Raw genomic sequence first — 576,716 nt, 5'->3', positions numbered from 1 at the left:
CGTTGTCTGTGTGGAGTGCTGAGCATGCCGACCTGTTGGTTCTCGGCCAGCTGCTGAGTGAATGAGAACTGACTCACAGTGCATTTGGCCCATTGTTCCTTTCCCCGGGCCTTGGATTGGAGAGCTTTTTGTTGGCAGCGCCCGGTCAAAGACATCTCTCCTGGGCTGTTGTCGACCATCTGTTTGCCCCCGGTGCTCAGGCAGGCCGTCACCTCGGCACTGCAGCTATGTGGCATGAGCCGTGTGAAAGCTCGATGTACGGAGTTACCACATGGGGAATGAAATCATAAAAAAATTAATTAGCAATATATTCTTTTCTGGTAAAGAGCACACAAATGTATCTGGCTGAAAACCACAGGCTGACATTTAACATGTGGCACAAAACGGTTATGTGCTGCAAATAATGTCAGTTCTCAATATTTCATTTTTTACTGCCTATTCCAAAGTTAAACCAGGTTCTTAAATGAGGTGTAAAATGAACTGCTTTTCATCTCACGAATTTCCAAAAGCAAGCATCAGCAAGGTAATAAGAGAGTCACAGTTGGATATGTGGATGTTTAAAGAAAAATATTACTTCAAGACTAATATATTATACATATTTAACAGATATTTGATGCATTGTGACGTTTGTTTTAAACAAAATCATCATATCTCTGAAGGTTTTTCCTTTATTTGTCCAACACACTACAAAAGAGTCTTTCTGAACTCATTAGTGCTAATACTCAGGCTTTTCTCATACGTTTGTAGATATACTTACAAAAAGAAATGCACTGTAATTTATATATAATCCACATATTCAATTCTTATGTAATCCACTTAATCATGAGCCTGGTCACATGACACAGTATAAAGAGCGAAAAAGTCCATGTAGGGAAGTCAGAACTTTCACCCAGGAGGCTGCTGTTGTGTCCCGTGTGAAACAAGAAGTCTACGTTGACTAATTTGTCACGTAACTTCCACCCATAAGTAACGCCACTTCCGTAGTTATTTTAACCCCAAATGACGATCTTTTCCTAAACCTAACCAAGTAGTTTTGCCGTCTAAACACTGCAGTGGTTTGCGTAAGAGGTTTTAATCCAGGAGACCGCTGTTAGTGTCTGTTACAATCAGTTCGTTCATGTCCCGTGTTCACAACATCAAGTTGCATTTTCACTGTACAAACGTAGTCATTTTAAACCCAACCATGATATTTTTTCATACACCTAAGTGGTTTTGTTACCTAATCCTAAGCAAGTGTTTTTGTTTAATTCACAACATTAAGCAAGTGCTGCTAAATAGTGTTGCTTACTGCGACCAAAAAGTGACACAGAGGGCTCGTTATGCAAGTGTTTAGTGCGACAGAAAAAGTGATACCAAGAGGTCTGATAAAGCGTCAGTATATGACGAGTTGGGATGAGAACGTGTTGGTTAAGATAACTGAGAAAACAGCGTTATATATAACGTGATTTTGGTAGCCAATTAACGATGAACAAGACACGTATATTTTTGATCCTGTATTTCTGTACACAATAAGTGGCCCAACATGCTGTTTTCGTAAAACTTAAATAAGTCTCCTGTGCGGAAAAGCTTTGTTTTGATCCTTATCCAAGGGGACTTTCAGAAATAGGTGTCTTTTTCTCTTAGAATGAACCAAATTGGCAGCCCTGTTTAGATCCAAACCACACCCTTCACAAAGAGATGATGCCTTCAGGCAGAAGGTACAGGTATCTGTGCGATATTCAACATCATGGCTTTACTGGGGCGAATGCCCAATATCTTGGTGTAGGGCATCCTGTGCAGTATGTAAAGGATAACGGCCAACGAGGTGTCCATTATCAGGAATTAATGGACGGCGGGGAGGCCAGAATCGTCTGACTGACTCTGATGGTTCAATCTATAAACTTCAATTGACTAAGAAGACAGTTTGGTCCCAAATCAGCCATCCCATTCTCCAATTCTGAGTGAATACGAGGCTGTGACCCCCCCCGGTGCTGGGTGCTCACAATGGAGTTGGTGTAGTGGGTGGGGTGGCCAATGAGCCGGGGGTGGGGGTGATCGCGCTAGCCCGGCACAATAGCTAATCCACGGGCTAAACACTCAAAGCCCGGATCCGTGGGCTCTGATCCTGGCTGCGTGAACAGTAGTCACGACTTGGGGGGACGCTGGATAAACAAGCCAGTAAACCCCCCCCCCCTCTCCCCGCTGCCACATCTACACCTCTTCATTTGTTCATTGATTGGCAAACTGAGGAATGATACTATTTACACAGTCTGTTCTCTCTCTCTCTCTACCTTTATTAACTTCATCTACCTGCCCAGGATGCAGAGGCTTTTGTTTTCATAACCAGCAGAGAACTGATTGTTCAGTCAGATAGTGTGAAAAAGATATTGTTTTACTTTCTTTAAAGAATATCTTCAGGGTGTTTGTGTGAATTATGAGTCAGGGCCTAAAACGAGAAAACTGTTTTATGATTCTCTGCCCAAAGCAAGAGCCAATACTCGAGTTTATATCAAAGATCCCTTCAGTTAAAAAGAAGTCATCACCTGAAGTCTTTATTTTTACTAATAATGATCCAAGTTGACGAGTTAAGCAATCTATGAAGAGCTGCATCAGCTCTCCTCAATGTAGAGTACACTGTAGTGTGTGGTTTGGGTGTGTTTCCACAGCCTGGTCACGCCCAGGGCGTCACATACCGATGCTTTGGCAGCGGCCCGCGGCATCTTGATAGCGACACACAAGGCAGTCTTCAGCGTCTGTATGAGACGCACCAGGATTTCAACTAACTCCAATGAAAACCCATCCGGGTCATTATTAGACACTCTGATGTAGTATAAAGAGAGAGAAGAGAAGTTGAATGCTTTTTACTGTCGACGTTACGCCACAGAATCACAACGTGACGTCCATATCTTATTTTACATTACAAGCGTAGTTATTTTAATCCAAATATGATGTTTTTTTTAACCCTAAACCCTAAAATTGCAACCATTTCACAACGTTAACCAGGTGCAAACCTTCAGCGTCAAGATACTACAATAAATATGATGAGTAGAGATGAGATCAAATTGGTTTCCAGGTCCAGGTTCGCTTGTCGAAAAATGCAATTCTTGCAGAAATCTCAAAATGTCAAAAGCTTTTGATACCGAATCACAGCATGGCTTTTTCTCTGGTGTTCCTCAAGGTCTTTGTGTCCTAATGTGGGATTTTGGAGGGATTATTGATCATTTTTATCGATTCTCGAGCAGAAAAAAATGGTTAAATTTAGCACCAAATCTGTGTAACAAATGGTATCAACCCAAAATTTGCTGCAACAACTTATGAGACATAATAGAGCATGGGAATGACCATCATATACTTCTATTATAATGTTCTAAACCCTTACACACTTTTACAATTCATTTTAAATGATCAATTAATTAATCAATTCATGTTTATTTCCGATTTACGACCAGAACAACTTGACACACAGTGCTGAGTTACGTCTCAAATTCATCTTCAGGTTCCCAGCTTTCAGATGATGTACACCACTTCTATGTGACATCTACTGTTGACCTGCTATCTCCCCCTAAAGACCTCCTGTACCCCCCTAAAAAAGACTAAAACGGGTCCATTGTGGGTCTCAGAGGGTTAAAGCTGATTAAAGAACTTTAGTAACTCAAAAATGTTGAAAGCTGAGCCTCAGTAGTTTCTATATAGGGATTCAGATTTGATATTAAAACCCAGCTCTGCATGTAGGTATTAAACGCCACACAGCAGCAGGGTTGAGCGTGCATGTCTGGGTATTGAAATTTATATTTCCCAAACACTTCCCCCTTGTAGTGAAGTGAAGCACCCTAATTTGTTTTGGTTTTGCGCTATCAATCATTTTGTAGGTTTTGTGTTTTTCAAACGTCGCGTCGGATCATATCTCAGCATCTCTGAAGCCGTTAAAGAGCCTCCGTTGTATGAGAGGTATATAGGACCCCGGCCGGCTCCATGAAGCCCCTCAGTCACCCGGCAGCAGCCCCCCCCCCCACTCTCATGAAGCCCTCTCAGGCTGTTTGCTCAGGCTGTCGCTCTGAAGACAGCCCACTCAGTTTGGATGTTCTTTTCCCAGGCGAGAGCTGCCGGCTACATGTTTGCTTTCCCTCCGCTCTCAAAGGCCACATTCACCTCAGGCCCCGAGGAGAAAGGCAGCACGCTATATGAAAGTATGCGGGCCACGGTGGGCAGCGCTACTTTGAAACTAAGTGCCCGTTTGGTATGTGCAAGCAGGCGAGGGTTGTCTTTTTATTTATTTACTCTTTTTTTTGTGAAGGGCGCTTGCTTGCATTCCTCACAAATTAAGATGTGGTTCAGAGGTTTGTGTCAGTCTTCCATCTAGATTGACTGATAGATAGATAGGAGTATATTTTCTACTCTCTGTAATTTGGTGTCAGAAAATACAGCACAGCAAAAGAGAAGATGGATAGAAAATACAGAGAAGCGATAAAAAATGAATGACTAATTTTCACTTGTTTAAATATTCACATGAAAAGCTGGGCTCTCTGAGGTTTCGCCTGTTTTGTTCATCAGCCGCCAGCTTCAAAGGACTTAAGCTCAAGTCCTGTTTTTCTCCTCCCTCTGAGTCATTGCAGACCCTTAAGATGAAAAGTGGAATAAAAGGTTAAAAAATCTGCAGTGATGGAGGTGGTTTCTCCCTCCCTCCCTCTCTCTCTCTCTGTCTTCCTCTCTCTCTCGCGTCACTCTGATCGTGAGCAGCAGAGCAGCAGAGCAGCATCATGGGACTCTTCTGCAGCGATTAATTAGCCAAATGCATCAACACCTTTAACACTCGAACACGGCAAATGTAATTAGTGCAGAGAATTAGCAGAAGTCGGTCAGATTATCTTGTCATAGCTTGTTATGAAAGTTGGAGTTTAGAGTAACCTTGGACTAAATCCCCTCCCACTCTCGTACAACCAGACTGATGAAATGCACCTGGACTGGACCCAACATTCATTCAGTCTGATGCTTTATGTTTTTAGCAAAATTACAACAACACCTGAAGAAATGAGAGCAGTAATGCTCGTGTGTGTGTTTGCATACTTAAAATGTATTTATATGTGTGGTGACATCATTTGTGCAAACTGTATGTTCATGATAATCTAAAGGTTGTTGTGTTTGATTGTATCCTGGTGTGAATCAGGTTGCCCTCATAATGAATCACGTTCAGGCAAAAGTGGACTTTTAATTCACAACGTTAAGCACGTGTTTACTGCGACTGAAAATTGTCAGAGGGGTCTGACAAAGTGTCAGTATGTGACGAGTTGGGAAGAGAACGTGTTGGTCAACCTGGGCTCTATCTACCTGCACACCTGCTGTCAATCAGCTCGTCACCTCTCCCAGCTCCCTGCTCTAACACACCTGTTTCACACAGTCCATCAGTCAGCATTCCCTTTATTTCAGACTCCTAGGTCCATATCAGTATAACTAAAATAAAATAAAATACAATACAACAACAAATCAATAGTAACGGCAAGAAAGTAAAAATGGAATGAGAGAGAATACTTTTTATTTCAACATAATAATGAAGACAGTAAGATCATTTCGTATTGGCAAGCATGCTTTAAGTTTAACCTATTCCTCTGGAAGAAATTGGGAGTGAGACAAATCACAAATAAGTTGGATTTGCATGAACTCCTGCGAGTGCACGGTCATGAATTCCTTGAACGTATTCAGTGTATAGTTGACTCCAGTCAAAGAGCATTTTCTTCCCCACACAGGTGTTTCCAGTTGATCTGGTTGATTAGACCTCTGCTCAGGTTAATATTGGCCATAGCTATACTGGCAATTAGCTGAGCACAAATGGACAGTTTGGACTTGTAATATCACAAAAAGCACAAGTGTCACTACTAACAATAATGACGACTCTGTTCCAGTCTGTGTATTGCATGATAAGACGTGACAGTGAGCCAGCATGGAGAATACTAGAGCGTCCTGGAACTTTAACAGCCACCATTTAAGTTATGAATTACATTTGTCATAGTCAAAATGCATGCTGTGTAAAATTTCTAAAATAATCTTAACGCCTCGTTTCAACAGAGTTTTGTTTTGTGTCTGTAACTCCGTATAGTTTACATCCCCTAGTGTTCAACGCAGGGAAATGCATCTCTTTACAGATGGATAGAAACACCACCGCAGCTATAGAAGAGACGTTACTACATGGATATAAAACTGTGTTTTTATATCTATGAGTTACTATCTATTTTTCACCGTCCAGTCTAGATGAGTCACATTTATACATTTTTCCAAGTGAAAAGTTCGACAGCATATTTATAGCTAACATTAGTAACAACATTTTTTTCAAGATTCTTGAGGCAAATTACGGTCCGAAAAAAACCCTACAACAAAACAAGGAGGAGTTTCGCAAACACATTGGCAATTACGGAGGTTCCCATAAGAATGAATGACTCGCAATCGTACACAGAGCTATGTGGAAACGAGGCGTAAAGGTGCAAGTTGTCCTACTGTAACAGGTGCACCTAAACTAACAGAGCACAGTCTGCACACGCCCGCTCAGTGCCGTGAAGGTGAGGTGTAATTAGGGAGAGAAAGTGAAAACACCTGTGCTGATTGATCTCGGGCGTGTTTGGGCTTTTGACTATTTCATCACTCCGGCTTAAAAAAAAAAAAGAAAACAGTTTTGAAATAGATTGATTGTGTGAAATAAATGAAGAGTGATCTTCTGTTGACAAGTGTGGCAGGTTAAGTGCCTTTCTCAGAGATTCATGGCCAACACTGGTTCACGTTCACTTTTTAAACTCATGTTCAGTCTGCAGAGAGCTGCAGACTCAGCTCCACTGCAGCAGCTGATTTCACTTGTTAAAAGTGGGCTAATCAATAAACCTGGTGATGGAACCTGTGGATTCAGCCTGCACCTCTCCTCTGACCGGATGAATCAGAGTGGAGAAAAAAAAAGAAAAAGTCCAGAACAAGCTGTGTGATTTTGCCTCCCAGGTATCGCTGTCTCTCCCCAGCAATGGCCGATTTCAAGGCAGGTTTTTCAAAACAAAACACTTCCTCCGGGCCACCACTCGCTCTGTGTTAGCAGACATTGTGGCTGTGCAGCTATTTCTGCGGGCCTCAGAATGGTGTGCACAAACAGAAAGGCGGCGGACAATGGGCAGCATGCAGTGAAGTGCAGGCTATAATGAGGCAGATGTCTGGCTATTGGGAGCCCACAGCAGGCGGGGGGGACACATCCCTGCTTTTGTTGGTGGGGTTCACTCTCTCTCTCTCTCTCTCTCTCGCTCTCTCTCTTCTCACTCCTTTGCCTCTCATGGCCTCTCGCTCTTTCTTCCTCTCTTACAAACATGTGAACATGCACACGTGAAAACACACACACACACACACTTCCCCCACCTCCATTGGTTTTAATTATCCCACTCCAAATCCGCCGCTCCATTAGTAGCTGTATAATAGTGTCCCCCCCCCTCTACCCTCCTCTACCTCCCTCTACCTCCCCAGCTCCTCTCCATTCAAGTCGGGGAGAGAAGCTGCCCTTTGAGCTCCTGTCAGCCTCGCTGGCCGAGGTCTTCAGGTTCTCACATTCCCTCTCGGCCAATCGGAGCGCCGCACGGAGGCAGGGCCCAATTAGATGACAGCGTCCTGCCAGAGGAAAGGAGGCGAGAAAAAAAAAAGAAAGCCAATCGCTGTGATTAATTTATTCAGATTCCCTCCGGGGACCGACTCTCCTGGAACGCACCCCATTTTGATGTACCCTCATACCCAACACCTCCTCCTCCTCCTCCCTCCTCTTCATTCTTTTATTGCGTTTGTGAAGAGTGATAGAAGAATGCAGAGTATTTCTTTTTCAGGCACTTTTAATATGTGCCCCCCCTCTCTTCACTTCCCCATTTTATCCTCCCTCCTCCTCCTCCTCCTCCTCCTCTCAAGGTAATTACAGAGAAGTCTCAATAGATGGGAAATTCATGTCTTTGAGCCCCAGCCATATGATGTATGAGAGAGAGGCTGGTACAGAATTAAAGGACGGACAGAGAGAATAGGGGGACGGCAGGAACTTGAACCCGCAAGTGTTATTGTGCTGAAGCCGAAGGGGCCAAAACATAGTCTCCATGGTAAATAAAACGGAGAGCTTCTTCAGGCCCCCTCGACAACTCCCTCCCCTCCCCCCCGCCTCCTCCCACCGCCCCTCGCGACCTGTTGCTTTCTTCCAGCCACCATTGTCCCCAAGTGTGAAGTGGGTGACATCACCGCTTCCTCTTGTAAACAGGTGTGATGGGACGGAGAGAAAAAGTCCACTGTGCGCCTCGGGGCTCTTGTCTCTTTTCACGGCGTGGGTTCCATTTCACCTCGTGTCCCTTGCCGCTGCCGCTGCTGGGGCCCACCCTCACCCCGACTCACCCCGACCCACCCCTCCACTATATCTAGTGTTGGCGCAAACACAAGGGAGGAAACCAAAAGAAATCTGAGAGGTTCGTTTGAAAATGAATGCTGGCATAAAGACAAGGCTCACTATTAGAGATTATAGCTATATCATCAAGGTGCGCTGCATTTCAGTTCATACAGTATAATCATGTAGCTGCATCTTCAGTGTGAGAGCGTCAACTTCAGGTGACACTCGTTTAGCTAAATGGATCGCGTTTTAGAATTCAACCTTCCAAGAAGAGGACAACTTTCACAGAAAGTGCCAGCTGTGTCTGCTTCCTCCTGCGAGACTGCAGAGTTCAGTCAAAACTCCTCCGTCTCTTTTAACACCAGCAGCGCGTTGAGCAGCAACACCTGCAGGGCGTTCATACCTCATGCTAATTAGTCTTAAATATGGACAGCTTTGTGATTAATGCACAGTCAGGATGCTCAAGTCAAAAATGAAAAGTCATTAGAGTCAAAGAGGACTGAGAATAGTTTTCACTGACCGCTGTTGATTGAAGCACCATGCAAGTCCTGAGGAGAGTCCACCCCCAGGGTCACTATTAGCATTATTATCATTCGTGGCTCAAATGCATCAAGTTTGGTTTGACGTATTTCCCAGTTTTGCCTCGTGCATTAGCCTTTTTTTCCCCAGAGAAGACATTTTGACATGTCACATCAGGAAAAGCACAGGAGTAAATCATGAAATTAATGATTGCAGAATTCCATTTAACTGCTTTGATTTCAGGATTCAGGTATTGTGCATGTTTATTTACTGTCACTCTCACTGCGACACTCGAATACCGTCGTTCGTGTTATTAGTTACAGCTGCACGATTCCCACTATGACAAGTCAAAATGTCCGTTGTGAAAAAGGCCTATTTGATTTAGACTTAAGGAAAAACACACCTTAAATTGATTTACCTAAAAAAAAAAAATGATCCTCTGAGTTGCAGACGTCTCTTTCCTATGACGGAGTATTAGGGCCACATTGAGGGAAAAAAAATAAATCTGAGATTTCGAGAATAAAGTCATAATATGACGAGAATAAAGTCATAATATTATGAGGATTATGAGAATAAAGGCATAATATTATAAAGTAGTAATTTTACGTGTTATTTTAGTGGGGAAATAGAGCAGCGTGCCTGCTTTTATTCTGAAGAAAGAACCACATGGACCTGATGGGGAAACTGCCTCTAATGTGGAGGAGGAAATTACTTATTTTCCTCGTTAAGTTATGACTTTATTCTCGTAATATTACGACTTTATTCTCGTAAAGTTGTGACTTTATTCCCATAAAGTTATGACTTTATTCTCGTAATATTACGACTTTATTCTCGTAAAGTTGTGACTTTATTCCCATAAAGTTATGACTTTATTCTCGTAATATTACGACTTTTTTTCTCAAAAGCTCAGATTCTTTTTTTCCCCTCCTCAATGGGTCCTAATACTCCATCGTACTTTCCCAATGTAAGTCTATCGGAAAAGTATTTTTGGGCCCAATCGCATCACGTGACAGACAATGAAGTTGCCAAACTACGAAAATTGGCATCAATGACCGGTGCTCTTCCTGGGGGCTTACGACTACTTACCTGTCCTACCTGTGTCATCTGTCAACCAATCGGCTGCAGTTTACTGTTGCTGCTGTTTCAGCTCACAGAGTGCAGCTTCATCTTACTGGAATAATAAGCTGCAATTTACATTTATTTATAATAAATATATGACAGATGTCGAGTGCGATTGCTACCATGCCACCATTTTACTACCAGGTCACAGTTCATTTATTCTAATGTTGCCCTCCATGCAGAGCATCTACAATGAATACGTTCTGTTTCTTTAAAAGTGGGTGTTGAACTGCTGTGAGTTTGATGTTTGGCCCACATCATCCGCTCTCTGCATCTCCTCTGTGATTCCTGTCACTCTCCACTCTGTTATCCAATGGAGCAGAAATACCATTAAAAGCTGGATTCTGGGAGCTTATGTCAAGTTTTCATTTTCTTCACATCACACACACACACACACACACTCAGAGAGAGCCGGTACAGCGCTGCACTCTCTCTCTCCATCCACCATGTAAAGAACCTGCCACCCATCTCCTGGAAGTCTCAGCACCCAGCACCCGTACTAACCTCTATTAATCTGAGTGCCTGTAACCATGTCCTGATGATTTATGCATCTGGATGGGCACCGCGCTCCCCAAGCCAAACTCTGCACTGACAACAATCCACAAGGGATGATAATTAGCAAGGCACTTTCACACTTGATGTAGCTGCCTCATTAGGCGTGTAAAGTAACATTGCGTGTGCTTTTATCCGCTCACAGTGACGTCATTTTGGTTTTGATCTCAGAACGTCTCACCGCCTACGCTGCGGACCATCTCCACTCTTGATGGCGAGGGTTGATGGTTGGTGATGGTCGCTGCTTCTGATGTTGAACTCGCTGCAAATCACTGAGGCTTAAAAGCACCAGCTAACTGTTTAAGATGCACGAGCCCACGAGCGTTCAACTTGAGAATTTACTGTAACTCTCCCATCGCGTGTCCTCAGTATCTGTTCCCAGCTGCAGGGACGTGATAAATGCATGATTCATCGTGATGAAAGCGAGCTGATGTCTCTCTCCCACCTCTGCTTCAGCTGCAGAGATGGACCGTCACACCGTAGCTCCACAGAAGCAATTAAATATTCATCCAAGACTGCATTAAACATCAGCGCTGGTGTTTAACCCCTCTTTTCCTGTCCGCCTCCATGCTGAAGATGCTAAAGGCATTGTGGGGTTTTGTGAAGGAGACTAAGCATTTTAGTCGTGCATTTATCTAAAGCATCTTTTATTTAACATAGTCGTTTATCATCAATTTCAAGAGCGCTCTGCAGTCACACAATAGTTGAGTTTTTGTACATCTGACACTGGATGAAGACTTTTCCTGCAAAAGAAATAAAACTTAAAACACTTCACATACAGTATGCTCACCACCAGTGATGGAAGATGTATTAACATCCTTTATTTAAAAGGTGCTGTAGAGTTTTCCTCTTCTTCTTCTTCTTTCGGCTGCTCCTGTCAGGGATCATCTGTTTTCCATCTAAATTGGTAACCCGGGGCTCAACCGATCCGCTATGGAAATCTGATTTTACAACCCGTTCAACATCGGAAACAGACGCACGGAGGCACCCTTTAGCGAAGTATGTGACGAACCGGACTTTCTACTAACTCCAATGTAAACCCACCAGCGGTGTTATTCCACAGTCGGAGCAAGTGACGTATTAACAGTGTTGATGGGTCAAACAAACACAAGACTTTCAAGCAGGAGACCGCTGTTTGTGTAAGTAACGTTGACTTTTTTTGTCACGTCAGTCGTTAGTCACATGACTCGTCGGAATTGTCAGTCCCGTGAGTCGTTAGTGAAGTTACAGCAACCACAACCGTTTCCTAACCCTAAGTGGTTGTGTTGCCTAAACCTAGCTACCTGTGGAAATGGAAGTTTATTTTGAAAGGACATATGCATGTAATAAGCGTATATTGATGTTGGATTTTAAGATCTGCATATTTATCCAGATACATGTTCTGAAGGTGCGAGGAAACCCACTTGAACACAGGGAGAACATGCAAACTCCACACAGAAAGACTCAGCCCGCACCGGGGATCGACCTCGGACCTTCTTGCTCTGAGGCAACAGTGCTAACCACTGCATCACTGTACCACCCTGAGACTTTATTTGTCCCTCAAAAAACAAAACACACCAGTCGTCGTCTTCTCTTCTTTTGCTGTAAAGTGAAGAACCCACAGTTTGCTGCTTAGCGGATTGTTTAGGTTACTAATTTTAACTTTTATAATGTGTTTTAATGTTTTACGTAAAGCGCTTTGAATTGCCTTGTTGTGAACCATCTGGGTGTATCTTCTGAAAGGGCTTCAGCGAGGAGCGATTGTCCGATGATTGATTATCAGATATGTTTAGGAAACACTAACAAACGTCAAATATCGACTCACTGCTGTTTCAGGGCCAATTAGTGTGTGACGGCTACGTTTACATCTTAATAGATGTACTTACACAGTCGCTCTCACGGGACACACTCAGACAGATAACGCAGACATACAGTAGACATGAACACACACACACTCTCATAAAGAATCCATTATGGGCCCTAAATAAAGCCTGGTTTTCTCCTTTGTACCCAGATTCCAATTTGTTCAAACCTATAATCAAAGTCAAGGGCTGCCTATTTGTTTACCGCGCTCGGCCTCATCCTGTTTTAATGTTCGCTCAGACGGGGAGGGAATCGTCGCACATAAAAGAAAGCTTGAATGTCGTTCGCACCATCATACTTTCATTCTTCCCCCCACGATGAGAGAGAATCCCCCGGGGCGTTCATTAGTCAGCCCACAGGCACCCCCCCACCTCGCTCCCTCCGTCCCCCCTCTCTGCTCGTCACGTAATTGCAGGCTCCACAAATGGCTCCACTTTGAGTCCATATTGAGAATTGTGTTTTACGAGAACTATCACTGTTATTGATCTGCGTGGAGACGGAGCGGACGGCACAAACAACACCAATAAAAGCAGCGATTTAAGGAGGAGGGGGAGGGCGTTGCGCGGCATGAGATGCTTCCACGCTCGTGTTTATGTTTTTTTTTCTGTGTTGCATATGGCAGCGTGTGACACAAAGGCACATGAAGCTTATCTTAAATGTGTTTTGATCTGCACAGCAAGAACATTTTTCAAAAGCGATGCAATCATGTCATCAGACTTTGAGGAGTGGCAGCGGAGGTCAGCGCCGCTGAGATCTTCATCAGGACACAATGACGTCCAGATACACAATGTCTGTAGGGCGTTCAAAACCAGTTCCAGTGTCAGTTCAGAGAGTTGAGGTCCAACTGCGACAAAAATCCTGTCATTGATTTTGTATAACTTTGTCATTTAGATTAATACATATAATAAGCTCCATTGGTTTCTGCCTCACCTGCACAAACTCATATTGCACTTTCTATTAAGGCTTTAATAAATTAGTGATTCATAATTAATAATTATCATTTGTGAGGGCAACTTTTATTTGCCAGGTTTAGAAAATTCTCTTTTGTTGGTGTATATCCTCATCAAGTCTCAGAAATGACAAATCATCCCTAAAAGTGTCTTAAGACTTGTTTCAAGTTGATCTTAAAACTTGATACAGTATGTTGTGGTTTGTACATTTTGTCTCTCTTGTCTCCCAGTTTTCTTTGTCACAAACAAACCAACTCAAAAGGTTGTTCTAAAGATAACTCCAGGGGTATTCCAGTGACTTTGGGCCTTTGCACACCGAGTCCGTATTTTTCATCCAATATAAATCATTCCGAACGGAAACCTTGCACACTGAGTCTTTTATTATTCTATTCATTGCGAAAATTCACTATATAAGACAAAACTGAATTGAATATGTGGGTGTAATGTATAGCGTTAGTCCCAAACGGGGCTAATGAATGAATGACACTAGCAAGATACTATTGTTAAGCTGCCTAGAGCTCAATCACTCCTGTCTAATCTTTACTACATCCTTTGTTTTACAACCATCCCCGATTCCAAGCAGTTCTGCATGTTCTATCTTTAAATTCTGCATCTCTGTATTCTTTACTTAGTTTGTTCATTTGTCTCCCAGCAAAAAGCACTTTACCACAAAGTGAATCGGCCATGATGTATAAAGGGAACTAGACTGAGTTACAAACGTCTCTTTCCCAATGTAAGTCAATGGGAAAAAGTCTTTTTGGGGCCCAATGGCATCACGTGACGGACACGGAAGTTGTAGTACCGCTGTTTGGCCACTATGAAAATTTGCTTCCCAGCCCGGCGCTCTTCCTGGGGGCTTGAAATCAGCTTGTCAGATGTCATTTTGGATGATGATGTTTGCATTTACGTTCGATCTCAGTGGTCAAACAACTTTTCCGGATGCAAAAAAAAAAATGCAGAAAATGGAACCTGTTCCAAAAACGATTAAGACGAATGAAAGTTTCGGTGCGTAAATGTGATTCAGTGTGAAATGTGAGAGCGTATTTATTTTTAAACATGCAACAATTTGGGACAAAAAACACAGACTTAGTGTTTATATGCCTTTGTTGGTCAAACTCCCAAAACAGTGGATCACTACAATTCCCATGATTCCATGATGCAACTCAGAAGCTTCTTTTGTTAAACCTTCCATGTCTGCTAAGTGCCCACGTCTTGAAGTCTGGAAGAAGCTGAGATAACTGATGAGGTCATCAGGATTATGTTCCCAGACTTTAGACGGCTCTCCTCCGAGCCACAGAAAACATTATACAACTGTTTTCACAGTGTGAGTAGTACTCGTCACGTCGTGTAATCTGATCTTCCTGTGTGAGGTTGGTGAGGTGCCCCTTTAATGACTTATTTGTGATTTATAAAGCTTTAATAAATGATTCACTAATGATGCTGGTAACCTTTATATAACCTTTTCATGCAGGAGCAGCACTGAACATACATATGCTCTTCTTCTCCTTCCTGTTCCATTACATTCTCTGGGATGTGATGCTTTGGCGTGTACGATATCAAACGTGACGTATCAGTTTGCAGCACGTCAGAGAGGAGAACACAAACCAAACAGACGCCTCCTCGCCTTCCCTAGTCTCCCCGGACAGAAAAAAAGAAATGGGGAGCGTTTCCGTAGCGACGGTGGGGCAAGGAGGATTGTTTTCTCAGATGTTCTGCGGCCCCGCCGTTCCCCACGGTGACGGTGACAGAGGCGTTCTGGGATAGGCTGTGGCCGTGCTTGGCAGGCCTCGAAGGCGTCAGTGCTGTTTCTCCCGGGACGTCCTGGCACCGCGTCCCAACCCGCAACGCTGCAGCAGCCGCCTAATTAAAACCACACCGCTCCTCCTCTGCTGCTTCTCCTCTCCTCTCCTCTCAGAGTCGCATCCCCACTGACTCACACACATTTTCACTAAAAACCCATCTTTAAAGCTATTTGCAAATAATTCTTACTTAAAGCGTTTGTTTTAATGTACTCGCAGTACCAGATGGGTGAAGTTTATAGCATCGGAGTTAGTTAGATAAGTTGTCAATCACGGCGAACAGCGTGAAATCAAGGTTCAAACACTCTTTCGCGGTTGTTAAATAACTTTCTGGCGCTCATAGTGTTGTCATATGTGGTAAATCCCACCCATCTGGCTTTAAAGGAGGTTGAATCAAACTACTATAAAAGAAGTATTTGCACATACGCTCATGGCCCAGGTCTGACTCAGAGTCCACACACACAGTGAACTTTTCACTCTGCCCAGACACACATGGGGGTATGTGCCACTGCAGCGGCTGTAGGTTTAACTTCCAAATGTTTTCCTGCTCCGCTGCAGAGAACTCCTTTTAGCTCATTTATATGCTGCCATTAGCTCAAATGTCATCAATCACCGGCTTGTTAGGGTTAAAAAAATGAGGTTCGGTGAACCTGGATCAAATACTGTTTGCAAGTCATGTCTGTGGTTTGTTGTAGCCGGTGTAGGCGCCAGATGGAGAGTCTGTTTCATACTGAAAGACAGTTTTCCTGCCAATATCGTCTTCACTCTGATTGACAGCTTGCCTGATATTATTTGAATTTTCCTGTCATGCCACCAACCCGGTAGTCCAAATTATATAAATCAAACACGGAGAGGTATTTGCGAGTAGTTTTTCACACAGGTCTGGTCACAGATTGGCTGAGGAAGGTCTTCTTTTACTTTGCTCCTTTGCCATAAAATGAAGTCTCATTAATCACAGCCTCGTTAGGGCCAAGAAATTAGATACCCAGAATCCACTGGCACCCGCTGCATGTATCATGATCTTGGGTTTAACAGACAAGAAGAAGACGAAGAGAGGGAAACGCTGTAAATATTCCCAAACTTTACATCATCAGCGTTCCCACCCACCCACCCACACACACACACACACACACACACACACGCACACACACACACACACACACGCTTCATATTCAAACTTTTCCAGAACTTTTCCCAAACTTCAAACTGAGTTTTCATGGCTTGTCATATTCTATAACTTTGCTTGGATTCTTACGGCTGTGGGAAATGGGACTTCTTTAAGTTGTGGTCTGCTTGTTGGAGAGTACATGTTGAACTTCAAAAGACCCCGGATGAACAGACAATGTGTCAAATACCAAGACATATATCCGTAACTGATGATTCTATTTGGACTCCACGGAAGCATTCTTGATGGTCCTGTCTCTCAAAACCTACAAAGTCCCAGCGGGAGTAACGCGAGGTACTCAGTAGTTAGTTGCATCTTAATCAGCACCAACTTTAACGAATCCATTTCATCCTGGACTAACTAAATCCTTCCAGCAGTGTGTTAGATGAGAAGAAGACTGAATATGCATGAAAACTAAACATGTGATACATAAGTCAAAAAACTTGAAGAGGAAAACAAGCTTTGCAGGGAGCTTGGTGAGTGATGGAGCTGATCCAGAGTGTTTCCACACAAGGAAACAGCGTGACAAATGATTCACTATGAATATTCATTGTTTGGTGCTTCAATGGATATCTTATTTAATGCATAGACTCCACAGTCTGCCAGCAAATGTAGGTTGTGAAGTCATTTTTCTCTTCTTGTTTTTCCTGCCAGTGTTGCTTTTATTTTTCCAACCAGTTCAATGCAGTTTAAATTTTTTTAGAGGTGGGATCATTAAGTGTGTGCAGGAAAATCAACCATTCAGAAAGCTTGATTTAGTTATTTTGCCAATGCTTAAATGAAACAACCCCATAATTCCGAAATGCTATTGAACCGTCTCTTGCATTTGTTTACTTTGTCTTCAAAAAGTTCTTACTGTGCACAGAACAGGCTACAGATACCTACTCTTTTTAATAACGTTGCACAATGAGGTTTGCATTTAAGGTTATTGTTACATTATATATTTGTCCATTTATCTGTATCTTTTTGACATGACAAGGGTAAACAAACCGTGGAGCTAACTGTTAGTCCAGCTTGTTCGCACGAAAAGGCGTATGAATACCACGATAATGCACAAGGCGTTTAGTGTGTAATAATTCTTGATTTCTACGTGTCATTTGTGCGGCATGCGTCCTGTAGGCTACTGACTACAATGTCAACACATCCGCGTAGAACAGTTAGTGATGTGGAAAGAGTGGGTGGATGGGGAGGTGTAATGCCCGGTTCAGACTACACAATATCAGCCCGACACGGCCGTCGTAGGGTGTCGACTTGGATCAGGAACGATAAATGAGTGTCGTGTGCGACAATTGATCGCTTTATCTCGTGTAGTGTGTCATAGTACACGACAACCGACGCCGCGTCTGGGACGCCTCACAACGTCCTCACAGAAAGTCTAGCATGTTGGATTTTTATTTTTTTTGCTTTTCACGACGTGTTCCGTCATGGCTGTGAATTTGACCGGCTGAGCACAGACGCACGCAGCTATAAACAGAAGCACACGGCGACTTATTATGCACAATGATGTCATCGCATCTAGGTTGTGTTGGAGTAAAAAACACCACCGCGATTGCATCTTTGCGTATAGAGCATCCAAGGTGTGCGCCCGCTTTCGGTTCTCCCTGTGAATTATATTTTTAGTGTTTTCCCCTGGAGCCTCGTGGGCCCCTTTACATGGTCGGGCCCGGGGGGGCTTGAGCCTCAGTAAGCCCGTATATTGACCGATGTTTTGTTTTGTAAGTTACGTTAGTGACATGTTTTCCATAGCTGGGTTACGTTGTTTACGTACGTATTTTACATACTTATTTTAAGCCCAACCATGACATTTTTCCTTACCCTAACAAAGTGGTTTTCTTGCATGAACCTCTTTGCAGATGTTTGCGAGGCAAATGACACGCAAAAAGGCTAAAGTGCTTACTCATGACACGCGGTATGTCGTGGTATTTTTACGTCTTCCCATGAGACCTGGTTGGGAAGCCTATTCTGTGCCAGTGTAACTCCAGGTATGTTTGTTTTGTCATTTAGGAAGTGTGATTTCCTTTGGCCTGTCACAAAAACGACCATCTTCCTAAAACTATGTTGGAAGAACGGCGCCCTTGTCCTGTTTTGTGTCTTCTGACTTTGTACAGTGCAGAATATAAAATGTGGTAACCTCTGGCAGAGGCTGGTGGTAAGGTATTAAGTCTAAGTTGGTGATGATGAAATGATTAATGTTGCACCTTGTCTATTTGGCAGCTACTGTAGATCAAATTATACTCTATATGTGACATGTTTTTAAAAGTAGGTTGAGGCCTGTTTGTGTTGCTACAAGCTGATTTAGTCTTGTTTACACTGTGAAAGAATTCTAACAGGATGATCACGCTCACCTCGCTGCCATTATATGATTTAAGATGTAGCTCTCATAGATTTCTTTCCGCCTCTTATTTTCTTATATGAGCTTTGTGCACTGCACACACACACTCTGTTATTGATATAAAAGGGAGAATCTGTAATTTGTTAGATTGGATTATGTCTGAATTACGGTTTATGGGCCCTTTTTCGACAGAGTTGTTCTCTTCTGCAAATCGGATTAGCTCTACCGTCTCCTTTGTCTTCAGTGTTGTGTGCTTAAGATGTTATTGCCATGACAGAAAGCAATATCTACTGTGGTCTACTGTGTAGTTGTGTTTATACTGGAGACAATATGGCTCATAGAGTCTTTAAAAAGAGAGTCAAGCCTCAGTCCTTAAATTCATTTGTCCATATAAATCTAAAGAAGGGAGTTCACATATATTGTTGAGAAGCTTGACGTGCACATGGAAAATAGGCTTATTGTAACTTTTATAAGGCATTTAAGTGAAATAAGGTTTTGCTTCACTGAGAAACTGCATCAGTGACTACATAAACAGACCTTTGTACGTTTTCTCTGTCACTTTTTTCCGTACCAGTATGAAGCCTACTTCACCATTTTCCCCGTCACTCCTGTAAAATTTTAGCTCGGAAAAAAAACTAAATGTCTTTTGTTAAATTAACCACCAGTTTTGATATCTAAATAACATTAGACTGAGCAAAAGGAAAAAGACTTAAGAGAAACCAAAGTCATAATGAAGCCAAACAGTCTACACACTCTACTGTAACTGAGCATTTAGATATTATTTAGGTTAGTTATGCTAATCTTATGGCTCCTAGCAACACAACATTCTGTTGCCAGTAGCAACCGCTTCTGCTACAGATCCAGAGCTGTTATATGGTGCCTTCAAATGAGGTCGTGTTTACTGTGTTCACGAGAAGAGTCCATATGAACGCCCCCCTCTTGTGGTGTTCACGACCTCGTAAGTGGAAAGTTTCTGAAAGCTCCAAGTTAACGAGTTGTGAAGTGTTTGTTGACTTTGTCAGAAATTGCGGAGGCCATGTGGAATTTCATTTTTCGATACATAATGAAATTGTAGTCGTGTATTGTTTTTCCTTTGTAATTTTATAATAGATCTGAGGAAAATGTTGATATTCCAAACTGGCTAGTCTTTCTCCTCTGTCATTATGCCTTTGCATTTACTGCATTATGTTACCCACTTGCTCGCTTGCTAAATTGTTAGCCTCTGTGGCTTCTAGACCATAATATTGCCGTTGCTTAGTATATTGTGTACACGACTTCCCATGTTGTAAACACAAGCTCACGAGTTTCATTTGAAGGCAGCAGTAGTTTCCGACTGACATTGTTACAGCCCCACATTTTGAAAAATCTGTGACCTTAAAGGGGACATATCATGCTCATCTTCAGGTTAATAAAAATGTATTTTGGGTTTCTACTAGAACATGTTTACATGCTTTAATGTTAAAAAACACATTATTTTTCTCAAACTGTCTGTCTAAATATACCTGTATTCACCCTCTGTCTGAAACGCTCCGTTTTAGCACCTGTCCCTTTAAGAAAACACTAACAAACAAACCTGTCTCTTTGCAAAGGTAGTTGAGTGATATATTCTAATGAGCCTGCATGTGACATCGGAAGAGAAGCCAAATCTGAATGGCTTGTTGAATCACAGTTTCTGATCTGGGCAGCGCACAAAAAAACTGACTGGGTTGTCTTATTTCACAGTTTGTGGGTTGGTAGTGTTACAGTTTGGGTCCATGTTTACTTCCTGTCAGCTGATGTTATTTACATACACTGCAACAGGAAATAAACTGGGACACATTTAGAATGTTTACGTTCAAAACCGTGTAATGATCTATATATTGTATATTTGTGACATCACAAATGGACAGAAATCCTATAACGGCTTGTTTCAAACGCACAATTTCTGAATACGGGCTGTGTGTATTTCTCTGTATATTGAGCATTTTGACAGTTTAACAGTATTTATATAGCACTTAAACCTGCTTTATAATATAAAAGACATAAAAATCTGTGAACATTTTGATATTCACCCAATGCCCTTTTTGGTCCATGCTATTTTGTGACTTTTCATGTAACTTTGGCCCTAAGTCAAGCTGCTCTCATACACTGTTCGTAGCTATCTATGAAAGTAATGCACTGTAATTCGTTTATATCCCACAAAAACAGGTTAATGTTATACTTCCATCGATGATAGTTTGTTTCTTCCTGGCAGGAGGGATGATACAGCCGAGTGTAGACTTTTTAGTAGTGTTCTTGCTCTTTTTTTATTTATGTACCCTGATTTCTGATTTATCCAAAGTCGTTTTAACAGTTCCCCCCTTTAAAAGCCCCAAAGGCTAACTGCTGTCTTTAACCTTTATTGGAAGTGTGTTAAACTCACTGCTTGGCTGTGCACCTACAGGCATACTGAGGACAGGAAAATCAATACGATTGTTTCCTCCATCCAGAGCAGCTCTGTGTCCAGGAAATGTTAGTAGAACCTTTTATCTGCTATAGATCAAGGATAAGGATTCTGGTGTGAAGAAAAGTAATGCACTAACATGTAGACAAACAACATGTCTAGTTCTGCCCTTTGAAGGGCAAAACAAGCTATAGACCCTTTTACAGCCGACATGATTACGTCACGGTGTTAGCTGGAGGCAAAACAACAGAACGACTGGAGGCAAACACAAATCACCTTTAGTAGTATGATACACATCGAAAATATCATCTTTCTGTGTTGTTGGGTGCCATCGATATTGCATGGGACCTACATTTGAGATGACAAGCTGTGATTCAAGGCTCCAGCAAGCTACAATATCAGTGAAGCTTTTCAGAGATGGAGAGAAAACGTTGCTAATAGTTTATCTTAGCTTTCTGTTAACGATAATTAGCCCCCATTGCTACTGCTCTCCCTCCCAGAAGGCTAAACTATTAGAGAAATGGAGAGAAAATGTTACCGACAGGCTAAAGTATTAGAGAGATGGAGAGAAATGTTGCTAATAAATAGAGTAAACTATTAGAGAGATGTTGCTAACAGACAAAACTATTAGAGAGATGGAGAGATAGAGTGTGTTCCAATCCACGTACTTCCAGAAGTACACTTCAATGTAGTGCACTTTGTGCACTCTGTACTTACTTGAGTAGTGCGTAAATTTCAGCGGGGTAGGATCGTCCCAAATCGAACACTCTGCGGCGCACTGACCGAAAATGACGATCGCAACATTTGACCGCGGCTCGCTACCCGCCAAAATATCTTCTGAAAAAAAATGAAAGCAGAGTGGAAATTACGTTTCCAACGTCGTCGCCTACGATGTGTCCTCCTGTTGGCTGAAAATGCACCGGTATGTTTACGTATTGTATTGTTTTATTCTGTTATCTACGTCTGTTTGAATAGTGGTCGTGGCTCCGCCCCTTCCGCTACGTAGCCAAGATGGCGACAGTCGAGTGTGGAAAGCGTCCAGCATTCCACACTCAACGATCTGACCGTTTTGAGTACAACATCCGGGTACTTTGAGTGCACTGCATTTTGCCGTATTTCCCAGTGTGAACGCACTTATGCACTCAAAGTAGTAAGTGTAAGAACAGAAGTACGCGGATTGGAACACACTGTTTGACTGCAGTTAGCAGAAGCTAAACTAGCAGCAATATCTTCTCTCAAACACTTTGCCGATATTGTAAAACTCTCTTTTTGATAAGTCCGCTAACTTAACGCGAACACTCGCGGCCCCTGAGAGTGAAAAACTCATATTTTCTTCAACCATTGTTAGAAAAATCAGCCGTTAAAACGTTAGCTGACGTGTTCAGAGATTCATTCTCCTCCACCTTCGCGTCATCATGTTTACTAACAGAAAAGAGGCTATTGTGCTTTTCTTTCAACCATAACAGCAGGTAGTGGGTTTTTGTAAACGGCACTATGTTTGTAAATGTGACAACAATGAAGCAGGCTGGTCCAAACAGAGGGAAATAAAGCATTTCCTTTCAGCTCATTTTCCACAACAATCCCCGACAGCATCTCACTATTTATTTTTTTGTATAAGTGCATCCCACACACACGCTGGCTACTTCCAGACCTCCGCTCCTCAGCTCATGTAGCTATAACACCCAGAGAAACACAAGATGAGGATGACTCACACTTTAAATACCTGTGTAGGTGCGAGAGCATCACATCCCAGATTGCTCACTTCTGTTCCAAGAAAGGTTCAAGAAAAGTTTTCTGCTAGTTTATTGCTTTTCTTTCTGCACAACACAGTATCACGCCTCAGTTTGAGAGATACCACTTATTGCCTGTGGAGGAACATGAAACATTTTCTGCTCCACAGTAGGAGGACGCTCACTGTCACTGCACAACGGGGAGTTGTGTTTACACCTCAGTAGCGATTCCACAAAGGTTCAGGAAAATGAGGGAATAAATACTTTACTGATATAGCTCCTGAGGTAACACATGCTCATCCGTGTAATATCCTCAAGTGTTTTGACTGTGCTTCATAAAACAAGATAGCGAGCAAGCTGCACCACACTCCCTGAAGGTTTCCAGGAAATCCCTGCATTCCTTAACGAGAGAGTTTCTCTCTCGGTGATCGTGACGTTTCCTCGATTTAGACCAAATTTATGCCTGACTGTTTTGGTTCGCCGGCAGCTGTGAGGAATTACCACTAGGAAACAATAAAATATCCCTCTCTTCTGAAAATATGTCAGGAATGCCTTTAATTTGACGTGTCGCAGTCTTGTTTGGTTCCATTCAAACCTCAACCTCTGTCATATTGTTTCACTGAAATTATATCACCGTCTAGCTCATAATGCAGAACATAAGAGGGAGATTGCTCTGCAGTACATTTGGAAAATAATGAATATTCAAGTAAAAATAATAATAAAATGGCATTTCTCATGCAAGTTTATGGTCCCAAGATATCATTTATTCCACACTTTTCATTTGGTTAATATTTCATCTTGGAGTGAAATGTCATCCAAATGTTAAAAAATGAAAGAAAGGAAAGACGAAGGAAAAGAGGAAGAAACAGCCAGCTCAGTCGCACAGCAGTTCGTGAAATAGTCACAAAATTGAATGTATTGATTAGTGTAAATAGAAACCAATTTCACATTTTTTTCGTGATGGTCAGCACGAAATCAATTCTGATGTAATCCGGTCGAAGTTACGCCACTTCCGGTGTTATTTTAACCCAAACAGCGATCTTTTCCTAAACCTAACTAAGTAGTTTGTTGCCTAAAACACCAGACTTTTGCCGAGGAGACCGGCATTCGTATCCCGTGTAAAACCACAAGTCAGAGTTGATTTATTTGTCATGTAACTTCCGTACTTAAGTTACGCCACTTCCGGAGTTATTTTAACCCAAACCACGATCTTTTCCTAAACCTAACTAAGTTTGTTGCCTAATTCTAACCAAGTCGATCTATTCCTAAACCTAACTAAATAGTTTTATTTTGAAAAGACTGGAGCGGAAATTGACACGTGCGTCGCGTGTTGCTGGACATTCATAGGAAAACGCACGAAAAATACGTTGTTGGACGTCGTGCAGTGTGTCACGAAAAAAAAGGGAATCCGTGTCTATGTACATGAATCAAATAGATTAAATTTTGTGACATATTGTGACTATTTCACGAACTGCTGTGAGACTGTGTTGAACAGACATGACCCCAAAAAGTTAAGTGATATTCATTTGGACTCATAGCTTTCCCAAAAAAATAAGCATTGTTGTGCATCTGTCTCTCGTTCTTCAGTTATATAATGCACAAGTTTTCAACACAATTCAATGAAGTGTTTCTCCTTTTTACGGCTCTATCATTGCTGGTGGGTCTTTCCTGGGTGTTTTTAAGTTACGTTTCCTGTTTGTTTCGAATAAACAGAAGAAGAAGCAGCTCATTAAATACAACAGGAATCTGTGGGCTACCACTTCAGCCACCTTGCCACATTTGTGACCAGGAACACCAGGAACTCAGGCTCATTATACTTTTACAAGAAAACCAATTTTACAAAATGTACTTGATTCACTCAGCTATAAAAATAGATCCTGTAAACGGTAAACAAAACACACACACACACACACACACACACACACTAAAAACTATGGACAAAAAAAAATAAATATTGAAGGAGCGTAGTCTCTGTGACGTCACCTATAGGTTTGGGAAGCTCAAAGTGGGTGGCTCAAGGGTCATTTCCACGAAGACCGCAATGAAAATGTCGAACTTGAGAGACAACGAGATTCTGGGATCTTCTGTCGGTAAGGTCCGACGCCGAAACAAATTCAAGGAACGGCAAGAGAGTCAGTCGTTTGTGACCAAATTACGACCTGGCTACATGTCCTGCCTCCTGCACGTCCTCCCGAGACGCCACCCCTCACCTAAACCAAACGGAGTATTTCCAGTATAGAGAAGTGGACCCCATGGGACCTTATTTCAGAACAAAATATGTACAGTAGTCAACGGCAAGAGACAAATATGAATATATAATATGAATCACACGTGATGTTTTTCAATTTATAATTACTATAATTACTATTTACTCAAAGTATGTTTCTGACACTCACATCATTGAAAACTAAATTTGTGAAGTTTTATGTCAGACGTTTGTTTTTTTTCTTCATATATCTTTAAATTCCCCATCATATTTTTGGTAATAAATCAATAATGACTTATAAGAATAATGTGACAGAACATTTGTAGTTGAACGTCGTTCCGCGTGCTGAAGATCGTCTGTCATGTCCTGTGCAGCGTCTTCCTCGTCGGACATCTCTGCTAATAAATTACGTGCCGGCAGTTTAATCCTGTAAACCGATGTTCAGGGGTCACATAGCACACGGGCTCGCCGATCAACTGGAGTGTCCTAATCCCCCAGATGGAGCCATATGAGGGGGGGCAAGACCTTAGATAAGACAGAGAGGGCTCTTAGTGTGGTGAGAGGACTTTAATGTCTCATGTCTGTCTCTCTCTCGCACTGCTTTAACATTTAACACAAAGTTTCGCCTCACTTTACACACACTTTTGTTTGTTTATTCGCCATCAAGAGTTTATACTACATTATTATTACTGATTCATTAACATGTAATCAGCATTTTACAGTTGTAGCTGGTCCAGGTCGAGCTACTTTCTTTTTACATATGCTTTGACAAAAGAATCTAAACTCAAGGTCCGCTTACTATCAGTCTCCAGAGCTTTCGACAGCATCACAGTTTACTCAGTTGTCATGGAGATTGATCTCAGTGACCTCGTCATATGATTTCATCCGTAGCACTTTTAGGAGTCATCACCACATTGGCTCAAAAGGGAAGCATGAATGATAATTCTTGATCTGAAAGTAGTTATTTGACATGGTTATAAGTAAAGAAGCGGGCATTATGTTAGGATGATGTTATTTTTTATATGTAAAATCTTAATCTTCAAAGTAACTGAACAAAATAGTATAGTAATATCTATCTGTTTAAATCAATATAGTGGAGTAAAAAGTACAATATTTCCCTCTTTCCACCACTGTTGTTCTTTTTCCAACCCTGTCTTCCACAGAGTTACATTTCTGAACAACTAAACTGCATTTTCAATTATGTTTCAAGGGAAATGCATTTTCTCCCGGATTACGGTTGCCATTTCAAACAGTTTTAAACAGTTTCAAACAGTTTTAAACACGTGGTCAACGTTGTAAATTGAAACAAAACAACACAAAAATGCAATAAAACTACTTGGTTAGGTTTAGAAAAAAACATACAGTAGCTTGGTTTACAATGACTGTGTTTGTTACGTTATAAAGCTACGGACATAAATTAAAAGTTAAAGTTGACTTTTAGATTCACACGGGACACTAACAGCGGTCTCCTGGGTGAAAGTCCTGTATTTAATTGACCCGTCCACCAGCCGAACCGCTTGCCTATGCGGACTTCCGCGGACTTTCATTAGAAACGTATTTAGGATATTATATTTTTAGGAGACAGGGCTGTCTTTTTCACATTACCCTCCAGTTTCTCTCCATTGTCCTCTTTGCGCTCAGAGGAAATTCACATCTTCTTGGGTACACCCTTTGCACCCATTTTATAAGTAATTAGAGCACCACTAAAATTCACTCGGCACTGAGTTAGCACACCGTTAGAGTTTTGCTAACTCTCTTGTTCTCTCAGACTGTCTCGCTCTCGAGACTCTTGTTTTATCTGCTGCTCTACCCAATTCTCACACATACATTCTCCAGCTCACTCTGTCTTTTCTTCCAATATGTTCCATAAAGTACGTGTTTTTTTGTACACCTTTATGTTCATGTCTTGTTTTACATCAAATGAAGCGACCTGCATAAAGGTAACTTTATCATTTCTCTCTTTTGCATCTTCCTCTTGGTTGGTTGACGTCTCTCATCTGGTCTCACTTCATCTCACTTTCCTACTCTCTACTTTTTTTTTTTCCCTCTGCGGCTCTCTTTGAGTCTGTGAGGCTTAGACTTGTGAAGAGGGGGTGATAGTGGAAGAATGATGGGGAGAGACGGGCCTGTTTGAAGCATCGCAGCGGAAATCCAGAGTCCTCACTCATTGTGTGAAGCATATGGAGAGCACATGGCTGGATACTCTCGCTCTATATTTCTGTCTCTCGTGCTTGCAGGAGTTTGGGTTCGAGGGCTCCGCTCTGATGACGGTCCAAAACAATCTTCCCTCTTCTCTCTGGACATTAGTTATGAGGATTAGTTGTTTCCTTCTGCAGCACTGGCCCATCAAAGGCGTCCTAAAACAGTCCCGTCTATTTTTAGACCGTGATTCCTTTTTGTCTTCAGGCAGAAAGGAAGTACGGTAGCAACCTGTGCGTCCAAAATCCTGACTGGTGGTTTTGATACAAAAGGCGAGAGAGTAAAACAGAAGAAGGGAAAGATGAAAGAGCTGGCAGAGGAAACACTGGTTCGCCCTCAAAGAGGTTCAGTTACAAAATTATTTAAAAATAAATTGTGACAGTAATTGATTGCTGGCAAGCACAGCTCACATTTAAAGGCCTTAAAGGGATAGTTTGAATGTTTTGAAGTGGGGTTGTACAACCAACTTATCCATAGTCGGTGTACCTACAGTAAATGGCGGTCGGCACACCACCAGCTTGGAGAAACAGTCAGGAGTTGCAGAAGCAAAGCAGTGTACTGCTGTGGACAGGGGCAGCAGCAAAACGTATTTTAGACACCTAACGAAATCAATATCAGTTTAAGTGTAGGCTATATTTAGAATATTTTCACTGCTTTACCTCGCCGTCAGAGAGCCCTTTCAGATGGGGAACTGAAGCCGTTATCTATGCTCGCTTCAAAGCCACCAGACTCCATTGACAAAAACAGTCAATTTCACTTTCAGTTCAGTTTCCCGTCAGAAAATATTCTAAATGAGAGCCTTGGTTATTTTCATTCCTATGAAAGTTGGTCGCATGATGCCAAAATGGCTCAACTTCTGAGTGTAAAAGTACCAGGATCTTACGGCGATCTTCCGCATCCATTGGGCCCATAGAGCAGGCGCACTCTAAGTCTCTGGGAAAAAAGTCTTTTTGGGCCCAATGGCATCACGTGACGGACACGGAAGTTGTAGTACCGCCATTTGACCACTAAAAATTGGCTTCAACGACGGGCGGTCTTCCTGGAGGCTTGGTCATTTTGGGTTAAACAACAAAACTACTTGGTTAGGTTTAGTAAAAGATTGTAACTTCAGATACGTAGCTTAAGTTATGTACAAGTTAAGTACTTTTTGTAAAGTACTTATGTAACTTCAAATAGTCAACAGTGACTTTTGGTTTCACACGGGACACGAACAGCGGTCTCCTGGGTGAAAGTCCTGTGTTTGTTTGACCCGTCCTCCGTGACCTCCTCCCTACATGGACTTTGTCGTTCTTAATACTCCGTCACTCGACTTCCAGAGCAGTTACTCTGAGTGTCTAATATTACTGTGCATTGGTTTATATTGGAGTTACTTAAAAGCCCGGTGCGTTTCATACTGACGCTAAAGGGTGCTTTGTGTGTTGGTATCAAATTCCGAGGGCCGTGACAAAATGTCGGTATTTGACGCCCTGGGATTGAGACTGAGCTGAAATCCATCTGCAGTGACAGGCTCCGGCTTTCAGTCTTCATTTAACTAGATGAGTGCCATTGTAAATATCCATCTCTGTGACATGGCATGCTCTGTCCCACCACTGACTCAGAAATGTTTACTGAATTTAAAATACCCATCAGCTATGCAAAAAATATTACATGTGGAAATAGTTTTGAGTTATTGGGAGACAATTACAGCTGTCTTGTTTCCCTGAAAAGTGGAACTCTGCTGCCAAGAATCCTTCTGACTCGCACATCATTGCACGGGTGCATGGAGTCCCAACTGTAAACTACAATTACATCGCATTCCAGGTCAGTTTGTGGTAGTCCAACACATTTATATTGCCTCAATTAGCGTCTCTGGGCTTTAGACTGCAGGGATAAATTCACCCAAATGGACCTCTGGGCTGCTCGCGGTTTCAGAGCTATTTCATTTATTTATCGTCTCAGCATTGTTTGTGGCTCTGTGGCTTCAGCATTCCCGAAGTTGTCACTTGGATGGCCAACACAACATTTTGATGAAAAACACGGCCCACATCACCAGGGGAGATTGTCGTCATGTGTTTGCCATGAAGGAATGATTTACTTAATTACAGTGTACTTTCGCTAATTATTGCAATTCAACAATGGTGTGACAAGAGACCTCCTCGTAGACATCTTCTAGGAAACTTCTTTTCCACAAAAAAACGTCCGGCCTTATCTGAATTACAACTGTAATTAAACGTGCAGTAGTGAAGTGCATCTCGTTATGGACTGTTTGTCCCACACGGAACGTGAGTGTTGCAGGGTGTGGTGGCAGCTTTAAAGGAATACTTCACCGAAATATGACTAATTACTCACCCCGTGTTACCTTGAATTCTTGAAGAAAACTCTTTCCTTTTTCTCGCACGGTGAACGGATAATCAAAAAAATGAGGAAAGTGAAGTAAATGGGGCACTAAATCAAGACTTTCTCTGTTTTTTTTGCTTCTCTGTTCACCATGGAGGCATGCGAGAAAAACAAAGTTTTCTTCATGGTAAAATGGGGTGAGTAAAGTGTGTCCACATGGCCAAAGTGACGTCACACACCATCAGACACGGCCCTTCGCGGGGGGTCCGTGTGGCAGGTTTTCACCCGTCTGTGCACATCCAAATTTTTGTAACTACGCGGACGCGGATGGACGCCGAAAATGGAAAACTTTGAGGAGCCAGCGAATGTCTGTTTGCTGTGAGGAGAAAGAAAAGCTCATTTCCTGAGGACCGTCCTTGCGGAATTGAAGCATAATTAATATACAAATGGTCATTTCGTGGGTGAAGTATTCCTTTAAGATCAGATTCATTGAGTTTTGAAGGTAAAGAAAAGTAAAAAAATATTGGACAACCATGTGTACATTTTGTCATGAAGGTTTATTTCATACCACGTTTATTGGTTGAAGCAAAATTGTCTCTGAAAAGATGCAAAGATATCATTTTGATAGCATGTGGCTTTAGGATGTTTAAAACTAAATGTTGTGAATTATTTTCTGCCATTTAAGTGCATTGTTTTGGGGCCGGGCAGCCTCAGAGATGACTGTGGTTACATACATGTCATATATGAAGGAGTGGAAGACATGAATGATATTTTGTTGATATGACTTGGAAGCATTCACATGTTAACTAGCTGGAATCTATAATGATAATCATACAGTTTGTGGATTTGCTGCCATATTTATGGCTGGGGTGGACATACTTCAGGATTCATGACGCCAATGTGGAAATATTTGAGCCTATAAAAACAGAAAAACAATCTCCTTAAAGTTTCCACTAACAGGCTGACATTAGTATTCGTCTTGTATGTTGTGTTCTATAACAAAAAGTCCACTGGATTTGAAACCAGTTGTCTTTACATGGCATTCACCACCAGGACACTCTCCATGTGCTGTTTTATAAAAGCTTGCTCAGCAGCCCTTCTCCTTATAAATAAAGGTTAAGAAGTGATCCCATTAGTGCCATATTTTAAATTCATATAGATGAGATTCACAGTAAACTCTCCTGGCTCTTCCTTCCAGATGCTTCTGAAAGATTCTCGTTCCCAAATGACCTGACCTACTTTAACTCACTGAACCTACTGTTGGCAGATAAAATAAAGTATCAGGAATATATCTTATCAAATATAGATATCTTGCAGAAATGCCTATTTTCACTGAGGTCTTCTGTTACATCATAAACCTCACTGAGCATGTTAAGTTTATACCACAGTATGATTTTTAAAAAAAAATATGTTTATTGAATTTTTTCAAATAACACATAAACATACACTTGGCACTACTAAACAAAATATGCTGTTTTACTTGCTGACGAGATACTAAAATCAAATTTTGGTGTATAAAAAAAAAGATTCAACACTTATTAATAACAAAACCGCTCAGAAGTCAAAAATGAAAATGAAAATAAAAGTGAACAGTAGTTTACTGTAAGGTCTTAATGAAATCTTCCCCTTCCAGAAATGTCATGAATGAGCCCCAAATCTTATAAAATAAAATTATAATATATATATATATATATATAATAATATATATAAAAATGATTTCCTTTTTACTGGAAGTTCCTCCTTAGCCAGACAATGCAACAAGTACTTATTGGGACTAAATTGGCCCACTTTTTAGTTTATAAAAGTATAACTTTAAGTATACTTTAAATGTAAGAGTAGTAAACACAACTAGTTTACATCCAAGTTGTTTTTTGTACTGCAACTATAATATATACTACAAGTGAACTTATAGCTATGCTGTTTACTAGTTATATACTTTTAGCCTACTTTTTAGTTTTAAGTATCCTCTCCGTAAACTACCAGTTTAATAGGTTTTACTGCAAGTATACTTGTAAGTTTTCTTTAAGTGAACTTATAGTACTTAGCCAAATATACGTTTCTGTAAACTTTTCAGTATATGCAAAGTATTCTTGGACTTTTCTGTATACTTGTCGGTATAAGCCAAGTATACTTAAGTATAATTTTGTTAAATGTATCTCTGATACGTACATAAAAGGTAAACTGAAAGCATACTCTCTTATTTTAATTTTAAAGAAGTACTAGTGCCTGAAAGTGAGTGAGTGGTTTTCTTGCCTGAACCTTACTTTGGATTGCGAACAAATGACATGCAAAAAGGCAAAGATGCGTACTCATGACAAGTGGAATGATTGTGTAATATCGTGGTATTTTTATGCCTTCCTGTGAGACCGGGTTGACAGAATATAACCATCTTCTTATACGTATTATTAAGTTTACAGTTTACATCTGAAAATACACCTTTTAGAGCGCAGTGGAAGCTCCTCTTTTGTGGCAATGGAGAAAGCACAGTCTGAATTTAAATCAGAAACCCAGCGAGTTCAATTTGCAGTGATAGTCTGACTTCATTGACGTGAGAGTGTCGATATACTCTGGTGTCGGAGTGTGTGATTCCTCAGCTGCTCATAAAACATCTTTAATGGCCTGGCCCACTTTAGATGTTAAAATATGCTCTTTTATCCACTTCTTCTGGAGACGGGTTTACCTTGAACACCGGGCTTTACTGGGTTCAGCCGCTCTGAATGTAGCATCAGGCTTTAGGAATGCCTAAAGATCCAGGGGCAGGGGATCGCTGACCTTACACCCTCCTATCTTTGGTCCTAGTCCTGATTTACTGAAGCAACCTAAACCCCCTTGGAAGCTGGCAAAAAGATCTGGTTTTCTGGAATGTCCTTTTATCAGTTGCAGTCGCTCAGAGACGCCACGCTGGACAATGAATAAATGGATTTTCTCTACTTAAGTATTTGTCTACTCTGATAAAGCTTGAACACGTCTTCAGTTTTGACTCAGAGTCATCATCTTCTTGCTGGTCACACAACCTTACACCTTCACACTGTGAGCGGTAACCATTTGATTTACTGGTGGCCATTGAGGAGCTGTAGGGGAGCGGTTCAGGTACGACTTTTAGCTCAAGGGATGCTAATGTCGGTTTGTTGGTCCGTCAGTCCACCACGAAATCTCAACAAGCTGGATGGATCGTCATGAAATTTTTCTCTGATCTATATCATGATATATCATGAATATTTTGGCCCTATGGCCCAGCCGTATACGCGGAACCTAACAGACCCTCACATAGTATAACCTCAGCTTTACTCATAGGGCTTTGTCCACAGCTGACAGGCGAAGGGGGAACTTTCTTTAATTCCCTGATCCTCATGTTGCCATGCTTACATGGACTTTCTTAAGTATGTTAGTTGAGGGACAGGCTGCTTCTGTGAAATTGCTATGCTACCACTCTCCACCCCCCCAACACTCACTGACAATAGAACAATATCCAATTATCTGCAGAACAACACCGCTTCCCTGCCAGCTGTACATTAGGTCTCAGTTTCTGGGAATGAATCCTAATATGAGGCTAGCACTGAAGGGCCTCGTCCACAGCTGCTCAGCTCCGCTTCCAATAGATGGAAACAGGAAGAATGAGAGATACAATGACACACAGTATAGTACCATATCTATCTATCTATCAATCTACTGCATCCATCTATAGTGTATTAATCCCATAACCTCTCCAGAGAAATGCATTCTTTCTTGTATAAAATGTGGCATTTAGAGTGACCACTCGTATTTGACTAGTAAGGCAATTTCATTGATTTGCAGTTTCTTCCACATTTGATTGGACGCAGGTCCGTCAGAACTGCAGGAAAATAGTGTGAAAAATCTGCATTGGCAGAATTTTATTTGCGCATTTGTGGTACTCTGTGTTATTGTACCCAGTCTGTGTAGTGCACCAAACTTTCTTTCATTTTGGTTTCAAATGAAGTGTTTGGTCCAGGAACTGGAGCCCCTGAATATGTACATTTCAGGCAAAATAGTCAAATTTAAAGATATAGTAGATACCGGTTTTAAAAAAACTAAACATTTTGTTGAACCTCACGACATATTACAATTATTTGCTGTTTATTTTTCAGACTTTTTTCTAATCTTTGCTTTTTTTTATCTTGTGATATTGTTTTACTTTCTCAGGCCTCAGCTTTTTTTTCAAATAAAACAAGTAGTCACGAAAAGTTTTCCAGACAGCAGAGCACTTTCTGAAGAGTCGGAGGTGTGCAGTCTGTCACCTGCAACTCTTCATCTAACAGCTGTGGCTGCTCCTTCTTCTTCCATGACTCCTTTGCAAGAATAAAGAAAAATACCAAAAATGACCTTGCTGACCATAAATAGTATCAAAAACAGGTCTTGATTTCATAAAAATCTTAAGTATTCCTTTATTGCAGCCAAGTTGCTCTAAATGGTAATTCACAAATCATTTCTCGTGCAATAAGAACGACGTTCTTGCTTTTGCCGTGTCATTTTACGCCATGTAGTCTGTACTGACTGCAATTTAAATGCATCCACGTAAATATGCTACGCTCAGAGCTACAGTAGCGACGTAGAAGAGAAAGTGAGAAAGATTGCTTACGTGGGTCCAACAAACACAGGACTTTCAACCTGGAGACTGGTATTTGTGTCCCAAAGTGTTGAATTATGTTGAAGTTAGGTTAGTGACTTTTGTGACACGTTTTCTGTATTTCTTCTTTTTTTTTTAGAATATTAAAGACTATGAAACAAACACAGGACTTTCAACCAGGAGACGGTGTTTGAGACCGATATTCATATCCCAAATTGTTGTCGAGTTATTTTGAAGTTACATTTGTGATGTGTTTTCCGTACTAAACCCTTTTTTTAAAGATTATTTTTGTTGTCTTTTTTGCCTTTATTCGATGCTTCAGTTGAAGATAGGAAAGGGGGAGAAAGATGCTGCTGTAATGTTAATCAGATGGCCTACACACACACAACAAAGCAAAGTATCTCTACACAAGGGGAAAATGCAGGATATCAGAATAATCCAGAATCAGATGTTCTCAAATAACCATAATAGACCATCGTATCTGAATCTGCTGTAACAGAAAACAAGTCGAGTTCAGCTCCTCCTCCCAAGGGTCAATATTCTAACTATGGATCCAATATGCTTTTCTGCATTAAACTGAGCACCTGAGTGGTTCAAGTGAACTGCAGTTTCCTTGTACTTGTGTAATTTCCCCGTCAAGTGCTCTTAGGCAAATTTGAACCAAAGCAGCAGCAGCAGAAGCTGCTTCAGTGAAACGTCTCACTGCTCATTTCCAGCTGTGGAGAGGGAGGAAGGGAGGGAGGGAGAGAATGAGGGGGCTGGATGAGAAGAAGAGAAGAGATGAGAGTTTGGGGTTTCCTACTGTAGATCACAGGGTCAGAGAGGGGCGGAAGCCTGAGAGGATATTTCATTTCGGAGTAATGTTAGATGTCGATCCACTCCTTCATACATAATGTAACATCCCTTTTTTTTGCCTATTCTGCAGATACAGAATCACAAAAACACTGCTGCCGCTGCGATGTGAGTGTAAGCAACCCCTATTCTAGTGAAATCACTCCAGCACTGGGGAAATGTATTCTCAATTGGCGTAGAAGAACACCCTAACTAGTTGGATGGTAGAATAACATATGCATTTTTAATGGAGACACAATAAGTATGCCATGTTCAATCAGGGATGAATTTATTTGGGATAAACTTATTGCTGCACGCCGGGTACAATGTTTCGTTGGGAGATATTCCATCGTGCAATTTTGTCATCCAGGGAGAGTACATGAAGCGAGGGAACAGAAATGCAGAGAGATTTTTTTCCTAACTGGCATCTCCATATGAAACTAAGTCCAAGAAGGATTGTCTTTGCCTCTCTGTCTGCCTCTCATCCCATTTTTTTTCTATCTCTGCTGCTCACAGTCTCTCTCCTGAAGTGGAAAATCTGAAGTAATTGGTTTCTGAATTAAAGAAAGCAAGCAGGGATGAAAACAGGCTCTAATTCATTTTACTCTCTCTGGGAGAAGCGGGGTAGCGGGAGACTTTGGGGAATTCTTGCAAACGAGCATTTCGCCCTCAATTTCCCCGCCAACAATCAGCAGCATCACTTAGGTTCTAGGTGTTTCTATTAATAGAGCTCCGGGTCAGCATTGGCATGTGGAGGCTTATTTTGATTAACCTCGCGCCTCTGCAGCCGCGGAGAACTCTGTGGCTTAATGCACTTCAAGAGGAGGGGGAGGGGGGTTTCAGACGCGGCGAGAGATGAGTTTGCTGAAAAGGGTTTTAAAAATATATAATTGGGTGGCTGTCAGGGGAACAGGGTGGCAGAGAATCATAATTGGGGGGAGAGAGAGAGAGAGCTTCAACTCAAACTACAAGAATTAAAGACATTTCCAACTCGGTGTCAGAGTCTGACACAAAGGCAGGATGTGGTGTATTACCTGAATTACACCGGCTCTGCCAATGAGCCATTACATCCATCCATGATATGCCTAAGGGGCTCAGGTAGCCGCTGTCCTCGTGCATACTTAAGACTTAATCCACAGCTGGAAGTCTCAGTCTGTTGAGAATGAGACTCACTGAGGAAACAGAGGTTTGAAGTTATATAAGAACCTCCATCACAGCATGATCAGAGGAACAAACTGTGTGTAAGAACCGCAACTGAAGAAGATAATGTGTCTCACCATACTTGCCAACCCTCCCGATTTTCCCGGGAGACTCCCCGTTTTTCATCGCCCTCTCCCGGTTTCCTCCCAAAGGTCACAATTCTCCCGCATTTCTCCCGATTTCTGGCAAATTTTCACACTTTTTCTTCCTCTTTTCGTTTTTTGTGTCTGTTTCTTGAACTGTACAGCGTTTATAATCCCTATACTATTTCCACCGGACGACAATAGAGCTACACCAACTGACAGAGACAAATGGAGTGTAAAGTTACTGTGAGGGATTGACGGTGCTGGAAATGCATTTATTTTTTGTTTTGACTGAGTTTAGTCTAGTCAGTAAGACTTTTACTGCTAAATTACCACAACTTCATCATCATTGTCATCGTAGCACGCAGGTTTAGGTTGCTTAGTAGCGGCAGGCACGACAGGAGCGCATCCATATTTTAATATTTTTCTCAACGCCATCCAAGATAACCCATGTGACCTCACAATTATGACCCACTACCACAACTTTGTCTTGACTTTAAAGGTGAAATGTGTAAGATCAGGCCAGAATTTTAATTTATAAACATTAAAAATGAATTAATATTATCAACAGAATGTGAAGAGGTTACAGTGTTGACGTTATGTCAAAGATGTCTATGTATTGTGTTGCAGATATCTACTGAAATGAGCATGCTAACCAGCTAGCCCCGTCCCGTCCTGTCTTGTAATACCACGAAAGGCGATAGTGAGTCACTGTAGCGTCCAGTCTGCTATCAATCCAACATGAGAGGACCAAGAAGTAGAGCTGCCCTGAGGGCTTGTCAGTCACGTTGAAGGTACAGGGTCTGTGGATATTTTGATTTTTTGTTTATTTATTGGATTAAATCCAAAGAAAATGACTCATATTTTCGTTTAGCTCTACAATATTTTAGAAAAGACGGTTCTTCTTCATTGCATTGGTATTACAGATAAGGATTCAGTGTTCCTATACTGTTAGATATAGGTTGCATATAGTTTTAGATTTCCCTTCTCATTTTTCATCTTAAAACAAATACTTTGCACACAGTACTATTGGTTACATCTCTTGCCTGTGGCCAGACTCTTGTATTTAAAGGATTATATTGGAGCTGGCGGCTGAATCTTTTCATATTTATTTCCTCTACATGTGGACCGGAATATTCTGTTAGTTGGTTTATTCATGGCAGCAGAGATGGTGACTCACAAAACATTAAAGGTTTCAGCACATTTAATGTAAATAGATGTTGATGCAACAGCCTGCAGCGATGTTGTGAATCTGTGTAAAATACAGAAGCAAAAGGAAATCCAGAGAGGAAATCCATAACTATAATTGTCATAAATGATACATCCAGTCTTTGATCAACATAACAATGCTGCAACGATGTTGTGATTGTGATATTACACTTTTACTGCTAAAAATAATAACAACAATTTGTGTGGACTTCTCAGTGACTCTATCTTGATTGCCTCTCAGCTGCTCTGGCACTATAGAGCGCTTCACTACGTCAATATTCAGTATCCACAGACGACAGACTGTCCTGCACTTTGTATGGATCATTGTTGCTTACAACGGCCTTTACTTTCTCAGCTGTCCTATTTCACTGCCACCATACTGGGGGGTCTTTTGCCCCTCAGTGGTGTGAGAAGGGTTGTTCTGCCTAAAAAAATGACATTAATGCATACCTTGTGTTTCTAACCCGGGGTTACAGTTCAGCGTTTGATCCTCTGCAGGGCTCAGATCAATCGGAGTTATCAGTGACGTCACGGCGCTCTGAGCTGACGGTGATGGATCTGGTGTGGGGTGTTCGTGCACACTGTAGCCCGGGAACTGTGTGTCTGTGTATGCGTGTGTGTGTGTGTGTGTGTGTGTGTGTGTGTGTGTGTGTCTGGTATCATCATCCCTGTTCTTTACTCTCAGCAGATAACCTCTGATTTGTATGCGGGGGGTTAATCCAGGGATGACGAGAGGAACGCTGCTGCAACGTGCTGCATCTGCAACCTCTCAGTGTTGTGGGGATTTGGCTGTCCAACAGATACAAACACAATGAGACAACTGTCCCTTTCACTCCTGACCCCCAAAGCCTCACCCCCCCAGGATCACAGCACACTGATCAGCAAACCCCATTCACTCAACTGCTGGATCACAACATAAAGGGGATCAATTCTTTTGAATGAATTAATTCCTTTCATTGGATCTGACGAAGATCTGCAGGAGAAGTTTCATTTTATTTTCAGTAAATTAGTGTGTGTGATAATGTGGCATTTAAACTAGTTATGCAGAAACTGTGTGTAATGTGTTGTTTTTTGTTTTTCCATATACTTTATATACATAATCTACAATATTCTGAACCCAAATAGGGCAATTTTTCAAAATAAATTGCTCTGTAAACAACACAGTTTCATTAATAAAATAAAATTAAATATTTATGTATTATATTTATTTGTCTTGTGTATGTTTGTATAATGATATAGTTGTGTATTTTACATATTTCTTGAAAATATAATAAAGTGTTAAGATGAATAAATAAAATTTAAATATTTATTATTAATATTATTTAATTGTTTATTTTATTTATTTATTTCATTTTTAATGTATTATTATTATTATTATTATTATTATTATTATTATTATCATTATATTTGTCTTGTGTATGTTTGTATAATGATATAGTTATGTATTTTTTACAAGTGTTAAAATAAATAAATAAAATTAAAATATGACAACAGGAAAATACTGAATTTAGTTGCTTTACTGAAGGGCACTTTATCAATGTATACCATTTATCTGGAATGTCACCAACTATTATTAATGTGGCATTTTGGAAACATTTGGGGATTTTTCACATTCAAATGCTCTCTAGCACTAAAAACTACAAATAAACTTCTTATTAGGCCATATTTTGGCAAGAAAACAATCTTCCATGTGACTCTACTCGCATGTATATCATTAAAACAGCTTACTGTTGTTGCAAACTTTAGAGGAAAATAGCCTCAACTTCAGTTACAACATGAACCACCTCCAAACATGCTTCTCTTTAAGCCTTTTTTAACCTTGGTAGTGTAGCAACGTGACAAATAGTGGTTGACATTGAAAACCGGGAGGAAAGTCTGACAGTGAAGTAATGTAGAGAGGCGAGGGCGTCCTTGGTCATTATAAAAATGCTCCAGAGCACTTAAATAGAAAAATTAATGGAACAATTATGTAATCAACTTATGTAAACAGTGCAATTGAATTAATGTAGAACAAGTAATAGTAATGTATGTATATATATGTGTACATGTATTCAGCTCCCAGGTGGGCTGTATTTCTCTTCAGATGATCTCTCTCTCTTAACAGAACAGATTAAACACTATTACATGCAGCTATGATCTAACAGTCCTTGTTGATGAAGAAGACAAACCATATTTCATTTACAACAGTAGAAATGTCTCCTAGGTTACAAAGAAAAACACTTGTGGAGAGTGAAAGAGTTGGAAAGGAACCGACCTTGAAGGCCCACACAGACACTCTCTCACACAACTCCTGTAAGTACTAAACTCGTTCTCATCCCAGCTTGTCACATACTGACACTTTGTCAGACCCCTCGACGTCCCTTTTCGGTCGCAGTAAACACGTGCCTGATATTGAGAATTAATCGAAAACACTTGCTTATGTTTAGGCAACAAAACCATGAAAGTTAGGTTTAGGAAAAAACATGGTTGGGTTTAAAACGTCTTTCTTCATACAGTGAAAATGACACTGAATGTTGTGAAAATGGGAAATGAACGAACAGCTGACTGTAACGTGAAAGTGAAACTTAACACACGGGACGCAAACAGCGGCCTCCTGGATGAAAGCCCAAAGCGTCTAGAGTGATAAAGGGTTCTTGTGTACCAGTATCGAACGCCGATGGACGTGACAAAGCCTCGGTATTTGACGCCCTGAGAATGAGAACGGGTTGAAGTGCAAGTTCAGATCTCCTCCAGGTGTGTCCGCCTCTTTCCCAAACAAAGAAGAGGTGAATCTTACTCAGTTGTCCCTCCCGGCTCCCTTACAGTCAAGATGGCAGCGAAGATAACATCTCGTGTGCCTATTAGTGGATTATAACATATCGGTTATGGAATTAATCTGCAGATACTCCGCTTCAAAATGAGACCAAACTTTTCTACGAATGTCAGTTTTTGAGCCACGACAAAGGCCAAAATGTGGCCTGCAACAGACTAGGCTACGCTTTTTAGCCTGGCCGATTGCCAGAAAGGATTTTTACTACTGAAGCAGTTGTTGATCGCTTGGCCAGTTAAAAGGACTGAGGAGTCAGCAATCAATGACAGCTCAATAAAATGGTCAATAAAATGTCTTTTTCAAAAATATCAGGCTGATGGGTCCAGTAGGATTTGAGATTAACCGTGGACAGACAGACAGATGCACAAACAAACACATGATCTCCACACAGACTTACGCCTGGCAGTGATAAAACATCACACTCAGACAAAGTCTGGCCTCATATCTTAAGATGCACAACGTGTTTGTTTGAATCTGTATTCATGTCTTTCATCACCTTGTAAAGAGCTTATTTAGTTAAAAGCTTTGAAAATAAATGTGTGTTGATTGAAAGTAGGTCAGAAGTACTTTGTTCATCTTCAGCCTCTCGTGTCGTCTGACACTCTCGCTCGCTATCACCACACGACAGCCTGATTAATGGAACATGCTCTGCAGATTACAGCTGAACTGTTTGGATACAGTCGGGCCGATAGAGCTCTTTACGCAAGGCTCCACTTGTGTTTTCCTACGTGTCTGCTGACAAGTCAGGGATTGTAGCGGCGCGGTGAGGGACGCCGTGTTGGGCAAGGCTGGCTGGTGCAACAACACGGTTATGTTATTAAAGACAACAACGGGAGGTTAAAGAAAGATGATTGTTTTTAGGCTCTTTGATTTATGTGATATAATCAAGAGAGACATGAAACTGGAGTGTCTCCACTCACAACACTTTAACACTTTGCATGTTGTAGCCAAACAATAAGGGTTACTTATTGTTTGTACATGAAGTCGTCTGTGATTTATTGTTATTCTGCTACTAGCTCTCTCACTTTGGAGTACTTTGTGGTTTCCATGTTGTAATTTCAGCTCTGCTATTTCTGCCAATCCTGGAAAAAGGATCCCTTATTTGTTGTTCTTCCTGATGTTTCTCCCTCAATTTCTTTTATTGTTAAAAGTATTGTGTTTGGACATTCCTTAACATAGAAGAGCGTGTTAAAACTTGACACAAACTGATTTTGGGCTACCGGTATATAAATAAACGTTGCTTAGTTTAGCTTAGTGCTTAGAGACTTTTTAAGGTATATTATTGATTGAATATCACATGAAATTGTAGCACAAAATACAACAGAGAAGTGATATTATCTTCTGACGGCAGTTCATGAAATAGTTCTCTGGTTTCTGGCTTTGGAAGTGTTACAAATATTCATTAGACGGTCTTCTACTATAAGGATAACATACGGAGCTCCTCACGTTGAGAGATGATGAATTAGACATCACTAAATTCCCCACTGCACTCCGTAGTAAAGTTGTTTCTGAGAAGATCTAGGTCAAATAGTAGCCTACTTACATGGGATTCTTTTAAAGCACCAATATGCGAATCTTTTCACCGTAATACAGGGATGTATGTCACTGAGATGATTGGGCGTTTCATTCATTAGTAAGATAAACAGAAATAATCAGTGATTGACTGACTATTGACAGAGCTACTGGCCATTTGGGTGACATAAGCGTAATTGGTTTGTCACAGAGTTGCCGTTGATGTAGTTATGTTGTTAGATAGCACTGGGAACTGGCTAATGGCATTTTTCAGATGGAATGGAGCAGGGAGAAACAAAAACACATGATTGGTTGACGCTTCACCGCGTCATTGGAGCAGTATCAAACGGTAGTTTATAGTAAAGATCCAACCCGGTCTCACAGGAAGGCGTATAAATAGCACGACATTACAACGAATTCCATGTGTCATGAGGGCGCGTTTTTGTTTTTGTACGCCACACAACAAAACCACGGTAACATCTGCAGTTAGGTTTAGGCAACAAAACCACTTAGTTAGTTTTTTAGAAAAACATCATGGTTGGGCTTAAAATAAATATGTAAACTAAGTAAAATATGTGCAGTAACAACGTAACATAAGTACGGAAAACACGTGACAAATGTCACTAACGTAACTTGAAAACCAAAACACCGGTCTGGAATACCGGTCTCCTGGTTGAAAGTCCTGTGTTTGCTGCTGTCTTTCTCCCTTTTTATTCTGTTACTTGCTCTGAGCGGAGCATATATACATTGCAGTCAGTTCAGGATACATGGTGTCCAAATGACATGCAAAAAGCAAGAAAGGCATTCATAATGCATGCTAAATGCCTTTCACATTCATACGCCTATTCCTGAGAACGAGCTGAAAGATCTGAGAGTACAAAAAACAGTTTAAATCCATTTCATGAGTTTGTTTCCTGGTGTATAATAAGCATGTTAGTTAGTTAGTTTGTCTACATTGTTGAAAACTGTCTTTGGCTCGATCACACAAGTTTTACTTCAAATTATTGCAGTAGTACCACATTATCTAAAACATAATACAATATTTCTAGAGATTTTGTCATAACTGAAATGTGCAGAGTAACAATAACAGTTTAAGCTTCCATGTCCATTTTTAGCATGCATCTCCTGCGACCGTTATGCGCTTTAGAGTTGTGATTTAATTAAGGCATCTCCCAACACACCAGTTAAATCAGCTATTTGACTGTCTCTCCCGCCTCATTTTCCTTCCGTGCAACAGTTCGCTCTGCCAAGCTGACGTGGTGCCAAAACGACTACTTATTGTCAAGGCAGTGATTACATTTAAATACACAGTGAATGTAATTTGCAGACCTTGGGAACTGATTTTGTCCCATATTTCCATGTACCACAGATTGGAATTGACTTTTTTTTTTTATTCTGAGCAACTTTGCATCACATCTGTTGCAGATCCAGCTCACAACAGGACCCACTGTGTCCCCTTTAAACACATCAGAGTCACAATCTGATGACTGCTGAAAGTGAACACCAACAGAAAAGGGTTTCGGGTGAATGCTGATCTGATCTTGAGCTCTATCACATTATTCAGACGGTGTTTTCAAAGAGGAGGTTCCTCAATGGCAATATATAGATGGTAAAGCGGGCTTGTTGATCCTTGAGAAACTCCTTATCTGTTCTTTGTTGGCTCTGCGTACATTGATCGTGACCATTGTTGTGCTTGTCCCATTGAGGCCGGAGTGAATTAGCCTGCTGCGTAACAGCTTTCTGCTTCCCTCCAAATGAAGACTTTCCCACCGAAAAGAGACCTGACACACAGAGAGAGTGAGACGTCAGTCTGCCAGTAGACGCCACACAACACTTCATTCACGTTTAGTGACTGGTTTGCTGTTATTTGTGTGACAAAATTATGAAATGTCATTTTAAAAAACACATCTACCCAGATTAGAGACACAGGATTTTTATTCCAAATGTATTTTGTGCACATAGTTTCTAAAACTCTTATATTAAGAACTGCTTTACCACCTCACTTGTACAATCTATCATGTAGCATGAACACAATAAGAAGCTACTTGCTAGATTTGAAGAAAAATGGCCAAAATTATGAACATATATTCAAATCAAGCACAATTATGGTACTGAATCTTATGTTAGCAAACTTATCAAGGAGTCAGAGGTCTTTAGTTGCACAGTTAAGAACAGGAATCCTTCCTCTGGCCCTTGGAGGCGGTAGATTTAAAAACATCCAGGAGGACAACCGGTTGTGCAAAGTATGCGAGTTAGGAGAAAATGAATCACATTTTCTTTTGTACTGTCCATACTATGATGAGTTACGAACTTTTATTTTAAATGAAATGTTTGTTCAAAATCCTGAAATGTTTTGGTGCTCGGATGATGACAAAATGGAACGACTATTTCATTTGAATGTTTATAAGTTTTGTTTCTCCAGCTTGGAAAAAAACCCGTCAGGATGGTTTATTAGTCTATTATTATTTGTAAATGATCCTGATACTCTAGTTTCTGCTTTTGTCTTTTCTTTATTTTTATAAATAATGGTGTCTTGTAAGCGTGTTCGGGCTGGGCATATTATGTATGCATGACACAATAATAATAAAAAAATCAGACAGACGTTAAATCCTACGTTTTCCTACCCTAGCACACCGAGACATCATGAGGTTAATCTGTTTTTTTGGGCCTGCTAGAGCCCTGACCTCATTTGTCTAAGCTGTATTTTAATAACTAATAATGTTGTTTTTTCTAAATTAAGATATTCCCTCCAAAATAAAACCCACCAAATACGCCACAGAGAATCCTCCAACTGTACTATACTATACTAGAAATGAAGACGTTCCCACTGAAAGAGACCGGACACACAGAGAGTGAGACGTCAGTCAGCCAGTAGACTCCATACGACACTACATTTATGTTTACTTACATTTAGTGACTGGTTTGCTCTGTTATTTGTGTGACAAATTTATGAAATGTGATTAAAAAAAATAAATAATTATAAACTTTTTCCCCAGATTAGAGACACAGATTTTGTATTTGAAAGGTATTTTGTGCACATAGTTTCTAAAACTCTTATATTAACAACTTTTTTTACCACTTCACTTGTGCAGACGTTAAATCCTAAATTTTTTAAATGAACCCTGGCAGAGTGAGACTATTGTGCTTTATTTTGTCTGCTATAGCCCTGACCTCATTTGTGTAAACTGTATTCTATCCACATTTTTTCTCCTCATATATTTTTTACTATGAATGTTAAACTATCCAGCTGTATAGTGTCGGTTTTTCTAAATTAAGATATTCCCTCCAAAATAAAACCCACCAAATACGCCACAGAGGATCCTCCAGCCATACAGCTCATACTTCTTGGCTGCCGTCTTCTACTTCATGGTAATTCAAAAACAACATTTTCTTTTACTCTCATTTTCTTATAATGACCATTTTTCCATCCCTTATAATTATTGTCTTTTAATATAAAACTTTTTTTTTCTACACGGCCAAGAAAAGTTGTTGGCAGGATCTCGTTATGAGATATAAATATATATATATATTTAATGAAGTTCAGTGTGGAATATTTATAGAAAACACGCAAGAATCTACCTTAATTTTTAATGATTAATTACTTTAATGAATTCAGCCATCATCCATATTATATATAGTTCAGAGCTGTGACACGGGGGCAGAATTTGGAGATTGCACATCTGGAGAGTTAAAGAGGGATTATGAATTTTTAATTTGGACAATTTATGTCTTTACGTTCCTAAAAAGAGAAACCATATCCTTCACTCACACACACACCACTTCACCCCTATAGCCTCAAATTGAAGCCTCGTAACTGTAACACCTCGTGCAGCCTGCCTGCTTTATGTGCCTGTGGTTTGGGTGTGGTGATGTGAAGTGTTTGTAGCAGTGAGCTGTTTGGTACATATACAGTACAGTTGGCACATGTTAACCAGAGGAGGTGTGACTCAAGTGCCCTCTACTGGTGGAGGCGGGTCCATCTCTCTGTCAGGTTCTGTGCCCTCGAGGTGTCTGAAGAGTAATGGGGTTGTTGTTTTTTGTCGAGCACTCATGCAGAGGAAGAAAGGTAACGTCAGAGAAAATGATCTTTATGTTATTGATTGTCAACATCGGCTCTGTGAGTTCTCACTTTAACTGATTCTCAGCCTCTCTGCAGGATGGATTTTCAACACATATACACAGAGGGTCTGTCTGTGTTTTGTAGTGTCGAACCAGCAGAGTTTAGAAGTGAAAGAGGAGAAGAGGGATTTGTGAGCAGGTGAGGACAATGATTTGCTCGTTGTCTACACCTGCTCACTCCAAATCAGTGTCACACGCCTGAGTCCCACCATCAGGACAATGTTTAAGGGTTTTAGAAAGTCTCACATCCCAGTTTTTGTTAAGTTGTATTTTGTACATGTTTAATTCATGAATTCAGCTTTTCGATAAATGATGTTTATTTAACAGCACTGTGTCTCAGAGTTTCTCTACATGCTGTTTTTCCACAAACTTTCTCTAGTTTGTTAGGAATATAATTCTGGTGAGAAAATCACTGAAATGTAGCCGACTGTTTTTTTTCTTGATTTATGTATTTTTTATTTTTCTGGGTCTAATGTGATCTGCTCTTTCCTCACTAAAATCTCCAAAAAACATTAATGAGGACACGTGGTGCATTCAGATGGGGTCGTGTTTACCTTGTTTACCATATGAACGCCCCCCTCTTGTGGTATTCATGACCTTGTAGGTAGGTAGGTACTTTATTAATCCCTGAGGGGAAATTTCTGAGTTAAAGCAGCAAATAATAGATCAAGCACACAACAAGAATAAGAATAAATAAGATAAAAAAAATAGGCATTAGCAATAAATACTCTTAAAAGCTGGTTAGCAAGGGCCAGTACTAATGTTTCGTAAGTGGAAAGTTTCCGAAAGCTCAGAGTTCACAAGTTGTGACGTGTTTGTTGAAGTTGTCAGAAATGGCGGATCCAATGGAAGTTCATTTTTTGCTGCATAATAAGTGAATGTATTGTAATTTCAGTTGTATATTGTTTTTCTTTGTAATTTTATAAAATGTCTGAGAAAAATGTTGATATTCCAAACGGACTCATCTTTCTCCTCTGTCATTATGTCTTTACATTTCCTGCATTATGTTACCCACTAGCTAGCTTGTTAATCGTAAGCCTCTGTGGCTTCTAGACGCAGACAGTAAAGTTAATATTGCCGTCGCTTAGCAGCGGTGTTCTTCACGACTTAACCACTTGAAAGCCAAGCATGTCGTGTACACGACTTCCCATGTTGTAAACACGAGCTCACGAGTTTCATTTGAAGGAACCAATAATCTCAGAAACTAAGAGGACAGATTCAAGGTACTGTAGGTCACAGGGTAAAACAACAGAAAAGCAATAATCATTCACATTCACAAACACACCTGTTGGAGGTCGAAACGAATCCTGCAGAACTCCACACAGAACCGACCCATTCTCACTCCCAACTCGTCAAATACTGCCGATTGGCAGTGCCCCTCGGCATCGGAAACTGACGCACGGAGGCACCGTTTAGCGACAGTTTGAGATGAACCGGGCATTCAAATCCAATGTAAACCCACCCGCAACGTTATTTGACGGTTGGAGCAAGTGATGTAGCATTAATAGCGTGACAGTCCGTTCAGGGAGGTGGATGGGTCAGACAAACACAAGACTTTCAATCAGGACACCGGTGTTCCAGTCCTGCGTGAAACAAAAAAGTAACGTTGACATATTTTGTCGCGTGAGTCATTAGTCAGTGAAGTTAAGTTTCCTAACCATAACTAAGTGGTTTTGTTGCCTAAACCTAACTTCCTGTGAAAATGTATTTTGAAAGGACACTATGTATGTAACTAGTGTACATTGACATGCCGTCTCTGGTCCGTCCAAAAGTAACTCTAGAGTGTTACCCCGTGTGTCGGAGGGGCGCTGACCAAGCGGCGGTATTTGACGAGTTGGGAGTGAGAATGTGTTGCACAGAAACCTCCAGGTGTTTCTCTGCTAATACTGATAAATGTCAAAACTAGCTCTCATATTGACACAGTGTCTGGCTTTGTTAGTGATGAATGTTTGCAGGAGACCAAGAGTGTAGAGAGGGACAGCAGCTCTCTGCAGCGTGTATGAGAGAGGCGGATCAAGTCGCGGCTCCCCTTTGCTTATCTTTCCCATGATACGGCGTCTCATGCTGCGTGGGCTGGACTCGGCCCTCCTCCTGGCCCGGCCTGGCTATTCTCCTGCCTCAATAGCTCTGTTTGACTCCCCCAGCGGAGCCCCGGAGTTGTTCTGAGTCCCTCCTCTCTCTCTGGGACCCTCGATCCTGCTGCACTCACCCCCCACCATCAACAGCCAGCGAAAAAACCCCAGCGCCACAGGCTGAGCGCTGGAGAACAGGGGTCGGTCCACGCCCCTCGCTAAAGAGCTCCAAGACAAAAGCAAAAAAAAAGAAAGAAAGAAAAGAAAACTACGCTACCGGGTTGACCCAACGCTAGCCTGATTGTCTGACAGCACGATTTATGGCAGAGCTTGAGATACTGCTGGAGCCAAGCTAACAGCAGTTCCCAAGGACAGGCCTTCAGACGGGGAGGAAAGTGTTGGAAGGGAGGGTGATGAAGAAAAGGAAGGGAGGTTAGAAAGATAGAGAGACAGAAGACTAAAAGAGAAAGGAGGCATGGGTGAGAGCGCATGCAGTAAAAGGAGATGGGAAGTGACGGGAGGAGAGAAAATCGAAGACGCTGATGTGAAAGAGAGTGAGAATAAAGAAAGGACATGAAGAAAGAAAGTAATAGAGTGAGTAAGAGACTGGCAGGTTGAGAGAGAGATGAAGATGAGAAGTGAATCCACTGAATTTAACAACAACAAATTTAAGAGTTTTCTAGAAATGTCTACAAGTATTTTAAAGGAGGACAGACTTGGGCACAATGTGGTACCTGCACCCACCTGTGCTGCAGACAAAGCATTCATGTCATGCTGCCACTCATTGTTACCTGTCTCCACTCAAGACTATGTTGTTATTGGTACCTGGTTCAAGTCCAGTCGGGGGCCCTTATTGCATGTCAGTAGCAAAATGCTTGAAATCATGAGTTGGCATCAGAATTACTAGTGCTCCCGTGAAAATGTACATTATATCAGTATAAAGGCAGCTGATGGAAAGATCAATGATTCACATTTTATTCTGCTAAACAATATGACCTCATCCCTACGTGTCATATTTGTACGACGAGGTTAGCGTTCTGAAACGGTGGCGGTTAGGTTTAGGCAAGAAAACCACTTGGTTATGGTCACAAAAAAACATCATGGTATGTCTAAAAACTAGTACTACTGTAATGTAAGGTAAGCTACGGACGTAATGTCATGTGACTCAGTGTCGTAGCATCACATGACATAACGTCGTCAGTAAAAACACTCAACTTTTGGTTTCACACGGGACGTGGATGCCGGTCCTGTGTTTGTTTGACCCATCAACCCGATCTCACAGGAACTTTCCGCGTGTAATGAGGACGTATTTTAGGCTTTTCGCGTGTCATTTGTACACAACAAATCTACGGTAATGTCCGCAGTAAGGTTTAGGCACTGAGCATTATCATGACATTCATACGCCTTTTTGTGCGAATGGGCTTGACCCGTCCACCACCCCTCTCTCCCACCTTTGGAGGACTTCTCAGTCTTAAATACTACATCCGATGCTCTGAGCGTCTAATAATGATACGTCTGGGTTTACATTGGAGTTAGTTGAAAGCCCGGTGCGTCTCGTACAGATGTTAATCGGTGCGTTGATATCAAGGCGACGCAGGCCACTGCCCAGAGTCTGTATTATTTGTTGCGAGTGGGAGTGAAACCAGGCTGCTTAGAGGATAAGGTTGCTGCTATTTTTATTACATTAATGTGTTAGTCTGTTTCTCTTTCCGATTTCCTACCCTGTCTGTGACACTAAGCTCCAAACCCGTTCATTCCAGCTGACATCATTCTTTGAAAGTGTGTCACAAATAAATAGTTTCATTTCTTCAAACCCTAACTCATGTCCTTACGGGAGTCAAAAGTGCATTTTTGGCTACAATTTATTACACATTTGATGTTGTAGTGATTATTCACAGCTCAAGGACGGTGTGTGTGGGATTGAGCCAAAATAAACTACAGTGTGTGTTCATGGTAATGAAGGAACACGTCAGCTACAGTTTGACTAACTGATGTGGTTTTAATGGAGCTTTATGGCACAGAGGAAGAAGATATATCAGCCTTTGATACACACAATACTTGTTAGTAGATTCATTGTTGGTTTTAGTCTGTTTCATGGGATTTGTCAAAAGGAAGAATTTGGAACATTTTAATGGAAAGATGACTAATGATGGACTTAATTAGTGTGAGATTTGTGCCGGGCGGGAGAGTGACACAAAAGAAGATGAAACGAGAGAGAAAGGAGGACAGGTGTAACGACAGAGTGATTGAGAGAGAGAGAGAGGAAGACAGATGGAAACAGAGAGAGAAAGAAAGAGAGAGATGAGTCGGGTTGAATGGGGAGACTTGGATGCACGCAGGGTTTGAGATATCAATTGAATGACTGTACGCTCGGCTTGCTTGCGGTTGCCATGGACACCTCCCAGCGGAGAGACGAGCGTCCCGGGGAGTTTCTCGACGTCTTCTGAGAGAATTGTCAAATGACGTCGTTGCCGGCTGTAACCGTGGTGACAGCTCTGACATCAGACACGTCTCACAAGTGGAGCTTGTTGTTGTCTGCAGGTAGACGGGGCCGCCAAGTCGACTCACGCACTCCCTCCAGTAACGCCTCTCTGCGAGACTAGTTCCATTCTGACTCTTTTTTTCTCTGTGAAATATTTATGCCGTGCGTTTGGTCATTTATAATTCACTCAATACATAGGATTCCCTATATTCAACTCAACATACAATACAAACTAGACTTCAGGGAGGAGAGAATGTATTAATCTAAGAGGAGAAAAAAATGTGCAGAATTCTTTGGGGGATGTAAAGACTGGGAAAACATCTCTCTCAGCACGGATAAATATTTGGATTAATCCTGGTTTTCTCATGCAAAGTGGGGCCTTAGCGATACCTTCAGCAGAGCGCCGGCTCCTGGATGAGTTAAGTAAGCCCCTACAGCTTAAAGAGATCAATTGGAAACCTCCCCCCCTCGCCCCCTCCTCCATTTTCTCCTTCTGCCCATTCAAAGAGTAGCCAACAGCATGAGATGGAGGCACACTCATGTGTGAAATAGACTCTTCATGAGGACGCTGGTCTTTGGCCGCCTCGTTTTAGGACCTTCGTCTTAATCCCCCCTCCGGATTCTCGGAGGAGGCGAGGCGAGGACAAGGCCTTTTTCTTTAGGAACAGAGGGCGAGGGGCGGGGCAGGGGGAGAGGCCGATGAGTCCTTTGACAACGGTTGTGTATCTGTGGAGATTTAGGTGATGATTTCATAAGCAATGGTCCACTGAGCAGCAATGGCCACCCGACACCCTCAGCTCCGCAGTTTCTTCCTCTCTGCTGAAACTTACTGGTGAAGTTTTCCTTTAATGCAAACAATGGGCCTCGACCCCTACTGATATATACGCATATACATTCATGCTCAAATACACACATAGGCATTAAAGCGTTAACAGAAACAATCAATCTCAACCCTGAATACAAACAATCTCACAATCATACTGCACGTTTGGTGAAATATCTACACCGATCAGCCATAACATTAAGACCACTGACAGGTGAAGTGAATAACATTGATTATCTCGTTACAATGGCACCTGGCAGTGGGGGGGATATATTAGACAGCAAGTGAACATTTTGAACTTTGAACTTTGTGTTGGAAGCAGAAATAAATGGGCCAGCGTAAGGATGTGAACAACTTTGACAAGAGCCAAATAGTGCTGGCTAGACGACCGGGTCAGAGCATCTCCAGAACTGCAGCTCTTGTGGGATGTTCCCGGTCTGCAGCGGTCAGGACCTACCAAAAGTGGTCCAAGGAAGGAAAACCGGTGAACTGGCGACAGGGTCAGACCCGAGGCTCATTGATGCATGTGGGGAGCGAAGGCTGGCCCGTGTTGTCCGATCCAATAGAAGAGCTACTGGAGCTCAGATTGCTGAAAAAGTTAATGCTGGTTCCGATAGAAAAGTGTCAGAACACACAGCGCATCGCAGTTTGTTGCGTATGGGGCTGCGTAGCCGCAGACCGGTCAGGGTGCCCACACTGAAACATTTCCACCATCAAAAGCACCCACAATGGGCACGTCGTGAGCATCAGAACTGGACCACGGAGCAATGGAAGAAGGTGGCCTGGTCTGATGAATCAGAAACAAAATTAACACTAGAGGAAATTATCTCATGTTGCAAATTTGGTGAAAATGGCCCCAGAATGAGTCACAGCTGTAACAACAAGGAAATGATCCCTCACTGGCTTCCCACTGGCAGTTGTGTTTTACACAAATGTAATGAACATTGCAGCTTCTTTTGGGCCACTGGTGGCACTTTCAGTTTATATAAAGCCACACGTACACACCAGTGAATAATCCCTCATTCCGACATGAATAATCTCACAAACATACACAAACTGATCGGAGTTTGCATTAATTCTTTTATCTGATAATGAAGAGTTTCTTGGTTTCTGTGCTCCGCAAACGAAAGCAGACAACTGATAAATGTACGTGGTCGTAGTAACAGATGCTTCCTCTTTAGCCCCCCAGTATAATGAAACTCTCTCTCTCTCCGACCGGCCCATCGACTCAGCTCCCACTAAGTAATTATCCATGCTCAGCACAAGTCCTCCCGGCTCGGTCGGTGCTAATGTCTAAGGATTCATTATAGTGTAAAATAGATAAAAATTCAATTATTTTCTCCTGGGTACATGCATTAGTCCGGATTGTCCCTATTCTCATTGGCTGTGGTATCAACACCACATCACAACCTGATGGCTAATGCAGCGTTTCTGGTTAAATAGATAGAAATTAATTGAAAAAAAAAAAAAAAAGCCGAGGTTCATTTCTGTCAAACATTTTCTGAAAGAGGGAAAAGTTCCACTGATCACCATAAATGTCTTTTACAGTCTGTTCTCTGTTCGCAAAGTCATAACATCATAATTAATGTTCTGTGTCTGGTTGAGGAGATAATAATTACAAGAGGAAAAGTACATTCATTATAATGTTCACGCCTGTCTGTTCTCCATCACACTGTTCTGCTGGAAAACTGGAGCTGCAGATACACGTTTATACGTCTGTAAACAGGAATCTACTGTTATTTGTGATTATACTCATATTATGTCACTGCATTTCTGTAGTTTATGTTTCCAAAACTCTTCACACAAAACTATGAAAGAGCTGGAAATGTCGTGAAATCATTTACTTAAATCCCAACAACACTTTTCTCCTCAACCCTGTGTCCTACAAAATTACGTTCCCATTACGTTTCAAGGGAAACGTATTTCCTCCCAGATTAGCAGTTTTAAACACGTGGTTAACATTGTAAGTTGAAACAAAACAGGCCTTTGCCTTGAAGGAGGAAAAAATGCAACAAAACTACTTGGTAAGGTTTAGGAAAAAAACATCATGGTTTGGCTTAAAATGATGTTTGTTACGTTATTAAAGCTACAGACGTAATGAACATTGACTTTTGGTTTCACATGGAACATGATCAGCGGTCTCCTGGGTGAAAGTCCTGTGTTCGTCTGACCTCCTCCTTACACGGACGTCCGCGGACTGTCGTTAGAAAAATATTTGTGATACGTCAACGAAGACGTGCAAGCAGAAGAATGTGTTATTTCCTCTTTCTAAAGTTGCATAGTCTCGCTTTAAATCTTTTTCAAACAATATGATCATAGACAACTATTTATTATGAAAATGTGTGCTATGATGTTGTTACTGACCAGCTGTGGCGGTAGACCAACATGTGGATCCAGAGGTGCGTTGTCTTTTCACCAATGGGTGTGAATATAAGAGGCAGCACAAACATCCAGTTTTACATGTTTGTTTTCCTTTCTCTCTCTCTCCTCCCCTCACGCTCTCTTTCTCTCCATCATCATCTCGACATCCATTTCTCACTAATGACACCATCGCTTTCCCATTTTCTCTCTTTCGGGCCATTTTCTCGTGTCACCAAGTGTCAGAGGCGTATATATCTCACGACCCCACATCTGCAGTGCATTAATATTCTACACCCTACTAAATATTATATTCTTCTGGTCCCCCTTGCACTTAGAATATCAAGTACAAGTAAAATTTCCAGAGTTATGCCTGTCCAAAGCTCTTTGAAATGACAAAAAAAGCAAAAATGTCATGTCATTTCTTGTTAAAGTAAAAATTGCATCCATTGATTTTTTTTTTTTTTAATAATTAAATCAGACTTTAATAATTTTAATAATTTTAATTTTAATAATTTTTTAATTTTAATGTTTTTTTATTTTAATCATTTTAATAATTTTTTAATTTTAATGTTTTTATTTTATTTTAATAATTTTAATAATTAAATCAGACTTTTAAATCGATAATTAATTCGACACATTCTTACACAAAAATATATCTTATACTTTATATACTGTATATATTCTTAATACATATGTTCTTAATATGCCCTTGTATAAAGTATTTCCTTTTATAATTGTAATGTAAATGTAATATAATTTATTATTTTAATGGAGCTTCCCAGCAAAAAACATTTCACACGTTTGTACCTGTACAACCGGGGTGACAATAAACATCTTGAATCTTGAATCTTGAATCTTGAATCAATAAGAAAATGAAAATCTGTCAAATATTGGCACAGATTTCTTTGCAATACTACCTGGTTAACATTTCTTGATAAACACAAATCTAAATAATAGTGTCTTTACTATGTCAGCCTTTATTTGCAGTGTCATTGAAATTAAAATGTCTGCATCATACCAAAGAAAAGAGGCAATATGCAGTAATATATCTGATTAAACACATTAAATGTAATCAATGAGCATGTTGCTTCAGGTGAAGTGTGTGTATCTGCTCTACGAGCGTCCTGCAGGGTTTGTTTGTGTCCTCACGTGGCCGGCAGGAGTTCCCCGGTGAAACAACACCAACATTTAGAACTCCCTAATTTGTTTCCTCGTTTATCGCTTAATTAACTTGCAGCATTTCAGCCCGCAACTCTTCGACGATCAATATAAATCACTACTACGGATGGGGACCCGCTAATGAGATCAGATTAAGGAACGGAATTACACCCGCTGCCGCCACCAATGATTAGAAATCACTAAGTACCCCTCTGTGCTATTAAAAGGCCATTTAAACAGCGTATTTCTGTCTGTGACGGTGCAGTAATTACAGTGTGTCGGATGCAGATGAATGGCTGCTTCTCCTGCTGCCCTCGTGCTCTCGTATTCACATAGAGAGCTCACAGTTCACCTGAACACAGCGTGTGTGTGTGTGTGTGTGTGATGATAAACTGATTGGTTTTCACCAGTTTTGCATGTACGGCAGCAGCAGCTGGTGTTCTTATTGCTGCACAATGCTGATTATGTTTCTATTAGACCCTGAAACCTGTAGTTGGTTACAGATATTCTACAGCACCAGAGACAGACACAGCACAATCAATACATTTACTCAATAACTAACTAGATTGAGGTAATAGAGGACATACAGTATATTGACATCATTTTTTCATCACATGGTACATCCACACCACAGTTTAGTGCCAAAGGAAAGCTGCTATGAACAAATACAACTTTGATACTGAGAGGAAAACAGATTGGTACAAGTAAAAGCTATCGCAGTGGACAACGATCTGCACAACATACTGGACAGTAAACGATATACAGTATACGATACACCTTATTTCGACACTCAATATACACTAAAATCAGTTATACAAAGAGCAGTTGTAGAACAGAAAGGCAATAAAGAGTTGCTGAGTAAACATCTTAGGCTCAATTTCTTCAGAAGACATTTTGACTTGTCACAGCAGGACATATGGTTCCTTCAAATGGGGTTGTGTTTATCTGTTCAAGAGACGAGTCCATGTGAACGCCTCCCTAATGTCGTATTCACGACCTCGTAAGTGGAAAGTTTCTGAAAGCTCCGAGTTCACGAGATGTGACGTGTTTGTGGACGTTGTCAGAAATGACAGAGGCCATGGAAGTTCATTTTTCGGTACTTAATAAGTTAATATATTGTAAATTTAGTCGTATATTGTTTTTCTTCATAATTTTACAATATGTCTGAGGAAAATGTTGATATTCCCAACGGCCTCATCTTTTATGTCTTTGCATTTCCTGCATTATGTTACCCACTTTCTAGCTTGCTAAATTGTTAGCCTCTGTGGCTTCTAGACGCCGACAGTACCGTTAATATTGCCGTTGCTTAGCAGCGGTGTTCTTCATGACTTAATCACTTGAACGCCACATATATTGTGTACACGACTTTGCATGTTGTAAACACGAGCTCACGAGTTTCATTTGAAGGCACCAAAAGCTCAGGCGTAAATGATGATTGCTGAGAGCCGTCGTTAGTGTTATTAGTAACATCTGAGCTTTTCCTACTATGTCAAGTCAAAATGTTTGCTGTGTGAAAGGCCTATCGCAAAAATGAATCTGTTTTCTGATGTGACACCACTCTGGTTAAGATCTGGTGTCAAAGTTGAATCTCTTGTTGCCATCCAACCACCTAACTGTGTATATTTTACGGCTCGTTAACATCACACTACTTCCTCCTTTGGTCCAGACGGATCAAGAGGATCAGAGGGCTTTGTCACTTGAACATTAACGTGTTCTTTTTGAGATACTTGCTGACTGATGGTGTTGTTGCATCGTACAGATGTGAGGAAGCTTATTTTGTAATGAACAGGCTGCAGCTTAATAATGCAAGTTCTGGCTCTCTGCAGTCTTTGCAGATCCAGTTTTCTTCCTGGCACACCAATACATTCAAAATGCAGATCTATAAAACTGAGCAATTGAGTAAAAGAATTGTTTGAGCTATATGCGCCCACAGTAAAGCAGAAATCCACACGGAGTCCAACAACCACAACCTGCTGTTTTTCTGCATCAGCCGGCGTAAACCCGTTGATCTCACTACAGCGAGGTGTGAAGTACAGTGTGATTCTACTGTGAGCTCGTGTTTGGCTTTAATGTGAGGAAATATAAACACGGTGTGGAACGCATCTCTTCTAGTGTTTTCAACGGACTTTATTGGCATTGTGGTCCGGGACGAGACAAAGTCAACATTTATAAACAACAGAGGACGAGAGAGTAAATGTTTACAGAGCTCCAGATGAGTGTAAGATCATTTAATTACTCTGTTAGCTATTAGTTACTGTTTCTGGTCTGATTCCTACCGAGGCCTTTCAGACGTTGGACCTGAGAGCGTTAGTAGCAGACCTGTGCAGACCTTCAGAAGGTGATTTACTCTCAGACAGCGAGTGGGAGTGTTGGAGATACAGAATCAGTAGAGCAGGAAGTCCGGCTGCCCTAAACATCCTGCTCCCACATTATTAGAGATCACCTCGTGCTCTTTGTTTCTCTCTTTTCTCACCCTCACACCGCCGAGGTCTCTCTGACCTTGGGTCGAAAGAGTCAGCCTCCTCTTCCGGCTCCAGGTATGAGGAGCGCCGCTGTGGACCGAAGCCAGGAAATGAGGGAGAAAGTTCTCACATAGATAACAAAGTTTACTCTGGGAGGAAAACGTTTTCATTGACATCAAAACCGGAAAGATGGAATTATTGGCACTGATTAAAAAGAGTAAAAGATTAATACAGCTACTGTGGCCTGAGATGCTGCAGCGACCTTGTTTCTGAAACCACGTCTAGATTTTCCACTACTACCCTCTGTCTGTCCAGAGGCTCTCTGACACTTCGTATCGTTTAATTTCATTATTTTTAGGCCAATAAAAATGTATAAAAGCATATAAAAGTAAACTGTGGGAAACACTAATCTGCTACGGGCTTCACAGTCATCAGATGTCAACCCAACTGAACACCTCTGGGAGATTTTGGAGCGACGTAGAGGTCCTCTGACTTGGAGAATCTATGCCAAGGAGCAGTAAAGCTGATCTGCAGGCTTGTGGTGGCGTCACACCTTTCATCAGATAATCACTGTTGTTTGATCTTTTAATTTGTCGCCCATGTATATATTGTTTTACTTATAAAAACATGTTTATGTAAAAGGTCTTAAAGTGGCAGTAGGCAGTATATCTTTGGCATCATTGGGCAAAAATTCCATAATAACCTTTCATCATATTGTAATTCAAGTGTTCTGAGAGATAACTAGACTTCTGCTCCTCCTCATGGCTCTGTTTTCAGGCTTTAAAAGATCTAGCCCCGTGACGGCAGACTTTGACCAATCACAGGTCATTTCAGAGAGAGAGCGTTCCTACTGGCTGTGCTCCGGTCATGTGACTGGTACTTGGCGTTCGTTCAAGAGATCTCAACCTGATCTCAACATGGCTGCTGGGTCACAATCTTTCTTATTTTACAGCTAAACCGTGCACTACAAGATGATTCTTAAAAAAAATGAGGAGAGAAATAGACATTAACGTAACATTATATTGATTCATATTTGATCAGCGCTGCCTAGTTTGACCGTTTGGTTGAAGTTCGCGAGTGATTGACAGCCGGCTCTCATAGACGGCAGATGGACAGCAGACCTCAGATCAGCTCTGACTGCTTGTTTTCCTCCGGTCTGTGAAATCTTGGTGATGCCGTTAGGAGCACCGGAGGACACAGAGGAACATGATTTTTTTCAGGTTACCTGTTTCATATAGTGACCGTTTTATAAAAATAACTTATATAGATACATATTTGCCCCAATCTCGCCTACCTCAGCTTTAACCAAGTAGTTTTGTTTCATTTTTTGTTTTGTTTTTTCCCTCGAAACATAATTGAGAATGCAGTTTAGTTGTGTGGGAATGTAATTTTGTAGGAGACGGGGTTGGTTCTTTGCAACGAGAACGGTACACATAAAATTGGCTGCCGCTCTGACCATCCTGCTCGGTTGAGTTGAATGGGAATGTCTGTTCTACACCTGCTCTATTTCTATGTTGTAGATGATCAGTTGCTAATTGAATGCAGGTGCATGTTTCACCTGGAGCCCAGAGACAGCCGGTCACCAGTCGTTCTCTACCACCTCACCTGGCAGGTAGCAAAAAGACATTTAGGTCCAAAGAGGTTCAGGATTTATTTATAACTTGGCTTACATCGAGAAGGTTCCCCACAGAGAGCTCTACGGTTCAACAGAAGACATCAAGCTCGTGGTCTCTGTGTGAGAAGTGCGACGGATGAGTCCTGATCTATCACAGAGCTTCCTGCCAAAGTGTCAGAGGGTAGAGAGAGAGAAACACGGCTTGCTCGGCTGTAAAGACTAAAGAAAACCCTGCAGTATCTCAGCTCGTCTCTGGCGTCCCCAGCCCAGAGACAGCTCCATCCCTGGCATCCGGACTCTGTACCTGGCTTTATAAGGCCTTGAGCGATGCCAGAATCGGGCTATTCCTGGAGACGCTCCGTACCCAGGGAGCTTTGTTTGGACTGAGGCAGAGGAGGAGATGTATGGCCGCCGCTGCCACACAGAACCCCCCCCCCACCTTCACCTATTAAATCTTTATTATCTACACAGTCCAGTGCAGGGGGTGGAAGAGGACACGCTTTTCATTTTTATTTCTCTTCCTGTGTGACGGGGACAAAGAGGGTGCAGAGGATTCACAGGACAGTATGTTCTCCTGCTCTGGGTTGGATAGCAGCTATAAATAATGGTTTGTTTAAATCAGCCCGGAGTACCACATGGGTACAGTTACTAAATCTGCTGTCACTTTTTTCACTTTAGGTTTTTTTTACCCAGATTTTTCTAAAGGAGCAGGTTTAAACCAATCTTTACCCAGATTTTATATCCCCAGATATCTAATAGTCACGGTTTCTGCAGTTTAAAGTTTAAACTCTCCGCAGTTTATAGTAAATCATGTCTTCTTGTGACGAGCACAGGTGCGAACTGTCCACCAGAGTCCCTCAATGTAGTAAAAAAAAACAATAACCATTTCAATCAAAGTATGCACTTATCAGTTGTATTTTTATAATCTAATTTTTTTACCAGATTTCACCCTTTTATTAAATTCAAAATGAACACCAATACAATTCTGGATATTTTATTTTGTTTTGAAAATCAAAATACACACCGAAAGATATGTTATATATTTTATTTTATTTTTTTATCTCATTAATATTGCATATACTGTATGTTAGAATATAAGTAAACCATAAAAAGTACTTGAAAACAGGACAAAATAATCTTTAATAGTAAGTGGACCTCAAGTTGAGGTTTTACATTTATCAAATTACTATTTCCAAGATCAAGAATGAAATTTCAATCATACCGTATTCTGTTAGATTTTATTGTTGGTTTTTAATTGTCAAAATGAAAGCAACAGAGGCTGAGACATCCTGACTTTTAGACCTAAAACAATAGATCCTATATTTCCCATCATGCAACTCCATATTTAGACCCCGCTGTCTGGTTAATGACCACATCTTTCAAATTCCACATCCAATGTTCATAACAGGCTTCTGTTAAAACTTCACATGCTGTGTCGTAGCCTTCTCATTATGATGAGCAAACTCAGCTCACTATTATGTTCCCATTTTTTAATAATGTATTATTTCTGAGACTTAAGAAACACTGGGATCCTGACGACAGCGAGGATAAAAATGGAAAATCGTGAAGTTTTTTGTTCTCTCTAGATCAGAAAACACGTGAATCAACAAGCCATTCAGATGTGATTCCCCTTCCTATGTCACATGCAGGCCAATGAATCATGATAAGCCTGCAAACTTCCCATTCACAACATTTACCATTTCTGAGCTCCTCATCTCCTCCAGTTGCCCATCACAGATCTCTGCAGTGACACTCCACCTAAAGGGGGGTTAGCATGAGGAACTATGATTTACATACACATGTCTGTGGAACAGGAGGCCAGTCTGATCCAGGAGAAGAGCAGTGATTGATTCTCCATCAGGCTCACATATAGAAGCTTCTTCTTCCTGAGGAGATCTGCCCCCTCTGGGATGGGCCTCAGCTCAGCCTCTGTTCAGCCTCAGCTGTTGGATGGCAGGATGGGATGGCGGCCGGCCAAACGTAATGTTTACACTAACGCACACAACTGTTCTGTACGTACAGTCACGGCGAATTACCGACCCTGAGACGACGGGGCTCTTGTGCTGCTGTGATTTTAGTGAGACAGGTGCTCGGTGCAGCAGTGGGAAACAGGGAGGTGGAGAAGGGGGACAGGATGGGACCTGAACCGGCCCTCAGGATCTACGTTCTGTTGCCATGATTGGAATCAAAATAAAGACAGTCACCTCGTTTGTTATCAGGCTCTGGCGAATATGTTATACAGCAGTGGTCTGTTCTGTCAGACAATAAAGAGTCTCACATGGTGTGTTAGTTACGTGGTCTCTTGGTAGCATTAAAGTATTGTTATATGTTAAATGTTTTTTCATAGAGCCACGCTTTGCCGGAAACCTCCTCATCAACTTCTTTTAACGGTATTAAGTACTTATTTTCTTCAAGTGAAAACAAAAGAAAAAGTCTACAGCCGTGCGGCGGCTCTGTGAGGCTGGACTTAGACAACCAGGTCTCACTCCTAACTCGTCAAATACCACCAATAGGGCAGCGCTCCTATGGGCGTCGGAAACCAACGCATAGAGGTACCATTTAAGGACAGTATGTGATGAACCGGGCTTTCAACTAACTCCAATGTAAACCCACCTGCGGCGTAATTGTGCGGTCACCAAAGTCATCAGGATACATCTACTATGAACTATGAATGTCTTAATAAAGTTTTGTGCCAAACACCCTCTGCTTTACTGAGCTTTACAGCAAGTTTCAGCTCTGGGAAGCTGCTTCCCCACTGTCCACTACCTGCTCAGCAGCAAACAGCAGACAGACCCAGTTAGAGACTAGTTGGGGAACATAGTGGAGCATTTAGCAGCTAAAGAGACAAATACTTCCCTCAGGAGTTGGTAGAGACCAAAAACAGAGCTAAAAGAGAGAGTATATTGGACTTACATTCACCAGCTGGACACAAACACAACTCCGATTGAATGATAATGTTGCATTGTAACTACTGGAGGTGAATTTTACACTTGATGACATGCATATTTTTAGACATGTGTAACGAGCTCTGAACTGCGACTCGTACTGCAGGTGAGAGACAGAGCAAACATCAGTGTAAAACAGACGTGGTTTAAATATCAAAAGGTTTTTTAGGTTTTTTTCGCTGGCTCTCGGTGACGTGTGTCTGCTTTCTGTCACAGCCACCTAAAAGCTTATGAAAGAGAAAACGGCAACAAGGACCGCTAGCACTCCGCCACTCTCTTTCGATTTCCTCTCTCAGCTTGGAGCCGGATTTCATTCTCCTTCTACACTCACAACAGGTGTTCGATTAAAAGTCAAAACAAATATATTCTACATGCAGGTCTGTCTCCGAGCTGTAGACATTCATGATGCTGAGAAAAAACAAGACGCATTGCAATCTGTGAGAGATGAGGCTGCAGCAGCATCTCAAGCCCCGTCTACTGTATCGATTAGCATGAGCAGAAAGCTGCTAATGAAGAGAGGGTCACTGGTTCAGGTCTCCAGAGAGACTCCCCCGCTGCTGTAATACATTCAGCACTTAACCTGAATCTTAACCTCAACTGCCTCATTAAGCATCCAGCTGTACAAATGGAGAAATGTGTTGAATGGATGCTGTTTGAGGATTTTCTTTCAGGAAAGTGCCTGCTAGGCAAAGAGGCATTAGAAGGAGCCAGTTCCTGTGATTTGGGGAGTTCAGGCGAGGTCGGTGCTGCAGGACCAATCTGGCTTTCGTCTCTTCTGCAGGCAATTTGCACAGAGGAGCGGAGATCCTCGTCCCTTCTCCTTTGAATCCAGCTTCATTTCATTGATTTTGTCAGTGTAGAGGCATCGTCGCTACGTTTAACAGCAGCCACACAAAATAGTTCGTTGCATAACTTAAATTTTCAGATGTTTGAATATTTCCAATGATTTGCTTCCCCAATGAGACCAGAGAATCATTAATTACAGAAAAGTAGCCCCGTGCTTTGCAGAAACTATTTATCCAGGTTGGAGGCGGACCAGATAAGTTTATGAAAGGGAAATGAAGAGAGCAGATAGCCACCGTGTCTGTAGTCTCCCTCCCAGTAAAAACAAAAAGTGTGTAGGAGCCCCGTCGGTGACCTTCATCACAGAGTAAGAAAAGACTACGCACACTTTTCGTTGACCCTGCTTTGAAAGGTTTGCTCTTGTTTTTCATAGATAAACTCTGAACAGAGCTTTATTGTGCGGTAACAAATGAAAAAATGCAAGCTTGGAAACAGAAGCTAATTAAAAAGTTTAGCAGCAGCGGCCAGTTTCTCCACGCTGCCCAAATCATTTCACCACCAAACCACAACAACGCCACCAGCACCGCCCACTCTCTGTTAGCCTTTACTATCACATACATAGCATGTATTTATAGCCTTTATTGAGCCAAGGAAAGTTAACATTTCACTCCTCATTCATAGTTATTCACACCAGGGAATCTGCTGTTCTACGGCTTTAGCCAGTCTGAATCTAAAAACCTCAAGTTTCCACCCTTTTGGGCTCATTATTTGTATTTTTTTCATATTGAAATTTGGGATTTATCAGTGTTTCTTTTTTTTATTTAAATTTGAGAGAAGATCGAAAATATTATAAATGACTTTGACGGATACAGATTGCAGCAGCAGTTTATTGTAAAATGTGTTGATCAGAGACTTCTTGCAGCAGGAAAAGCAACAACGTTTGGGTGTGTGGTGAAATAAAATTAAGGTGAAAGTCAGTTACGAAATAATATTTGAAAATATGAAAGACTACTTCACTTAGGTTGTTGATCTAACGCAACCCTGTTGCAAAAGAATTACTGTGTTTATACCAACCCGGTCTCTTCAATCTGTGTACAAATAACACAATTTTACATTTTATAATTGTGTGCATGCAATGTTGGTATTGTACGTTTCTGTGAACCACGGATACGTTGAGTATGGACATTTTTGTATTCGGTCAGAACAAGTGACGTAGTATATCGAGTGAGCATTATTGGAAGTTACGTGGTATAATAATGAGTATAACAAGCAAAAAAGTCCATAAAGGGTGGGTGTGAGGGGAGGGGTCAAACAAACACAGGACTTTCACTCAGGAATCCGCTGTTCGTGTCCCGTGTGAAACCACAAGTCAACGTTGATTTATTTGTCCCATAACTTCTGTTCTTAAGTTACGGCACTTCCGGTGTTATTTTGACGCAAACTGCGATCTTTTCCTCAACTTAACTAAGAAAACACATGAAAAATACATTGTTGAAAGTCGTGCTGAGCGTCACGAAAAAAAGGGAAATTTGTGTCTATGTACATGAATCAAAAAGATTCAATTTCGTGACTATTTCACAGCCTGTGTTGGGTCTTCCCTGAATCTAATCATACGTAGGATTCGAGATGCAAATCCCAGTTTCTGGTGTCAAAGTTCTGCGCTTTGTATTCCCGTCATCCATCCTGATCACCTTCCTATGACTTCTGGTAAACTTGCTTCGCTGGAAAAAAAACCTTTTGCAAAACAAATTAGTAGTATATACCCATCATTTCTATTTAAAAACGACATGCTCCTTTTAAAAAATCCAGGTGTTTTTCTGTGAAGGCTTTGAACTGAGAGCCAACCTGCTGCCTCTTTTTTTCCAGAACTCTTTGAACACGTCGCCTCTGATTTATTCAACTTTGTGACATTTCATAAACAACCATGTTTTTCCAAATTAAGCTGAATTGTATGACAGCCCAGTGATCGCTATGTTCACCCAATGAGGTGCAGGAATGAACTGGAGAATAGTATACTTGTAAACAGTGTATCCAATAGGCTGTAAATCAGTTTGGCTGTTTGCCCGCTGAAGACATCCCTATTCCAACAAGCTGAGCATTGCCAGAACGAAATGGGCAAACCGCCTTGACAATGTAGTTCCATCAGTGATTAAGGATCAAATGCCTTGCTCAGGGACACATCTGCAGCAGGAAAGTAGTTGATCTGTGATACAGAAGTTGCAGCAGTGGGCCACCTAAGTTGTCCAAGCGGGGGTCAGCGTGCTTGAACGCCGCCGCCCCGCTCTCTGCAGCTGTCCGCGCTGGCAGCGGATGCCGCCGGGCCCTGCCAGTCTACAGCACCGTCAGGTCAAGTCACTAACGATCTCTTGGAAGCTGTTCAACAAGCCAAAGCCATCAGTCAGGGGAAACAAAGGCCCGCCCCCAGCACGGTCTGGCCCAGAATGCATGGCCATTCATCGCGAGGGAGAAGCCAGAGCACCGGCCAAGCCTTTCATGGACAGGGGGAACGGGATCTGTAACCAAACCATGCTCAGTTAAGGCTCTGATTCGCCAAGGGAGATAAGGGGTAATCAATCATCGGTGCCCGGGCCTCGTTGCAGACAACGCCAAGACGTGTCAGTCCGGCCGAGCTCGGGCCAAAGTCAGCTGGCGACTCTCAGACAAAGGTGCGAGGGCTGGTTCTGTCGAACGCCTTCACACAGAGCGGCTGTGTCAGAAAACAGGTCTGCTGAACAACAGCGCTCTGTGGGCGAGCGCCGGCTTATCATCGACTCATTTAGATACACTGACTCATAGGAACTATCATCTGGATACAAACATGGGAACAGTGTCTGTGCAGAAGCTGCCAGTGATGTTTTATAGAATCACAATCATTCAAACTGTAATCTAGCTGAGCTGTGTTTTATTTATTCAGTAGCTCCACCTCTGCATAGCTTCATGATAAAGTGACGGTGAGGTAACTCTGATTCTAAAGAAAATGAGACGGCTCTATCTCTACCTGCTCGATTAGAACTTATCAGCAGGTTGGGGAAAAAAAATATCTGGATATAAAATGATCATGTCACAATCATAAATTATTTCTCCATCTAAAATCATGTTCCATCCATCGCACCGTGTATGAGGTAAAGAAAGATATGAAACATCGCCCCCAGGCAAACAAGACCAGGAGTTATATATTCATGTCTTCTTGTCTGATGTAGGATCCCTGCAGTATGTGGGTGAGGGAAGAGCGAGAAAAAGTACATGGTTTATATATTGTAGAGAGGAAATGCTAATAACCTGTGAGAAAGTCTCAGTAAAGCTTAAACCCCCCAAAAAAACGTAAACACTAAAATATATAAAAGTAAGAACAGAGGTTTATTTATGTTTCATTTAACTGGTTTGTATCAGGATTGTCTAAAATCTCCAACTTGAGTCTTGGAAGGTGAATCTGATGGCAAATACTTGTATTGAGCTCATCAGACAACCCGGTCTCACAGGACGCCGTATAAATAGCACGACATTACCAGGATATTCTGAGTGTCATGAGGACGCATTTTAGGCTTTTCACGTGTCATTTGTACGGCACACAACAAAACCACGATAACTTCCGCTGTTTATGCAACAAAACCACTTAGTTGGCTTTGTGAGGGTCACGCTGCCACTCAGCGGGCTGGTTGGGTTCATGATCTCTGAGCAGAGGCAGCTGTGGAGCCTAATTGTCCCTGATGAGGATCAGGTGGTTGAAGCCTATATCTACCTCTGGTTTCACTGCTCAGGTGCACCCCCTTAAAATATACGATGGACTATATGAAAGATTATTCACGTTTCTCATCCTGTTGCATACATGTCAATTAAAATATTCCTTCAAGTCTCTCCTGATTGAAATATCCTGTGTTTAAATGCAGTATAGAAACGTTTCTATCATGTATTTAGTGGTATATAAGATTATTGTTTCTAATTTCCCATCTTCCTTTTATCATCTCACCTATTGTCTCCACTCTCGCTGCGTATTGCTCATTGCTTTGGTGTTATTAGGCTGTTCTGTGATGTCTTTTTCAGTGAGGTCAGACTCTCTCTGTAGATGATGCTCCCTTCCTGTTTTCTCTCCTTGTTACTCTCGGTTGCTATCACTTCTCATGCGAAGCTCCTCTCCCCTTTAACCCGAGCCAACCAGACACATTTAGAGCCTCATCTGCGAGCGACAGAAGGTTTTTTTCCTGGGAAAGAGCGACCAGACGCTGCGTGTTCAGACCACAAATGTTAAAAAGCTTTCATGAAGTGGCTGCAGGTTGAATCACTGGTCTCTTTATTTGGATCAAACTGTCCTGGATTATTATTTTTACTGTTTATAAAGTTGAAAAAGACACACTGCATTTTCTTCCCTGCTCCTTTTTCTTCTTCTTCTGTTCGCATAATTTCCATCCCAACAGACAGACGTGTAAAAGCGGTGTGTTTTGAATGAGTCAGCAGCAGTTGGGCACCTTTCAACTGCTGCCTGCTGGTTAAAATATCCACCGTCTCGCTCTGTCACATGGATGAGATCTCAGAGGAGACCACGGAGGGCGAGCAGGAGGCGGCTTCCTCTCTCTGTGAATCATCATCCACCTTCTGCCTGCTGATTCTGACACTTTTACTCAAAACTCTGAAGTTTGTTTCCAGCACAGACGCACTAATACACAGATATATAATACATCACTGTGTTGTGAGTCAATGTCTAAAGAGAAGACACTGCAGCCAACATTGGTTTGAAAAATTGTCCATGACCAACGATTTATATGGTGAGATTTTTTGGGAAATTGTATTTCATGCTTGGGATTAGACCTGGCGAAAGTATCGTCTGTTCACCCATTATTTATTCACTGGAAACAGGCGGGAATACTTCATTGCAAATCGAGTCATTTCTTGTAAGAAAATATGAGTTTATGGACTCAATAGCAAAACAAAAAGGTTTAACAAGTATAAGATTGAGGTTTCACATTCTTGAGATGACTGCCCGATATGACTCTCAGACCAATGGACCTACAACACGTTCTCACTGCCAACTTGTAAAATACTGACGCTTCACTCTGGTGCCACTTTTAGACAGAGGGACAGCGAGTCATGTTTCTGTCTCTTTTTCAAATTAAACTTCCAATGTAAGTTTACTTACGCAACAAAAGCACTTGGTTAGGTTTAAAAAAGACAGAAAAAGATTTTTGTTTGGGTTAAAATAAGTATGTTTGTTAAGTAAAATAACTATGGTTGTTATGGAACTGCTGTAAGTAAAGTCCAGAGGTTATGTAAGAAAACTAAGGTAAAATAAGTCAACGCTAACTTGGTTTCACACGGGACACAGAGCGGTCTCCTGGATTAAAGTCCTGTGTTTGTTTGATCCGTCTCCCACCCTACGCAGATTTTCTAGCAATTTAAACTAAGTCAGTGTCATAACCTCTGCTTTATTCTGGCCAGGAGCTTCTCTCTGTTTGTCTGTGTGCTTGATTACAGGAGTGGAATCAGGTGTACAGGTGTCAAGCTGCTAATCATCTTCATTCAACTCTGATTTAAATACTGAGCTTCAGCTCCAGCAAGCAGTCACATCAGAGACTCAGCTACTGAGTTAGTCTCAGGCCAGCCTTCAGATTCTCTTGTGTTAAAGCCAGTGGGCAACTCCAGGGTCTGAAAATACGGAAGTGCCTTAAACTTGCATTCTCATTAATAGCCAGCAGGAGGCGACTCCTCTGGTTGCAAAAAGAAGTCTATGAGAAAATGAGCCTACCTCTCACTTGATTTATGACCTCAGTAAACATTGTAAACATGAGTTTATGGTCTCAATCTCTAGTTTCAAGTCTTCTTCAATACAGCATGATGTTCATTTAGTAAATTATGGTCCCATTTAGAGTCAAATAGACCATAAAGCAGGGGATGCTTTAGGGCGGGGCTACCTTGGGATTGACAGTTCGCTACCACAGCGTTGTCCAGTCTGGGTGTTGTTGTGTTTTCGTCTTCACACTTTAACCCTTTCACAGCGTGTTTTCACTTCATCAAAGTTAATTGGATTATTTTGGTCACCTAAAAATGTCTTATTCAGCGTTCGGTTGTACTTAGCTCCACCCTCTGGTGTCACTTCTGGTTGCAAAAAAAACTAAATGCCAAACTCTAGGCTTCAAAACAGCAGTCCACAAACCAATGGGTGACGTCACAATGTCCACTTCTTATATACAGTCTATGGTTAAAGCCTACATTTCACTAATTCTTGTCTCTTGTGCCTGCACACTCCTGCCTCCGTCCCATTCCTGTTTTCTCTCCTCGGCTCACACTCTGGACCAAAGACCTCCCTGGGATTTAGGACTCACTCCCTGCCTAGCTCTGCGAAGTCCTCCAGCTCACAGCTCAGTCCCTGCACCCCCCTGACCAAGAGACTCTCTGCCCTACTTTCACATTGAAATATTGTTCATACATTCTTCATTTGCATCAGCTCTCTGTCTCAGTGTTCTGTGCTTCTGCATTTGGGTTCAGTCAGATTACTCCCCCGTAACAGTCAGTTGCTCAGACCGTCTAATAATGACGCGGATGGGTTGATATTGGAGTTATATTGGAAGTTCGGTGCGTCTCATACAGACGCTAAAGCGTGCCTCGGTACGTCAGTATCAGATGCTACCAAGCTGCGGTTTTGATGTGTTGGGAGTCAGTCATGTATACACACGCAGGTAAACACACACTCACCAACATGCAAATGCAAGTATGCTTAAACGTACAAAAAATACACATGTATGTTATGCATGAGAATAAGCACATGTAACTCATGCACAAAGTCATATAAGGTTGCACACACACTGTACAGCAAAAATTATACAAATCAATTCATTGAATGGGGCCACAGACTACAGCAGGGTGGCATTCAGGGTCAGATCAGTTCCCGGGGTTGTCGGGTACACTGTGTTATGAGTTCTCTTGGTTGATTGGCCCAGAGCAGGAAGTCCACACGGGGGACCGAGAACTCTTTTCACATCTCCCATCATCCCATGCTGCTCGCTGCTCTGAGTCTCACTGGCCGTAGCTGCAGAGAACTCATTGGCTTGTCATCTGAGTTTTTAGAGATGACAACTCTACAGTAGCTGGCAAATTTTTTTCTCTCGCTCTCTTTTCTCTTCACGTCTCCTCTCAGAGAAATTCTTGGCTGCATGCAGAGGAATGGAAGAACTGCACCAGCTTGCACAGATAACAAGAAGCTGTTCTTTTTCTACTGTTAGGTGAAGTCCTACACAGCACCGTGTGTGCTCGCTGCCACTACTGCTGCACCAATGAGGAGACATTTGGGGAAAATCTAGATTTGCTTGTAAATAAAAAGTATCAGTTAATTTCTAGTGTCGGGGCTCAAACACAGAAAAGAAAGAAGAAAATAGAAAAGATTCAGACTAAAATGGAATTGCTGCGATTAACAAAATGTTGCACCAGTTGCGAACTCCCTTGATTGTGTTGATCTTTGAGGGAATGAATAGAAGAAGCTATCTTATTACCAGTTTTGTGCTACACTAAGGCCACTCCAAGTCCGCCCAAACACCAAGATTCAAAATATGTTGATGTTGGAACTCGGGGCAAACCTCTTGTTTACGATTGAAGTATAACTGAACCATTATAAATATGCCCTATCCTATATGTTAGATAGGGACAGGATACATTCATGCAAGGAGGACCAGCACTTTGTGTAGAGGTTACAAATCTGTTGATAGAAGTCTGGATTTAAAGGAATACTTCACCCACAAAATGACCATTTGTATATCAGTTACTCACCCTGTGGTACCTTGAATTATTGAAGAAAACATAGTTTTTCTCTCATTCCTCCACGGTGAACGGAGAATCAAATAACGTAGAAAAGTCTTGATGAATTGAAGGTAAACAGGGGCCACATTTAACAACAGCAAAACTATATCAAAACATCTGTTTACAAACTCTCACACAACTCTTGCAGTATAATCCAAGTCTCATTTATCCAGGCGTATGCTCACCACTTCCCAAACACATACATCTTTGCTAAAACCCTTACTATTACAAAGTCTTACACAACTCTTGCAGTATAATCCATGGGCCTTTCCCATTTCTCCATTTTGTGCGTCATCGTCTCCTTGCTCCCCGGTATTTCCGCCCACAGCTTGAGAAATACCTTTGCAAAGGTGCACCATATTTTTCTCGCAAGCCAATCAGAGCAGAATGGGCTTCTTCTGCAGGAGGTATTAAAAAGACAGAAGCTAAAACGGAGTGAAACTAAAATAAGCTGTTTTGCACCAAGCACAGATATTCATCTGAAAAGTTTGCATGGAATTTATAAAAAGTGATTCTGTTTGACCCATGAAATCCTTTGATTGCTGTCATATAATATAAATAATTAGATTGAATTTGCTTCTGTTTGTTGCCCAGAGAGTTTGTATCTTAGAACAATGGGTATTTTTTCGGGGTAAACGGACTGTCGGCTGACAAATGGGGTTTTTTTTTCGTTCCAATGTGACATTTTTCTGATTATTGGTGTTTAGGAATAACAATGTGCCGTCCCTTTCTCAACCCCCAATAATGTACGACAAACACTAGTACGTCAACAACCAAATAAAGGACAATATATGGCTTGAAATCGCCAAGCAGCTGGGATACGATGAAGACGGTAAAGTAGCTGATATGCACTTGATGACGTTATATGTTGGTGTTGGAACGGGGCTAGCCACAACAGCTAGCGTTGGCATCACATCTGGGGTCCGATTAGTTTATATAGGTTTGTGTAGCTAAAGTTAGCCCCCTAGACGACTGCACCACATTTTCGTATCGCACTGGGGAGAAACGGCTTTCAGTGGACAAACTCTGGCTTGTTTAAACATCCCTGTTTGCTTTTTCACCTCTACTTGTACCACTGTTCTCTTTTTAGTATCTAAACTGCCTTTCAGTGTAATTATTCACAGTATGTCCCCACTACAGTAATGAGGAGCTCCGGTGTGAACTCTGCCCCCAGCCGCCCCCCGACCATCCTCACTGCGCTGACCAGTCACCATGGCAACTGGCACGAAACTCATTTTCCTGAAATTTGGAAAAGAGAGAAGAGAAAGAAAAAACAAAAAAGAACAGTTGTATTTGCTGTACGCGCTGTGAAAACACATCTTTCATATGGTGCCAGAGGGCCTGCGAGGCTTTGTCCTCTGTACAAATATGAGTGGCAGCCTCTTTTCTAGCCCTGAGCAAACATCACAGGCCTCGTCATCCTCCTCCTCCTCCTCCTCCTCCTCCTCCTCCTCATCGCTCGCTGCATGGGCCGAAGGTACCGTGGGACTGCTCTCTGTAGACGCAGTGTAAAGAAAGAACCGGTGGCACTGGGATTGATCTGGCTTTAATTAACCATTGTACGATGATCCACGACTTCTGCCAAACAGCCGGCATGATTTACGGCCCGCCTGTGGTTGGATGTGGGTGCGGGAGGCGGCTTCAGCTGTAAAATGTAGTCCAGACACCACAAACATTAATCAATTATCTAAGACACCAAATATAGACATTTTAATTTCCATAAAATCTGCAGCATATTTTCTCCAAAATTATGTTATTTTTTTATCAAACAAGGAAATAAGGTCTGCCTTTACATTTCAAAAAGTTTGTCCCACTTTGTAATAAGACATGCTTTATTTATAATGTTGGAAACAATGGCTTTGTGATGTAAATTAATGATTTTTAATAACATTTAATAAGGCTATATAGATCAGTAATAAGGAGAGATGGGACAAAGTCATTGTCTTGCAAGTTATAAGTGTAAGTAGATATAAAGTCCTGGGTGAAGTCTCTAGTCAAGTCCAAGTCTGAGATTTAGTGTTTTGAGTCCTAAACAAGTCATTTTCATTCATTTTACATTTTTTAAATTATTTTAAAGTATCAATTATAATAGTAAATTTACAGAAATAATTAATACTTTTTAAAACTTTGTATTTATTACTTCCAAATGAACTTCCACGCAACAGTTTTATTAATGATTTACTTTCTGATACCAACAAGTCTGAAGATATAAATGTGTTTTAAATTATTAAAGGTGCTACAAACAGGTTTGTAACAAAGGTTTGAAGCAACAGCGAAAGTGCTGTCAGAGCTAACATTGTTTACCTGAGGGGGAACCGGAGGGTGAGGGTGTTACGCTCTTGCGATGATGCCGTTGGTCGGAACGTCGTTCTCAACCGTAACCGCCATATGAGAGCAGTGCAAAGCAGCGGCTGTGAGCGAGCCAGTGGGGCACGCTCACATGCACGCACAGTCGGCCCGGTGATGTCATCAAAGCAATAATAATGCTCTGCATATCAAATTTAGCATCTTTGAGAGTGACGAGTTTCCCGCTTTCTAGAAGCTAGGAAAAAAAGTGCTTTGAAGGGAGATACACACTTTCACAACCTGGCAACCCAAAAGTTGGTCATCTTTATGGCTTAATACTGATCTATAGTCTATCATGAAATGATTTATAAACCCTTAAAGGTACAGTGTGTAGAATTTGGCGGCATCTAATGCTGTGGTTGCAGATTGCAACCAACTGAGTACCCCTCCGCTCACTCCTCCCTTTCCAAGACTGCGGTAACGTGAGCCACCGAGTGCAAAACCATGGTAACACCGTAGGCCTTGCTCAGAGGCCATCCTCACCGTAATAACACTACTTTAGGATCAACGGAAGTTAGACGGCGGTAGATGGTACGTTCTGGGCTACTGTAGAATCATGGCGGACTCCGAGGACCCGCTCCCTATGTAGATATGAAGGGCTCATTCTAAGGTAACAAAAACACAACGATTCTTAGTTTCAGGTGATTATACACTAAAGAAAACAGTTATTAATATTATATTCCATTTCTGCAAAATAGATCCCCTGAAATGTTACAAACTGTTCCTTTAATGAAGCCGTAAAATCAAACTTAAAAGCCCTTCATACAGTACGTCTTATGTAAAAGCAATGTCATGTTTCATTGTTTAAAAAGTGAATACATAATAAGTATGTTTTTCTCTTGCCCTGCAGTGACCTCCAGTCATTCATGTGTCTTTGTATGTCTTTATTTACACACTGTTGTGTGTACATACTTTTGTCACCTTGAGCTTGAGCCAAAAGGGACAACTCTTTCCTGAGTGTGCGTGCGACCGTCCGTCTGTCAGCCGCTCACCACTCCCTCGTCAACACCACAAATTCCTGAACATGGATTATTCTCAGCTGATTGAAGTGTTTTTTCTTCTGTCAGGCCAATGGCGAGGAAAAAGAGCTCAAATCACTGACTAAGCAGAACGCTGTCAACAACATCTCCTCTCTCTCTCAGTGTAACAGGCCGAGGATCACGCTGCGCTCGCATCGCTACCAGTCAATACGTTAAAAAGACATGAAAAAGAGGACGGTATTAGCATATCAAAGGCTCAACATCTGACACAGCCCTGCCTGCCTGCTTGAGCCTACAGTAAGAGGGGTGCGGCGGGAGGAGGAGGTTCGACTGTAGGAGGAGGAGGAGATGGGAAAAGTGAATGTCCGCCGGTCGAAGCTCACCGAGGGTTTCACCGATGCTCGTCAGTCACACGAGGTAGTCTGCACCCACAAGGGCGGGATTAGGAGGGATACGAGGGGGCCGACGTTAGAGATGAGAGCTCTGCTCTCTGCCTCGGGCTCTGATTAAACTCCTCACACTCACATACTTCCACACACACTGTGAAAGGTCAGAGGTCAAAAGTGGAGGAGTGAGAGGGAGGGTGGGAAGAATAAAAGGATATGAAGTAATTGAGACAGAGACAGAAAGTGTCAGAGGGCAGGAATGAGTGAAACAAGGAATGGAAAGAATCAAAAGGTGTGAAGCTGGTAGGAAAAAATGAGAGACAAAAGTAAATGAGTGAGGGAGAATCCATAAATCCAGTATGATTGAGATGATTACGTCCTTTACAATTTACATCTCGTGCTAAAATCCAGAGCCAATTTAGAAAGAATGGTGTTTTTTAACCATAACTATGATCTTTACGCTCTTGAGATGCATCATCTCCTTTTCAAAAGGTCAAAAAAGGACATTATATTTCCCCAAATAATCTAAAAACATAAATAAAAAGGTGAGGAAAAAATGTATAAACAATAAAAAACACACACAAACTAAATTAGGATAAGTATGCATACAGTTGGAACATACTACTTCGTCATAATAATGTTCCTTGAACTTTGACCAAAGCATGCTGGCTTGCATTCTGCTATATGCGACCGTGCAGTAGGACATCCTGGTATTTCTGGCATCGCCATTGTTGTAGGCTCTGGTGAACCTGCATGATTTCATCTATTTTCGCAATCCAACCCGTTGGCACCGATGACGAGCATTACGAATAATTAAATAGAAATAGCCAATCCTCTCACTGATGGTCTTGTTTGCTTATCTAGGTCGTATAGAGGCCTCAGTATTACTTTGAGACTGTTTCATAACCAGTTAAACAGTAACTTTAAGTGCAGCACTTCTACTGAAGTGGTTTATTCTAGTGCTCCGAGAGTGAAATAAGTGAAAAGAGAGAAAGAACGAGGACACAGAATATGATGTCGTGAGGCTGGGTGAAGCAGCGGGCAGGTGACGGCATATATGGCACGCGGTTCAACAGGTGCTGTGGTAAAAGGCAGCGCTGACAGACAGGAAGAGAGATGAATGTTTGGTGTCAAATCGCTCTCTGGCTTCTGTCCGCTGTCAATGAGGTGAAGACAACCAGAAGAGAGCAGAACAGTGAAAAGAAAATACAGAGGAGAAAAAAAAGGGAAAGAGGAAAAAAGCTTGTTGGCCGGGATGCAGGACTTACTGTATTACATCTGTATTTAATAAAAGGCTCAACAGCATTGATCTGAGCGGAGGGAATATCTCCAAACATCCTGCAGAGCTAAAAGGCCGGTGGGATCGCGGTGCTTGTCTGATGGAGGGCTTCCTGTTTTAAGCACTTAATGAGGAACTGGGGAGAAATTTAACTTCCAGGTCTCCCACCCTGGACGCTTTCCTGCAAATCATTTATCCAGTTCGCCCCTGACATTCACCTGCCACTGCTACATTTGTGCAAGTGTATTCGATTTTTTAAAGCTGCTTTGCTAGATTTTGGCCACTAGGGGGCAGAGGAACTCCAGAACAAGCTGACAGACTAACAACGTCGACATATTATCACATTATCAAGCTGTTATTAGCAGTTAATTTCCTATTTTCACTTCCCAGCTCTATTTATGACCCTCAACCAAATCAGTTTTTTGTCTTAAAGTTTGATTGATTATTAAGTGTAATTTCTCATCAAGCAATGATCTGATAGACTAACTGTTCGCAGTCAGAGCACCTTTAAGGTCCAGACACACCGACCCGACATCAAAGAACTAGCGGCGACGAAGGCCACCAGTTGCGCCGCCTAACGTCGACTTTGTTTCGGCCAAAAAGTTGCGTTCGAACACACCTTAAAGACTTCAGCTGACGGCAGACTACCACGTACGTTCTGCGCCTGCGTGAGAAGAAATAACTCTCCACACCAGCAGGTGGCAGTAGTCTGAATTTGTCATTCAAAAAGGGAAACCGGAAGACGGAGGACGGCGGATATACAAGCCGCTGTTATGATACGTACATGAAATAAAGTGCCGTTTTCCGACCGTTTTCACACCACTCTCACAAACCACTTAGCTTCAGTCCAGATGGACATGACGCTGTGAAAATATCCGTGTTGGAATTATCAGATGAGATGAAGATGAAAAATGAGAAGAGCCTTCTGTGTTTTTCCTCTTGACTTTACTCGTTGAAACAGCCAATCACAGTGATTTCTCTCACTGACGGGTGCCGCCGCCAATTCAACATGCTGAATCGGCCGAAAAAACTCTGACATGGGACAGACCAGAGTCCAAAACTAGGCAGAAGGAAGCTCACCGACAGCACCAACCTGTCCGACGGACGACCGTTAGCTTGATGTGTCAGGACCTGTAATTTCATCCCTGTAAAAACTGAGATATTTCACTTGATCAACTACTGTTTTTTTTCCATTTGGAGAAACAATTTTTGGTAAATTAGTTATTTACAAAGGCCATGTTGCCTTGTTTGCCCTTGAGCGATTCATTGTGAACCATCTCATTTACAAGTTAATTCCCTCCAGAAGGACGTTTCATTAACTAACCTGTCCATCTTTGACTCTCTGAATCAGCTGAAGGGCAACGAGGTGAAGGTCTCTGCCTCCGTAATGAGCATAACGATAGATATTTGTATTCTAAGTACACGCTGCCGATTATCTTCTGTCTTGAATTGTGTGCGTTGGTAAATTGAAGCTCTCTCCTCACTGTGTATTGAGTTACCAAAAAACCCTCTTCATTTAATGGAATTAAAATCAATAAAGTCAATTATTATCTGTTAATGTAGAACTGTTGAGTAGGCGGGTTTTATCATTGTAAAATTAACAAACATTGAATCATTGTAAATGAAAATCTAAAACTTGACTTGATAAGGTTTCTTTAATCTAGCATAAAGATCAGGTCACTGCACTGAAACTTAAACCCAGAGGACTTTGCAGAAGCATGACCGACTGAACAGTTCAGGAGAAATGAAACTTAGCCTTTGCAGCTTCCTCACCACCTCATAATACAACCTTTGTATTGCCTCACCCAGTCAATGATTTACAAATTAAGGAGCAGCCTGGTTATTAAGTGTGTACCAATGTGCTTATCTAATCTTTGTATGTTTGCGTCTCAGTTTTTCCCCCCGTTATCAGGTGATCACTTTTGCTTCTGAAACGTAAGCACACTTAGGTTTCGTTCTCCAGCGGGGATAAATAGGCTGCGAGTCACTCCGGTTCTCATACCTGGCTCACACCTGAAGAACTGAAGACATGGCTCCAACACTGGTGAGTCTCCTGCTGCTGACCTCTGGTCAGTTAGTGTAGATTTAAAGCTGCTTCAATTTAATCTCTAACATGGTAATGTTCTTTTACACTGGCAACATTTTTAAATACGTTTTAGTATTTAGTAGTAGTAGACCACTTACACACCAAAAAACTGACAATAGCCTGATATTTTCAGGTGGAATTTCATTCATTCATTCTCACTGTGCAATATCATTTTCCACTTGTGCAATTTTGTTAATAGTCTGTTTATTGTCAATACTGTATATACTGCTCCTATTTTTATACTTCCTTCTATTTAAATGGTTCATATTTTGTTAAACTTTGTTTAGCTCTTTTTTTTTACTGTGTTGGCTGATGCATCTTGTTTTTTGCACTTTCCCCTTTGCTGCTGTACACTGCACATCTCCCCACTGAGGGACTAATAAAGGAATATCTTATCTTATCTTATATAGATTTGATGTGTTAAGTATTCATGGATTACATCATGTAAATGGATCCAACAGACCTTACTTTGGATTTTCTGCTGTAAAGCAATGTGTTACTATTTTAGTCAAAGTAAACTAAGACACTAAAGTAACACTAAATACTAAAATATGAAGAACATAGACAGCAAGAACAAACACGATGAAATGACACAACAAGTGTGATATCGTAACGTTAAGAAGTGCATTTGTCATGTAAAAGAAAACTCCCAAATCTCCCAGTGTTGACTAACTGTATCTGTGCAGGTACCTTCTTTCCACAACATGTCATGACAAGTTCTAAGTAAACTGGGTGTTCCTTTACCCTCACTGTTTTATGATTCATGCCCTGATACATTTATTGATTTAGTATAATGTCAGGCAGGAAAAAGAAGAGACTCATTTCAAGCAGGAACATCCTTATTAAGCCAAGTTTTCTTAAAACAAACAACAGTTATGTTTGCATTGTGTGTATCCTTGAGGTTTAATAAAACATATTGAAGGCATTTCCTTCCTCATAAAACATTTGTAAATTTTTTTTTTTTTTTTAAATTGTACATTGTTAACATCCATGTTTACTAGCTTGCATTCTTCTTCCCTGCTTTTTTTGTGCATTGCTCTGCTTCTTTGCGTGTTACTGCTGCTAACTGTCAAACAGCGCAATGACGCATGCATGTGCACAAACAAAACGGGAACCCACATGATAAACATTACTCAAAGTCGTCAGAAACTCCTCTAGACGACACCTTTGAGTTCTCACCATTTACACTGACTACATGCCAAGTTTATTATGTTTATCTATATTTAAATTTTTATTGTTTTCTTATCATTTTAGTTTGACCATGGTGCAAAGCCCGGGGACCTGATCGAGATCTTCCGTGGGTCGTATGAGCACTGGGCCGTCTATATCGGTGGAAATGAAGTTGTTCATTTGATTCCTCCAAGTGAGTGAACTGTTGTTTTTATTATATTCATTTTAGAAGACCATCTATAACATTCTGTCTGCCAATGTATCCTTTTTGAAGGCATTACCCTCAGATGGACATTATCAGCCAATAATGTACGTAAATGTAATATAACAGTAAAGACAAAGACTTAACGAATGTCAATGTATCCTTTCCCTCTTTGTCTGTATCCCTTTTCTTCTCCAATCCTCTTTATTCTAACTGCCTGTCTCTTCTATTATACAAACACAGGTGTTGATTCGGGCCCTTTCGGTAACCTGTTGATGCTCCTGGACAGCAGCAGAGCAGAGGTGAGGCGTCAGAAGATCTGGGAAGTGGTCGGCCGCCATCGTTTTATCATCAACAACCTCCTGGATGACGAGTACCGGCCTCGCGAGCGTCGCATCATCGTGAGGGAGGCCTGCAGGATGGTGGGCTGGGAGCTGCCGTACTCTACCGTCACTAACAACTGTGAGCACTTTGTCACGGAGCTACGATACGGCAAGCCAGAGTCTCGACAGGTGGGTGTCCCGTGGCTTTTATACTTGACTGCTTAAGCCTACATAACAAACATACTTATTTTAACCCAAACCACGATCTTTTCCTAAACCTAACCAAGTAGTTTTGTTGCCTTTCCTGTGAAAACGTATGTTTATTTTAAAAAGACAGTGTATGCATGTAATGATCAGGAAACTAACACGTGCAAAACTGACGCTAGAAACTGAGAGAAATAAAAGTCATTCTGACAAAAATCAAACCTCTCCACTTTAATCATAACAGAACATAACAGATGTAGTTGTCACATATTTTATTGATGTTTCAGTGAGAAATCCCTTTATCAAAGTGATGCACAGCCCTGATGTGTGTGTCTGCACCTGGATACTGGACGAGTTTATCATATAAGCGTCTCATTCGTTGTAACAATACACAAATCTAGCCCCAATCTATTTCAGTTGATAAGAAGCAGATGTGGTGCTAAATGAATTGTGATTGCTCATATTTCAAACAACAGACGATGATTAATAAGCTGATTCAAAAAAGCTTGTTTAATCAACCCACTTAGTGCATCTGTCACATTCACTATGTCGCAGCTATAAATAATTATACAGAAAAGCCTAAAAAAAGCCATTATTCATTTTTTTGGGCTAATTTTTATATTGTACGAGCAGTTAAAACTCTAAAACGTTGACATACACGTATGTAGAAATGCTGATATGAAACCTATTTTTGGTTCAGAAATGTCAAGATTCAACGTATAACCCCAAACCCACATTAATTATTTTCAATTGCAAATATAATCACAATTGAAATGGTTAAATGTTGACGTTCTCTTGCAGGTTGACAGAGCAGCCGTGATTGGAAGCGCAGCTGTAGCCGGTGTGGGTATCGCAGCTTTGGGTGTTGCTCTGTTCGCCGCCTTGCTAAAAGATGACGATGACGACCACAGAAGGAGACATCAGAACTGACGGCAGTGAGACAGAAAGATGAAAAAGGAAAGACCTTGCCATTGTTTGAGTCAACTCACCTGGCAGTGGTTATGATTTATACTATGTGAATAAACTATTGCACATGTGCAAACTGAAAAAGTTGGCTTTGTTGGTGTAGTGCTGTCAACACATAAAAATACAACTTTGGATAAGATTGAGGCAAGCTGCTCTGGAAGAAAATTAAGTTATAGGAAAATCTGTGGCTGTTATAATGTTATGGTTGATATTGGTGCTTGTCGAGTTAACTTCATGGCTGTTTGTTTAATGTCTGAAACATGATCCATTCGCCATATAAGACAATTTGTAAGATTTATTTTAACTCAAGTGACGAGTGACGTAATCTTATTTTAAGACTTGAATCTATATGCTGTAAATAAATGTTTGTAGGAGCCATCCATCACATTTTTGCTATTTGTTTACTGTATTATTCTTTTGTGATCTGTCCTTTATTGTATTATTACTGTATTTATATGTGTACAAAATAAATGTAAATCATTACAGAAAAAGAAAAATGTTTTGTTTTTTTACTTTAGAACTTTTTATTTAAGGACATTTTTATTTATATTTTCAAGATTTAGATTAAAAAGTAACATTACATGCAGACATAGTTGGTCATATGTATCCCCCCCAAAGCCTCAGAGTCCAAACGAGTAATTAATATTCATGTTTTCTTGGCAAACAATCCTGGTTGACAGAGAGGTACTGAGTGTAAAATCAGAGGGCATGACGGTGAAAAGGCAGACAGAGGAACAGGAGAACACGGAGTAATGTTTTTCTTATGGCCTGGTTAAGAGCTTAAAGGGTGTTTATCCCCCCGTCGTCTCTGTGCCAGCATTGTGCTGCATCACAATCTACCACTGTTCACATCGGGACCCCCTTTACAGCCGGGGCAGGTGGACAAGACCATGTGATCTACATGCTGTGTGTGCAACCTCTTGTTTCTCTGTCTTCGTGAGGACCAGTTAGACTTAAAAACCTTGAGAGTGAGGACATTTTGGAGAGTGGGGGCATTTTTTTTTGGAAGTTGGGGCTGTTAAAGGGTTAAGACTTGAGTTAGGCATGTAGCCGCAATGTTTAACGTTACGGACTAGGAAATGTATTAAATTAATCATGGTCCTCACAAGTACCAAAGTACAAAAAGTGTGTGTGTGTGTGTGTGTGTGTGTGTGTGTGTGTGGCTTGTATTAGTCATGTCGTGGGGACATATATCTGTTTACACAGTCACATTGTGGGGACCCGCCCTCCTTTTGAGGACAAAATGCACGTCCCCATATTATAAATCATTACAATTTAGGGAGAGGACTTGGTTTAAGGTTAGGGTAAGGTTAAGTTTAGGTTAAGGTTAAGGTTAAGGAAAGGGTTAGGATAAGGTCAATGTAAGGATCAGACAGGTCGGCCCTGCAAAGAACAAATGTGCATCTTGTCAACTAACTTTCTCAGTCATGTTTAAACTCTCAGTTTCAAAAATAAAAAGTCAATCTGTACAGTAGGAAATGTGACATTTGCAGCTGTTAATCCATTTCCAATATTTTTCAGTGCTGTAATTTCACACACATTTCAAAATTCAGATCTAAAATCAATAGCCTTAATTGAGCATCTTTTGATACTGCAGGTTTGTATTTTAATTTAAAACATGTATTTAGAGTACCCAAGTAATATTGATCAAAGCCAACCCACAAATTACATTTTTCTCATTATCTGATGAGGTTCAATAGGCATTTGCTTCAGGGACATGTGTCATTTCATGTGTAGGTGTTAAAGTCATTGACTGAGACATCACCATGAACCCTCATCAGCAGCTGGTTGGACATCTTGTGAAATATCTCGCTACCTGTTTTATATAAATAACAGATAAAATAACAGAAAAGGCAAATACAGAGGTGAACTCATGTTACATCTTAAAACTACATTTTGATTTGCAACATTCAGAGGTTTTAAGAGTCTATAAGTAGTGGCATAGACGACAGTAAATCTAATAGTTTACTACATTAACAGCTGTTGAGCTTAGTCAACGACACTAAAAACACAGTGACCTGGAAAAAATCATTTTGAAATCCTTAACACAACAATAAAATCCGATGATGAATTGGATGTTTTTTTACAGTGTAGAAACAGGCCTCGGGGCCGTGGCCAGGCCAGTAAAGCTGCTAGCAGGTGGGGCCAGTTGGGCTCGCCCGGTCCCCAGAATCTGAACAGCACCCCACATTGTTCCCGGGGTCACCGCCTGAGAGCTCCATGAAATCCAGAGAGGGCTGCAGAGGCTCAGGTCGTGGGACCGGCTCCAGAAATAATAAAACCTCATACTCTCCACGTTCCGGGGGTCGGAGAAGATGGCTTATCGTGGCTGATCATTAGGCTCAGAAATAATCACCATGTATAACAAATATGCAGCGATGTCATTGGTGGCCCTGATAGAGAGATGTATTGACAATGTGCAGGGTTGCAGAGTGAATGGTGATACAGCGAGGCCTCAAACTTAAACATTGAATGGACATTTGCATTTAGTTTTTTACCACTCAGTTCTTCGGTTTTAATCACCACCTCCATGGCTTGTTCTTGTGAAATCGGCTGCCCATTACAGTCAATAATGGCTGGCATTATGGCGTCAATTACAGGTAACTGTCCCATTTTGAAGGAATAAAGAATTAGGTCAAAGAAATATAAAGCCCCCAATTGGACCTAGTCTATATAACCCTTTTTTTAAAAATGAAACCAAGGTGATTGTCTCGTTCTGCCTCTCTGTTCCCCTCTTCACCCACATTCCCTCTTCCTCAGAGAGTATTACCAAGGCTCCTTCTTTGCCATTTCCCATCCGTCCACCGGATGCCCTCGGCCTTTCCCTCCTTTCCCAATCACCTGACTGCCACACCGATCTACACACCTGTTGCCACTTTTCTCGTCTGCTCTGCTCTGCCTTCCCCATCCACCTCCTCACCTGCTTCCCATTCCTTCTGATTAGATCCAGCTCAAATGTGGTGTTTCAACACATTCTCACCCCAACTGGTCACATACTTATGCTTTATCAGACCCCTTGGTGTCACTTTGTCTTAGTAAACACGTGGTTAACGATGTGAAGTCAAACAAAAACACTGAGGTTAAGGCAACAAAACCACTTAAGCCAAGTTCACACTACACAACTTGCTGTATTGTAATCGTGGTTTTCACACTACATACACTTTCACTAGGAGGGATCCTCGATGAGGTCTCCAAACTACATTTTGTCGCGAAAACATAGCAAGGCATCGTCTTTGAGCAGCTCACACATGACGCTCGAGCGCCAATGTGAGAGTGGCGAGCCAACAATTTACCTCTGATCTGGGGCTTTTGACTGGGACTAGGCATTAGTTTGGTTTAGGAAAAAACAACATGGTTGGCTTAAAATTACTACGTTTGTAAAGTGGAAATGAAACTTAACGCCCAGGACACAAACAGCGGTCTCCTGGATGAAAGTCCTGTATTTGTTGGTTTGTAATGTATTCTCTCAATCAATAATTTCTGTATGTAAAATGTTGGAGATTATTGCTTTTACTCCAAAGTTGACACATCTTCCCTCGCTAGCATTTTGCTGTTAAGTCACAGTTACGAAACAGGACTTGCTATTGTGAGTATCTATTGTGAACTGGGCTCAGAGGCAACACTGGGCCAACATGAATTACTACAGCCAGTAAAAGAGCAGAGCAGCCTGAGATAAAAGCAGCGTGACAAGCAGCCGTGGAAGCCAAAAAACCAACTACCTTTGGTGTCCGTGTCACTTTAGGATATATGGCTTCCCCCTCGGCGGCCTGTCACAGCTAACTTCTCACGTTCAAGTTCCCCCAGAGGCAGACGGAGGAGGGGAGGTGGTGCCGTGCCGAGGCCAGGAGTGCCATTAAACCCCCCAACTTCTTCCATTTGGTACAAAGATGTCATTGAGCCTTGTCTTTGCACCTGCTCAAGTCGTGGAGGAGATGGCAGAGGCTCTTCCTGTGTGTCTGCTGGGGGGGTGCGGGGGGGACACAACAGTCCGCCACCTCCCTGCTGCAAAACAAGCCCAACAAACACTGTTTAAAGATCTCTTTTTTCCAGAAGGCGAACTGCCGCCATGCCAGATAAGTCAACAAATGAGGGCCAGTGAAACTTTGTTCGTCGTGTGAGGGTCTTTTTGTGAGAGAGGTTGTGTAGAGAGAGGGATGGTGGGAGGTGGAGTTAGGACCACATAAAGAGGAGAGCCAGGAGGACGTGGCTTGGAGACCACCCTAAATGTAAGGTTCTCTGGATGCCTATGCCCGCTCAGGTGGCAGCAGTTGAAGCCACCACCTCACCACCTCACCACCTCCTCCCTCCCTCCGGGCTCACAATGAGGAAACTGTTTCAGCGAGACGAGGGCTCAGCCTCCGAGGCCACTGACAGGGAGAGATTAGAATAACAATGGCCTGGGTTAATGATGTTTGTGCCGTTAAAGGCACAAAGTCGTTACTAAAAAAGCCATTAGGCCTCCAAGTCAAAGAGAATGAAAGGGTTTTTTTTACTCTGATTATTTGCAGTGAATTCTAAACAGAACAGTGATCAACACACAAAACACCAGTGGCTCAGTGTCCCATTTTATGGCGCGTTCTTGGTATTTTTCATGCTGCCATAACTACTTTTTAGTTCACGAGATAGTGGCTTGTTTCATGAATTAGCTGCAGTTCCTTTCAGGCTTTTCACCCGACTTCTTCACTCGGATCCACTCATCATGTCGAGGCAGCAGGCAGAGCCGAGTTGGAGCTGGCAGAAGGGGGCAAAAAAGCCGAAGAGCAGAAGAAGAAGAAGAAAAAAAGAAAAAGAAAAGAAGTCTTTGAAGAAGACTGAGCTCGCAAAGCTGTATTTTAAAGTTGGATGGCACATCAGAGGCACGAGCAGCTACAGTTCTGGCTTTTTTTGAGGGATATATACTGCAGCATCCAAAAAGAGCATTCTCTTTAAAGGCAGAGAGCGCGGAGTGAGACCAAACAGTCACCGCCGGGCTCCGAGGCCTAATTATCCGTTGGATCACAAACAGAGAGCTGGTTTCAGCGGAGCAGGGACGAGCAAGAGGATGGCTATATGTGAACATAACTCAATGTGACATGATTTCAGCTGTTATTTACATTCACATTATAGGCTGACACTATCATTTAGAGTGACTTAGTGCACCACTAGAATAAGTTTCATTTCCTTCGCTTCCTGTGTCCTTGAAGTTCATGTTTATTAGAGATGTGAGACAAAAAAGGAATGAGCGTCGGGCCAGAAGAAGAGCTGAAAGAAAACTAGTCTTCGATTTTGTTGTCCTAAATATATTCTGTGGTTCAACACTTCAGTCTGAAGCAGCAGAAGAAACTGTATTCCCTTGAACACCAGCATAACAAGCAGCCTAGTAAACATTTATATGCTCAAACTACAGTTCTCAGACAACAAATGCAATATTTCTGGATACTGAAAATAGATTTAATTGGAGAAATAAAAGCTAAGTTGTTAGCCTGACAATGTTAGAGATGCCTCATGTTCTCCACCCAGTTGGACCAGAGCTGTGGTCCTACTGAGGGTAAAGCTGGATGTATAGTTTCTGCAGAGCCTTTGCATGTCGCGACGATAGCTGACATGCATCTCCTCAAATATTAAACGGTTTGCATACTTGCCAATCTTGAAACCTCAAAAATAGGGAGGATTTCAAAACCACAGCGGGGTTTCGGATGGGTCCTCCCCCAGAATGAAAATAACAAAATAACAAGTACACTGCAACAGCATCTTTATGTTAAACTTTTAATTTTACCTTTAATTCTCAGGAAAGAAAACTGAATAACTTGCCCCTTGAGAAATTAGGATGCCTTTTTCTGAAAATGATGAAGTGTGACATACGCTCAGCCTTCATCTAGACGCTCGCAGCCTCCCTCCCTCCCTCCCTCCCAGGCTTGGAGAGGTGACTGGGGAGAGAGGAGCTGAGGAAATGCCTGTGGCCAAGCCTCTTATTTTTCCATGGCAGCGTTATAAACATATAGAGCAATAACATCTCCTGTATGTACCCTCTCTGTCCGCAGAACTGTGGCTGGCCCTCTCAAAAGCAGCACTATGTTATTACCGTCTGCTATGAATGCCTTCTGTGTTGTGTGTGCGTGTGTGCATACATGTTCTTATCTGTCTTCTGCTGTGTGTCTGTGCATGCGTGTGTTTGCTCCAAAGAAGCGTGCAGCATATAATAAACGCAAATGTTTATTTCCGAAGGCTTCCTGTGTAAACGATCCCGCTCGGCCGAACACAGGTAGATTCAGGGAGCCTGACGCGTGGGCGTAAATATGTCACAGAAATAGACTGGAGGTAAATGGTGCAGATTGTGCGTCGGCTGAATGGGCCCGACTGTCTCGGCAACAGGAATAAATAGGTCTTTGCATCCACACATTTGCAGCTCAGCCTCCTCCCCCTATAACCAGTAGTGGTAAAACAGTAAAACCTAGCAAGTTGACCTGTTTATGTACATTAGGATTTTATTGATTATATACAGTATAACCATTCAGAGAAGGAAAAATCTCTAACAACACGTTCATCATTCAATATTTGTATAATATCAAGTTCCCCAGAGTGTCGCTGTGTGTCTGTTTAGTTTAGAAAAAATATGAATTTTAAATTTCATTCCATTAGTTATATTATTAGACCACCTATTACTTATTTACATCGTGGCAATTGATTTTTGTGACATAAAACTTTTCCCCTTATGTCCATGTGTTTGTCCAACAAGTTTCCATACCTAACGGACAAAATATATTGACGTGTCGTATAGGTTTTACTAAGTTTTCTATATTTTCGAGTTGCTGGTTTGTTAGCTATAACTAATACTGAATAATAGGCCTGTGAATCAATATCTTCATCTAATATTTAGTCTTCTATCATTGATATAAAAGGGGTGGTCGCAGTCTCAGTATAAAAATAAACATTCAGAACAAACCATAACCTCCAAAATGACCATTCATTTAATTAAATTATTAAACTGTTTCAACAAAATACTGTATAACCTTCATGAAGGTATGATTTATTCTTGTGCATTTAATGAACATACAACCAGGTGAGTATTATATGTACATACCTTTTTATGTATTTTATGATGTTTTATGTGTCACATGTTTAAGTTTCCCTAGCCACAACACTTGACATAAGACACATGATTGTTTTCACCTCCATTGTTGGAAAGAAGGCACACCTGTAGTACTTGTTTTCAAGTATAGGCGATTAAAACAATTTGGCTAAATTTAGGCATAGACCTTCTAAATCTGAGGTTCTCCATTTTTTTTTTCAGCCAAGGACCCCTTTGAAAAATACAGAATATACCGTGGACGCCTCATGTATGTCACTTGGAATAATTTGACAGCCCATTTTTTTACACTTCCATAGTCTTAGTTATGTGACCGAACAACACAAGAGAAATGTATTAGAAAGATATTAGACATGTATCAGACATATTTGCAGAATCTAAGGGTTATAGATTTGTTAGATTAGAACATAATAAAAAACTAAACAACATTTTGTAAAAAAACAAACAACATAAATAGCCTATATTTTTTATATATATATTATAAATGGATGAATCTGAAAATCTAAATGATTAAATGAAAACAGTGTTGATTGACAGCTGGTAGGAGAATAGAAAAATGACCCTGGAAATCCTAAATCTCCAAAAATCAAACACTTTGTAAGCCGAACAATCCTCCCTAACACATTTTGGTGTCTGCACATCTTCCAGCAGCTGAACCAGGTGCCTCTCAAGGACAACAAACGTCCATGGGAGAAAAAAGCACAGCAGCACACTGACTGATTTTTATTGCAGTATAAGAGCATCTCACCACTTTGAGCTTTGGTACTGAAAGGGGTCATTTTAAGCCTTTTGGAAATAAACATTCAAAGCTGTTTTAAGGACAAACTCATTTGTCTTTGCAGGGAATACCTACATACACCACTACTACGGTCAATACTCTGTGTTTTGTCAGGAGGAATATATTCATTCACCCAAATGAGCGAGCAGCAAGAAAGACTTCTGATCATATTATTCACTTGAAAAAAACTGTCAAACTCTGGCCAAGACATCCATCCATCCTCATCCCCTTGCACAAAGATGTACCAATATGGAGAGAAAAGGCTGTAAACATCTGAAATGGTACTTAAATTGTATATGACGAAAGGGAGAAATCATTTTTAGCTCAGTCCTCCTGGAAGGCCCCCGTGCTATAGGCATTTAAAAGTACATAAAAAGGTCAAGACAAACAACATGGGTGGCAAAAATACAAAAACAAAGCAGGCTAAAAGTAGTTGTCTGGAGGAGACCTGTGAGTCAGGGACTGTGTCTCGTGTTTTTCTCCTGAAGTTACATTTACAATATCTAATCATATAGTGTCAACATACTGTGCCATTGCTCCTTATTTACCACTTGTTTGGGATTTTGTTTTTGTTTTTGCATCCTTCCTGTGTCTGGATTTCTGGCTGTCTGGACATCACGCTTGTCATCTGTCTCTCTTCGTGTATTTGTGAATTGTTTTGTCTTATAATTTATCGGTCTGTTGACAGCAAAAATGTATATTCTCTAACATCGTTACGTGCTAACAGACACAACAAAACAATATAAATGTGTTGTCTGGTATTGTCTTTGTTTCTGTTTTTGTCTGTAATTACATGTCAGAAATACCATCAGAATTCCTTAAATTGTTCATTACGTGTTCTTGTCTCAGTGCGTGCTACCTTTTTAAGCATTTCTAAAATTACCTTTTTTCCAAAACAACAAAACATTTAAAATGCATTGTTTGGGAGGAGTGAGCACCCTGCAGGAATGTTTTCTCCATTATTCAGACACAGTGCACGATATCAACATGCCAGCCCTAAACAATGTACACGTTCCACTCGTCTTTGAACATTTCTTCATAGATTTACCAGTGAAACGCTTTGAACAGGCGTGATTTTGACTCAGTTTTGTGAAGATGCACCAGCTGGGCAGAGCAGAGCTCACAGTCTGCTTCTCTTTTCACATCCTGCCTCCTGTTATGCTCTTATAACAACATCCTATTAAGGTCTTTTTATCCAATCTCATGTAACTCATCCATACGGAAAGCCCTGAGAGGCAAGTAAGAAAAGAAAAATTCTGGTGATACATTTTCTAAATCTGATCTACTTTTCTCTTCTGTGTTGTGTTTATGACTTAAAGAGGACCTATTATGCTTTTTCCCCTTTCCTTTAGTGTGTTATGTAGTATTTTGTGCATGTAAAAGGTCTGCAAAGTTATAAAGCCCAGGCCAAAGGGAGTTACTCTCCCCGACAAAAACACTGCTCCTGAGCTGCCTGAAACACCTCTCTTGAAGTCCCGCCTTTTCTTCCGTAATGTGGTGATGTCACCAAGTAACACATTTGCATAATACCTTCCTAGCGCCTAGTTTGGCACGCCCTCAAACAAAGAGGAACTTTGAGAGATTAAAACCTTTTTTCACCCATTCTTAAGTAAAAAAACACAGGAGAGAAAACTATTTAGATCAGACTTAGAAAATGGATCACCAGAATGTTTCTTTCTCACTTGCTTCTCGGAGCTTCCGTACATCCACAAGCACATAAGCTAGGCCTAAATGACTTTGAATAAAGGTGGTGGAGAACAATATATCTGTCAATCCCCACTTGGAACAAGCAAGAACTAATAATCCACCATCAGTGCTAAAGAGTTTATACTTTTTTTGGTTCAACTCCTTTGTATTTCATGCCAGATGTGCAACTGCATTATATTCTGCTTTCCATCCTTTGGCTTCTTTAACTAAGACAGCAAAAGCAAAAGTCACAAACTCAAGCTTCAGTAACCCTTTTCTTCTTTGAAAGAGTGTGCTGACAGGAGCTTCAGAGCCAGAGAGTCTTCCCTTCTCCGCAACTCTCAGATTCTCATACATACATTTTGAGTTTTGTGAAACAGTTTTGGCGACGCACGATGATCCCCGGGGATTACTGTCATGGCCAACCCCGATATTATAGAATTACAGTCAGACAGAGCGACTCCTGGTGCTGCGCGGACAATTACTCTGCGGCCTGGATCTCAGTGGAAAAGCTGCATTAGAGGAAAAAACCTCAGTCTATCAGATGCTGAAAAACAGGGGAAGTGTTGGCAGATAATGTGTCAATACCAACCAAAGTAATCACAGCGGGGCTCAGAAGGGGTCTGACTGGCTTTATTAGAAAGATCCTCTCCAAGAAGAAACGCAACACCGGTGGGGTTTATGCAAAATGCAGCCAGGCTTTGACTAAAGAAACATTTATATTAGTGTTTGCCTTTGTTTTAAGACCATAAAGCAAGTTATTTGCATGAATACAAATCTTCTGGGTTAATGTTATCATACTGTAACTTCTTCAAAGACTTCCTCCTTCTCCAGGAGCCGTCTGAGTAAAACCACACTTTCTAGTTTGATGGCTCTTTGGCTCCTTCATCCAGAGACATTTTACAGCAGTGTTTATCTCCTGTGGATTCCTCCTGATCTGATCTGTCACTTCAGACTCCACACTGATCAGTGAGCTGCCTCCATCTTGTGGTGAATGTTATATCTTACATAAAAACCCTGAATATCTGGAGAATAGCCGGCACGCTGGGATTTGCCACAGAAAGAAAAGGCAGCTCAAGGTGGCAGTGTGTCTCCACAAGTAACAATATCTGAGCCAGAGAGAGATAGACAAGATTTACACTAAAGCACAAGGCTGCAGTAACAAACAGTGTCCTTATTGGTGCTCATGCTTTTATCTCCTCCAGACTCGATTATTGCAATGCACTTTATTCTGGTAATATTATCTTCATATTCTCAATAAACTTCAGTTTGGTGCGTTGATTTGTAGCTGGTTTGTTCTGGTTTTCTTGCAGGGTAACTGGTGCATGTAGGTGGGGCTGTCTCATCAGTGCAACTGGGATCAGGTGGAACCATGCAACGCTTCTCAAGCTCTATAGAAGCTCCCCTCCCGGTCTCTCTCTGTGCTCTGACTTGTGGTTTCTTTATCCTTTTGCTCACCAACGTTACCACACTACATTTTTCAGATCCCCACTCGGGTGTCCAGTCATGACTCATCAATCTCAACTGACCTACAGCAACACTGAGTCAGTCAATGCAAACTAATGCTGTGCAGCTAAACATTGTTCAACCCTACAGAACTTTATTATAAACTCTAGAGGAGAGACAACGTTTTCCAAACATAACAAATATGTCTGGCTGAATTTTAAAATATATATATATATTTTTAAAGTGTGTAAAATGATGTACAAGAATATTTCCATTTGATAGAATTGGACGGCCGTCAAAAACATTAAGTCTTCAACAGTGTAATCGTATAGCTTCAGTTAAGAGTTGCAACAATAAAATACAAGATATGACGCTTTCAGACGGTGTTGAATATGAATATGATATTAACAAGCTAATTAAGAGAAAATAAAGGGGTTAATAGGGAGGGGAAGTCCCGCCCCTTCCGGTGGAAGATCCCGTTTGAAATGCGACATGAATCACACATATAATGTTTGTCAATTTAAAAGATAATTTTGCAAGTCAAGAAAGTCAGTTTGTTGCAGTATCATTTAGTTTTGTGTGAAACCGCTCAGTGAACTACATCTCTCGTCTCGCACGATATACCTCACCAACACTAGCTAGGTATCTTAGCTATGTTCCACGCACAGATGAAGCATCCTCTATTTAACCCTCCTGTTGTCTTCCCGTCAACAATGTAACTTTTGCCGTCCCGGGTCAAAATTAACCCGGTTTGGTTTGACTTTTTATAAAGCATACAATATAAACTATCACCCAATTCTGTGTTACACCTTTTTGGCCAACTTTTACACTTTTTTGGGGGAAATTAAGGTTAATAAACCTAATTTCTGTGAAATTATAAAAAAAAATTTGGTAAAAAGAAAAAGCAGATATTGTGAATTATTTTGACTAAAGTTATTATCAGAGGAACATAATGTTGATGTATTATTACATACTGGTATATGTAAACTTTTAGTCAGAATATTGTTTTGAGTAGGCAACCATCCATGTTATTTTGGGGCAATTAGATTTAAGAAATCCATATTTATGATTAAATAAAAACGGGTCAAATCTGACCCGAGGTCAACAGGAGGGTTAAGACCTTGCGAAAGCCCCGGAAAAAGCAAATAAGTGGAGCTTGAGTTAATATTAGTAAGTCAAATTGCTTTTCCAAGGTCTCAAATGCGCAACTTCGCTCAATTTATTTAAAATGTAAATCTAACTCATCAAATCAGACAGCTGGTTTGATAAATCTGCGGTCTCTGCAGGTGAAATATGTTACTTTGATTTGCAGAAGTCAGATTTAAGACTCGTAGGACTCTGTACTTAATGTATGGTGTAACAATTCAGTAGCTCACAGTTTGATGCATAGTGACAGAAGTACATTCTTTATTCACTCATCCATGGGTTTAAAATGTACTTTTATTAGTGTTTCTGTCAAACAAAATGTAATCTCTCGTATTAATAAACCCACTTTTCAGCCAGCAGATCCTCGTCTGAATGAAACTGGAAACTCAATCATGGAAGAAAAGCCTTGATGAAAAGATAAAAAGCAAATGTCTGAATTTTTCTCCAGACACTTTAATTAACCACAAAACAAGTTTTAAAGTCTTCAAAGAAACTGATTTTTAATTTCTGGCCTGAGGATACGTAGCGTTATAAGGATCAAGAGCCGGGCGTCTGGATCGTCGAGCAATTTTCAGTTGAGCCCCTTTTTGACAGACAGCAATATTAATACATGTCATTTAATTTCACCCTTTAGCATTTAATGCACGTCAAAAAGATAATGATGCTTCAGCTATCAGTGGTCTGAAATGTAGCGTACATCAAACTGGCATGTATTGTTACACATAATCACCATCATTATATCATAAAACACAGGTGAGTAAATCTGATTTCAAAATATTCATTCATTCATCAAACAACAAATGTAAGCACACTATTGTGAGAAAGAATCAATATTTGGATTAGAATATATTTGTGTTAGGATGTTTTTGGCAGATAAAAGGTTTTTTAAATGTCAATCCTTCAGGGGTCGCCGGTGGCAGAACGTAAAGTGCATTCCTAATGTCTGCACTCCTGGTTTGAACTGATCAGTTACTGGTTTGACTCCTGATTGTTCTGCAGTGTATTTGTGCTTCAACATTTTTCAGGCATTTCATTTCACATTTCTTTATTTCCAGAAACGCTTTGAAATTTATTTCAGCTGTCAGCATTCACACTGCATTTTTTGGAGGAAATACATTTTCTAGTTATCGGTAGTAACCTTAATCTTAATTAGTATTTCATGTTGGATGGATAAGATCAAATATTAAAGTCAAAGTGCACATCAAATACACTTGAGATGGTTTCTGTCATTTTAGGTAGTTCTTATCACGCTGATGTTTGTTCCACGTATTTTTATGATACGTTTGGTTTTAATTCGTTATTTGATGCTATAAAAAGGGGGTGAGACGTCATGATTGGCAGCCGTGAGTCCCTCTCGTTGACAAGCTGCGTCCATGCTCGGCCCGCGATTGGTTCGGGCGGTTGACCTCGATACCGCGGCTCCACCTCCCAATATATACTACTGCGCAGACTCTGGCTCCAAATGACTTCAAAATCTCAAGATGATTTTTTTTTTATTAACTTATTTATTTATTGAAATTTATTATTATTATTATTATTATTATTATTATTATTATTATTATTATTATTATTATTATCTTCTCTTTGTATTATTATTATTTTTTATTTTATTTAATTTTTTATTTATTTAGTATTGTTATTATTATTATTATTATTATTATTATTATTATTATTATTATTATTTTGGCTTCACTTCTGTACAGTGGGAGGAAGTGGAGATGCATCGTCCATCTTTATATATACAGTCTATGGTTCGGTGCCTCATAGCATTAAACTTTAATTTACAGCTTTAAATTTTGTACAGAGTGCTGAACACCAGATTCACTGTGGCCCACTGACTGTCATGAGGACTTCCTAATTGGTTGGTGGTTTTTGCCTGGCCTGGATCTCTGTCCCCCCCCCCAGGCCTGTACTCTCCTCTCACTCCCCAGACCTGCCATCCTCGATCCATCCACTAGATGCCCTCAGTGCCGGTCACCTGACATCTCCTCCCAACTACACACCTGTTCCCACTCTCCTCATCAGCCCTGCAGGTACCGGACCGTCCCGGCCTGCTCTCTCACCTGTTTCCACTTTCCCTCATCAGCCCTGCAATTTATAACCGGACCTTTTCCATACAGTTGTTTCCTTGCCAGTTGCTGCCATCTGCTTTCTAGCAGCTGTTACCTATCTGTTGTTTGTTTCCTGGAACTCTGTCACCTATCTGCCTGCAGGCCTTGTGACTCTTTAAGTTTTTGCAACTTTCCCATAAAACCACTGAACTGATCCAGTCTGCCTGCTTTTGTCTGTCACCCCTGTGAAACCCACAGACCCACTGATGTAAAGCTCATGACATGAATGTGAATCAGAGAAATAAAACTTTGTTGCTGAAGCCCAGAAACTTCTTCAACACAGCAAAATAAGAAGAAAAGAGAAAATCCAGGCAGAAGGCTGCAAGATCTCTGTAGATACAGACACTTCTAGTGGATCAGAAGCGATGATTGAGAGGGATTATTTTAGTACCAGTCTATAATAAATGTAGTTGATCAATCTGAAGATACAGTATGACAATGTGAGAATACAAGGCAAAAGTGAGCATGACTCACATACCCATTTGGAAAATGTTGGAAAAAAAAGTCTGAAAAAATGTCCGTAAAAAAAAATGTCCCAAAAAGTCTGAAAAATGTTTCAAAAGAAAAGTCTAAACAATGTCGAAAAAGGTACAAAAAAAAATTCTGAAAAAAATGTCCGTAAAAAAAAAAGTCTGAAAAAAAGTATAAAAAAAAGTTTGAAAAATGCTGGAAAAAAAGAGTCTGAAAAATGTCAGAAAAAAAAGTTTGAAAAATGTCAGAAAAAAAAAGGTATGAAAAAAATGTCTAAAAAAAAGTTTGAAAAATGTTGCAAAAGAAGAGTCTAAACAAAGTCGGAAAAAGGTAAAAAAAAAAAAAAGGTCTGAAAAAAGTCTGAAATAAATGTCAAAAAAAATGTCCGTAAAAAAAAGTCTGAAAAATGTTGAAAAAAAGACTGAAAAATGTCAGAAAAAAAAAGTTTGAAAAAATGTTGGAAAAAAAAAAGTTTGAAAAATGTTGCTAAAGAAAAGTCTAAACAATGTCTGAAAAAGGTAAAAAAAAAAATGTCCAAAAAAGTCTGAAAAATGTTTCAAAAGAAAAGTCTAAACAATGTCGAAAAAGGTACAAAAAAAAATTCTGGAAAAAATGTCCGTAAAAAAAAAAGTCTGAAAAAAAGTATAAAAAAAAGTTTGAAAAATGCTGGAAAAAAAGAGTCTGAAAAATGTCAGAAAAAAAAGTTTGAAAAATGTCAGAAAAAAAAAGGTATGAAAAAAATGTCTAAAAAAAAGTTTGAAAAATGTTGCAAAAGAAGAGTCTAAACAAAGTCGGAAAAAGGTAAAAAAAAAAAAAGGTCTGAAAAAAGTCTGAAATAAATGTCAAAAAAAATGTCCGTAAAAAACGTCTGAAAAATGTTGAAAAAAAGACTGAAAAATGTCAGAAAAAAAAAGTTTGAAAAAATGTTGGAAAAAAAAAAGTTTGAAAAATGTTGCTAAAGAAAAGTCTAAACAATGTCTGAAAAAGGTAAAAAAAAAAATGGCCGTAAATAAAAGTCTGAAAAAAAATATTAAAAAAAGTTTGAAAAATGCTGAAAAAAAAGAGTCTGAAAAATGTCAGAAAAAAAGTCTGAAAAATGTTGCAAAAGAAAAGTCTAAACAAAGTCGGAAAAAGGTACAAAAAAAAATTCTGAAAAAAATGTCTGTAAAAAAAAAGTCTGAAAAAAAGTATAAAAAAAAGTTTGAAAAATGCTGGAAAAAAAGAATCTGAAAAATGTCAGAAAAAAAAGGTTTGAAAAATGTTGCAAAAGAAGAGTCTAAATAAGTCGGAAAAAGGTAAACAAAAAAAAAAAAAGGTAAACAAAAAAGTATAAAAAAAAGTTTGAAAAATGCTGGAAAAAAAGAGTCTAAAAAATGCTGGAAAAAAAGAGTCTGAAAAATGTCAGAAAAAAAAGGTTTGAAAAATGTCCGTAAAAAAAAAAGTCTGAAAAAAAGTATAAAAAAAAGTTTGAAAAATGCTGGAAAAAAAGAGTCTGGAAAATGTCAGAAAAAAAAGGTTTGAAAAATGTCTGAAAAAAATGTCTAAAAAAAAGTTTGAAAAATGCTGGAAAAAAAGAGTCTGAAAAATGTCAGAAAAAAAAGGTTTGAAAAATGTCTGAAAAAAATGTCTAAAAAAAAGTTTGAAAAATGCTGGAAAAAAAGTCTGAAAAATGTCAGAAAAAAAAAAGTTTGAAAAATGTTGCAAAAGAAGAGTCTAAACAAGTCGGAAAAAGGTAAAAAAAAAAAAAAAAAAAAAGGTCTGAAAAAAAAGTCTGAAAAAAAGTATAAAAAAAAGTTTGAAAAAAAGAGTCTGAAAAATGTCAGAAAAAAAAAAGTTTGAAAAATGTTGCAAAAGAAAAGTCTAAACAAAGTCTGAAAAAGGTACAAAAAAAAAATTCTGAAAAAAATGTCCGTAAAAAAAAAGTCTGAAAAATGTCAGAAAAAAAAAGTTTGAAAAATGTCAGAAAAAAAGTCTGAAAAAAAATGTCTAAAAAAAAGTTTGAAAAATGTTGAAAAAAAGACTGAAAAATGTCAGAAAAAAAAGTTTGAAAAAATGTTTGAAAAAAAAAAGTTTGAAAAATGTTGCAAAAGAAAAGTCTAAACAAAGTCTGAAAAAGGTACAAAAAAAAAAAATTCTGAAAAAAATGTCCGTAAAAAAAAAGTCTGAAAAATGTCAGAAAAAAAAAGTTTGAAAAATGTCAGAAAAAAGTCTGAAAAAAAAGTCTAAAAAAAAGTTTGAAAAATGTTGCAAAAGAAAAGTCTAAACAAAGTCGGAAAAAGGTACAAAAAAAAAGGTCTGAAAAAAATCTGAAAAAATGTCTAAAAAAAAGTTTGAAAAAAAGTCTGAAAAATGTCAGAAAAAAAAAGTCTGAAAAATGTTGCAAAAGAAAAGTCTAAACAATGTCTGAAAAAGGTAAAAAAAAAAAAAAAAAAAAAATGTCCGTTAAAAAAAAAGTCTGAAAAATGTTGAAAAAAAGACTGAAAAATGTCAGAAAAAAAAAGTTTGAAAAAATTTTGGAAAAAAAAAAGTTGGAAAAATGTTGCTAAAGAAAAGTCTAAACAATGTATGAAAAAGGTAAAAAAAAAAAAAGGTCTGAAAAAAATGTCTAAAAAAAAGTTTGAAAAATGCTGGAAAAAAAGAGTCTGAAAAATGTCAGAAAAAAAAGGTTTGAAAAATGTCTGAAAAAAATGTCTAAAAAAAAGTTTGAAAAATGCTGGAAAGAAAAGTCTGAAAAAACTCTGAAAAAAAAAAAATCAGAAAAATGTCTGGAAAAAAATGTCTAAAAAAAGTCTGAAAAATGTTGCAAAAGAAAAGTCTAAAGAATGTCTGAAAAAGGTAAAAAAAAAAATGTCCCAAAAAAGTCTGAAAAAAGTTTGAAAAAGTGTCTGAAAAAAAAAGTTTGAAAAATGGTAAAAAAAAATTCCCGTAAAAAAAGGTCTGAAAAAGGTCTGAAAAAAATGTCTAAAAAAAAGTTTGAAAAATGCTGGAAAAAAAGTCTGAAAAAATGTCTGTTAAAAAAAAGTCTGAAAAATGTCTGGAAAAAGGTAAAAAAAAAAAAAAAAAAAAAGTCTGAAAAAGTGTCTGAAAAAAAAAGTTTGAAAAATGTTGGAAAAGAAAAGTCTGAAAAACTGTCTGCAAAAAAAGTCTAAACAATCTGAAAAAGGTAAAAGAGAGAAACGTTATCGTCTCTCCTGCGGGCACAGCCGGGAGACGATAACGTTTCTCTTCCTGCTTCAGCCCCGGCACCGACGCACTTTTCCTGCTTCAGCCGTCCGGCTGAGGCAGGAAAAGCCAACACTAGGATCAGCATTGATTCATGGAGAGACCTTCGTCTGGTATATTACAACCTTTTTTCTCGTAAAGTTCTGACTTTATTCTCTTAATATTATGATTTTTTTCTCGTAATATAACAACTTTTTTTCTCATAATAATATGACTTTTTTTCTCTTAATATTACGACTTAACAAGGGAAACTGATATTGTAAAAGTTATTATTGCAGGTTAGTTGTTTGTTGACTGAGGTTTAATGATCTCAGCCCTCAGAGAGGATGTGAACCAGCAGCAGCAGGAGTCTGTAGTAGTGTGTGGTGTCTCTCCAGGAGGATTTGACCCTCTCTCTCTCCTGCTGAATGATCAACTCTCTGCTGAACCACACCCCCTGTTCCTCAGTGTGAGTGTCTATTGGCTGCTGGGAATCATCTGGTGTCTGGATGTGGCTGCTGTCAAGAGTTTATGCTATTAAAACTCACCAAACTCCTCCATCCTCTCTGACACTTGTTGCTGCTGCACCACCTGAACCGCTGAGCAGCATTTCCTTTTGGGGGATTTGTGATGAACTCCCTGGACCCTCAGTCCCATCACCAGAACCAGAACCAGCACCACACCTCCTCTCTTCCACCCAAGGCTGCCCAGGAGGCCCCTGACATGGCCGCAGTGTACTGCGACAGCTTCAGCAGCATGTACCATCAGCAGCAGCAGCAGCAGCAGCAGCAGCAGAGCCTGCAGAGCCTCCAGAGCCTGCAGGGCGCACAGAGAGCCTCCGGATACGGCCTCGGAGATTACGCATCGACTCCAAACCCGTACCTGTGGATCAACGCACCTGGCGTCAACTCCTCCGCCTCCTCTTACCTGCACGGAAACAACCCGTCCTTCATCCCGCCGTCCTACGGAGCGCAGCGGCAGTTCATCACCACCAACTCACCTGGGTTCGGAGGTCCAGACCTGGGCTGGCTGTCCATCGCCTCTCAGGAGGAGCTGCTGAAGCTGGTGAGACCTCCTTACTCCTACTCTGCTCTCATCGCCATGGCCATCCAGAACGCACACGAGAAGAAGCTGACTCTCAGTCAGATCTACCAGTATGTGGCCGACAATTTCCCCTTTTATAAGAAGAGCAAAGCCGGCTGGCAGAACTCCATCCGGCACAACCTGTCTCTGAACGACTGCTTCAAGAAGGTTCCGAGGGACGAGGACGATCCAGGTACCGTGAACGCACCAGGGAACATGCTATTTATAAACAATAGTTTCAAGTTTATTTATCATATGCATTTAAAAGTACAGTGAAATGCATTTTACCCTGGCTCTCTCTCAGCCCCTAAAAATAATATAAATATAATAATAATATAAATAGTACACTAAATAAATACTACAATAAATAAGACAATACCTGAGAATAAAATTATAAAACAACCTAAAACAGCCATTAAACAATCCACAGCTCTGCATTCATTTAGTGTTTTCATAGAATCGTATCAGTCATACGTGTGGTCAAATAAGTCATACATTTCAAAATAAGTTGTCATTAACTGATGCTGTGTGGTAATCTTTTAATTTATTACTTACTTACTTTATTATTAAAGCATCAAGTTATTAAAAAATATAACAGATATTGTAGCTGTTGTGATAATATAGCAATTTATATTTTCCAAAGGTTAATACAGATAAATTCCTATAGATTCATTTAAATGAAATAATTTCCAGGGGAAATGTTATTTATAAACTATATGTTGCATTCAGGTTCAGTTTACTCACCTGGGAGTCTCAGGGGGGTTTAATTAGAGGGGGAATTAGGTACAAAATAAAGTGACATTGTTTCTTGAATCCTTAAAATGTAAAAACGAAAAGAAAAACTTTTTTAATCATAGTTTTCATATGGTGGTCAAATAAGTCTTAGCAATATTTAATTCCAAATAAGTTTCACCAAGGTACCGTGAACGCACCAGGGGGGAAACATGTTATTAATAAACAAACAATATGTTGCATTCAAGGCAGCTGTATTTGTAGAGCACATCTCAGCAACAGGGCAATTCAAAGTGCTTTACATAAACATTCAAGAACATTGAGACATAATTAAAACAGTTATAAAAACATTAAAGATTAGAAAAATAAAAACAAGCTAAAATAAAAGCTATAGGATAGAAGGTAAAATAGAATATAACACACAAGAGTAAAAGCTCTAGTGCAGTATAAGATCATAAGTTTACCAGAAAAAAAAGTCGTAATATTATGATAATAAAGTCATAAGGCAAGGCAGCTTTATTTGTAGAGCACATCTCAGCAACAGGGCAATTCAAAGTGCTTTACATAAACATTCAAGAACATTAAGACAAAGTGCAAAAAAACATTAAGACATAATTAAAACAGTTATAAAAACATTAAAGATTAGAAAATATAATTAAGTTAAAAAGCTAGGATAGAAGCTAAAATAGAATATAACACATGAGTAAAAGCTCTAGTGCAGTATAAGATCATTATCTGGTTTAATTAAAGGCAGCAGCAAAGAGGAACGTTTTAAGCTTTGTTTTAAAAGAAGTGAGAGTTGTAGCGGTCCTGCAGGTTTCTGGGAGCTTGTTCCAGATATTTGGTGCATAAAAACTGAACGCTGCTTCTGCATGTTTAGCTGTGACTCTGGGGACACTAAGCAGACCTGATCCAGATGAACCTGAGAGGTCTGAAATCAGAAATATATTTTGGCCCTAAACCATTTAGTGCTTTATAAACCAGCATCAGTATTTTGAGGTTCAGTTTACTCACCTGGGAGTGTCAGGGTGGTTTAATTAGAGGGGGAATTAGGTACAAAATAAAGTGACATTGTTTCTTGAGTCCTTATAATATAAAAAAAGAAAAGAAAAACTTTTTTTAATCATAGTTTTCATAGAGTATTATCAATTATATGTGTGGTCAAATAAGTCAAATACAGTTCACCAACTGATGCTGTGTATTAATCTTTTAATTTACCTACTTTGTTATTTATTATTAAAGCAACTGTAATAAATATAGTAATGCATATTGTCCAAAGGTTGATACAGATAAATTCCTATAGATTCATATAAATGAAATAATTTCAAAGACATTTTAAACAACACAATATAATAACACAATTAAAGGCTCCCTTAAAATATAAAAAAAGAAAAGAAAAACATTTTAAATCATAGTTTTCATAGAAACTTATCAATTATATGATGGTTAAATAAGTCTTAAATTTCAAAATAAATGTCATTATCTGATGCTGTATGGTAATCTTTTAATTTATTACTTACTTACTTTATTATTAAAGCAACAAGTTATTAAAATATAACAGATATTGTAGCTGTTGTAATAAATATAATTTATATTTTCCAAAGGTTAATACAGATAAATTCCTATAGATTCATTTAATTGAAATAATTTCAAAGACATTTTAAACAACACAATTAAAGGGTCCCTGTTAAATAGTACAGATATATATTATTTTCCTAGAAATATTACTTGATTATTACAGTGTTATTTTGTCTACAATTTAGTGCATGTATTGGACTTGAACATGACTGAATGTTGTTTTTAATCTGAACCTGAACTGCAATTATAATTATTATTGTTCCCTTCAGTCATTTCAGAAAATGCTCAAAACTGGCTTCTCAGTAAACAGACAGAAATATGAGATACATAATAACAAATCATTTAATAATATGGGATATAAGTTTGCTATGACAGATTGCTGAAATTGTCTCCCTAATGTGTTGAGTCATATTTTTAAAGGAACAGGCTGGAGACTTAAGTAAAAAGAAATGTTGTATTTTATTTAGACTATATAAGTTGGATATATTAGGCCCCATCAGCTAAAACTGATTAAGTTCTAATATGTTTTGTGTCTCATCTTTAATTACAGGAAAAGGAAATTACTGGACGTTGGACCCAAACTGTGAAAAGATGTTTGACAACGGAAATTTCCGCCGGAAACGGAAAAGACGTTCAGATCCGAGCAGCGCGGGAGGAGCAGCAGCGTCATCGGTGGCAGCCGGGGCCACAAAGGTGGAGGACGGCAGGCCGGCAGCGGGGGCGTCCTCGCTGAAGCCCTCGGACAGTCCTCCGCTCCTGGGGCCGCCCTCGCCGGAGATGGAGGCCATGAACGAGAGCCACAAGAGCTCGTCGTCGTCCTCGCCGCCCGGCGGACTGGCCTCGGCCGCTCCTTGCTTTAACAACTTTTACAGCAGCATGTCGACGCTCAGCTCGGGGGCCCCCGGCCGGCAGGGGTCCCTGGGGCTGGTGAACGAGCTGTCCAACAGGAACATTACGGCCCTGAGCCCCTACCACCTCAACCACGGCGGGCAGGACACGGGGGCGTCGGAGCACAGCGAGGGCTTGCATTTCAACCGTGGAGTGTACTACAACACGTTTGGCGGCGGGCAGAGCGGACAGTTCAATGGTCACTTCTACAACAGCTTCAGTGTCAACAGCCTTATTTACCCCAGAGAAGGGACAGAGCTATAGGAGCTGATTCACCACACTGTCGTAGGGACTCGCTGCTACGTGAAAAACACACACACATGCAGACGTACATGCATTTCAGCAGAGCGTGCTTCTCTGCGTCGTGAACGCTCCCTTCACTGATCAGCTCACGGAGAGATTAGATTTAGTATTTTTTAGGTGATTTAACTTGACAAGCACTCAAACTGTGGAAACAGCCGATAACAAAAATGAGCACTTATCTTTTTACTCTCTCTTTTTTATTATTATTATTATATCAAAGCTCCTACTTTGCTCTTCAAGCTAAAATAACTGCAAAGTAAGACAACCACTGAACACTTGTTTTTGTGATATTTCAACAGAAAGTTTCTATATTCTTGTAGTCAAAGCCACTCGTTCATGTCCAAAATGTAAATGTATTTTTTACCAAATCTTGCCCATATTTTTTTGGAGCGGCCAAATTCTTACAGTTGATTATATATGTTGTTTATTCATATTCATAATCAACTCAAATCTGCCAAAGTTGCCTTTTATGGGACCGCCATTACCTCAAAAAACAACCCTCCTATGAGACGCCCTGCTCTGAAGGGTTCACCCGTCGATTCAGACCGTTTCCAAATGCAGTAATTGATTTAATAACAAATATGATCCGATGGGGCTCGCCTTATTTTTTTATATCCTCCATGTTGACTGAAACCACAGCACTAAGGCTCATGTAAATACATGTGGACTTTATATAAATGTGTATTTTTGTAAATTATAAAACAAAAAATAGTTTGTGACTATTTATGCTATTTATGCTAATAGGCATTGTTTTTCTACTTTTTTCTGAACATAGTTTGATTAAATGACAAACCGTGCCGAACACAGTATCACCAGATGTCATAAATATATAAATATATATATTAAAAACTATATGCTATATCATGGTTTCTCTCAGGATTCAGTGTGACAATCATTGAATGGCTTTTGTATCTATTGTCTTTTTTTTTTTTTTATCTTTATACAGTACATCCAGCTTACAGGCAGTTTCAACTGTGACTATTAATAAATATCATGTGGTCTCTATTGTATTGTCATGCATCTTTTTCAAATAGGGCACCAGTGTATTTAAGGCCTTCGTTATCAGGTCAATGCACACCCATAGATTTACTTTAATCTCGTATTTAATTACTTCTACTCCATTTCAGCTCAATGCAGCCTCTTAACCAGCTGTATAAAACAACAACAAAACATGCATCAGGTCTTTACTGTGAAGTTTAGTTTTGTAAACTCAAGTGACCCTATTCTCCAGAAACATGTTTACATGTGGGGTTTTTATTGCAGAATTTAAATGATTCAAATTTGACATATTTATAACCCAGTCTGACTCATTCTTCATTAAGTTTCACTGTCTAACACCGATTCTCCTTTTTGTTATGATGATGGCGAGACACCCGAGGCAAAAACATGCTTTTTCATGCACTAATCTTTGATGATTTAATGATTTTGGGATATTTATAACATGTCTTCTTTCAGACTAGTGGAAATACACATTTAGTTGTTTATTTTACTACTTTGTCTGTTTACGTCTGCAGATTTCTCCTGAATTCACCAAAAGTTAGCATTAGATAATGCTTCATTAACATGTTTAAACCTAACATTTAAGAAAACCTGTAATAGAAAAATAATTGTCTTAATGTGAGTCATAAACTGGGGAAGTTTCAAGATTTTATCTATTAGTTAAAATATTTTGACTGAGTTATGGAGTCATACAAAGAGATATCTAAAATCCCATCTGTAAAATCATTTGACTCCGATATGTCAACAAGATGAAAGAAGAATTTTGAACCCGGTTTTATCTGCAAATAAGCTCATATTTAATAAAAGAATGCCTCATTTGTATATTTAAACATCAAATTTCAGAAAACTTGTAATGCAAAAAAGAATTGGGTTAATTTAAGCAATCAACTGGGGAAGTTTCACGGTGATATCTATTAGTTAAAAGTTTCACCCTATTCACCTGTAATGTCTCCTCTTAAGACCAAGTTCATGTCCAACTAAAACAATGTTAATCCGTCTTTTATTCCAGTAAGTCAGCTTCTCTTCCTGTAAGATCAGTAATTAGTATTCAAGGAGTGATGTGACTTCTTAGAAGATTTTGTTGCTGAAAAACGTGTAAAAAGTAATTTACATTATTTGTGACTGATTTGTTTTCTGCTCCTCTGAAGTGGGAACGTTGTCGACCCCCAAAAAAAGACCCTGAATGAGAAGGTCAAAAGAGAAGCTCTGTGAAAAGAAGAAATTAATTAATATCACTGCAAACATTTTGTTATAAACAGGAGTGTTCACAGTAATGGTTTATTGCAGGTTATAATTTCCTGTCATTTGGTACAAATAAGGGCAGTGTTCAGTTGGTATAATTCCAATTAATTAATTAAATATAATGCATTTTAGTTAGTGCACAGGTGGTCAGTTTAACCTGCAAAAATGTGTAATTTTTCTACAAGAAAGCATACAATTAAACATGTAGAATAAAGAAAAATGAATTCATATCTACGTGGGTTTAAACTGAGCTTTATTTTCAAGGAAATCCTCTAAAAATAAGATGTCTATGTTGCCCAAAGTTGTGAAATAATTCTATATTAATGTTCAATTTACTGATCAGGAGTTTCTACGCAGCGTTACAATGAGATAATTCTTATTTTTTATTAAAAAATATATGTAACTCAACAGTTTTACATCCTCAAAAATGATACTCCACACGCTTCACACTTCATCCTGCTCTTTGAGACAAATAATCCCTTTCTCAGAGAATATATTATGTATTTCTGAAAAAATTACCACAGCTGATGTGTCCTCCAGTGCCACAGGCGGAGACGAGCTGAGCCGGGAGAGGCTTTCGGCAAATATCAAGAGAGAAAGTTGAAGTTTGGAGGCGAGCCAAGCTCCCTGCAAAGACACCGCAGTTGACAGACTTCTGATTCAGAAAACAGAGAAACAATGGAGCTATTGTCCCCGGTCCTTCACGCCAATCCCCATGTATCAATTAGGGAGTCTCTGAAGAGAGGTGAAGATATCCCCCTTAGACCGACGGGGTTTAAGCATCTCTTTTGTCTCCATTCTCCAGGCAGTGTTTGCCCCAAATTGAGAAGAGGCCATTTTGCTTTGTTCCTGCTAAGAAACGACGCACTGAGAAATTCCCTCTGCAAATATTTGCCACCCATCGTGCAGATTAGAGACAATGATTTGATCATTTATTTAGTTTTCACAGTTTATGATTCACACCATGCATGTGTTGAAGGTACTTACAGTGTTATGCCGTGATATTGATATGATAGTACTGTCGGTTTTGGCCCTCCGTGTATTTATAGTGTATAGTTATGGGAATAACTGCAAACTAAATAGCTGGTTAAAGATGTGGAAAGCAGCTTTGTTTCTGTCATGTATCACTTTTATTTATTTTATTTCTAAATATGATAAAACATTGTTGGAAGTATTTTAACTCACTCATTCACTTGTGAGGCCCATTTTTAATGAATCATGCTTTGACTTATTAATTAAGGTCTCTTCATGAACACAACTTCGTAGCCAAAGACTCAAACTGTTGTGATCTAATGTGCAGAAGCACCCTGGTGGTAATTTTGCCAGCTATTTTTTTCATTTAGTCTTGATCTTAGTCCTGTGCCAAATGTCCTCGTTAGTTTTAGTCAAGTTTTAGTTGACTAAAAGTCTGGGCATTTTAGTCGTATCCTAGTCAAAGAAATTGATTTAGTCAATGAAAACTGTTGACTGGTTTAGTCTTTTTTAGTCATTAGTTTATATTGAACATTTAAGTCATTCTAGTCTCAACAAAATATCACCTTGTTTCTTTCTCCCAAGCACTATTGTTGTCATTGTTATCTTTAACGTAAGTAAGTTACTCTGAGTCCTCTTGACAGAACAGGAAACTGGCACACACAGCACAGCACAGGACAGGACAGGGAACTGGCACACACAGCACAGGACGGGAAACTGGCGTGCACAGCACAGGACAGGACAGGACAGGGAACTGGCACACACAGCACAGGACGGGAAACTGGCGTGCACAGCACAGGACAGGACAGGAAACTGGCACGCGCAGAACAAGACAGGAAACTGGCACGCACAGCACAGGACCGGAAACTGGCATGCACAGGACACGACAGGAAACTGGCGTGCACAGCACAAGACAGGAAACTGGAGTGCGTAGCACACGACAGGGAACTGATGCATGCAGCACAAGACAGGAAACTGGCATGCACAGCACAAGACAGGAAACTGGCGTGCACAGCACAGGACAGGAAACTGGCGTGCACAGCACAGGACAGGAAACTGGCGTGCACAGCACAGGACAGGAAACCGGTGCGTGCAACACAGGACAGGAAACTGGCGCTCGCAATACAGGGCCGAAAACTTGCATGCATAGAACAGGACAGAAAACTGGTGCGTGCAGCACAGGAAATGGAACTACTGCATTGAAACAAAGAAAAAGAAAATAGTCTATAATATTTCATCACCACTTTTTTGTCAACGAAAATAGAGAGATTTTGGTAAATATTTTATTTTTTAAACAACATTTTAGTCCTTTTTCATCAACAATATAGCATGTAGATAGTCAAAGTTAGAGTTAAATGATGCTGGTGCCATCTCGTATCGTCTTAGTCATGGAAAAAAAATAGTGTCCGTTAATAAAAGTAACACTGAAGCACCCCAATCCACTGCTCAGAATACGGGCCAGTTAACATTTATTTTACCATTTTTGTTGGTATTAAATATGAGTTTCTCTGTCTGTGAGGTCTGCTGTCTGATGCCTTTAAAACACGGTAAGACAAGCATATCCAGTGTCCAACAGGATGGGTGCTGGATCAAAGAAATATAGCAGAATAAAACAGATAGATCCGCACACCAAATAGCTTCTGTTTGAAGGATTTTTATTACGCTGTAACGTTTCAAGCACCAGACTCTTCCTCAGATTTATGAAGTCTAAAAATCCTTGTAACCGGCGCTATTTGGTGTGTGGATCTGTTTTATTCTACCGTCTAATGCCACCATGACTCAGTCTGATACGCAGATCTGACTGTAGAGGTCGAACTCGGTCGTATGCGTTGCACTGGCGGTCTGAAACTTTTCCACTCTGGCAGACTGCACCAGTGCTGCCAAGTGTGAACTTGTCAATTAGAGGGGGATCCACTGACCCAGGCTCTGTTTGATCACCTTCTTTTGCGCCTGGAACATCAGGCACCCCGTCCTAATTTGGCACCCGCACCCGCTCCATCGGGTGACATTTGAAAAGCGCCATTGTTGGTCCGGCTGGGAAGCAGGTTGAACACGGGACCCTGGGTGCCATTTCGAGGGGTGAGTGCATACTGTAGATTTGTGTCCTAAAACGACCCCACAGGACCCGTAACCCAAATTGTTCCCCTAATAATGGACAGGGAGCAGGCGACGCCTCGCTAATGAGAAACATCTTACAGGGAGCACAGAAAGCAACTGTTCGGTCTTGTCAGCATGTTTCACATGTGAAGGGCTGGGGATCAACTTCATCAAGGATCTCTGACTGTGATGTTAAATAAGGACAGTAGAGTGATGCTGTGTCCAACTAGTGGCTCATTTCAGGACAGGCATCAGCCAAACCAGGACAAACTAGATTTTCATCAAAGTTTTAAATGTTTTGTTATGTACAGATTATGACATCCAGTATATGCAGAAGATAGTGAGCAAACACTTTGAAAATAGTATCTAACTTGTTGTAAAATTCTCATTTTGAACTGATTTTAATCACTAACAACACAGGCAAACTTTACATCAAGGTGGTTCCAAATGGTTGAACTTTACTTTCCAAAACCTTATGTATAACTTGATGCTTTTAATTTGCACACAGCACACTCACGATCACCTCAACTCAACGACCAGTCTTTGGTGTTTTATAAAACTTTACCAAACTAATGAAAGGTTCAAGAGATCATCATTGGTGAAAATTGGAGAAATGCTGTTTTGGTTCACTGGTAACTTTTTTGTCACAACCTGTTTGGTGGACAACTGACCCTGACTGACTTCCAGGTGTCTCAACTGGGAGGAATGGGATGCTCGTGCCTGCTGCAGCCCTAATTTGTGATTTAGTCGCGGTGTATGATGCTTTTTTTTTGTTTTACAAAAATCTACTTTAGGCAAAAAAGGTTAAAAACGAATTAGGTGAGATAGCATCTTCCATTGTGCTGAGCTGTGTGTTTCAGTCACCTGCATGAAGTTACCGTGAGGAACTTTTCACTGAAACAGTCTCAATTTAATACGGATTTCTCTACAGAATATGACCTACATAAGTAAACAAGACCATGAGCAAGAAGATTTGCCATTTCTATATAGTTATTCTTAATGCTTGTCATTGGTGCCACGGGGTCCGATTCCGCGAGAAATCAGAAGAAATCATGCAGTCTCCATTGGGGCCTTTGGCAACGACCAGCCCGTCGCGGACAGACCCACATCCGGCCTCGCTGCTGCTCCGCCTTGCTGCTGCTCCGCCAACACCGACACCATGCTGCTGTAGGCCCGGGCCCATTGGAGGGAAGGGAGGCACGACCAGAACCAGGACTACGCGGGGCAAACTGTCAGACCCTTCTGCAGTAAAATGAGAGGTTTTCTAAAGGGACCCTGGTGCTTGGAAACACTACCACTTTTGTCCACAGGGACCGCCAAAAACAACACAAAATGAAAGTAGCTTCAAGTAAAAAACATAATACCTTATTGGAAAACAAGTAAATGTCCTGCGTTGAAAATGTTATTTAGTTTTATCAGAAAAATGTAGCTTGCGCATTAAAAGTAAACGTAATCTATGGTTTACCCGCCTCTGTTAGATGCGCAGAAACCATCAAAACAAAAGAAAACAGTAAAAAAGTGTGTGTGTGTGTGTGTGTGTGTGTTTGTGTGTAGGAAAATATCTTGATGGGCTGTGTCCAGGAAGGAGGTTGAGGTTGGGGGGTGGTGGAGGTGGTGGTGGTAAGGGTTGATCGCGGGGTGGCTCGGGGGGGTCCTGAGTATGATTTGATCCTGGAAGGCTCAATTAAGTGGTTCGTTTACCCCTCGTGTGGAGCTGGTGAATTGGAGCCAGGTCAGCTCCGGGTTGAGGTGTTGTTCATTATTTTTCCGCCTGTCGGATCCCATGAGCGGCCGCTGGAGACGGTGGCTGCTCGGCGGCCGAGGAGCAAAGGGCCTGCCGGTGGGGTACGTCAAACACACTCAAAGCCTCTCCCCTTGCCTGGGGGATTATGATCAACAAAGCATGTCCCACACCTGCACCGGCCAGCACAATGGAAACTCCGCGGGCCAATGGAGATGCAGGGAGAGACCAGTTATTAGAGTCCCCCACCAATGAAATGGATTACATTAACCCCTTCTGTTGTTCCTCCTCCCGGAGCTTAAACATCGAACTGACAGACTCCACATCCCATTGAGAAAAAATCCTGGTAACACTTTGTTACAACAGCTTTATTCCGGTTTATCCACCAATGGGGAAGTATTGTGTCTCCACTGTTAAACAGTGAGATGACTTGGTGAAGTGTTGGTTGGTTTTACTAACAGTATGCATTGTTGTTGACTGTACAAAATACTGAAAAGCAAGTTAGTAAGAACAGCCTTCTTTTACAAGTAATAAACAGAACAAAATGAAATCAAAACACAGTAAAGACAACACAAAACTAAACTTAAGGAGTCAGCTTTAGAGTCTGTTTTTAATTGACAGTTTTGACCTACGAGGTCTTCTCAGTGAGGGTGGAGTAAGTCAGGTGTCCGACCATAGAGAGCTCTACATGTAATCATTGGTTCTTAAAGTGATACTCCATCTCAGAATCTACTGTTTGAGGATCACACTCTCCCTGTAGACATGAAAAGTGGCTGTAAAATTGGTAGTTTGGGCTGTTTGGGTCTTTATGGACAACGGAGGCAATGGTCACCTTAAATTCATCACGGTTGCAATTTATATGGTGGAAAGAAAAGCATCAAATCCTCGATAGAATACCTTCTGCAGCAAGTTCTCCATCAATATGTTCCAAAGAGTCACATATTAGCCAAACAGTTTGCCTGAGATCGCTTCAGTGTCAATCCTCACACATGCCCCAGCCGAGCTGCTATGCTAGGCTCGTTCATTGGTTTGCACGTGTAGGAACACCTGCACCCTACTTGGCATAACACTTCATGATGCCAAGCTGCAATATTTACCTGACTGTCTTGAAGAAGAAACATCTTGAGTCATTTTGGTTGAGAATGAATTCATATTCTCCGTACTTTACTGTTTGTTATAGACCTTTTCAAACTTCACAACATAAACATTTTAAAAGGGGTCCCTTTGTATTTCCTGTTGCGGTGTTTGTTATGCAGTAGCTGACAGGAAGTTAACTTGGACCAGAGCTGTTCCCCTAGAAACAGAAAGGCAATGAAAAGGTCCACAGGTCTGAGTATAGGTGTTTGTTTTCTTGCTGATTGTTATTCATATGTAGGCGTTCCAGGGTTTCCTGCAATCTATAATAGCGGCGGCATACCACCTCACCTGAAACAACCCGCCTCCACTAACGTCAGAAGAAATCTTATACACTTGAACTTGTAAAAAGTTAACAATTCAACAAGGCAGCTGTTTTGACATGTATGTAACTTATGACTCATGAGACAAGACGTGGTTTTAGCTGCTCCATCTGAAGCTACGTTCACACTACGAGCAACAAATGCAACAAAACGGCAACAAGCGTGGTCAGCTGGTCGCCGAGTTGGCGTTGAAGTGTTGGTCAAGAGCCCAATGACGTAGTTATGTCGGTAAATAGCGCTGGGAACTGGCTTACGGCATCGTTTTGACGGAACGGAACAGAGAGAAACAAAAACATATGATTGGTTGACTTATGATTGACAATACTTGTACATTGTACAACATGCAGAATGTGGTTTGTGGTTAACAGACTGAAATACAGCAGCATGGTCCTTTAATCCTATTCTGCTTTATCACTCAGTGTAATCTGCTCTGGATAAGAGCATCATCTGATCATGTCAGATTAAACTTAAATGTCATTAACTTCGCCGCCGTGCTGTATTTCTGTGCCGTACTGGTGTAGATGAGAATCTTCCATATTCTCAGTGTCCCGTTTCTCAAACTGTATCAACAAGTAAACAGCGTTGTTTACCCATAACTGTGCAGCGGTAACGCAGCCTGAGTGTGAGTGTGTTTGGGGTTTGTTTCACATGTGTTTTGGAACAACAGAGCAGGAGGATACTCAAATATTTTCGACGAAAGAGGGTGTCAGTCCCCAGGGAACTCGTCATGGGCGAATTAGACCGAAGCTCGGAGGAATGCATGTTGCTGCCCTCGTCCTCACCCTCCCACCTCCCACCCCCTCCACACATTCTCCCTCCTCCTCTCTTTTCTCCTTTAATTGGGCCCGTTTCCTGGCACCTCTCCAGATCACACTGTCACTTTACACTGCGTAATAAGCTATTAGCCCCGGCCGGACCGAGCTCGGCCACCACCCCGCGCTAATCGACATGGACGTGGTCATTGTGTGCGACCGGGACTCAAGGACAGCACAGTCCAGCTATTGTTATTGCCTGGACCTCGGAGCCCTTGATGCCCACACCCCTGGCTTGCTGAGGGATGGGGGGGTGAGGAGGGTGGGAGGTAAACAGAGGGGGAGATCAAGGAGAGGTGAACTCGCTCTCGCTGCCCCCTAGGACACGACAAAACAAACTGTAACACCTTTGGTTCAGCCGTCTTGCTTTGGCAAAAATATGACTTTCTGCCGCGTCCCAAAACACTGGAGCACCTGTTAGAAACGAGACTGAAACTAACGAAGCAATTAATGATACAACTCACCTTTAATATTCAACATTCACAAATGTTTCTCAAGAGTTAGACAAGGAGACACATTTAGCAACATTTTTTTTTTGTAAGAATACATATTCACATGAAGTCAAATTTTTATTTTCCTTATAATTTTGGATCACAAAGACGACTCTTTACAGTACAGTTGCTTATGTAGGATTAACAATAAAAAAAGCACATAACATGCACAATGTTGTAACATCACATTTGGTGGACACCTAAAAACAAGAATAAAGGTCATTGCCAGAGCCGGCCCTGACCAATCTGATGCCCTAGGCAAGATTTTAGCTGGTGTGCCCTTCCTCTTTTGGGATGCTTGGAAGCACATGTAAAACAATTTTTTGCATGCCCGCAAAGCGCGCCCTTCCGGGTTCTTAAACAGTGTTATATTTGTGCATACAGGATACACATAGCCTCTTAACCAGCTTATAATATAACTACCATATTGACCTTGATTGTGAGACACCCCCTATATTTTAATTACTGTGCCTCTGCCTCTGACTCTGCCTCTGACTCTGCCTCTGCCTCTGCCAGTGTCATTTTCACTGTACAAATGTAGTATTTTTAAGCCCAACCATGTACTTGTTTTCTAAACCAAACTAAAGTGGTTTTGATGCCAAAAATAAACCACAACAATTGGTGTGACAAAAGCAGCAGTATGTGACGAGTTGGGATGAAAACGTGTTGTAACATTTGCATTCGTGGTGGCTCTGAGAGGTCAAACAACTCTGACGGATGTGAAAAACTGCAGAGTGTACTTGGGGAAATTTGCAACCAAACAAGCCAAATTTAATGTCATTTAATTGAAATATTATTATCATGATACAAGTTCAACTTTGCCCTTGATGTCAGAATTTGTACACATGAAGCTCTCAAGTCTCTCCCACTTCACTGACGCTCAATGTTCTTGATTCGGTCTGTCTGATGTGTTTACTTGATGAATATCACCTGTTTGTTTTGGGGGGTTTTCTTCACTGTCAAAAATGGGATAAACCTGAATCTTGCCAACCTTTGTGGTATTAAAGAATTGTTGCAGAAGCATGCAAAGCCTCTTTGTCCAGGGAAGGGTTCCCAGTTATTAATTTTATTTATTCATTTATTAATAATTAACCTTGACACTATTGACAGAAAGCCATTCACAAAAGCATTGTTTACACATATTTATGCACAACAGAAACCTGCAGTTCATTTCTCCTGCAGACCTTTGATCAAAACGTATTTAATACGAATGCAGCTTTGCTCTGCATGATGGGACTGAGGAGGGAACCTTCCTTAAACCGTGTTCCTCCTCCTGAACAAGTCCTGACACCTCCGGGCACAAAATGAAGGGGTTAGACGAGGCCTCGGCGCTGCAGCCTGTCTGAGGAGCTAATACTTGCACACAGCCGGGGCAGGGAGGGAGGCAGGGACCTATTTTGTGTCGGGGATGTACAGTACAGACATCACGCTCATCTCCGGGTGACAAACTCTGACTGATTTGTCACCAGGAGGAGATTTTGCTGCTGTGGGATTGATACGCAGGTAGATAAATCCGCTGTGAGGAAGTCTGTTGATAGGAACACGGCTTAATTACCCTGCTGGAAACCCAAATAGTGAAGACCTCTTTTTTTTTAGGGTTTTGTGTCTGGGGATATCAAAGATGTCAGTTCATGTGTGTTTGGAGGAATGCTGCAGGCCGGGACAGAGCTGTGAACAGGTGCATGATGGGGTGGGAGTGTGTGTGTGTGTGGTGGGGGGGTTAGGGGGTCTTTATGTCCACAACTTGAACTACTACACACCCAGGTTCTTCAAATGGAAATGAAAAACAGAACTTGCTGCTTCTTCTCTAACTTTCATAATTTTATTTAAAAAAGTTATGCAAACTTTTTTTTTTTTTTTTTTACTTTTGGAATATCTACAAAAATAAAATAGTAACACTTTATAATAACCATCATTTATAAATGGTAAATTGATAGTTAATTAAACTTATGAAATGATAAATAATCATGTTTACTAATTATTAGTGATGCTATAATTAATGTTATTTTAACAGTTTATTGTTGCCCACATTATAACATTTTATATACTATATATATATATATATAAGTAATTGCTAATGATTAAGATATCATTTGTAAACCTTAAAGAAATTGTTTGTAAAACATCTATACACATTACAACACTTTTTAAATGGTTAATAATTGGTTTGTAAACCATCTATAAACATTATTTGGATGACTATTTAAAAGTTACACCTGATGATTATAATACCTTGTTAAATGGTTATAAAATACTTTGTAAAGCATCTCTAATCATTATTTAAATCGATAGTTAATACTTTGTCAATGGTTACTAATTAGTTTCTGGTCCATTTATCTATGTAATATTTATAGATGTTTTACCAACAATTTCTTAAAGATTTATAAATGTATTTATTTATTTATTATTATTTTTTTTACCTTTTTTTCCAAGATTGTTTTCATATACGCAATTTACAGTTCGTAAATACAAAAGTTTATAAACCAAATTTTAAGTAATGAGCTTTAAACAAACAAATTAATTACACTCAAAGTATATACAATGTTATATGTGTGCAACAAATAAACGGATAATAAATAGTTTACTAATGTAATCAGAATGTAATTGCTATCGTCTCTTATCAGCTATGATACAATATATAATTTACAAACTAATTATAAAATAACAAAGATTATAGCATTATTAATAAGTATGCTCAATTAGCATTTTATTGTTTATTAACAGTAAAATAACTATTTACTTAGTTTAATTAATTATCAATTTATCATTTATAAATGATGGTTATTATAAAGTGTCAATAAATTCTATCTATCTATCTATCTATCTATCTATCTATCGTAACCCCCGTCTCCACACACCCTTCCAGCCTCCACCCTCTAATCCAGCCCCCTCTGAGCTCAGGGTCTCGGGTAAAGGTTCATCCAGAGGGCGGAATCAGCCTCCATGGCGAAGTAAGAGCTGAGGAGGTGGGTGAGTGAGTGAGTGGGGGGGATTTGAATGTGGTGGTGTGTGTGTGTGTGTGTGTGTGTGTGTGTGTGTGTGTGTGTGTGTGTGTGTGTGTGTGTGTGTGTGCGCGCGTGTGTGCGTGTGTGCGTGTGTGTGTGTGTGTGTGTGTGTGTGTGTGTGTGTGCGTGCGTGCGTGCGTGTGTGCGTGTGCGTGTGCGTGTGCGTGCGTTGTTTACAGTTTACACAGCAGCACACCGGCAGAGCATCAAAACCATGTTGCTTTTTGTTATGAGGTAAACACAACCCCCAACCCTGACGCAGGGCCAGGACAAACAGCAAAACCACGGGAAGCCGCCCGGCATCCATGATACCCCGACGCTCCAAACCTCCAGAGGAACACTTCTAGTCCCAAAGAGTGACACTAAATCAAATGTGACTCTTCTAAAATCACAGTAAATAGTAGATATTTCTCGAGTAGTCATCCTTCGTGAACGAGCCCAGATGTTTCCAGTCGTAAAGAGATCACTGTACAAGTGAAACACATTGTTTCAAAACACGCATTAACACATTAATCTCACCTTTGTGTGGTTTGTACGAGTGGTTTAGAGTGCAGCTTTCTTCTGTGACTCATGTTGACCTGCTGCGCTGCAGGGAAGCCCAGAGAGATAATCAGCCTTTTAGAAAGACAGATAAAAGTAAGTCATGTGTTACAGTAAGGAACAACCAAGTCGCTAGAAATAATGTTGGCATTATACATGCACATTTCTGCAACCCACGGGATACGCTGAATGTCAACAGTTCTGAATCATAAATATGTTTCATAAATACCTTTCATATCTGCCTCGTATCACATTTGCAGAAACGGACAATGCTACGTGGTTAACGTTGTGAAACGATTGGTTAGTTCAGGCAACAAAACTACTCGGTTAAGGTTAGAAAAAAGATCATGGTTTGTGTTAAAATAATAACGTAACAACGTACGAAACAACCCAACCGCCATCCTTCCCACACAACATTAATGGAGTTTCTCACTTCTTATACACATTATTTTACCACGTAACTGTCAATACTTTTCACTCTGACCTTTGCAAACACAAACAAAAAAACCCATCCACATTAAATGTATCCGTGATTTGCATAAATGTATAATGGCAAAACATTTTCCTGGTAACTGGGCTGGAAGAAAATAACAAAAATGGATTGAGCTGAACATAAAAATTGATAATAACAGGACAACAGTATTTTTAGATGAGAGGAATTTTCCCTCTAAAGCTGCAGCCAGTCTACAACAATATGTATGTTTCCTTTCTGTGCAACCCTATTCTCCTACAAAATAACATTTCCATACAGCTATAATGCATACTCAATTATGTTTTAAGCGAAACATTTTGAACACATCTTAAATGAAAACACAAAAAACAAAAATGCAATAAAATGATTTGTTCAGGTTTAGTAAAACATTATGGTTTGGCTTCAAATAAGTATGTTTGTTACGTTATTTAAGTTATGGATGTAAATTAAAATAAATCAACGTTGACTTTTGGTTTCACACGGGTCACAAACAGCGGTCTCCAGGGTGACAGTCCTGTGTTTGTTTGACCCATCGACCCCTACCTCTCGTCTACGTTAACCTCCTTGCACTTTGATGAGAACTGTATTTGTGATTTGCAATTTTTTAGGAGACCCGGCTGTTCTGTGAAGTCCTCTGAAACATTGTTGTTATATCATATCTGGCAACACTTTATTAGCTGACATGACGGTTAGAAAGCCAACAGATTGACATTATCAAATACAAAATTAGTTTCTTGTCAAAAGTGGCAAATAAATTAACAATTTAATGTAAATACACTCCACTTGTCCACGCTGTTAGGACTCCCATGTCTCCATCTCCTGATAAGTTTTATCTTTAATTCAGCAACATTTGGAAGCAGCTTTCTGTCTGAACAGTTTCTGGAGTGTTGCTGAATTTGTAGGCCACCTGATTAAAACCCACAGAAATGGAAAGAGAGTTATGGTCTGGGGGTTGTGTGCGTGTATGTGTGTGTGTGTGTGTGTGTGTGTGTGTGTGTGTGTGTGTGTGTGTGCGTGTGTGCGTGCGTGTGTGCGTGTGTGTGCGTGTGTGTGTGTGTGTGTGTGTGTGTGTGTGTGTGTGTGAACCGAGGGGGGGAAGAGCTGGAAAGCCCCCGGTGCAGGTGCAATCCAGGGCCATCCGCGACGCTCCGTCAGCTCTGCGCCGGGCCAGCGAGGGGTTCAGACAGGGGGGGGGGGTAGAGGGTGAGATCTTCTCACCCCGCTGGCCTTCTTCTGCGAAGTGGAGCTGGTAATTTGGACAGAAAACTGGACTTGTGCCCAGCGGAGCCTGGGCAGCGAGGCAGCGAGGCAGCGAGGCAGTGAAGCAGGCCGCGGTCGGGGCTCCCAGCGGGGGAGAGGGGCTGAACTCAGGATGACCAATATGTTTTCACTCGTTCATTCATTCTGCTTTTCCTCAGATTGCCTCTCGTCTCCCCCCTTCTACCTCCCCCTCCTGTTCTCTCACTGTACCGATCCACTTTTCTGTGATCATCAGCTTAGTCTGCCTCGACACCTCCGGATGGGTCATCGACTCCATTGTTAACGTCGCATACCAGTGGAAATACAGTTTATCTCTGAAAATGGGCAATTCGCCTATTAGAAATTAACTTTAACTTTTTCTTTTGCAATCTGGGTAAGAGTAGCGTGGACTGCTTTTTGGTTTGGTTTATTTTTTTACTGAAATAACTGCCTGCTGGTGCTGTAAACGTGGGTGATGATAGCGCTGAGAGTGAACCACAACAGTACATTTGCTCCTGTAAAACCAAAACAATGAGCTAAAAGGCACATAGAACATGCTCAAATTAGCTCATTTATTTGTGTCCATCATTAAAATGTGACTTGAACATCGGTGTCAGCTCCAGGCTGCCGTAAACTGTGGTCTGCCTGTGTTGTTGGGATCAACAAGTCACAGATTACGTAATCCTCCTTTAAAACTGCTGCTCTTTTTTTTGCCTGTTTCTGCACCCAAACAGAGAAGCAGTGTTGCAGCAGTCACCTGCCAAGCTGTGTTAGTCAGTGTGAGGTCTGCATCTGCCAAGGCAGGCACAGCAGAGTAATAGAAGGTAATAAAGTACCCCGTAATAGAGCATCGCAGAGGAGGTAATTACAGCGAGGGGTGTCTTTTAAAGGGTTGTTTGTAATGATTCATGGTTGCACAAGTGCAATTTTCATTGTCACTCCCCTCTCATCACTCACTGCTGCTCGCCTGGATCTGCAGGTAACCTTCTTCTCACCCCTGAGAGGAGCATCTCCACTCGACTTGCCAGACGCAAGTAAAAAAAAGAAAAACTTTCCATTCACTTCATTCTAATCACTTCTCTACGCAATTTCTGGTACAAGCGTAGCTTCCAGCGCAAACTGTTTCTTTCATCCCGCCCACCAAAACAGCTCTTTCCCTGAATATTATTATTATTTGCTGCTGGCAAAAAAAACGTGCAGGATTATTAAAATGAAAAAAAAAAACAATCTGACACACTCCAGTCAGAGTGTGTGTGTGTGTGTGTGTGTGTGTGTGTGTGCGTGCAGACATGAGTGAGGTACAAAGCACAGACATCAAACCTTTTTAAATTCACAACCAAGCAGCTTTAGGTGATAACGGCCCAGCTGACTGTAGCAGCCTGCAGTTGCTACAGGATAAAAAGAAAATGATCAGGTTTTTTTTGGTTATTTGTTTGTTTGTTTGTTTTTATAAACATACAACCTGTAAAACATAATACCAACAACAGGAAGAAAAGTGAAAAGAAACTGTATTTATATTGTATGCCTACTTGCTGTAGCCAAAAGTAGATTTGACAAAGTTGATAAAAAGAAAAAGATGAAATTGTGGATATTACAGCCTGTGGGTTACTTAAAAAAAAGCAAAAACACAAATTTACAAAGTTGAAGAAAAGGTCAATAAAGGTCATCATTGACTTATTCTTGACTTGCATATCTGTGCTGAAATATTCTAAACTTAAAGTTACTGTGAGGAACTTTTAGCTGGTTATGAAACAGTCTCTATTTAAAGGTTTAAACTTCTTACACTCTTATAAATCATTGCGGGTTGGTGTCCCATGCTCGCTCTCGTGTGGCTACGCTGTTCCAACACAAACTACACGGAAGCACCAAAACCGCAAAGTTCTATCTAGTGAAGCCCGTCTTGCAAAACAGTGTTAACTCTTCCTACTCCAGCACCCTGACCGCGGCTAGAAGACACAAAGGAGACCGTAGCTTTGGTCTCCAGGACTGGAGTCTCTGCTGTACTCTGCTTCTCTGCCTGCAAGCCTTCACTCACAACCGCGCTCGCTTTCGCTCGCTCTCTCGCTCGCTCTCTCGCTCGCTCTCTCGCTCCACCTCTGTGAGTGAAGGGACGGGGCTCGTTATTGTCTCCGACCAAAATTCCGGTGTCTCCCCTGTTCCCTGGCTGAGGCAGGAAAAACCAACACTAGGATCAGCATTGATTCATGGAGAGACCTTTCGTCTGGTCAGCTAACATTACTGCCAAGCAGCTGAAATATAGAGTGATATTGTGGTTTTAGCTGACGTGTGTCGCCTCACTGTTTTGATCAATGCTCGTTCATGTCTATGTAGAGCGAGCAAAGCGCGAGCAACAGGACAATGACTTTTGTTGACTAAACGGCCACAGGTGTCGCTGTTAACAAGCAATTTCTGATTCTTCCATAGAGGCCCTTTAGTACTGATGCCTGTATGGGATCTATTATATAAGCAAACAAGACCATCAGCGAGAAGATTGGTTATTTCTATATAGTTATTCTTAATGCTCGTCATCGGTTCTGATACCCTGCAAAATCAGACAGAATGATTTACAGCACACAGGTTCACCGGACACTCCCAGAAACCGGACCTTCAGCAGAGAGCCAACTCCGACACCACGCTGCTGGAGGGAAGAACCAGAACCAGGACTGCACAGGGCAGACTGTTAGACCCTGCTAACGTAAAATGAAGGGACTCTGGTAGGGCTGCAACTTACGATTATTTTCTTGATTAATTGATTAGTTCTTTGGTTTATAAAATGTCCGAAGCCCAAGATGACGTTCTCTAATGTCTTGTTTTGTCCACAACTCAAAGATATTCAGTTTACTGTCATAGAGGAGGAAAGAAACCAGAAAATATTCACATTTAAGAAGCTGAAAACAGAGAATTTAGACTATTTTCTGTTAAATAATGACTCCTAGTTGACGATTAATTTAATAGTTTACAACTAATCGATTAATTGCAGGTCTAGACTCTGGTGCTCGGAAGCATTAACGCTTTTGTCCACAGGGACTGCCAAAATCAACACAAAATGAAAGTACCTCGTGGTAGCTTTAAGGTTCACTTACTAGCTTTTTTCGAGGGCTTTCAACTATATTCCTTGGCCTTCCTCAGCGAATGGAACAGGTGTCATTACCTGACCTATGAACTGAACTTAAGGATGTGATGACAAATAATGGGGTTGAGATCCATACATGTATACATACATTCACTAAGAGATACTGGGATGTGGTCAGAAGCCCACGAAAAAAAGCGAGTAAGTGAACCTTGAGTTTACGATATTTTATAAAGATCATAATACTGTATCAACTAGCCTCACTTGGGATATTCCAGAGTCATGGATTGCTGTACAAAGACAGACTACAGTGAGTGTAATTGTTCCAGAAAAGCCCATCTTGACTTTATTTCGTGGTTTTCATGTGATGTATCGGAGAGGTCATCATCTCTGCCCCTGACTCATCTCTGATCCCTCCGTCTCTTAGTCAGTCTTGACAACTCTATAGTCCCATTTGTCACCACAAGAAAAGCTTCTCAGCAGCCCGTGGAGCCCCCCTCTTCTTCTTTAATAACCTGGGTTCGCATGAGACGTCATTCATGTTTCAGAAAACCGCTCAGGTGGGCTGGAAGAGACTCGCGGGCAGAGCATGCTGCAGCACACACCTCCACCTCCACCGTCTCTCTCTCTCCCCTCCGCATCCTGGCCCCAACCCCAGACCCAGACATCAAAGGCAGGTGGAGTGAAACCATGAAATTACAGGTAAGGTGTCAATTACCCTTTGAAACCAAGCACTCTCCAAATCCAGGCAAGACCCAGCCGGTCCCTGGAATTAGAACAAATAAAGAGGAACTGAAGGGGAGAATGGCAGAGGAGAGGGGTGGAGGAGGAGGTTTTTACGGGCCGTGTTGACAATATGGCATAAGTATAAAAGGTCCTAAATCAGCTTTAAATTACCCCCCTGTACTCCTCTCCTCACACAGCCGTACAGCCCCCGCCTGTTTGGGTGTGTGAGGGTGTCTTGTCTGGGAGATAGGTGGAGAAAGGACCGGGTGCAGGTAAAAAATCTGCATCTTGTTTTTACTCACACCGACTTTCTCCTGCAGAGCTTTTTGCTGCAAAAGCAACACAATTACATCCCAGGTCTCGGTCACACACTCCTCTCTGTCATTCAAGGCTCATTTCAGCATGTAATGGAGGCTGAATCCATGTGAACGCCTTCTAATTTAGCACATTTTTATGAGAGACATAAAACTCTTTATAGGGTGTATTACGCTAAGTAGCATCAAATTGATGTTAGTCATTCAAGTTTACAGTCTTTTAACGCATAAATATAGTTATTTTTCTTTATAATTATGTTTATAGCAGGGAAATTATTTCAGGAAGCCTTGTTTTGTTAAGTAGTGAAACATAAAAAAAAGCTGTAGTCAACACCAGCCCTTCAATACAAACACAACAATCTCATATTTCGCTCTGATTCCAGTTTAACAATATACTTCATTCATAATTATCTCATCAAGGAAACTGTCACTGTGGGAATTAATTGAATTAATTATTGTTCTCTCTCTCTCTCTCTCTCTCTCTCTCGCTCTGTGTGCCATGCAGTTGAAAGCTCATGTGGGAAAAAAAAAAAGAATCCAACCACAGCTTTGGGTTACACAACACTCAGCCGCCCGCTGAGCCACAGACAGCACTAGCCTGGTCCAGCCCAGACGCTGCAGAACACCCACAACGTTTCCCCGCCCCTGGCCTGCCTCCCTCTGCCAGGTGGCCCGCACCAAGCTCTCCTGGCTCTCAACTGATCTGGAGGAAGGGAAGGATGGGCCGGGAGGAGGGGAACTCTCTGCTTTACAAAGAATCTATTTAATACGTGAGAGTATAGATTGTATCAGAGGAAGTAAATAAATCTGGGAAAGCTGATATGACGAAATAGGTTGGGTGAACTAAATAGAAAATGTAAGTAATTGAATGTTTTTATCCACCTTGTAGTGTGAAGAGCATATGCACATCACTCATAAGACTAGATTTACCGCCTCGTGGTTGTACGCTTCATCATTTTATCCTGTTAGGCCTTTGTCTTAACCTTTCTGTTGTCCTCAGGTCAAATGTGACCCGTATTCAAAATTCACTATATCATAAATATTAATTTCTTTCATCTAATTGCACCAAAATACCATGGGTGGTTCCCTACTATATGGTCTTTGCAAAAACAATTAATGACCACTACTTTCGTTGAATTCTGGGTGTTTTATTCTAATTTATAGCATCTGTGGTCAATTTTTGAGGACCACAGGTGTCATTAAAAATAATGTTTTCAAAACAATATTCTATCTAAACTTTTGCATCTACCCATCTGTGATAATGCATCAACATTATGTTCCTCCGATAGTCAAAATAATTCATAATTTCTGCTTTTTTAAAATAAAAAATTAGGTAGAATTTCACCAAAATTAGGTTTATTAACCTTAAAGGGACTATTTGTAACTTTCAAAAATGCTTGTTAGCAGCGACACCTGTGGCCGTAAATTCAACGAAAGTCAGCGTCGGGCTCGCGCTTGCTCGCTCTAAATAGACATGAAGGAGCATCGCTCAACACAGTGAGGCGGCACACGTCAGCTAAAACCACAATATCACTCTATATTTCACCTGCTTGGCAGTAATGTTAGCTGACCAGACGAAGGTCTCTCCATGAATCAATGCTGATCCTAGTGTTGGCTTTTCCTGCTTCAGCGCAGGCTTCAGCAGCGGGGCTCCGCAGCCAGTCTCCCTGTTCACTCCGCCCGCAGCCAGAGTGAACAGAGGAGACACCGGCACCCGGTCGGTAACGAGACAATAAAGTTTCTGCAGAGCCCCGTCACTTCACAAGACACGGGAAACCTCTGCTGGTCTGGAGGAGCTGCAGCAGTTATTTCTGCCCAAACGTCCACTCTACATTCACTAGATATTCTCAGAGCTAAACTAACTCTTTTAACTAATGAGTTGGAATGAAGTCGGCCAAAACGGTGTAACACAGAATTGGGTGATAATTTATAGTGTATGATTTATAAACAGTCAAACCGGATTGGGTCAATTTTGACCCGGGAAGATAAAAGTTGCATGGTCGGCGGGAAGACAACAGGAGGGTTAAATTGTTATAATTAGCAGATGAATTCTGGCCAGAAACATGTGTGCGTGGTCACACTGACCTTTGACCACCAAAATCAAATCAGTTCATCCTTCCAGTCCAAGTAGATGTTTGTGCCAAATTTGAAGAAATCAGAAATGATATGATTAAAACAGGAAATATTCAACAACAAATAAGAAGTAAAAGACAAAATTGTATCCTATGTGTAAATATTTACAAAAATGCGTCCCTGTTGATGTCAGAGTTTCATTAGACGTTTTGTTGTGCAGATCTGTTTTCCTCATTCAGAGGCAACCTCAGCTCAATAAGAGTGGTTTCCTCTTACACTGAATGTCATTACACTAAAAGTGCATTCAGGAAATATTCACACATTTCACATTTTATGTTGCAGCTTTATGCTAAATTGGTTAAATTATTTTCCCTCATCAATCAACACCCCATAAAGACAAAACTAATTTATTAGAAAATAATAAAACAAAACCAAACTGAAATATCACATTTACATAAGTATTCAGACCCTTTGCTATGACACTTGAACTTTTAGCTCAGGTGCCCCCATTCCTCTTGATCATCTTGAGACTTTTCTCCTGAGTCCAGCTGTGGTAAATCCACTTGATTGGACCTGATTAGGAAAAGACACACACACCTGTCTATATAAGGTCTCACAGCTGACAATTAATATGCATCAGAGCAAAAACCAAGCTGTGGTAACAAAGTACGGCGTTAGGGGTCTGAATATGTTTTCTTTTTAATAAATTTGTATATCCTGTTTTGTCATTATGAGCTGCAACATAACAAAATGTGAAAAGCTGCAGGGGTCTGAACACTTAGACCTGCAGTAGGCAGAATGTTTTTGGCATCATTGGGCAAAAGATTTCATAATAACCTTTCAGCATATTGTAATTCAAGTTTTCTGAGAGAAAACTAGACTTCTGCACCTCCTCATGGCTCTGTTTTCAGGCTTTAGAAAATCTAGCCCTTGACGGGAGACTTTGACCAATCACAGGTCATTTCAGGTCGATTGCTGATGCACTAAACACAACTTCCTTATTTCAAGCGATACTAGAGTTTTTGTTTAGTCTACTGTCGAACAGTACATCTTGTCTGCACTCTGAGTTCCTCCTTATTTTTTTTTTTTCATGTATTGTGTAACTGTCTTGAAATGTTCCAGCACCAATTAATGAAGTCAAATTCCTGACTTGGCATGTAGACGTGATCCTGACGCAGAGCCACAGAAAAACAGGTTAAAGTCTAATTCAAAATCTCAATCGCCATTCCTTGAGTCATAATGGGTAGACGGTTACCATGGAAACAACAGATCGTATTATGATGACACGCCTCCTAACGCCGACAAATAATGAAGTGAACAGAATGTGTCTTTGAGTCAGATGGCAGTTTTGGGTTACACCCACTTTTCCATTACTAAGTTTGTGTGTAGACTCCTTCCTGAGGTTTTAGTAAACTACACGCTGGTTTTACGCTTTACTAAATCGGGTTGCACCATTTAAAACATGAGGATTGTCACATTAAAAGGCAGATTGCAATCGAATAGTGCTTCATGAAAGTACAGGTGTAAATGCACCCAAAACGCATTGAGGGCGGATGACGATCCGATCGGCCAAAACACCTCTGGAGTATAAATGCTATTTCGTTTAGATACACAAACAACAACTACGTGGCGGTAGTGATGCATGGGTTGACCCTCAACGATCGGGTGAGCTTACTAGAAAATATCACGGGGTTCAGGCAGGCGGGACAAAAAGTGACAAAGCAGCGTTCCCAGTAAGTTATTAATAACTTCCAGTAGCATTGCGTGCAATAGTCCACCTTCTCATCCCCTCTCTGTCACTGCCAATCTGGATACAAGATGCATTTTAATGCAAGGTGTAAAGGGGGTCTTAGCTAGTAAAGACTTGTGTATCCGTTACCAGGAAACAACTCTGCCATCCAACCAGCTACCGCACACATAGGTCCAGAGGTGGTCCAGGGTTTAGCTCAAAGGCTCTGCCTCACTGTTGAGGAATCAAACCCATGTATTGAGACTGTGAATTGCACATGAAACCGCTATACCTGTAGTCATCAGCTCAGTTTACCTTCAATTACAATCATTATAAACAGATAGGATGTTTACAAATCATTTGTTAAACTGACTACTTATATCCTAATGAATGTTGGAGTATAATATGCATGTAAACAAGCTAGCAGAGAGGGAGGCAGACGGTGCAGACAGTACGTCTGTCAACGGTCTGATGACAATAATAAGTCATCTACCCATTCAGGTTCATAAACAACTTCCCATTATTAAAGAGTGCTGTGATTTATTGTGGGCTTGCGGTCTGCAGCTCATCACAGCCAAAGTAATTTTACGCATGAAGTGTGTTGAAAAGTTGTGTGTGGCATAGTCTCCAGCCAGTCTGGGCCAAACATCTGTCAATTCATTTTACACTTCCTAATGAACTTTTAGGCTTAGTGTCTTTCATCATCAGGCGGTTGTGCCTCGCCTTGGACACCGCTGGCTCAATACTGGGCACGAATCCGTCTTTTGAGACCAAACTATACGAGCATTCTGTTAGAGACAGTCTTTAAATAAAGAATCGTGGGTTAGGTTTCTTCTGTCATGAATTTTCAGACAGCTTGTGTGCGTTTGTTCTAAACAACAATAACGATTCCTGCAGAGGTTAGCGTAGATGCAATACTATCAGTTGTATCAGAACTGTAGAATATTTCTTCATCGAAAGAAGAGCTAAGAACGGCACTGAAGGCTCTTCGCGATGGAAAAGATGTTTTCGCTCTTCTCCCGACTGGCTTCGGCAATAGTTTGATTGACAGATTGTTCGTCCAATCATCTGAAAAGTGTTTTATTTTAAAGTGCCTGCCCTTTACCAAACAGTTTCCAATGACGACTTCTCAGATGGTTCTGTGTAAACAAACCATCTGACAGGGTCAGGTTAGTGTTTTAGTACTCGAGTCTTAGCAAATCACAGTCACTAAACAGCTAAGATGCTACATTCATGAGTTAGGCATATATACTATTTTTAACTCTCAGAAGTGCCATGCATGTTACATAACCTTTGATCAAGTAGCTGTTAGAGACGCTGGGCTTTCAAACAACGTGTGAACCGGCCTTTTGTCAGAGCCGCACAGATAACGACAAGTGAGTGACACTTTTTGTCTGAGTCGGCCTCACAGAGGAAGTGATGCAACGTCGAGGCAGGAGGATTCAAAAACAACACGGAGCCCAAATCAAAGGGGTCGTCCTGCCTCGCTGACAGACGAGGTACTTCAGTGGAGGAGCCGTGAAAAAAGTCTTAAAAGTCGGTGTCACTTCTCTGGTGTCACTCACACACATTTAGATGAGTTTCAAGAAGCCAGTTCTTCTGGGCGAATATGAACAAGCTCCGAGCTGCTTGCCTACGTAAGTGTGTGTTGGATTTCCTTTTCATGACTCAAACATAAATTATAGACGGAGATTACAAAACATCACATCAGTCAAGGTTTGATGAGTAAAAACGTAGCTGAAAACACGTGTTAGTACACATAAACCGAGTGTTAGAACATATGAGTAGTTTCGCTCTCTGGAGGTCTGTTGTTGTTGCTCAGCTGGGACAAGACAGCTGGCCCTCCGTGCTCTGTCCTTACATCGGATCCCCTTATTAAAGAGAATCCCAGCAGTAATGGAAATAACCTGTCGTCGCGGGCCAGGTAGCTTGACAGGCCTATAAATCAGCCCCGGTGTTTGGGGAGGCGAGGGAGGGAGCAGGGAGAGAAAAAGTAGGGTAAAGAGACGGAGGGAGGAGTTTCCTGTGCTTGTTGACAGGCTCAAACGAGGCCTGAGCAAACAGGCTCTTCAAGGTGTGAGGAGCTCAGACAAGTAGGTAAGTAGGTAGACGGGTTAGAAGCAGCGAGACTGGCCGAGAAACTCTAAAGTAGTTCATTTCAGCTTATGAGAATAAAAAATATTCCCCGGCAACAGCAGCATAACCATAATGATCCAGACAAGTTTCCTTCTTGTTACCTTTCTTTACTTGTTCTGGTGTCCTGGGAGGGTGGGGTTCACTTCATCAGAGTGATTCAGGCAGTGGGTTTGGGAGGAGTTGGGATATTCATGTCAAAGTTAGTGAACATAAATTCAGCATGGAGCAGGTATTAGTGACGGTCTGTCACTGCCTCAGTTGTTCCTGAAGATAGTATTCATCCAATGTTTGACAAATCCATGCTTGATTGGTTTGAGGGTTTGAGTTACCTGAAACTTAAGTGTGAAGATGGCACAACACAGAGTCTTTGTACTACTAGTTATGGTACTACTTCACATAATACTGTGCATATTTGATATTAAAACATTAACTTTCCAGATGCCCAACGACAAATTGGCTAATTACAGTAAGCAACATTAAACAATGAGTATAAAGGGTAAGCTTGACACAGTCTCATAAAAATGACATGCGATATTGCATATTTGGAAAGATTAAATGACCAAAGCGCAGTTTATGCATGCCACATCTAAAAGTGACATCACATTATTAGACACGGCCCATCGTGGGGGTTTTCACCAACTTTTTTAATTACGTGGACGCGGATGAGCGGAGAAAATGAGGAGCTTTATGAATGTCGGTTTGCCGCGAGGAGAAACCAGCACGGAGTATAAAAGATCCAAACGATTCCTAGTCACAATTCCACGTCAGCTCATGTTTGTGCGACCGTCCTTGCAGAAACCGAGGCTAAAGAGTCTACAGCGGCTTTGTGCGGCTCTACTTAGACACAGTGATGCTTTGAGCTAAATTCTAACATGTTAACATGGTCACAATGCAAAATGATGTTAAGCATAATGTTTACTGAGTTCACTGTCTTAGTTTAACGTGTTAGCATGTGTTTGCTAATTAGGTAATTGGCTAAAAAGTCAAATGCAGGACCTGCAGTAGTGCACCACCCAGCTCGCTAACCTCAGAGCGCTTCCATTGACTGCTGATGCAAATTGTTTGGTTTGGTTTGATCATAATTAGCAAACACACATGTAATCCTCGGTGGTTTGCTTTGAAACAATTTGTCAAAGAGAGGCTTGTGGCATCACAATAATCAAAAGCTAGTCTCGGATTTGTTTTACTTGGTCGGGATTTTGGTGATTTGTCTCTGGAAAGGGGTTAAATTCCTTGTGGTGCTGCTGCTGCTGAACAATCCTGCCACTGTTTCTCCTCCTGAGTTATGGCTGATTGAGTGTCTAATTATGATCTCGTACACTAAAGGGGGGTGGAAGCTCTCTGATCTTTATGGTTTATGTTGATTAGCTATTATGATGTTTCATTGCTGTGTAATGGAGCCAGAGAACTCAAGTCAACTGGTTTGAAACCTGCAAGGAAAGGAAATTGCAACATCTTCTGTCTGTTGTGTTTTAATCCTCCTGACAAAGCACGCAGTGTTTTATGATCGAATTAAGGCCTGACTGCCAGAATCAACACTCGTCTGACATCCTCCTCTGTCCTACTAAATAAATCAAGTCTACTTGGTCTTGGCAACCCCCCACAACCATATGCTTCCTTTGTCTCCCAAATCCATATGACTGTGATGATATGAATGTGTGACATGTTCTGATCTGCCCCCTCTATGGTAAAGGTTTGGTTAAGTTTAGGCAACTACAACTACACGGTTAAAGTCAGGGCAAGATCAAGGGCATGGGTCAAAGAAACCAACTTTTACTATAAGTAGTAGACAAAGTTACCTGCACTATGATCTGCAGCAGCCATCTCAACCCTCCCTCCTACTCCTACATGCAGACATCTGCAGGTGAAACGCACGGCAAACCACAAATCAAAGCTTTCGCATATTGATTTGCTTGGTGTATGAATGGTCTGTCCTTCAATTTTCTCGACAACCGTTCATCAAAGCGACTTCACACTTGGCGGGTGTGTTGCTGCTATCACTCTCAAAGCCCCCCTGAGGCAAATTTGTGATTTATGATGTTGGGCTATACAAATAAAATTTGTACTCTCCGTCTGCTCGCTACAATATTAACTGTTACTCCGCCAAACGGTAGGGTGCAGTTCCATCTGCATCGCTGGCTACAGTACATTCAAGAACGGATAGAGCGGGCCGGTTGCTTGGAAAAAATGTTGGCATTGTACATTGTATTGGGACTTTCACCCAGGGAAGTCCAATGTTTCGGGTCCCGTGTTTTAGTTTTGTTGCCTAAACCTAATCAATCATTACAACATTGTACACGTGCCATTGTGCGTTTCTGCGAACGTGATACAAGGCTGATATGAAACATATTCTTTGGTTCAGATACGTTGACATTCAACGTAACTCATGGATTGCAGAAACATACAATGCCAACATTTTTTTTCTGGCAACAGGGTTGGATAGAGAGACCGTTGGTAATTTTCTCAACAACCATTCATCCAATCGACTTCACACTTGGCAGGTGTATTGCTCAGGACTCAAGGAAGCGCAGTGTCCAGTGTGAAGTTGTTTGAATGAGCGGTTCTCAAGCTATACTGGAGGCCAAGCAATCGGCCCATCCTGAACAGGCACTGCAGTCATACCTCTCAACTGCAAATTTGCCCAGATTTTGTGAGTTTGTCTCTTCAGTGTTTAGCACTACATACTGTATGCATCAATAATTGCTAGTTTTGGCAGCATGTTTCACTGGTTGTTTATTCACGGATGAATCTAATCCAACTGTGAAGAAGAGGTGTTATGTTTGAGAGAAATCCAGAGGGAAGCCACTTAGAGAGCCGCATTTATCACTCCCATTAGTTAAAAACCACGGAGGAAAACACAGGCGGGCACTGAGCACAATGGCGCAATTGTTTTCACTGGGTAGGGCAGGACGATATTAAGTGCTTTTAATATTCACATATATCTGTTACCAGGTTGGATTGCAGGCGTCCCCTCCTTTCCAGGAGGGTAGGTTTTAGCTGGAGCCCTGGGGGGGAACAGGTGGATGCTAGGTGCGTTCTGCGTCTGCACAAACCCACGCACGCCAGCAGACGACATGGCATAGTTCAAATGTTTTTTAATTAGCGAGTAATAGCGCCCTTTGTGTCTGCATCATTTGCATGCACCTCATTGGTCGGAAAAGGGCGATTATGTTCCATCATGCCACCCATGGATGTTTTTCTTTGGGCATGTGATGCTATGTGTGCTTGGCAGGGGTGCCGCTCTCCATATTTCAACACAAAGCATTTTGTTTTAGTGCTAATTACACGGCAGGCAAAGGCAGATGGGCCCTGTTTCTTCCTCCCCTCTGCGGGTGACAGTTATTGACAATTGGCCCTGTCTAGCCATAATACGCCCGAGGCAGTCAATCAACCACTTCCAACGTAAACACTGCAGGTAGAGCAGCTTCAAATGGGACAGATTCTACCTTGACAACTGTAACTATGTTCAACAATTAGTCCCAGAATCCCTGGGTGTTTACACTCCTTGAAATGAAAGAGATTGCCTTTCCTCTGACTGACAGTAGGGATTCTGCAGATTTAGGATTTTGTTTTCATTGCCGCGGTCGTGAATGGGCACAGCGGATGACACCCACTCCAAGATGCCAGTCTGGTTCTCCAGATCTGATATGAGTGTGTTTATGAATGGGTGTGATTGCCAGAGGGTCACATTGTATTTGCAAACAGTTCTGTATCGCGTTCCAGATTCACTGCAGGACAAATCTGAACAGTTTGGCTGTCGCTTTACAGAAAATTACTCTTGGTTTATTTTTTTAAACGTTTTTTTCCGCCTTAATCTTCTGTCACTCACCCTCGAATAGTCTTTCTGAAGCCTAGATCAAAGATCAGCAGCACAGGTCTATTTACACCCAGAGATTACTTGCTGTCTTTCCCCCGTTGAGTGACTCTCAATCTTGTGTGAAAACGGTTGGAAGGGTCAGCGCCTGTGAGTGACCCTTAGCTATTCCCTCGCTCTTCTGATTGTCCCGCGTCTGCATCCGACACTTAGTCACACCATCTTCAAAGCAGGCAGCCCGTCACAGCCCCGCACATCAAAGGTTCACTGTCAGCATCCGCGCCAGTCAAACTGTACAAGTCGGGGAATCCATACGCACCTAAAAGGACCCACAGATGTCACATCCTGTTGTCCCAAATAGACATTAGTTGTGTTTCAGTTCAATTGTCAAGCGAATTATAAGCAAACTTTTGAAATGTCGCAAAGAAGAAATGTGAATTAGGACTGAAACTGAACTGAAACTCGGCTACAGCGTGGTCAGAAGTTGCCGCTATAAGCTTCACATGGCTGTAATCCGCCAGTACAGAGTAGAAGAAGAAGCAGAGGTTGCAAACCGGAAACAAAACAAGTCGCCTTGGCCATCTAACCATCTACGAGAGAAACACGGAGAGAGGTCTTCATGAATCTGGTCGTGTTTCGTGCTTTCCACAGACTAGAGCTGCAACGATTAGATCAACAGAAAAATAAACACCAACTATTTTGATAAATGAGGCATAATACGGTTTATCAGTTGTTATTAAGACATAAAAAATAAGAAGAATTTGGGTTTGCAAGTCTACAGATTAAGTGGAGCACATGGTTATTCTGTCATGTCATTACGCACCCAGATGTTTACTGCCGCAAGAGGACACCGATAAACCACAATTTACAGTAAACAAGGCCTCACTGCAACATTTACAGCTCACAACATGCTTCAGGTGATAGAAAGTAAAGAGAACAATCAGGAGAAAGTGAGTGAAACGCCAGTAAAGTGTTTACACTGCAAATAATATTTTAAGATGCTGATGCAGAGCGGTAAATCGGCTGTGGTGTGTATACTTGATTGATAGGTCTCTCAGACCAGACCTGGATTATGTCTGGCTCAATCCATTTTTCAAGTGCAGTTCCATTGACCACCACAAGCAAGTTTTTCTACAGCTTGTTATGACAGATTATTACAGCTCTTTTTCAAATAAATATTACTAATAATTACCAGCCGTGACAGCGACGCTTGTTTCTGGTGTTTTCACATTGTGAGTCAGTGTGTGAGCCAGGTGTTTATATTTCTGTCTGTTTGTGGACAGATTTTTATCACCGCGATAACATCGCAACCGTGCAAGATGCAGTCACGAAACTTTACAGGTGTGTAAACCGACATGACGATGAGTGAAAGAAAGATGGGCGCGGTACACACACACACACACACACGTCCGATTTGGCGTGGCGGCTGATGTGAGCCCATCACAACATGTCTAGTTAATACATTTTGTTTCTGTTTCAGAAGATTGTTTCTGTGCCATCGAAATTAAAACATGTCCTCTCCAGTACACCGGGCTTTATGGATTATATTTGTTCTAAAAAAAGATAGAACCATTGGAACTTGGGTGTGTGACTAGGATGAACTGTGAATATTAAGGGACAGAATAATTTTGCGTATATTGTGTGTGTGTGTTTTATTTTAGATGGATTGCGTTGACGCTCACACTGGTTTTCATTTCACTGTGTGTACATTCTCAAAGTTAGATTTGTGTGCACCTCAGGGCCACCGTAATTCAGCCATTACTAACACCTTATGAAAAGTATGTTTTATTGTGAGGTAACGCCAGCATTACATATTCCTCTACTTAAGAACTTGGCAGAAATTCATGCAATTTATCATTCTACTTTCAAATCTACCTGCAGCTTTCTTTATAAACCCTTTATTATTCACTAATCTGTTCCTTAATGCCCAAACACACAAAAATTGTTTTTAAAAGGTAAGATGAAGAATGACGGGGAGGCAAAGATACTATAGGAGAGAGAGAGATGGAGAGAAGAAACAGTGGCTCGATACAGCCGCCTCAATTAAAGCATTGACAGCTACCAATAGATTCATCTTCCTTAACTCTGACAGTTGCTTTACGCCCTCTGAATAGCTCCAGGCTGAGACACATACATGTACACACAAACACTCTGGAGGTGTCAGACTGTCAGAGCAGCTCCTCTGTGAGCTGTTTCTGGCCTCACATCTCATGCTTTAGTACAACACCGGTGTTCTGTCTTCGCTCTCTCTCGGGGGTTTGCAAGTTGCTCACATGAGCTGCTGAGTGCATGCAGGTGGTCCCATATTCTGCCAAAGTGATCTGAATCTGAATCTGCGTAAATTACAGCGTCTGAAAACCTCACTTTCACGACGTGTTCAGACGAGGCTCGCGGCCGCAGATCATCTCTCTCTCTCTTTGTCTGCATGCTCATGTTTTCTTTGTTTCCCTCCTTTTTTTTCTCTTCTTCTTTTCGTCTTCTGACTTTAGCTGAGTCTCACTCTCTCTGTCTACTCTGTCAGTCTTCTCCTTTTTCTCGCTTTTTCAGAGAAATAGTCCAATTTCATACAAACCATTGACCTGTTGCAGTACAAAAAATTGTAATTTACTTTCATTTCTGCCACCTTAAATGAAGTTACAAAAAAATATGATCAGTATGTGGATGAAACATGTTCATTTAAAATCCAAAGATCAGCTTGTACAGAATGTGTTTTACTGCAGTATGTTGTGGCTCAGTTGGTAGAGCGGGTCATCCTTTAATTACAAGGTTGGCGGTTCGATCCCATGCTCCTCATGTCCACATGTTAAAGTGTTCTTGAGCGAGACACTGAACCCCAAGTTTCTCCCCGGGTGCTTTACAGCAGCTCACTGCTCCTAAAGATGCTTAGGATGGGTTAAATGTCATGTATGTATGTGACAACTGTAATAGTGTCGTATAAACTACTGGAGAGGATATTCAGAATATATTAATCATATTTGTATATTTGATCTAGTTAATGATAAGATTTCTCTTCTGAAAATGTCACCTGAGGTTTGTTATATACTGTATATACAGCCCAATATGACAAATCACAAATTTGCCTCAGGGGGCTTTACAGTCTGTACAACATACCCTCTGTCCTTGGACTCTCGCAGAGGAAGACTAAAAAAGTAACCAAGAAAAACCTTTACCGAGGAAAAAATGGAAGAAACTTCAGAGAGTAACTGAGGAGTGATCTTCTTCTCCCTGGAAGGATGGACGGGCAATAGATGTCATGTGTACAAAATAAACAACATAATAATATTACAACATAGTCCATCAGAAATGATACATATAACGAGAGCAGTAATTGCAGTAGTAGCAGTAATAATAGCAGAAATAATAATAGAAATACGATTAATAATAACAGAAAAAGTGGATATAATAGAATGATAATAATAATAGCAGTATTGATATTAGAAATATGACTAATAATAATAATAATAGTGGCAGTGGATGACGATCCAGGTGTAACCCCGATCTATGGAAACCTGCGAGACAAGAAAGCACAAAGAAGAAGTTAGTAACATGCATTAATGGGACATGAATGTATAGAGACAGAGAGGAAGAGGAGCTCAGTGTATCAGAGGAAGTCCTCCGGCAGTCTGGGCCTTTATGGAATTAATGGGGTTTAATTATTGGAAAGATTAAAATCAATCAAGCATCTATTAGTCTAAGAATTAACTCTCAAACTAGATCATTGTATTTTGTTTAAGAGCACACACTCGTTCATCAGACCAATTAATTAATGCAAGTTTTAGTTATTTATTGCAGTATTTTTACAACTTTCTTGTCACATTATAAAAACCTTCTTTGGTAAAAAAAAGAAACTTTTGTCACTTTTTTATCTTATGTTAGTTTATATCCCTCTATCTTGCTCTCTCTGTTAATTTTCTGTACTTCAGATGTCAGAGTGGAAATCAATGGTTTAATTGTAATTTCAAACAGGACACTTGTGTAATATAAAAAATAGAATTAATTAAGTAATGAATAAGTGGTACAGATGTACTATAACAGAGCAAAATTAAAGAGAAAACAATGAAAATAATAATAAGGTTCTTTTGGTTTAGTTTGTAAAAGCTTATCTTTGTCACATTTTTTGTCACTTTTCTTTGGATCTGTGTACATTTTTAGTTTCTAGGGCAACAACCTTGAATTGCAGCGTTGTATGGAGACATGAAATGCAGTAAAAAAGGGATGTGTGAACAGAAATATTCATGCCTTCTCAAAGGTTTCCCTCCAATTTTGGACCTTGAGATTTGATGCTGTAACTTCTTTCCAGTTATTTTTTTTAAGCTCTGTTGTTTATTTAGAGATTAATATTTCTTCCCTCGAGGTAATTACAGGTACAACGTTTCTTATTCTCTCTATGAGTGTGTTCTGAGCGTTGTGGGAATGTGAGCAGCCGGTCTTCAGGTCTGTGGGACAGTCACACGTTCTCACCAGCTTCTCTGGATGTACAAACAAACTGAGGCGCTGTGCGCAGATGGGGACAAAAGGCAGGCTTATGGGCGAGGCGGGGAGGAGTCAGGTGGATCAAGGAGCGATGTGGGAAAGGTGGAATCTTCCGGCGATCCTCCTGGGACCACCACCAGGAAGAGGAACGTCAGATTTGGAGGATTCACCGTTCTCCTGGGAAACTAGGAGGCTTTGACGCACTCACATACAGTACAGGGCAGCTTTCACACACTCTTACTAGGAAAATTGAATTACTAATATTAGGTAGATGCTTTTACATGTTTCACCATTCCTGAGAAAAACAAGCTGATGGACTTCTCACACAGGCTAATACAAACATGTACAGTTACTCATTGCCTCTAAAACTCTGGCTGGAGTATCTGACTAACTGTATACGCTTACGATCATGCAAATTCACACAAAATCACAACTGAAGTCAGATGATTCACCCTTTGATGGGAAAATGGTAACAAATACACTCACTCACATTCACACCCAAACAAACATGTATATTTACAAAATCCTCAGAAAAGCTGCTGCATTTAAAAATCCATACTGTATATGAATTCAAATAACACATTTTGTACTGTTAATTAACATGTGAATATATTTCAACTGCCATCAGACGGCAACCTCCGGGTCTGAAAAGTGAAGCCAACGCTGAAGTGCATTAAACTGTCATTCTCTCTAACAGCCAGCAGGGGGCGACTCCTCTGGTTGCAAAAAGAAGTCTGATTGTATAGAAGTCTATGAGAAAATGAGCCTACTACTCACTTGATTTATTACCTCAGTAAACATTGTAAACATGAGTTTATGGTCTCAATCTCTAGTTTCAAGTCTTCTTCCATACAACATGATGTTCATTTAGTAAATTATGGTCCCATTTAGAGTCAAATAGACCATAAAGCAGGGGATGCTTTAGGGCGGGGCTACCTTGTGATTGACAGGTCGCTACCACAGCGTTGTCCATGTTTTCGTCTTAGAACTTTAACCCTTTCACAGTGTGTTTTCACTTCATGAAAGTTAATTGTAACATTTTTGGTCGCTTAAAAATGTCTTATTTAGCGTTCGTTTGTACTTAGCTCCACCCTCTCGTGTCACTTCTGGTTGCAAGATGTCGATGGCAAAAAAACAAGATTTTTTTCAGAGATAGTTTAATAAAATTGTTACATAAAGCATACATGTTCCATTTTTCATTATAAACATTGCCGTGAAAATATTTCACAGTATAATAATAGTATAAAATAAAATTTAACATGAAATAACTAAATGTAGGGTAAGGAAAAGGAGAAGAATAAAAGAAAATGAACAAACAAAAACAATCGGTGTCTGCTAAACAATTGGAGTAAATTTAAAATGTCTAGATAATCTAATAGAGTTTTAAAATCAGTATCTTTAAAAATATGAAAGGAGGGTAATGAAGCCTTATAATTTTCCCAAAAACCAAGATGGCAACGACCAAAATGCTGAACTCGAGGCTTCAAAACGTCAGTCTACAAACCAACGTCGGGTAACGTCACGGTGACTATACGTCCACTTCTATATATAATCTATGACTGAACATACATGTGACAGAATATGGCAAATATGTTCACCCTTAACTGCATATGAAAACTTAAGTGTCAGACTCCTTTTTATTTTTTAAATTACATTTTATTTTCCACATATATCGGTAAAAGCGGATGTTTTACATTTTGTTTGGATGACTGCATTATTTAAATATTGCAATTTTCTATCCGATTAAAAGACAATATCCAGAAAACCAAACATACAGTTTATATGTTGAGGTGTTGTCAGTAATGATTACCTGAAGCTTTATCATGGTTCAGCTCTGAAGTATAGTTAAAAACACCATCATTATTTTCTATGGTTTCCCATTGGGGGTGGGGGGGGGGGACATACACACCTTTAAAAAAGTTGCTGTATTCTCCAAAGTGAAAATACAGGCTGTCATGTTTTCTAAATGTCTCTGGGAGAAACTGGAGTGTGAGGTTGGCAGGTCTGTGGGACCCCGGCCTGAAGTAAGAAGAGAGATTAGAGAGATTACAGTTAAAGAGTATCTCGTCCTGTGGAGCCCCTTCTAAACACCGGCTCCCATCAGAAGGGCCTGGACTGACGGAGGAAACAGCAGAGATTAAACCAGTTTAACAGTAATCCCCCCTCCTCTGGAGCAACGCCAGCACCGAGCAGAAGACCACCGCTGAAATATTCACTGAGCCAAAACACGTAGAAATCCTGTAAAGTTTGTTGTTCTGTTTTATGAAACTTTATACCCACAAAAGCATGAAGAGATTAGGGAGTTTGGGATTTCATTCCTTTTCCAGTACACCTGTGTTAAGGTGTCCATCTTTTACTGATAAAGGTTTGTTTTGTGAACTTATCTGGATCAAGGGTCTAAGGATGGATCCATGGATGGATTACTGATCAGGCCTACCGAGCACATGCCCAGGGGGTCAGGTGGCCTTTGGGCCAGAGTCATTGTTTAAAGTGACTGTTAAAGGAATATAATATTCATAACTATGTTTTCTTTAGTGTATAATCACCTGAAACTAAGAATTGTGTTTTCTTCAGCTTAGGATGAACCCTTCATATCGACATAGGGAACGGTTCTTCCTCACGGAGTCCGCCATGTTTCTACAGAAGACCAGAACGGACAAACCAAACTCTGGCTCTAGAGAGTCTTTCATGTTTATACATTACCTGAAGAGCCACCGTAGCTCTCTGACAAGCTTGTGAAAAGGAGGGGTGAGCGGAGGAGTATTGAGTTGGTTGCAATCTGCAGTCTCACCACTAGAGGCCACTAAATCCCACACACTGCTCCTTTAACTGCTCTAAACTCTAACATGGTCTCATCCATCCTCGTCACATACTGCCGCTTTGTCAGACCCTTCGTCGTCACTTTTCCGTCACACTAAACACTTACTTAACGTCGTGAATTAAACAAAAGCACTTGTTTAGGTTTAGGCAACAAAATAACTTAGTTAGGTTTAGGAAAAAACAAAATGGTTGGGTTTAAAACTACTATGTTTGTACAATGAAAATGTGACTGGAAGTTGTGAACACGGGACACAAACGAGCAGCTGATCGTAAAGAGAAAGTGAAACGCACGGGACACAAACTGTGGTCCCTTGGATGAAAGCTTTGTGTTTGTTGGATCCGTCCACCTCCCCTCCAGCCCGTCTGGTGCATGTTTTCGCGCTTTAAACTATGTCACCACACCACTTTCCCTGAGTGTTTACTGTTGCCGCGGATTGGTTAACATTATAGTTAATGGTAAGCCCGGTGCGTCTCATACCAACAATAAAGGTTGCCTTGTGCGGCAGTATCTAATGTTGTATTTGACGCCCTTGGGAATAAGAACAGGCTGGAAACTGACAGAGCTCAGTTAAAACTAGAGATCCCTCCCTCACTTTTATATTCTATTTATTTTTTGCTTTAATATTGTGTATATATTGAGTCTCTTCATCTGCAGTATGAACAAAAGACTGACGTTTAGGTGCAGTTTTTGGACAAACAGCAGCACCTGAGAGTTCTGGTTCTCTGCAGAAAGACGGCATTTAGCCGTTTTGTGTCTCTCAGTTTGGGTGTTTCGCTCCTTTTACATGTCTGTGCCCAGAGGCCCGTTGTCTCCTAATCCGTCCATGTGCAGATTGTGAAAGAAAAAGCCCTCAAGGAAAAACTTGTGCTTTTAGACTGTATAAATAAACATGATCAACTTAGAATTTAATTTGGGCCAATATGAGTCTTTCAAGTCTCAGTAAGCTCCAGAATGCAATTGTTGATCCTTGCTTTTGCAAATGCAGTGTTTTTATGTGTGTCAGTATCTGTCAAAATGTTTCCCCCTCAACAGATCACCTAAGTATCTGCATGTGTTTATGTGAGACTGATTCACCAGTGACTCACTGACTTCTGTAAATCAAAACTGACACAAGAAGCCACAAATGAGTCATGTTTAATTGAATAGTTAGACAGTTAGTTGGCCAATCTGCATGTTTTTGAACAATTAACTGTATGTAGCTTTTTACACATATAAATAGTTTTTTTATTGCCGGTGTGAAGAAACCGGCAATAACCTAAGAAATGAGACCTTCCGCGTCTTTCTGGGTTTCCTCTATCAGCCTGTAGACTGCTTTTAATGTGATGAACCCAGGCCCGTTAATACCGGGAAAATCCAACGGATGTGACGTCATGCACGCTCCAGAGTGCCTTTATTTTCAGCTCCGCTTACAGGGCTAAAGGTGCCCAACCATAGCTAATGTTTGGTTAGAAATGGAGTGCATTAACGCCAATAACCGACCAGCCCCAAACTCCACAGAAGCACATGGTGGGACCTTCGTTTACGAGCAAAAGCGCGCACAACAAGACGCTGACTGTCGTTGACTTGACGGCCAAAGGTGTCACTGTTAACAAGCAATTTATGTAAATACAATGTTTGGTTTTAGTTGTGCACCGATAGAGATCTGACAGTGCCTTACAGCGTTATACTATGTGTTTGTATCTACGGCTTTAAATACACTGAATTAATAGTTTAAGAAACAAAACTCTCTAACAGGCCGAGACCGAGGAGCGCTCAGAGACAAATAAACTGGCAAAGTGAGTGATCGGTTGATGGATAGAAAGAAAGCCATGCCAGACAGACTGACAGCTCGCTGCTGACTCAGTGTCTGAGAATGAATGTGAGAGATTGGAATGAGCAAGCGAGCGAGGAGATACAAGCAGAGAGAGAGAGAGAGAGAGAGAGAGAGAGAGAGAGTAATGAAACATTTAGAAAACATAAAGTGGAAAATGACTCTGATAGCTCACCTCTGATAGCTGGTTCTGTGCCAGACCACACACATGGAAGAACAGATATGGATATCTACACACACACACAAACACACAAGGACACAAGTAACAGACAAACACACACACACACACACACACACACACTGCATACCTGTCTGGGTGGGCTTGGTAGCTCGAGGCTACAGTTGTAGCTGTAGCTCGTCTCCATGGCAACAACAAGAACGCTCAGGTGACAGTCAGAAGTCTGATACAGGCAGCAGACAGCCAGTTTATACTGCTGTACTGCAGTGGTGCAGTCATTTCTACATTATGTACAGTATTGTGCATGAGGGAAAATATAATAAATATAACATGCATGAATTAATTACTTCAAATTTGCTTTAAATGTTTCGTGAATCACGTCGTGATGCTGTTTATTTTATTTTGCGGCAGCTAAATGAACTTCATCATCTTCTCATCATCATCCGCAGTAGGTGGATACAGATGTGTTTGTCAGGTTTAACCTGTAATTTCCAACTGTTATGTTCCCCCTAACTTGTAATTGTGAGTATATGAGTCATGACTTAATTGGCGAGGAGTAGAAAAAAAACATTTTATAAAGAGGTATTATTCCCTTTTTATCCACTTTACAGTAACGCGACCACAGGATCATCGTCAGGTCAAACCCCTGAGACAGCATAGGAGAGGAAGTGTAGCTTTAATTTTCATAATAGGTCTGTTCCTGAGAAAACAGACATAATGATATAAAATTGGCATCCAGTTCAATCAAGTAACATTTTTTGACATGATGAGACGTTTGTTTGTTTTACTGTTTAACATTCACTCAACATTTACTTTAATGGTTTCCAGAGTCAATACGAGCTTTCAGCAGCACATTTACTATTTAAGTCAAAAGATAAATGATGAACTTCTTCATTGACATTGATGAGTGTTTTCTAGTAGTACTGGTTTGTCCCTGCAGAGGGCGGTGCAGGTCTACAGTTAGACCTGGTCTGAGCTGTTCTGGGTTATGTCTCTGTGCTGTGTGACAGACATCTCTAAACCATCACAGACTTACAACAGACCACATGGCTTCTTTGGCAAAATTTAACACAATATATTGACATGCAAATCACTCAGTAACACAATCTGGCCTAAATACAATGAAACAGTGATGTCTGCAACACTTTATTTAACAAGTTTAACCATTTTTTTCCAAGGAAGTTTCCTGAAAAGAGCTATGGGATTTATTACTAATTTTAGGGAAAATACAAATCAATTGTTACACTTATTTATTATTATTATTATTATTATTATTATTATTATTATTATTATTATTATTATTATTATTATTATTATTATTATTATCATTATTATTAGTAGTAGTAGTAGTAGTAGTATTATTAGTATTATTATTATTATTTATTGCAGTGTAATATAGAGGGTATTTCAATCTATACACAGCAGGTCACCTGATAGAAGACAAACAATTCAACATACATGAATATTCAAGTTTCTATATAAATAAATAATATTTGAATATTCATTCGGGTTAATATAAACTTTATTTAATCAGGTAATCTCACTGAGATCAAGATCTCCTTTTTTGCAAAAGAGACCCAGCAGAGAGAAATAAAAACAATTATTCTTATCTGCTTATAAAGTCAACAAATTAAACTCCAAAAAATAACTGAAATAACAGCAGAGGTTGGACCAAGTCATTGTTTTGCAAGTCTCAAGTCTTTACACTCAAGTCCTAAACTTTGAGTTTTGAGTCCTAAACAAGTCATAATGCACTCTTCACCAAATGTAACGATATAAAACGAGTTTGTTAAAAACAAGTGCGACTGAACTTAATCATAAAGATCTGGGGAATTAAGTGTGTGCAGCGTTAATACCATTAGTTGATTCAGGAAGTGAATTGATTCGTGGCACACTTTTTAAATAACATGTTTTTTAATCTTTGGTTTTGGGGGAAGGAGAGTGGGGTCGCTTGGGACATTTTTGTATCAACACCAAACTTCCATTACTCACAGACTACTTTAACAGTAACAAACATAATTTGATCCCTGAACAGATACAGGTGTCTGCTAACAATTTATCAAGTGTTTTAGAGCCCAACCAAACGTGAAAAGCACAATTTTGTTAAATGTATAAGGAGTGCATTTTCCCCAAATTCTGCGTCCCCGGTACGGTTGGGACACCTTGTTCTAGGATAAAGAGAATATAATTTAAATTGAAAAAAAGCAGTCTAAATTTGAACACAATGTGACTTGAGTCCACACCTCTGAATAACAGAACATCAGCTCTATTCTCCCAATATATTTTTTTTACGAAACCTTGTAGAAAATGATAGGAGAATTAGGGATCCATTAAAGGGACTGTATGTAAGAATCAGAAATGCTTGTTAACGGCGACACCTGTGGCCGTTAAGTCAACGAAAGTCAGCGTCGGGCTTGCGCTTGCTCGCTCTAAATATACCTGGACGAGCATCACTCAAAACAGTGAGGCGACACACGTCAGCTAAAACCACAATATCACTCTATATTTCAGCTGCTTGGCAGTAATGTTAGCTGACCAGACGAAGGTCTCTCCATGAATCACTGCTGGCTTTTCCTGCTCAGCGGGAGACACCGGGGGCTGAGCAGGAAATGCGGGTCGGTGCCGGGGCTGAGCAGGAAGAGAAACGTTATCGTCTCCGACTGGGTGCCGCTGATAACGTTTCTCTCTGTGGAGCCCCGTCACTTCACAAGACACAGGAAACCTCTGTTGGTCTGGAGGAGCTGCAGCAGTTATTTCTGCACAAACGTCCACTGTACATTCACTAGATATTCTCAGAGCAAAACTAACTCTTCTGCAGTGTGGAGTGAAGGCAAGCAGGCAGAGGAGGAGAGACAACGACCACACGCGAGCGCGCACATTTAGTTACAAACAGTCCCTTTAACTTAAAACATTTAACATGATGTTAGATATTATTATGTGACATAGTGTGTTGCATGTCAGCACAATCAAAGACATACAAACTTTTGTTCTTGAACTTTTTTGATAAAACTAAATGTAATCACACTAAACTATAATTTATGATTAAGCTGGCATAGTTTCTTCAATTAAAACAGTATAAAGTTTGGTAAACCACAGGTACAGGCTGCACAATGTTGGCACTGGGAATAACATAAATCAAGGTTGACAGAACATCCAATCTACACTAATCACCAGGTGCAACAGACCTTTGCTGAAACTAAACAGCATCGATATATTCCCCAGCATAGAATAGTTTACTCCTTAATCTCATGCAAGGCCTCTTCTCCCCTGTACAGTACCTCCACCCCTAATATGATCAGCCAAACACAACATTCCCCAGACCGAAAGGCAATATTTCTCTACAAGTCCACAACAGGATTATTCTGTCCAAATGGACAAACATTTCTCAGAGCTGCTCTGGAAGCAGAAACAAATTCGTGGGTTGAATTCTGCACAAGAAGCAGTTTGTCAGAACAAGTCACACCAAACTAATGCCAAGTTAAAAAGACAAAAGGTGAAGACAGTTGGAAATAAGTCATATTTAATTCAAGACACAAAGGTTCACAACACTACAATTATAGTCTTTCTCAATGTGAGCACTTATAAAACCCGTTGGCAAAATGAAATCCTGGCTTGAACTCTGTGTATTGAGAAAGAGACATGTTGTGCTTCAGCTGAGTTGAGAGCTTTATGAGCTGCATCATCTTCCGCACAGTGAGATTGGCATTTACCTGTCAGCATCACGTTTGAAAAAGATATTTCATCTGAATCTGCGCGTCATGAGAAAGTCCGGAGGGGGTCCTCATGACGTCTGCTGTCTGGTTCTGTTCATGTCTGGGTTTTCTTCTCTTTGCCAGAAGATGCTAAAGACAGTGAGGAACTCCTTTACATCTCCTCCTACAGTATCTCTGCTCAGGTGCTGCTGCCTCTGCACTGGCCCAATATGTTTGCAAATAATGGAAGAAGAAGTTCTATTACCTTTTTTATGAGTAAAAAAAAAACATAGACTGACTGGATTGGAATTTTGAACCGAAAATGAGCTTTAGTCTGCACTTCATCATACATGTCATACACATACATACACATATTAATCGGGGGGTCAAAATTTCGAGCGTCAAACACTTCATTTCCTGCATTCTGGTGACATTTTATGCACCAATTTCTGCCTTTTCTGCATCAAGTTATGGTGGAAAATGTCTTGAGGTTAGAGGTCAAGGGAGCCCTTTGAAAATCACCATGCCAATTTTCCCTCACCGAAATGTAACCTAAATTTGGAACGCTATTTAGCTTCCTTCCCAACATGACATGATTGATACCAGTAGTATTCCTGGTAATGGTGCTTCCTTAGGTTTTCTAGTTTCATACGATATCAATATCTTCACTCTAGCTTTAAGACTGCTACAACCACTCACATGACCACTGATCCCGCGGGTGTCAGAGGGTTTGATCATTGTTTTTTAGGGGTGCTGAGATGAAATTTCGGTGTGCTTGAGCACATCTAAAAAGAGTCTAAAATCGCCAATGTCGGTCACACTGTCTTTGGTGAAAGTTTTTGCACCCTCATCTTGGTGTGAGCGACAGAATAACCTTAAACTAGATTATTTTATCAGTGCAGAAGATTATAAAAACAGAATTAAGGACTATTTGACCACTGAATGTACATGTCTGTTACTGAACACTACTATTTCTTTGTTTGATTTAATTTGTAATTTTATGTGAAATTCATTATGTTGTTTGTTTTAACTTTTTTCCTGTTTTTTTTTTCTTCTTCTTCTTTTATTTTAAACCTTTTATGCTGCCGTCTGGGCCAGGACTCTCTCTCAAAAAAAAGATCTTGTCATTTAATGCAACTTCTTTGTTAAATTGCATTGTACTTAGATTACATTCTTGCAAAGCATTTTTTGTAAAAGAAAATATTGTTGGGAACAGTGTCCATATGCAGCAGCTTGTATTTTGAGATGCTAAAACTGCCAATATTCACTTTTTGTAAGATCATGTCAAAGACATGCTGAATAATCTGTCTCAATAAATATTTGCAGGAAGGTTTGTGGGCCTACGTTAAATTCACGACACTCTTATGGGAAGTTTATTTTTATTTTGTGCATGTACTGTACAATGTAATGTTTGTGCACAACATACAGTGCAATGGACAAGCCTATCATTGGATAATATTTTGTGACTTACTGTTATATACTTTCTTGTTCCAAGATTGGCCGTGTTTCATGTTTTCCTGCTGGATTTACTGGAAGAGAAGAAGAGGATAATGTACTCAAGAGCACGGGGTCAGTGGCGGTTCATCCAAATCGCAGCATTATGTAACTTGAAGTGTCATTAAATTACACTAAAAGTGCACCATTTCTGCTGATGTCAATGAATATACACACTTTAGATGCAAACAAAGTGTGTATCTATAGTAAAGAAATGTGTGTGTCATTTTTTTCTGATCTAAACTTCAGAAGTGGGTGAAAAAAACATACAATAACTGAGCATGAAACTTATTTTAGTAGTTAAAGATCCTGTAAATGACAAGAATAATTGTCAATAAACATAGAGATATAAATATAAAGATGTTACAGAGTGAAGAGAGGATCTGTGAGAGTAAAAGATGTCAGTAAACATGTTGTTTGCTTTCCTGTTTTTCATTCCTGGAAACAGGGAACGGGAGGATGTCAGACCCCCTCTTCTGTCTTCTGTCTTCTGTCTTCTGTCTTGCACCATATCTACTTGATTTATGTTTCCTGTCTTTCTGGTGGAAGCCTTTAAAACACCAGAGTTGCTGGTTTTGGTTCAGTTGAGTCGACATCATGGCGTCAGAGAAAGACCTTCTTGTGGCTGCTGCTGTTTTTATTTTTGCCCTCATTTCACACAGTGAGTTTATTATTATTTACTAACTAATTTGATTGTATTTTAAAAACAAAAATTGTAATGCTACCTCATTTATTTTTTATTTTAAATCAAAAATTGGAATAATACCTCATTTGATTTTGATTTTAAAACAAAAATATATTATTATTTTTCATTATTTGTATTTATTTTTTAATTATTTTTATTTTATTTTATTTCATGCTTGTTTTCTGTATGAAGTAATGAAGTTTCTTTGATATGAAATGCTAAAATGACCCATTATTATATTTGCCAATAACCCTCTAAATAGCTACTGGGCAAGGTGGCTTATTGTATACAACCAGAAATGTTAAGATAGTTGGTTTTTGAACATTTTCTTTTTGGTGGATCGTTTCAGGTGAGGGCATACTCGGTGGCAGAGAGGCGGAGCCGCACTCTCGGCCCTACATGGCCTCCATCCAGATGCCAGAAGGAGATAATATGAAGCATGAGTGTGGAGGTTTTGTGATTGCAGATCAGTGGGTGATGACTGCAGTCCACTGTCTGCCAACAGGGTGAGGAAACCTGCTTCTAACCATCACTCATCAGCACATCCTCCTCTTACATCCCCCTGTCCTTTTCCTGTCCTTTCTTTTTCCTCTTTCCTGTTCTTTTCCTTTCCTTTGTTTTTGTCTTTCCTTTCCAGTCTAACTCGTGTAAATGTTCTCTGTGTGAGAGCTGATGTAGCTCAGATTCTTTTGTGAGTTTTCTTTGGGAATATTATCATATTTGTTTGTTCTGTTTTCGTAAATTATTTTGTTCATTAACTCTAGTTAACTTTTTTTTGTAGGTGTATGGGTCATTTTTTCTTTTGTTAAAGGTACAGTGTGTAGGATTTGGCAGCATCTAGTGGTGTGGTTCCAGATTGCAACCAACTGAGTTCCCCTCCGCTCAGTCCTCCCTTTCCAGGACTGCGGTAACTTTAGTTGCCAAGTGCAAAACCGTGGTAACGGCGTTCACTTCGCTCAGAGGCCATCCTTACCAAAATAACACAACTTTATGAGCAACAGAAGTCAGGCGGCGGCTGGCGGTACCACGGTTTTGCACTCTGCGGCTCACGTTACCGCAGTTTCACAAGCGTGTCGGAGAACTACGGTGGCCTTCAGGTAACGTTAAAACGCGAAAGTCTCTCTCTAGAGCCAGAGTTTGGTTTGTCCGTTCTGGGCAACTGTAGAAACATGGCGGAAACAAGGTGATTATACACGAATGAAAACATAGTTATTAATATTATATTCAATTTTGCTATAAGATCCTCCTAAATCCTACACACTGGACCTTTAATATGGATATCTTATGGAACAAAACATGAAGTTTTATCATCACTTTTCAAATTCCCTTTTTGTGATTATAATGTTTATTTATTAGAATATTAATATTATTCAATGCTACAATATTATTGTGCTCTTTTCACAGGCCCAATGGAAGGAAAGTAGTGCTGGGTGTCCATTCTCTGAGTGAACCTGTACAGACAAACCAGACATTTGATATTTTGGAACTTCACAATCACCCAGACTTCAGCACATCAAATTACGACAATGACATTGCTTTAATTAAGGTAAATGTAAAGTTTGTTTTAATCGTCAGTGGTACTGAAATGTATGTTGTTCTGTTTTGGGGAACAAAATATATCTATCAAAACTAAACAATTCATTTTGGATCAATTTTCTGTGTGATTTTTTTTGCAGTTGGATCGTCCGTTCAACACCTCTGAGGCTGTTCAACCGCTGGAGTTCCTGCGAGCAGGCGGCACAAACCCCGGCACGGGTGCAGAGGTGGACACGGCCGGGTGGGGATCCATGGATAACCTGGGGTCCAGACCAGACAAGCTCAAGGAGGTGGTCGTCGAGGTGGTCAGCTCAGCTCGGTGCAGACGCAGCGACTACTTCGGCAGAGGAAAGTTCACCAATAACATGATATGTGCAAATAGAATATGCTCACACCACTGTGATCAACCTACAGAAGACACCTGTGACGTAAGTTCTTCTACTAAATGGTGAAACTGTAAAAGTTGTCAACAAATGTTAGGATGACCATGAGACAAGTACTGAATATTAAAAGTATACAAATGGGGTTTTCTTCTTGTTTTTCCAGGGACATTTGACAATATACTTAAATACAGTAACTTCCTGTTAAAGACCCTTTCTGCTTGTCTTGTTATCGTGTCTCAGGGCGACTCTGGAGGTCCTCTGCTCTACAATGGCATCGCGGTTGGCATCACTTCCAATGGAGGAAAGAAGTGTGGCCAAGCTAAAAAGCCTGGAATTTACACGGTCATCTCCCACTACACTGCGTGGATTGACAACATCATGGCCCTGCAGCCCACTGGAACACCAGACCAGAGCAGCTAAATAAAGGAGAGCGCACATCACATTATTAGCAGCACATTTTTACACGTTTTTAGTCGCAGTCCTGCTTCTACTGAGTCACTGATTATTCTACATGGATATGTTCATATGTTGGACAGAAGTGTTCCTTTCTCATTTGCAACTAATGCATGGCTCTAGTGATAGACCTTCAGTATGTTGAACATACTACAACCACCTGTACAAACATTTGCCATCACTTCATAAAAGAATCAATAAAATACAGTTGATCACATTCAGATGTCTGTCTTCAGTTGTTTAGTATCTTGTACAGCAGCTATTTTCAACCACTGGGGAGGTAATGCCAAATGGTTAGATTAACCTTCAAAATCTGAGGCCGCTATTCTGTCTATCAGAGGTTGTAGCGGGCTCAGTTATAAAGCTAGAGTGAAGATACTGGTATCATATGAAACTAAAAAACTATTGGTCCCAACCAAGTCAGACTAGCTTGTCGGATAAAGCGCTAAATAAAGTTTGGCTAAAGTTTGGCGAGGAAAAACGGAGGCCATTTTCAGCTTTTTGTTTTTGTCTATGTTGGAAACAACCCTACACAAGTAAAAGCTCCAAAGCGTGTGGTGAGGAAATATGACCCTGAATACTTTAGATTCATAATGGCAGGCAGTGACGGCTGAGGGTAAGCTGAATATTTATGTGGGTCATTTTAGCTGACCGTGGCACAATAGTCATTTATTTGGGAAAGTGGTCCTCAAGTTACAAAAGGTTGAGAACTCCTGTTGTACAATAAGCATCAGATGCAGTACAATAACAAAGAAAGATGTGCTGGGATAAACAGACATTATAGCATACTAAATCACAGATTGAACATAAATAAGAGTTGCACAATAATTGCTATGATGAAATCTAAACAAGGTTTTGCATCAATCTTGTTTTTATGCAGTTGAATCAGTTTGTCGTCCATCTGAAGGATGGCGTTAAAGAATGTAACTGTTAGGAAATCAAGATATCAAGGAGCAAATCTCATGAACTTGTCAGATAAGTCCTCGAACCAATGGGGAAGTAAATAAAATTAAATAAAATCTGCTGCAGCTTCTTCTCCTCCCCTCCCTGAACTATGCAGATAAACAGAGACATGAGTTAATCACTGATGTGTTCTGCTCTTCTGTTTAGTTTGCAAAATCCCCACACCATCGACACCACCACAAATTTTTTATGCACGATGCAAAATCTAATAATCAGATGCAGTTTGGACATAAATCTCAATTTGATTCATTTGATGAATATATGCCTAGTATGAATATACTATTTACATAATTTAAAATATATAGAAAGATAATCTTAAAAGTGACATATCATGCTCATTTTCAGGTTCCTATGTTCATCAAAAAAAAAACATTATTTTTCTCATATTATGTGTCTGAATATACCTCTATTCACTCTCTGTCTGAAACGCTCCGTTTTAGCGCCCACAAATTATTATTATTTCACAGTTTGTGGGTTGGTAGGAACTCCAGATACCCAAATGTACGTGCACAAGCACCGAAAAAAAGTGAGTTTTTCACGATATGTTCCCATTAAATTGCAATGGTTTGAGATTTAATGAAATTCAGCCATATACAGCACCCCCGGTGGCAATTTTCTGCAAGCAAATCCCAATGACTGCATCTATAAAAGCTATAAATTTGCAATGTAATTCAGTCCAGTGCTAAATCCCTGCTAGACTGATTCCACATTGAATAAACTCTTCTCTGACACCATCTTAACAAAAATAAACAAATGATATAATCACACATTTAATCACATTTTACAGGCGTTGCATTTATTGTGTTCACCCCTCCCTGCCTGTGAGTATAGAAATCAAGCATCTCTTAATAAGTAGTTCCCCTCCAGAGCCCCCTCCTTCCTCTTCCCGATCACTGTCTTCCTCTCCTGCAGCTCCTGCACAGAGAATCTCTTGACTGAGTACGGGCGTCCTCCGTGTGAAGCTACCACCTTGTTGATCCCTGACAGCAGGTCTTTCACCTGAGGATAGCTCAAAGCATTCTGGGACTTTGTGACATTCAGCTCATAGTAACGGCTCCCACACTTCCGGATGAGATCCTGGAGGGTTGCGTGGGCTCCGGCCACGTAGTCGTTGATCTTCTGAGGCCTGTGATTGTCGCAGTCGAAGCGAACGAGGAGGACCACGGCGTGCTCTGCAAAGTCTCGTCCAAAGACCTTCTGCAGTTGGCCCAGCATCTCGCACTCGCCCTGGGTGAAGCGCCCCACCTGGAGCACCAGCAGGAAGACGTGGGGTCCGGGTAAGGACAAAGCCAAGCAGTCCTTGACCACCTCCAAGTTCTCCAGCCCGTCCTCGTCCCACAGCTCGGGGGTGTCCACCAGGATGAGTCGCCTCCCTGCTGCGAACACCTCCTTCCTCTCACAAAACAAGGTGGGCTGAGGGGCTTTGTGACTAGACTCATTACTGGAGTACTGATTACCTGCTCTCTCTAGAATCAGGTTTAGAGCAGACGACTTCCCGCTGCCAGAGAGACCCAACAGGATGACCGTCATCTTCTTTGTGCCATCATCTTAAAGCCAATAAGAAAAGGAGAAATGGCTGTTAGAGAGTTGTCTCTAAAGTATTCTTATTGTATTCATAAACTTTAATGCGTCATTTGCTATGTTGCAGTTAAAGTTTGAATATTTTTTTACTATTTTGTAAAACTAAATATTAGATACTATATACTGTAGATTGTGAGTGATGGCTGTCCATAACAATGTGTGACTGTATCACCCTCTAGTGGGAGAAGTTTCTGCATCAGAATGTGTTAAAATGCACTTCAGCAAAAATGAACTTTCATGTTGAGAGAAAGTTTCTGAAAGTAGACAGATTTCTAAATCTTTTTCTAAAATATGAAATAAATGTTGATCAAGAAAATCCCATGGACCTGTTCCAGTAACCATTGTGCATTGTGTATGTGTATAGATGTAAATGTTTGGAGCGCAGGAAAGAGATTTCTTTATCTTAAAGGGGACATATCATGCTCATTTCCATTTTCATACTTTTTATTTTTGGTTTCTACTAAAACATGTTTACATGCTTTAATGGTAAAAAAAAAACACTTTACTTTCTCATGCTGTCTGTCTGAATATACCTGTGTTCACCATAAACTGTATATAAGAAGTGAACGTATTCACGTGACGTCACCCATTGGTTTGTGGATTGCCGTTTTGAAGCCTCGAATTTGGCATTTTTATCACATTTTTCTTGGTCTTTTGCAACCAGAAGTGACACGAGAGGGTGGAGTTAAGTACAACCGAACACTGAATAAGTAGTTTTCAAGCGTTCATGTTGTCCACAATTAACTTTTATGAACTTAAAACACACTGTGAAAGGGTTAAAGTTGTAAGACAAAAACATGGACAACTCCCAGACCGGACAACGCCGTGGTAGCGACCTGTCAATCACAAGGTAGCCCTGCCCTAAAGCATCCCCTGCTTTATGGTCTATTTGACTATAAACGGGATCATAATCTACTAAATGAACATCATGCTGTATTGAAGAAGACTTGAAACTGGCGATTGAGACCATTAACTCATGTTTAAATGTTTACTGAGGTAATAAATCAAGTGAGAAGTAGGCTCATTTTCTCATAGACTTCTATACAATCAGACTTCTTTTTGCAACCAGAGGAGTCGCCCCCTGCTGGATGTTAGAAAGAAGTTTAAGACACTTTGGTATTGGCTTCACTTAGCTCCTGTCTCTTTAAGCCCCCCTCCCGAAATAGCCCAGTCTGCTCTGATTGGCTTGCAAGAAAAACATTTTGGTGCACCTTTGCAAAGGTCTCAAGCTGTGGGTGGAGATACTCAGATGTGGGGCGGTACATTCTAATGAGCCTGCATGTGACATAGGAAGGGGAGCCAAATCTGAATGGCTTGTTGAATCACATGTTTTCTGATCTAGACATCCCACAAAAAACTGACTGGGTCGTCTTATTTCACAGTTTGTGGGTTGGTAGGAACTCCAGATACCCAAATGTATGAGCACAAGCACTGAAAAAGTGAGTTTTTTTCATGATGTGTCTATTTTATTCCGATTTAAAACTCTAGAAGCAACTGAAAAACAAGTCTTACCATCAGTGGCACTTATCTTGAGCTGCCTTATGGCCCTTTGGCTTATCACATCCTCCTCCAGGCTCCCTCTCTTTGTCTCATATTGCTGTTTATCAGCTGCCTCCTTCCTTCTTTCCTCAGCATGTCTCGCCTTCAGCTCCTCCATCTCTTTGGCTCTCCTCTTCTCTTGTTTTTGAACCAGTTGCTTGAACGCCTGCTCCTCCTCCTCGACCTTTTGCACCTTCTGTTTCAGCATCTTCAAGACTGAGTCTTCTTTGCTCCTTCTCTTAGCGTCCGTCAGCATGGCCTCCGTGTAGCCGGTCACACCGTTTTCAGCCAGCATGTAGTCGACCATCTTCAGTAGAGCGCGCAGTTCGTCTCTTGCTGCAGATGATGTGATTCGGCAGTATCTTCCATCGCACATGTTTAGCATCTCCAGGAGTGCGTCGTCCAGTGTGTCAGCAACCTGTCCATCTTCCAGAGAGATGACCACCAGGTATTTTAAAGCCTCAGCTCCAAAGTGTGCCTGCAGTGTCTCTACCATTCTCCTTTCCCTCGTTGTGTAATGTGCACCTTGGATCAGCAGCAGGAATGTACTGATTCCACCGGTACAAGACTTAAAGCAGCCATCTAACGCCTGGCTGATGCCCTCCTCTGTCATGTCTTGTTTTAAATCTGCATAAAGCAAGCTGATCAAGCGACCATCCAATGTCAGGTCACAGACTTGATTTGATCCCAGAGAACTGAAGGTTAACTTGAGATGCTTGTCCCCTGAGTTGTCCTGCTGCAGAGACTTCAGAGAGGACCATTGCTCCACTGTGGATATGACCACCATCATCTGCCTCATGTCAGCAATGCCGTCTGCCAAACAACACAGTAATGACTTGTCAATGGCTTGTGCACACACCAAGTAAAAGCACATATATTGAAAATAAAATTAGCATTGAATTTGTAGGAAAACACAAATGTACGCAGAAAAGAATTACTTACTGTGCGACATGGCTTTTGCAGGTCTGCTTTAAGGTCCTTGTCAGCTCAAGATAACACCTGAAACTGGATTCTCTGCCTCTGAAACAAACTTTATGAGGGTGAAAACAAAGAAGATGCTTTCTGATTACAACCTTTCATGTGTGACCAGCAGGTTTGTTTTGTCGAGGAAGTGCATTCCACAGCACAACCTGGAATGAACAAGCTACTTCAGTCCAGTGCATCTCCCTCATGCATGCCAAACTGTAAAACACTGTCTTAACTCTCTCTTAACATTAACCATAACCACTACAGGCCTAACCCTAAGCCTAACCATCACCTTTACCAAAAAACACACACTTTAGTGGTTTACCTTTTAGCGACCAGCCTTGCAACCTAAAATACAGTAGGTGGGTCCCCATAATGTGACTGTGTGTACATATTTCTGTCCCCAATGTGAACACATTTTATGCAAGAGTGTGGCAAGAGTGGTGGGGACAATAAGTTGAAAGACTATAACCGACAACGTCACCTGGGGACTTGCACCTCAGGAAATACTAAACAAAACCTTGAATACTTTTCTGGTAAATGGATAAGGCACAACGATTCGTTACTGATGAGGCTGAGACGCATTTGCAAAATAATTCAAATATTTTTTTGGAATTAATCAAAGAAAAAGCACTAAATAAGATGGGACTGGAGCTTAAAAATTACACAATCTAATATGGGGTTATTAAAATGGTTCTTTATTTTTATTTTTATTTCATTTTATATTACAGCTGCCAGTCCAAAATTAAAGTAAACAAAACTTAAGCTGAGACCACTACTGGAGAGGCAGACTACACTGAGGAGGGTGTAGGGGTGTCATATTTGAGGTGAACATTTTACACTGAACCATTATGGGAATTTGCAAAACTCCTAATCAGTTGGCCTGATTCAGTTTCCTTTTCCTACCTGACTCTATCAGTTTGCTGCCCTCTGCACAATACAAAGCCAGACTGAGCTGCATCCTGTGATTGTTTCTTGTCTGCATTATTGCTGCTGAATCAGAGTCAGCAAAACAGAAGTGGTATATCTTAGTGCTATGACATGCAAGATAAAATGTGAGCCAACATCTTTGTGAACATGCTGGTTAACACTGATGGCCAAAAGGAAAATCTGTTTATAAGTGGCAAGAATTTATGTAGCTTGATGTAGCTTACCATGCATCCTTAAGGTTCATCACAAATTGTGCAGCTCTGACTCACCACTGTGAGTTGTACTCTCAGGTGGGATGGCCTGCACTGGCGACCCGTAGGCTCTCCCATTGGTACATCCTTATATATAAGGTGATTCTGGGTCTGCTCCCATAATACTTAACTGTTTTTATTATGCAAAACAGTATTCACTGCGTTCACAGGACCTCTTTGTGCTCTCTGTCCAAGAAAGCTCGGAAAAAAATTGGGGAAAGGGCTTTTGCATATTCTGCACCCTCAGCCTGGAATTTGCTCCAACATGACCTAAAAATCAAGGAGCTGGTATCATTAAATATTTTTAAATCTCAAATTAAGGCTTTAGAAGCAGACTCTATGGCATGCCAATGTTTTTAGCTTCCCTTGTTGTACAGCTGACTCCCAGAAAGTTTCCTTTGTGTCTCCCCATTTGTCTTCAGATAGTTCTCTTCTAATGCAAATTTTAGTGCTTTTAGTGTTTGTGAATTGTATTTTATCTCTATTTGTGTCTGCAACTTTGTGTTCTTGCTGCTGACCATCTTGGCCAGGTCTGCCTTGGAAACGAGGTTCTTAATCTCAATGGGACTAACCTGGTCAAATAAAGGTTAAATAAAATAAAAAAATAAGAATTTATCATAGAAATAAAAACATTTTTTCTGGTTGAATTAGCTTCTAAAATACTTTCTTTATCTTCATAGCACTTATGATGGAAACAAAGCATGCCATTATCATTGATAGCACATGCATTAGGCTATAATACTGGTATAGAAACAGCTGCAGGATATGGAGGGGTTCCCCTACATCCTGCATACACAACAACAGAGGTTACTGAGGGATTGCACCATCTACCTCCCTGTGATGCTGCTGCTGCTGCTCTGCTGTCAAAACAGCCCAAAACAAGGCAGTACCACAGCGTAAAATGGGGAACCCGTCTAGTAAATTCAGATACATTGCTTTTTATTAATCGCTTGATTCGGCCAATATAAAATATTATTATTATAATATCTGAATCTTTACGAAAGTATGATAATTCACGGTATATATTGTCACTATTCCCCCTAAGTATTATAATGATAGTTTGGACGCCCCTAAACATGACATGGTTTGCTCCGTTGCTACGCTATCTTGTGTGGACATTCTCCAGGGTGATGAAGAAGACGATGTAGTTATTCGGCCTGAAGAATAAACAACGTTGTTCGGTTTTAAAACGTACATTTGTGTGAACCGTGACATTAAATACCATGGCCGGTATGAGGAGAGTTAACGGGAAGTTCTCTGGAATCAACCCCGCTGTCAGGTAACGTTAATATAGAATAGTGTTTACAGAAAACGCCTCAGTGGAAGCTGTCAAGCTAACATGGCTAACGTTAGCATGAGCCAAGGTCCGTTATTTACCAACTTTAAACATCATTAACCGTTAGTTACCCGTTAACCGTTAGTTACCATTAGTTAACGTTAAACATCAGTTACCGTTAGTTAACGTTCAAACATCAGTTACCGTTAGTTAACCGTTACCGTTAGTTAACGTTCAAACATCATTAACCGTTAGTTAACGTTAAACATCAGTTACCGTTAGTTAACCGTTAACCGTTAGTTAACGTTTAAACATCATTAACCGTTAGTTAACGTTCAAACATCAGTTACCGTTAGTTAACCGTTAACCGTTATTTACCATTAGTTAACTTTAAACATCAGTTACCGTTAGTTAACGTTCAAACATCAGTTACCGTTGGTAACCGTTAGTTACCATTAGTTAACGTTAGCATCAGTAACCGTAAGTTAACGTTCAAACATCAGTTACCGTTGGTAACCGTTAGTTACCGTTAGTTAACGTTAGCATCAGTAACCGTAAGTTAACATTCAAACATCAGTTACCGTTGGTAACCGTTAGTTAACGTTAGCATCAGTAACCGTAAGTTAACGTTCAAACATCAGTAACCGTTAGTTACCGGTTAAACATCAGTTACCGTTAGTTACCGTTAGTTAACGTTCAAACATCAGTTACCGTTGGTAACCGTTAGTTACCGTTAGTTAACGTTCAAACATCAGTAACCGTTAGTTAACGTTCACATCAGTAACCGTTATTTACAGGTTAAACATCAGTAACCGTTAGTTAACGTTCAAACATCAGTTACCGTTAGTTAACGTTCACATCAGTAACCGTTAGTTACAGGTTAAACATCAGTAACCGTTAGTTAACGTTCAAACATCAGTTACCGTTAGTTAACGTTCACATTAGTAACCGTTAGTTACAGGTTAAACATCAGTAACCGTTAGTTAACGTTCAAACATCAGTAACCGTTCGTTAACGTTCACATCAGTAACCGTTAGTTACAGGTTAAACATCAGTAACCGTTAGTTAACGTTCAAACATCAGTTACCGTTAGTTAACGGTTAGTTAACGGTTGCGTTACTGTTAACGGTAATGCTAACGTAAGTAATGTAGGTTAACGCTGTCAGTATAACTTGGTTGGTTAAACTATGCTATATTTTAATTAGTGCAACGCCCATTCCTAGAAATCCCCCCACATCAGTCAAGTATGTTTTTATTGCAACAACCTAAAGCTAACGGTATCTTAATTCAGGGGTCAGCAACCTGCGGCTCTGGAGCAACATGCGACTCTTTAGCTCTTCTCCAGTGGCTCCCTGTGGATTTATAATTTTTTTTTAGTTTTTTTGTTTACAATTTCATTTTTATTTATCATTGTTGTAGGTCTATGGTACGACGGAGTATTAGGGCCACATTGAGGAAAAATAAATAAATCTGAGATTTCGAGAATAAAGTCATAATATTAGTAGTATAGTAGTAGTAATTTGACGTTTTATTTTCTGTTTTACTCGTAAAGTTATGACTTTATTCTCGTAATATTACGACTTTTTCTCGTAAAGTTCTGATTTTATTCTCGTAATATTACGACTTTTTCTCGTAAAGTTATGATTTTATTCTCGTAATATTATGACTTTTCTTGTAAAGTTGTGACTTTATTCTCGTAATATTGCGACTTTTTTCTCGTAAAGTTATGACTTTTTTCTCGCAACATTACAACTTTTTTCTCGTAAAGTTGTGACTTTATTCTCGTAATATTACGACTTTTTTCTCGTAAAGTTATGACTTTATTCTCTTAATATTCTGACTTTTTTTTCTCGTAAAGTTATGACTTTATTCTCGAAATCTTGGATTTTTTTCCCTCAATGTGGCCCTAATACTCCGTCGTACATTTGCACTTGGGCCCTCACCGTATGTACTATACTAGTATACTACATATACTACATACTTAGACTATAAGCTGTGTTACCTTCATCACAATGTTCAAATGTTTTGCGGCTCCTGCTGGTTTACAAAGCACTAAATGGTTTAGGGCCAAAATACATTTCTGAACTTCTGCTATGTTCTGAACCATCCAGACCTCTCAGGTCATGCTGCCTTTTATTAAACCAGATAATGATATTATACTGCACTAGAACTTTTACTCTTGTGTGTTATACTCTATTTTAGCTTCTATCCTAGCTTTTATATTTAGCTTGTTTTTATTTTCTAATCTTTAATGTTTTTATGTTTTTATAACTGTTTCAATTATGTCTTAATGTTCTTTTGCACTTTCTCTTAATGTTCTTGAATGTTTATGTAAAGCACTTTGAATTGCCCTGTTGCTGAGATGTGCTCTACAAATAAAGCTGCCTTGCCTTTGCCTTTGCCTTGCCTTGCCTTACTGGCTATTTCCAAGGTGGTTTGTTGTTATCAAACTGTGAGATGTGGTTGAACTCTTTGGAAACAACAAGCAAGTTGGACCTTGTGTTGAGATCTTTATCAAACTTGCTGTTATTACTGTTAATAATTAACAAAGCCATGACTATATTCTTTTTATTGTGATATTTTCCAGTTGCTGTCGCCTGCGACTGGTTCAGTCTCTGCTCAGTGGGGGTGGCAATGCCACTCCTGATGGCATCCTGTGCTCTCTTGGTATGTTAAGTTGCAAACTTCGTTATCTTTATTTGGCCTAGTTAACTGCTCTGCCAACTGCTAAGGCTAGAGGAAATATTTAAAATTTTTCAAAACAGATGATGAACAAAACAATTTATATGATCTTTCCAAAACAGCCAACAGATATTCATGTCATTCTTTATGTATTTTAGGAATTGACAGCCGATATAATGAGGGGTGCACCGAGCTGGCGAAATACCTGTTCTATGAACTTTATGGAAGAAATCAGCTGAATCTCGAACATGTCCTGGAGGAATTTCCTGATGAAATGCTGGATGGTGAGTTTTTCAAGTGTTGTTCACTACATTTGCAGTCATAGTTGTATGCCTGCTTTAGTTTTTATCTACTCTGACGCATTGCTTGCCTGCTTTTCAGATGTTATCCTGCTGATCAAGGCGGATTGTGTTCATCTGTACTGCAACCCAATGAACTACAGTTACCTGTTGCCCTACGTGTCCCACTGGAGGAACCTGCATCTCTACTGCATGACCGAGGCAGAGGTTAAAAAGCCCTCTTATCCTGTTAATTTCTGTTCCTGTATGCTTAAGTTAGGAGTAGGAACTTTCTCAAGACTATTTAGGCATGGTGATTTATCCACCTGGCTGCAATTTTAACCTTTGCTTGACTATTAATCTGTGTATTAGACAAGTCATCTTAAATGTTGCACCTTGTCTACACAGGCTGCACAATGAAAGCAATCATCAATGACAGTGTGTTGTAGTTTTTACCTTTGCAATGTGTGCACATTTGGCTAGACGTCTTCAGGTTATGATTGCCATTGCTGAAAATTGTAAATATGACCCTTTGTAGCAGTGTTTGTGATTGCTATTCCTGAGATTGAGTCGTTTTCTAAATTGTCGACCCCTGTAATCTATACACAGTATGAAGATGAGGAGGCAGCAGAGGAATTCAAAATCTCCAGTTTTGTCACAATGGTGCAGGACTGCTACCGTATCGGAGTACCTTACAGCTCACAAGGTACACATATCATCACATTTTAATCTCCACATTCATTCATTCAATACACATATGTTAAAGAGATAATGGAATGTATTAACACACTAACTACATCACACTACATCTGCTGGAATACAATGTAGTTTCACCTACTTGACAGTAAATACACCAACAGCACAGGTAACTGTTTGCTCTACTGTTACTTTTAGGACCCATCCAGAGGTTTGATATGTTTACGGTGGAAAAGTGGCCCCTGATTCAAGCATTTGCCCTGGAAGGCATCGGTGGAGGGAGCTTTTTTACCATGAAATACAAGGTACCATCAAACAAAACAAAAATATTTGTTATGTTTGGCAAAATTGAAAGATATTTCATATAAAATGTATTTGTATCACTATGTTGTACTGCACTTTTTTGTTTCAGCTTGTTTTATATATTCTTATATCTATATTTTTATATTTATATCTGTTTCTCCAGCTAATGGACATGAGTGAGAAGCTGTGGCAGGTTTACAACAGACTCGACCCAGTGTCCCTGGATAATCTACTCACAGAGGTAACACTAAGCTTCTTTTTTTCATCAGCATCTTCATGTCCAGAAATCCATTGTGGTTATAAAGAATGATCAATAATTAATTAATCAAAGGAAATCATGAAAGTTAAAAGTTACAGTGGCTGATCAATAGTTATATTTTAGTATGTGAAGTTGTGAACATGACCACTCAGTATGATATGTACTCTAACCTTGGTGGTGTTTGTTGTATTTTAGGACTTGATTAACTTTGAGAAGCAGTGGAGTGGCTTTTTCTCCAGCATGGATCTTGAGAGCCATCTGTCCATCTTAGAGCTATCTGAAGCACAGGCAGGAGAGGTACGTTTATTGCCATCTATTCCTACAAAAAAATAGGTGGAGTGACTGGAAAGAGATCATGTCAATGTCTGCTTGAATGACTACTTGTGCATTTGTTGTAAATGTTATGTAGTTTACCACAAATGCAAAGAGTATTTTCAAACGGCATTGTTCAGTGTCTGGTCTTAGTAGTCAGCTCAATGTACTTGTGTCTGCATAAAGTGTAATATGGGTCACCGGCGTTATCATGTGACTAGAGCGTTTATATTTAAAGACGGCATCTCTGTGCATATTAATTAAGTATGAAGAAGAGCATCTGCTAAAAAGGTCACTGCTTGAAACTACTTGAAGATGTGCTAATAAATTGCACTTAAGGAGCTACAGTGTGCTGACCTTTTTACATTTTTCATTGCATAAAGTGTATTCTCATCAATCCACAGGCATTCCGTACTTATTACTCTCATGGACTGATCTCAAGCAACATCACAGATAAAAGGTATCCTTCTTATTAAACCATCTTTGAATACTGAAATAATGTTCATCTGTAGTTTTGTGATTTGTAGAACGAAAAGCTGCTATAGCTTAATCAAATGTTTCTTTATTTCAGTACAAGTCAGCAGCCCTTTGTGTTGTTTGGGAAGCATTCATCCTTAGAGGATTTGGAGAGTTATTCGTTCAACTTTCCCTCAGAGAGTCATCAGGTCCGCAACACAGGACCTCTGGGTTCTGCAGCCAGACAAATGGTGAGGAGCCTGAAATGGAAAACAGTATGATGTAGCAAACACTGCAAACATGCATTACGATAGGAGCCCTCTTAATGGCTTGGCACCTGCCAAAGTGGTTAGTATAGTAGAAGACCTGCCACTGTGAAAACTCTCCAGCATGTCAAATGGCATTGATGTAGTTTTTCCATTATGTGTATTTAATGTTTTATAAATGTCTGAAGTAGTTGAAGAGGAAAACTGTTCTGTAGCACCACCTGGTGAAGTCATTTTGTACAACTAGTTTCAGAGCTATGTTGACAAATCATCTTTTCAGGAAACGTGATTACTGCTTCTATGTCTCCTGTAAATATGAGATTTAGCTCATTTTGCACCACTTTTGTCTGTGTCATTTGTGAAGTGGGAACATGCTAACATGATTATATCGTTCAAAAGAAACCCATTTCTTTTTTGTCCATTAGATCCTGCAGTGTGTGGCTCCCAAAGGACCTCTAGCCTGCTCTCGGACCTATTTCTTTGGGACCACCCACACTCCATACCTTGGTGAGGTTTTACTGTATGACTTTGCTTATTTAATATTGATCAACTTGTAAAATTATTATTGTTTTAGAATGTATATTTGACATTATTGTCCTTTGCATCACATTTCAGAGGTTACCCTGCTGCAGAGCATAGTTTATTAACCCAGGGGTTAAAGCAGTACTGACTAACCCTCTGTCAGAATTGCTAGTGTGAAATGTTGCTCTGCATGGAGTTAAATGCAGGGTCCAGAACGGGCTTGGCTCACCTGGGGTTAAGTGTAATATGAGAAGCCCTTATTTGTATTGTTAGTATATAATTTGTTTACACTCATCCACAGGAAATCAAAACACAGAGCAAAAGAAAACAGAAGTCTTGTAAGTGATTTCATTTTGGATCTCATAATTAATATGTTTTTCCCTGTAAGCAATGGGTTGGCCATTTGTTAAATTATGTAGAATGTCTGAATGAAATTTTTTTTTTTCAGAGTTTTGTCACAGATTTATTCAGCGGCTGTTCAAGCAGTCCTGTCAGGAATCAAATGTTACTCCTGTACCTCCAGTGCTACCAAGGTAAGAAGAAAGAGGAGTACCTATTTTAACATTTACTGTATCGTTCAGCATGTTTCTCATTAAGACATGTTTATTATTGCAGGCTAAGGATGTAGCAGAGAACACCTTTCTATTGGCTTTGGACTCAATGCATTTGAGCCAGTACCGCAGTTCTCTCAGGTACAGATTGATTTTGATTTTCAGCCAAGCATGAAATGTAACCTGTTGTTTGAATGGCTTTGACTTTTTTGTTTTCCCTCCTCAGGTCCAAATGTGAATTCGGCATTCAAGCAGTGAATATGCAAGGAAGGTTGGTGTTAACTAGCACTTATTGGTCATTTTTACAAGCATCTGTATTTTCTAACACAGCTCCTTGAAAATTTCATGTGTGTTATCTGAAAAATACATACTAAACCAATGCTTTCTTAAAAACCTTTTTATAAATATGTGATTGCCTGTTTTACTTTTGTTTTCAGGATCATTCCTCTGACTGATGAAGACAGCCGTTACGCAGTAAAAACAGTAAGTTAGAGAAGCATGTTCTATTTTGTACAGTTTTCCTCTGAAAAGCTTTTTTTTCTCATCTTGACTAATTCTACTTTTGATCTAAGGCCTCCATGACTGTCCATGACATCCCGAACCTGCAGTGGGGCGGGGGCAACCTGGGCTCTGTGGTCTTCTCTGAGTCCTTCTTGGAGTCCAGCATCAACATTCAACAGAAAGGTACAATATTGATCAGATTAAGTCTAATTAGAATGGATTGCTGATTGATTCCTCAAAGGAAGCTTGATTTTACATAATAAGCAGGACAAATCAGGTCACTGTTAACAGAAAGAGGCAAAACAACAGCACTAGTCTGAAAATAGCTTATTTCCTGCTCCGAGGATCAAATTCGTGATTCATCTTCCCTGTTTGTCATTCTTTGGCTTTGTTGTTTGTGCTTCATTTTAAACAAGACTGTTTCCTCTCCTGCAGATGGCACTGTGTCCTCAGACAGCTGCTACACCATCATGACTACAACTGTGCCTCGATACGCCTGCTGGCTGGTATGTGTGGGGCTGAAAATCTATTTCAGATTAATGAGATAAACACAATGTTTGGATACAGACTGAGTTACTTAGTCTAGATTATTTTTTACAGTTTAAGTTTTCCAAATCACACATTTTCAGTCTTCTATCCAGAAAACATGTTGCTTCATCCTTAGTTTAAGGAATACACAATTTAATTTTTTCCAACATTGTTTGTTTGTTGTCTAAAGTCTTATGGTCATGTTGTTTTAGATGGAATCTGATGTCAAGCAATCTGAGCAAGCCCAACATCTTGCTAAGGTAAGTTCAGAAGCTTCCTGTATCCACTGCAGTGTATGAATACATGTTTATGTATGTACTGTATGAGCGTCATCACTTACAGTATGTGTTTTAAACAGAAAGAGGAAGGCACTTGTTTGGGAACCGCTCTGACTGTAGCAGACGCTGCGTATGTGTTCTCCAGCAGCCAGCTCTCCACACCCGAAGAAGGTGACACTCCATTAATATTAATATTTCTGCCTATCTTTCTATTTTATTGATTCTCAGTATTTCATTTCTGTTTAAATGTGAATATATTTTCCATATACTGTATTGTGGCCAGTGTCGTACCTTATGTGACAAAGAGTTGTGATTCTGAATCATTTTTTTATATTTCTTCAAATGTTAATCTTAGGAAAAATCATTTTCTTCTCCGAGGGACTCCTGTTTATCCATTCTCAATATGGAAGCATTACCCTGTCCAAGGATCACATCAGCACCATCAAGTTCTATGATCCGGTAATATTTACAGTTATGACACACATATGATCACATATATACTTTTCTACACAAGATCTGCTTTGTTGTTACATACTGTAGTACATCAATGATTTATAAGACAGTTCTTTACTTGCTTTTCTATAAGATGCATCTATAAGATGCAGTGGAATTCCTGGTTCCTACTTGTGTATGATTTCTGTGTCCGCTCATTACCAGGACTCCGGTGCTGTGGCATCTCTGCTTGTGGAGTATAAGAGCAGCCTGCTCCCCCACCTTCCGTTCCCTCTCCACAGCGCTGACCATTGTCTGGTCTTTGCTCTTCAGCCCAGGTCTAAGAGCCACAGGGCCTTCTATTCCAAGGTAAGACCTGTAGCCAGTGACCTCTAACAATGCATAGGATTCAGTCTCACATCATGCCTGTGTAACAATAATCTAAGGAATTCTTTATAGCAGTGGTTAACATAGTTATTACAGCAGCATTAATTAATACAGTTTCAAAAAATACATGTTGTCAAGTATTTAACTCCCACTAGGAGTGATTTTTCTTCTTCCTTTGATGCTAATTAAAGGCAGCTCCAGCTGTATGAACCTTATCTCTCTTGGTTTCAGGTTTTGTCAGTGTGGCAGAACTCTGAATCTGGACTCACTCTGCAATTGGTGGACCAAAAGCACCTGACCTGGAACCAGAAAAACATGTGAGATAACTTTATCCCCTTTACAATTTAAGATCAGTTGTCTCTACGCTAGATTTAATTGCACAATCTTTGGAGTATGGAGTATAGTTAGATTTTTTTTGTCCTTGAAATATCACACTTTTAGAAAATGTTAATGATCTAATTTGATCCAATAAGATCAATTAAAAACAAATCAAACCAACTATGCAGAAGTTTTTGATTAATTTGGATATGATACTGTTTGTTAATATAGTTTATGACTCTGTTAAATAATCTTTTAACAACTGTATTGACTTTTGTTTCTCAGGCACACCAGACTGCAGAAGCTGCATGACAGTCAGGAGCCACCAGTGGCCAAACGCAGAGGCAGCCTGAAGACTTCGTACTCCCAGCTGCCAGAGCAGGACATGTTAGTACACACTACTCAAATCTCTCAGTAAAGCACTTCACAGTTGGACCAAACAAGTCATAAAACCTGATGCCAGGTATCGCTTGATCATCAGTATGGCTTCCCAAAATAGCATTTTAAGCCTGTGTTTCTTGATACACTGTATTCATCATTGGAGACCATCCACCTCTACCAAAGGTCTTTTCTGCTGAGAGAAAGTATAATAAGATAATGAAGCTTCATTATCTGGCCCAAAATAATTAACAGTGCACACATTTTCTTACATGCAAGGATAACTCAGCTTCTCGGTCTTCCCAAATCTGTCCTACATCTGTCACCTGGAATAATTAGACATCCAACTGTTTTAAAGGAACAGTGTGTAGCATTTCGGGGGATCTATTTGCAGAAATGGAATATAATATTGATAACTATGTTTTCATTAGTGTACAATCACCTGAAACTAAGAATCATTGTGTTTTTGTTAGTTTAGAATGAACCCTTCATATCTACATAGCTCACGTTACCGCAGTCTTGGAAAGGATTGAGCGGAAGGGTACTCAGTTGGTTGCAATCTGCAACCGCACCACTAGATGGCGCCAGATATTGCACACTGTAACTTTATGCATTTGCACCCAAAATAAACATACCGTTCCGTACTTATAAACAATTTTGCATTATCAGTCTCATTTCTAAGCGCTCTGTTCCAGCACACATAAAAACTAAACGTTCTGCTTTAACTGTATATGAATGCATACTGCAAATACTGGAGCAAATACGAGTAATAAGAATTAAAGATGTGACTGGTGGAAGGAAATCTGAAGTCTAAGCTGTAAATTGTAGCACTCATTTTTGTCCATTGCCTTACTTATACATGATGGGTCCCAAAATACTTGTTTTATCTAGTCGTGCCAGTCAGTTGTGACCTCGTTTCTGCTTACTGATTGTTTTATTCTGGTCTGTGCCAGGTTTCTTCAGCACTTTGCCTTGAGTAGCATCGGTCAGGAGCCCATTCTGTATGACCACCTGGGGGTGCTCTTCCCCTCTGCAGAGCTGAGGAATCCAGTCAACAGTCAGGGAGACAAGGTGAGCATATTGAAAAATCATTTCTGGTTCCTTCAAAGAAACCTTTCTCCTCTGTCAAATCTGATGAGGTCTTTTTTATGTGTGAAAAGGTTGTCGTTACCATCATCACTGGATTACCAGGAAGCCATAAGAAGAGACTCTGCAACTTCCTGGTCCAGTTGAACAAGGAACATGGAAGGTGAGAAAGATTTCACATTTCTTCGGTTTGCTTTTTTTTTGTTGTTACATCTTTAGCTCTGTTATTATTTATAATCTTAAGAATAACAACACAAACAAAAACATTGTTTCAAAATTTAAATTTCATCCCTAGGTGGGTGGTGTACAAGCCTGACAGCTTCTCAGCCTCTCACCTGCAGCAGTATTTGTCCAGCTTCCTGGAGAGCCAGAGAGGCCCTGGAGGCAAACCCCGTCTGTTGGTGCTCTCACCTGGGTAAGAAAACCCGCCGATTAGCTTGATACAGCTTGGAACTGAGAAGTCAAGACTCCAGTAGACCCAGTAGAGCAGAGCCGAGCTAAATGGGAGCATTTCATTCCAAGTTATCTGACATTCATCATTCAATGTCTTGAATACTAACAATTTCATCCCACTACATAAAACAGATCTTAGCATCTGTGCCTCATGAGTATTTAGAGACTGTTGGGGTATTTAAACCGAACAAGAACAGACAGTATTTGAAGAAATTAGAAAAAGACTGAATTAATTTACTGTTCTTTGTCTCTGTGGGATGGCTTATTAATTTGTAAATGTTTCTACTTGGGCAGATACACAGATGTTCTGGATGTGGTCCAGGCTGTGCTGTTCCACCCTGACCCAGTTGTCCAAGCGTGTTTCACCATCGGCGCTGTCGCTGCCTGTGTGGACCCCCTCGCCTCCTGCGTGGAGCACAGGTGAATATTCTTTCTGCAGTAAATTAGGTCTCAACTCTGCTGCTGTTAAAGGGAAAGAAAACTAAACAAGCTTTGACTGCCATAAAGAAATGTATATCAGATGAAATCATGTCCACTGACATCAAGCTACTCCTGTTTCTGAGTTGAGTTGATTTGCCATTTTACAAAACCGCACAATGTCTAACTGAAGTAGACAACATTCCTGACTGCTTGGATTACCAAAACGGACTGGAAAATGGCGTGATGGATGACAGTAAGATCAAACAAAGACGTCAGTGTACTATTCAAGGGGGCTTTTCACACTGCATGTATAGCCCTGTGCTAAGAGTTGACCCTGGGCTAACTTAACCCCCTTTCACACACACATTAACCCAGGGTTAACCTAAGCCCAGGGCTATACAGTTCACAGTGCACTTCTGCTAGCCCTGGGTTATATGTTCATTGTAACACGTGACTGCTGTTAACATTCTAGAGTTGGAGTGTTTACTCTAGCCCTCTTTCACACTGGCAACTTTTAGCCCCGGGTTTGGTCGATTTTCAGGGGATAACCCCACATATTCGGTGCTAACCCTGCTCCGGAGCAGGGTTAGCAAGCCCTGGGCTAAAGTCGTGGTTAGCCCACTTTGGAATGTGCCAGGATTGTGCCAGTGTGAAAGCTTTCTTAGCCCCAGACTAACAGCTCCCTTAACCTGGAGCTAAGCGCAGTGTGAAAAGCATAGTCGACGTGTCTCACATTGTACATGCAGAAGAAAAGGTTCAGAACTTGTTTTGTTAGCGTTAAAATCAAATATTTGAACTTCAGCATAAGATAATATGACCTAATTGATAAAAGATGAGTAATTTAATTATATTCTCAAACTCAACACTTCAGTAAATGTCACAATCCTGCAGCTGCTTCACAGTAAATGCCCTCAAGCGGCGCCTCCTTCTTTGTGCCAATGTTTTTATCAGATTCCCAAAGACTGGAAGGCTTTTATTAGGAAGCAGCTGTATGTGTTACATTTATATTAACAGCATCCTTAAGAATACGTCACCAAAAATCTATCCAATCATTAGCAAACATGTACCACTTGTAGACTTGGAACGTGACTCAGAAAAGTTTGTAGCTTGCTCCTTCACAGAGGACGGCAGTTGCAGTCAAACAGGATTCACAGTAAAGGATTGACAATGGATTTGGTGACCCAGTTTCACAACAAAAAAACCATCAAATCACTCCTGCAGCTCAATCCGCTATTCTGCCATCTGTCTGTATGCTTAGCATTCGTCAAAAACATACATTTTCCAACAAAAATAGCTTCCATTTGTTCCTAGCACGGTTAGTTAGTTGCTTATATTTTTGGTTTGCGGCCACTGTATGCAAATGTAGCTGCATGCAGCTGCATGCAGCGAGCAAGAAATGTGTATTTTAGTCATATTTTGGCCTATTTTGCAAAGTCAAAGAGGCTAAATAAGCTTAAACACAGCAGTGACAGAAGCTGAGATTCAAGTTGAGGGTTTCACTCAGTTATGTTTCTAAGTAACATGTGGACAGACAGACAGACCAGATGATGACAGACAGCGCCGGATGTTGATAAATTGTTGAAGCACTAGAGGTTTCCAGGACGAGGTTACATGACACTTTTAGCTATTGAAAGTCAAGGCTGCCTCCCTTTTGCAGAGAGGATCAGTCCTACATTTAATCTCACTCTCCTTTTGTTACAGGCTTTAGATGTAGCTTTACAGAGCTTCTCACTGTCGAAGATTGACTGAGCTGCTCCACACAATATGACATACCACTCCGGGTAATAGGCTGTTTTCCACTGCACCGCCGAGCTGCGTTGGCCAGTGATACTTACATACAGATGAAGTCAGTCTAGTTTTTACAACATGCTCGGAAAACTACTGCTGCTGCCTTTCTTCACCAGAAATTTAGATGAAAAGCCAGTAGGTGTTGCCCTGGTATATGCAGGATAAAAGTTCTACCTGGATCTCTCCCAGTCCTTTAGATCAGGTGATTGTCTAGTGAGCTGAGCTTTAATAATACATCTTAAAACTCTGACAAGCCCCACTTGGCTCAGCAGTGGAAAAATGTGTTATAAGAGGTTTAGTTAGCAATGTGGTTAGCACTGACTTTTCCATGTGAGGCATCTTCATCAAGCTGCCCCCCCCCCCAATCACTGTTTGTTGCCATAGATTGTGTGGAGATCTGTGGACCCACTATGGCGCTAATTGGGTGTGGTTAGCCCAGCTTAGGCCTGACCTGCCTGTCAACCCCCTCAACATAGCCCTCTAATCCCCCCAGGTCCACATGTGCGACCAACACCCCCCCCTCCTCGGCAAAGCTCATCAGTCAGTCATGATCCATTCTTTGTGATGAATGTAGACAGTTCATTACATCAGGACAGGAAAGATAAATGCCTTTCAAATTGCTGATCCCCCCAGCCTGCAGAGCCTGCAGGGGAGGGCCTGTGGTGGTCGGAGGGGGACTTGGCTCAGAGTCACAGTTATTCACAAAGTGGTGTATAACACAGATCGATTTGAAAACTCAGGATAAATTATGTTAGGATTAAATGAGATTACAAAAAGCTTTTACATTGGTCGGTTGCCAGTCATAGTCATGATGTCATCTTATGAAAAATGCCTCACGATTGATAACCGGACTGCGAGCCAAGTAAAGAGCCATAACATGGAATTAGTCTGTTTATTGCTGCACAACTTTGGTAAGCATCCATTAGTCTTAAGTAGAGTTATTGTTAGTGATGATATTGTGGAACGATATCAAATAAAGAGGACTTTTAATTAAATACATGAAAATACAGTTCTGAGGCTATGTTCACATTATGCTCAATTCCCATTCCACCCCCCCAGATCCAATATTTCAGCCTAGACTGTTCACATTCATATTTAAAGTGACCCATATCTGACATCAGTGTGAACGGATCTCTGACCTGAAATGCCTCACATGCAACCAATAACGCCCAAATGATTTGCGGCTCGGATGACAATTTGTTATTATTATGTTGAGGATGAGGGTGAGAAGACGAAGGAACGAAAAAGCCATAGCTATAGATATTTTAGCAGCTCTTGCTGGTAGTTCTGTGGAGAGAGAGGTGTGGATGCGGGAGAGGATGTGGAGGGTTTCAAAGGAGGAACAGTTCTTCCAAAACTTTAGAATGTCCAGAGCTACCTTTCAAAGTTTCTGTCGACGCCTCATGACAAGGCTGTCACGGCAGGACTTGTTCCTCTTCTTTTGAAGTTTCAAAGGACTGCTCAGATACTGTATGGTGAGTGATCTGTACCTGCGCAGCAAAGTACTGATGTGGAAAAACACACATCAATTCCGACATGACCGCTCTCACAGCGGTCGCATGGACAGTGATGGGATATGTGTCAGATTTAGGACTAGATACAGTATGAAAGTGGCCCGATCTGATTGGGAAAAAAAAAATAATTCTGTGTCCACACTACTAAATTTGTAATTTTTTTTATGTGAACGTGTCACTCAGGAACAAAAACCCTATATTCGACATAATCTATCCACAATGTAACAGTGACCATCTCACCCTCTCCTCAAGTATACTGTATATTTAACTAAAGTTCTTCTGTCTCTTGTCTCTCACTGCAGGTTTGCATTTCCTAAGCTGTTGGAGCAGTGCAGCCAAGGTAAGTCCTGTCTTTTTCCCAACAAAATACATTGAGGATAAACTTCTTTCATGGAATACCAAGGAAACATCATATTCATTGATATTGATTAATTTCAGAAGTGTAATGCTCTTTTGGAAGCCGTACAGCGTAGCCATTCATAACATCTGCCATGCTGCCAGGTTGTACAATATGACCATCAAAGAAATGTATGATTTCTGTCAAACTAAGTCAGAGGAGAAGCTGTACATGTGTGACAAAAATAATACTCTCACATCACAGTAGAGTTGGGATGCACCAATACAGATACCTGATCGGATTTCAGGCCGAAACTGACTCAAATAGCTGCATCGGATATCGGTGACAATTGGGCCGATATATTCATTTCATTTCTATGTTTATATACTATATACATTATAGACTGAAATTTTAATTCCTGTTTAATTTTTGACCAATCTGTTGCTGCATTAAAAAGGTTTACAGTTGAACTGCAATTCCTAATAATTTTTTACCAAGTTGCCAGTGCACGATTCATTATTTAATTAATAAATAAAAGTTCAGTAAATTTATATTATTTATTTGTTACATTTTGTTTTCCAAAGTTAAGAAAGCAATGTTTAAGTCAAGCCTGATGTTGTCTTAGACATAAAAGAATGATCCCAGTCACATCCACACAGTGAGGCATACAGCTTATCAATTAAACACTGGTATCGGATCGGTACTCGGCATCGGCCGACACCCAAAGCCCAGGTATCGCTATCGGTATCGGAACTGAAAAAGTCGGATCGGTGCATCCCTATAGTAGAGTCAAGTAGCAGATCCAACACAAACACCCAGTGAAGAAGTAATATATTAACATGTGCAACAGTGCTTTATTGTTATTTTTTTTTACTTGTGAAATATGTTGCATATTTGACTGCTTAAAAATGCTAAATTGTAACTTATTGTCAACATGTTATGCAAATATGGAGGTCTATGGAGCATTGACGATCTTAGTACACCTTGAAATGAATTAACATTTGGAGGTTGTGTTTGCCATATTGATCTCACAGTGATGGTGGTCAAAACATCACCCAGCACACAGTTATTCTCCACCACTATTGTTCTTAAAGGTTTAAGATAAAGTCTAACTGAGATCTTGTAATATAAAAACCTAAAGGGTTCAGGACCCTTTGCTCCAACCATCACTTCACGTTTGAGAGCACACGGTTCACATCCCATCTTGTATTCTGAAGTGACATATTGAAGATTTTATTTGGGGTTACCATGCCATCTTTTTTGGCTGGAACCAGAAAAAAATCCCAATTTGGGCAGCAGGGAGAAAGCCTGGCTGTCACAGAATTATTTATCACGCCTTTTATATCTTACCAATTGTTTTGAAGGAATCAAAATGTCAATTTCCCTAAAAAATACAGCCTGCAAGCACAACACAGCAGCAGCAATGCCAATAAATCAAACCTAGTGGGAAATATTTCTGCAGTGGCTACACAGATGTGACTTTGTATTTTCAGGAAAGTGAGCCAGTTTTCTCCCTGAATTCATATTCCCCTTTTTTGCGCCTCGTCGTATGTCAGGTATTGTGAGTACAGTGGTGTTCACCGGGCTGACAGCAGAGCAGAAGCACCCTCTCATGCAGCATGTTCAGCAGTTGGTACGCTCTGCCAACCCCACCGCAGCCTTCATACTGGCAGAGAGAGGAGCTGTCACCAGGTAAGCGCCCACAGAATTGTGATCAATGCCGCAAACAGTCATTTAACTGCTTTTATCTGTGCTTAAAATATTCACTCTAGGCTACATTTTATTCCTTTTTTTGAGTCTCTGCTGGGTCAGAGCACTGCTCAGTTAGAACAGTAATGTGTAATGAACATTTCTCAATGCATTCTGTACTTAAAGAAGGTGTCGTTTTAGTAATTAAAAGCCCATTATGGATAAAGGACAAGTAGTTATTTGTTGTTTTTTCATGTCATATTTGACAAGTCAAGTGTTGCGTATTCATTCTGTATTGTTTTTTTTATCAATTAGGAATGAAGATGTGAATCTGATATTTTCTGAAAGCAGCTTCTATGAGCCACAGATGCTGAGAGCACGTTATGTCCTCTACCCCGGATGGTAAGACCCTCACCCTATGTTCCACTCTACTGGTTGTGACCCCCATGTGTGTCCCCCATGTGTCCACACTCAACCTTTTGGCCGCTGAGCGACAGATCGGCGTTGATTCCTGCCTCAGCGTTCCTCGGTCCTCCTGCCTCACCTCCCTCCCTGCAGTTTAATTGCCACTCGGCTGCAGCGGTGGGGGCATCGGCCGCTGATTGCTGTAAAGCCCCTCAGGGCATCTTGTGTTCTATCACCAGCTGCCTCCTGGCAGCACAGTAACAAGCAGTTGGCCATGCAGTTGCCATGTACACAGAGGGGGTCTCCTTCCCTTTGGACCAGATCCATTCAGCCTTCATGCCTCAGTTGTCAGCCTAATATGAACCTCTGCTAAATCCTCCCCTCAGATCATAACACTGCATATCTGGCCAGAGTGTGGCCCCTTTTGATTTACCCGTCTTCCAGCTGTATTTTGTGTGTATGAGAGTGTGTTTTGAGGTGCTTCTTACACATCCAACCAAGACAAGAATATTTTTTTTCACCTGCTGATGAGAGTATCTACATTTACAGATTTCTCATCCACTTCCACAATCACAAACACTGGCCTCTTTCCTGTGGGCAGCTGGTAGAGTAAACAACTTTCCAGCCAAAGACAAAATGTAGCACAAACATTTGGCTTGCTCTCTAGACTTAACTTTCTCACCATTTGTGTAATGTGCAATGTGTTCCGTGTTTCAGGTGCAAAGGGCGCTTCTTCTCCGGTTCTGGGTCTCTGGTCCTCACCCAGCAGCGCGTGGCTTTCAGCCGGCCCCTAGAGAGGCCTCTATTTGTCACCCGCTGTAAAGGTGAGACGGAAAGGAATTCTCCCCCCTTTTTTTTGACTCTTAACACGTGACTGAGGTTCCAGATATGAGCTGGCAGCGTTTGATGACGATTACATAAGCCGCCTTTTCCCTCCAAATATGGAAACAACTGAGGTCTCAACAGTAATTGTCTGCTGTTGCTGTGAAACAATCTGTATTCCCAAACACTTATGACATCTTACTGCCAATTTTGCTGATCATTTAAATGATCAGGAAACTGATCATTTAAATGAATATTGTTAATTTATTTCACAGTACTAACTGCTAAACCTCTCATCATTTCTCTTTAGCATTCAAGTCATCACTAAGGCCAAGCCCCTTCCGAGGAAATGTGTACAATGTTTGGGGAAAAGTCAGATTTTCTGGTAGGAATAACATACTTTCATTTTATTTTTTATCTTTAAAAAAATACATTGCCACTTTTGCTAAGGTTTGAAACTTTCAGATCAGATTTTTTAATTCCAGAGAACTTGCTTTTGTTAAGCATTACTAAACAAATGTGACTTATTTCCTTGGTAAATATTTGACCTGCATTTGCATTTCCCAGTTTTTGGGAATTATTAGAGAAAAGGTTGCCCTCAAGGCGGCCAAGAAGCTCCTGACGGTAGGAATACTGCTCGGTTGTTGCTCTGGTGTCTGGTGTTTAGAATTCAGCTCATAGTCCACTGGTTTGGTTTCCTCCACGTAGTTTTCTCACTCTTTTTTTCCATTTGAAGACCTGTGTAGAGTTGTTGCATGAGGAGAGAGTGCAGGTGCCTGTGAGGAGATGACGTGCAGAGAATGTGCAGATATTTGTAGAGAGCTGGGAAGATGCAGTAGTATGGAACGAATGTGGAGACTGAACTGAACCATCCTTATCCTAATACTCACATTCCCTTGGTGTCAAGTGTGTATCTCAGTCACTGTCTTTAGGCTAGTAAATCATTTACATCACTTTATATTTAGTTATTGTACTTTATTTTATTTTTTGTATTTAGCTGTTGCATATACATATTTTACATTGAGTTAGGACATATTTGACATGTTTTATCTTGTTTTCTTTTACCACACACGTGAGTTCTGTGAGTCATTTTGAGAACAGAGAGGCTGTATAGATGTTAAAGCATTAACACCCCACCAACAGCATGCTGTAACCATATGAAGCTGCTGTAGCAGGTGTTACACAAGGTGCGAACTGTATGTGCGACTCTGATGTGAGCTCCTTCATCTCTGGAACCTCCAGACTCAGACCGACTGATGGAGGTGAGCTACAACACAGCGAGCGGCAGCCTGAGCATTGTCCCGGACCAGAGCACTGACCCTCTGACCCCGGGCCCCAAAGAGACCAGCACGCCCTGCTTCCTGGTCTTTGATGGTGTTGGCCTCACAGAGGATGGCCTGAAGGACTGGCTCAGACTGTGTGCCAAGCAGGTAGACATTTAAATAGCCTGAGACTCATGTAGAGATCTATTATTATCATGGATTAAATACTGTATACGTAGAGAAATTAAGGCTGTTGTTTCTGTTTGGTGTTTACAGAGGCAGACAAAGAAGCTCAAGATGACAAAAAATTCGCTTTCACCACAACAAATCAAGAGCATACATGTGAGTGTGTTTATATTTATAATGATTTACAGTATAATATATTTTTATATCCACCAGTGGTGTTATTTTGTGTGGACAGAAGGGCATTAAAGCTAATCTATGGAATTTTGTCGACCTGGAGCAATGTTTTTATGAGCTCACACCTGCTTGTTGTGTACCTATATTGAATTACTAGCATGCACGCAATGACAGGCACTTCCCTGCTGCTGGTTTCATGCTTGGTGGCTGTCAGGCATTCAGCAGTGTGCCAGCAAAAGATGGAGAAGAACATTTCTAGTTGATGTAAACCTGGATGTTAATAATGCAGGTTTCAAAATATTCCATCAAACCTTGCTTTGCAAACATGTGGAATGAAATGCAACACATTTGTTAGACCCTGGAGATACATGGATATACAGTATGCTTTGTGACACAACAATGGATGTAAACATATCTGTGTTTGTTTACAAGAAAATTCCACAGGCTACCTTTAAGTTTATTGTCAATAAATGCCACGGCAAGAGCGAAAAGAGTATGAAATCTTTGATGTTGGATACAAGCCTCACTAGACATGCTCTTTGTGTGTTTGTTTTTTTTGGAGATTTTCCTTGTCTTCTAAGAGAGCTCGGGCTGGGTCGGCCTGTTATTGATGTGGGCGTTTTCGGTCAATAACCTTAGGTCTTTTCACATAGTTCTAATAACCTCCCTTTTTAGTTTATCCGTCCCGCAAGAACCAGGAACAATCGTAGTTCTTAGGACACCGTTTTGACTTTTTTAGCTCCCAGAGTAGGTACTCTCAGCACAAGAGGAACTGTGAGTGACACAGATCTATGGTGCAGACATAAGTGTACATTGATTGGTTAAACACTTGAGCCAATGCAGCAACCGCCATTTTTAATAACCAAGTTAGCCATGTAAACAACAGACAGCTCAAAACATAAACAACAGCTCGTAACAAAAAACAAAGGAAGAAAACACGGACAAATGGACCGACAGTGAATTCCAGGCTTTACTGAGCATACTGTATATGCGACGAGGGAAGTACAACGTGATTTTGACTCATCAAAGCGTTGCTACACCAACCGTCGCCCAGCTTACGCCACTTCAGCGTTCCCATTGGCAGTGTGAATGCAAAGAGAAAAGAAGCCATTGAATGTATGTAGTCCTCGGGGGTGCTCCCCAGTGGGCCGTTCCTCTCAGGGAGTCCTCAGAAACACCTTTTGACTGAATTTGATATTCTATATTTTTGTTTAGATGACCAGGCACCTGGACCCCCTACCACAAGGCTTCTTCTACAACGGCTATCAATATGTTGACATCTTTGGAGAAAAAATTAACTTCCATCCCTGTATCCTTTTCATCGTGTTTACTGACTATTGTAGAACCTCAGCTACATCTAATTTGTCACTCAGGCTTGGAGTACTGTTGATTTGTCATATTTCAAAGCCTAGGAAAAAAAAGAAATGGTACTCTTAAGTCAGCTGTTTAACAAAAACATACCTGCTGTGCATACAGCTTGGATGTATAATAAGACCTGGAAACGATGCCGCTGCTCAGCCTTGCTTCCAATTTTATCCAGTGGCCACTCGGGTATTGCAGTGAAAAATCCCCCTGGAATTTCCCCATAGTCCACCTTTGTAAAAGACACGTCTGTATAACTGTTGACAGGACACCTGGAACTGCAAACAAGGGCAATTATGACTCTTTCTATTATGACTTTTTGATCCATAGAGATGTTATATTTGTACAACTTGTAAAACATCGGGAGAAACACTACTGCACATATTCAGTGGGCTGCATACCCGGAAGTAAACCTGGAGGCTAAATAACTTCTTTGCCGTATGCGCCAGGCGAGCAAATCTCATTGGAATGAATAGGCACCTTGCATCTCGAGGTCCGGTATCCAGTTCTTATTATACATCCATTGCATGGCAGTCGATGTGAGTCAGTTTAGGTAATAAAAATCAAGCTCTGTGTTTGATAAGTCATAGAAAATTTGTATAAATGTTTATATTTTTTTGCCCTAAAGAGAGCAGTGATCATGAATAATTGTGCAGGTCTGCTTGCATCTACATTTACTGTTGTTTTTAGTGATTGTGCTGCTGTTTCCCTTACATCGCTGTTACCGCAGACATGGAGGAGTTTATCAAAGACTACCTCTCCGAGGCCAACAAAGAGGTTGAGCTATTCAACCGTCAGCTGGAGCTGCAGGGGCAGCCCGACCTGTTTGATCCGTGATAGAATCTGTCTGTATGTCCGCTGCCTCCATCTGTCTTATTTAACTCTAAGGGAACCACAGTGGGGAGGGACAGGGAGGGCACAGGGCTTATGTACCGAACACTCCACTAGAATGGTCAATGTGTGCTCGCACCACATGCATCTGCGGACGCTGCTGCTAGAAGTCCGTCCATTATCTACGTACTATGTCACTTTGTTTCCTAATTTGGTGGCATGAACCGGTTGAGTGCAGACGAGCTTTTAAACAATGACATCACCCATCAAAACCAGTTATGGCATGGCTGTTTGCCTTACTCCCCACTGCAACACCACCAACTGTACACTTAGCACTGTGGCGTGTCAGTCAGGCATCATATTAATCAAATGAAAGTGAGAAATTGATGTGGTCCCTTGTGTTAATTCAAATTAAGACATGTTTGTCAAGAGAGGAGAGTTGCTCACAGACGAATCTGAAACATAACGCAACACAAGACTCCATCTTTAAACCGATGCGATTACGCCACTAAGCCTGCGAGCTATGAGACTTTCACAATCGAAGGGAATTTCCGACCGCGCACTCCTACCGCTTGTGCGTTTCTGTTTATCACAGTTGGCAAATTAATGCCTCTATTTCTGGACAGGCATGGATAGCCGTGTGATTCTGGTGGGCTCCCTGGTGGGGTTTCTCAAGAATCGCTCCTCCTCTGTTGTCACCCAATCCGTGGCCCACCTGTTATCTTGTCTGCGTGCCACGCTGCAGCAGAGGGAGCGTTTGGCCATTGAGCTGTAAACATTGGACAGGCTGCTGGCTGCAGACAACTGATGAATGATGCCATTAATCACATAGCTAAACGCCATCCCAGTGCTTTATTTTAAGACTCCTAAAGTGAATCTAATGAAAGTGCAATAAAGCAGACTTCAGTCCTTGCAGGAAAGTGTTGTATTTATAAAACAGGCCGAGGCCGTCAAGAAACACATTGACACCCAACAGAAATTTCTCATTCTGTTTTTTTTATAATGCTGCTAGTTAACAGTGAGAAACCAGGTCGACATAAAGTTAAGCTAAGCCTCACTGCAGCCAGGTGTGGATCACGCATTTCATCATTTTAGTCAAAATGTTCATTTGTTAAAACATTCCCACGTTTTGTTTTGGGTAGGACAAGGGGAAAATAATCTGGGAAAACCTAGGTTTGGTTAGGTTTGGGTAAACATGAGTAGAGCCTTTAGTGAAAGGTGTAAGGCTTTGTATCAGCGGTGTGATGTCGCAGAGAATCAGACTTCTCGCCCTGTTTAAATGAGTAGTTACGCTACTGTTTGCTCTGCGTTCGTGTGTCACACTAATGTTCTATGCATGTCTTCCTCTTATCAGGGTTCCTACACTAGCTAGTCAGTAACTTCTGTGGAAAACCTGCGTTGTTGTCATTTGTGCAGCAGCATATTTGGGTCCTATGAGACCCACTTAAATTATTAATTGTGATATCTAACCAAACAAGCATTTCAAAGTGGAATTTAGAAGTTGAAAATGTGTAGGAACCCTGCTACAATCTGTGGAGATTTGATGGCTTTCACTCACTATGGGGTCAGCAGTGTAACATGCAGACTAATTAACAATCTTTGGGTCAAGTGGCGCCAAGTTTGTCTTGTTGTGAATTGATACGGAACATTTAAGTGCACATAGAAGTGTGCACATACTGCTGCTACTACAATGTTACTATATATTGCATTTGTACCAAAAGAAATGGCCTGTATTCACTAATGAGTAGATTCTTCTGAGATGTCAGATAAGAGAGGAAGGGTGTTTTTGCTAAGAGAATATAATCTAATTCCTTAGCAGAGGGGGGGAAATGCTCGCTATTAGGTTCTTATCCGAGGTATTTTTAGATCAGTGGTGACCTTAGTGTATTTTGGGTCATGTTTTTACATGTCTGTCTGTCAGCGCTGTCAACAGCCAGTAAAAAGAATCAGTAATTTAGTTTCCAGCTGGCAGACAAAAGAAAAAGTGATAACATCATTAGTGAGTTATTTCCCCCCCAGATGACCCGTGAGAATCTGTGCAGATTCAAATAATCCTGAATCTGAACTCAGCCCGACACTGCTGGCCCCATCCGTCCTCTCAGTACTTTGATCTGAACGAGCCATACCACCTTATGCTAGATGTGCCACTGTCTTTTTAGAAGAAGAATAGAATAGCACATAGCAATGAAGTATGCCTCTAACATGTATTTACCCTGGCATGTTCCAGCCAGCAAAAGAGGGGTTTCACATGGAGAGGAGGAGCTCACCCCAAGTTACTCCATTCCATTAACTCCTCTCTTACACTCCTTCTCTCTTACTCTATAAAAGAAGTGCAATTGTACCTTGTGTTTTTTATATATTGTACTTACAGTACCCTCAAATAGCTCTTTAAGGACAAAGCCGAGGAAACAAATGAGCTGCTAAATTCCCAGTCTCTCACAGCTTGTGTTCTGTGGTCTGCTGCTTTGAGTGCTTGTAGCTCACATAACACCGTAAAGGGTCTTAACAACAAGCGAAGGGTTTTGTTGCAAAATGAGATGAAAAAAAAAGCTTTACCTCTGCTTACAAATAACAACGTAAAGCAAACAGATTACTGTGCTTTTTAAGAAAAAAAGTGGAGCACAATAATATGGAACATAAATCCTTTGCTGACAAATAAGTGTTGTTTAAGCTGGATCCTCTTGTTTAACGTTTCAGGGATGCACTCTCAAAGCAGTCGGTTTTAGGAAGAGTTGCTGTCATTCTGTAGTTACGTAATACTGCAGAGAGTTACCTTGATTGACAGTGAAATAGTTGTGAGAAGCTGATGTATGGGAGACTGAAGGTTCCACAACTTTGAAACCTGCTCCACATGTCAAAGAGCAGACAGAAAGTGAAACGAATTGGCCAAGAGATCAAAAAAAGGTAGTCCTTGAAGAGCTGAGGGTTATGTAAGATGTTTGTGATATTTAAATCAAATTTACCACTAACGCATATACACGACTACGAGTACGTCTACACTATTTTGCATGTGTTGAGATGTCATGTGAGTATGATGCCGCATATATTCTAGACAGAATTGCCTTTCACCAAACTGGTACAACAAAGAGAAAATAATCACATTTATTTTACTGCTAAGAATTTGAATTACCTCGAAAACGACAAATAGTATTTTTGTAAGACTGTGAATTGAGCATTCTCGATGCAAGCAAAATGTCTCCTCGCACAAGCTACAAAAAAAGCAAAAGCAGATGCAATTTTTTTTTTGTAGAAACAAAAAAAAAAAGTGAAAGAGAATCTGATCGGTTGTGAGATGTCAGGTTTCTCTGATCCAGCAGTGCCTTGGCTACGGCTAAGAAAAGCAGAGATTAAAGCTGCGTTCAGAGCTCCATCCTTCTTCCCTGTCACAGGGGGGAGGCGGTGTTGTCAGGCGAGGATCCGTCCTTCAACAGCGTTGGTGAAAGGAATCCATAGAGTCGTTCTTTAAAAGCAATGTGTTTTTACTAAAGTCAGAGGGTAAAGTAGGTGAGGTCACACAGGGGGAGGCCGCCGGAGGGCTCGGGGAGATTCAGGTGTTCAGGTAAACTAACCAAAAAGATGTTGGAATACGGGCTGGGTACCACAGCGAGTACAGTTTGGATGCTTAAAGGAACAGTGTGTTGCATTTAGGGGGATCTATTGGCAGAAATGGAATATAATATTAATGTTTTCTTCAGAAACGTTGTGTTTTCATTACCTTAGAATGAGACGTTTATATCTACATAGGGAGCGGGTACCCTTCACGGAGCCGACCGCCACGTTTCTACAGTAGCCCAGATCGGACAAACCAAACACTGGCTTGATAGGGCCTTTTGCATTTTCGTGTTTTCACGTCGGCCACCATAGTTCTCCTGCATGCTTGGCAAAGCAAACACTGTTTTGGGCCGGAGTGGATGTCATTACTCACTTCTGTTGCCGCCGCTTTCTCTCTCGCTTCACCACTCACTTCCCTCGTACACACACACACACACTACGCAATGGCTCTGCTCCAAATGACCTACACTACTCTTACAACAACTTGCTCTAGAGAGGGCCATTCGCGGTTTTGTGTCGGCCACCATAGTTGTCCTACACGCTTGGCACACGGGAGAAGCTTCAGTTGGTTGCAATCTGCCACCCACTGCTAGATACCGCCAGATCCTACACACTGTTCCTTTAATGCTAAGCAGCATTTTTTGTCAATGTTCCTTTTAAAATCAATAACAATATCTAAAAGTAATGGGAAATAAAACTGTTTTTCGTCATGCCCAGCCCTAGTTGGTATACAAAACCTTGACGTTTTGTATCAGAGTACGGACAAAACAAAAAGAGGATTGAGTTTGTTGGGTGACCCCTACTTATTGCACATGGGGGGCCCAAAGAGCCCTCCACAAGCATCTCAGTGTGACCGCTACGCAGCTCTCTGGCAAACTGAGCACCCTGGTGTCTTCATCCTGTACGTGGAGGCTAGCCATTTTTGTAGCTGAAGTTATAGGACAAAAACAAAGTTTGGTGTTTAATTGGTTTTATATAAAGGGGGCAAATGTGGCGTTTCTCGTACTGCAATGTGACGACGCAGCGTGAGAGGGGTTTTGTTCTTTTCTAGTTTTGAAGATTGGCTCCAGTGTTCAAAAGGGCCAACTGTGTGGAATTTATGCACTTCTTGAAGAAGTGGATGTTTTTAAGGTGTTTTTGTGCTTATTGGAAATGGATTTTTAACCGTCCAAATATTTCTCAGGCCTCAGGGGACTGTTGATACTAATTGTTTGGGCTGTTCTGTCCCATCGAGGTTAAAAGGGAATCACAGGCTCTTCACCCCCACAGTCGCTCACAGACGGCGAGAGGAATTTGCTCAGGTGTTACTTATTATTTCCATACCTGAGATTGCATACTTGCCCTATAAAACCCGAGTGTTATAGAAGAAGATGGGGGTGAAATTGTGGTTAATATCTTCTGTCTGTAACTGGCCGGCCGCACAGTCGTGTACAAAAAAAGGATGTTGTTATTCGTGTCAAGTAACTGTGACGATTCAAGTTGGGAGGTGTTTGATGTCGTGATGGCAGAATTAGATCTGGGAAAAAAAAGAAAAGCAAAGGGCTCATTTCTTGTCCCCTATCTACAGGCCGTCCAAAGTAAAAGGACAAAAACTTCAAAAAGTGCCAAACTGACTTCCACATTTTGTTTTGAGGGTGTTCACAGAAAGTGAGCAAAACTGAATTGCATTTGCACAAAAACTACTGTAACTTCTGTTTTTTTCCTGTGACTGATGCTTTTATAATCTAACTGTTGTTTTTATTGCACCACGTAATCCATTAAATATTTATATGGTTGATATGTTTGTTGTTTTATCACTTAATGCAACACTCAAATGTCTTCCTTTCTATTGCTGTACTCTGATTGTGTGTTTTGCTCTCAGATGTCAGCAGCCTTACTCGCAGCCAGTTCAGCATAGTAGTGGATTTGTCACTTGGTGAGACAACATGGACTCACTCTGTGCATCCGAGCCCCGTATCATCACCAGCTGAGGCCGGGAGCTCTCTGTTACCGGGAGGTAGACTAAATAGAAACTGTCTGCGGAGAGAGTGTGTGTAAAAGAAGAAAGAAAGAAATGGCAGCTGAAATAGTGCTGAGAGAATGTGAGGAATCTTGCACACACAGTTTTAGCCCTCCATTTCCTCATGCTGTGTGCGTGTGTGTTGAAAAGAAAGGAAGATGTGTGTGTGTGTGTGTGTGTGTGTGTGTGTGTGTGTGTGTGTGTGTGTGTGTGTGTGTGTGTGTGTGTGTGTGTGTGTGTGTGTGTGTGTGTGTGTGTGTGTGTGTGTGTGTGTGTGTGTGTGTGTGTGTGTGTGTCCCCTTGTATTGTTGCCAGGCAGATACAGTCCTCCACATGGCTCACCTCTGACATCAGCGTTTCCTCGCCTCTCTCCTGCCACCACCGCCGTGCCGGCAGTTTCTCCCCAGCGACTCAAGGCAAGATCCCCCCCCGCCCAGCTACACTTGACACACTTAAAAACACACTCTTACCATATCGCTTCCACCATTAACCGCCCTTTTTTCTTCTCCCCGCCCCCCTCTATTGTATTTTTACTGAGGCAGTGAGCCGAGGCTATTTGTGGGCTATTATGACAGCCGCATGTAAACACTCATCACTCTCACTGGCGTCTGCCAAATCCTGCCGAGTGGGCCCAGGTCACTGCAACAACAGTGCACTGTACAGTGCTACATGTGTTCACTTTATTAAGTGGGATTGTGTTTTTTTTTCTCTCTTTTAAACTGAAGCTAATAAGTCAATATGTTGCATGTTTTAGTGGGATGGAAAGGAAGGTGTCACCAACATAATCTGTCTTCTGGGTTTCACAGTTTCCAGCTGCATGGGACGAGTTGTTAACCATGACATACACTCAGATGCCAGTGTATTATGTACACCTTGCTGAAACCAATGCAGTCTAATACAACAATCCTGCAGTAAATCGTCCCTTCACAAAGGTCATTATGTTCAGTTTTTGAGAGCCGTTGATTTAAATTTTGGAGGCTACAGTTTGCAGTTGAATTGACAGGTGTTTCTATTATTTTGTCCACCCCATTTACATCAGTGAGGGTAGGCTAAATAACAGAAACACTTCTCTGTATAATAGAATACGGTTCAGCAGCACTGCAAACTTCAAATTATAACCTTCATAAAGGCACGAATTATTGCAAAACTGTTGTATTAGACAGTGTTGGTTTTAGCTATAGGTGTACCTAATAAACTGGCAACCACAGGTGGAGGGTAGGGGAGGCACGGGGGAACCAGGACTGAGTGGGGGTAGACTGTCATACCCTGCTGCAGTAAAATGAGACATTTTCTAAAGGGACTCTGGTGCTCGGAAACACTACCGCTTCTGTCCACAGGGACCGCCAAAGTCAACACAAACTGAATGTTCCTCGAAGTAGATTTAAAGGGACAGTGTGGTTTAGTTTTGAAGTGGGGTTATATGAGGTACTTCTTCATAGTCGGTGTATTACCCACAGTAGATGGCGGTCGGCGTGCCCCCAGTTTGGAGAAACAGACAGGAGTACAAGCACGGGAGCAAAGCAAAACATATTTTAGCCACCTAAAAGAAACGCTCACCTAAAAAATGTTATATTTGTATAAATGTACGCTATATTTAGAATATTTTCACTGCTGTATTTTGCTGTTAGACAGACCTTTCTAACGGGGGAACTGAACTGAAAGTGAAACTCATCTATGCTCTCTCCAAAGCCAGCAGACTTTGTTGATAAAAACAGTATAGATACGTTTCAGTTCAGTTCCCTGTTGGAAAATATGCTAAATATAGCGTACACTTAAACAGATATTGATTCAAACTGAAGCGGTGCTGACCGTCATCTACTGTAGGTAATACTCTGATGGATACAACCCCACTTCAAAGCACCCGAATTATCCCTTTACGTTTAGGCGCCTTAACCCTTAGGCTACCAGGATTAGCAACAAGTTAAAGTTATACTTGATCATGAACTAAAACAAATGCTTGAAGATCACTAAAATTACAATGTTATGCACCCGTGCGTGTTTGGGGGGAGAAAGAAAGAGTCATCCAGATCTAGATGTTGTTTTCACAGTATATTTTTATTGCACGCTTTTTGACAACCATCATTTCATAATGCAGGTTTACTTCTTAAAACATAATAATAAGAATGCACTCTTGATGAGTATGACATCACGGCTGAGCACCACAGCTGAGCACCATTTTTTAAATTCTGCACTGAATACTACCTGGATCAAATAATAGCTATCAAAACAAATCCCAAACAATTGCAAACAGGTAAGTTTGGTATTGCATTCACTTCATTGCTACAAAGTTTGCACATTCACAGAACCATATTTCAAATTTCATACACCTTGTTATGACTCTGTGTGTGTTCTGTTGATGCAGTTAAACCTGAAAGATTATTGCTCACATTTTGAGTATTGATATTTTCTACCCCAGTGTGATTTGCATTAGTCCGTTTCAATAGCTTCATTAGGCAGTTATCAGCTATGTTCAGATCCATCTGGTCTCCACCAGCCTTTTTCACACTCCCTCCGACTGCTTGATGTCAAAGGTCATCAGAACAGCCATGTCGCTGGACTCTCCCGAGGTGGCGGCGGCCAGTTTCAGTTGCTGGAGACCGTTTCCACTGAAAACCTCCCCCTCCCAGACTCTGCTCTTGTTCAGTTTCAGATCAGTCCGCGTCTCTCCCATCATGCTCACCCTCTGGGCCCCGGGGACCCTCACCCTGAAGCGGACCCACGAGAGGGGCTCCAGCAGGCCCACACGGGGCTCAAAGAGCACGCAGCCTTTCCTCCAGGCGGAGTAGACGCTGGGGAACGGAGGCCCCGGCTGATCGCAGCTGTTCCTCAGAACAAAGTCACACATGGGGTTGAAGTCTCCACCGGGGGTGATCTTAGCGTACAGGCCCAGCCGATACACCCCAGCATCAGGCAGGCTGACGCTCACCGTCACCTTGCTGTCTGTGTACGTGCAGAAGAGCTGGCGTGACAGCGGGATGGCTGCCGGTTTGTTCTCTTCTCTGCTGAGCACAGTGTGGAGCTCAAGGTCCCGCTGGTTGTGGAAGGTGATGTTACACTTGCCCTGCTGGGTGCTCACTAGCGCCGTCATGTGGCTGAATTTGGACAGCCCCGCCTCCGATGTGCGGGTGCCCGGCCCGCACACCGAGCCCAGGTTAGGAGGGTAAAGCTGATCCGGACCGATCACCTTCCCTTTGCAGTGCAACAGGAAGTTAGCAGCGTTCTGGAACTTGACGTCTGTTTTCTCGTAGTCTCGCACAAACACCGACAGCCGGTAGAAGCCACGCAAAGGGCACAGGACGTGGCAGGTCAGGACATCCGGTTGGATCTGAGTAGCCAGGCAGCGTTTGGCTACAGCAGCTTCCAGCCCGGGGTGGACCAGTTCACACAGCACCATCAGAGGCCGGGACGTCTTCAACGCCAACTCAAACACACCTTCTTCCACCTCGGCAGCCTTGCTGCCCTGACTGCTGCCCTGGCTGCTGCCTGTGATGCCCAGAGACGCTGCAGCAGGCTGCAGGCCCCAAGACAAGAAGGGGTTCTCTGGGATCTCCTCCATGGCCCTGGGGATCGGACACTCGACCGTGAAGGAGCAGACCCAAATCAGAGGCGTGGTGGCGGTTTCAGGCCTGGCGAACACCTTCACGTCATACACGCCACTCGCAGGCGGCAGGAGCTGCAGCTTCATGCTCCGATGGGAAACCGTCAGGAGGCCAAAGGAGGAGTTGTTGGACTCTTTCTGCTCCGGAGCTCCACAATAGAGAAGGTCCTGGTGCTGTGTGATCTCATAGGTGAAAGTTGCTGGCCTGGAGAAGCTGAGGGACACGTTGGCCTCGCCGTCAACTGAGAAGGAAATCAGAAGTGGAAAATAAGATTGTTGGTTGGCAAAATTCAAATGGAATTGGCTGAATTCATATCAAAGAAACAAATACTTACTCATTGTTGGACAATAACAAATGCATATAATGTAATATTTTGAGTGCATAAAAATTGTGTAAAAACGGGAGGATTGATGTAGAAGTGAGGACGGACCTGTGACGATGCGACACAGGTGAGGCTGAATCAGCCGGAGCCCCATGGTGAAGAAGGCTGATGTCTTGAAGACCCTCCTCTCAAACTCCTCCAGGGGGATGGGCGTGTCCAGGAGCTGCCATTTCTCCTCGTCGGGGAAGTGCGAATCTATGAACTCCTCTGGGTCCGTGAGGAAATAGAAATCATCGAACCTTGGAGGCAACAGATGGAGACAGCAGACTGGTTTGAGGCTCAACTCGCTGCTGGTTTCGTTTAAATGATAACGAGCAAAAGAGCAAACCCAAACTGGTCACGGTTGCAGTGTTGTGGTGCTTTTATGGAATCGCTTGCAGTAAAAAACAAAAGGATGCTAATCATTCTTCCATTTTCCAACCTTTTGACGAAGCTTTCATGTTCCATATCCACCCGTCCTGCTCCCCAACAGGCGTCCAATAGGAACCACTGTCCCCCCAGAAGCACAGAGTTCCACAGGTGATCAGATTTCACATTCTGGAGGCTCTGGCCCTGGAGGTACCCGATGCCCTTACTGTGGCCCGGCACTTCTTGGCACTCGATGCCAACCTCTCTGTAAACACAAACCAAACAGAGCACGCTCACTGCCTTTTTTTTTTTTTTATATCTCGTGTCCTTAAACTCAAGTTCAAGGTTAGCCTACTGTTTGTGCTGTATAGGTCTTGAATACAATCACGCACTTCAGATTATTTATACTGGAAACGTCTATGTTGAACCAGAAGGGACCAAGGATGCAGAACGCAGAACAATACTGAGAGACTGGAGGGAAGAATGGGAACAGAATGAGCACTTTTGAGTGTAGGTGACTAAACTCAGAAAAATGTACTGCAATATGGAATCCTATTGTGCAGTATGTTTTTCTCTGTACACAGTAAGTATTGTGTTTTCATCCTTTCAACATGTCTCTTGAAAAAAATTATGAAAATCTCCGTGAGGCATAAAAGCACAGAGACCTTTTTTTCAGAAGCATTCTGTTATTTTCCATTTGTTTTCAGCTTTAGTGAGCCATATGAAAGTATACGTGATTTGTAGTAAAAAAGATGAAACGTTAGTCTTAGACATTGGGGAGTGTCTAATATATTTAAGGTGAGACACTACAGGTAAAAACGTTGTTTTTCATGCACTGATCAGTTTTGAGATTTTGGGCTATTGCTTCCATAACATGTCGAAAACATCCAAAATACACATTCAGATGTTTATTTTACTACTTTATCTATTTGCATCTGTAGATTTCTCCTAAATTCACCAACAGTTATAATTAGATAATTCCTCATATTTAAACAAAAATGCTGGGGAAGTTTCATGATTGTATCTATTAGTTCAATCTTTTTACCCTACTGACCTGTAGTGTCTTGCAAAATGTATGGAATTTTACAATCCATATCTTAAAAGGCCAGTTTTTTTCTCAGACTCTGAGCCAGAAATCACCTCCTTCAGCAGCACTTACATCCACCAAACCTTCCAGTTTCATTCCTATCTATATTCTGAAGGTTTTTACAGAGGGAACTGTTCATATATCATTCATAGCCTGTTTTATAGGACATTTTATTCCTAAAAATGTGGCAAAAATTGATATTTTTTTATTGCTGACAGTATTTTCAGATATATGGAGTGATAAAAACAGATATCTAAAATCCCCTCTAAAAACCTTTGATTGTAATATGTCAACAAAAAGAAATGAGAATTTTGAACCTGACTTTATCCAATGTCCACATGTCTGTTCTGATTATGCAAATTAGCACATATTTAATAAGATAATGCCTCATTTACATGTTTAAACATCAAATTTCAGAAAACTTGTAATACAAAAAATAATTGTCTTCATGTAAGTAACCAACTGGGGAGGTTTCATAGTGATATCTATTAGTTAAACGTGTATCTTATTCACCTGTAGCGTCTCCCCTTAAAGATTGTGTTGTGTTTACCTGCACATCTCTGTACAGAGGCAGGCGTAGCCGCAGCACACACCGCGACCGGCCGCTATCACCTCCTCCGGGGAGCTCAGCTTCTGTGAGCGGCCGAGGTACCCGCTCACATCATACTCTATGAAGACATCACACAACAGCTCTTAAACACAGATACATCACCTATCCTAAAACTGTGTCTGTGAAATGTGGTGTATTACAGAACACTAGGATTTATAGTTCAGTGAAATACCCACCGATGTTGTGGCACAACCAGATCCAGATGGCACGAAGCCTCTCCAGCTCATTTCTGGCTCCTTGTGTGATGCCCTGTGCTATCGTCTTCACATCATACACACACTTTTCCTTCAGCTGCAACACAAAAGATATCAACTGTTAGATAAAGTATGTTTTTATAGGTAATTAGTCCTGTAAGTTATACACTGGTATCCAAAGATGGAGTGTTTATGTTTTCAGCGTCCATGTAAACCATTGCCACAGTTTGTTTTTCATCATCCTATTTGCCAGCATCTTTCAGTGTATTGATCAAACCGGGTTACTCATCCATGCTCAAGGATGCGAGTGCTGCCTGAGAGCTGCGAGCATTTGTTATGTTTTTTTTTTATTGCAGTAGATGAGTAGATGTTATCATTCCTCAATGCTCAGGAGCACAAAGACCCGTCTCTGTTGTGGCTTTGTTTGTGGTGTTCTTAGTAAGCTTCGGTTCAGTTTTATCCTGCTGCAAATGTCCTCTAACTTCAGTTTGGATGAGTTTGAGTATAGATCATAATTTTGTTGTAGCTTAAATGGTGAAGCATGGACTGATGTAAGTCACTTAAAGATTCTGCACTTTGCCCGGCAACAGTAAAAACGTCAGCACTTCCTGTGTTATGTTATGTTACGCCAGGATGTGTCAGTGTGGTCACCTCTGCTCCCGCCCTGATGACATGTGAGTCAACCCTGTGGAAGGTCTCAGAGTTGGTGAAGAGGTCCTTTCGACGCCTCCTCTTCCCTCCCGCCACGGGGCACGCTGACACCCTCTGTCCCAGGTGTGCTTTTGGCTTCAGGTGCCTGTGTTCCTCCATTTCCTTCCTCACCGCGCTCTTCTTCACCACGGTGATGGTCCTGGCTGCGCTCTCGGACGACAGCTGCCTTTTTGCCACGGGACGCTGATCTTCACTTTCAGCCGTCAGCTTCTCAAACACGCTCTTCCTTGAGCTCATCACAGCATTCTGGGAAGCTTCAGCAGCTGCCGTGTCTCCCCTAGCGGGAGGAGGCTTTGGACTCCCCTGGGCCTGGTTCTCATTGCGTACCAGAGCTCCTATGACAGCAACGGGGCTCGCTTCGCTTAAGATTCGGTGCTCCTGGAGGTCATGAAGCTCCAGGGCCCTCACCTGTACGCATCCCTTCTGGGTCACCTCATCTTGCTGAGAAAGGTGTGCAGCACAGGAGAAGGGGAAGGAGAACTTCTGAATTGCAACCTTAGCTGACATTATGCCGGAAGCATGGCGTCCTAACCAAAGAGAAGGTAGATACTATTAAAAACAAACAAAGAAGCCATTTTTCTTTGAGCTATTTTTAGCTGATGTTCTTAATCCTGTGAGCAGGTAGTGGGAAAGATCCACAGCGCTGTTACACAATCTGCACCGGGTGAAGCAGAAAGTATATTCCATACAGTACGTTCTGCGTAAGACAGTGATGAATTGGCAATTATATCATGTCTATTCATGACCAGAAATGAACGCAAAGGTTGGAATCATTAGTCACTGTCACGGTTAACGGCGGAAAGAAAGTCAAAGCCTTCGCCAGATTAGCATGACCTTATAACTTCCTGTATGTGACCAACCTGCAGATTGATGGCCGTATTCAAACACGCCTTAAAAAGAGAGCGACATGTGTGAACATGTTGTGACTGTAATCTGTTGAAAAATGACTTATTCTGTTTGAAGGGAGAGCACAGGTTGGCACGGGGGAGACACTGGCCGTCCTTCCAACCAGATGACCCGGGCTGGACCTCCGTGTTGGCAAGTATCTGCCCAGCTCAAGTGTCCTTCAGCAGCCCACTAAGTCCTATCAGCTCTGCGGGCGCTATGCTGCGGCTGACCCTGACCTCTGACCTTCCTGGAGTGCAACTAAGGAGAAGGTCCCAACGGATATCATAAGGTATCACCACTCAATGTTGGAGTAAACCCCGTCCCAAAATAAAATCATGATAGTACTTATCTCCCCCCCAAAAAACACACAGCATTTTATTATCACTGATCTTCAATGTTCATGATAACTCTTCAAAATGCAGATTTATGTTAGATTAACACTCATAAAAGTAAAGGTGGGTAAACCCAGTCTAGGTTGGTTTAGCTCTTGCTACATCCCTAAAAGTCACTTACCCTGAGAGGATTTAAAATGCCTGCTGGATGTTTGCTGGAGTGTCGGGCAGAGATGTTTCCACTGTGTGTTCTCAGTGGTCCCCCGTAGCAGGGGGGAGGTTTATATACTCCCCAGTGGCCTGCCAGGACAGGCCCCAGAATAACAGGCCTAAAAATACTACAAAGCAGTTAAGACCAGCCAATAGAGTAAGCCCCAACTGAGGAGTGTGACGTCTGTGTGTGTGTGTGTGGCTTACAGATGTATGTTCTGATGTGGTGTGTGTGCTCTGTACATGCATTGGCTAATCAGTGAATACATACTGCATATGCATATCTGAGTGTGAATGTGTGCGTATGTGTGGCGTTGATGGGCGGGCGGGAAGGTTGGTGCGCGAGCATGTGTTGGGTGCGACGGAGGGTTTCGGATTCAGCGAAGAGTTGGCCGTTCAAAGAAGGGTTTATGAAGGGTCCTGGCATACGATAACGCCCGCATCAAGATTAAACACACACTCAGTCACCCCTGTTTCTGTCACACACGCACAAATACACAATTTACTTCGTCTCAGTTGCATTTTGCAGAGCACCTGTCTGAATAAATGCTAATCGCTTTTATTAGATTAGACATGTACAAAAGAGATGTTGTGAAGTTAGTGGTTGCACATTCAAAGAAAATATAGATAACAAATGAAAGGGAAAACTAAAAAAAGAAACATTTAAACCTGCAATAACTGCAATTTATGGGGCCACTTGGGAGCAGCGGAAACGAGCTTTAACACACCACTGGATATAACATTATAAAGTTGATATGGTGAACTCGTTAGAGAATAAGGGTACAGTGCTCGGTGGAGTACTTGTTAAAGCTGCTAAATGCTCCACTGTGTTCACCAGCTAGTTGCTAACTTTGTCTATCTGCTGTTTAGTGCTGGGCAGGTGGCGTACAGTTGGTTTATCTGTACTTTTATGGCTAAAAACAGCTGCCCTCTGCAGTCCAAAACTACACTATGACACTGATGAGAGTTAACAAAAACAGTATCGATGATAGTCTAAGGCGTATAATAGTGCAGTTAAAATAAATATAAACATAAGTAAATATAATATAGTAATGTAAATGTAAGCTGGGATGAACGGACAGCTCTGGGTGATGATTCTCTGTGAGTTCATCAATACAAGTGACTCCTTTTACATTACACATGTCACACTGTTGTTATTGTAGAAATATATATTTTTTTAATGGACAAACATTTGGGATAAGCTGTTCAAAGGGAGATCCTCAGGTGGTTGTGCAATAGAGAAGCAAATGTGGAAAAACAATTACAAAAAGATTTAACATACAGGAAAGTTGTAACACTTATAAATATTGGAAAAGCTTTAAATGTAAGATTGGGTAAATTGAGTAAAAGATGGACATGAAGGGGCAGAAACACTGACACAGTCCTAAATATACTTTAATCAAAGCACAGTCGAGTCGATCATCTTCTATGATCATCACAGGTGATTTGAACTTTTGAGCATACTGTAGATTAATACTGCATAAAGGAAAGGAGTCTTTGAAACCAGCTTTTGTCTGATTGAACCACCACAAACCTGCAGAGAGAGAGAGAAGGAGAACTTGTTGGTTGATCAGCGTTAACACCTCACCCCACAGATCCAGTATTACATAACATCGCCATATGTCAGTGTTGATGTTGACGCGTGGGCAAGGTGGAGGGACAGCCACCTCCGCCGGCGGTGGTGGTGGTGGTGGTAGATCCTGATTCTGAGCCAGCTGACTGTGAAAGCACGGAGAGTAATAATGCCATCTGGAACAGCTGTCAGCCAAGGAATCTCGCTCTGGCTTATTAGGGGAGAGCAGAGGAGCAGGGGGGGATTCTCTCCAACTCAGAGAGAGGTGAGACACTCGGAGGGGAGATGAGAAGCTCTGATATGAAAAGGAAATCACTGCAGTCTGAAAAGGAGGAATGCTAATCTGCTTCCAGGCATTAGTGAATTTATTATAGTCAGAAAATGTGGATTTCAGTCCCCTTTAGAGTTCGGGAGCTTTAGATGTCTGGTTTATGCTAAAATTCAGCAACCTTTCACACTATTTAACCACCAGACGAAGACGGCTTCTTCATTTTAGAGCATTTACATCATCTAAGTGAGAAGACTGTGTGAGTTTCCAGCTCAGCGGTCACTAAATACACATCCAAAACTTTGCTCCTGGGATCACACATTACGGCAAAGCATTATTATTATTATTATATTTTCACTGCACGATTATTGTGGCCAAAATAATTCACACTAACAATATTATTGCAATATCTATAGAACATTTTGGGGAACAAAATAATAAATTAATCTTTGTTTATCGTGCATTTTGGCAAATTAATTACACACAAAATAGGAGTGTAAGGAGGTGGAGAGAGAGTCTGTAACCATAACTGTATATATACAATGATTAAAGAGGTGCTGGATTATTTAAACAATATTATCATATATGTATCATTAACATGATATAAATATTATCACGGTTATCATCAATAACGGTATATCGTGACACTCTTAATTGGCAAGTATAAATGTTTTTATACTCATTATTTCAAAACCAATGACAGTGTCCACTCATTAAAGTACTTATCTCTGTAATTTAACAGACAAAGTGTCACTAAAGGTCCTCTTACTGTTTTTTTCTCACACTCAAAGACCTGCACGTAGGTCACATGATGACAATGAACTCCATGTCTACTGCACAAACTCCATCTGCAGAGGAAGACAGTGAGATGTTGAAAAAGCAGGCAGGTGGACCTTAAGTTGTTTTTGTCAAGAATGAACTTTGAACTTCAATCTAAAGATCGTAAGTTGCGTTAAAGAAATTAATTGCATTAAAACAAATTTGCATTAACGTGTTTTTAATTGCATTAACTTTGACAGCACTAATTTAGAAGTAAATTTAATAAAAATGCAGTGGAAGAAATTAATGAAATTTGGACTTGAAAGTGTCTAAAGTTAAGGTGCATCATGAGGTGGTCCTGGGTGTGTGCAGCGTAGTCGCTAAATCCACCTTCACCATGTTTGCTTCTGACTGGAGGCACAACAACCTGTTTCCTTGAGATCTAACGGACCAACTGGGTTCATATTCTTCAAACATATCAAAAACATATTTTGGCCTTCGGCTGTTGTGTGATTTCATAAACTAGCTGAGGCACTTTAAGATCTATTCTATAACTAACTTGGAGCTGCTGTAATGTCCTCAGCTGTCTGGCTTCTCGTTATTGTAGCGGCAGCAGCAGCATCAGCAGCAGCAGCAGCAGCAGCAGCAGCAGCAGCAGCAGCAGCAGCAGTCAAAATGTGTGTCTTTTTTGAGAAGATCAAGAACAAGAGTGCGTTGCACCCCGCTGGAGATGAAGGCACGAATGAGCTTCTCTAAATCTCACGTGGACATGAGACCTTCTGTTTCTGGCTATTTTTGGAGGATAAAAAGCTGATTTATAGTCATTACTGCTGTGGCAGTGCCGCTGTGTTGATGCAGCAGCTGGAGCTACAATCTTGAGTCCATTAAAAGAAGATTTCTGACTTGGACTTTAGTTTTTAGAGCAAATTGTGAGAAAAAGAAATGAGAAAGTTGCAGAGTGCAGTACGACTGCTGCTGTATGATCAAAAGGCTGACTCCCACCTACAGATACAAATAAAAGTTTGATCAGATCGAGTCTCTGGGATACAACCTTTGTAAAAGCGTTTTAATAAGGGTGTGCTGCATAAAGCACATCTACCTGGAGGTTCTTGGTATATGAAATAATGAAATTGACCCTGTGAGTATCCAAACATACCTGACACAGCAGAGAACTCCCAGCACTCAGCTGAGAGCAGTTCTCCCCGCCGATCAACAGCTGGTGAATGCAGCTTAAGAACAGCATAATCTGGACAGCTGGGCAGCCTCTGTCATAATGGATGAGTTATACATTGTAATGTTAATGCATTGTTTTACCAATAGTAAACATAGCCTGTGGTTATAATACCACAGAAACTACAGCACAGTATCGGCCTCATACAAATGGGACAAACCGAATACTGACTCTAGAGATTTGCATTTTCGCGTCGGCTACCATAGTTCTTCTACATGTTTGACACACGGGAGACGTTTCAGTTGGTTGCAATGTGCAACCTCACCGCTAGATGCTGCCAAATCCTTCACACTGCACCTTTAAGTTGTTGGTATAACTGTTAGGATCTTATGTTTAAAGGGACTATATGTAAGAATCAGATAATGCTTGTTAACAGTGACACCTGTGGCAGTTAAGTCAACGTGGTGGGGGTCGGTCGTTTAGTGTTTAGCGGACATCATTTCTAACCGAACGTTAGCTATCGTTGCACACTGTTAACCCTGTAAGCAGAGCTGAAAATAAAGGCACTTGCGAGTGTGCATGATGTCACATCCCTTGGATTTTCCCAGAAAAAAACGGGCCCGCGTTCTTCACATTAAAAACAGTCTACAGGCTGAAGGTCTCATTTTTTAGGTTAGGTTACAACTTGTTCACACATTGACAATAAAACATGATTTAGAAGTGTAAAACTTACATACAGTCCCTTTAATACCACATTGCTACATATAATACTTTTACTATAATATTCTTTAGCTGAATTAGGCTTTTAATGATGATGTGCTGTGTTTCTGGAATAGTTTGCTTTAAAATGAACACAAAAGGCTGCATCTGTAAAAGTTTAACCATATAGAATATACAGAATATGTCCGTAATTAAGTACTTTGTTGTTGTTGTCCTGACCCTCACAAAGGGGTTGTAACTAGACAAATCAAACGGGTCATGATGATAAACAGGATAGGAAAGAACACATACAAAAAATACATCTACTAAACCAAATTATCTTTATTTCACTGACTCCTCTTATTGTCTTCTAATTTAATCGTCACAAGCCATAAAATGTTGGGGAAATACTGCCTAGACAATTTTCCATAAAGTTTTATTAAATAAATACTCACCTATAGGCTACTTATCTAAAAGAAGAACACATTTTTGTGTTTCTCTCTTGTGTTTCTAAAAGAAAGGGGTCTGTTTTATCCAGGTGTTTATAAACATCATTAGAAAACATTTATTTGTTTTTCATTATTTTAATTTAGATAATAGATACTTACATTCATGTTAGATTTAAAGGTCCCATATTGTCAAAAGGGACATTTTTTATTTTATAAAGCAGGTTTAAGTTCTATATGAATACTGTGAAAGTATCGAAACGCTTAATCCACAGAGAAATACACACAGCCCATATTCAGAAACTGCTTTGAAACAAGTCATCTGGATTTCTGGATATATTATATTTAGACCATTACACGGTTTTAAACATAAACATTCTAAATGTGTCCCAGTTTGTTTCCTGTTGCAGTGTATGTGAATAACGTCAGCTGACAGGAAGTAAACATGGACCCAAACTGTTGCCTAGCAACGAAATTCAGTTGCAATTCAGTTGAAATGCATCAAAACGGAGCGTTTCAGACAGACCTCTCCTCACACATTTCTTGTTTTGTTTTCATGACTGGATTTTGTGCAATTTATGTATGTGCAAATAAATAAATAAATAAACATGTTCTAGTAGAAACACAAAATAAAAGTATGAACCTGAAAATGAGCATGATATGGGACCTTTAATTATTTTCTCGTTAGTATCAAAAGTCAGTCCCAGAGGAGAGTTTAGATTTTGGACAGATTGTACCTTTAACTAGTATATTTTATTGCTGTTTAGAGACACAGCAGCAGTTACTGGTTGCAGGTGTCACTTTTAATGGCCGGTTAAACTCCTGTATTACCAGTGGATCCTCTCAGCAGGTAGTAACGGTTGCAGGTAGTAACGGTTGCAGGTAGTAACGGTTGCAGGTAGTAACGATTGCAGGTAGTAACGGTTGCAGGTTGTAACGATTGCATGTAGTAACGGTTGCAGGTAATAATGGTTGCAGGTAATAATGGTTGCAGGTAGTAATGGTTGCAGGTAATAATGGTTGCAGGTAGTAACGGTTGCAGGTAGTAACGATTGCAGGTAGTAACGGTTGCAGGTTGTAACGATTGCATGTAGTAACGGTTGCAGGTAATAATGGTTGCAGGTAATAATGGTTGCAGGTAGTAATGGTTGCAGGTAGGAACGGTTGATACTGGGTTTGGAGTGCCGGCGGTGGGCGGGATTCATTGGTCCTAGTGATGTGTTGGTCACGAACGAGCCGGTTCATTGAGCTGGCTCTTTTAAGTGAATGATGGGCTCCCATCCGAGAGCCTTTTTTTTTTTTTTTTTTTAATTCAAGGCAGAATGATAGGACGATCTTCTCCGCGCCGCGGGCACTCCATGCACTGACTGTGACTGAATGTTGTGTTAATGACGTCCGTGCAACCAATCATGTGATGAAAGACAAGGATCATACCATCAAGCAGGGAGGGGCGGCGCGCTGACGTTCTACAGGTACAGAGCAGGAGTGAGAGGAGGAGAGAAAGAGAGAGAGGAGTGTGGTGCACGAATAGCAGACAAGATGAGTGACAGTCGGAAACGAAGCAGCATGTACAATCAGAATCAGAATCAGAATCGTGTTTATTGCCAGGTTAAACAGTATAATAACAAAAGAATAGATAAAAACGTTAGAATAAAATAAAAATAAAAAATTGAAATTCTACCAATATACAATATACAAAATAAGTTATAAACAAAAATAAACATGATATAAACAGATATTGCTGGTGTGCAAACAATCAGGTAATTATTACGGTATACAATTACGGTATTCAGGAAATTATAGGGTTTAGTATAATTATATTGAATAATTTAAGTGATATATGTGAACACATACTAATCAAAAATCAAAACTGCGCTAAATTTGGCTGAATTATAAAAATGCAGAAGTGAAGTAAAACGAAGAGCCGTTTGGGAGCCGAAAGAGCCGGCTCTTCTCTTCTTGGTGAGCTGAGCCAAATGATCTGGATCACTAAAAAGAGCCGGACTTCCCATCATCACTAGTTGGTCCTGGCACTCGTCTGGCGCGTGCTGTCAGCTCACCTGATGATGACTGATGATTACTACTTCATGACTCTCTCTTGACTTTCAGGTAAATATAGTTACCGGACAAAACTACCGGCTCTTTAACTCGTTTCAAAGTGAAGAAGAAGAGAAGAAGAGAAGATCTCCCTTCGTTACCTGGAGACCTGGAGACGATATGAGGTCTGTTAGAGACGATGGAGAGGTGATGGAGGTGTCAATTAATCAATTTACTGGAGGTAAGAGACATCTTTTAGTTCTTTAAGTTGTTTATAACGAGTTTTCACACTGTCCTTACATTCATGCTTTAGTTGTGAAAACTGTATTTTTTTGTCTGATAAATGCTTTAATATTGTAAACTACTGTATACCAGCTACTTGTCATGCATGATGGCATGTTACTGTGAGAGAGCTATAGCTGGCTGCAGAGTTAAACTGCATTGTGTGTGTGTGTGAGAGAGATGGAGAGATAAAGAGAGATGGAGAGAGAGATTCTCTTTAATTAAATGTGACACACAAACTGCACCAGAGGAGGACCAATTTACTAAGAGAGGACAATTAGCCAGAGTGGAAACAAGACTTAAAGAACAGCCTCCATTATGTAGTTTGACTTGCTCAGCAGTGTTTGTGGCTATTATGTCCCCACTATTACAGTCATTTAGTACTAGTTTTTTTTGCATTTTAGACTTCTTCAATATGAAGGCAATACATTAAATCCACACCCAGCACCACTCTGAAATCCCCAGGATGTGTTCCCTAATCAAATCAAAAAAGAAAATGCACATATCACAGTCATTGCAGAAATAGTAAACATATTAGGACTCTTTCTTTCCTAATGTGGGACACTGAAAAGTCTATTCAATGGGCATCTGTTATAAGGCTTAAATCACCTTAAAGGGGACATATCGTGCTCATTTTCAGGTCCATGTTTGTATTTTGGGTTTCTACTAGAACATGTTTACATGCTGTAATGTTAAAAAAAACACATTATTTTCCTCATACTGTCTGTCTGAATATACCTGTATTTACCCTCTGTCTGAAACGCTCCGTTTTAGTGCATTTCAACGGATTTGCAATGGAATTGCGTTGCTAGGCAACAGTTTGGGTCTATGTTTACTTCCTGTCAGCTGATGTTATTTTACATACACTGTAATCAGGAAATAAACTGGGACACATTTAGAATGTTTACGTTTAAAACTGAAATTTCCTGATGTGGGACACTGAAAAGTCTGTTCCATGGCCATCTGTTATAAGGCTTAAAGCACCTTAAAGGGGACATATCGTGCTCATTTTCAGATTCATGTTTGTATTTTGGGTTTCTACTAGAACATGTTTACATGCTTTAATGTTAAAAAAACACATTATTTTTTCTCATACTGTCTGTCTGAATATACCTGTATTCACGCTCTGTCTGAAACGCTCCGTTTTAGCGCATTTTCATTGTGATTCTGATTGATCAATCACAGCGTTCTGCGGTCTGTAATTTGTCTTTAACAGACCGTTGCTATGTATAACAGACCGTTGCTATGTGCGCAGCTCTGATGTCGGACACTGGCGGCCCGTTTTTATGTCAAAATATTGATTTCTTAAGTAAGTAGCCGTGTAATAAGCGATATAATGTACAGCTAGCGGGTCATTGTTGTGAAAGAATCCCCTTCAGGGCGAGGAGAGACCGCCTGTGGGCGATTCTTTCACAACAACGACCGGCTCGCTGTACATTATCCCTTACGAAATGTATACCCTTAACATTACTTTTGTCTAAACACTATGTCATTGACCTTTGGGTGGTGCTCTTATTTGATCAAATAATGTACAAAAAAAACAAAAAATGAACAAGGCAGATTGTAGTTTAGGTGAATTTCACATGGTCTTTGCACACCTTTCAGTCGATTCACATATAGGCCTATTTGTCATTGCATTGACATCTTTGCAGGTTTTCACCCGAGACATGTTCTGATGTGTCAGGAGATGTGTGAGGAATACAACAGAACTCGTTATATATGGATAGAGGAGAATATTGAACACACAAGGGGAGTAAACAGTGTCGCTGGTGCCAAAAAACACATGTAAACAAGCAGCTTTAAATCCAACAAACAAGGAAATATGGCATCTTGAAATCTTTCCAATGTTTGCAGCCTCACATTTACTGTAAATATTAAGGCCTCTTAGAATATATGAAACAGTAAACCTCCTAGATCACCAATATTTTAAGCAAATAAGACACAAATAGGGTGGCAAAAATACTGTATTCCCATAAACCAATGACAATTTACTTATCTGAATTGTGGGAAGAAATCCAAGTGCAAACACAACACAAGAAAAAGACCAAAGATGTTGGTACAGATAAGTAGGATGTCTATCTTTATATCTATACATCTATAAAATACTATACATTAATGTAATCATGTGCAAGTCTTTTGTCCGATACTGAAGTTCCATATGTGCCTGACACACTGACTTTTGACCAATACTATTCTGTGACATCTTATAGCCTAATAGATATAATGTTGAGTAATCTAATAAGCATGCAAGTGCAGAAATCAGTGGCAAAAGTATTAGTTGATTAAAGGATAACTTAGGTATTTTTCAACCTAGACCCTATTTTCCCATATGTGGGGAACAAACTGCAATGTAATCTTTCGGGGCAACCTGGTACCGTCAGATTACGTCCACTAAAAGTGCTTGTTTTTGCCACTGACAGGCTCAAATTGTTATTATAAGTGTCTGACAACATTATAGAAAGAACCCTACAGAGAAATAAAATCTTTTTCTTACCTTTTGCTTGATCCGGTCTGTTTGTTATTGTATGTCTTGCTCGGAGAAGCCTCACTCTGAAATCTCGCATTGCATCCACATTGTTGAAATCATCTAAATATTCAGCCATGACATTGCAAAATCTTTTAGATATCACTAAACTACGCTTTCTGTATGCCAACATAACAAACTCTGACAACACCGGCAGTCCTCTCTCCAACTCTCACTCATGTTTCCATCGTTGTCGCTTCCGTCACATGTCACATGACACAATGACAAACGGAAAGCAAAATGTAAGAAAAAGGTTTTATTTCTCCATAGGGTCCTTTCCATAATGTTGTCAGACACTTACAATAACAATCTGAGCCTGTCAGTGGCAAAAACAAGCACTTTTAGTGGACGGATTGGTGATACTAGGTTGCCCCAAATGATTACTTTATAGCTCGTTTGGCTGCTGCCGTCTGCAGCGGTCTCCCTCAATACTGGACCAATTTCAAAAAGTGCTGTCACTTAGACACAAAAACATGGGAGAATAGGGTCCAGGTTGAAAAATACCGAAGTTAACCTTTAATCAATTGTTTATCAAGCCAAGAAGCTAAACATTCGTTGGTACCCGCTTCTCAAATCTAAAGATTTGCTGTTTTTCTTCACTTTAATATTACTGTAAATTAAATATCTTATAACTTTTGGGGTGTTTAGCAGACTAAAAAAGGCATTTGAAGAGCGAGGGGCATTTATTTTTTTACATTTGACAGACTAAACGGTTAATCAGTTCATAACGCTTTTGTCCATCGGTCCATCTTGTTGCTAAATAATAATTAATGTGCTTCTAAAGACATGTAAATCCAGAGGACAGATGGTAATTTTGTAATGGGTTATGTATGAATAATTGTGATGTGTTTGTGTTGTCTGATGGGTCTTACTTGTCTGTCTGTCGATGGTAACAGTATGTCTATTGTATGTGTACTTTTTCTCAAACTGAGCTGCCTATGGATGCAAAATGAATTTCAGTGCAAACTGACAATAAAGTCGTATCGTGTCGTATAAGAAATAATCAATAGTTATTGCATAATGAAAAAAAATCCATAGAAACCACGTAAAATGCTATTTGATATATGATATAAAAAGAATCAGAAAGACAGGTTTTCCTTCATACAGTAGGCTTGCAGTAGCTTGATTTTTTTGTTTTCTTTTACTACTCAGTTCCTACATCAAAATGAAATCAAGATGCTTGTAATTGGAACACTTCACAGAAAGACACACTATTAGCCTTTTGAACCTTACTTTGCTTTATCTTGTATTTTTAATTGGTCGTTGCGGAGCTTTAATGCTTTAATGCCCTGAAATCCTTGCAAAGTTCAGAGCCTTCTTTAAATAAAAATCGCTATTCCTGTGACCTTGAAATTCCCCAAACAAGCACTTCTTTCCATATCATCCAGTGTGTTATTGTGTAACTGTCTGCCTTCACCAGGATTACCTCTTTTTTTCTATGCCATTTGGCTGGCGCTTTCATCCTGAGCTCCTGGTGGACTTGAGAGTGCATACATGTTGTTTTGTTCCGCTGGGAGTCGAGCTTCTATCTCTGACGCTGTTAACGCCATGCTCTACATGTTGACCTACTCGGGAGAATACACCATGACCCTGTTAGCACTGTACAGTATACATGAAAAAAATAAAATAAAAAAAATGTAGAGGTCAAGCCATATGGGTTGTTAATGGTTGATTACATTTTTAAATGGAATTCACGGTTAGCTGATGTTCTGTGTGGGATACAGTACACAACAGTATTTTAAAATGCTAAATGTAAGGGATGATGTCCAATGAGTTGTCCATTATCAGGAATTAATGGATGACGTGGAGGCCAGAACCGGCCCTTCGCAAAGTCCATTAATTCCTGATTATGGACCAACACAGTCTCACGGCAGTTCGTCAAATAATAACAAAATGTAATCTATTTGATTCGTGTACATTGACACGAATTTCCTTTTTTTTTTTTCGTGACGCTCAGCACGACTTTCAACAATGGATTTTTCATGCGTTTTCCTTCGAATGTCCAGGAACAGTACGCACGAGTCAATTTCCACTCCAGTCTTTTCAAAAATAAAACTACTTTGTTAGGTTTATGAAAAGATCGACTTGGTTAAGCTTAAAGGGACTATTTGTAAGATTCAGAAATGCTGCTTAACAGCGACACCTGTGGACTTGAAATCAACGAAAGTCAGCGTTGAGCTTGCGCTTGCTCGCTCTAAATATACCTGAACGAGCATCGCTCAAAACAGTGAGGCGACAGACGTCAGCTAAAAGCACAATATCACTCTATAGTTCAGCTGCTTGGCAGTAATGTTAGCTGACCAGACGAAGGTCTCTCCATGAATCACTGCTAATCCTAGTGTTGACTTTTCCTGCTCAGCGCAGGCTTCAGCAGCGGGGCTCCTCAACAAGTTACGTTATCGCCTCCCGACCGCAGCCGGCAGCCGAAGACACCGGCACCCGGTCGGTAACGAGACGACAACGTAACTCGTTAAGGAGCCCCGTCACTTCACAAGACACGGAAAACCTCTGTTGGTCTGGAGGAGCTGCAGCAGTTATTTTTGCACAAACGTCCACTCTACATTCACTAGATATTCTCAGGGCTACTAACTCTTCTGCAGTGTGTAGTGAGCGCACGTTCACGTCTAAAGGTGGAGCGAGACAGCGAGGACGCGCGCGCTGTCTGAGTGAAGGAGAGTAGGCAGCGGAGACGAGGCTCCGGCCACACGCGAGCGCGCATATGCGAACGCGCATGTGTGCCGACCCGGTACATTTATACGCTTAAAAAGTTACAAACAGTCCCTTTAAGGAACAAAACTACTTAGGTTTAGGAAAAGATTGCGGTTTGGGTTAAAATAACACCGGAAGTGGCGTAACTTAAGTACAGAAGTGACAAAAAGACCATAGAAGACAAACCCCTGAGTGACAGTAGTGATGTAATGATTTGTGTGTTTGTCCTGAACCATCTGGTACAGACTGTTCAGTGTGAATGTGTGACGTTCTCTGCTTCAGTACGCCCTACAGTCTAAAACTATAAACTATTGAATTAGCTGAATACACTCTAATTACAGCAGGATTACGTCTTTGCATGAGCAACATTTATTTCATTAATCAAGAAAATAACCAGCAGATTAATTCATGAAAATAATTGTTAGTTGCATACAATAATTATTCAATCAGACTATTTTTTTGTTCATGATTTTTAATGAAAGCTCTAATTTGGCCCTGTATGATGGTTGAATTTTTAACCCAGGCAATATTAGAGGCATGTACAATTCACTGAGAATACAAAAGAACCTTTTCATGTTTAAAAAATGTTTTCCAAGCTGAGATTATCAAGTTTCACAAAATGTACCTTGGGAAAAAAGAAATGTTTATCTTTTCAAAACTTACAATTGGGTCTTACTCAGTAGCTGACCCAAGGTCTTGAATATATTCAGTATTCATTTTATTTTGTCCTCATCGAAATGAAGCGGAGGTTTTCAAAGTGTGAGGCGGATATCCTCAGGTGGGCTCCAAACAGTTTTAATTATCAAAAGAAGATCACAAAGAATAGCCCAGCCCAGATTCAGAAACTATTAAATACCTTAGGACAGACCTTTTGAATGTATTTGGTGTAGTCTGAAGTTAGGTCAAACAGCAATATTAGGCTTTCTTGGCTCAGTTATTCAGTGTCTGGGATCAAATAACATAATCATGATCCCATAGGCATCCAGGAATTGAGCAAAACTAAGAACCAAGGGTGATTGAGAGGGCACCTATTTCAAAGCTTTGTCTGAGGCGAGGCCCACAGGCTCAGACTTTGAAAACCTGTGATATAAAGCAACAAATATTATATATTATATTATATAAGTCTGATCAAAGTGCATTTTTTTTAGTGTTTTTCTGTGTACCAGGAGCTCACCTCACCTTATCTGCCTCCTCTGCTGCCTGTCTTAAATAGCGATGTCAGTGGTGTGTTCATGGACGCGTGGGAATCTGGTTCACAGTGTTAATTGTTTGTTAAGTGTCATTAATTATTCGCTGTCTGGCGGGACGGCAGTACAATCAAGTAGCTACTGGTGAAGAAGACGTTAATCCATCAGCTCAGACGCAGAGACTCACTTAGCTTCCAGCTCCCTCAGATGCTTTTAGAAGCGCTTTATTTGTCATGTTAAATAGATATATCACCGTGTCTGGGTTAACCTTGTACAGGCTTAATAAGAACTTTAAGTTTAGACATATGAGGATGCACGTAATAGAGAAATAAAGAGTGCAACAATTGATTTATAAAATGTTTAAAATGTCAAAAATCTGAATGTTCAGCTTCGCCGTTTTGTCTTAGTAATAGCCCAGAAATGAAAATGTAATCAGTTCACAAAGATAATTTGAGAAAGGCAGCCATCGTCACTCTGAAGGTGTTGCCAGCAAATATTTGGCGTTTTCCCTTGATGAAAGACTTCAATAGCAAATCACTTTGATAACAATAATTCATCACTTTTATCTTGCTACAGTAACAGCTACCTTAAGACAAGAATACAATGACATTATACATGATGACATCATGTCCGTGAACAGACAGCAGGTATTTTATTAACAGGACGGCTACCCTGAATTACTAAAACCTGTCAAAACATAGTTTAGATGTAAACTAGACATGTAAAACTGTGTCTAAAACATAATAATGTTTTATATTGTAAACTTATTACTGGTTTATTTTGGTTCAAACTTAGCTTTACCCAAAAACATACGTGACTGAAATTAACGTTTAGTGATTTTTGACTCTAAACTCACAGAAACAGACTTGACTGGCTTATAAATTTGTCATTCACTTTCCAATGTGTTTGCAAACATTTGCCTGCTTTCACATCCAGCAGCAGCAACAGACAAGAGTCGTGTTACACGTGATGAATGTTGGTCCAATAGTCACTCTCTATTTAACAGTTTTGGTCTCCGCCAACTCCCTTGAGTCTTTAGTTTGCTAGATGGTCCACTTTCATGCAAGGCAAGGTAGCGTACGCTCGTTTAGTCTGAACTTGTTTGCTGGAAACAATACCTATGGTCGTTACATTACTCGGTACAACAAAAAAGTAATCTGAGTACTCTAACCCCGAACACTGATTGCAGTCGTAGACAACGTATCGGTTCGTATGATTTCTTACAAAAAGTTAGTCCTCATTTTTGGTGTGTTTTCCTACGAATGTCCAGCAACATGTGTCAATTTCTGCTCCAGTCTTTTCAAAAATAACATAAAACAAAATAACAACGGAAGTGCCGTAACTTAAGTACGTAAATTGCGTGACAAATAAGTCAACGGGACACGAAAAGCGTCATCCTGGGCGAAAGTCTAGTGTTTTTTGACCCACCCATCCACCCCGACCTCCTCTCTACGTGGCGTTTTGTCGCTCTTTATACTTTCTGATTCACAGTTACGTGGATTACATACAAATTTATTCCGTGGGATTATACGAATTACAGTGCGTTACTTTTTCGTAGGTATAGCTATGAACGATGTATGAGAAGAGCCTGCCCTAGGTTATATGTGCTGTATCTCAGACACCTTAGACCTTTAGCCAAATGTATCCCACCATGCTTACTGCCTGTAGAGAACATTTGGGATATTATATATAATACTATTAGACATTACTGCTCACATATATAGTTTCCACCGCTGTTTAGAATGGCACACTACAAAATGAATGCATAGACAATCATTATGATAGTATTGGTTTATGATACTGGCACCCTGATAAATCATTTGTGTCCATATTCAGAGCGTGTGTGTGTTTGTGAGCGAGAGCATTTTGTTTGTGTGTAGTTTCATGACAGACACATTTTGTTATTCTCCTTGGCAAGCGGCACTTGGCCAGCATCTGAAAACGGACAATGCAAGGCAGGAGCCAGTCAGGAGGAGAGGAAACCCCACCCAGTGTTTGTCCACTAACTGTGTCTTTGCCGTCTTCCTGCTTGAAGCACGATACAACAAGGTGCCCTTTTGCAGTTTTATTGCTGCGTTTTTTAATGCGCTTTGTGTAGGTGCACGGAATTTTAAAGCCGTCTGCGGAGCGACACTTCTTTTTTTTTTTCAAAAGAGCAAAGGCTTCTTTTCAAAAACGAGGCAGCTTAATCTATTTTCATAATAGTGGCGTGCACTCTTGCAAAAATATATTAATAGCACAAAGTAGGAGCCTGTAGTCTTGGCTGATAGAATGAAACACTTCTGCAGACTGGATCCTGAATGATGAACATCAGGAAATTATAATTTTCTCTAAAAGAGATGGGTCATGATTTCAAAATTAATTCTTTAACCACACATCAGATAACGTGAGTAGCACGTGCAGTATTATTACCAGTATTACCATAACTATTAATCTACAATAGAGAGAAATATCACCCACCCGACCACTTACTAATATCCACCATGTCTCGTATAGAATTTTGTTTTAAATTAATATAGTCTTGACCCAATTAGTGCAGTATTTGACAAATATCTCTCTATAAGAATGGGCTTAGTGCCAATTTATGTTGAGTTCCTTGAAACGTCTTAGTAGTATTTTGGTGAGGTCCTCGTGTAACGGAGAGTGATTTACAGCGAAGGGCAGAGCAGGCAGGATGATCCGTGTTGCTGATCTGACCGTTTCTCTCACTCACTTGAAAGTTAAAAGTGTCTGTGTCAGCACTGCTTCCCCATAAAAGCTTTTGGAAATTCAAAGACAACAAACATTTCCTGTCGTGTGTGTGGGTATCACACTGCAGAGGGGAAACGTGTGTGGGAAACTGGAGGTCAAAGGGCACGGCCGCCGTCTTCAATTCAACGCCGCTTCTGCTCTGCACATTTCTTTATCTGACCGAGATCAGACGAGCCTCATTGAGACAACCAGTCTGTGTTTATTCAAGCTGTGCACTACTTACAGTACACACTATACGCTTGACTAAATTTTCTACTAATTTTCAGACTATTTTGCTTTAAAGTTTGTTCAAAAAACAAGAATAGAAATGATATATTTTGCTAAACCTACAGTACTGTAGCTTGTTTTGAGCGTCTGCAGCTTCCAGCAGAGGGCAGTGTCTGTGTGTCTCTGTCTCACTGAATCATTTGTCCTGTTGAGTGTGCTTGTGATGATATTCAAGATCTTTTGCTTAGAAATCCTTAGTCATCCTTAGTCTTCGTGTGCATTGCTGTTTGAGTGAGTGAATCCTCATACCATGAGTATTTTATGTAAACCGGTACCTGCACAGGACTGACAGTTATTGATCACATCTGTCAGTCAGGAGCCTCCAATATGCAAATTCTACCTGAGCAACTCGTAATCTGCTTCAGAGAGACATTCATCCTCTTTTTATTTGTCATTTATTACCTTTTTCTGCTGACTTTGTTTTCCCCTTTGGGATTAATAAAATCCATTTTTATTTGGACATTATGGTGAATATTTACGGGGCTGGTAGGAGCCGAGAGGTTTGAGAAGTGTGTCTGAGACCAGAGGGTTGCTGGTTCAAGTCAGAGAGCCTGTGGTGAGAGCTAGGCAGGGACAGTGAATAACAACCAGTCACATGCCCTTGAGCAAGCAAGACTGTTGCACGGCGTAGCTGTTGCATGTGAGTGAACGTGCGCTGTGTGAGCAAGGCGGTGCTGAAAAATGCGTATGCTCAGTCAGCCGTCCCCGTTCAGATGAGGGTTGAAACTTCCCCACTACGCTCGCTGCGCCGGAACTCTCATTTTACATCCCAGGCAGTTATGTCATGCAGGTTTTCCAGGACAGCTTACTCTAAGTGAGCAAGCGGGATTTACTGTGTAGCACTTTGCTAGGGCACATTGTTGTTGAGGATTGATTCTGTCAAACCCTAGGCCGCCCTGGCGTCCATTATTCTGATGCCAAACAAACAAGTTCACCAAAACAAAACAACAGTAATTTATGACGAGACGCGCCCACCCATACGGCTGCTGGGTAACTTGTGGTGCTGGGGCTGTGGGAACGGTCGGTGTCAGGGCTAGAAGGACTTTTTGAGTACCGACTCACATTGTTGCATTATTTTGTTTATGCCAATTTTAGTTTTGGCACAGGACTGAGAAATACTGATGCATATGAGAGGTTGGTTTAAAGGAACAGTGTGTAGCATTTAGGATCTATTGGCAAAAATATAAAATCATAGTAATAAAAATGTTTTCTTTAGTTTATAATCAACTGAAAATAAGAATCATTGTGTTTTCATTACCTTAGAATGAGACGTTTATATCTACATATGGAGCGGCTCCTCTCCACGGAGCCGACCGCCACGTTTCTGAACCAACTCGTTCTCACTCCCAACTCATCAAATACCGCTGTTTGTTCAGTCCTCCTCGGCACGGAGACATCCTTTAGCAACAATATTTGACAAACCAGGCTTTCAACTAACTCCAATGTAAACCCACCCGCGGCGTTATTCGACGGTCAAAAAAAAGCAAAAAAAAGTTTCCAACGGTAGTCATTGAAAAAATACCATAGTTTTTATCGGTACAGAAACTCTTAATTAATAAAAACTATGAGTGTGTTCCAATCCGCGTACTTCTGTACTTACACCTACTATTTTGAGTGCATAAGTGCGTTCACACTGGGAAGTACAGCAAAATGCAGTGCACTCAAAGTACCCGGATGTTGTACTCAAAACGGTCAGATCGTTGAGTGTGGAACGCTGGACACTTTCCACACTCAACTGTCGCCATCTTGGCTACACAGCGGAAGGGGCGGGACCACGACCACTATTCAAACATACGTAGATAACAGAATAAAACAATACATCACGTAAACATACCGGTGCATTTTCAGCCAACAGGAGGACACATCGTAGGCGACGACGTTGGAAACTTAATTTCCACTCTGCTTTAATTTTTTTTCAGAAGATATTTTGGCGGGTTGCGAGCCGCGGTCAAATGTTGCGATAGTCATTTCCGGTCAGTGCGCCGCAGAGTATTCGATTTGAGACGACCCTACCCCGTTGAAATTTACGCACTACTCAAGTGAGTACAGAGTGCACAAAGTGCACTACATTGAAGTGTACTTCAGGAAGTACGTGGATTGGAACACACTCTATCTGTGCAGCTAAAAACAGGATGATTGGAAGCGGCCAATAATGATTCTGTTTTTGACCAAATAGTTAAATGAGCTGCTTTGGAGCACATTTCCTGTTGTCCTGAGTGATGGTTGGGTTGGTCACTACTGCGCTGAAGCAGCCAACTTCAGGACAATGGAAGGTCAAAGGGCACGTCTGCACCGAACCGTCTTCTGCCCACAGCCTGACAGAGAGAGCTTATCACAATATTGAATTTTGAAATTCATAGTATTTTCCTTAAAAGGTTGGAACATCCTGTGAGGTCATTCTTTATAGGAGGTTTCAAATAAAATGAAATAGCCACTAAAAGAAAATTACTTTACCCTTACAAAATCCTGCTACTCAGTTTTTTATAGACAAGCGTGGTGAAAGCAAACCCAGGTTGACATTATTAAAGAAACAAAAGCGTGTTATACCTTTTGTGTTTTAGACATATTGAATGGCCATCTTCATCTTATGAGTGTTTTCTGAAATGTAAAATAGACAGCAATGTATAGGCGGGCAGAGCCAAGTGAGCATGAGAGATGGGAGCATAACCGGCCTTATGTGCATCATCGAGATGAAAAACAAATGCTCAGCATCCACTTTCCTCCAAGGAACAAAAACACCATGTGGTATAAGGTTGGCCTTGAATATTATTCTTAGCTGGTATGTCAGTGAAGCATTTTATCTCCTCTGTTTTCTTGCTAACAATGCAAAATGGTCACTATTAACGTTATCATGACCTGAGCATGTGCCTGTATTGTGAGTGTTTTGACAGCACACAGACTTGACCACTAATGTCGGACTACCTGATATCATTCAGGTGGACTTATTAGGTTCATTAACCAAATTCATAAGAATCAGTATGATGAAGGTAACCACCTCACATGCTTATATATTGAATTGTGTGTGTTGTTATATCTAAGGCTGCACAATATTGGAAAAAACTGACAATTTTGTTCCCTAGTAAACAATTTATTCATAAACACATTAGTTATAGATATGAACGGTGATGACACTGCAAAAAAAATCACACCCACAAAGCATGGTTAACAAGACGGGCTCCGTGTTTCAAGACGGGTCGGGTGGGTTGTCGTCATCGCCGCAGACCCCTCATACTGAGGACAGTCCACCCCGGTTGACACTCACGCCGGGAGCCCCGTACATCTCCGCAGGGTGAGAGGGCGCAGCGAGTACACCATCCGGTTGTGTTCTCGCTTCGGGCGAGGGGTGCTGTAAACCTCACGGTTGGAGCCGTGAGCCACATTCACCCCAGGTCCTTCCAATCCGACCTACTATAGTCGGTTGCAGCGTACATGGATGAAATGCGCCCGACGAGGATGATGGTACGTGTCCACAGGGGCGTCTTATATCGCGAGGGATCGCCTCGCTCCCCAGCATTGGACGCTTGATGGGTTGCCACTAGACACAAGGCACTCGGCACATGATTGGACGAACGCTTTCCCTCGCGGGCTGCTGCTCCTAGGCTCATTTAGAAACTTTTCTTCTCTTATATCGAGAAAATAGTTCACCGAGAAATAAGCCATGCAGGTGCTGAATCTGTCTTTGTTTTGGATCGACAAGGCTTAGTTTATAAGTTTCTCGGGAGTTTCCAGAGGCGGCGAGTCGCGTCGGACGCCCCTGAATTGCATAAAGTAGCCTAGACCTCAACTTTATGCAAATGAGGAACGACCGTCGCGACGCCCCGTCTCTCGAATTGCGCCGCTACGCTACCAGAATGTATTGCACGGCTGCTTAAGTGTAAAAATATAAAAAATAAAGACAGTGGTGGGCCTACCTAGATAGTAGGTAATTAATGGAAAACACTGGATTAGTCATGGAAAATGAGAACCATGGGAGTTTTCCTTTTGTATCAAGCAGCAACAAAGTAGTATGAGGTGTTTGCTGACATTTCACGTCCTGTGATTGTGACTATTGCGCGTGCGCACCTTGCGATATCAATGCTGGAACGATATATATCGTGCAGCCCTCGTTCCATCCCTGCACTGATGCGTGTGTTCTCCTGTGTCATCTCACTTACAGTGAGCGTTTTTTGTCTGAGAGAACATAATCAAGTTGTTCTTCTCCAAATTAAATCTGTAGCTAGTTTGTGACCTGAAATATGCCCTCATCCCCTCGGCAATACTTACCGCTCTGCACTGAACGCTGCCACACACACACACACACACACACACACATACAGTGGGAATAGCGGGAAGGTATAGTCTGATAGCTCCTGCAGTGATGTGTGGGGGCAGCAGAGTAACAAGAACCAGCTGCTCCCCTCATCCTCCTTCTCTTCCTTCTTCTCCTCCTCTTCCTCTTCATCATCTCTCTCCTCCTTCTCCTGCTTCCCTTCATCTCTCTCTATTCTCCTTTTTGTTATTATGATTATCACTGTGCCTCTCTCTCTTCCTGTGCCAGAGTACAGCATAAACAACAACAACAGCAACAAAGGCGACGCTGGCGGAAAAAAAACAGACTTCCCCTAATGCACACACACACACACACACACACACATGCACACAAAAACTGACAGGCGCACAAGCTTATAGACACGTACACAGAAACAGGAAGACAAACTAGACGCCTACACATAGATAGAAAGACAAGATAGGAGCCTGCACATGCAGACACAGAGGTGTAGTTAAAACACTAGCACGCACACACAGTCATGGCCACACACACACACACACTCGGCTGCTAATGAAGGTTGTTCCCAGTCAAAAGGAGGGAGCAGGATTCCCTCACTGATTGATGACTCACTGAGGCAATAGCTGTCGCTGTTTGTGCATCATTACGTGCTGTGCTGTATTACCATTAATACTACACTACTGCAGACGCAGCTACCTCAGGATCCCCGCGGCTTCTCAGAGCAGGGTCGGCGGGATTTAAAAACCACCGAGTGAAAAGTCTTAACACTGGTGCAGAAGCATCCTAATGAGTTGTACACCACATCCTGACATCTGGCACAAGGACAAAAGGACACCACATACACTGCAGCAGCACAGTCCTGCACAATACTGGACTACGAATCAGTTAAATCACATAATTTCTGCAGGCTTATGCTCAACAGGGCTGAATACTGCGTATTAGAACAGCTAGAAATGGGATGATATTTGCAAAAGGACCATGATCCATACTTGGCAACCTTGAGACCATAACAATAGGGAAAAATTTGAGTTTCAGACTTTGTTTCCCCAATTCTGGTGACTTTAAAACAGTGAAAATAACAAAATAATAAGTACACCGCAACATCATTTTTATGTCAAACTTTTAATTATACGTTTAATTCTCAGGAAAGAAAACAGAATAATATGCCCCTCTGGCGTGAACTTGGCGTGTGAATCTCTAGCATAAACTAATATTGATAATTTTTTTTGCTCCATCTCTCACTGAAGGTCCTTTCAGACACAACGCGACAACGGCTTTTTGCTACGTCGAGCAAAGCCCAACTTTTGGCGCTGCACGCTGTGGCGAGCGCAGCTCAAACATGAGCTCGAACTGCGCTGTGTCACGAGCATAGACTGCTCTCTTCCGCCGGGAAACGACATTTGGTGTAGCTGTATTGTCGTCCAGGTCGAAAGAGTAGGGATTATACTCACTGAACACTGCCAGAAACGGGTTTATTGTGAAAATTATAAACTATAATCGGGAGAATGGTGACGGGAGAGGGCAATGACAAACGTGAGTCTCCCGGGAAAATCGGGAGGGTTGGAAAATATGACAGGCGCTCAGAAATGGCAACTTAAACTTACGGATTTTCAATAGTTTTTTATTTGTGACAGACTGTAGAGGAAACGACAGAGCTCAGGAGGACTGGTTGAAAAAACAACTATTTTTTATGCACAAATTCACAGAATGATACTCTGTTGACATTTTAACGTGTTTAAGATGTGTCAAATGTAACAGCTGTTCAACAGGCAGATAAAAGTATATCCACACATATCCATCAAAACAACACTGCGTTAAACCCAAACAGCTCGTTTAAACTAGATCGTCTTTGGCCCAACAACTTCCACTGTTTATCTCGCTGCCGTTGCTGCATTATGCACCAACCCGTTAGCAGCCACAGCTGACCAGTATTGCTGCAACAATGTCTAATGTAGCATCAACTGTATATAAAAAAAAGTGTCACAGCTGCTAGCCTGCTGCTAACTCTTATCCCCAACTGACCGGAGCAGCTGCACCGAGCTGAGACTTCACATCTCACTCTTACACTAACTAGACGTTAAATCGAGAACACAACTGATTTTAGAACATGAATCACACACAAGTTAAAACAACAACTGCTTGGCTTATTAGAAGAAGAAGAAGAAGAAGAAGAAGAAGAAGAAGAAGAAGTGCAAAATGACGTAATATTATAACTGCAAAGATTCATCAATGAATCTGTAGATGTACAGAGAATGAATCTGTTGAATATCGTTGGGTTTTGGACTGTTGGTCAGACAAAACAAGACATTAGATTTCACCACCTTGGGCTAAATAATTATTAGTTGCAGCTGTGCTCAATGGGACAGTTCACCCCAAAATCAAACATATATGTTTCCCCTTACCTGTAGTGCCATTCATCAATCTAGATTGTTTTTGGTGTGAGTTGCTGAGTGTTGGAGATATCGGCCGTAGAGATGTCTGCGCTCTTAAAGCACCAAAAAAATAAACTTGAAAACCTCAACAGCAATGTCTGTTTCCCGAAATCACTCAAGATAATCCACAGACCTTGTTGTTCGCAGTTTAGCAGTCATGTAGGAACTATTTTATTTCTACCGAACTACACCCGCCAACCGTATCACCGTGCAGAAGGAAGATACAATTTGTTGCATCACACGCTCCAAACAATAATTTCTTAATTTGCATGTTACCATCTAGACACGACCGCCAGTATGAGGAGTGTACAGTATGTATGAGTGGGGAAGCATCTACTCAGCTAGCTAACATTACAGACACCATTAATGTTTACATCTCGTGCTGTCACGAGCACGAGCCTCTCGTCCATGAGGAGATGGACAACACTCGGCAACTCACACCAAAACTATCTAGATTGATAAATAGCACTACAGGTAAGAGGAACAATATGTAATTTTGACTTTAGGGTCCCTTTAATACAGATGTGTTCATTTAAATTGAATAAAAGCAAATTGATAGATAGGATCCTCTTTGTCCTTCAGACAGTCCAGCTCATATTAAATGTTTCTGCATGAAACACACACTATGTTGACATACAGCTTTATTTGCATAGTGGGGCCTTGCTGTGTGTTAATCTCCGGCTCTGCTGTTTAGAAAAGGTGTACACCTTCGGCACGCGGTTCATCTTAACAAGTGATTGTTTACTTTGAGCTCACCAAGATAATAATTCTGTATCTATTGATTCCCGTTGGGCTGTTCTGAACCTTTTATCTTCATGTGTTACACATCTTATATACACCCTCACTTTATTTTTTTGTGGCTTGCTTTCTTCTTCTTTTTTTGGAACAGCAGGAGGGCTGAGAGAGAGAGAGACAAATACAGAGCGTAGACGGTTCTGGCAGGAGTCAACCCCAGGCCAGCAGGGGGGTATATGTGGTTCCAGAGGCGGGGATCCTAACTGCTAAACTCTCTCTGTGCACCGTATTGCTTTTTAGTGGTTAAGGCGGTTCACAAGTGGTGATTCATCACTCACTAACACACACACACACACACACACACACACACACGCCAAGCTGTGAGCTTCCTGGAGGCTTTTCCCACCACCAGCCTCATAGTACCCGTTGATGACATGCCGCAGTGCAGCCAGAGGCTCATTCCAGACGCCTCCCTGTACGCTCGGTATCATCTGAAACTGAAATTTTATCTCTGTTTTTTACACGCAGACACATCCCAGTCCAGGTATGTGGTGGGACTATCTTTTTGATGCCAATTAGCTGGCGAGGACGAGGAGGGGTTTTTACTAGATGTGTCGCTCTGAGCAGAAACAAGAAGCAGACCTTTAAACCCCCAGCTGGAGTCTAAAAGGCATGATGGGATTTTATTTTAGGGAGCGAGGGAGGCTGACAGCAGCCTCTGTTAGGCGATAACAATACTCACTTACACAGCATGCTTGTGTCCGGACAGAGTGAAATGTAAACGTAAACGCACTATATAACAATCAGCATTAACAACGCGGTCAAAAGACTGAAAACCCTTCAAACGCCGACAGGAGGGTGCACGACCCAAAAATGACATCATTACATATTGCGCGTAAAGCGCAAAGGCTTCGCTAGTTGTCTCAGCTCTTGGTCGTGCACCTCTGAATTTTTGTAACCAGGCAGCTGCTGCTTGCGGGGCTTTTCAGACATGACGGCCACTGTAAGATAAAAGCAAATAACTTAACTTAAAGGGACTATATGTAACGTTTAGAAAGTCTTTGTTATTGATGACACCGGTGGCCGTTAAGTGAACTGCAGTCAGCATCCTGTTGCTCGTGTTCGCACTCTGTAGGCGCGAGCGATCATCCTGGGCATCGGCCAAAACAGTGACGTGACGTTACATTACAATCATACATCGCCGTTAATGTCCAATCTCCATGATACTAACTAGCTTGCCATTTGTAAATGACTTCATCAGCTGACATTACGAAGCAAAACCGTCCCGAGTCCTTTACATAGAAATCTGTCCACAGGCTGCTATAGGCAACCGAGACAATCAGGGTAAGTCTCCGTTTTTAAGTTAGATTACGATCTGTTCACACAATTTCAATACAAAGCCATTAATACATGTAAATTGTTACAAATAGCACCATTAAGAAATAAAATAATGAATTAGAAAGATGGACAATTCATTTTTAAATGCTTTAAAAGCAGGATATCTTACATTTGCTTACAGGATTTTAAACCTTTCAACCTTCGTTTCATTACAATAGATTTAATACTTGACTTCTTTCTTTACAGGGATTGTATAAAGGCGATTAAGTGTGTCCATGAATATAAATATGAGTCTCCATAACAACATGTGGCATTCCTCAACCCTACTGTATAAATTACACCAACTATTTACCACGAGCACCTGCCAGCATCTGATACCTTTAAAGCCAGCATTGAGAAAAGTGCACCCATTGTCAGGTATATTCTATGTAAACTGATAAATAGTACACTCGCACGTAATGTTGAAATGGTCAACATGACTTTTCATCATTATGGAGGGGACAACCCTGTCTCCCACAAAATTACGTGACCATACGACTAAACTGCATGACCAAAATACGTTTTGAGGGAAATATATTTTCTCCTGGATTGAAGTCGCAGTTTTAAATACGTTTAAACACATGATTAATGCTGTAAGCGGAAACAAAACAAAACTACATATTTAGGTTCAGGCAACAAATCTACGTGGTTTAGTAAGAATCATGGTTTGGCTTAAAATGACTTAAAAACAAAACAAAAACATAAGAAATTATTATTTTTCACACGGGACGCAAACAGCGGTCTCCTGGGGGGGAAAAGTCTGATATTTGTTGGACCCATCCACCACTCCTCCCGCCCACTAGTAGTGGACTTTCTTACTTGTTATACCCGCTATTATTCAATAATGTTTTTCAGTTCTGATCTGGTCAACAGACCAGACTGTGGTTTAACTGGGCAGCCTTTCAGCGTGTAGTAGTGCGGGGGCAACGACCACAATTAAAATGCCAGTAAATACAGTTTCCATTATTTAACAAAGGAACAACTGTATGTCTTCATGTTTTTGTCCACTCAACTATGTTGGAACAAGTATTATGAGACGCTGCATGCTGCAGTTGCACAAATGTGTCCTGCCTGGGTGTTGTTATGCATGGCAGGGAGCAACCTAAAGAGCAATTACTGGACTGTACTTCCCCTTAGCACTGAAAAATGCTAAAAGCATTCACACCAACAAACATCAACAAGCAGAGCTCAAGTATTAAAAGATGTGCTTCTGCCAAAGCATTAAATGAAAACTGGGACAGAGCTTGAAATCTTCTGGGTTTGTTCCACAGTGACTTCTCCAGTCAGTATAGACAGTAAGGGTTCAGTGTCAGGGACAGATGGACATGTGGCTGTGGCAGGTTGTGTGATGCCTCTTATGCCCTCCTGTTCCTATTGTCCTGTTTGGGGGGAAGACCGGTGTGGTTGAAATGAATAGTTGTATGTGAGGTAATGAAAGACTAAACATGGTAGCTGCTTTGTTTTTGAACAGCTGTGTTGTGCTTGAGTCTGGTTTCTGGCTACAATGGCAGCTATAATTAGAGTAAAAAAATTAGTTAAATATTTCTGTTTACATAACTCTCCCTTTCCCCCTTCACATGATATTTTGACAGCGACTGCCAACAGTCTCTCCCCATGGTGCAAGATAAAACAATTACTGTTGTGAGATGAAAAAATGCACAATTCAAACAAATACTTGTATACCGTTGTTGATGAAGACCCACTGATATATATAGATATATCAGCATGGCTGATATTTGTGGCCAAGTTTAGCTACTGTAATCACATATTGGCGTTTTTGTTGACCGATAAGTAACAAGGCCAGTGCTGCGCTTTGTCACCAATCCTGTTCGGGATATTCATGGACAGGATATCGAGGCGTAGTCGGGGGGATGTGGGTTTGCAGTTCGGTGTGCTGAGGATCTCATCGCTGCTTTTTGCAGATGATGTGGTCCTGTTAGCATCATCGGTCTGCGACCTCCAGCACTCACTGGATCGGTTCGCAGCCGAGTGTGACGCGGTCGGGATGAGGATCAGTACCTCTAAATCTGAGGCCGTGGTTCTCAGCAGGAAACCGATGGATTGCCTACTCCGGGTAGGGAATGAGTCCTTACCCCAAGTGAAGGAGTTCAAGTACCTCGGGGTGTTGTTCGCGAGTGAGGGGACTATGGAACGTGAGATTGGTCGGAGAATCGGAGCAGCGGGGGCGGTATTGCATTCGCTTTACCGCACCGTTGTGACAAAAAGAGAGCTGAGCCGGAAGGCAAAGCTTTCGATCTACCGGTCAATCTTCGTTCCTACTCTCACCTATGGTCATGAGGGTTGGGTCATGATCGAGAGAACGAGATCACGGGTACAAGCGGCCGAAATGGGTTTCCTCAGGAGGGTGGCTGGCGTCTCCCTTAGAGATAGGGTGAGAAGCTCAGTCATCCGTGAGGGACTCGGAGTAGAGCTGCTGCTCCTTTGCGTCGAAAGGAGCCAGTTGAGGTTGTTCGGGCATCTAGTACGGATGCCCCCTGGACGCCTCCCTTGGGAGGTGTTCCAGGCACGACCAGCTGGAAGGAGGCCACGGGGAAGACCCAGGACTAGGTGGAGAGATTATATCTCCACTCTGGCCTGGGAACGCCTCGGGATCCCCCAGTCAGCTGGTTAATGTGGCCCGGGAAAGGGAAGTTTGGGGTCCCCTGCTGGAGCTGTTGCCCCCGAAACCCGACCCCGGATAAGCGGTTGAAGGTGGATGGATGGATGGATAAGTAACAATAAATTGCAATACAGTAATGCCACAAGGGCTGCCCACTCTTAGCCGATTTGGTTTTAGTCAACTAAGATTTCTTTAGTCGATTAGTCTCTGTTTATGCTTTTTTATGACTTATTTCCAAGAAACTTCTGAGCACATCTCTTTCACAGCGAGTTTCATCCCATTTATTATCTGTCCGGCCTGCACCTTTACTGTATTTGTTTTGGTTTTTGGTTCAGCTGCCTTGGCTCTTTAAAGACTTTTCATTCATGTTTTGTTCTTACAGTTTGGAGTTCACATTTGCAGATTTTATTTTTTTCCATTTACAGTATTTTCTCCGACTCTATTGAGCCTAATTTGACACCGTACTCGAACCCCCCGAGGTGCACCCGGGAGCCACCATGTTAATGAGATTTGATTTTTCTGACTTCAGTAAATAACAACGACGGAAACAAGTGTAAATTCAACCTCAAGGCTTCAGCGCATCACTTCAAGCACCTACTGTATCGGTGACAGGCCGTGTTTTTCTCCAGGTTGTCAACTCGCTTGCTCTTATTGACATTTACCAAGACACGGGCTGTGATGTAGCCGTGCCGTTTGGTGTTTTAACTAGATTGCACCCATCGTGACACCTGGGTTGCAGGTTGGCGGTGGGTGAGAACACTTGAATTATCCTCCGGGGAGAATGCGCCCTGGTTCACCGAGTGACGCATTTGCCCTCGCAGTGCGTAACAGTTTTTATGCAAAGCAGACCCACTGGCCATACCACACACCGTGATGTTATATATGCTGGCTTATGCAAATGAGAGACCTTTCACAGAGCATTTACATCAGGGTGGGAAATTAACTTTTTGATCCAGTGGCCTCTGTGTCTGCTAGATTTATAAATCTGACCAAACTGCTCTTTATTACGTTACAAAACAGAACCTACACCAATCCAACACTATAAAAGGCAAAGTCTTTTTGAGTCTGATCATCTGGTGATCTGGTCATCTTGAGACAGCTAAAGGCCTTTACACACCGGGGTGTGACGAAAATGCGAAATACCTGCCTGTGAATATTATATGTATAGGGCTTTTATTGTGAAAGGTAAGAACGGAAGGAGTGGATCTGGTCTGCTCTGCCTTTCAAGGTTGAAAGGAATAATAAAGTTTGTCATCTTGGTTCGGACTACGGAGCCTCCAAAAAATTTTGGAAACGCATGAAAAATACATTGTTGAAAGTTGCAGTGAGCGTCATTAAAGGGACTATTTGTAACTTTCAGAAATGCTTCTTAACAGCGACACCTGTGGCCGTGAAATCAACGAAAGTCAGCGTCGGGCTCGTGCTTGTACTCGCTTTAAATATACCTGAACGAGCATCGCTCACTCTATATTTCAGCTGCTTGGCAGTAATGTTAGCTGACCAGACGAAGGTCTCTCCATGAATCAATGCTGATACTGTGTTTGCTTCTCCTGCCTCAGCGCAGGCTTCAGCAGCGGGGCTCCGCAGCGAGAAACTTGTCTCCCTCCGCCCGCAGCCGGAGAGAGTAGGAAGACACCAGCAACCGGTCGGTAACGAGACGATAACGTTTCTCTCTGCGGAGCCCCGTTACTTTCCAAGACACGGGAAACCTCTGTTGGTCTGGAGGAGCTGCAGCAGTTATTTCTGCACAAACGTCCAACGTCTAGTACATTCACTAGATATTCTCAGAGCTAAACTAACTCTTCTGCAGTGTGGAGTGAGCGCGCGTTCACATCTAGAGGTGGAGCAAGTACGCGCGCGCAGTCTGAGTGAAAGCGAGCAGGCAGAGGAGACGAGACAGCGGCAACACGCGGGCGCGCATATGCGAGCGCGCATGTGTGCCGACCCGCTACATTTATACGCTTAGAAAGTTACAAACAGTCCCTTTAAAAAAGGGAAATTCTTGTCTATGTACACGAATCAAATATATTCAATTTCGTGACTATTTCACGACCTGCAGTGAGACTGTGTTGTGAGAGTCATGCGGAGGCAACAGAAATGCTCCCAATCTTGCATTTAGCACCTTTAAGAACATATAAGCGTATCTACAACTATAACATATTTTGAATGAGGATTAATGGAAGAAGCAGCAGCAACAGTGAACTAAGATGAAGAACTACAAGTGAACCATTTGTTAGTTTTAGTGGCTGTTATTGTGGGCATAGTAGTATTAATCATGGACATATGATTCGTATTCATTACAGCAGCAGTAAATACTGACTCCAACACGAGCTGTTGATGTGGAACTCTTTGGAGAACAACTGTGAGTACAGTTGATAACAGGGATCTCCTCTACAACATTACATTTCCAAATGATGCTTCCGTTTGGACTGTCACTAACAAGCCTCGAGGTCTACAAGCTGAACTGATGTAGAAGTTGTTGACATTGCGTCTTTGGTAACAACATGATCAGAAGATTTCGTTTTTGTTTGTTGGGCCTGGGAGTCATCCTGGAGAGCCCTGGAGAGCCCTGGAGAACCGGTTCTTTAGGGTCATGACCTTTCCCCGTCAAAAGAATTTACTCTGAAGTTACATTTCTTGTGCGTTGCCTGATAGGAGCCATAGGAAGGTAAAATGGATGATGCATATATTAGAGGGTATAAAGTGTATTTTTTTTCTGTGCATTTGAATTTGATGACAATGAGGACATTTGAAGTGTATATTCTTTACTAGAAACCTTAATTAATTGATTGATTTGTGTATTTACAATGACTACAATTCAACCAGGACTTAAAGTCCAGAATCACACGCTCTCAGCTTGTGTTTTTTTGGACAGACTTACGGTTTACCTGTCACCATCCAAGACTGCATTTGGCAACTGAATGCGGAGGTGTCAACACAGATCTGATCCCAGTCCCTGTCACCTTAGCTAGGCATGATGGACGCGTCGGTGCTCTTTGCCATAATTTCTCTGGTTCCCCGTTAAAAACATGTACATTAGTAGTTCTGACTGGGGTTTGCTCTTGAATTATTTTACCTTTTTCTGGCTGTCAGGTCAACAAATGTTTGCCATCATGTTCTTCTCACATTAAGGCAAAGCTATAAGTCAGTATTCATCAGGGCTGCCACTAACTGAGATAGTTTTTTGGCATTTTATTCAATGGTTGATAGTAAGATGCAGAAAGGAGGTATGAAATGAAACAAAGTGCACATTATCGCACATTTTTTATCTGTTCAAAATGTACCTTAAAGGGAGTATTTAATACTCTTATCAACATGGGAGTGGACAAATATGCTTGCTTTATGCAAATGTATGTAAATATTTATTATAGGAAATCAATTAACAACACAAAACAATGACAGATATTGTCCAGAAACCCTCTCAGGTACTGCATTTAGCATAAAACTATATGCTCCAATCATAACATGGCAAACTGCAGCCCAACAGGCAACAACAGCTGTCAGTGTGTCAGTGTGCTGACTTGACTATGACTTGCCCCAAACTGCATGTGATTATCATAAAGTGGGCATGTCTGTAAAGGGGAGACTCGTGGGTACCCAGAGAACCCATTTACATTCACTGATCTGGAGGTCAGATGTCAAGGGACCCCTTTGAAAATGGCCATTACAGATTTTCCTCACCAAAATTTAGCGTAAGTTTGGAGCGTTATTAAACCTCCTTTGTGATGAGCTAGTGCAACATGGTTGGTACTAATAACTCTAGTTTTAAAACTACAGTAAGTCCGCTACAACCTCCAAAAGATAAATTGCGTTCATGCATTAAAGAAATTAGTGGTGTCAAAAAGATTTTGCGTTAACAAGTTATTATGGCGTTAACTTTGACAGCCCTATTTTTTAATTATTGATTTATCTCTTTTTTAAAAATGTAATCAACTATGTATGATTTATATGTCTTTAAATTATCAATTTTCCAGAGCCCAAGGCGCCCTCTTTAGATTAGATCGTTTTTGTCCATCCAACAGCATCTGTGTAGCTACTGTGTGTGTGTGAAAGAGCGAGACACAGAAAAAAGCGAGAGTTAGTTCAAGCTTTTCAAACTTGATTTATCTTTAATAAATTATGATCCACAATATTTCACAGAGAAAGACAAAGTAAGAGCCTGAACAAGACTGAAAGTGAGCATAAATACATGCATGTTGTGCAAAATGATCACACGATTACAAGACGTTCTGTCTTCAGCAACGTTGCATTCTTGGTTTGACATTGTCCCAACACATGCGTGTACAAGTACTGACATTCGTGCACGAGATCATGGAGAGAGATAACCTCGCATTCGTAGTCAGTCTGAGCTATGGAGCTATAGACAAAGCAATGGCGACCAGAAGAGATGGTATGGATGACATGTTGCATGCTGGGTCTGCTGCGTTGAGAGAAGTGTGTTGGGGAGGTGTGTCTTGATGTGAGGTTTGCCTCGCTGCATGCTGGTCTGCCATAGGCTGCTGACTGGTGAGCTGGGATAATAGTGAAGGGAATGGGGGGGGGAAGAGAAGGCACTAGGACCCAGCGGCGAGACAGTGAGTAGGCAGGCAGAGTGGGGCTGAGTCACTGCATGTGTCTGAGAGGCAGTCAGAAACAGAGCAGAGCAAGGGAGCAGAGGTGATCTCACACTCATCAGCACAGGATAACACAACCATGATGGGTTGACTTGGGGGGGGGAGGCTGTCGGAGAGAGGAAGTGTGCATTCGCCACCACTTGCTCAGCCATGGAGACCAACAAAGTTCTGCATTTTGTGCCTTCGGGTAAGTGGATCACAGCTCTCAGGAGCTTCTCCTCAGCTGTTCACGACACGGCGCTCACTGGGAGAACCTTGGGGTTCCCTACCTAGTGAAACCTGAGAACCCCCCCCTGAGCAAAACATGTGTAGCCCACCTCCACTTCCACTGTGAGGGATGGCAGATGTTTGGGTGTGCATGCCTGCTGCTGTACATACTTGGTGTTTTTTTTGTGTTTGCTCTTTCTGTGTACTTAGGAATGCAGCAATGTTTGTGACAGAAAACCAGTTTTTATTCCATGTTCGGGGGAGGCGGGGTTGTAGGAGCCACGTTGTGCTTCCACAAATGCATTTTTGTGTGCGTTTTTTTCTTTTGTTTTTCTTCTTCTTGTTTATGTCTGGTATGCGACACGAGATGTTCCCGCGTCGTATTTCTTCAGTTCAAGAACTGAACCTTTTAGGAAAGGTCTGTATTGCAGAGCGAACAGAGAGAAAGGCAGCATACCTGTCGAGCAGAGACAGCTGGAATGCAGAGCTCATAATGCACTTTCTCATGTGTTGCGCTGACGGGGCTTGTGCCAGTGTGCTTTCTAGACAGAGAGGGATGGACACGGCACAGGAAGCAGTGTGTGTGTGTGTGTGTGTGTGTGTGTGTGCATGAGAAATTGAGATGTGTACTTCCATATATCAGTGTGTTTGTGTGATATAGAGGAAGACAGACAGATTAGTGTTGGTGACAGCCACAGGAGAGCAGTGAGTTCTCCCCTCACTGAAAGTCCTCTGAGAGACTAGAGCCCATTTGGAGGTGTGATGCGGCTGCCTCCCCACTTTCATTTTGTCTGGGAAGGCAGAGTGGGATACTGCGTCTCAGTGTGTGTGCGTGTGTGTGTGTGTGTTTGAGTGTGTGTGTGTGTGTGATGGGAACATTATGTTGGATAATGCAAGTGCAGGAATATTATCTGAGCGCTTGTGTGTGTGTGCATGTTTTTGTTTGTAGTACACAACCCCTTTATGTATGGGATAACGTGTGGAAATATATCTGTGCATTTGTCAGAGTACAGTCGTGCTCTCGTGAGAGTGTGTGTGTGTGTGCATGAGTGTGTGTGTGTGTGTGTGTGTGTGTGCGTGAGCATCACGCACTGTGCTCACTAACTACGTCTCAGAGTGTGTGTGTGTCGGGCGTGATGGACACTGCTGTGGCTCGTCCTCTGAAGAGTAATTTGCATTCATTTGCTTAGTGCTGATTAGAGGCGGAGAGGGCAGGTTGGATCCTTGCAGCAGAACAATTTGGTTGTGCGAACAGGAAGGTATTCGAAAGGTTCGTCACCAATCACGGGAAAGGGTTGAGGTTTGAAGAGAGTCGATGTGAGCCAGTGATGTCGTATCAGATGTCTTATCCTCCTAATTACGATCGTTCTTAATGTCTGTAATGTCGTGTAATTTAACCTTGGCTTTAGATATATTAGCATACTAACGATTTACTGCTCTGTAGAACAAAACGAACAAACTGTATCTGCAGGAATTTGATTGGGTTATTGATCACCACCGGTGACTCAACAATTACTTTGCCAGATGATTAGATTTCTCGTTTTCAAACTCACTGTGCTGCCATCTGGATTCTCAAATAAAAGCCTTTGTGTGCAGCAACCTTCCAACATACGTAACAGCAGCGTGTCGTCCATCACGACGTTCAGCTGAAGCTTCACATACAGAATACACAAAATGATTTTAATTGGTGTTTGTCATCTATGAGCATTAGCAATCTCTCATTGCAGCATATTGCTAGTAATCTTCCACATGGTGTCATTATCAGTGGCAACCTGCTGACAGGTGAAGGAGCAGCTGGCGCTGTGGGAGAAGGTCAGGAGATATGAGATTCACTTTATGGAGCTGTAAATTACCACAGAGCTTCACCGTGCCGTTACATATTGTAATAATGCTGCAGTGAGTTTCTGATTTCATTCTGACGGGTGAGCTTGATTTACCTCTCTGATTTAGTTTGCTTGCTCTCAAAATGGAGCAAGTATGCAGCTTGTAACAACACAGTCTGGAAATGCATTTACAGAATGTTTCAACTATTACATCCCCGAGGATTAATGCTTTCCCTAGGCTTGTTATTCTTGATTCATTACTAAAAAGGTAATATTGAAAGTAGGAATGGGCGATAATTTGCTATACCATATTATAGTATCAATAGAATCATATTTTGATCATACCGTTTTTGATGAATCCTGTTATCCATATTGATTATTAAAAGTAAATTGTTAAAAAAAAACAAAAGAAGAGAGTTGAAGTTCTTGTTTTAAACCATTTCACCCAGCCAGAACTCAAAATATCAGCATTACAGAAGAGAAACTCTATTTAACTAGAATTACAGTACATAACTGAGAGAAGTATTTTTCAAATGCATAATTGTTTTTGGTCTGTAATCTTACGATTATTTTCATTATTGATTAATCAGCCGGTGATTTTCTCAATCAATTGATGAATTGTAAAGTCAGTTATGAAAAATGTTCATCACAATTTTCCTAAAGCTCAAGGTGACTCCTTGACATTTCTAGTTTTGTCTGACAAACAGCCCAAACATATTCACTTTACTATCACTTAAGACAAAAATACAACAAATCCTCACATTTATGAAGCGGGAACAAGGGAAGGTTTGGCATTTTAACTTAAAAATGATCCAACAGAAAAACCGAGCCCAGTGTTGACAACTCTTTTCCAATGAAAGTAGCTAGCAGCATTACAGTAGCTGCTAACTAGCTCCAAAAGTCCCTAAATCTAGAGAGAAAGTCAACACTGACAGTCCGTCGCTTCAGGCCTCCGTCTATAGACACTCCCCACAATTATCATTATGAATGTAAACAATGAACATGGCTATCGTTAGTGCTCACAACTGTCAAACTAGCAGCTTGGGGAAGACTCCGGTGACGCACAATGAGGGCCCGCAGGTAGACTGAAAAGTAGGTAAACAGGCAGGCAGGTAGGTCGTCCAATCATTACATCCGGGACGAATGAAATGATTGTCACCAAGTCGGCAACACTGACAGTCCGTTGCTTCAGGCCTCCGTCTATAGACACTCCCCACAATTATCATTATGAATGTAAATACTCTATGTATGAACATGATTATTGTTAGTGCTCACAACTGTCAAACTAGCAGCTTGGGGAAGACTCCGGTGACGCACAATGAGGGCCCGCAGGTAGACTGAAAAGTAGGTAAACAGGCAGGCAGGTAGGTCGTCCAATCATTACATCCGGGCGGAATGAAATGAGTGGAAAGGTTTATAACAGTCTTGCGACAGCCACAGATACCGGATTTTATTTCTTTTTTTTTTTGTCAGAGCATTTGGTTTATTGATTTCTGTCAGGATGCAATAAGAATTTCAACACATATAACAAAAAATGTTTTTGAAGATGATTACTTACGAGAGTTGTTCCGATACCGATGCCAGTATCGAAAATGCATCCGATACTGTGTCCAATACTGCCCTAAATTCAGGATTGGGTATCGGCAGGTACGCCAGTCTACAATACCATAATTTATTAACCTAGAAAAAAATCAACCTGTTTAACTGGAAATCAATACTTCTTCGCTGTTGCATTGTTATTTATTCCGAGCTCCATTTATTTATGTTCTACGTTACTGACAAACTGAATAATAAAAGAAAGTAGTCTGTATGTATTTGTTCATGTTTTACAAAGGGTTTAACCTGAGACAGGCAATACGACAAAAGTAGTAATCAGATCACATCCATATATGGTCAGTAGGAAACAGTTAGATAATAATAATAATAACTATATATTTTTTTTTATCACGCTGGTATTGGATTGTTTTTTTCGTTATCTGTCGATATCAGAAACAGTATCGGGTAGGAAAAAATTACCAACCCTAGCTTTAAAAGATTAAATGATTATCAAACAAATACATTTTCTGTCAATCCACTCGATTAAATTGTTTTGCAGTCGGTAGTTTTCAAGAGCTAGGAAGCTAAGAAGTGTTTACTTAGAAAGATCCCGCTCTGTAAAAATTATTAAAAAATATAATAACTAAATCAGCCACTCAAGACCAAATCCCACATTTCTGTTGTCTGTTCTTTAACCAGCGCTGATTAAATATCATAATCACAACGTTAAAGGTAGATCTCCCGGAGCGGCGTCAGCAGGGTGTCAGTCTTCAGGTGTGACAGACAGCCTGGTAATCAGGGCTGCAGCCGTGACACATAGTGGCTGTGTGAATTAGTAGTTCGACCATGTGGAAGTGGAGGTGTGTGTGACTGAAGATGGATGACGTGTGCCTATATGTGTGTGCGTTCGTGTGTGTGTGTGTGTGTGTGTGTGTGTGTGTGTGCGTGCTGTAGATGTGACAGTGATCTCTGATCAGTATTCACCGCTGGCAACAGATCTCAGAGGCTCCAGCCTCTGAGCACAGCCATCTGGGCAGAGGAGAAACACACATCGACACACACACATACAAATTATTATACAGTACCACACACACACACACACACACGCTCACAAATACACAAAATATCACAAAAACACGTCCACCCAGGACACGACAAGACAGTCTCACATTCACACATAAGCATTTTTCTGAAGATTCAAACACACCTATTTGCACACACAGAAACACACACTTGCAGCGACTGGGTCACAGACATCGTCCGTACACACACACACACACACACACACACACACACACACACACTGCATGTAATTATATACACAATTCATTCTATCTACATAATTTGCTGGTTTACACACACAAAACAATTATGTAGATGTGTCAACATGGACACTCATCATGCACAGTTCAAGGAACACAGAATGAAGAAGACCACACATTCATTACAATTACAACTCACACACACACACACACACACACCTACACACTTCCTCTTGTTTGTCTTTATATCTGTGTCTTACTCCATCTTCTTTGTTTTTGTTTTTCATCCTCCCTCTCCCACGCACACATTATACACTCTTTTATCTGGATATTTTAAATTCATAAAACACACACATGCACACACACACACACACACAGCTGTGTGGACAGGTGTGTGTTTTAGAGGAAAAGGTAAACAGTGCTTTAGAATTGTCTAAAGCAGAGTGTTTTTTACATATTAAGGCCTGCAGTATTCAGAGTGTGATGAAAACACTTCCTGTCATTTAGGTGGGCAGTGTGTAGTCAGCATGAGGTTGACGTACGGTATTACTCTTTATCATAATCACAATCTATCGAATCACCAAGCGGAGAGAAACGTTGAGCGACGGTTCAAGGTGACAAATGACAGTTTACAGACAGATTAGTAGGAAGCAATGATTATTTACTGTATAGTGAGTTTCTGAATGTCACCCTCTATGTAGAAGTGTCTGGTTTGTGCTGCTGATTGGAGCACTTAATATTGCAGTGATAAAGGATTTTCTCCCTCTGACATCAGTGAAGTTAGGGCTACCCCGTCTTAGTCGATTAGTCAACTAATAGGGGTTTTTGGTCTCAGTTGACTTAGTTGTTATAATGAATGACTTATTTCCAAGAAACTTATGAGCACATCTGTGGTAAACACAAGATTTAAAGTGGTGAATTCGACAAAATTGCACGAGTGTTAGTCGACTAAAAAGTTCTTTGGTTGAGGATAGGGATGCACCGATCCGACTTTTTCAGTCCCGATACCGATACCTGGGCCGATCCAATACCAGTGTTTAATTTATAAGCTGTATGCCTCACCGTGTGGAGGTGACCGGGATCATTCTTTCGTGCAAAGAGAGATCAGGCTTCACTTAAACATTGCTTTCCTAGCAAATAAACAATGATTAAAGGATTTCACCCATAACAGTTTGATATATTTGGGAAACAAGTTCTGTTCTGTACTCTACTGTATTTTAACAACCACATTTACATTGTCTTAAATGTCTTTAAGTACAGAGAGAGAATCAGGTAAACAGTCCACAGTGCTGTCCTGCATTGGTAAAGCTGCATTTTCCACGAGACGTTGTTCTTCACAGTATTTCTCCTCCGTCATGCAGCTGTTTGGTGTTTTGGCTCATTGTGCTCGGTCCTGTTGTCATCCCTTTAGTAGATGGAGGTGAACTGCTGCATATTCACACTTGTTTGTCTGCATGTCCTTGATGAGCATTTTGATTTTCCCCATCTGAAAATGGGAGTCTGGCCTCTCTACACTATTGACACTGGCTGCTAACACACCTTTAATTTTGATTGTTGAAATTGTTTTGTGTGCATAGATGTGCATACCATACTGTAGCCTTGTTTATGGTGCAAGATGGTCGATAGACGTGTTTGTTCCGCAGTTGTGACTCATTTTTATTGTTCCTAAGCAGCATTTTACTCCTGTGTGTCTCGCAAACGTTAGATTTATTTATGTCGCCGTCCTGCCCCCCCCCCCCCCCCTCTTCCTGTGCACAGCTTGTGACATGGAGTAACGCACACTTGTCATTTGTTGATGCAGCTCAGGGAGAAATTGGAGCGCTTGGTTAGATGCATTGGATCTCTTCACTAATGCAAACACTGCAGAATCATTGTCACTTTATAATGAGATTGCTCAGAGGCATGAATCCAAATCATGGGCTTTATTAGAGCTGCAGGGATTCCACGATTAATCAGCCCATCAACACAAAATATATTGGAAACTATTTTGATAATCTAATAATTGTTTAAGTAATTCTTTTAGCAAAAATGACAAACTTTGGTTTCTTAAATGTGAAGATGTTATACTTCAATATGCTACACTAAAGGAAGACATTTGAAGATGTCACATTGGGTTGTGAGAAATTCTAACGGTTATTTTTCACTAATTTTTCAAACATTTTATAGATAAAACGATTAATTAATTAATTAATAAAAAAAAGTTTAGGTTAATTGATAATAAATAGTTGCTAGTTGCAGCCCTAGTCTTTATACGATAAACTATAACGATTACGATAATAACTCTTTTTACCAGTTTTACCACTTTTCACTACAAATACACAGGTTTTTTAAAGGAGCAGACAGATTTTATTTCATTTTAAGTCCCCCCCTATCCCAAAGTTGTGCTTTATGGTGCAATAAGACACTAATCACCTTACATATCGGTAAAACGACAGCTCTAAGAATGCTTTAATTATTAGAGTAAAATAAATATTTATTTAATTTATGCTTCTATTATTATTATTATTATTATTATTATTATTATTATTATTAGTTTCAAACATTTATAAATTCAGCACTGCTGAATTCCTGGATCTTTTTAAATGAAAAAAAAAATATTATTATTAGCAATATAAGCATGATTATGAGCAACAACAGACTGAACAACTTTCCTAAACATAATTTCTATCATTATTTCAAAATAGTATTACTAATACAGCAATGTTTGACAGTTATGTGTTCATCTTATCCTAATTAAATGTATTAGGCCCTATAGCTCTAAAGGCAGGTTAAAGCATATTACTACATGCATCTTTGCTAAAAACCTGACTATTCAGTCTCAGGCGTGCTATTCGTCTGGACGTGAGACTGAATAGTCAGGTTTAGTGAAGATGCATGTGTTTGGGAAGTAGTGAGCATACGACTGGATAAATGAGACTTGGGTTATTCTGCACGAGTTGTGTGAGAGTTTGATGTTTCATGTAGTTTTGCTGTTGTTAAACGTGGACCCCCGTTTACTTCAATTCATCAAGACTTTTCTCAATTTCTGGATTTTCTCGTTCACCGTGGAGCGTGAGAGAAAAACAAAGTTTCCTTCAACAATTCAAGGTGACGTATTCCTTTAATTCTTATTCAAAGACAAGACTAAGTTACGCCTTAAACGGATGTTTTTCCAAATGTAGAATCAAGGCCTCAGGAGTTCCTTAAGCAGGAGAGATGTTCAATGTTTTTACACAAGCTCTGTCGTTTTCCTTTCAACATCCAAATCAAATCAATCACAAACTGTCAAAAACACACAGTGTTTGGAAAAGTATGGGATTTTATTTTAGTAATTTCCTGGTCTGGATGAGTATGGAAACATATTTGTGTTTCCAGACTTTTGGCCCTATTCTGTTTTCTAAAATATAGAGATCTAGAGCGAGCTTTGATGCAAAGTCAATGGACTTTAGTTCTTTTTTTTTCTATTTCCATGGTGAATTGTACATGAACATCCTTTCTGTTACTGTCGGAGGTGAAGAAATATGACAAAAACTGAATAACTAGCTATTTGTAGTCAAATATGGTCTGAAAAATGTACAGAGAAGTCTGGAAAAGTATGGAATTGTTAAATGGAAAATGTGCAGGAACCCTGCAGTTTATATGTTATTAGACACGAAACAGTCAAGTTATTAAGCCAGGGACTCTAAACAGTAGTGGGTTTGGCAATTACAAACTATTGTGGAAGCTATTTAAGCAGCATATCCCCCATTAGCACCGTGTACAGAAATAGTCCTGTAGTTCCAGCAGTATTTAACGTGTTACTTTTGCAAACCTTTTAATTCCACACGTCTTCGTTGCCTTAAAGCAGCTCCAGATGTGGATGTATAAAAAGCATCTATTATTGAGAGGATGGAAGCAAAACTGTTTTCTCTTCTTTTCCAACAATGAGATAAAATGGGGTTTAAACACTAATGTGCTGCATCCTAGAACAACAACCAGTAATTATAAATGGAGTTAGACTGGATCCAGCTACACCACTGCAGCTATTTTTAACCCCGGTTATAAAGGCAGAGTGTTACAGTCATTGACAGTAATTGGGAAGTTCTTCATTTTTATTCACAAAAATGGGATGTAAAGCACTGCTTTGTTTTTCGCAGCAGATCACATGATAGAATTCATGAGTGTTTAAGCGGTTTTCAGTGGGTGAAAGTTGAGGATGAGAAACTGATGTCAGGAGCCCTTTAGTGCAGATTTGAACCACTTTAATTTGACTTCACAGCGAGGTCATTTCTTAAGCTCGTTCAGAATACAATAGATGCTTTTAACTCAGAAGTAAAGCAGATTGTCGGCTGCCATTGTCTCTAGATTTAAAGTAGAGGATCACTCGCTGAGTCACAGGAGGAAGAATAAATGCACACAGACATGCACATACTCTCTGACACGCATAGACGAGACTCACGTTTTTCATTGCCCTCTCCCGTATTTTCCCGATTTATGGCAAATGTTCACACTTAAAGCTGCAGTAGGCAGTACATCTTTGGCATCATTGGGCATAAATTCCATAATAACCTTTCAGCATATTGTAATTCAAGTGTCCTGAGAGATAACTAGACTTCTGCGCCTCCTCATGGCTCTGTTTTCAGGCTTTAGAAATCTAGCCCGTGACGGGAGACTTTTACCAATCACAGGTCATTTCAGAAAGAGAGCGTTCCTATTGGCTGAGCTCCGGTCATGTGACCGGTGCTTGGCGTTCCTTCAAGACATTTCAACATGGCTGCCACGTCACAAACTTTCTCATTTTTACAGCTAAACCGTGCACTACAAGATGATTCTGAAAACATCTGAGGAGAGAAATAGACATTAACGTAACATAATATTGATTCATATTTGATCAGCGCTGCCTAGCTTGACCGTTTAGTCGGAGTTCGTGAGTGATTGACAGCCGGCTCTCATAGACAGCAGATGGACAGCAGACCTCAGATCAGCTCTTACTGCTTGTTTTCCTCCGGTCTTTGAAATCTTGCAGATGCCGTTAGGAGCACCGGAGGACACAGAGGCAGGTTACCTGTTTCATGTACTACTGTCAGGATATAGCGACCGTTTTATAAAAATAACTTACTTACCTAACTTAAAGTAACGTACTTCAGCTTTAACCCGTTTCTGGCACCGAACAGTGTGTATAATCCCTACTGTTTCCACCCGGACGACAACAGAGCTACACCAAATGTCATTTCCCTCTGGAAGAGAGCAGTCTATGCTCGGGACACAGCGCAGTTTGAGCTCATGTTTGAGCTGCGCTCGCCGGCAGCGCCCAAAGTTGGACTTTGCCGTCGTGGTGCGGCGCAAGCCATTGGAAATAATGGGGTTCAGAGCCCAGTGGTGCCGTTGTCACATTGTGTCTGATTGGGCCTTCAGCGAGTGAGAGAAAAAATGAATACAAACTGATAAATATTAGTTTATGCTAGAGATTCACATGGCAAGTTCAGAGGGGCAAATTATTCAGTTTTCTTTTCTGAGAATTAAAAGTAAAATTAAAAGTTTAACATAAAAATGCTGTTGCAGTGTACTTATTATTTTGTTATTTTCATTGCATTCACCAGAATGCAGGAAAACAAAGTCTCTGAAACTCAAATGTTTCTGGGGAAGAACCCCCAGAACCACCGCTTTGGTTTTGAAATCCTCCCTTTTTTGAAGGTCTTGCGGTTGGCAAGTATGCCTACACAACATATGCACACATATGAAGTTAATGTACTTTTGCACACATAAATGCACTTGTTTAGAAAATAAAAACACACAGTGTTGGTGGTCCTCCCCCGTCTTAGGTCATGACAGGCCACTCTGGTTTGATGTTTTGTAATTAGGCTTCAGTTTACTGCACCGCTCTGACATGTACACACCCATGCACTGCAGATAAAAGCTAACGGTACAGGTTACAGCACAGGAAGCAGTACTAAGCGCAGGCGAGGTATTTGTTTCAGTTCCTATTTAATATTGCTTTTGTATGGTCTACCAAGGCTGCACAGCGTTGCCAAGCACAGAACAATTTGTACCGCGCTGGGTACTTTCTCCTTTGCAGTAAGATTTAATTTAAAACCAACAGAACAGAGTGGTAGACATGGCGCTCTGCTGCTCCCCTCCTCTCCATCCGTACACCACAACCCCTTCCCCAACATAGTAATTATTCCAAGATGTCTGAAGATGTCAATGAATTCCCAAACCTTGATCGTAAAGCTTCCCTTTTCCATGTGCCTGAGTAAAAATGTGCTAAATCGAGTGTGGCATTATGTATAGCAGCTATAATGCAGACGCACACACAATTTATTATAACCTCTTATCAGGCAGTTCAAACTAAATTCATTGTGAACTGCAGAAACGAGTTGCATCATGTTGTATGCACGTTATGCATATATATATTTCATACAGCTGTTGGATGTTGCATACATGGCATGCATGGTCTGTGTCCATAAGATGCGTTTTGCACTGTCCCTTCTCTCTGCGTCTGATGTCCTTCTTTGTCCTTGCCGCGTGTCGTGACGGCGTATCATCCATATGCTGCAGCACCAAAATTGCATCCATATTCCAGCACGTGTCGTAGAGTTAATATGACATATGTAGTTAAGGTCTGTCTGTGTATTAGTGTGGCGTTGTACAATACATGTAAAGGATTGTGACTTTGTAGGCAGAGACACAGCAGAGCACAGTTCACAGAGATCTCACCCACACTGTAAAGAGACGTAGAACAGACAGCAGACTACACAATCCACTCTGTGTCAGGTGGAGGATTAAACAAGACGGCTAGCAGTGAGACATACTGTAGGACGACGAGCTGGGGGAACAGTAGGTAGCCAAGGTTGCTTAATTTAAATTCTGTCAGGGCGATGCAGGATACAACTAAGCTAAGCAAAGAGACAGCTACTGAACAGGACAGGGCAGGGCGTGGGATGACACTGCTGAGGTTGGTGGTTTGATTCTCACCGGCGCCCTGCGTAGCTAAAAAAGGTCTCATTTGATTAAAACGCCCATAAAATGTTATCTCGTTTGCAATGTCACATCCTCTGGAAAGGATCCAAATCACTTATTTCCTCGTGCTACATAGCGTAGGAACATGGTGGAAACAGACGGATATACAGTAGACTTTGTGCCGGCATTTTCTCTCCCGCTGCCTCACATCGATTCAGTTGTAACTGTGTAGTTCTGTTGGGGGGGGGGGGGACACCGCAAATGAAAAGCAGTGAGATGTGCTGTCGGATGGCGGGCGGGCTGGAGCAGCATACAGTAGAAGGCTGTGTGGAGAACAGCATACTTGAAAGGGAGATGGTGGCCTGGCTTTAATCGAGCCGGAGGAAGAGGGGAATGTGCAAGCAATTAGCAGGAATCCCCTAGCACTGGCGTTTTTTTCTTCTTCTTCTTCTTCTTCTTCTTCTTCTTTCCCCCTTTCTATGAAAATCAAGGCAGCCAATTTCTCCAGCGAGCGCTTGGCTTGGTGTGTGTAGTGGAACAACACCCTCACTCACTCACTCCCGAGCTTATTCACTGCCTGGCTTGTTCACTATGAACACACAAACTGGGTCCCTGCTGCAGCACCTGAGCGTAATCCCATACCTGTGTGTGACTGTTAGACAGAAAAACAGGAAGAAGAGAGGGAAGAGAATGAGAGATATGAAAAATGAGATGTACAAAATAGATGGAGGGGGTAAGAAAAGGATGAAGCGCCGGGGGGGTGGAGGGCTTTAAATTGGAGCGTGTTCCAGCGCTAACCTCAGTCAGTCACGATGCCTGGTCTCTCTCGGCGCTGCAGACGGGGCCGGATTCATCTGTGAACTCGCAGTAGCCAGCTCACTATAGCTATCAATCCCTCTCAGGTGAAAGGACCAGAGGATTACTGCAGAGCCTTTCAGTCCACAGACCTCACGCCAACAGACGGATGTGACATTCATGCAAAAAAAACAGAAATGCCGCAGGAGTGAATTCTTTCACAAATTTATATTTTCAATTAGACATTTATTCAAAATGAATCACAATGACGGCACTCTTGTTGTATTCATGTGTGTCCTTTGGTTGAGGTCACAGTATGAGTATGAAATATTCTAGTATTACTGTAGTTCTTACATTCCTAAAAATAATGAAGCCAAATTGTCTGTTTGTACTGGCTTGGTCAGGTTTGCCTAAGGTATGCACTGATCTGACTTGTTCAGCCCTGTTACAGTAGAGTAGGCCATTTGAGGGGGGATGAAGGGGAGGTGCCAACCCTCTTGTTAGCAAAATGACCAAAATGCATCCCTCTTGTTATCCATCCCACCTCTCCATCCCCTAGTAGCAGAGAGAGTGCAGGGGCAGCGTGTGGCGTGCAATACCTCCAAACAGCTGACATGTTTGTTGTCAGCTCCCTCAGCTATGCGGTCTACCGCCGTGATGCTTGACGTAGATGTAGTACGTGCATGTGTAATCAGATAGACCCCGTTGTTATCGGTATCCGATGCAGCTATTTGAGTCAGTATCGGCCTGATATGCGACATCAGTATCGGATTGATGCATCCCTAGTTTGTCTCTGACCCTAGCCTGCAGAAACTCTGCTTTCTGCAGAGTTTCTGCAGTGTACATGCACAGAAACACCTGTAGCTTCTCAGACCCATACAGATTAATTACACACATTGATGTATGGAGGTGTGGGAACAGATTTGAACACACACACAGCAACAGCATATGGCTGAGTGCACCCACTCGCCCTGCTGTCCAGCATCAGCCCGGCCAGCCAGAGTCCACCTGCTTGCCAGACAGCTCGGTTCGTAGCCAGCCTCACGGTCAAGGCTCTGCCGTGACATCATCAACGTCAGACAGCAGCCTGGGGACACAGCTGTCTGTAGCCGAGCCAACTGCTCTTCCCCTTAATCAAACAGAGTCGTGTTTAAATTGTTTCTAATATATAGAAAAAGAAGCTTATCCAGTATGTCGTGCGTAGATGTAAATGTGTGACGACAGCGAGCAAACATTGTCAGCGCGGCGTCTAAAATAAAGAATGTCAAGGATAAAACAGTCACTGATGAAAACTAGTGCGAGCACAATGTGTCCTGGAAAAGGAGATTTCAAATTTAATTGTGAGATTTTGTCAGTTTTAATTATTGTTTTTCGCCCGTCACTTGTCACAATATGGAGTTACATTTTCCCTACATTTCCTGTTAACAATGTAAGCGTCCCTCACTGAAAACACAGCGGAGAGCTTGCTGCAAACGCGGTTTCATTATACTCTTGTGTTTGAATACGGAGCTCTACCAATCTTCTTTCAAGCAACCTGAAGGACAAAAAGAGTTTTCTCTGCCGATGTGACTCATTGTACTTCAAGGTCCTTTGGATAAAAGCATACATCAAATACTGTGCTGTTTACCTCAGTTGCCTGGCTGGACGACAGCACAGCCTTGTTAAAGTTAGATTTTCTAAGGACTTGGTTGGAAAAACACATAGATAAACTAAAGATAATATTGATAAGCTCTCAAATACAGCACTGCACATGTCTCAAGAGGACGACAAGTCATCACATACAGGACAAACCAATCAATAACTGACTTAATAGAGTGGTGCAGGGATTACGTGTTTTTGAAGGCCAACCAGGAAGTTAGCTTCGCCCTGATTCCCTCAACAAGAAGCCAATGGGATTTTTCCATTTCCATTGGATTATCGCAGAAAATAAGCTCTGTGGCAAACAAACGTTTTGTTCAGCGAGATAATCTTCACAAATGAACACCGCTTTTAGGATCTTTGAAGTAAAAAGCTAACATTAGGCTATAAAGGAACTACACCACGGTCACATGACTTCATGTCAACACCACTAAGCTAAAGGCGGACTAGAGTTCGGCATGATGACGTTTACTAGTCTCATTCAGCCGCTTGTTAGCAACCACCTTTTTAAGACACAGAAAAGCTTGTGAGACATTTACCGACGTATTTTATGTCGTAAAACAAAACGTTAAAATCTCTAAAGCTGCCTTCACACGATGAGAAATCTGCTCTTCACTCACTGCGAGGTAGGGCGCAGAGACTTGCAGAGGCAAAGCGCAAAGCAGGGTGTAATATGCCATCAAAAAGTGCACAAGGAACGCCATTCACTGTTTCTAGGCAACAACACCAGTTGCAGCTGTTATGTCATTGGTTGTGCTTTGAAAGGTCAGCGGCAACGGAGGTCAAAATTGAAATAATTTGAACAATAATTTGGCAATTTCAAGCAGTGCCCCATGCCAAGGGTAGCGCTTCCGGTAAGTCGGGCAACACCGCTCTCCCCATAGGAAAACGATCACACAGCCAGCGCAGAGCAATTTGACCTCTGATTATGTGTGTGTTTAAGCTTGTATCTAACTAAAAACCCATTCAAAAAAACAATTGACTTTGAGACGAGGGAACCGGAAGTGCAGAAATGCTAACTTGTTTACGGGTTTTAGACAAAAACATGTTATTAAATCCTTTAGAAAAGGTGTATAGTAATGGATAGTAGTTCTGAATATGCAAGAAAATTAAAAAAAAAATAGGCTGATAGGACTGCAAATAATGATTATTTTCATTATTGATTAATCTGACCATCATTTTCTCAACTTCACAAACTACTTAGTCCCAGGTGAGGTCCTCATATGTCTTGTTTTATTCAACCAACAGTCCAGTAACCAAAAACAATTAATGACGTTCCAGCTGTCCAAGAGGTTTTTGTTGTCAGTAATATGGTTCAGTTTGACCTTTTAAATGTATTTGGTTGTGTCTTAGAAATACATTTTGTAGACTTTAATTAATATTTGTATAATATTGACGACTCCAGTTTGAGATATTGATTAAAAATGCAGGTTCACATCTACAGTAAATGTATCACCTCTGGAAAGGTGAGATTTTATCGATCGCTGGCTTCTGAAATTGGTCCGTCTATGTGTCATTCTCTTAGCTGCTGTAGTTTAAGATTCAGTACGATTTAACAACACAGAGGCTGAAGAACTGTAAGAAGGCTTTTGTTGACAGGTCGAGTTGACAAATAGCAAATTGCAGTGAAAGTGTGAGCCTGTGAATGTGACGAGAGACCAGCAGAGACTTGTCCTGGTGGAGCCGGGATGGAAGTGACTGTGACCTTGTGATGAGTTTAAGAACATATTATTACATCATCCAAACCACATTTGGCTCGAGGCTACACTCGTGGTCGCCTTTCAGCGGCTCTGTGGCCGCAGCGTCGCAGACTGCCGGGGTGGCTTCCCACCTGAGCGACTGGTCCATCCATTTTATGTCTGCTTATCAGGGACATGATTACAGAGGAGTCCCTTCAGCACCGGCTCTACTTAGCGGATCACCAAGAGGCTTTCCGAGGCCAGCGTAATATGGATTTGCCCTCCACCTGGTAGTGATGGAGAGGATACGATCTCAAATACAAGCAGTTACAGTTGCACTCCTTCATAAGGAGCGTAGGAGTTCCCTCAGAGATAGGATAATGATCTCGGGACGAGCTCGGAGTAGAGGAGTTGGCTGTCACCTAAGACGTTAAGCTGGATGTGTAATACCTGCAACAACTCGTGTCTCCGCTGTTATTGAAGCGTAAACTTGAAGCTCATATTTACAGTTAAGTATTTTAGAGGCCGGAGCTATTTTGAAAAAATACCCAATTGCGTTTATTTTGACTGATATTATGATTTGCGATATTAAAGAGCATGATAACTTTTACATTATTATTATTATTTTCATTGAAAACCATATTAAAATGATTATGGTGTGATTTTTGCGGGGATCTGCACCAAACAAAGATGTTTTCTTAAGTCTGTAAAATATGACGTATAGGGCTAGACACTTCTGCATCATTACAATATTTAATATAAAATGGTATTTTGACACATTTCGCCTTTCGATGAATTGTGCAGCCTGAGTATTTTACCTCTGAGGGGTTTGATTTCAGGCTGCAAGATTATTTTCTGATTAATCTGCTGAGTACTTTTTTGTTTTAATTAATGAATCTTTTGGTTTTATCCATCAGTTTAGTTTCAACTTTGCCTCCTTTCCAAATCGAACCTCATGTGATGACAAGTTGCCAAACCTCTTTCTAATAAACCAACACAGTTTCACAGCAGTTGGTGAAATAGTCACATTCATAGTCATATTTGATTCGTGTACATGGACACGAATTTTGCTTTTTTTTGGTGATGCTCAGCACGACTTTCAATAACGTGTTTTCTGTGCGTTTTCCTACAAATGTCCAGCAACACATGTGTAAGTTTTTGCTCCAGTTCCTTTAAAAATAAAACTTAGTTAGGTTTAGGAATAGATTGACTTGGTTAGGCTTAGGCAACAAAACTTAGTTAGGTTTAGGAAAAGATCACGGTTTGGGTTAAACTCACCCCGTAAGCGGCATAACTTAAGTACGGAAGTTACTTGACGAAAACTTCTTAGTTAGCTTTCGGAAAAGATCGCAGTTTGGCGTGAAATAACTCAGGAAGTGTTTTAATGTAAAGTATTTAAGTTACGTGACAAATAAATTAACGCTGACTTCTGGTTTCACACGGGACACGAACACCGGTCTCCTGGGCGAAAGTCCTCTGTTTTTTACCCACCTGTCCACCCCGACCTCCTCTCTATGCAGCATTTGCAGCTCTTTATACTTCCCGGTTCACAATTAGCTGGATTACATACAAATTGATTTTGTGCTGTGCGTGAAATTCATGTCTGTGTTCAGTACATGAATCAATAAATTAAATTTCGTGACTATTTAACGAACTGCTGTGTGACTGAGCTGAATAAACATGTACGTGACTAGTAACAGGTTGACTTTTCAGTGAACCTAAATTAATGAAAAACAGAAATGCATCAAGAAAATGTTTTCAAGGTTTAAAAAGTGCGTAGGCGTTCTCTCTCACCTAACTTCAGTGTGCCCCTACGCCTCTCGGGAAATACCATGCGAACGCATACTGTAAATTGCCTTTTACAACGTGTGTGTAATTAACATGCCGACTGAAGTTCTTTAAAAATTTCTGGGGAATTTACAGGAGACAAATAAAGGCCAAATGTGGGCCTGCTGTTTAAAATGTTATACGAGCGGCGCGGAGCAGCAGAGCATCGGGAGGAATTCCCTCTCCGCCTGGTGCTCTCTCAGCGACCACAGCTCCAGAGAGGACGGGTGCCAAGAGAGCCTGTGGGCACAATTAGCCAACAAAAGGCCCGGCCTCCTCCACGGTGCTGGCCGAGCCCTCGTAGATTCCCCCACAAACGCAGCAGGGGCACCTTTTAATCTCTTGTCCTCTTCACTTCAGACTCTCAGCCTCACCTCTCCCTCAAATTCCAGGGTTTGTCCCTCCTGGGGCTTCTGGCATCTGTTTAGCATGTACCTGCAGCGCACCACTCTGCATTAGATCAGCCTGCACGATGAGGGAGGGTTGGCTCGGTTTCAACCTGGCTGGTTTATGTACACACCAGAGGTCGTATAAGTTGACTTCCTGTTGTCTTGGAGCATTTAAATACACATCAAAACAGGCTTTTCTTCATGCAATTAAGGCAACGTCTGTACCGGGTTAGAGTAACGACTGAGTCTTACCAATAAAGTGCTCGTAGAACGTATGAGGCCCTTCCCTTTCACTTGATTAAATACCGTAAGCCAGCAAACAGCAGCAGGAATGTGAGGTGTATAACATCTGCAGTCTTTAAGCAACACACACAGTGATTAAAATAAGATCAAACAGGGTGGCTACCTGCCTTTATTAATGTATCCCTTTATTGATTCATCTTCATGTAGAAAAACAAGTACACATCCTTCTGTGCTTTTGTACACACCATGTTAAGTGAATATAATTTATCAATAGAGCAGTGTGCCATCATAAAACTTGGGACATTTTGTACTTTAAAGATGGATAAACTCTAGATATATTCTATATGTTTCTTGATACCCTTTTCCACCATAATTAGCATGTACTGCATATGCAGGATTTTTTAAACACAGGAAAACCAGCTCAAAATAGGCGATAGACTCCGAGTGCTTTCCCATTGCAAGTATCCCATACTCATACCCATGCTCTTTTTCTAGTGTCATTTTTAACACACCAGAAAGGCCAGTTCGACGTCAGGGACGCGCCGGCCGGCACCGGAAGCAGGGTTAGAAAACAGTGAAAATGTTACGGTGGATTTCTTTTTTTTTAAATCCAGCCCATTCGCAGGAGAAGGCGTATAAATGCCACAATAATGCACAAGGCGTTTAGCGTGCAATAAATACGTCTTTCTTGATATCCACGTGTCATTTGTACGCCATGTATCCTGTACTGACTGCAATGTAAATGCATCCACGTATCAATGCTACATTAAAAGTTAGTGACGTAGTATAAAAAGCGAGAAAGACCAGGCGGGAGGTGAGGTGGATGGGTCCAACAAACACTGAACTTTTAACCAGGAGACCGGTGTTCGAGACCGTCGTTGATCATTGTGACGTTTGTGACGTGTTTTCCGTAGTTGTTTCCGTACATGTATTATTAATCTATGTACTTATTTTAAGCCCAACCATGATGTTTTTCCTAACCCTAACTAAGTGTTTTTTCGTGCCTAAACTTAACTGTGGATGTTTGTGTGCCGTACTCATGACACGCGGACTGTCCGTGTAATGTCGTGGTATTTATACGTCTTCCTGTGAGACCTGGTTGTTGGAACACTTGGAACAAACTGATGAGGTTTATCTTGTTTCCGTTGAGTTTGAATAAAGTATATTACAAAGATCAGCAAGTTAAAATGTCTGTTGTCTGACTGGAGTCTGGTGGCTTTGAGGAGAGCATATTAATTGAATGTTTTGCACGTTAATAAATTAGAATAATTATCGAAATCCATGTTGATTTAGTGATTATACGTTCACTTCAAAGCGCGTTACATAGCATCGCACCGGAAAATAAGCGCATCCACCCGGGTGTCATGTTTCCATCACTGTCGATCGGAGCTGGAGCCGATAAGTACCCGTGACTACTGAGGTATTTGTCCCGGGAATGAATGCATTTCCCACTGAAGGCAAAAGCCAGATGTTAACGGGTGTTAGTGGGGTTATTTATCCAGTGGGAAAGGGGGAAGTCCTTGGCTTAAAATAGTTCCCAACAAATTGTGTCTCCTGAAATGTTAAATCTTTTTTTATTGCTCCATATTAGTATTTGGTGATGGTGATTTTGTTTCTTGCTCCTCTCTAAACTTCTAAACCGCCTGCTGCTGTTAAAGGGGATTAGAAGGCGATGGCCATTATTTAAGCTCTTCCCCAACTCCACCCGCTGATGCTGTACTTCTACTAAAAATATACTCATCCAACTTTAGCCTCTTCTAAATTGTGCCACACTGCACCAGGATTGCGTTTGTGCCTGTGGTCGCCAAAATTGCAAAAACTAGTTCCATCTATTGTGCCCCGAGTCCACACTTGTGACTGGTAGGAGCGTTTATAGTCCTTCTCAATTGATTATGTTCACTGCTAGTAAACAGTTTTGTTCTCTATATGACTTCCATGCGTGGTAAGGGCTGGGTTTCCTGCCGTGTTTAGCTGTGGAGGCGCTCTGTGACTTGGTAGCAGAGATCAGATTAAATGTGGGCACGCACATACACCTACAGGGCTCAATCTTTGCCTGGGGCACTTAAATCACTAATACCGTGTATGTGAATGTCCCTTGTACAGATTCTTTCTTTCTTCTTAGCTGTGGGAAGTCATGTTCCCTGCACATATTTTTTTTCTCCTTTGAGGACACAAGGATCAAAAAAGGGGATTCAAAGCCGAGGGAAGGGTCGGCCGCTGTTTGATGGGTATTTGTGGCTGCAGAGACAGAAATCATAGGAACATCTCTGGTAACATTTTCACAGCTGACACCCCTCTGTCTGTCTTTGTCAACTACTTGCTGTGTCAGTAGTCCTCCATCTGATGCAAAAACCACAATCGCTGCAAAGGCAACAAGCAGCTGCCAGCCGTCTTTTTTTTTGTGCAGATAGCGCGTATCACATGAAGGTTTGGGCTTATCAGGAAGAAAGAGTTTGTCATGTGGCATGTACTGACACTACATCAAGTGATGAGCGGAGCGGATGCTGCCTTGCTTGTGGGTTTTTTTGACATGTAAACTGACTGACAGATATTTCCCCTCATGTATATGTTGGGTAATGATGAAACGGCTGATTCTAAGTAAGAGACTCGGGTACACAAACACCCACATGCCCAGACAGCAGATCAGTGAAAGCAATGAGACGTACGTGTGATACTATTCTAACCAGCTCTGACTTCCTGCCTGCAAGTAGACAGCTTCCTCTTTTCTGCAGAATGTTATCAGATATCCTTTTTTTTTTTTTTTTTTGCATAAACTGTACATCTAAAAACTGAACTTTCTCTTCCTGACTTGCCAGTCACTTTGGTTTAACCACTACTTGCATTTATTTCATCATAACATTAGAAAGGATACGATAACTGAATGTGAATGATAATTAACCTCAAGAAGCTTTTAATGCAGACCAAGAAGAAATGTGCAGGGGGATTTCCCCTTTAGAGAAGCTTTCTCATTTCTAGTTGTGAGATATTCTGCATGCATGGGTGCTTTATAAGAGGCAGGTTTTAGTTCCTGCACATTTCATCATTTTAGTTAAAGGGACTCTATGTAAGAATCAGAAATTGCTTGTAAACAGCGACACCTGTGGCCGTTAAGTCAATGAAAGTCAGCGTCCTGTTGCTCGCACTTGTGCTCGCTGTACGTAGACATGAATGATCATCGCTCAAAACAGTGAGGCGACACACGTCAGTTAAAACCACAATATCACTCTATATTTCAGCTGCTTGGCAGTAATGTTAGCTGACCAGACGAAGGTCTCTCCATGAATCAATGCTGATCCTAGTGTTGGCTTTTCCTGCCTCAGCCTCCCGACCGCGGCCGGAGGGAACAGGGGAGACACCAGAGTTTCGGTCGGAGACGATAACGTTTCTCTCTGCAGAGCCCCGTCACTTCACAAGACACGGAAAACCTCTGTTGGTCTGGAGGAGCTGCTGTATTTATTTCTACACAAACTTCCACTGTACATTCACTAGATATTCCCACAGCTAAACTAACTCTTCTGCAATGTGTAGTGTGCGCGCATGCACGTGAGGGTGGAGCGAAAGAGCGAGTATGTAGTGGAGTCTGAGTCTGAACAGCGTAGCCTCACGTGAGCGCACATAGGACACCGACCCGCAATGATTTATCGGTGTAAGAAGTTACAAACAGTACCTTTAACTATCGCAAATTTTGTTTTCAAGCTTTTTCGGCATTAAGAATAGTAATAATCATGGTCCAAAATTATGTAAAATTGCATAGTTTTAGGTACGTTTGGGGGAGGACCCTGAAACCCTCACACAAAATGTATAGCGTTGTTTTGCCTGTGATGTTTGCAGGTTATTAATTGAAAAGACTGATCTTCTTGTGTTGCTGCTGTGCACACAGGACTACTTGGCTCTATAGCCTAGCTTTGTCTCGACTTATAGTTGACGTATTGTCTTATAATGAGGGCACTTAATATTTCTGGAGCTTTATTTATTTATTTATTTATTTATTTATTTATTATGCCTCCGCACCAAATGTTGAAGTTGTCATTATCAAGCTTCTTTCATTCTTTAATTCAGTTTGCCTTCTCTCCATATGGAGGACCTTATGCAGAGAGTGATAAAGCAGCTCATTAGTTGATATTTAATTTGATGGGGGATTAACAAAAGATCTCGTGACTATCAAAATGATCTTCAATAAACAAGTCAATTTAAAAATGGATTTGATGTAAATGGCATGAAACGATCAATATGACCTGGAAGCAACGGGCTGAAAGAAGAAGAGGAAGCGTTTGCATGATTATTCTGAAACGGCCAATAAGAATCAGATCTGGTGTGACACTGTAAACGCCATCATGGCGTCGGCTGACTGAAACTGTCTTGTGACGCAGTTGTTGCAGGAGAGGAGGAGAGCAGCTGACAGAGTTTGTCAGCAGAAGGGACGACGTTGAAGCACAATACATTACTTGTGTCGGTCAGCGTGTCATCGCGTGCCTCTGCGATGATGTAATCGCGGTTTGTGCAAAGATCTGACTTCTGTTTCTCAGAATGTGGTTGTGATAGCAATCGGTACTTGTGTGTGTGTGGTATGCAACCCTGTCTTCACACACCATACACACACACACACAACTGTCTGTTGATGCACCTTTGTGTTATGAGGCATTTTGTTTTCGGGCTGTCCGTCCGTCTGTCCGTCCTCGCAATATCTCAGAAACGCCTGCAGGGAATTTCTTCAAAATTGGCACTCAAGGATGAAGTGATTAAAGTTGGTGGTGAAAGGTCAAGGTCACTTTGACCTCACAAAACACGTTTTTGGCCATAACAAGAATTCTTCTTAGTGGATTAGTCGACTAATGGGTCGTTTTGGTCTCAGTCGACTAAGATTTCTTTAGTCGAATAGTTTTTTTCATCCTGAATGACTTATTTCCAAGAAACCTCTCCTCTCACCTCTCTGGTAAACACAAGATTTAAAGTGGTGATAAACTCAGTTTTATAGATCTGTCCATTAAATCAGCTAATTGATTAGTCGACAAAATCGTATGTTTGTTAGTTGACTAAGAGTTTCTTTGGTCGAGGACAGCCCTAAAGAATTTGTATACTAATTATGAAAATTTCACACAAATAATAATGATGAATTGACATTTTGGATGTAAACTGTAACTTGACTGGTTGGCGGAGACATACAACCGTGAGGCGGTGATTCTAGTTAAAAATTCAAAAATGAAGTGGGAGATATTTTCACTTTTCTTTTCAAACGTTTCTTCTTATGTAAAGCAGCCATGTATGTTTTGTTTATATTTGTTTTTTTGTTTTGTTATTTTCATAACACTATCACTTAATACTTGATATGCTATTATTAAAATAAAGTACATAGTAGGTTAAAATATTTAATTGCGATTAATCACATGATTGTCCGTAGTTAATCGTGATTATTCGCAAATTAATCACGTTTTTCATCTGTTCAAAATGTACCGTAAAGGGAGGTTTGCCAAATGTTTAATACTCTTATCAACAGAGGTCAAGGGACCCTTTTGAAAACGGCCATGCCAGTTTTTCCTCGTCAAAATTTTGCATAAGTTTGGAGTGTTATTTAGCCTCTTTCCCTACAAGCTAGTATGACATGGTTGGTATCAATGGATTCCTTAGTTTTTTTTTAATTTCATATGATACCAATATCTTCACTCTAGCTTTAAAACTGAACCTGCTACAACCCTAAAAATCGCAAGTTGTGTTAATGTGTTATAGAATTTAGTGGCGTTAAAATGAATTTGCGTTAACGCGTTATTATAACTCTGCCCTAGTACATGGATACAGGAATTTATTTATATGTTTAAAGCAAATTTCTGACTCTACATCTTTAACCTTAATCTCTAAAATGATAATGTAGTTTGGTATTGTGCTAATATACGTCCCAGTCCCTCAGGTGTCCTTGTACCTTTTAGTTTTCACTGACTCTTTTGGTCAATATGTCTCAATTCACACATCTAAAGTGAATCTGCTTCTGATTTCACAACAGAAAAGCCTCCATGACTTCTAATGAACCTGTCTGTAAAAGACCATCAGAGCATGAAGTATATAAAGGTCTTTAATCAGCTGTCTAACAGTTGTCTGCATGTGTCTACAGCCCATTATAGCAGACAAAGACAGAACCAAAACAAATAGTGCAGTCTCAAGTGCAGCTCATTTAACTCCAATTTAGGAGTTTATGGTCTACAAAACTGAAAAGGAAGTACCAGGTTACTCACTCCCAGAGAATAAAACTTTCTTTATGATCTTTTCAGTCAGTGTTACTTATTTGGCTGCTTAAATTTAAAACAAAGCTCTTTATTTGTTCATGAAGTGAAGCTCTGTGTCTCACAACAGAGTGGCGTTCCTGCTGTATTTTCATTGATCTGGTAAAGCCAGTACATGGATAACACGCAGTCCCCTTCAATCCGTCTAAATCTCCTCCTGCATCTGTCGGTGCCAAACAGCTCAATACGGAGCAGAGCACATGAATCTTCATGATCACAGCACTCAGAGAGTAAGACGCAGGAGCGCCGCGTCCGCAGGAAGCTGGCATGATGTGCCACATAAATAAATGAGTCCAATAGAAGAACACCTCCAGGATAGAGACGCTTTGCTTTTGTTCAATCATTTTCTCTGTGAGCACTACCAATGATCTCTTTGAACATAGTTTTCCTGATTTTATGTAACTATTCTTTTATTTATGTCTTTATTCAGACATAATATTAGTTTATTGGAACATAAATTGAGTATTTTGATAATTGGTTTATCATTTAAGAAATTTTTTAGGAAAAAAAAGTCAAACATTTGATGGTTGCAGCTCCTCAAGTGTGACTAATTAAAGCTTTTTATTGTCTTTACGTTATTGTAAACTACTAGGGCTGTCGCTGTGAAGGAATTTCCCCTGCGGCGAGCGCTTCAATTCTCAGCCATCACGAAAAAAACACCAAATATTCAGCGCTTAATGCAGAATAGACGCTCAGGGCCTCGTCACGCTGCTGGCGTTTGTAGCAAAGTGTTAATATGCGGTGCTCCGATTGCAAAGAATTCGAAACAGAAAAAACGTGAACATAGCGGTTGTGGCGGCTGCTCGCCATCCCCTTCAGTTGACTTGTCAATAGCGTGGTATTGCAATACTGCGGTTATTGCGACAGCTTTATTGTGAACTGATCATATTGGACAAAACGAGACGTGACGTCACCTCGGACTCTTGGGCATTTTTCATTGTTTTATAAACTCAACAATGAATGGATAAACTGAGAGAATAACTGGTGCATTATTTGACAATACAAGTGATTATTAGTTGCAGCCATAGCCACATCGCTTATGTGATATTTGTCATTCAGTGCAGCAGAGGAAGAGGAAGCAGTGTTCTGTTCTCTCACAGGCTGCATCAGGGAATCTCCAGTGTATCTCCCAATCAAGTTTTACATAAACTTCATTATTTATTAGGTAGAGCATTCTGTGGCCTATTTCACAATGCCCGATGAGACTTTAAGTTGTGGCTCTAACTTAATTCCTATTTGCTCACATATAAAGTGTTTTGCTGGATATTCCTAATTGAATTCATGCAGATGGTTGGACTGAAAATTTAAAATGTAGAGAGGGAATGCTGGTCCGGCATAACAATGCTGTTGTTGCTTTCAGTGTGGCGGGCTAGAGGGGAGGTAGATGGGTCCAACAAACACAGGACTTTCAAACAGGAGACCACTGATCGTGTCCCAAAGTGTTATTGAGGTATTTAGAAGTTACATCGTGACGTTTGTGACATGGTTTCCGTACTTCTGGTACATTGTTTCTTTACATATTTCACGTAGTTTAAGTACTTATTTTAAGCCCAATCAGGATGTTTTCCTAAACCTAACTGCAGTTGTGATCGTAGCTTTGTTGCGTGACATAAAAATGACACATGAAAAGGCAGCCCTTTCATATTTCATTGAAATATTTAATTGCGATTAATTGCATGATTGTCCATAGTTAATTGCAAATTAATCACACATTTTTTTATCTGTTTAAAATGTACCTTAAAGGAAGATTTGTCAAGTATTTAATACTCTTATCAACATGGGAGTGGACAAATATGCTGCTTTATGTAAATGTATGTATATATTTATTATTATAAATCAATTAATAACACTAAACAATGACAAATATTGTCCAGAAACCCTCACAGGTACTGCATTTAGCATAAAACAATATGCTCCAATCATAAAATGGCAAACTGCAGCCCAACAGGCAACAACAGCTGTCAGTGTGTCAGTGTGCTGACTTGACTATGACTTGCCCCAAACTGCATGTGATTATCATAAAGTGGGCATGTCTGTAAAGGGGAGACTCGTGGGTACCCATAGAACCCATTTTCATTCATATATCTTGAGGTCAGAGGTCAAGGGACCCCTTTGAAAATGGCCATGACAGTTTTTCCTCACCAAAATTTAGCGTAAGTTTGGAGCGTTGTTTAACCTCTTGGTTGGTACCAAAGGATTCATTAGTTTTTTTAGTTTTATATAATACCAGTATCCTCACTCTAGCTTTAAAACTGAGCCAGCTACAACCTATAAATCACAAGTTGCATTGATGCATCAAAGAAATTAGTGGTGTTAAAAGAAATTTGCGTTAACGCGTTATTATCGCGTTATTATCGCGTTAACTTTGACAGCCCTGGTTAAAATGCGCTCTAGTGACACGCAGAATGTCCTTGTAATGTTGTGCGATTTATACGCCTTCCCATGAGATCAGGTTGGCTGGTCTGATTATTATTAGAGCCTAAACAACTAGTTTATTAATTGTTAAGTCAATTGACAGAAAATGTATCTGCAATTACTGGTATTTTGATAATCAATTAATTATTATTATGTAATTTTTTGGTGACATTTGTTGGTTTCTATTTCTCAAATGTTAAGATTTGTTGCTTTTCTTTGTCATATATAGTAGTTAATGAATATCTTTTGTCGGACAAAACATGCCATGTGAAGACGTCACCTTCCGTTTTGAGAAATTGCCCTTTTTTTGTGCAATATTTTGGCATTTCTTCGATTAAACTAATTAATCAAGAAAATAATTGGCAGATTAATTCATAATTAAAACAATCAGTTGCAGCAATATTTATTATTGTGTTAATACAAGTTTTTGTTTTGTCTGCCCCACACTGCAAAGAGAAAAACATAATATATAGACGGCTGTGACAGAAGATGAATCGCCTCAACAACTCACTTGTAAAATTGGCTCGCTCAGTATTTTGTGGTTTATTAAACTGATGCATAAGAGATGATAACTGCAGAGGGATGCATTTATTGCAGCGCTCTTTAATAAGGCGGAACGTGGCGATTTAATCTCTCTCGGGTTATTTAACCTCGCGCTGCTGCAGCCTTTTACGTTAATGTGACAGCTTTCGGCTCAGACTCGTTGGACGTGTTACGGAAATGTTACTCGTTGGGACGTGTATATAGACATTTACATTAAAGGGTGCATGTCTGAAAGGGGCTGTAACCATAATAACAGCAATATTAATAATGTTATTACCGTTATTAGCTGTGAGAGAGATGTTTGTCAGAAACATGTACTCAACTAGAACACACGCTATGATGCAATAACTCCAGCTGTGCCTCAGGCTGCTGAGCTGTGAGCATGACTATTAAGTTTATTTAACTGCACATAAAAAAATGACTAAACAGAGAGGAGGAAAAAACAGACTTTGCAGGTAAGGTAAAATATCTCATGGTATGCAAAATACAGTATATTACTGTGTATCCATTATGCTCATAGTCTAGCAGTGTGTTTGTGCAGCAGCTGCAGGTAGCACGCTGCATGACGGGGATGTGATCGACCTGTGTGTGTTGTGTAGGAAGGTGGAAAATGTATGTGACTGAAATCACAATCAAACACGCTCAGTAATGCAGAAGCAGAAGACGATGTCGGAGAAATGTTCCAACACGTTTAATGTTAACACTGAAACTCAGATGAGGGAACTGATTTGTATTTCGATACTTGAGGAAGCCAGGTCAGGAGAAGAAGAAAAACACCGGGGAGTTTAGTTTGACTAACTGTCTGCTGCTGTCACAAATCAGAAAGATCTACAACCGGTTTTCATTCTTAGGATTCCTCTTGAGAACAAAAGACACAGTCAACCCATTTCCTCTTTGTCTCAGTAGTTGTACTGTAAACCAGACGTTTTATAGACATAATGTCAGCGTCGATGCTTTTCTCTCAGTGTGACAGATGTGCGGTATCACCAAGCTGAAATCAAGAATGTCCAGGAGACGGTGTACTTGTGAGAGGCTCTTTTTCTATTAGTAGCCAGTCAGATGGTCCTGAAGGTCCTGAAGGTCCTGAAGGTCGCTACATTGGGCTAATAAGTCAATTAATTTAATTCATTTAAGTTTTGAAAAAGGAGGAATTTCTCTCTATTTAAATTCACTTAAGTTTGCCTCCATGTCTCTTAAAGGCATACTTCAACATTTTAAGATATGTGTTCATTCTCATTCTTGCCAAAGGTTAGATGAGAAGATAAATAACACTCTCATGAAGATGTTTAGCTTAGCTTGGCATAAAGACTGGGATCAGTCCAAAGGTAAAAAGAAAAAAGAATCCACCTACCTACAGTAAATTTCACTAATTAACAATTTGTATCTCGTTTGTTTAATATGTTTTATGGGGGTTATGTCCCGGACTATTTCTTGGCTGAATTCCTGAAGTTTTATCAACACTTCTTTCTGCCAAGGCACATAAACCCCAACTTGTAATTTTTCCATTTTTGAAACTAATGACATTTAGAGCAACGTGTCCTCATACAACGGTTTCTATGATATGTTGTGAAAAGTTATTCCTCATTTTTTGTGCGTTCTCCTACGAATGTCAAGCAACACGTGTCAAATCTCTGCTCATTATGTGCGTTAAGTCTTTCATGGTTTTCAAAATAAACTTCTGTCTTAACAGGAAACAATTTGGTTAGGTTTAGGCAACAAAACTACTTAGTTCGATTTCAGAAAAGATCATGGCGTGGGTTAAAATAACTAAGGAAGTGGTGTTTAGTATGGAAATTACACGACAATGTTGATTTCTGGTTTTACACGGGGACATGAACAGCAGTCTCTTTGGTGAAAGCCACCCCGACCTCCGACCTCCAACCTCCGCTTCTCTTTATACTTCCTGGTTCACAATTACATGGATTACATACGCATTGATTTTGTGTTATATATATAACACACACATATATATATATATTACACGGCTGTGTTGAATACTCGATTCTGATTGGTCAATCATGGCCTTCTGCGGTCTGTAATTTCTGTATTACAGACCGTTGCTATGTATAACAGACCGTTGCTATGGGCGCAGCTCTGATGTCGGACTCTGGCGGACCGTATTTGTTTCAAAATATTGATGTCTTCAGTAAGTAGCCGTGTAATAAGCGGGATAATGTACAGCTAGCAGGTCATTGTTGTGAAAGAATCCCCGTCGGGGTGCAGCATCAGCTCGCTGTACATTATTCCTTACATATATGTACAGTATATATGAATTACAGTGCATTACATTTCATAGGTATAGCTATGAACGGCGTATGAGAACAGCCTGTTTAACGTTTTACCGTGCACACATGAGATTGGTATTGAGCTTCTCATCTGTCAGCAAGATAGCGATAAGCATATAACCCAAACTATTTTTTTTTTTAAATTGTCTGTATTCCACGGGGAAGACTTAGTTCGCAGACAAGATTTAAAAATACACAAAAAAATCGACGCCTCATTAACCATCCCAGCAAGAGTCAAATCACCAGAGAGGGACACTAAAAAGACATGCAACAATCTATTACAGCAACTACATCATTACCTGTGTAGATTAAACCAGCTAATTGTTGTGGGGATAAATGAATCCCCGCTTCTTTTACTCTCTCTCTCTCTGCGTCCAGCCCCAAGAGGGAAGGAACATTTTATATAATTAAAATTGCATTGTGTGTTTGTATGCTTGTCACATCAAAGACTCCTTTCAGGAAGTGAGATATCTTGACGTCCCTCTTCTATATCAGAGTTTCACATAGCGGACGGCGTTTGTTAGTGTGCTTGTACAGGTGTGTGTGTGATTGTGCCAGGTGTCCCTTTGTGTGGGATTTTAGCGGGGAAATACCCGCGCTGCATGCTGTTGATCTCTGGTTATAGGATGAATATGTAAACATATTGGCTTAATGCTCAAGAGGAGCCTGACTGAAGTCTGGTAGCACATCCTCCCCTCCTCTCCTCCCTCTCCTCCCTCTCCTCCCTCCTTCAGCATGAGCCCACAATGTCTCAATAACCTTCAAAGTATCCCCTCTCCATATCGGCCTCGTCTTTCTGTGCCATCCGCATGCTGCACACATCCACAGGGACGCGTGACAAACACTCTGAGATGTTGTACTCTAAATTCCCTCTCTCTGTGCATTTGTAGTGGAGCTCTTCACCAGATTAAGTTTAATTCCAAAATGAGATATCCACCATTTTAAAAAACGCTGCACCCTGCCACTGCAAAAACGATTGCCTGCCTGGAAGCAAAACTCACCATGGATTATCACTGATTGTACGAGGAAAGTCGAGACCTTCGCTGATGAAAAGAGAGTGTATTTCTGCATATAATCATCGCCTGTTAACATTTTTTTTCTACCTAATGACTATGTTAAGAATGAGGCCCTTACATTTTTTTCTGATAACGCTTTCCATCCCCTAAAGGGAATTCTTCTTCTTTCGCCTTCAGGTTGAACTACAGGGGCTGCCCACTTTGTGCTCACTCTCACACACAGTGTCTTTGACAGCTATAGCCCTCATTAGGAGGCAAAGTTTTGCTCCACCATCTAAATAGCGTTCACTGTTTATCAGCTCTCTCTCTTCTGCGTCCAGGAATCTCTGTCGAGGTGATCAAACTGAGAAAAAAGTCAGGCGGCTCCCCCGTTGAGGCTGTTTGCACTAGAGGCATTGCATTATTTAAAATGTTCAAATCAATCAGAGCAACAGGTAGCAACGTGCACGCGGTGTCTTTAACGCTAACTAGAAAAACAACATCACGTGGAGGAGAAGTTTGGACATCATCTAGTGCTGAAAAGATTCATCTGCAACAATTTTCTATTTATCATTTTTGTTTTGGCTCTTATTCAGAGGGATTTAATATGTAATCTAACATGCTTTATCACCAGCATTACAAACAACCGCTGACAACAGATTACTGGGTCAAAAACCACCGTTCAAAACATATTTCCTAGGCATCCGTGGAATTTTAATGAGGAATCTTGCTGTGGATATTCCACATTGTTGGTGTCTACTGTAGGGCGCTTTCACAAGCCATAATCCGTTTGGCGTTACTACAAGGAACTTTTAACTATGAAACAGACTCAGTGTATTACTGATGCCACTGTACGACCCAAACGAGACCATCAGCAAGAAGATTGGCTATTTCTATATAGTGATGGTGGATTTTCTTAATGCCTGTCATCGGGTGCGATTCCCTGCAACATCAGATGAAACGCTTTATGAAATGCGGGTTCACCAGAAACTCCTTCGTCCCAGGACGTATTACTGGGCCCGCTGGAGGGAAGGGAGGCACGGGGAGAACCAGAACCAGGACTTAGCGGGGCAGACTGTCAGACCCTGCTGCAGTAAAATGAGAGGTTTTCTAAAGGGAGTCTGGCAGCTGCAGAGCTTTACAACACAAAGCGGTGGTGCTCGATGCTTTTGTCCACAGCAGCCGCCAATATCAACACAAAATGAAAGTTAATTGTAGTAACTTTTAAAGTTGTTTTTGTACCTAAATCTAACCACAACGTAAACATAAAACAACATTATGTGGGTCTTCTGGAGAGGAATATCAAATCATGTGCTTTGTTGTTAAATTTGGGTGACATGTTATCATAAAACGTTTGCAAAAATTCACTCAGTACAAAAACTCAAAACTTCATAGACATGCACAATTTAGCAGTATTGCACTTTTCACTGTGTCATCATAAGTAGACATTGTCATGGCTCATGTCTCCTAATGGCCACTAGGGGGCAGATACTTTGATCATGAGTCAACGAATGAATGAGTGCATAATATTTTTGTGAAGTACTTCCTGGATCAATGATATGCTTAAATTCACCTTCTTTGTCTTCGTCTTTCCCTCTTGAATATCAGCACTAAATGATTTGTATTTGTAACCGTCTCTCATACCAACAATTACTGTGTAAAATAATAACAAATATGTCATTTTAAATGAAATGTCTCCCTGCAGGGCCTGTTACTGTTACCAGTTTCACCTCAGTGATTACTGTCTTTCTCTGCTCTCTCCTGCAGAGGCACCTCCCTCTGGGATGTCCAAGAATGGATACTTCTTTCAAGAAATGGGTGAGTCTGAGCCCAACACCAGAACATATGATTGCAATGTACACTAAAAACGGTTTTCCCACAATGGAAAACAGAGCAGCCGATAATAAGGAATCGTTGGAGACACAGTGGCTGTATTTTAAACCTCAAACTATACCAGCAGAATGTATTGATTTCACCAAAATGCAGCATGTAATATGCAGTATAGAAACAAAAACAAAATCTATAGCATGTTAAGAATACCCAGATGTTGTACTTTAGAAAAAAATCTCCAGTCTGCATCAGACCAGGCGACCTCTCCTACTGTATCCCACAATGAAAAACGCTGGAACGGTACTCTATGGTCACAACAACCGTGGTCAAAAATGGCACGTTTTTTACATTTTTTGCAGCTATTTCATCACTAAATTCACTTCTGAGAGTTTTTGAAGTGAGAAATCCAATGTGTAGATTTGGAATATTGGCAGTATTACAAAAAGTTATGGTCAATCGAAAATGTGCGGTGTTGAGAAGCTCCAAAAACTGGAAGCTATTGCGCCTGCCGGGGCAGTTTGAGCAATTTGTGTTGAGCATTAATGATCCTGTTTGTCTTATTCACCATGAGCTGTTAGAAAAAAAATATTTAAGGGGTGGTGGAGCTTAACCATGCAGTATCTTATAAAATCAACTAACATTGATCACAAACAAAAACATTTCAAAGATCAATAAGCTGCATTTTTCGACAATGCCTTAGTAGTCTGAGTTTGTTTTTTTGTCCAAGACCTTGTTTAAAGGCTAAAGCCTGGTTTATGGTCGCCGTAGTGAAGCCGGCGTGAGGTTCGAGCGCCAGAAAAATACATCATAGCGACTTTCCAGTGGTGCGCGAGTTGTCCCGGCGCTTGGTCGTGCACCTCTGAATTTTTCTAACTACACGCCGACTGCACGCGCTGCATCTTTCATTTCAACATGGACGCCTTCGAGGGAAGCCTGGCCGAGCGGTTTCACCTGTACAGACGTCTCTGCGACATTCTCATGTCATCAAATTCTTGGAAAGGAAGACGCAACCCACTGGGGAAAGAAGAGTTTTTTTGCTGCACAGGCTGTGAAAGAATATGAAAGATCGTTTTGTAAAAGCTAAAAAAAAAGGTTTCATGGAAAGAGTCTCGACCCGAGGTGAAGCACCGAGAGACGGAAAGTCATTTTGACTTGGAGGTAAGTGTGCACAAATGAGGTGTTCGGCAACATGTCGGTGTTTACTAGTTTCCAGGCAGCCTACTCTCCTTTCCGGTACCATTTGCTGACATCTTGCTTATCCACAGAATATTTTGTTTGTTCGCCCTCTGACGTTTCGGAGCAACGAAAAACCTGTTGAGCATAAACACCTCTGTGCATGCTCGTAGCACTATACTCGAAGCTTAAGCCTGGCCTAACATACTGCAAAATAAATCAATTTACTACGGAGGTCAGCAGTAGGCAGTAGGCAGTTTCCAGTACAGCCAGTGTGAATGATAAAGTGTGATCCTCTCATGATGGGTAGTAGGATATATTTTATACGAATGCTGCCAATGATGTGCTCCGTACAGTATATATCCATAGTGAACGATGTGAGTTAAAGATTAGAACTGCAGCACACAGACACCGAAAACTCTCCCAGCTCTCACACTTCACTGCATTTGGATATAAATAATGAACTTTGCTCCGGCTGTTATGATAACGGCAGTTTCATTACCTTCAAGGCAAGGAGAGGCGCCCAATTAGTATGTGCAGCACAAGCAGTCAGGACAGAATAGGCTTGCATTGGATTCCCCCTGTCTCCCCTGGCCAATTATTCCCCTCCTGCAACACACAAGATTCACTCAGCAGAATCACACGAGGCCCCCCGCTGCAGCCCAACATAACTGTCTTTATTAGCCAACCTTTTATCAGGATATAAATGCAATTACATTATTGCAGGCAAGTAAGCATTATCCAGCATTGTCATCTCAGAGCTTCATTAGCGAGGGTCGGTCTGGATGCAGGATGCACTCGGCGATCAAAGGCTGCAGCACGGTGACATGAGGAATACTATTTGTTGTACGTGTTGCACCGTAGAGGTGATCCTGTTGTACCACTGCCTTCCTATGTCATTATGTTCTTCATTAGTTTGTGTTAATAGTTGATATGTCTCTGAGTCATATTAACTATTAATGGGCTCATTTAGTGTGCTTGCCAAGCAATTGAGAGTGAATCTGATTACGGCTGCACATTTTTGGGTTAAATCATGTTCTTTGTGTGTTTTAGAATACATAAGACAGAAAAACGACAATACATTACTGTATATATACAGCGATATTCTAACAGTAGTGTACTGTTCTTCCAAAATATACAAAATACAACATCAACAGTTTGTTTGTTGGAAACATTTTACATTAAAATAATACTTAACACATTGTTTTTTAGTTCTTTAGTTTTTTTATTTGTGCATATAATAAAATAAAAATAAAAAAAGATATATACAATAAATAAATAAATGCACAGGTGGGTTAAAAAAAGGCTTATAACAGGAAGCAACCTGATATTGAAATTAAAGACAGCTGTATTACAATTTACAAACAGACATATCTAAAAGAAAGAAAATAATACTAATTCCAAACAAGAAATGCTAGAGATAAAACGACAGGAAGGAAAAATCAGAAAAATAAATAAATAAATAAATAAATAAATAGAAATGTGTCATACAATGCTGCCTTTAAATATATGTTCAAATGTAAAGCTGGGACTTCCTCTTATTTACAGTATATGTCTGCAATTTACAATAGTTTTTATTAATATGAATATGAAGAAAACGTTTCAGTAGAGTACTGTAACACATACGGTTAGAAACCATTAATTTAAATTACAATAGCAACACTGTAGAAATACAGTAGATTACTGGCACACCTATCTGCAGTATTACATTGTAAACCTCACATTATACTTTAGAATACTGTAATAACTTTGACAGTAATAAACTGTTGAAGTAAATTACAGTAGTGACACAAGTAAACAGTGAACAAAAAACATGCAATGTGTGAAGAATGGGAATTTAAAACAAAACACATGCATCAAGGGACTTAATAGCTTCCTCATATTGCATTTTGAAGCAACTCTACAGGTTTTTATAGGTGAAATTGTGCATTTTAGGATTTAATTCAGAGGAAATTGTTCAGCAGAGGTGGTAAACAATAGCCTCATTCATTTAATAAATGGAATTCACAATGTGAAATACTACGTCAGCTCTCTTCCCTGCAGCTGGATGTCTTACTTTATGAATGTGTATTCATGTTTTATTAGTGGAGGTGGTCTTTAGTTCAGGAGAGGTGGATCGTCTCTACTTAAAAGCGACGTGGGAAAGCCTGTAATTTAGCTGTCATCGACGTTTCCAACCCTGCAAGGTTCCTCACAGTGAAAGACCAACTTAACCTTCATCTTAATGGCTCGAGAGGATTTGATGACTCATAAAAGCACACTAACGTTTATGTCAGCTCATGTTAGTGATTACATGTTTGAAGCCTTTGAAACTAGTTGGCTGGACTGTTTAATTAATTAATTAATAAACAGAAACAATGATTCATGATGTTTCCAGCATCTCAAATGTGAAGATTTGCTGCTGATAATTTCCTTTCTGATTAATCTGCAGATTATTTTCTCTGCTAAAGAAGTAATTGTTTCGTCTATAAAATGTCATTAAAAAAAATTAACTAATAGATACCACCATGAAACTTCCCCAGTTGATTACTAACATTAAGACAATTCTTTTTTATATTACAAGTTTTCTGAAGTTGTATGTTTAGATATGCACATGAGGCATTATCTTATTAAATATGTGCTAATTTGCATTCATTTCCAGAACATAAATCTGAACATTGGATAAAGTTAAGTTCAATATTATTGTTTCATTTTGTTGGCATATTAGAATCAAAGGTTTTAAAATGTGGATATCTCTTTGTATCACCCCATAAATCAGAAAATACTGTCATAGCCATAAAAAAATCAGTTTTCGCCATGTTTTTAGGGATAAAATGTTCTATAAATCAGGCTAGGAATGATATATGAACAAACCCTTCTGTAGAAACCTTCAGAATATAGAGAGGAATGAAACTAGAAAGTTTGGTGGATGTAAGTGCTGCTGAAGTGGAGATTTCTGGCTCAGAGTGAAAACAACTAATTTTAAAGATATGGATTGTTAAATTTCATACATTTTGAAACACTACAGGGGAATAGGGTAAAAAAAAATAACTAATAGATATCGCCATGAAACTTCCCCAGTTGATATCTTACATCAAGACAATTATTTGTTGCACTGCAAGTTTTCTGAAATGTTATGTTTAAATATGCAAATGAGGCATTATCTAATTATAACTGTTGGTGAATTTAGGAGAAATCTACAGATGCAAATAGACAAAGTAGTGAAATAAACACCTAAATGTGTATTTTGGATGTTTTCTTTCCACTAGTCTGAAAGAAGACATGTTATGGAAGCAAAATAGCTCTTAGCTCAAAATTGATCAGTGCATGAAAACAATGTTTTTATCTTTAGTGTGTTGCCTTAAGTCTAAATTGACGTCATCAAATAGCTTTTTTTATCTTTAGCAAAAACCCCAAAACTTAAAAATATTCAGTTTACTATTAAATAATACAAAGAAAAGGACCAAACAGGGCTGAACGATTTTTAAAAAATATCTAATTGCGAATATTTTGACTGATAATGCAATTACGATATGATTTGCAATATTAGAAGGATCTGAAATTTGTACACTATTATTCTCATTTTCATGCAAAACTATTTAATTTTGTTTTGATTTTTGCCATTTGTACCAAACAAAGATGGTTTTGTAAGTCTGTAGAATATGATGTATAGACCAGGACGTCTCTGCAGCGCAACAATATTTGATTTAAAATTATATTTTGCCTTTAACAAATACTGTGCCTCCTGGGATTTGAAAATAGCCATATTGCGATTTTGATAAAATTGTAATTAATTGTGCAGCTCTAAGCCAATCTTCTTAATTAAGAGGCTGAAAGTAGTTCCAGATTACTGATTAACTACTAACGGATTAATTAACCAATCACTTCAGCTCCAGTTTGGACTGTTGGTTGAATAAAACAAAACATTTGAAGATGTCACCTTTGGCATTTTGTGGACAAAATTAATCCAAACAATAACTGACGGATGAATCAATCTATGAAAGCGATGGTTAGTTGCACCCTTATGGTACGTGTCCACAGGCTCCGTGCTTTCCACGCTCCTATGTAAGCAGCCGCACAATGCATTCTGGTAGCGTGGCGTCGCGATTCGAGAGACTAGGCGCCACGACGCCTGCTCCTTATTTGCATAAAGTTGAGGGCTCGTCTACTTTATGTAAATCACGGGCTTCCGACGCGACTCGCCGCCTCTCGAAACTCCCGACGATCTTTTAAAATAAACGTTGTTGATCCAAAATAAAGACAGATTCATCAACTGCATGGATTATTTCTCGCCTCAAATGTTTTCAGAAACCCATTTCAGTGAACTATTTACGTGAAATAAGAGAAGAAAGTTTCCAAACGAGCCTCCATACTGGTTCCGGTTTGAAAGCTGGGAGCAGCAGCCAACGGCGGGAAAGCGTTCGTCCAATCAGGAGCCAAGTGCCTTGTTTCTAGGGACAGCACACCAAGCGTCCAATGTTGGGAAGCGTGGTGTCCCCTCGCGATAAAAAACTCCTCTGTGGACACGTACCATTAGATAACATTACGACGGCAGCAGCTGTTTATCCTCTTTGAGTAATTCTCAGAACACAAAGCAGCAAAGTTTAAAACACCTATAATGTGGCGAACATGCTCTGGTGTGGCTGTTTACATCTCTGTAGTCTCTCTGTATGTCAAACACATGTCAAAGGCTGCTGCAGAACGCTGCACACCGTTTGAAGGAAACACATCAATCATTCAGTGTTCTCATATCAAACATCCCTCGTCTCCCGTCCGTGTTCCTTCTACGTGTTGCATGATTGTATCAACTGGTCACATTCACTGAGAGGGGAGCTCGGCTTCATGCGTCTGAATCCATTTATTATTGGAATCACATTGGGAAAACGATGCAAATTTAGCTTTTAAATACAATCAGCCTTAATTCTAAATAGTGAATTGTATATTTGGAGTTTAACGTTAAAAATTAATAGACAGATAATGCAAGTAAAATGCAGATATGACAGAACATTTCCAAACTACAAAAATAGTAATGAATATTTAAAAAGTTGTTCTTAAATTGATACCATTGAAGTAAAACCGTCGCTTCGCTCCTCCAGCTCGGGAGCCGCTCTCTTCTCTCTCCCAAGGTGATTTGAAAGTCAGAGCCCAGCCGGTGAGTCTGAGGCGCAGAGGGATGCAGGCAGGCAGAGCGACGACACAGCGAGGTTCAAATAATGTCAAGTGCTGAGGGATGATCCTGATGCAAGACAAACTGAATGAACTGAAATTGGGGCCTCCTCACAGATAAGGTCAGCAGATAAAGAGCAACGGGTATTGTTCTCGTCGCATCAAGCCCGATCGCCGGATGATATTTGGGAGCCCACTAGTTACTGTAGGATTGGATTTAAGGAGGCTGCTGTGTCAGGAAGAGAGAATGGGATGAGTCATACCAACAGGCTGCAGGCTGAGTCCTCTGATGCTTTCTACCAGACAAAATCCTGTCTGTTACAAACCTGTCTACCTGCTGATTCATGAAACGTCTGTCTTCATACCAAAACAAACACCGACAGAAACCTTTTCTTTCATGATTTGTGCTTTATTTCTTTTAGATTTTTAGACGTAGAGGTCCTCTGCTTACACCTATTTATGCACTAAATTAATAAATGAATCTCTTCGAAGTAAATCAATGAGAATAGGTGCTGCTTACCGTGACGTCAAGACTAGGCCTGTCACAACAACTAATATTGTTGGATGATATATTATCCAAGAAATAATTGAGATAAACTATATAATTGTCATTTTAAGACCTTTTTATAGCACTAATATAATGATAATATTCAAGCATAATAATGCAAGTACACTTAGAGTACAGTACAATAAGTTGATAACGTAAAAAGAATCAAGGTCATGTTCATATATCGTACGATAACTTGATAACTTAAAAATGATTTAGTTTATGTTCGTATATCGTACGATAAATCAATAAAGTAATAATGACTGAAGTCATGTCCAAATATCGTACGATAAGACGATAAAGTAAAAATTATCAAGGTCATGTCCATATATCGTGCGATAAGTCATTAATGTAAAAATGATTGAAGTCATGTCCATATATCGTACGATAAATCGATAACGTAGAAATGATCTAGGTCATGTCCATATATCGTACAATAAGTCGATAACGTAGAAATGATCGAGGTCATGTCCATATATTGTACGATAAGTCAATAGCATAAAAATTATCGAGGTAAAAAATAGAATACTGTAAATATACAGTATATCTTACGATAAGTCTATTAAAAATGTATCAAAGTCATGTAAATATAAAGTATATAGTACGATAAATCGGTAACGTAAAAATCAGCGAGGTCATGTCCGATGTAACATTTTTAGAGCTGAAACTATTAAACAATCAAAATTCACTGGTTTCAGCTCTCATATGTGAAGTTTTTTGTATTTGTTTCTGATAGTAAACTGAATATCTTTGTGTTTTGGACTGTTGGTCAGACAATCACGACATTTTAAGATTAACTTTGCTATTTGCTCATATTTAGTAGGCCAAATGATGAATTTATTAATTGAGAAAATAATAGGTAGATTAATCGATAATGAAAATGATTAGTTAGTTGCAGCCCTAAATAAATAACAACGCTATAATAAAGCCTGTTTTTTACCACATCCTGCAGTTAAAAGCTCTTTTTAATCTCAACCTCGCTGCAGTGAAATCTCAGTGCATAATTGACAAGCGAGCCTCCGTGTGACACGCTTCAGGTGACACTAAAACAATATTTGCATCTAATTGAGAGGATTTTTTGTTTTAAGCACCAGATGCCTATTAACAGTGTCAGGACGGTTCATTGACTATCAGATAAGCTGTCACAGAAAAGCATAATTTCTTCTAATAATATTTTGTCGCTGTCTGAACTTTTTGTTAAGCACAATTCTTTCAAAGGAGTTTACTTTAATGGGAGTTTTTACTGCTTATATTCTTATTGTACGTTTTTATATACTAATAATTGGTGTTTTTTGTATGCAAATAAAAAAAATCTCAACATGATTCAGCCTGGTATTTTTATTAATTTATTTATTTTTAAGAATGCATTCATTGTATTGTGACTACAGAACACTGGAAATGTACATACTCGTCTTGATGGATGTTTTTTTATAACAATTTTGTCAAATAGATAAGCATTATTTATCCTATAAATGAGCTGACTGGTGAAATAATGTACGGTACATTTCTGGACTTGGCCAGCTACTTTTGCTGAAGATGATAATAATGAAAGTGAGTCTGCTGCCCTGCCTGGTAGCTGCTGAGGTCCAGGAGGTGACCCTGTGCTGTTGTGTCCCCAGAGCAGCGGGAGGTGGAGCAGGAGGAGGGCAGCGAGGGCCGAGAGGAGGGACAAGACTCGCCGATCGCCTGCGGAGATGACATCCACCTCTATGACAACCAGATCAGCCCTGGGCCAGGTCAGTACACAAAGAGAGACAGAGAGAGAGGGCAGCGGAGATTAGAGTGTGTGGTGGGGTTTTCTAAAGCAAGTCAAACGACATACTGTTGAGAAAGGCTCTGTTCCAAGGCTGGATCTTTGATTATTAACGTTTTTACTAATGTCAGTGGGATTTTGACTGAGGTTTTCTTACTTGTGAAACAGAACCTGGAAGTTCTGGTTTCACCTCGGCGCTCTATGCAGAAATCCCTCATGTAAAATAGTCAGTATGTTCCTGTGCATGTAGAGCCGTGTCACTGCACAACCCGGTATCACGTCAGAGCGTGTAATACACCCGTCTGTCCACCAGAGGATAGCGTGTCAGTGTCACGTTTTGCCTCGCCCAGGCGTTTATTACACCACTTAGTTAGGTTTACAAAAAACGTGATGGTTGGCCTTAAAATAAGTACGTAAACTGAGTAAAATACGTACGAAAACAACGTAACAGAAGTACAGAAAACACGTCACTAACGTAGCTTACAAAGCAAAACACCGCAAGCAAGCATAATTGCCCACTCCCGTGTTGATAAGAGTATTAAAGATTTGACAAATCAGGTATATTTTGAACAGATAAAAAATGTGCGACTCTGGGCAATCATGCGATTAATCACAATTAACTATTTCAACCGATTGACAGCCCTAATTTTAACCTTTTCACGTGTCATTTTTATGTCACGCAACAAAACTACGGTAACGGCAGCAGTTAGATTTAGGCAACAAAACCACTTAGTTAGGTTTAGGAAAAACATCATGATTGGCCTTAAATAGGTACTTACTAAAGCAAGAACAGAGTTCTTATTGCATGCTTTAGCCTTGAGTATTATTGTGTCATTCGTAAGCCTTTTTGTGTGACCGGGCAACCTTTGACTTGATCTGATTTTAAGTGGAAATGTCACAATCAGCTTTCCCAGGTATAAAAGAAAGGCGAGCTGCCTCTCTGAACATGCCTCTTCCAGTCAGTAATCTCCTCTGCTGTGTGATCGATATCACCCATTCAACTTTTTTTTCCTTCAGCCTTTTTGGAGATGTTTTATATCATAACATGAGGCACACTCTTCAAAGGCAGTGCATGTCTGCAGTCACGGCGGATCTCCACGGCATCATTCAAGAAGACAGCGAAAGAAAAATCTCTGAGCTAATTTCTGCGGAGGTCTGGTGGGGTCTGAGTCCGTCCACAGCCCCGATGGCAGGTGTTGACTTGACAGACAGCTCCTTCAGCTGCAGGTGCAGATGATTTTGACCCCATCACCAGAAACCCCACGAGTCAACAGGTTACCGTTGCCACGGCAACAGTCAAAGGTGCACCACAGGGAGAGAAGGCAATAGAGAGGGAGAGAGAGAAAGAGAGAGATGCCCGTTTCCCTTTGAATGTGACAGGTGACCATGTCACTCGGGCTCATTCTCCATACATAGTAACACTTAAGGCATCTGACAAGAGAGCCGGAGCGGTGCAAGCTGGGAACAAGTTAGAGGAAGAAAACAACAGTGAACATGTCTCTCTCAAGTTGGACAGGCGCTAGGAATGTCATGTCTAAAGTAGGAGCGTAAAATACGAGAGTGGCGTTGTGTAAACTGTCAGAGCAGAACAGATTATACAGTAAATGGCCATTACCATGAATGTTAACAGATGAGTGGTGTTTGGACCTTTGAGCCAGGATGTAAAACGATATTATAAGATGAAAAATATAATAATTCGCAGCTTCTGAAATGAAATCAGTGACATCTTTATGTTTGTGCATTGAGAGCTTCCAGAGTTTACTCATTATTAAAAACGAAAGCTGTGGCCGGAGGCATCGTGTTTTTAGGTTGTCTGTCCGTCCGTCCGTCCGGTCCATTGTTGTGAACACAATATCTCAGGAACGTCCTGGAGGGAATTTTCTTCAAATTTGGCACAAACATCCACTTGGACTCGAGGATGAACTGATTAGAATTTGGTGGTTAAAGGTTAAAGGTCACAAAACAATTTCACTGTTGCTGCAATTTGTTGCTGCTGTTAAAACATCCAATAGGATAAAACAAGAAGCGTTATCACATTGATGCAAAACAACACACCTAAAATATCATATTACACCCAGAAATGTTCAAAGCGATGCCACAAAAATGGCAAAATCTCAAGACAGCAGGTAAATTATATCATCTCATGCTATACAGTAGGGCTGGGACGATACACTTCTAATCTCCTTCTTCGATACTATCACGATACTTGACTGCCGATTCGATGTGTATTGTGATTTTTATGTATTGCAATTCGATATTGTGATTTATTGCGTTAACTTTTGTAACACTATACCATGGGAAAAAGTTTAATTATACACTTCTAGGGACATTTAATTTGAAAAATATCTAAATTAATACATAAAAATGTTTGTCATTCAATCAGTTATTGTAAGGCATTATTTATAAAAAAAATTCCAGCAACACAAAAATCAAAGAATAAAGACATTTCCCTCACAAATTAGTGGTATTTTGTTTTTAATTTATAAGGGTCATGTTATGTTTTATACTTCTGGTAAATACAACCCAATCAATCTTGTTTCCATATATGTATTTTGTATATACAGTTCCCTTTGTTAACACCTTATTTTAAAAAACATGTATACTTCCTCTCACTTCTCCAAGGTGGTCTCTAGCTCTCCCGTCAGCTCTGTTCTCTTTATCCATCCATCGGGGCCGCTTGAATGCATTTAACATAAATGTCAGTATATGGGTGTTCTACAGTCGTAGCGTCGGACCGTTTGACCACAGAGATGAGAGCGACGGCCGGCTTGACCGCACGTTACCGTAATACAATAACGTTTTCTGGCTATGACAGAGTTAGCATGCAGCTTTAGCCGTGATGTGAATGTGTGAAACCCAAAGTGTTTCCATCCTTTACTGGATGTGTAGTGTGGTACAGGTCGTATCCACGCGGACCCTCCGCCGTTTTCTACTTTTTTGTTTCGGCTCGTTGCGGTTTGTTTTGCTTTCGACATTTACCGAACGGATATGACGTCACGTTATTCAGACTACAACAATAAAAGCGGTAACTTCCTTCTACCTCCTCATAAACTCAAATGAAGCAAATATATTGATTTAAAAAGTTACGATGCTTAGGTGAATTGATTTTTTTTCCCACCCTTCTACACAATAGCCATATCACACAAAAATTAAATCACACCCGTCTTTAGTGTGAGCTGAACCCTTAAACCTATTAGTGTTTGTACACACTCATGTTTGTCATATCCAACACTATCTGTTCCCACATTTCAGCTGAATGTTTGTTAGTATGTTTGCTTTTTATTCCCCCGCCCCCTCAAAGTCGAGTTGTCACATACATTAGACCCCGGTGTCATTAGCTGTTTCCTTTCCTGTTTCTCCTTTTAATTTGTCACAAATTGTTATCTCATTTTATTATTCCACATCAGCAAGCCACTGTGGAATATGTCCACCATATCAAATCAATGTAAGACTCCGCACAGGACTTTTAATCACATCCTGTCTGGCTAAATAAGCAGTGGTGTGGAAAAGCAAATAGCTTAGTGATTACATCAGACCCAGAGACAGCAGCTCCTATCTAAATCTAATTTCAAAAACATCTGTCTGTTATAATTAATTCATTTCTTTCCCTGCGTTTAACTGTGGCTTCTTCCGTGAGAACGTGTAGTCATGCTTTGGATGCTTTTATAATTCTGGGCTCATGCCAGCCCGGTTTCTGGGACAGTATTCAATCTTGACCTTTATGATATCGTGCCTGTTGGATATTTAACTGCACCACACTAAGGATACATTTCATAATGGCTTCCAACATTTGAGTTATTTAAAGAGCGTTTTGATTTAATGTCCCAAATACGAGCTCAGCCTCCAAAGTACTGCAGTAGTTCTCTTTTTTTACCACAGCGCCGTCATGACCCCGAGGATTCATCTGTGAAACACTTAATAGTTCTTCCTGTCTCAATTCATACAGATGGATTATTTTTTACTTATTATGTTTTGTATTTTTTAATTTCTTAGAAATAAGAAAAAGGGCTGCACGGTGGTGCAGTGGTTAGCACTGGCGCCTCACAGCTAGAGGGTCGCAGGTTCGAATCCGGCTTGGGGCCCTTCTGTGTGGAGTTTGCATGTTCTCCCCGTGTTAGCGTGGGTTTTCTCCGGGTACTCCGGTTCCTTCCAAAGACATGCAGGTTAGGTTAATTGTTGACTCTAAATTGCCCGTAGGTGTGAATGTGAGTGTGAATGGTTGTCTGTGTCAGCCCTGCGATGGACTGGCGACCTGTCCAGGGTGTAACCCGCCTTCGCCCAATGTCGTCTGGGATCGGCTCCAGCCCCCCCGCGACCCCTGACGGGATAAGCGGTTGCAGATGGTTGGAGAAATAAGACGAGCGGTCACATTTTAATGATGAAGTGGATTTTTATTGGCTCTGAATTTGTCTCTCAGAAACATACTTGTAAGTTATAAGTTAAGTTAAGTTAAGTAAGTTATGATCAGCTGCTAATGAAAAACATAACAAAATCATCTTGATCTGGATAAAGATAATCACATGTAACTTTTCATATTTTTTATAAGTTTTTTTCGTGCGATTAATTTGCACGTCAACATATTTTTTGTTGTTTTTGTCATGAATACTTTCACACAGAATGCAAATATGACGTGGAGAAAAAGCAACATACTTTTTTTCACGGAACAAGGTCGTTTTTTTCTGAGCTTTGGCACCGTGAATAAAGGCATCAACCAATCACGTTGTGCAGAACAGCTTGAGTTGCGCCTATACTTATGAAACGAGAACACAGAGGCTCAGTAGTCCGAGCCATGACAGCAAACTTTATTACACCTTTCAACCTTGACAAAGGCAGCGCAGACCAGATCCACTCCTTCTGTTCTTACCTTTCACAATAAAAGCCCTAGACACAGAATATTCGCAGACGTGTTAATCGCATTTTCGTGTCATTTATTCATCACGTCCCCGGTGTGTAACGGGATTTAGTCTTGTTGTCTAATACATTGTGTATTCTTTCTGTTATAGGTTATTGTTAGATTCACTCTTTCCACACATACACAGATTATAGAAGTATCTGCAGAGAGCTCACCGTCCTCGTGTGAGGGCCGGAGAGTCAGTAATATATTCTGCTCAGTATTTGTGGTGTAAGTGGCATCAGGCAAAAATCAAACAAAGTGATTGATGGCAAGTGAGTGCTGAGGATTAGAAACTGAAGAGCTTTTTGGAAGTGTTGTCAGCTGGAACCATAATACAACGATGTTGTTTGTTGTCTGTGTGTTCTTTATCGTTTTGACATGATCTTATCCATTCTTCTCTCTTCAGAGAACTTTGTCATAAAGCTGTCAAATGCTCTCCATAAATAGAATTGATTTCATGATTATACATCTGCCAGCGCTGGGCTCAGTTCCATCTCAGTTCAATCAATTTGGCTGAATACTGAAGTGGAAAAGTCACGAGGAAGGACGGGCGTCTCTCTCACACTGGAAACTTGAGGATTTAGGTTTTGACCAAGGTCATCACTTGACCTTGATAACTTTGTGGGGTTTGTTTCATGAACATACAGTCAGTGTAGAGAACTTGAAGATGAAATGAAGGTAATTTTTCACCAAGAGATTTTCACCAAGTCACCAATTCTAGTACCTATCGATGTATTTGGATCGTAGGAATATAAATGGATACATCGATGTAGTAGCTGAATCGTTACACCCCTAGCCGTAAGGGTTTGTATACCCATCGATCGGCCCTGATACCGATCTGATGGGAAATGCTTTCTTAGTAAAAAAATATGAATTTGTTTTCTACACTACCAAACCAATTATTTTTAAATTTCATAACACATATTTGAAATGCCCAGTCCAGGCCCAAGGACACTTGAGCTCTTTCCCATCACACAGTCGCCACCCTGCAACCCTTAATGATTAAAATAATACACCACGCCACTCTGAGATTACGCAACACTTGTGGCTGACTGAATATAATCAACAGTTGTAACTGATCAAATAAGGAACCAAGTAGGGAAACAAGCCCGTGTCACATTTTAACACTTCCTCTCCCTAATCCCTAAACCCTGAATTTCCCCTGGATTACTTTAAGCCACACAGTATATTGAGACGTACAGAGGCCATTAGAGGGAGGTGATCATTGGGGGCGAGGTAATCTTATATGAATATATGAATATCTCCTTACGGTTGCAAGCCTGACAGCAATTAGAGCCGCAGCTCGCTCTCCCCTCTGGGAGCGGATCAGCCCAGCCGTGTGCTTTTTGATTGTGAGGCTTTGATGAGCCAAATCCACTGCACACGACACGTGCCCCCTGCCATAGCCTCATCATAGAGGTAGGGGAAGGGGCTCGCTTTCTTCCTCCACTGCCCTGCGGCGTTTTGTGATGGCAAGGTGTTCGGCGTGGCGATCAAAGCACCCCCCTTTTCCTTCCGACTGGTGCTCAAACATGTTCACTTGTGGCTGGACATATTGATATTATGATATCCTGGTGCTTTCCGGAGGCTTATTGGCTTGTTAAAAGGGGGAGGGGGTGGGGGGGGTTTCTTGCTTTTCCCGTCGCTGGAGGGAGGAGTTAAGCACTGATTGATTTCCAGACGGAGCCGACATAGTGCATCACGTGGAGCAGAGGAGGAAAGCCCATGGTAACCTAATAACGTCCTCCCCACAGTAAACGGCGATAACGGTGTTATGTAACGGCAGCGGCGAACTGTTTCATGAGAGTCAGCAGGGTACTGAGTCTGCTAGTTATTAAGGGTGAACTGGTGTAAACCTCATTCCCTCGGTTTGTCCCCGTATTGTTTCCTAACATAAAAGGTTTTTCCCCTTTTTTTTTTGCGACACTGGGAAAATCCAGACCTTTGTACTTTATCAGAGCACTCGCCTCGGCTCCACAGACGTGTGTATTAAAACCTTATCAGCAGAGAACTTCCAATCCCTGTTCAATGAGAGCATTTAGAGACTTGCCTCTTGACATTTTCATTGCTTTTAGAAAAAAGGGGTCTCAGGCTTCTTTTCTTTCTTTGCTGGCTGAGTGGTTTGTTACTTGTGATCTTTATTTCAGAATTCACACCATCAATAATGAGCGCTCCGCTGGTTAGAACATGCTTTTAAATGCAAATACGGAATGTTCAGCAGCGTTTTAACTATGTATTATACTGTTTCAACAAAAGCAAATGTTTAAAAATGGCAGACATACTACGGTGCAGGCCTGTCTCCGAAAATTACCTCCCATACAACGACACTGCATTGTGAATTATGTTTCGAGGGAAATGTATTTTATCGTGGATTATGTTTGTTTTTGACAAATACGTTTATAATGATAGTGGTGTGGTGGGTGACGGGTCAAACAAGCACAGGACTTTTACCCAGGAGACCTTGTGTCTTGTGTGAAACTAAAAGTCAACGTTCATTTATTTATTGATTTTATGCATTTAACAGATTATACATATAACACAGGACCTTCCCCCAAACTGAATATATGGCAGTCTATAAAATAGTATTAATGATTAAAAAATTACTTGAAAGTAAATAGCTAAAAATAAAGTTAAAAGGATATATATTTACAATGAAAATATAATAAATAATAAATAGATAAATAAATATATACAAATAAATAAATAATTAAAATAAATTAAACTAAGAATACCTCACAATAGATTAGTCTTTTTTAATCTGATTTCATGCTTCACTTATTTTAATTTACGTCCATAATTTATACAACGTAACAAACATACGTCTTTTTAGGCCAAACTATGATGGGGTTTAAAACTAACCAAGTAGTTTTGTTGCCTTTTTTTTTTTTTTTTTCAGTTTAAAACATAAACGACGTGTTTAAACCATAGACTGTATATAAAGATGGGCGACGCATCTCCACTTCCTCCCACTGTACAGAAGTGAAGCCAAAACATCTTGAAGTTTGACGTCATTTGGAGCCAGAGTCGGCGCAGTAGTGATCGGGCGGTAGAGCAGCGGTATCAAGGTCACCCGCCCGAACCAAACGCGAGCCGAGCCGGTCAGCGGGAGAGACTCACAGCTGCCAATCAAGACATCTCACTCCGTTTTTCTAGCATCAGATAACTAATTAAAACCAAACTTGTTAGAAAAATGACATCAGCGTGATGAGAACTACCTAAAATGGCAGAAGACATCTTTGGGAAAAAATTTATTTGATGTGTACTTTGACTTTTTATTTTGGTCCATGTCACATCCACTAACATGAAGGAGGCGGGGTTCATGAGCTATACTGCAGCCAGCCACCGGGGGGCGATCCAGATGCTTTGGCTTCACTTTTGGGGACCTGTGTCGTCCATCTTTATATACAGTCTAATCTCTCAAAACGTAATTGCGAATGCAGTTTGGGAACATGATTTTGTAGGAGACAGGGTTGCCTTGTGATCAAGCGGGTCAAAGTCATGTCCATGAACGGCAACATTCCCAGTTTTAGTCTGCTTTCCAGTCATGTAATTCCTCATCTCTCTCTCTCTCGCCTCATTTCCTGTCATCTCTTTACCATCAGTTCTCTAATAAAGGCATTACTGACGACAAAAGATGTAGTTATACCATTACTAATGTTTAATAATGAGCCGGACAGGACAGTCATTGTAGTCAATATAACACATACAATCTGTGTGCAGCAGGATATATTCATTGCAGACATACTGTACAGTATATGATGATGTTTTATTACGGCACACGTCTAATTGTACCTCTCTTCTTGTTCCTCCTCAGACGCTGACGACTCTGGCTGCGTGCTGCTGAACACATCGAGAAAGGTGAGCATAAATATTCAGTGAATGTATGATATATTATTACTTCAAAGATAAGGTGATTTCTGGCAGTCAGGGAACTTGGCACGTTGCTGATAATGAGTGCAGCCATCTGTCAATACGGTTCAGCTCGACTCACATCCTAATTACTCTGAAAAGGAAATTTGACTTTAAACTCTACGTCTTCAATCTGGGAGGATGGATCATAGAAAGAAACGCACAGTATCCAATATTTAGTAACACTTTCTATGACGCTCATATCTATAATGCATTATACATATATACTATATATATATTGTGTTATAAGCTGCTTATAGCACTGTATAATTATGTGTGGTCAAGTGGTCATTGTTTGCTTTAAGTAAACAACGTTTTGTGTTGATTTAATCGTCAGATCTGTAAAACTGAGTCTCTCCGCAAAGAAACACACACAAAAGCTCCACTTTAAATCTTATGTTTTCTTGGAAATAAGTCATTCAGCATGAAAAAAGCATAAAAATTGACTAATCGACGAAAGAAATCTAAGTCAACGAAGACCAAAACGGCCGATTAGTCGACTAATCGACTAAGAGAGGGCAGGCTTACAGCAAACAATGACCACTTAGAGTCATTTATATCACATTATAATGCTTTATAATGTGATTATAATGTATCACAACTATGGGAATTATAATACACTATGATACAAAAAAAATATAAGTGAGTTACCAGCAATTATGAAGTATTATGATACTTGACCTTTATTATTAATGTATTTTATATTAAGCTTTACCTTTAATTATTTATTTCATAATTTTAAAATGCTTCATAATGTGTTATGATTATTGTTAAACATTATGAACATATGAGTGCTTATAACTATAATTATGCAGTGCTATAAGCAGATTATAACGCATTATAAGTATGTTTATAAGACATGGGCGTTGTAGAAAGTGTTACTGTTATATTTTAATCACAAGAACAACACTAGTTCTAACGTACTTCATTTGAACCAAATGCACATTTATGAGTGTTTATTGTACATGAAAGTAGGGAAATGATGTTTTGATGGAAGTAGAAGTGATTAAGTGGGAGCAGTGAATGAAAGACTAGAAAGAATATTTTAGTTAATTATATATTTTTGGTCCTTAGTCGTCGTCAGTAACTTAAGCTAAGCTTCATTATATCTAAGGATGTCCTAATCAAGATTTTTTGTCTGAGTCATGAGTACTGTATCATCTGATAGTCTTCTACTTATATATCCTTCATACTGTAATAGCCCTCAGCTCCGTAGTGCAGCTGAAGCACACTGAGGTTTGTAAAAAACAATCCAGTTTATGCGAGATGTGCTTGACAACTGAATAACTCTGCTGTCAGACTGAATATCTTCTGTGAAACTGCTGTTTATCTTTTCATGCCACTTGACTGTTTGCTCGCTCACTTTGTTCCATGTTAGGAGCTCATTCTGGTGTTTTAGCAAAGGCAATGTCACCATGATGATACCTACAGAATCCAGACTGAGTTAAAGCAGAGGACCACAATGTGGTTAGTCTTAATATATCTGATCAATTAAAATATACCTGAACTATGCTGATATGGATCTTACAGACTTCAGGGAATCCAAATGCTGTTCGCTGATAAAGGACAGCTGTAGAGAACGTCGGTGATGTTTGATGGTCCTGTACTGTTGACGGCTAGCCTGAGGTCCTATGTGTTTACCATTTGTTATCTTAATTGACTTTCTGTATGCACGCACATTATGAGCTGAAGTCTTCATCATGGACAGACCTGTGTACTGTTTTTTAATACAAACAAACACACTAGTAGCTGTTGCATGTTCAGAGAAGAGGGACGACTCACAGGAATCAAATCGACCTTTATTTTTACACCTTTTGTGGAAACGTTACCAAGTAATGCATAAAATGGATTACAGACATGCAGTATAAGGTGATCCCAAACAACTCTACTATAAAGCCACTTTCCTACTGGACAAAAAAAAAACACTAACACCCACCAACACCTCTATCTAACATCTCTAACATCTGGCTTTTGTCTAGTAGGAAAGGTCACAATCTGCATTTATTCCCCGGACAAATGACTCTGCAGTAGTCACAGGTATTTATCAGCTCCAGCTCCGATGGCCAGTGAAACAAATTTTCGCCCCTTTTCCGGCACGATGCTATGTGATGCACGTTAACGTGAATATATAATGAATAAAATCAGCAGGGATTTGGACAATTATTATAATTTATTAACAAAACATACAATTAATATGCTCTCCTCAAAGCCACCAGACTGCAGTCATTTTATACTCGCTGATCATCGAAATTTGAGTTTCAAGTAAAGGAGTTCAAGTACCTCGGGCTCTTGTTCGCGAGTGAGGGGACTATGGAACGTGAGATTGGTCGGAGAATCGGAGCAGCGGGGGCGGTATTGCATTCGCTTTACCGCACCGTGGTGACGAAAAGAGAGCTGAGCCGGAAGGCAAAGCTCTCGATCTACCGGTCAATCTTCGTTCCTACTCTCACCTATGGTCATGAGGGTTGGGTCATGACCGAAAGAACGAGATCGCGGGTACAAGCGGCCGAAATGGGTTTCCTCAGGAGGGTGGCTGGCGTCTCCCTTAGAGATAGGGTGAGAAGCTCAGTCATCCGTGAGGGACTCGGAGTAGAGCCGCTGCTCCTTTGCGTCGAAAGGAGCCAGTTGAGGTGGTTCGGGCATCTAGTACGGATGCCCCCTGGGCGCCTCCCTTGGGAGGTGTTGCAGGCATGACCAGCTGGGAGAAGAACACGGGGAAGACCCAGGACTAGGTGGAGAGATTATATCTCCACACTGGCCTGGGAACGCCTCGGGATCCCCCAGTCAGAGCTGGTAAATGTGGCCCGGGAAAGGGAAGTGTGGGGTCCCCTGCTAGAGCTGTTGCCCCGTGACCCGAACCCGGATAAGCGGTTGAAGATGGATGGATGGATGGATGATCATCGAAATGATCATGTCTTTGTTTCCACTGTTCCAACAATCAACAAATCTGGTTTAAGAGTTTGAAAGAGAGACTGAATAAGTAACAAATATAAAAAATGAAGTAACCACCGTAACTTTTTCACTGTTTACTAACCTTGCTTCCAGTGATGTTGAACGTGGTACAGCAGGAAAAAAAAACAGAAAGGCACTCGTCTTTTTGAAATGGGAAAGTTCCCGTCTTTAAAAAAACGGCATATGTTTGATAATTTTGGTGGAAAAAGGGAATAAGAATAACTAAATGTTTCACTTAAAGTCAATTACAATTAACTGACTGTGAATTCTTAGCTATAAAGGTATGAGTTAACTGCAGATCTTCTCACTCACAGTCTCTCAGTTCTTCTTGCTGACTGCCCCAGGAAGAGTCTTAGTCCTGGCATAGAGACCAGATAGTATCAGAGGAACAGAGGAGCATACCATATTAACATATCAGACACTCCGGCCATTAAATCTGTAGGTTGAGTGACTGAAAAACTAATAGCGGTATTTTAAAGTCAGCTCTCAGTGACGGGACTTTAAACCAGGTGTAATGTGTCCTCCGCCTCTGGACTTGGTCCACACACACGCTGCTGTAAATTCAGATCATCTGAATTTCAAGGCTTTCCAGGGTCGACCAGACGAGAGCCAATTACAGTAATCAGGCCCGCTGCAGACGAAGAGCATGCAGACGTCTTCTCAGAGTCTGCCCGAAAGAGACAGAGTTGTACTGTTGGAATGTTCCTAAGATGATAAAAGGCTGTCTAATGTGTGGATCAAAATTCAAATTAGACTCAAAAACTTCAAACTCACGACTAAGACGATGTTTCTCGCTCTCTGAGCGTTTGCAGAAATATCTGACTTATGTATCTGTTCAAAAGCAAAACATTCTGTGAAATCTGTGAGTTGATGGGATCCATTAATGAACCAGTTGACAACAGGATACTAATACTCAGGGGTCATATGGGAATATACAGCTGTGTGAATCAACCCCGTGGGTCCTGATGGACGATGGATGGACTATGTTATTTGATGATCAAACTGAATTGATAAAAAAGAAGCTAATCATTCACTGGTTGCAGATGTGAGGTTCTGCTCCTGTTATTTGTCGTTCATGTTTTTGAGTTTTGGACTAATTAATCACTGAATTGAAACAATAATTGGCAGATTAATTTATAATGAAAGTAGACATTAGTTGCAGTATGATTTCCAGTGGAGCACGTAAAGTCTGAACAACACAAGTAGGGCTGCAACTAACGATTATTTTCATTGTCGATTAATGTGTCCATTATCTTTTAGATTAATTGATTAGTTGTTTGGTTTATAAAATATCAGAAAATGGTGAACAATGTCGATCAGTGTTTCCCAAAGCCAAAGACGACGTCCTCAAATGTCTTGTTTTGTCCATAAACTCAAAGATATTCAGTTTACTGTCATAGAGGAGTAAAGAAACCATAAAATATTCATGTTTAGGAAAAAAAAATCCTCAAACTGATTAATTGAATATCAAAATAGTTGGCAATTAATTTAATAATTGACTACTAATCAATTAATTGTTGCAGCTCCACAAGTGTCCCGCGTCGTGAGTACGCATTGTAGCGTTTTAGCGTTTGTCATTTGTGCGCCACTCAAACATCCGCAGTTCGGTTCGGGCAAAAAAAACACTTAGTTAGGGTAAGGGAAAACGTCATGCATGGTTGGGCTTAAAACACGCATGAAAACAGCTTAACTCAACCACAGAAAACACGTCACAAACATCAATAAATAATAACGTCACACCGGTGTTTGGTTAAAAGTCCAGTGTTTGTTGGACCCATCCACCTTCTCACCCACCCACCATCGCTTTTTATACTACGTCACTAACTCTTACCGTAGAATTTATACACGGATACGTTTATATTGCAGTTTAGTACGGGATGCATGTCATACAAAAGACACGTGGAAATCAAGAAAGGTGTACTTATAACAAGCTAAACGCCTTGCGTCTTGCTTATCGTGCAATTTATACACCTTTTCATACAAATGAGCTGGTACAAATATCATAATATGTCAGTATTATCTAAGTAGATTTAAAAACATCCAACAAACATTGATTCCAGCAACCATTTGCAGAGTAATTTCTTTAAAATTAGTAATAGATTTCTCTGTCACTTGCTCTGGAGGCAGGTCTGTGTACCTCCACAGTTGAAGGAGTCTGAAGCAGCATCCAGAGGGCATTAGTTTAAACTGGTGACCAAAGCTGTCAAGAGTTAGACGGCGTCAGAACAAGCCTGTCAGAGATTTCAGTTTTGTCGTGCCTTGTTCCTGCCAACAGCTTGCCTGCTTCTTCCCACTAATCTGCCCGTTCTGTATTACACTTCTGTTTGTTTGCTCTCTCCTTCTGTTTTTTATCAATGTCACATGGTCACATCCTCGCGTCCCCGCCAAGAATCTTGTTATGGATCTATTTATTTGCAGTGGTCTATATTTAGAATGAATCCTAATGCGGTTATAGGTTTCTGCTGCAGCTGCGTACTTTTCTCTTTCTTTATCAGCAATTCAGGACATTTCTTTAGGATTAAATGTCCCAATGCTCCGTCCAACACATACAGTGTGGACCACAACACCACACATCTGACTGCAAATACATCTTAAAATAATATAATGCAATTTACACCTTTTGAATGACTTGACCCGTAGCAAAACAAGCCCCAAACCTGACAGATCCGCACAAACAAATCACATTTATTTATAGCGCTCTACACGCAAATAGCTCCAAAGACTGCAGACATGGACTCAGCTCAGTGCTTGTCTTATTTAAAAAAAAAAGAACAGCAGGGAATCCACTCATCTTCAGGATTTCTGTCAATCACACGATCAATGAAATCGAGGACCGGTGGGTGTCTGGGCTCTTAATCGAGCTGTGTTCTTCTCTCCGTCCATTTGTCTGTCTCTCAGGTGATTCTCAGACATCTCTGATGAGCTTTCGAGGAGCGAAGCATCTGTTTTCTTTGTGTGCTGCTATTTAAAAAACAATATTTTGCTCAGAGGGGCGGTGTGGGTGGATACTTTAAGGTCAAAGCTTTAGGGCACTTTCATACTTGTGTTGTAGGCCGAATCTGTATGAGGGGTGGAAGTAACAAACATTAATCGCTAAAAATCGAGATGTGATGAAAATGCATGTGAATTGAAAAATGGAGCCGTAAAAATTTATGTGAAATGAAAAATTGTGTGGTAAATTATCAAGTGATTTGATTAATTTGAACCCGATTTGACTGATATAGTCGTGATATGGCTAAAAAAAACCTCTGTTTTCATCATATCACGACTATATTAGTCAAATCGAGAGGCTCCTGAAGCGTAGACGCTGCAACAGCCTCAGTTCTATCAGACCTGGAGAGTATTTCTTCATTGAAATAAGAGCAAAGAACGTCACTGAAGGCTTTCATCGATGTGAAAGATGTTTTCGCTCTTCTCCCGACTGGCTTCAGCAAGAGTTTGATTGACGGATGATTCAGTCAATCACCAGCCAAATATTTTCTGAAAGTGCCTGCCCTTTTCCAAACAGTTTCCAATGACGGCTCCTCAGATGGTTCTGAAACCATCTGGTGGGTCAGGTTAATCAGAACCCCCCTCAAACTGAATCAAACAACCAACGATCTTGCAAAAAATCATACCAATTCTCAAACTAATTGTTGTCAACCAATTTGGGTTAAAATAAGATTTAAACGGCACAGTCTCTGCCTGGTTTTATAGAAATAAAAATGATTTGATTGTCCAGTAATATGTTAAGTTAACTGCTCCTAAAGATTACACTGATCAACAGAAAAACTGAAAATGTTTATTTTTTTATTTAACCTTTATTTAATCAGATATAATCCAGTGAGATAAAATCTCTTTTGCGATGATCTGGTCAAGAATGTAGCAACATTGATTGCACATAATTTCCTACATACAATAAAACAAATACAAAACAATAAATTATAAACTAAAGTCTTTGCATCAACAGAAGAGGTTATGTAGACACAGATAGTGTATGATACATATAAACAAAAAGGCAACAAGACATGACAAAATAGTTACGCATTGTTGCAGTTTGTTGTTAAAACTTTTGTTTAAAAAAAAATAATAATATAAAAATGAGTTAGATAAGCAGGCACATTTGTGTAGCCTTAATTTCCCAAATGTAATATCAGAGACATCACAGCCATATAAACACTTAAGCATGTAGAATTGTTTAGCTTAGAAATACATATAATTGTTTAATAATCCAAACAACTATATGAAATGAGTTTTACACCTTGGGTCCAATTCTGCAGAAACGAGGGGTAGATTAATTTTGATATTCTTTAAAATGAGTCTGATTGGCATAACGAGCACAGAAATCTCAAATAAAACTTCAGACTTTGAACTAATTCAATCTTTCCCGCAGTATGTGAAGCTGATGAACTTCGAGGAGGAGATCCGGGCTCACCGGGACCTGGACGGCTTCCTGGCGAGGGCCACCATCCTGCTGGATGAGACCGCCGCCTCCCTGGACGACGTCCTGAAGAGGATGCTGCACCACGTGGGCCAGGACTCGTCCGAGCCCAGCATCAACTTCGAGGAGGTGATGAGCATGCTTTTCACAGACGCGGGAGCTCAGGAGGTCAACGGTAAGCGGCGAACCAACGTCGACGTGCATGTTTAAACCAGCGTGTGGAAAATACAATCATAGACAGCACAATAAGACAGAGAACTTGTACCATCTGTATCTGCGCACAATCAGACCACCTGACACCTGACCTAAAAACATCTGACGTCTGCACATGTCAACACCTGCCCTGAAAAATAGCTTCACCTTCAGGCTCAGGAGCAGGATTGTCAGACAGACTTGAGAATGGTTCAAGAAGCTTTTAAGACCGAAAGGAGAGTTTGTGATGTTTGAATCCAGGCTGTCCATTTGCCCCACGGCTTTTTTTTTAGGTGGACACAAATAGAGCTCAATGTGCTGAATCCATTTACATGTGCAGACATCAAACGTTTCCCAGGTTATCCTACACATTAATGCACACGCATATGATGTTTTTATTGACCAGAACTACGGAGAACAACACAACTGATAATCAAAACTAACCTGTGTTTCTTCCATTCATGCTAGAAGTTCAGTACTCTTCAGATAATTGAAAATGTTTTTGTTTATTCTCTTCCTCATTGCAAAATGGTGCCATTTAAAGCAGGTTGACACTTTTCTTCTTCGCAAAAATGTTCAACATTTCAGCGGAAAAAACAATTCTCAGAATCCAAAATTAATTGATTTCAGTAGATTGCCAAAAGCTAATAAAAGCTAATAATAGATTATAGAGTGAAATAGTTTTGCTACTACATTTATGCATATTAATCTTCCTATTTAGACATGAAAAGCTGAGGTTTATTGTGCCTAAAAGTGTCTAAGACAGAGGTCTCCAGTAGCTCATTACCCATTTCTGAGTGGCTCACTTAAAGTTAAAAGAATAAGTACTCACATATGATAACACAAAGTCACTTTGTAAACCTTTTTAAATTTCTATCCAATCAAATCCACAGACATCCCGCCCCTTTGTGACACAAAATAATGACTTGCCAATCAGCTGTCAATTAAAGGAGTTACGCTGCTTTCAGTGACGTCGTAACATTAGGCGATGTTAGCACACCAGATTTGTCAATGACCACAGGAAATAGGCAGGCCAATAAAAAGCAACAAATATACTGTTTTAATGAGGAATGGGTAACAGGTTTTTTCCCCACAAATGTGAATGACAAAAATGTGTGTGTCTTATTTGCGGTGAGAGCGTGTCGGTCGGTAAAAGATGTAATGTCGAGCACCACTTCATCAAAGTCCAGGAGCTGGAAACAACACTTAAAAGACGACAGTCTCTGTTTTACCAAACTAATGAAGGAGGCCAATGCAGCAACAGAGGCTTCGTTTATTGGTGCACATCTAGGGCTGGGCAATATGATGATATATATTATCAAAACAATATTAAAATGTTGTAAATTGTATTGTATATATTTTTCTATATTGTTTCTATCGCGATATAGGCCAGGCCTGTATTTCTTTTTTCTCTGTTCACTTTGCACTCAACTTCTTAAAATGAGAAAATACTCTTTATAATACTACTTCATATAGACTATTTATTAAATTAACAGAAAACATGATCTTAGGGCTGTCAATGAATCAACAGGCAACAACAGCTGTCAGTGTGTCAGTGTGCTGACTTGACTATGACTTGACCCAAACTGCATGTGATTATCATAAAGTGGGCATGTCTGTAAAGGGGAGACTCGTGGGTACCCATAGAACCCATTTACATTCACATATCTGGAGGTCAGAGGTCAAGGGATCCCTTTGAAAATGGACATGCAAGTGGATTCCTTAGGTTTTCTAGTTTCATATGATACCAGTATCTTCACTCTAAGCTGAGCCCTCTACAACCTAAAAACCCAAAGTTGCGTTAATGTGTTAAAGAAATTAGTGGCGTTAAAACTAATTTGCATTAAGGCGTTATTATCCCGTTAACTTTGACAGCCCTGCATGATACCATGATATATATCGTTATCAAGATATGAAATGACCGATATCATGATAGGAGATTTTGGCCATATCGCCCAGCCCTACTCACATCTTAACGAAACACAAAAAGCTCTTCGCCTATGGCGGTATTGTAATAGAGGCGATGACTGCAGAGGCTATAACGTTATTAAAGGACCATAAAAGTAAGCCCGAAATTATGTCTGCTATTGTACAACGTGGTGCTATGAGGAGCTCTCGGCCACTTTCATTTTGTCAAATTAGCTCTCCGAGGGAGAAAAGGTTGGAGACCCCCCCGGTGTAAGATATGCTTAAAGTTGTATGCACACCTTCTAATGCATAAATTCATTTCTGAACTGTAGCGTCTCCATTTTGTGGCGATCATTTGTCGGCTTACAGATCCCTCTCACATTTAGCTCAGTCCCTGCAGCACAGGTCCTTTTGGCTGAGCAGCAAAGCCTCTTGGTTAAGGCTGAAGCTCCTCAGATCATTAGAGCAGGAGAAATCCGCCCTCTTACATAACGGCATGGAGCCATTGTTGGAGCTTCACTCTCTGCCCCAGCTCTACCGAACACCGCTCTCACACAAGTGATTAATTGTCAAATCCAACTTTGCTTTTAGTTAATGTCACACAGAGTTGAAGTAATATTCATTTTGCCTGTTTAAAGACATGAGAGGAGTTTTCTTGTGGAGGTAATGGTGGTGTCAGGGCTGCCTGTCATCTACTCTTCCTCTCAGCGTTTTCCTGTCTGGCCGGGCTGGTGTCCGCAGTTGTTGATGGTTAGTCAGAGGTGGGCGGTGTGTGACGCTCACCCTGCACAGCCGCCTCTGACAGATCCGCGAGGTGATAATTGACTTCTGTCATCGATCACTCACTTAGCTTTTCAAATGGCTCTCTGAGACTCTCAAGCTGTGGTGGCTGTGGCTACTTGACTGTTTCTCTCTCCCAGAATACCCCTCTCAGAGGCAACAGAGGAGACTCGTTTCTTTTTTTTTTTCTTTGTGGCTGCCATCTTAACAAAAAGGCTTCCTGCTCAGGACTGAGCTGACTGGAAATGTGTGACAATCAATTTGAGCATTGAGGGGTTTTACTGAATTATGAAATTGGATAAAGCAGCATAGAAAAATCAAGGAAAAATTCTACATACTTTTGTATAAATAAACAGTAATATGTATCTTTTTTTTGGACATGTACTAAGCAGTAATTTACGTCGTCACTTCCTGAGAGCCTCCTTGCCGGTGTGAGACGTGTAACCATGGTAACCCGCGCCAACCTCATGCGACCAAAACGACGTTTTGTGAGAATCAAAGTCTGAATTAATTTAAAATATATATTACGTCTATTGCAAAGAGAAACCTTATACTTACAGTTCAATTGAAGTGTTATTGACGTTACAGAGCCGTCCGTCAACGTCTGTTATGAACATTGTCCTATTGCATTGTGGGACATTTATGTACTTACGTACTCTTGGCTTCATATATACTAAAAAATCTCACACACTGTTTTACTAAATAGCATGTTACTATGGAAATTTCGGACGCAACCCGCAACAAAATACTGTGTTGCTTTATTGGAGATTTATTAAACATTACCATATAATCTGCTGATATGAAAGCAGTCTTGTGTTCATCCTTATCAGAGTTATTAACTAACTAATGATTCTCACAAACAACATAAAGTGGGGATTTTCTTTTATATTGTGCAACAAAAAGAGCTGTTTTGAATCTGGAGTCATCACTCCGGGGAAATGCATTATCTGCAGCAGAAGGGATAGGGGGAATAGTAGAGGAGAATTAGGCGGTAATTAATTGCACAGAAGATGATGTAACAATTTTTCACAATTATGCAACAAATAAGGATGACACAGATTTACGGTTTGTTTGAAACGTGCAAATGAGCTGCTGTACTGTAGCTATTAACTAAAATCTACAGAGGGATGTAACATACAAATGTATTTACAGAATGAGCAGAGAAGATACTAATGGAGAGGTTAGACATTTGAATATGGATTTACATCACAAAAGACGTGTGTTTTTCAAGCCGTTTGTGAATTTCAGCTGCATATGACTCATACTTTCATTTGTTAAGGCGAGACACTACGGGCAAAAATTCACTCGTAAATTTAGAGATTTTGGGCTTATTTGCTTCCATAACATGTCTTCTTTCAAACTAGTGGAAAGAAAACATCCAAAGTGCGCATTTAGGTGTTTATTCTATTACTTTGTCTATTTGCGTCTGTAGATTTCTCCTAAATTCACCAAACCTTATCATTAGATAATTCCTCATTTGCATATTCAAACATAACATTTCAGAAAACTTGTAATACAAAACATTATTGTTTTAATGTAAGTAATCAACTGGGGAAATTTCATGATGATATCTATTAGTTATTTTTTTTACCCTATTCACCTGTAGTGTCTTCAAAATGTATGATATTTTACAATACGTATCTTTAAAATGAGTTTTTTCTCAGACTCTGAGTCAGAAATCTCCACTTCAGCAGCACTTACATCCACCAAACTTTCCAGTTTCATTCCTATCTATATTCTGAAGGTTTTTACAGAGGGGTCTGTTCATATATCATTCATAGCCTGATTTACAGAACATTGTATTCCTTTAAAAACATTTTTTAATGGCTGCGATTTATAGAGTGATAAAAATAGATATCCCAAATCCCCTCTGTAAAAACCTTTGACTCTAATATGTCAAGAAAATGAAACAAGAATTACGATCCTGGCTTTATCCAATGTTCAGATCTCTGTTATTAAGATTTATGCAAATTAGCGCATATTTAATAAGATAATGGGTCATTTGCATATTTAAACATAACATTTCCGAAAACTTGTAATTGTCTTAATTTGAGAAATCAACTGGGGAAGTTTAACGGGGATATATATTAGTTATCTTTTATCCTATTCACCATATTAAATAAGAAATGCACCACTTCAGAAGACGGCTCTCTCATTTTGAAATCCTCCTCTTCATCTTGTTTTTCAGTGAATTCCCTTCACTCAGAGTAACACGTCGGACCCCTGAATTAAAATAATGAACATTTCACACGTGTCAGCGCTGAAGGGGGGAGAAAAAAATATATCTCTGGGGGAGTAACAAAGGCTCTTCCAGGGGGAATACATTCATATTGCACGTTAAGTATGTTATCAACGGCACATATCTCTTCAGGTATTAATTTCTGCCATATCTGCGCTCACTCTGCCACAGCGGGGTGATACGGCTGGCGAGCGGGCCAGCTCATTTGGAGTGTAATACTGTACAGCTGTGAGATAAACAGAACAGGGCGAGATTATAACAGGCACAGAAAGAACAGAGAATTACAGAAATGAAAAAAGATGAAAAGCCCACAGAGATAATTAGTCCTGCTAGAACTTGTACAGACGAGCCAACTTGTGCTGTGGGTTTTTTTGGTATACTTTTGTCTTGGGATTCGGCACATTGTGTAGAGGGATAACGAACAGCATTGCTGATGATGCAATGCATTGATAATAATATTATTTCAGCCTCTTCTATAAACACTAAACCTGCCTCTATTAATTGAAAATAATACCTAATCCTTTAAGATACTCTGCGTATTTAAACCAATAAATCATTATAGGACGCTGGAGATGATGGCGGTGCTCACAATAGTGATGAGCGGCTGCCACAGAATGACTAATTGTCAGTATTTTAGTAATGATGTATTGTATAATTGTATTTTCCAGTGCTCGGTGCTGTATGCCCTGCTGATTGTGCGCCCTATTTATGATGACTGTACTGTAATTTCTCCCTAAATTGCTGTCACCTTTGATCGATCCCGCCGGCTCTCCACTTTGCCTCGATTTGCATAATCCTCCTCTGTTGTATTTCTTTGTTTATCTGTTTATTTGCCAGCTCAAATCAAACTGAAAAACAGTCACATGCTCATCATTTTAAAGCTGCAAAGGTGAAATACAAGGTGCTTTAGTAGTCGATACCAATACCAAATGAAATTCTACGACTCTCGATACCAATTCGATACCAATTCGATAACACGGTAATAAGCAAAAGTGAAACAATAAATCCCATGTACTTCAACATCCACTCCTTTATTACTGTTTGCATACTGCTTTTTTTTTTTAGAAAGTTAAACAAGTCATAATTCCCTCTCTATTATCTTTTTTATATTGCTATGAAAACGTCTCCTTCAAACTGGATTTATTCAAGATTACTTTTGAACACATCATGATAACGTTAGAATTGGTTGTGTCTAGAAGGTAACCCACGAGTTGGGAAACTCTCGCAGGATGGTTAAGATTAGGCATTGACCTCGGATGGTAAAGGTTAGCATTCGTCGTCGGGCAGCGAGTCTCACGAGAGTTTTTGCCAGATTTCACAGTTTCCGGGTTACCTTCTAGACAAGACCCGCTAGAATTTATCTTTGCCCAATATATATTTTTACTGAATAGAGCCTGAACGCATCATAATGTAATCAATCAATGGCACCTCCCGTTTTGAAATCGGCAGGACGAGAGCGAGTTAACGTTAGCTGTTAGAAGCCAGTAAGCAGCGCAGTCCTGCACAGAGCTAACAGCTAACGTTAACCAGCTATCGTCCTGCCCATTTCAACACAGATTTTTTGTTCGCAATATAGCATTATCTGGGTGCATTATCTGAGTGCATCGACATAGGGACATAGGGACATAGGGACATAGGGACATAGGGACGTCGGCACGCCGTTAGTCTCAAGTCCTGACGGTACCTGCGGTACTGTAGAAAAACGAGTACCGTCAAGTTTTCAGAATTTCGACATCAACTTGGTACTGAAGTATCGGTTCTCGTGGCATCCAGGTGCTCATACAGTATATGTTCAAAACTGTCTTAAGAAAACATATAACTGCAATAATTTACACAACCATTTCTACAATTTGACCTTAAGGCCGTTGATATCTCATACAAAGTGAGTGATTTGGGACACAGTCTGAGTATCTCCACACACAGCTTCAGAACTACCTTTGCAAAGGTGCACAAAAATAATGTGTTTTTGAACATTAAAGCATGTAAACATGTTCTAGTAGAAACCCAAAATGTAATTATGCCCCTGGAAATGAGCATGATATGTCTCCTTTAATGAATTAAAAAACACATGAGCATGTGTTAAAGCAGGAGGATTATGTATCGTATTTCTAAACAACATACTTTGTGCCGATTTATTTCCTGACAGGAGCTACAGTAAATACTCTGCATATGATTAACTCAGTTTGACAGGAAAGGTGCTGTGCATATTTGAATCAACCGACTATGCCTTCTCTGTTATAACAATATATCTTTTCCAGGCCGGCGGCGTGACTTTTCTCTGTGAAAATCTGTCTGTAACGTTCTGCGGGAATGATCAGAATACTAAAATGAAACCATTTATTCAAGCTCTTTACCACATGAAAAAAAACATTGGTGGCCATACATGTAATTTTTCTCATCTTGATGTCTTCATTGACGTCTTTGGGTTTCGTTGCACTTGCTGAACACATAACTGCTATCAGTGATAACATCCAATTTTTGGTAATAGCCTGTAGACGGTAATCAAGATAAGATCTCTCTGCGCCTAACAAAGGCGAGACATTGAGGGATTTTCTCTGGAAAATGATATTTAATATGCATGAGGTAAAGGAGGGCAGGAAATGAAGCTTCTGTTCAGCAGAGATATTTATGTGCGTGCCTGTTAAGCAGAAAGTGTGTCTATACGAGTGTGTATTTGAGTGATACTGGTCTCCTGTTGATCAGAAAACAGGTGACTGAACTGACTCTGGTTTCTCCTCTTGGTTTTTTCTCCCCGCTTCTCCACATGCAGACAAGTCTCAAAGTTTCGTTTTCTTTGATGACGGTAAGCTGTGCTAATTGGATGAAAATGTCAGCATCAGCCGCCATGAGGCTGCAATCAGTGGTTTGCTTCTGTACCAATCACCATCAGCACGCCGCTTGTGTTCCTCTCTCAAACGCTCGGGACTGGGTCGATCCATTGAGTCATCAAATGATTACAGACACCAGCAATCCCTCCTGTGTCACAGATATCGATGCCTCTTCAGCTGCTCCTCAAATCAACGCCCTCTCCGTCCAGCGGACTCATTGTCCGATAATGTTATCAGGTCTTTTTGTAAAAGCCCTGTGAAAAAAACAAAAAACAAATGCTGGTTCTGTGTGAATTCTTCAAGTTGAAAGTGACAAAATTATTTTCTTCTTTGGCAATAGAGATGAATCCTTGCAGCCCTGTCTCCTAAAAATTACGTTCCCATACAATGAAACTGCAGTGTGAATTTTGTTTCGAGGGAAACACAGTGTTTGTTTTTTGACGTATCATAAATACGTTTGTAATGATAGTCCAAGCAAGTCCACGTAGGAGGAAGCCGGGGGTGGATGGTTGGGTCAAATAATGATTTTCACCTAGGAGACTGCTGTTTGTGTGAAACTAAAAATTCATACCATGCAGCATAACTACATTCTTCTGCGGCCGGGAGGCGTGTTTATGTGTTTCAGGCGGGAAGAAATTTTTCTGTAAAATAGGTCAACATGGGAGTCACAGGATCTGTAGCTTTGGGTACTCTCTGGCCGCGCTTCGTCGCTAAAAGTTGAACTTTTCCCAACTTTTAGTTCGGCTGCACTTCGCCACTAAGAGGAGAAGCTGCCGCAGCTTTTCATAGACATTTCATTACACCTCGGCACTGCTCTGGTGAGAATTAGGCATAACGTAATAGTTATGTTGTGTTTTGTTTCAATTTCATAGTGATTTTAAGCCAAACCATGATATTTTTTAACTAAACCTAACCAAGTAGTTTGGTTGCTTTTTTGTTTTGTTTCAATTTACAACGTAAACAACGTGTTTAAAACTGTTTAAAACTGCCACCATCATCCGTGAGAAAATACGTTTCCCTCCAATCGTAATTGAGAATGCAGTTTAGTTGTATGGGAATGTCATTTGCAGGAGACGGGCTTGGTCCTCGGCATGCTCTGGATTTAATATTCGTATTTCCAAACTGGTTATATAATTGGAATTTATCTCGTCATATATGCAGCACTTGACTTTGATATTATATCCATGTAGGGCGATGGTTTATATGCCATTAATGTAATTTGTTTTTATGCCATCGAGTAGAAGATTATTATGGACAACCTCTCTAGATAACAAGGTTTCGCCATTGACCCAGTCCTAGTGGCCCTCTCACCGCCATGTGACATCATACGTATATATGTGTGCTGCATGGTGATTGGCTGATGATGGATATACAGTAAGTGTTTCATCTGCCACTGCTGTATGGATTCTTCCTGTGTCTTAATCACCTCCTTCAAAGTGCCCTCCACAATCCACGCTTTGAAGGAAACCAATCATTCCCCTTTGTGTGTGTGTGTGTGTGTGTTTGTGAGTGTGTGAGTGTGTGTGTGTGTGTGTTCACTGGCAGGTCTACCAATGGATGAGATCACAGTTAATCTTTAAGGCAGCATAAGATCAGCAGGCTTTATTGAGGTCACCTCTGAGCATAATGTAAGGAGTCTCCTTTCACACGCCGACAAAGAAGCCGTGAATCTCTGTGTTTTTTTGTTCACACGTCTCTGTAGATTTTCCGCGGCTGATGTTAGACTGGCACGTCAGCCAAAAAGGAATATTAACAAAACCGTTTTTTTTTTTGAATGGTTTAGCGTATTTATTGATTCGTCTCTCTCTTGTTTGTGACAGACTGGATTATCCTCGTGTGATTTACAGAAATTGCAATCTGTTTTTCCCCCCCCTCCAACCAAATCGTGTGAATAATGCAGTTAAAGAATTCACCCAGAACCCGGGAAAGATCAAAGGGGCCAATCCAGCCATCCAGTCTTGCCTTCCTCATATGTTTTCATCACTTTCCATTGAAGTTTGTCACATTTGATATGCTGCGTGTGAGCATCGTTTTTTTCCTCCTTTCTGTGTATGGAAACAGCGGTGTTTGCACACCAAAAGCTGACGAAACCGTGCAGAAATCTTCACATAACTGACAAGCATCAAATGTGCTTGTCTTAATTAGTCTCCCCACTTGATCACATCAGCAACACACACTTCCTCTCCTCGAACATCCCGGTCAGGGTTGTTCACCTTAGATGCAGCAGTGTTCACAATGTCCCACATACATTTACAAAGGAGATTGGGGTGCTGGAGGGTGATGTTGGCCAAGCAGAGACACAATCACACCAGATTGAGCTCTCCTTTCATTTCTATGAGGAGCTTAAGTCCAGACAGTTTGAGGGAGGAGGTGGGAATGACCTCTCATTCATCTTGTTTATATTTGTGTTTGAAGTCCCCCTTCCATTCAAATATGTGTTTTGCATATATTGTTTGTTCCTTCAGTCGGATGTTTGACTTTCACTGTGCAGAATGATGGACCTGCAGAGTGCTTACATCTCATCTCAGTTAAAGACATATCCCAGCAGGATTTTGTGACATCACAATAATTTTGGAAACCGATCGTGGTCCAGTATGCAACTTACACAAGTGTGATGTGGATACTTGAAACCTCCAGTGCACATACACTGATCTGTATTAACAAACATATTGTGTTAAACTATTGAAATGAACAATATTTGCATATTCATAGACTGTGTATTTTTCAATGAGGGAGAAGGAGTAGATGCAATTATTTATTTTTTCTTTTCGGAAAAATATAGGAGACACATATACAATGGTATATTAGGGCCATGGTAGGTTAAAAGAAAATTATGATTATGGAGCTGGGGGAGGGGGGTAACAATAAGAAAAAACTCCCAAATTTGTGAGATTATAAAGTCATAACTTTACAAGAAAAAAACTTGAAAAATCGCTGAGATCAAATTTGCAAATTTACAATAAAAATACTCCCAAATTTGCGAGATTATACAGTAGTAAATTCACAAGAAAAAAACACAAATTTGCAAGATTATAAAATCATAAATTTACGAGAAAAAAAACTTGGATGTTATCTGAGATTAAAGTGGCAAATTACAAGAAAAAAAAAACACAAATTTGCGAGATTGTAAAATCTTAAATTTGCGAGAAAAAAAAGCAATTTGCGAGATTATAAAGTCAAATATGTACAAGAAAAAACGTGGATGTTGTCTGAGATTAAAGTGGCAAATTTACGCAAAAGAAATTACAAATTTGCAAGATTATAAAGTTGTAATTTTACAAGTAAATTGACACAAATTTGCAAGATTATAAAGTCATACATTTACGCAAAACAAACGTGGATATTCTTTGAGATTAAAGTGACAAATTTCCAAGAAAAAAACTCACAAATTTGATAGATTATAAAGTCAGAAATTTAAAGAAAAACAAATTCAATATTCTCTATGATTAAATTGGCAAATATTTGAGAGAAAATCTCACAAATTTACAAGATTATAAAATCAGAAATTATGAGAAAAAAACACAAATTTACAAGATTATAAAGTCAGAAATTTACGAGAAAATAAAATCCAATATTCTCTGATATTAAATTGGCAAATATACAAGAAAAACAACGCATTTTTCACAGTTCACAGATTATAAAGTTGTAAATTTACAAGAGAAAAAAATCTGAAAAATAGTGGATAATGGGAATATTACCCCCCTCCCCCAGCAAGCACCGTAAATAATATTTTATACCTACAATGGCTCTAATATGCTGTCGTACACAAATGATAATTCCATTTGTTCATTTATTTTTTCTAATAAATGTTTGCCAAGCTCACGTAGTTTATGTTTACAACTCTACCCACACCTTTCTTGAATTTGTTTATCATATATTGGGAAAATAGACGGAGAAGAAAACCCTATGTAACAGACACATGCATGAAAAGTCAAGGCTTTAAAATACATTAGTCAGAAAACCGGGAAAGTGCTGCTGATATGAATCACAACTCTAGACCTTACAATTGATATGCAGAAGCTTCCCACGTTTAGTAATAGTGATATTCAACCCTGAACGCTGACAGCATCCGTGCTCTGCTCTGCTGCTGAACACACTGAAGTGGTCGCTCTCGCTTAGAAAAGACATTTGTCAATAAAAAATATTGAAGTGGTTGTAACATGAAGGCTAGCAGCGTTAACCGTTAGCTCCTCTCCGATGGTCTGACCATCTAGTCTGTTGGTATGGAGGATCGTCTACCTCTCTCTTTCCGTGTCTTCCATGTCAACGTCTATTCCTCTCCTCTCTTTATCTTTTAATCTTTCTTTTGTTCTGTTTGCATCTCTCTCTCTCTCTCTCTGTCTGTCCATCTCTCCCCTCCTCTCCTCCCTGACGTCAATGAGAAATTGGATGGTTTTTGATTATTACATGGCTGTCAGGCTTACCGCTATTAATTGAATTGAATCCCAGTCCATCTCCTTTACTTCTCTGCCCCTTCCCTTCCCTTCCTCTGTCTGTCTCTGTCTTCTCCTCATCTAGTCTCACTCTCATTTTCCGTCTTGTTTGTCACGTTTTTTTATATGATTTGTTTTTTTTCATTCCCTTGGTCCTTCTTTGCCCCTGTTTCCGTTGCATGCATTTTTCCCTTCTCTCTCAGTTTCATCTCCCTCTCTGCATGTCTCCTCTTTCTCCTGACTCTCTCCTTTCTTTTATTTTTGTCTCCCTCGTTTCTTCTTTTCCTCTCTTCCAACCCCACGTGCCAGCTTTCTTTCCTCCTTGTCAATCTCTTTCTCTACAGTCTTTTCATCTTTTCTTACTCTCTATCTACATGCTCTCTCTCTCTCTCTCTCTTGTCTATCCCCCCCTTTCCTCCTCTCTCTGATTCTCCCTTTCTGGCTCTCTCACTCCTTGAGCACTGTGATACTGTTGTCATGGTGACGCCCATCATTTTCTGGCATGAATGGAGGATACTTTATTGATGAGACGGCATGGCAGAGAGAGAGAGAGAAAGGGAGAGTGATGGAGAGAAAGACAAAGACGGACAGAAAAGAAAGAGAGAAACCACTGGCAGGGAAAATCTCAGTGACATGGAAATGACCGTCCCCGCTGCTTATGGTACAAAACATTTTCCACCCTGTAATTTGCTCAGCGCTGATGAGTCGAAGAGAACATTGCAAGCTGATGCACGCTGAATCTTGTCGAGGGGTTTTGGGATAGTCGGGGCTGCTGAAGAATATCCCCAAAACACTATTATTCATCGCTCTCAGCGTGAGAAGTCGGAAAGGGAGATTCCTGTTATTAGGAAGCAGCGAGCTGGTTTCAGCGCCGTCCCTAGTCGCCCATGTTTAATGATTTGTTCTGTGTAAACATGCCAGCATAATGAAATGTGTTTGTTTTTTCTTTTTAAATCTGCGAACATTGATGTTTTCTGGGGTTGGATGGACGCTGTCATTAGTTTGTCGTGGTGTTTGCACACAGAGCAGACGGGCATTACCGTCTAAAGCAGAAGGCGAGCTTGTTAGACACTTCTTCTGATCTAGACATCATATCGGCAGAACAGACAAGGCGCCAGACTTCTATTGAACATTTTAGGCTTTTAGTTGACACAATTGGGCTAGATAAAGAAATCAGAGCCAGGTTTCACTTTTAAATACATCAACATTTTAGATTTAAGCATCAGAAATGTGGTAATGAACATACATTTTTAGTCATGCATTTGCTGGTGCCAGAAGGAGTTCAACACGGAGAATAAGAGCATGTGAGGATCAAACCGGACTTGAGGTCGATCTCAGCTCAACTTGTGTTTGACCTCTGACCTTTTCCCCCTACAGTCCACCTGCTGTCAGAGACGATCCAGGGGGTGACGGCCACCGCCACGGGGATCCAGTACCAGCAGTCCTGGCTCTGCATCCTGTAAGTGTGTCCGCGTATGTGAGGTTTAGAGTTGAAACAATGAATCAGTTGTTCAAGATTTAAGATACTTTATTGTCATTGTAGGCCCACACAACACAGTTTCACGGAAGTTCATGAAATAGTCATGAAATTGAATCTATTTGATTCGTGTTCAAAGACACGAATTTCCCTTTTTTTGTGACGCTCAGCACGACTTTCAACAACGTATTTTTCGTGCATTTTCCTATGAATGTCCAGCAACACGTGACGCACATGTCAATTCCCGCTCCAGTCTTTTCAAAATAAAACTACTTAGTTAGGTTTAGGAATAGATCGACTTGGTTAGGCTTAGGCAACAAACTACTTAGTTAGGTTTAGGAAAAGATCGTGGTTTGGGTTAAAGTAACAGCGGAAGTGGCATAACTTAAGTACGTAAGTTACGTGACAAGTAAATCAACGTTGACTTCTGGTTTCACAAAGGAAAGTCCTCTGTTTTATGACCAACTTATCCACCTCAACCTCCTCCCTACACAGCCTTTGCCGCTCTCTATACTTCCCGGTTCACAATTACGTGGATTACATACAAATTGATTTTGTGCCGACCATCATGAAAAAAAACGGGAAAAATGTGTCTATGTACACGAATCAATACATTAAATTTCATGACTATTTCACGAACTGCTGTGCAACTGGGCTGGAATACAACAAAATTATGTTTGGTAACTTCCAGTGACCAGCAGCAAGAGAACAGGACGAAAACAAGACAATATGATTAAAACAATAAAATGAAAAAGTGGTTTATGTTGTTACTTGTTGCTTCTCAAATGTAAGAATTATCTGTCTCTCTTTCTCTCTCTTTTATATCAAATTAAATATTTAAGGGGTTTGAGACTTTTGATTGGACAAAACCTAAAGACATCACATGAAGCTCTGGGAGAATTTAAGTGAACATTTTCACTATGTTTTTGACATTTTGCATATTAAATCAGTGGACTCATGGAAAAAATAATCAACCGATTGAGTGATTTGTAGTGATTTTGTAGAGCACAGACAAATGATTATGTTCTGCCGATAGCAGCGTCAGATTAGACATTTTTTGTCATGTGTCATTCAACATATTTCTACGTTTAATTTAGAGGACTAGGTGGAAGAATGTTCTCAATTTATAAAGTAATCCTTCAGTTTACCTGAAAAAGTCGAAATCACTAAATTTGGAGACGCATGGTTTTAATTTGATTGTGACAATATATGATTGAATACCATTTTTTGGGCTTCAGAGCTTTGGTGAGAAACACACATGCACCTCTACACACAACAAACAGCAATATCCATCTGAGAATAACTAATAGTAATTAACACTAAATATGAATAATGTTCTGGGATTATTCCTTATTTTATTGGCTACTTTGGGATTTATACATCATTATTACATACAGGAATCAGTTGTTCAAGATTTAAGATACTATATTGTCATTGTAGGCACACACAACACAGTCTCACGGCAGTTCATGAAATAGAAATTAAATTTAATCTATTTGATTCATGTTCAAAGACACGAATTTCCCTTTTTTTTGTGACGCTCAGATTTATACATCATTATTGCGTACATATATAGGAAGCATTTGAATGCTGATTTGGAGGTCGATTACCATGGTAACGGGCTTCAAAGCATTCGGATCAGCTCTAGTGTTATAACAGTCATGTTTATAAAAAATGCATTAATTGTGTAAAATAATCCCGCCACAGATCCACAGGAATGTGTGTGAGTGCCTCTGCAGTATATTTGTCAATGTGCACATGCATTCACACATGCATGGATGAGTGAGTGTATGATTGTGTGCAGCACATTTGAATACCTGTTGCTGCAGAGAGAGAGAGAGAGAGAAAGAGAGAGAGAGGTTAATCTATGGAAATGAAGGGCGCTGGCGGTGAGGTGAGGCGTTGACATTTATAAAAAAAAACTCCTCCTTCTCCCTCTCCACTCCAGCTGCAACGTGAAGCATCTCCAGAGGCGTCACGTGTGCATCTCCCGTCTGGAGAGGCCGCAGAACTGGGGGGAGAACTGCTGCGAGGTCCGCTATGTCATCCTGATCCTGGCCCCGCTCAAAATGGTAACTGCTGCCGCCCCCAGAGGGGAGGAAATGATACGTGGGATTTTATCTGACTTTAGTGGATCACTGAGGTCCACTTTGTTTGTTCATATTTCATTCATTCATTTGTTTTCTTCTACAGCTGACTGTGAAATATTCCTCCTTATACATTTAATTAATTCATTTAATTAATTCCTTCAGTTAATAACTGATAATGTGCTTTAAAGAGATTTTTCAAACTCACCATAGGATCAATGTAAGCATCCCGCTGCCATAGCACAACTAATTGATCATCCTGCTCTGCTTTCAGCTGCTGTATTTAAAAGGAAATGTATATTTACTTCAACAGTTTTTGATTTTAGAAATGATTCTGGTACAGTCAGCCACCTGTCACGAGTCCAATTAAGTTTAGTTTTCTTAAAAAAGAGCTCAGTTCTGGATGAAACTATTGAATAAATACGGATCACCGTGTTCTGCTTTTGCATATTTTTACCTCACAAAAAATGCAGAGATTGGTTTAAACTGATTTTATGCCTCCGTGCTTCCAAAAAACCTGTTGTTGTGTTTCTCGCTGCACGGAGACGCTTATCACCGCATGTTAAAGACAAGATCCTGTTGTGACGGTGACAGCTCACAAAATGCTTTCTGTAATTTAAAGTAAAGGGACGACTGGGAGGAAAACACGAACGAGCTGCTGATTATGTGACAAAGTAATTAAAGTAATAAGACGTAATTATAAACAATTAAACCACGGAATGTTTGAGCTGCAAATGGTAGATTTAAAATGTGATTTTCACAAAAACATTTTTATTATTTTGTATTTTTTTTTATTTAAAGGAACAGTGTGTAGCATTTAGGAGGATCTATTGGCAGAAATATATATAATATTAATAAATAAGTTTTCTTTAGCGTATAATAACGTGAAAATAAGAATCGTTGTGTGTTGACGTTTACATATCTACATTGGGAGCGGGTCCTCTTCCATGTTTCTACAGTAGGTAGAAGGTACTAAATGTAACTTTCAGAAAATAAACCCTTGCTATTAAAGACACTAGTGGCCATTAAGTGAACTGCAGTCGGCCTTTCACTGTGAAAACTGTGCCGAGTCCTTCACATAGGAATCAGTCCACAGGCTGTTATATTCGGGGAAGATCTCACTTTTTAAGTTACATTACAATCTGTTTACACATTGGCAATTAATACATGTTACATATAGTACCTTTAACAGCCACCGGTGTCATTAATTAATTAATTAACAAGGATTTCCTGAAAGTTACATATAGTACCTTTAAATAAAAATACAAAATAATACAAAAAATTGAGTGAAAATCATATTTTAAAACTGCCATTTGCAGCCAAAACATTATGTGGTTTAATTGTTTATAATTATGTCTCATTACTTTAATTACCGTGTTATATTAATCAGTTGCTCGTTTGTGTTTTCTTCCCAGTCGTCCCTTTATTTTAAATTACAGAAAAGATAAAGAGTTGTCACCGTCACAACAGGATCTTGTTTTTAACATGTGGTGATTGGTGTGTTTGGGGCGGCTGTAGGTTGGTGGTTTGATCCCCGGCTCTTACTGTTTCTAAGTGTCCTTGAGCGAGACACTGAACCCCAAGTTGTACCTGTTTGTATATGATGATTCTCAAGTTTAAGTTTTTAAAACAACAGAGAGATTTCTATAGAAACTCTATATCAGCAACCTCACCGCTAGATACCAAATCCATATCCAATCTCCATAAAATTTAATAGCAAGCTTTAAAGGAAATGTCCTGTAACACATATCACACACTCAGAGTATTGATTTTCATTTTAAGGTAATTTACTACCAATTTGTCTTGCTTTTTATATTTTAATTCACTAAAATAGCAGAAGTGCCACTGATCTAGCTGCTAAGCTGCCAAATGTCTGTTTAACTGAATTAATTCCAAAAAGCCTTCGCAGTGTTGTTGTTGTGTGGGCACAACGAGCGTCCTGTTGGCTGAACCTTTCGGGTCGCTGCTGTGTGTTGGATGCTGTTTTTCTTCAGCTCTGAAGAGCTCGCTGTAGCCGATGGAGTGCGCCACGTATCCTGTAATACCCTTCTGAACGTGAACTCTTTCTACTTCCCATCAAACCACTCAACCCTCCTGTCCTCCACCGCTTCATCTTGAGCTTTCAACACACACATGCACAGACACACTTGCCCCTCTCTTGATGGAAACCTCCGATCCTTAACCTGAAATAAGGGATTTTCTTCACGCTGAGACTACTTTAAGTGTGGCATCCCCCCCCCTCTAGCACACCATTTTCCCACCCCACCATCAACCTGTGGAACCAGCAGGGGGTCGGAGTGACCCTGACAATCAGCGGTGCCTCCGTTAACTGCATCATGTTTTCTGTTTGCTTCTTGGTTTGGTTTCTGTCGCTTTCTTTTTCCCATGAGCCCCGTGTTCGTGCCTCTTTCCCCCGACGCATGCAGCGCCCTCCTTGCCAGTCCTGCAGGCAGCAATCACAACCACTAATAGCATTCTCGGAGACATTAATCTAAGCCCCAAGTAAACATAAAGCGCTATTATGTCTCAATTATCCTTGATGGTGGCTGGTTCTGTGAGAAAAAAATCTTTGATGATAATGATAATAGGAATTCCTTTGGTTGGCAAATGTATGTAATCTAGCGTGTGTTGGGGTGGAGCGGTTCCATCAGCCACCATTTAAAGAGCTTCGCAGTATTTGTGGCTTTTTTTTTTCTGTACCCAGCGTGAATGTGCTGAACAGACATGACCTTTCTTTAAAAAACGCTCTGTTTCTCATTCACTCGTTTAAACACATACCTGAAAGCGCCCATCAACACGTTCATGTGCTGCTGCCCTCAGAGAAACTCTTCTGGCTCTTTTGTTAGTTAGACAGGTCGGCCTCCGTCTTTCATGTTGATGGCACCGTGTTACTCTCTGCGTACTCAAGTGCACTCACTTTCTACACCCGCAGTCTGCTTAATCAAACTAGTGACCTTCAAACCAAGACGGTGAATCCTCCTGAATATGTTATTCCTTTGACTCTTCCTCTAGGGCCATCGGCAGGTCACACTTCTAACATCTCAACCTTGACTAGGCTAAAACTCTGTACACCCACTTCCCAGTAGATGTATCCTAATAACTTTTTGTCGTTCCCCTGCCTTTTCATTTAGTGCCAACATGAAGCTGACATTTTTGGTTTTGAGTGAAATGTCTCGACAATGATTTGATGGCAACCCTGTCTCCTAACATTACGTTCCCTTACAACTAAACTGCATTCTCAATAAAGTTTTGAGGGATTTTTTTCTGGATTACAATCATAGTTTTAAACAAGTGGTTGTAAATTTAAACAAAACAAAAAAAAAGCAACACGACTACTTGGTTAGGTTTAGTAAAAAACTACGTTTGTTACGTTATTAACCTACGGACGTAGATTAAAATAAGTGAACGTTGACTTTAGTTTCACACGGCACACAAACAGCGGTCTCCTGGGTGAAAGTCCTGTGTTTGTTTGACCCGTCCACCACCCCGACATCCTCCCTACATCCACGGACTTTCATTCAATATCAAAAACAAACGTAATATGCGCCAAAATTTGTTTCCCTAGAAACGTAATTCACAATGCAGTTTCATTGTACTGGAACGTCATTTTTAGGAGCCCAGGCTTGCTGATGGGGGCTATGGGGGTTAAGGGGTGCTATAGCCACGTCACAAATCTGCAAAGTCCCTCTTAAGACCCCTTAAGCATTTTATTATTTTTTAAATAAAGAAATATGTAAGGGATAATGTACAGCGAGCCGGTCATTGTTTCGTGTCGGGTCGCAGTATCCGGGGATTCGTTCATGTACATTATCCCGCTTATTACACGGCTACTTACTTAAGAAATCAATATTTTTGACACAAAAACGGTCCACCAGAGTCCAACATCAGAACTGCGCCCATAGCAACGGTCTGTTGTACATAGCAACGGTCTGTTATACAGAAATTACAGACCGCAGAACGCCGTGATTGACCAATCAGAATCGAGTATTCAACACAGCCGTGTAATAAGTAAGAGTTAATAACCAGCCATTCTGTTCCTAATCCGATCCCTGGCTGCACGCTCGTGCCCTGCATGTACGTTATGACGTTTGAGGGCTTAGGGTGTCTGGTGTGTGTGTGTGCGTGCACATTTGGCTATCTTATGTGAACGATGGACCGTTTTCTGATCAAGAGAAAAATGCGGGTAGAAATTGAAAAGTTGTTTAGATGTGTTGTATTGTTATTAATTGTGGCTGTGTGGGAGCTGTCCAGTGCAGGCAGTAGGCTAAATCTTGTTGTGGCTGCTATTAATTTAATTTCTAATGTTGTGATAGCCATTTCATCTGAAACATTATTACCAATGCACAGTTATCTGATTATGTATTTGTAAAAAATGCACGTCTTCTTCTTCTTCTTCTTCTTCTTCTTCTTCTTGCATTTTGGATATATTGTGTTGTTATTAATAGTGGTTGCGTGGTTGCTGTCCGGTGCTGAAGTCGTTCACCTTTGCATTTATTCCTGCACCCACTGGATGAACTGTCATCACTTTGATAATCCCCTGACTTTTCATCTACAGCGCCATCATCAGGTCAAAACAAAAACTTGTATTCGTCCACATCAGCGTGTGAAGTTAGCATTCATCTCAAAGCTCCCAGTCTTACATAGCTGCCTTCACATACCTTTAGTCTGACTGAAGGTCCTTCACACAGAAGCAGAGCCTTCAGACTAATCGAGATGCATTCTCTCAGCTCTGGTTGAAATTCAGTTACCACTGTGAGAAAGCTTAAAGGCTTTAGTTATTGTGTTTGCTGCAGCTGCCGCTGTACGCACTGAGCCCGGCTATGTTGGTATCATCACCACCTGGCTAACAAGGCTTCCCTGGCACACTGTCTCAGAGCCTCCCAGGACATTATTACCGTCGCTCTGCCACTGGTGACTGCATTATTTGTAACAGATGTGGGATTATGGACAAAAGCCCCCCAAAAACACCCAGCTCCAAACCAGCCACATCTATAGTAGTAATGTTTAGAAGAATATCCAAACCAGATTTATTTCTCTAGTACTGAATTTGACAGTAAAGCACGAGGCTTTGGTGCATTTTGTAAAATATGTTTTGCAACTGAGAGCTATTTGATGATGATTTTTAGGCTTGGATCTTGATTACTTTTATATTTTCATGATACAAATAAATTTTCTAGGGTTTAAATCAAGAGGCAATTTATACAAAAATTGACCAGATGAGAATGAGTGGTTTTGGCTAATCCAGTGAATCAAATACCTGACAAATCTAAGATATCCTATCACTAAATAAAACTAAATTTGTCTATATTTCAAAGCATGTATAGGTATCTTTTCCTTTGCGAAATGTTAATTAATTAATTTGTATGTGTGTTTTATTTTATCAATTTTGTTTTGTTGGCGCATTTTTAAATGTATTTATTATTTTTGTCCTTTTTTATTTTATTTTTTTATTTTACTAATTAATTTTGAATCATCATTCCCTCTGTAGATATGTTATTTCTCTTAAATAAAAATATTATTAAAAAATATATCATATATATATAATATTGGTTGATATCAACCAGTATTGTGAAATTTATTCACTTCAATTTTTAAGTGTTTTTTCTATATTTAAAGCATTAAAATTAAATTAAATGTTTCAAAATGTATTTATTTATTTATTTTTAGGTTATTTATTTCTTTGTTTTTTATTTTACTACTTAATTTTGAATGATCATTCCCTGTGTAGATATTTTATTTCTCTTAAATAAAAATATTATAAAAAAATATATATCATATATATATATAATATTGGTTGATATCAATCAATATTGTTAAATTTATTCACTTCAATTTTTAGGTGTTTTTTTATATTTAAACCTTTAAATTTAAATTAAATGTTTCAACACTCAAAAAGTTGCATTAATCAACATTTCTATATTAAAAATGCATTAAATTAATTTGTGTAATATGAAAGAGGCCAATGGTAGTAAACCCACGGAGAATTATATTTTAACTCATTATTACAGCTTGTTTCCAGTGGTTTAACGAAACAAGCCATTGCTTCTTTCATTCTTTTAATGCACCACCACTTCCATCTGTTCTCCCACAGAAAAGCACCAAGACGGCGATGGAGCTGGGCAGGACGTTCGCCACCCTCTTCTCCGACATCTCCTTCAGGCAGAAGCTGCTGGAGACGAAGACGCAGGAGGAGTTTAAGGAGGCATTGGTGTTCCAGAGGCATCAGCTGACGGCAACCAACCAGCCGCCCACCGCTCTGGGGAAGGAGGAGACCGACCCCCGCAGTCACAAGCCCCTCCAGGTGGGCAGCAGCATTTATCTGTGTCTGTGTGTGTGTGTGTGTGTGTCTGTGTGTGTGTGTGCGTGTGTGTGTGTCTGTGTGTGTGAGCAGCATATTCAGTGTGTACAGCCTTTCAGTGTTGGGCGATGAGGCACATTTCCACCCGTTCTGAAGCAGTGTGTATTCACATGATGGCATCATGAGTCATCCCAGGGCCCTGAGCGGAGGCTTGTGATTGGTTAGCACTCACTAATTTTCCTCTTCATGTCAGACATGAGGTGTTTTCCGAATGCTTCTTCCTCCCTCACCTTTCACTTACTTTTCATCATCTCGTTTCTTTTCAGTGCTCTTGTAGCTAGATAGATAGATAGATAGATAGATAGATAGATAGATAGATAGATAGATAGATAGATAGTAACTTTATTGATCTCGAGGGAAATTCAAGTTTCCAGCATCACAGTTCCATAGTGCAAACATATTAGTAAAAAGGCACAAGTAAGTAGTACAAAGTACAAAGTATAAAAAATATACCAGATTTAAAAATAAAAAAGAGACAGAAATAGAGAAATGTTTTTTGAGTTTGCTATAGCTGTGACCACGTACGTGCATGCATCCACACACACACAACCTCACAAACACTTGACCTCCATGGAAAAATGAAAAAGGAACTCTTTGCTGTGACATCAAGTGTGTATGAGAAACGGTTCATGAGTTTGGCCATCAGTGAGTCCCCTAGCATTGCGAACCACACTGCAGAGCAGAGAGACGGCATTCAAACACTCGGCAGTTCGCTAACTTGTTGCTCTCACTACCAATATGAGTTGCTCTGTTTCAACAATGTTCAGGCTGAAAAAACATGCAGGCTGCAATTCAACCGCCGCGTTCTGTTTGGAGATGCAGTGACGTAAACCAAGTAAGAGTAGAAGAGCTCTGAGTAAGGAAAAGTCCGCTAGCCACTAAGCTAATTTATGCAGTGTAAAATACCAAAGCTAATAGTGGTGACTAGCGCCCCTAAAGCAGTCAATCTTGGAGTAATCTCCATAAACAGATTCTGCATTCATATCCAAAATCTGCATGCAACGGGACACGATTTGTTTTGGTATCGGAAGCGTTGTGGTTTCTGTTTGTAGTCCGAGTAGTATTGACCGATCAAATTGGAGCAAGCCTTGGTTTCATGCAGGTAAACAGGCCGTGTGAAGTGCAAAAGAGGCGGAATGCATTGGATGAAATGTAATCACGGAACCCACCAGCTTTTACGATGATTTAGCTTTTTATTTTTACTTTTTACATGTCGTCTCTCAACTCCAACTCAAACTGTGCTGGCTACACCAGAAAGAGATATCGCCCCTTGCCTCCAGAGGCTTATCGTTGTCAGACCGATAGCTGAATGGTTCTAGTATTGACCTAGAGGAAACACTGGCCATCTGTTTAGAAGTTATGCATCTTCTTGTTATAGGTCACTCTCACTGCCACACCCCCTTTTTTGCCAACACAAACAAACACCTTCACACCCACACACTTGACCTTCAGTGCCAAATTTCAGCCTCCTAGGGCGCCGATGGGTGGGTGAAATCTTTGTGGACTGACTGACCGACAGAGTGAGCAATAGAGCTGCTGGTCACAACTAAAAAAATCTGCTTCCATCTCCTTCTCCATTTCCAACCCCCCAACTCCTCCTCCTCTCCTCCTCTCCTCCTCTTCATCCTCCTCCTCTCCTCCTCGCTCGGCTGGCTGGACTCCTCCATCTCTCCTCTCCCCCTAATCAATCAGCATCAACTCCTGCCAGGCCTCCTCAGTGGGCAAATGACCTTACATCTCTCACAGTCCTGTCAGAGCTCCCCACCCCTTAGCTACACGTGCATGTGTACACACACACACACACACACACCTCCAGAGGGGCTCTGCTCAATGCCACAGACCAACATCTCCTCCTAATGTTGCCGTTGACAGGCCAGGGCTCCCAGACATTTCCCCCTCGTGTTTTTTTTTCTTTATAGTGGAGGATTTTGTTAGGTGTTTATCCCAGGGCTTGAAAGGCTCAGTGCCACTCAGTGAACGAGGGATATATGGAGAGAGACAGATGGACAGAAAGAGGGGAAGAAGAAAGGATGGTAGATGGAGAGAGAGAGAGAGAGAGCAGGTGAAATCAAGAGGAAATGATAAAATGAGAGAGAAGCACCTTCCTCTCCACATCCAGACCACCCGCGTGAGCACACCACTTTCCTATACTTTAAAAAAACGAGGCCAAATCGTTGTTGTGTTTTTATGTTTTTCCCTCCCGTCGCCTCTCTCTATCGACCGTCGAGAACGAATGGCAAACAGGTGGACGGTAATTCCTCTCTGAGACTTTTGTTTATCGAACCTGAGCCAAAAGCTGGTGATCGGGCCCCACACACACACACACAGAGAAAACACACACCCGGGCTCCCTTGTAATAATAAATGATTCCATGATGTATAGGGGTTTAATGGCTGAACAGTCCTTGTTGAACAAGCCTGTGTGGCTTCATAAAAACCAGCCCGGGGAGAGAAGAAGTTTGTTTACGGGTTGTTTACGTTGAGCTAAATTACTTTGTTGTGCCAAAAAACGTCAAAAAACTTTTTTCGACGACAAACGAGGCAGGAATGATTTCCCCTGGGGGCTTTTCCGACTCACACACACAACCCCTCGTCACCCGTTCCGTTTAATTGCGTAATGCTATGTTCAACAAGAGAACGAAACATTAGGTAATTAGATAATTTGCTTAATAAGCTCAGTCGGGACTTCTGTAACCTGAAAGTCTTTTTCAGAGTGATTCACGTGGCCCTCTTTCCCCCCCGCCGTCCTCCTCTTGACGTCTCTATAAATACTCTAAATCTGCCATCCCCTCGCTGTTGCTGTCATCTCTCTTGTCGTTCTTGTTCATTCCGGAGACACGGGGATCTTTATTAAATGTACATGTAAATGCAGCCCCTGCTGATCTGCTTACTTTGTTTTGGGTTACGTAATTGCAGCTTTTCTAGGACTATCTCGTTAAATTTGATGATTCAAATCAGCTTTCAGAAAGCCCCCCGTGGAATCACCAGTGTCTGCGCTGAATCATCAAATGGGTCATTTTTTTTTAATCTAAATGTGTCATTGTCCACAGCAGAGCGCACGCAGGATGGAAGGAAGGAAGTTTATGAGTTGGACGCAGCCTCGGGGTTTCTGCGCTGCTGCAGTTTTTGGAGGTCACCAATAATAAATTAGCAAAAATGCCTCAAAGCAAAAACATCATACGTCAATAATGAAACTGGCTTGTAATTCACTCACAAACTCATCAGTGTTTAGCTGGTTGCAGTTTCTCCACAAGGGGAGCTGTGCAGTCAAACTAGTTCTATAAATACCAATTTTTGTCTCCTAAAAATGACATTCCCCTACAACTAAACTATTTTCTCAATTACGTTTGGACGGAAACGTATTTTCTCCCAGATTACGGTCGCATGTTGTTAATTTAAACAAAACAAAAACGCAACAAAACTACTTGATTATGTTTCGTAAAAGAACATGTTTTGGCTTAAAATAAGTATGTTTGTTATGTTACCTAAGTTACGGACGTAACGTTAAATGTGGGGATGCACCGATACTGGATCGGATATCGGGCCGATACTGACTCAAATAGCTGGATCGATGGGGCCAATATATTCTCAACAAATAAATGTTTGCATTTTGTTTTTTTTAAAACAACATTTTCATGTTTGCATATTAAATTTACAATAATAAAAAGTCAAAATCAGTATCGGTATCAATATCAGTGATTCCGGCCCTGTATTACTTGGTATCGGATCGAAACCAAATTTGTGCTATCGCCCACCCCTAACAGAAAATACCAGCAGCAGCTGGACATGTTGATGCTGCCCCCTACAGGCAAAGAACAATAATAGCATCCACAATTTTAACATTCGCGCCACTAACAGTCAATGAGTGGTACAACTAAACTTTTTTCCTCTTACTGTGTGTGCGTGTGTATATACACTCACCGGCCACTTTATAAGGTACAAGGTGTACCTTATAAAGTGTCTGGTGCTAGTACCGGGTGGTCTTCTGCTGCTGTAGCCCATCTGCTTCAAGATTGGATGTGTTGTGCGTTCAGAGATGGTATTCTGCATATCTTGGTTGTAACGAGTGGTTATTTGAGCTACTGTTGCCTTTCTATCATCTCCAACCACTCTGCCCATTCTCCTCTGACCTCTGACATCAACAAGGCATTTCCGTCCACACAACTGCCGCTCACTGGATATGTTCTCTTGTTGGGACCATTCTCTGTAAACCCTAGAGATGGTTGTGCGTGAAAATCCCAGTAGATCAGCAGTTTAATACTCAGACCAGCCCGTCTGGCAACAACAACCATGCCACGTTCAAAGTCACTTAAATCCCCTTTCTTCCCCATTCTGATGCTCGGTTTGAACTTCAGCAAGTCGTTTTCACCACGTCTAGATGACGTAATGCATTGAGTTGTTACCATGTGATTGGCTGATTAGCTATTTGTGTTAACAAGCAATTGAACAGGTGTGCCTAATAAAGTGGCCGGTGAGTGTATATTTCTCACTTTTTAGTAAACAAAAGTTTTTCAGGTAAAAACAATAATATCTATATATATTTATTTACAGCTATTGTCCTAAAAAATATGCTAGAATTGCACCATCCATCCATCCATCCATCCATCTGCAAAAATACATCAGTCAAAAATAAATATATATGTTTTATTATTTATTACAGTACAAATCAGCTTGTGCCTGGAAAACAAAAAGCTTTTGAAGACTTAAACTAATGTATAATTCATGGCTCTTCCTAAACAACAACAGATGTGGAAATGATTTCAATAAAATTCAAGTTTAACTTTCAAAAATTCAGCGACAAAGTCAGAATTTAGTCAACTGACTAAACTGTTTTCTTTTGGCCTCTGTATCCCAACTCTTCTTCTATTATCAAATTAAATCTCAAATGTCACACATACACAAACAGCTTCTATAAACTTTACTGTCCTCGCCTGTAGGTGGCGCTCACTGGCACGTCTACACCTCCATACTGCAGCTACCGAGTGTCTATAACCTTTTGCCTTTCTGTCCACAGTGCAAAGACTTCTTCAAAGCCGGCCGGGGGATTTATGAGGACTTGTGCCGCCGACTGCCTTTCTACCCTTCTGACTTCACAGATGGTAGGCTGGACCCGGACTTGTAGTGAAAGTGAATCATCTTCCTTATTATGCCACACCAGGGCGCCTCTGGCAGCTCCTCATTTGTCTGTCACCCTTTGCCTCGGATACAGCTGCGCTCCATCTGTGTCACATCTAGGGTTGTCTCCTGCTAAAATGACTGCCTCAAATGTCCTACTGCTCCCATATGTTCCCCTACGTCCAATATTATTATGATTTCCCCAGTCATCAGACGAGGACATTTGCCCCGTATGTTCCCGCTGCAATCTCCGCCGACTGGTGGTTTTATTGACTCATCAAATCATTCTCTTTATCAGCAAATGGGTGAAAAGGTTACTGTCATCAGTCAAACAAATGTACACATGCTGCTTGACCTTTACAATTTGGTATTTTCCAAAAGAGAAAAATAAATACATGCAGATGTTTTTTAGTTGCTGCCAGAGATGCTTGTGGATTTCAGGAAATTGGTCAGTGCTCGAAGTGGACCAGTACTCACCGGTACGCAGTAAAGGCACTTCTACTCCTTGGCGTACCGCGATATTTTTCTTGCATGCCGTCACTTCTCACAAGCTACCGGTACTATTTTTGGCCCTCATCATATCAGGCTCTCTCTGTGAGATTCATAATGGCGATTCGTAGCGGCGCAGCAGCAGCGTATATACGTCACGTCTCATAAGCCGTATGAACATGTGGGGAGCATCTAGACGAGCCGACGCACGGCACGGTGGAAGAGGGGGTGAGAACGAGGGTGCTGTAATTTATAAATACAATGTTCACATCCTTTTTATAAAGTAATTAGTGGGGCTGTCAATCGATTAAAATATTTAATCGGCATGATTTTCCATAGTTAATCGCGAGGGATTCCTTTGAAAATGGCCATGGCAGTTTTTCCCCGCCAAAATTTAGCGTAAATTTGGAGCGTTATTTAACCTCCTTCACGATAAGCTAGTATGACATGGTTAGTACCGATGGATTCCTTAGGTTTTATAGTTTCAGGTTGAGCCTGCCCCAACCTAAAAATCGCAAGCTGTGTTAATACGTTTCATTTTTGACAGCCCTAATAATTAGTTAACTGTTCATCAATCTGAACGATCTGAATCTGAATGTGCAAATAATAAAATAATCATTAAACTAGTAACACTAATGGTCCAAAATTATGTACATTTGCATAGTTTTAAGTAAAAAAACTTCACATTTTCTTGGGGGGGACCCCCAAACCCAATATCTCCTAGTATCTTTTATTCAATGTATAAATTCAAAATGTGTCTTTATCCTGCTGGATAATATGTAGGAGCATCCTGACTGGGAACCTGCTCCTCTAACCTGAATGATACCCAACTAGAGGCTACAAATAACACAGGAAAGCACTTTATTAAGTAAGGGATAATGTACAGCGAGCCGGTCATTGCTGTGAAATAAACCCTGATAGGGCCCTGGAGGGGTTTATTTCACAAAAAATGACCCGCTAGCTGTACATTATCCCGCTTATTACACGGCTACTTACTTAAGAAATCAATAATTTTACACAAAAACGGTCGGCCAATCCGACATCAGAACTGCGCCCATAGCAACGGTCTGTTATACATAGCAACGGTCTGCTATAAAGAAATAACAGACCGCAGAACGCCGTTATTGACCAATCAGAATCGAGTATTCAACAAAGCCTTTTGACACTATGAATAAATATACAAACACACCACCTTAACCCTATAATGTCCCAGTTGGAATATTATTGGAGTATTATAGGCCTTCTATAGAAGATGCATAGTCCAAGTATATTAATAGAAATAAAACCACAGCTGATGACTCAGTAGAACATGCTTAAAGAAATAATGAATAAATAGGAATAAGTCACAAGAGATTGCTGATACCATCCGATACACCAACATGTGAATAAGAGAGTACCGGCACTTATTTTTTCCCTCTTCAAGCAGTGTTTTAAGTGACTGCAACTGCTTAATTAAACCAGATAAATTGACTCAGTCGACCTTGATTTTAAAAAAACAGACTGAGAAAAGTACATTTCTTCTAGCTTCTCGGCTGCTCTCTTTCCGTCCTCCCTCATTTCAGAATATCCAGCCACATTCATGGGGCTGTAACAAAATCCAGATACTCGTGTCTTGTGAGTGTCATCAGATAACGATTATCTGATGAAGGTCACAGGACCAAAATCATTGTGATCACATTAGAGCCCAATTAAAGTGCGTGTTTTTTTCTCCAGAATGAGTTATCCATCATTTGGATAAAAGCGATAACTGCTCTTACAAAATGATGGATGGCACGAAACCGAAACAAATTACTTGTATTTTAAAAAGGTGGCGGTAGGTAGCGTGAGCCTCTGTAGAATAGTTTTACTGTACCGGACTGGATGTTCCGTACTGCGGAGGCACTGAATGATGAACTCTGTTAATGTTTTTGTCGTTTTGAAATTAAAGTGTTGAGCCTCCTCCGCTCCATTATGAGGTGAATATGACTCATGTGTTTGTGTTTGTCTCCCCTTAGGTATAGTTGGCAGTAATAAAACCCTGCTGAAGTACATGACCACAGCCATCTTCCTCTACATCGCCATCCTCCTCCCCGCCATCGCTTTCGGCTCCCTCAATGACGAGAGCACACGTGGCGAGATAGGTATGGATGTAGACACGTGAACACTTTTCTCGATATATGATACATTTTCTAAGTCTGATCAAAATTGTTTTCTCTCTTATGTTTATGACTTAAAAACAGGTGAAAAAAGAGGTTTTGACATTGTTTGTTGTTGTAATACCTGTTTCAGCCACAAGAGGCTTAAGTGCACGACTACTAGGGACGAGTATCGGTAAAAAATTATGTAAAGTGATACCGATACCAATAGAGTACTTCATTCGATACCCATCACGTGAATGGAAGCTGTTACCGTTGATGATGCCATCCCCGACCCACGGTTGTGGAGCCGTTGTTTTGTGTCTTTTTGGAGTCATTTTGCATCTTTTTGTTGTTGTTTTGTGTGTCTTTGTGTACACAAAAGAACTACAAAGAGACGCAAAATTACTACAAAGAGACACAAAACAACTACAAAGAGAGGCAAAATGACTACGTTGTTGCAGAAGCGTATCGGTCACCCTCTGGTTCCCCCCAGCGTTAGCTCTGTCAGCACTTGTTGCCGTTGTTAGCACTTTAAGCCTCATTAGCACCATTAGCACCATTACTAATAATTAGTGAATAATATTAATCATCATTTCCTTGTTTGTTAACAGTAAAATAACTATTAACTAATTTTAATTAACTATCAATTTACCATTTATAAATGATGGTTATTACCTAAACTTTTTTTTTCCACCTGTTTCACTGATTAATTTTTTTTAAGGAATTTACAAATATTATTCTGGCAAAATCTTTTTTTTTTTGTACTTGTTCTTAAATCATAAACATGAGAGAAAACAATTTATATATATATATATATATATATATGTTAACAAACTACGGAAGCCCTGAGAGGCAAGTAAGAAAAAAAAAATATGATGATCCATTTTCTAAGTCTTATCGAAATTGTTTTCTCTTCTGTGTTTATGACTTAAAAACAGGTGGAATGGGTGTCGTAATTCCCTTTTCGGCCACAAGAGGCTAAAGTGCACGACTATAGGGCCGGATATCGTTAAAAAAAATTACGTAAAGTGATACCGATACTGTCTTCAGCTTGTACTGCTTGTAAAATCGGCTAAGTTTCCCTTTCATCTCTCACTCGTCCTCTGCCTGATCTAACCACAGGTGAGGGAGGTGTGGAGCCAACCGTCCTCTGTAGCTCCGTATCGAGCTAACCTCTAAGCCCGCCTACTTTTTTAGCGGCCAAATCCAATGCGAATGATTTGATTTAAATCCCTCTTGTAACTGTACACCACTCAAATATTCTGTTTCACTGTGAGATAGTACAGCAGTTAGAGATGCTCTAACTTCCGTTTCACTGGGACTTTAAGTCCTAAACATGAGAGAAAACAATTTAGATCAGACTTAGAAAATGAATGATTTTTTCCCTCAGTTGCCTCTCAGGGCTTCCGTAACAAAAAATCTAATTTACTTCAGCTTCTGTTCAGCTCGACAGACGAACCTCGCAGACATTCATGCACATTAATTAGTCCACATCAGTTCTTCCTCCTGAGTTCTCTCTGTGTGTTTCCTCTCCGTCCAGATGTTCGGAAGACCATCATCGGCCAGAGCATCGGCGGGGTCATCTACTCGCTGTTCGCCGGCTCTCCTCTAGTCATCCCTCTAACCACGGCTCCCCTCGCCATCTTCATCAGCGGTAGGCTTTCCCCTCTTTCATTCAGCTCGGCTCAGCCAAAGTACACTTATCTTTTCACAGTCTGTGCCGACGGCCGATTTGAAAAGGAGGCTGGGGGTGGGTGGCGTACTAAGAAGATTACATCAAAAATCAAGAGAAGGAGGCACCCGACCGTGTACAACAGCAGCTAGAAACTCTTCCGTCCTCGCCTGCTCCCTCCTTTTAACCAGAAAACACCACCGTTGGAGTGATTTCGCTGTTTGTTCACACATATGCCCCTAATGAGTGTTCCTGGTGCAGTCGAGCAAAAAGCACGTTTTTCAGGAACGAAGATTTTTTTTCTGATTGACGTTACATAATGTTTTCATGGGCCTACAGGTCAGAAAACATTCATACACGCACATGTAAACTTTATATTCTGTTGTGAGAGACAACAGAACATAAACAGTTATATGTTTTTTACCCAACAGCAGTGTTTTGTTGGTTGGATTTTAAACGATCTTGACGGCTGGAAACTGCGGAATCGGGCAGTGATGAGGAAAAGCAGCAAACCCCCCCGACGCCAAGATGTAGTTTTAATACCGGAGCTGTTTGTTGGGTTTTGTGGCGTGATGATCTTTGAAGTAAATGGGTTAGAATTGTGCTAAGCACATTCTCATGGGGATAATTATAGTACATTTCCAGCAGCCTGTCTGAGCAGAACAATGGCCCGTTTGTAAAGTTGTAACTCATCTGCGCGCAAATCTGCTCGAGATTACAACCAAATTGTTATGGTTTTAAACAAACCCATTACAATTCCTTTTGTCCTTTTCATGTTTGAATGAAATGCGTTTTCCCTTTCTTTGTGCGTGAGTGAAGTCAATCTCTGCCACAGCTGATCTGTACCAATCCGTCATAAAGTTCCTCCTCGGTTTTTCACTTTTCAGCATAAATAGTCTTCCCCGCTATTTCATTATTTTACAAAAAGATGATCGATACCGTTCCATATTAACCTAGTTTGTTTTTATTTTATTGATTAAATCAACATCGATCAGTCTCCTTCTGTTGGCACATTTTCTCGGGCACTGATTGAAAAACTGACACCTTAAAAATAGGGAGGATTTCAAAACCAAAGTGTGGGGACCTCCCCCAGACAAAACTGAGCTTCAGAGACTTTTTCCTGCTTTCTGCTGACTTTAAAAGACCAAAAATAACAAAATAATAATCTACTAAATACACTGCAACAGCATTTTTATGTTGAACTTTTGATTTTACCTTTAATTCTCAGGAAAGAATAGAGAATAATTTTCCCCTCTGGCATTAAACTTTAATGAATCTCTGGCATAAACTAATGTTCATCAGTTTTTATTCATTTTTTTGCTCCTGCTGGAGTTTTTCTTTCTCTTAGTACTCTCCATGTCTCTCTCACTCACTGAGCGTCCTTTCAGACACAACGCTCTGAAACACATTATTTCCAATGGCTTGCGTTGCACCACGACGGCTTTTCACTACATCGAGCAAAAACTATAGAGCATAGACTGCTCTCTCTCGATGGGAAACTACATTTGGTGTAGCTCTATTGTCGTCTGGGTGCAGGAACGGGTTGAAATAACAAAAAGGAGAAAAAAAAGTGTGAAAATTTGCAATAAATCGGGAGAAATACGGGAGAATAGTGACCCTGGGAGGAGACCAGAAGAGGGCAATGAAAAATGTGAGTCTCCTGGGAAAATCAGGAGGGTTGAGAAGTACGCTGAATGTTGATGTAACTTCAAAAATAAAGCATTTCTTCTTGTTGTTCCCTTTTGTTTCTATATTCTGATTCTTCTATGCCTGTGCACATTACAACCAAGATAACATACGAGTTAGTTCAATGTGAAGGGACGCCGTGTTTACTGTTGTCTCATCTGTATTAGCAAAAGAATCCGTCAATCAACAAGAGTTAAACACAAGCAGTTCTGAGGTTGTCGGAGCACACTGAATGAGGACGAGTAATGTCTGAGATGTTTTATGATCTGTGTTTGTGTACGCGTGCAGTGATCCGAGGAATCTGCGACGACTACAACCTGGACTTTCCGGCTTTCTACGCCTGCATCGGTTTGTGGAACTGCCTCTTCCTCATCCTGGGAGGCATCTTCAATGTCAGCCTGCTCATGAAGCTCTTCAAAAGGTATTGGTCATACAATTGAACTCACTTTAATTGTTCAGTAAAATCAAATGTAAAGAAGAATTTATTCTATGTGTTTTGTATCTGTTGGCGTGCCTCCGTCTCCGTCAAACAGAAAACATTTTAAATTGGGTGGTTACGTCAGTGTCTGCAGCAGAATCACTGCAACTCAACAGAAAAGGTCTGTTTTGTACAACAAACAGTTTTCAAAGAAAGCGTTGTGTGTGTGACGGCTCCCACACATCCAGAGGGTTAGATCTTTCCTTCCGCCTCCCTTTTCAGAGACCTTCAGCCAAAACCAACAGATATTAAACACTCTGCCCTCTCTCAACTAAACTCTGTGAGGAAAAGGAGCAAATACATAAATTAATACTTTTACTGTTTAAACTTCGGTACGTGTTTATGTTTATTTGTTTCACACATATAAAAATGTAGAAACCTATAATGGCTTATATATATAAAAAACACACCCAAAAGACTTACAGTAGGTAAAAATATTACCATGACAAAAATCACCAGTAGATTGTATTATTATATTAGTGTTCAAAACATTTAGAGTGTAAAGTGTAGGAGTAAACAAATACAACAAAGCAGGAGTAATTTCCATATTTACAGTTTCTAAGAGCGATAATTTTTTCACAAATCAAAGCATTTCTTTTTATACACAGACAATGACACGGAGGAATTCATTAAATGGACATTTTCATTCCATAAGATAACTCTGATAGAAAACTGACCACGGGATGTTTTATACAACGGAAGATGAAGATTCTCAGCCTGTCTGGTTGGGTAATTATGGAATTGAGAGTTGTTGGCAAAATAATATCTTAAACTGTTAGGTAAATCTGTATCCTTATATCTTGCTTTAAAACCAAATGTACAGGTTTGAAGAATGTTGATGTGAAATATAGTCAATAACTGCAATTATTTTTTTTTTTTTAAAAGTGGTGCAATTGGTATAACAGAAAAAGTTGCTGTGTGTTTCTGCAGCAGCAATATTTTGTTCAGATAAGTTGGGAAAGTATATTATTACAGTATGTTAAATATGGATAAATTGAAACTATAATATAATGTTAGGAGACATTTATTGTGTACAAAACCTCTTATTTTTCTCAGAATGCCAAGAGATTTGGTGACCTTATTGCAGACACATTTACTTTTACAATTTATTTTTTACTTTCTGTTACATTAGTATATGTACATGGTGTTTTGGTTGCACAATCAATTTTGCGACAAATAAAGTGATTGAATTTAGTTTAATTCAATTCTATTAAAGGAACGGTGTGTAGCATTTAGGGGCATCTCTTGGCAGAAATGTAATATAATTTTAATAAGTATGTTTTCTTTAGTGTATAATCACCTGAAAATAAGAATTGTTGTGTTTACGGTCCCTTGGAATGAGCCGTTTATATCTACATCTGCCAGCTTTATGGTCTATTTGGCTCTAAATGAGACCATAACGTACTAAATGAACATCATGCTGTATTGAAGAAGACTTGAAACTAGAGATTGAAACCATAAACTCATGTTTACAATGTTTACTGAGGTAATAAATCAAGTGAGAAGTAGGCTCATTTTCTCATAGACTTCTATACAATCAGACTTCTTTTAGCAACCAGAGGAGTCGCCCCCTGCTGGCTGTGAGAGAGAATGACAGTTTAAAGCACTTCAGCATTGGCTTCACTTTTCAGACCCAGTGTTGATTGTCACTTCTGTAATGTTTTCTGTGTTTTTCCAGGTCAACGGAGGAGGTCATTGCCCTGTTCATCTCAATCGCGTTTGTGGTGGATGCAGTGAAAGGCACAGTCAAGAGTAAGTCTTTGTTCCTACATCACTGTTTTCAGTCTCACATTGCCTTTTTTTCCTGCCACATTACTAACATTATGACTAATCAGAACCGGCGCTAACACTAGCATCATACCTGCTGTCACCCGTCCTTGTGTCGGCCTCAAACTCAAATTTTTAAACAGCCAATTACACCGAGACAGAACAACTTCCCATCCTGAAGATAATCGACGTATGCACTTTTATAAATTATAATTTAAGCGTGCGTCTCGCTAATCAGCATGGCTGTCCTCCACTGAAGAGTCCTTTGTTGACTGATCATCATGAGATCTCTTAAACTGATCATTTAGTCCATTTAATTAAAAACTGTCAAATAGATTTTTTCCAGTATTCTGCAGATGAATACTCTCATTCAGATGAATCTCTTAAAAATCTCTGCTTATTGAAGAACAAGACATATTTTTGAGTATTATTGTGGTGCCAGATAGTTAATTCCATTAAAATAGACCATAAAAGACAAAAAAAAAAAATTCTCAGACAACATTGATTAATTTGCTAATCTAATAAGAGCAGTGCTTCTTATTCAAACAGCACATTAGTTCCCGTGTTACTCTGGAGGGTCAGCAGACGGAGAGGCTGAGAGAGATACTATGCGCTAAATTAATCAATCCAGATTTCAAACCCGGCCTGCAGCTATATTACACCATCCCCTGCCTTTACCGCACCTCATCTAAGTATACCATAAATATTTTACACAATTTAATTTACCAAAAAATGAGATGACGACGGCAGAATGTAATTTATTTTGAATGCGGTGTTTTCCTGTTATTGCAGATTGCCGGTGCAGTGGTTCAATTTTCAGAAACCATTTGTAAAAACACGCTCCGAGCTCATATGCCATTACCATAACATTAACCTATGCCACTGTGTTGACACTTTTCATCCAAAATATTCTGCAGCAGCAACATGAATGAATACACCCTGGGTGTGTATCCAGCCTCATGTACAACTTTGCTCCCCACATAACTTTGTCCCGGTTTGATGAGAAGGCCTGCGGAGGAGGGAGCAGGTCGTGTCACTCGCTCTCCAGTGGAAGTGATGATGGGAAATTATTTCTTCTTGTGTGGCACTCCTTTAGACAACGTTGTGTCATCTGTCTTATTTAAAATAGTTGTAAAAGCATTGCTCTACAGGGTTTAACATCCTTCAACGTGATGCTCGCTAGAGGGGCAGACTCACATTATGACTGGTGGGTTGTTTATACTGGAGATCTGATCGGGGCGTCAGGACTGATTTCAGCGGACCGAGTCCAACTCTGCCAGCGCAGAGATAAAATCATGCAGTGTGTGGTGTTTAAGGATTCTAATAGTTTGAACTTTGATCCAGGAGCTGCCTGTCATTGTCATTTAGATGATTTTAAACTGGGGCTATCAAAGTTAAAGCATTAATAACACGTTTAAATTTGTTTTAACGCATAAATGCAACTTCCAATTTTAGGTTGTAGCGGGCTCAGTTTTAAAACTAGAGTGAAGATACTGGCATCATGTGAAACTACAAAACCTAAGGAATACATTGGTACCAACCACATCATGTTAACTCGTTACAATCGCAGCTAAATAACACTCCAAATTGATGCTAAATTTTGACGAGGAAAATCTGTCACGGCCTCCAGATTTGTGAATGAAAATGGGTTCTATGGGTACCCACGAGTCTCCCCTTTACAGACATGCCCACTTTATGATAATCACATGCAGTTTGGGGCAAGTCATAGTCAAGTCAGCACACTGACACACTGACAGCTGTTGTTGCCTGTTGGGCTGCAGTTTGCCATGTTATGATTTGAGCATATTTGTTATGCTAAATGCAGTACCTGTGAGGGTTTCTGGACAATATCTGTCATTGTTTTGTGTTGTTAATTGATTTTCCAATAATAAATATATACATACATTTGCATAAAGCAGCATATTTGCCCACTCCCATGTTGATAAGAGTATTAAATACTTGACAAATCTCCCTTTAAGGTACATTTTGAACAGATAATACATCTGTAATTATTTTGCGATTAAGCTTGATTAAATATTTGAATCGATTGACGGCCCTATTTTAAACATGTTTGATAAAAACTGTGTGTGACCCAAATGTAAAAGCAAAACTAGTGCTGTGTACCTGGAGTGAGTATTTCTTTACGATCCAGTTGATCAGGTTTTCGTGCAGAGCCACAGCTCAGCTGAGGTTTATCTCACTTTTATGAGCTCCTCTCTCCTCCAGCTCTCCCTGCACAGTTTACAGTCCTTGTCGCCCATTTCTCCTCATCCAATATTTTACCTAAATTTAGTGTTTTTCCAAGGCAATGCATAGTGGTTGGTCTCACACATCAGAATACCGTTGAAGGCAGGTGCTGGAGCAATAGAAGACATCGATGAAAACATAAAGAAAGGTCCACATAGTGTAGCTCCCTTAAAGGAATACTTCACCTTTATAATGACCATTTGTATATCAATTGCTCACCGCGTGTTATCTTACATGTGTTTGGGAAGTAGAGAGCATACAACGGGATCAATTTTAACAGTGACATATTCCTTTTTTTGCAATTTATTGGTACATCCTCAAGTGACGTTTTGAGCTAATGGTGTTAAACAAAGCAAAGTGTTTTTAAGGCTGCTTGTTCGGGTTTGTTGTCACATAGAAGATTTCTGGCAGGTTTTTGAGGATGTAGTTTTGCAAGTATTTGATATCAAACCATGTATGGTGAGTATCGGACAAGTATTTGTAGTTAATGTATTGGAAGTCTAGACATTTCACACAAAACTAATTAGGATTCATTAGGATTCAACCTCAGGGCTCCATGAATGTCTGTACAACATTTCTAGGGCTGTCCTTGGCTAAAGAAATTCTAACACTCATACAATTTTGTCCACTAATCGATTAGTCTTTTAATCGTCAGATCTGTTTCTCCACAAAGTACAACTTTAAATCTTGCGTTTACCAGGGATATGCTCATAAGATTCTTTGTAATAAGTAATTTAGCATGAAAAAAACATAAAAAATGACTCATCAACTAAAGAAATCTTAGTCAACCAAGAACAAAATGACCAATTAGTCGACTAATCGACTAAGAGAGGGCTTTAGCGTGGTTAAAAATCTGCTTCTGTTCCTGGAAGTAGTCGTTATATGTGGGGTTTCTAGTCTTTGCTGGTTTCATTAACCTTTGGGTCTGTTCTTTAACTAAACACTGTGGATGTGATTTCAGTCTTTTCCAGGTACTACCTCGCCCCCACGCTGGCCAACAGCAGCATAGAGACCTCCACTCAGGTCGGAGACCAGCTCGGAGGAAACAGGAGCGAGACGGCGGCCGGGTACGCCCTCAACGCCCTCCCCGAATCCGTCATTCAGTGCACTCGAGAGAGGCCCGTCCTCTGCCTGCTGCTGATGCTCGGGACGTTATGGATGGGCTACACCCTCTACCAGTTCAAACGGAGGTACGTGCAGCTCTGCGGCTCTGCAGCACTCTCCAGATAAATCACTAGAGAAGTTTAAATCTTGTTTGGATGGGAGCACTGCCGGCGAGGACGGATACCGCCGAGCTGAGCCTCCACTCTAAAGATCGTCTGGAGTGACGGGAACTTTCCAGACGGGCTAACGCAAAGCTCCCGTTTCTGTCGAAGCCTCTGTTCCAGCCTGTGATTTAATAAGCATTAATATTCTACTTCTGATTGCCCTCAGTAATCAAATCAACCTCAAAGCTGGATTCAATTGTGTAAGCAAAAGGCGGACCGAGGTACTTAAGCAGTGTCAGGATTGCAGCCATTGTCCTTGTCTTGTCCACAGTAATTGTATTCCTCTATTATTTGTCTCTCCTCACTCACTCCGTCTCTCTTTCCCCCCTCTCCTCCCTCTCTCTCTCTCTCTTTCAGCCCGTTCCTGCATGCCAAAGTGAGGGAGGTGCTGTCGGACTGCGCCCTGCCGATCTCAGTGCTCGTGTTCTCCTTCATCGGCTCCTACGTCTTCAGTGACATTGAGCGTTAGTATCATTTGTTGCTCCTCCAGATGTTAGAGAGTGCATTTGAGTTTTTCATGCTAAATAAGACTGTATAGTCTAATCATAGTGTGTGCAACAAATGCAACCACATGTTCACCACAGCTGTAATTACACTTTTAGATCAAAAAGAAGTTCAACATGCAAAACTCTTTATTCTTAACTCTCAACTTATAAATTGCCATTGTCAGGATCAGGTCATACACAGTAGTCATTATTGGGTTATCCGACCATCTTTCCCATTCTTGTGAACTCGATATCTCACCAACGCCTGGAGGGAAGTTTTCCAAATTTGGCACAAATGTCCACTTAGACTCCAGGATGAACTGATTTGATTTTGACGGTCAAAGGTCAAGGTCAAGGTCACTATAGCTGCGTTTCCATTCCCGTATTTTTATGCGCATTTGAAGTGTGGCATTAGAAAAGCTGTATGGAAACAAAAAAAAAGTTTTTTACGCTTGCTTGAGGTGTTGATGCTCTAAATGTGATATGGAAACCCCTTTACCAAATAAATTCTGATGTAGCAAACGTTCACAGTAACTCACATAACTGATCAGCTGTTTCTGCTGTCGCCGTCTTCTCAGATATTCCCAAAACGTGTGAATGCTTGCCTTCATCTCCGGACAGCATGAAACATGGCCATTACAATACCAATACAATAGAGCAATTCAAACTTGCCCAGATTGAAACTTCTTCCCAAAGACCTCTCTCCATTTTTCTCTCGTAGATGGTTAGACGACCAAGGCGACTTGTTTTGTTTTTCGGTTCGCAGCCTCTACTTCTTCTTCTACTCTGTTTACCAGCAGATCACAGCCATGTGAAGCCTCTAGTGCCAACCTCTGATCAAACTACGCCGTAGCCGAGTTTATTTGCTCCAAACCAGTTGATGGAAACGCATTTCTTTTTTTGCAACATTTCAAAAGTTTGCTTCAAATTCGCTTGACAATTGAATGGAAACACGGCTATATTGTGACCTCACATCCGACCAATTCTTGTAACTGCGATATCTCAGGAATGACTGGAGGGAATTTCTGCAAATCTGGCACAAACGTCAACGTCAAGGTCACGGTCACTGTGACTTCACATTTTTGTCCATAATTCAAGCTTTCATAATACTAATTCTGACAATGTCAGAAGGCTAAAAGAATGACTGGTTGGTGGAGGCGTACAACCGCGAGGCGGTAATTCTAGTTTTAAAAGATTAAGATGTCTCTTATCATCATAGTTATTTTTGCTGGAATAGTGTAAAACACAAACTCAGTAATAACCAGTAGTAGGACCAACTTGTTTGTTTGTGGCAACAACGCGAGTGTTTATTTAACGTGTCTCTGTGACTTCATCCATCCAGCTTTCGTGAATTAGTGCAAAAACTAACATCGGTGTGGTGTGCTGTTTTGGCCAAATTGTTGCTGTCAACACACTATAGGAACAAAACTCTTAAATTGATCATAACATGATGTTATGTGTGGGATCTCTCACATTTTCATAATCTGTTAAGATTCAAAAAATCTTTTAGTGTGGGCCAGCCTTAAGCTACGATTTCTGTACTCCAACACAAATAAACTCTGCCCGTTTCCACCATGGATGGATTCCACTATTCCCCCGTCACCTCGCCAGATTCTAGAGACTGCTCCTTGAGCGAGACTCTTTCCATAATGTCAGACACTTATAATAACAGTCAGAGCCTGTCATGGCGAAAACAATCCCTTTTAGTGGCCGTAAATGACGACACCAGCTTGCCCCAATAGGATTACATTGCAGCTTGTGAGCGGCTATCGTCTGCAGCGCTCTCCCTCAACGCTGGACCAATTTCAGAAACTGTCCCTATTAGTCAGTTAGACAGCGAACCTTTAACATTGATATGAACCTACATAAGGTGGGTTTATTGTAAGACACAGGCCTGTGATTTTGTTTATTTAAGTAATAAAAAAAATCTGTTCTGAATGTAAGCACAGCAGCATCACATTAGATATGAAAAATGAGAGGAAGTGACTGTAAGAAAGCTGTTAGCGGTTGCTAGTCAGCTGTCTTTCTGTGACAGTGCAGTGCTGATTTGGGTGCATTCACACTTCAGGGATTTGGACTCTTGGTCCAAACCTGCTGAAGGGCTCCAACTTATCGCTTGTTTACTTCCAAGACAGACCGTCTAACTGCGGGGCCTCCCCCATTTGGTGCCTTTATTGTTTTTTTTATGTTCCTTAATCAAGGCACAGGCCAGAACACATTGGAGATTTTCAGTTTTTATCCTCTATTGTTTAGCATCATTTCGAGTCTCCCATTCATCGTTGCCAAGGCAGCAGCTGTTCTCCAGGGGTCGACACAGAAACACAGAGACGAGCGCCAAAACCCTCAAGTGAATTTAAATTTGAGTGCCTGGCCAATTTTCTGTTCCTTAACCTCCAGAGACAATAAGTCATAAGATAATAGGCCCATTATTGTATTGTCATTACTTCCTAAATTTAACCAACTGCACTTAATTCAGCAGCATTTGAGCGGATGCAGCCCTAAATGAGATATCCAGTATTTGAAAGGAATCCAGCGACTCTTAGAAAACGATTTTTGGTGTGAAAACGTGAGTCATCACAACGGTTTGAGAGACAGTTATGTTTATGGAGATGGAATCTGATGAGTTTGGGAAGTACTAGTAGCAGATTTTAGGCAAAAAATCCTGCACAAAATTGTTTTCCTGTCACCATTTAAAGTCCACTAAAGAAATTGATGTTCGTAATTATAGAGATGTAATCAAGTAGGTCATGTCCTCTTAAGCTACAGTTATCTAACAAAGTCAGGGAACATTCATTATAGAGTAATAGCTCGCTGTTGAATTAAACTCAGAGTTGTAATTAGGATTATTTAGCATTATCAATTAACCCTAAGTGACCCACATAGATCCGTTTTTGTCTTCTTTTAGGGGGATACAGGGGGTATTTTGGGGGAGATAGCAGGTCAACAGTAGATGTCACATAGAAGTGGTGAACATCATCTGAAAGCTGGGAACCTGAAGATTAATTTGAGATGCAGCTCAGCACAGTGTGTCAAGTTGTTCTATTGTGTATACGGTCTTAGAACATCATGATAGAAGTATATGATGGCCATTACTTTGCTCTATTATGTCTCATAAGTTGTTGGGTTGATACCATGTGTTGCACAGATTCCTTGTTAAATTAAACATGTTTTACTACTCAAGAAGTGATAAATGTGATCAATAATCCATCCAAAATACCACATTAAGACATTAAGACCTTGAGGAACACCACAGAAAAAGCCATGCTGTGATTTGGCTTCAAAAACCTTTGACATTTGGAGATTTCTGCAGGAATTGCATTTTTTGGCGATTGGATGGCGAGCACTTCTGTTGTGTAAAGCTGCTCAGAAACCCCCTTATTGTCAATCTATCTAGAAAAGACATCCATCCTCTGAATACTCTAGGTCTCTAGTTTGTGGCTGTAAAGTTTCATGACGGTGTGATTATCCTAGAGGTCACCACAGGTCATTTTTTACAGTTCAAAAAATGGTTTCAATACAATGCAATGGTTACTATGGGGACTAACGTCTACACACATGAATACAGTTGAGCTCATTGGATCCACAAGAGTCTCAGCTTTACAGTCATACCCAATTTATGCAATTCCAAGACTGTTTTAGGGACCCCAGTATGCAGAAATATTCATATATAACATTTTTTGAATAGGCGAAAGATAATATGTTTATACTGCATGCAAAAAAATGCATGTTGTTTTCTCCAGACTGCATGTGATTATCATAAATTGGCTGTGAAGGGGAGACTCGTATATAAAATATAATTATTATAATATCGTCACTCTAGCTTTAAAACTGAGCCCACTACAGCCTCTTAATGTCGCCAGCGATCCCGCAGGTCTAAATCTGCAGATTATTTGATTATTTTCTCTAAAATATTAGTTGTTCTGCTTAACCAACGCTCCAAAACCAAAAGATTTTTATATTTACTCTCCAATAAGACAAAGAAAAACAGCAAATCCTCATATTTAAGAAGCAGGAATCAGCCAATATTTGGCATTTTTGCTTGAAAAAGGACTAAAATGATTAAAAGATTATCATAATAGTTGTCATTTATCCTCCTAAATTAACCAACTTGTTCTCTTCTTCTGTGAACAGTTCCCGTCTTTAAAGTTCACAACCGGCCCGTCTTCGCCGTGGCTCCGTTTGAGCGGCTGTCGGCCATGAATGTCGTCAGCGCCATGGGCCTCGGCTTCCTCCTGGCGCTCCTCATCTTCATCGACCAGAACATCGTTGTCTCGCTGACCAATGCGCCAGAGAACAGGTACGATGTCTTCACATACAGGAGGAGTTTCACAAAGAAAGCATGATTCTTCCTCATCTTGTACAGGACTTTATTCAATTATAAAACCGTCCATACTGTGGTAAAGGGATCATATTAGTGAGGGTGAATCCTGGGATGCTAATTCTTGTGCGTTAACTGGCTTAAACTCTTTCAATGACCCTTCAGAAAGCCACCGAGGACCTTTGGGATCGGCTGAAACCGGATATTTGCCGGTCTGTTGGGGAGGGAAGATTAACTGAGCCAGAAACTTGACATCTGAGTCAAGTTGTCACAGTCAGGGAGCTCTGAAGAAGCCTCAGAGCCAAAACACGACGCTGAGCTTTTACCCTCTTCTTCTAAATTTGCATCGGACGGACCACTTTTAGAGCCAACAGCCATCAACCAGCCCCGCGGGGAAAATATATAATGATGGAATTTCAACCCTTATCGTCTACATTTTGTTGGGCAGAAATTAATTGGATCTAAATGTCTGGCCTGGAAGGCAAATCAGCAGCTGCTATAGCATAAAAAAGTGTAATTTCCAAGAATATTGATGTGTTAAACACTGTCATATTGTCTTATAAATTGTACTATACAAAAAACTAATTAAATAGAATAAATCCATAAACTTCTACTAGCTGTAAGTGGTGTAACACTTATAAAAATAGTTTTGTGAACACAATTTTCTGTATTTAACCTTCACTACGTGTCTCATGTGTCGCTAATAATAGAACAGAAGCTGGAAAAAGTTATTTCTGTTCCTGCTTTACTCCTTTGATTCTTTTATCTCGTGCATTTGCTTGACACCTTTTTTTTTTTTTTTTTGTCCGGAAATAACGCGTTTATCAAACCATTCCGACCTTTTTTTTTTTCACCTGCACGGATCTTTTTTTGCATCATTTTTTTTTGTATTCTGTCATAATTTATTTATTTTAAAAAGCTGTCATTATTATGCAAATTAACACGCATGAAACAATCTTTTAATATAATAATGGCTTGTGCATTTTGACTTTATAACCAGTTAGTTAGACTTATCCAGAGTGATTAACAGTGTGCTGGTTTCAATGTCATGCTCAAGGGCACATCAGCAGGACACATGGCTGGTGATCATTGTGTTGATATTTCTTTAGTATTATTATTATTTATTATTATCATTATTATCATTATTATTATTATTGTTGTTGTAATCATTATTATTATTTGTAATAATAATATTAATAATAATAATAATAATTATTATTATTATTATTATATTTTTTAATTATTAATAAGAATTATTATTATTATTATTATCAATGGTAATTATTTTGTTTGTTTGTTATTATTTACTTTGTTATTTTTTATTATTATTAATAATAATTATTATTATTATAATTATTATTAATTAAGTTAGTTGGTTATTTTGTTATTTATTTATAATTAATTTTATTATTATTATTATTAATTTAGTTTGTTATTTTGTTATTTATTATTATTATTATTATTATTATAATAATAATAATTTAGTTAGTTAGTTATTTAGTAATTTATCATAATTATTATTCTTAATTTCTTAATTTAGTTAATTAGTTATGTGATTATTTATTTTTATTATTATAATAATAATAATAATATTAATATTAATATTAATATTTTGATTGCTGTAGCCACTAGAGCAGGAGAGACAGGGAAGATGCACAGCAGTGACCCCTCACTAAAATGCTCTGTGGCATCATAAAGGTCGCACTCGTCCTTTTTTTTTACGTAAAGTTACCGTAATGTCACGCTCAGCTTATGACGTCATAAGTCAGTGACATATTGATTTATGCTTTGCTTCGTATGAAAACACGAGAGAGATCACATACATTTTCTCATATGTTGAATGAGAAGAATTAGTGAGGGAGTTTATTGAGGTTGTGTTGAAGGGCACCGCTAACCTTAGGAGAATGATGCCCTTTGTATTTGTGTGACTGAGTGTGTGACTGTATGCTAATTTATCTCTATGTGTGTGTGTGTGTTATTTCTCGATGTGGTTTGGGTGAGTTGTTGTGGTTTGAGCCTGTTGTTGTGCTAACCGTTGCACTGCTCCTCAGGTTGCTGAAGGGCACGGCGTATCACTGGGACCTGATGCTCTCCGGGCTCATTAACATACTGATGTCGGTGATGGGGTTGCCCTGGATGCACGCCGCCTTCCCCCACTCCACCCTCCATGTGCGCCAGCTGGCTTTCGTGGAGCAGCGCGTGGAGGGGGGGCACCTCTACGAGACGTGAGTTACCCGCCCTCTCTCATCGCCGCCGCTAATCAGACGCTCAATTAAAGGTCGTTCTTCGGAGCATGTGGTGACGGGTAATTTTGTGTTGCGGGCTACTGTATCCTGCTCTTCCCTGATTGCATGATTGCTATGTAACTAAGCATTTTCTCTCCGGGTGGAAGAGGCGAGGCAGCTTTTAAGAGATGAGAGGATTAAGTTCATCATTACGGCCACACAGAGATGTGCAGTTATAGTTAGCATATATTCACTGATAAAGAGGGCAGAGGGGACAAACTTCTATAAGAGCAGGAGATCTCATTAGAGATAGTGATTGTAGAAATATATGCAATTTAAGGTTCTTGAAAGTATGTATATGTCTGGAAATTAATATTCCAACTTTCCATATCTGATTGTCTATGAACATTTGTGAAAGTGGTTATTTAAAGCATAGATTACAACCTTTATAATGTGTAAACATTTAAAAAGTATATATAGTGGCACCTTTCAAGAGCAGAAAGTCATAAAGGGCCCCACAATAAAAATAAAAACTAAAGCAGGAGGGATAAGAAGAGTAAAAACAACATAAATAGAACTAAATGAAAATTAAGCAAAGTCAAGTCTAAACAGGTGGACATTAAGCTGCTGGTGCATACACATATATCAATAACGCATTAACGCAAATTTGTTTTAACGCCACTAATTTCTTTAACTCATTAATGCAACGTGCGATTTTACAATTGTAACAGACTCAGTTTTAAAGCTAGAGTGAAGATACTGACATCATATGAAACTGTAAAACCGAATGAATCCATTTGGTTATTCATGTCATACTAGCTTGTCAAGAAGGAGGTTAAATAACGCTCCAAACTTGCGCAAAATTTTGATGAGGAAAAACTGGCATGTCCATTTTCAAAGGGGTCCCTTAAGCTCTGACCTCCAGATATGTGAATGAAAATGGGTTCTATGGGTACCCACGAGTCTCCCCTTTACAGACATGCCCACTTTATGATAATCACATGCAGTTTGGACAATATCTGTCGTTGTTTTGTGTTTGTTAATTGATTTCCAATAATAAATATATACACACATTTGCATAAAGCAAACATATTTGTCCACTCCCATGTTGATAAGAGCATTAAATACTTGACAAATCTCCCTTTAAGGTACATTTTGAACGGATACAAAATGCGATTAATTTCAATTAAATATGGATTGACAGATAAATTGATAGAAAAATATGTGCTGTGACATATAAAAACAGTACGATATTGCACTTCTGGATATTGCATGTTTTTTGCAGGTTAAGTTCCTGAGTTATACATTTATACAAAGAAATAAACTAACGAGCAGTTGAAATGCAGTGTACAGTACAGTTTATACTGTACATAGAAAGGTTGGACTGCACTTGAAATGTAGCTGTAACTGTAAGTAGTGTGGTGCTGATAGTCAGTGTAGTTAAATGTTCTTCTATTTTATGTCCAAAGAGAGTTTAGGAGATGTAACCTGAAAAGTCTCCTTTAGTTTTAGGTCTGGAAAAAGAAGTCTTGAAACATGTTGCACATGTCCATGAGGTTGTTCAACCAAAGACACATTTTCCCTTCTAAGATTCTTTAATTTGAATCATTTTCAGAGGCGAAAAAAGGTCAAGACAAAGAAAAGGATGGTTAGAGGAAGAATATTTTTTGTGTGTAGTGAAAATCATTTTTTCCGTTTTCTTTTCTATCCCACTAATTATCTTACCCACCTCTCAGATTTATCTCACGACCCCTTTGTGGGTCATAACCCTCAGGTTGGGAAACACTTGTCTAATGAAGCCTTTTGCTTTCGCTAGTTTCTCTGGACAGGAGACGTGGAAGCCTGAAAACCCAATTTTATCATCAAAAACTACTGATTGGTCATCTTAGATGAATCTGTCCTCCACAACATGACACCTAGATTATACTACATTACACTAGAATTGTCATAAAATGTATATAATCATTAAATACAAAGAACACAAGGAGCCATGAGGCTATAAGAGCTCATAACACTCCAATCAGAACAAGTGAAGTCAGTTCATATATCTGTTTCCTCTGTATTTATGAAGGTTAAACAAGAAACAAAGCCTGTTGATGATATGTTTTACTATCTGTACAGAAATCAGGATATAACATCATTTTGTTCGCCACACTCCAAGATTATAAAAAAATATATATTTCCCTCAAACTCTAAGAAATTATTCTTAGAAAAGAAGATATTTGATCTGCAAAATTGAGAATTTTTCAACTGCAAAATGTGCGAGAACACTGATAAGAAAATCCTGGAAAATAATGTTGTCTGTTGCATTGTATAAAACAATGTGTGTGCTCTCCAGTAAACCATTCATTTGTGTGTGTGTTACTGTGTGTGTTTTCACGCTGTGTGCGTCTCCTCAGTATCGTCCAGGTGAAAGAGACCCGGCTGACGTCTCTGACTGCCAACATCTTCATCGGCGTGTCGGTGCTGCTGCTGCCTCTCCCGCTGCAGTGGATCCCCAAACCCGTCCTGTACGGCCTCTTCCTCTACATCGCCCTCACCTCCATCGACGGGAACCAGATGTGCGACCGCATGGCTCTCCTCCTCAAGGAGCAGGTGAGAAAGTATGTGTGTGGTGAGTGAATAAATGTGTGTGTGTGTGTGACCATATGTCGATCGCAGGGCTCTGCAGATCAAACGGCTGACTGGGTGCCCGGTGCTCGGAGTCAAATAATATTTGCGATATTGTGATATTTGTGATATTTGTGATATTTTTCACCGGTTGTCAATGTTATGTAAAATAATCCTTTATTATATGTTGATGTAAAGTGTTACACACCGCGGGTGAAGCAGCAGGTCACTGAAAGAGCTTTTTAAATACGCACGGGAGAAGCAGAGCCTTTTGTAGTCCATCTTCGGAACATTGTAGTTTTACCACGTCAATAACACCGGCCGCGGTCGCATCATAATTACGGAGCCTTGTGTGAGAGCAGTCAGATTCTCTTAACACCGCGGTTATCTTTTCCGAAGTCCACATGAATTCTCCCCATCTCTCCTTGACCTCATGACGTTTTCCATCGAGGTCAAGGAGAAGTGGTTAGGAAAAGACATTAGGATGTGATTTTTTTCCTTTTTGACCGCAGCCCAAATCACAAGATCACAATCTCTGCTTTAACCAGAAGCTTCAAGCGTCTGATGACGCATGACATGACATCATTTTACAGGTTCGCACATTTCATGGTAATTAGGTGATATTTAGCAAGTAACCTATTTGAAATTCCTTTGGGATTACTGCCAAATTACTCCAATATTTACCTCAAAATGTATCAAAAACTACTTTATTATAAACATTATTTAATATTTAAATGCTGAAATAACATAAAATGGTTAAAACAGGGCCCTGAGGCTTGAGAAGCGGCTGTTCACTGCTCTTCATCGGAGGTGGAAAACCAAAACTATTATCTATTTATCAGCAGACATGGAAATAAAACATATCAATTAACTTTATATTCTTTTCCTGGAAATGTATTAAATAAATTACCAGCTATTGGGAAATAGCACAATATCATTATTAAAGAAATTTCAAATAGCTTACCTGCTAATTATCACCTAATTACCATGAGATTTGCGGACCTGTAAAATGAACCGTATTTTGTGTTTCATGAGACACATTTACAGGCCTCAACAGTGTCTTGTTTCTGTCATGTTTCCAAAGTGATTGCAGGTAGTAACCAACATTGTGAAATAGTTTTTATAGTCAGAGCTATGTGGTAATGTTTGATTCATCGCCTCCTGTTGTTGCAAAGGTTCACACTGATACCAGATCAGTCGGGGGAGATGAGTTTGTGTTTGTTGCAGCTCCACTCAGACTGGAACGACAGGTGTATTTTTACATAAAAGTCCCATCGAGTGCAGGTTTTAAAATAATACCATCCGCTCCTCTCCTGTAGCCCCACCTCGCACATCCACACAGGAGACCCCTCGTGCTATAAATACACTTTATATGAAAGCATCCACTGAAAGCTAAATGTTATTTATGATCTAAAACCCGCCGCGCACTTCTAAGAGGCGTGTGGGCCGTCCATGTCCTTTAGTCATTCCTTTAAGCCAGCAGGAGACCTGAGAACAGTGAGGAAGAGAACCTCGGGGTAGATTGTATTTTAATCTGTCCTGATCCTCTCACCTCCTGCAGACGTCTTACCCGCCCACCCACTACATCCGCAAAGTGCCCCAGAGGAAGATCCACTACTTCACCTTCCTGCAGATGATGCAGCTGCTGATCCTCTGCACGTTCGGCATGTACCCGATACCCTACATGAAGATGATCTTCCCTCTGCTCATGATCATGCTAATTCCAATCAGGTACGGCCATTTTGTCCCAGAAAAATGATTTTCTCAAGTGCTCTGAAGCAGGATGACATTCAGCAGTAATGAATCCTGCGTCTGACCTGAATCTGCCTCTGGATCAGCCGCAGTCAAATTCTATTGTTGTCAACACCACATGTCTCTCTAAACAGCATCTTTTAGGGGAATATAGTTGACAATTCTAGTTTTCTTAATTCCTTAATTAATCTTTATTTAATTTCTTAATTACATTTTTTATACCGTAACAAGATTTAATGTTTTTCAGCTGGAAACATCTGGCACTTCAGTTGAAATACAAATGTTTTGCGCTGCAGTTCATCAGCTCAGTGTGACAAAACAAAATGTGTGAGAACAGTGGCTGCAGCGCTAACAGCAGATGGGTTGTAGTGCATTATACATGTGTACGATATTTGTAAATTCACAGAATAATTCACACCACTCTCCTTGACTTTCTTTGGCGCATCAAACTAGTGGAATACTTTAAAAAAAAACAATGATGTTGTGCACTTGAAAAAACTGTAAAACTTTAGAGAAAGCAAGTAAACTTTATTTATCTAGTGCTTTTCAAAGTTTAAGCATTAGTATTTTACTTTTTTTTTAACTGAATCAAAATTAGTTTTTCATCACTAAGTTTACTGAAACGCACTGTTAGTTGTTCATTACCACACCCATCCATTACATACCATTTTAAAGAGCATATTTAGCAGACTATACCTTTTTTAGATTCACATTTCAACAGTAGGTCAAAGTTTACTGGGAAAAGTCAATACTGTAGTTGCTGCACAGAAAAAGGGAATATGCACATTTGTATACAGTAAATGTATTTGTGTAGAAATGTATTACATGCAGGGTCTGAAATTAGCACCCGCCACCCGCCAAATGCGGGTAAATTGTTGGCATTTGGCGGGTGAAATCCTCAGGCCATCTGCCACTTTGGCAGGCAGGGAAAACGCTAGTGACGGGAATAGAGAACCGTAGTTGTCCGCTTTCTTGGCATCTCAAGCCTCCGTGACTATCAATTCCTCTTATTGATGCTTACCGACAGTTACGCATGCACAATGACGCATACGCACGTCGTATCATGTTTCAGTTTGTTTTGGACTGGAGACACGGCGGAGAGAAAAAAAAGCGCTCAACAGCGTGGCGCTACTAATCCTGAAGGGACTCGCCCTATTTTTTCCCTGATAATGCCACACTGTGAACAACAAATCTGTGTTGAAATCAGCAGGAGGAGAGTTAGTAACGTTAGCTGTTAGCAGCAGGTTGGCAGCACAGTCCCTCTTGGCTAAATAGTGAAGCTACTAACGTTAACGGAGGTGCCATTGAGTTATTGTTATGAGACGTTCACGGTCTGCTCAGCAAAATGACCGTTGCAAAATTAAGTTTTTGGCGAGAAACTTGAAAAGAAGAGAAAGAAGAGAAACTTTCACATCAATATAAAATAGATATTAGAGAGGTAATTATGACCTGTTTAACTTCACAACAACTTAACAAGATTTTTTTTAATCAAAGCAAATATATAAATAATCATAATCATTTGTATTGTGCGTTTTTATGCAAATAACCACTATAAATTGTAGACAATTGGACTCACTCTTTTGCACACAATGTGCCAAAAACAAATACAATTTGCTTGAATGAATGAGAAATTATAATCTGTTGTGAACAACAAACTAATTGTTCAGAGATTTGAGCTCATTGTTTTGAAAAAAAAAAGAATTGAGCCAAAGCGAATGAGAAAAAACGTAAAAAGAAAAAGGTTTTTGAGTGTAGTAGTAGTATCATTTTGTTGATATACAGTATACACAGCATTTTCCCACCCAGGTCTCCTGTGAGATTGTGCACACTCACATCCATGTGTGTATCGTTGATTCGATCTCTTGTTCACTGGCACCACCGAGAAGGAAGTGATACATCTTGTCTGATAAGATCTGACACTCGGATGGTTTCGGTGTTTTGTTTCCTTATGTTTTCTTTCTCAGCGCCGGTCTAACAACTGACACAGATTTCTGTCTGCTCTGTGTTTAGGAACAACGTGCTTCCTCATATCATTGAGGCCAAATACTTGGACATAATGGATGCCCAACACATGTAGCTACAGATGGAGACACGTTCTGGATCCACGAAAAAGACGTCTGGAATAATTACAACCACAAAAAAAGAAATTTAAAAAAAACCACAACATATTTTTCAATGCAAAACTGTATGGAAGCAAAAAGGAGAAATATTGACTGTTTTGATTTTTGTATCTGATAAGAACATTCTTACAGGTGAAGCACTGGAAGTGGCGTGAGAAACGAGAGATGAGTGTGGGAAATATTTCCAAACGTGGACAGACGGCGTCTCTCTGAGGGGGAACGTTCTGCCCAACAACAGGAGCGTCCAGAACTCCCTGTTTCACCTCTGTTTGACCCTCGTTCAGTGCCATATACCTCCATGTTCTCCTCTCACACCTTTACATTTTACAATATCCTTACTGGGGTGTACTCATCTGTATGTTTAAGCTATGGGTAAGTGCTTAAAGTACTCACTAATACTGTGTAAGTAATACAAATGCTGCCGGTGTACATTGTAGAGAGGTGTAATGGCACAATGTAAGTATGAACAAAATCTTTGTGACACTTTGCACTCACATTGTGTTTTTACGCTGTCATACTTCGGGCATACTTACACTGTGTTGATAAGTACTTAAATACTTTTCTGTGGGTGAATTAACCGGTAAAAAGAACACTGCATTTAAGCCACTGCAAAGTAAATCTGTACTTTTTTGTAATTCTGTCATTGTGCAGTGTTTAAAACCTTTACATTCCTGCACCTTTTAGCTGTGATTCCCCCCCTTTTCTATGAAGGACACTTGTGCATATTTAGTTTCTAAGTCATTCCAACAAATATCAGTGTTCATTAAGGATTGTGTGAGTGTGTGTCATAGGCACATTATTATTATTAATCTGTCCTTCATCTAGCTTCCTGCCAGTTCTTTTTAAAAGGTGGAATTTACGTTGAATAAAAAAAAAAATACATTCCACAGATATATATATATATATATATATTATATGTAATTATTTAGAACGACAGCACAAGCCAAAACATCTAGTGAAATCTTTATCAAATTATGAATATATTAGAATATATTATGGAAATATACAAAAAAGTATTTTAGGTTAAATTCAAATAAAAATATTTATTTATCATGCTGACAGTTTATCTTTTAAGTACAAAATAAGAAATGTGTCTGTTTACATTCCACGGTTATATATTGATTCTTGTATTTTGAGTGTGTTGTCTCACATCAGGCTTTGCCGCAGTGTTTACATATCAAAGTCCCTTCCAGCTCCACAAAGTCCAACACAGTTCTGGTGCATTGCTAGTAAAGATGAAAGTCAGGTAAAAAAAAAAAAATACAAAAAAAAATATATTTGTGAGCTTTGGATTCAACAAAATGCATCCCTTTCTTTTAGTTTTATTTTTTGTGAACAAGTGTTCAAAGATGAGTTTTAGAATTAATCTGGTCTTGTTTTCTATTTAGATGTTATGATTAGATCAATGCTTGCAAACGTCGTCATGTAATAATCCAGACGTCTGGACAGATTATCTTGTTATCTTCAGTACAAAAAGACAAAAAAAATTCTAAGCAAGCAAGCGCTGGTTTGCTTAACAGCATGACTCATCTGGGGTTTTGATACGATGTGATGCCAATGGACACGTATCCTACACAACACCAGAAAAAAAAGAGTATAAAACAGTAACTTCTCAACAATGCAACGCTCAATATTCAGCAATACTGTGTATAAAAAACACACTGGTGAGATCCCAGCGAAGCAAAGACAGGCCAGCTGTATTTTTAAGACACACCTTTTCAGTCCATCGTCATGGTACAAAAAAAAACCAGTGCTGATTCAATTATCGCACAAAAAAAAAAAAGGTTTGCCTGTCAACAAGGCGTTCACAGTGCTGGATTTTATTACTTGCTTTCCCAATATCCAAATGGCAGCTCCCTCATGCAGTTCTGTTGAACTTTTTGTCTTACAGATGTGAGAAAGATGTCCAATTTAAGCAGATGTCTCACGCCGAGATAGCGAGGCATGAAAAGGAAAAAAGATGGAGAGCATTTGCATAATCCTTTGGATTAAGTCTTACTGGTGAGAGAGCAGAGAGATTGTGAGGTATGAAGTAATATGTACAGTTTGCAATGCAAAGTTTAGTTTTTATCAAGTATCCATTATAATCCATGGCGAAGTATTAGTTCCTAACTTTGGACCGAGTACAGAGATTTAACCATTCTTCTTCTTACGTGACAGTAATGTTGTTGTTCCTTGATATCTTCTCTGTACTGATGATTTTGGAATAGCAGCAAACTTCTCTCAGAGGACTCGACATTGGATTCAGAGTGATAGAAACACGACTCTGTTTGTGACTCCCCTCCTCCTCCTCCTAATTGGATTTGTTTGAAATTGCGTACTGTGGTGTTTTCTTTTTTTCTTTTCCCTTTTTGTTTTTCCTGATTTCATATAGCCTAACTTTTTCTAATCATGAATGTAAGGTGTGGATTTTTATATAGCATAATAATTTAGGTGTCAAACAGAATCTGTAATTTTGTCAAAAAGATCAGCTATATTTGTAAGCTGTAATATGTAAAAATGAGAAAAAAATGGTTATAAAACAGAATGTGTTGGTTTACTATAGTATATATATATACTGTACACTGAAAAAGAGAGACTATCTCAAGCTGTTTGCCAAATAAAAAGTAGTAGTGATGTTAATACGTGTGCTTGTGTTCATTATGGTGTCTGTCCTCTTGTTGACCTCCTGAACATTTATCTAGTGCCACCATTAGGACAAAACTTCTCCTTGACCAACACTTTGTTCCATTATAAGATATCACAAAAGGTTAAATAGCAGACGTGTTGACTTGAGTCACATGACTTGGACTCGAGTCACATGACTTGGACTCGTTACACTACTGAGCGTCGGTTTAAAAAAATTATACCAAAGATAATAAACTACGCAAATCACATTACATTTGGTGAAGAGCGCATTATGACTTGTTTAGGACTCAAAACTCAAAGTTTAGGACTTGGGACTTGACATGGGACTTGTTGGTCTTGACTTGGGACTTATTGGTCTTGACTTGGGACTTGTTGGTCTTGACTTGGGACTTGACTTGGGACTTGTTGGTCTTGGCTTGGGTCTCGACTTGGGACATGACTTGGGACATGTTGGTCTTGACTTGGGACTTGTTGGTGGTCTTGACTTGGGACTTGTTGGTCTTGACTTGGGGCTTGAACTGGGACTTGTTGGTCTTGACTTGGAACTTGTTGGACTTGACTTGGGACTTGTTGGTCTTCATTTGGGACTTGTTGGTCTTGGCTTGGGTCTCGACTTGGGACTTGACTTGGGACATGTTGGTCTTGACTTGAGACTTGTTGGTCTTGACTTGGGGCTTGAACTGGGGCTTGAACTGGGGCTTGTTGGTCTTGACTTGGAACTTGTTGGTCTTGACTTGGGACTTGTTGGTCTTGACTTGGGTCTTGACTTTTGACTTGACTTGGGTCTTGTCTTTCTTGACTTGAGTCTTGACTTGGGACTTGTCAGTCTTGGCTTAGGACTTGTTGGTCTTGACTTGGGACTCGTCTTGGGATTTGTTGGTCTTGACTTGGGTGTTGACTTGGGACATGACTTGGAACTCGTTGGTCCTGACTTGGGTTTTGACTTGGGACTTGTTGTTCTTGACTTGGAACTTTTTGGTCTTGACTTGGGACTCAACTTGGGATTTGTTGGTCTTGACTTAGGTCTTGACTTGGGTGTTGACCTGGGACATGTTGGTCTTGACATGTAATAATAACGATCAATAATAACAAACAAACAATAATAATTATAATAAATAATAATTGTATTCCAAGTTAACTGGAACTTAAAAAATAACTAACACTGTGTCTCGAACCTCAAAACCTTTTTGGTACCAACCAAAACGTGGTAGTCACGTACTGAAACTGAAAGCTGACATTTATGTCATGTGTTATTTGTAATCCTGTTAATGTAGCCTTTGACCACATGATTCCTGATTAAAATCAACATTTTCCACATTTTGTAATTATATTTTAGTGGCAAATGTTCTGTACAAATGCTTGTTTTTACAACACTTGTTTTTTTGTTGTCTTCTAGACAAACATGTTTATATTCCCTAATGTAAGGACACAACAGAGAACACAGGACGAACAGTATTCAGAGATTTAAATCAATTTCTCCTGCATGTCCCATTAAAAACACATGACTCTCATGGGTGAAGACGATCAAATTGAAGTCGCTGCATCAGTTCTTCTCTCTGATGTTTCTCCCAAAGCTCAAATGTCAACTGCACCCTTTGTTGTGCACCAAAAAATATCTAAATCTAATTGGCAGATTGACTGTGATGAAATTTCCAGAGCAAATTTCCACCTCTCTAGAGAATTAACCCTTTTTTATTTTTAACTTTGGGCACTTTTCTCTTGCACCACCCTCAGGCCAAAATGTCAACTTTGCACACAATAAATCTCATAATTTAATATGAATTTTAATAATATTGCTGAGCTCAGTCATGCTCCCAAAGGGATGAACCTTTTAAATGATCCTGACTCCATAGCTGTTCCTCTGGCGCCACCCTCAGGACAAACTGTACATGTTCAGCTCCACCACTCAGTATGAAGATGTATTGTAGTATTTTTAATCTAAATTATTAAATATTACACGGAAACAATCCTCAAAAAGCCAAAGATGTATAGTAGGCTATATTTTTATCAGAATCAGATATACTTTATTGATATATATATTCAAGATTCAAGATGTTTATTGTCACACCAGTTATACATGTACAATTGTGTGAAATACGTTATATACAATAAATAAAAGGAAATACTTTTTACAAAGGCATATTAAGAACATATATATATATATATATAGAGAGAGAGAGAGAGAGAGAGGCAGTGAGATAAATATAGAAGCAGATATATATAGATAATTTATTCTCTTATATAAGCATAAATCATTTTAAGAAAAATGGAAATAAAGGAGTATTTAAAATATAAATTATTTACACAATGCTACAAAATATAACAGTAAGAAGTCATATAAATAAATAATAAATATGTACAAATATGTGCATCAGACACATACAATATATACAGTATATAATAAGTGAATAAAAAAATGCTCATAAGTAGGATCTATTAAGTTTGTTAAATATAAATGCAAGAATAATATAGATACAAATTAAATAAGAATATTTCTTGAAATATACAGTATAATTGTATTAATACCAGTTGAATTATTGTTAACCCACAATTTGGGAAACTCTCGCGAGATGGATGCGTTTAGGCTAAGTCGTCGGGCAGAGATTCTCGCGAGACTTTACACGTTTTGAGCATCTTTGGTTAATGAAGTTTTCGCAGTTTGCGGGTTACCTTCTAGACACCGTGTTGCTGCTGCGCTGCACCTGCGCAGATAACAGCAGATCTCTAATAAGTCATATGATAAGAGACAGGAGGACAGGTGATCAGCTGTCAAACAGGATTAACAGCATCTAGCTTCCTGGTGCGGAGGAGCAGGAGAACCGGTCTGTCTCTAGTGGGCCGGGTCATGAGACTCCAGAGGTGGGTCTCCTTCAGTAAACTCCTCTCTTCTTCCTCTTCCTCATCCTGGAGGCTGGCATCAGCAGCTCTCTGCAGACAGGAGCACGTGTGTCTGTTCACTCAGTCCGCTAACAACAACAACATGGCAGAGGAGGCGAAGAAACTGGCCGCTTACGCTGCTGTGGACAACCACGTCCAGGTACAGAGGACTGTCTTTACACATGTGTCTCTGTCTCTCTGATAATGTCCACATGTGTCCCTGCTAGCTGCTAGCTGCAGACCCAGATGCTGCATGCTAGAGACAGAAAGTAGCCTAGCTTTGCTACCTCAGTGCTGTTATCTAACCTGCACGGTTTGTGGAGGGATTTGGCTCAGTGTTATGCATGCTTGTCCCGGGATAGTGGGCTAACTTTGCTCGGTATTAAAGGACTAAATATACTAACAGTACAGCATGTTACAGCATGTTACAGCCTGTGTTAGCTGCTGCTAGCAGGACAGTCAGGGTAGTTTTAACTGATGCACAGACAGAAAGAGATGAGCTAACATGATATGCATGATCTAAACAATGCAGCCTGGAATAAGAAAGCTGCCAGAGGCTTTATTATGTGTTATGCATGAGATTAAAGTCAGTTTACTGTTACAGATTATCTAATGGAGCTGAGATAGTGCAGGAATTTAATATATGGACAGTTTGGGTTATGAAATGCAAACGTTTTTAACTTTATTGTATTTTTTGAAGCTGTAATTTAACACTTGTATATTATGTTCATGGTGTTTTGTTCCTGTCTGACTCTGGGGAAAACAAAACACATAAAAACACTTTATTTAATATAAAAAACTCCACTGTTCCTCTTATCCTGTCCATTGCTACTGCTGCTTTTCAACACACATCCAGCCAAGTCATTGTGACACCAGGTTTTATGGCCTGGTGTGAAATGAGGCATGGTTGCATCAAGTTTTAGTTATTTTCTGTCTCTCCTACAGAACAACCAGGTGGTTGGAGTGGGCAGTGGATCAACCATCGTCTATGCTGTAGACAGATTAGGTGAGTGAAACCAATATAATTCTGATTTTAGATGTCTCAGAAATGACACCTAACCAACTGACTTTTGTCTTGTAGACAATCACTTAGCCACAGTAAGATTAAAGCTCACCACTTCTTTGTAAATATGTGTTTTTCTGCTTTATCATTCAGCATAGGCAGCAACATTTATAATTGTATTACCAGTGCTTAGAGGGATAGTTTGGACGGTCGGCGTGCCCCCAGTTTTTGAGAAGCAGACAGGAGTCCCTGCACGGAAGTGAAGCAATGTACTGCTGTGGCAAAACACATTTCAGACACCTAAAAGAAAGGCTCACCTAAAAAAATCAATATCAGTTTAAGTGTACACTATATTTAGAATATTATCACCACTTTACTTTGCTGTGAGACAGCCCTTTCTAATGGGGAACTGAAGCCGATGTATACATCAATGCTCTCTTCAAAGCCGCCAGACTCCATTGGAAAAAAACTGTATTTTTGACCACACTGAACACAGGAGTTACTGGTCTACCGCTGCCTTGATTGGTTAGTTTGTTTGTGTTATTGTGTGACTTTGGTGAATCCGAACTAACCCTTTAAATCATGAAAGTCACAGAATAACACAAAATAACTAACCGATCAAGGCAGTGGTAGACCAGCAACCCCTGTGTTCTGTGAGGTAAAATTACTGTATTTTTCAATGGAGTCTGGTGGCTTTGGTGAGAGCAAAGAAAAATGGCTTCAGTTCCTCCTCGGAGATATAGACTGTATAGCTGACTGACGGCAAGGTAAAGCTGTGAAAATATTCTAAATATAGCGTACACTTATAGGATATTGATTCTTTTAAATGACTAAAATATGTTTAGCTGCTGCCCCAATCCACAGCAGTACATTGCTTTGCTTCTTTGCCGTAACTCCTGTCTGTTTCTCCAAACTGGGGGCGTGTCGACCACCATTTACTGTGACTGGATAAGTACCTCATACAACCCCACTTCAAAATATCCAAACTATCCCTTTAAAGTAAACCCATTCATGATCCCTCTTTTACTTTGTGCATGTTGTTTATTCCAGCTGAGAGGGTGCGTCAGGAGAAACTCAACATCGTGTGTGTGCCCACCTCCTTCCAGGTTGGTTTGAGATAATTAAACTTACTTGTCGACTTCTAATTATTTTCATCCTGGTGGCTTAATGCTGCGTACACACACACACAGCATTTGGTAACAGCATGTACTGTAACACTGTGGCTTCATTACCACACACAGTCTTCTCTTTTTTTGTCTAAGTATTTGCAAGAGAAGATGCATTAATCCTAACTGTAGTTCACAAAAGTGCCCTTTTAGAAAAATAATGCACAAAAGTTCAAATTGTAAATCGCATCGCAGCTTTTTGTCTCCTGGTCGTCACATTTAGTCCTGTCTCTGTGCTTGTCCTCCCACAGGCTCGCCAGCTGATTGTGCAGCACGGCCTCACGCTGTCGGATCTGGACAGGCACCCAGAGGTACGATGAGCTCGTTACAAATGAATCTGAAAGCCGTGGACGTGAGGAAGGGGCCGCAATACGTTGGCGCTCAAACTCTGTCAGCTTGAATTGTAGCGTTGTGGAAATTGTGCCTATGTGACTGCAAAAGAAAAAAAACATGAATGGTGGAGCTGAGTGTCTAAATGTAGAGAAACGGTGCCTTTACTTTGTCGTCTGCTGTAATAAGTTAACATTCCTCCCACGCAGCTGGATGTGGTGATTGACGGAGCGGACGAAGTAGACGGAGATCTCACGCTGATTAAAGGTGGAGGGTGAGGACAGTTTAATACAGACAGCAGAACTCAGCCGGTGTCTCCTCTGGTTTCTGTCTCACTTGTCCTCTCTTTGTCTCACAGCGGCTGCCTGACGCAGGAGAAGATTGTAGCCGGCTGTGGAAAACATTTCGTTGTCATTGCTGACTACAGGTTAGTATTTGCTAGTTTAACTCAGAATGAGAAGTTAAATTACTAGTGAAAGTGTTTTTGACAGCCCTCAAAGGAATAAAATAATGGATGTTTTTCATTAATAATTTGATCAATTTCTGTGTGCTGGTTGAGAGGCTGCCATTTCTGCCTTGTAGTACATTCAAGCTTTAATTGCATGTTTGTATTAGTGATGTCTGATTAATCGGTCGGACAATTAATCGGGGCAATTAATGCCATTTTAAGATGATCAGCATCAGCCGACGCCTGCACTCACAACGCCGATAAACAAGCCAACACCAGACAAACTAACATAGTTTATTTTATTTATTAATGTAAGTTTACAAATCTTCGTCATTCCTTTATTATTATTTTTTTTTTTTAACAAGGTTTTTGTTAACCTGTAGACTTGTATTATTTGTATGTATTGAATTGTTGTATTTTATCAGATGCAAAAAGAAGAAAACATAATATCAACATTATATATCGACCTCCCTGCTCTCTAAATATCCACATCAGCCATTGAAAACCCCCATATCTGTCGACCTCTAGTTAATATGTGTGTACGTGTCCAGAATAGATGTGGTTCTTATCTTCCTCTTCCTCTTCCTCTCCCAGGAAAGACTCCAAGGCTCTGGGCCAGCAGTGGAAGAAGGGAGTTCCCATCGAGGTGATCCCCATGGCGTACGTTCCCATCTCCAGGACGATAGCCAAACGCTTCGGAGGCGAGGCCAACTTACGGATGGCTGTCAGTAAAGCAGTAAGTGGAGGATTGGCTTGGCTCGGCTCTCACTTCATCTGTATTCAACACTTCTCTTATTTTGCTGTTTTCATGGCACCTCTCTGTGTTGCAGCAACAATTTCACAATTCTTCTTTTTTACTCCCAGCTTGGCCTTGGGTTGCTCTGCGGTAGATTTCTGAATTTCTGTAGATCACTCTGGTTTTCTGTTCAGAGGCTTGTGGGGTCCTAAGGTTCAGGTTAAGAAGGACTCTAAAACTAGAAGAGCCTAATTGTCCTTTGGCAAGATGTTGAATTTACCTGTTCAGTCACTGCAGTCTGCTCTGGACCAGGTTATTGGCTGAAATGGCTGCAATGTCGTTACATTTGGATTGACGCTTAAAAGAACCCTCTGGAGTGTCTTTATTTCCTTCTCAGTTCTGTTAAAATGAGACAGGAGAGTTTTGTTTGTTGTCCTGGCTCTTCATGTTTGTATTGTTCCTTTTCACTGTTGAGCCTGGAAGCAGTTTGTGTCCTACTGAGTGGACAAGTCCCAGTTTGTTTACCCAGGAAGCCTTGGTCCTCACACAAATGTTTGCTTATACAACATTTGCCTCATAGTTACACATGATGACTTAATCATTTCAACAGTCAGGTCAAATATAAGTTTCTTTGTTAACTGGAAAACCTTTTGAACAGCTGTTGTCAACCAGGCAAGGTAAAGAAATGAGTCAGTTCTGCTTATCAAGGTGTCAGTTTGTCAAAGGAGTCATAGGCTTTGAAAAACGGATGGTTTATCTAACATTTTAGTTGTGTCCTTTTGATATTTAGTATTATAAACACATTTCTGTGATATGAACTTTGCTGGCAGCCCTCTGGTTATTAGATAACAATTTAAAGAAAATGTGTGAATGATTTTGTGACTGAGGTCTGAGTTGTGTGTTTTGTGGCTCTCAGGGTCCTGTGGTCACTGACAACAGCAACTTCATCCTGGACTGGAAGTTTGAGCACGCTCAGAACTGGAAGGAAGTCAACACGGCCATCAAGATGATCCCAGGTGAGGAGCCGGCTCTTTGTTTATTAAGACAAATATGGCAGTGTTTAAGTACCGGTAATATCCTGCTGCCAAACACATCGTCATCACAAACAACCTCCCAGAAATGGGAAGCAGGAGGGCAAGACGTGATGTGAACGAGCGAACATCAGATTGTTTCAGTTTTTACAAATGAAGATGTCTTAACTTGCTATGTGCGTCAGCAAACGGGCAAAGCGACGTGTCGCTTGTTTGAAAAACAGCTCATCTGGTATTTATTTATTTATTTTTCGTTGGGATTTATAATCACTATTTACTTTGTTTCTCTATATTTTAATTTATTTATTATTGTTATTACTATTTTTTTCCCTATTTATTTTTCTCTATTTTTTTTTTATTTATTTTTTTTATTCCTATTCTATTTTTTGTTATTTCTTATTTCTATTTTCTAACTCTCATTTTTATTTTTATTTATTCATCTATTTATTTATTCTTTTACAATTCCTTTTCTATACTTCTCTTCTCTTCTCTCCTAATATACGTATAAATAAACATGTCATTTTTCCTCCCTGTACATTTATTTATTCTCTGGGCCTATGGACGAAAAATATTACTCATTCCTACTTAATGGAACAATGTGTGGACATTGTGGGGATGCCGAATTTCACGAACTGCCTTCTAAGGACACTTATGACCCTGTTGTGTCATGTCAAAACATGTGATTGTGCAGTACGACTGTACCTGTTGAAAGGACATAAAAAGAATTAAAAAAAAAAAAGAAAAACGACTCGCCCTGGCTCTATTTATTCAAAGTTTTGCACACCTCCCAACCCTGACAGTAACCGACGGTTAATCAATATCACCGTCTCTATGTAATAGAGAGTGACATCGCTGGTAGTGTATCTGGACAATTTTTCGCTCCATTCACCAGCTCGCTCGCTGTTTGTTAGGAAGAGGTGTCAGGAGGACTTTGCGAAAATGTTGGTTGTGTTATGGCTCCAAACTTTCATTGGTAATGAGCCTTGAAAATTGTATTCGACCTTTGTGGTCCAACTAAACGGTGCGTCTGTGTGTGTGTCCTCTCCAGGTGTAGTGGAGACGGGGCTCTTCGTCGGCATGGCTGAGCGAGCCTACTTCGGCATGGAGGATGGAAGCGTGCAGGTTCGAGATCCTCCGGTCAACTGAGGAGTTTGCCATATTCACCGTCTTCCCTCCTCTCCAATGACCTCACTTTACCCACAAGTGCCGCGTTCATGCCTTCCACCCGGTCTCAGTCTGTGTTTTGGACAGAGCTGCACCTCCTGCAGAACTGGACTAAAACTCACACACATCTCAAAACCAGATAGAGTTAAGCATCACTTGTTTTTTCTCATCCTGCAGGTGGTGCTTCTGACACTGTGAGATTTAAAGTGCCTGATGAGTAAAATCAAGTGCATCTGATATGTTTAGTTTTTCAGCGTGTATTGTTGTTAGAGTTGTGGTTCTCAACCAGCGTGATGAACCACTGCAGTGGTGCAGAATGAACCTTAAGGTGTGCCTTGAGATTATATTTTAAGACCTGTTTAAATAAATGATCCATGAAAGTTACATATAAAAGCTCATAATCACACATCAAACTATTGCCATCTGTTCGGCTGCTAGAAATAACACAAGTCCACTCGTCAAAGTGAAGGCTCAAGACATTGCAAGCAGTCAGAAAGCTGATATGCCTTGAAGTCTTTTTGTTTAATTAGATCACAGAAAAAGGAGTACTATGAACTCTCCTACAACACCAAGAAGTTTTACTTTTTCAGGAAATTAATTTCCTCTAATTAATATGCTAATTAAAACTGAAAAAAAGCTCCAAAAATTAATGAGATCTTTGACAATTTCGGGAAACCCTGTGGTGCAGGTGTGAAGCTTCTATTATTTGGTTATCGTGTTACAATAATCCAATGTCGCCCACATACCGCACAGCACAGAGGTGGGCTGTAATGAATATAATGTAGATGCTACTGGCTTTTAAACAGACACATTTCAACGCATGCTTTAGTAGAAAATGCCTGCGTAGAAGCTACCAATGGGCCTTTGTACAAAAAAGGTTAAACCAAAGGACGAGGTGAAATCATCCTGTTGTTGTAAAAGCATGTACTTCCTGTTTTGTCTCTGAAATGTGATTTTCTCTGTGTGGTCGCAGCAGCTTCATCGTTCTTTCAGTGCCTCGGTGTAACTGAAGCTCCGTCTGTTGTCACCTTGTGTGTCCTACAGCAGCATGTGGTTAATTTTTTACAATTTTGTGGTAGCATAGTGGTACATTTTTCATCATCTCAACCATTCAGCTGCACTTGACGACAATTATATATCCTCTTTATTAGGAATTGCAGTTGTTAAAGTGTTCTGGACAACTGTGCGGGTTTAACAGGTATAATACGACATCTGCATTTCAGGATTTTCACCTGGAAATTAATCCATTCTGTCATGCAATTCCTTAACAGAGCCAGTTTGAAATATTTGGTGGTTTAAATATGTTTATTTCACTGGCCAGTGGGGTTCATAGTCCTGATATGGAAGTTCTTCTCCTTGAACTTTAGTGTATGATAAGCATTGTGTCATGGACCAATGATCTGATTTCTTGGGTGAAGACAGAGTTTGAGAAATCTCTGCGGTTTCGTCAGAGTTTCAACAGCTGTTTGTGTGCAGTTCCACTAATCAGTGAGCCGGGTTAAAGTCCAAACCAAACCTCTGAATGTGTTTACTTTCATGCATGTACCTCCCTCTACTGTGTTGGCTCCGTTTTGTGCCTGCAAGTTAACTTGCATTACAGTTTTCCTTACACAAGCCATCTGGTCACAGGAAGTCTTGTGCCATCAACTTAATGTTAAATATAGCTATAGAGAGACGTGTTATGAGGTAATGATGATGGGCAGTTGTGCTATAAAATACTCACAGAACTGATGTAGCTCAAATCCGAACCAACAGCAACACAATTACATTTTATGTGCCTTGGCACGCCAAAGCAATAAAACACACTGCTTTATTCAGATGTAGCAAAATGTATTGATTGTCATATTGTTGGAACAACTACCACTCACAATCACTGCTACGTTTAGTTAAAAACTGCGTCATCAGGTTTTAGGAAAGACATTTCAATGAACAATAATGCAGCAAGACAAAAGATGTTTGGTTTAATTTGTGTGCAGCTCCCAAAAAGAAACATCCAAGATGTCATGTTTCACAATGTCCCATCTTTATTGAATCTTATTTGTAATCATTTCAAGATGTTGAAGTCTTAAAAAGCAGTACAGTGCAGCTTTGAATGTGTAGCACAGTGCTCTTTCTGAATTGTCTAAAAATCAGAAGCTCGTCATTCTTTCTCTCAAAGATTCAAATAGTCAAGTTGTCTTTCTTTACAGCATGGAAAAGTTCCTTTACTGTCCAGAACAACCATCATTTGTTTGAAAATTGTGATAATTTTTCCATATGATTGATATCTTTCATTTTGAAATGCAGCTAATCACTCTACTTTTGGCTCACGATGCCTTACACTTTATTTTTGTATGTTTATGTTTTTGTATGTACATCTCTGAGCGACTCAGGAGAACATCAAGCAAATGCAAAAGCAGATTTGTCTACAAGCCACTGTTCTTAGGTTCTTAGGTTCTTAGGTACGGGGCATCCGATTCTATTCTAGTCTAATTGTACTCTCATAAATCAAATGGAAGCGGATGAATTTGAGGATGTATCACGGCCTCAGTGGAGTGTAGACAATGGTGAAGTTAACTGAACTGAGAATACGTGGCCCAGTTTGGGTCCGATACAAGTTGTACACCGTGTTGGATATTTTTGCACCAGCATTTCTCTTATTCCTTTCTTTACCAACAGACTGTGATATAATTTTTACTGTGACGGTACTATTTTCTTTTGTCAACCAATACAGAACCATAATGATAACATAGTATGTCTCCTTGTGTTATTTCTGATGATTCAGTGAAAACGTATTGTCATTCTGTCAATAACTTGATGTGGTGGAATGTAGACTTTGTTCCAAAACTAGATACTAGAGCAGAAACAATTAGTCAATTAATCAATTTGGCTCATGAATTAAATTGGCAACAATTTTGATAATTGTTTGGCATTTGTGCTTAAAAAAATTACAAATATTCACTGGTTTTAGCTTTGCAGATGCTTCTATGATAGTAAGCTGAATATATTAATGTTTTGGACAGTTGCACCACATTTACGCCTTGCATTAACATGCATTTTTCCTTATCCAGATAATGTGTCCGGATACAGATCGTATTTTAATAATACCAGGTGTAAATGGGGTGTATGTCAGACTAAATAAGCAATTATTAATGTGGGCTAATTTCCTAGTAATCAACAAAATAATCACCAGATTAATTGATAATGAAAGTAATTGTTAGTTGCAGCCCTTTTAAAAATCAGATGTAAGTGAGATTTTTTTTATTTATTTAGTTTTTGGGTAATTTGGATGAACCAAGTACAGAATTTGTTATGTTTTCATGTCAAAGATGATGGAAAAGATGAGTTGACAGAAAACCTTGATGGTGCCATTCTCCTTTATGGTCACATGGGGGTGCTAGAAATGCAAGTAGCTTGTTTTTGCTGCAAGGTGTTCACTCCTCACACAGCAAACTGGGTTCACAATCTGACCTTATGTACCATCTAAAATCATTATTAAATAAAATATATATCCAATAGGTAGGCATTGACTATCTGTATAGCCACAAATGCTTTTAAATTGCATTTAAAGTAGCTGTCATGTATATTTATGAAAACATAACTCAGAAACTTGAAAGTCATGTAGTTTTATATAAGTTTCTATTTTAAAAACTACATTCTTTATAGCTTTAAGTCTCTCACTGACATTATGTCATAGCCCTCCCTTGTTTGTTTATCCAGAAACTGAGAACAAAACTCGTGATCAGGAACAGGAAATGCACCTACATCTACATCTACAGCAGCGAAGCCACGTTGATGCTTTTATGTCGGCTGTCTTGACAACTGCCAATGAGTGACAGCTGAAATATCGAATGTTGTGCTGACGTTTAGGCAACGAGGGGCAAAAATCAACCAATAGCGTTGCTGCATCTCGGCAGCGTCTCTCTGATTGGACGTTTGGTGACACATTCCACCAATCAGATCCCTGCAACACGATTTGCCATCGGGGATTTTTTTGCGTCACTTTTTTTGCTGTGCTGAGCCAGTGCGCATGCGTCGAGAGGGATTAGCCAATGAGATGCACTGTTTGGGTGGGCTGGAACATTCTGAGCCCGCCCCTTTGAGTGACAGGTCTCTGATGCAATCGCATTCTGCTTAGTATGCGAGTATGCATGATTGACAGCTAATGCACCCAATGAGAAACGGTTACATAGAAATGGAGATCTCACTGACCAATCCTAGTGTAGCAACAAGGCGGGACTTAGCGTTACTAAGGCATGTCTTGAGTGAAGTATAAAGGGATATAACATGGTACCCCAGTGGATGTTTATGTTTACTTAAAGAACACATTTGAGAGGGCGGTTTAAGCAAAGGGACTTTGTTTTTGTACTTTTTTAATGTTAAGATTTACAAGGCCAGTACGTTGGCATGTAAATCTCATACTTTCACTAATGTGCCAGTCTTACAAATGGAAAGGGGGCTTCACTTTGGAAACGTGAGCATTTCCCTGCTGGTGCTCCTGCTGCTGCTCAAAGCGCTCATCATCGGATCCGGGACCTCGCAGGCTCAGAGCTCCGCCACCGCCACCGGGAGCACCGGGAGGGAGCCGAAGTCCGTCACCGTCAGCCGGGGCTCTGAGGAGGAAGATGGTGCAAGAGTCATCATGGAGCGGGGCTTGGAGAACGTTGGCTCCCCAGTCATTATAGCAGACGTTACCGTGGAGGACGACGACAACGGGCCGACTGGAGAGGCCGACGAAGCTTATGGAGAAAGTAACGGAAACGTCCAACCGTCAAGGTAGTTTAAATTTAAACTGTAACGGACAGTGGGGAACTAGACACCCATTATCGGACACTTGAAGTTTGACACGTCTATTTAACACCTGCAAAATCAAAACGACCCCCAAAATGACAAATAAACTAAATTAAAGCATAACAAACTCTTTATTTGTCATTAAACTAGCTAAAAAGTCGCATTCACGACCGTTGAGCTACCTAACTGACAGTCTCGTGCTAAGAAACGTCCAACCGACAAGGTAGTTTAAAAAAAACAGATTTAAAGTGTAACGGACAGTTAGTAACTAGACACCCATTATCGGACACTTGAAGTTCGACGCCTATTTAACACCTCCACAATCTAAACCACCTCAAAAATGATAAATAAACAATATGAAAGCATAAAAAACTCTTTATTGTTCATTAAAATAGCTAAAAAATTGCTTTCACAGACCGTTCGATTAAGTGTAAGGTACAGTTAGGAACTACACACCCATTATCGGACACTTGAAGTTTGACACGCCTATTTAACACCTGCAAAATGTGGACGACCCCCCAAAATGACAAATAAACTAAATAAAAGCATAGAAAACACTTTATTTGTCATTAAAATAGCTAAAAAGTAGCATTCACGACCGTTGAGCGAGCTAACTGACAGTCTGGTGCCAAGTATTCCTCCGCCTCAGCACTCTAAACTTGTTGTGGTTGCGGTTGCTTGTGGCCCCCTTCTGGCTCAGAGGGTAGACTAGGTCGTCCACCAATCGGAAGGTCGGTGGTTGGATCCCCGGCTGCTCTGGGTCACATGTCGATGTGTCCTTGGGCAAGACACCTGAAGGCATAGCCATCAGCGTGTGAATGAGTATTTAGATTACATCCTGATGGGCAAAAGTTGGCACCTAAACAGCCTCTGCCATCAGTGTGTGAATGGGTGAATGCTAGGTAGTTTAATAAAACAAATTACACTTAGCAACTAGACACCCATTATCGGACACTTGCAGTTTGACACGCCTATTTAACACCTGCGACATCGAAACCACTCCCAAAAGTTCAGTTCAGTTCAGACAACTTTATTTATCCCCAAGGGGGCAATTCATTTGTAGCATTCCCAGTCCATACATCCATACATCCATCCATACATACAACAGACAAACAATAATTAGTTCAAGTCAAAAGAAACATATTAAAAGCATGGGGCAGTTGGAGGGACAAGTTACAATAAGAACTATATAAATATATAGGATTATGGCAATAAAAGCCCCAAAATAAGAAACAATATATAAGAACAACATATCTTAAAGTTCCTCTAAATAACAGTCATTTAAAATGGGTATGGTCTGTGTTAAAATTACAAATAAACAAAATTAAAGTATAAAAAACTCTTTATTTGTCATTAAACTAGCTAAAAAAGTATTCCTCTGCCTCAGCACTCACAACTTGTTTTGGTTGTGGTTTCTTGTGTCCCCCTCTCCGGCTCATACACCTCGTTTTAACGCGTCTTATCTCCCTTTATTTTTCATAAATTCATGTGGAATAAATGTTTAGCGGTGCTTGGGTACTGTCAAAGCTATAAAACATGGAAAAACACAGCGTTGACAAGCAAGTTTGACTCAATGGAAGTAGAGTTTCCAGTAAAGTTTGGATGGGAAATCTGGTGAAAAGTAGACCGGAAAAACACAGACAATACGCATTATGTGGTTAACTAGAACTAGCTACTTCTTATTATTTGTGGTTATTTTGTATACTAATCATATTATGTGGTTAAAAGTGAAAGTTTTTTAGGAAGTGTACTGTTCCTATGGCTTGGCATGTCAGGGCTTAACACGCTCCAGTTCATCGACTAGAAGTTTGTGAGGCAACACATTGGATTCCTGTGCACTGACAGTTCCTATCAAAGTTTCCACAGTGAAGCTTTGACATGTGATGAGCTGACATGTCTTGGTAGTTATTTGGGGTTAGAAGGAATTTGTATTGATGACACATGCCTCATTAACAAACTGGAAATACAGGTAACGTTACGACCTTGCTCTGCTGCTATCCATCCGATTGAGTCCACATAGCTGAGAAGTTCACCACTGCAGTTTGTTTTGATAAATAAACAAGTTTCTGTCTAGCAGCAGTATGATGTGATGGGCAGGACCCTGCCTGCTTGGTTTCTGGGGGGGGGTTCTTGTCAGATTTTCTCTCCTCAGTTTGCACTGTTGAGTTAATTTGCTTCCCATTTATTATCATACAGAAATCACATTACATGAAGGGAACATCCCTTATCACTTTGACTACAGAGATACCATCCTGTCACCGCTTATCTCATCCTGTCAGCAGATAGACTGCGTCTTAGCTGAGGAAAGTAAAGTAGGAATAAAATCTGTTTATTTAATTAACCACAGCTGATTGGGAATTTAGCCTAAGCAAGTGCTAATGTTTGTGGTAATTTAAAGCTGTGACAAAGTGGCTCTGCAGCACAAGAATCAAGGACTTTACATGTTGAGATGCTGCCTCAGAGCGGGGATCTGTTGTTGTTTAACAAAGTAGAAATTGTTGTGGAGTGGAGCTTTGCTTAGGATGGATATTATTGTCCTAGTTAGGGAATTTGTCTTGGACATGAACTGAAAACAGTTGTTAATGAATGAAAAGCAAACATTTGATGGGTGCTCTACTCAGGTACCATGAATATAAATCAAACATGACAAGTGCATGTTATTATTTTATGACTGTGATGCAAAGGCATGTCGCTCAGCTTTGGAAAACCCCCAGGATCCTGTCAGTCAAAAGTTTCCATCTCCACACAGACCACAGGTTTACTGAACCCTGTTAGACCTGCTGCTGCTGCTGCTGCCCAACGTGAGACGCAGTTCTTGGCGCAGTGGGTAGGGCAATTGATTTTGTCTTCCTTGGTAAACAGTGGGTTTGACGCCCACCTTAGATGTTTGGCGCAGTGTGTTCTTCATGATGCTCCTTCTCTCTGCCATGTTATTCTATTTTTTTTAACAAGACATTACAGATATTTGACTGTGATACCGCCTCTAGAATCATTCGTATTCCAGTGCTTTTTCTTCGCCGAAGCATATCAGGTCATTCACTAAATTATTCTCTGTGTAGCATTATACATGTGCTGTCTGCACAGTCAGTCAGAAAATTGAAAACATTGTTGGCGTCAAACCTTTTTGAAGTTTTCTGTTGCTGTTTCTTACTCTAATACTAAAACTTGCTGCTGCTGTATCTACTTGGTGGTAAAAATGCAGCATTTGCCGTCACACTGTTTAATCTTGAGGCTTACTGAAAAGCTTTCTGACAACCTCCCTAGCATCATGTATTAGTTCTTGTTATTTGGGATGCCATACAAACCCAGCTCTGTCACAACAGGGAGCTACTGGGCACACTGTGCAGTCAGCCCCATGAAGCTCAATTCGAGACGAATAGGTGTAATTAGTTGTTGTATGTGTTGTTTTGAAAAAATTGTGTAACACAGAGAAAAAAAAGAAGCTGTTTTCACATGTTGTTTACAAGAGTACAATCTTTGTGTATACCCCTTGTACAGACAGACTAGAAGTGGCTTGCTGTTTACAACCAGTGCACCACCAAAGACGCAAACTTATCAGGACATAAGTGATGTTGAAATATCTCTGGTCCAAGGGGCAATACGTGGTGAAGGACTTCAAGGAGGATGAGACTCCTGCCTGTAGTACAGTATCAAGATGAAATCGAAAGTAATTAGCAGAGCAGTTTGCTCTGATAGAAGCCGGCTATTCCCCTGCCAGGCACATCAGCTGCTGCAGGAAAATGTCTGAGCGTTCATCCTGCTGCTGGTCACACCCTGCGACTGCTCTCTTTCTGTGCCTACGTCTGTTCCCATACAGTACACCTACCGGAGTCTGTCACTTTCTGCTGCGTTTCCCTTTCCCTTCTCACTTTGTCACAGTCTGCATCTCCCGCTTTCTCTTTTCTTTCGCTCACGAAATATCTTTCTCCCATATTCGCAGTTTGTCTGCCACCACTTACTGTGAGAGAGTCATCTTGTATAGATCACTTTTTGGCTATGTTTAGAATATAACATCCATAGCATTAAAGGTTTAAAGTATTTTTTTCTCTCTTTTGTTTTGGTTTATTACATTTAAAATATTCTAGAATTTCAAATAGTTGTCAACTACTAAATTAATCGTAAACTATTTTGATAATCAATTAATTGGTTTGAGCAATTTTTTAAGGGAAAAAAGTAAAAATTCTCTGATTCCAGCTTCTTAAATATGAATATTTTCTGGTTTCTTTACTCCTCTATGAAAGTAAACTGAATGTCTTTAAGTTGTGGACGAAACAAGACATTTGAGAACGTCATCTTGGGCTTTGGGAAACACTGATCAATGCTTTTCACCACTTTCTGACATTTTATAGACCGATCGAAAGATTAATCGACAATGAATATAATCATTAGTCGTAGCCCTAAAAAAGTATTTTTTTTGTACTCGTCCAATAGTGTAATTATCTAAGTAATAACATTGAACTAAGCTTTTATTTCTGCCAGTTTTCAAAAGGCTGCTACAAAGGGTGTGGATTTACACATCACCACAATAACAAACAGTAACACTGATATGTAGAAGTCAATAACATAAAGAATTAACAAGCTTGAATAGGTGAATTATTCATTAAACAGCCTGTCTGTAAAACAACAACAAATATGTTAAAGGTGACAGATTTTTCTGGGATAAGAAAATAATTAACTTGTGGAAGGTTTTCTGCTTTTATAGTGTCAAAACACAGTAAGACCTATGATGACATCCTGTCTGTCTATATGTCTTTGTTGAAGTCTGTCTCTCTCTTGCATTTATTCTTTGTCTCCTGCTCTCATATTTACTCTCTCTCTCATCTCCTTCCCCAATGCTTTCCCTTACCTTCACACATACACATTGCTTTTTAATGTCCCCCCTTGAGTATATACTCTACTCCACGCTCTGTTTCCATCCATCTGTCAGGAGAATTGCCGTTGAACTTTAGAAATGTCGCAAGAAACGAAACAGGATTTTGGCATGTTTCCCTTCAAATGGGCCAATTTAAACAAAAAAGACTTCCAAAAATGTCAGAAAACACATTTACAGCAGAAGGAAAAATGTCTCTCAAGAATCAATTCATCTCGAGAAAGTTGTTGTTCGTATGTGACACTTGAGCAGCATGTCCTCCACAAGGCTGTACTGTAAACAGAAAGCACAGAATGGTTTGTGTTGATAATAGAGAGTTTAAACATAGCGAACTAAGCGATGACAGTGAACTTGGACTTAAAAATAGAGAAGAAACTCAGCTATGACTAAGTGTGAAGCAATAAATTTGAACACTTTGGGAAGTAATCGGCTCCACGTTCAGCATTAATTAGGTCAGCATTTTGAAAACAAATCGCCACTTGCTTCAGTGACCTTTCAAGGCTTTACCTGCACCTGCTGCTGTTTTCCAAGTCAAACAGACCAGGTCCTGTGGTGATAATAATCATGTTAACAACACACCCTTGATCAACTTTACAGAGTTAAAAAAAAATAGAAAAGAAAAAAGAATTATGACCTTGTTTATGACACAAAATCCAACCATTTCCACCTGGAAAGGATCACTTGTGTTGACAATATAATAGCTCTCACAGCCTGGATCTCTTTGTGTTTTAAAGACCTCCAGTAAAACTCCTTTATTTTCTAACAAATTAGATTTTGTAGTGGAGCACTTCAAACGCAGACTCTTGAAAACATTTCACGCGGACAGCTTGAAAACCAGCTCACATGTCAACATTTTTTAAGTTTCTGTCAGGTGCAGTTGTTTTTTTCTTATCCCCGTTCCCTCATCCGCCCCTGTATCCTGTAATCTATAAATATTCTAGATGTTCGCTTTGATCCGGCCTTCAGTTTGTGACGAAAGCTGCGGCTGTCGTGTCGGCTGTCACCTCACTTTTAACGCCGCCATCTATACGTTACAAACTCTGCTCTGGAGACTTGGTGTTTACATCTGTCTCAGTGCATGTGTGTGTATGTGCATACATGTTTGAAGTGTGCATGTGACGGCGCTGCCAAGTTTGATGCCTCCGCCAGCGAGCGCTCCACCGGGGCCTCCAGCACCATAGGGAGCACTTGGAGGTGAGAGGAGAGAGGACAGCAGCTTTGTTTGAACCTGCTACCCCCACCGCCAACACCCCCCGCCCTCCGTTCCCCCCTACACCCCCCTCAGGGCCATGTAGCGGCAACAGCTCTTCTGGGCCACCGTGCTCGCCGGCTGGCTCCCACCAGCCTACTGCTTAGCAACAGCCAATCCGCCAAGCCGGGCGACTTGTCGGCCAATTGCGTCAGAGAGACGGGCTAGTGCTCTGAATTTGAGTTGGCCACATGGGTCTGGCTATAGTTAGGTAAAGGAGGAGGAGGAAAAGATTTTTTTTTTTGGGAGGGGAGAGTTCATTTCCTTGTTGTTGTTTTATTTTTTTTCCCTCTTACTTTGTTTCAGTAGTCCACTTTTTGTAACCAGGGAGATGTTGCGGGTTTTATAAATAGAAACTGTCCCCAAAATAACAGGTCAAGATGAAGATGATTGAACTTCCTCTGGGAAGTTTTAATTGAGCACTTTAAGCTCAGTACTTGAAACTCCGTTGGTGTGCAGCAGTTGTTTTACATCGGTGAGGTCTGAATGTTTAACTCCAGCTCACTTCAAACATTATATAATCTCTTTTAACCTATTTTATCCTCATTGTCTTTTCTTTATGTAACCATGTTTTTATTCGCGTCTGGTGCTATTTCTTTGTCTTATTCAACTATTTTCTATTTTCTAAGTTATTGTTTAGTGTGCAGAAGTTGGCTAAAAATTTACCAGCAGTTTGTGATGTTGGGATGTGATCACGTTTAGTGTCACTGACTTCCTGACTTCCTCTGCACTTGATGAACTCTTGATGTCTGGGTTATAGACCAGCTTGTGGCTCATATAACAAGATGTCTGCGGGCTGTTTCATAACCATGACAGAAATAGTAACCAGTTCTTCATAAATGTGATTGCTAAACAATATTCAATTTGAATATGTTATCAAGAGGAATGAGTTTATTGGGTCAGTGTGGCTATTTTGGTAAGTCGGCAGGAACCCATCCTGCAGCACTGCAGTATGGGTGGGGCAGAGGCAAAAAGGTGGGATACTCAGAGAGAAGGAGGGAGGGAGGGGAGGATAAAAACAAGGAGTTAGCTGGTAGTTAGAAGGACCACGCTGTCTTGTTTTCACTCTCGGTGGCTCCTCACTGCTTAGCAACAACGAATCAGATCCTCGGATCAGAGCTGCAGCCTGGCCAATCAGCAGGCAGGAGTGTGGCGCCATAGAGTTTGGATTTTACCACGTGTGAGATGATACGGGTTGGAGCGGGGAGTGCACTTATGCAGGAGGAGAGAGAGAGAGAGAGAGAGAGAGAGAGAGGGTGATAGCAACACTGTTAAATGGTGTGTTTTTATGCTAGTGCTGGAAGTTTTTTTCAAAACCACACCCTTTGCTCTCTGCAGCGGTGGTCTGCTGCAGTGACCCTGATGGATGTGAGGTCGATTTTAAAGCAGACTGCACATCGCAGATCTGTCATTCAAATCCTCATTAGTTCAGCTGCTGTTACAAAAAGAAATATCACTTGTTTATTTCACAGGTTTAGAGAACAGTTATATAAACCGTCAGGTCACATTCAGCAGTGTTTAAGTGCAGGTGTTACAGTACGTCATCTGTGATTATGTGTAACTTGTAATTTAGACATTTAATCTAGTGTCATTGTAATTGTTCAGTTATATTAGGCACGTGGGATCATATTCTTGTTTGCCAAAGAAAAAGATCAGGCTCTGGTTTCATGCTGTGTTGTGCTAACTGCCTGCAGGTTCCTTTAAATATCATGAATTGAAATATGGGATTACCACAATTGAAACACTTATCTGAAAGATTATAAAACTTGTTTGGTATTTGGCTTGTTCACACTGGTGTTGTTTTTCTTTTTACATATTTGTGATAAAACGGGACTTATTCTGATTCTGAATGAAGACTTGTTTATAACCTTATCTGTAAGAATGTGCCCAGTTTAAAGGAATGCACTTGACTCTTTTTCCCCTCCTGCTGGTGCAGCTGGTGCAGCTGGTGTTGGTGCTGGGTGCGGCCGGCTCAGAGCTGCATCCATAACTTTCTCCCCACGTGCTCCCCATGCTCTCGTATTTTTGTTCTGCCTCTCGGTGGCTGCGCGGCAGGCTGAGCTGCAGCTGCGCGGCAGCAGAACTCCACACTCCAGCGTGCATCCAGGGCTGCTCGCTGTTGCATGGTTACAGGCGGCTCTGCCCCGCTATTGGCCCGCTATTGGTTCAGAGTCTGCAGTGCTGCCCACCCATTGGCTAAGCGAGGAGCAAAACAGTGCTTCCATTCGCCGCCGCGAAGTGGCAGGCTGTTGCGATTGGTCCGGCTCGGCGGCTCCCGTTCCTTGGAGACTTGGCCTGTGTAAACATCCTGGTTGCTTCTTTCAATGGAGTGTGTTTACCAGCAGCTCGGTTTTGCCGGTGTGTGTGCAGACTGAGGCTGAGAGTGTCTCTGAGGAGCAGAGAGTCTGGTGAGAGCGAGGCTAATTGGCTCCCTGCTCCGCCATACACTTTGTGATTGAAGAAGCACCCTGCACTATTATGACACTTTGACAGCATTACAGGCAAGGACGCTAACAACCCTCAGTCTGTTGGCAGCCTCGCTGCTCTTTCCCTCTTCCTCGCTCTTCTTTCTCCAGTCCAACGTCTTCTTCAGTGTCTCCGCCGCCCGCATATGTCACAGTCGGCAGCAGCAGCCCCACAGGCTACATGTTATCCCTTTGGTGACGAGCAGAGCGGCGGTGTCTCGGGGCTCAGACGTGGAAAATAAATTGCCTCAAGTTCTAAATGATACAGTAGGGCTGTTTGTTTTGTTTGAGTTGTTTTTATTGTTCGATTTAGTACTATTTTTATAGCTACTCCCCCTTCCCCTCCTCCACTGCTCGTTTTCTCCATCACCATCACGATACCTAAGTTGTAGAGTTAAGTGCCCCCCCTCATCCCGACCCCCTTCTCTACTCTTCCTCATCCTTTATCTGGAGTACAAAGAGTCCACAAAAGCCTTTGATCTCTCTCTCTCTCTCAATGAAATTCTTCTATCTCTCGCTCACCCTCTCTCCATCTCTCATGTTGAACTCGATGCTCTCAGTGACTTCTTCCCTCACGTCTACATTCGCAGCATGACTTGGAGGGGGCGGGGCCGGCCCAGCGAAAGGCCGCCAAAGCTTCCACCCTCTCAGAGAGCCGACTGCTTAGCAACAACCAATCAGCCTAATATTTTTGGCAGGTTCTCGCAGCCAATCGAGAGGGTGAGAGCGGGCTTTAGCGCTCTGTTTTTATTGGTGGCTGAGAGGAAAAACAATGTTTTTCTTAGTACTCCACACTTCAGTGCTAGTGGCGAGGCTGGTAATGCTAAAAGCAGATTTGGGGAGATAATCTCGGCTTTGATGGGGCTGAAAGACACATGGCTCATTACAGTTTAGTGATCCTATTTGCATTTTTATACAAACTTCCAGATTTGAACTGGCTGGTCCAGAGCAGCAAGTGTAACTTCCTGTGAATGTGTGAGAGATAAGTGAAACCTTCCTAAAATTGATTTGCACTCTCTGAAACAATCCATTTCTTAGTTCTCCTCAGGCTTAAACATCCTTGAACATGCTCCTTCCCCTTCATGACTGTTCGATAGGTGAGATCAATAAGGGATTATAGCTTGTCAGTCGCAATTCACCTGCTCAGTGTGAGTGACGGATAGCAGAGGGGATGCAGATACACTCGGCTGACAACGTATATAAAGATGATGGATGATATTTCCTAATTTTGCCAGTCTGAGCTATGAAAGTGAACAAGTGTAACACTGTCTCTCCTCCCTCAGCAACGGCTGTCTAGTTGCCCCGGAGGGAGGCAGTTAAAACTCCATATGCCCCAGTGGCCAACAGAGGGAAGCTGCTTGGGTCCCAGCTGTGTGGATTTCAAGCAGTAGGTGCTCAGAGACGGCATGTGTGTGTGTGTTAAATAAAGCTAAAAGCCCAGTTGACAGCATCTCCTCTAGACAGATACAAATCAATAGTCAGGAGGTGGCCCCTGCCAGAGCTCAGGACATGATTGACAAGCAATGCGGCAGAACCTTAAAGAGTTAGGCGAAGGGTGGGGCTGGATGTCTCGATTCATTCAACTCAGTTAGACTGTTTTTAGCCTGGAGTTAGTAGACGAAAGAGAGAACAAATCTTGCTGTGTGGGCACATAAAGAAGAGTAAAACTCACTTGGAGAATTTGTACTACTGATGGAGAAAAGCCCTTCAAGTTTTGGTAGAGCTGCAGAATTAATTGTCACCACAATAATTTAAACAATCTTTCCTCCGAGGTAAAGCACACTGGTGCTGTGAGAAATCCATAGCCCATACATCATCTAAGGGAAAACACTTTCACCCCCTGCTTCTTATTCCCCCCCCCCTCCCGCACCTTATTTTTAGCTTCTCACTGTGTCTCTGCCAACAATGCCTCTGAATGAAATATGTGGAAAATGCGTCCACTTTATTTTGCAATACCAGTATTCTGTATGAAAATATTTTTCGATGCTTTTCTGATGGCCAAACATTTTCATTCCTGTTGTGTCTGAGACTCTCAAAGATCTGTGAAAGTGAAATAATACAAGGTTTGGTTGTTTTCTCAACAGTATTTCTCTGAGCTGTCATCGTGGGCAGCCGAGCCAATATTTGTGAACACTAATTTTCTGCCAATGTTTGAAAGCCCAGAAGAAAGACTAATCAGAAATGTCACTGAACGAATCCGTCGAATAAAAGACGGTCTTTGTCGACGCGTAAAACATTTCTTTGAGGTTTAACATGTAAATGAGCCTAATTTTATGGCAGCAATAACAGTTTTAAGCCTGAGAAAAGTATCCACGTCAAATCCCCCTGTGTACTCTTAACAGTCCATGTTGCCATCTGTTTCAGCGCATCAGCAGTGTGCTCTTATAACAAACTCTTATGTCTTTCCTAAAAAAAAGAAAATAACAATGAAGTCCACTGTTATAGAAGGAGGACTTTAGAGAAGCAAACCATTTTCAGTACTCGTAGAAATGAAATCAACCATGTCTGCCTGCCAGCCTCGTTTCTTTATTTTGATATTAAGACTGATCTTAAATTCAGTCCCAGGGGGTTTAAATGTGCTTGCTCTGTGGGACTGCATCAATTTTAGACTCCGACAGTTAAATAGGGCTGTCAAAGTTAACTCGATAATACCGCGTTAACGCAAATTGTTTTAACGCCACTAATTTCTTTAATGCATTAACACAATCAATCTTTCGGAGGTTGTAGCAGGCTCAGTTTTAAAGGTAGAGTAAAGATTCGATCATATGAAGCTAGAAAAACCTATTGAATCGATCAGTACCAACCATGTCATACTAGCTTGTCGCAAAGGAGGTTAAATAAAGCTCCAAACTTCTGCTAAATTTTGGCGAAGACTAACTGTCATGTCCATTTTCAAAGGGGTCCTTCGACCTCTGACCTCAAGATATGTGAATGAAAATTGGTGAGTCTCCCCTTTACAGACATGCCCACTTTATGATATTCACATGCAGTTTGGGGCAAGTCATAGTCAAGTCAGCACACTGACACACTGACAAATGTTGTTGCCTGTTGGGCTGCAGTTTAGCGTGTTATGACTTGAGCATATCTTTTTATGCTAAATGCAGTACCTGTGAGGGTTTCTGGACAATATTTGTCATTGTTTTGAGTTGGTAATTGATTTCCAATAATAAATATAAACACACATTTGCATGAAACAAGCATATTTGCCCACTTCCATGTTGATAAGATTAAATACTTGACAAATCTCCCTTTTAAAGGTACATTTTGAACAGAAGATTAATTTGTGATTAATCTCGATTAACTATGGATAATCATGGGATTAAATTTACAGCCCTACAGTTAATTTTAAAAAATGTTGAAAATAGGATGTGCTGTGAGTGATTGAGTATGGTTTATTAATCTAGTTCATCCATCCATTTTTATTTAAAAAGTTCACTCACGTGCAGCTCTTTCATCCAGCATTTCAGCCACATTTAATGTTTTCATTTGGTTTGCCTTTGCTGTGTAAATTGCAATGTAAATGAACAAGGCATATTTTTCTGCTTCAGTTCACTAACCACTGAGAATCTCACTGTATGTTTTATGGAAATAAGTTGCTATGTGTGGGCTGTCTGGTCAGGTTTGATAATCCTCAGGTCTGGTCCCATCTTTAATCAACATGCCAGCCAAACTGGCTGACAGGATGGGGTTTGTCATGGCACAGGTGTGCTGTTGGCTGCAGTTGAAGGTCACCCTGTTTGCTAAACAAGGTTGAGGACTAGAGAGGGAAAGACAACATCTGCACCACCACTTAACAATTCGTTGCCCTTTAGTGTCTTCTTGTCTTTGATTGTAAATGTAAACCCCCACTGAGAAGATGAGAAGAACAACACCGGTGTCATTTTTTTTAGATGTAAATAAACCAGCTTGCAGTGACACACTGCTACCTTGACAAGTGCAAGGCGGTCTTGTCAACACTGGTGCCCAGGGCTGAGAAGAGTTTATCCGTGCCAGGATGTAAAGCTGCAATACGTGTCTACACATCCTTATGTGAAGAGTGTGCTGAAGTCTTTGTGTTCTGTCCTCAGGTCTCTTGTGATCATCAGCACACTGGATGGGCGGATCTCTGCTCTGGATCCTCACAACCAGGGCAGGAAGCAGTGGGACCTAGATGTCGGCTCAGGGTGCCTGGTGTCGTCCAGCCTCAGCAAACCTGAGGTAGACCAACCTTTCCATTATGTTAATGAATGTTAATGCAATACAAATCTAGATTTACTGCCTTTTTCCCACCATAACAAATTAAGTCCATGTATAATAATTTACATTAACCACATTGGTAGACTAGTACTATAAAGGATACCATCCACTTCTATTTAAATGAGGCGTAAAACGTAGAGTCAACCACAGCCCCTTAAAGGGATAGTTCAGATGTTTTGAAGGGGGGTTGTATGAGGTACTTATCCATAATTAGTGTACGTTTTCAATGGAGTCTGGTGGCTTTGGCAAGAGCATACTGTAGGTGGATATAACAACTTCAGTTCCCCGTTGGAAACGGCTGTCTCACGGCAAGTTAAAGCAGTGAAAATATTCTAAATATAGTGTACACTTAAACTGATATAGATTTGTTTTTTTTTTGTCTAAAATAGGGCTGGGCAATATGACGATATATATCTATATAATAAAACTGTTATTTTCATTTTGCACTTAAGTTTTTAAAATGAGAAAATATTTTTCATTTATCAGGTATTTAATCCACACCATCTTTACCATGTGGTTATTTTATATAGACTATTTATTTATTGAATTACCAGAAAACATTCTATATCGTGATATATATATATATATATATCTTTATTGAGATATGAAATTACCTATAATATGATAGAAGATTTTGGCCATATCGCGCAGCCCTAGTCTACAATATGTTTTGCAGTAACTCCTGTCTGCTTCTCCAAGCCGGGGGCATGCCAACCGTTAACTGTAGGCAATACACTGACTATGGATAAGTATCTCATACAACCCCACTTCAAAAAATCTGAACTATCCGTTTTAAAGAGGTTAAACGGACGCTGTTCAGCTGATGAAGATCTACCAGGAGATGAAAAAGTCAGTTTCCACAGTCTTGACATGCCAGTGTGAGGTTAAGGATGCAGTCTCAGAGCAAACTCTGTCCCTCCTGGCGTTCTTTCTGTTGACAGTGAGACCAATAATTGAACTCTGTGCACTTTGAACAGTCAACCAAGGGTTGCTGTTGCTTACATTCATTTCATGTACACACACATACACACCAGACATACTGTACACACCCCCACATAAAATCTGAGAGTAGTTGTTTTGCCAGGGGGATTAGCCTCTTTGTTGACTGTAGTGGTTTACACATACAAGCACAGCAAGACCCTCGTCTGTACATGTATACAGAAGCTTAAACCGCCCACACCGACGTGCTGAAAGTGAAATGTAGCCCAGAGCACCGCTCTCCGAGATACATACTAGAGACATGCTCGTGGTTTACTTTGATGTGGACTCGCTCTGTGTGAGAGTTTTGCCTCGGGGAAAAAGCCTCTGATACTAACAAGGGTCTGGGTGGCTGCTGAGATCAGTGTAATGTTGGTCTGCTGGTGAGGCGTGTTTGTGTATAATGAACTCTCTGGCCCTGTCATATAAATACTTTGCTGCTTTATTAGTCTGGTATAACAATAACAAAGCAAGAACCAGTTCATGAAGTTTAACATCTTTTGACAGGTGGGCTTCTTCCTGAAAAATAGCCTGGCTCTATTAGGTTGGGGTTGCTCTTTTTGTTTCCCATGGATGTAGATTGATTGTTTGGAATAAATCTGTGGTGGGTAACACTGATACAAAGCCAGCCAATAGTACTGTTTGATTGATAGGTTACATCTGGGAAGTACAAATTAGAAAAAAAAGTAATGTATGAACATGTGTATAAAATGAAAAGAAGCTGTTTCAGCTGATCTTCAGCTTTCCAAATATAGCAACTTCAGGGTTACTCGCTATAGAATAATTTCATTCAAGTGTGTAATAGCCTCCCATATCAGTGGGTGAATTGGTTCTCAAGTATGTGCCATTCAGCCTGAAAAGTCTGCATGTTTTCATCCCAGCTAAACACCACAGCGGCGAAGTTCACTGATTAGCAAACCTACAATTAGAAGGAGGGAACTAATCACTGAAATCAGCTGCCGCTGTAGTGTGGGGTTGCTTCATTATGGCACATGGTTGAGAACGGCTGTGTGTGAGATTTCAAAAATAAGAATTCATGAACCCTTTTTCTTCTTAGGGTCCTCTGAGGTTATTCTGTGGAGAACCCCTAAAGGTTCCTCAAAGCACTCAAAGTTTAGAGACTGTGTGAGCGCAGTATAGAGTATCAGAATGTAAATTTGACCTTGAATATATAAAGTCGCACTCCGCTATACCGAATTAAAAGATATCACACTTGTTATATGGGAACTGCATATTTTCATGCTGTCAGTGGAATGATAACATGATTATCTATGGTGTGATGTCTTCAACTTGCTTATGAATTACTTTCATATTTTTTGTTGAGGCAAAAACTACGCTGTTTTTCTTGGTTGAAAGTGTGTTTTATTTCCCCAATGTCAGTTTGTTTCTCCTACTGTTAGTTTGACTCTCTTTTCCCCCCTCATCTTAACAATCTTTATAAGAATTGATTGTGACAAAACAGAAGTAGCTGCTTAGATATAGATTTGCCTTATAACAACAGGCAGTAGAAAGTCATACAATTCAGTAAAAACAAAGATACCTTTCTGGCCAATGACTCAATTAAAAGTGAAAGTCACTCATTATTAGGCCTGTCACAATAACTACTTTTGTTGGACAATATATTCTCCCAGAAATAATTGCGATACACAATATTATTGTCATTTTAAGACCATTTTATGGCACTGATATAATTATAATATAATAGCATAATAATGCAAGTATCTCCTTTGAAAGGGCAATGAACTTTAAATATGAAAAATTTCAAAGAAAATATTAAAATATCCTAAATAAATAAAACATAAATAAAATAAAACCTCACTACCAAAACAATGTTTGTTTTAATTGGAGTCAATCTCATTGCTTCTTGTGGACCTACCGAGTGTCGATCAGACGATGCTACAAGTCGATATAGTAATTATTGTGACAGGCCTTCCAATGATACCAATGAACCAAGTCTTTAAGTATTTGTTATAAGTACTCTTCTTAATAACAAAAACTGTACTATACTGTATCAAAGGTTAAAGTCCTTTATTCAAAACAAAGCAAATGTAAATTTTTAATTAAAATTATTTTTTTGGGAGACATTTACTATTTAAAATTTGGTCCAACAGTTATTATTTTGCTAATTTAAATGTCGTTTTAGTTTATTTTGTAGCAAATAGTTACTCCCTAGAAAATATAGCAAGTAAAAGTCAGAGTCAGAGAAAAAAATAGTAGAACAAAATAAAGTATTTCTATGTGACTGCTTTCCACAGCTGCTTCAGAGTCTCTCTGAGGACACTGCATTGTTTTCCTTTCCTTTACATCTGTGCTCAGTGTGTGAGACTTCACCGGAGTGTCAATACATTCATAGACAGACACACATGTCCTCCTGTCATCCTCCAGTGTGCTCATGTTGTGACAGAGGATGCTGACTGTGGGTCTGAGTGTGTGTGTGTTGGACTCCCTCTGTGTGTTTTCACCTGTTGGCTTTCATTTGGCTGACAGAGCGGAACGAGGACAGATGCCTGTCAGCTCTGAACCCGATGACTCGCTGTGACGTCATTTGTTATGGTCCCCAGAGAGTTCGCTTGAGTTTGTCTTTTTTATGCTCATGTACTTTATGTAAGTTTAAATCTAGCTTTACCCTCTATGCCCTCCGTAACCTGGGATGCATGTCTGCTGTGTGTGTTGGCGGAGGGGGGGGCTGCCACTAACCCCCCCCACGCCTCCTCAGCGCTTAGCAACGGTTTCATTGGTGCATGCCGGGTCCCTGAGACACCAGTCTGCTCGGTGATTAGAGGCTAGGGGGGGTCTGCTGCCGTGCCATTGGCTGGCCTCAACACGCCGGGGAGGAAGCAGCCAGTCACCTGCTGCATCCCGCCGAGTGTGTATTTGTGTGGCGTGTTTTTTTTTTGTTGTGAAATGAGGGACAGCGGAGCCACAAACAGCATTGTCTGCAGAAAAAAAGAAGCCATCACTTCAAAAAGCCAGGAGTCGCTCTGGGGTGTTAGATGGTGGGGTGGAGTGGGGGGGTTACATGGAGGGAGTCGGTGCCAACGTGGAGTGAGTCATGCTGCTGGTGGTGGTGGTGGTGCTGGGGGGTTAAAGGGATGAAGACCGGGGGGGGGGAGGGGGTGATTAGGGGAGGTGAGGTAATGCCTCAGTCCAGAGATGATGTCATCACATAACAGACAATACGGACACTCTGACACACACACACTCACACACGCCTCTGCCGGCATGCAGTATAAATGAATGAGAGAATTTCATTGATCACTACTACACAATGACTAACGATTGATAGCAGCGCTGTGACTAATGTGACAAGCAATAATTCTTCCGGCGTGGTGAAGGAAATTAAAAAAGGGCCAGATGGGCGATATTTTTGGCAGAAAGTCGATCTTTCTTCCGGCCATTCTGATTTTGATAGTGTTTTTTTTTTTTAATTTTGTTCTGCTATAACCTCCAGCGTTACTTGGTGTCTCTCTCTCTCTCTCCCACTGTCTGCCGCCTTTAAGTGGAGCAGTAGCCTTGTGGGCCAACAGTGGCACATTTGCGGCGGGTGAGAGCTGACACTGTTTGACAGGATCGTTGGAGCGTCGGCAGCAACACACACACACAAACACACACACAAACACACACACATACACACCCCACTCCCTCTGAACCTACACCCCCACATTCCCCCAAGGGTGGAATACAATGACATGATTACAGTAATATCAAATAATCATCAAGTGCTCCAGCTCATTTTGGATGAATGCCTCCATTCAAAAAATATATTTATTTATTATTATTTTGATGAATATTGAGCTCAAGATTATCTATCACGATTATTCATTGATTTTATTGACAAAATATTTGTATTGCACTGCTTCACAGCACTGCTTTCACTTCCATGTTGTGCTACATTCCTGTACAAATCTTTGCATCAAAATAAATCGTTATTCACGGTGCATCTCCTTGAAGCAAAACAAAATTGTACCATAACTTTTTACCCAAAATAAAAATCTTCAGAGCACTTAACCTTCATGTTGTGTTACTACATTCCTGCTAATTAGCAAATTGTTGCATCAAAATAAGACTTGAAATAAGGTTCTTCTTCACCTGAATTCAGTGCGTTTTCGTTTTGTGAGCGGAGCACACATTTTAAACGACAATATCGCAGTCGATCATGTTCATTTAATTGTGGGAGGCCAAAATTATGATCACGATTAATATTCGATTAATTGTGCAGCCCTAATAGAAATACTGAAATGATAAATCTATTATCAAAATTGTTGTCAATTATTTTTTCTATTACCTAACTGATTAATTGACTAATAGTTCCAGCTCTATGATTTTATATCGCTAGATGAACTAATAACTATCATAATGTAGTGCACATATAGTATCAATGCTACAAAGTGCAAGAACACACATGTTAAACTAGAATCTGACCTTACACAGTGAAGACATGAATGGCTCTGGTCTCAGACTGATAGTGGATCTTTTTGTTTGTGTAGCCTCACATTCAAAAAAAAGAAAAGCGAGTAAGACATGAATGAGTCTGAGTTTTAGCTCCTAAAAAATTAATGGGCATTGGAAATTCATAGCAGAAGAGACACATGGAGAAGGAATTTGTGCTGAACAGACAGTATTCTAATCATTTAAAACATTTTTTTAAGTGAAAGGCTCTATTGAATTTTTAATTTTGTTATTCTCTAGAAGTAAAAATTAGAAAATCTAAGCCCTTTTCTGTTTTGTTTTTGATTTGAAAATATGAAATCTAACACAAGACCCTTTAAAAAACAACAAAGACCAGGGTAAACAAAGACTATTTTCTACAGACAGATGAGATAAAGACATAAAAACACACAGTAGGGGTGGGCCGTTGATCATAATTGCATACACAGCTCATCAAAGGATACCTTTAATTTGCTTTGATGATTTATTTTTTCTTCATATAATCAAGAAAGGGTTGATAAAAATACATCATTTTCTTTCTGTAATGTTATGCAGCTACAAATTTTGAATAACTAACAGATTTCCATTTTAATGAAATACATTGTCTTAGCAATAGCTCGCAGGGTTTCTGTAGGCTTCGTGGAATGAGTACTCTAAGATTAAAATGAGCAAATGTACCCAACAGACATATCAGGGTCTAGTGGGAAAGTAATAACAGAGATAATATTCTGCATGTCTGATGACAAAAGTCATAAAATTTGTAACATTGCGAGGTGGATTCCAACAAAGAGGTTAGCATTAGATCTATATTTCTGCAGTGTGGATGGGGAACATAAAGTCAAAATAAATAAAAAATATCAGACTAATGAATATGTGGAGTTGAGTGTAAAAGTAACAGTCTGGATTTCTTTCCATGTTGATCATTTGTTCATATTCGGGAACTTCCACTGGCCATAAAAAGTCAACTCTTTGGCAAAGTCAGATAACAATAAAAACCAGTGACAGTCCAGCTTACTTTGAAAGGAAGTCCTTGGTCTAGGACGGCAGTTTGGAAAACATTGACACATGAAGACGCGTTGGTGTTATCCACGTCTCAGTAAAGGATTTTTAATTCACAATCAGAGTGCCTCGGATGTTTTCCAGACTGCCATCCTTTACCAAGGACTTCCTTTCAAAGCAAGCTGGACAGACACTGATTTTTTTTATTGTTATTTGACTTCTTGCCCCATCCTTGAAGAGCACCTGTTATTTTTACTTCAACATTACCAACACCGAGTATCCTGACCCCGGTGCAGCACTCCCAATTTTTTTCTTCTTTGACAAAGTCCTTCAGCTGTATGAAGTCATCTCAGTGTCATGTTGTCATTTTTACTCACTAAACTTTAGAGCCTTCTTAGATGACACAGACAGACTGCTTTTTGATTCAAGAGCTGTCAAAATATGTCAAAGTGAATCATCCCAAATGACACAAACATCTACGGACTCATTCTAACTACACTGTGCTGAGATATTATGGTTTTCAATGCCCTGTTAACTTTGTTACAACAGAAAAATGGTTGATAATTTACCAGACATCCCTGCCAGGTTTTAAAGAGCCGGTGTGATGGTAACAATCAGGGTAATCAGGGCTCAATAATAAGAAATGCCCGCTTGCCCAGGCTAGTAAATCTAGCAACTCACTTGCCAAAAAAAATGATTAAACACACTGTTTTTTTCCTTAACTGATGATGGAAGTAGCTATGGAGTGAGTCATCTTGCTTACAGACTAAGTTCAGGAGCTGAAGCGCAAGCGAGCATTTCAATTATCCTGGAAACAGGAGTTTAGCTGGGTGCCCTTAGAGGAAAATGTATTGCTCAGCAAGTTTGAGAGCAATATGGATAAGATGGGGTCATTTTTCAAAGGCACTTCAAGTTTCAGCGTCCTTATTCTGATTAATTTACTTAAATGAAGATTAAACATGACAATTAACTTTAGTCTTTGTTGTTATTTGATAACCGCTAATAAATAAAACAATATGAATAGAAGCAAGAACTGGGCACCAATCAGATTATCTTACATCTACGTAACGTTGGACAACTTTAATTTAGTTTAGTTAAGTTTATTTGTGAAGGGACTGTTCAAATTAATAAATACACACGGTATAAAAAATGCCAGAATTAGCCGATAGGCTATTTTTCATCTGTTGTCAATGGCCAAGATGTTACAGAAGGTATCTTAAAGTGCACCAGAACAAAAACATAAAGACACGACATGCAGTTTAAAAGTTGGACAAGCAAAAAAAGGACACACAGTCGTTAAAAGCAGTAGAAACAGTATTAATATTTATACATATAAAACAACATTGCAGACAAGCAGGACAAACAGTATAGATAGGAGCAGCAAAAAGAGAGTCTAGTGCTGACGTGTGTATGTACTAATCATCCATTGTTTAATGGAAAGATCTATAGGTGTTTAGTTGTCTGATAAACTTCAGTTTATTTTTCCTCAGTCTCACTGTTCGCTGATTTAGAGTTTTGTAGGGCAACATGATAGATGGGTCAGTGCAGAACTCAGTGGAATGGAACCGTGAGCGTATGTATGTGCGTGGACATGGATGGAGACGGTTAGACGAGCGGCTGACAGACGCGATCCGGGGTAACTGGTGTTGGAGCACTTTGCTGGATCAGACACATGGATTAAGGCATCAGGAGCAGGATGACTCATCCACAGCTCTGAGAAGTTCCCCTCTTTTACTCCCCCTCAGCCATATCAGCAGGGTGTGATGGTGATGGTGATGTGATGGTCAGACTGTTAACCCCTCCTCCTTTCACTTGCTAAATTTATCCTCATCTTGTCTCCAAACCACCACCACCACCCCCCCTCCCTCTGAAAAGATGACATCACCTCTGCTCCTGGCTCTCGCTCTCTAGTAAATCATCCTGTCACACATTTCTCCCCCCTGGCACTTTTTAAATCAACCACAAAGGAAACTACTTTTTATAGAGTCTGATAGGACGTTCATAACAAGGCGATGTGACAGGTCAACGGTTCGACACCAGCAGCACCTGATGTTTTCTATCGCTTTTGGAATCACTAATTGGTCCAAACACTGCTGTTATGTCACTGAACAGTTTGTTGAAAAAAATGAGTCACAACTTGGGCATGCAAATAAACTGATTTTTGATGACAGTCTTTGCATAATATTTAACTGAAGTGCTTGAAGAAAACAATTATCCAGACACGAGCTAAAGCTGTGGAGGTTAAATCAGGATTAGGCTCAGATTTTTTGCAATGATGTCATCCTTTCTGCCCCCCTACAGTGAACACCTAGTAGCACACACACACAGGAACACACTCACACATCACTTTTATAAAGATCCAGGTTAATTACTTAGGCTCTTAGTTGTGTAATGGTCCCACCAAGCCTGTGTGGATTGAGTCCAAGTGTGCGGGGGCTAAAACTGCTGCTGTGTGGGAGGATGTGTGTCGGCCAGTGTTGTCTGTGTGGGCAAGTGGTTTTTGTGTTTGAACGATTGTCTGTCTGAGCTGAAAACGACATTTCAAACTGTAAAAGATATTCCTGGAGGTTTGATTCGTGTTAAAAGCCATTGCATCAGACAGAAGTTGTAAAGTCGGAATCAATTATTTTGCCAAGGACAGTCAGCAGTTGTTTTAGTGACACTGAAGCAGAGTGTAAAATAATGAATAATGTACTTTCTGCAGCAATAGCAGCAGTACCTCACATACGGTTCTGTGTGTATCGGGAGCTTGTTCAGAAAACTTTAGTAGCGGGAGTCCAGTCAATTAGTTGACAACTATTTAATTCATCGATTAATCAGTTTGAGTAATTTTTTTAAGAAAAAACTTTGCTCCTCTATTACAGTAAACTGAATATCTTTGAGGACGTCATCTCATCTTGGACTTTGGGAAACACTAATAGACATTTCACACATGCAGTCTATCCCTGAAATGTTCAGGAACATTTCCTGCATGGGGTCATGTGTGAATGGTAGCCAGGATAGATATTCAGGGAAATCTGTACTGCCAATTTCCCTTCTCAAGACCTAGTAAAATTTGAGGAATAATGCTAGTACAGCTGTGTTGTGAATGAAAGCAGTAACTTTGCAGGGACAAGCATGTAAAGTCTTACATCTGTCTGATGAAAGACACTTTTATGCAGAGCAGGCGAACCAATCACAAGACTCCGCTGATGACATATTTGAATCAGAATTTGTATTTGTATCATTGAAACAGCTCCTCGTCTGCCATGTTCCTGAAAATAATAAGGGGCGTCTTCCGTCACGTACACTTACATCCGACCTTTTCCTTCATCTTCCTTCATCTTTCTTCTGTTGAGTTTTATGGCGGTTGGCATCCATAAGGGTTGCATTACCGCCATCTCTTAGAATGTCCCTTGCCCCATCTATTGCAGCATTGCCATGGCAGGTGTGAAAAGCTGCAGGGCGGAAACGCTCCTGAATGTAGTGCATGTGTGAATAGTGAGATCACTAGAGGGGCGTGAAAGGTTATCCCAGTAATTTACCGGGAACTATGTGTGAAAGAGGCTCAACATATGCTGGAACTGCCAGAATACTTATGTTATGGAATAACCGAGACAAAAACATCTAACAGAATCTTAGACAAGAACTTTAAGGCGTTTTGTGTTGAATGCCAACCCTTTCTTTTGTTGGAATATGTGCTATTCCAACTCATTAACATCAACTTATTTTTGACATGTCAGCAATCAACACTTTTAAACCAACCTGTTTGTTCCTGCAGGTGTTTGGCAATAGGATGGTCATCCCTTCACTGGACGGTGCCTTGTTCCAGTGGAACCGGGACAGGGAGAGTATGGAGGCAGTGCCTTTCAGTGTGGAGTCCCTGCTGGATTCGTCTTACCGGATGGGGGAGGACACGGTCCTGGTTGGGGGCAAATCTCTTACTACCTATGGCCTGGGGGCCTACACTGGCAAGGTCAGTGAAATGACCTCAGTTAAAGCCTGTAGTATGTTTCTGCATTTTAAAGAATTAAATGATATTTTTCCTCTCTCTTACAGAGAGAGTAATTGTTGTATGTTTTTGAAGGAGGCCAACCCAACACCAGCACAGTATAATAACCCTCTCTGTTGTTTGCCTCAGCTTCGGTACATCTGCTCTGCGGTGGGCTGCAGCCGCTGGGGAGATGAGGACATGGAGGCCGAAGACGTGCTCCTGCTGCAGAGGACCCAGAAGACTGTGCGAGCCATCAGGCCCCGATCAGGAATGGAGAAGTGAGTTTTATTTAATCGGTCAATCAACCTGTCATTGTCTGTCAGTCAATTTGAGTCATGAAGCAGCTACTGTAGCCGGTGTGGTATTCCAGGAAGGGTCACAGGCACTCGATTGACTTTCCGTCAGTGGTTTTAAATAAAGTCCGTTAACCTTTCAGCCACTAGGAGTTCACATTAGCATGTCTTCTTTTGACCTGCTGGCTTTCCCGCACTGACCAGATGATTTTAATTGAATAGATTTGATCTACTTTGTTATGTTTCATACTAATTTGATATCTGAACAAAATAATCAATAATTATCATTTATATATCTTTAAGTTGACCCCTGGTTGTGATAATCAGTTACAAAGCTTTTTCAGTTGTGTTTTATCTCTCTTGAAACTAGGTGGAACTTCAGTGTTGGAAACTTTGAGCTGAAGCTCCTTCCTGAGACGCAGTCGGCAATGAACTTCCTGGAGGGAGAAGGTGCGAACGGCGACGCCTGGAGGGAGAGTCAGCGGATCATTACAGATGAACCAAAAGAGAGAGGGCACACGGAGAACCAGCAGAACCACAATCTGGACCTCGTCATCAAAGTGTCTGTTCCTGATTGGAAGGTCATGGCCTTCAGTACCAAGCCGGAGGGACAGCTGGTCTGGGAACGTCAGGTGAGATGTTAGAAACTCCCAAAAAAAACATCTTGCTCAGTAATTTAGTAGCACTGACCGAGCATGTCTGCAGTGGTTTTAATTACTTGAACTAAGTTTAGATCATGACCCTGAAGTATATCAGCTCATTCTGTATCACCTGTTGTGTTGTGTAGTTCTGCACACCCATCGCTTCGGCCTGGCTGGTGGGCGGCGGTAAAGTCACACCGATCGCCCTGTTTGACGACAACGCCTACAGCAACCAGTCGGAAACTGATGAGGAGGATGACGACGACAATTCGAGGAAGGCCAGAGCTGCTGAAGAGTCCAGTGTTTACCTTGGTAAATTCATACACTGCTTGCTTGCGCTCATTCCTAATGTTTAGTTGAATTATGTGCAATTTCTGTGACTCTTTTTCAGCACAAACCCTCTAAAGTTGAGGTACCAGTGAATCTAGTAGACGTATAACTCCTTTGCACTTGGTTTATCAGGGATGTACCAGGGACAGCTCTACCTCCAGTCCTCCGTGACGATCAGCGAAAAGTTCCCAACCAAAGCTATCGGACCGATCAAGGACATAATTCCATACCCCACAGTCAAGTGGAAGCCTCTTGTCCGTAAGTCCACACCTCCTTAGTCATTAGGTGCTGTGTCTAATCACCAAACACTGGCTTCATTAGCATTGCTTTCAACACAAAGTGATACTGTATCTTGTTTTCAAGAAATATTTTGAATTAATTAGCAGCCTTTTGGTCTTGTTCTCTGTTGCTCAGAGCTTTGTTTTCATTCCCATTAATGTAGGACTATGTTGGGATAGTTATTCCGACTCTTTTGATCCCTCTTTCTGCCGAGATCAAAGAACTTCTTCATCTTGTCCTTGACACAGATTCCCCATCTCGGACACCAGCCCTGGTCGGCTCCGATGAATTTGACAAGTGTCTGAATAACGACAAGTTCTCCCATGATGAATACAGCAACGGGGCCCTGTCCATCCTTCAGTATCCATATGGTAAGAGCCTGATACTGGACATAAAGCTATAAAAGATCACAGTAAAGTCTTATAAACATAGACATGCTGCATAAATCTAACTGACTGATTTCTGCTTTTCCTCTCCACAGACAACGGCTACTACTTCCCGTACAGCAAGCGTTACCGGGAGAAACGCAACAGTGCCGTGAGCCTGATAAAGGGAAATGGGGCGGGGGGCGAGATTCGCAGGAGAAAGGACCCTGTGCTGTTGCTGCCCTGGTGGAAGGAGATCCTCGGCACCATCGTCTTCTGCATTGCCGCCACCACCTACATCGTCCGCAAATTCTTCCACCCCCCCGCCCCGGTGGCCTATGTGAGGGTAAGACCACAGACACAGCCCGCAGCAGGAATACCATACTGACAGTGACTGCTGGGGGTTATTCCTGTCATATAATGTTAATGTTAGACACTGCATGCAACTTCTGAAATCACTGTACAATAAAACAAAAACAGCTTCCACATATCAGATGATTCAGCATGATTATGGTTGTGATTCGGTATGGATGGACCAGAAAATATTTCCTCAAAATATCACTGGACAAACTTAATTGTCATATTTTATGAGAAAAAAACTCAGACAAAAACACAAAATCTTTCAGATTTTTTTCCTTGTACATTTGTTATTTAAATCCCAGAGAATTTCAGATTTTTTTTCTCAGACATTTTCTACTTTAATCTCAGAATATTCAAGATTTTTTTCTCGTTAATTTACTACTTTAATCTCAGAGAATATCCAAGTATTTTTCTCAGAAATATATAACTTTATAATCTCAGAGAATATCTAAAAAATTCTCAGAAATGTATAATTTTATAATCTCAGAATATTCAAGTTTCTGATTTTTTTTTTCCAGAAATGTACTACTTTAATCTCAGAGAATATTCATGTTTTTTTCTTTAAAATGTATAACTTTATAATCTCAGAATATTCAAGTGTTTTTTCTTGTAAATTTGTGAGTTCTATCTCGTTAATTTACTACTTTAATCTCAGAGAATATCAACATTTTTTTCTTGTAAATTTTTGACTTTATAATCAAAGAGAATATTTGTTTTTTTTCTCGTAAATTTATAACTTTATAATCAAAGAGAATACTCAAGTTTTTTTTCTCATAAATGTGTGAGTTTTATCTCGTAAATTTACTACTCTGTCAGAGAATATCCAATTTTTTTCTTGTAAATTTACAACTTTAATCTTGGAAATTCTTGGAATACTTCCCCCCTCTCCCGGCTCATATAATTAGTATTTTTTACCTACCCTGGTATGCCGTCATACTAATGTTACACTCAACCCTGCATTTTAAAGCAAGATATAAATAGGTGATTCTTCTGTGAACATCTTCCTTTTACACAAGTGCATTGCTTTTTGTAGGAATGTGGCTGAGAGAGCAGCATGCCACAGAAGTTAACCTTGTTTCTTACATTTCTATTTGTCTTTGCTGTCCTCTTCTGTCTCTCAAAGCAACGGAAAGAGTCGGAGACACAGTGCCAGACAGACTGCAAGTTTGACCTTGAGGTTGTGGAATGCAAAGAGCCGGTTGCTATGGAGACCCGTTCCAGCGAATATGTATCCAGGTATATCATCATTACTAACACACACATGCTTGTGAATGATTTTTTTGTCATGACTCAGGAGAACTTGATAAAACACTTCTGCTTGCTGTGCCGGGAGTTGTTATCCTCACACTTGAAAGTTACGACGAGAGTCTCACTCTTTCAAGGTGTAGCCACGGATTCGGCACTGTTACCATGGTGACCACTGGTCTTCCAGCCTGCTTTGATAGGACAAGGCAGAGATGGGAGATACCAGTCGTAGTAGTGCATGATTGGATAACTCAGCTGTTTGCCATCAAATGAAAATGACCTTGGCCCCCGCAGACCCCACCCGACCCGGCAGCATCTGCCACAGGGTCGCAGTGTCGTATTACATCACTGTCAGCACATTGTCAGAAGTTTTTTTATTTATTTTGGACATCCCAAATATGATCAGTAGCCATAATTTATGGGCTGTCACTGACCTCCTGCCGTCTGATCGATGGAGTTTGCATGTTAACGTTCTCTAGCTGAATAATATGGCTCTACTCCCCCAAAAACACGCGCAAGAATGTGATTAAACTGCCTTTTTTTTCCCTCCTGTTTTCATCACTCGCACGTTCTCTTCTTTTGATCCTCGCCCAAAATGACAAACAGCCACCCTCCCCTTTCCTTTAAAGCTGCTGCTCGGATGCATGCAAATTGCTTTAGCCGAGTAAGTTTCCTTAAATAAAACTGGTGGCTGTTGTAGCAGCTGAGGCAGGCATGAGTCAGGATTATTAGGAGGGAGGTAGAGATCAGGAATCAAGGCCTGAATCACATGTGCCCACACATGTCCTAATAAGACAGCCTTCAATCCCCCGAGGAGCCTGAGAAGAGATGCTTCAGCAGGGTGTAGAGCATTGGTTCCCAAACCTTTTTAGACCACGGCACGAGCCAAGCAACCCCCAACATAACATGCATATATGCACACAGATGCTTATCTTTTTTTATTAATAATGAACATTTTATTACAAATTTAAACAAGACAGTCATGGATCACTTCACTTAACAGATCTGTCAGAAATAAACTCCCATATACACATTTACAAAATAAACAGAAACAGCAGCCCATTACTTGCACTAGTAGGGCTGTCACGGTGAAGGAATTTCCCCTGCAGTGATAATGATTGGCTCAATATGCGGTATTATTGCCTCTTTTTTTGCAAATTACTTCATTTATCCTGATTTTAGTGCTATATAAATAAGCTTTATTGTTAGACTATTGGAAGATATAGTGTTTCTTTTTAAATGATAAAGATGACGGTTTTAAAACTAATTAAATACTTGTTTATTGTTAAAGCTGAAGTAGGTGAGATTGGAGCAAATATGATTAAAAAAAATATTTTTATAAAACGGTCGTTATATCCTGACAGTAGTACATGAAACAGGTAACCTGAAAAAAAATCATGTACCTCTGTGTCCTGTCCGTTGGTTGGCTTGTGAATAGAGTGGTATTGTAATATTGCATTTATAGCGACAGCCCTATACAGTGGATTACTAAAATGACCTCTAAGTTACAGTTACAGATAGCCAAGCAGTGAAAGGGTCACATACAGGCATACTGTAGGCCTATATCGGTCAAGCTTGTTCAATAGAGAGCACTGTATGTCACCCTCTCATCAGCAGCCAGTTGAGCCATTGTTGTAGCCCATTCATCATAAGGGGATGGGTGCTTTTTCTTCCATTGTCTCAGTAGTATCCGTTTAGCTGTTGTAAAAGCCAAAATAATCCATCTACTTTCAAGGGAGAGGACAAGTTCAGTGGTTGAGCCCAAAATAGACAGTTTTGTAGGGACTTGGAATTTCTTGTTCAGTACTGTAATGGCAATTTTCATATTTGCAGTTTAACACTGTACCTTTAGATAATCTCAGGGCCTCACATGTTCAACTTCGTCACCATAGGACAGTGACCTGACATTTTAGATCTCTGTAACTGCAAACAACAGATTGCTGAAATACTTGTTATGTCTTGTGATGCTCTGTTGTCTGCTGTGTGCTGACACATTGATACACTTTCTATCCTTCTCTTCTTTTCTTCTTTGCACTTATCTTCATGTTATGCTTTAAATGTATAAATACTGACTACTCTTTGTATTCGGGGCTCACTTGCCACAGTCCACAACAGGTGGCTGTGCTCGTGAGTCCATCTGCAGTCCATCTGCAGATGTTTTAGTTATTAATGTATGCCTTTTTATTAAATTCACTGAAAGACAAGTTGTTACGTTGGTTTGTGTCTTGTTTTAACAGAAACTGCCACCACAGTACTTAAACTTATTAAAAAGTACCCTGATGCTTATCGGCAATTTTAGATATATTATATGTTTCTTTTTTCTTCTGTTTTGAAAAGTTTGAAAATGCAACAAAACAAAATGTATGTATGTATGTCGCAGGCCTTAGCCTAGTGTTTTTCTGTTAGTTTGAATTCATGATACTGTTAAGCTGTGAGTTGGTTACCTGCCAGCTCAGCAGCCACAGCCAGCCTTGACAGGGATTTGGCTGCTAGTAACTCCTTCCCTGGTTAATCACCTTTTACTACTTAATAAGCCTCGTTGACCACGGTGAATCACCTGATCCCAGGTCTTTGAAACTGTCAGGGATGGAGTTGATAACACACTTTGTCACACAGAGCTCCTTTCTGCCACAGAGAGCAGAGCGATTCTTTACAAAATGACAACCGCAGTGTCTTCTCCCCAGGTACCTGACTGACTTTGAGCCGGTGCAGTGCCTTGGCCGCGGGGGGTTCGGTGTTGTGTTTGAAGCCCGCAACAAAGTGGACGACTGCAACTACGCCATCAAAAGAATCCGGCTGCCCAACAGGTAGCGCCTCTCGCTGGTCACAACACAGACTTCCTTCCGCTTCCTTTATCTCTGTTTACTTTAACGCTGTTAGACTGAGTTATGAAAGCAGCAACCTACTTGTGTAAACACAGAAAACCACACAGAGGCACATGTGACAGTTTGGTACAAATAATAGCCATGCATTTATATTTATTCTGACAGGCATGGAAATCTAGTGCTCAACTACAGCAGCTCTTACATTTATTGTTGGCTGGTACATCATGCAGTGCATAACAAATAAGATTATGTTTATGCCCATTGTTTTTGTTGAATCGCTTATCGAGCCCTTGGAGTATCAAGACTAGGCTAATGCGAAGGTTATTACAGTCAGTAATGGAACAATTCCTTATATTGTTGTTGTAGAACAGTTAAAGTATACATGCATTTGGTCAACAATGAATCAAGTGTTTGACTAAGAACACGAAACACAAAAAAGCCTAATAAGTCCCGTTAAGAATTTATAGGATTTGTGTCTTGAGATCCTGAAGATTTAGGACCCAACTACTGAAGAAAGTGGAAGTGGTTGTCCTGAATGTGAATGAAACCCTAAATCTCAGTCTTCCGTCGTACAGAGAGCTGGCCCGTGAGAAGGTGATGCGGGAGGTGAAGGCCTTGGCCAAGCTGGAGCATCCGGGGATTATCCGCTACTTCAACGCCTGGCAGGAGAGCCCTCCCGAGGGCTGGCAAGAGGAGATGGACCAGAGGTGGCTGAAAGACACCAGGTTAGTCAGGTGCCTTTAAGCCTGTTATCCTGTACAGCTCAGCAGGTCAGCGAACATGACCAGGAACACTGACTCAGGGGTCTGTTGTTCAAGGATGGCATCCATGCAAAGAAATGTAATCCTCCCCTCAGGAGCGGGAGGAATTAATACTCCACAGACTTTACATCGCTCGGCTCACTTCACAGGTTGATTAAGACAGATGTTTAAATGTCAGGGGGTGAAAAATGCATATTCACACAAACATGTTTGCAGCAGCTAACTTAAAGGGATAGTTGGATGTTTTTAAACAAGGTTATATGAGATCCATAATCAGTGTATTTACCTACAGTAGATGGCAGTTGGCGCGCCCCCAGTTTAGAGAAATAGGCACAGGAGCAAAGCACTCTGAATTGGACAAGTCTTGTTTGTTTTGTTTGTTTTTAAATATTTTGTCATAACTATTTTACGGCACAGTTCTCTTGAATGCTTAGTTGTAATATTGATGTAGTAGTTATTTGACTGTAGTAAGCCTGACAGCAACAACCCTCCTTTCTCTCTTCCAGTACCACCGACTGGCCAATGAGCTTCCTTGACCACATGGAGGCGCTGTCAGTCAAAGTCCCGGTGTCCAGCTCAGTGTCTCCTGTCTCTGGGCCTGGAGGAGATGCTCTGGAGAGCTCCGTCGATGCCCGGCACCTGCTCTCCAGCAGCGCCGGTAGCGCTGTAGGTTTCGGCATTGACGACGGGGACCTGTCCTTCCACCCGATGCTGGGCCACGACAGCCTGATGTCCGAGAGGGACAGCCAGGCCGACCCCGACGCCTCGGACACCCCCAACTCCTTCGAGCTCTGTCCTCCACGCGGCCCCAGCGACTGCACCTCTTCTTCCTTCGACATCGTGTTCGAGGACTCGGGCTGCGACCGAGACGCCGACGCAGACACGGACTCGGCTTCGGACGTAGTCAGTCCGAGCACGACGACGGAGAAGAACAGCTCGTCTTCCTCGTACACCAGACAGCAGGAAGCTGTCCCGCCCTCCAGTTCCTCTCCCCCCCGGCCAACCACACTCACCCTGGCTCTCCCCACAACTCCTCCAACCCAGCGAGTCCAGCCTTCTCCCAAGGTCAGTCAATCATCATCATCAATCAGTCAGCTGTAATCAACAGCTGTGTCCTGTGATGTAAATGCACTGTAATGTATTGAATGTAAACTGTCTCCTCCTGTCTCCAGGTGTACCTGTACATCCAGATGCAGCTCTGTAGGAAAGAGAACCTGAAGGACTGGATGGCTCAGCGCTGCCTCCCGGAGCAGAGGGAGCACAACCAGTGTCTCGATATCTTCGTCCAGATTGCAGAGGCCGTCGACTTCCTGCACAGCAAGGGGCTCATGCACAGGGACCTCAAGGTGAACACACACACACACACGCCACACACTGTCCACTGTACAAGCAGAAGTTAACGTATTTGAACAGTAAGATAGTCAGTCATTTTGTACCAGCTGAAGGCTGACTGACTGAGATATAGTGCCAGGCGAGAAGAAATAAAAGCATGTATTATTAATCTCTCTTAACGCTCTCCGCCTTCATGTATTAAATGTTTGATACATGTTCCGTAACCTGTCACCCTCCTTCCTCCAGCCCTCCAACATCTTCTTCACTATGGACGACGTGGTGAAGGTGGGAGACTTCGGCCTGGTGACGGCCATGGACCAGGAGGAGGACGAGGACGAGCCGAGCGCCCTGACGCCCGCCCCGCTACTCACCCGACACACGGGCCAGGTCGGCACCAAGCTCTACATGAGCCCGGAGCAGGTGAGCAGACGCACGGACCAGTGATGGTATAAGGGCGCCTTCACAAGCCATAGTCCGTTTGATTAGTCTGAATCAGAGTAAAACTAATCATTTTGGTTAGTGCACAAATTAAAGCGGAACAAATAAAAAAAAAAAAAAAAATTCTGAGGGGCATGTACTAAGAAATTAATTTATCTTTTTCATCTCAAGAGCTGCCACTTCTATGCAGGGAATCACAGACTTTGATATATTGCTGTTGAAGTGTTTTCACTGTGACACTGATCTACTGCGCATGAATCCTTTCTCCTCCAGTTTATCTTGAATTACTTTATAAACGTTACTATTTTTGGGGACTTTATTTAGTGTATTCTGTGTGTTCTCCTCGGCCCACATGTCAAGCAAACATCGGACTTCCACAGAAGTGAGAGGTTGTTTTGGTCTGCACCAGAGTTTGATTAAAACAGACTAAATGTTGGCTTGTGAAAGCGCCCAAAGATAAACTTTACAGAAATGTTTAGATATTCATCAGAACAATAAACATAAAGTGAAACTACGATAAGAAGAAACTGTGATAAGATCTGATTTCATACTGAAATACCTCTCTGGGTAAGTATGGTATGTTGGTCTCTAAAACAGGGACTCAAATTCCATCTTTTCCTTTTTGTCCCGGCAGCTCTCTGGAAACTCGTACTCTCACAAAGTGGACATTTACTCTCTGGGTCTGATCCTGTTTGAGCTGCTGTGTCCCTTCAGGACCCAGATGGAGAGAGTGAGGGTGAGTCAGCAAACACACAGGCTCATAATCATGCCTTCATTTATCTTCCTTTTATTCAATTCCCAAAAGGGTGGTAATACAGCAATAAATTACCCTTTAACTCTTGACTCAGAACTGCCAAGCATATGATTATTATAGTCTGTTTAGACTGTGTTTGTCTGGTTGTATTTCCCTGTATAATACACAGCTACAAATTGGTTTGTGAAGCATTAAAACAAATCAACTCAAGCAAAGCACAAACATCAAAGGGAGGTTTGAATGACTAAAGATTCATTAAACAAAAGCAAGAATAGACAGGTGTGTTTTTAGAACACATTTATGGTGCAAGCAATAATTACCCAAACTGAACTATTAACAATTGAGAAGCAATTAAAATGTTCAGATCAGTTACAGAGCTCCACCGATGTGAAGTTGTTTTAAGTGATATGATCCCACAGAAGAATCCCCACTGCTGCTGTTTGTTTAAGCAGGAGAAGAGAGAGACTTCCTAATGAGCTAGTTTATCTTTCTGTCTCTTCTTTTATCCAGTTAATTATTCTGGTTTGTCTGAAAACTCTGTTGGGGAAACTGTAACACATAATCACTATTGTCATTTGAATGATCAATGTTGTCTGTTTAAACGGTAGATTGTCTTTGCCCTTGTGTGAGCGATCGACCGGGACGTCTTTGTCTCGGTAACAAAGGGCCTGATTAGCCACCGGCGCAGCTCCACTCACAGGTGTTTACATCCTCTCTCTTCCAGACGCTGACGGAGGTGAGAGCGCTACGCTTCCCAGAGGTTTTCTCCAAAAACAACGTTCAGGAGGTGAGTGGCCGTCTGCTGCCACCTAGTGGCTGAAAATACAAACTGCACCTGAACCAAGACATGAAAACAGTTTTGTTTATCAAGCAAATGAACAAAGTGGGACAAGCTGTGAGGGTTCATTCTCAGTGTGTAGTCTGTCACAGATTTAAATCACCTGTCCACACCAACATTATCTATATGGTGAGTCAAATCTGCTGAGTTGATCCAATTAGGAGGTGTAGTTGTGCAAAATATGCAAATATCTTCATATTACGTACTAAAATGTAAATATCAGCATTATTATCTGAGACAGTTGCATCAACATGATTTGTAAATATAATTTGTATCCATAATCTAATTAGAATCTAGTTATTAGTTATGATCAAATAATCAATTATTAGGGCTATTAATGCGCAAATTTGTTTTAACGCCACTTTAATGCTTTAACGCAACTTGCAATTTTTAGGTTGCTGCGGTCTCCGTTTTAAAGCTAGAGTGAAGATACTGGTATCATATGAAACTAGAAAACCTAGTTGGTTGGTACCATTCATGTCATACTAGCTTGTCACGTAGGAGGTTAAATAACACTCCAAACTTGTGCTAAATTTTGGTGAGGAAAAACTGCCATGGCCATTTTCAAAGGAGTCCCTTGACCTCTGACCTCCAGATATGTGAATGTAAATGGGTTCTATGGGTACCCACGAGTCTCCCCTTTACAGACATGCCCACTTTATGATAATCACATGCAGTTTGGGGTTAAGTCATAGTCAAGTCAGCACACTGACACACTGACAGCTGTTGTTGCCTGTTGGGCTGCAGTTTGTCATGTTATGATTTGAGCATATTGTTTTATGCTAAATGCAGTACCTGTGAGGGTTTCTGGACAATATTTGTCATTGTTTTGTGTTGTTAATTGATTTCCAGTAATAAATATGCACATATATTTGCATAAAGAAAGCATTATTTACCCACTCCCATGTTGATAAGAGTATTAAATACTTGACAAATCTCCCTTTAAGGTACATTTTGAACAGATAAAAAACATGTGATTCATTTGCGATTAATCCCGATTAAATATTTTAATCGATTGACAGCCCTATCAATGAAATATGTTCTTCACTGCCACACCAGGCACCGACCGACTGTTTGGTGTGGTCACATCACCTTGTTTACCTGTTTACTTTGTAATGAGATTAACATAATCCCATAGCATAATCTGTGATTCTCCAACACTGGAAATCCCCTCTCTCTGTTATCCCAGCATCCCACTTTACTAGCGCTGTACTGTTCTATTTTAAGATGTCCTGTACAGTGTGTGTGTGTTAGTCTGAATGGCATTATCTAGTATTTCATTGAGTTGTGTGTATAAATCACATTTTCTCAGGTTCTGCTGTGTTACATGAGCTTTAAGTGGAGCAAATCAGTTGCACTAATGGATGTCAACATTAGCGGTAGCATTACTGTAGCATGACGCTGTTCTGAAAGACATCTCCTGTGTTTCCTCTCCGTGTGCAGCTGAGTATGGTGCGCAGCATGCTGTCGTGGAGCCCCGGCGAGCGTCCCGAGGCGGCTGACATCACAGGGAATCCCCTCTTCCAGGAGCTGGAGCTGCCTTGCCGACTGGCCATGAGGCAGCGCTCCCGCACCTACAGCGCCTCGTCCATGGGCCGCCCATCACGCCAGTCGTCATCTACCTGAAAAGCCCCCTGACGCAATATGTAACCCCCCCCATCCCACAATCCCCCTTTCATCCCCCCACAGCCCAAGAGAAACACCTCAGCCCCACCTTGCCGTCACACACTGCCTCAGACTTTAAACGCCAAATGTGCAGGGATTTATCTCGCTGGCTTTAGAGCGGCGAGACAAAGTCCTGCACTCTCCTTGGCAAACACACACGCCGTTACATATTCACAATTTTAATCACACAGATATTTTAAAAGCAACAGCTGTTCTGTTATGTTCACGACCAGACTTGGCTCAAGTGGTACGAGCAAAATAATTCTTAGTGGTTATATTAAATGGCTCTGAGCACCAGATGGGCAGCGGTGTACTGCGGCCAGTCGGCTCACTGAAGCTATTATTATTATTGATTTCTGAAATGTTTACCTGTGATTGTCTTTAAACAAGTGGCATTCTCCTCACTCTGACAACCATATGGTACTCCGAGATGATCGACAGACGCGCTAAGAGCTATTTTGCATATGATTTGACGCCGGTCCGGTCACAACACCCTGCCTGCTCCCAACATTCAGCCAGTGTTCACTCACCCACGCTTACACCTCAGGTATCAAAACCAAGAGGACACTCCAAAGGGGCCTTTGATGCTTGATCATCCTATCTACTAGTGACCAGTACTGATCGCTGGTATGAGCACTATCCGGTGTTCCGACACCCAATATGCCTGATTTGGGAGACCAAAAAAAGACCATCTTTTTTTCCTATGTGTTTTTTTTTAACGAGAGAAGGTGATGTATTGCGTAGAGAAGAGTTTATGAATCCAGATCATCAGATATGATTTGCCTTTAGTGAAAGGGGCACGCGGCCTCCTCTGAATGAATGCCGAGCCTCTGGCTCCTGTCTTTTTCTGCATGTACCTGATAGGAAAGTGAAGGGGGTGAGTGTGAGTTTGTGATCTTAAAGCCAGTACTTGGAAGCAGTTTTTTCTGTGTGTAAATTTACACAATGACTCTGGGGTGCTCAATCATTTTACAACACCTCCTCTTGTATATAGTTGAAGGGAAAAAAATCTGTTTATATCTTTTTCTTTGAAGATATGTTTGATGAATCCTGTACATATTGTAAGGCGCCATTGCTTGTAAATGGCTTTTTCATGTAAGATAGTGTGATATACTGTGGGGGGGAGGGATCAAAGAGGGGGACGATCTCTGCCGTTAATGGATAACTGAATGTTACAGTGTGACCTCCAGAGACAGATGATGGTGGTCACCTCTTTCTAGAAATGATTCTCAGTGTTTGTCTTCACGCGTGTGGGGTACCAAGTGGACGGGGTTTGCCCTGCTTCGAGCACCAGAACCTCCAGGACCAGAGTGCCATTTGAAAGTCAGTTAAATGTACTTTTTCTGTAACTGATGACTCACCTCACTTTTTTTTTGTTGGAACTGTGCTACTGTGCTCCTCCAACCCCCATCCAGCTGGTGTTCCCGGTGAACAAATACTCCCGTGATGAGGAAAAATAGCATTTAGTCAAGAAGAAGATACTGTTTTATCCCCTCTACATTGTCTACTGAGGGACCTGGACCTGATGTTGGTCATGTGATCCACAATGAGCATTGTTTTATTTACATAAGAAGTGCTGGGAGAGTCACATGACCCGTTTGTAACTTCACACACACAAACTGCTAATTGTAATGTGCTTTCAATGATTGTACTTTTCTAAGGATCTTCTCTCTCTATCTCTCTCTCTCTCTTTTTTTTTAATAAGCGCAGTTTTTTGATTATTCTGCAGGGTTTTTTGATTACTGTAAAGTCTCGACTGTTTGATACAAGAAGTCAAACTGTTGTTCATCCATCCATCCACTGAAGATGAGTCATTCTTGTTGTAAAATGATCAGTTCTCTCAAGAGTTTAAAACAGACAGTACTCCCACCATGACATGGGTGGAAACTGGAAAGTTTAGTTCCATAATGTGGCGTATCCTCAAGTTAGGAGACGGGGAAACGTGAGAACTCATGTCGCAAATTCAGACAAAAGTTGCTTTGTGAACGACAGTATGTGGGTACTGTTTTAAGTGTTGACAATGTGACACCTTTTGTAGAATTAACGTTTGATATTTCCAATAATGGATTCAGGATAAATCTGCCACAAAATTAGCTGAAAGCATTTTGGAACTTTTTTTGTCGTCCATTTTATAGAATTCCTTAGAGAATTGTGATTTAAAGACGTGTTTTTGGAGGATTCACAACAAGAAAGAAGGAAACTTTCACAACATAAATCACCTACTGTAGTAAATAGCTTGTCAGCTTTATACCGTTAAGATTTAAAAACAGCATTATTGACGATAGCGTATTATCGGAGGTTGTAGAGATTTTCTTCTTTTCACTCAAACCAAGAAAATGTGATTAAACTGTAGGTTTTTTCATGCTTTGTTGAACTGTGTTTATCCTCCTTCCACTCCTGCCGTCCAGGTAGCTTTTCGATTTAAAGAATCAGACACCCACTCGTCGATCTCCGACGCCTCCGTCCGGATACGTAGTTGCCTGTTTCTGTGCACAAACCCCCTCATTCTCTGTCCCATGTTGAATTTGTAAATATGTTTATTTGCTTTATTTATGTTTTGATGCCGTGATCAATCCTTTTTTGGGTTGGTGTTATTATGAATGCGCTTCCTGCGATGGAGCGCGTTGGAATATGATGACTTCTTACAAGTCTAAATTTAATAAACTGTTCTATACCGTTTGTACAGTTTGGTGTCCTTGGTGTGCAGTCTGTGGGTCGGTGGGGGGGGCAGTTGGATCATTCGGACATTTATCACCTGACCATCATTAGGCAAACAACCACCACAGTTAAGAGTCGAATAAAAACAGAAATGTTTGTTTTCTTTAAGCACCGGTCCTATGAATAATTTACACCGGTTGGGTGCGCATTAAAATCGCTGTATGTGCATGTGTAATATATTTATGTCAGGCTGTGTTTATCCTATCCAGCGCACAGAAAGAACAGTTTAATAACAAGCAATACTGTAATAAACATATATATATATATATGTATATATATATTTTACAGTATAAATATATATATATATTTTACAGTATAAATATAATATAAAAATAAATCAAATGTAAAAAAAGGAAAAGATGAATAATAATAAAAAAGTATACAGTAAACAGTATATATATACTGTTTACTGTATACTTTTTTACTATTATTCATCTTTTCCTTTTTTTACATTTGATTTATTTTTATATTATATATATATATATACTGTAAAATATATTTGCAGAATTAGAACGAATTAGAGATTTGTGGTTGAAAGCTCCAGGAAAAAAGAGCATTCAACAACTAACATCACATATCACTTATATTATTAAATATGCCCTGTCAAGGGTCAGTGTAAATGCTAATTAGCTAAATAAATATTAAAAATAATAAATAAAAATCTCTTTAAATAGTAGATATCCAATTAACTTATTTTAGAATATGGACACAAAATCCCAGTATCATGTTTAATTTTTACAGAATTAAATGTGACCCTGTCAAGGGTCATAGTGTAAATGCTAATTAACTAAATAAATAAGCTAAATAATAATAATAATAATAATAAAATAATAAATAAAAAAATATTTAAAATAGTAAATATCCAATTAACTTATTTTAGAATATGGACACAAAATCCCAGTATCATGTTTAATTTTTACAGAATATAAAATATTCAGTTAAAGAAGCTAACAAAGCTAGCTATGGATTTAAGCTGTGTCCTGTCAAGGGTCATAGTGTAAATGCTAATTAGCTATATAAATGTTAAAAATATTAAATACAAATTTATATTATTTTTATATTATTTTTATACCGTAAAATATATTTGCAGAATTAAAGAGAAATAGAGATTTGGTTGAAAGCTCTGGGGAAAAAGAGCATTAAGCATATAATAGTAGGCCTAATTAGGTAATTAGCTTAATAAATGTTAAAACATAATAAATACAAACATTTTTAAATAGTAGATATCCAATTAACTTAGTTTAGAATATGGACATAAATTCCCAGTATCATGTTGAATTTTTACACAGTAAAAAATATTAGCTAACAAAGCTAGCTATGGATGTAAGCAAACTTGTATAGGGGTTGGGTTGCCATGGTTTCTGTTTTTCAAAATAAGAGTTTAAAGTCCTGCGCGCTTCGCTTCGCTTCGCTTCGCTTCGCTTCGCTTCGCTTCGCTTCGCTTCGCTTCGCTTCGCTTCGCTTCGCTTCGCTTCGCCTCTCTCTCTTGCGGTTGCGCAACAACAGCAAAGCTAGCTATGGATTTAAGCTGTTCTGTCAAGGGACATTATTTTAACATTTATTTAGCTAATAAGCATTTACTTATTAGCTAAATAAATGTTAAAAATAATAAATAAATCTCTTTAAATAGTAGATATCCAATTAACTTAGTTTAGAATATGGACACCATTTGTTTTACAGAATAGAAAATATGATGTTAAAGAAGCCAACAAAGCTAGCTGTGGATGTAAGACAGCTTCAAGTTCAAGTTTAGTTTATTGATCACATACACATTGAGATGGCAGTGAGATTCTTTGTTCCTGTTTGTTACTCTTTCATCCTTGTATATTCAAGATGTTTATTGTCACGCCGGTTGTACAGGTACAAACGTGTGAAATACTTTTTGCTGGGAAGCTCCATTAAATAATAAATTATATTACATTTACATTACAATTATAAAAGGAAATACTTTATACAAGGGCATATTAAGAACATATGTATTAAGAATATATACAGTATATACAGTATAGGATATATTTTTGTGTAAGAATGTGTTGAATGAATTATAGATTTAAAAGTCTGATGGCCTGGGGGAAAAACTGTTCCTCAGTCTTCTGGTGTGAGTCCTGGGGGTCCTGTATCTTCTACCAGAGGGCAGGAGGGATAATAGACAATCGATCGATCTCTCAAACAAATGAATAACAATAATGAATTAAATACAATCATCCTTATAAACATATAAATATAACAGCAACAATAGCAAATTGTTCGATAAATATGAGACAATTCTAAAATAAATTAAAGCTGCGAGCAGCGATGAACGGGCCCTCGCCCCTAATTGCGCGTCGGGGATGCTGGCGGGACGTCGACCGACGCGGCCGGGCACCGTGAAGCCGAAACTCTGACGAGCGCCACGACGCCTGCTGCAAGGCTCTACGACAAGCGGTTCACGAGTTAGAAGGGGGGCGTGGCTAATGTGTAGGGGGCGGGCATAACCTTCACCAATGAAACAGGAACTCTCTGCTGAGTGATATGACACCTCCCGCAAGACTCTACGACAAACGGTTCATGAGATATGAAAGGGGGCGGGGCTAACGTCTTGGGGCGGGGCTATGAGTATAATTTTTCATATACATGTCATCAGTACTGGACCACCATCATACCTGAGAGATTTGGGGCAGATCGGACTATGTACAGTTGAGTTACAATAACTGCCTGTTTCATGGCGAATGGCTCAAAATGGCCGCCACGCTACGGTCCGGTCGTTAAGTGAACACTCATCATTTTAATAACTTTTCATCCTCAAGGTCTTAAGATGGTCCTGACCAAATTTCAAGTCGATCAGATCAAATCTGTAGGAGGAGTTCGTTAAAGTACGTGGCCTATAAAACGCTAAAAATGACATGAAATCCAATATGGCCGACTTCTGGGTGGGCGGAGCTAATGAAATCCAATGAGGAATATGTTTCAAATGATGAGTGGGATATGCATACCAAATTTCATGAATATCGGATCAACTTTAGATTTCGACGCGTTAGGGGGCGCTATAGAGCCCGCTGGCGACGCCCGTTCCCAATCACTACAGAACATTGCAATTTTCGCCACTCCCGACGCATGTTCCAATTCTGGTGAGTTTTGGGGATGGCTAAGGTCATCAAAAACGCGTTCTTGCAGCAGAAAAATAATAATACCGACAAAAACAATAGGTTCCTGCACTTCGTGCCAGGACACCGTTGGTTCCTGGCACGAAGTGCAAGGAACCTAATAACAGAGAATAAAGAAGCTTGTAGAAGGGGCTTGGTTGCCATGGTTTCTGCGCTCTGTTTTCAAAATAAGAGTTTAAAGTCCTCCGCGCTTCGCTTCGCTTCGCCTGTTCGCTTCGCTTCGCCTCCCCTCTCTCCTCCTCCGGTTGCGCATTTCCGCTGAACATCACGTCACTTCTGGATGTCAATATGCGGCTCGGTGCGGCGGCGCTGGGAAACGGAACCACTGGGAAGATGTAAACCGAGTAACCAGCCGAAGACAAGCCTCGACGAAGACGCTAAACCGCTACACACACCGGGGGCACGCCTCGGTACCTCGGTAACCACAGTAACCACGGTAGCCCGGCAGTTCGGCTGAAGCTCCGAAGCAGCAACCGGAGAGCAGTTGCCTTTAAATAAAGCAGCCATCTTTTGTGGGAGAATGTCCTGGGCGACGCGGCGGGCCTGCTCCGGCTCCGGCTCTCTCTCTGTCTCTGGACCTGTCTCTGGTTCTGTCCGGAGCCTGCTGATGCTGCTGACCACCGCGCTCCTGCTGTCGGTCACCGGGCTGCTCTCCGAGGCGAAGGAATGCGACAAACCGTGTATGAACGGGCAGTGCAACGCCGCCACCGGACACTGTGTGTGTTTCCCCGGCTGGGTCGGGGACCAATGCCAGCACTGCGGAGGACGGTTCAGGTACGGAGGACTAAACACACACACCGTGCAGGATGAAGATGCTGTTATCACGCAGAGAGGCGCGTGCATGTTAGTCTGCCTCTGCTCTGCTTTGTGCATCATGTGTGCTGCTTCACAGCTCAGGTTGCTAGTCAAGAGATGCTGAGCAGTGCACACCTGGTGCTGAAACACCGCTCTACTACTACTACTACTATCACTTCTACTACACTTCTCCTGCTTTAAGATGCTACAATGTCATTTGGATGCTTATAATAATCTATATGTGGCTTACAGTTGCTTCAGTACCTTTTAATCTTCATTAGTGTCACCATCTTTTCCCAAATGTGTTGCATCATGACCACATCAAGTGTGCATCACCCCATTTTTTTTAATTTGAAGGTGCTGCAGGTGCAGCTATTTGAACCATAGCAGGGCTGGAATTAAGTTTATTTTTCTTTATCTACACTGTGACATTTCTTGTTAAAGTGGCAGTAGGCAGTCAAAGAGATGCTGAGCAGTGCACACCTGGTACTGAAACACCGGTCTACTACTACTACTACTACTACAGTTCTCCTGGTTCTAATGCAGTAGATACACGTTTTTAAACATACTGAATGGTGCTAGAATGTAGTATAATGTACTATATGTGGCTTTCAGTTCCTTCAATGCCTTTTTAATCTTCATTAGTGTCACCATCTGCTTTTATCACTCAGATAGGTGCTATATGTTAGTCTACATCTGCTCTGCTTTGTGCATAATAGGCAGTATATGCATCATGTTTGGTGGTTCAGAGCTCAGGTTGCTAGTCAAAGAGATGCTGAGCAGTGCACACCTGGTACTGAAACACCGGTCTACTACTATTACTATTACTTCTACTACACCTCTCCTGGTTCTAATGCAGTAGTTACATGTTTTTAAACATACTGAATGGTGTAATAATGAAATTTGGATGCTTATAATAATCTATATGTGGCTTACAGTTGCTTCAGTACCTTTTAATCTTCATTAGTGTCACCATCTTTTCCCAAATGTGTTGCATCATGACCACATCAAGTGTGCATCACCCCATTTTTTTTAATTTGAAGGTGCTGCAGGTGCAGCTATTTGAACCATAGCAGGGCTGGAATTAAGTTTATTTTTCTTTATCTACACTGTGACATTTCTTGTTAAAGTGGCAGTAGGCAGTCAAAGAGATGCTGAGCAGTGCACACCTGGTACTGAAACACCGGTCTACTACTACTACTACTATTACTACTACTACAGTTCTCCTGGTTCTAATGCAGTAGATACACGTTTTTAAACATACTGAATGGTGCTAGAATGTAGTATAATGTACTATATGTGGCTTTCAGTTCCTTCAATGCCTTTTTAATCTTCATTAGTGTCACCATCTGCTTTTATCACTCAGATAGGTGCTGTATGTTAGTCTACATCTGCTCTGCTTTGTGCATAATAGGCAGTATATGCATCATGTTTGGTGGTTCAGAGCTCAGGTTGCTAGTCAAAGAGATGCTGAGCAGTGCACACCTGAGGTACTGAAACACCAGTCTACTACTATTACTATTACTACACTGCTCCTGGTTCTAATGCAGTAGTTACATGTTTTTAAACATACTGAATGGTGTAATAATGTAATTTGGATGCTTATAATAATCCATATGTGGCTTACAGTTGCTTCAGTACATTTTAATCTTCATTAGTGTCACCATCTTTTCCCAAATGTGTTGCATCACCCCATTTTTGTACACATCACATCACTGAATTTGAAGGTGCTGCAGGTGCAGCTATTTGAACCACAGTAGGGCTGGAATTAAGGTGTATTTTTCTTTATCTACACGCTGACATTTCTTGTTAAAGTGGCAGTAGGCAGCATATTTTTGTGCATCATGTGTGCTAGTTCAGAGCTCAGGTTGCTAGTCAAAGAGATGCTGAGCAGTGCACACCTGAGGTGCTGAAACACCGGTCTATTACTACTACTACTGTTACTACTACTTCTACTACACTTCTCGTGGTTCTACTGCAGTAACTACACGTTTTTAAACATACTGAATGGTGCTAGAATATAGTATAATGTACTATATGTAGTTTACAGTTGCTTCAACACCTTTTTAATCTTCATTAGTGGCACCATCCGCTTTTATCACTCAGATAGGTGCTGTATGTTAGTCTACATCTGCTCTGCTTTGTGCATAATAGGCAGTATATGCATCATGTTTGGTGGTTCAGAGCTCAGGTTGCTAGTCAAGAGATGCTGAGCAGTGCACACCTGAGGTACTGAAACACCGGTCTACTACTACTACTACTACTACAGTTCTCCTGTTTGTAATGCAGTAGCTACAGATACTGAATAGTCTAATGTAATTTGGATGCTTAATAATAAAACTTCCATAATAATAACCTTTCAGCACATTGTAATTCAAGTGTTCTGAGAGATAACTAGACTTCTGCAACTCCTCATGGCTCTGTTTTCAGGCTTTAAAAAAATCGAACCCCATGACGGGAGACTTTGACCCATAACAGGTCATTTCATTGAGAGAGAGAGCGTTCCTATTGGCTGTGCTCTGGTAACATGTGACCAGAACTTGGCGTTCCTTCACCAGATTTCACAATTGCGGCGTCACAAACTTTCTCATTTTACAGCTAAACCGTGCACTACAAGATGATTCGGAAAACAATCGAGGCAGGAAATAGGCATTAACGTAACATAATATTGATCAATATTTGATCAGCACGGCTAAGTTTGACCGTTTGATCGGAATTCGTGAGTGATTGACAGCCGGCTCTCATAGACAGCAGCTGGACAGCAGACCTCAGATCAGCTCTTACTGCTTATTTTCCTCCGTCTGGTCTGTGAAATCTTGCAGATGCCTTTAGGAGCACCGGAGGACACAGAGGCATGTGATTTTTTTCAGGTTACCTGTTTCATGTACTACTGTCAGGATAAAGCGACCGATTTTTAAAAATAACTTTTTTTTAATCATATTTGCTCCAATCTCGCCTACTTCAGCTTTAAGTGTTTTTGTGATAAAATGCCAGAAAATAGTGAATGCGATTTCCAAGAGGGCCAAGAAGAAGTCATCTGATTGCTTGTTTTGTCCGACCAACAGCCTTAAACCTAAAGGTGTCCACTTAAAGATGACATAAAACAGAGAAAAGCAGCAAAATCCTCAGCAGAGTATGTGTGGAGCTTTTATACCAAACAAACACTTAAAGGTGCAGTGTGTAGGATCTGGCGGTATCTAGCGGTGAGGTGACGAAATTGAGCCAAGCGTGTTGGAGAGCTACGGTGGCCGACGCGAAAATGTGAATGGTCCTCTCCGGAGCCAGTTGTTGTACCAGTAGGAGGTAGAGTGTGTGTTTACGTGGGATGTGAGTGGTGAAGCAAGAGAGAGAGAGTGGCGGCGACGGGAGCGAGTATCGTTATTGACGTCACGTGATAACACGTGACCATAGCAAACAACAACAGTGCGGTGCTAATGGAGAGTGTAACGGTAGTCAGAGCGAGGAAAATGTCAGCCATTTGGCAATATTTCACAGTAGAAGGAAAAAACGGTATGGGAACATCTCTAAATCTCAGCCATTCATCCGTTTTTTTCCTACAATATCTGACAACCCAGAGATACTACGGGATACCAACGTTGTTATACTATTGGCCCACAAGCTTTGTTAGAAGTGGGAACCAAACGTCAGATATCTTCCACCGAGATAAACAAAACATTCAATTTGGACCCACCAACATTTTTTAAATGATTAATTCACAATCATAATTTTTCTTAGGAAAAGCCATACTTTTATTCTGCACCTTTCTAACAGCTCAGTGGATGTATTATTTTTTAGAAAATATTCGTATTCATAAAAATGTTATATGACCTTTAATTACTTTTTATGCTTTCATACAACCCAGCCAGGTATTTATTTCCATTTGAGTTATACCAGAGCACATGGCGGCGATCCCTGTGGTTGTATTTGTGAGAATGATAAGTTGTCCGTGTCCTCTCTGCTGTAGATCTCATCAGAGAGCATAGTTCAGTGTTTTATCAGACCTGGTTGGACTGTTTTTGTGGTGTCCCGGCTTTACGGGACTCTTTGAAATACAGCAGGATGGTGTTTTTGACCTGCTGATAACATGTTATCCACTAAAAGGACAACGGCAGCTCAGGGTCAAAGCATGGGAAATATGCATGCGCTACATACTGAGAGAGCACTCTCTGCATTTTCACAGCCGAGCCATCATGTAGGTTAGTGCTGTCGGTCGAACTCGTGGAAACATCTGAGAGGTGGGAGGAAAGTGACCACTTGATAAAACCAATAACACATCCGTTCTCTCTCTCTCGCCCCTTTTTGTGCACACAGCTATATTAGCTTTCTCTGTGTAGGCCCTCACCTTAATTTAGACAAAGCACAGTGACATTACACAGTGTGTAATGGAAATCGCTGTGTGCAATTGATAGGGGTCAAACGTCAATTAATAAGAATAATCAGACAATCAGTGCTGCACATCTCGTTCTCTGTGCCCATTAAAGTGTCACTTTACATTACTGGAGTTTATATCGGTGATGTTCTGGTGAGGAAGTGATGATCACACTATTGGCCAATTTATATCAGTGGACTCCTCCGGGTCTGAAAAGTGAAGCCAATGAGGAAGCGCCTTAAACCGTCAGCAGGGAGCGATTCCTCTGGCTGCTAAAAAAAGGTCTGATTGTGGCTACCTTCTTGTTGACATGTCGCTACCACGGCTTTGTCTGTGTTTTTGTCGTACAACTTTAACTCTTTCACAGTGTGTTCGGCAGTTCATGAAAGTTAATTATAACTTTTTTGGTCGCCTGAAAATGCCTCAGTTCAGTTGTACTTAACTCCAGTCTCTCGTGTCACTTCTGGTTGCAAATAAAACCAAGATGGCGACGGCCAAAATGCCGAACTCAAGGCTTCAAAACCGTAGTCCACAAACCAATGGGTGACGTCATGGTGACTGCGTCCACTTCTTATATACAGTCTATGGTTTATATAGGATTCTACCCTTCTGCATCCTGCCAAGACATAACCAAGCATTTCATTTTAATTTAATTTAAATTCATTTTTTTTTTCTTTCATTTTATTATAAAACAAAATTGTAACTTGCACACTATTAATACATAGTCATTGCACACTTTGCTATTGTATATAGTACGTTATTGTTATTCTATGTTCATATTTTATATTTTCTAAGCTAGTTGTAGTAGTCTGGTATATTTATAGTGCATTCTAATATATTCTTTATATTGTGTATACTATAGATATTATCTCAAGTGTTGATATGTGTATTTATTGTATATTTATTTACTGTCTACAGATCCTTTTCCAAAATTAATTTTCCTTGGTTTAGTCAAATTCCAGCTCACACAGAAATGTTATATTTCTGCTTTCCTTCTTTGTCACCAAAGTTTTTTTAGCAAGCTGATCTTGTTCCAACATTGTGATGAGCTAGCAGGTCTGTGCTGCTAAAACGTGTCCATCAGGGTGTGCCCTACTGCCAGGCCTCGGCTACATGTTTTTTTTAGGAGATCCAGGGCGTTTTTTTTGTTCCCTTTTTATAAATGTGATATTCTCTGTCATGCTGTCTCAGCTCATTGCCAGCCTGCCAGGACGTAAAGCAGAGCTGGTAGGGGGTCCGTGGTGTTCTGCATCGTCGGATATCGGTCATGGTCAAGGGAAGGGAAGCTGGAACTATTTTGCACATTAGCACAGCTTGATTGCCGAGCATATCCGAACAGGTAAAATGGAGCCTGAATCGCTGCTGAGCTTCTAATGTTTCAGAGCAGCAGGGTTGAGTGCTCTCTGGATGAAATGGCTCGTCTTGGTTGTGGTTTAAAAACTAGAAGCCCGTTGCACTCAGGTATTAATTGAAACAGTCTATCACTGTGGGAAATCATCACCAGCTGCATTCTGGGCAACATGGTGGCTCAGTAGTTAGCATGAAGTTCAAGTGGAGCTTAAGGGCTGCTGTCTGTGATTATTTTTCTGATTAGTTGTTGAGTAATTTGATTGTCAGAAAATAACAACCGCTGTAATGCTCATGACAGATTGTCAGATTGCTTATTTAGTGTAAAATGCTTGTAAAAACCTGAAGGGATTTGATTTATAATGGTATGCAATAGAGAGAGACTGTAAATCTTCACATTGGACAAGCTGGAAACTACAAATTAGAGGTGTAAGTTTCATCACGATACAATATTATATTGATTCTTTGGACAACAATACAATATTTGCTGATATCACAAAGCCTGCCACGATACGATTTTGATTCAGTTCAGGGACCTGCGATCGATAAACAATCAGTTACATTTATATAAACTCACAAAAGCCACTAAAATATGATTTAATAATTTTACTACTGGGCTCTGTAAGAAGGAGGTGTGCTTGGATGGAAATGGTGACCTAGACGTGTCATGGGAATTTCAAAATAAAGGCGTATTTTATAACATGTCAAAAAAAAGTGAAAAATGTCTTTCACAATTTTTCAGCTTTGTTTGACCACAACCCAAAGACACTGAAGATATAAAAACAGCAATCCTCACATTTGAGAAGCTGAAAAAAGAGAAAAGGTTTTGCTTGATAAATGACTTGATTCATTCCCACTTATCATTTCAGTATTAAATTGATCCGCCAGTTTAATAATTTATCAAATAACAGGACCAATAGCCAAAAACCTTATGATCTTATGACCATATAACCTTATTCCACAACTCAAAGATATTCAGTTTAATGTCATAGAGGAGTAAAGAAACCAGAAAATATTCATATTTAATAAGCTGCAGTCAGAGAATTTTTACCTTTTTTCTCTTGAAGGTCCTCATGGTGCTCATTTTCTGGTTCATACTTGTATTTTGTGTTTCTACTAAAACATGTTTACATGCTTTAATCTTCATAAAACCCTTTATTTTCCTCATACTGTCTGCCTGAATATACCTGTATTTACCCTCTGTCATAGTAGTGCATTTCAACGGAATTGCAACGGAATCGCGTTGCTAGGCAACAGTTTGGGTCCATGTTTCCTTCCTGTCAGCTGACGTTATTCACATACACTGCAACAGGAAATAAACTGGGACACATTTAGAATGTTTATGTATAAAACCGTGTAATGATCTATATATTGTAGATTTGTGACATCACAAATGGACAGAAATCGAAATGGACGGCTTGTTTCAAACGCACAATTTCTGAATACGGGCTGTGTGTGTTTCTCCGTATATTGAGCATTTTGATAGTTTAACAGTATTTATATAGCACTTAAACCTGCTTTATAATATAAAACACATAAAAATCTCACTTTTTACAATACGGGACCTTTAAGAAATTACTCAAACCGATTAATTGATTATCAAAATAGTTGGCGATTAATCAAATAGTTGACAACTAATCGATTAATCGGTGCTGCTCTAATTATTATATCCAAAATCTAAGAATATATTTAGTCTCGTATCACAATATCAATATAATATAGATATATTGCCCAACCCTATCCAACAATAATTACTTACTTAAAATCAGTTTATTTGATAATGAACACTCGTAGGATTCAGTTTGCTTAGCTCTATATATAACCGTATACTTTACTGCTGCATTTACAGGCCAAGACACTGATCCTTAATGCTTGAGTTAGTAGAACGAGGATGAAAAGTCTCTGTGGGGATTGTTAAAGTTGAACCTTGGCTTCTGTCAGTGGCTATTAAGTTTGTCTTCTCTTCCTACTACTTTAAAAAGCAGCAGAGCAGCATTTGATTGTCTGTTTCTACTCTAAAACTCTATCTAATGTGTAGAAAAGTGTAAAAAAACGGAGCCCAGTGTTCTCCTCCTGTCAGTGCTTTCAGAGAGGATGTCTGCTGGAGGAGTGATAGTCTGACCCTGAACTTCACTAATAACACAGCAGGGCACTGACAGTACAGTATAATAGTTAGCAGCTCAAGCTTCAGCCCTCCTGCGCCACAGTGTGCAGCATTATCAGCGATGTTGTAGCCTCCTCACCGCATCGGGCTAATTATCATTAAATGGAACGGTAAACTTTGTGCTCGGTGATGCCAGATTTGCCTGGAATCAGAGGCCGTGTTGTTGTGTTACCGCGGTCAAAGGGCCGAGAGAGAGATCTGTGGTCCGAGGCCGTGTTTTGCATACAGACAATGCTGCCATACAAGGCTGGCTGAATGCTGGTAAAAAGCAGCCTTCTGTGGCAGCGTCCTGCCAAGATGGAGTCCCGGCGAGCCATGAGGGCCAAAATCAACACGGAGGAGGGAGGGGGGGCAAAACAGACTGGTGTGTTTTGTTGTTTGTTTTTTGGCATAAAAATTTGATTTGATTTTTTATCTGAGGATATTTTGATCTAGTGGTTCTGGGAAGTGTTTAACTCTTTCCCACAGGACTCAGTGGGGCAATAACGTTGAAATTAATATCACAATGTGATAATAATATGATATATGTGTATGACAGTATGACAAATGGTTGTGTAGCGCCTCTGGTACTCAGCCAATGGGAATAATGAATGCGCCAACATCTACCTTGGTTCGATGAGCAGTTGTCTTAAATAACTCAGGAGAGTTATTATAGATTGAACAGTTGACAATTTTATTGCACCACAACAGTTCAACAACATTCAAAATGCTTCACACAGATGTCAAAGTATGAAATTAAATGTAAAAATAAATAAAGGAGCTCTTTCGAAGTACAAATAAAACAGAAACTTCCCCCAAAATCAGTGTCCTTTAAGATGAAATCCTCTTCCTCTAATTAAGATGATCCAAAGAGTGCAATTTCTGTCTTGGTGTGGGTGTAACGTGAATACACCACCACACTATTTCAAGTTCCAGTATTTTAGTTCCTACTACGCAACTACCCGGGTAGTAAAAGTGTGTTTGTGTTCTTATCTGGTATCCAAATGAATTGAGCAGTCAGATGTCCTCTGTGGCAGGTCCTACGGTTGGCCACACCGTTTCCACGACCGTCCACAGTCTCACCGGGCTTGGCTCGCCATCACTGAATCCTCCAGATTCTATTGTCGTTTAATAGAACCAAAAGAAAAACCAACCAACACAAATAGTGCAGGATAGTAAGTAATCTTTAATAACAGGCAGTGTTTGGGACAGCCGAACATGTGGAGGCAGAGCGTTCCAGAGCTTTGGAGCTGCAACTGAAAAGGCTCGGTCACCCCTGAGCTTCAACCTATAGACCTCTGGACAGTCAGAAGCAACTGCTCAGTGGATCTGAGTGTCCTTGATAAAAGATGTGGTTTTAAAAGGTTTGAAAGATAAGTTGGAGCTTGCCCATTTAGCAATTTATACGTAATAATAAAATATTAAAAATCAATCCTAAAACGCACAGGGAGCCAGTGAAGGGAAGCCAGAATAGAATCGGGGAGATGTGCTCACGTTTACGTGTACCAGTTAAAAGATGAGCTGCTGTGTTCGGAACAAAGCTGCAGGCGAGACAAAAAGGCTTGACTAACACCAACGTAAAGTGCATTACAAATAATCAAGACGTGTGGTGATGAAAGCGTAATTTACCTTTTCAAAATCATTAAAAGATAAAAAGGGACTTAACCCTGGATAAAAGCCGCAGTTGGAAAAAAAACTTGATTTCACAACTGAGTTATTGACGGACAGCTCTGTAACGTCAATAACACTTCAATTTTAAGTATAATATTTCACTTTGCTAGTTGTAATATATATTTTGAATTAATCCAGACTTCGATTTTGGTCGCATGAGGTTGGCACGGGTTACCATGGTTACACGTCTCCAACCGGCGAGGAGGCTCTCAGGAAGTGACGACGTAAATTACTGCTCAGTGCGTCCTGTTCACTCACGCAAAAGTAATTTGAACAATAGTACACGTATCGGGTATGTAGTGCATAGTATTTTGGACAAAGCCTGATTTTCCAATGCTTTGAAGCCCACAGAAGAAGTTCCATTCACCTCCATTGAACTGGGGTGCAAAGCTCAAAGATGGATTTCTCAAAACTTTGGAAAATAGTAATCAAAATATTTTGTTTTGTTTTTATTTGGGTTGCGTCGGCCGACCCTTATATGTACATTTTGGACATTAGAAGTCCAGCCCAGAGATCAGTCTAATAAATGCATGTTTACAGTTAATGGTAAGTGTGTCTGTAGACAATCGTCTGTGTCGCTGTAGAATCAGAGTTGAACTGCCGTCTGCTGACTTATGTTGTTGATTCTCAGAAAGCCAAAAACAGTAAAATGTCATTTCTATATTTATATTAAAAGCCACTTTTATCTGGTTTACTATCAGACCGCTAACCCACCGCTCACGTCTCTCTTACGTCGTAATGTTGACATGACTGTCGCCATAAGGCTCAACTGTAACCAATATATTCTCACTCTTATCAGATTATGGTTACACAAAGGCCAGCTTTATGCTCCTTGGCACGGAGAGTCACAAAGACATGCGACTGTACTCTCTGATCAGCCCGGCACAGAGCTTTTGCCAACTTTTTTTTTTAGTAGTATTATCCAGTTTTGCAGTGGGACGGGGTGGAGAATAAATGCCTCGTCCCAGCTACTTATAGAGCCAGTATAAGCTTCCAGTGCATGGTCATCATATCTTGGCACCGGCTCCGACTCCCCCAATTTCTAATGCATTTATTATATAACTCTGTGCCAACTAATGAAGTCACTGCTCTTCTTTAATTGCCTATAGATGGTGCATCAATATGTCTTTTGAAACGTCTGTAAGAGTGGTATGAACACTATCATCCACACACCTGTGCAATGTGAACAGCTCCCAACATGCAGCTGTCAACTGTCTTAGTCGACTAAGTCCATGAGGCGTTTTTTTATGCTTCTTTCATGCTAAATGACTCATTTCCAAGAAACTTCTGAGCTCATCTCTGGTGAACAGAAGATTTAAAGTGGTGCTTTTGTGTTATTCTTTGTGGAGAAACTCAGTTTTTAAACATCGATCGTCAATTAAATCCACTAATCGATGATTAGTCAACAAAATCTGTGTGTGTTAGTCGACTAAGACTGTCAAGGACGGCCCTACAACTGAGTCAGGTAACCTGCCATTATTTGGAGCTCCTGCCTTTTTCTTTTAATTAGCTGGTAAAACCAAACAGGGCGTTGTTTACATCCATGTTTGCTAGTTAGCAGTGTTCTTCTTTCCTGCCTTTTCTTAATGCATTGCCACATTTCTTAATCTGTTATCACCAACAACTGTCAATCAGCAGAGAAGAGAAAGTATAGTCGAAAAGGAGGACCTGCTCTTAAAAACATTGCTCCACACTAGGGCTGCAACTAACGATTATTTTCTTTGTTGATTATTTTCTCGATTAATCGATTAGTTGTTTGTCTGGCCTCTCCGGTCCAGGTCTACTCCACAGTGGTCAAAAACTCAACAGTGTACTTTCTTAAATGTTCTGTCAGTCAACTAATTGATTAATCTTCTGTTGTTTTTCCGTTTTAGTTTCCTTCAAGGTCTCGAATTCTGACCAGGGTGTAGAAAAGTTTTCTCATCCACTGATGCACTGCAGATAGGGATTTTGGGATTTTCAGTTTCACAGCTTTCTGCTTTTGTTTCTCTTGTGTAGTCTGAATATTAGTCCACACCCATCCTCAGGTGCTCTCTGGAGCCTGTTTGAAGGCCGACCACGCTTTACTAAAGAATGCCCTGCAGAGATTAATAGTCCCCAGTGCTGCTGTACTACTGATTTACTCTGTTTTCAGCTTACTGATGATGCAGAAGCATAGACGTTAGCCCCATCTTCTTCCACGGCATCATAGATGGAGTTCGGGAAGTTTTAAAGGCAGGTACTAAAAGGATGGATTTACTTACGACTGAACAGAAAGGCCACGGTGGCTGAGAGTTAACTATTTCAAAAGTCAACACAGAAATCTTTTAAGTCGGCATCCGTAAAGTGCACTCAGCATGTCTGTGACGCTGAATATCAAAGGACAGAGTTTTGTTTGTGCAGATGAGGTGAATCTGCAGCGTCTCCGTGGACACATTTTAAGTTGGATAAAAGGATAAATTACACTACATAAAAAAAAAAAGCTCTCCTCAAAGTGCAGCTGTAACTCACTGAGGTGCGAAAGCAGCACAAAAAAACTTGGAAAACATCCACATGCTCATAAATTTCTGGAATATTTATCACACAATATAACTGACTTATAGCTTCATGAGCATGATTTGGCAGCTTCTGTAGATTTGTTGCCATGTTTGGTTCACAGCTCTCCTCCTCCTCCGTGGATGCTGCTGACGAACTTTATTCTGTCATCTTGTGCATCTCTTAAATGTTTTGGCAACATTAACAAGGGAGGAGAGAATATTTATTGTTGATTACAGCATCTGGTGGGCTGTTTTTATTTGATTGTATATATTGTGTACCACACTTGACCCTAAACTCCACACAAGCACCTCCTTAAGGTACATGTCTTTCTGCTAACGTGCAAAAATTAGCAAATTATGTACACCAAACTCTAATTTCAGCAGCTTCTCTACATCCACTCAGACAGTCTGAGGAGGGAAAGCCCTTTACTCTGTCTGAGCATGCTCTTGGATGTGCCACCGAACAGGACCGTTGTCGCCTTTTGAATGAGCCGTCGTGTTTGCTCTGCTCTCACGCTGCGGCACTTTGCCGTTTGCAGACCACTTGGCTCTGCTGCAGGGATACCATTTGCATGAGAAAGAGACGTTGTTGGACGTCATTGTTGATGCAACTTATGTTCTGCTTGTGTCAATGTGGGTCTAATAACAGGGAGTACAAGCAGCAGCTGCTGGCTTGTTCTTTATCTCAGGACATTTTTGATATCATCTGTTTTAACATGACAGTTGGAGTTTTAAAAGTATAGGAGGCTACAGGAGTTATATTCATGTAACTTTAGGCTGCAACGCTGCACGTTTTTAAGTGTCACTTAACTACGATCACTTCAACTTTACAGTAAATGACTGACCCTTTCAAAGCACACCTTATGTGTTCAGATTTATTGAGCGAGTTCTAGGAAAACTTTAGTTTCTATTAATTTTACTTTGGTACGACATCTCTCAAATGTTAAACGATCCTTGAACAAGATTTTTTTTAAACCGTCCCTGCTTGAATATGTTCACACAATGACAACATTTTTGACGATAAAATAATAAAATCGTTTAGTTTCCAAATATTAAATTAATCACCAACTATTTTGATAATCAATTCATCACTTTGAGTATTTAAAAAAGAAAAAATTCTCAGATTGCAGCTTCTTAAATGTGAATATTTTCTGGTTTCTTTCCTCCTCTATGACAGTAAACTGAATGTCTTTGAGTTGTGGAAATACAAGACATTTGAGGACGTCATCTTGGGCTTTGGGAAACACTGATTGACATTTTATAGACCTGACAACTAATCAATTGATCAAGAAAATAATCGACAATGAAAATAATCGTTAGTTGCAGTCGTAACTACATTTAATTTGCAACTCAAAAATACAGCCGTATTGCAGGACAAACATGTATTATATAAGCTTTAAATCATTAATAGATTATTGGTAGTTGACATGGCCAATGATTGAGTAAGTAAATTGCAAAAGATTTGCATCAATCAAAAGCTCATAGTGAAATGGTTCCCAGTTTTGATCCCAAATGTGTTTCAGGTACAGATAAAGTGACCTTTATGTGCTTCCTCATAATAAAAACATGAAGGGTTAGTACATGTGAGAGTTTTTTTTTAAATAGTTTATTTGCTCGGGCTGTCCTCGACCAAAAAGATTCTTAGTCGTCAGACACACAAACCCGACATCAAAGAACTAGCGGCAAAGAAAGCCGACCTTTGAGTCGTCTCACGTCGCCTTTGTCTTTGCTTACAAGTTGCATTTGAACACACCGCGAAGACTACAACCGACGTTCAACTACCACGTATGTTCTGCGCCTGTATGAGAGGAAATAACTCATCCACATATGTGTGACCCTTTAATTGTTCTTTAAGTGGTCACTACTGATAGAACATGAACTCAAGGTTCATATATAACTACTTTTGGATGATGTTTCAGAGGGATATTTGTACCCCAGTTGTAGTAGTGGTTGTGCAGTCTGTGCTACAATGAAGGCACTGAACATGCATGAGTTTGAGTTGTGGGGTGATGGTGATGGTGTGTTGGGTTCAGCAGAGTCTGGAGCTTCTCGGCCTCTGAGGGAGCTCTGTTTGTGTGAGAGTCCCTGCAGGCCCAGGCCGTATTACCACTGAGCGATGTGTAATTACAGCGTTAGTGTACTCGTTAGCTAACCGCTGAGACCTGCCACAAGAAGAGAGCTTCTCTACTCTCTTAAAACACAAACAGTGAGCCAGCAATATTCAGCAAAGCCTTGTGTCAGTGATGGATTAATTCATGGAAGTTTTCTGTGTATTTGGTGGTTAAACTCTTCATCTGCTCATACACTGACTCTCGAGTCCACCCACTGCAGAGATAGCAGGAGAGCGTTGCTGCAATATAGAGTCATACGTTTGGCTTGTAAAGTCGTCGTTAACTTAACAACACCCTTGGCTTTGAGCCGCCCAGCCCACACATAGCCGGGGCTATTGGCCTCTGCCCTGCAGCTATGGTTGCACGCTAAAGTTTTCAATAACAAGAAGTTGCAGAACACTTGTTGCCTGGATGCAAATTGAAAACTTTGTTATGAAACACACAACAGGGACTCCCCAGAATGCTCTGATTATATTATCGGTTTCGTGAGAGAGAGTAACATCCTGTTTTTGAAGTGGAATGACGCAAATATAATACAAATTTGATTTATAAATGAATCCACATTAGGTCGAGACAAAGCACACTTGAGCTTGTTTTGATAAAAGCGTGTCTTGAGGTTGTTATAGTGATGCAGAGATCTTCTCTGTCCTCTGTAGTCCGAAGCGCTGCTGAGTTGTTTTGGAACAAGACTGTGACTGGGTGTGTTAGCAGAGTCATTGCACCCTGAGACCTACTGTACATCAGTAATGATACAACCTCTGACTGCGTTTAAGTGTCCCCCTGTGTAATTCAGCTCCTCTCTGCTGCTGTGTCATCACGCTGGAATTGATCAGGCAATAACAGAGCCCGGGCGCCGTACTGTGCCATTAAGAGTTTGCGGCCGTCCGTCGGTCGCGGTGTTTTGGCCTGAGATAATAATTTGCTAGGAAGTTTAATTATTCTCCTGTCCTACTTGCTGCTTGCTCAACCACCGAGGCTGCACGAACATGAAGATGAAGTGGCAGAAGTTAGTGTTTACCTGCCCTCTCGCTCTCTCTGCTCTGCTGACTGGCTCTTGTGTAACAGCGTTGTGTGTGTAATCATTTCTACGGCGTCGCTACAGAACATTCTTAGAAATTATAACTGCATCCTGAATATTTTATTCACTATTTTATTCTTTTGATAATGAAACAGATATTGCAAAGTAAACAAAACTGACTTTGACTAATATTGAAAATAAATAAATGATTTTTATTATTGATTAAACCGTCTATTTTTGCATTTAATTAAATGTTTGGTCCAGAAAAAAGTGAAAAATGTCCATAACAACTTTTTCAGCTCTGTCTGGCCGCAACCCAAAGATATTGAAGATATAAAAACAGCAGGGCTGTCAATCGATTAAAATATTTAATTGCGATTAATTGCATGATTGTCCATAATTAATCATGATTTATCGCAAATTAATTTCACATTTTTTTTATCTGTTCAAAATGTACCTTAAAGGGAGATTATCAACATGGGAGTGGACAAATATGCTGCGTTATGCAAATGTGTATATATATATTTATTATTGGAAATCAATTAACAACACATTGCAATGGAACCAATGGATTCTTTATGTTTTTCTAGTTTCATATGATGCCAGTATCTTCACTCTAGCTTTAAAACTGAGCCCGCTACAACCTCCGAAAGATCAAATAGCAGCCGGGCCAGACAACGGCCCGTCAGATTTTTAACATGTTAATTAAAAATCTCAAGTTTTGTTAATGCGTTAAAGAAATAAGTGGCGTTAAAAACAAATTAGCGTTAACGTGTTATTAAAGCATTAACTTTGACAGCCCTAAAAACAGCAATCATCACGTTTGAGAAGCTGAAAAAAATAAATGGTTTTGCTTGATAAATGACGGATTAATTTCTCTTTGTCGACCCACTTGTCATTTCAGCACTAAATTGATCCATCAGTTTAATAATTGATCAGAGTCTACAGCCATGTTAGCGCCTCTGTTAGGCTTTAATTAGGCACAGTGGTGCCTTGAGCTAAACGTTAACATCAGCATACTAACATGCTCACGGTGACAATGTTAACATGCTGATGTTTACCAGGTTTATCATCTAACAATGTCTTATTAGCACTAACCACAAAGTACAGCTCATGCTGATGGGAATGTCAAGTTTGGCAAGTATTTGGTCATAAACCAAAGTTTTGAAATAATTGACATTTTTTTTTTTTTTTTTGAACTTAGTTTTTATTGCAGTTTCAGGAACTTATACAATTATCATCACATTCTTTACCACTGTTTTTTCATTTTATAGCTGTCTCTTTGTTTTTACACAAAATCTTAAGACTCAAAACAAGGGGGAGAGAGAAAACACAAAAAAACGAAACAAGACTTCATCTTAAAATGTAATTTCAATTGAATTCAAAGAGAAAGGGAGGACACAAACTTAAACAATCCAAAATCATTAAAATAAAATAAAGTTAAATAAATTAATTAATTAATTAATTAATAAATAAATTTAAATAAAAATAAATGTGGTGAAGGGTCGGAGGTCAGGGAGGGGAAGTGTGTAATAACTGACATTTTGACATGATGATGATGCTAGAAGAAAAGTCAGGACATTAGTAAAGTTACAACAAATCATCATCCTGAGGGGGCATTAATGTCTGAGCCAAATTTAACAGCAATCCATCTAATAAACGTTCAGTCTGGACCACCAGACATTTGCTAAAATGTAACGCTCTAGTTTTTCCTACATTTTATATCATTGTAAATTGAATACCTTTGGGATTTCTTTACTATTGTAAAAATATATGAGTTTAGGTTCTAGAAAACTGTATATATATAAAAAAAAAAAAATCGATATATTAATTAAATTGAGATCTTGTCAGAGGCCTGTTAATGTCACTGAACGGTCAGTATTAATTAGTTATTGCACTGTAAATCAATTGTTGAGTAAATTATTTTGCATGAAATTCAATTGAGATTAAATTGATCTTAATTCCACACTCAACGGTTTGATGTTCCTGTTATAGTGATGAATTCCATATGGAGCCATTTGGCTTTCTCTTTGTGTTTTTAATCCTGCTTTTTAATGTGACACGTGCAACAACTTGTCAGCACACATGCCAAACATTCTTCCCTAAAAGCTCTAACTCTCGGTGGTATTTGCTGTGGTTGTGGGGGATTCAGTGGTGCCATCAGTTGTATTTAGTTTCACCTCATACCTGCTGCATCACATCACACCTGGACTACTGTAGCAGTAGAGGACGCAGTCTCCAGGATTTCAACTTGTTTATAATATACAATATTACATCTTCATATGGAACCTTGAATTTATCTTCTTCTCTTCTTTTCTCTCAGGTTGACGGGGCCCTCTGGTCAGCTGACTGACGGTCCAGGAAACTACAAGTACAAGACCAAGTGCACCTGGCTGATCGAGGGACAGTAAGTAGAGAGCAGATCCGACACCAGGGGAGAAAGACCAGATCAGGACTTTGCGACAATTATGCTGCTCATTAAAGACTTTTATAAAGACTAGATGAATGAAAAATGCTCTTTTAACGCTTTTAGATCACCTCTCCGGTCATATTGTGCACCTATTTAACAATATAAGCCAAAAAATGACAAACTAGAATGGCACTCAGAGAGCGCCATTCTAGTTTGTCATTTGTCAGCTGGCGGTACCGTGAGTAACACGACCTCCTCTCGACTCCAAACAGATAGAGCCAGAGCAACACGACCTCCTCTCCATGCCAACCAGATAGAGCCCGAGCAACATAGCCTCCTCTCCATGATAGATAGAGCCAGAGCAACATGACCACCTCTCCCTGCCGAATAGATAGAGCCAGAGCAACACGACCACCTCTCCCCGCCGAATAGATAGAGCCAGAGCAACACGACCTCCTCTCCCCGCCGAATAGATAGAGCCAGAGCAACACAACCTCCTCTCCCCGCCGAATAGATAGAGGCAGAGCAACACGACCACCTCTCCCTGCCGAATAGATAGAGCCATAGCAACACGACCACCTCTCCCCGCCAAATAGATAGAGTCAGAGCAACACGACCTCCTCTCCCCGCCGAATAGATAGAGCCAGAGCAACACGACATCCTCTCCCCACCGAATAGATAGAGCCAGAGCAACACGACCACCTCTCCCTGCCGAATAGATAGAGCCAGAGCAACACGACCACCTCTCCCCGCCGAATAGATAGAGCCAGAGCAACACGACCTCCTCTCCCCGCCGAATAGATAGAGCCAGAGCAACACAACCTCCTCTCCCCGCCGAATAGATAGAGGCAGAGCAACACGACCACCTCTCCCCGCCGAATAGATAGAGCCATAGCAACACGACCACCTCTCCCCGCCAAATAGATAGAGTCAGAGCAACACGACCTCCTCTCCCCGCCGAATAGATAGAGCCAGAGCAACACGACATCCTCTCCCCACCGAATAGATAGAGCCAGAGCAACACGACCACCTCTCCCCGCCAAATAGATAGAGCCATAGCAACACGACCTCCTCTCCACGCCAGCTTGTTTCAAACCCACAATTTCTGAATATGGGCTGTGTGTATTCCTCCGTTTATTGAGTGTTTTGATAGTTTAACAGTATTTATATAGCACTTAAACCTGCTTTATAATATAAAAGACATGAAAATCTCCCTTTTTACAATATGAGACCTTTAAGTCGTGATCCAAGGTAATAGATTTTGCAAATTGATCTTTTGAGTAGGTCAAACATCTTTGCTGCTTAGTTATAACTTCCTGTACAAAGAAACCTGCACATCTGGTCTCTAAGTAGCCAGAACAACTACATGAAACTGATACTCTCTTATTGATTTCGTCCATTAAATCAGCTCCTGCCATTTAAGAAGAAAAAGGTTGAGGAATGATTCATAAATTGAGAGACAGTTGAGAGATGCATTTTGAAAACCGAGTCAATATTTCAAGCATGCTCATAATGATTGTTATGTACACAGTCGGCACTGCAGTCCTTCTCTAAGATACTATCCAGCAGCAGGAATTTACAGCATCCAGACGGTGATGGATGAAAATAAATGGCAAAGTAACTGTGAGGAATTCAATACTCCTTCTCTATTGTCTCAGTCAGCATAATCACGCCACAGAGTATCGATGTAGAGCGATGATTCTTAATTTTTTTTTGGCCGCCAGCTCATCCGAACCATAAACTCTTTGATTGCATTTACATATTAGGCGTTTAGCCAACATTATCATTCAGAGGGGGATTAACCATGAGTGACTTTGTCGGAACTCAGGAGGTCACGCTCATGTTTCCTTCGACAGGACGTGTGGATGTTACAGCGTTCTGAACTCCTGACCTTCCTCTTCCTGTATGGCTCCTCTAATCACCGGGGCCGCCCTGTCGTCCAGCGTCTTCATTACATACTAATGGCACTTTTTAATATGCTGTCTTGAGACCTTAACAAGAGGTTAATGCAGTGACACGTGCACCAGAATGACAAGAACATTTAAAGCCTCGGACATACACTCGCTCTGAGCTTCCTCTCTGCAGTTTAAGTGCGTCTGCTGCAGCGGCCTGAATTGACTTCAGCCGAAGGCAGTGAAGGGATGACGCGCTGTGCTTCGCCGCCGTGCTCCTAGGGGACCTCGGTTGTAATTGCTGATTTGGAATAGCAGTTTCTTTGTCAGATCTCTCCGTACTCCTGATTCATTACTTACCGGTCACAAGCCTTCTTTTTCTAATTGAACCTTGGGGCTGCTGCCATTCCTCTGTTTATTTGTCTCAGAGGGGAGAGAGGAAGAACCGCCGCCGCCGTTGCTGCCGTCATCGCCATCGCTTCACTCTAATAAATAAAATTGTGAAGAGAAAAATGTGACCATCATGACATTTCCTGTACGTCTTGTGCCCTCATCGTAGATACTCTAAATGGGCCTTTGTGTTCTTTCCTCCTCTTTTTGAATGATTTGATTTTGAGATGATAACCAAATTTAGAGCAGAGGCAGTTTAGGAATGTCTAAAATCTATGACTGATTAAACATGCTTGTTTTCTGTCTGCTGTCCTGTCCTGTAAAGGACATGGACAGTTAGTTTATTCATTTTGCACAGTGTAAAATGTGCTACTATATCTGTTACATGGCGTGGTACAACTTTATTATGAATAATTTGCTTTGCTTTGATAGCACAGGAGAAAAAATAATAGAACTTTAAAATAACAATAAAAAACAGTGACTGTCCAGCTTACTTTGAAAGGAAGTCCTTGGTAAAGGATGGCAGTCTGGAAAAACATCCAGAAAAAACATTTCCAGACTGCCGTCCTTTACCAAGGACTTCCTTTCAAAGTAAGCCTGACAGTCACTGTTTTTTTTTATTTATTGTAATTAGACTATTTCCCCCATCCTTGAAGAGTACCTGATTTTTAACTTCAACATTTCCAACACCAAGTTTCCTGTCCCAGTGCAGCACTCCCAATTTTTTCTTCATTATCTATAAAAGACTACTAAGTTGAATATTAGACTATTAGGTTTCTGTTGTTTTAGGGATGCACCGATTGTGAAATTCAAGCAATGTTCAAAATAACTTGGCAGATGTTTTTGTTGTTGTTATTTATTTCCCTTTTGCGCCAGACAAACAAAGACATAAAAAACAGATCGCTGCTCTCAGCTGGCGGTACCGTGAGGTGGTCGGCTTATTATTAACACGGTGTGTTTCCGTGTAACGTATCGGTGGATGCCTCTCTCATTCAGCAGCCTTGTTATGTCTGTATAACGTTACTCTACGTTGCCTCTCATCCCGTCATCTACCGCTTTTTTCTATCCCACCACGGACGGCCAGCAGCTCCCGCACCTCGAAGTCTCGTCACACATCCACACACGTATCTCTCTGCTCTCAGAAGAAGGCGTGGTCACATGTCATCAACGCGTCATCAGTTACACTGCGCATGTGTTATACCCTGTGGTCTTAATGCTCAGGCTGATCGGAATCCTTAAAAAAATCAGCGATTCGGATCGCAACCAAAATCTAATGGACTGTTCATTGTGCTACACCCCACCCCTCTAAAAAATGTAATTCAAATCCATCACGAACTTTTGGAGTAATCCTGCTAACAGACATGCAAACCAACGCCAGCCACTTGGCCTTGGCGGAGGTAATAATCAGCAGCTGTTGTCCGAGTCTGACCGCAAATCACCAACACAACATTTAGCCGCTGCTAAATTGATGCAACACAACCTATAACCATCGGCCACTGCCATCGTTGAATGTCATCATATTGGCCGATAGCCTGATGGCAGTCAACAAAGCAAATGTCGGCCGATAAATCGGTGAATGCCTATTAATTTTTCTTTTGATCTATTCATTGATTTCATGGCAAACATGGCGCCATGATGGGAGGACAAATACTAGTAAAGCTTAGTTGCACTAGGTGGTGAATGTTTCTACCATATCACCTGTTAATTATCCACCTGTTATGTTCTCAGCTAGTGAAACAGTAACTTTCAAATACTGTGTGCAATGCTAGACCGCAGAGGTTAAATAATAAGTTTGGATGGTAGAAGCTGTCAAAGCTACAAAAGTGTGCTTGTTGCACCAACTAATCAACTGTGTCTTTGTACTCACCGTGTTAAAACATCTATTGATTGCATCCACTACAAATGACATGCTAACGCAGCTAGACTTCTGATACTGCTGTTAGAGTAGTTTGGTTATTTAGTATTAAAGTAATGACCAACCCAGACAGAAGTTCTCATGGTCTTCCTCTATCTGTGTGTGTGTGTGTGTGTGTGTTTGTGTGTTTTCCAGGCCCAACACTATACTCCGATTACGGTTCAACCACTTTGCCACTGAGTGCAGCTGGGACCACCTTTACGTGTACGACGGAGACTCTATTTACGCCCCCCTCCTCGCTGCCTTCAGGTACGTCTACTGCGGGTTTGAATGGATGTCGCTTCGGCTCAGCTTTGAGTTCTGGTAGCCTCTGTGTTATGGAGGACGGAACCTGCAAAAATAAAAAATAAATTAATATATATATATACAGTATATAAATAAATAAATGACTTGATAAAGAAATAAATGTCATTAAATGTAGCAAAAATAATATAAAAAATAAATGTAGCCATTAATTAATTGATAAAATGTGACATAAATTTATATTTTGGTTTTAGTTTGCATTTTTATTTATTTCTTAGTATTAATTCCCTTATTTATTTACTCTTCTGTTTAATTTTCCCTTTTATTTATTTATATATTTATTTTTATAATATAAAATAATGTATTATAATATATAATATATTATAATAAAAATAAGCGCAAAAAAATATATATAAATAAAAAAAAAGTTAAAACAGAAATATCAATTTGTCTCATTTTATCAGTTAATTAATAGCTACATTTAGTTTTAATATTATTTGTGCTACATTTAATGACATATTTATTCATTAAAATGTGTTAAATTTCACTTTTGTGTTGTTCTGCTTGCAGTGGTCTGATTGTTCCTGAGCGTTATGGGAATGAGACGGTTCCTGAGGTGGTGTCTCAGTCCGGTTATGCCCTGCTGCACTTCTTCAGTGATGCCGCCTACAACCTGACCGGCTTCAACATTTCCTACAGGTCAGAGGAGCACGACATTTAACTAGTTTAACACTTTTCGTATTTACTTACTTAGCAGCAGGAAATGTTCAGTTTTGCCTCAGCAGTAACTTAATACAGCATTTTTTCACTCCCAGTTCATAATACTGCAACTATATAAATATTAGAACACTTTCATCAGTGGACTATAGGCTCAATCACCATAGTGTTACCTCGTTCGGTGATAGCTAGTGGCTTTATCTGACATGTATTTAAATGAAAATCTTCAAGATTATTACTTTAAAGAATAACCAAGGAAATACGGCGGTAATGTTCATATTAAATTACCTGCTGGTTCCATTTTCAAAAGAAAAACCATCATCCAAAAGGCTTAAAGTCAACTTCACCTAAAGGCCGGTCCTCCAAATCAAACGTAAAAACTTAATGAGATGTTGTCATTTGTCTTAAATTATGTTCTCTTGATTTTGAAATCTTAGCTTCCACATATCAAATTACCCATAATCCTCTGCAGCTGAGTGCGTGGTGCTGCCAGACCTCAGGGCAGCACCACGCATGCGTTCATGATCGAGTCAGTCAGCGGATAAAAGTATCTGCTAAATGACACAGACTTTGAAACTGAGCCCCCGAGAATGAGAACCTCCCGTGCAAATCATTTCTGTTTCACTGGCTGTTGAGCTTTATCTCGGTGAAGGACCCACTTCGTTGGGCTTGATGACGCATTACAAAGCTATCACTTTCTGAATGATTCATCCCGTGCGCTGGCACGGCTGGTTGTAGACATTTCAGTGAGAGGATCATGTCAGGCTGCTGACGCTGACGTCGACTGCTGCAGTAGGTTTTTGTTGCATCACTACACCGTCGTCTACCGGTCGGACTCTCTGTGGCATGTTGTTTGTTGTGTTTGGTGCTTTTGAGGGAAGCTGACATGAATACCATGAGGAAGCAAAGAAAGGCCACAGTAATTACAACATTATTGTGGACATGTTTTACAAGCAACTTTACACCTAATTGTGAAATGTAAACACTACTGTATCTTTAAAGTTACAATCTCCAAGATCTTTGTTTCGTTCTTTTTGGTGGCACCTATGGCGTTCATAATACTGCATGTGCAATAGGCCCAATCACCATTGTGTTACCTTATTCTGCGATAGATAGTGACTTAAAGCTTCAGTAGGCAGTATACTTTTGGCATCACTGGGCAAAAATTCCATAATAACCTTTCAGCATATTGTAATTCAAGTGTTCTGAGAGATGACTTCTGCTCCTCCTCATGGCTCTGTTTTCAGGCTTTAAAAAAATCTAGCCCGTAACGGGAGACTTTGACCAATCACAGGTCATTTCAGAGAGAAAGCGTTCCTATTGGCTGTGCATTTGAGGTCAAGATTGAACTTCTATCTCGTCCTGGTTTTGAACCCATTACTTCCCTCCACCCATCCTGCATGATGTCTTTTCTTGTGAGCTGTCAGCTCCCATTAGTCTGCACGAAACGACTTTTACAATAAAAACAATATAATGAGATACATTAATTCCTACCCACACTAATACAAAAATATAATGTCATTCCTTTAATCTGCAAAACATCCACATATCGGTGCACAGCAGATACCCACAGCAAACTTCACACAAGTCAGACAGAGACAAAAAATGTCATTTATTTTCTCCGCTCTCTCTCTCTCTCTCTCCCCGTTTGCTCCGACTGGCATAAAAAGGAAAAGTATTAACCAAGTATAACCAAGTGAAGCTTGTCCGTTCCAAACATCTGCAAAGGACACAGTGGACCCCTGCTTTTTTTTTTCTTCCTCTCGCTCATTGGTACCGTCGCCATGGCGATGGGATTGAAGTTGGGCTGAGGAACAGCGAATCGGATGAAAGTGAAGTGCCCCCGGGGCCCCCCGGTCTTTGGTGTCTCGGGGAGGTGGTGGAGCCGAAACATCAAACCACGAGGCTGCCGAAGGAACATGAAAGAATGAACGAGAGCCCCTTTGTGTCATGTTTGTCTTCTGGAGGGGAAAAAACCCCATCTCACTTCAGTCTCCGGCTTTAACGGATAATAATATGTTTGCGGTAAAACTTTTGACATTGTTTACTCTTGTCATAAACAAACATTAGGAGCATTGTCTCGTACACAGTCTGCAGTGTATTCCATATTAAAGTCTGGCAGTATTCTATATTTTTCCAATGAAAACAGATCCCATAAACAGAGTCAATCCTACTTACAGTGTGCTGCTTCTGTAAATGCTCACTAGAGCTGCAACGATTACTTGATTAGATGTCAAATATGAAATTAATAGGCAACTATTTTGATAATCGAATAATCTGTTTGAGTAAAAAGTCCAAATTCTCTGATTGCAGCTTCTTAAATGTGAATATTTTCTGGTTTCTTTACTCCTCTATGACAGTAAACTGAATGTCTTTGAGTTGTGGACAAAACATGACATTTGAGAACGTCATCTTGGGCTTTGAGGAAACACTGATCAACATTTTTCACCATTTTTATGACATTTTATAGACCAAACAACTAATCCATTAATCGAGAAAATAATCTAATCTAATCTAAAAAATCTAACTCTAACCTTTGCGGCAGGTTTTTGCCGATCCGTGTACATCCAAATGTTTCTAACTACTTGGACCCGGATGCGTGGCGAAAATGGCGAACTTTGAGGAGCTTTGAGAATGTCTGTTTGCCATGAGGAGAAACCCGCACAGAGTACAAAAGATCCAAATGTTTCCTCGTCACAAAGCTTTAAAGGTGCAGTGTGTAGGATCTGGCGGCATCTAGCGGTGAGGTTGCAGAAACTTCTCTCGTGTGCCATTCCTCTCTAGAGCCAGTGTTTGGTTTGTCCGTTCTGGGCTTCTGTAGAAACAAGGCGGCCGGCTCCATGAAGAGGACCCGCTCCGTATGTTGATATAAACGGCTCATTCTAAGTTAACAAAAACACAACAATTCTTATTTTCAGGTGATTTTACACTAAATAAAACCTACTTTTTAATATCATATTCCATTTCTGCCAATAGATCCCCCTAATTGTTACACGCTGTTCCTTTTAAGTACTGAAAAATGGACAAATACATTGTTGGTTTTGGTATTTTCATGGGATTTGTTGACAAAAATGTAGAAAAACGCCAACCTTATCTTTCAACATCAACAATATAATTTAATTTAGTTATACATGTGTTTAGTTTGTTAAAGTGTGAGTGTACATATAGTTCTATCTACCCATTTAGCTGAAGCTGCTTTAATTAGAGATATTTTGAAGTGTATGTCCTTAAATATTCGGCTGCATGTCTTAGCTAGACAATGATATGTAGTTATTCTCAGGATAAGTGAGGCGACTCAGAAATGACCATCATGTGAGCGGTCCTGTAAATGTTTTACGACCGTTTTTATGAGGAAAAAAATCATGCAATTTGAAATTCTTTTGGACTTTTGCGTTTATGTCCGCGTGATTTCAACCCACTATGAATGTCAGTGTTTGTGAATTTTGCTTTCTCTCTGTGAGCTTTCTGAAGACTTAATACTTTGTTATTAGTTGTTTTCCAAGATCTCAAAAAACAGTTCACATCAGCACACTCAAAATCCAGTGTTTTAATCACCTTTCCAACTAAAAAAATGCTTAAATTTTGTAGTATGGGATTTTGGACATAGTTAACTGTGGGCTACACCTGAGCTCTGATTTTTTCCTTTATTTTTTAGGATGATTTTTTTGCGCTTTTGTCACTTCTGCATCGTGGAAAGTCAAAGCCAAGCAGGAACAGAGTCACCTTCTCTGTTCCTGTTTGTACTGAAGAAGAAGTTATAATGTGGTGATCAGTTCTTCTTTAATAATTTAAAAACAGATTTCTAGATGTTTATCAGCAACAGATATGAGATATACCGTCACTGGAACATGAACATGTTGCTCTAATTCCCGCCGCATGAATATGATGTTTCCGATTTGTTTGGCACATAATGTGTCCGTTGGGTGCTGACGGAACAGCTCAATGTACAACAGAAATGACCTGTCTAGAGACACGGAGAGCGTCAGTAGTGCTGTTTTACTGCAGATTGGGTGAGTTTACCATCTGCTCCTCTGTCCCTGTGGTGACTTTATGTCTGCCAGTTACCTCAGCGTCTAGCTGGATGCTGTTTCAGAGCAGACGGCCCTCTGAGATGAATGACAAGTGCTGAAGCCGACGCTTGACCAACTGATGAGGGAGGACGATGCCAATGACAAAACCTTCTGCTGTCTGAAGGGGGAATGTTTCATGTTTTAGCTTTAAAGGGGACATATCATGCTCATTTTCAGGTTCATACTTGTGTTTTGGTTTTTGGTTGAATCACATGTTTTCTGATCTAGACAGCCCACAAAAAACTGACTGGGTTGTCTTATTTCACAGTTTGTGGGTTGATAGGCACTCTAAATACCCAAATGTATGTGCACAAGCACTAAAAAGTCTTTTATGATATGTCCCCTTTAAGCCTGGAGAGGAGCTGCTTGCACAGAAGCAGATGTAACTCCGTCGTTGAAATATGTCCCTGATGTTTTATTCAGAGTCTATATATCAGGAATCTTGGTTTCTCACCCTCTCTGCTTTTTTCCTCCCTCCCAGGGTGAACACATGTCCCAACAACTGCTCCGGCCGTGGCGAGTGTCGCGTGAGGAACTCCACCGGTTCGGTGTACTGCGATTGCGAAGACAACTGGAAGGGGGGAGCCTGCGACGTCCCCTACTGCATGGCCGACTGCGGCTACCCCGAGAGAGGCCGCTGCCAGGGCAAGACCTGCGTCTGCAAGACTGGATGGCAAGGTGAGCTGGCACTGCAGCAGCAGCAGCATCACTGTGACTGTCATTGTCTCACACGCTGCGCTTGGTTTGAATGACCACAATGTCATCAGCTTGGCTCCAAAACCCTCCTCGGTGTCTTGAATAAGCCTCTTACTGGCTCTGTGTTCTCTGTGCAGAGTAAACAGTGGCTCTGGTCTCAGGGGCGGTTTAAATCACACATTTAGCTGCCAAGATTCACTTTTAACAGCCAGAATTATTAATACAGGATATTCATGGACATGCACTGTGCCTTCTTTCTCTATTTTCAATACTATTTTATGGAGCGGGAATGCTTTTTTCAGTAGTTAAGAAAATGGAGATTAGATGCAACAAGTAGAACAGTGTGAGACTACAGACCATATATAACCATAATACCCAGACACCTTCACCGCCGCCTACAGCCACCACTTGTTCAGTGATTCATATAGAATGAATGAGAAATTAAATCAGTTCAGTATGGTTATCAGGCAAATATTTAACTGAGGTAGTCAACTAATCTGCTGGAGTGCCCAGTGAACCGCCCCCTTGGAGTGGCTGGAAGTGTAGCGGGACACAGCTCCTATAATTAGGTAAAGAAACGTGTAATTGAGAGAAAGAAAAATGTTTTAATGAAGCAGTTAGATTGTTTGACTCCTGCTGCCTAATGACCCAACCAAAGCATTCAGTTGTGAGGGGTGGTGGAAGGCCAGTGCTGCCAAATTGGCGACTCTGTCACTAGATTTAATGTTTTTTCAGACCCTCTTATCCAATTTATTTCTAAAAACAAACTAGAGACCAATTTAGCGACTTTGTTATAAAATGTTTTGTTATGAAATTATATTCTATTATAATTAGGGCTGTCATAATCGATTAAAATATCTAATCACAATTAATCACACATTTTTTTATCTGTGCAAAATGTACCTTAAAGGGATTATTTAATACTCTTATCAACATGGGAGTGGGCAAATATGCTGCTTTATGCAAATGTATGTATATATTTATTATTGGAAATTGGAAAAAATGGAAAACTGCAGCCTAACAGGCAACAACAGCTGTCAGTGTGTCAGTGTGCTGACTTGACTATGACTTGCCCCAAACTGCATGTGATTATCATAAAGTGGGCATGTCTGTAAAGGGGAGACTCGTGGGTACCCATAGAACCCATTTTCATTCTCATATCTTGAGGTCAGAGGTCAAGGGACCCCTTTGAAAATGGCCATGACAGTTTTCCCTCACCAAAATTTAGCACTAGTTTGGAGCATTATTTAGCCTCCTTCCTGATAAGCTAGTATGACATGGTTGGTACCAAATGGATTCTTTAGGTTTTCTAGTTTCATATGATACCAGTATCTTCTTCTCAGTAACTGTGACAGCCCTAATTATAATTCATCCCCATGCATACTACTCAGAGTAATCACAGTCCACGGCTCTTCTGCCAACAGCAGGGGGTCTCTCCGTCTCCTTATCAGCCAACGCAGCCTCTGAGCTTTATGCAAATTATGCAGGATGACGTCACAGATATGCATATGAACGTATGACGTCATCTGGCAAGTTTTATGACTTTTGGAAAAGTGTTGGCAACTCTGGTTAAGGCTAATCCCAGTCTAAAAGAACACATTTTATGGAGATATCTGTTAAAGGTGTCCTTATTTCAGGACTAGAGTTGATGCTTCTATGTGAAACCATCTCTCAGTGTACAAACACTGAGAAGACCTGCAGACTCTGACAGTAAAAAATATAAAGTCAAGGTTACAACAGGGTATTAAGGGCCACATTAAGGGCCACATCTGAGATTGTGAGAATAAAGTTATAATATTACGAGAAAAAAATCGTTATTAAATGAGAATAATGTCATAATATTACGAGAGAAAAATCTTAATTTATTGAGAATAAAGTCATACAATTTCAAGAAAAAAAAGTAATATTATTACGAGAATAAAGTCAACTTTACGAGAAAAAAAGTCGTAATATTAAGAGAATTAAGTCATAACTTTATTATAATATTATGACTTTATTCTCATAATACTACGACTTTTTTCTCGTAATTTTTTGACTTCTTGAAATCTCAGATTTATTTTTTTTCCCTCAACGTGGCCCTAATACTTCGTCGTACTAACCTAATTATTGAATTATAATTTTCAATGAGTGTCCAACAGTACTATAATACTATGGAGATCAGAGCTTTCCTGCTATATTTTTTTTTAAATCATCCCCAGGAATAAATGAACAAAACAACCTCCCAGTAAATCTCCGGTGCAGCTGAGCAGCTCCGATGAAGCAGTTGGAGGTTTAGTAAAGAGTGTTGCTGACTTTATCCGTCCAGATTTTGCCTGTTTGTCTGGTGATTCAACCCAGTGCCTCTTCAGCTTTAAGCCTCCACCACTATTTGAGGCTCCCGCTGCCCCCACAACACCCATCTGCTGCAACCTGCTGGACTTCACATGGACTTTCTGCAGGATCAGCTTCCTGAGCTTTTTTTAGTCGAGTCATGAATACTGAGTCTTTTTTTTATTATTTGGTGATGACCAGACATCACTGTGTCCTCTTTGAATCCGACCATATGGGCGTCCTAACGGCTCTATTAGTTCTTAAACAGCTCCGCCGCTCCACTCTGCACGAGCAGAGACAACGGCTTAATTTAACTGCACTTATATCAGCAGCTCCGTGTGCTCACGATCTAATTACCAAAGCTGAGGGAGTTGAGGAGCAGACTGGCGTTTTCTTTAGCCTTTATTACCCTGTCATGGTGTGTTAGCCGACGAATAGCGCACTTAGTGTACTCGGTGCTGCCAGCTCCCAAATGAACTCATTTTCGACACCAACCAGTGCAAAAAGCAGACAGATGCCTGTTTAGTCAAGCCAGCCTTGCATTTAATCTCCCTTTCACAGATGGGTAGCCTTCAACAAATTACGTCTTTAAGGGGAAGCAAAGGCTGCATTTTGTTTTATTTATGGAAATGCCAACGATGTAGCGGTGGCACTGGGAGAATATTAGCCACCAGGGACTGAACTAAACAAAGAGGAGAATAGGTTTAAGAGACCTTGATTGTTGCAGTGAATCACAACACTTCCTGTTCCGTCACGTGGCCACTTCTGCATTGTTTGGATAATGATCAATAAGGAACTCCCCCAGCGGTTAACATCCTGTTTCTGCTGTACGATGGAGTGATAGCACTAATTGCTTGGTAAATGTTTGATTCCAGGCAGGTTTTTTTATCTGCCTCTTTCATCAGACAGACTGTAGATGAACAAGAGAAAACAAACCGCCCCACAAACCACAGCGAAAGATCATCAGGACGAGGCCAATCTCTCTATTTCAGACTCCGCAGTTGTTTGCCAAGAATCTTTTTTTTCCCCTTCATTGAGAAGTGATTCCGGTTTATGCTGCCGTCATTGTTCTCGTTCCATAACAGGGAAGGGCAGCTCTGCCGGGGCCGTCTGTCTTTAAAAGAGTCATTAAACTCAAATCTGTCAGAGTTTAGTGTTTGCTGAAAGAATGTTTAAAAAGGTAAATCTCTACAAAACACAATAAAGGTGCCGTAATTCATCCATTCTTCTTTACACAGCGGTGTATTTTAAAAACTTTACAACTACTTTCTGTAATCCAACACGTTCTCTTCCCAACTCGTCACACACTGAGGCTTTATCTGACTTTTCAGTCGCAGTAAACACATGCTTAATGTTGTGAATTAAACAAAAACACTTGTTTAAGTTTGGCAACAAAACCACTTTGTTAGGTTTAAGAAAAAACAACATGGTTGGGCTTAAAATGAATATGTTTTTACAGTGAAAATTAGAGTTGTTCTGGTACCGATACCAGCATCGGAAATGTGTCCGATACTGCACAAAACTCGGGATCAGGTATCGGCGAGTACGCCAGTCTATGCACCGATCCGATCCCATCATTTATTAACCCAAAAAAACTTTATTAACCAGAAATCAACTCTTCTTCGCCGCTCCATAACAGTAGCCTTCACTGTGCTGTCACCCTGGATGTATCATGACTGCCACTGGCAACGACTGTTTTAGAGCAGCGCAGAAGAACTGATTGCAGGTAGTTTGTCGTGTGACGTTAGCAAATAACAACAGTGTGGTGCTGGTAGAGAGTGTAACGTAGTCAGAGCGTGTAAAATGTCAGCCATTTGGCAATATTTCACTGTGGAAAATCTGTTCATGTTTTACAAACAGTTTAGCCTGAGCCAGGCCATACAACAAAGATAGTAATCATATCACATCCATACAGAGTCAGTAGTAAACGGCTGTTAAATAATAATAACTATATATATTTTTTTATCACGCTGGTATTGGCTGCAAGTTTAGGTATCGGGAAGGAAAAAATGGTATCGGAACATCTCTCGTGAAAACGTGACTTGACGTTGTGAACACGGGCCACGAACGATCAGCTGATTGTAGCGTGAAATGTAACTAACAGGACATGAACAGCGGTCTTCTGGGTGAAAGCCCTGTGTTGTTGGACCCATCCACCTCCCCTCCCGCCCGCCCTGTGTGTCTCTTTCGCTCTTTAAACTACGTCACCACAGCACTTTCCCTGTGCTTTTACTGTTGCCGCGGATGTGTGTACATCGTAGTTACTGGAAAGCCCGATGTGTCTCATATGTACGCTAAAGGGTGCCTTGTGCGGCGGTATCGAACGCAGACAGCCGTGACAAAGCGTCAGTATATGACGCCCTGGGAATGAGAACAGGCTGCATAATCTGTCTCTCTTATCTAAAGGTTTTAAATGCTTCTTTAAGCTCCCTGCCCTTTCATTTGACCTCTCACTTTCATAATTCAACAGAAATCAATAATAGATTGTGTGATTTTTAATTTTTTTTATACCCTCTGTCTGGCTGCAGGACATTAAAGTGAACTAATGAAGTCTGAAAGTTTAATCCTCCTTTAATGCAGGAACCTCTTCACAAGATATAAATAACTTTTTCTTGTTTTACGCTGATTGTTTTTGTCGGTATTTAGTCTCTCTTAAAACCATCTGTTTTTATGTTCCGCTAAAAAGCTGCAGCTTGTTTATCGTGTTTTATCATATATAAATGCAACAGAATAACTGAGCTTCCTGCATCATTTAATGACTCTGTGGTCTCCTTCCCTCCTCAGGTCCAGACTGCCTCGTCTCAGTGCCTGCCAACTCCTCCTTCTGGACCCGGGAGGAGTACACCGAGGCCGGGCTGGCGAGGGCGTCCCACAAGGCCGTGGTGGACCAGGGCATCATGTGGGTCATCGGAGGCTACGTCTTCAACGCCTCCGACTACAACATGGTCAAAGCGTGAGTACTCCGCTCTCCCCTGTGAGCATCTCCGCTGGCATTTTAGGCATTTGGCTGCTGCTGCTCTCATCCTAGAGAGCTGTGAGACAGGAGTCCTGCTGTTGCTATGCGACTGTAGGGATGAATGTGCTGTTCAAACACTCTCTGTTGCAAAAATTCAAATATTTTTTAAACTTCAATACCTGTTATAGAGTACAACGCGTCATACTCTGAAAACCACAGGCCACCAGAGGGGAAAACAGTCAGCGCCACAATATGCAACCGAGGGCTGAAACTCTAACAAAACACCTGCAGTTGGATAAAAACATTTCAGTGTTTCAGAGGGTTATTTTAGCATCCAATGTCTACCAGGGGTGCAGTTCATAACTAAAATGATGATGGGACGAGTTAGCTGTTAGCAAGATACTGCAGTTAGCTAAGGCAAACATAATACTGCATAGCTGTCTGATTTATCCACATTCCACTATTACACAAGCTGCATACTGTCAAAATGCTTTAGCTTCAGGTTTAGCTTCAGGTTCATGCTTGTATTTGGGGTTTCTCCTATTATTATTATTATTATTATTATTATTATTATTATTATATATAACCAAAAAACGTATATTGCCAAGAAGTGAAAGTAAATTTTTCGTTCCATTGCAACATCAGTGCATTTTGAAATGAAAGCGACTACCGGACGCTAGTAAAACGTCCGCCTAAAGAGTGCCGTGCAAAAGAAAAACAATATTAATTCCATTCTATTGTCATATTCTCTCGAAATGTCCTGTGTTGAACAATAAAATATTATAAATATAGTGGGCGTTTTCAGTCCAAAATGGCGGCAGCGGCTGTTGTCAAAAACAAACACCAGAGTTTCGTCTCTTCTGTACTCTTTCCTATAACATGTTTACATGCTTAAATGTTCAAAAATCGCTTTACGTTTCTTATACCAGCTGTGCTGCAGCACCTCTTTTCACCCTCTGTCTGAACCCCGAGCCCGAAAAGCCCAGTCTGCTCTGATTGGTCAGCTGACCTTCTCTGTGGTGATTGGTCAACCAAACCAAACTCTTCGGACTCTTCGCTCCAGCTCCGCTCTATCTATCTTTCTTTGTTTGAGGGCGTTATGCAAATGTGTTACTTTGTGACATCACCACGTTACGGAAGAAAAGGCGGGACTTCATGCAAGGTGTTTTCAGGCAGTTCAGGAGCAGTGTTTCCTGTATCTGTGTCACATGGGTTTTGCTACTGCCCCGCCCCTTTAGGAGACTTGCGGGAGGTCCTGAGTCTATTAACTCCAATGGGAGAAGTGAACGTGAATTAAGATTATGACTGATTACGCCCCATTGTCACTAAGTATTCATAAATATTAATACTTTAGTATCTTAAATGGCATTTTCAGACAAACTAATCAGGAGAAAATGATCTTTGTTTGAGACCTCTGTCAGTCTCAGCAGCACACTCTCATGAGATCTGGCGTCTAACGTTGGCTAACGCCCTAGCTAACTAACTTTCATAATGCTAAATATAGCTGTTAGCTGTGTAAATATCTAATGTTAGATAAACACATTAAGCAAATATGACTCAGTCTGCTTTCATCCATCCACACAACGTTCACAACACTTCCAAACAAGACCATGACCTCGGCCACTTAGGAGACAGGAAGTGTATATCATTTCAAACCCTTGGCAGAGCTTGTAATGCGTCATCTTTCTTATAGAGTATCTTTGGTAACTCCCTTTGGCGTGGACTTTGGGCTTTATCACTTTGCAGACCTTTTACATGCACATAAAAACTATATAACACACTAAAGGAAAGGGGAAAGGCACAAAAGCACAAGCATAATAGGTCCTCTTTAACCTACAGAAATATGGTTGGCTTAAAACAGAAACAGTTCTGGGTTCTTTACCCTGTTGGTACCATCGTGCATCCCACCACACAGCAGCTTTTAGGCATTTTCCTGTTGTTTGAGAATTGTTTTCCCCTCCGGGTGTGGGCGTGACTTAATTGTGCAGTGTCTCTAAACCGAGTGCTAAAGTAATACTTGGCTGTCAGGAAGTCCTGTGGCTTCTTCCTGACGGCTCTGATTATTGAAATTCAACAGGAAAAAAGCTGGAAAGGAAAGCTGCTCTGCACAGACAGCTCCGTGTCGAGCAAAGAGTGAAGGATGTAATTAAAACCATAAAATTACAGGATAGGCTGATGCTCCTCTCACCCTGAACTCCACCCAGGAAGATCCGCACTCATCCCCTCGGCTCATATTTTAGTTTTATGGGTTGCAGGCAGGCCGAGGCCCCTTTTTATTTCTGCTCAGTCGGTCACATGAGACTCTGTAGGAGCATTCTGACAACTTCTTGTGTTTGTCACCTTGACATATAGTTGGATTGGACAACAGCATATTTCTCCTCCTCTGTGTAACTGATTAGCTTGTTCCTGATGTAGCTGCAGTGGTACAAAAAAATGCTTTCTTACAGTCTGTGAAACAAAACAAAACCTCCATTAACCTAAAGGTAAGAAACACAGTGAAGGCATGTGATCACTTCTCTTTTTGATGAGTTGTTGGTAGGTTCAGCAGGGTTCACACATCGGAGGTCATTAGACTTTAGAGACTTGATTGTGGTAAATAAAACAATGGTGTCAGGATACAACATGAGCCTCAGTCTTTGTTGTATGATACTTTGGTGTAAGAAGATAAGCAGAAACCATTGACGCTGCACCGGCCAAAGGCATCAGGCATTACATGACAAGATTGATACCACTCTCATGTCTGTCTATTAAATATGAAGCCTGTGGCCGTATTACAGAAACTTCTAAGCTAGACTTTTTCCCATTTCGGTATTGCAGAAGGAAATCGTAACTAAAGTTAGAATCTTATCTTACTTCATCCTATCTTATCTCGGGTTAGCAAATCCTAAAGACTCAATCCAACATTGCTTATCAACTCTGTTACCTAGCAACCAACGCTTTTCTCATCTTGCCGAGCTAAACAACTTTGTAACTGTTGTTTTTCTAATTGAAACACATTAAAACGTACAAAAAATGGATCAAAAACAAAGACAGGCTCTTAACTTCAAGACAGATGAGTTAGAGGTGTTGGTAACATCTGTAGATAAATCCAAAGATGCTCTTTTAGGGAAATTTACAACGCCGCTAATTCAAGGAGATAAAAGAAAGAGAGTGGGCCGAGATGGCACACACAGTCTTCGCAGTATCTGACATCCAATGGATGATGCTATCTAAAAGAAAATAAAGATACTGACAAGTGATGCGAAAAGGAAGGCAGCTCTTATGTCCAAAGAGCAGAAGAAAAGTGGTTGGAAAGTGAAAGTTAGGATAGCTTAATGGTTATCCTCAAATTAGGAGAGTTTATTTAAGATTTTGGGAAGTTATAATGCCTTTTAATACATGTTTCCTATTCTAAGTTAGGATAAGAACATTGGTTAAATGGACTCTATGTAAGAATCAGAAATTGCTTGTTAACAGCGACACCTGTGGCCGTTAAGTCAACGAAAGTCAGCGTCCTGTTGCTCGCGCTTGTGCTCGCTCTACATAGACATGAAAGAGCATCGCTCAAATCAGTGAGGGGACACACGTCAGCTAAAACCACAATATCACTCTATATTTCAGCTGCTTGGCAGTAATGTTAGCTGACCAGACGAAGGTCTCTCCATGAATCAATGCTGATACTGTGTTTTCCTGCTTCAGCCTCCCGACCGCGGTCAGAAGGAACAGGGGAGACACCAGAGATTTTGGTCGGAGACGATAACGTTACTCTGCAGTGTGTAGTGTGCGCGCATTCACGTGAGAGGTGGAGCGAGAGAGAGAGCGAGTGAGAACGAGCGCGGTGTGTGAGTGAAGGCAAGCAGGCAGAGTACAGCATCGACTTCGGCCCTGGAGACCAAAGCTACGGTCTCCCCTGTGTCCTCTGACCACGGTCGGGAGGTCGAAGCAGGAAGAGCCAACAATGTTTTGCAAGACGGGCTTCACTAGATAGAACTTTGCGTTTTTGGTGCTTCCGTGTAGTTTGTGTTGGAGTCTGAACAGCATAGCCACACACAAGCGCGCATGGGACACCGACCGGCAATGATTTATACGTGTAAGAAGTTACAAACAGTACCTTTTAAGAGCTTCTTATATCTGTTCTGTCATCATCTCACCTTTCTGTTTTCTCTCTGCAGGTTTAACCTCAGCAGCAAGAGCTGGCTGACCCTTGACCCCTCCGTCCACACCGTCACGCCACGATACGGCCACTCACTGGGTCTTCATGAGGTACGTGAAGGGAGAAATGATATCTACTGTGAGCCAGGATTAAGACAATATGACTCTATTGCACTGTTATTCTAGAGCATTTTACTCTCATCTGCAGCTCATCTCGGTGTAATATGAACAGGGCTTCAAACTGATGAGAAAAGAAGAGATGACAACTAAATTAAATGGAGGCACTAGCAGAAACACGATAAACTCTGCCGTCCTTTTATTTATGCTTTCAGTGGTGTCTGTCTGGAACTAATATACTGTTTAAATCTCCGGGTTTTGAAATGCTGCTGCAGCGAAGTGGTGAAGCAGTTTCTCCTCAGCCAGAAAGGCTGTTAGCAGCCGCTGATGGAATAATAAATTACAGAGAGGAAGACGCAGTCTGTCTGCCCTGTGGTTTGAGTGTTTGTAACACACCGGTTGCATCACGGCATGTGAATGTGTCTTGTTTACATCTGGAAGCAAATCAGTGTTGATAAATAACGGATAGAAGTGATGTAAGTCTCACAACCGCAGGTAATGTACCGATTCAGGCTCTCAAGCACGCACATGCCCCGACTGGTTTAAGATGCTGCTACTATTCCTCCGACGCTCCTGGAAATGAACAAGCATTTTGTGAAATTCTTTTGTTGAGATGATATGAGGACGTTTGGAGTAGAAATACAGTATGTTGCATCAGGGGTTCTCAAACTTTTTGGAGCCAGGGACCCCCCATTTTCCAAGGATCCCCTCATAATCGTAACTAATTAGACATCTTTTTTGTCTGGTAACATAAAATAAAGGCCTCTCCTTGTAGGAGAATCAACCAAATGCACAAAAAAAATCAATCCTAAAACTGAACAAATCAATTGTGAAGCTCACAAACTGAATTACTGCTTGTAATAACCTCAAGGACCCGGTCTCGAGGAGCTTCTCTGTTCAATACTATCTGCAATTTCTTGCACATATATTATCAAGAGTGCATGAGTGCATTTCACCCAGATCAAGAAAATGTCAGGCTCTTGATATCAAGAGGCATCACTCTGTCTGACCTCCAGACTCTTCAGGTCGTTCAGTGGGGAAAACACGGTCCAGGGGATGATAATAAACTCGTGTTATTATTCAGAACTCAAGGAGAGATGGAAGGTTATTGATGCTCAAGTTGGTTTTTTTTCAAGGAGAATCTCTCGTGGTTTTTGCTTTGTTTAAGTTTCTTTATTAGATTTCATTTGATTGACGGTTCATGATCACCATGGTTCACTAACTCTTCTTCCACTTCTACTTAAACTTAATCAAACCACTTTTTTTATTGACGTGACTGGGATGTAATGTTTCTAAATGTCTTTTTAATTTGTTGGATCTCATATCATCAGCTGTTTTCAGACATAAAATACACACAGGCCTCTGCTCATCTCCCTCCGCTTTCATTATTATTTCTATAAATTAGGGCTGTCAAAGTTAACGTGATAATAATGCGTTAATGCAAATTTGTTTTAACAGCACTAATTTCTTTAATGCATTAACGAAACTTGTGACTTTTAGGTTGTAGCGGACTTAGTTTTAAAGCTAGAGTGAAGATACTAGCGTCATATGAAACTAGAAAAACCTAAAGAATCCATTGGTACCAACCATGTCATACTACTTGTCACAAAGGAGTTAAATAACGCTACAAACTTACGCTAAATTTAGGCGAGGAAAAACTGTCATGGCCATTTTCAAAGGGGTCCCTTGACCTCTGACCTCCAGATCTGTGAATGAAAGTGGGTTCTATGGGTACCCACGAGTCTCCCCTTTACAGACATGCCCACTTTATGATAATCACATGCAGTTTGGGGCAAGTCATAGTCAAGTCAGCACACTGACACACTGACAGCTGTTGTTGCCTGTTGGGCTGCAGTTTGCCATGTTATGATTTGAGCATATTTTTATGCTAAATGCAGTATCTGTGAGGGTTTCTGGATCAATATCTATCATTGTAATGTGTTGTTAATTGATTTCCAATAATAAATATATACATACATTTGCATAAAGCAGCATATTTGTCCACTCCCATGTTGACAAGAGTATTAAATACTTGACAAATCTCCCTTTAAGGTACATTTTGGACAGATAAAAAATGCGATTAACTATGGACAATCACGCGATAAATTGTGATTAAATATTTGAATCTATCGACAGCCCTAAATAATTCAAATGTCAACGTTATGAATAAAGCTTTGAACTATTCTGAGCAGCCCTACTTGGTCATATTTTTCTTTTGATTACAGTCATCAGTGCACCTCGTCTCGTTCGTCTCTGAAGCATCATCTGTTTTTCTTTTCATCCCTCTCAAGTATCTGTCCATTCTGTAAACCTACAGACTGCCTGTCTGAATGAACACCAATGCTACCATGGATGTATAAAGAGCTGATTTGTTTACTGTTCCGCTGTGAAAAAGATGTCAAAACATTAATTCTGCATCACATTCCCCCGACACCGTGTCACACACGCCCCACCTGTCATGCCCCACAGTTTGAGAACCACCGCCTTAGTGTAACTGTTCCACGCTTTGGTTCACTCATAATGAGTTCTGGTCTAGCCTACTACAGTATGTACTGATGGTTAGACTAGTATGTGGACGAACCATGTGTGTTTCAACACATCTACCTCTATATATATATGATCTAATCCTGCTCCGCTGTTTGTCTTTTTTTCTTCCAGGGGAAGATCTACATGTACGGAGGAAAGATCGACTCCACGGGAAACGTGTCCAGCCAGCTGTGGGTTTTCCACATCCAGAACCAGACCTGGGTCCTCCTGAGCCCGCGGCCCAAGGAGCAGTATGCCGTGGTGGGACACTCGGCCCACATCGTGCCTCCCCTCCAGGAGGGGGATGGTCCCATCATGCTGGTTATGTTCGGACACTGTCCTCTGTACGGTTACATCAGCCGGGTGCAGGAGTACAACATCGGTGAGTTGTGAAGCTGCAGGTCCACGTAGTGTTGCGGAGAGACTTGTAGAGAGATTGACTTTCACTTCTTGGCAGTATAAGTTCTTTGGCTACGGTAGACTATCATTATCTGTTACCGGCCTATTTATCTGTCATCTGTCAACCTTTCATCATCAGTAATGTATAAAATATGTGCGAAAGACAAATATCCATATAAAGAGAAGCTGACAGGGGCAAATGGGCGACATATGACAAAACTGAAGTTAGTTAATGATATTGATCTTTATGAATTAGGAGGACCATGACAGTTTGCCACCCATTACTGTCACTGATACGTTTCGGTGTTAGTGAACAACTGTCAGCAGTTCAAAATATGTAAATCTTTGGAGGCTGATGTCCAATTTACAAACAGGTAGGTATATGACATTAAGATCTACAGGCCAAATGCCAACTACACAATCATCTGGACAAAGATAAGCTAGCTAATCCTGCATATCGATATCTTTTGAATCTTGCTCACTGTGCAGTGTTTTGTGTTATCTTTTAACACTTGCAGTAAACAGCCAACAGAAGCCACTCTTACCCTTGATCCTCCAAAAGTGACCGACTAGCTGTCGGTGACGTCACAATCCCATTCTCTATAGCGCTCAACAATGAAAGACCACTTTTTGAACAGCTCATTCATTCACTCCGTTGACGTTTCATAAAATCCGTATATAAAGAGTTTTAAGCATGGAACCATGCCTGCCAGCTACCAGATGAATCGTGGCCATAAAATATTTGATTCGGAGCAAAAATTTTTAAAAAAAGGCAAAGTTACAAGACCGTGTACATAATTATTTTAAGAGTGAAGGAACTACTCGTCCCATAAACAATTGCGAATGGCGACTCCCCGCCGCTGGAAAAAACTTTTAAACTAACCATTTTCAATCCAAAATGAAGACAGATTCAGCAACCGCCTTATTTCTCGCCTCAAATGTTTTCATAAACACATTTCAGTGAACTATTTTCGTAATATAAGAGAAAGTTTACAAACGAGCCGCCATGGTGGTCCGGTTTGAAATCCGGGAGCTGACACCACGGAGCAGCACGTACGAGCAAAGAGTATAGAAGCAAAGAGACGAAACTCCGGTGTTTATTTGACAACAGCCGCTGCCGCCATTTTGGACTGAAAACGCTTATTAAATTTATAATATTTTATTGTCCAATCCAGGCCATTCTGGTAGAATAGAAATAATTTAGTTTTACTTCTGTACGGGAGTTTGTAGGGGGACGTTTTACTGCCATCCGGTAGTCGCGTTCAGTCCAAAATAGCGGAAGTGTAGCTCTGCTGCTGGGCGCTGATGTTGCAATGGAACAAACAATTGACTTTCACTTCTTGGCAATATACGTTCTTCTTACCAGCCAATCGTGGGTGTGGTAAACATTTCCATGGTAACAGCGAGCTCTACCAATCAGAGACACCGCTGTTACACTTAGGGTTGTGGGTAGTGTAGTAATTCTCCATGAACCATCGTTTCACAATCTCGTAGCTCATGCTGAGTCAACCTTGGATGGTTACGACATTACGGCTGATAATCAGATTCCTCCATTCAGAATATGAACGGGACTTTCACCTCCGGAGCCTCGCTGCTGAGCTCTAAGCACCCAACCTTTAGCTGCTGGGATGAAGTTAACGAGTTTTGAACTGTGCTCCTCTAATCCACCACCGCCGTCGTCGTTGGCAGGAAACCAAACTTAATTAAGAGGACTCGTTGTCTTCTAAAAGCCAATCTGAGAAAATGGGATGTATTAACCCGCCGCTGTGGCCGATGGACATGAGTGCATGTCCTATTTGCTCACAAATGAAAGTGAATTGGTTGTTATCATTACCTGAATGATGGCAGTCTGATGCTACTTTTGTACTTGTAATGCAGTTTAGGAACAATAACACAAGTTTTATATTAACTCTGTTCCGCTAATAAAACGCTGTAAACCGAGTTGAGCTGTAATTACTTCCACTTCATCCCTGCTGGGCCCAAAAACTCAAGAGACCTTTCTGAACCTAGCTGTAGTTTCACTTCACTTTCTAAGTGGTGTTTTCATTAAATTATGTTAAACCTGAAGCTAGTTTTCTGTTGCTCAGTAAAACATTGTTTTTGTGACCCTCCAGTCAGGAACACATGGAACATGGTGTCCACGGACGGCGCTCTAGTCCAGGGCGGCTACGGCCACAGCAGCGTCTTCGACCCGAGCACCAGAGCCATCTACATCCACGGAGGCTACAAGGCCTTCAGCGCCAACAAGTACGGCCTCGCTGGAGACCTCTACAAGTTCGACGTGGACAAGAGGAAGTGGTGAGGCTCATAAAAAAAGCGAATAAAAATGAATGTAAATTAATTTCAGTTTTAGCGTTATAGCTATAATATATCACTACCAAAAAAAAGGGAGACATAAATTCTCTCTCATTGAACCACGAACAAAAACAAACTAAAACTCAAACTCATAACATTGTGCCTTTAACCTTGTCATTTCCTCAAGGTTATACAAATGGCAACAAGATTTTTTTTCTGCAATTTATGAAAGAAGTCAGCATTTTAAATTACTTTGGAAACCTTTTTATTTATTTGCTATATAGCTGTAAATATAGATAATGAAGTCATCAGTCTGACTTTACACTGCAGCAAATCTGACATTCAAGGCATCCGTTTATTTTTTTCTTCTCTGTATCGACCACAAAGTTAGTTTTTATTAAAAAAATAACCTAAAATAACCTAAAACACAGTAAGCTACTGTGATGACATTAGACCATAATTTACACTTCTGTAACAGAATCTGAAAACATAACAACATTTTGGCATTAATCAGTAGGACATCAATTGCTCTTATTTTTCTTTTTTTTCTTTCCATTACTTCCGTACATTTGAAATAAATGTCAGCAGTGGTAACTTTAACCCTCACGTTGTTAAAATAAGGAGATATGCTTGCACACACACCTGTTGCATTGTATCTGTATGTTTTGTAAAATTCATTGAAACTTGTGTGCTAATATTAGACGTCTGTATTGTGAAGACTGAGCATGCTACTTGTCATTTAAGGACAGCGTTTTTTTGTTTAAAGGGAAGAATTTAGCAAATCAGTTTGTCTCTTTGCATTATGAGTTCTGAACGTTATATCTTGTTAAAGGGCTGTTTTAATTGTCAGGAACAGGAAGTCAGTTCTGTGGCGTTTTCTACAAAGAAGTTCCTCTCTTTAGTCGCCAAACCAGTTACAGCATGTCGGGGTTGCCACAATAGATTAAAATGATTCTTAAGCAGCCTGAAAGTAACTGCTGAATAAACTGTGAATAAACCATCACTGTGTGTTTGCAGGACGATTCTGAGAGACAGCGGCTTTTTCCGTTACCTCCACACAGCGGTGATAGTGAGCGGGACCATGCTGGTGTTTGGAGGAAACACACACAACGACACGTCCATGAGTCACGGAGCCAAGTGCTTCTCCTCCGACTTCCTGGCCTACACTCTGGGTCAGTAACACACAACAACAACAACAGCAGCAGCAGCTCCTGCAGTCTGTTTTCTCAGCCTCACTCAGGTTTTTCTTTTTTCTGCTCAGCATGCATCATCTTTTTTATTTTCTCTCTGCATGGAGCTGCTTTACATTCATACAGTCACACAGTCTCACACCTGGGAGCTGCTCAGTACAACCGCAGTGTTTTGTTGTTGAACACTGAGCGGCTCCACTGGAGCAGGAGAAGGTCAGATGTCGCTGCTTGATGTACACCGGCGATAAACCGCAGCTCCTTTTTCACGCATAGTACTCACAATAATGTCGGTCTTAAATTTTCCAGCAGTCTAGTGGTTTTGCATGTGTGCACTAACATTTGTAATATCTGCAGGCAGAAGGCACTCATATGTGACATGGTTTTCCTGGATGGAGGAAGTGAAGCTGAGTATTGGTTCTTGGCTTATTTATGTGCATATTAATGGCGTTCTGTGCTGGAATGGCGGGCAGCAGCTTGAAAAATGGAGGGAGTTGAATCCAAATCACCAGACTGGAGTTTAGAATGAAGACGTTTTGAAGGCTTGTCGTGCTTTGTGTACAGTTTGGCTTCAATCAAACTCTGATGATGACATCATATGATCTGGATATTAGAGAGGAATATTCACAGAGACACGCAACATGGTCAAAAGTACGTGGACAACCCTGTTCACATACTTTGTACTTTTTTGGGGACTTTTTTGTGGTCTGGGTTAGCTCCCTTAGTTCCAATTAAAGTTCAGTATTGTAGAAAGTGAAATTTCTCGATTGTAAAATGCATGTACTCAATGTGGACGTGGACAATTCTGCATTTATGCCGTGATGTTCTTACACTGCATAAATGCAGAACGGGGTTTTATTTCAGCTCAGTGAGAGTCTTTACTGCGTTTTGCTGTTATTTACTGTCATAGTTGTTTCTCTCCTCTGATCTCTATATATCCGTTTACGCGGAGCTGAGAGATGCTGCTCGGCAGTCTGCTAGCTTGTTGCTCTCGCTACCAATATTAGCTGCTCTGTTTCAACAATGTTGAGCTGAAAATACGTGCATGTAGGCTGCAAATTCAACCGTGGTATTCTGTCGGGAGTGACTTAGAGCAAGTAGGAGAGCTAACATTATGAGTAAGGAAAAGTCTTCTAGCGACTGTTGTAGTCTAATTTTTGAAAGCGCAGTTCAGATTTTTGTAACTGCTTGGATTAATTGATGAAAAGTAGCCATGTGCAGTAATATAGAAAAATTGAGGATGCGATACATTGAGAATTGGTGTTGTGCATTCGAATCGTTGACAGGTGATAACGTGAGCCAAGCCTTATCACCAAACATCAGTAGCCGACAGACTCATGCTCTTGTGGCTGAATGGGAGCAAATCCCTGCAGCCAGGTTCCTAGATCTGGTGGAAAGCCTTAAGCCAGAAGAGTGGAGGCTGTTATAGCAGCAGTGGAATGCCCATAGTGTTAGAATGAGATGTTCAGGTGTACAAACACTTTGCTCGGATATGTCGGTAACCTGTATAATTAGTTGTCTGTCTGATTTCCAAACTTAAACAAACTTTAAAATCCTTTTAAGTGCCCCCTTAGAGGCTGTGCTGCTCCGCACACCCAACTAGACCAAACAGAAAACCATCCCAAACAGATCCTCAAAACTTCTAACTCTCCTGCTCAAAGCTAATGAGCAAGTTATAGCATGAAATACTTCCCAGGATATTTTATTAGTGTGCCTGATATCTGTGCTTTATTCACATCAGTACCATAAAAGAAAACCAGGTCTCTAGGGGGAAATTGGCAGATCAGATTTTGTAGAACATCCCCTCGAGCTGCGGTTCACTCTTGACTCCTTCGTTATACAAATGTGTTACTTGGTGACATCACAAAGTTATGAAAGAAAGGGCTGGGAGTTCAAGCGAAGCGTTTCAGGCAGTTCAGGAGCAGTGTTTCCATGGGGGAGAGTAACTCCCTTTGCCCTGGACTTTGGGCTTTGTAACTTTGCAGACCTTTTACATGCACAAAAAACTATAGAACACACTAAGCACAAAGCATAATAGGCCCTCTTTAACCCTCAGTTTGTGTAACACAGCAGAGAGAGAGAGTGGTACAGAACGTCCCCCTCATGTGTATCTGTATGCAGAAGAAGCAGATTGCAGGATAGAAGATGTGTTTTCTGTCTTTGCTGGTTAAATCTGACGATCAAACGTTGATTGTTGTCGATCGTGGCGTACCTTTTTTTTTTTGCATTCTAATTATAATCCCATTTAAAGTTCTCTGATATGTCCTAATAGAAGTTAGCGCAGCTTTGTCAGAAAAGCGTACCTCGGCATCCTCATCTTGTAAAACTGCCTGCAAATATTGTTGTAAATTGAGTCAGCCTCCTTCCACAGTGCCGCTGTCATAAGCTGCTCATTAATGGGAGGCTTCAGTCTGTCTGGATGGGAGGCAGAATTCCCTGCAGGCTGCGAAATGGCCCCAGGACATTCTGTTATTTCTGTGTCATTACGACGGTGATTGACAGGCTGGGAAATTGCAATCTCAGGGGCACAAGCACCCCCTCTCCCCTTCCTGTGCAACCAGCTTTTGTTCATGAGAATTGCATGTTGGGACTGAAACATCCACAACAAACGTCCCTCCCCTTTTTCATCGGAGTGGTTTGGAGAACGGATGACGGCGAAGGCCGCAGTTTTAATTTAATTCTTCGCATAGTGTCCCGTTTATACATTCACCACATGTCCTCACTTGATTGGCATAATGAGAGTAACTCATCTCACACCGGTCACCGCGGGAAACAAATTGTTTTTCATGATTTCCCCGGAGACTTCACATTTGAGTCGAACTTTGGAAATTAAAAACTTCAAGTATTGTTGTTTTTCCCTTCCTCAGCTCTTGCCTCTCTCTCTCTCTTTCTCCTCCTCCTCTTCTGTATGATTTTGTAATTGGACAGAAAAGACTGGTAGACTGTTTTCCTCACCCCCACCAGCCAGCTGCAGGGTCACTGTCAGCAGCAGCAGCTCTGTAATTGTCTGGTAATTACAGTCGAGATGGGCCGCGCGTCGAGGACTAATCGCCCTCCTTAACAAGCTGAACTCAATTAGAGAGGAGAATTTAAGGGCTGTCCGCTGTCCTGACATTGGTAGATGGTGTCATAATAAATCCCCCCCCTCTGAGGGACGATGCACCGCTCCACCTGTAGTACCGGCGCGTGACACCAGAGGGCAGTGTCTACCTGTGAATGTGGAAGCTCTCACAGATGTTCCACTCTCCTCTGGGAGACCATGATGACTTGCACTGCATTGTGCTGACTGAAGGTGATGTACTGCAGTCACTGTTCTGTCTTCCACAAGCTTTGACCTTCAGCCTCACATGCCAGGTCTTTTTGTTGTTGTTTGTACAGACTCATGACAGGTGCAAACTGTCACATACTGCTGCAGCTTCAATTAAACACAACCCTGTGTTACCCTTATTCATTCATTTCTTTACCTAGTAAGCATTTATGTGATGATTTGGAGGTCAAGACCACTCGAGATTTGGGTTAAAACTGGGCTAAACCTGACATCTAGGTTACACATACTGTAACTGTTGTTTCAACAGCATTTCAGTGACACAATTACAGTACTTAAAGGAATACTTCACCCACAAAATTACCATTTGTTTATCAATTACTTGCCCAGTGTTACCTTGAATTCTTGAAGAAAACTTTGTTTTCTCTCATGCCTCCACGGTTTGTCCGTTTACAAGCTTTCACACAACTCGTGCAGTATAACCCAAGTCTCATTTAACAAATGCATATTCACTAAAACGAACTGGATAAATGAAACTTGGGTTATACTGCATGAGTATGATTAATGATTAATGGATAAGTGAGAAAAAACACAAAATGTATCACAAAATAATGTTCACTTTCTTTATGACTTCTACCTTTACGTGTGAAATACTGGATGCTTTCACTTTTTGGTGCATTTAAAAACAGCCCAAGAAGAAAAAGATCCCTCTTCTGTAGAAGTCATTACAATTTAATGTTCACATTAAGGCTTTGATGGGGGGTCACGAGCCAGAACAGTTGGGAAACACTGGTCTAAACAACTTCAACCTTAAATCAAGCCTGCTTGTAACCTGTCCTATACGTCTAGCTGTCGTTTGACACTGCGAAGCACTAAATCACCGTTTATAGTGCACCTACTTATTCCTGTTCAGGGTCATCTAGTTCCTGTTGGGCCCGTCAACATTGGGAGGGAGGTAGAATCGGCATTCAATCATATTTTATCAAATGAATCCAGTACAGAAATCTGCTTATCGGATCTGTATCCTCTCAAATCCCTTATCGAATCTCATTCATTTAGCTTTAAACATTTGCAGGTAAGTTATGAATAACAAGTGACTAAAGATTTTAGACCTGTTGTCACTTTTTGTTGGCTGAGAAGAAGACAGAACCACTACAGATTTTAACAGCAGCTGAATCGATGTCCAGAACCCGTAGCTACAAGCTGGAAATGAGACGGAGCAGCAGAGGAGATTAATCTTACTTTTCAACAAGCTGCTTGCTCTTAAATACTGCAGGTCCTAATGCAGAATTAATAAGTCCACAAGCTTAAAACATTGATATGATAAGCATACGAGTTTAACCGGGAGATTCTCCGAAGATTGATGTGATGCAATCAGCTGGATAATTTGTCCAGCTGACTGAAAACAAACTGAGAAATGAGACAGACTTACTTGTAGAGAGCTCCTCAGCCAGACAACATCATTAAGCTGTTAATTAACAACAGCAGACATAATCTACCAGCGGGTGATGTTTGTCATTTCAAGTTTAACTTTACGTGACTATACATGCATTATGTACAATGCATTATGTATGCATTGCTCTTTGCTTATAACAAAAAAAAAGGAGGAGCAATAAAAGCTATCAGGCGGCGACAGATCAGATGTTAATGAATCCAGCTGTTTTGCCAACCAGGAACCGGATCTGAAATGGATCCAGCTACCAGAACCCGACCCTAGAGGAAGGTGAGGAAATACCCTGATCAGGCTGCGAGTCTATCACAAGATCAAAACAACAGAGCAAACACCTCTGTAGTCAGTTTAGAGTTTCTGTGTCTCCTTATTTTCCCTTCTTAAGTCAGGTTGAGGCGTGAATGGATTACTGAACAGGCTTACCGGGCACAGGCACAAAGAGCCAAAGTGTCCTCCAGGTCTTCACCTACAAACCTAAAACGACTACAAACTAAGAGACCAAAACAACTACAAAGAGACACAAAGAGACTCAAAACAACTACAAAGAGATACAAAACAGCTACAAAGAGACACAAAGCAACTACAAAGAGACACTGATGACTACAGAGAGACATAAAGCAACTACAAAGAGACTCAAAATGACTAAAAAAGAGACACAAAATGACTACCGAGAGACTCCAAATGACCAGAAAGCGGCACAAAACAACCATAGAGACACAAAGCAACTCCAAAGAGACTCAAAATTACCACAAAGAGACACAAAGCAACTACTAAGAGACATAAAATAACTACAAAAAGACCAAAACAATTACAAAGTGACACAAAACAACAACAAAGAGACTCAAAATTACAAAATAGGCTTAACAACTATACAGTTGTTGTGTCTTGCTTCTTCGTAAGAGATGTGGTCGGGCATTTTGCATATCTGAACCATGAGACTGAGGCCAAATGGCATCATGTGACGGACCCATAAGTTGTAATTCCGTTTGGCTACTATGTAAAATTTGCTTCAAAGCCCAGCGCTCTTCTTGCGGGCTTGGTCTGTACCCAGGGGCCCATTGTTTCATAAACCGCCAGTGGGTGGAGGGAACCAAAGCGGAGCCAAAGAGATGGCTGCACATCCTTGTGGTGTAGTTGTCTAAGATGCAAACCACAGTCTTCCCGGGTTTGATCCTGGCTCGGTGCATTTGTCCACTCAACTATCAAACAAAAGGCAAAAATGCCTTTTGCAAACAATCTTAAAACAACAAAAACAAAATGTCCAAAGCTGGGAATTGAACTCACAATTCTCGCTGTGAACTACAAGCGACAACCGCCTTTATTCGTCGCATGAAACCATGTTTTATGAGGTGTATTTATTTCCACATGCCAGAGACACACATGCCTGGCTGCATTTTCCCTGCATGATTGCTGCTCCTGTGGCCGTCAGGCCCCTCGGTGTCTCGGTCAAGGACACTTTGCCTCCGACCGACTCATTGATTGACACGAGGTTATGAGCTGTTAAAGGTCTCGCTAACCACCCATGGCATGTCAGCTGAATTTCCAAGTGCCGAAGACACGTATGATTTAATGTGTGTGAGCGGGTCAGCACGGTTTGACCTCTCTGTGTCATCTTTTCATTCCAGCATGTGATGAGTGGACGGTGTTGCCTCGACCGGACCTCTACCACGACGTCAACCGCTTCGGACACTCGGCAGTCTTCAGTGACAGGTAATCATTTATTCAGCACTTCACTAAAAGGCAGAGTTGCAGAGTGCTGCACAGAAAGGCTTTATGGATAATGCGGAGAATTAATGAAATGAAAACAAAATAAGATAAAAACAAAACAAAGGATCTTATCTAAGATAACCAGCATTCATTTTAATGGCGTTTTATTCCTCCCATAGAGTTCCACAGACTTGTAAAATCAATGCCAACGAGCACTGAAGATATAAGATATGGTGGTTTAACACTTTATGCTGTTTCTTTCCTTTTAATCTGCCGCTAATACATCGGAAATATACACCTCTTGGTTAAAATAGGTAGTGAGTAAGAGGGGAGAAATCTGCAGTGCGTATAAACATGTTCTCAGATGTTCAGGGTTAACCTGATTTCTCTCAGTAACCTTGTTTCTGGAGTGTAAACCAGGATGACAGCTTTTATTTCCACCGAGGCCCACTCATATTTAATTATGCACTCCTGGTATTTAAAGACATGTTATACAAACAAACATGTTCAGTACGAATCTGCATCAGATGTAAATATAAGCCGGGATGTAGTGTTTCATATGCATACGTTTTACATTATGAGACCTACCAGCTTTTCTTATGGGAAATTACAGTATTCTTTCTTTTATTCATGATCACATCTCTGTGTGCTTGCATCGCGGGGTGTAGGAGCGACATTCAAACTGCGCACTTTCAGCAGAGGCTAACTCTCTGATATCCACTATTTGGTGGTTGCTCCTGAGAAAGTAAAGCTCATTACGGGGTGTCTGAAGTTATGAATTGAAAGCTTTGCTGGCAGACGAAACCACAAAAGTCAAGAGCAGATTACAGAATTGTGTTTTTACAAGTATTGACTGGAGGATTTCATTTAGAAAGAAGTTCTCAAAATCGACATGGTGTTGCTTTGTGGGATCAAAACCTTCGACGCTGCATCACTTGATGAGGGACAAACACAACACGGCGAGGTCACGTCAATGTCACTATAACGCAGCTAAAGATGTGACTCTGAAATCCACTTCATGTAGCGTAAAATGCAACTATAATCCTGCCTATTGATATCATTTAAGGCTATCAACGATTAAGTATTTACTAATTAATTAATTTCATGATTGTCCATAGTTAATCGCACATTTTTTATCTGCTCAAAATGTAATGTGAGATTTGTCAAGTATTTAATACTCTTATCAACATGGGAGTGGATAAATATGCTTGCTTTATGCAAATGTATGTATATATTTATTATTGGAAATCAATTAACAACATAAAACAATGTCAGATATTGTCCAGAAACCCTCACAAGTACTGCATTTAGCATTAAAAATATGCTCAAATCATAACATGGCAAACTGCAGCCCAACAGGCAACAACAGCTGTCAGTGTGTCAGTGTGCTGACTTGACTATGACTTGCCCCAAACTGCATGTGATTATCATAAAGTGGGCATGTCTGTAAAGGGGAGACTCGTGGGTACCCATAGAACCCGTTTACATTCACTGATCTTGAGGTCAGAGGTCAAGGGACCCCTTTGAAAATGGCCATGCCAGTTTTACTCGCCAAAATTTAGCGTAAGTTTGGAGCGTTATTTAACCTCCTTCTCGCTAGTATAACATGGTTAGCACCAATGGATTCCTTAGGTTTCATATGATACCAGTATGTTCACTCTAGCTTTAAAACTGAGCCCGCTACCACCAAAAAAACGTTAATTGCGTTAATGCATTAAAGAAATTAGTGGAGTTAAAATTAATTAACTTTGACAGCCCTAAAATAAAATAATCCTAAATGTCCAGTGTGCAGATGCTCTCTGATTTTCACATGAATCATGTTATAAAAAATGTATATATGATCAGATAAAACATTTCAAATTTTGTAATCTTTTTTAAAAGAAATGTGGGGAACAATTGCAAGGTGCTTGTTTTACAGTATTTTAATTCAGAAAAGCACCCACATACTCTGTTGACAAAGAAACTCTGACGTCAGCCCGTCATACTGTAAACTGTGTGGAGGAAAAAAGGCAAACACTTACAACCAAGGCCGACTCACAGAGACGGTATAACTGGAAAAAAAAAAACTTGTTACCATGGAAAATGATCCTTTGTGTGTTCATACATGACATTTCATTATTAGTCTGCGGTATGAAATAGATTGTGATGGGGACGGCGCTGTGAATAGAAGAGATGACTCATCGCTAAGCATTATCTGCACCGCCAGCAGAGCGAGACACAGCGATCCATATTAAATTATACATCCTGTTGTAGGGAAACGCATCAAATATTAACATGAATCACCGGCCCTGTTTGAGTCAATCCTCACTGATGACTCCTGCTCCTCAGGAGCAATTAAGAGTTTGTTCAAGCATTCCTTCATTGATCCAAAGATTCAGATTCAACGCGACCACAGACAGACTTTAGAGCGGTGATATTAAGCTTTATTTGAACAGTTCTCATTTGGGAAGAACTCCTTTCAAAGCACTTTACAGTGAGGCTTGAGCACAAAATGAAATACATAATAGGGAGGACAAAAAAAGGAAACGGTATTCCGGAGGAAATTGGTTACAATTAAGAGGCATGCAAAGATGCACTCTAAGAAGTTATTCTAAAGACAAAGGCAACGTTTTAGTTTGACTGTTAAAGGTATAACGTGTAACAGTCGTTGGTTGCCGTTTTTAAACACACAACTTTCAAAGTTGGCATCTCCTTCTCGGCTCAATGAGCGAGGAGGGAGAGAGAGCAGCGATGGTGGAGCAAGCTATAGAGCGAATGACGAGAGGGAGCGGCAATACAATACACACTTCTAGTGGGACATAAGTGATGATTGAGAGGGATTATTCTGTATCAGTCTATACATTGTTTTTTAGAAAATTCCTGCATATTATACATTTTTAAATGGAAAATAGTGATGTTGTGAGTGATTCACGGATAAGTCAAACAAATAAGAGAAACCCCATTTAAGCCTCTTTGCATTGGCCTCCACTTGATTTTAGAAGTTTTACTCTTTGCTTTTTTTAGCTGCTAGAAAAAGTTTTTTTCTCCTGGCAGGTTGTGTTGGAGTAAAAACCCCTGCTGCTGTTGAGTCTTTACATGCGGAGCTTCCCGTTGAGCGCCTGGTAGCGTAATTCTTTTTCTCACTGTGAATTTTATTTTATTTGTTTCCCCCTGAGCCTCCTGATCCCCTTTACGTCGTCAGGCCCGGTAAGTCTGTGCATTAAAGCGGCGGTGGGAGGGGGGACGACAGTGAAACACAAGCTGTCAAACTGTCCTCAAACTTGCGGTCATTATTTACTTCTATTGTACTTTACTTTGCTATTGTTGTCCAATGAGAGATGAGGACCAAAATCTGACTTCAAGGATTTTCCTTTTTATTGAAACGGCTACAAAATGTGCAATAATCACATTAAATAAATTACACCAATAGCCCATAAGAACACATTTAATAAATAAATAGACTGTGGCCTGTGTCAACATCTAAAATAAAAGACCTGGCTTTGTTGAGACTGGCTGTCTATTGATCTCCTCTGCTGTGTTTCAGCACCCAGGACAGCGCCACACCGACACACACACACCCTCTACACACAACCAACAGCGCTATCTGTCAGAGAATAAATAATAATTATTATTTTTAATGAATAATGTGGGATTAGTATTCCTTATTTCATGGGCTATTGGGGATTTTTGGGGTAATGCATAAAAACAACAAAAAACAACACAACACAATGCATTCAAATACTGATTTGGACGTCGATTACCACGACAGTTGAAGTGTTCGGCTCAGCTTTAGATCGGTCTGCGCCTTGTCACTTTTAACTTTTCTAACTTTCATACAAACTTTCATCGTCTCGGTCGTCCTTTGCTTCTCTGCAATGACTCTCATCTTTTAAATGAGAAATAAAGGAAGCGGCTCACTTATGTGGCCGCCCCGAAACTCTCACGTTCTCCTCCTCCTGATCCGGGCGCTCAGCAGGACGTCCACAGCGAACAGTTTGAAGTGTGCCCTCTGTGATCCGAGGGGATGTTTTGATCAGACCGGCGCAAATTACACATCCGCCCTGCCCAGCCGCTACCACCGGCACACACAGCCACACACTAATCCATGCAGCTGAACAGAGGCCAGTGGAGAGAGATGTTCAGAAAGGCCAGCATCCAAACACACACACTCACACACAGCAGGGGGGGTCTGTCAGGTCCATCTGCACAGGAAGAGAGCGCTTGTTGGGGATTTAGCAGACTTGTGAGGCAGGTTGGAGCCCAGAGAAGAAGAAGAAGAGTCTAAGCTTCTAAGGTCGAAACTGGGGAAGATTGCGGGGCATAAATCGTCCGGTCTTACTACCTGAATCCCTTACATCTTCTGCTGCCCTGTTAACACCTTTCCTTTTTTTTGTCTCGCAGTGCGATGTACGTGTTCGGCGGCTTCAACAGCCTCCTGCTCAGCGACGTCCTCATGTACACCTCGCCGAGCTGCGCCGCCTTCTCCAGCCCGGCGTCCTGCAGCCAGGCCTGGCCGGGGATCTACTGCGTCTGGAACAGCACCCAGGGGACCTGCCTGCCCTGGGAGAGCAACGCTATCGGAAGCGAACAGCCGCCGCAGCTACCGGCCTCCTGCAACACACGCTCATGTAGGTGACACCGCCTTTCGCTTTGAAATCCTGCACTGCCATGTGAAACTAATCCGAGATTATTTTAGATCCTCGCTGTCTCTTTCTCGAGTGTCTGCAGAACTCATCTGCATTCACAGCGCTGATGTCCGATGGCACGCATAAACTGGCAGAAACGGCTTGTTTGTCACAGACTGCCAACGCAGTCTTGCACATCAGAGGAGGAAGAAAATGGCAAAGGAATGTGTCACCAGGGTGTTTTTTTTGTGTGAAGGTTGTTAAAATGTAGAAAACATGGCCTTCATCGTGCATCTTTTAGAAACAGTCCTGCTGTCATTATCACTGATGTCATTTCTGTTTGTGTGATTATGTTGCTGTTGAAACTGGATCAACTGCTTTAGTTGAGCGACAGAAACAATTTTGATAATCGTTTAAGTCATCTATCAAGCCGGAATGCCAAACGTTCACCAGCTGCATGTGAGGATTTTGTTGCTTTCTTCTTTCTTAAATTGAATATATTTCTGAAATGTCGGTCAGACAAAATACGATTTTTGAAAATGTCACCACGGAGACAAAGCGCTATTAAATCCCGCCCACACCGGAGGGGGAAAACAATCCATCGCTCTCCATTGACTTTGTATTGTGTGAAGGTGCCTCCTTGTCACTTGCGTCTGCTAGCAAACAACAGAAACATGCCTAGAGAATAAAGAACTCAGAAGTTTTTATAAGCTGCCAAACTGAAAAACTGAACCTTTAAGAAGACAAAAGCATCAGCAGGAAAAATGGGAAAACTGTGGGATCCTGACGTTCGTTGGGTGCATTCCAAATCGCATACTTTTTACTTTTAGTATATAACCTTCATTTAAAGGAAGGGTTGACGATGTCCTCCAGTCTACACTATTTGTTATATTGGTTGAAATGGTCTTTACACCCCGACAGCGATCCATTACTGATGAGCTCTGAAAAAGAACCGGAAAAGATCCGTCATCTGTAGCTGCTGTAAACCTGTAAAAACGTCCACCAATCACAAATTTGTGTTAATGTGTTATAATTGCGTTACGTTGACAGCCCTACAAATAGTTGTTGGCTTCAGCCTTTAGATGATTACCTGAGTGTGTGTGGGAGTGTGCATGTGTGTGTTCTTCATGTGTCCTATAAGCACATTTCACTGCATTTAAGTTGTTATTTTCTTTATAATGACAGCGTGTCCCAGTTCTCAGGGTTTACTACCCTCTGTGTGTGTGTGTGTGTGTGTGTGTGTGTGTGTGTGTGTGTGTGTGTGTGTGTGTGTGTGTGTGTGTGTGTGTGTGTGTGTGTGTGTGTGTGTGTGTGTGTGTGTGTGTGTGTGTGTGTGTGTGTGTGTGTGTGTGTGTGTGTGTGTGAGATGGGACAGGAAGATGTAATCACCAGGGACAGCTCAGACAGGTCCCTCCGCTCCCCGCTGAGAATTCTCTTCTGTTTGCCGTTTGCCATTTGTCACAAAAAATCTTCCGTTTCCCTCTCAACACGGCCGGTCTCATTTTCCGGTGTCGGCGTCTACAAAGGCGCCGGCAGATGGAAACTGCGCCCCGGAATATCTTTCAGCCACATTTAATACCAAGGGGAGGCCTTCCTGCTTCTCGGCTGCTGCTGTCTGGCAGTCACCCTGCCCCACTTTCCCCCAGACGGAACCTCATGTCCAGGAAGTGTTGACTGATCTGTGGTTCACGGCAGAATCCAAATTGCTTAAACTGCAGAATGAGAAATTAATACATAAATTCACAGTGCTTCCATTTTAGGTCAGATTCTCATCGTCGAAACAGTAGATAAACATTAAATTGTGAGAAGTTCCAAGAAACTTCTGAGCACATCTCTGGTAAACACAAGATTTAAAGTGGTGCTTTTGTGTGATTCTTTGTGGAGAAACTTGCAGAACTCATCAATTAGTCGACAAAATGTTATAAGTGTTAGTTGACAAAGAATGTTTTCGGTTGAGAACAGATCTAAAAGTGTGAATTCTTGCAGTGGTAGAAAGTAACTAAACATATACTCAAGTCCTATACTTCAATACCAATTTAAGATGCTTGTACTTTACTGAGTATTTCCATTTTATGCTGCTTTATACTTCTACTTCAGTGCAATTCAGAGGGATTGTTTGTACTATTGACTCCACTATATTTATTTCACAGCTGCCGTTAAGTTATTTTTTTTTACACAAGATGAGCTTATAAAATGTGATTCATTGTTACAGGTAAAACTACCCAACTGTATATAAAATCGTTAAAATTAGCTCCACCTTGACCTTTCTACAGTAGTCAAATGTTAATGATAATACACAAATGTAATATTTAACAATGTAACACTCAAATTGGGCTCAATATCTGCATTGAAATTTTGAAAATAATACTTATTTTACTCAAGTAGCATTTTAAATGCAGGACTTGTAGAGTGTTTTTACAGTTTGGTATTGTTACTTTTACTTTGTAAAGGATTTAAAACACATCCTCCACCACCGGTGTCTGGTAAATTATTAACTCTATTAACTTTTTATCATTATTATGTATTAAATATAATATCAGAACAAATGAAGTGGCCCTTTTACTCACCAGACAAGGTTTCAGGAAGCTGCACAGTCGGTTTAAAATTCTCATAAAACTGTACATTGTTTTTAGATCAAAACTATTTATATTCAATGTTCTTCCTCAATTTTGCAGATGCAGATAACGAGCGGTGTGACCAGTACACAGACTGCTACAGCTGCACTGCCAACACCAACGGCTGCCAGTGGTGTTCAGGCCAGTGTGTGTCTCTGGGAAGCAACTGCACCTCGACCACGGTGAGAAAACTAACCCTGCTGACGATGTTAACGTCACACATCACGGCTAACTGCGTGTCCACTTGTTGCAGTTATTATAATACATTGATAAGTAATCTCCTTATTCAGAGCAACTCCACAAGCTTTGGCAGATTTGATTCTGTTTTGAATAGAAAACACAATACACAATGTTGTCGTGAAGAACCTCCCTTTCATTTCCTCCCAGAGTTTTTACACCTTATAAATTGGGACATCAAATTTGAGAAACGATGAGATAAAGGACTGATGAAGCTCACTCTTGTCTCCAACTCTGAATCTGATTTGTCAATCTATCGTTAAATCACTGCTCATTTAGATGAAATATGACAGTTAATGTGTCTCCTCCAGGACTCTAATCTGCACTTGTCCCCAACATATTTGAGTAATAAGGGTCAGTCTGTCTGACTGCAGTTATTTAATAATGTAATACTTGTGATAACCTGGCTTTCTGCTCAAACAGCTGCATTGTCAGTAAGAAGAAAAAACATTTCAATTTGGACACAATACAATTCTCCTTATGGCCACAAACACTTCAGTCTTTTTCAAAATCTCCTGAATCTAGAACAAATTGTTGAATTGTATTGATGTGAGTGTCATTTATGGAGCACGAAAGGTAATATCTTGGTACTTTGTGTCCTAAGAGTTGACACATAGAGATGGTTCAGAAAGGAGACGGTGCAGAGTCAGTGGGTTTTGCCACAGCCCGCCAGTTTTGCAATGCTAAACATGTCTGTTAGCTGTGTAAATATCTAATGTCAGCAAAATAAAGTATGGAAACATTAGACTGCGCCTTAGGAGACAGGAAGTGAATACCATTTTGGAATACCATTGGCTCATCTTGTAATTTGTCATCTTTTGTTATGGAGCATCTGTGGTTGACGCCTGTTATTTTCTGCTCTCTCTTCCCAGGGGGCCATTGGGGAGTTTGAAGTTTGCCCCAAGGACAACCCCTCATACGTGTGCAACAAGAAAACCAGCTGCAAGAGCTGTGCTGTGGACCAGAACTGTCAGTGGGAACCTCGAAACCAGGAGTGCATCTCACTGCCAGGTAACGATAATAAAAGAAAACCGTTTCATTTCCAAAATTAACATTAAACACTTACCTACTTAGACATACACAGGCAGAGGAACAGTAAAGTATTTTTACAACCTGGGTGTTATTTTCATAGATTTGGCCACTTATCTCATCAGTTATTATGAGAACAATTCATGCACCAACTTAATTTCTGAGATCTGGGGATGCAAATGCTGCAAAGTTTATGTTTTATTTCATTTTTATTTTGTTTGCAGGTCTATTCATTCTGTTTAAACTCTGTATTTCTGCACAGTTGCAGATAAAGATCAGGCTACACTGATATTATTATAATTATACTATTTGTAGAATTAGATTCCAGTGGTGGCTGCGTAGGATTGTTTCCGACTCGTGTGATCCAAACATTTCCAATAACTCCAAAGTGTTGTAAAGTCCAAAAGTCAACATTTGTTTAAAAAGGATAGATGTAATCATTTCCAAAATTCACATGTTTTTATTGAACGAAATATTCTGCTTCAATTCATATTTGTTGGCGTTTAGCCTTTCAAAAACATTTTCACTGAGGTAAAGAACAGTTTGCGTTTCTCTTTGAAAGCCTCAATAGTAGCTTTGAATTAGAAAAAAAAACGACATTCGGTACAGCCCTAGAAGACGCTGCGTTGTTTTCAAGGGTTGCGAGACAAAAAGTTTGGAACAAGTATTGAGAGGATAGAAGTATAGATAATGAAGGTGGATAACCAAAGCTAATGGATCCCAGTTCATCCCTATTGACATGCTGTCAACTTACCATTCTGGAGTCGTGTCTCTATTGTACCAACTTCTCATCGGTTCTCTCCGTTCCAGAAAACGTGTGCGGTGAAAGCTGGCATCTGGTGGGCAACTCCTGTCTGAAGTTCATCACGGCGAAGGACTCGTACGACAACGCCAAGCTGGCCTGCAGGAGCCACAACGCCGTCCTGGCCTCGCTGACCACGCAGAAGAAGGTGGACTTTGTCCTGAAGGAGCTGCAGATTATGAGCGTGGTGGTAAGATATTCATTATGAGATTATTAGACAAACTTTAATATTCTCCTTTGGGGGAATTGAGTCGTCACACCAGCAGCGAAAAAAGATATCGATAACACTTAAGACACACAGAGAGAGAGAAAGAGAGAGAGTGGTGAAGATAAATGAATAAAAATATACTGATCAAAGAGCCTCTTCTTTGAGTGTGCAGATAAAACAAGAAAATCCAACGAGATCTGACTCACTGATTCAAGAAAGAAAACTATAAAAGTGCACAAATAAACCGTCTTTATTCCCGACGTTATCTCCTTGACCGCTTTTTTAGTTTTGGCACTCGGTTGTCTTTGAGTTTGTTTTTTTTTATCTGCAGGTGAGCTTTGCTTGGATTGTTTTTGTCTGTGATTTTTGGACCAGTGAGCGTGAAACAAATCTTCCATTAAAAGATTGTTTCCTCTCCAGAGCTCCGACATCTCTTACCCGCTCCATTAGAGCAGACAGGCAGAAATCTATCCCAACAATCGACTAACCCGCGCAGCCTGCTGTTTCCATCATCAGATGCAGGTCACATATGTACAGATAGATGTGTGAATGACAGGGAGAAGTACAGTGTCGGCTTTAATCCGTGCATCTAATTTGTACACGGACACAACACACACACATAAAACAGAAAACAAGTTGAGATGAGTGAAGAAGCATGAACCTGAATGTGTTTGTCTTTGAGGAGTTAAGCCTTGTAGCTTTATTCATAGTTGCTTGTGATGTTGATAATCAAGAAATTCAGTATACTGTAAGCTTATATTGTGTGTTGGTTCAAATTTAAATTGTAATGTAAATGAAAAACACTCAGCTATACTGAGTCAAACGGCCTTAAAGCTTCAGTAGGCAACAAGTTTTTAGCATCATTGGGCAGAAATTCCATAATAACCTTTCAGCATATTGTAATTCAAGTTCTCTGAGAGATAACTAGACTTCTACTCCTCCTCATGGCTCTGTTTTCAGGCTTTAGAAAATCTAGCCCGTGACGGGAGACTTTGGCCAATCACAGGTCATTTCAGAGAGAGAGCGTTCCTATTGGCTGCGCTCCGGTTGGTGGGCGGTGCTCGGTACTTCCTCAACTTGATCTCAGCATGACTGCCGGGTCACAAACTTTCTCATTTTACAGCTAAACCGTGCACTACAAGATGATTCTTAAAACATTTGAGGCATTACGGTAACATAATATTGATTCATATTTGATCAGCGCTGCCTAGTTTGACCGTTTGGTCGGAGTTTGTGAGTGATTGACTCGTGGCTCTCATAGACGGCAGCTGAACGGCAGACTCCAGATCAGTTCTTTACTGCTTGTTTTCCTCCGGTCTGTGAAATCTTGCAGATGCCGTTAGGAGCACCGGAGGACACAGAGGCACATGATTTTTTTTTCAGATTACACTATCTCATGTACTACTGTCAGGATATAGTGAGCGTTTTATAAAAATAACTTTTTTTAATCATATCTTGCTCCATTTTTTTCGAACTGCTGCTTTAAAGCTAGAGTTTGTAATCTTCTTTGAAAACATTCTTTGTCGTTTGTTTTCTCTATAATCCCGACAGAGATCAATAAATCAAATGCTCTGACAATAAAAAAGAACAAAATCCAGTATCTGTGGCTGTCGCAGGTCTGTAATAAACACGTTCAATCAATTCATTCGGCCCAAATGTATTGATTGGACGGACTACCTGCCTGTCTGCCTGCACACTCTGCCCGAGCACTCATTGCACGTCACCAGATTCTTCCACTAACTGCTAGCTGGACAGCTGTGAGTGCTAACAATAGCAATAGTTTATGTTATTGGAGACGAGTTGTTTCATAATTTATTAAAATCTAGGTGATTCTTGCTAGTTTCTCAACATAACCAACCCTAGCTTTAATAGGCGCTGTGGAAAGAAGTTTCAAGCTGATGAGGAAAGATGTTTTTTTGGGGACCCACATCAGTCTAATCACAGCTAAATCGGTCTAAATATTTTGGTTTGCGTCTACACTTGAGTTCACTGAAGAGTTTTACATAATTACAAATGTGTGAAAAGCACTAGGAGATTACATGTCCAACGACCCGGTCTGCACTTCAGTGAAACACGGTGTCCTCTACGGCTGCAGCCCTGCTTTAGTTTCTGTGTGGGATCACTGCCATCCCTCTCTGAAGCCTCTTACCATCCTACAAAGTGCCCCGGAGCCACCACATGGCATATGTAATGTTGAAGCTAAATAAGACGAAAAACATTTGAGTCTAAATCACAAAGCCGGGCTGGAACTGAAGAGTGTTCTTCCATCCATACTAATGAAATTGCGTAGATTTCCCCTGTTGGTCTAAATTCAATTCTGTTGGTCAGTTCCAGGTAATCTTTGTGCTTAAAGGCAGAGAAGAAGTAAAACCTAATTTATCATGGTTTTCAAACTGTCCGGTTGAACAATAAAATGCCGCACAGACACAGAAACATGCTTCACAAGTCTTCCCGCTATGTTATATTGACACTGTTTGTGCTGTTTAGCAGTTCCAACTATTTTCCAGACAGGATCAATCAAGCCAAGAAATGCAATTAAATCCCGATGGAGCAGTAATTCGACCCACGTCTGCGAGAGATCGAGCTCTCTTTGTTTACTACTACTGCAACAGCGCGGCCATTGATTAGGAGATGGGATGGATAACGGAGCCTCCCAAGTGAAGTGAAGTAAAGCTGCTTTTATTGCCGCTCAGTCGGTCCGGAAGGGGAATTTATGTCGGTACGGATGAAATATTGCTGACATCATTCTTTCTGTAAAGTTGTGATTCCTGACAAAAACAAACACGGCGATCTACATCACTTTTTGACATTCATTTTCATTAAATGTCAGATTGGACTTCAGCTACGGAGTATCTGGCACTTAAGTTGTCTCTTTTGCGAGCCTTTAAAGTGAAAAGATGACCAAACACCAGAGATGGTGAAGAGGCTGATTTACAGAAAAATCTATAAAGAGAAGACATGAAGAGAAGAGGAAGAGAGAGGCGGTAGAGATATTTAACTGAACTTGAACAGTCAAACTTTGAAGTGAAAAATGTGTAAATGACTTTGGCGTCCCGCTGTGTGTGTTTGCAGTACAAGGCCACAGTGACGCCCTGGGTGGGGCTCAGGAAAATCAACGTGTCGTACTGGTGCTGGGAGGACATGTCGCCCTTCACCAACACCACCCTGCAGTGGCTGCCCGGCGAGCCCAGCGACGCCGGCTTCTGCGGCTACCTGGCCGAGCCGGCGTCCAGCGGACTGAAAGCGCAAACCTGCATCAACCCCGTCAACGGCAGCCTGTGTGAACGGCCAGGTGAGTTCACAATAACTGATGAATCAAAGCTAAAGTGGTGTATCATCCTGGAGGAAAGCATGTTAATGCACATTAAGTAAGATATTTTATATGTGCTAAGAAATGCCTGCAACAATTACTGTAAAACAAATTATATAGTTATCATCAAATACTGTAGCTGTTAGATTACATTAATGGAAACTCACCTGAATACAAAATCACCAAACATGTACAGTAAATGTGAGGTAAAAACATACCAGACTTTGGTTAAATAGGACGTATTTTTGTAGGCCAACCAGGAAGTTAGCATCGCCATGGTTCCCTCGAGGAAAAGCCAACGGGATTTGTCCATCGGTTTTAGGATTATTGCAGAAAATAAGCTTGGTGGCGAACAAACATTTGTGATACTTACATGTTTTGTTCAGCAAGATAATCTTCACAAACAGCACGTTTATGATTTTTGAATTGCAATCGCCAGAAGTAAAAAGCTATAAACAAACTACGCCACAGCCGTTTGACTGCGACGGTACACAGAGCCCCCTAAAAGTTGTAAAATACACTAAAAGCAGAGTTATTTCCCTTCCTCCGTTCATGTGAATGAGCCCCAGACCGAGGAGTAGAGCGAGGGCTGGGAGACGGGGTTAAAGGAAACGCTACTGCAGAAGATCCGTCTACTTTATCACTCGGAAGTCAAACCTTTTTTTGCTTCATGCGCCACTGAGCAACTTTCTAAGGAATGAACGGGAGCCCGCCTCAAATGCAGTTCTTGTTATACATCCGTGGTATAAACACAATGAGAATGAAATATGTGGGCATATAGTACCAGTCAGGGAAGATCTAAAGACTCCAAAGACTGAGTTCAATTACTTGAAATCAGGATATCTTGGCTTCTGCTGCATCAATTTGAACCATTATTTTTTTAATGCGTCTCTTGCAGGTCGTCCAACTTTATGGACGTGTATTATTATATTGCTGGAGTACTCACTTAACTGCTACCAGCTGCTTTCAAACTGCGTGTTGCACAGCCATAAGTAGTGGACGATTATTTTACGATGTACAATAGCAGAAATATTCTAGATAGATTTGAGGTTCATTATACAACTCGTCATAAAAAAATTCAGCTTTGCATCAAAAGTCTGACCGCTACCAGAAACTATTTGAGAATCAGCTTTTTTTTGCATTTTATCCAGATTGCCAAGCATCTTTTTCTGTTCTCTAGATATAGTACCACCTTCTCTATCACAGTCCTGTAGAGTTCAGCAAATGTAGCTCCACCAGAGGGGGTTTGACTCCCACTGAGACATCCAAGCTGAAAATCTATGCATTCCTACTCCAAAGGGCTTTATCATAACTTGTTGAAAATGTCCCCCCAGCTAACCACAGTGCCAAGCAGTGCCGGACGCCGTGCGCCATGAGAACCACCTGCAGCGAATGCACCAGCAGCAGCTCCGAGTGCATGTGGTGCAGCAACATGAAGCAGTGCGTCGACTCCAACGCCTACGTGGCCTCCTTCCCCTTCGGACAGTGTATGGAGTGGTACACCATGAACACGTGTCCACGTAAGACATCAGCTTTCTCCCTCTTGTATATTTATTCACAGGTTTATTACGACAATCATTGAGATTGTTGTCTTTTATTTTGGCAAAACACACCATAAATGTATACAGACTCTGAATATAGAGTCTGAAAATCATTTCTCGTTTTTTACATCATTACATATAATACAAAAAAACTTGTTTTTTAATGTCATTCCGTCTCTGTCGTAACAGTTTGCAGTGTGTAGACTCATTTAAAACCTCTCAAAACATCAATAAGAGCACAGAAGTGAAGTCCAAATAAATAATTAAAACACCCTGTGGCTATAGACACTTCATGGGGGCTGAACACTGTCTAGCCGTTATTATTTTGGACATTGAGTACATCTATATTAGTAGTAGAGGTATTTCTTTATAAATGATGGAAGGAAGACTTTATGATCAGACGACTGTTGTAATGTTCCTTCCAAGAAGTTTATTGGAAAGAAATATGTAATTTGGAAGTGATTTTAGGGAAATAGAGACAGTGTTCAATTGGTACGCCTAATAATAAATGTATCTTTTAGCCAGTGCAAAAATAAATATTAGGTATTAGGGCCAGGTATAAGGAAAAAAATAAGAGGAGATTTTTATATTTATTTTGCATTTAGAAAATGAAGTCGAAATGTTGAGAGTAAAGTCAAAATTTCAGTATAACGCTAGTAATTCAATTTATTCTCAAAAGTGCTTTTCAACATTTCATCTTTATCTCAAAATTGTATTTCAACTTTATTCTCAACAAGCAAAAAAAAAAAATATATATATATATATATATATATATATATATATATAAATAAAGTTGAAATGTTGAGAAGAGGGTAGAAATTTCAGTAGTAGTAGTAGCTAGAGGTTTGATTTATTCTCAAATGTTTGACATTTATTCTCAACATTTAGACTTCATTCTCAAATTACAAAAGAAAAATCTTCCTTTGTCTGGCACTAATACTGAAAGTTCAACCTTATTTTTGACATTTCGACTTGATTCTGGAAATGCAAAATGATAACCCCCCCCTCATTTTTTCCTTATGCCTGGTACTATAGGAAGATTATTTATTTATTTTGCATTTAGAGAACCAACTCGGAAGGTCAAGAACAAAGTTGAAATCTCAGTATATGCACTTACGCTAGTGGTTTGATTTATTCTCAAAGTTCAACATTTATTCTCTTTATTCTCGAAATGGTATATCCACTTTATTCTTAACATTTCAACTTAATTGTCTGCATGCATGCATAGATAAAGTTTCCAATAATAAATGAGTATTTACTTGGGTTGAAATGAAACTTTTCTTTAAAGGACAGTCCTGTTTACCTTAATGTAATTAGCACCAAATTACAGGAAACCTCCTGGGAAATCAGGGTCCAGTGACATGAGGCATTATGCTCTTTCTCTGCTGTGGTAACAAGAACATCTTCTGAAGTTCATCTCCTGGATAGTTTTAATAATCTATAATGTCTTTTCATCAGTAAACTTCACTCCTTGATCTCATCATACATCCATGTAAGAACCTTTCTACAGTGTTTGTTTTGCAGCCCTTAAATTATAACTTTTAGGTGTGCACAAATCTCTCGATGCATTTCTTATGCCAGTTACCCAGATATTCTTATTTATTCTAAACTAATTACTGTTGCTACCGTAGAAAAACACTTGCTAAATATGCAGCATACCGTTTAAACCTCTTGTTAAGTTTCAACATCTACATGCATAACCATTCAGGAGCTTTGCAATCTATGGAAGGAGGAAAACCTCAAAGCACAAATCTGAAGTCGGCTCACGTTTCTGCTCCAGTTGCAGTTAATGTTCTCAACCAGTTGAGCATATGTAGCGATCTTCATCAGACCCTAAAAGGCACATTTTAAATAACCGAGGCTCTCTGGAGCAGAGCGTCTTTAAATGTTTGTGTTTTTTTTTTTTTTTTAAATCTTCATTTAGCCGAGCACATTAAACTGTGGCCCCCTCCAGTAGATGAGATGGGGATTAATAATCTGGTTTAATAGTTTGATAACTTAGTCTCCGGCTGGTGCTTTGTTCTGTGTACGACGCAGCGGAGAACAATTTTCATTTATTTAACCTGGCAGGTCAATTAAACACAAATTGTTGCTTACAGCCATAGGCGGAGGAACCCCCCCGAGGGCGGAGAGTTAGGAATTAAAATATAGGCAAAGGATCAGGAAGGAGCTAAATTAACTGCTGAGGCTTGAAGAGGTGTTGAGGGTGTTATTAATTTAAACTTTTGGAAAGGCTGGACCTTATTTACCAACACCCAATAACAAACTTACCTCATACTGTAGGACAATAATGTATTAATTGAAACCTTTAGTTACACTTAGGAAGCTCATTGTGAACAAGCTTTTTCTTCACATCGGTAAACAAATGAGTCTTCAGAGTAATAAATATCCTGCTTTGTGTTTTGTGTGTTTTTGCTGCAGCGGAGAACTGCTCCGGGTACAGAACATGCGGCCAGTGTCTGGACCAGCCGGGCTGCGGTTGGTGCACCGACCCGAGCAACACGGGCAAAGGCCAGTGCATCGAGGGCTCGTACCGCGGGCCCTTCCAGACCTCAGTCCCGGCCCCGTCCACGCTCCCCGGCCTGCCCGCCAGTCCCCAGCCGGCCCTCAACGCCAGCATGTGTCCCAGCGAGGCCAAATACAACTGGTCCTTCATCCACTGCCCAGGTAGGGAACTGTTTTCTGATGTAAGATATTAATCATTTGATTAGATTATACTCGATTCTATTAATGTGTTGTACAAATGCTATTTCTGTAAATGATTTACACTTAAAGGGAAATCAGTAGGGCTGCAATTAACGATTATTTTCATTATCGATTAATCTGATGATTATTTTCTTGGTTATTTATTTATATTTTATTTATTTATTAATAATATTTTATATATTGATAATATTTTATTTATTAATGTAGCCATTGTTACAGTTAAAGTGCAACCGATGCAATGTATATGGGACTTCTATCCATAGCTAATTTGCAGACCTTGTCCCTGGTTAGGCTTTTAAGAAGAAAAGAAAAAAAATACAGAAAGAAATATGTTGTTTGGTTTATAAAATGTCAGAAAATAGTGAAAAACAGTCTGTCCCATTTTCTTAAAGACCAAGGTGATGTATTTAAATATCTTGTTTTGTCAGTCCAAAACCCAAAGAAATTCATTAAAATGTAATGACATAAAACAGAAAAGCAGGTAAAACAGCATTTTCTGACATTTTTGCATGAAGAATTACTTAATCAATTATTGTTGGTAATTATTTTTCACTTGGCAGCTCTAGAAATCATTTTACTTGTCACTGAGATGAAACAGTTCTGGGGTTTTTTATAGCTCTGATGGAGCTACTTTTTCCTTTTTCAAAATAAATGTAATTTTTCGCATTGCACTTGAAGATGGGGAACTGACAGGTGACGGATTTAAAAATAAATAAATGAATAAATCAAAGCAGCGGAGGCCAAGATGATCATTACTTTTAGTCTTTAGTATGGGTCGGGCTCAAGCGGCAACCTCTGATGCTGAGAAATGAAGCTAATGCGGAAATACCAAAACCTGCAGTTCCTCAAATGGCCAGTTGAGGCTCCAAAAGCAAGTGAATCCCCATAGACCTCCATGATCAAATGCCCAACTTTACAGCAGAAATAAACCTGTTTACAGCCTGGTACAAAAAACAGTTTCGGTCTCTTCATCTTATTTCCCCGTTCATGACATCTGTACGTTGGGGGAATTATTTTATATAACTCACCTGTTTAAATTATATCAAGGCTTAGAGTTTGGCTTAATTCGCTAGCTTCTATCTGTCTGCTCTGCTGCGTCACCCGGCCTGCCTCAGCTCCACCAATGATCAACCTCTTTGGTCATCTTGTGGATTAGCCAGGAGTTAGGCTGTGTTGTCACGGCCAAGATTGCAAAATCTGATCTGAAATCTGCAAAAACTCTTGTGAGACTCGCTGCCTGATGACCTTTCCTAACCTTAACTATTCGAGGTCAATGCCTAACCTTAACCATCTCGGGAGAGTTTTCCCAACTAGCTGGTTACCTTCTTGACATGACCCAATTTGAGCTTCACAACGGCTCCTATGACCTATGACACTATGTCCATATTTTATAAAGTCTATGGTCAGGCTCCAAAAAAAACCTGGATCCTTCACTTCCCATAATGCATCCTAATAGTCTTTCTTTAGATCTCCTCTGCCCTCTCAGTGCCCATCTCTTTCATGTCCAGTTTGTAATGCAGACTTTCTGTTTTTTTTTCCGGTGATGTTCATGCAGTATGTGCTTTGTTTACTCTACGGCAGCTTGTCAGTGTAACGGTCACAGCCAGTGTGTCAACGAGAGCGTGTGCGAGAAGTGCGAGGACCTGACGACCGGCCGTCACTGCGAGAGCTGCATCTCCGGCTTTTACGGAGATCCGACCAACGGGGGCAGCTGCCAGCGTGAGTATCAACCAGTCAGTCAGTCAGTCAGTCAGTCAGTCAGTCAGTCAGTCAGTCAGTCTCTCCGTCTCACGGCTTCATTTAACTTGTCAGTATTTTTACATTTCAGTTTTATGTCTGCCGTTTTTCCTGATTTCCTGGCTGCACAGTAAAGCGTCCCCGTGGGATATTAAAGATTTACTCCGCTCTGCAGCTAATGCTGACAGTCAGTCAATCAGACAACTAATCAATTGTCCATTCCTGCAACAGCTTAATTTAGCTTACCAATATATAAACATACAGCCACGGTGTATGTTTTTGGATATTTTGGCGCTCTAACTCCAGGTGTCCCTTTGGAATAGAGTTACTATCGTCATCCTGTCAATATTATTCAGTCATTGTTTATGCTTCTTATTTCTGCCTCCTGCTTGCAGCTCCTCCAGGGACATTAAAGGCATGTTTTACCTGACAGCTAATCATGACATTCTTTATATGACTCAGGAGCATACGCAAAAAGTGCTCAATCAATACCTCAGATAATGGAGATAAAACACATGCATATAAATAATGATCAAATGATAATACGGCTTGTTGTTCCACCAGCTGTCCCCTACTATTGTTGCACAGATTTCTACATCATTTGCAGCTGTTTATACCAGGAGGCTTTAAAAATGATTAACTGATTTTAATGCAAAGGACGGCAAACATTAACATTTATACAGGTGTTTATAAAACCGGTCGTCAATATCACCAAAACCTAATAGACATTTGGCATCTGTTAACCGACACAAAAACGGTCTCTTGGGGGCGTGGAGAAGTCACCTCTGGCGGCGGCGGGTGGGGGAGAAGCAGCGTTAAAGTTGGCTCTGGAACTAAACTTCTGGATGGTGGCATGATTTTTTATTTCCGTCTTGTCCTTTCCTTGGAGGATGAGACATCTGACCCCTATGAAACATTCAGGGAAGCAGAGTTGCCATCGAACCTGTCAGAACTGTTAAACTGTGTGCACGACGTACAGGAAGAGCTCTTATGTCTACGTGTAAAAAAAAAAATGATGTTTGTACTAAATGAGTTGTTGGAACTGAATCAAATGTTCTCTGTTCAAAGTGTGATATAATCAGGGCTGTCAAAGTTAACGCGATAATAACACATTCATGCAAATTTGTTTTAACGTCACTGCTTTCTTTAATACATTAATGCTTGCTTGTCATACTAGCTTGTCACGAAGTTACTTTAAGTTTTATGTTTCATGTCTGTTCTTCAGCCTGCAAGTGTAACGGCCACGCCAGCATGTGCAACCCCAACAACGGCAAGTGCTTCTGCACCACTAAAGGCATCAAAGGAGATCGCTGCCACCTGTGAGTTTCACATTTTCCGTTCCTCTTTCCTCCTCTGTCCTGCCTGGGAAAATGTTTTAACCCTCTGAACCTCAAGCATTTTCAGGACGTTTTTAGTTTTTTTTGCTCCTGTCACATTTTACTCACTGTGGCCTCGTTTTTCACTGCAATACAGAAGTCCTGCACTTCTATGGAAACATCACAATGATGGCTAGAAGTAGAGAGAACTCAAAAATGTCTTTTGTGCAGTATAACACAGTTATAATGCCATAAATCAAAAAGTTGAATTTCTTTGAAATTGTGTTTCTTCCACAAGTGTTTCCTATTTTGGAAAATAAAATGGGTGTTTTTCCATTTTTACAACCTCTACTAGAACCGCTCTTCTCCTCTCCTCTCTGCTCTGTTTAAACAAACCACAATTCAGTCAAAGTTCACTGAATTTTTGTCAAGTGTCTGTTGATCTCAGCTGAATTGTTCATGATTTCCCAGTTGCACTGAAGAGCGCAGAATTTAATGTTTTTTACAGGGTCTTTCTAGTGCAAACGGTTTATTTTTGGCAAAATTTTAAATGAGACATGTAGAATTAAAGGGACTATTTGTAACTTTCAGAAGTGCTTGTTAACAGCGACACCTGTGGCCGTGAAATCAACATCGGGCTTGCGCTTGCTCTAAATATACCTGAATGTGCATTGCTCAAAACAGTAACAGTAAAAACACAATATCACTCTATATTTCAGCTGCTTGGCAGTAATGTTAGCTGACCAGACGAAGGTCTCTCCATGAACATGATTTAGATCTGATCCTAGTGTTGGCTTTTCCTGCCTCAGCACAGGCTGAGGCAGCGGGGCTCTGCAGCGAGACACCGGCATCCGGTCGGTAACGAGACGATAACGTGTCTCTCTGCGGAGCCCCGTCACTTCACAAGACACGGGAAACCTCGGTTGGTCTGGAGGAGCTGCAGCAGTTATTTCTGCACAAACGTCCACTGTACATTCACTAGATATTCTCAGAGCTAAACTAACTCTTCTGCAGTGTGGAGTGCGTTCACGTCTAGAGGTGGAGCGAGCTGAGCGAGAACGCGCGCACTGTCTGAGTGAAGGCGAGCAGGCAGAGGAGGAGAGGCAGCGGCCACATGCGAACGCGCATATGCGACCGCGCATGTGTCTCGACCCGCTACATTTATACGCTTAAAAAGCTACAAACTGTCCCTTTAAATGATTTTGATAAAATATCACTATTTTGGTTATTTTTCCTGACTGAAGCTTTTATCACACACCGTTCGTTCAAAGACCATCGGAAATTTGAAAGTCTGTCGATAATTTCTGTTTTTTAAAGTTTCTGTCTCTGATAATCTGTGTATTTTTGGAGATTTTTTTAAAAAGAAAACATTTCCTTCAAACTACCAGTGGGTTGTGTGGTTCAGAGGGGTTTCATATCTCAAGCCCCCTACAGTTAAATTCTGTGTGTGAGAATATGGTTTAGTCTATTTGTGACACCACATGCTCCTTTTTTTAATGAACTCTGAAACTTTACTTGTGTTTTGACACAAACCTTAAGGCTGCTAAAACTTGTGGGCTGTGTGAACATCACTGATATCAATCTGTATTTGCACATTTTTTTTAATGTGCAAAAAGAAACCCACTTGAAATTCAAGGATTTTGTTTAGAAATGTACATTTTACAAAAACCTGCAAGCAAACATGCTAATATGTTTTAAGACTCGATACCCTCCATGTGCTTTTTCTCTCTCTTTTTTTTTCTCCTATAGCATACTGTAATAGCAGCTGTTCATTAGCGCTAGCAGCTCTAATCTTTACCCCGGCCTTCATTACCATAGGAGCTCCCAAAGCCCATTAAAAACTAGAGATACACTTTCACAAATGAGTGGTCATCAGTGTGGAAACCTTTGTAGACAGAAAGGGTCTGTTAGTGATGTCTGTCAGCTTCTCTTGGCCTTCTTTCATTCTTTATCTGGTTCTCATTGTGGTGTGACTGCAGCTGAAGGTTAAGTCTCACACCCGCTCTGTCGCTCTTACTCTCTCTGTGTGTGTGTGTGTGTGTGTTTCCTGTGTGATGATTTCCTGTTCTATTATCAGAAATGTAATCATACTAATTCGCCTTTTTCTCCCTCTGCGTCTTCTTCTTTTCTTCACCCGTGTTTTGCCTCCTTTCCCTTCATCTATCGTCCACCTCTCTCTCTCTCTTTCAGGTGTGAAGTCGAGAATCGTTACCAAGGCAACCCGCTCAAAGGCACATGCTATTGTAAGTGGAATTCCAATTACGGTGTGTGTGTGTGTGTGTTTGAGTGTGTGTTTGAGTGTGTGTTTGAGTCACATTAAGAAACCACTGTAAGGCCTCACTCCTCTCCCTTGTTCAGGTCGATACCGAGACAGTTACACGGCTCTTAAATCAAAGTAGGTCTCAAGTAGTTTGATGTTTAAAGAAATAACAGCCAGAGGAGAAACGGCTTCTTTAAAGGTGGGAAGAATCGAAAGTGAGACACACATGAAAGTGAATTGCAGAAGAATATAGTGGAGCTTTTTGAAGGAACGTCTTTTCTCTTTTTATGCCTGCTGCGATGACAGTCATTTTGTGCCGTACAGCGCTCCACACTGCAGATTAGTCTCTTGTCATTATTATATCTTGTCAGCTGTGATTATGTACTGTAGAATATGATAATGTAGAAAACCATTGGATTTAACTAACTTTGTCCTCCATGGTCCTCAAACACTTACTCCTCATTATTTTGTAATTTAATCCTGGTTTTTTTCAGGAATACAGAAGGAGCTATAAATAACGGTAGACCTGGTGGAGTCAATAAAAACACGACATCAGCTGTCAAACTAAATGGGTCAACTCCAACGTGGTTTTGTAACCCTCCTTTCTGACTGTTTACAATGTGCTCCAGTCGCTTCCTGTTTATACTGAACAGGGTTTTCTGTGAGCAGTGTGATTTACATGTTATATATATTCAGTGCTGAAAACATTTTCTCACTAATTAGTTAGTCGATTGTCAGAAAATGAATCAACAGCGAGTTTTAAATCTTTGGTTGTTACAGCTTCTCAAATGTAAGGATTTGCTGCTTTTCTCCATCTTTTGAATTTGTAATCTGTGTAATCAATATATAAATAATCAATAGTTGCATCTAGAGCTGCATCGAGAAACAGACACGCAGAGAGTCCCTCAATTTTAGCTTGAAATTAAATTTTCGTTTTGTTTTTTTTACTGTTGGTCGGATGAAACAAGACTTTTAATGACGATGATCAAATCTGATTGGACACCGACATTCAAAATGAGCTGCTGTTGTTTTATTGATCCTTAATGTAAAATAATATTAGTACTTCATTCACAAAATAATATTAGTATGGCATTTATTAGAATTTTTCACATATTTTACTAATATTTTTGGGATATTTTTCAGAGATTTTTACATCTTTTAATAATAGTTTTTGGATGTTTATTCAGACATTTTTTACTTATATTTTTCACATAATATACCAATAATTTTCAGATATTTTTTACAAATATTTTCCCATATTTTACTAATAATTTGCAGATGTTTTTCAGATGTTTTTAACATATATATTTCACATATTTTACTAATATTTTCAGATATTTTTCAGCTGCATGCTCAGCTGTATGAAAGGAGTATTACCAACCCAAAGGTTACCATGTGTCTTGGTGGAAAGGTGTTATTTTCCCACATTGATTCAAACCAGCATGAGAAGGGATCACAAAGGTTTTGGAATACAGTAGCCAGCATGGCCAGGAAGTGTGAAAGGAAATGAGTTTTCCTGGGAAGGTCGATAAAGCCTGGAAGTTGTTAAAAAAAAGTGGGCAGAAAAGTTTGGAACATGTGGAAATCATTTGATTCACGTATGACTTTCTGTTTGTAAACTTCTTAGATATAATATCACGGTCTAGTGACGGTGATCTCCAGCTGGTGTTTGATGCCGGCTTGCACACAGCCATATAACCCATCTTCTCCGTCCTGACCTTCATCACAGACACAGACACACTAAAATTCTCAGGTCCATCCAAGGAAGTCGATAGAATTTGAAAAAGAAAAAAGGGGAACTGGGTAATTTCCTGCCTCGAGCGCTGTGTGAAAACATGTTCTTGTGTGACTTTCAAAACTAGCCTGATCGAGCTCTTCTTCTTTCTTTTTTTAATCCCCTCCACGCTCTCCCACACCCACATCGCCGGCTCGATCGCTTCAAACAGACACGCTCCTCATCGACTACCAGTTCACCTTCAGCCTGTCGCAGGAGGACGACCGCTACTACACCGCCATCAACTTCGTGGCCACACCTGAGGAGGTAGGTCCCTGACCGTGAACGCCCCGCCGTCACAGCAGCTGTCACTTTTTATTGGGATTAGAGATTGTAAAGTCAGCACTAGGTGATGAGGATGACGATTTTCTCACCTCGGTTATTGTCAAACAACAAAGTTCCTTCTGAAGAAACTTCTCCAGTTATAACTTTTTGTTAATGATAATAACAGTGATTGTTACATAATAATAATAATAAGACAGTTTTAAGAAAGACCTGTTTACAAGAATAAATATAACATGTTGACATCCTGTGAAATCCATGTAGCAACAGCCCTGTTGTCAGCTTTGTGAGGATACACTGTACAGCTATTTGTAATGGTTTATTTAGCTTAAAGGACATACAGTATCATGAACAGCTCCCTTTTTCAGTGCTTGTGTTCATACTTTTCATGTGGGTATCTGGAGTGCCAACCCACAAACTGTGAAATAAGACAACCCAGTCTTCCTGTGTCACAAGCAGGCTCATGAGAATACACCACACACAGCTTGAGAACTACCTCTGCAAAGGCAGCGAGTACAGAAGCAAAGAGACCAAACTCTGGTGGTTTTAGCTGTCGCTATTTTGCGCTTATTATATTTATAATATTTTTATCATTCAACTCAGCCCGTTGCGGTAGAGACATTTAATATGACAATAGAATGGAAATTATTTTGTTTTACTTTTGTACACCACTTTTTAGGCAGACTTTTGGTGCCTTCAAGTGGGGTTGTGTTTATCGTGTTTTTGTAATTTTAGTCGTATATTGTTTTTCTTCGTATAATATGTCTGAGGACAATGTTGATATTCCCAACAGCCTCATCTTTTTCCTCTGTCAATATGTCTTTGCATTTCCTACATTATGTTTCCCACTTGCTAGCTTGCTAAATTGTAACGTTAATATTGCCGTTGCTTAGCAGCGGTGTTCTTCACGCATATTGTGTACACGACTTCCCATGACGTAAACACAAGCTCACGAGTTTCATTTGAAGGCACCATTTTTACCGGCGTGTAAGTGTAAGTTTATGAGACATAAATTAATATCAAAAAACAATATGAAACTAATAAACGAATAAATAAAAAAGGAACCACTTACTCAGTTAACGTATCATCACCCATAATCACCACTGGCTTCACACATCAGACTGAAGTGTGACGTCGTAGTCTGACTGTGAACTTCACTCATCACACAGATGTTTTATCAGCAAATAAAAGCCTGTCCGGTCCTGTTTACCTGGCTGCAACATCTGGAGCCCAAACTGGAACACAAGGATCTGATTACATATTCCTGACAACGTGTTTACCAAATGGTGACCAGTGCAGAATGGGCGGCGGTGGCTCAGGGGGTAGAGCGGGTCGACCTTTAACCCCACGTTACATCCAGTAGAAACTTAACTTGGTGACTGAGGCCCCTCTGTGTGACGTTCAGCAGTTATTCAGCGAGCAAAAAGATGCTGCAGAATAAGTTAAAACAACATTATACATCTTTAAATAAAGAGAATATCTAGAGCCTCTTTAATCATCTCCACTAAAGCTATTTAAATGATAATTAACAAACGCTTCCTTTCTTTCAATCAGTAAGTAAACAGTAATTAGGACTCAATTTACACCTACTCGACAATATCAAAGCTGATATCGCTGTACAACTGCACTTACAGTATTTTAATGCACATCATTTTCATCGTGGACTCTTGTTCAAACATTTGTTTTGCTAATGCAGCTTCCATTAGCTGTGTAAATGTGCTCCAGTCTGCACTACAGTGGCTGTTTGTACAGCTGCAAACTAGTGTGTGTGTGCTCTGCATTTACAGTAAAGCGGAGGGGCACTTTGTACATGTTTCTTATTTTTTTTATTCTGATTCATCCTCCTCTGCACATTTATATGATACACCATAATGACACCGATGATGATGATGATGGTGACAGTATGCTCTCTGTGTCCTCTCTCTCCTCTTCAGCCAAACCGGGATCTCGACATGTTCATAAATGCCTCAAAGAACTTCAACCTGAACATAACCTGGGCCACCAGCTTCACCGGTAGGTCTCAAATAAAACACCCAACTAGTGCTGAAACTATTAGACCAGAACAGATAATTGATCACCGCCAATTTTAATAATCGAATAATCATTCATCGAGCAAAAAACTGTCGAACCTGACTTGGATCTAGCTTCTCAAATATGCTTCTGCTTTTTCTTTGTGATTTGAACATCTTTAGTATTGACTGTTGGTCAACCAAAAAAATTAAGAAGCAGTTTGAAGAAGTCAAGGGTGGTAACCACAAGATGGTTATCAACCCAGGGTTTCTTCATCTGGCAACGAGCACGTTCACATGAACGGGGCGGTGTTTTTGCAGTATATGACCAAACGTGGACAAGTCTACAGACTTGCAGACAGACAGGCAGAGCAGCACATTTTACAAAGGCAGAGCAAACTATATTAGACAAATACAAAGAAGTTAAACACAAAATCCAGACTAAAGTAACACAGTTGAAGCTGCCAGATGCAGGAAGGACAGCTGGCAAAAGAAGAAACTCCTGATGTGTGAATGTGTAAATTAACAGACGTATTAATTTAACGGAACACTCAAAAGTCAGATATAATCGTCTAGATATAAATAGCTTTATGATATGTAATAGATGAATGAATTACATCTAATTATGCCCATTAAGGAAGTTGCGGCGTGTGTGAGTATTTCAACCTTCTCTCAGCTGCGTTCCCGTCTCCAGCGGTGTGAAACGGATTCAAGAGCAAGTAAAAAAATGTATATAAAAATATAATTCACAGCAGTAAACACCCACAGCATAAAGCCAACTTCTTCGTATATGTGTAATATTACCATACGATCTGCGCAGCGAGTTCTGATTGGTCAGTAGGCGGTGCTTTTATACGAGTTGCTCTCTTATCCGGAGCAGGTTAGGTGTTCAGCATCAGTTACCATGGCGATCTACCCCGGTAAGAAATGATCCACCTTCGTAGGACGGAAAACCATGAAGGGTTAACCCCGAAGTTACCTCGCTAACACCAAATCCTGCTTCGTAGTTCAGGCCTCTGGTGGCAGCTCTCACGCATCCTCTGTCCTCAGATGGCCAGGTGTCGTCATAGGCTTCTGCCAGTTTAATATGGCAGTTAGATCAGGTTCTGTGTGCTAAATGTAGGAGGGTAGGTTGAACTAAGAAACTCATTACTTCTTTTCATGTCATTTAATTATTGGGAAATATGTTTGATATCCTAAAATGGAGAGAGTGCTGTCATGTTTGATTTCTTCATCTTGTATGGATGAAAAAGAAGCTGATGATTCTAGTTAATTTTTCTCTGAGTTTACGTATTACAGATATAAACCAGTGAACACTGTAGTTAAAGGAATACTTCACCCACAAAATGACCATCAATTACTCATCCCGTGTTACCTTGGATTCGTGAATAAAACTCTTTTTTTCTCTCATGCCTCCACCGTGAACAAAGAATTAAAAAAACTGAGAAAAGTCTTGATGAATTGAAGTAAATGGAGGCCGCGTTTAACAACAGCAAAACTATATCAAAACATCAGTTTACAAACTCTCACAACAACTGGTGCAGTATGATCCAAGTGTTATTTATCCAGTCGTATGCTCACTACTTCCCAAACACAGGCATCTTCTCTAAAACCTTACTGAATGAAATTAAAGTTTTTGAAGTGTTTTGATATAGTTTTGCTGTTGTTAAACGCGGCCTCCATTTACTTCAATTCATTACGACTTTTCTCCGTTTTTGGATTCTTCGTTTGCCGTGGAGGCGTGAGAGAAAATCAAAGTTTTCTTCAAGAATCCAAGGTAACACGGGGTGAGTAATTGATACATAAATGTTCATTTTGTGGGTTAAGTATTCCTTTAATGTTTAAATAAAATGTATATAAAAAGTAGACCTATTTAATGTCTATCTCCCGTTCTTCATTCGTCTATCTGCCTTTACCTTCCATCTCTTCATCAACCTTCATATTCTTAACTCTTGTCTTTCTGTTCTCCATCTTTGTCATCCAGCAGGCACTCAGACCGGTGAGGAGATCCCCATCGTCTCTCGGAGCAACATCAAGGAGTTCAAGGACAGCTTCTCCAACGAGAACTTTGATTTCCGCAACAGCCCGAACATAACCTTCTTCGTCTACGTCAGCAACTTCACGTGGCCCATCAAGATACAGGTAAGCTTCGCTTCAGCTACACACAAACATACAACTAGTTAAAGGTGCTGTTGATAACATTGATAACATTCAGCCGCTAGGTGTCGCATTCTCTCTCCGCCGTTCCATAGCATTCACTTCACAACAAGTGGTTGCCAGTTCTTTGCACAACCTGAATATTTTATGGTCGAGTGGAGTGAGTCTCAGATAGACATGTCAGGTCAAGTGATGAATCTTTTGTTGTAGAGTAATGAAGTTTGAAGCTTGGATGCTTCGACCGTTGCCATGGTAATCGACCTCCAAATCCAATTTTTGTTTATTTTATAAATAAGTATGTAATAATACTCAGTGGATCTGAGTGTCCTTGATAAAAGATGTGGTTTTAAAAGGTCTGAGAGATAAGTTGGAGCTTGCCCATTTAATGATTTTATATGTTAATAATAATATCTTAAAGATCAATCCTAAAACACACAGGGAGCCAGTGAAGAGAAGCCAGAATAGAACAGGGGAGATGTGCTCACGTTTACGTGTACCACTTAAAAGACGAGCTGCCGCGTTCTGAACAAGCTGCAGGTGAGAAAAAGAGGCTATGGCGTATACCTATTTATTTTCCAGTCGGCCACCCACTTCTAAACCCCCTCTGACGCGCATCTTCGTTATACATTGTTTGAGGGAACTATAACGCTAGGCAACTGGACGCAACCGCCACTAATGCTATCGCAGATCCTCGGGGATTGAAGCTGTTATTTTTCTCATTTTGATAATCTAACCAGGGACAACACATTAGTTAGCCATTCATCAGTTTTCCCCACACTAACTGGCAGCTTGATCGCTCTCGACACACCAACGTTGTTATACTATTGGCTCACAAGCCTTGTTAGAAGACTAGAAGTGGGAACCGAACGTCAGATATCTTCCTCAATGATTAATTCACAATCATAACACTTGTTTTAGGAAAAGCCAGACTTTTATTCTGCACCTTTCCAAAAACTCTGGCAATTTAAATTATTCGTCTGCATGAAAATGTTATCAGTAAGCCCTTTCACTTTGAAATAAAGTGAGAAGTAGTTTGTGTAACGGTAGGGATATTTGATAGTGTAGTCAAGCTACACTTTAACCAATGATTGTTTGCCTCGCTGAAATAAATGCACATTTATGAGGAAAAGGTAGGCGAAGACACTACAGACTATAGCAGTACCTGCTCAGATTATGACCGATACTGTCCAAAATTCGTAAATAACTGATTTAAAATGTAGGTTTTACCACCATAAGCTGCACTAAAGGGCCTAAAATCAATCCGCAACAGAGGAGCGACTCATTCTCAGTCTGTGTGATGCTTCAGATTCATCCTAACTGGACAGATTTAATTCTGACTGACAGAATGACACATTGAGCTGTGTCATCTAAGGATCAGCATCCACTGACTGATGTGTTGATTCAGGGGAAGAAAGCTGACTGGTTCGATATGACGCTTGAAATCTATAAACGGGGGGAGGGAGGGGGCTTTGTGCTTTGACAACACGGGAAAATCAGAGGTGAAGATTGGAATGAATGTGAAAAGGAAAAGTAAAGTCGAAATGATTGATGATGAGCAAAAACAGAGAGAAATGTGAGGGAGACAATCTTTTGGATGGCACTTTTTTAATACAGTATTTGTTTTGCACTGATCAGCCGTAACATTATGACCACCTGCCTAATATTGAGTAGGTCCCCCTTTTGCCGCCAAACCAGACCTGACCCGTCGAGGCATGGACTCCACTAGACCTCTGAAGGTCTGCTGTGGTATCTGGCACCAAGCCGTCAGTAGCAGATCCTTTAAGTCCTGTAAGTTGCGAGGTGGGGCCTCCGTGGATCGGACTCGTTTGTCCAGCACATCCCACAGATGCTCCATCGGATCGAGATCTGGAGAATTTGGAGGCCGAGTCGACACCTCCAACCCGTTGCCATCCACATGATGTAAAATAAAAAACGTGATTCATCAGACCAGGCCACCTTCTTCCATCGCTCCGTGGTCAAGTTCTGATGCTCACGACGTGCACATTGTAGGCGCTTCTGGGTGGTGGACACGGGTCAGCGTGGGCACCCTGACCGGTCTGCGGATACGCAGCCCCGTACGCAACAAACTGCGATGCACTGTGTGTTCTGACTCCTTTCTATCGGAACCAGCATTAACTGTTTCAGCAGTTTGAGCTCCAGTAGCTCTACTATTGAATCGGACAACACGGGCCAGCCTTCGCTCCCCACGTGCATCAATGAGCCTCGGGTCTGACCCCGGTTGTCCTTCCTTGGACCACTTTTGGTAGGTCCTGACCACTGCAGACCGGGAACACCCCACAAGAGCTGCAGTTCTGGAGATGCTCTGACCCAGTCGTCTAGCCAGCACCATTTGGCCCTTGTCAAAGTCAGTCTAATATATCCCCCCCACTGCCAGGTGCCATTGTAACGAGATAATCAATGTTATCCATTTCACCTGTCAGTGGTCTTAATGTTATGGCTGATCAGTTCAAACATTATAACCGATGTGTCTCACATTATCCGGGGCTGCTAATGTGGTAATTTAGCCGGTGCGGCTTTAAAGCAAAAAGTCACGTTGCTTCTTCAAGTAATACACATAAACATATCGAAGAGCAGCGTGCCTTAATAAGAGCATAAAATATGATAAAAGCATGATTTACTCAAGTAGAACACGAGTACAAACTTTGTCTTGAATATTCGCCGACTGTAGCAGAGCTAATTATGCTGAGAATATATGCATTCATGCACTTTGAATAAAAGCATCTAGAAAATCAGGTCAGTTATGCCATATTCAGCTTATGTATATAAATAAACACATACTCTCATAGCTCCACATATTTTGGATCAAAGTGCAGCAAAACTGTGATCAATTTGTCCGATTCACCAGCCTCTTTTCTACTCTATAAACTAAAAAAGTCGGCCGGTTAAAATGGCAGAATGTAAATGTTGGCAGTCACTAGTAAAAATGTGGTCAGTGGGAGTAAAAAAGATTTCCCGCATTTGGTGTTCAGGAGCTTTTTCTCCAGTGTTGATGTGGCTGCTTGGCTGTAGCTGTGAATAGACCTCTGTGTCCCGGCGGTGTGTATATACAGCCGAGCTACAATCACAGCTGCACTCGGGTGAACCGCTGCCATGTGGCGAGGCTGACGGGGAGAAAACTGTCCCACAGTAGAGCTTTCTTACTGCACAGCGGCGGCAAAGTGGTGCAATTCAATTCGGTCACAGTGTGAATGAACGGACGCTTTAATATGTAAAAGCTGTTCATACGTCAGCTATTCTGTGTTGTGTGAACTCAGTTTATACCATGGTCACGGAAGATACTTGTTTCTGATTGGCTCACAGGTGTCCATAACAATCATACAGCTGTACACCTCTGGATATTGTTCTGGACTCGTTACTATTGAATTGAGTAACCAATATTCTCAGGTGTCAGTTTATTAGGTACACCTAGCTAAACTTCCCGACCCCATTTCTATCACTATGTAGTCTAGATATTACAAACATACTTACTTAGTCCTTGTTGCGCCGGGTGGCACATAGGACAAGGACTAAGGATCTCCACTCATCTCTGTTGTTTGCTTCCTTCTCAATGCTGTTCCAGCTGTATCCTCTCGTCTTCATTTCTCCTTCGATGGTTGGCCTCCAGGTTGTTTTGGGCCGCACTCTTTTGCGTTTTCCCTCTGGTGTCCAACGCAATGCCACTTTTGTCATTTCATCAGATGGTTCCCTTAATACATGTCCAAGCCATCTCCATCTTCTTCTTATCAATATTGTCTCCATGTCCAAAGCACCCAGTCGTTTTGTGTAGTTCATGGTTTATAATCTTCCTATAGGTCAGAATATCCTCATGATCTTTCTGAGGCGGGTATTGTGAAAGCTGGAAAGCTTGCCTATGTCTCTTTCAGTCATTCTCCAGCACTCAGCACCATATAGAAGGACAGATAGTACACAGCTGTTGTATAACTTTATCTTGGTGTTTTCTAGTTATATGCGTCAACTTCCAGATGTTTCCATGTCTTAGAAATGTCGTCCTTGCGTTTCCTAATCTGGCCATAATTGTCTCGGTCATCTCCACCATCTGATGTTCCCCGGCTTCCGAGGTATGTGAAAGATGACGTACATGTCAGTTGTTGTCCATTTAGCTCCATGACAGGTGGTTCTTTTATATGTAGGGGCATAAGATATTAGAAACATGACCATAAAGTTGTATAAACTCCTTTCTAAAACAGTTTAAACAAAAAAAGGTAGGATTTATTGTCTTAAAAGTATTTGTTTTAATTGTGTCCTGGGACAGAATATTAGACGGTTAGAGATCAATGTACTGTGTAAACTAATGGGCTGTTAGTTATGGCAGTAAAGGCAGTTTGATCTTCTTTTTTTAAAGATATTTTTATGGCATTTCTGTTTTATTGGATAGTGATAGCTTGGAGGAGAGACAGGCACCCCAATGCAGTTTGATTTGATAGGACGGGCAGAGAGGCAAGATTTCTTTTTATACATTTTTGATCAATTTGTTATTTGGACTTTCTAGTTAAACACATTAGTATAGCATGAGGTCAACACTTAAGATGAGGTATTTAAAACAGTTTTCTGAGAATTTCAAGTGCTTATTTAAAAAATACAGTTTCTCTGTTTTGCCTACAGTTTGTTGCCATGGTATAAGTGTGATAATTCACCCTGTAGTGTCCTGATATAGACAATAATGGACTTTTATTTTGTACTCTGGTACCCTCGTACCAACAGACCTCAGTACCTTTGAAAAAACACTTTGCAAGTCGCTCTGACACAACACGTTCTCATCCCAACTCGTCACATACCGACGCTTTGTCAGGACCCCTCGGCGTCACTTTGCGGTCGCGGTAAACACGCGGTCAACGTTGTGAATATTGGCACGGATGGGTTTACATTGTAGTTACTTGAAAGCCTTTTGTGTCGGTGTTGCACGCCGATGCGCGTCACAAAGCGTCAGTATTTGACTGCCTAGGAATGAGATCGGGCTGTCTGACATTTGTGAACTAGATTTGTTGATATCTAATCAGTTCTAACTGTGAACACACAACTGCCCTGCTGAACTGCGTTGCTAGCAGTGCTTCAGAGATGGAGCCCAATATAAAACACCCCATATAGCTTTGTATTTTACATGCACATACATGTGTGTAGCTGTTACTGTTCAATGACTTTGTTTACAAGCAGGTTTTCAGAGTTTTAATGATACGTGTACATACACAGTAAGTTCATGGGTGTTTTTGCAGCATGATAAAGGATGGGATAAACTCAGCATCAATATGAAGTTTGATGCAGTGAATGAAGGCACCGCCAGGACTGGCTGGTGCCGGTTTGGGAGCGCGAGGCGCTTTGGGCCCTGGGTTGTTTGCAAACCTGCCTGCCTGTGTGCCTCCCCGATCACTTCTGGAAGTGATTTGACTGGTCGCCCCGTGCTCCAAGCTCCTTCCCCCTTGCCCTCCTCCTGCCTCCATCCTCCATGTCCTGCCTTGTGAAAGCTTTTTAGTTCCCTCAGCTTCAGAGCTCCAGCTGCTGCCAGCCAGCCAGCCAGCCAGCCTCAGGAGATCTCCAGTAGCAGCTCCACATACAGCCGAACAGAGAGCCGAGCTGAGTCGAGAGAGAGCCCTCCCCCCTCTCAGCCTCCTCTGGTCCACCTCACCTTCTGTGTTGCTGGGTGGGATCACATAGAAGATCACCCCTGTCCTTGAAACTAAAGCACGCCGGTCTGCTAGCGTGTCATTTTTCTTCCTTGCACTCATGGAGCTTTACCTGCGCCAGCGAGGTAACATTTTTTTTCTCGTTCTTTTTCTGCCTCTGCTCCTCGTCTGCAAGTCATTTCTTCTTAATAACAGACCTTCATTTTTCTTTTGTTGCCTTTTTCCTTACTCTCCTTGCCTTCAGTGGTCTACTGCAGTTTGGCACCGGGATGTGTGTGTGTGTGTGTGTGTGTGTGTGTGTGTGTGTGTGTGTGGGTAATCGTAGGCGGTTGCTACTCCAGCGTTGGCAGTGTCGGAAAGCGGTTCATAAACAGCAGCCGAGAAAGCAAGGGCAAAGTGGAATGTTAAGTTGAAACACATGCTGCATTCAGAGTGGGCTGTGTGTACAAGCTAAGCCCTCTCTCTCTCTCTCTCTCTCTCTCTCTCTCTCTCTCTCTCTCTCTCTCTCTCTCTCTCTCTCTCTCTCTCTCTTTCTCCCGGCTTTAGCGTGCGGCCGTACAGAGCTGTCTCTCTTTCTCATGCTCACACCGCCTCAAGGTTGCTTCTGTTTGCCTTCACGTGGTCGGAAGTAGCATTAGAGCGGCGTGCATACCGTTTGCAAGAGAGTTTGTTTTGGTCCATTTGCATTGACTCCACTTGTTGCATTCACCGCCCGGTCTGTTGCATTAAAGCTGCAGTGGGTAGAAATGGAGCAGATATGATTTAAAGAAATATTTTTATGAAATGGTCACTATACCCTGACAGTAGTGCATGAGACAGGTAATCTGAAAAAAATCATGTGCCTCTGTGTCCTCCGGTGCTCCTAACTGCATCTGCAAGATTTCACAGATTGAAGGATAACAAGCAGTCAGAGCTGATCTGAGGTCTGCTGTCCAGCTGCTGTCTATGAGAGCCGGCTGTCAATGACTCACAAACTCCAACCAAACAGTCAAACTAGGCAGCGCTGATCAAATATGAATCAATATTATGTTACTGTAATGCCTATTTCTCTCTTCAAAATGTTTTCAGAATCATCTTGTAGTGCACGGTTTAGCTGTAAAATGAGAAAGTTTGTGACCCGGCAGCCACGTTGAGATCAGTTGAGGAAATACCAAGTAGATTTTTTAAAGCCTGAAAACAGAGCCATGAGGAGGTGCAGAAGTCTAGTTATCTCTTAGAACACTTGAATTACAATATGCTGAAAGGTTATTATGGGATTTTTGCCCAATGATGCAGAAAACTTGCTGCCTACTGAAGCTTAAATCAGCAGCACACTTTATTTTACCCCCAAAATGAGCAGTTCAGCTCAAGCTCTCGGAATATACAACAAATTTCAGCCCATCGGGTACAATATAGAAAACATCTGAAAAGCACAGATGTTGGATTGCAGGAATAACCGTTTGATATAATCATTTTGACCCACCAAAATTGAGATCCTTTGCAATGGTCAAAGTGAAATCTATGATGGCTTCATTACCGTTGAGCAGCTCGGATAATCAAAGCACTGAGATTAGTCAGCAGGAGATCTCCCACCCCTCTGTTTTCCCTTTTTTTCCCCCTCTCCTCTCCTGATGAAGAATGGATCTGAATTTAATGATGTTTGTAATGAAACGCAAATCCCAGACTAATTACATTAAAGAGCTGTGATCTCCTGTTCCGTGCCTTAGTGAACATGTCATGATATGGTAGAGATTAGAACAGCCTCCAATTTAATACCCCGCTGTGGAGTAGCAGCAGCTGTAGCGATCAGCTGGCTGGGCCAGCTCTGCGTATCTGTGTGGACTTGTGGAGTGTTTATCTGGGCCACGCATGGCTGCCTGATGGGAGCGGTGTGATACTGATCACACAGCGAGGTTAGAAAACACAAACTGAGCGGGTTTGCGAGTGTGCAACAGTGGCGGGTACAACCTAAAATCAACAAGCTACTTATTATTCAAATTGTACATTTTTATTTTATGCAGACAAATAAAAACTTAAAAAAGGTGTTATGCATATTAATAAATATAGAATATATATAGAAATAAATAGTTTTACTTTAAACATATAAAATGCGAATACAAAATATGATGTAAGAAATAAAATGTTATCAAAAAATTAAGATTAAAATTTGTTTAAAAAATATAAGAAATAAATACAAAATATATATTGAATTAATATATATTTTGAAATTGTTTTTTAATTCATATTATTAAACAAATTCAAAACGCAATCAGCTGTGTTTCACCATTAGGCATAACATCAGACAAAACTCTTGACACATGTTAAACAAACCAAATTATAATTAGCTCAGAATCCTTAATTTGCCCAACATAATTTTGTCAACAACAAAAATCTTTAAAGGTCCCATATCATGCTCATTTTCAGGTTCATACTTGTATTTTATGTTTCTGATAGAACATGTTTACATGCTGTAATGTTAAAAAAAACAACTTTATTTTCCTCATGCTGTCTGCCTGAATATGCATGTATTTACGCCCTGTCTGAAACGCTCCGTTTAAGCACATTTCAACGGAATTACAATGGAGTTGCGTTGCTAGGCAACAGCTTGGGTCCATGTTTACTTCCCGTCAGCTGATGTTATTCACATACACTGCAACCGGAACTAAACTGGGACACATTTACAATGTTCACGTTTAAAACTGTGAAATGGTCTTTATATTGTAGATTTGTGACATCACAAAGGGACAGAAATCCTGACGGCTTGTTTCGGAGGCACAGTTTCTGAATACGGGGTGTGTGTATTTCTCTGTGGATTGAACGTTTTGATACTTTCACTGAATATATATATAGCACTTAAACCTGCTTTATGATAAAAAAAAAAAAGACAAAGCATGGGGCTGATGGTAACGTCATTAGCGGTGTAGAACCTGTTGAGCGTCCCTCCCTCGCATTGATTACGACATTTTCCTTCAAAACTCCAATATAGTCCGAGTGGCTTGTCAGAAGCCATTATATCCGGCGGTCTTAATGCCCGGCGGCAGGCTGACAGGCCCCGCTGCGACATCCTTTGCGGCCCCTAAAGAGTCACCCTCCGCTGGGCACATAACGAGAGCGTCGCCCGGGCCTCCCGCCGCCACCGTAAGCCTGCCTCTCGGTGACACGGCACCGCACACGGCTGACACTTGAGATTAGCTGCTACAATAATAAGTTATGCGGCGATGACATGAAGCTGAAGCACCTGTCATTGCTTTTTTTGTGTTTTAAGGAAGTTGTCCTTCAAGGGGACTATCGTGTCATTAGAAGAGAGAATAAATGTATGTATCTCTAATCACCTAGTGGAGTAGATGGCTTTTGAAACTGTGTTTCAGTACACCAGCTGACACGGCTTCTGTGATAGTTCTTTACTTTGCTCTTAAAAGAATCCCTGCCACTCACAGTTTCACACAATCTCTGCTAGTTTTTCTTTAATCCTTTAATTTTTACATCCCATTTACATTCATGAGCACAGGAAGTAAAATATTCCCTCCAAACCATTTTCTCTTGATTGCAAGTGCCAAATTGGCTTCTTAGAAACTCCAACTTTCAAAAAAATTGTTCTGTGGAGGTACATGGAGGACACTTTGTTTTGATGCTGGTTACATTGGAGCTTTGATTGAGAGTGTTTTTGACTGTAATGTCAAAAAGTGAGTGAGAAGTATTATGAAAAATCAAAAAATGTTGTTGTTCTGGCTGTCCGCGTCACACGAAAGTGCCAAATGGATGAGTAGATAAGTCGTTTAATTCACTTACCGAGCAAAATTTGCATGCACTCGCTGGTTCCAGCCTGGCAAATGTGATGATTTTCTGCTTTTCTCTGCTTCATATCACTATAAATTGGATATATTTGAGTATTGAACTGTTAGTTGGACGTAAAACGCTGATTTAAGACATCAACTTGGGCTCTGGGAACTTTTCATGGTCATTTTTCATTATTGTTTGACATTTTTTAAACTTTAATTTAACCAGGAGAGCCTCATTAAAGGTTTAAAAAAATGAATAAGAATGTATTGGGCAAGAAAGGCAGCAATTATAATGAGTTGCAGTCAAACAACATGGGTCAAATAACATAAAGTATACCATAAAATCGAAAGAGGAACTTTCATTTTGTGTTGATTTTGGCGGTCCATGTTGACAAAAGCAGTAGTGTTTACGAGCACCAGAGTCCCTTTAGAAAACCTCTCATTTTACTGCAGCTGGGTCTGACAGTCTGTCCCGCATTGTCCTGGTTCTGGTTCTCCCCGTGCCTCCCTTCCCTCCAGCGGGCCTAGCAATGTTGTTCTCCAGCAGCGATGTGTCGGAGCTCTGACTGTAGGACGAAGGCAGCATCAAAGCTAGATCTGGGGCTGTCCGGTGGGCTGGTCGCTGCCGGAGGCCCCGCTAGAATATGAGATACTTTTCAGACCCGGAGGTTGCAGCCTGGTCTGAGCTCAGGAGTTTCTGTAGAACCTGACAATCCTTTTGTCTGATTTTGCAGGGAATCAGACCAGTGTGTCAGTGTGCTGACTTGACTTGCCCCAAACTGCATGTGATTATCGTAAAGAGGGCACGTCTGTAAAGGGGAGACTCGTGGGTACCCTTAGAACCCATTTTCATTCACATATCTTGAGGTCAGAGGTCAAAGGACCCCTTTGAAAATGGCCATGCCAGTTTTTCCTCGACAAATTTAGCGTAAGTTTGGAGCGATTTTCAGCCTCCTTTAGCGACAAGCTAGTATGACATGGTTGGTACCGATGGATTCCTTAGAATGTTTTAGTTTAATATGATGCCAGTATCTTTAAAAGTGAGCCCGCTACAACCTAAAAATCCCAAGTTGCGTTGATGTGTTAAAGAAATTAGTGGCATTAAAACAAATTTGCGTTAACTTTGACAGCCCTAGTTTGAAATATAAAAAGACTAATTAAAAACAATAACTTAATGAGACTGACATCAAGATCCCAAAATTCCTCAAAACATCGGCATCCAAAAACAAGAGCATCCTCTCCACTAAACTACTAATAAAGAAATAAGAGAGATTCATTAGTTGGTGAAAGCTCACAGTCAATGTTGGTATAATTGTGCCCTGGTTGATCTCGGCAGCATTAGTGCCACACTCCGTAGCCATACCCAGAGAATTAAACACCAGTCCACTCTAGCGTCGGTTCCCCGCTGAGCTCTACGCTGCTGACATCTTTTAAAAGTTTTCTCTCTGGGTGTACTCGGCTCCCTGAACTTCTCTTCCGTGTTCAACAGTCTGGAGGAAAATGATCACACTGAGGATTCGGCGCTCAACAGTAATCAACAGCAACACATTAGCGAGCCAGATGGTGCTGACTACACCAGTAAATTAGACCCGGGCCGTTCACAAAACACTCCCAGCCCCCCGTCCTCTCAACACAGAGGCCAATGCCTTTGGCCCCTCTGTGCTGTTCTTGTGTAAGGCCACTGTCGATCTATACACAGTCTGACCCGTCAAGTATTTCTATGCATTTGTAATTCTTGATCACATGTCAAGTATTCATCGACTAATCTGACATACACACAGCTTGGTTTCCCAGCTTTTCTCTATTTTTTTCTTCCCTTTCTCCTCCTTTTATTCCCCACTGGAATTATATGCAAATCCCTGCTTTGCAGCGGAATAATAAGCAGGATGATAAGTTCTGGTCCAAGGTGTCACCTCGGAGAAAAGATGTGTGAGGAGAATTCTGCTGCAGGCTGGAGGCGCAGTACCGTGATGTTACCAGAGAGGGGCAGTGTTGTGTTGTTACAGGAATATGTTCATTGTGAGGCATTTTTGGGGAGGCTGTAGGCGTAAGAGTAGAGATGAGGAGGAGGAGGATGGGGGGGGGGAGTTGGTACGGCACTGCCAACGTTACCCCTGGCAACCTTGATTAAGACAGGATATCGTTGCTGCAATTGCTCTTGTGATGATTACATAGTGAATATTTCTGCCCACATGTGCAGGAATTAGTTTTGTTTTTTTTTGCACAGGCTGTGGGCAGCTGAGAGGCCCGTCTGCTGCCGTGTTGTTGCGTTGACAAGTCTGGAACACAGATAAGCAGACAGACTGGGAACCTCCCAGTAATAAGGAGCACCATAAGGAAGAAAAAGCCCTTTGAAATCCCTTATCTTGACACAGTCATTTAACTTGTGAACCACTAGAAGTCCATACACGCTACAAAATATGCAAGTAAAAGGCACAGGTTGACAACATGGTGTCAAAGATATACACATCCACAATATACAATACATACATATGCACTGTCTGCCTTTGTGAGCAGCATTATCTCTCCCGCTCGTTTGCCTTTTGTCAGATCTACAAGGTCGACTCCAGTCTAAAGCGTGCATGTTTATGAGCGTATAATGCTGACCTCCTGTTTTAAAATCCCCCTTATTAAAGCAGGTTTCTGACTCTCTTGTCCTTTCTTTCCCTCTTGCAGATCGCCTTCTCGCAGCACAGTAACTTCATGGATCTGGTGCAGTTCTTTGTCACGTTCTTCAGGTGAGCAGCTCTCCCCCCCTTCATGTCGATTCACTTACTTCAAACCACAGATGTGTCGGTGTTAAAGTGGCGGCAGTCGCCTTCCACATTTCTGTGTGTGTGTGTGTGTGTGACGCAGTGTGAACCATGCTGATGGATCACCAAAGCTGCTCCGCCTGTGCCTCTGTGCACCAGCCATTACTATGAAGAAGCACTGCAGCTCACTGGTTTATAGGAGCTGGTTAGCTGTTGGCACGCACCGGCAAAATGCACACACATGCAACTCTTATTTTATCCGCCCACGTCATGCACACACCAGCACAGATGCTTACTTAAAGGAACACCTCACCCACAAAATGATCATTTGTATATCAATTACTCAGCCCGTGTTACCTTGAATTCTTTAATTGTTTTTCTGGCATGCCTCCACGGTGAACGGAGAATTAAAAAAAGCATTGAAAAGTCTTGATGAATTGAGGTGAATGGGGGCCGCGTTTAACAACAGCAAAACTACTTCCCAAACACATGCATCTTTGCTAAAACCTTACTATTTAAAGTCTTCGGACCCGCACGTTCCTGTAGCGCGTCTGTGCGAGTGTGAGACTGTTTATGTTGAAGTGTTTTAAATAGTAATGTTTTAGCGAAGATGCATGTGCTTGGGAAGTAGTGAGCATATGACTGGATAAATGAGACTTGTTAAACGCAGCTTCCATTTACTTCAGTTCATCAAGACTTTTCAACGTTTTTTGATTCGATCAAAGGTAACACGGGGTGAGTAATTGATACACAAATGGTCATTTTGTTGGTGAAGTATTCATTTAATGGCAGCAGAAAACAGAGGTCTACCAAAAATCAAACTGCTCTCTGAAATGTGAATGTGTGTTCCAGTATCTCTTGGAAATTTGTTCCCATTTAATTCAGCAGCACATAATTAATGTCCAACACCAACCTTTCGGTGCCAAAGCAGAAAATAATGTGTCCTTTTTATGTAGCGTGTAGGATGAGCAAGTAGCGCATCTGATTTGAGTTTGCATCCAATCACAGGCTTTTTCTATCCATTATCTTTTTTTCCTAAACTTAAAGCTGCATCTTTTTTTGGGCCACTAGGGAGCAGAAACACTTCACAACAAGCTGAAAGACACACAGTCCTGATATACAGTATAAAGCGATACAAGGTTGTTTTGGTTAATGTATTGCCTGCTAAATTTACACAGCGTAGGTGTAGGGCCGCCCGATTCGACTGTTATCAGCTCATTAAATGTGCGTCATCAGTCGTTATAAGCCTCATAGATGTGGGTCGGTAGGGGCATGCTACACCTACTACGTTGTGAAAGTGAAAATGAAATTTAAAGCCAACACATTCTTCTAACACGTTGTAAAAACTGAATGAAACGTTACGTTTTGAACACAAAAGATCGTGTTTTGGCTTAAAATACCAATGTTTGCAAAGTGAAAGTGAAACTTAACGCTTGTGAACACAAAGACAACTACACATTGTTGGTTCCGCTTTTGCTGCTGTCATAGTTACTGCGGTCGCTAGTGGTCGCTGTCACCGTCTTTTATTCCTTCTTAAGATGATCGCCCATCAATGATAAAACCTACTAGTGGGTGTTGCAGGCCTCTTCTGACCCACACTCACTCTATGAGGCTGATAACACCTTTTAAATGACCTGATAACAGTCTAACTGGCTGGTAGGAAGATATTATCGTCCTTAACACAATTAGCTGAAAGAGCGGTGATGTCACGTTGTACTGACACACCCCTAGAGTACACTCTTACATCACCATGACAGTATCACATAAACAGTATATTCTGCTAGATGGAAATATGTTTGGTGTCTTTTTGCTTTTAAAACATTTCCCCGGTGTTCACCCTGACACAGAGTTACTGATGTCTTTAAAAACGTTTCGATCTTGAAAAGAATTTATTTCTCAAGGATCCTTGTCGTGCTGCTTTGTAGAGATGGAGACACTGGTTTTGCTGGTATATAGGGCTGAACACACGTGCATGCGTTGAGCTGTGATGAATCCCCGAACCTCAGGAAGTGCTGTAATGTGTTATTGATTCGTAAAAAATGAGGGGGCTAAAAATTGGGTACACAAATGTGTTCTGTGCATGCTCGACTGCATCTTCTTCTCCTGTGTATCCTGTAAGAGTGTTTGCGTGTTGCCTCCAACCCAGAGGAGAAATGTAGGACGTTTTCCCTGCCTGTGTCGTCTCCGCAATGTCCTGAAAGAATCGCCGGCTTTTTCGAGTCGTACCGCTTTTATTGATCCGGTCGGCATGTACAGGCCGAGAGGTTTGATGGGGGTGATTTTGAAAGATTCTGTTATTTATTTTATTTCTACAACCAGCCCTTTGCCAATACCATCATGTTCAATAACTGTATGTTTCAGCATGGACTGAATAAATCACCCTCCACACTGACTGATTGAGGTTTACTTTGGATGGTATTCCGCTGTAAAAGCAGGACTACACTTCGCTCCCTTGCATACAAATGCAGAGCCTGCAGTTACTCGCTAGCGCTTGTATGTTTATACACATGCGTCAGCATTTGAATGTTTGCATGTCAGCATTCGGAGCATGCAACCTGTGCCTGCTGTGCGCAGCGAGCAGGCACCACAGCAATCCATAAACACAACACCTCCTCTCTCTTTTTTACCACCTTCCCTCCCCCGTCCTTTCCTTTTTTCTCTCTCACCATCTCCCCCTTCTGTTCACTTCTGCCATCTCTGCCTCCTCTCTTTTTCTGTCCCTCATTCACTCATCATTTTTACCTTCCTTCTCCCTCTCCTCTTTTGCCTCAACCTTTCCCTCCACGTCATCCTCTCCTTTCATCTCCAGCTCTCCATCTCCCCCTTCTCTTCTGTTTTCCTCCTCTCTTTCTCCCTCTGCCCCCTCTCTTCTGTCAATCTCCCTCGTTCCATCGCCCTCTCTTCCTCTCCTCTCTGTTTTCTTTCCTCCCACCACTCCCTCTGACTTGCTCTTAATCCCACAGCTCAGTCTTTTTTTTGATGTGTGTGCTGCCTGCCACTGATTTAGCACAGATGAGTAGACCTAAAGTTAGCGAGCTCGCAGCCTTGTCCCTGTTTGCTTCTGGTTCTTTTGGGGCGCCGCATTGTTTGTGTTGCGGGGGAGGAGAGGGATGCTAATTAACGCGGAAATTGTTTGCTCTTCTTCACTCCCGACTTTCTCTCTTTGCGTCTTAATCTCACTCTTTCCTCGCTCTCGGTGTTTTCTTTCTTTCTCTCTCCGTGCCATGTTCCCTGTGGGGACAGATGAAGGTGGTGCCATCCCCGTTATCTGCAGCACCAGCAAAGATACCCCCATAAGCGTTCTGCAGCCCCAAAACAGATGCATTAAACATCAGCGTTAACCACAATGAAAATGCACTCACTTATTCACGTCCAGCTGCCCAGCAGCTCTGGCCTCATTATGTTGAATCATGGCTTTTAAAAGTGAATCAACACTCTTTTGCCCTCCCTGTTTAAAATCAAGCAAAGTCAGGAAGTTTCAGAGTCCAAACATTTATGGAAAACTTTTTCACGAATGTTATACAAATTGAATGTTTTCTTCCAGGTCTGAAAAATCCCTCGAGATTGTGAAATTTCCAAAATATTTTAAGAAATGCAATGAAAATGTGTTCTCCAGCTTCCTTTTTTTCTGTCAACTGTCATCTTTTTAATTTAAAACTCGACAGCTGCTAAAGCAAGCCCCCTTTGAAGTAATAGTGACCTGAATGACAAATTTCTTGGCTACATAAGTCCAAACTGCTGGATGGAGGAAACTAAAATGCAACTTCTTTAAACATTGCACACTGGGACATATTTGTCACGGAAATATTGCCGCCGTTGTGGCTATTTTGAAGTCAGACTTTATACATCATCTCGCCTACAGTTCGCTCTCACCCATCTAGTTCCGATAGCTCCTTCAAAGGGAAAGAAAGTTTGTTTGTTTTCTGAATAGTTTGTCTGGTTTATGAAGTGTTCAGTTCAGCAAAAGGTGAATATGTAAGTGGAACTTAACCCACAGAGGTTACTGTGTCTTGGAGAATTAATGGTACTCGAATACATAATTTAACAAAATAAAGAAATAAAATCTTTAATGTCCTATTCAGCCGAGCGTTCATATTTCAGTGGAGCAGCGAGATCTGACCCCTTTAACACCAGTGTGGGCAAAACAACAGAGACATAATGTTTTGATGTAACTTTAATCCTGAAAGAAGAACAAGGTCAAGGCGCGTTGATAAAACTGTCAGGTTTTTGAGACAACACTCAACTCCTCTGACCTGCAGAGCTCTTTGTTGTGGGACCTGTTTATTTTGTATTTTTTGATGGATACATCAAAGTAAGTGAAGGAAAAAGAGTTTCTGAACTATTCCTCCAGAGCGCTGACCACATGTTGGCCCGCTGTGGCGTTTACTTCTTAAAAAAAACATGACTTAACCTTCTAATAGTCAGCGCGGCGCCGAGGCCTGATGTCCCAGAACATTCTGCCTCCCCTGAGAGAGTGCTACCTCCCTGGCATATCTGTGCTGCTGACAGCTAATATTAAAACACCCGTGCTCTCTGATGGGCACTTACATCCAACCTGAGTGCCTACATATATTTTTAGTAAGTCTGGTCCCAGTGGGAAGAGAACCCCTGATGCTGGCGGTGTTGTGCACCTAAAAGTGTCACCAGTCGAAGACACTTGAGTCTGTTTCTTCAGACTCTAAAGTATATGTTCTGATTCCAGTCTATCTTAAACAGGTGGCAACCTCCGGGTCTGAGAAGTGAAGCCAAAGTTAAAGTGCCTTTAACTGTCATTCTTTCTAACAGCCAGCAGGGAGCGACTCCTCTGGTTGCAAAAAGAAGTCTGATTGTATAGAAGTCTATGAGAAAATGAGCCTACTTCTCACTTGATTTATTACCTCAGTAAACATTGTAAACATGAGTTTATGGTTTCAATCCCTAGTTTCAAGTCTTCTTCAATACAGCATGATGTTCATTTAGTAAATTATGGTCCCATTTAGTGTTGAATAAACCGTGTTTCATTTTCCTTGTTTCAACAACTCACAACATGACTGTTACTTAGCTACAGCAGAGTAACGATGCCATAACCGGTGAAATCAATGCAGACTTATACTTGCAAGAACACTTTGGTTCATTTGGTAGATATGCATGAAGTCTTGTATGTAATGTAATGCAATTAATTGATCCTACTAACAAGTACTTTCTGTGTATCAGAAGCCTGACATCTTATTCCTTTGTGCCATAGTACGTACTTACTTACTTACTGTAAAACCCATTAGTGAGCCACACGGTTGCAGTTGGGTGACATGTTCCTTCATAACAGTAAACAGTAATGACCTCCACAGAGCTCGTGTGAATCAGCACCAGGCAGCTTCAACGCCCTTGGAAAAATGTCATCCTCTTTTGAGATTAATTATTCAAATTTAAAAACACATTTAATAATCTTAATTCACCTCACTTTGCAGCGCGTTATCACGGTTGTGTATTTAAGATGATTAGTGATTTATATTCGCTCTCTGAACAGAGGGGGTGGCGTAATTTGGTTGGGGCAGCGTAGGCATTAAAAGAAGGGGGCACGCCCTGGGCAAAGTCTGGGTGGGTGGGTGGGTGAGTGGGTGGCTGGGATTCGATGAAATGAATGAATCACCCTGCTGCCATCAAGGAGACAGACTCAAATGAACATCAGAGTTTTCTGTCTACATCCGAGGCTTTCGATCTTCACTGTTGTGCCCTTCTGGAGTCACATTCGTCACTGGTTTGTTTGCTTCTCAGCTTATGTTCAGTTGCGATTTTGAGTATCAAAGCACCATCATCAAAATCTACCCGACAATGAATTCCTAATCGCCATCAGACCCCGAGTACCAGCATCCCCATCAGCATGCAGCAGCAGAAAGCAGGCAGCGGTGTTATTCCACTCACTGACCTTGTTCTCCACCACTTACCTCGTTAAAGCGGAGAGGTGATTAGTGTCGTCACTCCCGGGTCTCTCGAGTCGGCATGCTGGCCGTGTACGTCGCTCTCCACCTCTCTCCACCTCCCACTGTCAACTCACCCTCCCATCCTCCACAGCAGGGCCTTTAACCCTGTGTATTTTTCTAATACAGGTGCTAAAATGGTACTTTTAGAACAGTACTGTTGCCTAAAATGTTGCCTCCGAGAACTGGTCTAAAATCAAGAGAAGGACAGTTACATTATTCATTCATGGTTAGATGTTTCGGACAGACGCCCTTCATCTGCAACTTTTGCATCTTGCAGTGTTGATTGGAGAGCTGTACTTCTCCTGATTTTGCTTTTTAGGATTCAGCAGCACCCGTTTACACATAACAGCATTAAGGGTGTGGATTTATTATCATTCGAGAAATAAATAAAAGCTTGACCAGCCACTCTCAAACATTGGTTCACAGCCATGCACACACATACACGCACACTATGGCAAGCCCTTTTAACATCTAATCAGTAGGGCTGACTAGTAACGATTCAGTTTTCACCAGTGGAAATTACACTTTGACATGTCAAAATGTAATTCTGACTAGTTAAAATGTTAATATAAGATATCTGTAAACCAATTTTACAAATATATATACACATGTTGAAATTGCATTTTGACTAGTCAAAACTGATTTACAGATATCAGATATAAATCCTTTTTCAAATATAATTGTTACTAGTACGGATACAATTTTGACTAGTTACATTTGTATTTCAGATATCTGAAATGCAATTCTAGATATCTATAATTATATACTGTACATATTAATTACAATATCAAGCCAACCCAAACATTGGCTTGAACGTTTGCCACTAGTGAGAATTGAATTGTTGATATCAATACTTAACATTTTGACTAGTGAGAAATGTGTTGTGTAGATGTCATTAATTAGAATTACAATTAGTCATAATTACATTATGGATATCTTGACTTGGAATTATAACACATGAAAATTGAAATATAGAAGTCTGTAATTGAGTTTGAATAGAAGTCAATGGTAAATGTCGACTAGTTGTAATTAAGTTACAGATAACTACAATGAACATTTCCACTAGGGAGAATTGTCGACTTGCAGTTATATCACGTCAAAATTGAATTATATATGTAATTGAGTTTGAATAGAAGTCAATGGTAAACGTTCACTTGTGGTTTATAAGTTACAGATATCTTCAATGAACATTTCGACTAGTAAGAATTGATGACTTGGAATTATAACGTGTCAAAATTGAGTTATAGATATCTGCAATTGAGTTTGAATAGAAGTCAATAGTAAAAGTTGACTAGTTGTAAATAATTTACAGATATCTACAATGAACATTTTCACCAGTAAAAAATGAATTGTTGATATTAAGAATTCAACATTACTGACTAGTGAGAAATTAACTATATATATTTATATATATTATAGATATCTGTAATTGAGTTTGAATAGAAGTCAATGGTAAACGTACACCAGTTGTTTATAAGTCACAGATATCTACGATGAATATTTCCACTAGTAAGAATTGTTGACTTAGAATTATATCACATCAAAATTGAATTATAGATATCGGTAATTGAGTTTGAATAGAAGTCAATGGTAAAAGTTGACTAATTGTAAATAATTTACAGATATCTGTAATGAACATTTTCACCAGTAAAAAGTGAATTGTTGATATTAAGAATTCAATATTACTGACTAGTGATGAATTAACATTTTCTGATATGTACAATTGCTACCACAGCTCCTGATCAGATGTTAAAAGGGCTCGTCACACACAGAGCCTCTCACATTGTGTTGGTCCCGGGCTCTGAGGGCAACGTAGTGGCCACTCATGCATATTTTTGGCAGCTTGAAGTGGCCTGAAACAGAACATAAATAATTCTGTTGTTATGATCATCATCTCACTATTCAGCCTCTTAAACACATCTGCAGGTTTAGACATTGGCACAGAAACTCCCTCCAATGCACACACTCGGTCTTTTGTGCACACAGACACACTCAAACTCGCTTCATTCAAACATAGGAGGCAACTGGCCACTCAGTGGTGCTGTGTGCCCTCTGAGCTGTATGAATACCCTTCACACACACACTCATAGACGCACACCAACTGGGTCTTCTCTTTTTCTCTACTGTATCTTCAAAGCTTCGGACTGCAGCCTACATGACAGCTCGCATTGGGGTCGGCTCAATACAATCAATTCCAAATGTCAATTTAAATTGCAACCAGTTTACTAGCGACAAATCGTTACCAATTATTTCCCCGTGTCATTTGTTGTCAGTGGCTTCATTATTGAGCCTTTTTGTCGTGGAATTCAGACAGAGATCCATCACTGTGATTTGTTGAAAAGAAAGTGACATTGACCCCTACCGTGATATGCACCCTGGAGCGTGCGGGCTCGCTGTTTCCTCTCACACACGCCGGTGTTTGTACACAAACGTCGGCCTCCATCAGCGTCACCAGCAGCGCTGACAGGGCGGGTGATTGGTGATTGACAGCAGGACAGAGTGTGGAGGACTCGGCAGCACAAAAACATAAAGCACATAGCTGTGATTTCATCCAACTGTCAAGCGAATGTCTTTCAAACTTTTGAAATGTTGTTGTATAAAAAGACTTCTAAAAATATATTTAAGAGAAAAAAGAAAGTATTTGTATCAGACACATTGTCATTGTTCTTAATAGTTATTCATTGATGCCCATATTTCATAATTTGCCCCCAATACTGAAACAAAAAAATACGTTTGTAGTGTACATGAAATATAATTCTCTGTATCTGACAGTCAACAGTTATTTGAGTGACAGAAAATGAATCAATGATTTTGATATTTGTGGTAGTATCAAAATGCATCGCATCAGATTGATCACTTTTCGCTGGGATTCGCTCATTTTTCTACAAGCAATGGCTTGAACAGAATAACTTGAAAGATGTATAATCCCATAATGAGATGAGTCAGCACAGAGTGGCTTTTGAAAGTACTACAAGGAACTTTCATTTTGTTTATTTGGCGGTCCGTGTGGACAAAAGCGGTAGTGTTTCTGAGCACCAGAGTCCATTTAGAAAACGTCTTATTTTTACTGCAGCAGGGTCTGACAGTCTGCCATGTGCAGTCCTGGTTCTGGTTCTCCTGTGCCTCCCTTCCCTCAAGTGGGCCCAGCAATATGGCCTGGGCCTGCAGCAGCATGGTGCCAGTGTTGGCTCTAAGTGGAGCAAATAGGCAAAGCTCTCCTCCTGGCCTGAGGAGTAGCTCTCCACGTCCTGCTGGAGCTCTGACTGCAGGTCGAAGGTGGCAGCGATGCCAGATCTTGGCAGGTCAGTGCCGGAGCCCTGCTGGAGTCTGAGCTGACAGAGTTCCTGGTGAATCTGAGTGCCGTAAATCCTGATTTTGCGGGGAATCTGACCCGATGACCGGCATTAAGAATAACTATATAGAAATAGCCAATCTTCTCGTTGATGGTCTTGTTTGCTTATGTATGTTATATAGAGGCATTAGTGTATTAAAGATAGGGTTGATGATGTTGGAAAGCTAGCATAATTTGAAAGTAGCATCGCCTCAGGAGCTCCGTCTAAACTCCCCCCTTCCCCTCGGGGCCCCTTCCATGGCAACGTCCCCCCACACACACACACACATGCACGAGCACCGCCGCATCGTGACTACTTCACAGACACAGAGCGGAGAGAGGACCTCAACTCAACAACGCTACCTCACGACAAGTAACAAAAATGCTGTTTCTCAAATGTGAGAATTTGTGGCATTTTTCAATTTCTTCATTATTGTAAATTGTTTGAAAAAAAAATCCTTGTGATTTGGATTTTTGGTTTGACAAAACATGACACACCCAAGGTCTAGGAAATAGTTTTATAAACTTTTAACTAGGGCTGTCAATCGATTAAAATAGTCGTAGAGAGATTTGTCAAGTATTTAATACTCTTATCACCATGGGAGTGGACAAATATGCTGCTTTATGCAAATGTATGTATATATTTATTACTGGAAATCAATTAACAACACAAAACAATGACAAATACTGTCCAGAAACCCTCACAGGTACTGCATTTAGCATAAAAACATATGCTCATATCATAACATGTCAAACTGCAGCCCAACAGGCAACAACAGCTGTCAGTGTGTCAGTGTGCTGACTTGACTATGACTTGTCCCAAACTGCATGTGATTATCATAAAGTGGACATGTCTGTAAAGGGGAGACTCGTGGGTACCCATAGAACCCATTTACATTCACATATCTGGAGGTCAGAGGTCAAGGGACCCCTTTGAAAATGGCCATGGCAGTTTTTCCTCGCCTTGGAGTGTTATTTAGCCTCCTTCTCGACAAGCTAGTATGACATTGCTAGTTTCATATGATACCAGTATCTTCACTCTAGCTTTAAAACTGAGTCCGCTACAACCTAAAAATTGCAAGTTGCATTAATGCCTTAAAGAAATCGGTGGCGTTAAAACAACTTTTTGTTTGACAGCCCTAATTATAACATTTACAGTTTGTAGATTAAACCCAACATGGAGGTTGCTAGTTGCAGCTTTTCTCCTTTCCTTTCTTCCTCTCCTCTCTCTATCTCTCTGTCTCTCTCTCTCTCTCTTCATACCATTAAAATGTAAAAATACATATTTGTATGGAAGCCCTGCTGCTTTTTCACATGTACATACACACAGTTTGCACATGATATCATTCAAACACACTTACACTTGCACACACTCGGTGTGCACAGTATAGTGTTTGCCCTCAGCTTGCTCCTTGTTATGTTGACTGACAGCTGGCGCTCTTCCCCTCTCTCTCCCCCTCTCTCTCTCTCCGCCCTGAGACACCTGAGAAAGAGAGAGAGAGAGGTAGAGAGACGCTTAACTCGCATTCAAACCCCGTCTGCCTGTCCTAAGGGGCCTCCCCGGGCTCTCAGCAGGGGCTGCCGCAGGTGCTGTGCCAGCTCTCCAAGCTTTCTACTCCTCTGTCTCTTTCTCTCTGAGAATCTCTGCCTCCTCTTACTCTCTCCATCTTTATCTGAACCTTTGTTGCTGCATCACCGCCTGTCCATTTACCTCCCCGCCTTGGTGTGTCTTCTTATTTTTTTTTCTCTCTTTGCTGCCTCTTTCCACCTTCTTTCTTATTCCTTCCACATTCCCAACCTTCTCTTCATCTTCCTCCTCATCGGTCTGCCTTCTTCCTCGCTGCCACTTTTTCTTCTCCCCCCACCTCTTCCTTTTTTCCCTCCTTTTCTCCCCACTCTTATATTCTCTGACCTCATTGTCGGGTCATCATCGAGGAGCCAGGGGAAGATGGAGCAGATAGAGAGAAGTGCAAGAAGTGCGCCTCGTGGCTAAACCTTCCCCTCTGATAGATCCGCGAGGAGCTGAAAGCCGCTCTGCGTCCGATTAATAATAAATGAGTCAGATCAGTCGTTTTGACTTCGCGCTTCCACTCTCTGCTCCTGCTCCTCCTCTTCCTCACCTGTAATGAGCAGGGAGGAGAGCAAAGGGAGCGTGAACTGTGCCGTAACGCCCCTCTAGGGGAGTCCCAAGAGGGAGGCAAAGTCTTTTCTTCCCATCCCATCAGCCTCGTGTCCACTCCCTCCCTCCCTCCCTCCCTCCACGCCTCGTGCTTGTGTCTTAAGGGCTGCAGAGCTCTCGCCGTTCATCTGTTTTTGCTAGCATTTTTTTGTTAGTTTGAAGAGAAGCATCGTGCTCCGGGCCCCAGTGCAGGATTGTAGGAAATAGAATATGACCTGTGGAAAATCCCGTATTTTTTTTTCAGTTCTTTTATTGTTTTTGGTCTGATCTCTTTACCTGTTCAGAACGAAAGGTGCAAAGGCTCGGCTTACTTTCGTTTTTAGAGGGAATCTGCTCCTTTATTCACCAATCAATTTCTAAATCCTCATATTCCCTCCGCTGCTTTTGTCCCTCTTTCAGTGCAGCTTTTGTTTTAATCCCCGAGTTTTTATCACCGCTGCTTCTACTTTGTAGCAGTTTGAGACTTAAAGGAACCGTGTGCAGCATTTAGGGGGATCTATTGGCAGAAATATAATATTAATAAGTATGTTTTCTTTAGTGTATAATCACCTGAAAATAAGAGTCATTGTGTTTTTGTTACCTTAGAATGAGCCGTTAATATCTACATAAGGAGCTGGTCCTTGTTTCTTGGTCCATGTTTCTACAGTAGCCCCGAACGGACAAACCAAACACTGACTCTAGAGAGAGACATCTGCTGCAAATGGTGAACTCAGGAAGCTCCAGCTTCCACAAAATAGGGCAGCACGGTTGGTTTTGGGTTGTGCACGAGTGCCTCTCCTGGCTTACAGTTAATAGGTCATTATTCAATACACCTGTAATGTTCAAGTCAGTCATTAATTGAAACTATTAGTTTATAGAAATACTGCGCATTACCACAACACTAGAGGGTCAGTTTGTACGGCTTCATCCTAGAACCGTTCCAGGATTTCCCAGTACCAACAGGAAGGAGTCCCCTCCCAATATTATCCCCACAAGTGTAAATAGTGCGTTCCGTTGACGTACTCACAGTTCTTCGTACCAGAGTTATCATGTCAGTAAAGTCAGGTCAAAGTAAGAAGTCCGGACCGTGCTTTCGTTGCCACCTGTCCTGCCTCTGTTAGATTAAGCCGGGTTTATACCCTCTTTTATTGAACTTCCAAAACAATTGCAATTTTCAAACCACAATGGCTGCAGTTCTAATTAGCTTTAGCCTGTCGTCTTAACAAGTTCTAAGAGGTGAAATCTATAATAACTGTGTAAAAAATAACTTGAATTATTTGTAGCTAATTAACATCAGTGAGTTGGCATTGGGGACAATGAACAAGGCTGTTTTAAGAAAAGGTAGACAACCAGTGCACACCACACTGCAGCAGCAGCATGCTTCTGACCTGCCTTATTAGCTGTAGGAACATGCCTTAATCGATTTAGCTTTATGTCTACCTTACCAAAAGACAATCTAGTCACTTTTCCAAGCTCCCTATGGTGCTCGGAGTGAGTAGACAAACTAAAGAGATTATACAGAAATTTGTATTCTGTGCCATGTGCAGCACCGCTGCTGTTTCAGGTGGGTTAGACTTGCCTGGAAGTGTCCCACCACCCACAGTGCTGCAGGGCTTAGCAGTGACAAGTGCAGGGCAGAATGGGACCTCTGAGCAACTGCTGGTTTGTGTGCGGTTCAGTGGACAAACTTATATCGGCTATAGTGAAAAACGAAATGGCGTTTGGCTGGCGAGCAGGTTTAATTTCCCACCCGGGGTAAAAGCCAGCGCCAGGCAGGCTGCTGGATTAGTATTCAGCTGGCTGTAGACAACAGAGCCGGTCTGTTGGTGTTTGCCCTGTGGCTGTTGTCTTGCTGTCAGGTTAGCCAATGACACGTCAGAGCTCACCTCTCTGGCCTCAGCAGTGGATATAATACACTCTCTATCCTGCTCTCTTAGTTTCCACACTCAGTCTGCCACTGAAACGGACAGCTCCCATCATTTTTGTTAACCTGATCTAGTCGAGAAAGGTTTGCTTGACACACCGTTTTTTTTGCATTCAGTTACGTAATCATACTTTGGACCTACTTTTACCATTGAACAGCTAAAGAGACTTTTAAATCAAAGCTAGGAATCACTAACTCACAGAGCTATACAAATTCAACATTTTATCCAATGTAGCAATGGTATCACCCAATATAGTATCAATATATTGCAAGAAAACATCTACAATACATCAGTGAACTTATGCTGCCTTTAAATGGAACTCGTGAGCTTGTGGTTAAAACATGGGGAGTCGTGTGCACGATATGCTTGGACTTCAAGTCGTTCAGTTGTGAGAAAAACTGCTGCTAGGCAACGACAATATTAATGTTATTATCGTTGTCTAGAAGCCACATAGGCTAACAATTTAGCAAGCAGGTTAACATAATGCAGAGGCGTACGATGAGACCGTTGAGAATGTCAACATTTATTTCAAACATATTATAAAATTAGGAGAAAAACTCAACTAAAATTACAATATATTAACTTATTATACTCTGAAAAATTAACTTCCTAGCCTCTGCCATTTCTGATGTCAACGAACACATCACAACTTGTGAACTCAGAGTTTTCAGAAAATTTCCACTTATGAAGTTGTGAATACGACAAGAGGGGGGCGTTCATATCGACTCTTCATGAACACGGTAAACACGGCCTCATTTGAAGGCAGCATAATTAACATAACCCCCAATCAAATTATCCTATAATCTATTTTTATTTATGAGGCACAACTTCCCTTCTCTACACTCTGTCTTTTATTTCCCTAGACTTGGCATGTATTTATGACTCAGCTGACAGATTAATCAAACATTCTTTTTCCAGTATTTCTATTAAAGTCGAGGGTGCAGAAATGTCATTCAGAAAACCTACTTAGCGTGGATAACAACATAAACGGGAAGGCAATCCAGGCTCTCCAAAATCATAGAAACAAGTAACATCGAGGAAGGAAATATTAAAAAGCCATATTATAGTGGCTAAATCATTAAAAAAGCCAACATGTTTAGACCACTGTAGTCTTCATCAGGGCTTTTAACAAAACAGCTGTGGCCTCACCTACATAGCAGAGGTAGGGGACTCAAGTCAGACTCCAGTCGCAAATTTGAGGACTTGAGACTTGCTTGATTAACATTGATAAAAGACTTGACCTTGACTTCATGATTTGAGACTTGTCTTAGACTTTGACCGATGATTCGAAAGGTATTGACTAGTAAATATTTGCATTTTTCTAGATTGACAAGTTACGTTTTGTTTTTGAAGCATGATTGGGTGATTTCTAGTGCAATGCATGCAAACCTGGCAACCTACTAGGACGCTGCAGAGCATGCAGTGATATGAACAAATCAATGAATATGTATAGGCTTATATAACACATGCTTTATTTATCAAATGTGAGCTAATATATTATTTAATCATGACCATGGTGTTATTGATATTTCCATAGTGACATTTATGCCAGGCATTACTTTTAATTATAGAAATAATTTTATTGTAGAAAAACAGTCATTTTATACTGTAATTGGGGCGGTCAGCATTTACTTTGGGACGGGTTCAATTAGAATTTCATATGACTTGACTCTCACCACAGTAACTTGGGACTTGCTTGAGACTTGTACATGTGGGACTTATTCCCACCTCTGCTATGGGAGGCAATCACATGACCCAGATAAATAACATGACAGGTGAAACAAATTGAAAATAATGAAAACACAAAATATGATGAGATGAGATTACACAGAAAATAAATATTATTTTATTAATTAAAAGTGTTTTGTATACATCATAAATGGAAGATAGGTACCCATATATAGGTTTTAACATAGGCTGTATATTAGTGCATACTGTACATAGTGAACATGTCTAGTTAAATATATAATTCCTGTGTTATTAATGTCATCATGACAAGAAACCAAACTGAAAACAAAAAGAATCAGAGTGCACAAACCTGTTGTTTAACTTGTCATTTATGGAGCAAATTAAGAGGCTTTAGCAGGTACCTGTTAGCAAATATAACTTTTAGTGCAATCATTATCTGATTTTAGCAATGTGTTTTAACACCTCCCTAATTAGCTGCTAGAGTGAAAATCATGTTGTTTTGCATGTTAGCTGGTGTCATTAAAAATACTGTGTTTATTTTAAAGGTACCCTGTAGAGTTTTCACCAAAAAATAAAAAGTTTTGATAAGCATAAACATATCTTTTACCAGCCTATGTAAAACACAAAGGTGTGTTTGACATGACATTTCTGCAGAGGGAGGGAGAACAGTTGGTGTGGCAATAAAATGAGCAGAAGAAGAAGAAAACCAAATTAAACAAAACAATTAATAAAAAAAACTTTGTAAAATCTTTATGAGGTAGGAAATTAATTAATGCTTGTTAGGCCTTGAGGATATACACAATATGATGCAAACAAAACAGATTGTTTACAGTGAAAACTCCACAGGATATATTAAACAACTTAAATCAGAGTAACCTTTATATAAAGCAGGAACTTTCCATTAAAGAAGACATCAATCCAAATGAAGACCGTGTGTCTGTCAAAAGCACTCTTCTCCTCTAATTAGCACTAATGTGTTACTTTGTCACTTGTCTTTGTATTTATACCCGATGCATCAGATCACACTGTGTGTCAGTCAGACGCGTTTCCTTCAACCTCCGCGACTCCGCTGCTTCACCATCTGTTGTCGGTGGCCGTGCAGAGGTAGACGTGGTGCTCTATAGTGACTGTAAGCGGGGCCTGGAACTCAAAACTGCTGCATCATAAATCAGTTCCAGCGTGGCTTTAAATAGATGTTACTGAAAAACAAATCACACCAGTGGAAAGTTACAGCTGCCCATTGCATAGTTTTACTTGTGTCATATAAGAATTTCATTGCTGCAGTTTACAATTTCATACCAGAAAGTCATATAGACAGATTCAAAAAACTCAAAAACTTACTGGATGCAGGAAGAACAACAGATTTGACAGCTGCAAACTCAGCTTTCTTGGTCAATACAGCAAGCACTGAGGAATTTATTGCTTCAATCATCTACATTTACCATCAAAACTGTTTGACTATCCACATTGAAAGGTGGCGAATTCTCCCTTTAATGTGACAATGACGCTTCAAACAAGGAGTGTGATTGTTGCGGGTGGTGCTGGTGAGGCAGCATCTGCCACTGGATGCTGATTTGTGTTCCCAGTGAGAGTGGGAGCTCTGGGTGTGATGGAGCAGGTTGGGTGGAGGAGGGGGGAGGTGAGAGCTGAAGCCTGACTAACTTGGCCAGCTTCCCCTCGTGGAGGTTGAGATCAAATGAAGCGCACTGTTCTGTCTGTTTCCATCTGTGTCTTCTTCTCTCTGCGTTTGAGTCCGTCTCTCTGTTGTTACGTTCTATATGTTTCTCTTTCAGTCTTTTGGTCTCTCGCTAGGGGAAGTGTATCGACGACGAAAGCCTGGAGAGAGTTCAAAACCAATTTGAACGTATCTCGCGAGTCTACGCACAGGCATGAATTTGTAAGAGCAGAATTAGATTTGTGCGCAAGGGAGGACTGAGTCTTGATCGTAACGAGGATCTGAGCGTTCAAGAGGAATTGTTTAACTACATCTGAGCCAGCGACAGGGACTCTCACGCTCGTGATGATCAGAGCTGCCCGCGCTCACTTTTGGCAGTCTGAATACCCTTGAGCGCAAACCACGAGCAGAGAGTCACCTGTTCAGTTCCCTTCTACTTTCAAAATAAAAGCTGGGACAGTGGCGTTTTTAACCACCTGATGGAGACAGGGAGCAGTATTTTGGTTTTTTTTGTCTGTCAAAAGCACTCTCTTCAAGACATTATTATCATAAAAATCAAAAGGCGTTGACACTAAATGACTCAAATCACATTCAATTTGTTGGCAAATGATCTAGTTATCAAGCCAGAGTAATTTTGAGAGTTAAAAGTACGGGTCGTGTTAGTGGGATTTCCTGAATGTTTTTTTTTATTTCTTCTTCTCCCTTACTTCCGGCGCCCATTAATCAGACATAATAAACTAGGCGACTGTAAACGTTGGGTCACCAGAATCTACAGTGCAGATCCACACGCCCACAATAATTGAAATTGTCAGCTAACGGCATATACAGTAGGTATAGGTTGCCAATCATTCCTTACAGAGGACGCTATGTTCAAAAGCTAACTTTGTTCCTTGTGCAGACTCTAACTTCGTAAAAGACGTGAACTTCCTGATGTGGATGTGTGCTGTTGCAGCTTGCGAGTCAAAAATGATGCATTGCAAGCAACCCCTTGTGATCTCAATGCTCAGAAGACAAAACATCTGGAGCAAATAGAGAGATCAGACTCAGAAATGAGTGCACACTCTGCTGAGTCTGCTGTTATAAATGTTGATTTGGAGACTCAGAATTTGATTTGTGCTCTCTCATTTCTATACTTCCATATCTGCTTCTCTCTTTGCCCATTGTTCTGACTTCAGCTTGCACTTTAATCTCTCATCTGTCTTTCACCATTACTGTCTGTCCCTTTGTCTCTCCCTCTCCTCCTCCCTCCCGTCCTTTGTCTGTCTCTCCTTCTCCCTCCCACCCCGCTGGGCAGGGAGGCCTTTGATGCGTAGCTGATATCTATTCACGCGGGTCATTCATCAGCACCGTGTCGCTCTTTAAGCGGCGAGCAGGAAGCCTGATCAATAAGATGGCTGAATGGATGGATCTCTTAAGAGTCCTCCTCAGCCTGGAGAGGGAGGGGGAGGGAGGGAGGGCGGCAATGAATAAAGATCTGAACGCATCACAGCCACTATTAAAATGGGCAAAGGCATTTATATTGAAAGGGTGGTCAAACTTTGGAGAGAAATCTGCGAGATGTCTCGCTGAAAGGCCCGTACATCTGGAGAAGTTATGCTTCAACTTGAAGTTTCTGATTAAATCAAATTCTAACCCTTTAAAGAGAATTCACGTACATTATTCCTATGATCTCTTAACAAAAGAAGAAAAGGGGATAATACCTAAAACATGACTTTATTCTCCACTTATCCTAATTTATTGTGCATGCAAACAGTGTTGAGTTGAATGTTTCTTCAGGAAGCGACAGTTGTTTTTATACAGTGTGATATACTGTATGTGCATGGTGTTTCTTTCATAAGTCAAACTTCAAATAGAACTAAATTAAAATAATTTAGATTGTTAAAGGGGATTTTCAAGTGCATACTTGTATTTGAGGTTTCTATTACAACATGTTTACATTGCTTTATTCAAATGTGTGTATATATTTATTATTAGAAATCCATTAACGACACAAAACAATGACAAATATTGTCCAGAAACCCTCACAACGTGTCACTTTTCTCATACCAGCTGTGCTTCACCACCTCTTTTCACCCTCTGTCTGAAACGCTCTGTTTGAGCTCGTAGCCCCGCCCCCTCCCAAAAAGCCCATCGTGCTCTGAAAGGTCGGCTAGCCCGCTGTTGTGATTGGTCATCCGAAACAAACTCTTCAGACTCCGCTCCACTTCCGCTCTAACTATCTTTGTTTGAGGGTGTGCCAAACTAGCTGCTAGTCAGGTATTATGCAAATGTGTTACTTGGTGGCATCACCATGTTACGGAAGAAAAGGCGGGACTTCAAGTGAGGTGTTCCAGCTAGTTCAGGAGCAGTGTTGCTCCCTTTGACATGGACTTTGGGCTTTGTAACTTTACAAACCTTTTACATGCACAAAAAACTATAGAACACACTAAAGGAAAGGGGGAAAGTACAAAAGCATAATAGGTCGTCTTTAACCTTTTTCTCCTGTCACATTCAGTATTTGAATGCATGGCTCTGTGAATAATGTAAATACCGGGTGTTAATTGTACGAATGGTGAATTAGCTCCCAAATGTTACTGCGTGCCGCCGCTGCTGAGATGAATCTCACATCAGCAGCTGCATTGACAGTGATCACAGACTGTGACAGGACAGAGTTTGTATAATGGGGATGCATTCTTTAGTTTAGTTTGTTTTTATTGATGTAAAATGTAGCTCATTAGTCTGTGAAAACCTAAATACACATAATATATTCATAGTTATTTGGTCTCATTGTGACATTATAATTCAGCGTCCCGCAGCTCGGTTTTCTAGTTAAAACTTTGTGTTTTTGAGCCATCCTCGACATAAAACGTGAACGTGCTAATGTCTGTTTTTTGCTGGAGGAAAATGTGAGCTGATGTTTGGATCACTGGTGTTTAGGCGTTTTGCCATCACGCTGCTGATACTTTGCTCATCAACACAGCCAGTTGCGAACACTGACGTGAGCTGAAATATAGGAAGTCTGGGTCCACAGAGCCTCTGGAACGCTGACAGGAAATCAGGGAAAAGGTGCGACAGTCACAGAATGAAGTTCAGATTGCAGGAGATGTTGTCTCTGATGTATTTGCGCATGCACACACACACACATACTCACACGCACACACTCTCTTTGTCTTTATTTTTTGTGGTTTTCTTACCTGTCGTCTTCACAGCTTCCTAAGTGCGAGTGTGAAAGCAGCCAGGGGAAGTGGAGGGTGGCAGGGAACACACACACACACACACACACACACACACACACACACACAGTGACACTGCTAACAAAACCACCTCTTCAAGACATGTCACCCCTACCTTCATCACCTCAAGGTGATTTTGTCTCGAGTGCAAAGAAAACTCACGGTTTTGATTGTTCGTATTTTATTTGCACACATTGAAAACGCTGAAAATGGAGAAGGCAAAACAAACATTAAAGGGCCAGTGTGTAGGATTCAGGGGGATCTATTGGCGCAAATGGAATATAATATTCATAACTATGCTTTCTTTAGTGTATAATCACCTCAAACTAAGAATCATTGTGTTTTCATTACCTTAGATAGAGCCGTTTATATCTACATAGGGAGCGGGACCTCTTCCACCAACCCGTTCTCACTCCCAAATAGTCAAATAGAGAAGCTTGATCAGCACCCCACGGCGTCTGATACCGACGCACCCTTTAGCGTCAGTATGAGACGCACCGGGCTTTCAACTAACTCCAATGTAAAACCAACCCTGGTAAAAAGGGCGAGAAAGTCCAAAGGGAAGGCAGGAGGGGAGGTTGAATGGGTCAGCATTTTCATCCTGGAGACCGCCGTTCATGTCCTGTGTGAAACCAGGTCAACCTTGACTTATTTTACCTTAGTTTTGCTACGTAACAAACATACTTAAATCTGCAATGGGTAGACATGGAGTAATCTGAAAAAAATCATGTGCCTCTGTTACCTTCAGTGTCCTCCGGTGCTCCTAATGGCCACAGACCGGAGGAAAACAAGCAGTAAGAGCTGATCTGGAGTCTGCCGTCTCTGAGCAGCCGTCAATCACTCGCAAACTAGGCAGCGCTGATCAAATATTAATCAATATTTCCCTCCACAAATGTTTTCAGAAACATCTTGTAGTGTAATGTTTAGCTGTAAAATGAGAAAGTTTGTGACCCGGCAGCCATGTTGAGATCAAGTTGAGAAAATACCAAGCACCGCCCACCAGCCGGAGCACACCCAATAGGAACGCTCTCCTACCTGAAGGCCACCGTAGTTCTCCGGCACGCTTGTGAAACTGCGGTAGCGTGAGCCGCAGAGTGCAAAATCGCGGTACCGCCAGCCGCCGTCTAAATTTCATTGCTCCTAAAGTAGTGATATTATGGTAAGGATGACCACGGCTTTGCATTCGCCGGCTTACGCTACCGCAGTCTTGAGAAGGGAGTTGGAGAGACAAGGTACTTATTTGGTTGCAATCTGCAACCAAACCACTAGATGCCACTAAATCCTACACACTGTACCTTTAAGTACTCAAGTTAAAATGACAAAAAGTTCCTCAGTGTTAAAGAAATCCTATCCTGCCAAAGGAAGAGAAAAAACAAATCAAGATGACAAAGATGCTAATTAACGTCAAAACTCAGCGGGGAATCATCCAGAAATAAATACGGGATTTAAATATCACAGTTGGAGTATGTTCGGAAACGGAGGTGTATGTGTGCTTGTAAAGGTGTTAACACAGGAAGCAATCGTGTATGTCTGATTTACCATCCTCACGACCCTCCTGGCAATCTCATGGAAATCGTGGTTGGCCTCTCCGCCGCTCTCGACAGCTGCCTCCTCAGTCTGGCAGCATTTTTTCACTCACACCTTGTGTCTTGTGAACCATTGACATCATCCTCAGTTATTTTATATACAGCAACTGGGAAGATATTTTAATTTTTTATTCTATATCTTGTCGTAGAGCAGAGCAGGTTTTTGAATGTTGAAATTAAACTGTATTTCTTGTAGAAGGAATTTTGTATAACTTGTAATTGCTATAACATGCTGTTGGATGTCGACAGAACAAACTGCAGTGATGTTAAAACTTTACTTTAAAGTCGTCTTGGCAGAGCAGGGGTTAATCTATTTTTTATCAGGAGGCAAAAAAAAAACGAACGTTGGTCCACAAGCTCATTAAATAATAATACAGCCCGATGTAATCACCTCCTCTGTCAAGCTGCTGTCAGACCAAAACTCACATGAATATGCATTAGTTCGACGAAGAAAATCAGTGCTCGTTGATTAATCTATGTATGGCAGAATGTGATACACATAGTCACGCACTTAGGACCTCAGATGCTCCCAGTTTTTTTGTCATTTCTCTTCTTTTTTTTTAACATGTCTCCTCCTCTTCTCTCCCCATCTGTCCACAGCTGCTTCCTGTCCCTGCTCCTCGTGGCCGCCGTGGTTTGGAAGATCAAACAAAGCTGCTGGGCGTCACGGCGACGAGAGGTAAGTTAGAGATTCACGCTGACAGTCAATATTGATTTTGGCTACTCCGGTAGGTAGATTAACCACCACCACGATGACGCTGATGCTCAAGCTTGACATTTTTGGTTAATGTTGCTTAAAAAGAAGTTGGGCTGAGGTTTCACACCTGGAAGTAAAATATCCATTCGGTAAATGGACCATTGCAACATGCATCTCTGCATGACAGCTACAATATTAGTTATATACTGTAGATGGTGGTATAAGCTGAATTACTTTGATGGGTTTTAGAGCAGAATCGGAAACGTATGTTCTGAAATCACCATGGTTTATGATCAGAAATCATGTTTAATTGAGAAGAACAGGAACATTTAGTCTCGACTCTGATCTGTCCAAGACCATTTTTTACTTCAATCTGCAAGTTGCTCTGTATTTTTTTTCCTTCTTTAAACTGTGTTAGCTGCATTAAAGAGAGTAATAGTATTGTATCAAGGAGCGGAGAACTCAAAGCCAATCAATCAATCAATCAATCAATCAATCAATCAATCAATCAATCAAACTTTATTTATACAGCACCTTTCAAAAAAGTCAAATGCAATTCAAAGTGTTAAAAATGGATTTAGAGACTAATGCAAACCAAAAAAACCAATATAAAAGTTCATTGAATAAGAAAGCAATAAGAGATGAATGTTTAAGATAATAAAAGATAAATAAAATACAAGGAAATAAAAATAACAATAAAAATAAATATATAAAAATTATGAAACTACACAAAATAAGCAGATTGTATTAAAATAATAACATTTTTAATATTATAAAATAGACTAAAAGAGATAATAACGATCAGCAATAAAATGTTGATTAAATAAAATAAAGTAAAATAAACATTATAATGATGATGATAAATAAAATAAGTTTAAATTATAAAATTATAAAACTATAAAACACTACATAAAAGCCAGAAAAGACAATAGCTGAACTGGAATTTATTATTTTTTTATTTATTGTAATTGACTATTTGGGAGTGAGAACGCTCCCTATGTAGATATGAAGGGCTCATTCTAAGCTAAGCCAAGGTAGCTGTTTCCCTTTGTCTCCACTCTTTATGCTAAGCTCAGCTAACCTGGCTGCTGTGCTGTAGCCTTACAGTATATATTGGACAAACAACATGAGATTGGTATCGAACTTCTCGTCAAGCAAGCAAATAAGCTTATTTCTCGAAATGCTGAACTACTCCTTTTTTATGACGTGATGTTTCCCCGAGGCTCCATTCTGGGACCGGCGCTCTCCGATACCGACTGCCGCTGGGAAATGTAATCCGGGAATGCAGGATTGATTTTTCTATCTGTGCAGAATATATATAGTTGTAGATCTGAATCAAGGCAGTGATGCATCAGTCCTATTGATAATTAGTTCAGCACAGCGATTCATATCAATATGTGGATGTCACACAATTACCTGCAACTGAATAGAGATGAGTCAGCGTTTTAATTACTGCTGCATTAGCTTAGAATTGTGGGCAAAAAAACATCAAGCTTCAATCTATTCACTTTTTTATCCTCATTTGAAGTACAGTCACTTTTCTGACAGACTCTAATACATGCTTTTATCTCTAGCCGGCTTGATTGCTCTGAAGAAAAACCTTAAATTACATAAACTGCAGATAATACACCATACAGCAGCACAAAAGCTGACCAGGTCAGACGCACGGCTCGCATTAGTGTCTGCATGAATGGATTTTATTCATCTCGATTTTGTTATTTTGCTGCGTCAAATCATTTAGTAGAATAACGCACATGATTTTTCAAATATATTCTACATTCAATACAGCTAAAAACATGATCTACAGAATAGTAGGCATTTGCAGGTGCAAGCAATGTGATAATCAGACTATTAAGTGTCCGTAGAGGCATAGTGCATATTAATTAAAAACCTGCAGATGTTGTAGATACTCTAAAGTTCACGGACATCTCTGAAAACCAGCGGGTTTCTAACAATTTCTAAAAGCTCATCTCAGAAAACCGCATTTTAAGCTGTCAGTCATTGAAAGTACATTCCTGAAGTGCAGTGACCATAATTAATTGTTCCTACGGCAGAGCCCACTACGTCTGTCAACTGCAAAAAAAAAAGTCAATAATTCTTTGAAAGCAGCGAGCAGACGATGCCAAAGCAATCTGCCAGACTGTGGGAAGCACCGCAGGGTGCACAAAGGAGTGAAAATGACAGACAATTTTCAGGTCTCGTAACAATTCTGGGAAACCAAAATTAAGTAAAAAACAAGAATTCATGTATTGATTTCGAAGGAGGAAAGAAGTCTTACATCAAGCTGTCGTATCGTACCTGTGGCTCAGGAAAACAAGCTGGTGATATATATTGTGTGATGCACTGCAGATGTTTCGGCGACCAAATGTACACACAGAGACATTCACAGTGCTGACGGACAGAAAACAGGCATCCTGACAAAGCTCCCGTGTGATTGGTTTATTCCTCCTAAGATGACAGCAGCCACAATAGATTTGCTCAGTTGTTTTTTTTTTCTTTAAGTCATTGTCCAAGTTACTGTGATGGCATTTTATTTTGTCAAGCTCTCAGCAGCCTGACAACATGGCATGACTCGCTGGTTGGCCAGATTGACAAACTCGTACCCCTTTTCCACCAAAATGAGAAAATGAGACCTATATGCAGTCCACATCCACAAAGGGAACGTCAGGAGGTCATGGCGGTTGCGTTACCTGTTGTTTTTTATTTCGGCGTCCATGTTAACAGGTTAGAGCAGCCACACGGCCCGCGTGAGATGTCGAGGTCTCGCCTTTTTTTGACGCGAGCCGCGCACGATTCAACAGACAGTGAAGGTGATCTATTGACTGTATATTGACATCATATCAGCAACATTACTACAGTTCCGATGTCTTTATCTGTAAAAAATGTTACGGCGATGAAAAAAAGTAAAGACTTATTTTTAAATCAAAACTTTCATTTCAAAATAAAAGCCCTCGACTGTTTTTTCTATGGACAGAATTCCTTCATTTGTAAACACGAGGCTTTTGGCTTGACGATTTATCCGCCACCGCCAACGATTTACCCGCATTTGGCGGGTGGCGGGTGCTAATTTCAGACCCTGGTGGAAACTACTAAAAGTCACTGAGTGCATTGCAATACTCACTCCCTGAAAAAAAAAGACGAAATGCATTTTCATAGTGTGTTTCCTGAAGGGTTTGAACCACCTTTTGAATGAGTGGCTGAAAGGTTGTGTGCATGTGGGAGTGTGTTTCTCTCTCTCTGTATGTGTGTGTATATGTGCGTGTGTGTGTGTGTCTCTGGCAGTGTCTGAGGGCAATCCGAGCTATTGTTGTGCTTAATGTGAACTTTTGGTTTGTGCTTTTCACACTCGGTGCGCCGGCTGAAGTGCCTTTCGGCTGTAACCTCGCCCGAGAGTGCTGTCATCACCCTCACCTCCGGATGCCTCTTAACATCCTCCCCCTTCACCTGCTCCCACTCCGCCCTCTCTCCATCACACAACCACTGTTGTCCAGCTGGACCCTCTTCAGGCTAGCCTTTAAACAAAATTAGCACTGGACCTTTGTTGAGAGGGATGGGGCGGCTACAGGAAACTGTGAGGCCAATATTAAACGCCCCAACAGCAGGGTTTGCTAAAATGCCTTTCATGGAATCAGCTTGGTCTCCCCTAAAGATGGCAAAAAGCAGATATATAAGAGAGAATTAGTGAAATTGACTCGAATTTCAGACTCGAAATAAGGTCCCATGGTGGTCCACCGGAAGGGGCGTGACTTCGCCTCTCTTTACCGTCTGATAACGCACATTTAATGAGCTGATAACAGTGGAATCAGGTGCCTGAGGCAACAAGTCCTGTCCTAAAATCTGGACCAAAAAATGCAAAAGTAATAATGAAGGAGTTTCTAAATAATAAAAGAAGAGTAATGTAGGTCCATCTGAGTCCTGGATGTAAAGTAGGCACGGGGCCAACACTTGTGAAAAGATGTGGGGGGGGCTGAGAGAAAGCAGATACCATATTAGATATATAGTGAGCACCTCCTATCACAGATGTCGAGTTGAATTAGGGCTGTGATTCCTTTAGAAATACTCAGCAGTAGCGTTTGGCCTCCCACGTCCGCCTCCCTCCACACACACTGGAGAAAAAAAAGTCTGTTTTCTGTATGCATGAAGAATTATGTTTGGATATAACACTTTTCATAGTCTACTGCAGGATTTCCTCATAACTTGAGCTGTTGAAAAGTGTTGTTTTACTGCTGCAAAATTCATACAAAATACACTTTCATCATCTCTCACACATACAGTTCTTGCAACTGAGAGTGATGTGATATACTGTGAGTATAATAAATAGAGGAGACACAACACCAACCGAACAACATTACAGATCAAGAAAGGAGCTTGTAATTGTGCCACTGAGACTGTGTAGGAATCTCATTTCTAGTTTGAGCTTTAACTATAATTACCATGTCCTACTCATGCAGAAAGGCACACAGTTACACATAGCAGCCCTGCCTTCATGCATACGCATGTACAGCTTAAACACATCCTGACACATCATTTTCGGCAAACAGAAAGCTAATCATGTTTTTCCAACGAGGCCAACTCTCTCGTTACAGCCGTCTGCTTCTCTCGACACCGGGACCGTTCGCTTTCTTTTCAGCGCTGTCCCTTCAGGCTTCGTTCCCACATTCATCCCGGATTCCTCCATGTTACTCGGTGCTTGCATCAGCCAAACGGTGACACACATTTTGCAGCTAATTATGCCCACATTCACCTCACTCAGGCCCGATGCAGTGAGAAATGGTGTCCGTTGCATTTTATGTGGTCGTTGCATGGTCACGGGGACTTTAAGGCCGTGGCCCTGATCCTTGTACTTCTTACTCCTGGCTGCTTGTCATCTGACTGTAAGGAGTTTAAGCTTATTGTGCTGTCACAGTCATTGTAAGTCGCTCTGGATAACAGTGTTAGCTCAAGCCCTAAAATGTAAATGTCACTGTGAGCTCTTTTTAAGAAAGGCAGTAGAAAAACGGCTTGAAATAAAGTTTTTGGGACTTTTTTTTTACATCGCCCAAACGTTTTTCTTGAATTTCTTTCTTGAAAAAATAAATATATTCTAACTCTTGCTACAGTCAGTAACTGCAGATATGAATGATTTATGGATTATTGTCTTTGAAAATTAAAATGCATACGAGTACAAATGAAAAAGTAGGCATCAAATTAAAACTGTCTGTAGTATTGGTGGTTCCATATCATAATTAAGTTATATGGTAAGAAGGGCTGTCAATGGATTAAAGCACTTAATTCATCCATTTAATGTCCATATTTAATCGCAAATTAATTGCACATCCTTTATCTGTACCTTAAAGGGAGATGTGACAAGAATTTAATACTCTTATCAACATGGGAGTGGGCAAATATGCTGCTTTATGCAAATGTATGTATATATTTATTGTTGGAAATTAATTAACAACACAAAACAATGACAGATATTGTCCAGAAACCCTCACAGGTACTGCGTTTAGCATAACAAATATGCTCAAATCATAACATGGCAAACTGCAGCCCAACAGCCAACAACAGCTGTCAGTGTGTCAGTGTGCTGACTTGACTATGACTTGCACCAAACGGCATGTGATTATCATAAAGTGGGCATGTCTGTAAAGGGGAGACTCGTGGGTACCCATAGAACCCATTTTCATCCACATAGCTTGAGGTCAGAGGTCAAGGAACCCCTTTGAAAATGGCCATGACAGTGTTTCATCGCCAAGATTTAGTGTAAGTTTGGAGCGTTATTTAGCCTCCTTCATGATAAGCTAGTATGACATGGTTGATACCAATGGATTCATTAGTCTTTCTAGTTTCATATGTTGCCAGTATCTTCACTCTAGCTTTAAAACTGAGCCCGCTACAACCTAAGAATTGCGTTAATGCGTTAAAGAAATTAGTGGCGTTCAAACAAATTTGCATTAACCCGTTATTATCGCATTAACTTTGACAGCCGTAATAGTGAGTAAGTTAACTTAGAGAGGCTGACCTGCACTCTCCTTTCCCTTTGCTAAGCCATTTTCGGTATGCATTTACTGCTAGTACATAACAATGAAGATGTAGTACAGTATATGCATTGATAGATTGGATTCTCATCTTTTCAGTCATTGTGGCTATTTTCCAGAAGAATGCGTGTTATAAAAACCATCCATGTACAATGCACAGCAGTTGTACAACTGGCGGTATACAGCAGTATACAAGTGTAACCATAAAGATATGGCTTCTTCTTACCTTTTAAAGTAGTGAAATTATCCCACAATGTAATACATCCTAGAAAACTGTCCACATTCATTGCAAGAGTATAATGGTCAAAAATAGACCATTTATTTTAGTTTAGATGGAGCACTTGAAAGGGAGGCTGGGTCTGAGACGAGCAGAGACGGTATCCATCCATCATCAGCTGTCTGATTGATACTTCTGTGCGCCGTGTACTGCACATATATGAACATGCTGTAAATGCCCTAGTGCACACGACCAAGCTGTTTGAGTTTGTCTCGTGTTCACACCTTTGTAGTTCTGATTCATTTTTACTCTCATACTGGTAGGTTTTTAGGTGTGAATTTCATGCACTGACTAGAAATAAGTCTCGGACTATGTATGAGGCTCGTGTCACCGTGGTAGCAGGCTAACACCTGCTGAGACTGTCGGAGGTTTTTGGAATAACCCAGAGCCCACCTGTTGGGGTCTTGTTAGAGTGCGTTTCAGGTGCATGTTCTTCCTCACATGTGTGTTTGCTGTGCATCTGTTTGGATGGTGTGTACATATGTGTGTGTGTGTGTGTATTTCTGTACTGTCTGATTTTTAAAATCAAAGCCTTCCTTTGAGACCTGACAGTCCCTTTGAAGGTGCTGGAGCTGCCAGATGGCAATAGACAGACCCAACCACAGCAGCCATTTTGTGCCGTAGAAGGCACCGGCCTTTTGGTGCAAATAAACTCCACTGCAACTTGAGCGAGCCCTCAGTCAATGCTGGTTGATTATTCCTGCGGGAACATTCGAGTACAGACTATTTCATGTTCCTTTATTATGACATCTGTATTAACCTAAACTGTGTACTAGTGCAGTGCCCGTTCAAAACATGCCTGTTCAGAACGGGCCGAATACTTGGCCTGTGGTGTTGCTGCTTGCAGCTTCCTCGAGAACCGCTCGTACTGTACCGACCATGTAAAGTGGTCCACGAGGCTCCAGGGGAAAACACTAAAAATATAATTCACAGGGAGAAGCGAAAGCGGGCGCGTAACGGGATGCTCCATGAGCAAAGACGCAACGGCGGTGGTGATTTTTACTCCGACACAACCTAGATTAAATATCCTACCGCGAGGTCCGGCAGCAGTTGCGCTGGGAAGGTCCGATGACATCATTCTGCATAATAACAGCTGCGTGCGTCTGTTCTCAGCCGGTCAAATTCACGGCCAGGACACGTCGTGGAGAGCAAAAATCGTGTAGTCTGAACCGGGCATTAGCGGAGGTCATTTCCAAATAGGTCTATTAGTCGCTTGCTTTGACACAACCGCTGCGTTTAGAAAGTAGAGCATGGATTTAATTAGCGGATGTATTTCGTTGGCGGTAACGTTATTAGTGTTATAAGTTAGTATCAAGTCTTACAGCGGGGAAATACAGTATTACTCACAGAGTAAAAACACACCCAAGTTGCAGCTTTCTCACGGTCACACCAGTGAAATACACTCTGGTTCGATTCTTCTCCCAGTTAGCTATCCAGTCGTATTGACTCCAGAGAAGTGAAGAAGAGTACATTTGTAAACTTGCCTGCTGCAAAGACATGCTCAACTCAGTCTGCAGAGCCCTGAAGCCCTGCTGCTGCTGAACCGAGCGCTGTTCGCTTGTTTATTCAAAGGTTATTAATATTGAACGTGCCACATGTCCAAATTGCACCAAATTTGACAAAGCACTCCCTTGGGTCCCCGGCAATACACCTGCCGAGTGTGAAGTTGATCGGATGAGCAGTTCTCGAGGTAACTGAAGGACACACAGACAGACACACCTCCCTTTATAGTTCGATATTAATCTTTAAAGAGACTCTAAGTCATAAAAAAGGAGGAGTAAAGCTTTCTCTTATCAGCAGCCAACAAATCCAGCAGCACCTACAGGTTTGAGGCGCAGCTTAGCCAGCCTGCAATAACACACACACAAATTATAAAAGTACATTTTTTGAATAGAGATGAGCAAGCCGGCTAATTAGAGCAGAGATCCAGCAGAAGCATCCTGTGGCGGGGTAATACATCATGATGCAAAATACTGTAATAATGGTGCCGCTTTAACATTCGCTTTCTTCGCCTTAGGACAGAAAAGTCCTGTTTCACTCGATTGTAGCACCAAAAGAGGTTTTCTGGCCAGAATGTGAGTTTTTTAAAAGCCTGAATTTTCAGCACCTGGCCATGTAAGAGTTGAGTCATGTGTATTGATTCATGACAGGGCAGTAAAAAATCCCTTTGTGGTGCACAATACTGTAAGTCTTTGATGTTCATTGTCAGTTTTCACAGTATGGCTTTTTTTTCTTCACTGGCGTCTCACGCTGTTAAATCCCCGTGACGTCCCTCCCTCCCTACTGTACCGCCAAAAAATATCCTCATGATGACAGCATGTGTATTTACCCGGCATCCATCGTCGCGCTAACACAGACATACATCACACATAACTTGACATATATTAGACGTGTATTGCACCCTGAGGTATTGACTGAAATGCAGAATGCGATAATGTCCGTGATCGTTGCCGCGGCATCCCGCATGATTAACTGTGCTGTAGATTCTTCACAGTACGCCGGAGGCAGACCGCCGGGAGTAGGCAGGGAGAGGGAAGCTGCATAAACGTCTCCAGATACCCTCACATATTTATTACGCCATTAAGCTGCCCTGCTCCTCGCCCCCCTCCTCCTCCTCACCACCACCTCCTTCCCTCCGCTATAAATATGAATGTCAACCAAGGTGTCAAGGCTCAGGCCCCCGTTAGAAATACCTGCTATTATGTCATAAAATGAGTGGAAAGCTGCTCAATGGTCTGTGATGTGTAAACTGAACTTTTTTCCCCCCCCTTTTTTTCCCCCTAATCAAATGTTATACGGCTCAGGTTGTGGGGTGTTAATGAAGTGATGTGCAGCTCCCTGAAAAGTCCTCCTCTCGCTCTGAAAACACACACTTTCCCCCTGCTGAGAGCCAACTGCCTCGTTTCACGTCTTCCTTTGATGATTCTCTGAGGGAAAAGTATACCAGTTCACACATAAAAGTTTCTGAAGAATGGGGAACAGATCTGAGACTTTTCACCAGCTATATTTGAGGGTGTTAACCTGTTAGTTCACCTGTGAAAATATAGTGTTGTCATCACAGTTCATGATGTACAAGAAGGTATGGCAACAATGTTGGATTAGATCTTGCCAGCGTGCCAGTTCTGTAGAAGTTTGTTTTGTAGCACATGACGTTTTTTTTGCATCCCAGTACAGTTATATTTATATTTGGGCCTTGGGCTTTAGGTAATTATGCTCCTACACATTTGATAAATGTAATGATATCAATGAATTACAAAACATTTCTGTAGATTACTACCCAGTTAGCTACCCTGGAATAAAGTTAAATAAATAGTTGCATCCATCCATCAGTTTTCATCCGCTTATCCAGGGACAAGTGGCGAGGGCAGCAGGCTAAGTAATCCAGGCGTCCCTCTCCCTAGCAACGTTTTCCAGCTCTTCCTAGGGGAACCCCGAGGTGTTCCCAGGCCAGATGGGGTATATAATCTCTCCAGCGTGTTCTGGGTCTACCCCGGGGCCTCTTACTAGTTGGGCATGCCTGGAAAACCTCTAAAGGGAGGAACCCAGGAGGCATCCTGATCAGATGCCCGATCCACCTAAACTGGTCCCTTTTGACGCGAAGGAGCAGCATCACGTCAAACAGCTGCGGACACCACGGACGCATAGTAGTTCTGTTTATACTGTCCGCTTGGAGGACGTGTTCCACACAAGCACAGTAGATCGTTACACTACCACTTAGTGTAGTGGTGGTAAGCAGACATCCGCACAGAGCTAACACACACACCCTCTGATGACGACATTTACGTCATGCGGACCCTCGTGTACTTGCAAATGCAGAAGGTATAACTTTGTCTTAAATCTGAGCACAGCCACCGTACAAAGGAAGTTCATTTCGTACGCTGGTATCCGCGATCTCATTCTTTTGGTCACTAACCAAAGCTCATGACCATAGATGAGTGTCGGACCGTAGATGGACCGGAAAATCGAGAGCTTTACCTTGTGGCTCAGCTCCCTCTTCACCACAACGGTCTGGTACGACACGCCACACCGAACCTCCTGTCCATCTTACGCTCCATTTGACCCTCACTCGTGAACAAGACCCTGAGATACTTGAACTTCCTCGCTTGGGGCAACAACTCACTTTCAAACCGGAGGGAGCGATCCACAGTTTTCCGGCAGAGACCATGGCCTCAGACTTGGTGGTACTGACATGTTGGATGTAGAGTTATGGAAATAATTTTGTTGTGTAAACATTGGCTAAACAGGTGATATATTTCTTTATAACGTTTACTTTTCTCATTTTGTTTTTTCTAAGCCACACTGTTGTATACCTCTAGTAGATACAGTATTCTTTCATTGGCTGATATGCAGGTGGATAAACTTCACTTTACACTAGTGGCCAAATTAAAACGTATCTCCTCTCGGACCACCCGTTGCAGAGGGTGAGGATGAATCAGACCTGGCAATAAAGCTGTTAAACGGCTCCGCGGCTTCGTCCTTGTGTCCGTGCCCTCTGCCACCGCAAACTGCTGACCCTCAGGTTTTTGGGCGGAGGTGCGGGGGCTGTGTCACCGAGCCTCCTTGCCTCATGCCATCCTCTCCTGTCTGCCCCCATCCTTCCCCACCTCCGTTGATGGAGGGAGCTGTGTGACCTCTGACCCATGCCCTCGCCGACCCACGTGTACACACACACACTCCCTCTACCTCTTCATATACACACACACTCAAACCTTCAATACAATAACTTTATTTAACCAAGAAAGTCCTTTAGTGAGATTTCAAATCTTGTTTATTTGAATGCACAGACCAAATAGCAGCACATAGAATATATAACACGTAAATTACAAAACGTATAACATAAAAGAGAATAATCCACAATAATGATGAAATCAGAGGGATGATGTCAAATTCATCAAATGTGCTACTGTACTACAAAGATATATAAGAATTAATTCATAATGATATTTTTTGGAAATGTATAAAGAAAATAGATGAATAAAATAATAAATTAGATTAGTCAGTTCCGTCTAAAATAAGAATCCTGCAGCCTGGATGTTTAATACGTTGCTCCTTGCTTGTAAAAAAAGAGCGGGGGATAGAGAATTCAATACAGGATTTATCAGCCATGCAGCTTAACAAATCTGGGTATTTTACCAACCTAAAGGCCTTTACACACCGGGGAGGGCTTGACGAATAAACAACATGAAAATGTGAAATACTCACCTGTAAATATAAAAGGCTTTTATTGTGAAAGGCAAGACCAGACAGAAAGGATCTGGTTTGCGCTGCCTTTGTCAAGATTGAAAGGAGTAATAAAGTTTGGTTTCTTAGTTCGGACTACGGAGCCTCCGTGTTGTTGTTTTATAAATATAGGCGCAACTCAACCGGTTCCGCACAACGTGATTGGTTGTTGCCAAAAGACAAGTATTAGAATACTGATTTGGAGGTTGATTACCATGGCAACCGTCAAAGCTTCAAAGCATTCGGGTCAGCTCTACAACTGTGAAATCGTCTATAATACTGGACACAACGGTGGGAATGGGCAGTGTGTCTGTAATGAACCTCCTAGACATCGTGGAGAGTTTATAAATGGCGTCTTCGTAATCAGTCACTCAGAAGCATTCCCAACACACATTAAACATTCACTGAGTTGACTCACGCTCCCTCCTCGCCTCAAACACTCTGCCTCACTTGCGGCGAGGCCTACAGCAGATGGTTCGGTGTGAAAGCGCAGTAGAGTGGGAGAGATTGGCACCGGTATCTTCTGAATGAGCAACCGTCCCGGAATACAATGAAGATATCAGTGAGCACGTACAGTAGAGCTCCACATCAAATTAGTTTCCAGAATCATCCGTAATGATAAGGAGGTATCCTCTCACCGGCGTGGCTGCTCCTGAACCCGCACACGCTCCGGTCCCAGAAGCAGATGGCTGGATGTGAATACAGTTCACACATGAGCGGGGAAGAAAAGGGAAAAAACAATCTTTCCACCTTTACTTTGCAGCTGTTACCCCCCCTTACGAAGCACTTCTCGATGATGCTCGGTGATACATTATAATTTTGGGATCGTGGGAATACGCCGTGGCTCCGTGCCTCTCCACTCCTGCTTGCCAGGAGTGTTCTACAACACAATCCAGAGAGCGAATGTCAGGATGCTTCCCTTGATAGCGGTTTAACACACACAAGACCTAAACTTGATACGCCACCACATGTTTACATTCTGTACTCGTAATGGACAAAAAGATGACCAAGATAACCAAACCAAACTCAGCACAGTGGGAAAACCCATTCACGAGTACCGACAGCCTAATTACCTAATTATTAGTAGGAGTAGTAGAGGATTTCTGCCAGCTACGATCTCTCCTAGTCGCTGAAAAGAACAGTCAACAAACTGCTGCCAAAATAGCTGCGAAGCCGCCGTGGCCTGTAGTCGAGTCTAAATAAAATCCAATATCAACACTGATACAATCATTGCAGCTATTTCAAACCTCCCTTCATTCCCTTACTTCACTGTAACGTCCTAACGACCAAAGTCAGTGGATTTTGTTTTGGTGCAACATGGTAAAAATGCTCAATACGCAGTATCAGCAGCACAACATACAACAACAACAGCTTTATTTGTGTAGCATCTCTTATGCAAAGATGCAAAGTACTTTAGGGGCCGTACACATGCCGTGGACGCACGGCAGGCACTCTCAAATGCAAGGGCAACGCTCTTGCGGCGTGCAAGTATTCCCAAGCGCTTCACTCTTTCTGACCGAGGTCGGCACAACACCCGGTTGAAAAGGTCAGCCAAACTGACACAGACAAATCCAGCTACTGTGACGGATTTACGGTGCTGGAAATACATTTATCTTTGTTTTGATTGTGTTTACTTTAGTTAGTGAGGCTTCCTGCGAAATTACCGCAACATCGTCATCGCAGCACGCAGGTTTTGGTTGCTTATTAACGGCAGAAGCATAACCTCCCAAGCACATTGGAAAGAAAGAAAAAAACGCACAGCTGGCACGACATGTGTATGGCCCCCGCACTCTGCTGGGCTTCTTTACTGATGTGGTCCAAGGCAATATTCCAGTGTTTTGCTTATGTGTTTGCCAAGAAATTAAATGAGTCCTGTGCATTCACCTGAGATATAGTCAGTGTTGGGTAACGTTACTTGTAACATTACAACGTTACCTACAGAGAAAAGTAACTCGTTAGAGTACTTTTGCGTTACCAAAAATTCCTTGTACATGTTTGTTATATTGTCCAGAGGGCATGTAGCCTACCGTACGCCTGCCTTTGAATGTATTGACTTTATTGTCATTGCATAGCTTCGTCTACGGCAAATGATCTTACGGAAAGATGGAGACTCTACAGTTGATATTAGCATCTCCTCCACCACGTAGCCAGCTGCAACCTTGTCAATTTCCCTCGGAGTGACAGCCGAAAAGCCATTGCTGTTTCGGAGTTGTAGCACCGGCATTGTTCTCCTCCTTGATGCACCTCGTGGAGCTGTGCGTTTCGAAGTACTCGCGTTACCCCCAGTATTAGATCTTGTACTGGATCTTGTAGTACTTGTTATTGGATATGACCCTTCATAAGGTTGTGTCATCAGCATAATTGTGAGTAGTTACTGAACTGTGCTAGGATGTATGATTGTTTGTGTACAAGGAGAAGAGACCGGGTGATGGGACACAGCCCTGAGCGACCCTTTAGGAAGCTCCACTTCCATTGTCATACAGTATGCAGGACCTGATGTTCATGTCCATGAGTGTAGTGAAGAGCCTGATGGGGTTTATGGTATTAAAGGCTGAGCTGAAATCAATGAACAGGATGTAGGCTTCAGGCTTCTCCAGGTGTTAGAGTACGTGATGAAGAGCAAGGTTGGTGGCATCCTCAGCAAAAAGGACCAATATACAGAATGTATTTATCTGATTTAACTTATATGTGAACCAAACTGCACATATACTATGTAGGGAAAATTACCTAAATGCTCCCAAGTAAGAGTGTCTTTCCTGTTGTCCACAATCAGGAGACATGACTAGACTTCAGCATAACACCAAGCAGAATGGAGTTTGATCCAGCTAAACCTTATCTTTTAGCCTCATTTTCTTAGGACTAACACAGCCTGGGGGCATCCACTATTTTATAATAATCAGCTCCGTTTTCATCATCAGCCCAGACACTATGTAAAAAAAAAATAGAACAGTGTACAAAAAAAAGGACCAGAGCTTTAAAATCCAACAACGTTTACTAAAAAATCTGTTTAAGTATTCTGATGACATTGCTGAAGGGACGGGAACAGATACCGGAGGTGAGCTGGAGGAATTCACCGTGTAGTGGATGGTCTCAGTCTTAAAGAGCTTTACGGAGAGTCCGTCCATCTCATCCCTCAGACACAGACTTGATCTGCTTCACCCCGATACGTCTAATCTCAGCGGCTTGGTCGATAATATGGTTTAAGGCATTTCTGTGGTTAATTGGTACCTGAATCTGCCTGGTCGGTAATTTAAAAGGTGAGAATACCAGTGCAAATTGCCTACGGTGTTTTGGTTCAATTAAAGGTCCGCTGGTACTGTAATATTAATCCACTGCACTTGTTTGTTCATTTAGATTCTTTTTGGCATGAGAAATGGATGTCTTACTGGACTTAAAAGAAGAATATTTCCAATGTTTCCAGCTGTTAGTACATTTTACAACTTTTAGGACCTAATGATTTAAATAAGGACTATTCAATTTTGTTCATTGTCATTGTCAGTGTAAAAAAAAGTGACGAGTGAAAGAGTTACAGACGTCTCTTTCCCAATGTTAGTCTATGGGAAAAAAGTATTTTTGGGCCCAATGGCATCACGTGACGGACACGGAAGTTGTAGTACCACGGTTTGGCCACTACACAAATTTGCTTCAAAGCCCCGCACTCTTCCTCGGAGCTTGTTAGCTCCACCCTCTCACTTCTGGTTGCAAAAAAACAAGTTGGCTACGGCGAAAAAATGCCGAACTCGATGCTTCAAAATCGTAGTCCACAAATCAACAGGTGACGTCCCGGTGACTACGTCCACTTCTTATATACAGTCTATGGTGGTGACAAATGAAAGACAAGAAAAAGAAGTCAAGCAAAATCTCTTAACAGTTGCTTCTATGTCATAAATTAATCACATTTTAGAACTTGTGCTATTCAAATACAGCTTCCAAATTCAGAGGCTGGGCAGTAATCCACAAAGAGCCTTTTGCAAACACAGCTTTTAACACTTGCTGCTGCTGCCGGCATAAACTTTACCCACTTGAACTCTTTCTCAGTGGCAGTTACTCTGAGGATTTCTCTGCTCATGTGGTCAAGTGTTGAACAGTAAAGTGAAGCTTATGAAACCATTCTGCTCATTTAAGGTCACTTTTTTAAAACAGCTTCAGCTACGTGACTAAAATGAAAAATGTGAAAGATCATGGTGGAGCCGTGCAGGAAACATGGTATTCTTGAACTCTTGAAAGAAATGTTGTAATGCAGTTTGAAGATAGAGGTGGATCGGTGTTACCGTTGTGCACCCTTGAAAATGGATTCAACCATGCCCGCCGCACTCAGTAAGAATAATTGTGCCCTTGAAGGCAGACTGTCGAGGCCGCGGTGGCTGTTATGGCTCAGCGGTACAGTGTGCTGCACTGAGGATCGTGCTGCAGAGCTGCAACATGGCTTTATGAAATATAAAGAAGTTGGGACACTCCTCGCTGTTGGAGATACTTTATTAACTACTTTGTATCTGTCACTTGTGGGTTAAAAAAATGTTTTCTTGCTCTGCAGTGAATGCAGATATCCTCTCTCTCTCTCTCTGCTTCTCTTCCTCTCTCTCAAACACATGTAAATTGAACTTTTCTTAACGATTGACTGCGCTACAGAACGCCACGTGGCTCTCCGGGGAGACAGCGGTGCCCCCGAAACATTAAGAAATATGCAGGTGATGAATTTCCTTTCATTTAATAGCTTATTCTGCTGTAAGGCTTGTTCTTTTGTCTTCTCAAAGGAAGACTTTCTTCCTTCCTTTTTTGGCAAACACCTATCTCTGCCTAGTTGGAAAAAAAAGAGCCCGAGGGTCACCTCTTCTTTTTTTTTTTACAATGTGAAAGCTCATTTGAGCTGCGCCGTTTGACAGACCCGTTTGAGACGGATGTGTTGTTTGTCTCAGATTGTTGGAGATGGGAGAGGGAGAGCCCCTTACCTTATCTCACCCTCTCTGCAGAGTGCTATTAAGTGGGAAGAAACCGGTTCTCTCTCCTCCCTCCCTCGCTCCTGTGGTCTTCCTCCCCGCTGGAGGTGGCAGCATGATTGGTCAAGGTGACCCTAAGTCGGCACACTGTCTGCCCGCCTTCATTCCACCGTTCCTCACACTTACACATTCTGTGCTGTCGGCCCACACGCTGCTCGTCCCCCAGGCGGTAGACTTCAGAGCCACCTTGAGCGGCTCCTTGATTGAGACTCCCCACCACGTCCCTCCCTGCAGCTCGCTGCCGTGTGGCCCACTGCTTCTTTGTGACGTAGAAACCTCACAGTATGCTCCCTTTTTAAATGGGTCAAAGCTCTAGTAATAAAACATGCTAATGTAGTCAATTACCAGCTAATGCAATAACCACTCCAGACACATTATGATCACTGGAAAACTCCTAGTCCTTATAATGTAATGAAGTATTGCATTATCAGGAAATATATTATCCCAGGATCAGGTTTTATTACACATTTAGCGAAACATTTTATTAAATCCTCCCATTTCATTTGCTCATAACTCTAAAAAGCTGTCCATAAAAACCAATTCTGCACAAATTCTCCGCAGTTCCCCCGAAACAGCATTTGGCCATATAAATTATCATTTTAAAGCAAAACTAATGAAAGTCTGTGCTGCAGCATTTAGATGATAGAACAGTAAAACGCTCCCTTGGAACCAATGCTGATGAAATCCCGACCATATGAGTCTGAAGCAGCTTTTGAACACAAAAACTGTGGAGGGAATTACACGTTTTAAGGACTTTAGTCAATAAAATATTATAATAGCAATTGATTTTTATCGGTGAGTCATCAGTTCCCCCGACCGGGGTTGCACATGATAACTTTGTCAACAAGGATGCTATTGGTGCTGTCTTAGCTACAGATTATGACTAGGGCTGTCATCTGATTCCTTATTTAGCCGCGATTAATCGCATGATTGTCCATAGTTAATCGTGATTAATCGCAAATTTATTGCACATTTTTCAAGTATTTAATACTCAAACACGGATAAGAAGAGACAACGTTCAGTTTTATCTTTTTTTTTGGTCTGATTTTTCTGTCCTGTTGTATAATATTGTATTTCTTAGGCATTTTTCACAGCAGACATTTTGACTTGAAGGAAAAGCTAAGATGCTATTAGTAACATTAACGACGGCTCCGTTCTATTCAAGTGTCCCAGCGAGCCTTCGTGTGTGGTATCAGGACCCAACTGCATTTAGCATAAAAAATATGCTCAGATCATAACATGACAAACTGCAGCCCAACAGGCAACAACAGCTGTCAGTGTGTCAGTGTGCTGACTTGACTATGACTTGACCCAAACTGCATGTGATTATCATAAAGTGGGCATGTCTGTAAAGGGGAGACTCGTGGGTACCCATAGAACCCATTCACATTCACATATCTGGAGGTCAGAGGTCAAGGGACCCCTTTGAAAATGGCAATGGGAGTTTTTCCTCGCCAACATTTAGTGTAAGTTTGGAGCGTAATTTAACCTCCTTCACGACAAGCTAGTATGACATGGTTGGTACCAATGGATTTCTTAGGGTTTTTAGTTTCATATGATACCAGTATCTTCACTCTAGCTTTAAAAATGAGCCCGCTAGAAGCTAAAAATCGCAAGTTGCTTTAATGCGTTAAAGAAATTAGTGACGTTAAAACGAATTTGCATTAACGCGTTATTATTGCATAATATTTGACAGCCGTAGTTATGATTCAACTGAAGTGACGCATGCAGACATGAAGGAAAACTGTGTTTCCTTTGTGTGTGAAGGCAGCAACATCAACTGTGTTCCTTTATAGCGCTGTGAGGCCCCTGTAGATTAACCAGAGCAATGCTTTAAGATTCTATGAGAGCTGCCTTCCATCTCCTCCCTCTCTCTCCTGAGGTCAACGTTCGCTGCACCACCGCACAGAACAAAAGGCTTACTTCTGAGGTGATCAATCCTGAAGTGAAAGGTAAGGAGAGAGGAGTTAAGATGACGAGAGAGAGAGAGAGAGGGAGAGAGCAGGAGGCAGCGGTGAAGGTCACTCTCACAGGAAGCTGAGAAGCTCTGGGAACACATGCATCCTCCGTCCGTAAAGAGAAGGGCCTTGTTAATGGTATCCTCCGCATAGTCAAGCTAACAAGAGTCTCCTCGGACCTGACAGGATGCGGATTCATCAAAATGCGATGAAAAAGAATCGGGGAGCCCTCTGCAGTGCTGGCAGCCGGCTACCTCTGCAACATCGCTGGAAGACGAGCTTTACTTTACTGTACACTCATTCCTTCAGAGTCCCTGCCAGCTCCACGGCAAATATTAGCTTTGCTTTTATATGGAAATAATAATAGGCAGCTAATGTTAACGCGTGCACAAACAAACGTTTGCAGCATTTGGGTGCACAAGTGATGCCGGTCTGTGAATGTGCGTGGGTTGGTTGGATTGTATTATAGCTGCTTTTACATTTTGCGTTCACGCTCGTGTCACTGCACATTTTCTTTGTGTGTGTGTGTGTGTGTGTGTGTGAACACGTGGCCTTCTTGTCTCTCAGAGTTCCCAAGATGCTCCTAAACCCCTGCTAAGCTTAATTCCACAGAGATGGTGCGTATAATTAGAGTCTGGATCAGTGCCAGTGTCTTACGGTCCCAACCCTAGCACACTATGTGTGACCCCCATTCGGCCCTCCACACCACCACCACCCATCCATCATGGCCCCGGTACAGGGCTTATCATAAGCCCACGACCTCTGTCAAACCCCCCGCTCCTGTACTTTTTGATTCTGTTTCATCTTCATCTCTGGCTGTCATCACTTTCTGTACTTTTATTCACTTTTTCTTCTTCTTCTTCTTCCCTCAGCTGTCTCTCCTCCGTCACTGTTCACTCTTTGTTTTAACCTCTGAACCAGCTCGCTTCACTTCTTCTGTCACCCTAAAGTCAAACTCTGATACCTCTAACGTGTGCTCCCTATTGTAGACTCTGAAAACATGTAAAATATTGTAGCTTAATATTAGCACAAGGTTCCTGTTTTCTTTTTTATCCGTGTGTTATAAAAGGAACACAGAGCACAGTCTCTACGCTGCTTAACCTCTACATTTCTCTACAATATTTGTTGCAACTGTGCTGAAGAATTAGCTTCTTAAAAGGGCAGCACACACACACGTCGGCTTATGATGCGAGTCAAAACAGCCGGCAACATTTTCATGTCCGTACTGTATATGCCATTATTTGGTGTTTTTGGTGCAGCTGCTGTTGACATCATACAAGTTGAACGCTGGAGAAAAGTATTTAATGGTAGCAAAGAGTACTCTTTTATAATCCCTGCACCATTATCGTCAGCTTTAAAGCTACATGAAAATTATTGCTTCTAATGATGATAATGAAGTCAATTCAAACTACTTTTTTATTAATGGACAAAACTATCTTTTGCACGTATGTGCTTGTTCTAGAACTTGACATGAAACTTTAGCTGTTCTGAGCACATCTAGGACTCCTCGTCCATGTTGAGGTTGAGGTTGACGTTTCACTCATGACTTTGGGAACCTTTTGTCAACTGTTTCCAAGTTTAAGAATTATGAAAACCTTCATGTCATTTAATATGTTCCACTTCACCGTTACTGCCATCCACAGACACAGTTTAAAGCTCCAAAGACTCAGCATATAGACGTTGACTACATTTACATTCACATTAATATTCCACTGTTATTCCGAATATGACAATATTCTAAATTTGATACAGGTCTTGTAAACATCATATTCCGCTTGGATATTCTAAATTAGGCCTTATTCTGAATGGAGCATTTTACGATTAAGACGTGTGATATGCTGAAATTATTCAGGTTTTAGGAGCATTCTTTGGACATGTATACAGCACATTCACAATACGCATCTCAGTTGGGGTTTTTACGGCAGTTTGCGACACGTCCTCTCGCCTGTTTACGGTCAGCTCTGTGCGTTGTACACAAACCAACTAGCCGACAGTTTGCAGAGATGCACGCCCAAAAGAAAAGCTCACATTTCTGGTCGGAGGGAGAAGCACACCTACTGCTAAACAATATGAAAGACCTGGATATCAACTGTTTTTCTGGATATGTGCAAGTATGTATATTAAGAAGGTGGGTGAAGAAATGAAAGAGGGAGGTTGTGTTCACATGGTCAAACAAGTTCACCACCGGTTACGTTCATCGAAGTGTGCACGGCTGCATGTAAATGGGAATATTAGTGGAATATTAATTTTCATTAGCCTTGTTAACAGCTTAGTAGGAATATTGTCTTTTTTGGGATAAGTGCAAAAAACTGAATATTTTGTGCATGTAAATGTATAAAACCAAATTCACCCAATATAATGTACCATTGTGCACCAAAAACTAAAAGAAGAAGTCGAGTCAATCTAACACATAGTGTCAGTTATGAGTTGAAACACTGGCGCTGACCTCGAGTATTAAATAAAGCATGGTGGATAATGTTAAAAACAGTGTGTAATCAGGAGTGTGTAATCGGTCAAAAAAACAAAACAAGTCATGATTAAACAAACAGCGTAGTGGTCTGCATCGATATTAGATCTGACCAGCAGACACAACAGAGACTAATTGGAGCGGGGCCGGGTGTTATTCAGCTGCTAGTGACGGGAATATCAGGAGAGACTAAATGTTTGTCTCCACATCAGAAAACTTAAATTATAAGGTGGCTGACTAAACTCTTATTTTCTTTAAAATACATCACGTCTTTTGTCTGCCAACATGTGGCAATGAGATGTCAAATTAGTTGAATGTCTTTTCAGTGAATCTTGTCAGTTATTGCTTTATTTGAGCGTTTCCATTGTTACCAACAACCTTCACTTAATTTCATCCCAAGCTTTCTGAAGTTTCTTTTCTTTCTTTTCTCCTTTTCTTCTGCTTTTTGATGGCCTGCTCCTTTTTGATGGAGTATTGATTAGCATTGTGGATGAGGTTGTGAAGTCACTGAATGCATACAGTTCGTACAGTACAGGAGAGAGATGAACAGATATAGACGGAGGGTGAGATGGACAGAGAGGTGCACGGCAGGGACAGCAGGAGGCCGGCGGTGAGAAAGAGGGAGGGAGGCTTGGGGGGTGGAGTGATGGAGATAGAAAGGAGAGGAAGAGAGACAAAAAGACGTGGAGAGAGTGAGGGAGAGGGATCAAAGCCTTCTCCCTTGTCAGTATTCACAGCGTGCATCCTCTACACCCCACCTCACCGCCGGAGAGATGGAAAGATGAAGCGAGAGAGAAACAGCAAGCAGCTAACGTCGCTTCACAGACAAAGATTTCCTCTCCCTCCCTCCCTCCCCTCCCTTCCTCCCTCTTTCCCTCCCTCCTCCATGACTCTCACTCCAGTTTTCCTTCAGTGATGCTGAAGGATGATTGAGAGCTCTTCCACCGACAGCATTTTTAAACAGACGCATCAATAAGTAAACGGCTTGATGTAGTGCGTGCTGTATGTGCGTGTGTTCATCCACGTGCGCTGGTAACTGCAGCATGCGTGTGTTTATCTGTGTGTGTGTGTGTGTGTGTTTTGTGCGCCCAGGCGATCCGGCACTCCATCCCTTCTTCCCAGGGGCGAACTCTTTGAACGCCTTTGTCTTTCTTTCTGCTCCCATTTCTTTCTCTTCGCTCTCCCCAGCTTTTTTTTTTTTTCCTCCGCTGTGTTTGCCGTCCCTCTCCAACATCCTCTCTCACTCTTTAGTCTCATTTCCCTTCTCTTCTGTTTCTATCCTGCATCTTGCTGTTTTTCCATCCCTCCCCCCTCTGCGCGCTCTGCTGACGCACTCAATCTCTTTGGCACACGGCTGCTCACTTTGAGAATGCTCAAACACAATTCCCTCAGACGTCTTCTGTGAGTCGGCATGTGAGAGAGTGAACGCAAGCATTTATAAATCCACACATTTCTTCTGAAGGCCTTTACTACACAGCGGCAGCTTGAGTTCTTGCGATTAATTTGCACGTCAAAATATTTTTTCTAGGGCTGTCAAAGTTAACGCCATAATAACGCGTTAACACAGATTTGTTTTAACGCCACTAATTTCTTTAACGCATTAATGCAAATTGAGATTTTTACCTCAGTGGGCTCAGTTTTAAAACCAGAGTAAAGATAGATGAAAATAGAAAACCTAATGAATCCATTGGTGCCAACCGTGTCATACTAGCTTGTCGCAAAGGAGGTTAAAGAACGCTCCAAATTTGCCCACGAGTCTCCCCTTTACAGACATGCCCACTTTATGATAATCACATGCAGTTTGAGGCAAGTCATAGTCAAGTCAGCACACTGACACACTGACAGCTGTTGTTGCCTGTTGGGCTGCAGTTTGCCATGTTATGATTTGAGCATATTTTGTATGCTAAATGCAGTACCTGTGAGGGTTTCTGGACAATATCTGTCATTGTTTTGTGTTGTTAATTGATTTCCAATAATAAATATATACATACATTTGCATAAAGCAGCATATTTGTCCACTCCCATATTGATAAGAGTATTAAATACTTGACAAATCTTTAAGGTGCATTTTGAACAGATAAAAAAAGTGTGATCAATTTGCGATTTACTATTTTAATTGATTCACAGCCCTTTTTTTTCAAACTGTTGTTTTTGTCATGCACTTTCACACAGAACACAAATATTATAAGGCGTAAAAGCAATGCACTTTTTTACCTTACATTTTTCAAAATGAGACCAAACTTGTTCATTGGATGTCAGTTTTTGAGCCACGACAAAAGCCAAAATGTGGCCTGTAACAGACTGGGTAAGGCTTGTTTTTAGCCCGATTGTTGGACATACCTCTGCTACTGAAGCAGTTGTTTTACACTTGTGGCCGGTTAAGAGAAGTGAAGAATCAGCAGTCAATGACGTATTAAACAGTATAAAACAGTCAATAAAAATAGGTTTTCAAGAATTTTGAATCACCGCAACCACGAGAGGTCCTTGAACATACTGTCATAAATGTGCACAAAAAAGATTAGGCTGATGGGTTCAGTGGTGTGTGAGATTAGCCGTGGACAGACAGACAGATATACACACACACATAACTGAACGCATGATCTCCCCATGAGCTTATGCCTCGCAGTGATAATTATATAAAGCAGATGAAAAGCAACAAATCACATGTACGAAGTTGAAACATTTTTGCTTGATAAATGGCGATTAATCAGTCTTTATAAATTGCTGGTGATTAGTTTTCTAATGATAATGGTTATAATAATTGTTTTAGCACTAGGGTGTTCACCCTCATGCTAGTTTATGTATTTATGTCTTTACATAGGTGCCATTAATTCAAACCAGCTAACTTTACCTGGAGGCTCATGTGCCCTTTTCTATTTCTGCTCTCTCTCTCTCTCTGCGTGTTTCAGAGAATTCATTTGCATTTGTAAAAATACACACATACATAACTGCTCATGTGCAGGTATCTCCAAACTACCTGCCTGCACGCATGCATGTGTGTCTCTATGCACACGTCTCATAATTAAGTTTATGTATGCACAGTTCGCTCTGCCACTGTCAGATATTCGCTCACACACACTAACTACCCTGCAGAAAACTAAGAGCCAATTTAAGAAGTAGGCGACTTGCACTGTAACTCCTCTGGCTTCTGGTTATCTTTGGAGCGCTGAGTGTTTGCTGTACAGCAGCTGCCTACTCGCAGCACGGCATAATGAGATTTGTGCAAATTGTATCTTCCGTTAGGACCCGGTCCAAGACGGTTGTGCTCAGAATTCTCACGCGTCCTTAACTTGATGGTGGCGGTCCAGTTTCTGTCAATCCCTTCTCTCGTACCTCTGATTTGAAACCTTGGACTGACTGCCCAGTGTGTAGTCATGGGGAAGATACTGTATACTTCATTTTGAAAACACATCAGTTATAACAAAACGATATCAGATCCGTGGTTCAATTTTATGCCACCAATTAATTCTTGTATTTTTTCTCCAATCTTGGACGTATTTCTGCAGTTTTTGGCGAGCGTTCCTGTCGGCCACAATAACATTTCAATCACCAACCTCAGCTCTGAGTTCTGGCGGTATTAGCATGTTTGTTTACAATGTGTTTGATTGTCCGACTGCTTGTGTTTGTTGTCCTGTTGGACTCTATTGTAGTGATGTGGCCATGTTCCCAGACCTCAGAAGGTGATTTTGAGGGTAAAATGTTATCATAGCAAATAGGAATGAGGGCCAAGACTTTGCAAAAAATACATCCGGGTTGTAGAAAGAATACATTTTCTTTACTCCTTTTATCTGTATTGTTGTCAAACAGCTTGTTCTGGCTCTATGTTGCTGAATTTTGCACACATGATCCATGCTGATGTCAAGTTACAGCCCTCAACTGTATTCTTTGGTTCAGACTCATAAACTCATTTCCAGTGGCAGCAGGTAGTAAAACATATAAACGCTACCTCCCCAACTCCAAACTGCAGACAAAGTTAGAGACTATGTTTTTATTATTCATTACATTTCCGCCGTGGTACAGGTTTTCGGGATGTCCGTCCGTCTGTAGGATGAACTGATTCGATTTTGGTGGTCAAAGGTCACTGTGACTTCACAAAACACGTTTTTGGCCACAACTCAAGAATTCATATGCTAATTATGACAATTTCACAGAAATGTGTAACAGGAAAAAACAGATGAAGACAGGATTAACACGACAGGGCAAAACAAACAAATAACAAATGTTAGATCTTATGATGTTGGGTGTGTACACGAGTGCCGAGGAGCCATAGAGGGCAGTGTTCTTTAAGAGAAAGGAAAGGATAAAAAACTAATATCAATAAACATTTAAAAAAAGAGAGAGGGAGGAATAAATGGTTTTCCTGTCAGGTTTGGCAAATGATGTCTCATGGTCAAACTATTTGATGATATTTTGTCTTTATTTGCATCTTTAAAATGTTCAAACTTTGCTATGCTGCGTGAGGCGGGATGTCTCAAGAACCAAGACCAAGTCGGTGCCAAAATTCTGAAAACATGACGATACTCGTTTTTCTCCAGTACCGCAGATAATACAGGTACCAGGTATCAGGGCTCAAGAATAGCATAGTCCCGTCGTCCCGGGGATGATAGACAATTTCCCTGATAATGCTAAATTGAGATCAACAAATTTGTGTTGAAATCAACAGGAAGAGAGCTAGTAAACGTTAGCTGCTAGCAGCTGGTGGGCAGCACAGTCCAGCTTTACTAAATAGCGCAGTTAACAGCTAACGCATGGAGGTTGCATTTACATTATGATGCGTTCAAGCTCTATTCAGTAAAATGAGTATCAGGCGAAGGTAAATTATAACATTATCATAATGTGTCCAAATATAATCTTGTAAAATGTAGTTTTTAATGAGAAACTTGAGACGGATCATCAGGGATTAAGTACATGTAGTAGATGTTTTGTTTTTGTTTTTTACCATGGTATAGAATAGGGTATTGAGAATCTTGGAATTTCACTGGTATTGCTATTAATTACTACATTTCTGGTATTGTGATATCTCTAGTAGCTGGTGAACATAGAGCAGTATTTAGCAGCAAAAAAGCCAGATGTTTCCCTCAGGAGTTGGTGGAAACCAAAACAAAGCTAAAAGGACAGTGAAAATTGCACTTTGTCAGAAACACAACTGACAAACAGAAACACAACTCTAAGTAAATACTAATGTTGCTTTGTGTCTGCAAGATTTGTAAATAGTAGGGCTGTCAATCGATTCAAATATTTAATCGCAAGCTAACACGTTCACTAACAACTTTGTGAGGTACTAATAATATAATTTTGTGTTTTACAGCTTGTTTTGCTGACCCCAAATTGTGAAAACAACACATTTGTAAATATAAAATGCGTTCAGCGCTATGGTAACATGGTGTAATCCCATGAGATTCTGCACAGAGGTGCCTTAAATTGTCTTGAACACATTGAAATTGAGCATTTTACCTTTAGGAGGTGTAGTTTTCTGTTTTTAAAGCATGGATTTGGTTTTATGTTTTATTCTAATTGTCATATAAAAATGTGTTTAAATGCAGAACTCTGGTTGCCCTTGAGGAAGAAACTCCATTGGAGCAGCTCATTGTTCAGCAACACAAGCCATCGATTGTGGACAGTTTCAAGCTGTATAGTAGGAATATTTTATTGCGAATATGACAAAAATGAACAGCATAAGAGTCTCGCTGTTTAAACAAAGGTTACCTCTATGTTAGACAAGAGAGCAGGCAGTTTGCAGAGCGGCTGAGGGAGGTGGACTGAATCTATAAAGTTTGTTTACCGCAACATTCAGATGCTCCTCCATCTGCTTTTTATCCAGTAAATCAATTCTGTTGCTTTGTGCTGTTCAAGGAGCCTCGCTTATGAAAAAGGATGTGTTTGCATGCAGATTCGCTCTTCTCCTGAATGCTGTTTGCCACACAGATCCAGACTGCGATGTTGCTGCTGCCCAGCTCGGCCGGTTGAGTCATTATGAATGAAGTTGAATCTGCCAGAAGTTCTTTCAGTTCAGGAGTTTAACTTCATTATCTTCCCTCAGAGTAAAACCTGTGAGTGTTGAGCTGTGGCTTTGGTTGGTTCGCCAGAAAGTCACAGCTTTTCTTAGTACTTAATAAGAATTAGTGTTAATAGATTGTAATTTCTGCCAAAGAGTAAGCAAACCAGACTCTGGTGCGAGATGTCCTCGGGGCGCTGTGTTGCTACACACCCAGCAGTCATCAACGCTCACAAAGGCCACATATTTTGGCTCTCTAGATGCTTCACACAGTGGGATGTCTAATCATGAAAAATTGGGACTCGGCACAATGAGTTGCTCATTTGCGTTTTCATTTGTTACCGCGTGTTGACTGCTGCGGTGGCAGCGAAGAGAGTACAACAACAACAACAACAACAACAAGACGTTAGACCGGGCATGTCGGAGGCTTCGGCCTGTTTATATTCGTGTACATGCTAATGAGGCATTGTGTTTGGATTCATGGGTGTTATTGTTCTACTATTATGTGTCACCACTTTCTATTTATAGTATCTGGTTGTAGTTTGTCATGACTGATTTGGTTTATGGTTTCTTTTTTATAGACCATCTTTCATGCTGCATCTCCTCCACAATAAGTTCTGTTTTATCACAGTAGTTCCTTTTATGTTTTATTAACTTGCAAATTTGCTTTTACAAAATGCATATCATACGATTCATTCAGGCAGTATTCAGGCACCATCTTCTATCAGATGACATTAAAGTAGCTGCAGTCAGCTCACAGAGTACCTTCAAAATTGCAGTCAGTTCTCGCCAGCTGCTGCATGAATAAATAGTGTGTGTGTGCACGTTGCTGCTTATTTTAGGTCACCCAATTAAAGAGTGGCGTGTTAACCTTTAATAGTTTCTAAGAAGTCGTACAAGCTCTGAGTGGTTTAGTGCTGCTGCGAGAAATAATTTACCGATTCATCTGCCAATGTGATTAATTGATTCATCCTTTAGAATATAAAATGTCAAGAATAATGATCGCCATCCCAATTACCAGGAGAGGATGTGTCTGAAAAATAGCTTTATTTCTCTTGCGAACTGTCAACAACAAAAAAAACTAATGAAGTAAAATTAAGTTTACACCCATATTTGAGAAGCTGTAATCACCAAATATTTGGCATTTTCTACTTGATAAATGGCTTATATGACTCATTATCAAATTTTAACTTAAAAATGTTACAGGAAAATATCCTTAACCGCTAAGAGTTGGATAACAAGATCCATACCAGGGCTCAACTTTAAAAATGGCCACAAAAAAAGTTTCTCTGTGGCCACCAAATACCCCGTAGAGGTCTCTCTTGAGAATGAGACTGTGTGTCTTATTGAGATTAACTGTCTAAATAAAGGTTAAATAATGAAAAAAAAACATACTGCAAGCCTTTGCCAACATTACATTTCCACAAATATTCCGATTTGCGCCTTTTAGTTCAACACACTCAAAAACCGTGAACAGTACTCGTCGCCGGCGAGCTAACGATATGTCGGGACTACTGAAGTAAGGGTTTACTAAGCCTACTCAAGCTGCTAACGCTAACGATTCTTACAGAAGAACCAGAAACATAAAAGGCAGACTATGTAAAAACAAATCGGCGAAGAACAAAGAACTTGAGCTTTCAATTTAGATAAATAATTACATGTTTTCATTCTGTTAATGTTTTTTCATTTATTGAAGTGTCAAAGATAAAGAAGGCTGCGTTAAGTTGTGTTGAATTGCCTTTATTGTATTGTTTTTACACAAGTTTACATTTGGGCCACCAAAAATGTACTTTGGCTACCAAATTTAGGGGCTTGGCGGCCCATCGGGCCCGTGCTTAAAAATATTAGCGTCTATTCCTGCACACCACACCAATGCTGAAGTGCCTTAAACCTGCATTCTCTCTAACAGCCAGCAGGGGGCGACTCCTCTGAAGTCTGATTGTATAGAAGTCTATGAGAAAATGAGCCTACTTCTCACTTGATTTATTACCTCAGTAAACATTGTAAACATGAGTTTATGGTCTCAATCGCTAGTTTCAAGTCTTCTTCAATACAGCATGATGTTCATTTAGTAAATTATTGTCCCATTTAGAGTCAAATAGACCATAAAGCAGGGGATGCTTTAGGGCGAGGCTACCTCGTGATTGACAGGTCGCTACCACGGCGTTGTCCAGTCTGGGAGTTGTCCGTGTTTTTTTGTCTCACAACTTTAACCCTTTCACAGTGTGTTTTCAGCTCATGAAAGTTAGTATTAACATTTTGGTCACCTAAAAATGTCTTATTCAGCGTTCGGTTGTACTTGTACGTACACTTCGTATATACAGTCTATAATTCAATATGGAGCCAAGAGACAGTTAGCTTAGCTTAAAGACTGGTAACGGGGGGAAACAGCTAGCCTGGCTCAGTCAAAAGTTAAAAAAAAACCTTCCTGAAGTCTCCGCCGTTTTACTGGCAACTTCACAATGATGACAAGTTTTTCTTTTTTTGTTCCTGGTTAAAGATGTCATATCACATATAAACAAGATATCACATGTTGGTTGTGTTACCTTTGGACAGAGCCGGCGAGCTGTGTCCCCATATTTCTAGTCTTTATTGTTAAGCTACACTAACCCGGCCGCTGGCTGTAGCCTCGTATTTAATGGACATTAAAGTGGTATCGATTTCTCATTTATTACTCAGTGAGAATGTGAATAAGCATATTCCCTCAAATGTTAAACAATTCTTTCAAAAGTAGTGACTCAATAGAAATGAAGGTTGAGCTCCTCCTGGCCCAGCTGTTAGAACAGAGAGGAGCGGAGGGAGATTGGGATACAGACACTCACCCACAGACACATACAGCAATTTAATGAGCTGGCTCGCTCCACAAAGAGAATCCAGGACATTAAATTTAGACATTTTTTTTCCTCCTTGTCAGAGCCTACTGTAGCGAGAAAGAGAGACTCTCCCTCAAGCTGTTTTTCTAACCCCTCGGTAAGGATATGATTATATTACATTTACAGAGAAAGGGCTAACATGTCAATAGACACAATTGACAGCCTCACAGGGGGGAAGGAAACGCTCAGCGGATTAATTACAAGTTGCCGAGGAGTCGGACGGGAGGTCGCCGCCCTCGCGCGTAAGCCTTGACCCCCCCCCCCACATATGAACACGCATCGACACAGAAATGCCATGTGTGATTTCTACCGTGTGTTCTTTCATGTTGAATAGCAGCGCTGCCCTTTGCTCGCACCTGTTCTCGCCGTAATGAGACCGAGGCCAACGGATCGTGTCAAGCTTCTTTTTGATGTTTGTCTACATATAAAACTCCACACTCACAAACCGCATCATCTTCGCTGTTTGACTTCCTTTAGGTGCCGGGATATGTATTTCAAACAAACGATCAATTAGATGTTTGTTTTTTTTCCAACATGTTTGACTTCCTTTTTGTCTTCCTGCTCGTGCAACGGTTGTAGGTGTTTTTGTTTTGTTTGGAGGGGCTTGTTGCTTGTATTCAGGTCTTGGTGTCTTGACAGTTGACGCCGTTTGTCTCTCTATTTATAGCACTTTGGCTGCTTCGACAGCCGACGACACAGGTGCATCGCCTTGTTTACTGTGGTCTCTGTGGCTCACCTCCTCCTTTTCTCCCCTCGTCGTCTCCTTCCCTTTGCATCAATTCACATCCTCATCTTCCTCTTTCCCTCTTTTCTTCTTCTAATTCGCCTTATTTCTGTTCTTTCTCTCCTGAGCTTCTGTTGCTTCTCCCCATCCATCCTAATCACCTCCCTCCTCCTCTTCCTCTGGCCAAGGTCCATGTTATAAATCAAACCAAAATGAGACTCCTCCGCCTCTGGAAAGCTACGTTTAAAGTACCTTTACTCAAGTACACTTTAAAGGGTACTTTACTTCACTATTACCATGATATGTATTACCATAATACTTTTCAGTCCACTATATTCATCTGACAACTACGAAAGCAAAACATACATGCTTATAAAAACATGGGTTTTACTGGAAGCCAACAGGAAAGTTAAAATTAGCTGCACCTCTACCAGCTACAGCAATGAGATCTAAGGCAGTTTATACATTGCAATTCTTGCCCCATTTAATAGTTATATATCATTTCAACACAGTCTCATGAAAGTTCGTGAAATAGTCACAAAATGTAATCTATTTGATTTGTGTACAAAGACGTGAATCTCCTTTTTTTCGTGACGCCCAGCACGACTTTCAACAACGTCTTTTTTGTGCGTTTTCCTACGAATGTCCAGTTATTTCCGCTCCAGTGTTTTCAAAATAAAAATACTTGGTTATATTTAGGAATAGATTGACATGGTTAGGCTTAAGCAACAAACTAGTTAGGTTTAGGATAAGATCAACTTGGTTAGGCTTAGGTAACACAACTACTAGGTTAGGTTTAGGAAAAGATCGTGGTTTGTTGTTAAAATAACACCGGAAGTGGTGTAATTTAAGTACAGAAGTTACGTGACAAATATCAACTCTGACTTGTGATTTCACACGGACACAAACACAGGTCTCCTGGGTGAAAATCCGGTGTTTTTTTTACCCACTCATCCACCTCAACCTCCTCTTTACTCAGCGTTCTCCGCTCTTATACTTCCCGTTTCACAATTACGTGGATTACATAAGAATATAAAAGAATCAATCAATACATTAAATTTCGTGACTATTTCACGAACTGCTGTACGACTGGGCTGATCATTTATGATATGTTATAGATCAGTCGTAAGCTGTTATTAAGGGTGTCTTTGGGTTGCCAGGTTCATTACAATCATTATTGATTTATAAAGTGTTAAAAGCAGCATTCAGGATAATGAGTACTTCTACTTTTGAAACTTTAAGCTGCACCAACTAATATATGTGCATTCTTAATTGATCAAATGACAATGCGTAATGTGAAAGTTATGACTTCTACTTGTGATAATGCTCTTTTTACTTCAGTAAAAGATCTGAATACTTCTTCCATCTTTGCCTCCTTGATTTCAAGTTGTATGTGTGAACTAGTCCTTTAAAAACAAATTTAAATTCTATTCAGTAGCTGGAGATGAAAGATGCGCTGGGACATGGATCGGACAATAGACAGTCTGTGTTTACCTGTCACTGACCTTCGCACTCCTCCTCTTCTTCCCTCCTTCTCCCTAGCAACTGCTGAGGGAGATGCAACAGATGGCCAGCCGGCCTTTCGCCACCATCAACGTCGCCTTGGAGACGGACGACGAGCCACCTGACCTGATAGGAGGAAACGTCAAGGTGAGCACAACCTTTTTTCTGAGAGCAATCACCGCCGAACCCCAGAGACCTACTTCTCTTTTTTCTGGGCTGACAGGAAGCTCCATCCATCATCGGTGTCGTCGCTCATCCTCCCTCAAGTGGGAGCTCAGTCTTGTGCCTGTCGACTGCAGTTTGTGATTACAGTCCACAGTGCACTCTCAATAGCGGTGCTAACTAGAACCAGATAGGGTTCTTTGACGTGTCCCCATAGTCCCACTGAGAGAAGAAAAACTTTTTCTTGCAGCTGTGTATCTGACTGAGATCTGTTTCTCTTACTGACTGACTGAGTGAAGGACGACTGATGCTCATAAAAACAAGAAGGTCCTCTTCCTTTCTCTCTCTTTTCCTCGCAATTTCTGTAACAGTTGGTTATAGCTTTCAGGTGATTAATTTGCACATCACAGTATTTTTTTTAACTGTTGTTTTAATGAGTACTTTCACACAAAACGCAAATATTACATGGCGATAAAGCAAAGAGGTTGTTTTTTCTAAGCTTTTGGACAGCTATTAAAGGCATCAACCAATCACGTATTGCGGAACAGGTTGAGTTGTGTCTATATTTATAAAACAACAACACGGAGGCTCCGTAGTCCGAACCAAGACGGCAAACTTTATTAATCCTTTCAACCTGCAGACCAGATCCACTCCTTCCGGTCTTACCTTTCACAATAAAAGCCCTAGACATATAATATTCGCAGTCGTTTATTTGTCACGCTCCCTTTGTGTAAAGGCCTTGAGGGTGCTAACAAGAACCCACCCAGGGTTCCTCATGAGGCTCCTAAAGGGTGATGATGATATGGGACCTTTAAACAATCGTGGTTCACAATCACAGTCTTTGGGGGTGCGCGGGCTGGGAGGAACCATGCTGTCAACAATCCTTGAAGAACTCTTTCTTCCAAAAAGGGTTCTTTGGATGCAAAGGGTTCTTAATGGAACTCTTAGGCCCTGTTCAGACCTGGTATTAACATGCGTCCTCAGTAATCCAATCACAAGTGGACAGCTCTATGTACAGCTGTGAACACACTCAAGATGCATTGAGGACGCATTGGGATCTGATCGCTCAGACCACATTCAGAGGTGGTCTGAGCCACATACAGGTATGGCCACATTCTTTTAGTAGTGTGTATGCGAATGTGTACTGGGCCACATTAAGGAACGCCTTCTCATGACGTCCCGCTTGGATCCGCAGGGTCACTGCGCTCCTCAGGTGAATAGTCAGGCAGATGTGGAAACGGCTTCAGTGCTCTAGTCTACTGTATCCTGTTGGTACAACTGTTTTTTCTCATATAACAACATATTAAAATCAGACTAGGCTTAGGAAGTGCATTATTATCATACTGTGAATGTGATGTGTCAGTGTTTTTGCTCCGGTGCTCTGCACAGAGGTGACACCTACCCACTTGCTTTCATCCCTAGCTCTGAAGCTCTGTACGCCGCCTGGTAAATGCGGTGGTGTCAGCGGCACGGAGGTGGACCGCCGGTAGACAATAAACTTTTATTTTGATGTTAATAAAATGTACCCGAATTCACAAATATGTAGGATATTACTACTGGCATTCCTGTAGTATTATGTCACAACGTCTGCTCTATTAGCCGTGTGTTTACTGCGTGTTTATTTGCATATAGAGCAGGGAAGTGAGATCGGATCACAAGTGGTCACTGGAGACGCATGTAGAGATGCATTCTAATGCCAGGTGTGAACAGACGTACTTAAAGCTGTCCACTTGTGATCCGATCACCCAAAATGCATGTTAATGCCAGGTCTGAACAAGGCCTGAGTCTTACAAAGAACCCTTGAAAACCCCTTCAGAAGCAAATGGTTCTGGGTAGAGCATCAGCTCCTCAGGACGAACCCTTTTGGAGCCCTTATTTCTAAGAGTGTGTGGTGATAGATATTCCTCACACCATCTGTTTTACGTCATTTTTCATGAACTTAACGCTTAAAGGTGATTCAACAAGCCGAGGAGGCTCACCGAGGAGGAGGGAGAGTTTGAAGTGGAGTGCAGGTCCTCACCTAATGAGGGTCAATGCAGTGTACATTTAGATGGGACAGTGTGAAGGCCGGGTGATGATGAAAGCGGGCTGCTGATGAGTAACACAGCACATTATACCACATATAGCCAGTTATTGTGGGTAGGCAGTGAATTCTAATGAGACTGAATTCAGTTAACCCCGGAGTTAAACACATGCAGATGAGAGGAACGTATTGTAGATTAAGACACTATACTTAGAAATGAGATAAGACTTTCCGTTCCAACATTGAGATATTCTTCATTTGGAAAAGAAGTCGGTATTTTACGCCTACTCGCAGGAAATGTTTGCTGGCATGAAATTAAGAACATTAGGGGACATTATTAAAGTCATGATTCATCTCATAAAAACAGTCGTGTTTTGGTGCATTCAACCATCTGTGTTTTTGAAACGCTGACGGAGGAATCGAAGGTAACAGGTTCTTTCAATATGGATGTACGGCTTGTTGGAATGAAGCCATTCAAAGAGGAGTTCGGTATACAGACTGAAAGACTTAAACTAAAGTTTTAACTTTAGAACAAATCAGGATACTGCTGTTGGGACTGCATTTTATTACACCAGGATAGGGCTGTTGCCGTGAAGGAATTTCCCCCCTTGGCTCAACAGCGTAATATGTGGTATTATTGCATTTTTGTTAGGCTGTTATTAGGTATATTGTTGCTTTTTAAATGACAAAGATGACAGTTTTAAAACTAATGAAATAATTGTTTATTGTTAAATGCAGAACACAGAAGAGCAATCAGGCGCAGGGTATTTTTTGTAGTTGAGACTCTTTGGTTGCGTCTGGTAGCTATGATACAGAATATCTGCAGAAGTAAAAATGTCGGCACAAGGTGGAGTACTTGCTCTGGATGAAGGGAAGGTCGAAGCACGAAGGGAAAGAGGACGAACCCGCCGGTCTATGTGATCTCCATTGTGATTGTATGGATGAGTTAAAAAGCGACAGTGACGAGCGCAGAGTTTTACCAAAGTTGAACATTTTTCAACTCTCCAGAAAAAAACACCAAAAGTGCAGCACTTAGCGCAGAATAGACGCTCAGTGCCTCGTCGCGCTGCTGCTGTTTGTAGTGTGTAAAGTGTAAAAATGCGGAGCTCCCATTAAGACAAAATAAATAACGTGAACATAGCGGTAGTGGCGGTTGATTGCCATCACCTGCAGTTGGCTAGTCAATAGAGCGGTATTGCAATATTGCAGTTATTGTAACAGTCCTACACCAGGATCAGGTTCAAGTTTTCAGTGTTTATCCAGAAGTGAAGATTTAAGTTGCATGACTTGACACAAGTGGTCATTTTATTTTTTTAGACACAACCCCTCTCTTTTAGTTTCTGGGTGTGTTGCTGTTCTTTCAGTCTAGCTACAAAGTGAATTTTAATTTAAACCAAAATGTTCAACCATATAATATTTGTTAAATCAAATAAGTGAAATAAATAAGCAACAATTGTCTGAGGAATGCAAAAGTCTGAACCCCAAACTAAAAAGCAAGAAACGTCACGTTTGAACTCTGATTTTGGATACAAACCCAACTTCTTTGGCTTCACATATTAGCCTTTTGTGCAACATTTTGCATTCAGTACTTCTAGTTGCTGTTATTGTTGTTTGGTTTGAGATGATAATTGTGTTTTTCCAAATCACAAAAAAAACATTTTCTCACCAATAATGGCGTTAAACCATTCCAAGGTTTGGAGATATCTTTCCATAAAAACTTCTGCGACTACCACAGTGTATGGAGATAAACAGAAGTTTGGTTTGTGTTTCTCAAAACGTTGGAAAAAGACTCACTGTAGATGTTTTTTGGGGTCTTTTTCTTAGTGTTGAATAAAGAAAACTCTGTCTTACATGAATGTATTTAATTTTTATCGGCAGAGAGAGAAAAATCGTGCAGCTTAAATATTGTAAATCTTCTAATGAAGGATCAACACACATCACATTTATACAGTGGAGTAAACAAGACCCACTTCCATGTCAAGAGGAAACACCTGCTGTCTCCTAACAATGGGATTAATGGAGTCACAGTCAGAAGAATGGAGCGAGATAAGAAGCGTCTTCTAATCAACGATGATGATCAGGATTAAAACAGACTTCTTTGTCCCAACACTTAAGGAGATTAAGCATTAACAACGAATTTGTTACAGTCATTTTCCACCACAGGTAGAAAGCTAGTTTCAATAAAACCGCCAGCTGCGCTTTAGGTTTGGTAATATAATTTTTTTAATGATGTGAGTACTACAAACCAAACTTCTTTCACCTCCGTGTGGAGGCAGAAATCTCAGACACACGGGTAATTAAAAATCCCAGCCGCTATTCTGTCGTTCAGAGGTTGTAATGGGCTCAGTTTTAACGCTAGAGAGAGATATCTGGTACTATGAGAAACTAGAAAAGGAGGAAGGAATCTATTGATACTATGCTAGCTTGTATACCTGAGTATGGAGGACGGAACCTGCTAAAACCAAAAAATAAATAAATACATAAATAAATGAATAAATAAATGACTCGATAAATATGTCATTAAATGCAGCAAAAATAATATTAAAAATAAATGTAGTCATTAATTAATTAAATTAAATGTGACATAAATAGATATTTCTGTTTTAATTCGCTTCTTTATTTATTTATAAAAAATAAATTTGAAAATAAATGCAAAAATAAATAAATACATTTAAAAATATAATAAAAAATAAATAAATAAATGAAAGGGAAAAATAAACAGAAGAATAAATGCAAATGCAAAAACACTATACATAAATAAATAAGGAAATTAATAGAAAAATAAATAAAGTAAATTAAAACAGAAATATCAATTGATGTCACATTTTATCAATTCATTAATGGATACATTTATTTTAATATTATTTTTGCTGCATTTAATGACCTATTTATTTTATCTATTTGGCAGACTTATAACCACAGTCTACATCCAGTGAGTCGGACTACCCACAATGCAACTCACCCACTTTCAGCTGCGTTATGCTATAAGTTGCTAACGTAGCCTCGAGAGATGAGCAGCGGGCTACAGAGGTCTGCTAAGATCACTTCTTTCTAAAGCTACAGATTTGTTTTTATTTTCTAGCTTTTAGTCTTCAGCCCCAACTGATGCTGACTCAAGTGACATCACTTAAGGCAGTTTATCTTCACGCAGCTCCCTCTGAAGCTACAAACAGTTTCATACAACTTTTTTTCACTTATGCGTTTGCACTCTTTGAGACCTGTAAACAGACTTTGATGTGTGAAACTGGTGGAGTTCATAACAGGAGAAATTGGCTGTCAGGATGTGCTGATCTCTCTCTTTTTACCGAGCTAAGGGCAGAATATTTTATCAGATTTAGTTGCAAAATGATGAGTAGATTTTAAGTTCAAGCACAGTGGTTTTGTAGATTTAAACATACAGAAGCTTAAAAGTACAGAGCTGGGGCCGGTTGAAGTAGCCGAAGGGCAGATTTAAACGTAAAGATCAAGCTGAGTTGGAGATAGTGGTTGAGAAGACTTCATCATAGAGAAGAGTTTGACGCAGTCGCGGGGCTGAAGAAGGTTGGAGCAGATTTAAATGCAGATATCGAGTTACCGCGGCGGAAGCAGCAGCAGCATGGCACATTTAAAAAGTAGGAATTGTGCGGAGTTATAGAAATCGCAGTTGGGTATTCAGCGGGCACGGAGCCGCAGACAGGTCTACCTGTGACTGTGCACTTTGTGATGAATGACCTCTGAATGCAGATGTGGTGCAGAATTATAGGGCTGGTTCAGCAGGGTGGCTCGGGGCCCCTCGGCTCTGACAGGGGCCATGCATCTCAAGGGGGGCTTGGCTCCCGAGCACAAGGTTAGTCCCAGCAGAGGCTGCAGGGCCCCTCGGGACCAGCAGCAGCTAATCAAATCCCTGCTCCAACAGAAACCGTCCCGCTTCTTCTTCACCTCTCTTTTGTCATCTATTCTTCTTCACTCCTTGCCTCTTTTCTTTTTGTCCCATGCATTTTGTCCCTTTTGTTAATGCTCTCGCCTCTCCTTTTCTCTTCTTCTTTTCAATTCTTCATTCCTCGTGTCTTATGTTTTTCTCTTTTCTTGGCTCTGCTTTATTCTTTGCGATTTATTTTGGTCCTTTTCAACTTTTATCTTGTCCTCTCTTCTCTCCTCTTTTTTTCACTTCAGGTTGTCTTCAGTTTACTATTTTGTTTAAAGCTATCCTTCTCTTTTCACTTGTCGTCTTCTCTTTTTCTCGTGTCCTGTTTGTCCCTTTTCTTAGTCTCAGTTTTCCTCCTTTCTTCTCTTCTGTTCTTGGTTTTATCATCTCATCTTTCCTTTGTCTTTTCTCTCCTCTTCCTTCTGCAGGTCTTTTCTTCTCTTTTGTCCTCGTCTCATCTCTCCTCTCCTGTTTTACCCTGTTTTTTTCTCTTTTGTTCTTTCTCTTCTTTTTGTCCCCTCTTTCTCCCTTTTTCTTAGTTTCTGTTCTGTTCTCTTCTTTCCATCTCTTATGTTCTTTTCAATTCATCATCTCTTTTTTCCTGTTCCTTTTTGGCTGGACCGCAGAGAGCCAGCCTTACAAAACGCAAAAGTCTGTCACTTACTTACTGAGAGAAGAAGTTAAACGATTGGTCGGCGGACTGTTGCAGTTTCCTCATTGGCTGATGCTCTTTCGACATGAAAAGGCGGGAACAGTCCTTTATGCAAATAAACCCGTCCATCGCAACGCATCCGGCTCACGAAACTTGGACCAAGCTGTCAAACTAGGAGATCTAGTTCTAAAATGAAACCAGATTCAGCAGCGGCATAGCCTGTTTCTCGCTTAAAATGTTTTCAGAAGTAGATTTTGGTGGATTGTTTAGATGGAATAACAGAAAGTTTACGAGCAGGTCGCCATGTTGTTCCCTGTTTGAAACCATGGATGTATTAAAAGAACTGGTTACAGCGTTGGAGGAGGGCTCCCGTTCATTCCTATGAAAGTTGCTCAGTGGCGCATGAAGCCAAAATGGCTCGACTTCCAAGTGGAAAAGTACCCGGATCCTCCGGCGATCTTACGCATCCATTGGGCCCGTAGAGCAGGCAGGGTAGTGTCCGCTCGGTCACGGGGTCACAGTCGTCAACGCTGTCGTCACGGCTTGCTATATCTGCCTCCCAGCCTCGGTCTGGTTCTCATTCACATGAACGGAGGAAGGAAAATAACTCTGGATTCGGCTATTAGTGCATTTTACAACTTTTAGGATCTAATGATATAAATTAGGGCTATTCAAGTGTGCTACTGGGAAGTTGATTCACCTCAAAAAAAAATTATCCGCTGAGTTACAGACGTCTCTTTCCCAATGTAAGTCTATAGGAAAAAGTATTTTTGTACCGCTGTTTGGCCACTACGAAAATTGACATCAACGACCAGCGCTCTTCCTGGGGGCTTGTTTGAAACAGCAAGCAGAAAACCAGGGACCAGTCAGGTGCATTCAACGATCGGGTACGTCACCGCTTGAACGGCCAGTTGAGTGGCGCAGCGCGTCCCCTAGTGTCCTCGTGGACTTGGTGGACATGTACCGCTGGACTTTATAGACATGACCACTAACTATTTGTGTAACAATTTAGCCACAAATTCATAGACTGACTGTACACGGTCCAGACATGTACTCGGAGTCTTGTTTTTGTTCTGTTCTCTTCTTTTCATCTCTTATGTTCTTTTCAATTCATCATCTCTTTTTTTTGTCTGTTAGTCTTTTTGTCTTATCTCTCTTGTTCTTTTCACAAAATTGTTTCCTTTGTTTTCTATTTTGTTCCATTCAAAAATTTCATTATCTTGTGTCCTTGTTTCCCTTCTCTTAGTTTCACTTTCCTCCTCTTCTTTTTTTTTTTGCTGTTTATTATTTTCTTTTGTCTCTTTTTTTCTATTCTTTGTATCTTTTCTCTTCTTTTCTTCTCCTCTCTGTCGTCTCCTGTCTGACATCCTTACTTTACTATAGTGTTCTCCTCTAATTTACCAGCCCTTCACTGATCCTATCAGCTGTCTGGGGTTTTCTGTAGCCCTTATCTGCTGCTTCTGTTTGTGTGTGTTTGTGCACCTCTGCATGTTGGCGTGTGTGAAAAGATGCAACTTGCCGTGGAAATCAGGTGCCCTCCACCTCCTCCTCCTCCTCCGTCTCTGCTTTACCTTTTCTTCTCGCACCTCTACTCCTCTTTTCTTCCATTCTTCCCGGCCTGCTCTCTTCCTCTCCGTCAGGGCAGGAGCATCCCAGAAGCAGCAGAGATCCAATTTAGATCTTCCTCCTCAGCTTTCTCTGCCTTCACCGGCCCGAACGGTGAGCGCTCGCTCGCTATCCTATCTCCTCCCCGGCTCAGATTGAGCGACTCGGAGCAGGTTCCTTCCCCTTGTTTCCGTGCTGTTTTATCAGGATGCTACAGTAGTGCATTAAGACCCGATCGGAGTATACGGGGGGGCCCGGGCGCCTCACAGCGAGCTGAAGATCATTAAAGTTGTTTATAGCCTCGGTGGGAAGTCCAAACTTGCTCCGCCGATGAGATATATTCACTCGGCTTCTGCCAAATGGAGCTTGCGGCCCCGGCATCACGGGCAGATGATTACCTTTGTGACGCCTTCTGCTCTGCTTTTATTTATAGGTACCGTGGGACGAGAAAATCGGGACATTTGATGCAAAAAAAAAAAGGGGGGCAGCGAAGAAACAGCTCTGGTTTATCTAACATGATTGTGGTTCACTGTTATCTATACCTCCACTCATTGTATATAGCATTAACCTACAAGCATACAGCTGATTTCTATACCAAATGTGCTAATCTTAAAGTCACTGATTGCCAGGTCAAATCAGCAGAGGGATGCTCATTTGTGATAGATAAGTATATGGTAAAGACTTGTGTTTTAACAGACTGACTCACCATTTTGTTGAGATGCCTGAGAAGGAGGCATGCAGCAAACTGGAGGTGACAGCAGACGGCAGATTCTCTTCTGAATATTTTCCATATGATGATGTAGAGATGAGAAGAGGCGTAACACAATTATACCTTTGACGTCTGAAGTTTTATTTATATCTAGAAGTTAATTTGTTTGTGATGTTATTTATGGCATCTTTCATGAGAAATAATAGTGTTATCTCCCGGTTACCTGGAGAGACGGATGTCGAAGATTTGTTTTTGAAATGTTTGCAGTTATCGTGTGCTGTATGCCTCAGAACTTTAAAGGGGACATATCATGAAAAACTCTCTTTTTCAGTGCTTATTTTACAGACATTTGGGTATCTGGAGTTGCTACCAACCCGCAAACTGTGAAATAAGACGACCCAGTCAGTTTTTTGTGGGCTTCAACAAGCCGTTCAGATATGGCTCCCCTTCCTATGTCACTTGACGGTTCAACAGAATATATCACAGCTTATTTATTTTTTATTTATTTGTTTGTTTGTTTGTTTGTTTATTTATTTATTTATTTATTTATTTTATTATTTAATATGCCAGTTTAGCCATCTTGGCTAATTTTCAAATTCAGTCCCTGGGCAGGTGTAATGACAAAAGACACAAAAGACACTGAGATACATTAAAACAGGATACAAATACTTTAAAACAAGGACAACAACACATAAAACAAAGTATGCTTCATGTTATCTACAGAATCAGGTCACACGCTTTGTGATTGTCTTTTAATCACGATTTTAAATGACTTTTAAATTAAATTCCTTTTGCAAAGGTGCACCATATTTTTCTCTCAAGCCAATCAAAGCTAACTAGGTTTTTTCAGGAGGGAGTCTTAAAGAGACAGGCGCTAAAACTGAGAAGATTTTTAAACATTAAAGCGTGTAAACATGTTGTACTAGAAACCCCAAACACAAGTATGAAGCTGAAAATGAGCACGATTTGTCACCTTTAAAGGACGTTTCAGCTACTGGTGACTCGGCTTTCATGAATAATTTTCACTTCAACTAACAGTTCAAACAGAAGCACTCGAGGTGAGAAAAAGACGAGGCAGGGCTAAAGGGTGTTTTCGGTTGTTTACAGTAATCAGAGTCTATAAACTTCTCTTAATCGGGCAGAAGTTACACATTTTCTAACACATTTTACTTAGTCTTGTCTTCTTTTTCCACAAAGAGTCTGCTGCTTCAGTTCTCCTACTGAGTCGTGTTTGGAGTTTAGGTTATAGCAGCTACTGAAGTGAATTAAAGATGTTGGAGGATAACCCGTTCTCATTCCGAACTCGTACGCACGGATGCACCCTTTAGCAACAGCATGTGACGAATAGGTCTTTCAACTAACTCCAATGTAAAGCCACCCGCGACGTTATTCGACGGTCAGAGCAAGTGTCGTAGTATTAATAGCCTAAGTCCGCTAAGGGCAGGTGGGAGGGGGAGGTGGATGGGTCAAACAAACACAAGACTTTCAACCGACCGGTGTTTGTGTCCCGTTGACTTATTTTTTCATGTCAGTCTTTAGTCACGTGACTTGTCGGTATCGTCAGTCCTGTGAGTCACGTGAGTCGTTAGTATCGTCAGCCCAAGAGTCGTTTGTATCGTCAGTCCCTTGAATCTCGTGAGTCGTTAGCATCATCAGTCCAGTGAGTCGTTAGTATCGTCAGTCACGTGAGTCATTGGTATAATCAGTCACTTGAGTCGGTAGTACCGTGAGTCAAGTGAGTGGTTGGTATCTTCAGTCCTGTGAGTCACGTGAGTCGTTAGTATCGTCAGTCCTGAGAGTCACGTGAGTCGTTAGTATCGTCAGTCCTGAGAGTCACGTGAGTCGTTAGTATCGTCAGTCCTGAGAGTCACGTGAGTCGTTAGTATCGTCAGTCATGTGAGTTGCTAGTCAGTGAAGTTAACGTCAACCACGGCCGTTTCTCAACTCTAACCAAGTGTTTGTGTTGCCTAAACCTAACTTCCTGTGAAAACGGAAGTTTATTTTGAAAGGACACTATGCATGTAACGTATAGTGACACGCCGTCCCTGGTCCATCCAGAATTAACACAAGAGGGGTCCCCTGTGCGTCGGTTTCCGATGCCAAAGGGCACTGACCAATGTGTTGTGGGCGTGGCCATTGTTAACTCGCAGTAGTTTGTAGCGCTGCACTCTATCGGATCCATTTCACGGCAGATTTCCTCGCCGTGTTTCAGATCGAAAACCAAAATTCAAATTCATTGAGAAAAAGTTCACTTAAACTTATCTTGCGTGTCTTCACTTTTCCTGCAGTGTTTAGCATAAATACGTTGCAATATGGCGTTTATTATCACAGGCTGACAAAACATTTCTTTTGCAAACAGAAAACCGGCTGAAAACTCATCAAAGTGGGCTCAGTGGAAGTGGCTGTACCTGGTGAGTCATAGCAACAGGGAGTTTGACTCGCTCTCGTCGCTGGCGGGGGGAAAGTCATCCCCAGCTGCTGCTAAAGTAGAGATGAATGCAGCGGATGAAAGCGTAGCAGCATGCAGCCGCAGTGTATGCCCACATCAGCCTGCGTCTGTGTGTGTGTGTGTGTGTGTGTGTGTGTGTGGGCTCAGCAGCTATCCCACGTGCTGGGCTAATTACTGGAGGTAATTTAACAAAACCTTTCGCCGCTCTGCCTGGCCAGTCTAGATAACTCTCCTGAGTGGTGCCGGTGGGGGAGGTTGGGCAGGGGAGGGCTTCAGCGCTATAAAACAAAGGCATCTGCTGGGGAATGTTATTAACACGCAGCCTCTGAAGAAGACCGCGGGAAAAGACACACTACCTTTGGGGAACATCTTAGGCACAAAACCCCCCCCAAAAAAACACATGCACAAAGAGTTTAAAAGGATGGATAATTGAATTTTTCAAGGTGTTTTGTTTTGTTTTCCCCCCCTTAATTTCCAGGACAAAATAAAGTGTGTTGAAGGAGATAATGTTTTTTTTTTAAGGGCACACTGTTTTTGTTTTCGGCAAAAATATGGAAAGCGAAGCACCTTGCTTGTCGGGTTGAAATTGAGGTTGTACATTGGATGCAATAGTCGCACTGACGAACACTCAGTGGAATCGATTACGAAACGAGTTGAAATCAAAATCATCCCGCTGTCACATCCCACATCAGTCTGACAGCGAGCGCTTCCAAAATGTATTTTGCAGTGCCTATTCCCTCTCCGGTTTGAATATGAGATGCGGGTGTGTTAGAAAAATGAGAGACAAGCACGTAAACAAGCGAGAACCTAAGAGCACCCTGCAGCTGCTGCAGTGGAAATTGGACTTGGCAGACGAGTCTTAACGGCAGCCCTAAGCTGTGAAATTAAAAGCTGCCAGTCTTCTTTTATTTATTTATTTATTTTTTAACACATAGAGTACAGATGTGTTCAGGTTATCAGCCCTCATTTTTCCAAGCACAATGGATGAGAAATACATTTTCGCCCGAGGCAAAAACAGGCCTGTGGACTGGAGCAAACCACGCCTGGTTGGATCGCTTCTGGCAAGGCCAAAATAATTGTTTCATCTCTCTTTGTACAGTACCAAGAGAGATCGAGGAGCAAAATTAGCCAAGTGTGATATTGCACCACCTTAATGCTGCATTGGAATAGCTGTCAGTGTTTTTATTCCCATTTCTCAGCAATCCATGTAAGCTTGCATATAATGATGTTCTAGCGCCGTGATTTTGAAAATGGAAAGAAATGATCCTTACACTGAGTGTCTCTTCTAGTTATTGAGTCATTACTCATTTATCACACACAAAAGCTGTAAGTGATATTAATGTTTCGTCGCCCTGAGGGACAATGTTGTCTTTTACTGTTATCAAATGGAAAACAAAACTGCAAATTTGCTCTCTTTAGTATTTAATTAGGAGACTTTTATCTGGTTCACTCCCACCTCTCTCGTGAGTGTTAAAGAAGCGTCTCTAAAGTGTTTCCGGAGTGGGACCCGAGCCTCTTTGACTATAATTAATTAATTTTACTGTGATTTTAAGTTGACTAAATTAAAGAAAGAATTAAACACTTTTTTAATTAGAGTATTTCTTCTCTCTTTGCTATTTTCTTCTGTCTTGACAGTTTAAATATAAAACAGAAGTTCATTTTATTAAACCGAATGTTTGGTACAATTTATGGACGGTCTTTTTCCAGCAATAGCCATTCGAAGTATTATTTGCGTTCTGTAATAGCCTCTCCATACTATATAGTAGTTTACATTAGTGGTGGAGTCCGCCTTTCTTGTGTGGGATTCAATGGGAACCTAGAGTATGTACAGTATGTCATTAGAGCTGCCTCCTCTTAGTCGATAAGTCAACTACTCCATCGTTTTGGTCTTTGTCGACTGAGATTTCTTTAGTTGATTATTTGTTTTTTAGGATGTTTTCATTCTGAATGACTTATTTCTAAGAAACTTATGAGCTCACAAAAAAAGTTATTTTTATAAAACAGTCACTTATATACGATATATAGTGACTTTAACAGACATTATTTAAATGAAAATCTTTGAGATTATTACTGTAAGGATTGTAACTTTGAAAGGTTGTATATCTCTTTGTGTCCCACTATTAAGACCTTCAAGCAAGCAGTTCATGTGAGACAAACCCACACGATGAGATAAAACTGTGATGAACGTCACAGTCAAATTATTTTTAATACCTTCATGCTGTTTATTTGAGGTAAGATGATTTGCAGCGTCTCTCTCACATCAGTGGTGTTGTTGCTTCTAGTGTTTGTCATAATTAAAACCACATTTTTTTTCATAGAAACCTGTCCCTCACTTTTCTGGAACGACTCGTCCTCACTGGCTTGTTATCATTCTGTATTTTTTTTTCTATTTACTTTGCTAAGGAGGATAAATACATCCGTGTGTAATGGCTGGTTGTTTGACGCTGCCAATCTTCTCGGCAACGGTCTTGTTTGTTTATGCCAATTATTATAAATACTATATTTTGAATACATAATTAACCGTCATTAACGTTTCTTTTAGAATTAACGTTGATATTAAAGTCGCACCTCCAAAAGAGGCAATATAGGAAAGACAAATGAAAGAGAGAGGGAGTGAAAGGAAATGTTATTTTCTTAAATGGAAAGCATTTAATGGAAGACAACGCTCTGTTTTTATTTAATATGCGTCTGTCTGAGTCTCAGGATGGATGCTGTACAGATCGTAAAGCCCTTTGGGACAAACTTGTCTTAATTTCAGCCTCTTTAAATAAACTTGACTTGACAAGAGAAGACAGATAATCAAGGAGTTGAAGATGGAGAGGATATAAAACAACGCGGTGACCCCGACCCGCTTAGTTTGTTTACATTAATCATGCTCATTTCTCAAAGTCAAAGCACCGTGTTAATGATTTATTGTCACGGATCCAGCGTGTCAGAGTTGAGGTGCTGTGCATAACTCCGGTATCCAAACATGTGTCAGGAGTATTCGTCATTTTTCCTATTAGTTGTTGATGCTGCTGCCGGTTTGACTGCAGTGGTTCCAGTCCGCCCCTCTACGAGCACATTTGTCTGATCTGAACTGTTCCCCCCTGTCACTTCTTGGGTGGGGGATGTAACGCTACATGCATGTGAGCGCGGCTGAGAAATTGCTGCAAGCTCAGAGGCATACACGCAAAGCATACACAACCTCTTAATAACCTTCTCTGTCCAAAGACACATGAACACAGTGAGTCCTCAGCGGCAGAGAACAATATACACACATTCAGACAGGCTGTCATATTGAAATTACAATATGTACTGTGAGTCCCTTTCAGACAAGCTGGCTTTATTATCTGTTAAAGTAATTGGCTTTTTGGTCTTTCAAACATGTGTATTCTTTACATAATTATCCCTTAACAGCTTTTTTTAAAATGACGTTACCATTACAGATGGAGCGGCTAGAGCGGCTGCTTTACACATCTAATCATCCCTAATAAACGCTGTCATCAATTTAGTCACTTATCAGACGGTTGTATATAATCTGACGACGTCCACGCAGACCCAGAACTGATGAGACGTTAGATCACGACTATCTTAATTCCTCACATGCTGTATGTTGCCTAAAGCTTTATGCTGGGTGTTCATACTGTAAGCAGTCTGCATTAATGAAATTGGAAAATGTAGGGAAACAGATGCTTATTGTGGTTTTCCAAGTTACTGTTTGGTTTCCTCTTGCATGCAGGAGGAAAAGAAACAAATAAAGCACACAGCCCAACAGGCAACACCAGCTGTCAGTGTGTCAGTGTGCTGACTTGACTATGACTTGCCCCAAACTGCATGTGGATATCATACAGTGGGCATGTCTGTAAAGGGGAGACTCGTGGGTACCCAAAGAACCCATTTTCATTCACATACCTGGAGGTCAGAGGTCAAGGGACCCCTTTGAAAATGACCATGCCAGTTTTTCCTCCCCAAAAGTTAGTGTAAGTTTGGAACGTTATTTAGCCTCCTTCGCAACAACCTAGTATGACATGGTTGGTACCGATGGATTCATTCGGTTTTCTAGTTTCATATGAGCCCACTATAACCCTAAAATCGCAAGTTGCGTTAATGCATTAAAGAAATTAGTGGCGTTAAACAAATTATTATTATGTTAACTTTCAAAGACCCTTTTTTTTGCATGTTTATTCATTCTGTTTAAACCCAATATTGCTGCACAGTTGCAGATAAAGATCAGGCTACACTAATATTATTAGTATTATATTATTTGTAGAATTAGATTCCAGTGACAGCTACCCGACTCGTGAGATCCAAACATTTCCGTAAACTCCTTTCCGTTGCAAAGTCCAAAAAATAGACGTAATCATATCCAAGATTCACAAAATGTTTATTTCCAACAAAATATTCTGCTTCAATCCATATTTGTTGGTATTTAGCCTTTCAAAAACAACATTCATACTGCGGTCAAAAACGGTTTGCTTTCCCGCTTGCCGCACACAAAGAGAGCCACCTGTATTAACAGGGCAGGCTAGCAACAGTCTCATAGCACCATAAATTGCATTTATATAACCACAATAAAAAGGTCATGAAGTCATAAAATATGACGACAGACATTCAAACCTTCATTCGTAAACCTCAATAGAAGCTTTGAATGTAAAAGAAAAAAAGACCTTCTGTATATTCAAATATACATTTACATATTTCTTCTTCTTCGTTGCTGCGACCCCACAGTTACCCATAACACCCTTTGCTGCGTAGACCCACAGAGACGGCTTCGTGCATCTTCTGAGAGCCATAATTCCAGCCTCAGAAGGCACAGCTGTACATTTTTAACACAAGATGTGTTATAGAAATGTTAAAATGTCCAACTCCAGTAAGATTGCGGTCGTGGCTTTTACAGAAAACTGATTTTGCTGGCTTATTCATACATGAGACGGACATTACCAGCACATTTACTGAGTGAACAGCACGTCTGAAAAGGGTTTATTCATCCACTAACACACGTACAGTGCAAATAACAGAGGATAAAATGTTAAAACCAGGCAGACACACATCTGTAATGGCATAAACACATACAGAATCCCCCTCTGTTACAACATCAGCTGATCTGAATCCAAATACACATATACGCACACATACAGAGGCATCCAGGTCTTTATGCCACTTCCCCAGCTACCTGTGTGACAGCCTGTGTATCCTGCTGGTATGAAAGGTAAGCCTCGGAGAGACGGAGCAGAGAATAATTGTGTAAAATGGGTCAGAGCCTGAATATCATTACTGCCCCGCTTCCCATGTGTACACTTACACTCTGTATGTGTGTATGTGTGAGACCAGCTGTGACGAATCTGTGTGTGAGAAGGCGAAAAGTGTGTGTGTGTATACAGTTGCATGTGAGTGTGAAAACTGTGTGTGTGTGTGAGGAATGTGTGTGTCACTCTCCTGCGGCATTGCCACTTGGGGCGTTAAGCTCAACTCTCCAGAGTATAAAGACCGGCGTGGGAAGGGATTGAACTTGTGTTCGGTGTGTGTGTGTATGTATGTGTGTGAGAGGCAATGTCAGGAGTGTGTGAAACCATGCCATGGCCCAGTTTCCTGTCCGGCTCAGGAATTTGAAATAGAGAGTGAGAGATGGATGGCGAGGACGAGATAGGGAAGCTATCTGTATGCGCTTGATGTCGCGGCGTTCTCCATATCCTCCGTCAGGGTAAACCCATGAATATTGTACGAGGCGAGTGGCAGCAGATCCGGCCAGTGTTAACAGGCGGGAAACTCATCCCCCACATATGGATGAGTTGCTGATAAACAGGAGATATTGAGTCAGGTGTGTGTGAGGCAGCCTGCAGCGTCAGGAGTGCACCACCGACACAAATCTGCGCTCCCGGGGCCCGCCACTCGATATCCAGTCGCGGCCCCGCGCTGCACACAGGCGGCATTGTCATGAATTTGTGCGCAGTGGGGGAATTTGGGAGGGTGGGGGAATCCAATTTGTGCCCGCAGATCAGTCCGTGTATCTCTAGTTATTTTCTTCCTGGTTGCCGTACATGTCGCTGACACAAACAAGAACAGTAACAGCAAAGCCTCTGTTATCCGCGTCTTTGAAAATGGCGTGTGTTCACCAGGATTTGGGAGAGCTTGTGATGTGTAATTTTCTTTTTCTTTTTCTGTTTTCGTCTCCGCAGTCCGTCCCAAAGCCCATCGCCCTCGAGCCTTGCTTTGGCAACAAAGCCGCCGTGCTCTCCATCTTCGTGCGGTTACCCAGGGGCACCGGCGGCATCCCTCCTCCAGGACAGTCTGGTAAGACGCAGCCGCCGGATCCTTTCGCTTGTGTTCCTTCCTCACGTCATCTGTCTTTGTTTGATTGTTGTTCACTTTTTTAACACCGCCTCCCCTTGATCCACCTTCCTTCCTCCGTCTTATGAAGTTCTTTTATGCTCTTTTGGCTGGTTTCACTTCCTTCTCATTTATTCAGCTTTTGTTGTTTTCCTTCAGAGTGTTACACCATGTCCGCGGTAAGGTGGTAAAACTGAAAACACTGTTTACATCCGCAGATGACTTCTGTCCACACTGGAGATTTCAGGTCTCTAAAAAAAAGCGAACCCCTTTATTCTTCCCAAACAACAAAACTGTGTTACATCCTGGATGCTCTTCTGAGTCTCCGCTTGTTAAATGTGTTTTCTTCTGGTTAAAGGTGCGATGTGTAATACCTGGCCACATGCTCCAAACAAACAAAGGGGGAAGGCTACTGGGTCCATACAGTCTAACTTTACAGTCATCAGTTATATAAAAAAAAGCCAACTACTAACTAACAGCTGGGCAAGGATACGCAAAATGAGTCCTTAGAGCTGGTCAAAATAACACTGCTATATTGTAATCTTCACATGTGGCGTCGGCCTATATTGTGTTTACTGTGCCACTAGCCGGGACTGTATGGTCCGTGCACGTTTCTTTATTGGAATTGAAAGTTGCAGAAATGAAAGGAGCAGCTTCAGGAGACAGACCTTCAGATATAAGATAGCAGTTAGCTGTAGCAACTTAAATTTTCCCAGCGGAAACCCCAGCGCTGGGAGTCTCAGCGGGCTGGTGGAGCGCTGGGTCTAAAGGCCCAGACACCAACCAACCCGACATCAAAGAACTAGCAGCAATGAAGGCCGCCTCACGTCGTCTATGTCTTGGCCAAGATGTTGCACTCGAACACACCGCAAAGACTACAGCTGACGGTAGAACAGCCAACAGCCAATCAGAGCGATTTCAACATAGCTGAACACACGATTTAGTTGTCCTCATTCACATCATGTATTTATCTGTTTCTGCTGTCTGGTAAACGACTATAAATATAAATCACAGTGATTTGATTGTGGCTCTTAAGTGCCACCTCTTAACCAGGTATGTAAACAGTAATTTCTGTGTTGCCGCAGCAGTCCATCAATCAAATCAGTATTCTGTGCCGGTGAAGTCATCTGCTAACAGAAACATAAATGCATATCAACACCTGTATTGTCATCACATATTTTGGCATTAACAATGAGGGATCTCAGAGAGAGTTGGAGCTGACGGGAAGTTGGCTTCCTGCCTGTACTTGTCTGAGCGCTGTGAGCCGGGGCGTTGTCATTGTTTTGGAGAAGCTTTATTTTTCTCATCCCTGTTAGAATGTGAGAGCAGCGTTTTCAGAGTCATCGACCCTGGAGAGCTATTCACAAAAAACACTGTTTTGGGGATTCAAAAAAATGAACTCAAAGGCCAAGACGGTAAGAAAAACAGATGCAGCCAGCTTAGTCAAGGCTGGTCTATAAACCAGACAAAATGGACCACTGGGCACCAGACCTCTATGGCAAATTAATGAATTGCATCTAAGGTGGATCCTGAATTATTACTTAAAGTTACTATAAGGATTTTTTAACTGGTTATGAAACAGTCTCAATTTAATACTGATGCCTCTATATGTTATCGATACCACTGGGTCGGATTCCGTGCAAAATTATGCAGCTTCACCAGAAACTCCTGTCTGCGGCAGAGAGACCCAGATCCGGCTTCGCTGCCGCCTTCGTCCTACAGTCAAAGCTCCGGTGGGATCTGAAAATGTCTGATAAATGTCCAAAAAAGGCCGAAAAAAATGTCCAAAAAATGTTTTTTTTTAAATCCAAACAATTTTGGAAAAAATCTGAAAAATGTCAAAAAAATAAATCTGAAAAAAATGCCTGAAAAGTAGCGGCTCCTCCTCGAGCCCCCTTGTCCGAAAAATGTAAAAAAAAAAAAAAAAAAAAAGGGAAAATCCGAAAAATTTAAAAAAACAAAATCTGAAAAATGTCCGAAACATTTCTGAAAAAAATGTCCGAAAAATGTTTTTTTTTAAATCTGAAAAATGTCAGAATTTTTTTTTTTTTTAAATCCAAAAAATGTTGATAAAAAATCTGAAAAATGGCACAAAAAAAAATCTGAAAAATGCCTGAAAAGTAAAGGCTCCTCCTCCAGTCTCCATGTCCGAAAAATGTCAAAAAAAAAAAAGAGAGAAACTCCAAAAAATGTCTGAAAAAAATCTGAATTTTTTTTGAAAAATGTTGGGAAAAAAGGCTGAAAAATGTCCAAATACTGTTTACAAAAATTCTGAAATTTTTTTTTAAATCCAAAAAATGTTGGAAAAAATTTGAAAAATGTCAAAAAAAGAAATGTCAAAAAAAGAAATCTGAAAAAAATGCCTGAAAAGTAACGGCTCCTCCTCGAGCCCCCTTGTCCGAAAAATGTAGGAAAAAAAAAAAAAAAGGGAAAATCCGAAAATTTTTAAAAAGAAAATCTGAAAAATGTCCGAAACATTTCTGAAAAAAATTTCCGAAAAATGTTTTTTTTAAAAATCAGAAAAATGTCGATAAAAAATCAGAAAAATGTCAAAAAAAAAATCAGAAAAAAATGCCTGAAAAGTAGCGGCTGCTCCTCCAGCCTCCGTGTCCGAAAAATGTATAAAAAAAAGAAAAAGAAAAAAAAGAAAGAAATCCGAAAAATGTTGGAAAAAAATCTGAATTTCTTTGTAAAAATGTTGGAAAAAAGGCCGAAAAATGTCCAAAAAATGTTTTTAAAAAATCTGAAAAATGTCTGAAATTTATTTTTAAAAATCCAAAAAATGTCGGAAAATAATCTGAAAAATGTCAAAAAAAAATCTGAAAAATGCCTGAAAAGTAGCGGCTCCTCCTCCAGCCAGGTACAGAGCTTTGCCTTGCTGCTCCGCCGGTGCCTTTATTGCTGGGCACGCTGGAGGGGGAAGGGAGACATGGGGAGAACCAGAACAAGGACTGCATGGGGCAGACTGCCAGACCCTGCTGCAGTAAAATGAGAGGTTTTCTAAAGGGACTCTGGTGCTTGGAAACCCTACACAGCGACCACCAAAATCTACACAAAATGGAAGTTCCTTGTAAAGTTCCTCTGTTACAGAGGGTGTGCTGGCGTTATGCAAATCCCTAGAAAAAGTTGTTTTAAATAAAATTACCTTAACGGAAAACCTGTGGCCAGGTGGTACAGGAGTACTGGTTGGTCTCTGGGTCTGTGGGGATAATGAAGCTGCCACCTACAGTATATTCTGCTGTTTGCACTAATGGGAACTTGGAGGCTACGTGGTTCATACACCCGGGAGTTGGGAGGTCAGAGGGGGCCCGAATGCCAATTTTTGCCCCGGGGCCAACGCATTAATTCAGCCATGCATAAAGCAGGGACATGGTCTTACATATAATATCTTAGAACAAGTATTTGCAGTTTCTGTCAGTCTCTACGCTGCACATTACATTTAGACATAAGATTAACTTCACAGAAATGTCTCTCTCTCTTTTTTGTAAAACCAAACAGAAGGAGTTTCCTCCAGAGCAAACAGAACAAAAAGTTATTTTTCTTTTCCCCGACAGTGAAATCCTCTTACATAAAATGAGGGAGGATAGAAATAACACCTCGGACTGGTGATCCTCAGCGACCCCTGGACTAGTATCAAGGGAAATTAAGCTTTTGATTAGAGCATTAAATACTTGACAAATCTCCCTTTAATGTACATTTTTAACAGAAGAAAATGTGTGATTAATTTACGATTAATCGCAACTACAGACAATCATGTGATTAATCACGATTAAATGTTTTTATCGATTGACAGCCCTAGTTTAGTTATTCAGTGCTGCAGCGCTCTCTCTTTGCTCTCTGTGTGTTTCCCTCATTCTGTCTTCTCAGTCCTGTGTGGTGAAATGAAGGCTGCAGCCTGTTTGTTGCTTTCTCTCTCATCTGTTTCCTCCCGTCATCATCTTTCCGTCTGCATGTTGTCTTCTCTGCGCTCAGAAGCGTTCTGCAACTCTCGAGTTCTTTTTATTTTCCTCCTCTCTTCCTTCTCGTCTGTGAGTTCTGGGTTTAAAGTGCAGTCTGGTGTCTTTTTCTTGCATTTCCCTGTGCTCTCTCTTCCCCCCGTTCTTTCTCTTCCTCCCTCTTTCTGATAGCGCTGAGAATTGAGCCCATGTCTTGCTTTCATCCTCTGCTGTGTCACTCGCTCTCTTTACATTCCCATCCGTCCTTCATCTGTTTCCCTTATCTTTCTTTCCAAGACAGTCTGATAGGACCCAGGACTAAGCACTTCACTTGCCTTTTTCTTACAAGTTATTTCTTCTTCTTTTCTGTCTTCTTCAAGGACTCAAACTTGATTCCTTTGCTGTCTTTTTTTCCCCCTCTCTTCTGTGTTTTACAGCCTCTTTGCCTCCCACAGTTGCAGTCCCCAGACCATCAGTGTGCCCCAGGCCCCTATTAATTACCACATAGTCCTTTTGTCATAACAAAACCCGCCTCGGCTCTCAGCGGAGCTTTCCCTCGGGCAGCTTTTGTTGAGACCATGTTAAGTCGTGTTCCTACCATCTCCTCATGCCTGCGAGGGTCCCCTGTTAAAACGCTTTTAACTTGCTTCCCATCTGTCCGCGTTCGTTTTGAATCCGCGGGCTGCTGTCACGACCTCACACAGCACATCTGTTTACAGTTAAGCTCGTTCAAAAATGGCCGCTTTCCTTATCCTCCAAACAGCCAACAGGAGGTCAGCTCCGTAGACCAGCTCTGATTTGTATCTGAGCCTCATTTGAGTGCTTTGAACCATCCTGCAGCCACTTTTACATCAACAAACAAGCTAATAGTTGCAGCCTGTTTCGCTGAAGACTATCAGACTTGTCGGATGTGATCCCCGCCTCGGCTTCTCTCCCGTGGGAATTTGTATTTCGCTGTTGGCCACTTGTATTTCATCGGTGAGGAAAATGCATCCATCATTGGAGATAAATGGAGTTTATTGGAATTTCATGGCTCAGAGAGTATTAATAAATGTTAATGAAGTGTGGTAGAGGTAAATGATTGCCTGCACTGCCACTCTGTGATCTCACCACCTGTGCATGTGGATGTGTGTGTGTGTGTGTGTGTGTTGGCGTAGCTGTATCCCAATCTTACACTAACTCTAAATGAGCTTTGTGTACGTAGTGTTTATATTGGGAAGTTTATATCACAAAGTCATAAATGTGCTGTTGATGGACATTATTATCCCACAATGCCTTGCAAAAAAAGAAGTGGAGGAGGTGCTTATACTGTAGGAGAGGCTGGTTTATTTGTGTAGCATCTTTCAAACACAAAGTACTTTAATTAAAGCAATAAAACAGGAGTATAAAAGTAAAGATTAATAGACAAGAAACACCGTTTCAGTGAAGTTATAAAATGTTGGCGAGGAAACACTGGCATGGCCATTTTCACAGGGGTCCCTTGACCTCTGACCTCAAGATATGTGAATGAAAATGGGTTCAATGGGTACCCACGAGTCTCCCCTTTACAGACATGCCCATTTTACGATAATCACATGCAGTTTGGGGCAAAAAAACATTCTAAAATGGTGTATTTGAACATTTCTGCACACTGGGGTCACTAAACAGTCTTGGAATTACATTAATAGGGGAGGATGGATGGCTTTCTTAGGTAGATAAGACAATAAGGGGGTTTCTGCTCGCCATCCAATCACCGAAAAATGCAATTCTTGCAGAAATCTCCAAATGTCAAAAAGTTTTTGACCCCAAATCACAGCATGGCTTCTTCTATGGTGTTCCTCGAGGTCTTGGTGTCTTAATGTGGTGTTTTGGAGGGATTATTGATCATTTTTAATCAATGCTTGAATGGTAAAAAATGGTTAAATTTAGCACAGAATCTGTGTAACAAGCTCCCAGCTCTCAGATGATGTACACTACATCTATGTGACATCTGCTGTTGACCTGCTATCTCCCCCTAAACACCCCTTGTATCCCCCTAAAAAAGACAAAAACGGGTCTATTGTGGGTCTCATAGGGTTAATGCAGAGCTCAGCTGTTACTGGATTTTTTAGGCTTCTACCGATATCAAAATGTCAATGTTTCAAAAATCTGATAATGATCTATCAGCCGTAAATGCATAACATAATCAAACATTTTTGGTCTGAATCCCTCACGTCTATATTTTGATAGGATTGTGACTATAATAGTGAGTGGGACATTTTACAGTAGAAATAAACCTTTCAGTGTTCTCTGGCTGATAGAAACTACAGTATGTAATGGGTCTGTATCTCATCTGCAGTGAGCTAATGGTTACTGGAGTATCAATCGGCTCATATTGAAAGGAAATAAAAGCGCAGTAGAGATGTGAATCAGTGAAAGACACGGGAGGGCTTTAAATTAAGATTCAATAGCTCATTCAATAGTTGCAAAAAGTCATAATACAGCTCCATAAAGGTTCTGGAAAGCAAAAATATATGTCTGAAATATTTAGTATAAATATTTTGACTTTTCTCTTTGGACTTCACAGTTTTTATATTTTTCCTCACTAGAAAACTGTATCTTAGTAAATGCTGTTTAAGATAAACTGTGTAACCTTCATCACAATGCTCAAATGTTTGCAGCTCCAGACAGATTTTTAATTTTTTGTTTTGCCTAAAATGTCTCTTTTGATAGTAAAGGTTGCTGACCCCTGGTCTAGATCACAAAATAAGAAATTGATAGCATGTACATCTATTCTCCTAACTGTGATATGTCTGTGTGTCTGTGCAGGTCTGGCAGTGGCCAGTGCGCTGGTGGACGTCTCTCAGCAGATGTGCGTGGGCTACAAGGAGAAGTCCGGAGGCCTGAGGAACCGCAAACAGCAGCCCACCGCACAGCCCTCCACCTGTATCTGACCACGCCCCCCCTGTCCTCCTCTACCACCCCACCACCCAATGCTCTCCCATCAGCTCCCCCCCTCCTTCAGAGACTCCCGCTAGCTCCGCTATGGCAGGGAGAGGTGCATGCTGGGACGCAGGACTGGAACATTTTTGGTGAGGGGCCCGAGTCGTCCGGCGGACTGGAGCCCTCAGCGGGCTTCCCCTCCCTCTCCTCCTACGGGAACTAAGAGTCCCCACAAACTGAATGACTGGACACAAAGAGGGGGGAGCAGTGGAGGGAGGGAGGGAGGGAGGGAGGGAGGGACAGAGCGGGTGCTGACTTCACCCCTTTCCCCCCCTCGAAAAAAAACAAAACATTTTACATTTGTCGACACCGCCTCGTTAGAGTCGAGGCGGCCGCGGCTTGCTGCTAGAAGAGATCCTCGTCTCGTAGTTTTTGAGAAATCCGGAGACTTTGCAACCCTTAATGTTTTTGTTTTACTTAAGTTATTTGTTTTTGTATTGTTTTATTTTGAAAGGCAGGAACAAACTGGACGCGTTCGGCTGCACATGCACACACAAAACACACACACACACACACACACACACACACACACTTCCAAAAAACCCACCTTCCCAGGCCCTATTTGTTACCCATTTGTAGCCCATTGTCGCCTGCTGTCATGTTCACAGCTCAGCACTGAGGGCTACTGTCACCGGAGCCCTGTACAGTTTGGCCTCCGAGCAAGCTAACAGCATGTTCAGTCTTCCTGTAATGAGGATCCGCTGTAGGAGGCTGGCCGTGCAGCCAATGCCCATCTAAAGAGTCTGTGACATTTCTAATCGGCCTCTGTGTCTTCTGCCGCTTTCTTCTCTGTGGCCTGTCTGGAGCTTTGTCTCTCTCCGTCTCTCTCAGTCTCTGCGGCCATCTGGCTGCCGAGCCAACCACCTTTGCAGCCTCTCTGGCAGCGCCGGCCGAGTACAAAACAAGACCGCGGCAACATCTCATCCACGCCGGCTGGCTGGCTGGATCGTAAGCCAGCGCCGATTGAAACCTTTCCAGCTAATTTACTCCTTCAGTTGCAGCGAAAGCCAACGGCTCAGCACACGCAGGTGTGCACGCATGGCTCTCGCACAAACAGCAAAAAAACAGTCGGTGGCGAGAAATATCCCTCTGGTGTTTAACGATTGTCCCTTTTGGCAGCGCTGCGGCCTCGAGCTCATGTGAAACAGGCTTCCTATAGATCGTCTGACTCTGATTGACTGAAGTGATTAGGCTGATCTGCGTGAGGGGAGCACCGGGCAACGGTTCAGCATCCTCTGATCGTTGGCGAAATCCATAGCCTCTAATTGCCGCTCCAGTGTCTCCAAATGCAACGCATGCCGTCCCCCCCGCCCTCCCACACAATGCAAGAAATCCTGTTGCTCTCGCCCCGCCGTTCGATGGCGATTGTTCCGAGTCCCTGAGCTATCTACTTCTGCCCAATTAGCCCCTGCCACAGTGACATTTGTGTTCATATTGATGCAGCTACAGTGGAGCTTCTAACGCCGACGTGTAAACTGCACCGGGCCGACAACTCTGAACACTAAGCACACACATACTGTACGTTAACAGAGCGAGCAGCCACAATGCAAGTGTCAGCGTATTTGCACCTTTTTGTTAAATGGGACTTTTGAATTGGCCACATCTCGTGGAAGACCTCGGGTATTGATTCAAACAAAAAAAAAGGAGAGCATTCATCACTTTTTTTTTCTTAAAATTGCTTCTTGAAATTATCTTGTTGCCTGGTCTCTCGGGCTTACTCCACGTGTGAGGTTGCTTTAAGCCGCTCCTTTCTTCTATTCTCCCCTTCCTTTTATATCTGCTCTACTTGCTTTCTTTCCGCAGTCCTTATCTGAAATCACTGGTCCATTTTTAAAGAAACATTACTTCTTTTTGTCAACTTGGGAGAGAATGAGGAAAAACACAGAATGAAAAAACACAAAGCAAACACAAGACATAAAAACAGGCTGCTAGTTTGAAACAGGAAGTCATTTTCTGTTTGGTTAAAGCATCGAGGTGTCAGATCTGTCTTTCTTGCCTTTTCTCCTTCAGCACTGAGCATCAGAGCCGGCTTGAATTAGACTATAATGGTCATCTTTGCAAACCGAAAGTTGCATATATAACACCTGCAGGTTTCTTGACTGAAGGCGAAGGCACGCACCGATATAGAAAATATATTTCCTCTTGCCTCAAAGTTATTAACTTGCCGCCCTCGGAAAAGTACAGTAATAGAACATTTTAATAACTCACATTCTGCCCTAAAGAATGCGTTGCATTTAGTTCCAGGCTCTCACATGTGTTCAGCATACTAGAACTGCTCACCGTCTGGTTAAAGGGCACACTTTTAGCACTGTGGAAAAGGTCAGAGCAGAAAGCATGAACAAAGTTGACATTCTGTAATTATAGAGAGCCGGATGAGCTCACAACTCCACTCAGCGACCCCAGCGAGTGTTAAGGAGTCAACTCGGTTCATGCGGGAATCAAAGCACTTCACTCTTACTCTTCATTATCAGGTTCTTGTTTTTTTTTTTTTTGCTCTTTTCTCCATTAGAGCAACGTCTTTAAGTCATCATGTCTGGTTTAGGTTTTGAAGCTTAAGCTGTCACATCTGCAGAGACTTAATGGTGGAAAATAACCATCAAATCATCAGCTGAAAGGGAGAAAATCTGGTCTGCAGTTGGTCAGTTTGTCCACTTTTTGTGATTACAAATTGCAAGAAAAACCTCCCACAAAAAAAAATCCTTTAAGAGTTGCATCAAATGTTATTTCTGTTTTGTAACAGCTGTCCTCCTCGCTCGGCTTCTTCTCAGGGTTGCAGAAGTTGTTTTGACTTTATGTTTGTCTGCACTGCCAGTCTGTTTGGCAGGTAACCAACCATCATTTGGAGGTGCTATTCAATTTCACAAATCCTGTTGGGAGGGAACATTTTGGGAAGCTCTGTGGCCCAGAGGAAGGCAATAAATAGTCTTCCATGGATGTATAATAAGAACTGGATACCGGACCCCAAGATGGAGCCTATTCAGTCCAATGAGAACTGCTCACCTACGCCAAAAAAGTTTTCTAGCTTCTGGGTTTACTTCTGGTGTTTGCGGCCCAACTGAATATGCACAGTAGTGTTTCTCCCGCTCGGCCCATAGACTTTACATTGTGATGATGTCACAGATGTTTCTTGGCACATTACTACCAATATTACAATATCATGACCGTGCAGATCAGTGGAATAGTGGGAAATCATTGGCAAAAATGCGTATCGACAAAAAAGTTTTCTTGCTTCCAGGTTTACTTCTGGGGTAGGCGACCCGCTGAATATGCACAGTCATATTTCGGCCCCGTCCACAAGTTCCCGATCCTCCCATAAACTTTACATTGTGATGACGTCACAGATGTTTAAATCGCTTTTCTCGGCTCGAGGGAAAGTATTATGAATATAAAACCTTCATGGATCAAAGGGTCTTAATAGAAAGAGTCATAATTGACCTTGTTTGCAGTTCCAGGTGTCCTGTCAACAGTTTTACAGATGTCTCTTTTACAATGGTGGTCTATGGGAAAAATGCTTTTTTGGGCTATAGGGGGATTTTCTGTTGCAATACCACGATTGGCCACTGGGAAAAAAAGCTGATTGGTGGTGTGGTATCCAGGTCTTATTATACATCCATGTATTCTTCAGCCTGGGCAGAAAAGGTACCAGTGTGTAGGATTTAGGGGGATCTATTAGTAGAAATGGATTATAAGATGAATAATTATGTTTTTTTATAGTGGATAATCACCTGAGAATAAGAATCGTTAGCTTAGAATGAGCTTCATATCTACATAGGGAGCGGGTCCTCTTCACAAAGTCCGCCATGTTGCACCGCCATGTTTCTACAGTAGTCCAGAACGGACAAACCAGTGAGTGAGAGTTTAACATTTTTACGTTACCTGAAGGTTATCGTAGTTCTCCGACACTCTTGGGGGGGAAATTGGTTGCAATCTGCAACCTCACTTCTAGATGCCACTAAATCCTACACACTGGTCCTTTAATAAACCCTCATGTGGTGCTCCAAGCAGCTTTAAAACAAAAGTGAACAATTGTTTGGAGTAAAAAATGTGACCCTGAGCTGATGGAGACGAGAGAGAGGCGAGCAACGTAACCTGAGCAGTCACATGACCCATCATCCAAATAGGTGAAGTGCTTCTGTCACTGTAATGCCTGAAGCGTCCTACGCAGCATCAGCAGCACTCTCACTTTAACAGGAGCAGCTCTGAGATCAGCCAACATATATATGATTTTCTGTAGGAGAAATGTTTAATTCCACAATGCTCTCTTCCCGTTTAAAAAAACACACATTCATCTGTGACATTATTCAGTGTAACTGCTGTCATCTTCTGTTGCAAGTTTTATTTAATTTCACACGAAGCAGAGATCTCATTTCGCAAAGAAACTCTTCATATAAGAATCCGTTCTACGGCTGATTCAAATGTACTGTAGTAATAATCTCACAAAGAATGAAGATTGTTGTTGTTTTTTTTCCTTTTTTCTTTTTTTTCTTTTGTAAATGAATGTAAAATGAAATACTGTCTGTGCAGCCAAGGTAAATCTGTAAACTGGAGCTCACTGGGGGCGGTTTGTGAGTCCCAGCAGTCCCTGCTGTCATCAGTCCCCTCTCTGGCCCCGGGCCGACGGGGCGCTTCAGTGGTTAACGCTGCAGCACAGTGACTGAGAGGTCACGGGGTCACAACGTGTAAGAGCTGCCGTGTCTTGTCGAAGATGTACTGAGAACGATGTGGCCTGCCCAGAGCGTCGCAAACCATGATCTTTTTTTCTGCTTGATGGTTCAGACGAGCAGATCCTGGGTCCGATAGTGTTTACGCATCCATCTTAGATGTTTGTTTTTTTACCTCCACGGTTTGATTAATCTTTGAAACTAAACTATTTATTTGATTTGGTCGTCCTGTGTGGCCAGTCTCATCTATTTTAAGTGATGAAAAACAAACTCTATTATCTGTAAATACTATTTGACCCAAATCTGCTGCCTCACGCTGGGTTTCTACACAGGTCTGCAAAGTCTCAAAGCATCTGAAGTGATTAGGAATAGGGAGGAAGAAAAAGTTGCAGTTTCAACAGTTATTCAACACCTTTGACCCCTGGTCCTCCCACGCAGGCGTTTTCATTTATTTTTGGCTGATTGGACGTCTTTTCAGGTGTGTGGGCGTCTCCAGACGCTGCTTGACTGACATCTCCCTCACTCTCCTTTTAGTTTTGTTAACACCTGTGAAGGTGGGACTAAATTAGACCTCTATGAGGGGGGGCTGGACAATATGACCTAAAATCTAAATCATGATTATTCATTACATTAACCTTGATCATGATAAATATAATGTCCTGCTCTATAGGAGCCACAGCCAACCTGTCACGGCTCGGATTGTGTCGTCGTGCAGGTGACGAGAAAGAAATCATGTTCAGCTTTTAAAGGTCCCATATCGTAAAAAGTGAGATTTTCATGTCTTTTATATTATAAAGCAGGGTTAAGTGCTATATAAATATTGTTAAACTATCAAAACGCTCAAAATATGGAGAAATACACTCAGCCCGTATTCAGAAACTGTGCGTTTAAAACGAGCCGTTAGGATTTCTTTCCATTTGTGATGTCACAAATATACAATATATAGATCATCACACGGTTTTAAACGTAAACATTCTAAATGTGACCCAGTTTATTTCCTGTTGCAGTGTATGTAAATAACATCAGCTGACAGGAAGTAAACATACCCAAACTGTTGCCTAGCAACGCAATTCCGTTGAAATGCACTAAAACGGAGCGTTTCAGACAGAGGGTGAATACAGGTATATTCAGGCAGACAGTATGAGGAAAATAAAGGGTTTTTTGAACATTACAGCATGTAAACATGTTCTAGTAGAAACACAAAATACAAGTATGAACCTGAAAATGAGCACGATATGGGACCTTTAATATTTTTGGATTGGAGTTTAGTTTTACTCTTACGTTCCTGTACGTACTTTCAGATATCGGCATTATTTGACTGTTTCCTGATAGTTTTCAGCCGTTTCGCAGCTGTGTTAAAGGTGTCCTGTGGAGGTCGGATGCGTTATTTTTTCCGCAGACTGTTGGCAACACGGTAAAAAAAAAGACCTTTCAATCATTCCCGTCCATCCCGTGTGTGTCTAAACTGGAGGGTGTCAGAAGTGTTTTTTACTCTACAGATATGCTCTCATTTTAATCTGGTCAGCAGCTGTCTGCACGGCTCCATCTCACCTGTGTCTCACGTAACCGCAACCTGAACTGAAGCGTTTATTTACGCTTCAGGTCTATTTTTTATTGACAATACGTGCGTAAACGCGAGGTTGATGCCCAATAAAACAGCAGCGTGTGCTGTGGATCTTTATCCAGTCATGATAACCATAACCATTATGTAGCCTAATTCTAATGAAATCAAAGAGATCTGACATCCGGCCCGCTACAGTTACATAATGAACCGCAAATATATTTACACTTCCCAACAACTCGCCGGGCGCATCGTCTGGTGCAAAACTCATTCCCGGCTGTCTGTGATTGGCTAGTAGTGCCAGAAATGTAGTTATTTAATGCAAACTATGATCTTTTCCTAAATCCTTGTTGCCTAAACCTAATGATACGTGTCCACCGGGGCTTTTTTATCGCGAGGGCACGCGCCGCTTCCCAGCATTGGACGCCTAGTGGGCTGCCAGTAGACACAACACACTCAGCACCTGATTGGACGAACGCTTTCCCTCCGTGTGCTGCTGCTCCCAGCTTTCAAACCAGAAACAACATTGAGGCTCGTTTGGAAACTTTCTTCTCTTATTTCACGAGAATAGTTCACTGAAATGTGTTTCTGAAAACATTTGAGGTGAGAAATAAGTCATGCAGTTGCTGAATCTGTCTTTATTTTAGATCGACGACGTTTATTTTAAAAGATTCTCGGGAGTTTCGAGAGGCGGCGAGTCGCGTCGGACTTTGCATAAAGTAGACTTGATCTCAACTTTATGCAAATGAGGAACGGCCGTCGTGGCGCTCCGTCTCTCGGTCTCTCGAATCGCGCCGCCACGCTACCAGAATGCATTGCACGGCTGCTTACATAGAGAATGAATGGGAAGCGTGGAAAGGACAGATCCTGTGGACACGTACCATAAGGAGATATCTGGCAGAAAGTCCTGAGGGCAAACTTCTCCCATGTGCGCTCAATTTCTGGAAAAGAATAAAAAATTAGAAGCAAGGCTGAGCAGCGGCGCCGTATCCAGGTCTTATTATGCATCCATGTATTCTTCAGCCTGGGCAGAAAGGTACTTCCTCCACTAACTTAAGTTGTCCCGCTCGTTTCCATCAAAACATTGATCTAAAACTCCACAGGTTACCTTTAAGTTAAGTTGTGATGAATGCAAACTAGCAGAACTCCAACTTGTGATCAATGGCTTTTATTTTGCTACGCTATGTGGAAAAACATGTGCCCGTATGGCTTTGAGTGATCTTGATTGCTAAGTTCAGATCATCAGAAAACGGCGTAACTGAAAAGTCCTGTGTGGTTGTGTCTGGTGTTTAAAAATCCCACAATTGTTTATGTAAAAATGCACCTTTTTTTCCTGAACAAGCTGCAGTAGAGAGGAGTGTCCCAGCCTTCCCAACCCCACCAGAGAAATCAAAACTTAAGAGCACAATTTAAACCTTCACCCTGTCCAGAGAAAGCTGGGCTCACTGAGGTTAAATCTTTTGACCCACCAAAGCTCTGTTGGTAAACATGAACATAACTGTGTGCACTGTACTGATGCTGCATTACAGGACTCCCCGGGTCCTAAAAGTTCCGATTTTCCACATGATTACCTCTCGCCATCATTCAGAGCTGCCGGGGTGTGAAGTGGCCCCCGAGCTGCTCAAAATATCTGCGAGGTAGTGTGGAAGTTTGCAAAGGGAAATGTGTAGGAACCCTGTACGTCCGCCATCGAGCCACCGAACCCACGATAAACACGTCAAATTAAAAGCACCTCCCTCTATCTCGCCCCGCTTCCCAAGCCTCAAACTTTATCGGGTAACACTTTAACTTTACAGTGGCCTTATTTCAGCTTATTAATCTCTGTGTTAACTGATGGAAGTGTACAGCAAATACATATTTATAAAGTGTGATTACTTACTGGAAAATCTTCCTAATATTTACAATACAAGTAGAGTTGTTCTCTCAAACACTGGCAGCATTAACATGTATTTAAAATGCTTTAATACGCAGGTTAAAGCGTCGGAATAAGGCCATTGTAAAAACGACCCTCTCTTTCTTTCTGTCTCTCTTTGTATAGTGGCATTATATATACTGAGGAAGTAGTTTGTTAATATGTATAATTTAGCAGTTGCTGTTTTTTTTGTAAATAATGAGAAAGTATTGTGAATGACATTTGTTGAATGGTTTTAAAAAAATCATTTATGGCGAACCCTCTCCAGGCTTTTATAAATGTGACTGCAGTACATAGCATATTTTGTATGTAAGACCGCAGTGTAAAGACAAACAAGCATTACTAGAAGCTGATGAAACTACATGTAAAACTTGAGGATAATAGCATACTGAACTTGTAATTACCGATGTACATAAAAGAATGACAGAACATTTTTGTCTATTATTAAATGTGAAAATCCACCCGTCGCTGTTTGTCTTGATAACTTTACCCGTTTTCAAACGTCTCCTCTAGTGCTTCTTCTTGTGAGTCTGCAGCCTGCGTTGCCAGAGGGCTGGTGCCTCGTAATATTCACAGTTTCTGGTAAGATGTCTTTCAAGTAAGTACACTAGAATTTGAAAGATTTTCTTTGATGGTGTAACTCCAAAAAAACTATCCCTGTTAGCAGCTCCTAGAGGCTGAAATGTTCACATCACAATGTGTAACATCGGATGTTCAGGGAGTCTTTAAAATCAAATCAATAAATCCACTGAGGAGCATAAATGGTCCTCATAAAAATTAATGTCAATCTGCTTCGTTGAAAAAGTTTTTATTTGGCTTGAGTTTGGCAGCAGAGGAAAATTTATGGGGTGTCCAAAATATAAAGGTTCATCCTTTAGGGAACAAAAAAATATCACAGATTTTCACAGCAATCTGGTTATTGCATCATCATCCTCTGGGGAACGTGAATATCCAACACATTCTCACTCCCAACTCGTCAAATACCGCCGCTTGGTCAGTGCACCTCGGCATCGGAGACCAAAGCACAGGGACGGCGTGTCAATGTACACTTGTTACATGCATAGTGTGCTTTCAAAATAAACTTTTTGGTTTAGGCAACACAACCACTTAGTTAGGGTTAGGAAACTGTCATGGATAGATGTTAACTGACTAGTGACTCACGTGACTCACGGAGCAGACAATACCAACAAGTCACGTGACTAAAGACCGACGTGACAAAATAAGTCAACATTACTTTTATTTTCACACGAACACTGGTCTCCTGGTTGAAAGTCTTGTGTTTGTTTGACCCATCCACCACCCCTCTCGCCCTCCGTTAGCGGACTCTCACGCTATTACTACGCCAATTGCTCCGACCATCAAATAACGCCACAGTAGGTTTATATTGGATTTAGAAAAAGTAAAAAGTACAATATTTCCCTCTGAGATGTAGTGGAATCAAAGTATAAAGTAGCATAAAATGGAAATACTCAAGTACCTCAAAATTGTACTTAAAGGACCCATATTGTAAAAAGTGCAATTTTCATATATTTTTTTAAATTATAAAACAGGTTTATGTGCTATATAAACACTGTGAAAGTATCGAAACGCTCAATCCACAGAGAAATACACACAGCCTGTATTCAGAAACTGTCTTTAAACGAGCCGTTAGATTTCTGTAATTTTGTGATGTCACAAATATACAATATATAAATATATATATATATATATATATACATATATAGTTTTAAACATTAAACATTCTAAATGTGTACCATTTTATTTCCTGTTGCAGTGTATGTGAATGACATCAGCTGACAGGAAGTGAACATGGACCCAAGCTGTTGCCTAGCAACGCAATTCCGTTGAAATGAGTTAAAACGGAGCGTTTCAGACAGAGGGTAAATACAGGTATATTCAGACAGACAGTATGAGTAAAACAAAGATTATTTTGAATATGTAAACATGTTCTAATGGAAACAATACAAATATGAACCTGGAAATGAGCATGATATGGGACTTTTACAAACAGTACTTTAGTAAATATACTTAGTTACATTCCACCACTGCACCAAAAACCACAGGATTCATCCTCTGAGGATTGCTTGAGAGATAATGAACTTTGCTAGAGGAAAGGTCATGAGGTCACAACACTCTTCAGAAGTCATCCTCAGAGGATTATGAATGTCTAAACTAAGTTTGAAGTCACTCTGTTCAGTAGGTGTCATGACGTCTCACTCTGGATCAAAAGTGAAAAACAAAAAGTTTTCCCCGTGTTGGATTATCATATTGTGACACACCACACGCGTCTGCAGCTCCCACCACGATGAAACAAATGTTGAGAATTATTATTTGTAAATACACTTTTCCCCAGGCCTGTTTTTCAAATAATCACTGCTATTTTTAATGCTGCTGTTGATGTTTCCGAGCCCTCCAGCTAAGCGGCGGCAGGAGAGGCTGAGTGTCGGTGAGCTGTTGTGTTCTCACCAGCAATTATTCATCACCAGTCATCCTGCATCTCTCTTTCATTCTTTCTCTCCCTTTAATCTCCGCGTCTCCCACCTCTCCCTCCCCTCCCTCCCTCCCTCCTTCTCCCTCGCTCCATGTCTCTTTTTGTTTCTCTCTCCCACTCTCTTGTCCTCCTTTCACTCCTGATCTTCTTCTTGTGCCTCTTAGCTCTCATTTCCTCTCCTCTCTGCTCTCTCTCTTTCACTTCCTCACGCTTTGTCTCTTTTCCTTCCTTCCTTCCTTCTTTCCTCCTCCGTTCTTGGCAATTACTTTCTCCTCTCCCCAGCTCCCACTCACCTCATCCTTCAGTTTTTTTTTTTCTATCACCTCCATCCTTTCTCACCTCTCCCTTCTTTTCTCTTCTTCATCTCTTCTATATGTCTTTTCATCTCCCTCTCTCTTTGTCTACTTACACCTCTCCTTCCCCCTACAACTTTTTCTTCTCCTCTTCCGCCCTCTCTTCCAACTTTTTCTTTTTGTTACTCGCTCTCCCATTCTCATTCTCAGGGCGTCAAATACTGTCGCTTTGTCACGGCCGTCGGCGTTCCATACCACCGCACGAGGCGCCCTTGAGTGCCATTATGAGACGCACCAGTCTTTCCATTAACTACAATGTAAACCCATCTACGTCAGCAGTAAACATAGTAGTTTACGCCCAACCATGTTGTTTTTTCCTAAACCTAACTAAGTTGTTGTGTTGCCTAAACTTAAGCAAATAATTGTATTTAATTCAAAACATTAAGCAGGTGTTTACTGCGACCATAAAGTGATGCAGGAGGAGTCTGACAAAGCATTGAGTTGAGATAAGAATGTTTTTCTCCATTTGTTGCTTTTTTCCTTCATTCCTTTAAATGTATTCTTCTCTGTCTCCTCACCTACTTCTCCCTCCTTCTGACCTTTTCTTTCTTTCTTTCCCTTATTAATTCCCTTCTCCTGTTATTTGTATATTTCTCTCCTTTCTCTGCCACTCTCTTCTTCCACTCCATCCCTCCTTTTCTTCTCTGTCCAGCTTCATTTATGTTTTCGGGTTGTCCGTATACATCTGGCCCGTTCTTGTGAACGTGATATCTCAGGAACACCTGGAGGGAATTTCTTCAAATTTGGCACAAACGTCCACCAGGACTCAAAGATGAACGGTTTAGATTTTGGTGGTCAAAGGTCAAGGTCATACAGCCGTGAGGCGGTAATTCTAGTTCTTTTTTGTCACCCTTCATCTCTCCTATCTCTCCATTTGTTAAATTTTTTCCCTCTCTCCTTCCTTCAAATTTTGTCTTAGTTCTTCTGTTGCTTTCCCCTTCCTTCCCTTCCCCTCTTTACTGTATTTCCTCCCATCTTTCATCCTTCCCTTCTTCCCCACCTCTCCCTTATTTCCTTGCTTGCTTTCTTCCATCTCAACTCGTTCACTGTTTCTCCTTCTGTCTTCTTTCTTTCTTTCTCCCCTTAATAATCCCCTTCTCCTGTTATTTCTCTTCGTTCCCTGCCACTGTCTTCTACCACTCCATCCCTCCTTTTCTCATCTCTCATGCTTCCTTTTTTCTTATTCTCTCACCCTCTCTGTGTCATTTCATGACTGATCCCTCTCTCTCTTATCTTTCTTTTCCTCCTCTGTTGCTGCTCCCTCCTCTTTCTTCGGTCTTCTCTCGACTCTTTCATTCCTCCCACACTTCTTCTCTTTCACCCTTCTCCATCATTTTCTCGTCTTTATCTCCCACCTTCTTCTTCTTCTTCTTCTTCTCCATCTCTCTCCACCGCCTTGCTCGACCCTGTTTTTCCGCCTCAGGAACTCCTCTACGGTGTAAACAGATGATTAGGTGCTGCCCTTTGATTTCACGTCTTTGACTAAATCCATCCTGATCATTTTGACAGCCTGCACGCTGCTGCTCTGTAGCAGTTGGCTGATAATGAGCCTCTTATTTTTTCCTTTTTTTCCCTCTTCCCTCCTTCACATTATGGTGATGCAGTTTATGAAATCACCCCCCACCCCCTCGAGTCTAATTCCGAGTAGGCTAAGATTGTTTGCAGACTTTACACTGCGTCTACCCATTTTCAGGTCATCTAGTCTTTATTGCTTTCACCAAACAGTCTAATATAATTATCTCTCCTCGGCGTTGATTCGGAGGGTTTTTCAGCAGAGCTGTCAGGGGCAATAACGTCTGTAAAAAAAATTCCCTCATCGTATTCCAAATTTGCTGAACGAAGGTTACACAGTGAAATGTAATTCTCAGAAATGCTGCATTTGTGTTTTTTCTTGTTGCACACGTTTGTTTTTCTCTCCATCTCACGTCTCGCTGACAGCATTAGACACATTATCACAATTAGTCAACATTTCTCAGAGGAGTTGTTCCAATCCCCCGCTTCATCCTATATACCGAGCTGTCAGATCCTGACTTATGATGATGTTTTCCCCCCTCAGCACTTGTTACGTTGAAGGGTTTCACTCACAATTAATCTGCAGTATAAATCCATCGTGCGACCTGTTTCCTGATGTGCAGGAAGTACTACAAAACAAAAACAGGTGTTTTCTAAAATTACCGATGTCATGCCAGATGTTTATAGCACAAAATGGCTCTAATATGTCTGCAAGACAGCATTATTTTTCTAGGAATAATTAGTTTTGAGGGAGCTAAAATGTCTGTCTTTCACTCTTTTTGAGCGTTAAAGTAATCCCACCACAAGGCCCATTTAGTATAGCTGTTCTGGAGCTTTCGATCCCATGGCATGACCTTCCACAGCAGAAGGAGCTTGTCCAGTTGTCATGGAATAGTAGATGCTCAATTTTAAGGATATGTCATCCATGTTGGCTTAACAATTGAGATTAATAATTAATTAAATTAATAATACTAAAAATAAAGGCAGCCATTAATTTATTGATAAAATCGGATAAAATACATTTAATTTGCTTCTTTATTAATTTATCTTTATATTAAGTCCCTTATTTATTTGCTCATCTGTTTAATTTTCGCTTTTATTTATTTATTTAATTGTTTATATTTTATATTTTTGTATTTATTTTTATTTAGTTATTTTTGCACTTATTTTTTATTTATTTTATATATTTTTTAAATGCATGTATATGCATTATTTATTTATTTATTTTATTTTTAATTTAATTTCCCCTTATTTATTTACTCATCTGTTTAAGTTTCGCTTTTATTTATTTATTTATATTTTATTATTTATTTATTTATTTATTTTTGCACTTATTTTTTTATTTATTTCATATCTTTTTTTTTAAATGTATGTATATCAATACATACATTTGTATTAATGAATAAATAAGAAAGAAAGAAATCATGCATAAATACACACATATATTTATGCATGATTTATTTATTTCTGTACAATTTCCCCTTTGCTTTTCATCCCTTATTCATTTCTCCCAAACTTATTTATTTATGTATACATTTCTTTACACATTTCTTTATGCATTTCTGTCTTATTATGCATGCCATCAAGGGGGTCATCAATAT

At 40.8% G+C, this 576,716-nt stretch overlaps 10 protein-coding genes across 18 annotated transcripts; 8 read left to right on the top strand and 2 right to left on the bottom strand.

The window, feature by feature from the left end:
• The first annotated feature begins 77,230 nt into the window (after positions 1–77,230).
• LOC119504281 (phospholipase A and acyltransferase 4-like) lies at positions 77,231–81,751 on the top strand. The gene is made up of 4 exons (XM_037796331.1): positions 77,231–77,370; positions 78,667–78,775; positions 79,028–79,296; positions 80,113–81,751. The coding sequence occupies exons 1-4, from the start codon at positions 77,356–77,358 to the stop codon at positions 80,239–80,241; spliced, it is 522 nt and encodes a 173-aa protein (XP_037652259.1). The 5' UTR covers positions 77,231–77,355; the 3' UTR covers positions 80,242–81,751.
• A 16,923-nt stretch (positions 81,752–98,674) lies between these two features.
• Positions 98,675–103,771, top strand: foxi2 (forkhead box I2). Its single transcript, XM_037796343.1, has 2 exons — positions 98,675–99,458; positions 102,126–103,771. The coding sequence occupies exons 1-2, from the start codon at positions 98,813–98,815 to the stop codon at positions 102,725–102,727; spliced, it is 1,248 nt and encodes a 415-aa protein (XP_037652271.1). The 5' UTR covers positions 98,675–98,812; the 3' UTR covers positions 102,728–103,771.
• A 42,904-nt stretch (positions 103,772–146,675) lies between these two features.
• cfd (complement factor D (adipsin)) lies at positions 146,676–149,437 on the top strand. The gene is made up of 5 exons (XM_037796177.1): positions 146,676–146,824; positions 147,198–147,354; positions 148,253–148,394; positions 148,525–148,812; positions 149,008–149,437. Exons 1-5 carry the CDS (start codon positions 146,761–146,763, stop codon positions 149,185–149,187), a joined length of 831 nt encoding a protein of 276 aa, XP_037652105.1. The 5' UTR covers positions 146,676–146,760; the 3' UTR covers positions 149,188–149,437.
• A 1,297-nt stretch (positions 149,438–150,734) lies between these two features.
• Positions 150,735–154,323, bottom strand: LOC119474593 (GTPase IMAP family member 8-like). The gene is made up of 3 exons (XM_037746696.1): positions 154,246–154,323; positions 153,277–154,116; positions 150,735–151,730 (listed from the first exon to the last, which is right to left on the bottom strand). Exons 1-3 carry the CDS (start codon positions 154,253–154,255, stop codon positions 151,018–151,020), a joined length of 1,563 nt encoding a protein of 520 aa, XP_037602624.1. The 5' UTR covers positions 154,256–154,323; the 3' UTR covers positions 150,735–151,017.
• Positions 154,324–156,554: 2,231 nt separating this feature from the next.
• Positions 156,555–181,491, top strand: c16h20orf194 (chromosome 16 C20orf194 homolog). Its single transcript, XM_037746688.1, has 37 exons — positions 156,555–156,729; positions 159,314–159,393; positions 159,567–159,692; positions 159,790–159,914; positions 160,296–160,392; positions 160,581–160,687; positions 160,849–160,926; positions 161,140–161,241; positions 161,661–161,716; positions 161,828–161,963; positions 162,404–162,485; positions 162,802–162,838; positions 162,949–163,033; positions 163,116–163,192; positions 163,278–163,322; positions 163,489–163,534; positions 163,624–163,735; positions 163,988–164,058; positions 164,293–164,340; positions 164,439–164,529; positions 164,714–164,817; positions 165,016–165,159; positions 165,409–165,494; positions 165,781–165,882; positions 166,827–166,944; positions 167,034–167,122; positions 167,255–167,374; positions 167,707–167,832; positions 171,437–171,474; positions 173,028–173,163; positions 173,476–173,562; positions 174,283–174,389; positions 174,698–174,772; positions 175,630–175,817; positions 175,926–175,991; positions 177,225–177,318; positions 178,102–181,491. Exons 1-37 carry the CDS (start codon positions 156,674–156,676, stop codon positions 178,206–178,208), a joined length of 3,444 nt encoding a protein of 1,147 aa, XP_037602616.1. The 5' UTR covers positions 156,555–156,673; the 3' UTR covers positions 178,209–181,491.
• A 4,295-nt stretch (positions 181,492–185,786) lies between these two features.
• ky (kyphoscoliosis peptidase) lies at positions 185,787–192,209 on the bottom strand. The gene is made up of 7 exons (XM_037746695.1): positions 192,086–192,209; positions 190,625–191,211; positions 189,956–190,070; positions 189,720–189,837; positions 188,156–188,347; positions 187,783–187,973; positions 185,787–187,593 (listed from the first exon to the last, which is right to left on the bottom strand). The coding sequence occupies exons 2-7, from the start codon at positions 191,189–191,191 to the stop codon at positions 186,254–186,256; spliced, it is 2,523 nt and encodes an 840-aa protein (XP_037602623.1). The 5' UTR covers positions 191,192–191,211; positions 192,086–192,209; the 3' UTR covers positions 185,787–186,253.
• Positions 192,210–199,063: 6,854 nt separating this feature from the next.
• Positions 199,064–337,553, top strand: slc4a11 (solute carrier family 4 member 11). 5 transcript variants are annotated; one of them, XM_037746689.1, is made up of 21 exons: positions 199,064–199,308; positions 257,426–257,476; positions 265,973–266,089; positions 274,815–274,858; positions 282,234–282,456; positions 290,171–290,203; positions 296,039–296,120; positions 298,087–298,210; positions 304,317–304,526; positions 309,597–309,681; positions 312,181–312,306; positions 313,844–313,957; positions 315,950–316,082; positions 317,818–317,891; positions 321,115–321,343; positions 321,779–321,885; positions 326,038–326,203; positions 328,276–328,449; positions 330,849–331,044; positions 332,621–332,790; positions 334,822–337,553. In XM_037746689.1, exons 1-21 carry the CDS (start codon positions 199,248–199,250, stop codon positions 334,886–334,888), a joined length of 2,586 nt encoding a protein of 861 aa, XP_037602617.1. In that variant the 5' UTR covers positions 199,064–199,247; the 3' UTR covers positions 334,889–337,553. The 5 variants fall into 5 exon arrangements, with proteins under 5 accessions (XP_037602617.1, XP_037602622.1, XP_037602619.1 ...); XM_037746694.1 differs by having other exon boundaries at positions 265,978–266,089; positions 334,822–334,888; XM_037746692.1 differs by lacking the exon at positions 199,064–199,308 and adding an exon at positions 224,802–225,018 and having other exon boundaries at positions 265,978–266,089; positions 334,822–334,888.
• Positions 337,554–340,250: 2,697 nt separating this feature from the next.
• Positions 340,251–349,045, top strand: rpia (ribose 5-phosphate isomerase A (ribose 5-phosphate epimerase)). The gene is made up of 9 exons (XM_037746719.1): positions 340,251–340,596; positions 341,382–341,442; positions 342,490–342,545; positions 342,857–342,916; positions 343,145–343,209; positions 343,294–343,362; positions 343,978–344,119; positions 345,036–345,135; positions 346,199–349,045. The coding sequence occupies exons 1-9, from the start codon at positions 340,405–340,407 to the stop codon at positions 346,294–346,296; spliced, it is 843 nt and encodes a 280-aa protein (XP_037602647.1). The 5' UTR covers positions 340,251–340,404; the 3' UTR covers positions 346,297–349,045.
• A 1,502-nt stretch (positions 349,046–350,547) lies between these two features.
• eif2ak3 (eukaryotic translation initiation factor 2-alpha kinase 3) lies at positions 350,548–389,093 on the top strand. Its single transcript, XM_037746266.1, has 18 exons — positions 350,548–351,069; positions 363,736–363,865; positions 374,070–374,264; positions 374,430–374,560; positions 374,946–375,207; positions 375,363–375,528; positions 375,679–375,804; positions 376,074–376,196; positions 376,307–376,536; positions 377,674–377,786; positions 380,480–380,602; positions 381,196–381,345; positions 381,888–382,446; positions 382,554–382,727; positions 382,960–383,133; positions 383,786–383,887; positions 384,630–384,692; positions 386,187–389,093. The coding sequence occupies exons 1-18, from the start codon at positions 350,741–350,743 to the stop codon at positions 386,367–386,369; spliced, it is 3,333 nt and encodes a 1,110-aa protein (XP_037602194.1). The 5' UTR covers positions 350,548–350,740; the 3' UTR covers positions 386,370–389,093.
• A 3,336-nt stretch (positions 389,094–392,429) lies between these two features.
• On the top strand, positions 392,430–562,576 carry atrn (attractin). Of its 5 annotated transcripts, none has more exons than XM_037796501.1 (29): positions 392,430–393,043; positions 410,563–410,646; positions 414,982–415,095; positions 415,660–415,788; positions 420,358–420,554; positions 425,667–425,835; positions 429,990–430,080; positions 432,745–432,994; positions 435,126–435,309; positions 436,324–436,478; positions 442,834–442,918; positions 447,296–447,522; positions 450,195–450,316; positions 451,244–451,382; positions 452,211–452,392; positions 455,483–455,702; positions 457,055–457,240; positions 459,683–459,928; positions 461,549–461,686; positions 462,930–463,023; positions 465,211–465,263; positions 467,227–467,321; positions 469,271–469,349; positions 471,333–471,487; positions 483,576–483,637; positions 505,786–505,864; positions 537,956–538,063; positions 555,579–555,693; positions 562,452–562,576. In XM_037796501.1, exons 1-29 carry the CDS (start codon positions 392,790–392,792, stop codon positions 562,574–562,576), a joined length of 4,137 nt encoding a protein of 1,378 aa, XP_037652429.1. In that variant the 5' UTR covers positions 392,430–392,789. The 5 variants fall into 5 exon arrangements, with proteins under 5 accessions (XP_037652429.1, XP_037652427.1, XP_037652430.1 ...); XM_037796499.1 differs by having other exon boundaries at positions 471,330–471,487; XM_037796502.1 differs by lacking the exons at positions 537,956–538,063; positions 555,579–555,693; positions 562,452–562,576 and adding an exon at positions 508,607–511,202 and having other exon boundaries at positions 392,431–393,043; positions 471,330–471,487.
• The last annotated feature ends 14,140 nt before the right edge of the window (positions 562,577–576,716 follow it).

The sequence above is a fragment of the Sebastes umbrosus genome, chromosome 16 (assembly GCF_015220745.1).
Source record: "Sebastes umbrosus isolate fSebUmb1 chromosome 16, fSebUmb1.pri, whole genome shotgun sequence".
Classification (NCBI taxonomy): domain Eukaryota; kingdom Metazoa; phylum Chordata; class Actinopteri; order Perciformes; family Sebastidae; genus Sebastes; species Sebastes umbrosus.
The sequence above is the reverse complement of the archived record's forward strand: the minus strand, read 5'-3'. Positions and strand labels throughout refer to the sequence as shown.

What these genes read in the sequence shown, in the direction of transcription:
- LOC119504281 (XM_037796331.1), top strand. An exon ending in TGTTCATTTGATTCCTCCAA is followed by an intron (nt 78,776 to 79,027) that starts GTGAGTGAACTG and finishes ATACAAACACAG; the next exon opens with GTGTTGATTCGGGCCCTTTC. An exon ending in GCAAGCCAGAGTCTCGACAG is followed by an intron (nt 79,297 to 80,112) that starts GTGGGTGTCCCG and finishes GTTCTCTTGCAG; the next exon opens with GTTGACAGAGCAGCCGTGAT.
- foxi2 (XM_037796343.1), top strand. Translation starts at nt 98,813, where the DNA reads ATGAACTCCCTGGACCCTCAGTCCCATCACCAGAACCAGAACCAGCAC. An exon ending in GAGGGACGAGGACGATCCAG is followed by an intron (nt 99,459 to 102,125) that starts GTACCGTGAACG and finishes CTTTAATTACAG; the next exon opens with GAAAAGGAAATTACTGGACG.
- cfd (XM_037796177.1), top strand. Translation starts at nt 146,761, where the DNA reads ATGGCGTCAGAGAAAGACCTTCTTGTGGCTGCTGCTGTTTTTATTTTT. An exon ending in ATGACATTGCTTTAATTAAG is followed by an intron (nt 148,395 to 148,524) that starts GTAAATGTAAAG and finishes TTTTTTTTGCAG; the next exon opens with TTGGATCGTCCGTTCAACAC. An exon ending in CTACAGAAGACACCTGTGAC is followed by an intron (nt 148,813 to 149,007) that starts GTAAGTTCTTCT and finishes ATCGTGTCTCAG; the next exon opens with GGCGACTCTGGAGGTCCTCT.
- LOC119474593 (XM_037746696.1), bottom strand. An exon ending in CAAGATAAGTGCCACTGATG is followed by an intron (nt 151,731 to 153,276) that starts GTAAGACTTGTT and finishes ATTGGCTTTAAG; the next exon opens with ATGATGGCACAAAGAAGATG.
- c16h20orf194 (XM_037746688.1), top strand. Translation starts at nt 156,674, where the DNA reads ATGGCCGGTATGAGGAGAGTTAACGGGAAGTTCTCTGGAATCAACCCC. An exon ending in TGGCATCCTGTGCTCTCTTG is followed by an intron (nt 159,394 to 159,566) that starts GTATGTTAAGTT and finishes TATGTATTTTAG; the next exon opens with GAATTGACAGCCGATATAAT. An exon ending in CACCCACACTCCATACCTTG is followed by an intron (nt 162,486 to 162,801) that starts GTGAGGTTTTAC and finishes ACTCATCCACAG; the next exon opens with GAAATCAAAACACAGAGCAA.
- ky (XM_037746695.1), bottom strand. Translation starts at nt 191,191, where the DNA reads ATGTCAGCTAAGGTTGCAATTCAGAAGTTCTCCTTCCCCTTCTCCTGT. An exon ending in CATGAAAGCTTCGTCAAAAG is followed by an intron (nt 187,974 to 188,155) that starts GTTGGAAAATGG and finishes GTTGCCTCCAAG; the next exon opens with GTTCGATGATTTCTATTTCC. An exon ending in CCTGTGTCGCATCGTCACAG is followed by an intron (nt 187,594 to 187,782) that starts GTCCGTCCTCAC and finishes TTTCCTTCTCAG; the next exon opens with TTGACGGCGAGGCCAACGTG.
- slc4a11 (XM_037746689.1), top strand. Translation starts at nt 199,248, where the DNA reads ATGAGGTCTGTTAGAGACGATGGAGAGGTGATGGAGGTGTCAATTAAT. An exon ending in TTTCGTTTTCTTTGATGACG is followed by an intron (nt 290,204 to 296,038) that starts GTAAGCTGTGCT and finishes TTCCCCCTACAG; the next exon opens with TCCACCTGCTGTCAGAGACG. An exon ending in CAGTCCTGGCTCTGCATCCT is followed by an intron (nt 296,121 to 298,086) that starts GTAAGTGTGTCC and finishes TCTCCACTCCAG; the next exon opens with CTGCAACGTGAAGCATCTCC.
- rpia (XM_037746719.1), top strand. Translation starts at nt 340,405, where the DNA reads ATGAGACTCCAGAGGTGGGTCTCCTTCAGTAAACTCCTCTCTTCTTCC. An exon ending in CTATGCTGTAGACAGATTAG is followed by an intron (nt 341,443 to 342,489) that starts GTGAGTGAAACC and finishes TGTTTATTCCAG; the next exon opens with CTGAGAGGGTGCGTCAGGAG. An exon ending in GGATGGCTGTCAGTAAAGCA is followed by an intron (nt 344,120 to 345,035) that starts GTAAGTGGAGGA and finishes TGTGGCTCTCAG; the next exon opens with GGTCCTGTGGTCACTGACAA.
- eif2ak3 (XM_037746266.1), top strand. Translation starts at nt 350,741, where the DNA reads ATGGAAAGGGGGCTTCACTTTGGAAACGTGAGCATTTCCCTGCTGGTG. An exon ending in AGAGTCCAGTGTTTACCTTG is followed by an intron (nt 375,529 to 375,678) that starts GTAAATTCATAC and finishes TTGGTTTATCAG; the next exon opens with GGATGTACCAGGGACAGCTC. An exon ending in AGAATCCGGCTGCCCAACAG is followed by an intron (nt 380,603 to 381,195) that starts GTAGCGCCTCTC and finishes TCCGTCGTACAG; the next exon opens with AGAGCTGGCCCGTGAGAAGG.
- atrn (XM_037796499.1), top strand. Translation starts at nt 392,790, where the DNA reads ATGTCCTGGGCGACGCGGCGGGCCTGCTCCGGCTCCGGCTCTCTCTCT. An exon ending in GACTACAACATGGTCAAAGC is followed by an intron (nt 425,836 to 429,989) that starts GTGAGTACTCCG and finishes TTCTCTCTGCAG; the next exon opens with GTTTAACCTCAGCAGCAAGA. An exon ending in GTCCTTCATCCACTGCCCAG is followed by an intron (nt 459,929 to 461,548) that starts GTAGGGAACTGT and finishes ACTCTACGGCAG; the next exon opens with CTTGTCAGTGTAACGGTCAC.